The sequence below is a fragment of the Microtus oregoni genome, unplaced genomic scaffold, assembly GCF_018167655.1.
Source record: "Microtus oregoni isolate MIOR12 unplaced genomic scaffold, Mior012 000073F_ref0000255, whole genome shotgun sequence".
Classification (NCBI taxonomy): Eukaryota; Metazoa; Chordata; class Mammalia; order Rodentia; family Cricetidae; genus Microtus; species Microtus oregoni.
Window position 1 is genome coordinate 5,636,525 of NW_024543986.1, and position 576,716 is coordinate 6,213,240.

General features: G+C 36.4%; 1 protein-coding gene and 1 non-coding gene across 2 annotated transcripts; both read right to left on the reverse strand.

Moving 5' to 3' along the window:
- Window positions 1–33,348: 33,348 nt before the first annotated feature.
- LOC121441141 (5-hydroxytryptamine receptor 2C-like) lies at window positions 33,349–275,671 on the reverse strand. The gene is made up of 6 exons (XM_041642276.1): window positions 275,571–275,671; window positions 259,957–260,014; window positions 142,520–142,624; window positions 139,088–139,404; window positions 54,693–54,893; window positions 33,349–34,178 (listed from the first exon to the last, which is right to left on the reverse strand). The coding sequence occupies exons 3-6, from the start codon at window positions 142,552–142,554 to the stop codon at window positions 33,349–33,351; spliced, it is 1,383 nt and encodes a 460-aa protein (XP_041498210.1). The 5' UTR covers window positions 142,555–142,624; window positions 259,957–260,014; window positions 275,571–275,671.
- LOC121441166 lies at window positions 237,847–237,974 on the reverse strand. Its single transcript, XR_005973433.1, has one exon. It is a non-coding gene; the product is annotated as a small nucleolar RNA SNORA35 (small nucleolar RNA).
- Window positions 275,672–576,716: the final 301,045 nt, after the last annotated feature.

A 576,716-nucleotide genomic window follows, 5' to 3' on the forward strand; every position in this document is an offset into this window, starting at 1 on the left:
TTTTATTATTATTTTTTTATTTTTCCATTCAAAAATTTACACTTCCTCCTCTCCTCCCATTCCTCTCCCATTCCCCATTCACTCTCCTCCCTCCCCCTCCCTCCTTAAGAGAGGGCAGGGAACCTTGCACTGTGGGAAGTCCAAGGCCCTCGCCCCTACATTTAGATCTAGGAAGCTTTACATCCAAATAGACTAGGGTCCCAGAAAGCCAGTACATGCAGTAGAAACAAGTCCCAGTGCGTTTATCAATGGTTTCTCAGTCAGCCCCCATTGTCAGCCACATTCAGAGTCCAGTTTGATCACATACTCGTTCGGTCCCCATCCAGCTGGATTTGGTGAGCTCCCATTAGAATAGGCACACTGTCTCAGGGGGTGGATCAATCCCTCATGGTCCTGACTTACTTGCTCACCTGCTCCCTCCTTCTGCTCTTCAACTGGACCTTGGGAGTTCAGTCCGTTGCTCTGATGATGATCTCCATCCTTCCCCGGATGAAGCTTCTATGGTGATATTCGAGATAATCATCAATGTGATAGTGGGGCAAGGTCAGTTCAGGCACCCTCTCTTCTGCTGCCCAAGGACCTAAATGGAAACATTCCCATGGATACCTGGAGACCCATAAAGATGAATATGGTATGTACATTTATCATTTTATGCAGTGAAATGAAACAGTTTTGTTCTTTGTTTGGGGTATCTGCAGAGACTTTTAGTCTGTTAGTTTAAAAATCTTTTGGAATATAAAGGTTAGTGAAACACTGAAACATGCTAAATGTGAGAATTCAGGCATTATTCTGGCCTGCTCTGTCATCTGGCCGGATATACCCAGGCTGTACTCTAGCCAGGGCAGGGTCCTAGTTTGTATGCAGGTGAAAGGGTCCCTTTAAGAGATAAGCTTTACCCATTCCCTTCTCTCTTCCTTTCTGCCATTCTCTCTGAGAAGACAGCTTTCTGTCTCCCTCTCTCTGTGTCTCTCTGTTTCTCTCTCATTCTCTCTTTCCTTTCTATCCTTTATCTCAATAAACTTCACACTTAAACTCTCATTTGTCTCTCCCTTACCTGTGCAGTGCTCATCTGCCATGGGACCCACTAGGGTTCCACTGCTGTCATAACAGCAACACTTAAATGTGGTTGCTTCATTCTTGCCATTGCAGTGCAGAAAGCTGTGGCCAGTGGACTACTGTTCTGTTTGAGGTCATCCTGGGTTGTACAGTAAGATCCAGGCCATATATTTCATAATTTCATATATGCTTATAGTGGATTTTGATTGCTTTTGCTTCCAATATCCTTCTTTCGTTACACCTCTCACGAAGCTTTCCTTTTATTTTTTGTTGCAAAAAGCTGTGGGTTTTATTTATTTTTAATTTATATTTTAAAATTTTTATTTATTCTGCATATCAACCACAGTTTCCTCTCCCTCCTTTCCTCCAACCCACCCCATCCATCCACTCCAATGGTAAGGCCTCCCATGTGGAGTCAACAAAGCCTGGCACATTGTGTTGAGGCAAGACCAATGACCTCCCCCCCCTACCCCGTACCAAAGCTGAAAGCTCTCCTTTTTGAAAAAGCCTCCATCCTTTCTGTTATGTCCTCCCTTTGTGTGTGACCCACTGAGTTTAATTAAAGATGCTTGCATCAGTATGGGTGGGAGGTGATTTACTGGAGCATAGACAACTTATTAGTCATTACGGCACTGAAGAAAGAGACACTCTGTAGTCCAGAAACCATTAATTGCAAGTATTCCCTCTGGGAGGGGTAGGGCCTCCTGAACGCCTCTCTCATGCATGATGGAATGTTAGCTAGTCCAATCTTATGTAGATAGCCACAGGTGCAGTGAGGACTACTTTCATATCAAGGAGACACCGATTTGCAGCAAGTATTGTTTTTTTATAATCAAAACTTTCACATAGTAATAATGTACATATGCACATCTGTTTGGAATGATCTTGGCAGAACAAATAAAATGAGTGTTATAATGATTATCTTTTAAATATGATATTATTGGTACATGGAGAGAGGAAGACCCTTGTGCTTAATTGTTTGTATGGATATGGTAAAAACATTTTTAAGGGAACAGAAAATATTAGGGCAAAACACAGAAATTCTGAATAAGTTCCTGACAGAGTGATAATATGTCAATATAGGTTATTATCATTCAATATCAGTTAATTCTATTCAATAGACTGCAATAAAAATGTAGAAAATAAGGAAACTGGGATAACATGTGAGACTATTTTCACCAATGAATTCATTCCTACATCTAAAATCTTACTACACTGAATTATACTTCAGTACATTGAAGTATAACATATATCTATTATTGATAACATACCTTGTTACATTCAAGTACAACTGTTATTGTTCTGTTTTTAGATGAATTTGCATAAGAATTGGGGATAGTTACTTGATTTAACAATTTTATTTTATTTTATCTCTCTGGAAAAGGTAAAGTCTTATAAATTCTTTTGTGTATGAAAATAAAGGTACAAAGCTAACATTTTAGAAAACGACTTATGTCAAGTTGGTGTGAATTTTCAATAAGAAGATTTACATTGATATTTTAGGACATTTAGTGCAAATTCTTTATAACTATTAAATATAAAATAAAATACTTTCAGCTTTGTAACAGTATGAAGTATTTCCTCATTTTTGTCGCTACAATATATACATAATATAATATACAGATACACTATATTCATATATTATATGTATATATTTATTGAAAATAGATTATTTTTTCATACAATATATTCTGATTACAATTTCTTCTCCCTCTGCTGCTCCCAGTTCTTCCCCACCTCGAAGAACAGGCTTTTAACATATAAGAACAAAACATAACAAAATAAAATATAATAAAAAACAGAAACCATCACATCGAAGTTGGACAAAGCAAACCAACAGCAGGAAAACAGTTCAAGAGAAGGCTCAAGAGTTAGAGACCTACCATTCACACACTCAGGAGTCCCATGAAAATACGTAACTGAAAGTTATAATACATCTGCAAAGGACCTGGTATAGGCACTATGCTTGCTCCTTTAATGTCTGAGTTCATATGAGCTTGGCTCAGTTGATTTGGAAGGTCTTGTTCTCCTGATGTCTTCTGTCCCCTCGGGGTCTTATACTCTTTCTGCCCCCTCTTTTTCAGGGTTCTCTGAATCATGAGCGGAGGAGTTAGATGGAGATATCCCATTTAGAGCTGGGCATTCCAATGGTCTCTCTCTCTCTCTCTCTCTCTCTCTCTCTCTCAGAAAGTCTCTGTATTTGTTCCCATCTGCTGCAGCAGGAAGCTTCTCTGATGATGCCTGAAAAGGGCACTTACTGATCTATGATCTATGAGTACAGCAGAATATCGTTAGGAGGCATTTTATCACTACTGTTCACCCGGGGTCTCTGGCTATCTAGCATCTGGTCCCTGGTCACTCAAGCAGTGTTGACTATGGGCTCAATGTTATGGAGTGGGCTTTATGCCAATTCAAACATCGGTCAGTTACTTCCACACACTTTGTGCTACCATTGTCCAAACATGATTTACAGGCAGAAGAGCATTTTGAATGAAAGGTATTGTGCTTGGGTTGGTGTTTATAATTCTCTTTTGGTAGCCTGCAAAGTACTTTCCCATTCAAAGACACTCGGGCATAAGGATGTAGGCTCTATGTAGGTACCACATTGGCCTTTTCATGTTCAGTTAGTTATGTGGGTGTTGCCTTCAACAATTGGGCCTTGCTGTCAGTTTGTGGAGAGCATGGGAAAATCCTATGTTGTTTGGGAGCTTCTTTGTTTCTTTTTCTTCTTTGACTTCATGTCCTTAGGGACCCTCTGGCCCACTGTGTGCTGAATATACTGTGCTTTAGGGTCTACCACATTGCCTTGGATGCATTCATATTTGAGGGTTTTTGTTTTTACTATCCTGTTTAGAAACGTCTTTCCTGGAATAAGCTCAGGGATTGGCTGTTGGCCTTTGCTTCAATCCTATATTCTAAAGTGATGCTTTAGTCAATGTTAAAAAAAATTCTGCCTTTTTAATAGTCTAGCTTTTCACCATACACTCTATTCTTTTTTCTGTTTTTCATAGTGCTCATTATAACATATTAAATAACCTAGCTTTGAAAGGATAGGGCCTGATTCATGAAGCACTTGTTTTCCACACTAGAAAACCTGGGATCTACCCCCCTTACTTCTTTCAAGTCTATTCTCAGTGAAACTCAAGTTCTATGAGTATAGAGAATCATTTTTCTGTTTTGTGTTGGTCCCCTTCAAGGGAACTAAAAGTTTTGCCAACAAGTATTAGCTGATTAAATGCTAAATGAATGAATGCTTATTGAGTTTAAGCTAAATGTTAATTTTTAAAAGTTGACTATTCAGATTTGACCACCTAAATAGAAAATACTCACTTAGTTTTAAATTTTTTGAGATCAGGGAGTAGTTCTTAAGATGAATTCGGTAGAAAATGGAGGGAGGAGAGAGGGAGAGGAAGGGGCAATTGAGATTGGTTCCTGGAGAGTTCATAGTAAAAGACATTAGGAGCTTCCTCCAGGTTCATCAAGCCTCTCCAGCCTTTTTCAGTAGTCAGTCTGTGCATCTTGGTGAAATCAAGAACAACTGGACAAGCTGTGCCAAGAAAATTGTTAAAATTCAGCTTCTCTGTCATACATGGCATTCATTAGGCAAACTTGGTCAAATATGAGCCTGGATCACCCCATAAAATGTGAAATTCCTGAATTTATGAGAACTTAGGGTTAGGCTCATCATGAATGTGTCATGGATTGGACTGTTTTAGGTGCCTTACATGATTTTGATTATATAATATATTGTAAAGTACTTGTTAAATTTGAATTTTTATTGATGTCTGTCCATTTCCCTCAAGCTTCACATGGAAAGAATTCAGACAACTTTAATGTTGATCAGCTTTTACTTACTACAATGACCTTTTAAATAGTTTGAAGATAGTTAAGACAAATTTTTCTAGGAATTCTAGTGCCTCAGTAGTTAAAGGGTTTAACAAACATTTGCTGTTAATCATAGTCTTTCAACTATATTTCAGTGATCATGTTTTGAATGTGCAATGCTGCATAACAGATTTATCTGTTAGTGGCATAAAGAATGAATAAAATGTGGGGCTGGAGAGATGGTTCAGTGGTTAAGAGTATTGTCTATTCTTCCAAAGATCCCTGTTGAAATCCCAGCACCCACATGGCAGTTCTCAACCACCTGTAATTCTAGTTACAGGGGATGCAACACCCTCAGAAATGCATTCATGCAGTCAAAACATGAACATACATAAAACATTTTTTTAAATGAATGAACAAAATGTAATCAATTGCATTCAGAATTTGTAAATGTGTCATTCTATGCTCCCCTCCCACCTTACTGTGTTAGGGAACAAATTTTGGGCTTCAAAACTACTAAATAAATGCTTTCATTAAGACATACCTCCAGCTGTTTTATGTTTTATATTATTATCTCGGTATTATAAAGTGAGTTATATTTATTGTGTTTTGCTAAATTTGCCTTAACTGCTTTAATTGCTTCATTTAGAATGCATATATATACAACTTTTTGGTGAGTTTTTAAAAATCATATTGAACATGGTTAGAATAAATATATTTGGAATATAATTCCCATGCTAATTGTACTATTTATTAATTTCAATTTCTGTGGGATATTTTCCCTTGGGGATTCTATTAGTGGCAATTTAAATAAAAATCATTTAAGACTTCCTGATCAAGATGACAATTTAACACTTCCTGTTCTTGAATTATTATTAAAATAATTGAAGGCATGTAACTGTCTGAGCAAATTCTTCATAAGTATTAGAAAGTAGGGAAGGTTGCCAACAAGTTCAAATTTCTAAAATACATATAAAGAATATAATGAAATATGGGGGGATTGTCTGCTATCACTCTTATATCTGTTATGTCTAGATTCTCCATGTCCCCCTAAAGCCAACAAGGAGATCAAGTACTGTATGTAAAAATAAAGAGCCTTTATTTTATGCAAGTTTGCAAACTCAGTCTCTCTGCCTGTCCAATGTATTGGAATAAACAGAGAGCCCTGAGCTAAGTTAGAGTTGGGTTTTTATGGTAGATAAGGATGGTGTCCTGGGGAGTGTGCTGGCAGGTAATCCTAGCTACAATGGTTTGGAATGTTAGGTATTTCCTTTGGATGGTCTGTTCTTGGGTGGTACCCCAGTAATCTCAGTTTGTGATCCTTCCTGCAACCAGGTATTGCTTCAGGGTAAACTACTGAGACTGAAGCCTCCATTAAATTTGCTGATGGCTGAGCCCTACTCTGGCAGGTGATAATGGTTGGAAGTACAGAACTTCCCATTGGGTGGTTTGTTTCTATTTAGCAAATCATGGCTGTCTCCTACAATATCTATGCTTGCTGAAGTAAAACAAAGCAAAATCTACAAGACGGTAATCAGGGACTAATAAAAACAAAAGGAGCTTTTTAAAGAATATGTTCAAGAGGGTGAGTTCCCTTCTGTAGTACAAGTGAGCCTGGAAGTCTCTTTGTAGTTTAAGTCATGCTTGAACTCATGGCATTCCTCCTGCTTCATGCTGAGACTACAGACATGGCTTGCCACACCTTGTACAGAAAAAAAAAAACATCTTGAGGAGCTAGTCAAATTCTTCAGAAGTCTTAACTTTTCAGGAGGCAGTAGCTAATCCTGCTTTCAGGCTAACGAGTATGCAGAAGATGGCCATGTTAAACTTAATTCTTATCCTAGAAAGAAGTGAGATTGTCAAACTCTCACAAGTGTCCATATAGCATAATAGCAGAAGCCTCTAAATTTATGATTGGACATATATGTTTAATTCTATAGATTGGAATGGTGGCTATGTGAGAAAGGGGCTTTCTGCCTAGTCTGACAATCTGAATTTGGTACCTATTATTCACACGGTAGGAGAGAACCTTATTGAGAGCTGTCCTCTGACCTCCATATGACTTCCATAATGCATATATGTGAATGTGTCCATATGGACACATACACATATACACAGAAAGAGGGAGAATAATTAATAAAATTAAAAACAGTAATAATGACAACAAATGCATATCCACACAACTACATAGTTACTAAATATCTCATTGTGCAGAAATCATGCATGTATAAAACTTTTTAATGTTTCCACTATAGAGTATAGAAAAAAAATACTAGCTATTAAGATTTGAAGTACTACTACCACATATGTGGTTCCTAATTTCTTGGATTGTGTGATGGTTAGTCTAGATGGTCACCTTGATTAGACTTAGAATCACCATAGAATCAAACTTCTAGCATGTCTATGAGGGAATTCCTAGGTTGTGTAAATTGAAGTAGGAAAATTGTCCCCCAAGTGTAGAAAGCACCATTTCATGGTTCCATGGATTAGAGTCCATGACTGAATAAAAAGGGTATCGTGTGCTGTGCATCAGACTCCATTTCACTCTGTTTCATGACAAGGAGATACAATGTTACCAACCACCTAGAGCTTCTGTCTCCTTGCCTCCTCTGCTATAACTTGGAGTTCAAGGCCAGCCTAGACAACAGGGACAATTTAGAGAGAAAAAGTTTCTTTCTGAGATAAAGGGGGAAATGGTGAAGATTGAAGTACCTCCTCAAGACAGTAACAGAGCCAACAAGGCATTCTAAGGAAAAAAAAAAAAAAGATGGCCCATCATTGTTTTCTTCCACCAGGTGGCACAATTGAATACCTTCTGACCTTGGATCCTTCCTATTTAAATTCTATTCAAGGGATTTCTTTTCAGCTTGAGGCTCTTCCTCTCTTTCTTTTCTTTTTTTAACTTCTGTGCCCTGCCAGATGTCTTCAATAGAATCCACCCCCCCCATCCCCTGACAGCGGCCAACCGGCAAAGTCCCTTTTCATGGAGTAATAGCAAAGAGAAGGGGAAAGAGCTCCCTAGTGAGGCAAGAAAATAGGATAGAAGGCCTGGTCAGGAATCTTCACACAAAGACTGCAAACTTAGCATATGAGAAAAACCTGTTGACAAAGGGAGGCAGTCTGGAAGCCCCCAAACTGCCTCACTTTGTTGAGGCCAATTATAATCAGCTAGAGTCACAGGGCAAGCCAAAACACTCTGGAATGTGTAAAAGCAATCTCTGCCTCATTATAATAATTACATGCTTGCCATTCCAGGGAGATTTAAGATGCTAATGAAACCTGCTATGTGAAAGTTAAATATAGAACTACATGAAACAGAGCATGTTCAAGATAGCTCATGCCATGCAGATGTGCTGTGTGATTCGCCCCTCCAAAAAAAAAAATCCCAAAGCCTGTAACATAAAAGCCTTCATCTGTATTGCCCTATGAGCTATTAACTTTCCTTCTTGCTTTGGCCCAATTAATTATCAAACCGTGTATTGCCCTGCACATTTCCAGACTCCATTTTGAGGATGGAAAGTGATTTCTCACATGGGTAGGCATGGGAATGGTAATGTCTTCCCAGTACTACCCAGACAGCATAAACTGGCCAATTCTTTTTATTCTTGAGGGGAAAAGGTAGTATAAAAATGTATCAACATAAATTAGGACTATAGAGACACATGGGTTAAAATCATATAAAAATGCCTGAGAACTTGTTATCTACATCAGATCAAGGAAAAGGTGTAATTCTTTCACCTGGATCCTATAAAGAAGCAGACACCTAATATTGAAAACCTAGCCTCTGACCACTTGGTGAGTAGGTTAAGGGACTGACAAACAGACAAAACCACACACACACACACGTAAATGTAATATGTAATGTGTGATCTGAGAGTTAATATTAGTAATTCAAATTGGAACAAGAGAGCATTTGCTTCTACTGGGGCTATTACGGAAAGTGGGAATATTGGGCAAATTTCAATCAATGAAACTGTTATACCTTTTGAATTTGTTATTCAATAAATCATAACATTGTGGAAAGAAATGGACAGGCTTGTCTAGAAAAACCAAAAAGAAAAAAAAAGATAAGATAAAATATAAAATTGGAATAGACTACAAAGAGACTTCCAGGCTCACATGTGCTACAGGAGGGAACTCACCCTTTCAAATATATTTTTTAAGAAAGCTCCTTCTGTCACAGTCCAGCTGGCCTTGGTGAGCTCCTAATAGATCAGCTCCACTGTCTCAGTGGGTGGGTGCACCCCTCGTGGTTCCGACTTCTTTGCTCATGTTCTCCCTCCTATGGACTCTCTGAACATGGCGAACAATGAGGGCTGATGAGAAGCCAAGGACAATGGCACGAGGTTTTGATCCTACATAATGTGCTGGCTTTGTGGGAGCCTAGCCATTTTGGATGTTCACCTTCCTAGATATGGATGGAGGGGGGAGGACCTAGGACTTACCACAGGGCAGGGAACCCTGACTGCTCTTTGGACTGGAGAGGGAGGGGGAGAGGAGTGGGGGGGAGGGGGAGAAGGGTGGGAGGAGGGGGAGGGAAATGGGAGGCTGGGAGGAGGTGGAAACTTGCTTTTTTTTCTCCTTTTCTCAATAAAAAAAATAAATAAATAAAAGAAAGCTCCTTCTGTTTTGTAGATTTTACTTTGTTTTACTTCAGCAAGCCTAGATATTGTAGGAGCCAGCCATGATAAGCTAAATAGAAACAGACCATCCAAAGAAAGTTCTGTACTTCCAAAAATTATCACCTGCCAGAGTAGGAGTCAGTCTTCAATAAGTTTAATGGATGCCTAAGTCTCAGTAGCTTACCCTGGAGCAATACCTGGTTACAATAAGAACCACAAACTGAGATTACCAGAGCACCACCCAAGGCCACGAGGGGAGAGTTTCTGTTGTAGGAAGACTGCTTGTTTGTTCCTGGCCACTCAGCCCCAATATAACCACACAGAAAACATATTATTTGCAATACTGTTTGTCCAATAGCTTAAGCATATTTCTGCCTAAATCACATCTTAAATTAACCCATCTCAATTAATCTGTATATTGCCATGAGGCTGTGGCTTACCGGATAAAGTTCCAGTGTAGTGTGTGTCTCCGTAGGGGCCACATGGCTTTTCCTTGACTCTGCCCTCTTTCTCCCAGCATTCATCAGAGCTTTCCCCACCTAGTTCTGTTCTTCACTGCCATAGGCTCAAAGCAGTTCTTTATTAATCAGTGGTAATCACAGCATACAGAGGGGAATCAATCGCACATCAAGTTTCAATCTTTTTCTGAAGACCCTTTCCTCCCCAATGCAGCTCTGGGCCATCCTCCATTGCTGATCACCCTGTGCCTAACATAAAGATATGACTTTTTCTCTTCTTCTCCTTGTCTCTCGTCCCAACAGCTACCAAGGTTTATAGTTTGCCTGCCCTGTTTTTCCCTTCAGCCTCAATAAAATATCTTTTGCTTCTTTCTGAATCTGTTTTTAAATTCTTTTATCAACAAGACTAAGAACAAATGACATAGAAACCCAATTTCCCAGATAAACCATCAACCTGATATTTCTACTAATGTATTCGAAAAGGTTCCTTGATTTGTGACTTTCTTTATTTTCTTAGTGTTTTATTGCTGTAAAGGGATACTGTGACCACAGCAACTCTTATAAAGAAAGACATTTAATTGCTGCTTGCTTACAATTCAGAGTGAAGAGTCCAAGAATAAAAAAATAAAAATGTATAATTAATAAATAAGAATGTAGAAATAAAGAAGTACAAATTTATAAGTCTAGGAGAATGAGAACAGACTATCAGCAGCTGTTTCAGCAGCTCAAGGATCAATCATTTACAGTGAGCTATTTTTTTTAGACACTTAAGAAGCCTCCATCAGCCTAGGTCATTTCATTTTATAACTGGCTGTTTTATTCACAAGGCCAGAGCTTCTTTCTGCAAACTGAGAGTGGTGTCCTGGGCATCCTTGATGAACGACAGATGTGAACTGAGTTAACCTTTAGGAGACAGAGATATGTGACCTCTGGGTTAGGGTACTGTCTCTGTTATGAGAAACTGACACCATTAAAAGGGAGGCATGGAGTTTCAGTATACACTTCTTGGAGGTACCAGGAGAAACACTGACCATGGTGCAAACACCTGGTCTGGCAAATGAGCTCTGACAATGGAGGTGGTAAAGTATCAGAGTCTGTATCTAAGTTTTACCTTGAGATAGTGTGAAAAGCTTTCTGTTATCTTCTAAATTCCCAGCCTAAGAACCAATTAATTCTAATTTATTAACCTTCTGGTATTACCAGCGGTTCCTTTTCTGACTAATTGCTAAAGACTCCTGTTTTCTTACAATCAGTGACTTTCACTGCAATCTACTCTGAGACATATTTCATGATAGCTGCCTAGTTACCCGTTGATGTTAGAACTCATTCCCCTCATTAGGGTCTACATTGACTGATCCATGGGTCAGGGCAAGATCATAAAAATTTCTTTGTTCAGACCTAGTGCTTGGTGCCCCTACTATAAAAAGTGGGTTCAGAAACTGGTCTTTTGCCAGTCTAACAAACACCATCTCTGGCTGTGGTCTCAGCTTGCTGATAAGCTTCTGTGCCCTGTGGTATTTATTTATTTATTTATTTTTTTATTTTTAAGTTTGCTTCTGGTTTTCCTGGGATCTGTTTTCTGGAATAAAGTTTGCTTCTGGTTTATTAGACTTGGTTGTGTTCTCATCTTTGCGCTACCCCCCTGGACCCAACAAGAGGTTTAGTCCATTGTCATCATGGTTGGAAACATGACAGCACACAGGCAGACATGGTGCTAGAGCTATTGAAAGTTCTACAACTGGATCTTCAGGCAGCAAGAAGGGAAAGAGATTGGGTCTGGATTGTGCTTTTAAAGCCCCAAAGCCCACCCCCAGTGACATACTTCCTCCAAAAAGGCCACACCCCTTAATCCCTTTCAAGTAGTGCTACTTTGTAATGACCAAGCATTTAAATATATGAGCTTATGGGAGCCATCCCTATTTAAATCAAAACACTCTTTAAGTATAAAGTCTTCACTAACCTGTTTGTCCATTGTACTATATGTAAGGTAATATAAATTTGTGTTCTTACACAACTATGACAGGCAAGCATAAGGAATAGTTTAATAGCCCAGACTCTACATTTTTCAGTTATACATATTCTTCTTTTATTGTGCTTGAATACCAAAGTCCTTTACCAACTACATGTATTATGCACTCACACTGCATTGGACTACAGGAACATCTATTTTGAATAATAAGTGTTACTAACTCTACCATCAATCACATTTAGACAGTTTCTACTCACATATATTCCAAATGTACCTGATTATGAAGATTAGAAAGGCTGATCCAGATTGAACTGGTTTGGAGTGCATATGAAATAAAGCAAAATTGTGTCATAAAATGGACTTTTAGTGAGAATGCCTTGCTTATCTATAACTATGCATCACTGGGTATGCATGTGATTAAAATCAGATAATTTATGAGAAGGGACATGCACAGTAGAAAAAATGACCTAGTCTATTAATTAAAATAAGGAACTACCCTTGCTATGACCCTTAACCAAACTTCCCTTCTTCTGAAGCTCAAAAAAGGAAGTACTAATGACAATCATAGTCCACGTGTACCGTCATTCATGTGGCCCCATTGTTAATCTTGAGAGTGCATCTTTTCCTAATCCATTCTGTTGCTGCACTTGGAGTAATGTTATCTTGCCACATTTGCAAATCTGTGTTATCCCTTATTTTGAATTCTTCTGATAAGATACCAAGAGCCTGGAACTTCACCAGACCACCAGGAACTCATAGTGATTCATATTTTGGCCCAAGAATAAACTACCACTTATGTTCTTTGAACTGTAAGCTGTGTGTTTTGCTTTGACATAATTATGGAGAAAAAGATTTTGTAAAACATTTGCCTTGTTTCCTTAGAGTTGTCGCACAAGCTCTCAAAAATTCTCCTCACACAGCTTCATTCAAGGACTGTGTTACAGCAACATACCAAAAAATTTACAGTTACGTGCTCCAAGGATGCAACTAAGCTTTACAATACTTTTTTGTGACACTGTGATCTTTCTTTTCCATTTATAATTAATTAAAATACTTACTTCCAGTTCTAATTCACAATTAATTCACTTTTCTGTTTATGGATTTATTGATTCTAAACAGTTAATATAAATAAGTGAGTAATATATAATAAATTTCATTTTTTAGTGTGCTTTCAAAGTTCATTCATGTTTTAGGATTGTAAATAATCTCATGACTTTTATCTGTCAAACAATAGCCCATTTTATTTATATGCAATAAGTTACTTTTATGAAATTCATAATTGTTGGACACTTGGATTTTTTTAACTTATAAGCTGCTATAGATAGTGTTGGTAGGTATGGCTATATTATTAGGTAACTATTTAGACCTTTACAGTCTTGGAGGCCATTGAATATGGATCCCATCAAAATGACTAGTTTTGGATCCCACTTCTTGTTTTGCTGGTGTTGGGTAGTAGTTTCCTCTGAGTTTAAAACCTTCCACCTTGAATGAAAATTTCTTAAGATATGGGACACAGGAAGAGTATTGAAACAATAATACATTTTTAAGTCAATATATTTATAAGGAGGTGAAACAATGAAATTTTCTGAAGCAGTAGTTCTCAACTTTCTTAGTACTGCAGCCCTTTACAATAATAGTTCCTCATGCTGTGGTGACCCTCAACCCTAAAATTATTAATTTTGTTATTGTTATGAATTGTAATGCGAATAATTGTGTTTTCTGGTGGTTTTAGGTGATGCCTATAAAAAGGTAGTTAGACCTCCAAATGGGCTGCGACTCCCATTTTAGAGCCTCTGTTTTAAGGGCAAAAAAAATAAAAATCCCATGCTGCAGAAAATCTACTTAAAACATTAAGTAAACAACTCAAAAATAATTTCAGGAAGTTTCTGAAAATGACCTAATTCACTAGATCCTCTCTCTCTCACCAAGATTATATAAATAATAAAGATGGTTGATCTTCACTGTCAAGCCCAGCCACCTGGAAGGAGACAGACTGAACTGCCTAGAAGGAACAAAGACCAGCAAGCTGCCTGCAGAAATAAAGACCAGTTGAACCACCTGGAAGGATACTCTTTAACCCGTTGTACTGCCATAAGGCTGTGCAGTGTGCTGTGAGTATCCAGCTTTCATGAGCAGTCATGCATGCTAGGGTGCACATCAGTGATGTAGCTCCCTGAGTCTTTTCTGTTCCTGCAAGTAACTGTTCACCCATATTCCTATAAGTAAAAAATCATTGGTTCACCATTATTGCAGGGAAGTTAAGGCAGGAACTTAAGGCATCATATCTTAGTCAAAAGCTATTTGACTCTTCAGTGGTATCTGTATTTTGGATTGTCATTGGTTCCTTATCTGGAGATGTTTGTTTAAGTCTTCCCAGGAATAGTATCACACAACTTCTGGTAACTCACTAAGTTTAAGAAATATAAAATATCACTGTTAGGAATTTTTCCTAATGCAATCTCTCTGCCAAAGCAAAAGTCCCAATCAAGCCAAATCACAACAAGACAAATTAAGAAATATCCAGGTTTAATGGGATTCCTGTGCTCTCGGGTGGCCCTGAGGGGGAACCTGGAGGCTGCTAACATGACCACCAGGAGGGAAGAAAAGAGACCATGTGTTTCTTTATTGGGAGCTTGTAGTAATAGGGGCGGCAGGGCTGTGTCCCCAGCACCCCGGCTGCCCACATGGCTAGCTTATGCTCTGAAATAACAACACACAAACTGTATTCATTTAAACACTTCTTGGCCCTTTAGCTCTAGCCCTTACAGGCTAATTCTCACATCCCGATCAACCCATCTCTAATAATCTGTGAGCACCGGTCTTACTGGGAAAGATTCAGCAAGTCTAACCTGGCGGCTTGCTTCGTTGCGTGCGTCTGCCTGGGAGCTGGGAGCATGGCCTCTCTCTGAGGCGTTTGCTCCCGAGAGGAGAGCTGTGGAGTCTGACCTCACTTCCTCTTCCTACCAGCGTTCTGTTCTGTTTACTCCACCCACCTATGTTCTAACCTATGAAATGGGCCAAGGCAGTTTCTTTATTATAATTAACCAATGACCTTCCTCCATCAGGAGCTCACTTAAATACCCTGTGGGAGTGTGTGTGGGGAGGGGTCAGGACCTGGCACGCTGGGATTTGGAGTCCAGACCAATACAACTCTCAGGCCTGGGGGCTGGGATGGATGCAAGGGTCTGGGGGCTATGCTCCCAACTTAACATTCCAGACTCTTTAGATACAGGGATGACAGGAAATTGAAGTGATAATTGTGACCAACAATTTAGGCTCTCTATGAAAAAAATGGGCATTGACTCAAGTCTGGCTATGTCCTGTGGGTATAGGGCGATGTAGGGAAGGGGAGAGCTAGGTGTTGGTGGGTCCATGCTCAGCAAGAGGTGTGGCTGGAAAGGCATCCCATGTACTGTCATCCCGGAGACACCAGGCCTCTGTTCCTTGGAGGAGGTGAGAAGGCAGGTGTTGTGTGAGGTCCTGTCCATCGAGGTTCGAGAGACCTGAGTTCAATGGAGAGCTTGGTTAGTTGTTGTTTGATGAGTTCTTTGGTCCTCTCCACCTTTCCCAAGGATTGTGAATGGTAGGAGGTGTAGAATTTCCAGGAGATGTTGAGAGCTTCTGACACAAGCTCCATTACCCTAGACGTGAAGACTGGCCCATTGTCCATCTGGATGCTTTGTGGGACACCAAACTGAGGAATGATGTGGTCCAGGAATACCTGAGCCACCACATCTGCCGTTTCCCTGGAGACTGGAAACACTTCTATCCATCCTGTAAAAGTGTCCACAAGTATTAAGAGATTACGGTGTTTTTTATGAGTAGGCATATGAGTGAAACTAACATGCCAATCTTCACCCTGTTGGTGTCCACGAAGCTGATGTAGAGACTGATGTATCTGGCAGGAGGACTGATCCTGTAAAATACAATCTCAGGGATGGGTGGGGTCAAAAAGGGGCTCGAAGAAGCAGAACAAAGCTTTGGGGAAGCAGCTAAGGATTTTTTGACCCAGTAAAGGTGCTGGGCAAGCAGGTATCACCAAGAAAGAATGAAAGAAAAATTGTCCTGCAAGAATGCAGGGCAGTGGTAAAGTTTTAAGTGGGGAGGAACAGGTTCCATCACCTGAAATTGGTGAGGGGAACATAAGCCCCAAATGAGATGTTAGAACAGAATAGGTAGCTTCCATGTCCAAAAAGTAATGGACTTACCCTCTACCTCAGTTTTACCCTAGGCTCAGATAGGGTTACAGGATATATCAAGTCTGGTTAGCATCAATCCTCTGCAAAGCTGAGAAGTTTGAAGGCTGGCACAGTTTTACTTGCCGATGATGGTGAAGCCGGACTTCCATGGGGTGGCATAGAGGACAAGCCTGCAGGAGAGCATTGCAATTGCCAGTGTCCAGGTTGCTGGCAGATAGGGCATAACCCTAGAGGAGGTGTAGTGCAGTATGACCATTTAGGTCACACTTGAAATAGCTTGCCTGTGAGGTTGATTTAGGCTGGGCTCCATCAGAGTAGAGCCTTGTGATTGGCTTACCTTGTCTGCCTTCCTGTGACCTTAGAGCAGCTGCTAAGGCCTGGGTCTGCAGATTGTTGTAGCATTGTCTGTTGGGAAGACTCAGCTTCTCTGGCATTAAAACTTTAAAGGCCATTTTCACCAATTCTCGTTGGCATCCCAAGGGCAACTGTGGGGACTCTCCTCCAACTTTTTTAACTTTTTCCTAATATCTGGTGCAGACTGAGAAATAAAATGGGTAAGCAGAAGAATTAGTAGAAAAGGAACCTAGCCACTTTTCTATCTGAGAGAGATCTGGAAGAGAAAAGGGAACATGAATTTTTATAATGCCATTGACTCACATCACTTCTGGAGAGGATAGAGAAGGGCAGAGCTATGGTGGGATCTGGTATGGGAGGAGACTGGGGAGAATTGGGAGGGGCTAGCAGGGTGCAGAGGGGGTCTGAGGGTGGGGAGATGAGGTAGGAGGGGGAGGGAGAGGAGAAGGTAGGTAAGGAGGAAGTTGAGCTTGAACCTCAGAATTGGGAAGGGAGGGTAGAAAGAGACGGGGAAGGAGAGAAAAGTGGAGAATGTTGCTCCACAGGAGGGGATTGACTAGTGTGGATTTGAGGGAGTGGGAGAGGGGCCAGTGCCGCTGGCTGCATGGCCTACCTGGAATTGTTGGGGTCCCAATTCTCAGATGACTAGGAATTTGGGGGTATTGCAGCCTTAGTAGCCAAGATTGGTGCTGCAAGACACTCACTACTAAGAGAAGGACGAGAGTGCAGAGCCCAAAACCCATGGACATAGGTTGGACAGCCCTAATTTATAAAGACTTTGTAAGAGGCATCCCAAGGGAGACTGTGGATCTGGCTTTGAACTTCAAGTGCCCATTTTAAAGTCTATGCCCAACCATGTGTCCTAAGTCTATTACAGCATGTCTGCTAAAATAACTCTTGGCCTAAGGGGTCATAGAAATTGAATGCTAGGCGTCCCTAAAGCAAACAAAGTCCACCTAAGCTAGGCTAGGTCTCTCTGGTCTGGCTGCCGCTGAGATTAAACTCTTGGTGTGAGCTTGCAGCTTCAACAAGAGTCTGATCATCAACAGAAATAAGTATGAATGGGTTCCCCCCCCAAAAAAAACCCTATAGCATAGACAAGAAACAGGGACTCAGGAAGAAAAAGCCCCTGTAGCCCAAGGGCTGGTTTTAGCATGTCATGGAGAGCTGAGATTGTGCACTAGGGGGCTTTCAACATGATGCCTAGGGACACACAGAAATGTCACCCTATCTCAGTGGAACCTCTAAGATGTTAGGAATTTTTCCTAATGCTAGCTCTCTGCCGATGCAAAAATCCCAATTAAGCCAAATCACAACAAGCCAAATTAAGAAATATCTATGTTTAATGGGATTCCTGTGCTCTTGGGTGGTCCTGAGGGGGAACAGGGAGGCTGCTAACATGACCACCAGGAGGAAGGAAAGGAGACCATGTGTTTCCTTTTTGGGAGCTCACTTAAATACCCTGTGCGAGCATACTAGGATTTGGAGTCCAGACTAATACAACTCTCAAGCCTGGGGGCTGGGATGGATGCAAGGGGCTGGGGGTTATGCTCCCAATTTAACAATCACAATTGCCTTTCTTAGAGTATGGCCTACTCTGTTTAAAAAGGACTCACTAGAATTTCTCTTCATTAAGATTTAAAATGTTACATGGAACAGAAGGAGTATTATGGATTTTTTGAAGCCCATTAAGGGGTGATTCGTGGGCTAATTTTTTAATTTTTTTCTTTAAATCTTGTAATTTATTCTGTTACCTAGTTTTTGGTCACAAGAATGGCTGTTGAGTTCCATGGCTGACTGGGTAGACACATGGCATTTTGAACCACCCAAAAGATTGAATCATCACAAAGATATACTATTGCCTTCAAACAGGTTAATGCAAATGGACTTGTCAATTACCTGGGGAGGAGAATAACCCTAGGAACACAATAACTTTTAAGGAGATTATATGCCTGCTGATACGTTAAAAAGATGAGAGTAATAAATGAGATATGTAGTGTTGTAGCCTAAAGTTCCTCATGAGCTGCTTATAGATCCGTACTGTTAAGCCTGTTGTAATGTTTAAGTTCTAATTTACAAAGTGTAGCTGTTTCTTTTCTTCTTTCTAGCTCCCTTTATTGAATAATGGCCTAAATCTTAAACCTGCTTTCTCTGAAACTCTAGAATTTACCCTTTCTGTGAAAACATTGTCTTCACAGTCACGCCATGCAAAAATGCTCACATGGAAGGTTTATTGAAAGAGGAGAGAGAAGGAACAGAGAAAAGGGCAGAAGGGGTTCAGAGTCTGGTCCCTGGGAACAAGAATTGTGGAAGAGAAAAAGAGAGGAGAGAAAGAGAGAGAGAGAAGAAAAATGAGACATGAGGTGGGCAAGGCCCACCTTTTAAAAGGGAATGTGGAGAATATGCACAGGAGGTGTTCTTAGTGAGTGCAGGTGAAGACGTGTCCTGTCGTGACACCAAGGGCAGGCCAGTACATATGCCTGAATACTAATATTCTCAACATAGATCCTAGAAGGTCTTCATAACTGAGCCTGATTGCTTTTTTTGACCTATAACTCAAAAGGCATGCCTTTATGTTTTTCTTTCTATTATCTACCTCCCTCCTTTAAGTCACTGACTTCAACTTGCCCGCCTTTCTGCTTTTCTCTAAAATGCTAATAATATTGTTCTTGTATATCTTTCTAAATTTAAACTTATTTTATCTATGAGACTAAGAGTCCACAAAAAGGAATGCTGTAGTTCCTGAAAACAGCAGTGGGGGGTTGTTATGGTACAGTAAGGGAAGGGCATTTTCTACTTGTGAAACATGGTTATATATGTAGATTTATTTTTATTTTTTCTTTCTTTAATTCCTTTAAATCTACATGAATTTTGGTTGAGAGAATTGAATCTGAGTGTATCATCTCTTTTCTTGGGGAGCAATATGACATTTTATATTGCCTAATAGATTCCTAACTACCACAAAGTTCCTGGTAAAGAATAAAGATATACTAATGTCCCCTTTACTGTAAGAGTTCATCCAACTGGGCCTGTCAATCATATGTACAGGAAAATTCTTCAAAAAATCCATTAATTCCTAAACTTTAAAAAATATTACAAAGTCTTCCTAAAATACAGACTGACACAGGGGTCTCTGTGGCCATTCTCCAATCTCAACTTGAGAGTGTTTTCCTCAGGATATACACTGCCCACATGTATCACCCAAGGATATTCTACTATATTCTGTCACCAACTTGATGTTCTAGTATATGCTCTGTGTGTTATCTGATTTCCAAAGGTATGGCAGAGAAAGATCCTCTAGTAACAACTGAAGAACACAATGTATAATTTTTTGAGGAACTGTCAGACTTCCCTAGTGAATACATCATTTCAGTTCTTACACTTTTACACTTGAGTACCTACTTGATTTGTTTGACCAGATTGTGTATGACCCTATCTCCTTACATGCTTGTGTATTTATTTATCAATAACTAAGCATTTCCTAGCATATACTAGCATATAGCTTCTTGAGGATTCTGATTGCCATTTGGGGTTTGGAGTACCTTATATTTGTTTTATTTTACGTTATTTTTACTTACTTTGTCTTTTTTTCTTTTTCTGATTTTTTCTTGACAGTTTAGCTAGGCTTATTATTGCCACAACAGCATTTCCCCGCATTATTTTAAGCAAAGCTTCCTAGAAGTCATCTCTAGGGTCAATGAAGTTTAATTTTTTTGCCAGTAATCTACTATAGCTGCTGTAAACTCAATGTCATTAACTTGTTAAGAAGCTTATGGTAAGATATTTTCAACTTTTAATTGCTTGATGGAAAATGGATTCAGAAGATATCTTAATGGAGTTGTGGCAGTGAAATGAGCCAAGACATTCACAAGTTCAGCCAAAACAAGTTTCATACAACATACTGAAGGACCTAGTATTTTTTCCAAGTACAGTATTTTTTTTTGACATAAATTTTGGCCCATGGCAGCTCTTGGAAGATGAGGACCAAAAAGCTGTGTAGATATGTGTCTGCCTTTCAGTAGAAGTACCGTTAGGCAGCTGGCTCCCATTGCAGTCATTAAAACTCTCCATATTCCTGATATTTTATTCCTGGACTGGGATATGAGAACCAGAAAACAGCTGGAAAGCTTCAGGCTATTAAAAAAATATTGTGGAAAAGAACAGAGAATGAGAAGCATAAACTAGTGAAATTATTTAGAGAAATAAACAGACATGCTAAAGTCCTTAGTTTTAATTTTGATAAGAAACCCAAGGTCAGTATAATGGTTCAATCGGCAAAGATCCTTACTGTCAAGTATGATGACCTGAGTTCTATCTCTGAGGCCACATGGAAGAGGATACTCAACTTCTTTTTATAATGTAAGAAGTCTTTATTTGATAGATCCCAGACTTTAAACATTTTAAAAGGAAAAAAAATATAGTAATTATTTAATTAAGAATACTCAATTTGTGAGTTCGTATGTGTGTGAGTCCTGTTATATTTAGGCCTTTTCTTGATGTCATCCATTCCCTCTGACTGTTATAGTCTTTCTGTCTCCTCTTCCACTTAGAGAACTTACTTATAAAAGTTAACTTCTGATTTTCACATGTATACATGAGCGTGTGCAAGCATATACACCCATTTTTGAATGAGCATGTACTTAAAGAAACAAAATAATGTTTTACATAATACAATGAAGAAGAGGTGGAAGAGGAAGAAGAATAAGAAAAAGAAGGAGAACAAGAACAAGATGGAGGAGAAAGAGGAGGAGGAGGAGGAAGGGGAAGGAGGAGGAGGAGGAAGAGGAGGAAGAGAGAGAAGAGGAGGAGGAGAAGGAGAAGGAGAAGGAGAAGGAGAAGGAGAAGGAGAAGAAGAAGAAGAAGAAGAAGAAGAAGAAGAAGAAGAAGAAGGCGACAATGACAAAATAGAAGTCCAGCCATCATGAGGCTCTAACAGGTGGCCCAAAGCACTTCTGTTGCATCTCTGGATTCAGGATTTATCATAATAAATTATTTAGAGAGCATTCATGAATCACAGACACTCATTTTAAATGCATATCTGAGTATTTTTTAGTAGATTAATAGAGTTGTACTACTGTCACCACTAACTAGCCAGTTTTAGAACAACTTCTTCAGCCCAAACTCTAATACTTAATTACTGTCACTCTCCATTTCTTCTATCAGCATCAAAAATACTATGTTTCAAAAATCATGTGAGAAAATTTAAAACTCCAAGTAAAGTACTGCCATGTGTAGTTTAAAGCCTTAGTGCTGCATATTAAAAGGAAGAATGTAATAATAACCAGGAAAGTAAATTCTGGAGTTAGATGAGACTGACTTGAAACACATCCTCATTTAAAGGATTTAAGAGTGGAAGGGAGATATCACCTTGATAATGAGGGTCATAGATGGTACCTCTATGACAAAGAACAGATTAATAAAAGAAAAAAATTGTAGCAAATTTTGTCTAGCCATAGTTTTATATGACAAAGAGACTTCAGTATAAAGACATAACTACATGGGAAAACACATGTTTCAAACATAGATTCTGTGAAACAGGGACAATGATAACACAAAAGAGGCATGATCAACATTTCTGGAACAACTAATAGAGTAAAGGCGGACAAAAAGAACATACTTATTTAATCAAAGATTTCTGTGATCAGGGAGACTTCAGAAATAGAGATTTAGACCATGGAGAAGTTTATTTTAAATCTTAGGTTCACTGAGGAAATGTGAAGTCACATAGAAATGTAATTGGTCAAAAATATGAACTAATTGCAACAAATAATGAAAACCTCAGGTCAGTTTTGTTGGCTTCTATTTGACTACTGTATATCATTCCTTTAAATCATGGACTTGTAGTTCTTATGAAATGAAAATCTCATTGTCTTTTTTCAGAGGAGGTAGGTCACAGGTTGTTTTCCAGAGAAAGGAATTCTGCATTCTATGATGTACTTTGAGGGAATAAAGGATAGCTAGAGGGGGTTAGATGTCAAAACTTCTTGCTTTTGAAGACTTTTAATGTCCTTGAGCTGAAGGTATCTAGTGTGACAAAGTGACACTCTTTGGGATTCCGTATTTTGAACCCTATATAAACCTGATACTTCCCATGATACTTCCCTGATACTTCCAGATATGCCAACTTCTCATTTAAAAATATTTAGTTTTAAATATATATTTTTCTTTTTACAATTAAACTCTTTAAAATCTGTTGTGGCATGACATGTTACCTGGGAGAAGAGATTACCTTTGTCTAGTACCCATGGCAATAAAACAAGCAATCCAATGCATGGACACCAGGCCTCTGCTAATGGTAAAGGAGCTATTAACACAGTAGACAGCAAAAGCTAAGAATCACAAGTCCCTAACCTGGTATTCTAGTCATTAATCTCTCCTACCTCCTCTGTATTTAAAAGTCATCTTGAGAGATACTAGATAGCATATAGGTAACAGAATGGTAACTGAATGTGATATAGGTGCCATGAGGTCTTTATTCATGATGAGCTGGAGGGTTGTTTTAGAATCACATGTGTTCCTGTAAGTATTCCCTCAATCGTGTTCATGTAAGTAATAAACTCCCTGATGGACTCTTTACCTTGGTCTGTTGTAGGTGCTGTGTCTAAGACTAATAGGCTTTTGTTTGTGTCTCCCCAGGAAAAGTTAAACCACATCATACAGTAGGTTGCAAGTTTAGCTTGGCATGAGTAAGTTCCTAAATTAATTCCAATCACCCAAAACCAGCCCAAAGCAAAACAAAAGGAGGAGTGGAGCCATCAAAATATTTTAGAGTCCAGGATCAGATTTCATGTAAATTATTGCTAGTTCTATAATTCAAGGCTTTAGTTTGTCTTAGGGTTGTTATTTGTTTGCTTGTTAGGTGAATATCATTGTAAAGAGATGTCTGAGACCATTAATTTCAAAAGAGATAACAATTATTTTGGCTCACCATCATGGAAGATACGATAGACTGTCCCCACACTTTTGGATTTATGATGAGGCACATAATATGTTAAGTGTATATAAGGGAGCAAAATCACTTATGTCATGATACAAGCATTAAAGAGGAAGAGGAAAAATCTGGGGTCTCAGATTAGAAGTTGTCTCCCCAATGACCTAATGACCTACATTATTGTTAACATTGTCATCTTGACAGGCTCAAAATCACCTAGTTGACAAGACTGAAGGTACATCTGTAAGTGATTATTTAGACTGTGGACACGCTTCTTGAAGGATTGTGTTGATTCAGTTAATAGGAATGGGAAATCACATCCTAGAAGTGAATGGCACTATTGCCTAGGCTGGGGTTCTGGACTGCATGAAAAGGAGAGATCTGAGTACAATCATTCATTTCTCTATTCTTCCTGACTGTGGACACAATATGGCCAGCTGCTTCAAGCTCCTACTCTTTTGAGTTCTCTGCCATCATGAATTCTATTAGATCACAAACCCTCTAGGTGCCTCTCTCTTTTCTAGAAATCAGGCTATGCCCCCTACATACTCACTTCTTATTCCTTTGTAGTTTGGTTCCTCTCACCTAAAGCTGTGAGCAAGCCTAGCTCTCTTCTGTTTGCATCTGTAAGATGTATTTATGGTCCATGTTCTTGGTATGGAGACCAAGCCAGACTAAATCGTGTTGTATGGAACTTCTGTCACTCTCTGGAAACTTTGAAATAAGAGCCAGAAAGCTCTTCTACTCTCTGTTTTCTGAAGAGAAGACTGTTAGGCTCTCTTTCCTAATGATGCTTATTCTGAAGAGTAATTTCATGTTGTCTCCTTTCCCAACCAACCTGCTGGTCTGACCTGCATTTCTTTTCTGAGACACTGTACTCTGGAACCACAAGGTAGAACAAACTCCTTTTTGCCTACGCTGATTTGGCGATATTAATAAATAAATAAAAGTAAAAGAAACTAAATTTACCATTCTGTACCCCCTCCTAAAGTTTCTACTTTTTTCCAATAGTGCCACACTATGGACTTAGCATCTACAGGGGCCTTTGGAGAACAGTCAGGATCCCAACTTGGTTTCATTTTTCCTTTGAGACTTTTTGTTGACTATATCACATTCCCTTACAAAGAAATTAGACTCTGGTTGAGAGGGATTAATCTTTATTTTTACATAAGAAACACTTGGTAATTTACTAACTAAATATGTTAATAAGGCCTTCACCTTTTAAACTAGGGTAATTAGCTCATCTTGTTAAAGTAGATAGACAGCTGTCAACAGGCTTGGAGGCCTTTGCTGATTGAGGTCCCCATTCCATCATATTCTATTTTATAACCCATCTTCCATTTTCCTTTAAACACCAAAAAGAAAGAAAGAACGAAAGAAAAAAAGAAAGAGAAAGAAAAAGAATTACAATTCATTCTCCTTAAGAATTAAAATTCCCCATGAAAATGTGGGTGATCAGAGTTATGTTGATGCTCATTAAGAGAAGGATAGATCCTTCTAGTCAAAAGAGTGGATTCTGAGTTTTACTTCAGGCCCTGGTTGGACAAATGAATATTCTAACTCGCCCATATTACATACATATATCTTAGAGTTACTCTAGCTAGACCTGTCAATCACCTGACCAGGTTTCTTTTTCAATGAGAAAAGAAATGATCTACCTTAAAGCATATTTGTTTGGAGCATTGTAAGTGCTTGGTGTGCTGTGCCTTCACGGCCTGGGTAGCCAAGACTGGCAGAGGGGCGGGGTGTGCAGGGATTGAGACACGGAGGCTTCCTTTCAGGTGGAAGAACGGCAACCTTTATTTTGCCCAGCAACCTTTTATACCTCTACTGCTTCTGCAGAGACCAACCGGGAAGAAAGAATACAAACATCCTTGTCAATTACAGACCACAAGGAAGTTCCACTGTCAGTCAGGGGGAGAGAGGGCAGCTGGATCACAACATTGGTGGATGGCAATTATCATAGATTTAACCTTGAAAAAAAGTTCCTCTGCTCTAGAACTAGGAAGAAAGTATCAGGCCAAGTGAAGCTGGTTCTGGTATAAAGTCTGAAGGCAAAGAAAATAAAAGGCATCATAAACTTTTCTTCTCTGTCTTTCATTCCAGCTTCAGAGGATCTTCCCAAAAAGAACATGTTTCAAAATAATTAGTAGTAGTGCTTTGTCTTAGTTGTAATGTTAGAAGTAAACATATTTAAGGCTGACAGAGTGCTAAAAGCAGAGCTGAAGCTCATGATAGGGATATCTGTAGGAATTGGAGCAAGGTTTGAGTTTGCAGAAATGCAAGATCAGAGGGATAATATTGACATTTAAAGGAAATAGGTTCAGAATTTGTTTTAAAGCTAAGAGCAGAGGAACAATTACATAGATTTATGGATCTGGAGCCAAAGATAAGGATAGAGATAATATTATATGTAATATAATGTGGATATGAGTAGATCTGAGATTAAACTGAAAATTAAGTGGAAGATTAGGTTTAGTGGAGAAATAAGGTTCACAAATGTCCTTATCTCCTCTATGTAGAGTTTCATGGGTCTCTTCTTCCATAGCAATTCATTGCTTTCTTTTTTCTTTTTTTTTCTTTTTTTTCTTTTTTTTTTTTTACTTTTTGGTGTGTGCATATACCATGTGAGTATGTGTGTGTTTGTGTGTACATGCATACGCACATGTGAATGTGTGCTACAGAGTGTGTGTTGAGGTCATAGGACAGACTTAGATGTTGTCCTCATCTTCTATCTTATTTGAGACAGGGTCTCTGTTTTTGTTCTTTGCTGCTGTTTATGTCATGTAAACTGACACAAGAGCACCAGAATTACAACAGATGGGCTCTGGGGATTGGAACTCAGATTTTCAAGTTTATAATGCAAGCACTATATTCTTTGATCTTTGTTTTTTTTTCCTTTATAATAAACCAGTAAATAAGAGTGGTTTGTTTCATTAAGATTTTGTAAGCTATCCTAGAATAGCTTAGAAGCTAGAATAGCTTAAAAACTGAGAAGGGGACTATGAGAATCCCCCATGAATAACCAATTCTGACAAAAATATAGATATCTTAGATACTCAATATTTTAAACCGCAATTGAATTGTGAAAGAGACAGTTTGGACAACATTCTCATCCTGGGGAATTGGTGATATCTCTATTTAATGTTAGAAACATATATAAAACACAATTGATTTGGAGGATGTCACAAGGCTAGGAGACCACTGCTAATTAGATTTCATTCTGCCCTACTCCTTTCCACATGAAAGTTCTTCTTTGAAAGTTAATTAACCCCTATTGGTTCGCCTTCTGGATAATGGATCCTTTTCTCAGAACTGGCCAGTGACTGAATTAGTACTCACTATTTTTTTCTAGGACCAATCAATACCTAGCAAGGAGAATTTCCAGTCCCAAGTGGGCTTTCAAATTCTTTTTTTTTCTTAAAATATTTTTATTTATTTTTATTGCTTTATAAATAATACCATTCGTCATTTCCACTTCCTTCCCTCCTCCCATTTCGCTCCCGCTCCCCCATTCACCCTCCTTCCTTCCCCTTCCAGTCCTGAGAGAGGGCAGGGTACCCTGCCCTGTGGGAAGTCCAAGGCCATCCCCCCTCCATCCAGGCTTAGGAAGGTATGCCTCCAAACAGACTAGGTTCCCAAAAGGCCAGTACCTGCAGTAGAGACAAATCCCAGTGCCATTATCATTGGCTTCTCAGTCTGCCCCAATTGTCAGCCATATTCAGAGGGTCCGGTTTGATCCCATGATCATTCAATCCCAGTCCAGCTGGCTTTGGTGAGCTCCCATTAGCTCAGGCACACTGTCTCAGTGGGTGGACCAACCCTTCATGGTTGTGACTTCCTTGCTCATACTCTCCCTCCTTGTGGTCTTCAAATTCTAAGTGCAGGTACCATATTACAAAACTTAGAGCACATTTTGAAGATTGAATCTTTGTCCTTTCAAATTGCCTTCACATTAACATTAGTTTCTTTGTTTCCACAAAGCTGATTTTATACTCAACTGTAAGACACCCCCTCGGTGTTGGCTAAGATTTAGATTTGCTTGATATGGAAGCTCCACACATTTGTTGCCAGAGTCCTGTGTTGTAAAACAAATCTTTGTAGTGGCGCTTTTGGAAGGGCTGGGGAGAGATGCTGGTGATTGAAACTGGGTTCTCCTGCAGGTTATGCAAATACTCTACTAATGAGTTCGAGACCGACCTGTTTGGAAAATTTTAATTTTAGAATCTTGCTGAGTTGCCATGCTGATTTGAAATCTGCTATGGGCCTCAGGTTGGCCTTGAATCACTCTGCCACCAGGCAGAGTTTATGAATGCTCTTCTATCCAATACTTATTCTTTTTGCCATGGGTACTGCACTACTCTGCCAGCATTTCCCTTTAGGGTTGAAGACTCTATTCCCTAAGTGCTGAAAGGCTTGGGACTAATCGCTTAGTTCTCAGGGAGTTGCAAATGGAGAGAGTAGCCTAGGAAAATGTCACACACCTCTCCTGAGGGCAGGGTAAATAGCAAGGCCTACTCCTCTCACTTCTGAACTCAACGAAGCCCATGATACATTCTAAGCTTCATCCATCACATCTTTATCACTGTATCTGCTATTTTGTTTGATGAGTACCTGCAGAATTAGTCAGTAAATAATACGTGTGAGTTTATCTTTGTGAATTTGTTTTGAGGAATTCAATTTAATTTTCAAGGAAAATTAGATGATTTATTGTACCTTCTTCTTTTAAAGGTACAAGAGGGAATAAATCTTTATTGTAAGTGTGGTACAATGTCCTACTTTTTTTGTCCTCCCTGCCCCCTGGCATATGGATCCCAAGATTATATGTTAACACATCCTTCAGATATCATCATTATAGAATTTATATCAAAGGGAACATAGCCAATGCTTTGCTCTAGAGTTATGGGTTTTGTGCCATAATATTTGAGAATTGCTTTGTTATAATCTACTTCTATAGATTTGTATAAAGAGCTCTTTCCAACATATTCAGATTTCTAAGTAATTTTTAACATATGTGTAGGAAAAATATGTAAGGAGAAATGGGCCTCAGTTGTAAAAGCTGCACTAGGTTAAGTGGGAGCCAAGAAGGTGTGGGTACAAGAAGCCTACTGCTACTTGATTGTAAGTGACATCTTTCTCTGTCTCTTCCTGTAAGAGTAGTTCAGTGCTGTGGACTCTAGCATTCTGCCTGTCTTTTCTTTCCCTAGTAGTAGAGATTCGATTATTGGGATATGAAAAAGAACAAACCTGGAACTAGATGCTCAATGGTTATCACTTGCTGAACAAGCCTGATGATTTGAGTAAAAAGCCGGAAGTGATGGTCCATGTGGTAGTCTGAATCCCCGTACTCTCATAGGATGTGCTATTAGGAGGTGTACCTTTGTTGGAGTAGTTGTGGTCTTGTTGAAGGAAATGTGTAGCTACAGGGGTAGGCTTTGAGGTTTTCTATGCTCAGGATAATGCCCAGGGTCTCAGTCAACTTTCTGTTGCCTGCAAGCCAAGATTTAGCCAGCATCATGTCTACCCACTGCCGTGCTCCCCACCATGATGTTAATGGACTGAATCTCTGCAACTGTCACTAAACCATCTCAATTAAATGTTTCTCTTATAAGAGTTGTGATCATGGTTGGTGTCTCTTCACAGCAATAGAAGCACCAAGTAAGACAGTACACATGTGTAATCATAATGGGGGATAGAAAGTTGAGATGGGGGAATAAACCAGAATCTTGGAAGTTTGCAAACCAACCAACCTGAAGTATAGAGAGTACAGAGACAGAAATAAGAGTCTGCCTCACAACAAGGTAGAAGGAAAGAACCAATTCTTGAAATTGGGATCGTTCACCTATAACTGCATGCCATAATATATACTGATGCATACACACCTAGCCTTTCTCTATTGTTTTCTGTGTTAGGCATAAGCAATCCCTGGCTTTAGTAGTTCAAGGTATTTCAGAGGTGTGCCATGGTGGTACACACTTGTAATCATAGCATTCAGGAAACTGAGGAAGAGGATTGTGCCAGCTTGGGATAGATCCACCTTGTCAATTTACCAAGACATTAAAATAAATAATTAATTTTGGCTATGCATAGCAGTGCCTCTGCTGATTCAGGTAGCTGTTCAATTGCTAAACCAACCCATTCGTGTTTACAGAAGCATGAAGCATCAACGCCTCCTTCTCTTAGAACTGAATTCATACCAGCGTCCTTTTGCTTCTCCCATAACCTATAAATTATATAAGTTGAAAGAAAAAAGACCAATGTATTTCGTCAGGTCTGGCTTCAGGTATAAGAAACATAATTGCATTTTATGTTGAATCTGATAATTTTAGAGGTGTCTGCCTAAGCCATCTGAGCTGAGAGGCAAAATTAAAGTGACAGTGCCATACTTTATGATGGCATAATGAAGAATGGTGAGTTCTTACTAGTCCTTTAGCCCTGGAAAGACACCATTTAGCAAGTGATTCGTTAGTGTATCTGTTGAAAGTACAGTAGCTTCTCCATGTTGAAGATAAAACCATCAATACGATAGATGGTCCATGCTGAGGAGTAGTTGTGCAAGCCTTTAATCCCAGCACTTGGGACACAGAACCTGGCAGATCTCTATGAGTTTGAGGCTAACCTGATCTATAGAACAAATTTTAGGACATCCAGGGCAACAATATATCAAAAACCAAACAAACAAAAAGATAAATGCTCCTGTCTGTCCTTGGTGAGCATTGTGTCTGGTAAGATGATGACAGTGATGACAGCTCTCAAGGAGAGAAGCAAACCCTTTCTCCTCCACTCTACCCCGCTGTCATACTCAGGAAAGGAAGATGGCATAGTTTCTCAATGTACATGCACTCTTATAAGGAACATGTTGTTACTGTTGATGCTGTTCTTGTCAGCTACTTCTCTGAACTGTCCTCCACCTCATGTTCTTTAGTACACAGTCAGAGAAAGTGATTTTTTCTGATGGTGTTTGTCTTTATAACTTAAAAGAATCAATTTGGACTGGAGAGGGAGGGGGAGGGAGGATGGGGAGGGAAATGGGAGGAGGGGAGGAGGTGGAAATTTTTAATAAAAAATAAATAAATCAAAAAAGAATCAATTTGCTTTTAAATTCCATTTTTAGAGTTTAAAACAGTTTTTCAATTTAAATATATTTCCATCATGCTCTTCCTCTTTCCCAAGTCCTTTTAGATCTTCACTCCTCCCTATTCACCCAACTTTTTTAAATGCTGGGGTAGATTTTTATACTGAAACGATGCACAAGGAAAAAAGACACAGGACATAATAGGCCACATTTAATAAATTTAATAAATTAAGAGGAAGTCTCACAAAACTCAGAAGGGAACAAACTTACAGGAATCAGGAATAAGACAACACTTTTCAACCATTCACAAAAAGTACCATTTGACAAAGGAGAAAAATTATAGGAAATAATATAAGGCAGTCTGTTACACGTGTCTTAAACAGTATACATATATAATAGTACATCAAAATGATTTGACAGTAAATTCACCACATTTACATTTGTCACATGGTCTGTTTTAAAACATTTATAAAACTTTGTAGCTTTAACATTGAACTGTAGGATTTATTTCCAAATGAATATATATGTTTCATACCAAACCGCATAGAACTTACGAAAAGCACACAAGTTGAGAATAATTGCCGTGTTGGGTACTATTAAGTACTACTACTCGATGACTAAGAATTATTAACAAATGTGCTATAAGCTATTATCATTCAACTAATTGCTAGTGCTTTTGGAACTCTGTGGTCTATACTTTATTTCTCTGTAAAACATGTGCTATGAGCTTGCCCTGATAGTTAAGAAAGAAATCAGATGTTTCCAGTTTTCTCTAATACAAAACTTCAGATCTGAATGTCTTTTATGGATTGCTGAAGGAGTTTTCTCCAGCGCTTTCTGTATCAGCTTCTCTGCCGTACATTGATACGGATCAGTGGATTTATGCAACATACATGGCGTACATGCACAGCACCATCTGTATGTGCAGAACTCATGCTCAATGCATGCTGTGTTTTTTCAGACTTTTTTTTTCGTTTCACTAAGAAGTAGATCATCTTATTCAAATTCAGGTAATTGTTTTAACATGCAGTTCAACTGACCTAACGGGCAGGTAGACTTTACTTTCGTGTCATGTTTGGGCATGCTCAAACAATTGACTGATGTCTGGCAGTGTTGTGAATCAAATAGAGACTGTTTGAGTTTCCTCAAATACAGCCGCTCTCCCACTGCCACAGTGGCAGACTGTTGAATTTTTCTATGCTGTATGTTGAGAACACACTTTAGGAATTTTGGAAGTTCAGATTCTGCCTTCAGCAATTACAAGATCATAAGAGGCACACTCCAAGGTGTGCAAGAGTAACTGTCGGGCATAAGATATAGCATCATGAATTCTTCAGAAATTTATCCACAGTTGTGCAAAATGGACACACATGAAAACACAGTTACTGGAAACATGTATACTCTGCACACAGCATAGACTTAGTGATCTGATTGAGCAATACTTGAAAACTTGACGTGGTTTTCAATTTCATTAAAATGATACTTAATTCTTAGAGAGCAGCAGGCCCACGAATGAAACAATGGCCAACACTTATTGGAATCCAACACTATATTTGAATAAAGATTTAAAGTTTGAGTACATAATTGCAGTACAACGGAGAGCTTGCCACGTTCACAAATTAGGTGCAGCCTTTTCCTGCACTAGAGAGTTTGGAAGGATCTGAAAATGAGATAAATTTTGTTTAAAATCCAAATGGAAACTCTGTATTTCTATTCTTCCCAGAGTTCAATAAAAGAGTCTTTTGAAATTACGTTTTTTTTTCACATTCTAAGGGCCTAATTCAGTAGTCCTTAATCAAATAAAACTTCCAAGGTCATACTTATGTACCCTTCTAACACTAGTTTTACTTAAAAATGGACTGCTAGATTGGGTCCTATAGAGAGAGGTACCATAATTAAGAAAATATTTTAATAAGGCTCAAAATGCAAATTTCACTTTGTGTGTAGCACACGAATTACCAGAATTCTGAGATCAAAAATCCAATTGATGTTGAATCCTGGATTGGGAATTAACTCTGGGTTCTTATTTCCCAGTTTAGTTGTGCAATTAGGTATTTACTAAGGACCAGATGAAAACACTAATTCCAGTTTGTTTATCATAAAAATCAGAATTTGAACATTGTCCTTAAGAAGTGAAAAGCTGTTTGGTGTATATATCTCTTTAGCATCCTTCCACTTCTGTAGTCCTGGTTAACCAGCTGCTATGTTAAAATACCACTATGTTTGGGGACAGACATTGTAGCAAGAAACTGACACGACATTTTGACAATGTCAAATTTTACCCCAATGTGTAACAACAAAGTTAAATTCTGACTCTGACTCACTGATGGATATTTTTCACAATGGGCAGAACCTATCTTACTGTGTTTATGTGTGTAGATGAGCAGAGCGAGAATTTAAAGCACATATTTACTGTTAACCTGGAAAAGATGCCACGGAATCTGTCAATTTAGGTGTGGTTTGAAATATCACCACAGTGATGTGCATCATTCTGGTCTCCTGCAAATGCCACCTGAGATGAACGTTAACATTTCCACATTCGCAAAAGAAACAGAGATAGGAGGGAAGAAAACAAAGGAGGAACACGTATGGGAGGTTGAAGGAGGGAAGGAGAGAGAAACACACACTATTATTCACCAAGGAATCAAAATAACTTAGTCTCCATCTATCATAAACAGTAAATATAGAACCCCAAATCTCACTGTTAACGCATGATTGTAAAGTACAGGTTTGCAAAGCTATTTATAAAAACACTGGTTGTCACACAGCAGTATTTACATTAGTTTGATCCATAGGAGAACCAAGGGGGAAAACTTTCCTACAAGAGCGCTGCTGTAAGGAAAGCTGCGCCGCTCTTGCTTACACACTACTAATCCTCTCGCTGACCACATTGGAGGGATTGATCGGCAGCTCTAAGTTCTCCACCTGCATCTCTATGCCTGGCTCAGTGTTATTAGCTTTCCTAGCCACACGTTCATTGGTATGTCGATAAATGTTAACATTGAGCTCCCTCCCAGACAAAGCAGTGGCAGCAACCCTAGGAATCTGTCTAACAGGAGGCTTTTTGTCTGGCTTATAATCGCAGTGCAAATATTTAGAGAAAGCCCTTCGATACACTTTGTTGAAAAGAGTGTACACCAGAGGATTGATGCCTGAACACACATAGCCAATCCAAACAAACACATTGAGAAGCTTCTCCATCAGCTTTTGGTTACAGGCTTTCCCACAAAGAACAGACAGGATATTAGTGATGAAAAACGGGCACCACATGATCAGAAAGACAAAGAATACAATGCCAAGGACTTTGGAAGCTTTCTTTTCATTGTTGATAGCTTGCATGGTGCCTCTAGGACGCTTTACTTTCTTCTTTTGATGTGGCTTCTGATCTGGATTGGGGTTCTCAGCGTTCTCTTCATCAGCAGCATTTTTCTTGCAGAAGCACTTCAGAAAATTCAGGCTGATTTCAGGCATGTCCTCCTCGGTGTGACCTCGAAGTAGCATCAGAGTTTGACGGCGTAGGACGTAGATCGTTAAGAAGTAGGTGATCACCATAATCGTCAACGGGATGAAGAATGCCACGAAGGACCCTATGAGAACGAAGTTCGGGTCGTTGAGCACACACGTGGTGTTATTCATGAACACTTTGCTTTCGTCCCTCAGTCCAATCACAGGGATAGGAACTGAAACGCCTAGAGGAACAAAAAGGTGACAAGACGTTATACCACATGCAATGACTGAGGTTTGGCCAGTAGCACAGTCATACATTAGCATTTCACCAAAAGGCATTTAGACTTGATATTTGTTGAAAGCTATTCATGGCATACCAGGCAGTTCATAGAACGTATTGGTGGAATAGAAAATGTTAGGTTTCTGTGAATTGTTGTTACAGCATAGACTGTCCACCTTTGAGCCAAGCTGTTGGAGATATGGTTATGTGTAGGAGTAGACTGAGTTCATTTTGTTCTATTTGCAGTCCTGAGAACTTCACTGACTGATGGAAAGTGCTCAATAAATATTTGCTAAGCTAAGGAGCAGCTTCACATTTGTCCTCAGTAATATCATTAAGTTCAGTCATTCATTTATTAGTATGATGTTACTTAAGAGCAATAGCAATAATACATACACCATCTATAATAGTCTGCGAGAGTTGACTGGTTTATGTTTCATATTATGCAAAAACTAACCTATGAACAGAAGCAACTGATTTTTTTTTCTTTTTGGCAAGGTCGTGTGTGTGTGTGTGTGTGTGTATTTGTGTGTGTGTGTGTGTGTATTTGTGTGTTTGAGCATCAGCAATGAGGTTTCAAGGTCAGGAAACAGAATGAGGATGTGTCTTTAAGGTCTTACAGAGGCTAGGCATGGGGATGGCAGGAAGTAATGGGAAGGGAATAGTGGAGGGAAGATGAAAGGGAGGGAGGGAGGGAGAGAGGAATATATAAAGAGAGACAGAAATAGAGACAGAGAGACAGATTCTTTATTCGTATGGCTATTGACAAGTCATCCAGGAAAATAAACTGGATTCCCAATAATAAATATTAGTAGAAAGGAATGGGGCACACAGTGATCTTATGATGAAACCTTCTGTGAACACTCAGAAATTTATGGTAGACCATAAAGGTATTTCCCCCTCAAAACATATGGGACTTTTTTTCCTAAGGGACTTTTCATATTTACCTATCCTCTCCGCAATCTCAAGAAGTTAAATCTTTGGCAAAGTCAGATTATGTCTGTGAAAATCTATCAGAGGCTACTGGGCTGCTGGATGTCCCCATTGCAAAATGGGGGAGAAAGTAGAAGTGCACCCTCAGAGACAGTAGCTAACCTTAAGTCACCACATAAGAACTATGAAAAACTTGATACATTAAGGTCGTACTAGTTGACATTAGTACTCCTTGTCAGCTGCAATGTATTAGACTGAATGTTCAAAGAAGAAAAAAGTAGATAATATTGACTGGTATTTACTTCCTGGGAAAATAAAAAAAAAAGAGTTGTTTGCAGCCAAGCACTGGAATGAGCTCCTGGTGCTTAGCTGAAGGGAGAGAGGAGGGATCATATGAGCAAAAGAAATCAAGATCAAGATTGGGAAAACCACAGATACAGCTGCCTCAAGCAAGTGGGAGCTCACAAACTCTGAACTGAGAGCAGGGGATCCTGCATGGGACCAAACTAAGCCCTCTGAATATGGGGTAACAGTTATGTGACTTGTTCTGTTGAGGGGGGAGGCTGGAAGTGTGACCAGGACTTATCCTGGGTGCATGAATCTTTTTTTTTTTTTGAGCCCATTCCCACTTATAGTGGGATACCTTGATCAGCCTTGAAACATGGGAGAGGTGCTTGGTCCTTCCTCAAGTTAGTAAGCCAGACCTTGTTGACTCTCCAAGGGAGGCCTTACACCCTCTGAGGAGTGGATGGGGTTGGGATGGAGGGATGGGGAATGGGAGAAGGGGAGGGAAGGGGAACTGGGTCTAGTATTTAAAATCATGAGTATTTGGGAAATGATTATTAAGTATTTTCTTCAGACATTGAATTTCTGGTATGTGTGAGGAGTCTCTAGCTAAAGAAATAAGTGACAGTGCGAGAAACAGCAACCAAGGGAGCAAGATTCCTGGACCCTATAGGAAGAGCATCGGAGGGCACAAGTAAACCAGTCCCTCTCCAGTCCCTGCCTGCTTGGCTGCTTTGGGAACGAGACCCTGATTCTGGAGATTCCTCAAAGAAATTTGTCATCCTTCTATAGGCATGGCTACAAAGGGAGATGTTTCTGTACGTGAAGGTCCAACTTGCCACTGAAGATGTTCCTGTAATCTTTGAGACCTTCTGAGAGACAATTGCAGTCCCTAGGGAAGGTGTCTTATAATGGCTGCAAGATCCATGCACATTAACATCAATTAGAGCCCAGCTCTGGAGTACTATGAACTTACTTCTGTTAATAATTTGATCTCACATCTCTAAGGGATCTGAGGAAAGCCTTTTTAGAGACAATAAGGTTGTGGGTGGCAAGGACCACTATTATATATTTGAGTATAGGAGGCCAAATATTCCCTCCCCTGTGTATGTGTGTGTGTGTGTGTGTGTGTGCTTACACTCATGAGCATGTGTGTGAGTTTTCCATATAATGTCTATAGAGTTATAGAGTTAAGATGGCAATTTTCACGAGTTGATTTATCCCTTCCAGAACTGATCTTGTGTTGTCAGACTTAGAGAGAGGGGTGTTTACCTCCTGAGTCATCTCACCAGCTCCTGTGAGGACAATTTTACACCTGGAATTCTTTTGAATAGTTTTATGTACACTGAGGAAAGAGAAAATCAGATAGCTCTTTTCTATTTCATTCATTCTCTGTGTCACATGCTGATCCATTTGTATTATGGATAACAGAAATGAAAAATGTTTTATCTTAATTTGGTTAAAACCCTCTGCAACAGATATAATTTTGTTGAGTAGTTTAACCTCTTTACTGAATCTGTACAATCATAAATTTTGTTTCTGGAAGCCATGAATGCAGTCAACAAACAAGAAGACATTAACTTTTAAAAACACCATATCTATATTATCAATAATGATAACAACAATAATAGTAATAATAATAATAATATATATCATGAATTGACTATTTTCTTTGATACTTTAGTAACTTAAAATGTAGTATCAGCAGTTCTCAAAGTATGCTTCAAGGACCCAGAGGCTCTGAGACTCTTATAAATCTTTTTTTGGTATAGTTTTCCTTTTCTAACTTTTATCATATTTTAGGAGTTTCATGGACATGAGCTTATGTAACACAGTCTGGCCTTGAACTTCTGATTTTCCTACCTCTACCTTCTGAGTGCTCAGATTACAGGCTTCCCTTTTCATCTTTTTGAATTAGAAACATCACAGTTAGTTGAATGCATGTATGTATTTAGGAAATTTGCTCTTATTGTATCAATAGAAATTTAACAATTCAAACCTACAAAACAATGCTTTTATTTTTGAAAAAATTTAAATTGTATCGATTTTCATAAAAATGTGTAACATGTTAATATTAAACAGGCTTAGTTTATTATCATTATTTAAAGGAAAATGATTCATCATGGTCCTTTTAAATTTTTCATGTTCATCATCACAAACATTAACATTTATACTATTGAGACAAAAATATAATCCACATAATTAAAAGTCTTTGGGAGTTCACAAGTATTTTGAAAAGTATCAAGGGTCCTTAAACCAAAGAGTCTGAGAACACCTGTTTTGTGTTCATAGGTAAAATATTTAGCAGCTATGTAAAGTCTTCCTTATCATTTTCAATTCAAGTAATAGCAATTAATGTGTTACTATACCATTAAGCATAAACAACAATAATACTAACAATAACATACTTAAATGAATTAACTTATTTTCATAAAAATTTGGAAAGTCACTTATTTGATCAAGCTAACTTCAGAAAATTTAAATTAAGCAAATATGTGCTCTTTGATATTTTTGCATCCTTGATCAGATCAAGTAAGAAGGGTAGAAATGAACTGCTTTGACATCATATACCAACAATAATTTCAATGACAAAAGCTACATTTTAGTCAGTGTTTCCTGTATGTGATTATATGATTCAATTATTGAAAAATTTCCATATTCTTTATACATTATTTAATTAAATACAGACAATAAAATACATAAATAATTATGAAGGGAAGTAATTTAATATTTCTGAAGTTAACTTTTTGTAAGGTTGTGTCATCTTAGCTTATTAGAAACAGTGATAACAAGTAATATTTGATTAATGCTATAAATTGCAGGTATTATTTTAGCTAATAAATAGTCAGATATAATGCATGCATTATTTCATCAATTTTTACAAACTGTAAAAAATAATCTTAAAGGTAATTAATTATTAATACTGTTTAAATATAAGATGAATATTTAATAAGCATATAAAATTTAACTTCACAGTATAGAAACAATGGATTCTATAACATGTATTTTAAGTTTTTTGAAAATATTATACATCACTACTATGTATATTTTGTTAGAAATATGATATATTACTATAACTTAAATATTAATGTTATTTAAAGATAAAATGGATCTTCAGTAAATATGTAAAATATACCAACATTATGATTATAGAAATACTTATTACTGCTGCCATTACTTACTTACTACTACCTTACAGACCTTTACTCATAAATTGTTAGTTCTGAATGTTTACCGACTCACATACTATATTTGCATGCATTATCCCACTCTAATTTAATAAAACCTCATTTATTAAAAGTATTTTACTGCAAAATATAAACCTGAGAATTACTGACTCTTACACTTGTTTTTCATTACAAATTCTGCCTACATGCATTACTTTATTCTAGTTTCATAGGATATTCATTTAATGAGATTATTTTATTCCAAAAAACTAAATTTAGAATAGTTTTTGTATAAATGAATTTATATTAGTTTATAAAATCTTGAATTCAAGCAACACAGATTAATTATTTTCAAACCATCAGATATTATTTGCCAGTGACACTAAGGTAGAAATTTATTTTTTAAATTTATGATGTACCTTCTAAGTGATTGTATATTATAATCATTACTGACTAGACAGCAGTTGTCAAATTGTCTTCATACTTAGTAAACCTGATTTGAAAAGCATCTGTAGACACTAGCAACAGTGTTTGCAAAATGATTATTGTACAGCAGCACAACAATACAATGAAAAACAAAAAAACTATATCCTACAATAGTCACAAAGAGTTCTAGAGTTGGAAACACTTTCTTTTCCTTTGAAACTAAGGTCATTGTTGTTTAGAGAGAAAGCAGTCATAACGGAATAATAAATACATTGTCAAGATATAGGTAATAAGTGACTGGTGAACAGTGACATGAAAAGGGCAAACAGATAAATCTCCTAGGATAGCCTCTCCAACAAAATGAAACTATAGATTAGAAAAATTGCAATGGGTCTTTGGATATGTATCTGATATATTTATTTTCAAATAAATCTCATAGGATAGCCTCTCCAACAAAATGAAATGATAGATTAGAAAAATTGCTGTGGGTCTTTGGATATGTCTCTGATATATCTATTTTCATCTAGGTGGATCAAGCTGACATGACTAATCCCTTGTCTCCTAGTGTGAGTCCCTTGACCATAGTTAATAGCATATGATGAAAGACTGTTATTAGGAACTGGAGGAGAAGTGGATCTGGGAGAAGTGGAGGCCACTGGGAGGAGAGGAAGGAGCGGAAACTGTGGTCAGTACATTATATATGAGAGGAGAAAAATAAACAGCAAGAAAAGAAGAACATAGAAAAACAGGATTGCTTCAATTTTCAGATGAGAAATTGTTACTAATATTTGGAGAAGGGGCGTTCTGTACGCTTGAGGACTAATTCAGTTATGGTGTTGGTGGTGTGAAAATTTTAAGAAGCCTACACTCAACCTGTATCTCAAGGACTTTTTGCTTTGAGCCAAGAAAGAACACAGGCATATATGTATGTGTCTATGAATAGGTATATATGTGTGCATATTTATTTATAGGATAGTGACTGTTCACATAGTGCTAAGAATTCCTTACATCATATTGAGGAAATGTGATCTAAAGGAAGACAGTAAGACAGAAATCATGAGGAGACTGAGCTTGCAAGAGGAAGGCCAGGGGAACAGAAAAGTACACTTGGCCAGAAATGTCCGGGGACGCAAGGGAGGGAGGTTCTGGTTCATGACTGGTAGCATGGGGAGAAGAAATTTTCAGGAGCACTCTTAAATGGCCACATTATTATCATAAACTAATGTAGCTGAAGGTAAGTTACTATTTATGGATGAAAAGAAGCTTAGACATTGAAGCTAACTGTAGTGGGGTTAAGGGACCTCTAAAACACAGAAAAAGAATGGTTACAAATGAGAAGTAAAGGTCTTTAAGGAGACAAAGTAAGATACAATCAGAAAAGAATGACAAAATGGCAGAGAGATATTTTTTCCTATGGGATCTGTTGAAAGCATACATTTGTAACAGTAATTGTCAGGGTCTACACAGAATGTCAGAAAGTGACAGAAATGAAAAATAAGTGACAAATTAACTGAATTATTGACTGGATTCTCAAAGTGATTGATGTTCGGGTGGAAGCTTCATCCCAACCCCTGGCATCCATATACCCAAAGAGTCTGTAATGTTCAGGAGGAAGCTCAGCTCCAAGTCCCTTCCCCCATCTCTCTCCAAACCCTTCTGCATCTCAGAAAACCCACCAAATGATGACCTCTCTTCCAGAGATGCTCAAGACCACTCTCAAAGGGTATTTAAACTTCTTCCCAGAAAACAGACGTGGTTTTCCAGTCTTCCTTTCCTGTCTTCTTTCTGGCGGGCTGGAAAATCATCGGAGAATGCTGTATTCATTAAACCTGGGCCTTTTCTAATTTGGTATGACTTGGGTTGTTGTGTTGGTGGAGAGGATTTTCAGAGTACAGAAACTTTTCTGTTGACATAGATACTTCTCGATTCCATGCAGCAACAAGAAATCAAAGGAGTTTTTCTTAGAAATAAATCAGCTGAGCACTCATAAGCTATCAAAGATAATACTCTGCAGAGTAGGTGTGAAGATTTTGGAAAAAAGAGACCCTGGGAAAAGCTGCACACTTAGGTTACAAGAGGAAAATAAAGCCTCAGAAAGAAGGTGGTCTCTAATATATACATGGAAGAGAGATAACGATTATATACACAAAAATGGAAATCTAAAGGTTAAGAGAAATGGGGTGGGGGATTAAAGGTCAGGGATGAATTGCTGAGATCTTTAGAAGTTCTATTGGCAGTACAAAGTGACCTTGTCTCTTGAAAAGTGGGACTAGAGAAGTGGTTCTCAACCTGGGTCACGACCCTGCTGGGATAATCTTTTTGCGTTATGTGTGAAGATGTGTCTCCATCTTTCCTCACCTGTCTAAGAAATTGTCTAATTGGTTTATAAGGAGTTTAAAGGTCAATGGCTAGGCAGGAGAGGTTTGGTGGTACTTCTGGGGAGAGATAAGAACTCTGGAAAGAATCTGGAATGAAGGATTCAACAGTGAGACATGGAGGAATCAAGGGCTTGACTAAGAAAAGCGAGTCTCAAAGTAGGTATTTTAATATGAATAAGAAAAACAATATCATTTGAAAAAAGCAAGTCAATAGAAGAGCAACCATAAAAAGAGCAAGTAGAAATTTTGGTGTTTATAATATTCAAAACAAATAAAAAACAACTACTATATGACAAAATTGCAAATTTCAAAGGCCTGTAACATCAATGATTAGGGAATTACGTCATGAAAAATAAAAGGAATAAAGGAATAAATGGATCAACTTGTGTGTTCCTGGAGGGCCAGAAAGGAAAAGGAGCAACAAACATATTTGAAAAAATAGTGTTTAATACTTTCATTAATTGCTGAAAAAAATCTCAACCTAAATTTTTTTGAAGCTCAATGAACACCAAACACAAAAGCCAAACTGTTACACCAGGACAAATAGTTTTCTGATCTGAAAATATAAATTAGAATGTGTATGACTTGTCTGACATGCTTCAGGTCTTAGTTTAAGCCTCAGTGCTATGAAGATATATTAAAAGATAATATAATAAAATTTGAAATCATTAGTAAGAAGAGGAATATTTCATGAGGAAAAGAAAGAAATGATTATTTACTCTCATCACAGAAAATATGAAGTCACCAAAATACACAAATCCAAAAAGTAGACAAAAAAATAAGTGGTCAATCAACAGATCTATTCTTTTTGAGACAATTTCTCAAAAATGAAAGTGAGATGAAAATATCTTCATTAAGTAGCAACAGAAATACTGGTAGATTTCAGCGTGAGTAAAATGCTTCAATGAGTCTTTGAGAACACTAAGAAGAAAGAGTATGGGCAAGAAACAGTGAAAAATACATATACTTCATTTGAATATAAGTTACATCTGATATAGCAGCTGGGCTTGCTGGTACCTGTCTAGAATCTCAATGCACAGCAAGCAAACTCAGAGGAATCATCAGAAATTCAAAGTTATCCTGGTCTATATAGTGAGTTTCAGTTTAGCCAGTGCTACATATGGAGACCCTCTCCTCCCTTTCCCTTTGTTTGTGTGTGTGTTTGCCTGCCTGCTGTGTGTCTGACTGTCTTTCTGTGACTTTATGGACATATTAAACACAAATGATGCAATTAAAATGACTCTAGTCTTGCAAATTTAGTTTATTTTTGACTTTGGGAAATAGCTAACAATTGATTGGGATCAATTAAGGAGGCACACTTTATTGCCTATCTTAATAATTTCAGTGCACGTAGGTGTAACTAAAAGGCAGTGCCAGAGTTCAAAAGGTATATTAAGAAATTTATATACCTGGGTGTGGTAGAACCTGTGAGTTTGTGCCTAGCCTCATCTACATAACAAGAAGAGGAGGATGAGGAGGAAAAGAAGGAGGAGAAGGAGGCAGAAGAGAAGGAAGCAGAAGGAAGAAGAATGTGGTTATTGGGGGAAAAGCAGATTGGGAATGACATCTATAAAAATAGCAGAGTTAGGACTTCCATTTTTTTTTTCCTCTCAGTAAAAGAAACAGAAAACCTGGGGAAAATAGAATTAGCACTTTAGGATTGTGGAAAGTAATTTAAGAGTAGAAACAAACAGAGGAAACATTGATTCAAGAAAAATGTCTTGCTATTGTCAAGATTCAAAGATTTCGCCGGGCAGTGGTGGCGCACGCCTTTAATCCCAGCACTTGGGAGGCAGAGGCAGGCTGATCTTTGTGAGTTCGAGACCAGCCTGGTCTACAAGAGCTAGTTCCAGGACAGGCTCCAAAACCACAGAGAAACCCTGTCTCGACAAACTAAAAAAAAAAAGAAAAAAGATTTCAACATCTCTGTTACCCTTATTTGTGGCGTCCTTGAATAACAATTGATGGTCCTGATACAGTGGTAGAAAAATGGAGCAGAGCTTTCAAATCCAGAACCTCAGATTTATAGCTATTTGTCATGTCTGCTGCTGTCCTGGAAGACAAACTAAATGCTTTTCTTTGTTGTATTTTCCTAAGAGTTTAATCAGTTCTAAAATATTCCCTCCAAGGGACATTTCTGGAAAATATTTCTGGTAATGGTTCTAACAATGCAGTTGCTTGGGCAATGCCTAACAACTGCATATGAATGGCATAAGCAGAAAGATGAGGGGCAAACCTGAAAAGTAATTATTTTCATAAGGATGCCCAAAGCTCCAACACAGTTCTCAATATTTAGCTCTCTCTGTCTATGTCATTGATTCCTAAGGCTATGATTTGTCAATATCCCACATTACCCTAAGTTCTCAGTTCTGGCTGACTCTCAGGCTCTCTGCAAGCAGTCTGTAAAGTCCACAGGAGATTTGTAAACTCTATAGCTACATGCTGATGATGTGTCCCAACAATAACACAGACTCTGGAAAGGGGGTAGATTTATTGTTTCCAGGCATGAAAGCAATCTCCATCTAATTACCAATGAGCCACTAAATTAATGAGGCAGAGACTTCAGTTACAAAGAATATTTGCTTTGTACAATTCTCCAGATAAGTCACTAAACCAACAAAAATCACAATTTAGAATCAAATCACATTGGAAACAACAAATCCTAGGGAATAGGGAAACTGTAAATTCCAGCAAGTCATGGTTAGCAGTAAAAATATACTAGTCCAAAGAAAGAAAACATATGGCCAAGGCATCATAAATAAAGCAGCCAGTAAAATCCTTCCCCAGGGAGCCTAGATATGGAACTTGTCACATAAAGACTTTAACTTTGTTATTTAAAACATTAAGCTAACTGAAGGCAATAATTAGTATGTTCATAGAAAAAAATATAATTCATATAAATAATAAGAAAGTAAGGTATGGCCAACTTATTTCTCAGAAATACAACTGAAAATTATAAATGAGCAATGGAGGATGGGGATGTAGGGCAGTCACATAGAGCTTGCCTAAGCATACCAAGATGTCTTGGGTTCCATCCTAATCACTGAGGAAGATGTTTCTAGAAATAATCATGGGGGCATAAAGCAAAAAGTAATGTTTAGTCAGAAAAGCTACTAGTGCTCAATATGAGTAGTGAGATTCTATAATGTCTAAATTATCTACATTTTTTTCTTCCCAACTCTCAACTCAATGAAACAGGATTATCTTCCCTTGACAAAATACAGTAGTGCACAAGATTTTCCCACATTTCTAGTTTTAGTTTAAAGTATATGTTTCCGGAAGGGCAAGACGTCAGTATTCTTTATCCTGCCAAGGAAACTACTAGGTGAGTTCAATGACAGTGAGTGTGGGGACTTCACTGTTGTGCTCAAGCCCCAGTCATACAATGGCAGCTCTATTTTGTGACTGCTGCTGCTGAAAGGTACAGAGTCCTAAATTGCCGTTTTCACAGATCATAAAGCAGTGGTTTCATGTCAAGAGAAGCAAGCCAAAAGACTAACTGTTCCCCAAGCACTCTTGTGACTACAGTGCATTTATTATTCAGGAAGCCCCACTAGGATTCCCCCATCTCTCCCAATTATACTTCCCGAATTGTGACACTGAACTTTTATCTTGGGAGAGAATTGACAATAAAGTTAATAGTTCTTAATTTCTCCTCAGAGAAACTGACCTATTTACAGTGTAATTAGGAAAAGTTCAATCCCGAGGACACTGAAAAACAGTAGAAGATTCTCCTTAACTTTATGATGAAAACTCCTTAATAAACTAACCTAGCCACCATAAAGTAAGTCACACATGAGCATGCACACACACACACACACACACACACACACACACACACACTACTATGAAGTGAAGAAGGAAAGAAAGAAGAAAGGAGTAGAACAAATATTTTTCAAATAATCACTGAAATTTTTTAAAAATTTTTAAAATCCAATAATCTACAAATCCAGGCATTCAATCAACCCTAAGTTATGTATATCAACAGAACCACAAAAATAGACATCAGAATTAAACTGCTGAACACAATAAGAGAAGTAGAAGATTTTAATTTTAGTAGAAAAGGGAAAAAAAGCTTATCTCATAAGTCACAGTAAGTAACAATTTATATTAGCTTTTAGATGACATTTATTTTAAGTAAAACCAAAGAACCTTAATACAGGTAAATGAGTCATGAATCTATAAGAGAAAGCTGAATAAAGTCCTTAAAGTAATGTTTTGTAATCAAAGAGAATTGCTCAAACTCATGGAGTTACCATGGTGGCTCAATGGATAAAGATGATGCCACCAAGTTTGATGACAAAAGATCATTATCTTGGACACATATAGCTGAAGGGGGAAAACTACTACAAGTTATCTTTTGATTTTCATACAATTTAGTAGAATGTTTACATCCACAGATATACTCACAACTTAATCAATCAATCAATCAATCAATCAATCAATCAAAATATCAAAAAGAGATTAAGGAGAGATATAGGTAAATCTATAAAAGAAAAGGCTGAGAATATTTATCACCTTCACACTTATTACATGAACTAGTAATGAATGTTCTTCAACTTGAGAGATTCTAAAGGGTAAAAATAAATCATTAGAAGAAATAAAACTCATTGAAAAGTGTTTATATAATTGGGTTATTTGAGTTCTTTTTTGATATCTAGTTTCTTCTCAACAGAAGAATCTCAAATGGCAGAGAAACAGTTGAAGAAATGTTCAACATCCTTAGCCATCAGGGAAACCCAAAAACAATTTTGAAATTCCATCTTACACTTTTCAGAATGGCTAAGATCAAAAACACAAATGACAGCTTATGCTGGAAAGGATGTGAAGCAAGGGGAACACCCCTCTATTGCTGGTGGGAGTGCAAACATGTACAGTTACTTTGGAAATCAACAAGGCTTTATCTGAGAAAATTGGGAAATAATATACCTCAAGATCCAGCTATACCAATCTTGGGCATATACCCAAAGGATGCTCAATCATACCACAAGGACACTTGCTCAACTATATTTATAGCACCATTATTTGTAGTAACCAGAACCAGGAAGCAACCTAGGAGCCCCTCAACTGAAGAATGGATAAAAAAGATATGTGGTACCTTTATACAATAGAGTACTCCTCAGTTGTTAAAAATAATGACATCAGGAAATCTGAAGGTAATTGGATGGAACTAGAAAAAATCAACCTGAGTGAGGTAACTTGGACCAAGAAAGACAAACATGGTATGTACTAACATATAAGTGGATATTACCTGTAACATACAGGATAACCATACTACAGTCTACAACCCCAGAGAGGCCAGAAAAACAAAGAGGGCCCAAGGGGTGACCCATGGATCTCCCTGGGAAGGCAAAATAGAGGAGATCTCTTGGGTGTGCTGGGGGGCAGTTGGGGATGGGAACTTGAAGGATTGGGTCATGGATTGGATGAAGGGGGAGAATATCAAAGAGATGTCTATAAAAGTCGGGGGAGCAGTTTTAGGTCACATAGAAACCTAAATCAAGGAAAACTCCCATGAATCTAGAAGGATGGCCCAAGCTAAGACTCCTGGTGACAGTGGATATGTAGCCTGAACTGGCCATCTTCTGTGATCAGATTGGAGACTACTTCAATTGTCATTGGAGAGCTATCGCCCAGTAACTGATGCAATGAGCTATAGAGACACACAGCCAAACATTGATCTGAGCCCAGAGGATCCTGCTGAAGAGAGGGAGGAAGGATTGTAGGAGCCAGGGCGTTCAAGGACACCACAGGAAAACCTGTAGAAAAAACTAACCTGACTCACAGGAACTCATAGAGACTGAACCAACAACCAGGGAGCTTGCATAGGCCCACTTAGGCCCTCTACATATATATTACCGTTGTATAACTTGTTCTAATTGTGGGACTCCTAACAATGGGACCAGGGGCTGTCCCTAATGCTTTGGCTAGCTCTTGGGAACGTATTTCTCATACTGGATTGCCTTGCCCGGCCTTAATACAAGGCAAGATGCTTACTTTACTGCAACTTGATCTGCCATGCTTTGGAGATGCAGGCCCCTTTCTGAACAGAAGCAGGAGTGGATTGAGATAGGGCTTAAGGGAGATGGGAGAGGGAATGAGAAGAGAGTAGAGTGGGAAGAGTGTGGTCAGGTTGAATAAATAAAGAAAGAAAGAGCATAGCAAAAATGTGTTTCTACAGAAACAATGAATGTTCTAATACTGTAAACATGGTATGTAAATCATTTATGTTTTCAGTATAAGGACTAAATTATGGTTAATTTTTAAAAATATAAGCAACATAAAAATTTCTGACCAGGGGCTGGAGAGATGGCTCAGTGGTTAAGAGCATTGCCTGCCCGTCCAAAGGCCCTGAGTTCAATTCCCAGCAACCACATGGTGGCTCACAACCATCTGTAATGAGGTCTGGTGCCCTCTTCTGGCCTGCAGACATATGCACAGACAGAATATTGTATATATAATAAATAAGTAAATATTAAAAAAAATTCTGACCAGTGCGATGGGAATAGAAATTAAAAACAAAGAAAGGTTTGGAAACTATAAAAATCCAAGGAAATTAAATAATTTTCTCTTTCAAAAATTTATTTATTTATTATTTATGTATATGTGTCTGCATGAGCCTATATATGTACAACACATGCATACAGGAGCCTATGGAGACCAGAAGAGGGCATTGGATTCCCCTAGAAATGGAGTTATAGGCAGTTGTGAGCAGTGATGTGAGTGCTGGGAACCAAACCCAGGTCCTCTGTAAGAGAGTAAACTTCTCTGGTCACTGAGCAATCACTACCTCTGACAATTAATTCTTGAAGTAGTAATATATCAAAATCAGAATTTAAAAACCAGTGAAAATAGAAATACAACATACAAAAAATTGAGTGAAGAAGGAAGTTTATAACTATGTGCCTACATATAAAACAAAATAATTTCATAGATGTTTTATTTGTCAAAAAAACTTGAAAATAGTATGAAATGGTCAAATATATTAGTGAAAAAACAGAAATTCTGAAAGTAATTACACATCTACACTCATAGCATCTTTAACAAAGGTAAAAGAACATTAATCTGTGAAAGAATAAATTGTGCTGAAAAAATTGGACGTCCACATGCAGAAGTATGAAACTAGCTATCTATTGTCATGTGAAAAATCAAATAAAAATGGATCAAATAGTTAAATACTACACGTGAAACTACATAAAGAAAACAGGAGAATGTTTTGGAATATTGGATTTAGGAAGTCTTTTGGAGCAGATGCTAAAGTATAAGAAGCAAGAGTGAAAATATTTAAATGAGTTTATATCAAATTTTATTTTAAAAATCTACACAGCATAGAAAACAGTCAACAGAGTTATGAGAAAACTTAGAGAATTCAAGAAATGACTTTCAAACAGTACATCTGACAAGAAGTTAATAGCCAGAATGAACGAGGAATTCAAACAAGTCAGCAACATTAGAAACCCATAATTAAAAAGTTTCTTAAAGGAATTGAAAACAGTCAACCAGATATTTCAGAACCTACTCATCATCAATAATCATAAGGAAAATGCAAATAAAAGCCTCAGTAAGAGAGAGTTAAGAGGTTTCTAAAGAAAAAGTAAAAAGATAGCAAATGGTGATGAAGGGTTGGAAAATGGGAGCCCTTATATGTAGTTATTGCAAATGTAAATTGGTATAGTCATTAAGGAAAATAGTATTGAATTTCCTCAGGAAATTAAAATTAAATTAAATTAAATTAAAAATATGAATTAGCAATTTTATTACTGGGTATATTTCTTAATGAGACTAAATGAGTATATCAAAGAAACATTTGCATTTCCACATTCTTTGCAACACTGCTTATAATAGCCAAGAAATGGAAACAACACATCCACATGGTCTCATGAGTAATTACAGAAGTTTGATGTCTGTTCATGATAGTACAATATAGGGTTGTGGCCTTGGTATTTGCAACACAATTGATGGGACTGAAGATTACTGTGCTTAATGAGATAATCCAAACACAGAAAGACAATGATATAAATCTCATTCAAATGCTGAACTTAAAAATTGCTGATTGTATTAAACTTGAAAGTAAAGTGGAGAGAATAGGAGGAAATATGGAAAAATAGTGGTGCAGTCATTGATATGAAAAATTAGATTCTTCTGTTGAGAATTCTGTTTAGGTCTAAGATAAAAAACACTGAGGACAGCTATTGTTGGAGAAGCTGTAGAATAAGGGAAAAAATCCTTCACTGCTGGTGGGAGTGTAAAGTTTTATGGACACTTTGGAAATCAATATGGCAGTTTCTTAGAGACCAAGCTTTGCCACTCTTGGGCATATATCCAAAGGATGCTCAATCATAGCACAAGGATACCTGTCAATTATGCTAATTGCAGTATCATGTGGGATTCCCCTCTGTATGTTATGGATATGTTTTATTGCCATTAATTAACTAAAAAGTTGCTTTCAGACAATGGCCTAACAAAATATAGCCAGGCTGGAAAAGATATATATATAGAGAGAGTAGGCAGAGTCAAAGAGAAGCCATGAAGCCATATAGCCGCCACAGGAGACAGATGCTGGATGCATAAAAGAACCTTACAGGTAGGCCATAATTACGTGGCAATACATAAATTAATTGAAATTGATTAATTTAAGATGTGAGAGCTAGTTGGGCATCGCTAAAGTGTTGTAATTAATACAGTTCAGTGTGATTATTCTGGGTCTGGGAAGCCAGGAAATGAACAAGCAGTCTCCGCCTACAGCAGTATTATTCGTAATAGCCAGAAACTGGAAACAGCCTAGATGCCCCTCAATGAAAGAATGGATGATGGAAATGTGATGTAGCTACACAATGGAGTATTACTCAGCTGTAAAAATTAATGACAGTATGACATTTGAATGCAAATGGATGAAACAAGAAAAAAATCATCCTAAGTGAAATAACTCAGACACAGAAAGACAAACACTGTATGAACTAACTCATAAATGGATAGTAAATGTAAAACAAAGGATAACCAGGCTACAACTCACAGCTCTAGAGAAGCTAGGTAACAAGAAGAACCCTAAGAAGGTTGAATGGATCTCCCTGTTAAGGGGGCATATTTGAGATCTCCTGTGTAAATTGGGGGCAGAGAGATGATAGAGGGAAGGGGAGGTGGGGTGAGAACATGGTATTAGATGATCAAGTTGAAGGAGAGATGGTGTGGCACAGTAATGAAAGTGATCTTTTGATAGAGGGAGCAATTATGGGGTTAGGGAGAAATCTGGTGCAACACAAATTATCAGGAATCCACTAAGATGATCCTAGCTAAGATTGAACTGGCCTTTGTCTGCAATCAGATTGCTAAGTACTCTGTCATCATCGAACTTTGATCTAGTAACTGATGGTAGCAGATGCAGAGATCCAAAGCCAAGCACCAGGCTGAGCTTTGAGAGTAAAGGGGGGTCAAGATCATTATGGGGATACCTACAGAGACTGCTGAACCATGCTTGTGGGAACTCATGGATACTAGACCAACAGCTGGTAAGCCTGCATGGGACCAAGCACTAGGCCCTTTGCATTTGGGTGACAGTTTTATAGCTTGGTTTGTTTGAGGGGCCACTGACATTGGGACCAGGATCTATCCCTGGTGCATGAGCTGAGTTTTTGGACCTCATTTCCTATGTCAGATGACATGCCTCAACTTAATATGCTAGGCTTTGTTGACTACCCATGTGAGGCCTTAACCATATGGAGGAGTGAATGGGGCATAGCTTAGGGGGAGTTGAGGGGAGTGGAAGGTATGGAGGGAGGGAGAAATGTGGTTGGTATATAAAATGAATAGAACAATTAAGATAAAAAGGCAAAAAATAAAAAATTAATTAGAATCTTAATAGATTTGCTATGTCAAAAAGACAGAAACAGCAAATGAGGAGAGAGACAGAGACAGTGTCAAAGACAGAGGCAGCAAGACCCCAAGAGAGATAATGTAATGCATTCTGAAGAATAAATATAATAAATAATGAAGATAAATCAAGAAATCCTTAGACACGTATGAGACACCCTCAAGTGTACCAATGAATGCAGATTGGTGTCCATAAAGAAGTAGGTACAAAAGTGTCAGAAAGAACATTTAAAGAAGTCATGGCCAAATGCCTAACTAATTTGAACATTACTAATTTCTATATATCCAATAAACACCATGAACTCCAAGTAGAAGAAAGCTGAAAATGAGCACTGCAGAGATAGCTTAAGAAAATGTCAAATTTTAAAGGCCATGAACAAATCTCAAGAACAGAGCAAGAAGATTCTTTACACCAAACTGGCCACCAAAGAAAATAAAAAGGCAAAATAAAAATCTCTCTGAACAATTAGCTAATAAAACATTAATTAAATTAAAAAAGAATCCAATGATATAGCAATAAAGAATGGATTTCCTTAAGCAATTCAAGATTATTTACAATTCAAAAACATATAACCTACTACACTAAGAGAATAAATGAGGAAATAAATCCTATAATCATCACACTAGGCACAGGTAAAACCATTTAAGGAAGTTCATGCCTACTATGAAAAGTCACAGCTAATATAGAATGAGAGGGAACTTCCTGAATCTGATAAAAGATGTTTTTAAAAAGCCTGAACTAACGCACAACATTTGTTTCTTTTGTTTTGCTCTGCTAGGGCCTTATACATGCCAGGCAACTCTTCTACCATTGAAGCTACACCCCAGCACACAAACATCACTCTTAATAATGATATTCTTATATGTTTCTACTCTGAAAAGAAAGAAAAATGTCTTCCACCTCCACTGTCACTGAACACTACTTTGCACATCCTGTCAAGATAATAAAAAATTAAGACAGGAAGGAGCAAATGAATCTGTCATCATTTAAGTGACATTATGGAGCATATCTAGGAAATGGCAGTATCTCTTAACAATCTCTTAGAGATGACAAAGGCATTTAGCCAGATCTTTAGGCAGAGGATAAATATGTAAAATTTAGGTGCTTAGTTATAAATACCACAAAAAGCAATCAGAAATTAAAACGAACACTATTTACAATAGTGGTCAAAGAAATTAAATGCCCAGAGATGCGTCTACAAAAGACAGACATAAGACTGAAAACTGTAAAATAGTATTTAAACAACTTAAGTAAATATTAAATATTTTTTTACATATGGATATGTTTATGGATTGCAAATCATAGTATTGTTTAGACTTTAGTGTTTACTTAATTGATTTATAGATTCAATACAACTTTGCCTTTTTTTAAAAAAAGATACTTTACTTTTGAGACTGATAAGCTAGTTTTAAGTTTATAAAACTGAAAATATTTTTGAGTACTATGGATGTTTTTGATGACTACAGCTAAATGATTTATTCTACTCGCTTATCTTTGCTTATCTATCAGACTTAATGCTTGAAACAATGATTCCCAGACACACTCAATTTTCTAAAAATTGCATATAGCTAGATATTTTTTCAAAAAATAAATGTGTTGAGCTCTAGTGAGGTAATGAGAACAGATGATGTTTGCCTCATGCCAATGACACAATTTAAACTTTCATCAGAATATGGGAATTTTTAGTTTTTTAACACAAGAAATACGACTGTGCTATGATTCACTATATGTTTAAGAGTGTAGTATAATTTTTAAAATTGATCTATTCTTCATCTCAGAAATCACTGGTAGCTTTGTTCTTGTTCCTCATAATCACAAAGGGTGTCTTGTTTAGATCTTATACCTCATTGTAGATTTGTCTCTCTGTCCTTGGCATTTTGTCTCTCCTCTTTGAATGAAGCCAAATTATTGTATACATAAATGTATTATGTTATATTATCCAGTTGAATTAAATATCTCACCATAACATAGTAAACAGTCTACAAAATTTTTTACCAAAATTTTATAAATATTGTTGCTGTATAATTTTTTGTTGGTGTTTGAGGAAAGGACCATTTTAAAAATTCAACTTTTGTTTTATGTTCTTAATATACTATACATGTTTGTGTTATTTTTCTAAATCTGACTTTCTTATCCTATTTAGATAATTTATAGTTAGTGTAATTTGACATATATTTGGTTTTAATTCTACATTTTACTGTGTCTTATATTTTCTTACTTAATCTATCTTCCTATTTATCTTTAATATCTCCTTTTACATTTTATATAACTATAATATTCCTTTCTTTTTTAAATCTGGAAGTTAAGCATTTCTTTTACATTCTTTTGTTTCCCTTTAATGTACAAGTTATTCTTTTTTCATCAAATCTTAATGTAAAATATCATTTTATCTTAAAAAGTCTTAATGGTATCTATCAGCTTACATGCTTATTTATAAAAGGAAAGAATGTGAACTGAACTTATAAGCACAACTTTGCATATGTAGATCCATATGATTCTGTGTGAGGCTTCATGTCTCATTATATAAAGGCATATTGCTATGTACACACAGAATCATGTACAATAGCTACAACAAAACAATCTTAAAAGTGTTATAAATTTATTTGCCCTACTAACTCAGAGATAAAATGTTAGAAGATTAATGAAGAGTAAAAAATGTTCTTGATCTTAGTATAGTCTCGCTCTAAGTGTTTCAAAGAAACACGGATTGAAGAGAAATTATTACATGAGACATAATATAATAATATAAGTTCAACTGGATGAGAGAAAGGAGAGAGGATTAGAAATGCTCTTACTTCCATTTAGATAAAATTCTTAACTTTAATACCAGAATGATCAAAACATTTATAGATATTTTAAGTATGTGAAATAACAAGATCATTTATCTCTCTTTAAATATTCTGAATATTTACAAATCCAACAGATGACTTTTTATGTTTAAACAGAACTCAAAAACTAATTAAAATTTATGAGAAATAGTAAACTGTTTAATAACAGCACAAATTTATAAATGTTTATTTTGTGAAATTTAATTTCAATTGTATTATTAAATTTTCAAAATCAGTAGGTCAATTAATAAGAAAAGATCTTTGTTTTCATATATTTCAATGTTATATTTTTAAAGTTTAGGCTTTTTCTTACAGCTTTGTAATCATCATAACATTTTGTATCTGTGTTGCAGAATTCTTTGGTATATTAAAATAAAAGATAATTTAGTAAAAATCGAAAGCTTATGTCTTCATATCCATATGTATTATGCTTTCATTATTTTTAACCTAAATATCAGATATGTAGGTCAAGAATAATTACTCGACTCCCGATCAAACGCAAAGTTACCAGTCGACGTCTGTAGGTTGTTCACAGTACATAATCCGAAGGTATTGAGCATAGCCGCTGCAATTCTATGGCCAGGTATTTACCTATTGATATTGCCCAAACGATGGCAATCTTCATGATGGCCTTAGTCCGCGAATTGAACCGGCTATGCTCAATAGGATTACGTATTGCTACGTACCGATCGAGCGATATGGCGCAGAGGTGCATGATGGACGCAGTTGAAAATAGCACATCTAGTGAGATCCAGACGGGGCACAAATATCTAGGTAAAGGCCAGACATAATCTGAAAGAGAAAAAAGAGAAGCGAGAAAAACCACGTTATCCAAATTGCACTCTCTATATTTCTCCACTTTAGTCCACTTACTGCTCCCTCTCCACGACATTTTAAAGATAGTGTAATTTCATTATTTTTCTAGTGATGATTATGATAGCAACATTTATAATTTTTATTACAGTATACTTTACATAATATCCATGTCAATATATGCAATCTCAAGTCACTTAGTACAAACATAACTTTCTTCTAGATTTGAACTAGTTCATCACTCCAGAAGAAAAGTACTATTCATTAAGCAGTCAATAACCCATCCTTTCCTCCCAGACTCCTAGACAAACTCTAGGTTTTTTTCATTACAGATTTACATACGTTGGATATTTCATATAACTGGAATTATTTTTCATAGTGAGATTGATGATAAATATATGTTTGGAGGCTTATATGTGTTCATTTATTTATTAATTATTCTGTTTCTTTTAATAGCCCATGGTTACATGAGATTTTTCATAATTTTTTAAAATTACCTTTATGGAGTGTTTATTGTTGCATGTATATAGTATTGAAAATAATTTTAATTTATTGTTCCTGTATAGGGTGACTTTCCTAAGTTCTTTTATTGTGCTCTATTTTTTGTATATAGTTTCCTCACGGTTTTCCATGTATATGACCACAAATATTTTTATTTCTTCTTTTTCAGTTTTTTCTGTGTTTCCGTTTTCTTTCCTTATCTAGATTATTTAACTTGTCCTAGACTGATTATTCTTTGTATTTATTGATTCAATAATAAAGATTAATAAATAATAAATAATAAAGATTTATTTATTTCATGTGCTTGTGTACAACATGTGTTGTCAAAGGTCAGGAGAAGCTATTAGATCCTCTGAAAATATGAGTTTCAGGTATTTGTTGAGTTGCCTGACATGAGTGCCAACAACTGAAACGAGAGCCTCTGAGAACATGTCAAGTACTATTAACTTTTGAGCTCTTTCTTTACCCCTAAGTGTTAATCTTTCAATTCTGTAGAAACATACCCAGTTTGGGCTCTATTTTTAGTCAATCGTGTCACTTATTTTTTCTTCTTTCCCTAGTTTCTCTCACTAAAATTTCCAAATTTTCAAAAAAAAATGTGGATGTCTTAATTGTACATTTTCTTTTCCTATTTTCCTGTCTTGGTTGGGGTTACTACTGATGTACTGAAAGACTATGACCTAAAGCAAGTTGGGGAGGGAACGGTTTATTTGGCTTATACTTCCACATCACTGCTCTTCATTGAAGGAAGTCATAACAGGAACTCTAACAGGGCAGGAACCTGGAGGCTAGAGCTGATGCAGAGGCCATGGAGGGGTGCTATTTGAGGGCTTGCTTTCCCTCGGCTTGTTCAGTCTGCTTTCTTATAGATTCCAGGATAAGCAACCCAAGGATGGCAGCACCATTCACCATGGGCTGGGTACTTTCCCTTTGATTACTAATTGAGAAAATGCCTTATAGTCAGATCTTTTGGAGATACTTCTTTGTCAGCTGAGGCTCCTTCATTGATGAGTCTAGTTTGTGTAAAGTTGGCCCAAAACCTGCCAGTAAATCACATTTATCATTTTACTAGTTGGGCTAATCTTGTTTTATTATTCTCTAGTTACTTAAAAATTAAAGTTCAGTTAAATTATTGACATTCTGCTGTAGAATCACTCTAGTAAACTTTTTATTTCATTTGTCGTACTTCCTAACTCCCAAATTTGTGCTTGGTTCTTTTTTATAATTATAAGTTTTGAATTTTGTTGAATTTGTTGAAACATTGTTTTCTTTTTCTCCTTTAGTTCTTTGTTAACTATCTCCTTTAGCACTTTAAATAATTCAAAATTTCTACATGGGAAGTAGAAAAAGACAAGATCTCCTGAGTAAATTGGGAGCATGGGGGACTTTGGGGGAGGGTTGAAGGGGGGAGGGGAGAAGGAGGAAGGGGAGCAGAGAAAAATGTAGAGCTCAATAAAAATCAATAAAAATTAACAGTTCAAAAATTTTGATAATTCCATCCTTTGGCTTCCTTGTGGTCAATATATTTTTCCCCTTAAGTTGTCCACATTTTCTAATTACTTTTTGTAATTGTTTTTGGTTCTTAGAGACAGGGTTTCTTTGTGTAGCCCTGGATGGCCTGGAACTTGCTCTGTAAACCAGGCTGAACTTCAACTCATAGAGATCCACCTGCCTCTGCTTCTCTAGTTCTGGGATTAAAGGTATGAACCATCACTACCTGGAGTATGATTTTTAATTCTAATGGAACGTGTATATTTGGGGAGATTTTTAATTTTATGCAAAAGCACCTCGGTAAATCAGATTTTTCCTCTCTCCCTGTAGGTTGATGCAATTTACTATGGTGGGCTTTGTTGGTTTATTTTGCTGTGCTTTGTATATTTAGAAAATCTTACTATTTTTCAAAGCCCGTTTTCATTATGTTGTATATTTACAATATTAATTTGAGTTTACACAGTAGTATAACATTAGGGGAAAAAAACACATTAAACCTAGTCCTGGTATATAGCCCAAGCTAATCTTAAATTCATGATTCTCCTGTCTCAACTTCCTGTGTTCTGGGAGTTATAAGCCACCACACCTGGCTCTCACCTAGTTTTTCACTAAAATATTCAAAAACTCTCTGTAGATCACAAAATAAAATATTCCCTTAGTGCTTTCAACTTGACTCTAAGATTTCTCCTCAGTCCTTGGGGAGGTTGTTTAAAACTTTTCTTTGGCTTCTAATGTTCAGGAGCACCAGAATGTCATCTTAACCATCTTGGCACCTCTGAATTTCATATTTATCCTTGTTATGATTGACCTTCATGCATTTATAGCCTTATGACTTTCACCAAATGTAAGCACTTTTCAGTCCTTATTTTTCAAATAGAATGTTCTTTCTTTTACCCATTGAGCTTCATGTCATGTATGTGTCAGAGAATTCTAGCATTTCATTGGTTATTCCCTGGGATACATTGTTTCTTTTTTTCCATCTGCTGCTAACTTCAATGGATCTCTCTTCAAATGCACTGAGTATTTTTTTTTGGTCATTTACCATATGCTATTATATCTATCCAAAAGATTTTAAATGTTTTCATCTATTTCATTTCAGCTTTAAAATCTATATATAGAATATATATATATATATATATATATATATATATATATATATATTCTAGGCATGTTGTTTCACACTAGTTCATAGCACTCTGGAGCCTGAACTTGGAGGACTGTCATATATATATATATATATATATATATATATATGACATTCAAGTTATTACAATCCCTCAAAATACAGGTCATTGAAACACAATATAAATAGGAATAACATGGGTAAATTTTATGGCAGTCAAATGGGCAGAGAGGTCATATCCAGAACATTTTCATCCAAGTAATTCTGAAAAAACCTCCCCAGAATCCTCTTGGAGCTTACTCCAGAATAGAACATATAGCAGACACAGAAAACATTGTAACAAATACACAAAAGCAAAATAAGTTCTTGTTTTCTATCTTCTTATAATGAAATTAAGGTAGAAACAAGCATAAAGAGAACCTACAGAAAATTCACAGAAAAAAGTAGAGATTAAGCAGTACACGAGTGAATGTTGAACAGGTCAATGAAGAAATCAAGGACATTTGAAAATACATAAATAAATAGAATGTTGACATCAAAACGTGAAAAAATTTTAAATAGGTTAGAGACAAATATCATTTAAATAGAAAATAGACAAATATATGAAATTTCAATCATAATATTAACAAAGAGGGTCAAGAAACATATTAAAAAACTAATACATTATGCAAAACAGCAGTAATTACAGTAATGAAATGGTAATTCAACACTGTAAAATGTTCTGATATAATCTATTATGTTAATGACAGAGAAAAAATTTATACTACTTTGGAAATATTGAAAATAATTTGAATAAACTACAAAAGTCATTTTTAATTAAAATTTTAATTATGTATAGATATGAAGAACTTTTGTCAATTCGATAATTTAGCCTAAAACAACAGCCAATTGAAATAATTCAATAATTTAGGTAATACAGTTCAACTTCTTCAGGTTTAGATACTAGAGAGGATATTAACTTTCTCTATTTTCATTATAATGCCTTCATTATTTTGTTTTTGCAGTTATAAGGACTTAAACTTAGATTCTTGTGAGGGCTAGGTGAATAAGACTGAGCTTATTCATGCTTTCTGTTTGTTTGCTCATTTATTTATTTATTTATTTATTTAGCTAGTTAGTTATTTTTGTGTATATATGGTGCTGACACTTGGTGGATCTTAGGGATCAAACTCAGTTGGTCAATCTTAGTTGTAAATATCCTCATATACTGAGCCATCTTACAAGCCCATGCTGGCACTTTGTTCACTTCTACTGAGATGAGTTTTATAGCAATTTGTTTAGCTTTGGAAAACAAGGAATAAAATTATCTATGTATTCATGTAACTGTAGGCCAAGTAAATCTGAAATTTCTAAAAACAATAGGTTCAGCAAAAACAAATTATAGTATATATGGATATGAGGTAAGTAGAAAATAATCTAGATTATTATTAAGAGCAAGTCCTAGAAAATTGTCTAAGCGTAATACTAGAAACGGAAAAATGGAAAAAAATTCTCTATATTGACACATTTAATAAAAATTCTTATTAAAATTTTAACAAGATAAATACAAGATCGGTAATTTTTTTAATTTTTAATTAATCATGAATCTTAGGAATATAGATATCTATCTCTAACCATATAAGAAGTCATATTGTTGTTTCCTTTATGTGAAAACAGTAGAATCAATAGTGCTTATTTGTGATGGCAAATATATCTGAAAAACTGTGCATCAATTATATGCAAATTTTTGGTAAATAAAGTACTTATTTCACAAAATATTTCAAGAGGCAAGCCTAATCTTGAAAACAAATGGCAAACATGTATAATTATCTACAATATGATGATGAATCCCATTGAACTGGCTAAATGCAGTATCTAACAATTATCTTTACAAATATTTGGAATAATTCCTGTCTCCACTTTGTAACTTGGCTTTTTACCTGAAATTAAAATGTTTTTATTTTATTTTAAATTATTAAATTCTCTCTGGACTCCTGATAAGAGGTAAATGACCTCTGATTTAATGATCCATTTTTCTTTTTCTACTCTTCAGTTTATAAATGGCGTCCTCAATATGAGCAGGAATTGGATTCTCTCTTTCTCTAGGTACTCTACCTCTAGATATCCTATGTAAATATGTCCAATTACCAAATCTCCTTGTGCTGGTACAATGATGATGGAAAGCAACACAATCATTTAAGCACTGCAGACTTTGCCATCCCTTTAGCCAGCTCACATGGTTCAAGACAGATCTATTGGCCTCAGCTTTACAGAATCACTCACAAACTCTCTTCATCTTGTGAGCAAAAATTATAGCAGTCAGTGTTCACCTTCAAATCAATATACCTATCAATGTCTTCCTAGTGATGTACCTCAAATCTTTGTTTCTTCTGCGTGTAGATTTTATGGCTCTTCAATCAAGCAGAATGGCGCTTCCAGTATCTGTCATGATGAAGTGGGCCGGGAGATGGGACATCCTACATATGCAACCAGCTAGCCCCCTCTTAGTATGAAGTAGGGATTTCCTGGCAGCACTATGCAGGATGTTCAACCTCCCCGTCCATGTGAAAATCAACTGCTGCTCCACCTTGAACTTCTCTTCTCTGTTGAAGGACTTGTCATTGATCGATGCTTCTCTGTGCAAATGATGACATGAAGACTTCTGACTTTGTCTTCTGTTTCTGATGAAATGGTATTGATTACTCATAATCTGAATAACCTAGAAATCTGGTAATCAACAAACCACTCTTTTTTCCAATTATTCTCCCTATCTCAGAACAATCATGTGTTACAGACCTTTAAAAATGTTCTCTCAGCTAGGTAACAAGGAGAACTCTAAGAGAAACATACATGAATCCCCCTAGGAAGGGGAAATAGACAAAATCTCTTGAGAAAATTGGAAGCTTGGGGGTTGGAGAAGAAGGGAGTTCAGGAGGTGAGGTAGATGGAAGGAGGGGAGAAGGGAGAAGAACTTAAGGGAACAGGATGGTCGAGATGACAGAAGGACAGAGAGGCAGAGCAAGGAAAGAGATATTTTGGTGAGGGAGCCATTATGGGACTAGTAAGAAACCTAACACTAGAGAAATTCCCAGGAATCCACAAGGATGATCCCAGCTAAGACCCCAAGCAATTGTGGAGAGGGTGCCTGAACTGGCCTTGTCCTGTAGTCAGAGTGATGACTACCTTAAATGTTATCCCAGAACCATCAGTCAGCAACAGATGGAAGCAGACGCAGCCATCCACAGCCAAACTCTGGGCTGAGATCCCAAAGTCTAGGCTAAGGGAGGGAGGAGCAAAAAACGAGCAAATAGGTCAAGACCATGATGGGGATACTCACTGAAATAGCTTACTTGAATTAATGGGAGCACACCAATTCTTATCTGAGAATCAAACTAGGCCCTCTAAATGTGGGTGACAGTAGTGTGGCTGGGGCAGATTGTGGGGCCACAGGCATTGAGACTAGGATTTATCCCTACTGCTTGTACTGACATTATTTATTTATTTTTATTGCTTTATAAATAATACCATTCAAAAATTTCACTTCCTCCCCTCCTCCCATTTCCCTCCTCCTCCCTCTCCAGTCCTAAGAGAGGACAGGGTACCCTGCCCTGTGGGAAGTCCACATCTCTCCCCCTTCCATCCAGGCTTAGGAAGGTATGCATCCAAATAGACTAGGATTCCAAAATGCCAGTGTATGCAGTAGAAACCCATTCTCTTTGGAGGGATACCTTGCTCAGGGATACCTGTATATAGTGGGGAGGGCCTTGGTCTCTTTAAGAGACAAGCCACGGCCCCTCCCTTCCTGCTTGCAGCCTTAGCCACTTTCTTTTTATGCCTCATGATGTCACAGTTCACCTCATTATTGACATCACCTTTGCTCAGACTTTCAACCAATGAGGATAGACCCAGTAGCATACAATGAGCTGCTTTCAACCAGCAGTGTCAGTCTCACTCTGGACAGGCGGAGTAGCAGCTGGCTGAACCAAACAGGCTCGAGGTCGCCAGCTTTACTAGCGTCCATGCTTCAAAACGAGATCCTTGGAAGACTACAGACATAGCCTGTCATCCTGTCTGCATGCAGCATACCTACTTTGAGTCTTCAATGCCAACTCAGTTTCCGATGCTTCTGTATTGAAATCTTCATCTCTTTTAAGACTGCTCTCAAGACGGAACATGGATAATATTAGAAACTCCTGATGTAATACCGCAACAAATTCCTTTGGACTGTCCGGGTACCTCGGTTTAAACCTCTCCTTTTCATCACGGACTTGTGAATGTGAGTTTAATCTGCTGAACCAGACCCCAAGATGGGACTAGGATTCTTTGCCCGATTATACTATCCTGATCTTGAAGACATTCATGCAGCTTTTAATGTGCCACCTACACCTGAGACACAACAAAAAATTTCAAGTCCATATTTCTTGGCTGTGTTTCTGGAAATATTTAAGCATCAAGGGGGTGGTTTTAAATATTTCCATTTAATAAAAGAGATTGTGAAATATCATTTCGATATCTATAGGAGTCTTTAATGGTAGATTTTTGTTTGGGAAGCAGCATAATATTTTTGAGTTCAAATAATTTAACTATGTGAAATAGTAGTACTCCTTTAGATTTTATAAGTATAGCTAGTAGTAAACCTAAATTCTGAAAAGTCTCTTGTCTGCTAAAGCATAAAGTATTTGTTTTAATATTTGATATTTTCTTAAACAAGCTCTCAATTGTTTAATGTGATAATTCAATTAATAAACTAACATGAATGAGAAGACTGACAGTCAATATTGATAACTACCAAGTCATTTGAATTTAACAAAAGGATGGTTTATATATCATTCTGTTTAAGTACATCCTGTCTGAGCCACAGGACAGCGCCTTCATAGCATGGAATATGGCTTCTGTGGCTCTTCTACATATAGGGCTCATAATTAGGGTAACCAAAGGATAAGCTACAGAGTTTTGTTTGATCAGCAGTATAAATGTTTTCTTTCCACTGGAAACAAATTAAGTACATATAAAACTATTGACAAACCTGAAAGAAAGCAGCTAGTGCACCTTAAAAATTATCAAAAATTGTTTTCACTGCAGTAGAAAATGTGTCACTATGATGAAATGAGTGTTTTAATACAAGGAATGTTGAGTGTTGTGAGAATGAACTGGTAAATGTTCATGGATGACTAATAAAGAAACATGCTAGCAATAGGTAGCAACTCACTAAAAAGCAACAAAATTTCCTGGGACAAAGCTTTCAGCAATAAGTGCCCTCCATTCTTCTGCTAAAATTGTGGACTTAGAGAACCATTTATATCAAGCTAGAGAAAACAGATTTAATATGTTAATGTATTTCACAGTGAATCAAGTGTTTGTAATAATACATTTGAACAATTCTTGCCTTTTCCATATGGCAAGTATTGCCAGGAAGAATGAAGAACTGGTTAGTGACTGGCTTCCCAGCGGAACCTTCCTAAAATCTAAACCCTAAACCCTAGGACACATTCCATGCCCTTCCCCTCCCATCTCAGCACCAGCAAGGCAGCTGGGCCCTACTCCCATCTCTGGTAGAACTACGTTGCTCTGGTGCAGTTCCCAGCAGCCTACAAGCAGGTGAGAGACCTGCCTCCAGGCTGCATCACCACCACTACCACCACCCATTGGACTCTGTCCCCTTCAGACCCAGTTCACCGCCCAAATCCATGCACCCTGATGTCCCCTACAACCCCAGCAAACTACATAGGAACAGGTACTACCCACACCAGCAGAAAGAACAGATGCACAAACACCAGTGTAAGAGTACATTCACAACAGAAAGGGCAAAGTGAGTCACCCACAGCAAGTCCTGAACTTTCCAAGGCAGCTGAAGCACAAGCAAACGATCTTAAAATAACTTTATGAAGATGGTAAAGGCCCTTAAGGAGGAAATGAAAAATTCCTATTAAGAAATCAAGGAAAATACAAAATGTTGGAAGAAATCAGTAAATCCCTTAAAGAAAGACAGGGGAAAAACAGCTAAACTGGTGAAGGAAATGGTTTAAGACTTGATTGAAATAGAAGCGATAAAGAAAACACAAGCTGAGGGAATTCTGGAAATGGAAAATCTGGGTAAGTAAATAAGAACTACACAAGGTCCAGTTGAAGAGCAGAAGGAGGGAGAATATGACCAAGGAAGTCAGGACCACGAAGGTTTGATCCACCCACTGAGACAGTGTGCCTGAGCTAATGGGAGCTCACCAAAGCCAGTTGGACCAGGACTGAATGAGCATGGGATCAAATCGGAATCTCTGAATGTGACTGACAATTGGGGCAGAGTGAGAAGCCAATGATAATGGCACTGGGATTTGTCTCTACTTCATGTACTGGCTTTTTGGGATCCAAGTCTATTTGAATGCCTACCTTCCTAAGCCTGGATGGAGGGGCGAGGGCCTTGGACTTCCCACAGGGCAAGGTACCTTGCCCTCTCTCAGGACTGGAGGGGAAGAGGGGAGGGTGTGTGGGGGAGTGGGAGGGAAGTGGGAGGAGGGGAGGAAGTGCAAATTAACGAGATAAAATTTAATACTTTTTTAAAAAAGAACTGTGAATGCAAGCATCACCAACAGAATATGAGAGATGGAAGAAAGAATCACAGGTGTTGAAGATATGATAGAGAAAACAGATTCATTCGTCAAAGAAAATTCTAAATCCAATAAATTTCTAACACAAAACATTCAGGAAATCTGGGACCCCATGAAAAGACCAAATAAAAGAATAATAGGGATAGACGAAGGATAAGGTATAGGAAAAATATTCAGCAAAATCATAGAAGGAAACTTTCACAAACTGTAGGACATGCCTATAAAGGAACAACAAATGTCAGCTTTTTAACCTGACCACCTTTTTTATCACACTCCTGAAATATGAGAATTTTTATATATTTCTTTTTTCTGTGAGAAGAAGTTTGCTACAGGATTAAAATTGAAGAGAGGACATAGTTAAAATAGGGAAGTGGGGGTCAAGCCAGGTACACGGTTGTAATAATGGACCCACTGTAGTGTTATGCCACAAGCAAAGGACCCAGCTGTCACAGAAATTCCCTCAGGTGATGCAGTAATCATTTATCTGAGATCATACCAGAGGCTCAGAACCAGCGATATGTGAAACAGAAGGGAAAGGGTAAACTAAATGGGCAAGGAGCAAAGCAGAGCAGTCACAGTCCTCCATAAGCACACTAATGCTAATTTACAAGAAGAAACCTCCCTTGATCAGTTTGAGCCTAAACTGAATCCTAGCTGCTGTCCCGCCCGAGTCTGAGGCAAGTGCTCTTTAGAGGTTTTTAAATGATCTTAGCCTGAAATTTATGTGACCACAACAAGTGCCACCTGAAGGCACCAAAGGAGAGCTACTGGCAAAAAAAAAATATGACATTACTTGCTACTTAAGAAGATTATGGGGTAAGCAATTATTTGGAAAGTTTTAAAATATCTGATTTTTTCCTTCAATCAAGTAGACTGGGAATCTGTCCAGCCCTATCTCTCACTTCTATTTCCAGAATCTAGCCCAGTTAGTTCTGCTGATCCTCCCCTCCACAGACTGTCCCCAACATGCCAGATCTAGCCCTGATCTGAATCAGTGCCCAAGACTAATATAGCCACCTATGCCTGAACCACAGCTAATTTCTGGGTTTCTGCCAGAACTCACCCTGAGTCATCCCTAAACCACAGTCCTCTCCAATGCTGTATCTAACCTTTCTATCCACCAGATTTATTCTCAGACTCAAGACTCTGTCCAGGAGGTACATCAGGTGCACCAGTCAAATCTCTGTTCACCTGACTTCATTCCTCTCAAGCCATTTCCGTCCTGCACATCCTCTCTTCTGCCGCAACCTGCCCTGTCCACATCACAGTTAGAACTAATTAAAGCAGTCCACATACCTAGATATCATATCAAAACTATGAACAATGTTAAAGATCAGAACCTGCAAGTCCTGTAAAAACATTTGCCAATGAACTGAACAGAGAATTCTCAGCAGAGGAAGTTCAAATGGCCAAAAGACACTTAAAGTCGTGCTCAACTTCCTTAGCAATCAGGGAAATGCAAATAAAAACAACTTTGAGATATCATCTTACACCTGTCAGAATGGCTAAAGTCAAAAACACCAAGGATAACCTTTGCTGGAGAGGCTGTGGAGGAACGGGTACCCTCATCCATTGCTGGTGGGAATGCCATCTTGTGCAACCACTGTGGAAGTCAGTGTTTCGGTTTCTCAGGAAATTCGGGATCAACTTACCCCTGGACCCAGCAATACCACTCCTGGGAATATACCCAAGAGATGCTCTATCATATGACAAAAGCATTTGTTCAACTATGTTCATAGCAGTATTATTTGTAATAGCCAGAACCTGGAAACAACCTAGATGCCCTTCAATGGAAGAATGGATGAAGAAAGTATGGAATATATACACGCTAGAGTACTACGCTGCGGTAAAAAACAATGACTTCTCGAATTTTGCAGGCAAATGGATGGAAATAGAAAACACTATCCTGAGTGAGGTGTCCCAGACCCAAAAAGATGAACATGGGATGTACTCGCTCATAATTGGTTTCTAGCCATAAATTAGGGCCACAGAGTCTACAATAGGTGAACCTAAAGAAGCTAAGTAAGAAGGTGAACCCAAGGAAAAACATATAGTTATCCTCTTGGCTAAGGGAAGTAGACCCAATTGCCGGGGAGAAAATTAGGATCTTGGGGGTGGGGTGGGATGGGGGTAAGGGGAGATGGGGAGAGAAAAGGTAGAAGGGAAGGAGGGGGGATTTGGGGAATCAGGAGAATTGGGATATAGGAAAGGTGGATAGGGGAGCACGGAACCACAATTCTTAGTTAAGGGAACCACTTTAGGGTGAGCAAGAGATTTGACCCTAGAGGGGCTCCCAAGTGCCCAACATGAGGTTCCCAGTTAGTTCCTTGGGTAGCTGAGGATTGGGAACCTGAAATGACCCTATCCGAGAGCAATACTGACGAATATCTTGCATATCATCATAGAACCTTCATCTGGTGATGGATGGAGACAGAGACAGAGACCCACACTGGAGCACTGGACTGAGCTCCCAAGGTCCCAATGAGGAGCAGAAGGAGGGAGAACATGAGCAAAGAAGTCGGGACCACGAGGCGTGCACCCACCCACTGAGACAGTGGAGCTGATCTACTGGGAGCTCACCAAGGCCAGCTGGACTGTGACTGAAAAAGCATGGGATAAAACCGGACTCTCTGAACATGGCGAACAATGAGGGCTGATGAGACGCCAAGGACAATGGCACGGGGTTTTGATCCTACTTAATGTGCTGGCTTTGTGGAAGCCTAGCCAGTTTGGATGTTCACCTTCCTAGATATGGACGGAGGGGGGAGGACCTAGGACTTACCACAGGGAAGGGAACCTAGACTGCTCTGTGGACTGGAGAGGGAGGGGGAGAGGAGTGGGGGGAGGGGTAGAAGGGTGGGAGGAGGGGGAGAAGGGTGGGAGGAGGGGGAGGGAAATGGGAGGCTGGGAGGAGGTGGAAACTTGTTTTTTGTTTATGTTTTTTTTTCTTCTTTTCTTAATAAAAAAAATTATTAAAAAAAAAAAGAAAATTGCCTAGGTGAACCCCAGGACACAAAATTGAAAAGAACAATCATAAACTTGATCAAATAATTCAAGGAATTTAAAGAAGACATAAGGAGATGGTTTAACAAAATCAAAGACAAAGGGCTTAAAGGAACTAAATATCTAAGTGACGTCCAAGAAAACATAAAAACAATGCTGATGAAAATAATGAGGACAATCCAGGATGTCTCAATCAGGAGATAGAAGTATTTATGAAGATTCAAGCTGAAATGAAGATAGAATTGAAAAACCCAGTAGTTAGAAACTCAAAGCAAAACCTTACAAACAGAAAGAAGTGAACAGATGGTAGAGGATGAGGACTCAAAGATAAGTAAAAAAGATCTAGACAAAAGAAATGAAAAAGATGAAAACATTTTAAAAACACATATACTATATTTAAGTGACTTGAATTACCTTTCACCAGAAAGAATGAGATTGGAGTGATGATAATGATTTTTTCATATATGTACATAAAAGAAATCAAAGTATAGTGGACCAGTAAAGCAAGATTGGAAAGCAAATCAAAAGTCATATTATAAACTAAACTTTATGAGATCTGTAAAAGTTCCCATGTTGAAAAGCTCTCACTGTCAAAGTGGTCTACATAATAGCTTGGTTTTCATTAGGTAGAGCAGTTTCTGGCAGTTCATTTGTCCTTTTGGAAATATTGAAGCCTGTTTATGAGAACAAAGTCAAATGGTTCATTTGAAGTAGACTGATTTTTCTGGTATTTAATTAGTTCACATTCCTAATACAAGCGTCAGGAAACAGCAGTGGAGCTCAGTGCAAAGAACTGGCCTATCTCAATGTCTTTGCATCACCACATATAATTGGGTTTCTGGAACAGACTTTGAAGTCAGATTCCATAGATCTCTATTTGTTCAAGTAGAGATAGATGGGTTCATTCATTTTCTTGTATTTCATGCATCTAAAATCACCTATGAATTCACTGCCAGGGATAAAGAGTTCTCATAGTTCTATCACATATTCTATTTTGTGGTGGACTTTAAAATGACAGTGCCTACACTTGATTCATTATGCTTTTCCCAAGAATAAATTGCAAGAAGCTTCATAAATGGACCTTTTTGGGAACTGTGGGAATTGTGCCATTATACCTCATTAAACTGTTTCTATTACAAGTAATTCTTTGTAGTTAATGGAATATGCTCAAGTGCAGGAAAGTTGTAAAAGTCTATTAAAGTTAAAATAATTAAACAAAATACATTTACAATATAAATATTAAAACTTGTGAAAGACTTTTTAATCACATTTAGTTTTTTTGTCTGTGTGTGCAAGTATGCCCTGACATGTTTGTGGAGGTCAGAGAACAACTTTGGGATTGTGTCTCTTTCTCTTCACCATATGGGTCCATGAATTGAAGATGAGTTGTCAGCATTTCTGGAAGGTACCTTTACCTACTGAGCCATCTCACTGGACTAAACTATGATTTTTTTGATAATTAAAATTGTCAAAGTGGTTATAGTCATTCTCAAATGTTCAAATTCCATTAGGGAGCCTATGTTTAACTTGATGAGATGTAAGCCAGAATTAGACTGATTTATATAAAGGACACAGTACTAGAAAAGAGACCTAATGACAAACTACTTTTGACTCAAACCTCCCTTTGTAGCAATGTGGTAACTGAACCCAAGGTATTCCGTGTGCTAGGCTAGTTCACTATTGTTAAAATACATCCATACTCCATAGAAATATTTTTTAGCATATTAGGGTGCAATATCGGCATATCATATGATTTTACATACCCTTCCACCTTAGATTCATGTATGTCAGTGTTTAATTTTTCTTGGCTGCATTGATTATAAACATTGGGAACAACATTTATGATTATTTGTAATGTCTCTGCCTTCATCTATAGATGTTCTTGCATACTGTTTTACATGTTTTAATGTCTGTACCAAAGCAATATAGAAGAATCAGAAGAAAAGTCCCAATGAAGGAAATGATACTTGTGGAAAATAAATTCTGAATGAGGTCTTGAGCTGTGAATATATGTAGATTTGTTTTTTTATCCTGTGATAAAGACTGCAAGCAGTCTTCCTTACTCATATAGCTTCATTAAATGTTTCCTATGCTGTTCTCTCTCTCTCTCTCTCTCTCTCTCTCTCTCTCTCTCTCCTTTCTATATATATTTATATATGTATGTATAAACACATATTTGTATATATATATTTCTAGTTTACCATTCTTAAATATTCTCATTGTAGAAAATATTAGTATACAGACATAAAAACATAATTTCTATAAAGCAGATACCCAGGGTTACTCATTGTTATTTTCTGGAGTCCAGCACATTCTGTAATGTAAATAAGTGGTTCTCTACTTTCTCAGTGCTGTGACACTTTAATATAGTTCCTCATGTTGTGTTGACCCCCAAACATAAAATTATTTTTATTACTTCATCACTATCATTCTGCTACTCTTCTGAATTATAATGTAAATACCTATGTTTTCTAGATGATCTTATGTGACTCATGTAAAAAGGTCATTCAATTTCCCCAAAGGGTCATGACCCACACATTTTGAACCACTGATGTGTTCTATCTAGCACAGATTTGTTGAGTGAGTTCATCTGCTTTTAAATTCACATGTATGCTACTTGTTATTCTTTCCAGCTAATGAATTACTTATGATCCTTTTCTAAATATTGAAACAGCTTAGTTTACTTTTTGTTGTGTAAGTAAGAAAGCACTAATTATTTTTCAAATATTTCTTCATCAGAAGAATCTTCATTACTGTATCTTTATAGTAAAGTTCGAAGTAAGGCATGGTGATATTAGGATAGCTACACCAGTTTGCTTCTTAGGTCCATTTGTTTGGAGAGTCTTTTTTCAGCCCTTTACTCTGAGGTAATGTCTGTCTTTGATGTTTAGGTGTGTTTCTTGTATGCAGCAGAAAGATGGATCTTGTTTCTGTATTCATTCTGTTAACCCGTGCCTTTTGATAAGTGAATTGAATATATTGAAACTAAGGCATATTAATGACCAGTAATTGTTAATCCCTGTTATTGTGTGTGTGTGTGTGTGTGTGTGTGTGTGTGTGTATGTGTTTCCCTTCCTTGTGATTTGCTGGTGTGAGATTATCTATTGACTGTGTTTTTGTGGGTTCAGCTAACTTCCTTGGGTTGAAGTTTTTCTTCTAGTGCTTTCTATAGAGATGGATTTGTAGATAGGTATTGTTTATATATGATTTTGTCATGGAATATTTGTTTTCTCCATCTATATTTATTGAAAGTTTTGTTAGGTGTAGTAGTTCATAGCAGCATTATTCATAATAGCCAGAACCTGAAAACAAACTAGATGCCCCTCAACTGAAGAAAGAATAAAGAAAATAGAAAATGTGGTACATTTACATAACAGAGTATTACTCAGCAATAATAAACAATGACATCATGAAATTTTCAGGCAAATAGATGGAACTAGAAAAAAAATCCTGAGTGAATTAACCTAGACCCAAAAAGACAAACACAGTATGCATTCACTCATAACTGGATACTGGATGTTAAGTAAAGGATAAGCAGACTACAACACATGTCTCCATAGAAGGTAGATAACAAAGGACAGTAAGAGGAGTACATGGATTGTCCTGGCAAGGGGAATTAGACAGATCTCCTGGGTAAATTGTGGCTAAGGCGGGATGGTAAAGTGGAGGGAATGGGGAATGAGAATACGAAGAAACAGGATCATTGAGTTGGGGGATGATGGAGTGGAGAGCAATGAAAGGAATATCTTGATAGAGAGAGACATTATGGGGTTAGGGAGAAACCTGGTGACAGAGAAATTCCCAGGAATTCACAAGGATGACCCCAGCTGAGATTCCTAGCAATAGTGCAGCGGGTGCCTGAACTGGCCATCACCGGTTATCAGTTTGGTTAACATCCTAATAGTCATCACAGAACTTTCATCCACTAATTGAAGCAGATGCAGAGATCCACAAGCAAGCATCAGGAACCCAGTCGAAGTGAGGGAGGAAGGAATATATGAATAAGGGAGTTCAAGATCATGAGGAGGAAATCTATAGAGATAGCTGAACCAAAATTCTGGGAACTCATGAACTCTAGAGCTACAGCTATGGAGCCTCCTTGGGACTGAACTAGGCCCTCTGCATGTGGGAGACAGTTGTATAGCTTGTTCTATAGGAAGGGCCCCCAGTAGTGGAACCAGGTTTTATCTCTGGTACATATGAACTAGCTTGTTGGAGCTCATTCCCTATGGTGGGATGTCATGCTCATACTTCATGCAGGGGGGAGGGACTTGGTTCTGCCTCAACTTAATGACCAGGCTTTGTTGACACCCCATGGGAAGCCTTACTCTTTAGAAGGAGTGGATGAAGGTGTGCTTGAAGGAGGCGAGGGGGTTTGGAAGAGGGGAGGGAGGTAGAACTGTGATTGGAATGTAAAATGAAATAAAAAACTATGGACTCTGGAGAAAGTAGCCGTTCAAAGGGAGACTGCCAGGCTTTGTCTGAAGGCTCCCCGGGAAGCTCTCAGTCTGGGAGCAGACACAACTCTCCCCGAGCCCTAACACATGGCATCATTGGGGATATTTTGCCCAAACGTGAAGACCGACAATGCAAAGCTTTGGATTCTGATGCTGTGGTGGTTGCAGTTTTCAATGGCTTACCAACTGTTGAGAAAAGAAGGAAAATGGTCGCCTGGGGGGGCTAATGCAAAAGGAGGTCTCCTGGAAGGAATGCAGGTGGCAGATTTGGAAAGTCATTCTGAAGCTGGGGAGTTACAGCCCACACTACCTGAAGGAGCGTCAGCTGCCCCCGAGGAAGGAATGAGTAGGGACAGCGACATTGACTGTGACATGGAGAATGAGGAGCAGGAAGAGCACACCAGCATGGGGTCCTTCAACAATCTGTTCCTGGCTCCGCCCCCAGACGAAGATTCACATTCCAGTTTTCCTGATGGTGAACAAATCGACCCTGAAAATCTCCACTTCAGTATTGATGAAGGCAGTGGAAGATTGCTTGTTCTTGGAACCCAGCAGCCATACTGTGAGGAAGCCCAAACCAGCCAACTTGGAGAAACAGCATGTCAGGGGTCACACGGAAATGAACTGAGGTCCCTGCCTCCAGCTGGCAACCACCATCAGCTGCCTGATGTGTAAGTGCACAAAGCTCCAGAAAACACCAGTCTCCTCCCTGAGGCTTCAGATGTGGGACAGAGATGGGAACTTCGCTGTGCCAGTCTGAAATCCTGAGCAAGAAACTATAGTATAATAAATGACTTTATTACGCCAAAAAGAAAAAAAAGAAATAAAAAAGCCTCTGGGTAAAATATAACGAATCTTTATAATTAATGAGCCGGGAGGTGGTGGCACACGGCTTTAACCCCAGCACCTGGGAGGCAGAGGCAGGTGGATCTCTGTGCGTTCAAAGCCAGACTGGTCTACAGAGGGAGTTCCAGGAGAGGCTCCAAATCTACAGAGAAACCCTGTCTCAAAAAAAAAAAACAAAACAAAACAACAACAACAAAAAAAGAATCTTTACAATTAAAGAAATTACCTCTAAGAGGGTACTTTGGTGACTATTGGAGATTTGAGAAAATATTATGTGATCATGCCTTGGTCAGATCCTCATTGAGTTCTAGTCCTTAGCCACATTTCCATTCTTTTTTCTTTAACCTCACATGGCAGTCAAGAATTTATAAATATAAAATGAATGCATGATAATGATAGCTTGTAATCCCCTCTTTTCCAGTGAGAGAGGAAAAAGATGGCAATTTTAAGGCATCCTGGGGTAAACAGAGTAAATTCAAGGTCAGCCTAGATAACTTAGTGAGACCCTGTTTCAAATTAAAAAGTGAAAATAAAACTCAGGATATAGACCAATGGCAAAATAGCTGCACCGCATGTGTGAAGTCCTTGGTTTAAACTCTAGTTAAAGAAAAATGAGGATGGGGAGGTTGGGAGAAGAATAACTTGGAGATATAAGGCAAAACTGTTGGTGGGAATATAAGGAAGTGTAACTGGTGTGAAAATCAGTGTGTAGGTTCCCCAAAACAAACTAAATAAGACTATCATAAAATCTAGCTTATGTTGTTCCTGAGAATATGTCTGAAACATACAAAGTGAACACACCATACAGAAACCTGTGCATCCATGTTGATTGTGACAGTATTTTTAGTAACCAAGTCATAGAATCAGTATGAGTGCCCACTAGTACAAGAATGGAAATGAAAATAGCATATATATATATATATATATATATATGTGTGTGTGTGTGTGTGTGTGTGTGTGTGTGTGTGTGTGCTTGCTCGTGTGTGTGTATACTACACACATATATATGTATACACAGAGAATTAAGTCTTATTAGGCCACAAACAACCAAGGACCATAATTTAGAGAATTTTAAGCAAAACAAGCTAGACTCAGAAAGACAAAAACATTTTTCACTTGTATATGAAGTGAATATCAGAAAGTTACAATATGAAAGTATAAAGGAGACTATTTCAGAAGAAAAGGGAACCAGCTGGATGGAAAAGTGGAGCATATAGGTTAATGAATAGTGAGCACATCAAATATACACAGGAAAAATCACAATGAAATGGACTATAACAAAATTATAGGTATATTTGTTCAGACTACAGAAGAGTGTATACCATAACCAGGAGCAGCATATATTTCTTGTAATTACTGTTTCTATATGGTCACAGCATAACCCATTTAGTTTTGCATACAAAATTAAGTATTTTCACTTAATTTAATAAATATATATCTATATTATTTGGTATTTTTGTATATCAAGCACATTTATGGGTTGAAAAATCCAATGAACCCAGTAAGTTTCCATTCTGTTCACTACACCCACTTTTAAAATCATTACAAACAGATAAATGTTTTAGACAATGAAGATCCTTGTTGAAATGCATTGATGCGAAGGAACTAGGAGATTTTTTTTATTCTTTTATTTATTTATTTATTTATTTATTTTTGAAAAAATTTCTGCCTCCTCCCAGCCTCCCATTTGCCTCCCCCTCCTCTCCCCCTCCCCCCACTCCTCTCCCCCTTCCTCTCTAGTCTGAACTGGGTTTTGATCCTACTTCATGTTCTGGCTTTGTGGGAGCCTAGCCAGTTTGGATGCTCACCTTCCTAGACCTGGATGGAGGGGGGAGGACCTTGAACTAGGAGACTTTTGACACGAAGACGCTAAACCCCTTACATTTGTCAGATTTGTCCATTATTGAAAAAACAAGGTCAAGCATTTGGGAAGCACTAAGTGGCTCAGTATGGTCTCTGTTTGGAAGGAGAGCAGTCTAGATTAGTGGCTTAACCCCAGATAATGTACTTCTCTCCTGGCTTTCATATCACTTAGATTCATATCATTAATCAGTTCACTTCACTGAGTCTTAATGTCCAAGTCAACAAGATGAAGGATTGGAGCAACTTATTATTAGTTTCCTGTACACTCCATGCCTCTACATAAACTTATAGGTATCGTCCTAATTGTAGAAGTAATATAGAGGGAGCAGGGGGCGGGAAATGGGAGGCTGGGAGGAGGCAGAAAATTTTTTTTTCCACATTTTTTTTAAAAAGAACTAATATAAAAATATACAAATAATTCTAAGAGGCTCTAATGAATTCATAGCAATGAGGTACTGGTAATATTAATGTTATAATATAAAGAAAGTTTCATACTTGAGAGCTGTTTGAAACTATACAAATGAAGCAACTATTCTTACTGAAATCTGACAAGGCATTTCAAAGATAGTTTTCAACCCCCCCCCATTTTAGCAAGTACATACTGTAATATTTGACACATGTTGACACCTACAAAGTTAATTTTACTATTGTGTCCCATCGGAATGTTTCCTGTCTCTATCCCAGAGTTTTTGATGGTTTTGTTCTCATATATGTTACAGTTGTGTAGATTGGTCCTCTTATGGGACTCCTAACAGTGGGAATTGATGGAGGAAGGTCATTGGCTAATAAAGGCACTGCCCTGGCCCATTTTATTGGTTAGAGGATAGGTGGGAGGAGTAAACAGAACAGAACACTGGGAGGAAGAGGAAGTGAGGGCAGAGACTCCACAGCTCTCTCGGGAGCAGACGCCTGAGAGAGACGCCATGCCCCGCTCCCGGCATGAAGCTCCGACCCAGGATGGACTAGGCTAGAATCTTCCCGGTAAGACCGGTTCTCACAGATTATTAGAGATGGGTTGATCGGGATGTGAGAATTAGCCAGTAAGGGCTAGGGCTAAAGGGCCAAGCAGTGATTAAATGAATACAGTTTGTGTGTTGTTATTTCGGGGCATAAGCTAGCCGAGCAGGCGGCCGGGGTGCTGGGAACGCAGCCCCGCCACCCTTATTACTTCAGGGAATAGTGGCTGTCCCTAATGTTTTGGCTGCCTTTTGGGACCCTACTCTTCATAATGGGTCACTTTATCCAGTCTTAATACATGGGGAGAAGATTAGTCCTACTGTAGCTTGATATGCCATGGTCTATGGATACTCATGGGAGACCTGCCCTTGTGTGGATGGAGACAGAAGAGGAGGGCACTTGGGGTGGGAGTTAGGGGGAATAGGGGGAGGGGCTGGAAGGGGAGCATTGGTGGGGAGGCTGGGACCTGGATGTAAAATAGATGAATAAAAAAATCTATACTTTTTCATTTATAGTCCTGCATGCCATCACTAATTGTCAGGATAGTTTATATTCCAGCCGGATGTGGAGTATTTCTGGAATACAAATCTGTTTTGGAAATTCTTATTTATTTTGATTAAATATTTATTGCCAGCTTCCCAAGTGAGTTCACTAATGGAACAATGTGCTCGTCCAAACCCACTAACCCTATTTAACCCTAATTGCACAACTTCTTTTAAATTAAGTAAAATCTCAGGACACTTTTGCTCTCATGGGTATTTAATTTATTATACATACTCTGACACGACACCTTGATGCTGTATTTGAAAATGTAAACTCCCCTTTCCCTGATTTATTTATTTATAAGTTTGTTTGTTTACTACATCCTGACCTCAGTTTTCCCTCCTTCCTCTCCTCTTAGTTCCTTCCCTCACTCCTCCTCCTGTTCCTTTCAGAAAATGTCAGGCTTGCCATAGATATCAACAAGATATTGCATATCAAGTTGCAGTAAGGCTGAGCACCTCCTCATGTATTAAGACTGGGCAATGTAACCTAGTATGTGGAGTAGGCTCCCAAAAGCTAGTAAAAGGGTCAAAGACAGCCCTGGTTCCCACTGTTGGGAGTCCCATGAGAAGACCAAGCTACACAATTGTAACATATATGCACAGTGCCTAGGTCAGTCCCATGCAGTATCCCTGGTTGTCAGTTCAACCTTTGTGAGAACAGGTTAGTTGATTCTGTGGGTTTTCTTGTGGCTTCTTTGACCTGGAAACCTATGGATTTAGTTGTTTTCTGAAAATTTACCTTAGACCAAGCACAGGTGGATGGGTGTTATGAAGGTAACCATTTGACATTAAGCATTATTGTAGAGACATTGAAATTCAAAGGTATAGGGAAAAAAGCTATTACCATAAGGATTTAAAATTAGTAGTTTTTAGTCCTATCTAAAGAGGATATTTGAAAAATGTCTTGCTTAACTGAAGTCTTATAAATGGCAATAGGCCATAGCCAGGATCAAAATAATAATGAAAGTGAAGCTGACTAGTTTTTATACCAATTAAATGTACTTCCTTCAAGATGACTTATTTTAATCCTAACCATTTTCTGGTTATAGATGTACAGAAACAGTGTACTCCTGCTATCTTGAGTTATTGTATGGACACCTCCCACATGTCTGAGGGACATTTTGCACTTCAACGGACATCCCTCTTAGCAATTAATACTTGCTCTAACCAGATGAAAGTCACATTTTCCCCAGAATATTCCTAAAGGTGGCCAGGTACTTATAAAGGGAGACATTTTTGGTGATTCAAGAAGGGACCACTGACTAATGGAAGGTAAAGTATAAAAGTTACTTAGTCAAGAATTCAGGTCTTAGGAAAAGACCAGAAAACAATGCAAGACAATTGGCTGGATTGGAACTTTGGCAATATAAGGATCCAAAAGAAAGAAATTCTGTGCATTTTGTGATATAGTATTGTTGTATTGACTATGCAGCATCTGATAGTAATAAGTACCAAAATTTGTCTATTAGTATAATAGTAGCATAATAATTATGTTGTTAGCCAACTGCTTTTTGATTCAATTCAATGCCCACTGCATGAGAGGGAACTCATGATTGGTACTGTATACCCAGTTGAAGGCCACTGCTGAGTTGATAAAAAACCCTAGAGAGAAAGTTATTGCTTTTGTTTTGCTAAATAGACATGATGTACCCTTCAGATGATCTTTTCACATTTATGGTTATGGATGAGCGTTGCTGTCAGCTTTTGTTGGAGAAACTTCTCTTTGCTGTGGCAGCAGGAACAACAATGACTTAAACTGGTCAAAGTGCTGAGAAGAAGTGACTATTGATTGGTCACTCCTAAATAGGACAGCTGTGTAACCTTCTCCAAGGCTCAGGAACATCACATAAAAACTCACGGCTGCTATTATCTGCACAAGATTCAGCCCATCAGCGTCTGTCACAGAGGAAGGAGGGGCTCATGAGTCCCCATACCTTCCTGAAGGTTTTTTTTAAGATTTATCTATTTATTATGTTTTAAATAGAAGCAAATCAATAAGCAGTTCCTTAGGTTTTATTCTTTCATCTACTCAATTCTCCACTTATTCATTCATTCACCAAGTATAGCACATACTTGGCAGCAGACACACTTCTAGTCACTGACTGGAGCTGAGAAAGTAGGTGTGCTTAGAGTGTATTCTCATGAGCAGAGAGAGACAACAAATGAATAATGTATAGAGCAATAAGATGGTAACTAATTTCTATGAAGCTAAAATTAATCCCTAGTAATTGATCATTAAAGTAGAATAAAAAAGGCTATCAAGGTACTGAATTTAATAAAAAAAACATTATTTGAAGAGTCCTTGATGACTATTTGAACAGTCAGGAATTTGATATAGTTGTATATTTCCTATGAATGGTAAAGATGTCTGGAGTCCAAGGAATAATGCAAACCCAGGTTAAATAATTGAAGTATTGAGGTTAAATCAGTAACACATCAATATTTTTATAAATGTGTCAGTATAAATCATGATTTTTAAAGGTTATATAAATTATCATTTATGTTCTATATAGGTTGAAATGCCTGTATTATCTTTTTTTTTGTTTAATTGAAAATGATTTTTCATATAATGTATTCTGACATGGTTTCCTCTTGCTCATCTCCTTCCAAATCCTCCCCACTTTTCCATAGTTCCTACCTCATAACTTGACTCTCTTTAGAAAATAGAGAGGCAGGTAAATAGTAAACAGACAATTATAAAACAAAACAAGCTAACAAAAAAAAAGAAAATCTTAAGAAACTAATACAGAGACACATAAACACACACGAAATAAAAACACAAAATAGGAGACCATAATACACAAGCAAGCCACTAGTAAGGTGAAAATGAAAAGGAAAAAGCCAAAACAAAGTAATATAAGAAGAAAAAAATCTCTAAAAAATGCCATTATATTTGTTTGGTATTGGCATCTACTGCTTGGCATGGGGCCTGTTCTTAAGGGTGGTTTATATACCTGGTGAGACTCCATTGGAGAAAACTAAGTTTCTTTGTGAGCAGTTGTAAATTGGAGACAGCTTCTTGGTTAGATATATGAGCTTGTTTCTACTTCTCCTTCTCAGAGCTAGAATCCCATCTTACTTGGATCTGTGCAGTTTTCCACAGTCTGTGAGTTCATGTGTGTGTCGGTCTTTATGGGTTTTCAAAACTCCTCATTGTAATGGTGTTTTTGTTTGTTTTCAAACATTTAATTTTTAATGCTGATGGACATTATAACAATAAAATTATAATATGAAACATTTTCATTCAAAACTAATTGTTAAGGCAATATTATGGATAAAAAGAGTAAAACTTTGAAACAAAGAATAGTGAGTGGTACACTTCTATAATCATAGGACCTGGATGAGAGAAGCAGGAGAATCAATAGTTCAAAGCCAGTCTCATCTATATCATGATTTTATGTCAGACTGGGTAGCAGGAGACCACATATTATAAGGAAAAAGAAGGAGTTGAGAATGTAGGACAAAGAAGAAGAAGAGAAAAGAAAAAAATGAGTAAAGATTTGGGAGAACTTAGACATGAGAAATCCTATTTTGATTAACTGTGAACCTTTTTGATTTTCTCTGTCTCTACTATGTCTCTCGTTGATTATACTAGAAGAGAATAATAGGATTGAATGCTTGTACCTAGATATCTCAAAGAAAGTATAAAAATATCTAACTACATGAATGATGTAGGTATTTTAATGTTTTAACATGCAGAACAGACCATTGTCAGAGGTAGAATAATCAGAGTTGCATAACTAACTCACTAAATGTGGGTTTGAGTTTCTAAGATTTAATGAGACAAGAGCTTTGGATGGGATACATGAAAGCTGGGCACACTGTTGTCAGAAGTAGAAGAAATAGAGCTGGGGTTTCATGATACAGCTATATGAGCAGGTCTAAGACTGAAAATGGGTTCCCCAAACCCACTAGGGTGCACACAGAAAATGCAGTGAACAATAGGCATTCTTTAACCAAAATATATATTAGAGGTGTCGTGAATCACATGGGTATACTTATGAGCATTCGTGAAGTAGATGTCAGATATCCTATCGTGGCATCCATTTTGACCTATTTCTGCTTTGTGAAAAATTAAAATTCCTTCATTCTTAGTTTTTTCATTTTGCCATAAGGCTCATAATCTTTATACCATAGGATTACTTTGAGTATTAGAAAAAAATACATACATGCACATCTTTTGTCTGTGTGATGGTAGTGATAATACCCAGGTCCTTGCCTGTGTTGTGTGAGATGCCCCTCCACATGCTGTGAATATGTTTTTATTACCATTGATTAATAAAGAAACTGCTTTGAACTGTGGTAGATCAGAATATAGCTATGTGGGAAAACCAATCTAAGCACAGGGAGAAAGAAGACACAGTCGAGGGAAACACCATCAGACAGCAGAGAAGCAAGATGTGAGGTAACAAGTCATGAGCCTTGAGGTAAAATATAAACTAATAGATATTGGTTAATGTAATTGTAAAAGCAAGTTAATATTAAGCTTGAAGTAATAGGTTTGTAATTAATATTAAGCCTCAGAATAGTTATTTGGACAGGAGAGAAACCTCCAGTTACACAAGTATTCTGCATCTGGGTACGTCTTCAGCCTAAAGTAAATATAAACTGTCTAAAAGGTTGAAACAGATTTAAAATGTAAAAAATACTGATGTGGGAGTGTCATATATCAATCTGTTGATTTCATTGGTTAAGCAATAAACTGCTTGGCCCTTATAGGTTAAAACATAGGTGGGAGGAGTAAACAGAACAGAATGCTGGGAGGAAGAGGAAGTGAGCTCAGACTCGACAGCTCTCCTTTCGGGAGCAGACGCCTCAGAGAGATGCCATGCCCCGCTCCCGGGCAGACACAGGCGATGAAGCTCAAACCCAGGATGGACGTAGGCTAGAATCTTCCCGGTAAGCGCACCTTGGGGTGCTACACACAGATGATTAGAAATGGGCTAAATTAATATGTGAGAATTATCCTAGAAGAGAATGGGCCAAGCAGTGTTTAAATGAATACAGTTTGTGTGTTGTTATTTCGGGCATAAGCTAGCAGGCGGCCGGGGTAACGGGGACGCTACCCGGGCGCTCCTATTACTACAAAATACATAAAATTTCAAAAGATAAAATTTATCTGATATAATTATCTGTGTGTACATGTGTATGTGCACATGCAACAAGATATGTACAGGTCAGAGGAAAATTCTGAAGATTTGATTCTCTCCTTTCATTTTTATATGTGTTCCAGGCATTGATCCCAGGTCCTCAGACTTGTGCTGCAAATTCTTTCACTTGCTGAACCATTTCACCAGCCCACTAAAAGTAAATATTTTGTGATTTTATACCTATATGTGTGTATACATATGTGCAAAATATATAAAGAACTCAAGAAACTCGATATCAAAAATACAAGTTATCCAATTAAAAAAATGTGGGTACATAGCTTAAACAGACAATTCTCAACGGAAGAATCTCATATGGCAGAAGAACACTTAAGGAAATGTTCAACATACTTAACCATCAGGGAAATGCAAATCAAAACAACCCTGAGATTGTGTCTTACACTTGTCAGAATGGCTGATTTCAAAATCAAATGACAGTTTACATTGGAGAGGATGTTGAGCAAGAGGAGCTTTCCTACACTGTTGGTGGGAATGTTTGCTTGTACAACCACTTTGGAAATCAATATGCTTGTTTCTCAGAAACTTGTGAATCAATCTACCCCATGAACCAGCTATATCCCTCTTGGGTATATGACCAAAAAAAAAATAAAGAAAAATACTTGATCATACCACAAGAAGACTTGCTCAGCTATGTTCATAGCATAATATCCAGAACCCGGAAACAACCTAGATGTGCCTCAGCAAAAGAATGGATAAAGAAAATGCAGGACATTTACATGATTGAGTTATCACTCAGTTTTTAAAAACAAGGACATCAGGAAATTTGAAGGCAAATGGATGAAACTTGAAAAAACCATCCTGAGTGAGATAACACAGACCCAGAAAGACAAACATGGTATGTACTCACCCATAAGTGGATATTAATTGTAAAGGAAAGGATAACCATGCTACAATCCATAGACCCAGATGGCTAGGGAACAAGGAGGGTCCAAGTTCTGGAGTTGGGGGGACACATGGGGAAGGGAAATAGAAGATACCTCCTGGGTGGACTGGGAATGGGAACATGAGGGACTGGGTTGGGGAGTATATGGAGTGGGAGAGTACTGAAAGAGGTAAGTACAAATAAGCATTTTGGGGTCAGGTAAAAACCTGGTGCAAGGGAAACTCCCACTATTCTACAAGAATGACCTCAGCTAAGACGCATAACAATAGTGGATATGTAGCTTGAACTGGCCATATCCTGTGATCAGAAAAGGCTTCCAGTGGAGGGATTTGGACACCAACCCAGTCATGCAACCTTTGAACTATAGTCTGCCCTGCGTATGGGATATGTGGTGGGTAAGTGTGACACAGAGATTGTGGGAGTGGACAACCAATAACTCTCCCAGCCTTAAAAAAATACCATGAGACTGATCCACTCACAACACTGCCTAGAGTGCTAGCACCCAGAAGTTGGAAGGCCCAGAGGTCTAGGATAGAATCAAACATGATTGGAGAATCATGTAATGATACCTAACGGTGTTCTACTACATTCTTAAATTGTTGACTACTCCAATTGTCACCAGAGAGCTTTCATTTAGTAACTGATGGAAACAGATGTAGAGACCCACAGACAAATATTAGACTGAACTCAAGGAATCCTGCTGAAGACCAGAGAAAGGAAGAATTGTACAAGCCAAAGGGTCATGGACATCTAAGAAAACCACCAGAGAAAACTAACCTAGCACATAGGAATTCACAGAGTCTGACCCAACAACCAGGTTGTTGCATGGGACTGTCCTAGGCCAACTACACACATTTGTCAGTTGTGTAGCTTGATCTACTTGTGGGACTCCGAACAATGAGAACAGGGGCTCTTCCTAATAATTTTCTTGGCTCTTGGGAATCTATTACTCATATTGGGTTGCCTCGCCTAGCATAAATATAAGAGGAGGTGCTTAATGTTTGACTGTAACTTGATATGCCATTCCTGGTTGATACCCATGGGAGTCCTGCTTCTTTCTGAACATAAACAGAGGAGTAGCAGATTGTGGTGGGGAGAGGGAATGGGATGACAGGAAAAAGGAGAAACTGTGGTAAAGATGTTAAAATGAATAAATTAAATAAAATATAACAAAAAGAGGTGTGGCTTTGTTGGAAAAAGCATGTCATTGGAAATGGGCTTTGACGTTTCAAAAGCCTAAGCCATACCCAGAGTCACTCCTTTCTGCTGCTTGTGGAGGATTCAGATGTAGGACTCTCAGCAGCGTCTCCAGCACCATGTCTGCCTGCCTGCTGCCATGCTCTCCACCATAATGATAATGGACTAAACCTCTGAAACTATAAGAAAGCCCAATTAAATGCTTTCTTTTATAAGAGTTGCCATGGTCATTGTGCCTCTTTACAGCACAATGAAGCAGTGATGAAGGCAGTATGAATCATAAGTCTCATATGGTAACAAAACCATATGACCATTAAAACTTTGTAGATTAATTCAATTTGGTCTTTTGTATGTAAGATGGAGTCTTACAAGCATTTGAAAATTTTTAATTAAATTTAAATAGCCAATAGATAAATGTTTTATAGATAAATAAAATTGTAATTGTTGTAATCATTTATGTTCATTGTAATTAATGTTTTGTGTTTCACTTTGAAAATAAAATATTAGATGAATTAATCAAAGACTTTTATAATGATAGGATTTTAATTTAAAAACGGTAATAGTTTTGTCTGATAATAAAGAAAGTCATAATGAAAGAGTAAGCCAAAATGAGAAGTAGGGAGTTACTTTTTTGGCTAGTTTTAAGTCAACTTGATATAAGCTAGCAATATCTGGGAACAGGATACTGCAACTGAGAAAATGCCTTCTACTGAATAGCTAGTGGTACACTCCTTTGACTGATGCTTGTTGTGAACTACTGTGGGTGGTTCTACGCTGGGCAGGAAGTCTTATGTGAAGTAAGAATGGAGGCAAAGAAAAATAAAAAAAAATAATTAAAAAAAACATGCCGAATAAGCCAGTTGGCAGTATCCCTCCCTGGCCAATGTCCTCTTCATCAGTTTATATCTCTAGACGCCTGCCCTAACTTTCTGAATGATGAACTGCAAGTTGGAGTATAAAATAAACCCTTTCTTTCCAAGTTTATTGTGGTCACGTTTTTTTTTTTTTTTTTTTTTTTTTTTTACCACAAAATGGAAACCCTAAGACAGAAATTGGTACAGGCCATAGGCTATAGCTGTGACAGTACTGACTAATGTTTTGTGAAGAACTGAGAATGGACTTTGGGACTTTGGAATGTTGGGGTAGAAAAACCATTGAGTGTTCATAGCTTATTAAAATATCATGAGGACTTAGATGCTTTGCTGAGAGCAGTATAGAGGAAGAAGGCCTTACTTGTGAAGTTTCAGAGTTCCTTGAAGACTGTACAATTTGATATTTTGAGTTAAGAACCACTAAAGTAAAACTTGTACTTTGTTGGGACAATCAGTACTGTTCAGATGGGGCTCAAGTATTGCCTGCTCTTAAGAAGAAACCAGGATATTTGGCACCACATCTTTTGAAAACTGTTTCCTAGGATCAGCAACAGAAACTGTGGTCCAAAGGGGGCCAAAGGTATAGCTCAAGTCGGGCCCATACTTGGTAGTTTAAGAATCACCCAGGTGGTATTGATTTTGAAGGCATGAAGGGGTCATGGAGAATAGCTGAGGCCTTGCACTGCATAGCAGAGTTGGGTTCCTGAAGTAAGGCCAGGAAAGGTCATTCTATGAAGGCATAGCATCAGTTGCAGCAGGATACCACAGCATTTTGGAGATCCCATTACCATGAGATGACTACCAGTGGCCTTATTTGCTGTGGGGTAAACCTGCTTGAATCCAGGAGACAAGCTGGGTTCTCTGGATGCCAGAGCCAAATAAATGGAGCTGATTCAATGCTCTTTGGAGCCTAGAGGATCATGAGTGAATTCCTAATGTCCGACACTGCTTTATAGACTGATGGACTTTGATTTTTGCTTTGATTCGATTATGACTGTGCCCAAATTTTTCTTTCTGAGGGCCAGAAAGTATATAATTTTGATTTTACAGGAGCTGTAAATGAAGAGACTTTGCAATTTTAGAAAGAATATGGATATTTTAGAGAAACTTAAACTTTGAAGGTTAAAAAGAGACTGAGCTTTTAAAGTGTTTAAATTGAAAAGACTGGAGCTTCTAAAAAGTGAAATGTATTATTTTGATAATATCATGAAATCATGGGAATAACAATCAAGGTTATGATTTATTGTGCTATGTGTTTGTGTATCAAGTTGGTGAGAGGTCAATTGTGTCAACTTGACACAACACTGTTATTTGGTAGGACAGAACTTCAATTGAGAAAATATCCTCACCAGATCGGTTGTGTGGGCATGCATGTGGTATATTTTCCTGATTGATTATGAGTGGTATGGGATAACCTAGATCACTGTAGGCTATGATATCCCTAGACTGCTGGTTCTGGCTGCAATAAAGAAAACAGACTGAGCAAGCCATGGGAGCAAGCCATAGAGCAGAATTTCTCTGTGGCCTCTGGTTCAATTTCTGTTACCAGGTTTCTGTCCTGAATTCCCTCAGTGGCAGACAACGGTAGAAACATGTAAGCTGAAATAAGCTTTTCATTTTATCCTCAAGCTTTTTATTGCTTTTGGTGATGGTGTTTTATGACAGCAATAGAAACTATAACTAGCACATAAAGTTATTTTAGGCCAACTGTGCTCAAAACTGTTAGTGTTATTATGGTAAATCATCTGAAATTGCTAAAACTCAACTTCAGTGACCTAAAAAATATTGCTTTATGTTTTCTTTTTAGAGACTGAGAAATAAAAAGAGAGAGAGAGAACATGGAAGTTAAGTAGATATTGAGGTGGGTAAAATCTGGGAGGAGTTGAGGGATGTGAAAGCATATGATTAAAATATATCATATAAATTTAAGTAAGAATCATTATAAATAGTTCAAACTAATTTTATTTCCTTTCCCCAGAGAAAATTTAAAACTTGTGGTAAACTATAACAGCCAGAGTCTTTGTCATTAGATTGATTGGATGCAGCCTCCACTTAGAACTAAAATAAAATGTTTACAATTAGGGGAAACAGTTGCACTTTATTCCTGAATATTGTTGATAACCCAGTTAATGTGACTCTGTATGTCCTATTGAACCCTTTAATGTTATACTTTTGTTTCAGGACCTAGAGTTAGATTGTGGTTCACGTTCATTTCTGGTCCATTCTTGTACTAATGATATAGTTCCTCACGGTGCTAACATAAAGAGGTATGTTCCGTCATTGACTTCTTTATATTCTTTCAACTTTATTTGTTTCGAAAATTTCTACAATGCGTAACTGATTCAGTTTTAAACTACTATATCTGAGCTTTTGTGCAGGCCCCAAAATATGAGCCTGTCTGCACCTAGTCTGAAAGTCAGAGAGTTTCAATTTGTTCAAAGTTGTTAACAAGTGTGGCTACATACCCTGACCTAGGGTGTGGGAACTTAGTGTTTTAGATGTTAAGATGGCCCATACAGGTAGATCCACTCCACCATGACCAAATGTCAGAGAATTCAAGCATACTTCTTTTTAATTAGGAGGCTTGACCTAGGGAATAGATGTCTTCAGGATACTTGGTCTAGTGTGGGTTCACTGCCTAAACAACAGAATGCTTTTCTCAAGAAGTAATGACTTGATGTCTCAAGTATTGAGGCAAGTAACTGTTCTAGTTGTCAGTACTGAGGAAAGTAACTGTTCTAGTTGTCCTTTGTATTATGTTAAAACAGTTTTCTGCCTCCCCCCCATTATATTAGGGAATAAAAGTACATGAATAATTAAATGCTTCTGATTTCAGGATCCACTGAAACTCCCTCTAGGTAGTATCCTATGTTTCCGTTTTATCATTTTTCACTTGTGTCTTGTTCTCTTTACTTATTTTTGTTATCCCCACACCCCTTTCCTGACAAGTGCTATCCTTGTTGAAGCTGGTCTCTGACAAGCTCTAACTTTGAGTTAAAATTTGCCCTGGTAATTCATTACTATTTTTTCAGTTTTAATTTTTATTACTGTACACATAAAATCACACACATATAAACATATTCATATATTCAATATACTTGATAATTAGTGTTTTTGCAAGTGTGTAGCATGATACATTTCAGAAAACTAAAATCAAGGATAAATAATTTTACAAAGTGTAATGCCTATTAGCATTATTTCCATTTTGTCTAAAAATCTTTTAATAAGTAACATAGTAAACCTGGCTTTGAGCTTCAAGGAATTTGGAATCAAAGTACAGAGATGCTTTGTAATCTTTGATACTGCTGATCATTTGAAAAACAAATAGTATTTACAATCTTACCAAAACAAAGAGAGTAGACTGAAATTAACAAGATTAGAGATTAAAAGGGACTTTTTACAACAGATGAAAATGAAATTCAAGTGATCATTGGGGAATATTTTGAAATTATATAGTCCAAAAACATAGAAAATCTAGAAGAAATAGCTGAATCCCTACACACATGTATTCTACCAATATTAAACTAAGAATATATAAACATCTTAAACACACCCAGAAAAAAAGCAATACTCATGTAAGTAACTCCTAAGAAAGTTTGTTTTCTTTTTTTCTTTTTGGTTTTTCGAGACAGGGTTTCTCTGTGGTTTTGGAGCCTGTCCTGGAACTAGCTCTGCTCTTGTAGACCAGGATGGTCTCGAACTCACAGAGATCCGCCTGCCTCTGCCTCCCAAGTGCTGGGATTAAAGGCATGCGCCACCACCGCCCTACTGTTTTCTTTTTTTTTCTCCCTCCTTCTTCACACCCCCAAAAGAGAGAAAGAAAGAAAGTGAGAGACAGAGAGACAGAGAGAAAGACAGAGAGAGAGAGAGAGAGAGAGAGAGAGAGAGAGAGAATGAAGAAACGTGTACCAAAAGACATGGAAATTGTAGAAGAACTTGTTTGGAAAAAGTAGTTAACAATAGTGGGAGAGAAATCATAAATGTGGAAGAGAAAACAGAAAGAACACAAATATGCTAGATGCATGTATGATATTGTTAAAGAATTCTAATAACAGTTTAAAATCCTATGACACACAAAAAATAAATAATAAATTCATTGAATAAATTCATTGTTTAATTCTACTATCATCTTACCAAAACTGAATAAAGACACAAACAAAAAGAAAACTATATTTTAATTTTCTTAATAAACACAGGTTCAAAAATTACAAAATACTTGCAATTTGGATTCAATGACCCAAGAATAATATATATCATCAGCTTAGTTGTATTTTATGGGTGGAAGATTGTTTCAACATGCTATTTAATAAGTTTAGGATACCATGCAAATATAGTAATGAACAGAAATCACATGCTATTTTAATAGACATAGAAAAGGCTTTTGGAAATTTTCAGGGTGATTTCAAGGTAAAACCCCCAAAGAAATTAGTGATATATCTTAATGAATTAAGGTTTGTATATAATAAACTCACTGTTGTGGGAGGTCCTTCTGTCTATGTGTTACTTTTCTTGGTTAATGAATAAAGAAACTGCATTGGTCTGTTGATAGGGCAGATCTTAGGTAGGCGGGAAAAACTAAATGCTGGGAGAAGGAAGGGCAGAGTCAAAGAGATGCCACGGAGCCATTTATGCCAGAGATATGTGTGCTGAGACTTTGCTGGTAAGCCACGACCTCATGGTGATGTACAGATTACTTGAAATAGGCTAAATTAATATGTAAGATTTAGCCAATAAGAAGCTAGAGCTAATGGGTCAAGCAGTGTTTTAATTAATATGGTTTCTATGTGATTATTTTGGTTCTGGGCAACCGGGACTAACAAGCAACCCTCCTCCTACAACTCACAGTCAATATTATACAAAATAGGGAACATTTGAGACCATGTCCTCTAAAATCTGCAATAAGACAAGGGTGCTTAAAGATGTAGTGTGATAAGACAGGAAACATAAACAAATGTGATACAAATAGAAATGGAAGAAGTAATATTATCTCTATTAACATAGAATATGGTTATATACTGAAAAGATCCTATAGATTTTATTAGAAAAAAAAACTTAAATCTGATACATTCTTTCAGGAAAATTCAAAGAAACCAAATTTAAAAACTCGTAGCTTTCCTAATGTTAATAATAAACTATTTAAGATATAAGCTATAGAAAAATATCCCATTTAATATATAGCAATAAACATATTTAAAGGAATGAAGGGTTAGAAAATGAAACATTTTAGATGGTAAACAAATGAGTTGAACTCAGTCCCAACAGATACAGTTCCAATTCAGCTCCCACATCTGAGGCTCAGGGAACATTGTAGAAAATGGGGAGGAGAGATTGTAAGAGCCAGGGAATTTGTTAAGAGATTGTTTCTCCTACAAATCTCAGAATCTTTGTAGTAATCGGGGTGCAGCGGGGCTCCGTCCCCAGCACCCCGGCTACCTGCTCGGCTAGCTTATGCCCCAAAATAACAACACACAAACTGTAATCATTTAATCACTGCTTGGCCCTTTAGCTCTAGCCCTTACTAGCTAATTCTGATATCCCGATCAACCCATCTCTAATAATCTGTGAGAACCGGTCTTACCGGGAAGATTCTAGCCTAGTCCATCCTGGGTCGAGCTTCATGGCGTGTGTCTGCCTGGGAGCTGGGAGTATGACGTCTCTCTCAGGCGTCTGCTCCAGAGAGCAGAGCTGTCAAGACTGAGCTCACTTCCTCTTCCTCCCAGCGTCCTGTTCTGCCTACTCCTCCCACCTATCTTCCAACCAATAAAATGGGCCAAGGCAGTTCCTTTATTAGTCAATGACCTTCCTCCATCAAATCTTAACCCATAAGTCTTACTAATATGAACATTAGTTAAAGAAAGACAAAAATAACAGACATGCCAAAGTAGAGGGAAGAAAGCCCACAAGTTCTGAACCCTACACAAAGTAACACAGACAACTAAGTAATACTGAGAGTGTGAGAAATAGTCTTTCCTACTAATTGTTTATTCAGTACTCCTCAGTCAGCACTGAAAATGTAGACATGGATAATATTAAACAGACTGATAAGGTTATATTTAGTGATACATAAGCATATGCATACACATATGCATACAATACACATTAAAGGAACAGGCCATGAATTTGAAGGAAAACAGAGAGCTGTGTATGGGAAGTTTAGGAAAGGGGAAAAGGAAGGGAGATGGAATGTAATTATATTATTATTTCAGTAAAAGAAATCATTTGAGAAATAGGAAAGAAAAAGAAACAAAGTGAAGATTTTAAATGATGGAAGGACATCTCACACTCATGGACTGGCAGAGTTTTTAGTGGGATATCAGGTATTTTCCTGGAAGGAATTTACAGCATCAACAGAGTCTTCATCAAAATTCCTATGCCATTCTTTACAAAACTAGAAAGCAAAATCTTTAAATTTATGTGGAAACACAAATATTTCACATAGTTAAATCAGAAAGAACAATGTTGGGTATTTTGTAATAACGGATCTCAAGTTATATTACTGAGCCATAGTGACAAAGATGGTATGGTAATAGGACCAAAATCGGCATCCAGACTAATACAAAAGGATAGAGAACTAAGAAACAAACTCATATCTATGGTCACTGAATTTTTGACAAAGAGATCAGAACTTTCGACTGGAGAAAATGATGAGTGACACTGGTAAAATAGCTGTCCAGGTCTAAAAGAATGTGATCAAAAAAGAATTCAAAAGATATAAAGGCTTTGGTGTGAAGCCCCAAATGCTTCATAAGAATATAAAAGGGCTTCTTGAGGAAGAATCCAATGACACAAGAGCTAACTGGAAGAACTGATGAGAGGGACAATAAAAAGCTTCTCCAGCCAAAGAAAACTATGCGTAAAGAAGCATCCAGAATAATGGGAGAGAAATCTTTGCTAAGATGGTGGTGGTTAATACCTAGAATGGTATGTTACAATAAACACCGCAAAAGTGGTTATGACAATCATAAAATAAACTAATGGTCTGAAAAGAGAATTCTTTTTTATTGATTTTTATTGAGCACTACATTATTCTCTGCTCCCCTCCCTGCCTTGCCCTTCCCCTCTTCAACCCTCCCCCAAGGTCCCCATTCTCCTAATTTACTCAGGAGGTCTTGTCTTTTTCTACTTCCCATGTAGATTAGATCTATGTAAGTCTCTCTTAGTATCCTCATTGTTGTCTAAGTTCTTTGAGATTGTGGTTTGTAGGCTGGTTTTCTTTGCTTTATGTTTAAAAACTACCTATGAGTGAGTACATGTGATAAACCCCACACACTAATAGTGGGAAACTTCAACATTCCCCTCTCCTCACTGGACAGGTCAGTCAGATAAAAAATGAACAAAGAAATAAGGGAACTAACAGAGGTTGTGACTCAAATGGATTTAACAGAGATCTATAGCATATTCCGTACAAACAGAAAAGAATGTACCTTCTTTTTCAGCACCTCATGGAACCTTCTCAAAAACTGACCACGTACTCGGTAACAAAATAAACCTCAACACACAGCAGAGAAAATAGCATCTTGAATTTTGCAGAAAAATGGATGGAGCTTCAAAACATTATCACATGAAAAGAGAATTCTTAAAAGAAGAAAGAACTTGGCAATGATTATTTTTAAGTGTCTAATATCCTTAGCCACTAGTGGAATGCAAATTAAAACTACTTTGAGATTCCATCTTACCCCAGTCTGAATAGCTAGCTATCATCAAGGAAATGACAGCAAATTCTGGTGAGAATCTTGGGGGGAAAGAGCACTTATACATTACTGGTGGGTTTATTACTAGGTATAACTGCTATAAAGTCAGTATAGACAATTTTTTTAAAAGGGAAAATTGAAGTATCACTTTTTGTACCCAATTATTTCACCACATAAACCCAAAGAACTCTAGGTCTTACAATAGATATACTTGCACATATTTGTTTATTGCTAAATTAGTATCAATGGGAAGAAAGCAGAATCAACCTAGTGGTCCACAAACAGGTGAGTGAAGAAATAAATGTGGTACATGCACGATGGAATTTTATTAAGCTATAATGAAGAATGAAATCATGATATCCTTAAAAACATGGAAAGAGCAGAAGTTATATTTAGTAAAAGTATCCTAGACTGATAAGGCACCACACAGTTTATCTCATATACAATTCCTGTATCTTATATTTTTATAGGTTTTTATATATATATGCAGTTGTAGTAAGAGTCATGGAACTAGAAAAAGGTACCATAGGAGTGGGGGAAGGGTCTTGGGGTTTAGGAGTGGGTAATAGAATGAACATATATGACATGGAAGCAAAAAGGGAGCCAGGTGTGGTGGCTCACACATTTCCTCCCAGTTCTCAAGAGCTCAGCCTGGTCTACAGAGCTAATTCCAGGCCAATTTCCAGCACTACACAAAGAAATCCTGTCTTGGAGAACAAAACCAAACAAGCAAGCAAGCAAACAAATGAAACAAAAAGAGGACTGCTAAGAGAAATAAAAGGACCTGTGGGAGCAGGGAACAGAGAAAAGAAGTAGGGAAGGAGAACGAACAAAAAAATGTAAGTCCAAACTGCTAAATGAGACACATCGTTTTATATAAGACTTATCAATGAAATAGTTACTAGTCTTCTTTATAAGTAAGACTTTCAGAGTAGTAGCAAAGAAATTCTAAATGAACTCTTTGTCCATGTAAAAAAGTTGTGTATATTAATATTGCAGTACTTATGTATTTTGTCTTTTAATTATTACCAATGAAATAATAAGAATTAGAATGTCATTTTATAACCCCCAAATAAAAGGCTATAGACAAATGACACTTAAGTTCAAATGTCAGTCTAGTCTGAGACTATCCTAGATGAATAATAGAAGAGGGTAATTCCATTTAACAAGGAAAAATAAGAGTTCCATTTTCAAAAACAAAATATTCTACAGCTTACAATACCTTAGAAATTAGCTCAAAACAGGAAGTGGCCTACTGAACTTAGCTTTTTAGGGTAAGATCTTGTTATATAGACCAGACAGGCCTTGAACTAGTAATTCTCCTACTCTACTCTATGTCATTATGTTGAATCTGAATCATAAGTTAGTGTTCTTCTATGCCATATATATATACGGAAATAGTCATGTGTATTTCATTTTCCCATCTATACCTGTCTTTGGGAGGCAGAGGCAGGCAGATCTCTGTGAGTTCGAGGCCAGCCTGGTCTACAAGAGCTAATTCCAGAAACCCTGTCTCAAAAAAACCAAAAAAAAAGAAAGAAAAAAAGAACGCTGGGAGGAAGAGGAAGTGAGCTCAGACTCCACAGCTCTTCTCTCAGGAGCAGACACCTCAGAGAGGGATGCCATGCTCCCACGCCATGAAGCTCCGACCCAGGATAGACTTAGGCTAGAATCTTCCCTAAGCGCACCTAGCTGTGCTACATAGAATATTAGAAATGGGCTAGTCCAGGTGTGAGAGTTAGCCGAGAAGAGGCTAGATAGAAATGGGCCAAGCAGTTATTAAAAGAATACAGTGTCCGTGTAATTATTTCGGGGCATAAGCTAGCCGAGCAGGCAGCTGGGGTGCTGGGAACGCAGCCCTGCCGCTCCTCTTATTACTACAAGTGTAATGCCAATTAGATATTATTTCTCTGATTTTTAGGCAACAGGTTTTTCATTTAGAAGTAAGTACTTTGCCCAAGATGAGAATATATCAGTACACAGAGAGATATCAACCTCTATTCATTTAATACAATACAGTACTTCAAAAAATTAGCACCTAACTTTAGTAATGTTTCATGATTATTCATAGATGTACTGGCAATTAAACCAACATGGTTCCTTCAAAACATTCTAAACACTTTACTTTTATCAATAAAAAGTCTATTTGGAAAATGAAATTGATAGTATTCCCTACAAATGGTGTAGCAATTTATTTCCTGTCAAATATTTTTGTTGCACAATCATGCATTATGCATTTCTGCAGGAATTCATCTTGTCACCTAAGTAATGTAACAAGAATCTTTGCCTCAATGATTTTTGCTGTAACTGGCCATTTTTTTCTAACTAGCATTAGTCATTGATTTTTTTGTCAGTGTTGATTTTGAAATTTCTTCAGAAGTTATTGATGAAAATCAGATGTTTTACCTAAATACAGGATATAGCTCATTTAATTTATGTTAATTTATTTTTTCTAAAATTGAAATATGTTTCTTAGGGTTTAGGGCCATGGTGTCCATGTGTGCATTTATTACAAATCTAGTGCCTAATACACTGGAGTTTTGTTATATGCCTAATAACCATCAATAAATGATTCAGGAAAGTTTCTTTTAAAGTTGTTCTCCCCTTTGAGTCTGTCAGGTTTTTGGAATTAAATATAACTTTAGTCTAAAACATAAAACCAAAGTGGAATAGAAGTAGATGAAAAAATAAAAGTAAGAAAGGGGCATATTTTTATCTTACCATATAGTCTGCAGGTTATTTAAATTCTTTTTTATAATAGTTTGTGACAGGAAAGGGGGAAAGGATATTCTAGGGTACCCAGGTTTCAGAGTAAGGAAAAAAAACAAAAATAAATAAGAAGGTATGCTGAGTCCTTGAATACAGTCATTATTGTACATGCACCAAAGAAAAACTTATCATACTTTATAGGCAACTGTAGAAATAGCTAATCTTGCCAATTGCAAATAAAAGGCTCAAGGAAGCCAACTGGCTTAATCTTGCTTGTATAGTCTTTAATAATGCTGTATTCAGAAGCTTGTTTTCAATAATATGTCTCTCTCTTTTAGTGTTTGCTATTGGAAGAATGTGGAGGAATTCATGATAGAAATCACTCACTCGACAGTAACCTGAAAAGAGTTTGACACTCTAAAGTAAATTTGACATAAATAATTGATAATTTCTACAAAAACGTAATAATTTTATTATCTCTCATTTCTGACCTTGTAAAAATTTAAATTTATCATTTCTTACATCTCAATTTTTGCTTCTTTATTGTCTTAGAAGTGAGGATAAAATGGAATTAACATCTATTAACATAAAGTTGTCTTCTAAGTCTAAGAAACTATAATGAGTATCTTTGAACCTACTCAAGTTTTCCTTAATTAAAGTATTTCTTTATCTATAAATCCCTCTCTCCTAAATGTTCCCTCTCCTAAATCACCGAAGTAAGCCAATATGAAATGCTTTCATTAGAAGGAGTTATTCTGACTAGTTTTATGTCAAGTTGATATGATTCAGAATCACTTGGAAAGAGATAACCTCAATTGAGAAAATTAATCCATAAGATTGGCCTGTGTATAAGCCTGTGGTGTATTTTCTTGATTGATGTTTGATGTGGGAGGGCCCAACTTACTGTGAGTAGTGCCACCCCTAGTATGGTGGTCCTGGGTGCTGTTGTATGCAAACCATGGGATAAAGTCAGTAAACAGCATTGTTCCATAGCTGTGCCTCAGTTATTGCTTCCAGATTCATTCTCTGGTTTCCTTCAGTGGTGAATTGTAATAAGGAAGCAAAGGTGGAATAAACCCTTTCCTTCTGAATTGCTTTTTGTCATAGTGTTTTGTCACATCAATAAAAACTCTAATTGAAGCACAAATTGGTACCAGGAGTGGGATATTTCTGTGAAAGACTCGCCATGTATTTTGGGGAGGGTTGTTGGGACACTGGAATTTTGAGCTAGGAAAAGACATGGAGTGATCAGAGCTTGGTGGGTGGTTCTACAGGAACTCAGAAGATAATAATGCTGGGAGCAGTGCAGATGATGGAGGTCTGACTTTTTTGTTGTATGTTTTGCATTAGTCAGCTGAAGGATCAGCTGCAATTAACAAGAGAAAAGCAGTTGTAGTAAAGACCTTGTTAATCTGAGACAATTAATACTGATCATCAGAAGCTGATATATTAGTTGTAATTTAAAAGGAACCAGCATTGTTGAGGTGAAACCTTATGGGGTTATTTCCCCTGAGTCAGCACACTGAAACTCTGGTCCAAAAAGAGCCAAGGATATATCTTATTCTAGCAATCGAAGATGGAAATGTGGTGGTGGCTTTGAAGAGGTCATGGAGAACAGCTGAGGCTTGGCACTGTTTGTTAGGGCTGGCTGGAGTCCCTGAAGAGGAAGCAGGATAGGCTATTGATGGATGTGCCTCCCAGCTGCAGTGGAGATCATAACATTTCAGAGATGCCAGTACTATTGGATGACTGCCAAGGACAGTAGCATCTGTGTCAGTGGAGTTGACCTGTATCTTGGAGACAAACTTGACATGCTGTGAATGACAGAGTCAGTGATATGTATCTGTTGCAAGGAGGGTCTGCTTGTTCGTCCTGGCCGCCCTGCCCTGCTAGCTTAGTCCTGAAATAACCACACAGAAACTGTATTAATTAAATCACTGCTTGACCCATTAGTTCTAGTTTCTTATTGGCTAATTCTTACATCTTAATTTAATCCATTTTTATTAATCTGTGTATCACCACGTGGCAGTGGCTTACTGGGTAAAATTTCCAGCATGTCTCTGGTGGCTCCATGGCATTCCTCTGATTCTGTTTTCTTCCTCCCAAAATTCGTTTCTGTCCTCCGCACCTACCTAAGTTCTACCCTATCAGGCCAAGGCAGTTTCTTTATTCATTAACCAATACAAGCAACACAAAGAAGGGACTCCCACATCAGTGTCTCTATCCATTTGAAGTCCAGAAGGTCATTCAAGAATCCCCAACATTGGGCATTGAATTATTTACACTGTTTTTTTTGTTGTTGTTGTTGTTTACATTTTTTTTGAGGCAGGGTTTTTCCTGTAGCTTTGGAGCTTGTCCTGGAACTTACTCTGTAGACCAGGCTGACCTGAAACTCAGAGATCTACCCATCTCTGCTTCCTGAATGCTGGAATTAAAGGTGTGTACCACCACCACCAAGCTAAGTGTTTGAATTTTTACTGGCTGTGGGACTTTTAAAAAGTTGAAATATTTGTTTATGTGGGTTTTCAGTTTTTTCTTTTTTGAGAGATAGAGAGAACATGAAGCTGGGTAGGGAGAGAAGTGGAAAGGATCTTAGAGGAGTTGGGAACAGGGCAAGAATGTGATCAAAATATATTGTATGAAAAACATTTTAAAGAAGTAATTTTATTGCTAGTATTAACATGAGATCTTAGGGATGTACATGAAAGGAAAAGTTAACATTTTTATTAACTAAATTATTTAATTTATTTCACATTCTAACTGCATTGTCCTCTCCCTCCCCTCTGTTCATTCTCTCCCCACCTCCCTTCTTCCCCCATCCAGTCCTCTTTTATCTCCCTTCCCATGGGTCTCAACAGGTTTTACAGTGATGTATTTGTTTGTCAAATTCACAGGATAAAGTGTTTTGGCTTGTTTATGTCAAATCAACACAAGTTAGAGCCGTTTTGAGAGAGAAAACTACAACTGAAAAAAAAAATGCCTTCTCCAGATTGGTCTGTGGACAAGTTTATGGTACATTTATTTTTTCTAGTGGTAAAAAAAAATGATGTAGGAGAGTCCAGTTCACTGTGTCTCCTCCAGAGTGGTGGTCTTACATGTTATCAGTAGGCAAGCTGGGCAAGCAGTAACAAGAAGCATGTCAGTAAGCTGCACTTCACCATGGCGTCTGTTTTAGTTCCTACACCCACGTTCCTGCCCTGCTTGAATTTCTACCCAAATTTTCCTTAGTGATGGAAAGTTCCTTGGAAGTGTAAGTGAAATAATCCTCTCAAGTTTCATTGGTCATGGTGTTTTTATCACAGAAATAAAAACCCTAATGACACAGGGCTAGCTCTGAACAGGAAAAGGATTGACAGGAATGGGCAGGTAACAAAAGACAATAACAGAGAGAATATATATGATCAAAATTTATAATGTACAAGTAGGAAATTAGAAAGCACATATTTCATTATATTTTAATGGGGCATTATTTTTAATAAGGCATTTCTTAGTGTGATGGTTAATCCTCATTGTTAACTTGATTGGATTTAGAATCACAGGGAAATACATTTTGGAGAATGTGTATGGGGTCATTTCTAGAAAACATTAACTTGAAAAGGAGAACCACCCTGAATGTGGGTTCTACCATCCCATGGGTGTTAGGGTCTCAGACTAAATTAGAAGAAGAAAGTGAGCCAAGAACCAGAATCTTGGCTGCAAATGCGATGTGACCAGTTGTCTCACTCTCATGCGTACATGCTTTCCTGGCCATGATGGACTATAACACTTTAAACTGTAAACTCTCTTCCTCAAACTGCTTCTTGTCATGAATTTGGTGATATTAATGAGACAAGTAACTAATACACAAGTATATCAATTTCATTAACCTTGCTTGAATTCTTTCTTAAATCATGTAACTTTTGCTGGGCGGTGGTGGCACACGCCTTTAATCCCAGTACTCGGGAGGCAGAGGCAGGCGGATCTCTGTGAGTTCGAGGCCAGCCTGGTCTACAAGAGCTAGTTCCGGGACAGTCACCAAAGCTACAGAGAAACCCTGTCTCGAAAAAAAAAAATCATGTAACTTTTTTATATCTTTTTAGTCAATTGTGAATAGAGAATACAGATTAGGTAGTAGGTGACCCTAAGTAACCATTTTGCTTTTACTAGATATTTTTGGGTTTTATGTTGAAACTGTCATGAAAATTCAAGGTGGATAAAGAAGTATTTACAAAAACTACACCTACAGATTGGAAGAGTAAGGATCTAGGCAAATTCTTTCACAAAGGCAATAAAAAGGTTGAAAGAAAGCAGAACAATAGCAACAGCAAAATTCTTGAATTCTAGAAAATAACCAAAAGCATAAAACTAACTTAAAAGATATCAATTCTAAAACAATATACTGAACATTGGTCTATAAAACTATACTGCTTAAACTTGAATGTAATTCCATTTCTCTCTTATCATAGTAATAGATTACACTAGCTATGAAAAAACATCAGCTGGTGAACTGGGTGTTGACCTGATTTGGAGTGTTATGTTAAGCCCCATCCCTAGAACACATTCAATATTTCAATATTAACTATTACAGTTTTCACAAAGCATTCTATTCCCATGGCCTTGGGCTATTTGACCTGACTCTGAGTTCAGTTCCTTGGAAAAACCCCTATCCCTGGGGTATTATTGAGAACAGTAGCAATAAGCTGGATTTAGTAACACATCATTTGGCTGAGTCTATAAATTTATTTAGAACAAAGAAGATACTGGCGGAAAAAAATCCTAAAAGTTGGTAATGAAAAAAAGAGTAGCATAAGGGATTTAATAATGCTCCAGTATATTACAGGATGTCATCTAGGTGGTACATATGTACATGTCTGTGCACAGTACTTCAGCACAAGGAAAGGTGCTTTTTCCTTAAGTCACTGACATCTACCTGTATCTGCCTCCTGAGTGCTAGGATTACAGTCATTTGACCCATTTCCCAACTTCAAGAGCAACTTGTAAGAGGTCAAGCCAGAAAATAAGCTATTACTCCAGAAACAAGAAAGAGAAGAAAGTAGCAGCCCAACATTTCAAGAAGTATAGAGTGTTCAGAATTAATCTGGGAAGGATACTAAAACAAACAGCAATGAGGAACGAAATCCTTGACACAACAAGGAACATGGAGGGAGAGAAGAAGACCTGATCCCAAATGGACTATAATGTATTGTTTTAAATGTGTAATTTTAAGTAAGTTATTAGACTGGATAACAGAACTACAAATTATATCCAACTATAAGAGTATTGACTCACCCAGAGAAGGAAAAGCGCAAGAAGACAAACCCTGGAAGGACAGTCCTGAGAAACAAACAGAACCTGTGTGTGCATGCAAACCTGTACACATCCACTTTCTCTCCCATAATTGCCAGGATAATGCTTGCAACTCATTTTTTAAAGGTTAGAATAAAAGGTTTTTGTAAAATTAAAAACAGAAGTTATAAGACATGGAAAGTAATAGAAAATTGTTGTCCATAGTAAGAAACAAAAGCAGGCACTATGTAGAATATGTGATTGGGGGAAGATCTTCAAGGGTGAAGTAACAGGGAAAGCAATTTGCTGTGAAGGAGGATATGGATCCTTTAAGGACCCATATTGATCTCCGTAAATTATTATATCAATAAATCTTTGACTCATATCTAGGTTTCTTAGGACTTCTTTGGCTCACCTTTCAGGACCAGAGCTAAAAAAAATGAACAAGAACACATCTTGACCAGGACTGCTTTTTTCTTGTCTCACTGACATGGTTTTCCTTAAGTTAAGTCTAAAATCTCATATAAGTAAGTGAAGGTGAATCTAGGGTCACTAGACTATATTTATCCAGCTCCCTCTTGCGGCAATTCATTTCTCTTTCTCAGTTGTTTCCCAATACTCTTTTGGCATAGTGAAATAAATTGCCAGAGATTTTACTTTAAAACTTTAATTACAACACGGCTTAAGCAAAAGCCCCCAGAAGAATAATACACAGTGAAAGTTAAGTGGTGCATGCTAAAAATTATTTAAGAAATGTTGTCTTAAACAAAACCTTCATTAATACTTTTAACTGAAATAAGTTTGTAAATGTTGCTACTTAATTTTCCTACTCTACTGGAATTTTGGTATCCTTGCCTTATTGTGTTCAAACTTAGGAAATCTATAGTTACTATATTTTGTCATGTGTCAGCATATTTAAAATGATAAAACACTTCCAGAAATTTATGCTGGTACATCTTATTAAAATTATTTTTATTTTTAATATTTTTTGCTTTATGGTAGAAACTTGTTTGGTTGCAATACTTAAATAATATCAAAATTATGTAGAGATCTCAAATTTCTTAGATGCTTTCACTATTTAGAATTCACAGTTTCCAGTGAATCATACGTGGTGAACTAATATAGACTAACATACTTGATGATAAGGACTATGAAACAATAACAGTTCAGAGGTACATGATCCAACTATCCATTTTTGTATTTTACATAATTCTCATTAATCAAGTTCCTTTCTATTGGTAACAAAAGAACTATAAAACAGAGTTTAGTAAAACTAGTTTGTCATCCTCAACATCTTGTTCTAATTGTACAGAAGACAAAATTTGCTTACTGTGGTTGATATGTGCCACCCACTGGTGAAATTCATGTATTCACAGGTTGCAGGATTGTGAGGAACTCAAAATTAGGAAACTCACCTCAATCAAGAGAAATGAGATAGTATAGATAATTTATTTTCTTTTGCTTGTCTACTTGTTTTTTTAATAATATTTTTTAAATTTAAAACTAAATAATTGAAATTTAAATTGTTTAAATAGCACATTCAAATTCTCATTTTGTACTTCTTACTAAAATAGACAATCCGTGAGTGCTCTTTGGAGGGGATATCATTACTCTAAGCAGGGAAGGGAGTGGAAACTGGGAGTGGTATGTAAAATGAAAAAAAGATTATTTGTTTTCTGTTTTAAAATATAAAAAAAACACACAAAAGAAGGGAATATTATGTTTAGAGTATATAAGATGGATATAAACAAAACAGAAAAGTAATTAAGTGCTTAATAATATTAAATGTCTTTACTGAGTTTTTACAGAAATTTTGAAGAGAAAATATGCTTTTTATCTTTTTCTCATATTTTTTAATTGAAAATAGATTTTTCATGCAATATATTCTGGTTACTATTTCCCCTTCCCCAATTCCTCTAAAATTTCCCCATCTCCCCTTCTATCCATAGTCATACCTTTCTGTCTGTCTTTAGAAAAGAAATAGGTATCTAAATAATAGACTTAAGATAAAATACAATAAAACAAAAACTAAACCAAATTGTACAAAAATAACAAGCAGAAGCAAAAGAGACAAAGAAAATTCAGAAGAAACACACATAGATGCAAAGATACATGCTTGCACACAAAGAAATTTTCCCAAACCTGAAAGAAGCCAAAATATGCATATATAAGACCCATAAGTTAAAAAAGTCCTGAGAAATATTATAAGACAAAGAAACTCTAAAGATGCTATTGAGTTTGTTTTGTGTTGGCCATATACTTCTTGGCATAGGGCCTGCCCTTAAGTCTTGTTTGTATGCGTAGTGAGATTCTGTTGGGAAAAATGCCTAATTTTTCTTTATTAGAGATTGCTGCTGGGTTAGGGATGTAGGCTTATGTCCACCTTCACTACCAGTTCTGGAATCATTTGCCATATAGTAAAGGCTATATATGGGAAACCCATTGCCAACATCATCCTAAATGGAGAAAAAACTTGAAGCACTCCTGTTCAATCAGGAATAAGATATGGATTTCCACTTTCTCCACTCATATTCAATATAGTTCTCATTGTTCTATCTAGAACAACAAAATATGAGAAGGAAATAAAGGGATATAAACAAGATAAGAAGTATCTAATATCCATGTTTGCAGACAGAGATACCAGGAAGACTCCACCAGTTAATACTGGTAAAACTGCTGTTATCTAGCATAGGGTTTCTTCAGAAATCTGGAAGTAGAAGTACCACATGATTCAATTTTACCACCCTTGGACATAAATTCAGAGGACTCTGTATACTAATATACAGACACTGGCATATCAATGTTCACTGCTGTTCAATTTACAATAACTTGGGAGTGGAAACAGCCTAGATTTCTATCACCTAAAGAATGGATAACGAAAACAAGCCACACATTCCAATGAAATTCCACTCAGTTATAAAAATGAAGTTTATAGGTAAGTGCATGATACTGGAAAAAATATACAAATAAGTTAACTCAGACCCAGAAAAACAAATGTTGCATTTCCCCCCTCGTATGTGGAGCCTAGCTTCAAATCTTTAGATTTTTGTTTGAATTTGAATACCTATACAGGCCAGGAACATAGGTGGGCTCTTTGTAGGTGAGAAATCTTAAGGGCTAGAGATAGTATAAAACAGGAGCATGAAAGAAAAGTGGGGAACACTAGGGAGAAGGCTAAGTGGGGAGATTGTTAAAGGGTATAACTAACAATAAGGATGTTGAAAGTCCATGAATATGCTTACTATTTTCAAGCGTCCTCGAATAATAGTTTTTAAAAATTTTAATCAAAGTTGCCCTCTAGTGATTGAGGATCATTTCCCCTATAAGAAACCACAGATTATTAAACAAGAAACACAGTGCTGAGTATAAGACAACTCCCTTCAAGTTGTTGGTACATGGGGTCACAGAGACCATTCAAACAGTGCCTAATTGTGTGATTTTGCTTAGTTTCCTGTTAGAACTTAATAATAAGACCATATTGCTGAATATACAATCCACTTGGGTCACAGAACATGGAGAACTCAAGGTCGAATTTACCTTGAAACTTCTTCACTACTCTTTAACTTTCACAGTGCCAGAAGCTGCTATGAAGACTGCTGGGGAAAAATAGTCAACAACAACCTTATCCATCTGTAAACTCTATAATAACTCGACAGTAAGGTAAATTACCTTTCAACCTGGTAATGGATATTCATTGGTGAAATGGTGACACGAAGGTTATGGTTGTAGCCACTGACTTTATGTTTTGATGAGGCCTACTCCACAAGAGGAAATGCATGCCTTGTACTTTAAATATAGCCATGAATTCATGGCTAGGGAGCTCAGGGGCCCTAGAAGAAAACCTATTGCTATTGTTTTGCTAAATAAATATAGTGTCAAACTGCCTCTAAAATCCTCATGTTTATGCTTATATATTACTGACACTCTGAAGAATTAAAGGAGAATATTCTTTTAAGTATGGATGAGGATTAATACAAGACTCACAGATGTTCAAAGCAGAGAAATGAAGTGTCAAATCTCTCCAGGGACTCGGACCCTGATAAGCTGTTCTTGTTCCAGTGCATGGCTGCCCCTACACTTGTTTATACATATGTGAAGCAGTAATTGGATTCAATGATTTATTAAAAAGAAGAAACAGGTAAGAAAAAACAAGGAAGCCTGGAAACCCTACTCTGGGCCCATTAGAACTAGGTGGAATCACTGGTGAGGCATTTCAGAGAGTCTGAAGGTAACCTGTACCATATTACCATATTAAAACACATATCCTTACGTGGAAATTTAAAATGCTAATAACACGAGAGGCAGGAAAATTATATGTAGAGCTAAATGTAAAAGAACATGTATAAGAAAGTCCATGGCTTATAAATGACCCCCAAACTTGTACCATATAAATGATCCAACTCTTATGTCATGAAAGCCACAACCCCATGGAGACTGATGAGCTGCTAAACTCGTTCACTCTGCACTGGCCTGCTTTATAGTATATATCTTCTTAATAAATTTTCTTACTTTGTTTGCTAATACCCGTGTGTGTGTGTTTCCAATTCCTGATTGTGAGAGAAAAAAATTTAGAGAAATAACACACCAAACCCTAACATCCATCAATATCACTGACCTTATTGAAAAAGAAACTTGGGTCACTGTAAATCTAGTATTTTGGGGATACTTAGTATTATGCCGCATACAGAAAAATTAGAGCTAGCATTTTATTTTATTTTGTTGTTGTCATTGTCCTTGCTGCTTTTGAATCTTGTAGAATCTAAGTAGGTACTCCACCAAAGAAGCACAGTGAAAGTTTTGTGGTTTTGATATTTTAGTAAAAGCTGAAAATACATTTCATTACACAGTCTTACTAAGAGGAAAAGAAAGCAAACAATTTTAAATCTCAGTAAGTGGACACTAACTACGACATAGTGAAAACATCATGTCAATAGTATATCCTGATTAATATGAACAGTTAAGATGTGTAGCTGTAAGACATCTCATTGATTGTATGAAAGACAGTTTTCAAAATTGAATTACCGTCCATTATAATAAAGTATAATTAGGCTGCTGTTTTTTTTTTCAATCTTGGAGTACTTAAAAATGAACATTATGGGTAACTAGTCCATCTACTATAAGCATATTGAGAGAAAAGTTAGAAGGGAAAGAGGGGGGGGGGACTTGGGGAAACAGGAGGATTGGGATAAAGGAAGGTTGGACAGGGGAGCACGGGACCACAATTCTTAGTTAAGGGAGCCTCTTTAGGGTGGGCAAGAGACTTGACCCTAGAGGGGCTCCCAGGTGTCCAAGCTGAGGTCCCCAGTTAGTTCCTGGGGCAGCTGAGGATAGGGAACCTGAAATGACCCTATCCTAGAGCAATACTGACGAATATCTTGCATATCATCATAGAACCTTTATCTGGTGATGGATGGAGATAGAGACAGAGACCCACACTGGAGCACTGGACTGAGCTCCCAAGGTCCCAATGAGGAGCAGAAGGAGGGAGAACATGAGCAAAGAAGTCAGGACCACGAGGCGTGCACCCACCCACTGAGACAGTGGAGCTGATCTACTGGGAGCTCACCAAGGCCAGCTGGACTGTGACTGAAAAAGCATGGGATAAAACTGGACTCTCTGAACATGGTGAACAATGAGGGCTGATGAGACGCCAAGGACAATGGCACGGGGTTTTGATCCTACTTAATGTGCTGGCTTTGTGGGAGCCTAGCCAGTTTGGATGTTCACCTTCCTAGATATGGACGGAGGGGGGAGGACCTAGGACTTACCACAGGGCAGGGAACCCTGACTGCTCTTTGGACTGGAGAGGGAGGGGGAAAGGAGTGGGAGGAGGGGGAAAAGGGTGGGAGGAGGGGGAGGGAAATGGGAGGCTGGGAGGAGGTGGAAACTTGTTTTTTTTCTCCTTTTCTCAATAAAAAAAAAGAATCCAAAAAAAAGAATAAAACAGCACAGAGGAAAAAAAAAAACAAAAAACAAAAGAGATAAAATGTTTTTGAGTCATTAAACACAATATAGAATTAATGAATAGATATTTCATCTAAGATTTCTTGCTGTGAGTAACAGAACTGATTTTTAAAGATCATAGGCACATAAAAGTATGTATGAAATGCAATAATATTGTAAGAAATATTAATTTATATTTATATCCCAATCATTCACAAAGGAATTATATATCTACTTCATAATAGTAATTTCAAGCTCTAAGTAACTTGTTCAGAATAATATAACTACATAAGTTCATTATAGAATTTTATGATGTAGATGAAAACCTAGGAATGTCTACATCAATCTCCCACCAATAATATAGAAATTCCTTTAATAGCTTTTAGTGATAGAATTCCTTTCTGAATAGCATAGCTTTTCATTTTATTGAACCGTAATTTCCTTTCTGCATATTTTACTATTGATCTTGTTTTTGCATGTCATGGCAAATGAGCATGAAAAATGTTAAACTATTTAAATAATTATTATACCCCCTCTCACTATACCTGTCAATTAAAAAGTGCTTTTTTCCATATTTTTATTTAAATATTTACTTTTCATTTTATATACCAACTCCAGTTCCCCCTCCCTTTCCTTCTCTGTCCCCACTCTCCCCTTACTGATTTCTCATGCTCACAAATATCTAAAGTAGTATTAAAGTCAGAAATTCTTGTTTTCCATTTTCCTTCTTTTTCCTTAAGGCTTTTATAATGATCTGTTTCTGACTCTGAACCCCTAAAGGAACTGAGTGACCTTTAGTCATTGTGATAACCTAAATTATATAAAAAAAAAAATAGAATGGGATCACCCACAAGCAATCGTGTTCTGGAGTAAACTTTGCTCGTTATTATACCAAATTCTCTACACAAAGGTGTTCCTAACCACCGTTTTTAGATGTTTTCTTTATCATATCACAGTTGTACAAAATCACTTGTTTCATAATATTTTTTGTAAACATAAGCATTTTGGTCATGTTTTTTCCCAGTGTTATATCATGATTCTTCATTTTTCCTTTTTGGTAGTCCCCTTCCTCTTTCCAAGAAATCCCACTTCTTCTTTAATTTCTTTTTTTTTAATTGATCTTTATTGAGCTCTACATTTTCTCTGCTCACCACCCTGCCTCTCCCTTTCCCATTCAGCCTTCCCCCTTAAATCATTTCTAAATATAAACAAACAAACAAGCAAAAACCAAACCAAAAAAAATCTACCTTGATTCTGTGTAATGAGAGAAAAATGTTCAAGATGCCTCAATATTATAGAGGAACCTTTGGGTGACTATCCAGGCTGCCAAATGCCCCTATTGTTCTTTAGTTTTGGAAGTTATTTGTTCTGGACTTCTTGTTTACTCAGGTAATAGTATATTCTTCTCAGGTCTCCAATTGGGGTTGAAAACCAGACAGTTATATATAATTGCAGTTTCTCCTAATCATGATAGAAAGTAAATTAGGTACAAAACTTTGGAATCATCATGAGAGGATAGATAATGGAAAATTTTCTTTGAATTTGCCAAATACAAATAGACTGGACATTGTGAATATAATTCATACCTGATAACTGTTCTTAATGCTTATAATTTTCTTATGTTAGAGTTAAAACCTTTTCTTTTTATTTAGGCAAAAGGGGGGATGTTTTGGAACATTCCTTTACATTTTTGGAAAATGTTACTATGATTGGTTTAATAAAGAGCTAAGTGACTAATAGCTAGGCAAGAAACATTTAGACAGGATACAGAGGCCTTGTGGAAAAAGGAAGAGTGATCAACCCAACACAGAGGAAGCAGGACATGCAGAAGGAGTAAAAGACACAAGCCAGTTAACAGTATGTAGATTAATAGAAATGGGATAATTTAAGTTATAACAGCTAGTTATAAACAAGCCTAAGCTAAGATCAAGCTTTCATAATTAATAAGAAGTCACTGTGTCATTTGGAAGCTGGCTGGCAGGACAGAGAAAGACTCGTTGCTTACTTTCTAATTGCATGCATTAGAATGTTACATATATAAATTACATATATAATATATATTATATTATTTATTTTTTTCCTACAATCATTAAATAGACATACAGCATTTGGGGGAAGAATTACAAATTTATTTTTCTATGAATTGTCAAGTGCATAGCTGATAATCTGTGAAGCAATGAACCGTAAATGATATTTACTTATACTATGAATTGTGTTTGAGATTAGACAAATAGAAACAAAGAAAAAAGGAAAACATTTACATTTTTAGAACTGGATGTAGAGAGAACATTGACCATAGCAATTGAAAATATAGATTTTACTTTCTTCAGCTGAGGTCAGAATACTTAAAAGTTCATTGCTTTGATAGTTCTATCTGTTCCATAGAGACATAAAGCAGTTGGAACAATGTTCTAAATTCTTTGTTATGTCAATTGCTTTCATTTATTTTCGTGAGTGTTGTCTACCTGCCTGTAGTCAAATGACCTCTGCCAGACAAGGATGCAAAGTAAATTAATATTGTTATTTTGTGACTATATTGAGCAATAATTAATATGCTAAGGTTGTACATCTCTAAGTAGGAAAGAAGGGGAAAGTAATAACAACTAGATATGTCATATTCTACACGTAAGATTATAAAGAACACTAGACTATATTTTTTAGATATCTCTCATTGTAATTTTTATGAATATATTATCTGCCATTATTTCTTTTATATTATATTTTTAATCAACACACACCTATCATGGAACTATGAATCCTGTTGAAGCTGGATCCCAACAAATGCCACCCCAAATTTGGATCCTGACAATGCCCCAGCTTTCCATCACTCTAATAAAATACCTGAGATAATAAAATTATGAAGACAAAGATTCACTTTGACTTCTGGTTTTATAGGTCCCATGTAGGACTAAGCAGACTCATCAAAATATCCAAGTAAATATCCTGAGTTTTTTCCCATTAAGATAATTCTGGGGTTTAAGTCTATATCACAGGGACCTTTATTGATATTTGTCCTCAAAATTACTCCAAATTGTAGTATCTACTAATGAGATTTTCCTTAGGGTATGGAGTATACAATGGAATTATTAAGTATTTTTGATAGAAGATTTGGGAAGAAAATATTTCATTAAAAATAATGATATTTAGATAAAAAGTCCTGAAAATCTAAGTAGTCTTATGAATTCATTTGCAAGGAGAAAGGAAGCTTTAATTTATTTGTTGAAAAATTTGAAAGCCCTGACATAATGTTAGGTATACACAAGTACATAAGATTGACTATCTTTTTGATAGTTTTGTGTGAATGCTTAAGGAAGAGAAATTAAAATAACGATGTAGCCTGGTGGTCGTGGCACACAACATTAATCCCAGCACTCGGGAGGCAGAGACAGGCAGATCTCTGTGAGTTCAAGGCCAGACTGGTCTACAAGAGCTAGTTCTGGGACAGGCTCCAAAGCTACAGAGAAAGCTTGTTTCAAAAAACCAAAACAAAGAAAAGATAACAATGTAGACTCTAAGCCAGCCTTATGGAATATATAAGGCCCGAAGAAAGAGTAATAAGAATAAATAGAGATATTTTAAAGAAAAATTTAAGTAGAACTTTGTTGCACAGCAATTTCTTCCAAATTTAAATATTACATTTTTTAATAAGCTTGTTAAATAAAACTCAGTAAGCAAACAAAATGAGCAGTGCTTAGAAAGTAAACAACTCAGAATTCTCATACTGTTTCTGAAATTTACAAGATTCATAAGACTTCCATTTCCAAAGTTACATAAAGCAGTAACAATTGTCAGGGAGAGGAAACTCTCTGATCTGTTGAGCTGCCTATAATTTGTATGAAAAGCACCAGGAATGCAGAATTCATGAATCATCCCCCATGTACTAGGTCAGTCTTTTCCATGATGCAACTACCATTGAATTATCTATGCTCCTGTAAATAAGTCCTCAATCACACACATATAACCAGTCTCTTTAATGTTTCTGGCTAACTAGCTAGACTTGGGTGGAAATACTTCTTTGGTCTATTGTTGATACTTTCTCTAGAGGGAATCTGTTTGTGTCACCCTAGGAAGATTCACAGGACAATTATTTTCATGGATTGACACTGGTGGTGAAATGGCAGAGAATCAGCAAAGTCCACAATGCCTGGTGGAAGAATATAGATGCCCAACAGGCATGGTGGTACTCAGCAGATGCCCAGCAAATGATGATGGATATCCAGTGGTAGATGGTGGAATCTCAGTGATAAATGATGAATGCCTAATTAGATATGATGGATATCCAATGACAGATGATGGATGACCAGCAGATACTGTGAATGATTGGTAACTGATGGTAAAAATATGTTTCATGAAAATACAAAAGACTTGCAGCACTATATGACACAAATTTATTTATTAATGATCATATGAGATAATCTCTGGGATTATCTGGTGGTGCCAACAGTGTATAGGTAGTCTTTCATAGAAAGCACTTATTAGGAAGTGTAGATAATAAGGCAATATATTTATTATATCAAAAATTTAAAGTTTTGTCTTTTGTACTCGTTTCTAAAAGGCCTTTCACAAGCTTAAACACTGTCTTAAGTCAGGTGGGCAACATCATTGTGTAGGGCAACTAAATGAAAAAATTGAGGGATTGTAGAAAGGACAGCAAAGATGGAGCTTACATGCTGTTAAAAGCCATTTAAATTACAAATCTTAAAAAAAATGTTACCAGTCTACAGTTGAAATTCAATTGCTGGCAGTAGGAAACAATAGACAAATTATCTGTGATCATGTCCATTTTTAAATTTTATATGTATATGCACTATGTGTGTGCAGTATCTCCAAAGTCCAGAAGATCACAGTAAGTGTGGTTGCCTGGTTGTGTGCACAAGACGTGCAGAAGTTCACAACAGTCAACATTCCTGCACGGGTGGGAAGGGGGCATATGGCCCTCCACCTGTAGCTGAGGAGGTATTCACAGCTGATGGCTGCTAGAGGAGAGTTGGGTCTTTTAAGAGTTGTGACTCCTTATAGGTTAACCATGTTCCAGTGAATGGCTAATATCCATACACATAAGGACAACACAAATTAGATTCATTGTATTTATAAAAAAATAAATGAAAAACAGAGGACACAAGAGAGAGAGAGAGAGAGAGTGTGTGTGTGTGTGTGTGTGTGTGTGTGAGAGAGAGAGAGAGAGAGAGAGAGAGAGAGAGAGAGAGAGAGAGCACTATGGGGAGGATTTGGGAAGACTGTATAGGAGAGATTGTGGGCTGATGATTATTAAAATGTATTGTATATTTGTAGGAAATCTTGAAGAATGAATAAAAATATTATATTTTAAATAGTTAAATGGCTTCACTTTTAGAATAAAATTGTAGGTAGAAAAATTCTACAAATACTTAATATACATGAAAAATATTTTCAAAGAAATCGAAGTGATTCTACTTAGCTCATGTTTACTTTCATGAAGTATTTGATTCTAGAATGTCCCCATGGACACTGAGATAATCTCCAAAAATCCCAAGGATAAAGGTCAGTAGCAAAAGGGAGGATCAGTGTTTTTAGATACATTTCAACCTCATTCCCCAAATATGTTTTTGATCACTGGCTTTGAGAATCTCTTTCTCTATTTTCCTGAAAGACATGCATCTCTAACAAAGGGGAGTTGGGGTTTGAAAAGTTGTTTGAAAGGAATGAAAGGAGAATAAAATGTGTATCTTAGTTTATGTGTCTATATTCCATTTTGTGGAATGATTAAATTCCAATGAAAATTTATCTTTACTTATGTGTATAATGTGGTAATTATGTAGGAGGGGAACTAGCTTATTGGGTAGTTCCATGTTTTAAAATATTTGTTCTTAAAAGAAGGTCTTAAATGACATACAAGATGAAATAATGAGTAATAGTAAGGGCATTGGGATATTCGCATGCCTATGAATAATCAGTTATTTTACTGACAAATTCTGAAGCTTTTAGTACATCACTTTTGTTAACATTAGATTCTTCATTTTTAAAGCAGAATAAATGAATAACATGTATGATTTTATGATGCTGAATAAAGAAGTAATTAACACAGAATGAAGAAATAATATGTTATCAAATACTGATGCTTACTATGAATGTGAAGACCAAAATATGGAGATCGTGATTGAGCTTTAGAGAGCAGGTGGTGAACAATGTTAGTTTATCTCCACTTTAATTCCTATGTCCTTCCCAGTTTCCATTAACATAAGCTGCTGGTTAATTCTCTTTAGTTTTACATATTGTCAACACTTGGAAAAACTTTCAGAGTAATTTTAGCTACCAAATTTATCTCTGATCTGCAGATTTCTTGATTATAATAAATAAAAGAATTGAATTTGCTATTATAAATAAATGAGAGGATTTGCATTTTATAGAAAATGAAGTGAGATATATTATCCTACAGATGAGCTTCAGTAGGAGATACCTTAATCATTGATAGCATGATGGGAGTCACAAAGGGAAAGTTCATTCAATTCACTTCATTTCCAAGAACTGGTGGGATGTTCCTCCTCTTCTAAAGCAGGTGAGTGGTTAGGGGAATTCAAACCATGTGACCTAGTATATCTCCTAGATATAAGGATCTGGGAATTAAAGGAATGGGGAAGGTCTGCAGCTGTAAGGACTAATCTACAGCTATAGGAGCTTTAAGGTCACAACCTATGATATTTTTAAACTCATAAGAGAGATACAAAGAGCATGGCCTGGTTTCTTGGGAAAAGAGAGGCTGCTAGTAGGTCTGTAACCTAATATCTATAATAGTCACTCTCTCAGAGGATTCAAATTAAGTAACCAGATGATTATTACTACTAAGCTGAATACAGAAAAATACTAGCCCGAATATAGAAAAATAAGCAAGAATATATTAAAATATTAAAAAGAGTGATATTGGTATTACTTCCTTTAGGTCATTAAAATTTTCAACTTATGAAGGTGTTACCTTTAAATAAGACAAAATAATTGATAATATATTAATTAAAAATTAAAATTAATGACATATTTTCTCATTAATATGGTGGTTTGAAAAAATGTCTCATAAGCTCTTAGGGAATGGCACTATTAGGCAGTATGGCCTTGTTGGAGTAGTTGTGGCCTTGTGAGAGGAAGTGTCTGTGGGGGGTGTGCTTTGAAGTTTCAGATGCTCAAGCAAGGGCCAGTGTCATTCTTTCTTCCTGTTGCCTGAGGATCCAGATGGAAAACTCTCAGCTACTTCTCCAGCACCATGTCTGCCTACATGCTGCCATGCTTTCCACCATGAGGATAATGGATTAAACATCTTAACTATAAACCAGATCCAATTAATGCTATCTTTCATGATAGTTGCCATGGTACTGGCATCTCTTCACATCAATAGAAACCCTAACTAAGAGATTAAGTAACGTGAAATCTGTTTTCATGCATAGCTCTTTGGTTGCATCTTTTATCTGTTAGTAGTGAATTAAGAAACTCATTTTTCTCAAAACTCCACTATGGTCTGTTTGGTTGAAGTCTTACAATAAATTTTAAGAATGATATATAACAAAGGAAATCATGGCAATCATGATTTGGCTGGGTTGTGGTGGCACACGCCCTTAATTCCAGCACTAGGGAGGCAGAGGCAGGTGAATCTCTGTGAGTTCAAGGCCAGCCTGGTCTACAGAGCAAGTGCCAGTACACACTCCAAAACTACAGAGGAACCCTGTCTCAAAAAATTAAAAAAAATAGTTTGGAATGATATATTTGGATTATGGTAAACTGAATTTACACATACATATGCAATTTTTCTTATAGTTTATTTGAATAATTTTTGAGATTTGTAATTTTACAAGTTTCTCTCTATTTCATACAAAGCAAAGTAAGTGGTCAAAATGGACAAATGAATGGCACTAGGTTGATTATTACAACTTTTGGGTGAATGACAATATGGTGTATTGAGTAGATCAATGGGTGAAAAATAAGGTATGAATTTCCTGTGCTGACCAAGTATACTGGAAATTGTTACTTCATGATTTTTCAAGAGACAGAATCAGATACTTCCGAAATCAAGTTGTCAGAGGGCATGGTTTCACTTCATTCATCAATGAGTTTGTGCAGAGCACTACGAATATGTAAGTAATTCAACAAATTCAGATTGATTGGTGCTCTGCATATAAATCAATATGCCTTAGATATTTGGAAAGCTTGAAAATAAAAACATATCATTTTAGGCTTTGTTTTCAACAAAACATACTTCAACAAAATATACTTAATATACTTCTCTGTCTCTCTGTCTTTGTCTCTCTGTCTTTGTCTGTCTCTCTCTCTTTCTCTCTCTCTCTCTCTCTCTCTCTCTCTGTGTGTGTGTGTGTGTGTGTGTGTGTGTGTGTGTGTTGGCTAGAAAAGCCCAAACACCCACCTAATGGACCCTCCTATTTCCCAGTACTGAAATTATAGGTGCTCCTCACTATAGCTAGCTTTTTTTTTTTTTGACATTTGCAATGATTTAATTTAGTCAGTCTCAGGACAACACATATTGGATTTTTCCCCCCTCATTTGTGGTTTCTAAATTTTTATTGAGATGACTAAAAACATACATGCATATATGACATGAAATATAGGCTCACAACCAGAAAGAGGAAGATAGGGAGGTAGAGAGAGCTATTCACAATGTACACTGATTACTTGTATGAAAATGTCGTTATGTAACACAGTATCATGTTCAATGAAATTATGTTTAAAATTTCCAGGATGCCCCTAAGCAGTTCCTCCACAGAGAACCATTCAAAACGGTTCAGGAATTCTTTGAAGCCAATTGCTCAGGCCTTTTATATGAGTGCTGAGGATCCCAAACTTGCTGGAAGCAAAGGCCTGTATTTTGAGATCTGCATTTTGTTTACAGCCATCTTAAGCTCACAAGTTAAGAAAAATATTCAGGGTCTAGGAAATCAACCTGGTGTCTTATCTACTAGCAGAGACCTACAGGCACCAGGCTCCAGAATCAGTTAGCATTTTCCTTTGTTAGTCAAAAATTACAGACCCTCAGTATTTACTCATCAGCTAGGGATGTCTCCGGAACCTGAATTACAGCAGTCCTGAGTTTCCTGACATCCTTCCCTTCCCCCTTTGCCCGTTTGCTATATAACAGACTCTGAGAGGAAATAAACAAGACGGCTTAATCGGAAATCCTGTCTTGCCTTTATTTCTTCTGTCTCTTGTCCCTTCATTCCTCTCCTCTAGGTTTATCAGGACCACAGTTCGCATACAAACTTAGCTTCTCACAGCAACCCCTGAGATATCTGTCCAATATTAATCTATTAATATCTTAGAGGTAACATTTTATACCTGTTACTTTACATATTTAAAACACATATAAATCCATATAAACACATATTTGTTGTAATGTTACATGTAGGGTAGACCGAGACTGTTGTTCCCTTGCAACACTACAACTCCCAGCATCCCTCTGGACTCCAGCGCACGCAAGCGCGGGACACATTTCCCAGAAGCCTTTGCATCCTCCCTTAAAAGCAAGGACAAGCCACGAGTTCGCCCCTTCCCTCCCCTTCTTGTCCCTTCCCTTTGTCCCTTCCTTTCACTTTTCCTAGTGTGTTTTCCCCTCCCATTAAAAAGTGTACCACGTGGTACCACCACGTGTCTGTGTCTTTTCTAGCGTAACCCTAGTCTAACCCGCAGGAATTAAGAACAACATTTGGTGCCGCATCGACCCGGAGACCTCTCCGTCAGGTACCCGAGGCTTTGCCTCTGGGTTTCACCGCCAAGGTCTAGAGAACCGACAGCCTTCGCTCACCACCACCTGTTCCCACGGCCATTTCCACCGCTTCATCCTGATCCATGAGTTACCCAGGGTTCACTTCCTTCCCCCTGGGGCGTTCAAAGACTGTCCGGCAGGCTTTCTTTGCCCACCTCGGGCTAGGGCTAGGTTGCTAACCCGCCTCCCCCGGTTTTTTGCCCTCGGCCGAAACGCTCAGTCTGCACACCCGGAGTTCGGTGCTCCGGGCTTTTTCTCTTTTGTCTTCCTTTTTTTCTAACTTTTTTCCTGTCCGCTTTCGGGCCACTCCTTGTGGCACCTCTGGGCCCTGTGCCCTAAAGAGCTTAATCGCCTCCTCTCAGCCGGGACTTTCTCTCCCGTACGGTTGCTGGGCTCGGGGCAGTTAAGAGTTAGCACGCCCCAAGAACGCCCGGGATGCCAGCGCTCTTGGCTTGCTGTGTTCGCGGTAATTGTCTCCTCCCAGCCGGGGCCGGGGCTTTTCCTCCCCCCATACGGTAGCTGGGTTCGGGCCAGTTACCTTTTGTGGACAGACTTCGTTTCAGTCATGGGCTCTGTAACCAACCCCCACATCTGGAAGGCTGGTGCAATGCCATCCCTCCAGGGACCCTCTGCTCCCGCCGCTGCTATGGATCCCGCAGACAAACCTCAACCCCCCTGCCTCCACACCCCCCCCACCGCGCCTCAGGGGGGCCACTCGTTCTTGCTCCGCCCAGTTGAGCGACAGCGACAGCTCACCCATTACCGTTCCTTCTCCGGGCCAGCCTCGCCCCACTTCTCCTGCAACAGGTCGTGCGTGTCTTCCGATTCTTCCCTGCCTCCTCTCCACCACAGGCCACACAGGCAGCTTGGAGCATCTCCTCCCTGTCCTACGCCTCCCCCTCGGTCTTCCAAGGCCCCTCTAGGCTCCCGCTGTCACTAACCACCACTCTCCCTTTGTTACACCTAAGGATATCAGGCTCCTAAAAGCTACAGCAGCCTCCTGTCAGATCTGCCAAAAGTCAGATCCCAGGACCAAATATCGTAGCTTCCCTTTCCCTGCCCACCAAGCAAGGGGCTCCCTTCCGGGAACTGATTGGCAGCTGGATTTTACTCATATGCCCACAGTCAGGAGGATTAAATATCTCCTGGTTCTGGTGGATACAATGTCTGGGTGGGTTGAAGCCTTCCCCACCTCTAACAAGAGGGCCCAGACAGTCTCTGATATTCTCCTCCGAGAGATTATTCCTCGGTTTGGACTCCCAACTTCTCTCCAGTCAGATAACGGTCCAGAGTTTACTTCTCAGATTTCTCAAAATCTGTCTAAAGCGCTCGGGATCCCCTGGAATTTTCATATACCGTACCATCCTCAGTCGTCAGGTAAGGTAGAACGAACTAACCGCTCTTTAAAGGAAGTCCTCATTAAGATGTCACAAGAACTCCACCTCGACTGGGTAAGGCTTCTGCCTTTAGCTCTTTTCCGACTCCGAGCCCTTCCAAGGGGCCCCCTCCTCATCTCACCTTTTGAACTCATGTATGGGCGGCCAGTCTTAACCCCCGGCTTCTCATCGGAGACTTCCCCCCTTCCTGACCACCTGCTCACTCCCCTCCTGTTCCACTTACGCTCACTACTATGGGACTTCACAGATCACTCACTACCTCGACCATGTGCTAATACATGTCCTCCGCCAGTTAAAATAGGGGATGAGGTATTACTCTCACCCCCAGGCCAGCGCCCTTCACCCCTTTCCCCTAAATGGCAGGGCCCTTTCAAAGTAATTCTTTTGACTCCCACAGCTGCCAAGCTTAAAGGAATTCCTCATTGGATTCACCTGTCACATCTTAAACCGTTTATCTCCACAGCTCAAGATAATCCTTCATACACGGTGACTCAAACCGGACCCTGTTCTCTTAGGTTCCAAAGGACGCCGGATTCAGTTCCCCCTACTACAGTCTAAGGACAACAATGGTCCCGATCCGTCGCTGTGTTAACACACCCTCCCTTATTTAAATTCATAAATAACCGTCTAGCTGTCGTTACAGGTACCCCCATCAAATACAAAGTGGTAAGCAGATTCTCCTCTACAAAGCTCTTTTACGTAACAGGCCAGCCGCTGACTGCAGCAGTGGCCCCTGAAATGTTAAGAGATGTATGGTTAGAATCTATTTCTTTTAAGACAGTTTCCTTAAGCTCCGGGATGCCAGCCCAACGGATCAAACACAAAGGAATAAGTATCACTTAATTTTTTTTTTATCATTTCTTAACCCCGGACATCCTAAGACCCTCTCCCCCCCCTTCACCCCAGCTCCCCAAAAATTCCCCCCTTTTGTCTTTTCCTCGCGAAACCCTCGACTAACCCGCAGGAATTAAGAACAACAGAGACTATACATTAAATTGTGTTACTAGGAGAGACACTGAAATAAGGAATTAAGGAAACTGAAGCCCACTCTCTACTCAGAGCACTCCCATATGTGAGATGTGTCTAATGGTAAGTGAACAGATTAAATGCAACATCTTGAAAAGAATAAATGAACACATACAGAAGGCCAAGGAGTTGAAATACTACATACTTAGAGGTTCTCTTATTTTGTTTGTTTCACAGTGTCTTGGAACATTATGACGTTGTGGCTAAAAAGGTTACTAGGAAAAAATAAAACAGTTCTGAAAATATCTGAGATGTGATTCACATCTAAATATGGAATCAATTGCACTCAAACGCCTGTGGAATATAATTTAGAGAGAGTGAGGTTTGTTATCTTATGATTTATTGAAACCTATTTTGGTCTGTAATAGAATGATGCCAAGGACAATTTGTTCAGTTTTTAAAATTTTTTACCATGGTGGTGATATAATGATGCCTCATTGATGTATGATATTGCTGAAAATGACAAAAATTATTTGTGTAGATAGTTACACACATCATTCAGTGGTAATGAGGCAGGAGATAGCTCTCTGTAGATACTAACTTGCAAAGGCCTATGGTGAAAACTATAAGTTGCTTAAATAAATTATCGTAGGAATGAATATTAGAGTTAAAAGAGAATGTTAGGGTTAAAGCAGTAATGCCAAGGAAAGGGGGGATGAAAAACACAGAGTATGTAATAGCCCAGATAATGTGATGAAAGTCAGGTTCCCAAAAGCAAGGCCAGTGCTGATTGGATTATTGACTAGCCTCCATAAGAACCTCGCTGGAACAAACTAAATAGTATATAAGGAAGGTTTACTTCACTAACAAGAAACTTCCCCTTTGGAGGTGACCCAATAATCAAGGTACTAAGGGTGCAGTAAACAAGAAAGGCTTCAGTGGCATCTTGGATCTTGTTGGCCATGATGGAGTTGATGCTCTGCTATGGTAAAGCTATAAGATGATTGTATAAATGAGAGAACAAAGAGAGCATAGAATAAGTAACAGTGCCTGCCATGCTGTCAGGGACAAAGGACAGCTGGCTAGATGACTAACTACTACCAGGTAGTCAAGGTCAAAAACTAAGATAACAGGAGTCAAAAATGGACAGAGGCAGGATTCAACTGTCCTTAACTGAGTGTGCAGTGCATGGCTATACCTTTGATTGAACAAGGGGGACATGCATAGAGTGTGTGGTCTCTCTATTGATTTAGCATATAATAGCCCAGAAAACAAATCAATCTCATAACGACTACCATGGTCTTTGCCCATTTTCTACCGTGTTCTTATATAACCCCTATATAAGTTCAATGGTTCTTGTTTTGTTTTGCTTTTTGAGGCAGGGTTTCTCTGTGTAACAGCTCTAACTGTCCTGGAACTTGCTCTGTAGACCAGGCTTGCTTTGAACTCACAGAGATCAGATTGCCTCTGCCTCCTGAGTGCTGGAATTAAAGGCATGAGCTACCACCACCTGACAAGTTCAATGCTTTTTTTCCTCCCTTGGGTACCCCTCCTACACTTGAGAAATCTCTCATGTTTCCTTAATTTTTTACTCTTCTTCAATTTCTCACTTGTCTGTAATTCTCCTTAATAATGCTTTTTCCTCCTATGTGCTGGTGATTAATGATCACCAGATCTTTAATCTTCATTGGCATGAGACAATGGGCTCCGAAGCCATTGTTCCAGACTGATCTTTGGTGACTGTGAGTGAGTGTGCTAGTTCCTTACACTAAGCACAGCTTGACCTAGAAAGGTCCCATCACATTTTTAGAAATTCAGCAGCAATAACATCTGCAAAAATATAGCAAATACCTGCAACCAAGTTGCTGACATTCACAGAGTCATGATGGAGGACATTACTATCACCACGTGAATTACTCTTGCTGCTCTTTTATAATCAAACACCTCCCTACTTAATATAGATATGTTATAATCCAGATGATCTGATAAGAGTTTGACAGGCTCAACAAAGCAAGGCCAGTGTTGGCAATCTTTCTTGGTAGCTTCCATAAGATCCTTCCAAAATTAATTTTGATTTTTAAAATTTTGGCATTCTGACATGTGTTCTTTAGTATCTATATGGCTTTAAGTTAAATTTCTCTAATGTTCAGTGTTTGGTGCCAAACATCTTTTCATATACCTATTTACATGATTGTCTGTATATTATTTATAGTGAAATGTTGCTTTATGTCATTTCCCATTATCAAGCTGGGCTGATTTTTTTGTTGATATTTCAGAGTTCTTCATATGTTTTAGAAGAAACTATTTTGAAGTGGATGAGAAATGATCTTGCAAAAAGTGCCCATGTCCTAGGACCTTAACACATCCCCTTATATGTCAATAAATAGGGGCATTTTGTTGCTGCAAATAAGGTATTTAAGATAGATTATATTGGACTATGTAACTGAGCTCCATATAAAATTGCATGCGCCCTTTTTAGATTTTTTTGATTTTTATTGAGCTCTACATTTTTCTCTGCTCCCCCTGTCTTTCTCCTTCCCTTCAACCCTCTCACCAAATCCCCATACTCTCAATTTACTCGGAAGATCTTGTCTTTTTCAACTACCCATGTAGATTAGATCTATGTATGTCTCTCTTAGGATCCTCATTGTTGTCTAGGTTTTCTGGGATTGTGATTTGTGGGCTGTTTTATTTATTTTTTTGCTTTATGTTTAAAAACCACCTATGAGTGAGTACATGTGATAATTTTCTTTCTGGGTCTGGGTTACCTCACTCAAAATGATCTTTTCTAGCTCCATCCATTTGCCTGCAAAATTCAAGCTATTGCTAATTTTTTCTGCTGTGTAGTACTCCATTGTGTAAATGTATCACATTTTGCTTATCCATTCTTTGGTTGAGGGGCACTTAGGTTGTTTCCAGGCTCTGGCTATGACAAAGAATGCTGCTATGAACATAGTTGAGCACATGTCCTTGTGGCACAATTGAGCATCTTTTAGATATACACCTTTTACAAGGAGTTAGAGTAAGGTTTCAGAAAGATAATGAATATATAAAGGTTGGGGATCAGTGCTGAATATGTTTACACAAGATGTACCTACCAATACAATAGTTGCATGACTTTTTTGTTTTTGTTTTGAGATAGGGTTTCACTGTCTAAAGTGGAAATTACTATTTAGGTGAGACTAGCCTCAAACTCACAGACATCCAACAGCCTCTGTCTTTTGTTGACGTTATAGGTTTGTGCTGCCACTTCTGGCCATGACAATTTTTTGATTGAATTTGAGGACTTATACACAGGAAGGAGTTTATGCTTGATACTGTAAACTTGGCCAAAATCCCACAGCTTGAGAGGCAATAGGCCCTAGAGGGGGGCTTGACTAAATGGATGTGAGTTCAAAATACCATCTAAATATCTATGTTTATACTTATAGATAAATGCTTATTCCGCTTTTTTCAATGACAGCTGTGCTTTCAGGAGTTGACAGTTAATACAGACACTCACAGTTAGTCAAAGTGTTGACTGTTTGGTTCTCAGCCCTAAGAGGAACACCTGTATAATCCATTATAAGGCCCTGTGAACGATGCAGAATGACAGAAGCTAGGGCAGAAAGAATGGAGGAGCTGTGCAGTGTGGTGAGGCATGCTACTAAACAGTGTCTTGCTTATATAAAATGGCTGTTGTACTTATGAATGCGAAGAGGCATTGCATTTATGAATGGTTGAAAATTGTGAGTCTTTGCACAAGACTCACACAAGATTGGGCTACGCAATCATATATAGGCCTCATCCCACCATCATAAAACTCCATTGCTCCCTGAGGAACTACTGGAGTTAGTAGGAAGGAACATCATTCTTTTCAGTGGTACAGTCACTGGCAAGTCACCCATCTTCCTGTCAATAACCTTACTCATGCTAATCCAACCAGACGTAATCCATAGGTCACACATGCAATAAAAAGACATGGAAGTGGGTGGAGGATCTGTTGAGAAGAAGGGTTTCATTGGGAGATGGAAGAGAACGAAAAAGTTAATTGAGGGTGAAAATGATCAAAATGTATTATATACATGGACAAAATTATAAAACAGAGAGTGTGTTAACATGCATGAAAACCAACTTCCAGTCACAGCACTGTAAAAGTGTTGACGTGGCAATCAATCACAAGGGGAGATGTGCTCACATTCCAAGAAATGCTTGAGGCTAGCTGAAATAGGTAGATTAAAAGAAGCAAGCAGAGTCTTGTTGAGTCTGTTGAGAGAGTATGGCCTCGAGACAGTGTACAGCTTTGTTATGCTGATTTTAGCTGCCATCTGGTGTCAGGACTATTAAACAATATATTTATGTGTGAGCATGTGAGCACATGCACGTGCATGTGTGTGTGAGTGTGTGTGTGTGTGTGTGTGTATGTGTGTTTGTGTGTGGTGTGTTTGTATGTGTGTCTGTGTGGAGGCCAGAGGTCAAACTCAGGTGCTTTACTCACCTTCATTAATCGTTCTCTATCTTGTGTTTTCTTACATTTTAATTTTATGACCGTTTTGTCTGCATGCCTGTCTTTGCACGAAATGAGTGCCTGGTGGCTACGGAGGTCAGAGAGGTGGTGGATCCCTCTGGGACTAGAATTATAAATGTTTGGGAACCACCATGTGGATTCCTCAGGAAGTGCTCTTAACCACTGAGCCATCTCAGCAGCAGCAGTACCACACTTTTTGAGACAAGGGTCACTGAAACTCATGTTCACTCACTGATTTTGATAAGGAGGATTAAAATGAGAGGAATTTTTCTATTGCATCTCTATCTAGAATTAAGATGTGCAGTGCCCTGCTTCTGTTATATTGCTTACTTCCTGCATCAGCTAGCACCTCCACTTCTCCTAACTTTGAGAGACAGTTACAGAATTACTGTCCTAACCTGTCAGTTTTGCTTCTGTAAATGTGCTGCTCATGAACCTTAGTCACATAACTTAAAACACCTACCCTGCTAATAACAAAAGAGACCCAGAATAATTGTGTACAGTCTATAAAAGTTGAAGTAACTATAGTTACCATTTTCTCACCTGAGCACCAGTTTAAAGACCTTATTTCTGCAACAATTTGGCTAGAATGGGTAACTATAAAGACTCAAGGATTCTCCTGCTTCAATCTCCCCAGAACTGGGTTTATAGTTATGCATATCTGGCTATTTATATGGATGCTGCATGTCATATTCAGGTCTTGAAACATGCACAGGAAATGCTTTACTGACCCAGCCATCTCCAACCCCAAAATTCATTATTTTGAAATTTCATTTATTATTAAATTAATGGGTATGTATTTGTTCCTATTTGTATGTACACAAGGTGTGCAGACACCCAAGATGATGACAGATCTATTTAAACTGGAATTGTAGGGCGTTGTGGGTCAACATGATCTTCTGCAAAAGTAGCAAGTGCTATTAACTGATGGGCCACATCACCAGTCCCCGATAAAACATTTTTAAGTTAAGTGTGTGGCAATTTCTTATAGAAGCCATTGAAAACTAATACGTTATATTTTATTCACATTTTTCTTTCTGAAATGTGAGAAAACAAACTTGCATTTCAATCCACCTGGTCAGCGATTCTTAGTTGTGGCAACTTCTGTGAACTAACACTATGTTTGTGTTTACTGTTTTGAACAAGGGGGAGTGACTCTCCTCAGAGCTAATTAGCCACTATCTTTGTATTTGGCTGCAACTCCTTGCAAAAAAAAAAATTATCCCAGCTGGACTTGGGGCCTGTTTATGCTTCCTTAAGGAGTGATGGGGAGAATCAGGTTAAAATGAGAAGTATGATAATTACATTATATAAATTACATGCAAATAAACTCTTTGGAAAATTGATTATGGCATGAACATCTGCTCTTACCAGTGCAGCACATCTTATAGAAAAAGCTAACCTCTATATTGACGCAAAAGGCATATCTTATAACTGACACATGAAACATAAATATAAAATTGTGCATATTAATTTGGAACCTTATGATATCTCAATACATTTATATTTTGTGCAAAACAAAGATATGCATCTCCTTGAAGACATTACATTTTTATGATAAAAGCATGCCCAACTCTTTCTTCTAGTTTGCTGAAATGTGCATCACAGTATTTTGTATAACCATCCTATCATGTTAGTGTGTCACAGAACTTATTCCTAACTCACCATATTACCTTTATTCTCAAGGGAGAAGAAAAAATAGAAAATTGCTTTTAATCTCCATTGCTGTAGACAGAGGAGCCCACCTCATCAGTGGATGTAGGGTTTTTGTTGTTGTTAAGGCTGTGCCTTTGATTTTCACATGTGTTGATTGGTGATATTGAGTTGCAGGCTTCTTCAGGACCCATATAAGAATGAATATATGAACTTTTGGGGAATAACTGTTGTATCTTATATGTTTAACATATTTTTTGCTCTGTCAAATTCTTTAACGTACTTGATAGTATTTTGAGGTATATATGCAGAGAAAAGTGAACCTATTTCATCTTGTCCTTGAACAATGCAGTTTTAAATATTATAGAATAGTGGATTTCCTTAAAAGATGTACCTAGAATACATAATTGATACTATGAAATATGTGTCTTTTGAGACTCTTTAGAGGTGACTCTGGGTAGAGACTAATAATTCTGCAGTATGTGAAAGATGGGTAGAAGGCTGGAAACTGAGAATGCAAGCACCTATATTTATGTCCTGTTCACTAAGGAACTGGGTACTATAATGCCTTTAGTGTTAGCTATTTAGATCATATGTATGCCCCTTGATAATTTGACAGTCTATATGCAGAAACAGACTTAAATTATTTTTGAAATACCTGTTTATGATTTTCTTTGACATACTGTATCAATCAGTCAATTACAAATTGTGAACCTTAAAATTCTGAGGCATAATTCTCTCTTTTTATGGCGTTAAAGGTCACGTAGGCGACGTAGAAGGGTATCAAAAAGTGACTACAGAGAAGAAAGGAAGGAATAACAGTCAAAGAAAAAGAGGCCATGAATTTGAAAAAGTGGGGGAGGGGTAAATGGGAGGGTTTGAAGCAAGGAAAGGGAAGGAGGAAATGATATAACTCTCTTATAATCTCAAAAATATTTATATAAGATAATAATACTCTATGTATGAGATACTCTCAACATAAATGGGGAAAAGTCCACAAGACCCCTAGATGAACAACTTCTGGAAGTCAATGACTAATGAGAGAGAGAATCGGTATTCACCAGGGACAAGTTCCACAATATGCTATCCAATTGGCTATCCAATGCCAAGTGATGAGCACTGAAACATGATCATGTAAGCAATGCAAAATAGAATCACTATGATGTATGGGTCATGAATTTAAGAGGCAATTAGGGGAAGAAATAGAAAAAATTGAAGAGGGTAGAGAGATGGGCGGAGATGATGTAATACAGCCTACTCATGCCTGAAATTTTCAAAAGGTAAAAACTAGATCAAAAAAGATTTCTCAGTTTAAATTATGAACTCTTAAGTACATTTAAATATTTTGTCCTTTATATTTACCTCTGTTGTACTGTGTTCAATATGCTAAGACAAGTTACCAAATGCAATACTTTGCTTCATTCTGAAATTTCTGGTCTGAATATACAAAGTTCTGGAGTTTCCATTTCATTATTTTTAGAATATGAAAGAGGAAAGTTTACCAATTAAGATTCCCATCTCACCAATGTGTGTTTATTTGGATTAGGAATTTAATGATATCATTATATACCCATTCTGAAGACACAGTGTGACATTTCTCAGTGTTGTCTATTTGAAAGATTTTTTTAATGAGACTAGAGCCCAATTGAGAAAACTACCTGTAACCATTACCATGGTAGATCCATTAAAATTTGAAATTCCAAGAGAGAAAGAAAATTATAGCAGTGATACAGCAATTATAATAGCAATAATAATATCTTACTAGACACCAAAGGGAATCATTGAAGACACAAAAGCAGAAAAAAAAATACAAGGTCAGTTATTTTGAAGTGTACTGTGATCTATATACACCCGTGATACCCAAAGGATTCAGAATGTTTGAAGCAGTGAAGTAGCTTCATTTTGCTCAATACAGCTCTTAGACTAGCACACTTACCTTTTTTACATTTTACAGATCAGTCTGACTACTAATTTTTCTCCAGATTAGCTTCCACGTCCTTTTCTCCTTACAAAACTTTCCTAATCTTTGTGATGGTCCTTGGGATTAAATTCAGGGCCTCGTGTATGCTAAATCAAGTGTTTTATGTTTGAATTACAATGCTCTCAGTGATCCTCCTGAGTTTTTAAGACCAAACGAGGAGCATAAAAATATAATAATTGAAAATGCAAATGGGTGCTAGAATCAACTTAATCTATGCTCAGATCTTAACTCTGATATTTTACTTTGACCTTGAGCAACGTGTTACTTATAAGCCATGTGTGGATAGAAATTTTTGTTATTGATTTTTACACTAGCTTCATTACTGAGAATTGTAGTTGTTATAAAATAAGTACTAAAAAAGTGACTGTGGAGTGGATAATTGTCTATTTTAATGCTCACAAAATTAGATTTTTGTGAAATTTAACATGATGATAACAGCTGTTAAGCTCTTGACATATTATTCAAAGTCTGCTGATACTTTGTCCTTCAAATATTTGATCATTCTTCTCGAAGTCTTATTGAAATGCCTTTACTTCATTGTGTTCTAATTGTTAACAAAGATACTCATTGTCAATATGCTTTAATATGATGTGTATAATTTTTTTCTGTGTGGCTCATATTGGAAAGGCTGGTGTTTTTGTTGTGTCACTTCTACTTTCCATAGTATATATCAACCTGAGTTTGTCACTTTTAAAATGGGGACTATAAATCTATACTATCTATTCTAGTGTTTTTGCAAAGTTGCTCTGAAGCCAGACAGCTTCTTTATCTGCCACATAGGAAATACATGAGAAGGGTCAGATGTATTTATTGTAGTGAACAAAACTACATACAATTAACCATGTACTCAGCAACTTGAATAAAGATGTGTTTCTACAAAGTACCTTACCTCTCTGAGGAGTGGATAGGGGGTGGGGTGGGGGAAAGTAGAGCAAATGGGAGGAAGAGAGGGAGTAGGAACATGGATTGACATGTAAAATGAAATAAGATCATTGTCTTTTTTATTGAAGAAGTATTTTACTAATTTGTCTCAAGTAAACACCTTGATTTATATAAAGGCATTTATTTCATTTTATTGTCTTTTTTGTTAAAAAAAAGATATGCTTCTAAAGAGAGTTGGCCACCTGAGTAAGCTAAATATGAACTGTAAGTTTCATTTAAATTAGTGAAAAATGAAATGGATTAAACATAATCCTTCAATGACATATTCAACGACAGTATAACAAGATGGGAAATAAATGCTGGAGAAAAAGAATTATTTAAACTATGACAGAGTGCATGTTAGCAATTCAGTGTTTCCAAGTACCTTTAGCAGACAAATTGCTTGTTTTTCCCAGCTCACGGTGAATTAGAACACGTCATTGCTCCACACTCATTTCCTTGCTACAGAACATGGCATTGAACCTGGCATTTTTAGAATAGTTCTACTCAAAATGAAACTGTGTAAAATCAGAAAAATAAAGCATTCTCTATTGCTATAAGGAGAATTATTGTGATCTTGCTTTTAAGGTTAATTAATTTTAATACTAAACTCTGTTAGCATGTGGATATAGAATGAGCTCATAATATGACTTTAAACTGTATATAGTTCTATGAGTGAAAACATACACACATAATGAATTAGAGTATAATTGAAAAATAATTTGAGGCTAAATCCAGTTTATTTTTTGTTTGTTTTTGCTTTTTTATTAATTTTTTTATTGATCTCTACATTTTTCTCTGCTCCCCATGCCTCTCCCATCCCCAATGCTCCCAATTTATTTTTAAAAAATTTGGCTAACACTCTTGGGAATATACCCAAGAGATTCCCGATCATATGACAAGGGCATTTGTTCAACTATGTTCATAGCAGCATTATTTGTAATAGCCAGAACCTGGAAACAACCTAGATGTCCTTCAGTGGAAGAATGGATGAAGAAAGTATGGAATATATACACGTTAGAGTACTACTCAGTGGTAAAAAACAATGACTTCTCGAATTTTGCATGCAAATGGATGGAAACAGAAAACACTATCCTGAGTGAGGTAACCCAGACCCAAAAAGATGAACATTGGATGTACTCACTCATATTTGGTTTCTAGCCATAAATAAAGGTCAGTGAGTCTATAATTTGATATCCTAAAGAAGCTAAATAAGAAGGTGAACCCAAAGAAAAACATATAGCTATCCTCCGGGTTATGGGAAGTAGACAAGACTGCCGGGCAAAGAATTGGGATCTTGGGGGTGGGGTGGGAGGGGGGTAAGGGGAGATGGGGAGAGAAAAGTGAGAAGGGGAGGATGGGGGGAACTTGGGGAAACAGGATGATTGAGATAAAGGAAGGTTGGATAGGGGAGCAGGGAAGCACATATTTTAATTAAGGGAGCCATCTTAGGGTTGGCAAGAGACTTGGACCTAGAGGGACTCCCAGGTGCCCAGGGCGATGTCCCCAGTTAGTTCCTGGGGCAGCTGAGGATAGGGAACCTGAAATGACCCTATCCTATACTGAAGAATATCTTGCATATCACCATAGAACCTTCATCTGGCGATGGATGGAGATAGAGACAGAGACCCACACTGGAGCACTGGAATGAGGTCCCAATGTCCCAATGAGGAGCAGAAGGAGGGAGAACATGAGCAAGGAAGTCAGGACCACAAGGGGTGCACCCACCCACGGAGACAGTGGGGCTGATCTATTGGGAGCTCACCAAGGCCAACTGGACTGTGACTGAAAAAGCATGGGATAAAACCGGACTCTCTGAATATGGCGGACAATGCGGGCTGCTGAGAAGCCAAGGACAATGGCACTGGGTTTTGATCCTACTTCATGTTCTGGCTTTGTGGGAGCCTAGCCAGTTTGCATGTTCACCTTCCTAGACGAGGATGGAGGGGGAAGGACTTTGGACTTACCACAGGGCAGGGAACTCTCACTTCTCTTCAGACTGGAGAGGGAGGGGGGAGGAGTGGGGGGAGGGGGAGAGGAGTGGGAGGAGGGGGAGGGAAATGTGAGGCTAGGAGGAGGCGGAATTTTTTTTCATTAAAAAATAATAAAAAATTTGGCTAATATTTTTTCACATTTTTCTATTTATTTATTCATTTATTTATTTATTTATTTACTATTTATTTAATCTCTACATCCTCCGTGGTGACTCACCTATCCATCTCTCTCATTTTTAAAATTAGCTGTGTTTCCATTATTTACCCTTTATTAGATATATTGCTGCTGAAAACTATTTACCACACCTTCCTTTTCATTCACTTAAGTGCCAATGTTTAATGCTCAAAAAGCATAACATCTCCCCTCTTTTGAGTCTCACTTACAGTTGTCCAGAATTGAGCACCTAGAAATTCTTCCTGTGACTTGAACAGTTTACTGGAAGGAGAGGACAGCCAGGAAACAAGCAAAAATCTTTTTCCTGACAGGCCATACCCTCCTCAGGGGTTGCTCCTGTGGGTGTCTTTTCTTACACCTACCATGAAACTTCTTAGAGAAACTTCTTGTGGGCAGATTCCACCCTTTTCTTCCTCATTCTTCTTCCTCAAGGTATTTGGGAAGCTGGTTGTCAAAAGCCAAAGGTGTAAATGACTATATTTCCTTTCGCCAGTTCTCCTCTCTTGCCTTTCACTATAATAGCAGTCAGCGTGAACCTTAGGTTCCAATAACAACTTGAAGAACTCCTGACCAAACCAGTACTGTAAGGAGTTTTTCTTTATTTTCGTGTACAACATTAGTAGCTTTGCATAGATTTAAATTCCATTTGTGTTACTTTTTCTTTGGTGTGCTATCTTATGAGAATTGAGATTACTTTGTTATATATGATAATCAACTCATTCCAGTAATATTTGTTGGAAAGACTGTTTTCCTCATTAAAATAAAATTGAGTCTTTGTTGTTTTTGTTAATCTTTCAATCTTTCACTGTGATCTGTTCCTTCTTTAACATAGTGTTCTTGATCACTGTTGTCTGAGACTAAAATGTAATATCAAATTGAATTCTATGACTTCTCCATTATTTTTTATTGAAATTTATGTATTTATTTATTTATCTATTATTTATTAAAAATTTCTGCCTCCTTCCCGCCACCGCCTCCCATTTCCCTCCCCCTCCTCCATCAAGTCCCCCTCCCTCTTCAGCCGGAAGAGCAAGCAGGGTTCCCTGCCCTGTGGGAAGTCCAAGGACCACCCACCTCCATCCAGGTCTAGTAAGGTGAGCATCCAAACTGCCTAGGCTCCCACAAAGCCAGAACATGAAGTAGGATCAAAACCCAGTGCCATTGTTCTTGAGTTCTCATTAGTCCTCGTTGTCCGCTATGTTCAGCAAGTCCGGTCTTATCCCATGCTTTTTCAGACCCAGGCCAGCTGGCCTTGGTGAGTTCCAGATAGAACATCCCCATGGTCTCAGATAGACAGGCAGACCAACAGAACAGAGACGTGTGGGAACTCAGTACCGCGAGGGGTGCACCCACACACTTCTCCATTATTTTGTCTCTCTGTCTGTCTTTCTGTCTCTGTTCTGTTGGTCTGCCTGTCTATCTCTGTTTCTCAGTGTCTGTCTCTCTGTGCGTGTCTCTGTGTGAGTGCAGGGGCATGCATGCCTTAAACAAAATATGGAGGCTGCTCCATGCCGCCTTGCTCTTCCACCTTGTTTGTGACAGGTTTTCCTTGTGCACTTGTCTAGCTGCCCTATAAATTCTAAGGGATTCTCCTTTCTGCTTCTCTCACCACGGCCTAGGAGGCTTTAGATTACAGACAAAAACTGCCTCATCCAGCTTGCCATGCATTCTGGGAAACGGAACTCAGGTCCTTACGCTTGAAGAGCAAATACTTTGTTCACCAAGCCATTTTCCAAGCCCCCAATCATTTTATCTTCAAAACTGTTTTGGCTCCTCTAGTTCCTTTACATTTCAATAAAGCTTAAAATTCCTTTTATATTTATATCCCTCAAATATGCAGGGTTTTAAAATTAAAACTGTGCTGAATCTACAGATCATTTCAGGGAAAATTAATATCTTTAGAAGAGTGACTTGTCCAATTATAATAAAGATATGTCTCTTGCTTTTTTATTCTATTTAAATTTATTTCAGCTCAGGACTCCATCTGCTGCAGATCCATGCTGGTTCTGTGCATGCTACCTTAGTCTCTGGGAGTTCACAAGAGCTTTGCTCCTGTTGATTTAGAAGGCCTTGTTCTTCTGGTGTCCTCCATCCACTCTGGCTTTTAGAGTCTTTTGTCCTCATCATGAATAATAATCAAATAATATATATTTTAACAATTCCTTTTCTTTTTTCAATTTTCTAATTTCATATATAATAAGAAAAATAGTTCTAAAATTTTTAAATATAAGGATATGCTTAAACTTGCAGAATACACAGAAAATCATCTCAAAATATGTCATATATCAATGATAAAATCATTAACATTTTCATTGAAGTAGGAGGATACAAGATTAGCTCAAAAAAATTAGTAGCCCTCCTGTACACAGATGATAAAATGGCTGAAAAAGAAATCAGAAAAATATCACAATAGACTAAAGTAGCATAAAATATCTCGGAGTAACTCTAAGAAAACAAGCGGAAGACTTGTATGACAAGAACTTTAAATTTTTGAAGAAAGAAATTGAAGAAGAAACAAGAAAGTGGAAAGATTTCCCATGCTCTTGGGTAAGTAGAATTAACATAGGAAAAATGGCAATCTTACCAAAAGCAATCTACAGATTCAATGCAATGCCCATCAAAATCTCAGAAAAAAAATCTTCACAGACCTTGAAAGAACAGTACTCAACTTCATATGGAAAAGCAAAAAACCCAGGATAGCAAAAGCAATCCTGTACAATAAAAGAACTTCTGGAGGCATCACAATCCCTGACATTAAACTCTACTACAGAGCTATAGTACTGAAAACAGCCTGGCATTGGCATAAAAACAGACAGGAGGACTAATGGGACCAAATCAAAGACCCGGATATTAATCCTCACATCTTCCACCACCTTATATTTGAAAAGAAGCAAAAAATATCAAATGGAAAAAAGAAAGTATATTCAAGGAATTGTGCAGGTATTAAGTGAGTATCAACATGAAGAAGAATGAAAATAGACCCATACCTATTACCATGCACAAAACTCGCATCCAAGTCCAAATGAATCAAAGCCCTTAACGTAAAGACAACCACACTGAACCTTATCGAAAAGAAAGTGGAAAGTATGCTTGAACACATTGGCACAGGAGACCACTTCCTAAATATAACCCCAGTAGCACAGACACTGAGAGAAACAGTTAATAATTGGACCTCCTGAAACTGAAAAGCTTCTGTAAAGCAAAAGACATGGTCAACAAGTCAAAATGACAGCCTACAGAATGGGAAAAGATCTTCACTAACCCTACATCAGACAGAGGGCTGATCTCCAAAATATAAAAGAACTCACAAAAATTGGTCATCAAAAGAACAAATAATCCTATAAAAACATGAAGTATAGACCTAAACAGAGAACTCTCAACAAAGGAATCTAAAATGTCTGAAAGACACTTGAGGAAATGTTCGACATCCTTAGTCATCAGAGGAGTATACATCAAAACAACTCTGAGATTCCATCTTACACCTGTAAGAACGATCAAGATCAAAAACACTGATGACAACTTATGCTGGAGAGGTTTTGGGGTAAAGGGAACACTCCCGCATTGCTGGTAGGAATGCAAGCTGGTATAGCCCCTTTGGATATCAGTGTGGCTATTTCTCAGAAAATTAGGAAACCACCTTCCTCATGACCCTGTAATACTACTTTTGGCTATATATCCAAAAGAGGCTCGATCGTGCCAGAAGGACATGTGCTCAACTATGTTCATAGCAGCATTATTTGTTATAGCTAGAACCTAGAAACAACCTAAATACCCTTTTACCAAAGAATGGATAAGAAAAATGTGATACATTTACACAATGGAGTACTACACACCAGAAAATAATAATAAAAGCATGAATTTTGCAGGCAAATGGATGGAGCTAGAAAGCATTATTTTGATTGAGGTAACCCAGACCCAGAAAGACAATTATCACATGTACTCACTCATAGGTGGTTTTTAAACATAAAGCAAAAAAAAAAAGCCCACAAATCACAATCCCAGAGAACTTAGACAACAATAAGGACCCTAAGAGAGACATATATAGATCTAATGTACATGGAAAGTAGAGAAAGACAACATCTGAGTAAACTGGGAGCATGGGGACCTTGGGAAAGGGTTGAAGAGGAGGGGAGAGGCAGGGAGGGGAGCAGAGAAAATGTAGAGTTCAACAAAAATCAATAAAAAGGAGAAAATTTAAGTGTAATTGAAAGTTCACTTATTTACAATTTTCTTTATCCTTAAATTGATTTTATATATATATTATAAAAGTGTTTTAAAATTATTTGGGTTCCTTATTTTTATGTTACTCATTTCAATGTGATTATGTTATTGATTCCAAATATTTTATTTTCATTGTATTAAAAAATCCTTCTTTTTAATGCTCTGAATATAATATTAATAATAATCATATATAATAATACTTGGAATATTATAAATGCCTCATCTTTCAAAGTTTGATAGAATTGCCATGTGAAACTATAGTGGTTATTGTGGAGTCCTTACTTATCAGTTTACTCTTGTGCTGAAACTGCTTTCCTTATTTTTATATGTGAAGTATTAAATTTGGTTAGGCTGGATTTTACAGAGAAATAATTATTTTTCATTTTAATAGATGTTCATATAAGTCTGCAAAACAATCTCAAGCTTTTATTTATTTCATTTTTTAGGGATTTTTTCCATTTTTTATTATATATATATATATATATATATATATTTAAGAAGAATACCAATCCAAATTCTCACTTCCCTCCTCCCATTCCCTCCACAAACCCTCCCACCCCACCCACCCCACCCACCGCACCCACCCCACCCACCTCTAGTCCTAAGAGATGGTAAAGCAGTTTGCTTTGTGGAAAGTCCAAGGTCCTCCCTACTACCTCTAGGTTGAGCGAGTATCCATCTAAAGAAAAGAGGATCCCAAAAAGCCAGTACATGCAGTAGAGATAGAGCCCAGTGCCACTGCCAGTAGCCTCTCAGTCTGCTCCAGCCATGCAACTGTCAACCACATTCAAAGGGACTAGTTTGGTCCTATGCTTGTTTCTTCCCTCTGGCTGGAGTTGGTGAGCACCCATTAGCTCAGTTAAACTGTTTCAGTGGATGAACCCTTCATGGTCTCGACCTTTTTAATACAATCCTTTCTCCACTTTACATAGCTATCCCAGTTCCCACTACCTCCCCTCTTCCTGCTTCCCTCCCCTTCCCTCCCCCCACCTCCAATCCAGCCCTCAGAAAGGGAAAGGGTTCCCATGGGGAGTCAATCATGTTTGACACTTCACTTGGAGGCAAAACAAAGAACCTCCCCGGTATATCTAGGCTGAACAATGTATCCCTCCTAAAGAATTATTTTGTTATTTCTCCATTGCTATACTGTCTATATAATCACTCTTTGCCCTTGTTTATACTGACAAAAATATATCTTAAGAAATAGGTTTTAATTTCTAATTTATATATATTTATTTTTTCTATTCTTTGTCCAATAGATTACTTCTATTATCTCTCTTTGAATTAATTCCTTACATTTCCTTGTTTTGTGGTTCTCCAGAATTACTTTAATAAACATTTATTTGTACATTTTAATTTTTCACAATAAATGAGAATAGGTGTATGAATTTTCCTCTGATTCCTATGTAAGTGTATCCCATAGTAGTTACATGAAATACTTTTGTCAGCAAACTTGAAGTTCCTGGACAGCCAAGGCTACACAGACAAACCCTGTCTCGAAACAACAAAATATTGAAACTTATTTTTTAAATTCAAGATGAAATGGTTTTAAAAACTTTGTCACTTAATACTTTCTAACATTATTACTTTGTTATTAAAAATTACTTTTGTAATATTTCTGTTTTTCTAGTGACCTCCTTTTGGCCTAATCTATAATTTGCAGGGATTTATTCAAGTTGGCCTGGCCTAGCTGCCTGAGAGGCATGCATCATGGGTTTTTCAGGGTTTTTCCATGGTTCCTGTGTCACAATGTGCCTTCCAGTTCCTGAAACAATGATGTGCTCCCTCAGGTAGTAAAACTTTTGGGCCATTTTGTGCTTCTGTATGACAGGTCAGTTGGTTTTAGATGTTTATCTTGTGTACCCTGTATGACTTGCAGACTTCACTGTATCTTGGAAACTACAATTATATTGATCCTGGCAACTGCCATTAAATTCTGTTTCTGATAAAGGTACAAAAATTCTGACTGATCTCAATAAAATTGTCACAGCTTCTGCTATGCTCTAGTCCCTCCAACCTGGCCTGACTTCATTCCTTGTGGCCATATCAGGGAACCTTGGCCTGGTAAGAAAGCACAGGTACTTACGATAATTAATGTTTGTGAAAACTTCATGCACCTTAAAAAGATACACTCTGTAAATGTGCAAAGCTCAATATATATCATACATTAAGATCTGCTCTCTTATTTATTTTGTACTGCTCCCACCTACTCTCTTGACAGTCTCACTATATAACTGAGGCTGACTTTGAACTCACTTTGTAAGCCAACATGGTTTTGAATTGATAGTGATTCTGGTGCATTAGCCTCCTGAATGCTGAAATTAGAGGTACAGACTACCATCACCCTTTCTCCTCTTCCCTAGTCTTCCCTTGTATTGAGAATGATATCTTCTAATTGTTCCTTTTTTTGAATATTTTCTTTGTAAAATTTCATTGTTATAGTAGACGGCACCGATTTTTTCACCTGGTACATATTCACTGTTAATTGTGTCTTTTACTATTAAACATTAATTTAACTCTTATTGTTTACATTTAAAATTGAATTTGGCGGATAGCAAAATCACAATGTCTAGTTTAATGACTGCTTTGTTTGTATACTTTGTTTCATCGTTTTACTTTAGCCATTATGAATCACTGCTTCTGTCTGTGGGACCACTGGCAGTGAGACCAGGATCTATCCCTACTGCTTGGACTAGTTATTTGAAGCCCATTCTCTTTGTAGGGATACCTTGCTCAGCGTAGGTATAATGGGGAGGGCCTTAATTGTCCCCCAAAGTGATGTGCTAGACTTTTTTGACTTCCTACTGAAAGCCTTACTTACCCTTGCTGAGGAGTGGATGGTGGTTGTGCTGGTGAGAAGGTGCAGGAATCAGTTGGAGGGGAGGGAATGGGAACTGGGATCGGTATGTAAAATGAGAATTGTTTTTTTTTAAAAAATTAATTAAAAATAAATAAATCATTGCTTCTCATGGTACTATGTAATAACAACTTTTCAAAAAGAAATAATTAGTTATATTCCCAGTTACCAGATTGCTATTTTAAAGTATTTTTATATGTTAACATTTAATTGCATCTTAGATGCTTTATTTTGACTTTCTTCTGTTTGATTTTTGTTAGCATGTAGTTATCATGCAAAATAATAGGCTACACTTGAACTATATACTTGTGTATATATGTATACATGTGTATATTATATATATATATATTAATTTGATCATATTTGCCCCTAATTCTTCACATTAAATGCCAACTTCTTGTCAAATAAACATCCTTAAACCTTCATATCATTTATTTATTTATCCATTGTTTAACTAACTAGATTCCTCATCTGAGAAGAAATAAATGATGTTTGTTTTTCTGGGTTTGACATAACATGATGAAATTTGCAGTTAATGTCTTATATTGTTGGTTTTTTTTTTCTAGACAGGGTTTCTCTGTGGCTATGGAGCCTGTCCTGTAGGCCAGGCTGGTCTCGAACTCACAGAAATCCGCCTGCCTTTGCCTCCCAACTTATATTGTGATTGTCTATTGTGCTCTATTTAATGACAATGATGCAAATGAGCGACGTTTGCATCTTTGTCTGTTGCAGGTTGGTTTCTTTGTAGGGCTTTCTATGCATAGCGGAGAGCAGTGTGGGAGATTTGATGTCCTTACATGTAACAGTTTTGTCCTATAAAATACCTTCTTACCTCTTCACCCTTCCATTCTTCTTTCTTCTTCAAATGTCAGTTCTCTCTTTTGCTTTCTTTCTCTTTCCTTTTTTCACTCCTTTCTACTTCTAGGAAGTTACTTTTTGTTGAGACTTATGCACTTCTAATTCTGTGACCTGAAGCTTATCTTAGAAACTTTCCAGAAGGCACTTTTTAACCGTGTTTTCAGATCATTCTCTGGCTTGCTAAAAATGCCCTTTTTACCTTGGTTATGCCATTTTTACATTTTTTTTAAGTTGCCTGGCCTTCATCTACCCCTCAAAAGCATTCAGTAGGGAGCTCATAGTAGAAACTATACCTTTGAAATTGCTTTCTTGGTTCATTTTTGTGACTTCTTCTTCATTAATATTGGAGAAGTAAAGGGCAAATGACCAGTGAGAGGTGAAATACTGGTGCTTTGAGGCAAACATGCCATTAGAACTCAGTGGAAAAAGGAAAAATGTATTTCCTAAGAATAACTTATAGAATAACTGATCCGATTAGGCACTGCCACTGTAGATTTTGAGAGATTACATTATAAACACATTGTTCTTCTTTTATTATTTTTAGACTAGATACTATTTTTATAATATTTTCTCTGTCTAATTCCATTATACATTTTAGGGAACTAGTTGGACCTCTATATTTTACTCTACAAGAAGATGAGTATATTAAAAATTAAAGTCAAATTGGGCTACCCACATATTAACAAATACATTTAAACTGGGATTTCAAATTTTGTGGTAAAGATACTTCTAGAAAGCCAAATATAATGGTTTAGTCCTGTGGGGAGAGCTACTTTGGAGCCTGCGGCTTGAAGAACACATGAATTTTAATTAACTAACTTATATTTATTATTAATGTTTCTAAAACTTTAATGTTTTTCTTTTAGTTTTGTCTGTGTGTGTATGTGTGCTTTGCCTACATGTATGTTTGTGTATCACATGCATGATCTAGTGCCAGCAGAGGCCAAAAGAGAGCATCAATCAGATCCTCTGAGACAACAATCACAAATCATTGTGAGCTCACAAGGAGATGTTGGGAAAAGAACACGGGTCCTCTGGAAGAACATCCAGTGTTCTTGACCAGAATTTTATATGATTTTGACTTTTTAATTAAAAGTATTAGCTGAAGCCAAGACCTAGATTAAAATGAACATAGTAAAGAGATGGCAGAAAAATCAAATAAAAAACCTGAAGTATCTGTAAAATCATTACTGAAGTTGAATCTTATAGTTGTGATATGAGCTTGTATTTATATGCTCAGAAATTAATTTTTATAACTTGTCACCTTATAAAATATGAATTATTCTGAATGAAGAAGAGCAATTGTTTTTGAGTGCTCATTTTATACCAACTACTTTGTCAAGATAAAAAATTACTTCTGCTGGGTTATAGCTATGACTGTATACTTGTGTAAAGTATGTGAGGCTCTAAGTTCAATTCTCACTGGATCTGAAACCTTTCTTAAAGTAAATTTTAATAAATTTACTAATGTAAAGGCAAGTTTGACTTTTCTATTATATATTAGAGATGGTACTTAGAATCATACTGGCAAAAATATGCCATCATCCCATTTTGTATGGTTATCCATTATTTGCAAATGACATTGAGGAATAAAGTAGTCATGCATAATTTCAATATATTATAAAATGGTTGTTTCAAGTTTTAAAAATTCTACTATACTTTTACTTTTTGTTACATTTTTCTCTTAAACTTTGTTTTCCAAGTTGTATAGATAAATTATTTAACTGTATAAATGAGTGTCATGAGGTTTACACAAACTTATGGAGCAATCTGACTATGAGAAATGAATATAACAAATATAATTGTACTCACCATAAAGAATTGCAAGCAGCGACAGGGGCATTACAAGTAGTCCCACCAGCATATCAGCAATGGCTAGGGACATTAAGAAGTAATTGGTTGCATTGTGCAGTTTCTTCTCCATGCTTACTGCCATGATAACGAGAATGTTGCCCCCTATTGTCATGATTATAATCACGACGATTGAAAGTGCTGGCCAGTTTTGTACCCCGTCTGGGAATTGAAACAAGCGTCCACCATCGGAGGAATTAAAAATGTCAGTTACTATAGCTGCTACTGGACTTATGGAAATATCGAATTGCCAAACCAATAGGCCGATTAGGTGCACACTGAAAAAAAGAAAAGAAAAGAACATCAGACTTCGCTTACACACAACATAACATTTATACTCTAAAATAACCTCCCCTCCCAACTACCTTGACCATGACTACCTCCATTCTCATCATTTCAATTTTTGTCTTTTAACTTTTACTGAGTGATTGCTATGAGTTGTGCATATAGTTTAACAGAATATATATGCATAATCACATTTGGTTACATATAAAACCCACATGAGTTCAGTGCTGATTTATTACCATTATGTAGGTGGAAAAAGAATGGAGCTACAAAAGGTTGTAACACTTTCTCAAGGCAATATAGCCAAGTAACTAACAGGACCAGGGGCCATCGTAAGGTCTGGTGTAAGACTATTTTAAAAGTTCACTTTAGTCCCCCAACACAATATCATTTAACTTAGTGTAATAGTTATTTTTCTTTTAGAATTTTGTTTTATTTTGTTATGTTAGATTACTTAAGACCATTTTTATATATGTAAAGTACTTTGAGAATGTTTCCCTCCAATACCTCAATACACTTTCTTTACTGTCCTGTCTCTTGACCCTTTAGTCCCCTTTGTCCCTTAGACAGTTTTGTATCTATTTTGATGTCATTTGTTCATATTGATTATGTGAATCTATGAAGATGACTCTCTACACATGAGAGAAAATATGTCTTACATATCTTTCAGAGGCCAACTTAATGTTTTATTTTGTGTATTTTTAAAATCTTAATTTCTTTGAGCTCTCCTTTAGGAAAGCTGTGAGAGAAATAAAGGGAGATTCTCTTAAAGGGTCTGGTGACCAAACAATAAGAAGTTCATTTGTGTTGATATATGTAAAAGAAATTATAGGATCTCATCAAAACAATTTTATGAATGTATTTTGAAAGATGCTGTGACACATTCATTTCTATAGAACCATGTCCAAGCTGTCATATTTGCAAAGCAATTTTCTGCAGTTTTCAGTTTCTTGCTTTGGTTTTAAACTTTTGTTCTTTCTACTACCTGCCTCATTTGCGACCTTGGATTTCTAGGAGTTACTCTAGGCTTGAGAGTAAAGTGTGTGAAAGGTCCCAGGAAGAGAAATAGATAAGTCCTCCTGAGTAAACTGGGAGAGGGAGGTAGAAGGGAGAGGAATGGGAACATGAGGGATCGAGAAGACTGTGTTGGGGGAAGCATGGAGGGCCTTGAACAATGACAAAGAGAACTTATTAGACAGAGCCATTATGGGGTTAGGGAGAAACCTGGTGTTAGAGAAATTTTCAGAAATCCACAGGATGACCCCAGCTAAGACTCCTAGCGGAGAGGGTGTCTGAAAAGGCCTTCCACGTTAATCAGATTAGTGACTACCCCAATTGTCATCATAGAGTCTACACCCAGTAACTGATGGAAGCAGATGCAGTGACCCACAACCAAGCACCAAGCTGAGCTCCTGGAGTTCAGCTGAAGAAAGGGAGGTAGGATCATATGAACAAGGGGGGAGCAATAGCATTATTGGGAAAACCGCTGAGACAGTTGACCCAAGCTAGTGGAGGCTCATGGACAATGGACTGACAGGTGAAGAACCAGCCTGGGACCTAACTAAACCCTATGAATGTGAGTGACAGTTACCTGGCTTGATCTGTTGGGAATGGGGGAGGGGGGCTGGCATACACATCAGGACCTATTCCAGGTACAAGAACTGACTTTTTGGAGCTCATTCCCTATAGTTGGATACCTCGCTCAGCTGGTGGGGGGCCTGGGTCCTGCCTCAAACTGCTATCTGAGATCTTGTTGACTCCCTAAGTAAGGCCTTACGGGCTCTGAGGAGAGGATGGGTGTTGGGAAGGGCGAGGGAGGTGGAAGAAGGGGTGGGAGGAAAAACTGAAACTGGTATGTAAATTGAAAAGTAAATTTTTTAGTAACAATATGAAAAAAGAAAAGAAGAAGTAAAATATAAAGAACAAAACAGAGTAATGTGTGCAGCTTATTGACTCCCATGGACAGAGTTAGAAATTAATATTGAGATATATGTTTTTATGTTCTTCCTTAAACAGAGTCTGCCAGTAGGAATTTCCAACTTGGTGAGAATCTAAGACAAGGGAGATATGGACATTTCAATTTTGTAAATTTCAAACTAATTTCCACTATATTGATTTATTTAAGCAACAAATACAAATGTTCTCTCAAGATGTGAGCTCCTAAAGTGTGTCCAACAAAACCTGTAACACACTCATCTCCCCTGATAAAAATGATAAGATAATCACATTCAAAATTTCCTGCTTGAAAACATAATTTCTACCATCTGTCATATCTATCTATCTATCTTTCTATCTATCTATCTATCTATCTCTACTCTATCTATCTATCTATCTATCTATTGATCTATCATCATTCTCTAATCTATCTATCTATCTATCTATCTATCTATCTATCTACCCATCTATCTATTACTTTCAGATTTTGCACAGGAGCAAAGGGATTCAGGACTTCTCAGCAGTACTGTTCAGAATTTACACAATCTACTCCTCAAATAGTAGGCTTGGGTTAAATGAGATTTACAGTGACTTTGTTCTTGTATCGGATTCTTTAACTACTCATTTACATTACATTCTGTTGAATCCAACTACTGACTCATTCCAGGGTTACATTGTTTTGTTCTGTCCAGCTACATCCACAATCCCCGCCTTCTGATCTCTAGCAGCGTCCACTATTCTTTATAAAATTAGATACTTACAATAACACCCCCTTTCAGCAACTGTCTATCCTAACCTGACCTTAATCTTGTAACCATCATGTCTCAGTCATCCTGGCTTCGGTATTATAGGTATGCAGTACCATAATAAATAGCCATTTGATTCGTACATGAAGGAAAAGAAAAAAACCTCTCTAAGCTTCAGCCATGATACAAGCAGCCATAAAAATGGGATTATTTGAGCTGAAGCTATTATTCCCATATAAGAGCTTTAAAATTTGATTAGATGCATGATTATCCCTATTGCCCATTTATTATTTTAAATAGGAAATATTAATCTTTTTTATATAGGTCATAGAGTTGTCTGGTCATATGCAAGCATTTTTATATTATCACAAAAATAACCATATAATTAATCTTGTTGTTTTGTTAAAATAAGTAATAGAATCCTTACAGGAATGTGTGCACCGCGTTGGTCAGGTTCACCATGATTGCTTCAGTCTTAAGCAACCACAGGTTTAAATTGAGAATTTGGAAATTAACAAATTGGTTTCATTACCTAAGGAGAGAAAAAAAAAAGAAAAAGAACATTAGTTAAAATTGCACATAAGTTGCATATCAAGCAATTAAATAAATTTAAATGTTCTTATTATTTGGTAAGAAGGTTAGTACTCCATTTAACAAAGTGGCAAACATGTTTTACAGAAACAATAAAGAATGGCTAAGAACAATTCTTTCACTTATTTACAAGCTCAAAAGCGTCTATCCTTATAAAATTTCTCATCTAGTGTCTAGTGATGTGTGACTTTACTGCAGATTCCCCTGTTATGGCATACAAAACTTCAAAACAGCGTTTTGAGAAAGGAGTTACAATTAGATCCTAGAGATTTGCAAATCATTGAGGAAACATCTACAATTTTAAATTAATTTGCATTTCTAAAATTAGTTTTCATTTTATAGTAAAATGAAAAAAACCTGTAACAAATTTCAAGAATTTTTATAGCATGAATATATTTTTTATATTTTTATTTTTCCCCAAAAGAAGCAATCTGCATTTATATAGAAAGTTCTATTTATACTTTTGCATTAGCCAACAATATTCACCAGAGGGCAGCAACAACATTTATACCCCAATAAATATATCAGTCAAGTTTACCATAGTAAGTATAGCAGTCACTCTATGAAACAACTAGTTAGCAGATAATTAATATAATGATCAGTCCAAGCAGATGACGTATTATGGAAAATTGAAAATGAAATGTTAGTTATATTAGATTATTTAAACAAAATTAAGATTATTTAAGCTTCTTTTGTGGATTGAGATGTGACTATCTTCAAATAATTTATAAAAGAATTTCAGAGTGGATACTTTTTATTTCTATAAGTTGCCTTACAAAGGATTGTTACTGATATAAAAATATTTATGCATTAAGTTACTCATCACTTATTATTATATTAGGTATGTTTAAATGCCAATTGAGAATAAATTGCAGAAGAAATTCATCTTTGTCGAGTGGAGTCTATCACTATCTATCTTTACCCCAACATTTAGGAAGTCATTTATGTCCTAGTGAGTAACATGGCTGTCTTTTCATTTTTCTTCATAGAGATTCATAACTGAGACCAGAGAGATCAAAATAATCTATTCTCTAGTGTGCCCTTTCTGGGTTTTTGAGTTTGGATTTGACTACACTTTATCTTGCTACACCAAACACGTAACTAATAATTGTGTTCTTAGTAAGTATATATAGAGATTTCAAGAGCCAAGAATTTTAAGTTTTTTAAGTTGCAAGTACCAATTTGTCAATGAGAAGTCGTGTGTGTGTGTGTGTGTGTGTGTGTGTGTGTGTGTGTGTGCATGTGTGTGTGTGAGTGTTTAAATGTGTGTAAGACAGGGGGCATTAAATAACTTGAGAATACAGCAGAACACTCTAAGATCTATTTTATGTAATTCATGTATATATTTAAGGAATATAAAAATGACAGACTGTCTTTATAATCTTTCTTTGGTGGTCAGAGGCTTGGAAGTAAAATTTCACTAGAATAAAGTGTATTTCCCTGTTTCTCATCTCATTTAACATAACTTTTTTCTAGTCATTTGGTTTATCAATTTAATATGTTCTACCTTTATTTTTCAGCATCTATCTTTCAGTTCTATCAAAATCATTTCCTTACTCTAGTGAATATATAAAATATGACTTCCTAGTGACTAGAGACTCAAAATTTTTGTGAGAGAACAATTTCAACAGACTGTTAGGCAATTTTTATCTGATAGGATCCCAACACAGAACACATAAATCCCCTTTCTTTTTGAGATCTGGAAATAGGTGATGAAGAAAATGCTAAAAGGATAACAGTAAATATCAACGTCTTTTAGCCTTTCAATTCTATTATTCTAAAATATCAAAAGCCTTTCCTTTAGTAATGCTAAAAATTTTAATATCCTTTTTAATATTTATTTTTCAAGCATTGAAAAATAGTATAATTAAGAGTAAACATATTGTAAAATGCACTCTGTTTCAATAAGATTATACAAGAATAATAGAAATTATACTTGCTATAGCTTCATATGTTTATGATCTTGTGAAACATTTTTATATACATCCCTAGCCCTGGTAGAATTCAATTATCGTTTCACAAAATACTATATTTTCTTAAAAATTAGCCAACTATGTCCTTTTCCCCTTGGAAGTACAGATAAACTATTAAACAGTAAGTATTTAAGTATTTCCATTTCATTAAGAAAACAATAATCATAAGCATCTATTATATACATATATCCCCAATTTATTAACCAAAATTACTTCAAACCCAAATTGTCTCTTCAATGAAGCTAAAACTTGTTTTCTCCGTTTCATTTTAGTTCATTCTTATTTTGTTCAGTACCAAGAATAAAATTTCCTTTTCCTATCAGAGAACTAAAACAGTCAGTAAAAATTTACATTCATAAAGTTGACTAAACCAAATAGAAAATTCTCTTGAAGTGTTTGTAGTGGTTTAGGAACACAATATAGGAGGAATAAGTTGCATGAGTTTTATGACCTAAGTTCTACTTCATAATAAAATATAATGACATTTTGAATTATATGTTGTGTACTTGGAAGAATTAGTGTTTGTAGAATTACAAAGGGAGGATACAAAATTGTTCAAGCCTCAAATAACTAACAAAGAGAATCAAAGAGACCAAAAATATACTTCTGATCTCCACCTTTTATATTCTACTCATTGTTCAAAACGGAACCTTAGTGGTTAAATAAGCACAGACCAAACACTTGGGAGTTCAAATATTTAAACCTGGGAGGATTTGTGTTTGTGAAGTGTTGTAAACTCCTTTTAAAGATAATTAACGAACTGACTACCTTCTAAGTATAATCTATAGGACTCCCAAAGAAACTGTGGGCATTTAAGCACAAGTGTGTGAGGGGACAAAAAAAAAGTAACCTGAAACTAATTGGTTTTCTTAACAATGGAATAATAATAGGATCCTAAGTCACGGAAGTGAAATCACTAGTAGCACCTACTCAAATCAATTGCTTATTTCTTCATGCAACATGAATCACAAACCTTTCCATGCTGTCTCTTAAGCATCAAAATCAGTAACCAATGTTTGATTTCCATACAGTTTTTAATAATATTATTTTATGACAGATATTAAATAATTAACATCTAAACATAAACCCAAACACTAAAACACTGAACATTATATTTAAATGTTGTTTATTAAATCTATGCTTATATGTTAATAGCTTATACCTGTCATTAGCATAGGTCAAAAAAATCATGTGAACACTTGAAAATAATTTAATCAAAATAAGATTGCCATTAAATATTCAGAAACAAATTTCAGTCTGTCAAAAATCCATATAATTCACCAAAATACTTAAAGCCATAAGCAGTTATTATCTTGAAAAATAATGAAAAAACAAGGCTAAAACAGTTGGGCTAATAAAAGTTGGGACCTTAGTGTGTGTGTGTATACCCAAATGTGTGTACCTTTCAAATTCAGTTAATTAGCCAAGTACAATGTATAAAATAGTTGATTAAAGGGAGGGGTAAGTGAGACTTGGAAAAGTTGAAGTTATAAAACTAAAAAGAATAGGGAAGATGTGAGGTAATGCCTCAGTCACATGGCAATACATAGATTAATATAAATAGGCTAATTTAAGATGTAGAGGCTAACTAGTAATAAGCCTGACCCAACAGCATAACAGTTTGCAGTTAATATTAAGCCTCAGAATGGTTATTTGGGAACTGATAGGTGGGAAAGAAACCTCCAGTTACATATGGTGATACAGCACATTATTTTTCACCCATTTTGAAAAGAATAAATCTAAGATGGAATTCTTACTAAGCTGTAGAATACACAATTAGCAGATGATTACTTTTGAATTATATTAATTTCATTTATTTTATTTGTGTGTGTGTGTGTGTTGTGTGTGATTGCACATTCACATGCACACCGTAGAAAAGATGTGGACGTGAGGGAAATATTATTAGAACTCACTTCTTTCTTCTATCATGTGGGCCTTGAGGATTTCACTCAGGTCATTGTGCTTGATTGTCGACACCTTTACTGACTAAGCCATTTTACCCACCCCTGTATGACTGTGCATGGTAAATTATTTAAGAACTGAATATGTGACATTGCATTTGAAGGTTTGACTTTGTCATTTTCAATGCTCAAAAACTATATATTATAATTTAAAATGTTTCCCTCTGGCACATCATGGAATGGGGGTATAAAGATCAGAATTAGTGACAAGGGAGGAGCACCATGAAATGTTCTTCCGAATATGACATGATCAATGTAATCAGCATACCAGTGCCTTAATATTAGGCAAGTCCTAATATAATCAGAGAGACAAAGCAGTTGTAGTTACATGCCCTAGACATGTTACCAAAATAACCCCCCACCCAAAAGATGGACTAGTTGGAAAGAAAATGAACTGCAGGAGAGGGAGGGGATAGAAAATGTAATAACAGTGAATATTATCATAATATACTGTATATACATATAAAACTGACACGACTTAAACATGAATTAAATCTTTCTTCTGGTTATATGCAGTTAACTTTCAGCAAATGACTATATCAAAAATGAATTAGTCACAAATGTTCATATTGCTCCTGTAAAGAAAATAATCATGCACAGATTTATAACAGTTTGGGGATTACTCATGTAATCCAAAAATTATCCTTAGGCCTAGGGCATATTGCATGAATGTTCCTTTCAATTTTAAATGTTCTATAAAGATTTTGCAATGAAGCCTACACTTTTTATTCTAAAAATCCATGTTTGCCCTGAATAGTCACATCATGTAATATTTTTATGATTTGATGGAAAAATTTCCAGAGACCTAACAGTAAACATAGGAGCTTTTAACATTGTTAGTTCATTTACAAAAGCATTCTATGAAATTAAACAAAAACCAAACACTCTATTTTCAGTTTTCAGGTCCTAAGATATTCTACAAGCTTGAATTCACAGAACTCCCGAGGTTGAAAAATTATAAGGAATCAAATGATCTAGTTTCTTGTCTTCAGGAAGGTCTATATTTAAGCCAGTTTGACAAGCTTGACAGTTGATGTTCCTTAGAACAACGTTCAAAAGAGGCAATTTTAAAACCCTCCCTGTTCAGCAATCTGCTCTTTCAGAAAATAATATTTTATACCAGGCAAAATAGCCTTGAGCTAATAGACATCAATGAAAAGGAACAAAAAAAAAAATCTCTTAATAAGTCAGGTCAGCGATCTATGCCTCAGACTTAATGCAGTTGGCTTATTGTATTTTTGCTAGGCTTTTCCTAGAATGCAATCCTTCAGACGTCAAACTGGACACTTGCCAGTAGTGTGGCAAGAGGGAAATATCACACTTCTGACTATGTAGTTATATATGTTTTGAGAGCTTATAAATTTTCATTTGAAAACAGAGGGGGCAGCATTCAGGGAATGGTACCTGGGGTATTTTCTAGACATTTCATTAGATCTCATAACACTAACATGATTATTCAATTTGAAAGCAATTCTTGCTGGTACTTACACTCTGCCACTCTCCTGCCCAGAAAATACTAATGAGTGTTGAGGCAAATAAAACTTTTCCTCTCGTTCTAGGACTGAAAATGAAACATTTTATTCTTATTTGTGTTTTCTAAATTCTTCTGCTTGATATATGTTAAAGGTTTTGTCTTTTGTGGTGTTGGGATGGCCTAGGCGTAATGAAAGCAGTTATTGTAACATTTAACAAGACTCTGGAAAACTGAACTCCCCCAAACCACAGCACCTAAGATAGTAAGAGTTCTACAGCAAAAGACCTAATCCATTCACCTAAAATAATACTCCAAAAATAGTTCCCAATTTAATAGAACTCAAGTTGCTATTGCAAATCATTCCACAGTTGTAGTAACAAACATTGAGGGAATCTGTCATAGTGGGCAGTATTCCCAGCAGTTTGAAACTGTTTCTCCATAGGTAGTAGCAGAATTCTGCGTAAATTATATTGGCCTAAGTATCCTTATAGCAAAATAAACTACAGACCCCTAAATATCAGAATGAAGGGAGAAACCATATGTTATCGTTTGTGTTGGAGATCAATTCCAACTGACTTGCAAAACTGAAAGCTGTACAGCCAAATTTTTCTGTGTTCAAGCATTTATTGATTACCCATTATGTGCTCGGTGCCCCACAAGATGTCATCCATGGGGTGGAAGGCAAGGCAGAAATAACCCTGCTCTAATAGAGTTTGCATTCTAGCACAATAGACACGCAATAAACATGTCAGGGGTGTATCGTTTCTGTGAATGAACTGAAATTTCATCGTAAGATAAAGAGTAACTAGAGGTAATATATCAGACAGATTTATAGCTGTGTGTATCCATAGATTGAGGCTATCCTAGCTAGTATTAATCACAAACACAGTCAGTCATTTCCCACTGCAATATAGGCACTTGACAATTATCACTGATGAGAATACTTTTCTATTTACTGATAGTTTTACAAGCTTAAAACAAAATCCATTTTAATTTTGTGAGGTACATACAATCAATCCAACATAGCTGTGTACAAAAGTTTACAATGAAGTCCTTTCATGCACAAGGAGCTCTTCCTTCCTGTCTCATTTGATTAAAGAAATCAGGTAGTCTGGGCTGTCTAGCAGGCCTTGTATGTTGTAGAAGCTCCAGCTGAGTCAAGAAAAGCGAAAAGTTCACTCAGTTGCCCAGATGTATTTATTGCCAAATGGTCGGGTACTTGGATACATCTGGACAGCCGAATGAACTCTTAACTCCTCATCTCTCCAACAGTTCTTCATTTCGCAGCTTTAGGCACTCCTGGATAAAGATGAAAGAAACGAACAAAAACACTAGTTTGGAGTTAAAGAATTGATTAGTCTTTCTGGTTTTTCAATTCTACATTAAGGAAAAACAATCTCTGCCACTGTTGTATAACATATTACAAGAAAATATTTTTAAGACACCAGTTAGTGACAATACCTATACAAAACAGACTCATTGGAAACAATAAAGATGTATGAGAAATACAGAAATTCAGTAAGCAGATTGAATTTGTATAATCTGAATTTTAAATACATCACATAAAAAATCCTATAATTGGCTATTAGACTGGGTAGGAGAGGGTATGGTTTCAGACATGACTTTATTACTCAGTTGGTGTGTTGCTTAGAATAAATAATCAAACTTCTTTGGGTCTCAGTGTTTTCACCAATGTCATTATGAAGTCAAAATCAAAGATTACAGGTAGAATCTTCTTGTCATTGCTAACTGAATGTAACACATGAGATACACTTGAGTATACATCCTGACTTAAAAGGAGCATGAGAGTGATTTTGGAATCTTTTCATTATGCAGCCCAAACAGCCTACAGAACAATGTGCATGCAGTCTTTAGCATCTGTTCTTTCTACTTTCATAGATGGAAGAGTTAGGAGATCATATCAAGTCATGAAAAAAATTTAAGACAAAATTAACAATTTGTGATTTTTCTGACTTTAAACATACTTTGCTTAAAATAATTACTGAAAAGTGTATTTTAAGCAATACTGCACAGTGTTGAGTCACACTAAAATTCACATTACATTTTATTATCTTAAAGTTCAGCTAGAACAGCGATTCTCAACATGTGTGTCAGTCCTTTGGGGATCAAATGATCCCTTCATAGGGGTCGCCTAAGACCATCGGAAAATACAGATATTTACATTACAGTTCATGATAGTAGCAAAAATAACAGTCATTAAGTAGCAATGAAAATAATTTTATGCTTGGTGGTCACCGCAACCTGAGGAGCTGTGTTTGTTGATCAATTTTGAAAACACTCATTTTTTGCACTTGTTTCATTATCCTTGCAACAGATGTTGTCAGCATTAGAAGTGACAGATATGTCTATTTCTAAACTTCTTTTTAAAGTTAAAATTTCAAATAACATATAATAAATACATATTCACTTTAATTTTTTTCTAACTAGTTTCATAGAGAAATCTGTAAATTCTCCTCCCCTATACACTTTAACTTACAAATACAGTATGGTAAGAAGTTTGGAATAATACAAATTCTCAAAACTTTTTCTTTATGAATTCAATGTGTGAGTAATTGCCTGTGTGCCCATGCCTGTGTATGTTTGTTGGAGGCGGTGAAAGAAACAGATATACCTTAAGTGCACATTTTTCAAGTCATCTCCTTTCAACGCACCACAACTTCATAAGGCAAAACAGTGTCATGATGTTCCAAAGCCATTGAGTGATTACATATGTTCAATCATTTTTTTTCCAATTGCCTTGCCAGATATTAAAACCTCTGTCGAAGACTGATAACTGAAAATCTGGAGAAATGTTCCCATTTGTGGAATAACAGAAGCTTTGTAACAGCAACACTTGCTATTATATCTCATTGCAAGATTATTCTATATAAAATCAGTCTCGATTTTTCCTTCCACTCAAGTGCAGTGGAGATGCGATTTGCTATTACACAGATTCATAGTCTAACATGGACTAACTGGAGCTGTTACCATGCTCTGTCGTTTTGTCTCAAATTTTAAAAAGACAAATAAAAACTAATTTGAATATGGTTCTGTGAGGGTGTTAGATCACATCTAGAAACTACTAAGGAATGCTGAAAGATAGTGAAACCAACTTTCCCAGAAATGAGTCTGCTAATTGGTTATCCAATACCAAGTGGTCATTTTTGAAAACACATGCCTTAAAGCAATGGTATCCATTTGTGTTTATATATTTATGTACAAATATGAAAAACACAGTGGTTAAAAAAAGAGGCTGTGGATTTGAGAGGAAGTAAAGGGAAGTAGGAAAATGGGATGCATTGTATGGAGGAAAGAAAAGGAATAAATGATGAAAATATTTTGGAAAATAAGATGATTGCTGCATATGATAATTGTACTGCAGTTTTATTAAGAATGTACTCACAATTTTAGATTTGTGTGATGAAGTGTGAAATAGCAAAGAATGGGAAAGAGAAAGTAATAGATTAATCAAGTATTACAGAATCCTCTTAATTAAAGTCTTAGAGATGCAGTCCAAGAAAAATATTGACTCTTATCCATTTTATTATGTGCGTATTATAAAGTTTCTTGAAAGTTAGTTTATGTTCCAAATGAGATATACTCTCATGTTGTAGCATGAAGAACATTGCTTCCTAAAAGTAAAAACCTTTTCACTAACCTAGGTTTTTATTTTTATTTTTTATTTTTTTTTGCTTCTTTTTTTTTGTGGCTGCGTATTGTTTTATTTCTTTTTCTTTTTTTTTAATTTATTTATTTATTAAGGATTTCTGCCTCGTCCCCACAACCGCTTCCCATTTCCCTCCCCCTCCCCCAATCAAGTCCCCCCCCCTCATCTGCTCCAAGAGCAATCAGGGTTCCCTGACCTGTGGGAAGCCCAAGGACTGCCCACCTCTATCCAGGTCTCGTAAGGTGAGCATTCAAACTGCCTAGGCTCCCACAAAGCCAGTACGTGCAGTAGGATCAAAAACCCACTGCAATTGTTCTTGAATTCTCAGTATTCATCATTGTCCGCTATGTTCAGCTAGTCCGGATTTATCCCATGCTTTTTCAGACCTAGGCCAACTGGCCTTGGTGAGATCCCAATAGAACATCCCCATTGTCTTAGTGTGTGGGTGCACCCCTCGTGGTCCTGAGTTCCTTGCTCGTGCTCCATCTCCTTCTGCTCCTGATTTGGACCTTGAGATTTCTGTCCGGTGCTCCCGTGTGGGTCTCTGTCTCTGTCTCCTTTCATCGCCTGATGAAGGTTAACTAGATGCCCTTCAACGGAAGAATGGATGAAGAAAGTATGGAATATATACATATTAGAGTATTACTCAGCAGTAAAAAACAAGGACTTCTTGAATTTTGCATACAAATGGATGGAAATAGAAAACACTATCCTGAGTGAGGTAAGCCAGACCCAAAAAGAGGAACATGGGATGTACTCACTCATATTTGGTTTCTAGCCATAAATAAAGGACATTGAGCCTATAATTCATGTTCCTAGAGAAGCTAAATAAGGTGAATCCAAAGACAAACACATAGGCATCCTCAGGTTTTTATTTTTAAGTACCTTGTCGTACTACAAGCTTTGCTGTTACAAACAGAAGGAAACAAAACAAAAATACTATTTTAATGTTCTAAATGTAAATGTTGTGTTTTTCTTAATAAAATATTTGTCTTTGTCAATAATGCTATAGGTGCCATTCCTCTTGGACGACTTTTTATGGAATAGATGTCATGATGATACACAATGAGAAAAGTTACCTTTAGGTGATTGACATTTCCAATAACAATATATTAGTCTTTTGGTCAGTACCACCTTTCCCACTTAACAACAGTATCTGAGGACTTAAGCTCCATCATCTACGCTCTCCAGGAAAGTACAAAAGCAGAGACTCATTTAGCCATAGAATTATTATAAGCCATAGCTCTAATTTGGTACTGTTTATAAATACCTTGAGGGGCAATTGGTTCCATTATGCATGGCTGGGAATAATTTGTCAATATTAGTGACTAAATAGGCTGGAAAAGAACTTTTATTAGATGTATTCATTACCCATTTGAAACCTCTACACACTTCAAAATTTTATAAAGGAAATATATTCACTATAACTCACCATTGGGATACAGTGTGAAAATTTTGTCTCACATATGACATTGTAGCCCACCTAAATCATGTGTGTTAGGGCTGTCAAGGGTACTATATTCTTTTATTTCAGGAAGTTGTATTTCTTGTGATCAGAGAAATATCATTTAAATAGTGCTTTATTTTTCTAAACTGCATCTAATGCTGAGTAAATTATAATTATGTTTAACAAAATACATGCACCTACATACTACTAATGTTATGCAGACTAAGTAGGTTATATTTAAAAGTATATATGTATATATGTTATACATACACATTCATACATGCATGTAGTAAGAATAAGTATAAAGAGGCTATAGATTTAAAAAAGAGCAAGGAGTATGGGAAGGTTAGGGGAAAGAAAAGAGAAATGATATAATTATATTTTAATTATGAATAATAAAATAATTTTAAAAACAGCTAAATACATAAACATACACCTTTTCAGTATGTAATAAATTATAGTCATTGTTGTTATACATACTATTATATTTTTTAAAAAAAATGTGAAAATGGACCATCTTTTTTTAGGTTTAAGCTGAAGGACTCTGCTTTGTAAATGCAAAACTCAATAGTTATAATTACTGCGGATATACTAGCATGATGAAGTGATGTGAAGTGACTTAGTATAATGCAATGAAGAGAATTTATGATGTAGTATTGTTCTACAGATTTTGAAAATTATTTTCACTTTAGCACATTAAAAGCTAACACATTTAGTAGAGTGTAGCAGAAAATAATGTATGTGGTTACTGCAATTGTTTAAAAGGCACTATACGTGTGGTGCTGTTCCAGACCTTGGGATACACCACTAAATGTTGATAAGATCCTTCCCCTTGGAAGAGGAGACAGAAAGAGTGTAAGAGCCAGAGTGGGTGGAGGACAACAGGAGAACAAAACCCTCTAAGTAAACTGAGCAAGGCCCATAGGAGCTCACAAAGTCTGAGGCAGCCTGCACAGGGCCTGCATGAGTCAGCACCAGGTCCTAAGCACGCATATATGTACGAGTTTTCCAATTTAGAGGGTTTTTTTTGTCTAAAATAAAAAAGAAGACTATAATAACTAAGTAAGAAAGACTATATACAATCAGCACAATATCTATATATAATATATACAGGCAATAACTACATCAACAATGTCTAGTCCATTTGCATTTGACAAATCCAGAGAACATACTCTTGAACCTAATTTACTTTCATTAATAGCTTACATTACCATCCAAAATTATCTTTTGATATCACTCAACCTTGTACACTTCACACTTTTTAAAAAGTCTACCTCCATTTTATTAAGCATTATCTACAGCAGGCAGGAATATGCTTCATCACTATAGGCGAACCTGACCATGGCACCATGAAGGAAGAGCTGTCTTTGCACACTGACACACCCCATGAAGTTTTAAAGACTTACCCTGGAACAAGCCATCCGTTGGCACAGCCAGCCATCTCCTCCTTTCTTCTTTCCTTCTCCCCCTGCACTTTTGTATTTTTATGGGACTCCCGAGTGTGTGAATGAGTGTGTCTCTGATTCTTGTTCTCTTTTGGGCTCTTTTCCTTCTGTTGGCTTGCCTTTTCCAACTTGGATGTGATAGTTTTTGTTTTATCTTATTATATTTTCTTATATTTTATCAAATGGATGAATTAGTAAATATGCAGACACTAGTGTAAAGTGTGTCAACTTAACTGTCACTTACAACACTGGAAAAAGGGAAAATCAGCCTTCTCCAATGGTGTGACACTGGGTATAGCAACCATTCCAGGACAGGCCTCATATTCAGGAGTAGCTGACTAACATATAATGGACCTCACAGGTTTTATTTGTGTGTGTGTGTGTTTTGGTTACAGTATTTTCTGTCTGGGTGTTATTTTATTATGTTTTAATGATTTTGGTGGTTTTGCTTTTGTATTGAATTTTTATTTTGTTTATTTTTTGAGAAAGAATGTAAAGTTGGGTCATATTTTCAGTAATAAAAAACTTATTTTAAAAAATTCAAAGAAAAAATAGTATCGTTAAAAAAAGAAATCTTAACATCATTAAGTTTGAGTTGCTTACATTTGTACTGGACTACAACTGCAACAGGGTTTCCTTGTCCATCAAGTGATATGGACTCCAATACACTCTAACATATAGAAAGAGGCCCTTTTAGTCAGGAATTAATTGCATCATGAGAAAAAACTTACTCATAAGAGAAGACATTATGTTTTATGTGTGTGGTTTATATTTCGGTATGTATATGTGTGATGTGGTATTTCTTTGTGGTGTGTGTGTGGTATATGCACAGATTTGTGTGTTGGTGTACAAGCAATGGGGTTATAGATAAGGGAGGCCAGGTGGTTTTTCACCTGTTTGCTAGGATCTGAACTCTGCTCCTCATACGTGCACACCAAGTGCTCTTACTAACTCAGCCAGCTCTTCAGCTCCAAGAAAGCATTTCTTGTAGTGGTAAAATCTAGCTTTCCAGTGTCTGGTGCAGCATAGATACACTCTCTGGTCACCCACATCTTCTCAATGTCTACCTTATAACCACCCTTAGCAGAAATCCACAATATTCAGCAATTTAGTTGGAATAACAAGCACATACTTTCCAACTAATAGTCTTTAGTGCTGTTATTAATATTTTTTAGATATTTTGATATCATGTTCTCCTGGAAATAACACAGTTAAAGTACATTGCAAATCTAAATGATTGTCTTTATCCTTTAAGTACAAATTCTCTTAGGGATCTCCCCTGTATTAAACATTCTCAAAAGGACAGTGCCAGGTAGGAAGAAAGGGTATGAAATGCCCTTACAGCTGTTTCTTCAGCATTGTCTTAGATGCAGGGATACCAGCACATTTCCTTAGAAACAAATGGCACGATCAGAATTTAGTCATGTCTTGGTAAACAGGAAATTTTAAAGTAATTAAAAGAAACAGACTTCAAACACTCAAATGGAAAATATTCCATTGTCTGCTAACGACCTGTTGTCAAGTATTGAGTAAGTGATGAAGTCCCACAGGCTTCTTCAAACTAACTGAAAGGGGAAAAGAAAGAACCGAATGACAAGAGCATTAAACTGGCCCCAAATTCACAAAACCAAGAAGGACAATGACAGCAGCATATGTTGTTATGTTATAAGTTATTTCTTTCTGATCCAAAGCAAACAAAATGGAAGGCAGCAATTATATATATATTAATTTATACATAATTATATATAGTTAATTAACTAAAAACTAATTAATAACTGTGTATAGCATATATACTTAGATTTATATAACTGTTTATATACTATGTATAGTTAGTTAATTAGTTATTATTCCTTTCTAGTTTAGACATGCCTTGATTTCTAAGTCACTCACCAATGCTCAGCTGATGATGCAGTTAAACATGGTAATATTGAGGTTAAATATTTCCTCTTTGTTTAATCAAAAAGGATGGAGGGCTACTTTCACACCAAAGACACACATGACATTGAGAGGGACATAATTATGTGTCTTTTCAAAGTACAAACAAGGATCAAAGGCTCTGGTCATCCCCATCATTTTTTTCTCCCTTTGTGCTTACAGTGTCTTCCAAGGGGCTACTGCAGTTACAGTTGTCTGCTTCTCATCCCCCTTGCCTAACTCCTCCTCTACTGTTCCCCCATTTCCTTTCTCCCAGCTGCCAAGATCCTCTATTGCCACTCAGTTCTTTTTCTCTTACTACATTAAACTCCTCTTAAACACATTTAAATATTATTTTATCAAGAAGACCAAAAACTTGCAAGAAGATTCTATGTGATAATAATAGACACTTAAAATAGGTCTTGAGTTTCACTGAATTTAATATATACAGATATATAGTTCTTAGATATTTCTCTTCTGAGGTGAAGCCCAGATTTCTGGCTGGTAGTCACTGACAGTTTAAATTTGCTCTCTTTGTTTAATAATAAAGAACTCTTTCATTTGGCTATTTTTAATAAACTAAAAACACTAACAGACACAAATCTTACAAATTTAAACATTTTTGAAGCTAATGGAATAAGAATTAAATGATCATCACAAAATAAAATATTTTATTATGCTATACAAAAATTAAGATTGATTAGCTACTGCTTTTCTTTTTACTACTTGCGAAAAATGATGGACTTATATTTATGGTTATTTTAAGCCAGCTGGTTATATAGAAGACAAAGCCCATAGTACATCCAGGCAAATCAATGTTTGCAAATTTTGTGCAGGGTGCTTAAACCCTGAAATGAGCATAAAAGAGTTAAATAGTGTCTCTTTGAGTTTTAAATTCATACATCAAGACAAGAATATTTAAAAGAAATGAGCATGCCGTATCTATTTTTGAAGTACTTCTGTTTATCCAAGTACGTTCAACAAGACAATCTTTGGGATTCCACTTTGTTAAAATGTTTGTCACTCACAGAAAACAACAAAAATTAAATAGACAAGGTGCATTATACCCATCAAATTTTATAGTGTAATTAAACTTTTATTTGCTTTAATACAAATAGCTAGAATTGCCTGTCATTGCATCTATTCAAAATGATTTCATATATCAAGTTAACTCTAACACTTAGACACAATTTGTAATCCAAGTCATTGAATATCTGTGCCATATTACATAATATCACTATAAAGAGAAACATATGAATGGATATAAAATCACTTGCTAGAATAAACTGTTGTATGAGTGAAGAGATATGCTTGTTATACTTGTATTCCTTCAAACCTGTAGAAAATCACCTATCTTGTCAAGTATTTCAAAACTGAATCATAAGAGAGTTAGTGTTCCATTATCTGTGACTGCAATCTTAGATTTTAATGAAAGAACTGGCGGTTGTATGAAATCAGATGGATCATAGAAAATACAGTTGCAAGAAAGAACATATTGGCTGGCAGCTGAATGATTTTTCATTTTGTGTAAAAAATAAAGGTATTGGAAGATTTTTTTAAAAAAAATTTAGCACTTTCATGTACAATGGTATGGAGGTAGAATTTCAGAGCTGACCTACATCTCAAATTGACTGTAACCAGAATTATTGTGTCGAACTTTTGTCTTGGCAGTGCAGAAGAGAAAGCTCACATGAATCTAAATATGAGCAATATCTAACAAAAAATAGTTGATGGGGATAGATACAAAATCTCTATATTCATTTCCCCCTGTTAACATAGTGTATAATTTTGAGTTTAGTGCCTGCTGTATGGCAGGCATTGCTCTGAGTGCTGGAGCCATGGTGACAGGCAAAGTCGATAGTCTTCATTTCTGTATAAAGAAGTAAGTCCAATGCTAGTAAATAATTGCATCAGCTTTGTATTGTCAGATTGTGGGCAGCGCTAGAAAGGGGAAGGACGGGCAGGGTGCAATTACAGAGTTTAAATGTCATTGGTTAGTCAATTAGAAGTTTGTTGGTTGGTTTGGTTTTCTGAGATAAGGTCTCAGGTAGTCCAGCCCTTGACCTCTCTTAAGCAGCTGATGACAGCTTTGCATTCCTTATATTCTAGGCTTCCAGACATGCTTGATTTCAATTATGGTTCCTTTAGAAAACTAACTGACCTGAAAGAATCACTCTTAAGAAATTTTCATCAGGATCAAATTTTTTAGGAGAAAATTCTGTCTCATAATCAAGTCCAGCAGATTCAACGACACTAAACGGTGTTGAAGTGAAAGGCTGGTGAGAGTAAAAAGTCATAGTTCAAAGGAAAAAAGTCACAATGACTACTTCTAAAAGAATACTCAGAACTTTGAACATTTAAAACTATACAGCCTTAATATTTGTTTCATTTGTGAGCAATCATAAAAAAGTACAAAGCATTTGTGATAAAATGCAAGTACTTAATACACTTCACAGTTCAATCTGTGGTTGCTTTTCAGTCGGGCAAAACTCACTTTAGTACTGCCATCTTGTGGTTACCACGATAACTACTATAAATGGTCACTTGTGGGCTCTTTGATGACACAGGAACAAATGTAAGATGCACCTGTTAGTCATAATTTTAAATTAAATTCCTGAGCCTTTTTTAAAATAATAAAACTCGTTCTGGCATACACATACATCTACACTTGTAATCTCAGTGCGCTGTAGAATAAAGTGTAATTTCAAACTGAGTGCTAGTCTGGGCTACATAATGAAATGTTATCTCAAAACTCAACCTCATCAACAAGAACAAGATCTTGCTGACTCTGAATTCAGATATTCACTTAATAAAGACAACAATGAAGAGAGGAATCCTATACATATTACTGTAATAAAAAGACAGAGAGCACACCATATGTATGTCATACCAATTTTGATAGAAAAGGTTTCAGAACATAAAAAAAATTACAAATGAGTTTCCAAAAAGGAAATATAAAGTAATCTTATTTCCCAACTTTCCTTTAAAAACAATACTGTTTTCCATAAATTTTGTAGCTGAAATCCATCTTTTGGCTAATGAAATATGACACAATTTTAAATAGAGTCACTTTTTGCAAAAATAATAATCTAATGAACTTTCCCAAAACACTCCCTTTCAGTGTGTGTATGTGCATATATGTAGTATGATTAGTAGTAGTACAATGTAGTTCATTGCTATCAGTATCAATCAATATTATTAAAGTTTCTGTAGTACTTTGTATTATAATAGATTTGTGTGGTAGGCAAAACTAAGAATGACCTCTAATGAAGCAAAGGGCAAGTTACTGTACAATGAAGCATTAACAAGATTTAAAGGACATGCAGCTGCCATTGAGTCACCCATGATTCTGTAAATAACCCCCCATCCATACTCCTGGAGGAAATTGCAATAAATGCTGTGGTTTAATAAGCCCCACAATCTGTATATGTCGGTGAGACTGTTAAAGCTAGAAGACAACTGTGGGCTATAATGTGGAGATTCAATAAAATGATAATCCATAGGCAATGGACTGGAATAAATAGGAACCTCAGTTCCATAATCCTAAGGATCTCAATTCTGCTAACATTTTTAATTAGCATGGGGCCAGGTATTTTTCCAGGGCAGCAGTTCTCCACCTGTGGATTGAAACCTGTTTGGGGTTACATATCAGAAATCCTGCATATCATGTATTTACAAAACAATTCAGTAGTAAATTACAGTTATAAAGTAGCGAAAAATAACTTTATCATTGAGGGTCACCACAACATGAGAAACTTTGTTGGAGGGTCACAGCATCAGTAAGGTTGAGAAACACTGCTCCAGGGCCTCCTTAGAGTTCAGCTCATCTGCTATCTTTACTTCAGTACCGTGAGACCTTAAGTAAGGAGTTCAGAAGTTGTTCTTTGGCATCTGATGTAGAATGACCTAGTGTTGCAAATATCCATACTTTTAGTATTTTGACACAGAGTGATAAAAAATACCTACTATTTATCAATACATTTCTTTAAGAGGTATAAGGAAACAAAGGAATGAGGATGATGTACAAAGTAGATCCTAAACCAAATACCAGTAAGGAACAGAGAAGAACAACAGAAAAATTTGGGCCAGAGAGATGGCTCAGTCAATCTAGAAAGTTTTTGCCAAGCCTGAAGATTTGAGTTCCAGCCCCAGAATCCACATGGTGTAAAGAGGGAGTCGATTCCTACAAGTCATCCTCTGACCTCCACATAGGCAGTATTACACACATATGCTGGATCCCATAGACACATGAGATAGATAAATATATAATAAAATTATTAACAAGAACAGAAAAACAGCAAGCCAGAGCAGATGGAAGCCTGTCCTTTTGGCTGGGTAAAGCTATTTCCTCCTTATGAAGCAATCGTTTGCATTTTAATTTATTTAATTGATTTTCCTAAGTACTCTACTTGGTGGAAATGTGAGATTGAGATTCAGACTTTTCTGAAGATACATTGAGAAGAAAAAGATATTTGAGAAAGAATTGTAAGTTGCATATACTTCTTCTTAGGGAAAAAAAAGATAAAACAAGTGTTTCTGGATTTGAATAGGCATTAATAAAAAATGTATCCAAATTACACCAAGACAGCAGAAGTCACTTTATACAGATTGCTGCAGACTAACAAATTAAGTGATCAATTCAGTGAATTGTTAAATTGGTAGCACAAAAGAAAGTGAAAATATTATAAGGCTCTGCTTGCTTAATATGGAACTAGGTAAAGCATTGATGGATCCAAAGCAAATGGGCAGGAAGTTATCTGGTAACACACAAATGGAACCTCATCTAAGACTTTGGATAACGAATGGAACATACTTAGGGGGAGCTTCTGAGAAATTAAATCCCTAGCTGCCAGTTCATGAACTGCAAATTCAGAATAGGCTGCAATTCCTTTTGAAACATGCAATCAGTTAAAATCTTCATTGTGAGGAATGACAAAGAGAGCATGGCTCTGTTGAGAATGAACACTTGAAAACTAAGCTTTGCTTATGCCACACACAACTCAAAGAGTTAGCAAGCTTAATAGGATTTCAAACTGTTCCTTATAGATTAACTTCATAGAAACCCATTAGTAAACAACTATGAACATTTTCTATTCACCTTAGGATTTTTGTAATAAAGGGCCATAGATAATTAATTGAAGGAAGTCTACAGCGAACCACATTGTAATCACTGATCATTAGATTCTTTTCATCTGGTTGTGCAGAAGTGCTTGGTAGAGTCTCAAACAATCCAACTGAAATGACTTTGAACTTGATGAATGAAATTAAATTAAATGACTGCTATTTGCATAAGAACTTTCCCTCAGGTTTGTGATTTAACTTCTCCTCAGGTTTCTTTGTTGAAGGACAGCATTATTTTCTACACAAACAACATAGGTAAATTTCATGATTTTAAGTAACATAGCTAAGATTCCACTTCCTACAGTTTTTTTTTGTCAATAAGCTTAGAACACCCCTTTAGTAATTGTTTTAAAAAATGACGATTTTGTTACAACACAGGAATGGAAGGTAAAACTCAAGCAGAAGCACATGCAAAATCTAACTCCTTGTATTAAAAAGACTCAATAAATCAAATTACTGCACTGGGATCCTGAGAAAATGTTTTTTTTTTATTGAGTTTAAGGTATCACAAGACCACAATTCTCACATATTATATCTTGAGTAAAGTTTTCCCTCCCCATTCCTCTCCACCTCCCCTCAAATTGCAATGCATATCTACTCTCTTTCCTCTCTCATTAGAAAAGTACAGGCTTCTAAGAGATAATAGTAAGATAAAACAAAAAATCATTCTGTTGTATTTGGCTAATACAAGCCAATCAAAGGAAAAGAGCCCAAGAGAAGGCACAAGAATCAGAGACCCACTCGTTTGTTCACACATTAAGGATTCTCATTAAAGATACTAAACTCGAAGCCATAATATATACACTAAGAATTTGGTGCAGACTTCTTCAGGTCCTGTGCTTGCTGCTTCAGTCTCTGTAAGTTCATATGAGCTTTGCTCATGTTGATTTAGAGGGAGTTGTTCTCTGGCTCTACCTCATTTTCTCCAGATTTCCTGAATTCTGAGGGGAGGGATTAAATGGACACATTCCACTTAGGGATGAATGTTCCATAGTCTCTCACTCTCTGCATAATATCTGGCTATGGGTTTCTGTATTCATTTTCCTCTGCTGCAAGAGGAAGCAGTTCTAGGGAAGTCAGGACCGCGAGGGGTGCGTCCACCCACTGAGATGGTGGGACTGATCTAATGGGAGCTCACCAAGGCCAGCTGGACTGGGATTGATGGAGCATGTGATCAAACCAGACTCTCTGAAGGTGGCTGTCAATGAAGGCTGACTGAGAAGCCAAGGACAATGGCACTGGGATTTGATTCTACTGCATGACTGGCTTTGTGGGAGCCTGGATTATTTGGACGCTCACTTTCCTAGACCTGGATGGAGGGAAGAGGACCTTGGACTTCCCACAGGGCAGGGAACCCTGATTGCTCTTAGGACTGGAGAGGGAGGGGGAGGGGAAGGAGAAGGGGGAGGGAAATGGGAGGTGGGGAGGAGGTGGGAAATTTTAATAAATAAATAAAAAAGAGGAAGCCTCTCTGATGATGGCTGAACAAGTCACTGATATATAAGTGTAGATGCTAAATATTTTAAAGTGAATAATTTGTATTTATTACAACAAAATTATTAAGTAGAAGAAGGCATGCAAGATGAAGTAGAAGAATTTAAGAAAGACCTGGTTAAGAAAAGCAGATTCTCAGGATTAGGGAAAGCAAAGGGTATATTGTGTGTTATTTTGTGTATGTGTGTGTTATTTTTCCTACGTCTTTTTACACACACACACACACACACACACACACACACCTTTATTAGTCCTAGAATTTATAATGTTTGTTGAAGAATTTATTGGAGAGAAAATGAATTTATAGGTAAGTTCCCCACTGGAATAAATTATTCCTCATCTTAGAGGGTTAGATATGACAGTGGTTAGAGGGTTTCTCAGAGACAGTGAGACATGTCTGCTCCTGGCAGCACCAATTACTGCCAGCAGATGATGGGCATTGAAGAAACTTGTTATGGAATTTGCCTTCAATTCGACAAGGATAGCCAATTGGGCAGGAAACTGCTCTTGCTTGGACTGCCAAATGAGACAGACATCAGAAACTTACCTCATGCCATTACAAAGATTATTAGAAATGGATTAATTTAAGATGTAAGAGTTAGATACACGCCTGAGCTAATAGGCTGAACAGTGTTGTAACTAATACAGTTTCTGTGTGATATTTTCGGCTCTGGGCAGCTGGGAAACAAAAGAACAGTCTCCTTCTATAGTATTAAAAATGATAAAGTATTGATTAAAAGTTATTGTTTTACTTTAACGTAAACCTCCAAAGCGATCTTATAGTATTACAGACCATCTGACCTCTAGCAGGGCTTTAATTTTCCCAGTATTTCAAATATGGATGTCCTTTTATTAAATGAGTTAAAAGATGAGAAATGAACTCATGAAACCTTTTAAACATGACAATATTATTAAAATAAAAGCAAAGAAATCATATAATTTTGTAGAAAAAACTACTGACAGCAATGCCCATTTAAATAAAGACGTTCTTTCATTGCTCACTGTCTGTCACACATGTGTACTTAGTTGCAGACTTCTGGAGATTGGTATATAAAAAGAGCAGTCTTTGTCAAAAGGTGATAAAATAGAACATGAAAAATCATAGCAGAAATCAATATTCTTTCAGTGACCTGAAGCAGTTTTTCTACAAACTGAGTTCAGAAGAATGGATGGTAAATATGTTTAGTGCAAGTAACTTTAGGGGACTCAGGTAGCAGCCTCGAGGAATATTTACTGAGTTCAACATAATATTTCTATCATGGAACAAGAAAGGAATGAAATGAACTGGTAGAAACAGCACCTGGCCAAGTCTCAGCCATAAGTATTGATTTCAACATATTTAATGCAAACAGACAACTGGGTAGACTTTGTGTTTATAAAAAACACAGTATCAAGAAAAATGTAGAATTATTTCTCAACTCCAATATTGTCAATCATTAAGACTTTGCAAATAGTCTAAAAGTTTAATATTGAAAAAGAGAGAATTATTTCTTAAGAGCAGTTCAGGAAAACATTAAATGAACAAAAAAGAGAAATAGTTATGACATTTTGTGCATTGTCTGTAACATTTGTCCCTATAATACCATTGCCTTCAACACAGAAAACTCTGTTAACAGATTAATATTAAATCTGTAGTTAATGGAATACCTAGGCTAGGATATTAGGAAGTGTGCAATTATATGCATATGTATAGCTTTCCAGAAAGCTGCCATTATGAAGAAAAAGTAATGAGATTATTATAGATTATTAAACTCATGAAAACATACAAATTAAAAGAGTCATTTTTGAACAAAAATATTTTATTCTGATAATGATGTGTGTGTGTTTACATAAGAAAAAAATCCCAGTCATTAATGTTGATGTTGGAGAATATATGGTGCATGTAATTAAATTTTACTGAAATATATATGCAGTTTTCTAGCTCAACTCAGATTTTTATATACTCCTTTGGAAAATGCGTTGGGAGTCAACACTGTGTTGCTAAGTGGAGCATCCATTATGTAAATCCTGGATCTAATTTAGATACTGAGATGAAGACTAAACATCTGATTAATATTAACTATCTTCCTGAATTCATTTTAGGATTAATCAGATGACTATAAAGGCACTATATATTAAATAAAAGATATTTTTGTAAATCATTAATATTTTATTTCTATTGATAAAATGCAAAACTATATATTACATATGAGTGACCTACTTAGGTAACTGAAATAAAATTTTCTTGTCTTTTGTGTGTCAAATACTCCAAGTACACGATACCCAATTAATTTAAGAAAAGAAAATATCTCAAAATATAAGTAGAATCAAAACAACTGTGATTTTTACTCATAGTGCAAATTTGGAAACCATCAATAAACATTCCATATGTTGAACTGGGTCAAAATTGACAGAGGAGGAAAACCACATTTGTCAATCAAATAAATTCTTCCAAAGATAGGAAACGACATCCAAACTTAATCACTTTGTGGGCTATATTAGTCTCAATTGATATTTTTCATATAAATCACCTTGATTTGGTTGTTATTCCTAAGGTGATTTGTTTGGGGCATATCTTAAAAGGCGTGTAAAAGAGAATGAGGGTCAACTGGGCTACACTAGGCTTATGAAACAATAAAATAGATGACCTACTTAAGCGTTTAAATGGTGGGCTCTATGATCTCTCTGTATACGTTTTATTAGACACTTCAGTACTAAAGCTGTCCTATAAATATTTAGCTGTAGAATAAAATTAACAGGGCTTGTAATATATATAACCCAGGGTTTTATAAAGCACAAGCAGATGGAATTTATTTTGAGTCTTCACAAAAGTGAAGAAAATAAAGAAATTCTGTGAAAAAACCCTGTATTTAAGCATATGTAAATCACTAATAAACAGAAGAAAAGGTACATTGTAGTTTACATGTATTCCCTTTCAAGCTTTCAACAGTAAAAGATAATAATCAATTTTATTAATTATCTTATTTGCTCATGGATGAACAATATCTTATTGCCATGGAAAAAAGCTGATGTAGGCACTCTGAAATCTGAGTTAAAAAAAAAAAAACAAAACAATATTCCTTTTTATAGCTTTCAGGAAAAAAATGAAGCCATGCTGAACAAATGATTAAAATTATGTCTTGAACACAAGTTACCAGGTTTTTATACTGGAGTTCTGCTTAGATTATCTTTTGCCTTGTTTTTCATAGATAGAGAAGCATATATATTTCAATAATTACTCACTGTGTAAAAGATCAACATGTTTTCATTAATGGCTTCTTTTCGCCTTGTTTTCATATTTAATTAGAACACTATTCATGATTCCTGTCAACGTCAAGCATTCATGTCAATATCTCATGGCCAGGAGAATGGTTGATAGACCACAGTGAAAAACTAAAGCACTTAACTCTTCAGTTAATGCAATTATAACAGAATATTTTGATGAGCTCATTAGGCACTTTCACTCTGATTTAACTCATACTAGCACCAGCAATGTAGTAATCTTGGGAATAGGATAAATGAAAAGTTACTCATAGATACTATAACTGTTACTTCAAAGGGAGACATCAGGTGAGTGCAGGGCAGATGTTTAAATATCCATGAACATCATCTTACATATAGGACAGTTGATTACCCATATACTAAATATGAATTTCTATTTTTCATTTGACACCTATTTTGTGAATGTCTCTGGGTCTGCTGATTATCTTTTATCTTTTAAATTATAGATTCACTCTAGCTGACATACTTATCTCCTAGGTTAGCGAATCTCAACTGAGTATAATTTTGCCGATCAGGAGATACTTAAAGCTGTATGGAGTAGACTTTTTTGCTCAACATGATTGAAAAACATCACAAATGGTATCTGATGGGGATAGGCCAGGAAATCTGAAACCAAGCTATAGTGCATTGGACAACCATCTGCTGCAAAGACTTACTGGGGCCTAAATTTTAGCATATGCTGCTGTTAGGAAGAGCTGATCTAGGAGTTCAAGGACAGCACTGGCCACATATCAAGGCCCCGTCTTAAAAAAAATAAAATTAGTTTTGCATTTCCCTGATTGCTAAGGAGGTTGAGCATGACCTTAAGTGTCTTTTAGCCATTTGAACTTCTTCTGTTGAGAATTCTCTGTTCAGTTCAGTGCCCCATTTTTTAATTGGGTTAGTTAGCATTTTAAAGTCTAGTTTCTTGAGTTCTTTATATATTTTGGAGATCAGACCTTTGTCTGTTGCAGGGTTGGTAAAGATATTCTCCCAGTCAGTAGGTTGCATTTTTGTCTTAGTGACAATGTCCTTTGCTTTACAGAAGCTTCTCAGTTTTAGTAGGTCCCATTTATTCAATGTTGCCCTTAATGTCTGTGCTGCTGGGGTTATACCTAGGAAGCGATCTCCTGTGCCCATCTGTTGCAGGGTACTTCCCACTTTCTCTTCTATCAGGTTCAGTGTGTTCCGACTGATATTAAGATCTTTAATTCATTTGGACTTGAGTTTTGTGCATGGTGATAGATATGGGTCTATTTTCATTCTTCTGCAGGTTGATATCCAGTTGTGCCAGCACCATTTGTTGAAGATGCTTTCTTTCTTCCATTGTATACTTTTAGCTTCTTTATCGAAAATGAGGTGTTCATAGGTTTGTGGGTTAAAATCTGGGTCTTCTATACGATTCCATTGGCCGACTTCTCTGTTTTTATGCCAGTACCACACTGTTTTCATTACTGTAGCTCTGTAATAGAGTTTGAAGTCAAGGATGGTAATGCCTCCAGAAGTTCCTTTATTGTATAGGATTGTTTTGTCTATCCTGGGTTTTTTGTTTTTCCATATAAAGTTGATTATTGTCCTCTCAAGATCTGTGAAGAATTTTTGAGATATCATCTTACACCTGTCAGAATGGCTAAAATAAAAAACACCAATGATAGCCTTTGCTGGAGAGGCTGTGGAGGAAGGGGTATACTCATCCATTGCTGGTGGAAATGCAATCTTGTGCAACCACTTTGGAAATCAGTGTTTCAGTTTCTCAGGAAATTAGGGATCAACCTACCCCTGGACCCAGCCATACCACTCTTGGGAATATACCCAAGAGATGCCCGATCATATGACAAAAGCATTTGTTCAACTATGTTCATAGCAGTATTATTTGTAATAGCCAGATCCTGGAAACAACCTAGATGTCATTCAATGGACGAATGGATGAAGAAAGTGTGGAATATATACACAGTAGAATACTGTGCTGTGGTAAAAAACAATGACTTCTCGAATTTTGCATGCAAATGGATGGAAATAGAAAACACTATCCTGAGTGAGGTAACCCAGACCCAAAAAGATGAACATGGGATGTACTCACTCATTATTGTTTTATAGCCATAAATAAGGGTCATGGAGTCTACAATTGGTGAGCCTAAAGAAGCTAATTAAGATGGTGGATCCAAGGAAAAACATATAGTTATCCTCTTGCCTATGGGATGTAGACAAAATTGTCGGGGAGGAAAGTGGGATCTTGGGGGTGGGGTGCGTTGGGGGTAAAGGGAGATGAGGAGAGAAAAGTGAGAAGGGGAGGATGGGGGGAACTTGGGGAAACAGGATGATTGGGATAAAGGAAGGCTGGATAGGGGAGCACGGAAGCACAATTCTTAGTTAAGGGAGCCACCTTAGAGCTGGCAAGAGACTTGAACCTAGAGTGGCTCCCAGGAGCCCAAGGCGATGTCCCCAGTTAGTTCCTTGGGAAGATAAGGATAGGGAACCTGAAATGACCCTATCCTATAGCAATACTGACGAATATCTTGCATATCACCATAGAACCTTCATCTGGTGATGGATGGAGATAGAGACAGAGACCCACACTGGAGCACTGGACTGAGCTCCCAAGGTCCCAATTTGGAGCGGAAGGAGGGAGAACATGAGCAAGGAAGTCAGGACCATGAGGGGTGCACCCACCCACTGAGACAGTGGGACTGATCTATTGGGAGCTCACCAAGGCCAGCTGGACTATGACTGAAAAAGCATGGGATAAAACCGGACTCTCTGAACATGGCGAACAATGAGGGATGATGAGAAGCCAAGGACAATGGCATGGGGTTTTGATCCTACTTCATGTTCTGGCTTTGTGGGAGCCTAGCCAGTTTGGATGTTCACCTTCCTAGACATGGACGGAGGTGGGTGGACCTTGGACTTTCCACAGGGCAGGGAACCCTGACTACTCTTTGGACTGGAGAGGGAGGGGGAGAGGAGTGGTGGGAGGGGGAGAAGGGTGGGAGTAGTGGGGAGGGAAATGGAGGCTGCGAGGAGGGGGAAACTTTTTTTTTTCCTTTTCACAATAAAAAAAATTAAAATTAAAACTTTTAAAGGAAAACAAATCCAATACCTAGAGATAGCTCATTAGTAGAGAGTATCCTTTAAGGCATGCCATACTGTGATAGTTCTCATGGATTCTTGGATTAATCATTGGAAGCTATTAAATATTCCTTAATATAGGTGTGCATCCCACTATGCTTTACTCTTCCCTCAGCTTTCTTCTGTATCACTCTCCTCTCTCTGCCTATTTTCTTTTCTGGATTTCTCCCTGTATTCCTAGCAAACAAGAAAAAATACTGAAACATGTTCTTACTTTATGTGACATCTTATTTATGCATATGTTAATTACCAGAAGCATGTAGTTGGAATATTAAAAATGGAGTAAATTATCTCAACATATTATTTGAAATTTCATTTTTGGATTTTTATTTTACCTATTACGGTATGGGCTATTAACGTGAAAATTAACTGAGAGCACTATGTATTATTATTTAGTGCAATAACTTAAAATGTATATTGCTTTTTACTTATGTGATTCTTGAAAGCAAGAAATAGTCTCTCCTTCCACTGAACTTTCTTCACAGGGTCCCATTCACATGGTTCTTTTCATTGTTCTTTTTGTATTTACTTTATGCTCCAATGCACATGTTAGACATTCAAGAAATAAAGTACATGCAACACACCCCATAGAGTAATAGGTAATAGTGAAAATCAGAAGAAAATTTAAATGCTATATTGAAAGAATTAACTCTATTCTGATATCCCAACTGTATTCTTCTGACAATGAACATACTTAAATGCTTTCAATAATATGTGATATCGTATATCTACTTACTTTTTAAAAGGAAACATCAAGTATGACTACCTCTCTTGGAAATATTAATAAATCTGTGCATTTTCTATGCTGCTGAATATATACCTGATCATTTATAGCAGTTATTTGATTAAAGTCAATGGGTAGAAATAGACATTTCTGAAATATTCCTTTTTAAGTAACGATATCTGATGACTATCAAAATTAACTTCCTTTTGAAATAGAATGCTTAGCTTATAATTTACCACATTTTGGAGATAAGTAGATTGCTTTTTTTGATAGTCAAGCTAAATATATGCAAAATATAAAAATACTTCTGAAGTCAAAATTGATAGCTCTTTCTCCAGAGAGGAGTACTTTGCGAAAAGGAAGATAATAACTTACAGAAAATGTAATGCTTCTCTTTGAGAAGATCTAGAAACTTCTCTATCAAGGTAGGAAATTAAAACCTCAATATTGCTCTATAATATCACCATTGCTCCTAATGTTTAAAGAATTCTGAGCTAGCAGCATTTCTACTAATAAGATGTATAGATGTTATTTTTCACACGCAATTGATGTCAGGCAAAACAAATTCTATACAATAGTTTGTTCTTTTATATCAATATATTTAGAAGTCATTTTTAAATGTGAAAAAATATGCAATCAATCAAGAGAATCCAAACCATGTATCATTTTATGGCTATAGATACTTAATACTATATTATTAACAAAGTCAAGCCAACTGTTGGAACTCAGTTAATATCTGTTGAATGAAGGAACTACTGAGGAGCTGCTATCCATCTAAAATTAATTATAGCACTAAGAAAAAGAAAATGAAAGAATTGACGAATGCAATTTTAATTGCTGAAAAATATCTAGTAGACCAGTAATAGAATTAAGGTAAGTTTTAATTGAAACATGCTCAATATAGAAACTTTACTTTTTTCTTTTTAGCTACAAGGACTAAAAATTATACTTATATAATTATATGATTATAAGGTGATTATTTTAATAAGAAGAGAAGAAAAATGATTTTTCATCAAATTAACTTGTTTAAAGCTTGTGAAGGACTCTGAGCTGAAAAAAATATAAATGGTTTAATGAGACTCAGGCACACCTTAGTTTTAATGCAGAGATCCTGCCTAACTTACATTTTGTGACAGAACCAAATAAGCCTGATTCCTAAGTTCAGTAGGTCCCATGACTCCTACTAACTCATAACTTTTAATAGTATCAGTGAGTGGGATTTTCCTTTTGCCTCAGTTATGTATATAAGACTGATGGATACATGCTCATTTTTAGCTCAAAAATGTTGTTTGGTATTGATTTTTATATGACTAGCTTTTAATGACTACCCAAATTTTTCTGAGTCAAACAGAAAGAAATGCTATAATAATTATTTGAATAACAATTTCTGTCACTGTGTTGATACGACTTAGTTCTTCAAGGTTTGTAACCACTTCTATCCTTAATTTCTTCTTGTTTAAAAGGGAGTTAGTACTAATGTTAGTGTCAGAGGGTTATAAAGGTTGATAATCATAAATAATAATAAAATAATTATTATAATCATTGTAACTGTGATGAAAAATACAAATGTTAATGTCTATTAAAGTACATTGTGGTTTAAATATAAATTGTCTCCCATAGGCTTATATTTGAATGCTTGTTTCCAGCTTCTGTTGATATTTTGGAAAGCTGTGATGAAAGTAGGCCACCTGTGGCAGGCTTTGAAGGTGACTTAATTCTCATTTAAGCTCAATTTCTGTGCATCCTTGTCTGTGCCTTGTACATATCCATCATATCATACTCCCACTACCATGAACCTTGTCAAGTCTTGCCTTCCTGGCAAGATTGACCGAGATATCACTGAAACCACGAACCAAAACAAATTTTACTCAATGACGTGATTCTGTTAGGTATTCTGTAATAGGTATTCAAAAGTTGCTATTATAAAGAGGGTACCAGTTTAATGAGTTAACTTCCCTCTAACAGCAGGCAGTGTACTGTGTGCCATAACTTATATCAGCTTATCTTGCAAGCTGTAAATTTTTCTTAATATATTAAACTTATTGCATGATCCTCAATTCGTTCCCTAGCACTGTGTTAAACAATTAATGCATTTGTTACAAAATGGGTTAAGCAAGCATTCAATGCTTATTGCTTTAAACTGTATTAACTGCATTATAAATTTCTAATGTCAAATTTCAGCTAAATTTCATATAACAAAGCTACATGTTATATTCCCTCCAAACAGCTTACTTCTTAGTTCTTAATTTGTTTAGTAAACAGTTCATGAGTCCATTACAGCTTATCTATTCCTACGTTGTTTTAAATTTCAAAATTTCTTATTGTATTGTATTTTTATAAGAATTCTTGTTAGATGTAAATGTTAAATAAAAGAATGTTGAAGAAATAAATATGTAGCCGAGCGGTGGTGGCTCATGCCTTTAATCCCAGCACTTGGGAGGCAGAGACGGGTGGATCTCTGTGAGTTCGAGGCCAGCCTGGTCTACAAGAGCTAGTTCCAGGACAGGCTCCAAAGCCACAGAGAAACCCTGTCTCGAAAAACCAAAAATAAATAAATAAATAAATAAATAAATAAATATGTAGTGGAATATCGAATCAAACAGATGGTATACAATCAAAACAATGCAGTTGTAGCTTTACTTTTTGTTTGGTGCATTCCAGAGAGGAAGAGAAACAATGCAAGGCAAACTAGAAAACCTGGCACAGTGCTAGCAACTTCCTTGTGTTAAATATACAGTTCTTGCCCTAGATATTTAAAGTAGGAAATGGTTGGGTGGAAAATTGGAAGCACTACCAACTGTCCACTTTCACAACTCCCAAAAGTCAAAAAAAATGTCATGATCACCTTTTTACCACGAGGGAAAAGCAGTCTTTTTGGGGATGCTGCTCAAATATGTTGACCAAAATAATTCTTCACCCAGGAAACAGACTTTCCCAAATAGTGGTAGACACAACAGATGCTTCCGCGGAGACTGTGCAGAAATCTCAGCATTGCTGTTCTATTATTTGTATATATTTTTAAATTAAGCATGTCTGCAGACTTGTCAAATTGATATCTTTTATAAATATTGAATTTTATAAACGATGAGTTATCTGAAAATGACAGGCAATGTTCTCAGTAATAGCTGCTAACAATTTCGCTTAAAAGTTTCTGTGATAAATGGACTGAGAAAGAAATCAGAAACATCACCCTTTAAAATTGCCACAAATAACACAAAATATCTTGGAATAGCTCTGGTTAAACAAGTGAAAGACCTGCATGACAATAACTTCAAGTCTTTGAAGAAAGAAATTGAAGAAGACAACAGAAATGGCAAGATCTCACCTGCTCTAGGGTAGAAAAAAAAGCATATTCAACAAATGGTGCTGGCATGACTGGACATCACCATGTAGAAGAATGAAAATAGATTCATGTCTATTGTCATGCACAAAACTCAAGTTCAAGTGGATCAAAGACCTCAACATAAAGCCATCCACACTGAACCTCATAGAAGAGAAAGTGGGAAGTACACTTGAACACATTGGCACAGGAATTAACTTCCTAAATATAACCCCAGTAGCACAGACACTGAGAGAAACAATTAATAAATGGTACTTTCTAAAACTGAGAAGCTTCTGTAAAGCAAAGGACATGGTCAACAGGACAAAACAACAGCCTGCAGAATGGGAAAAAGCTCTTCACCAACCCCACATTAGACAGAAGGCTGATCTCCAAAATATACAAAGAACTCAAGAAATTGGTCATCAAAAGAACAAATAATCCAGAAAAAAATGGGGTACAGACCTAAACAGAGAACTCTCAAAAGATAAACCTAAAATGGCTGAAAGACACTTAAGGAAAGGCTCAACATCTTTAGCTATCAGGGAAATGTACATCAAAACATCTCTGAGATTCCATCTTGTACCTGTCAGAAGGGCCGAGATCAAAAACACTGATGACACTATCCTGAAGAGGTTGTGGGGTAAATGGAAAACTCCTCCATTCCTAGTGGGAGTACAAACTGGTACAGCCCCTTTGGAAATCAGTATGGTGATTTCTCAGAAAATTAGGGAACAACCTACCTCAAGACCCAGAAATACCTCTTTTGGGTATATATCCAAAGGATGCTCAATCATACCGCAAGGACATGTGCTCAACTATGTTCACAGCAGCATTATTTGTCATAGCCAGAACCTGGAAACAACCTAAATGCCCCTGGACCAAAGAATGGATAAACAAGATTGGAGTACATTTACATAATAGTGTACTAAACAGTGGGAAAAAATAATGACATCTTGTAATTTGTGGTCAAATGAATGCAGCTAGAAAACATCATATAGAGTGCAGTAACCGAGACCCAGAGAGACAAATATAATATGTACTCGCTCACAAGTGGGTTTTAGACACAAAGCAATGAAAAAACAGCCTACAATACAAAATCCCAGAAAACCTAGACAACAAAGAGGACCCTAAGAGATACATACATGGATCTGATCTACGTGGAAAGTAGAAAAAGACATGATCTGAGTAAACTGGGAGTTTGGGGATCATGGAGAGGATAGAAGGGGAGGGAAAGGGAGAGGAGCAGAGAAAAATATATAGCTCAATAAAAACAATTTAAAAACAATAATTTTTTTGTGCCATAAACTAAACTTAAACTATTATATTGTCATTCTAGCCAACTAATATGCTAATATAGAGACTATTGTTGTGTTAAAATTTAAAGCAAATATTCATGGCCCAATTTTGCCTAGTTTTGGCTGCAATGAGTCAGTTTATGAGTTACAAATCCCATGCTCTCTCACTTTTAAAAGACATGCTTCTGTTCTGCATTTGTATTTGCTCAGTCCATGGTCAGACAATTCTGAATGATTTTATTGTCAGTCAAAACTGTTAGTTAGCCAGATTTTACTGGTAAATACCACTAGGTTTGATTTGCTAATCAAAGATGTTATTGAGGCTGACTGGATGGCTCACTGACAAAAAGTGCTTGTCATCAAACTTGATGCCCCCAGTTCAACTTTTGGGACCCACATGGTGGGAAAAGATGTGATGTGAGCAAGTTGTACCCTGACTTCCACATGTGCACCATGGTACACATGCACACACAAATACTCACATAAATAACACATTACAACTTAAGGGTTTATTTAATTTGAACTTTCTGGTGTACTCCTTCAGCCCTGGCTATTTAATCTTAGGAGTTAGAAGCCAAACAGGGCAACATAACAAGATCCTTTCTCTACTGGAGTATGGTAGTCATTTCAGCACTCAAGAGGTTTGCAACAAGAAGATTACCACCCGGAACATACATAGTGAACATCTCACTAAGAAGGGCTACATTATGAGACCCTGTCAAAATACAGAGAAAAAAAAACCTGTTTCAACAAAAGAAAGCAAAATAATCCTGTTTCTTTATTAGTTTTGAGCACAAAATTTTGTTCATCTGATTGTATTTCAAGGAACTCTGTTCATGTCATTCTGGAAGCCAGGTATTGTCAGTTAGAATGGATTGTATTAGACTAAATTGCATTTTCTACTCAACTTAAGTACAACTTTTGAATCATACTGATTACCCGAGAAGATAAGTCTGCAGAGAAAGATGTTAATAGTAATAACACAGGACGTAAGCCAGATGTGTAGTAGTTTATTTTAAAGTTCATCTGTCTACATTATAAAGCTATTTATAAACTAAGCAATTTTAATAGATCTTCCTTTCTTAATTCCTTACTGCGAACCAGTTGTCACATGCTCCATTTGCCTCTGGTTTAGAGAAGTAAACTTTTCTACTGTAAACATGATCTGCTTCAGACAGAATATGACTTTTGCTCTGATTCTCAAAGGCTGTGAATGATTCCCTTCCTCTTCACTATACTGCTTTCTTCCCTTGTGAATTATTATCATGGTAAAAACAAAGATATTTTTATGTTTTTAGTCACTTGAGTGAAACAGTTCATGGCTTCAGAGAAGTATCTGAAAGATGAAGTTTTCCTGCATTCAGATGCAGTGTTTTTAGGAATGCTTAATCAGCTTTCTGCCAACCACTGTCTTCTAATGAGAGTGGAAATGAAAATTTGATGGCTTTGTCTCACAGAACAATAGTAGAGGTTTTTAAAAACTCAACCCTCCAGAGACTCATATTAGAGCACTGGACTGAGCTTCCAAAATCCAGTTGAAGAGTAGAAGGAATGAGAATATGAGCAAAGAGATCAAGACCACGATGGGCAGATCCACTGAGTCAGTTTTCGTGAGCTAATAGGAGCCCATGAACTCTAGCCAGACAGGGAAGGATAGGGCCAAACTAGTTACTCTGAATGTGATTGACAGTTGCATGATTGGGGCAGACTGATGGGCCACTTTCAGTGGCACCAGGACTTATTCCTATTGTATATACTGGCTTTTGGGATCCTATTCTCTTTGGATGTATACCTTGTTCAGTAAGGAGAGCCTTGGACCTTCTACAAAGCAATGTGCCTTACCCTCTCTGAGGATTGGATGGGTTGGGGTAGGAGGGTGTGTGCAGGGAATGGAAAGAGGGTAGGGAATGGGAACTTGGATTGGTATTTTTATAAAAGTCTAATAAATTAAAACAACAACAACAAACTCAGCCCTCTGTCTTTTTAAGCTTTGTACAATAAGAGTTATTGTTGTTTAATTATCAATATTGCTCTCCTTTATTCATTAGAGGTAGTATCTCGCCAAGTAGTTGAAGTTGGCTGGTTATGTAGCCGAGTCTGACCTCTAACTTGGAATCCTCCTGTCTTTCTCTGTTCAAGTATTGGAAATACTGGAATGTATTCATGTATTTGGTGTTGTTTGCCATTTTTAATGAATGTTTATTTTGTAGTAAAGGTTTATTGAGGGGATGTGAGATCAAGTAATCATGCTTCAGTGAAATATCTACAGGAGAAAATAAGTAAGTGGGCAGATGGCAGGCAAGTGCATAGTATGAAGGAAATACACAGCAAATGTTAAGGAGGTCTGAGAATAATAATCTCATCGAGGCTCAGCTATTTTTTCCTAAAGCTTCCTTATAACTGGTCAAATTTGTAGGATGATCAAGAATTGGTTAAAAAAAGACTAATGCATAAAAATTTAGGTTTTTCTATTTCCTTCACCCTTTCAGTATCATGTCTTTCCACGTAATGAGTTTACTCAAAGATGAAAATTTCATTCACATTTCTATGGCTAGAAACGAAAGAAAAGTCTACTAATTCTTAATTTCTCCTCTACAGTTACTTACTTAATTTCCCTAATTTTAGTGACACCTTCACCATTTCAGAATGACAAGAACATTTTCTGAGAACAAGTATTGCAAGTGCAACTTTTCTCCTTATCAAACCCGACTGTTAAATTATAAAGTGGTGGTACAACATGCCATAGTTAATTAAGCATAGTTACAATAGCTAATGGAATCTATTTTATTTTCTTATTTCTTTGACTAATATAATTATATTATTTCCTCCTTCCATTTCCTCCCTTTAATCTCTCACACATAGCTCTCCTTGCTCTCTTTCAAACTCATGAGAACTAAGAGTATCATAAACCCATGGCCAGAGCGTTGGTATAGCATTTTCCTGCAAAGCTTGTGACTTTCAGGTCAACATTTTTTATAGTGCTGTACTTTACACTGATGGCTGACTTAACATTTACAGACATTCTACAGAGAATGCCAGTAAAGTTTAAGAGCATATTACAAAATGAGAAAAGCTCAAAGCACCAAAACGACAAGTCATAGAGTAATTGTTTGTAAAGTGAATGCAATAATTTGTACACTAAGAAAACAGAAGGCGGAAAAGTCTCCATTGTAACTTAAATTTATCTATTAACTGCCCATCTTGCTTAGTTGACTAAAAGTGTTATGTTTTTCCAAATTTAAATTACTCTGGGAACCCGAGGACATAGTTTAATCACTGAGTGCTTGACTAGCAGGCCTTATGCATTGAGTCCTATCCCCAGCACCATGAGAAAATATTGAAATTGAAATTATATTACAAGTTTTTATAGATTTTATCCTTTTCAATTTTCTTTATAACTTAGGCAAACTTAGACATAATTGTCAGCAGTGTAATATAAAAATATGTTAATGTTGACCAATTACTGATAAAGAATTAAAAAGGAAACAAAATGAAATAACATTTTATAAGCAATATATTACTAAATGCTGAGGTAGAGGTCTTTTGGGAAGACATCACAAGACATTCAAATCAGGCATGGCAATATACATCTGTGATCCCTGGGCTAGTGTTTGATGTAGCAGGACCTATTGTTAACTACCACCGTGGGCAACATAATGAGACCCTGTCTCAAAAGGGAAAACAAATATTTAAAGTATCAAATGTGCAAATGTAATACAATATATGAAATTTCGATAGATTACTAAACAAAGAATAGTGCCCACAGTTAGTTATGAAAGTACAAGCATCATTGGTTGTGTGAACCAATGTTAAAAAAATGTTTTCTAAACAAAATTCCTGAAAATTGTTTTTCATATATATTTTCTATTTTATTTCTTTTGACATACAATAGGTAACTGTTCTGTATAGTATTTTTCAAAGTCAGTTCCAAACTCTCTTTTTTTTTTTTTTTTGTGAAGACACGAGAGAACTTTAATAACAGACAGCCATGGAGGGAAACGACACCAGGTGAATCAGACAGAGGCCAGCCCGGGCAACACGAACTGCTGTTTAAAACAGTTTGAAAGGAGTGAATAGGCTACAACAATATTTTTTTTACATAAAACAGGAATAAATGAATATGATATTAAGAGAACTATAAAACATTAAGAAAAATTAAAGAATATTCAGAAATGAAAACATTTGGCGAGTTTGTAAATTGAAGTAGTTAGCTCATTCAAAGATGTAGCAAAATCTGAGCCAATCTGATATTTTTTCCCCCTTTAAGAAGCAGCTTTTTGTATGGCTGACCACAAAGATGGCGTTTCTCTTTGTCCCAGTGTTGACTTGGTGTTTAGGCCTCCATGTTGACCATGCTGGGTTAATTAGTTTGCTCTGGCATGCAGAACACTTCTTTTTTTTTTTTTTTTTTTAAATAATTTTTTTTTATTAAGAAAAGAAGAAAAAAAAACATAAACAAAAAACAAGTTTCCACCTCCTCCCAGCCTCCCATTTCCCTCCCCCTCCTCCCACCCTTCTCCCCCTCCTCCCACCCTTCTACCCCTCCCCCCACTCCTCTCCCCCTCCCTCTCCAGTCCACAGAGCAGTCCAGGTTCCCTGCCCTGTGGTAAGTCCTAGGTCCTCCCCCCCCTCCGTCCATATCTAGGAAGGTGAACATCCAAACTGGCTAGGCTTCCACAAAGCCAGCACATTAAGTAGGATCAAAACCCCGTGCCATTGTCCTTGGCGTCTCATCAGCCCTCATTGTTCGCCATGTTCAGAGAGTCCGGTTTTATCCCATGCTTTTTCGGTCACAGTCCAGCTGGCCTTGGTGAGCTCCCAGTAGATCAGCTCCACTGTCTCAGTGGGTGGGTGCACGCCTCGTGGTCCCGACTTCTTTGCTCATGTTCTCCCTCCTTCTGCTCCTCATTGGGACCTTGGGAGCTCAGTCCAGTGCTCCAGTGTGGGTCTGTCTCTGTCTCCATCCATCACCAGATGAAGGTTCTATGATGATATGCAAGATATTCGTCAGTATTGCTCTCGGATAGGGTCATTTCAGGTTCCCAATCCTCAGCTACCCAAGGAACTAACTGGGAACCTCATGTTGGGCACTTGGGAGCCCCTCTAGGGTCAAATCTCTTGCTCACCCTAAAGTGGCTCCCTTAACTAAGAATTGTGGTTCCGTGCTCCCCTATCCACCTTTCCTTTATCCCAATTCTCCTGATTCCCCAAATCCCCCCTCCTTCCCTTCTACCTTTTCTCTCCCCATCTCCCCTTACCCCCATCCCACCCCACCCCCAAGATCCTAATTTTCTCCCCGGCAATTGGGTCTACTTCCCTTAGCCAAGAGGATAACTATATGTTTTTCCTTGGGTTCACCTTCTTACTTAGCTTCTTTAGGTTCACCTATTGTAGACTCCGTGGCGCTAATTTATGGCTAGAAACCAATTATGAGCGAGTACATCCCATGTTCATCTTTTTGGGTCTGGGACACCTCACTCAGGATAGTGTTTTCTATTTCCATCCATTTGCCTGCAAAATTCGAGAAGTCATTGTTTTTTACCGCAGCGTAGTACTCTAGCGTGTATATATTCCATACTTTCTTCATCCATTCTTCCATTGAAGGGCATCTAGGTTGTTTCCAGGTTCTGGCTATTACAAATAATACAGCTATGAACATAGTTGAACAAATGCTTTTGTCATATGATAGAGCATCTCTTGGGTATATTCCCAGGAGTGGTATTGCTGGGTCCAGGGGTAAGTTGATCCCGAATTTCCTGAGAAACCGAAACACTGACTTCCACAGTGGTTGCACAAGATGGCATTCCCACCAGCAATGGATGAGGGTACCCGTTCCTCCACAGCCTCTCCAGCAAAGGTTATCCTTGGTGTTTTTGACTTTAGCCATTCTGACAGGTGTAAGATGATGGAAAAACAAAAAACCCAGGATAGCCAAAACAATCCTATACAATAAAGGATCTTCTGGAGGCATTACCATCCCTGACTTCAAACTCTATTACAGAGCTACAGTAATGAAAACAGTGTGGTACTGGCATAAAAACAGAGAAGTCGACCAATGGAATCGTATAGAAGACCCGGATTTTATCCCACAAACCTATGAACACCTGATTTTCGATAAAGGAGCTAAAAGTATAAAATGGAAGAAAGAAAGCATCTTCAACAAATGGTGCTGGCACAACTGGATGTCAACCTGTAGAAGAATGAAAATAGACCCTTATCTATCACCGTGCACAAAACTCAAGTCCAAATGGATTAAAGACCTCAATATCAGCCCGAACACACTGAACCTGATAGAAGAGAAAGTGGGAAGTACCCTACAGGAGCTGGGCACAGGAGATCGCTTCCTATGTATAACCCCAGAAGCACAGACATTAAGGGCAACATTGAATAATTGGGACCTACTTAAACTGAGAAGCTTCTGTAAAGCAAAGGACATAGTCAATAAGACACAAAGGCAACCTACTGATTGGGAGAAGATCTTCACCAACCCCACAACAGACAAAGGTCTGATCTCCAAAATATATAAGGAACTCAAGAAACTAGACTTTAAAATGCTAATTAACCCAATTAAAAAATGGGGCACTGAACTGAACAGAGAATTCTCAGCAGAGGAAGTTCAAATGGCCAAAAGACACTTAAAGTCGTGCTCAACTTCCTTAGCAATCAGGGAAATGCAAACCAAACTCTCATTGGAAGAAATCATTATTGGTGTAAAACACAGGAATAGTCTTTTGAATTTGCTAAGTATCTTCTACTCTTGAATATAATAAAGTCAATGTTATTAACTAGTTTGACTATGATTTTCAAACTGGTAATCACTTCAGCCACTGACTTTACATTTAGTATTTACATAGAATTTAATTGACTTCAGAAAAACTTAAGCTATTGAAATTACAAGGGTTAAATAATGCAAATTTCTTCATTATTTTCAAAATTAGAGCAATGTAAACCTTATATGCCATTTTTAGTTTATTTTGTTGGTATGTGAAACACTGTATTACAAAAACACAATAGATGTATAATTTATTTTGTTGTGTACCTTTGTGACAAAAATCTGCTTTCTATTCTTCCTTAAATGAGATGATAATATTTGTTTTAATGAAATAGATAAATATACTGGCTAGAAGTAATATCGGTCAAATTTTCCTCCATTTCTAGCTTTGCCTACTTGCTAAGGTACTTAAACTATTTTAAATTGTAGATATTTTAAAATGTTTTGCTAAAAAATGACTTCACAATTCATTCTTTTTATAAAAAATAACAACCTTACATACTCTAATAGGCTCCAGAAATAATTCTCCAAGAACAAGCTAGACCTGAACCTCCAGCCTTTTCTGCAAAACAGTCTAATAATAAATTATCAAAAGTTACCCATGAAAACCCCTCAAAAGCAAAGGTAGAACGTACTTCTCATTGAAGGAAAATAGTTCCCGACTGTGTACGTCCTCAGTAATGTCAAACACACTACATTCTTTGAAAAGAAGACAAAATATTTTTTTTCAGTTCCTATATCCCAATCTGGTCATTAGTTTAAATATTATAGTGCTTTATGAATAAATGATTCTTTTTAATCATGTACCAATAGGAAAAGTTGGACGTAAAGTTAGCAAAGATGACCCTTGTTTATTTTGTTGCTTTAACAGAAATTTGCTCATAATCACAACTGCCTTTTATTGAGGGCTTCATGTTATGAAGTTTTCTGGACTTGACTACGACTTTAGTAAAAGGAGGAGAATAAAGGGTGTGCAAAAAATTTCATTTGATCTTCATTTTTTCCTGCATGAAATTAAACAATTGAACTAGGTTACTTTCATTTTTAAAGTCCTTTGAATCCATGAAAATGTTTTAAACCAGTGTTAAACAGATGGTGGTAAAAGTATGGTGTTAGACAGATATTTGACATCTAACCAATCTAGAAATTAACAGTCTTCCTGGTTGCTGGTTATGTTAATGGTAAACTTGATGGTTTATCATTATGGGAAAAACAATCTAATCCTTGAGTGGTGTGTCGGCATAATAATAATAGTAAGTAAGCATGATAAATTCATTATTCCTATAGTCAGTCCTATAAGATGCCATAAATGCAAAATGACTGGTTCAATGGCAGGATTCTTGTACAACTGTTGTAGTGAAATGAACAGTATATTCATGTCTTCCTTGTAGACTGTATAATAAAGATAATTAACTATTCTTCTTGTGGAATGGGAAGACTTAATTAGCCCATGACCTTTGGAATGCTTAATAAGACTCTCTTGTTATCAGGTCTACTAAGAACGCATCATAGCATTTATTAATGATAAAATGAGTGGTGTTTATAGTATAAATGAATGATGCACACCATATCTTTTAAGAACATTATTATAGCCTTTTAAAAATATCAGATTCATATCTTGGGGTAAATCTAACCAAGGAAGTGAAAGATCTATTTGACAAGAACTTTAAGGCATTGAAGAAAGAAATTGAAGAGCATACCAAAAAATGGATGGATCTACCTTGCTCTTGGATTGGGAGGATCAACATAGTAAAAATGGCAATTCTACCTAAGGCAATTTATAGATCCAATGCAATCCCCATCAAGATCCCATCAAAATTCTTCACAGTTCTGGAGAGGACAATAATCAACTTTATATGGAAAAATAAAAAAAAACCCAGGATAGCTAAAACAATCCTATACAATAAAGGATCTTCTGGAGGCACTACCATCCCTGACTTCAAACTCTATTACAGAGCTACAGTAATGAAAACAGTGTGGTACTGGCATAAAAACAGAGAAGTCGACCAATGGAATAGTATAGAAGACCCGGATTTTATCCCACAAACCTATGAACACCTCATTTTCGATAAAGGAGCTAAAAGTATACAATGGAAGAAAGAAAGCATCTTCAACAAATGGTGCTGGCACAACTGGATGTCAACCTGTAGAAGAATGAAAATAGACCCACATCTTTCACCGTGCACAAAACTCAAGTCCAAATGGATTAAAGACCTCAATATCAGCCCGTACACACTGAAAAGGATAGAAGAGAAAGTGGGAAATACCCTACAACAGATGGGCACGGGAGATCGCTTCCTATGTATAACCCCAGAAGCACAGACATTAAGAGCAACATTGAATAAATGGGACCTACTAAAACTGAGAAGCTTCTGCAAAGCAAAAGACACTGTCACTAAGACACAAAGGCAACCTACTGACTGGGAGAAGATCTTCACCAACCCCTCAACAGACAAAGGTCTGATCTCCAAAATATATAGAGAACTCAAGAAACTAGACTTTAAAATGCTAATTAACCCAATTAAAAAATGGGGCACTGATCTGAACAGAGAATTCTCAACAGAAGAAGTTCAAATGGCCAAAAGACACTTAAGGTCATGCTCAACTTCCTTAGCAATCAGGGAAATGCAAATCAAAACAACTTTGAGATATCATCTTACACCTGTCAGAATGGCTAAAGTAAAAAACACCAACGATAACCTTTGCTGGAGAGGTTGTGGAGGAAGGGGTACCCTCATCCATTGCTGGTGGGAATGCAATCTTGTGCAACCACTATGGAAGTCAGTGTTTCGGTTTCTTAGGAAATTCGGGATCAACCTACCCCTGGACCCAGCAATACCACTCTTGGGAATATACCCAAGAGATACCCTATCATATGACAAAAGCATTTGTTCAACTATGTTCATAGCAGTATTATTTGTAATAGCCAGAACCTGGAAACAACCTAGATGCCCTTCAATGGAAGAATGGATGAAGAAAGTATGGAATATATACACGCTAGAGTACTACGCTGCGGTAAAAAACAATGACTTCTCAAATTTTGCATGCAAATGGATGGAAATAGAAAACACTATCCTGAGTGAGGTATCCCAGACCCAAAAAGATGAACATGTGATGTACTCACTCATAATTGGTTTGTAACCATAAATAAGGGTCACGGAGTCTACAATAGGTGAATCTAAAGAAGCTAAGTAAGAAGGGGAACCCAAGGAAAAAACATATAGTTATCCTCTTGGCTAAGGGAAGTAGACAAAATTGCCGAGGAGAAAATTGGGATCTTGGGGTGTGGTGGGTTGGGGGTAAGGGGAGATGGGGAGAGAAAAGTTAGAAGGGAAGGAGGTCGGGCCTTGGGAAAGCAGGAGGATTGGGATAAAGGAAGGTTGGACAGGGGAGCACGGAACCACAATTCTTAGTTAAGGGAGCCACTTTAGGGTTGGCAAGAGACCTGACCCTAGAGGGGCTCCCAGGTGCCCAAGCTGAGGTTCCCAGTTAGTTCCTTGGGCAGTTGAGGATAGGGAACCTGAAATGACCCTATCCTTGAGCAATACTGACGAATATCTTGCATATCACCATAGAACCTTCATCTGCTGATGGATGGAGATAGAGACAGAGACCCACACGGGAGCACTGGACTGAGCTCCAAAAGTCCCAATGAGGAGCAGAAGGAGGGAGAACATGAGCAAAGAAGTCGGGACCACGAGGGATGCACCCACCCACTGAGACAGTGGAGCTGATCTATTGAGAGCTCACCAAGACCGGCTGGACTGTGACTGAAAAAGCATGGGATAAAACTGGTCTCTCTGAACATGGCGAACAATGAGGGCTGATGAGACGCAAAGGACAATGGCACGGGGGTTAGATCCTAGGTAATGTGATGGCTTTTTGGGAGCCCAGCCAGTTTGGATGTTCTCCTTCCTAGATATGGACGGAGGTGGGAGGTCCTAGGTCTTACCACAGGGCAGAAAACCCTGACTGCTCTTTGGACTGGAGAGGGAGGGGGAAAGGAGTGGAGGGAGTGGGAGAAGGGTGGGAGGAGGGGGCGAGGGGGGGGAGGAGGGGGAGGGAAATGGGAGGTTGGGAGGAGGTGGAAACTTGTTTTTTTTTCTCCTTTTCTCAATAAAAAAAAGAAAAAAATATCAGATTCAAAGTCAATAAAATATCATGATTATAAGATAAAAAAACTATATTATTGTTCTTTGGTATTCTTTCCATGGCATTAAACTTCATCTTTTTATTAATTGATATATTTTGTTTCTTTAGTATTTTGCATCTATGTATGGACTATATAAAATTCTTACCTTATTAGCACTGAAGAAAAAATACAGAGCTGAAATTCACCTCTACCAGGTATTTTTGAAAGTATCTGGTTTTAGTTCTTTTTCTATAAAGACATATTTTTGAAACAATATAGTGATAAATGAAATCCTCGCGCTACCATTCCTGTTTTTGTAATTTGGTATTTTGGTGAAATGCTCTAATACTTTATATTCTAAAAGCACTTTTACAATCATTCTTAGTGTGTTTTTAAGTAGCCTCACAAAATGGCAATTATTTGTCTCCTTTCCATTATAAAAATATTTCCCCATGTCAAGAAATAACCAAGAATAGCAATGTAAGTATGTTTTTAACATTCAAAAGGCTAAAATACGAAGTATTTTCTTTTACTACATCTGAGTGGGAAGAAGAAGAGAGTGTATTACAGAGCACACACTTGTCCCTTTGTTCTATATGAAATCCTTGGTGAACAGCCTAGGAACTAGGCAGCACCTAACCATGCTAAGCATTCTTGCCTTTTCTGAAAGGTATGCAATTCCAGGACAGAAAATAACTCTGTAAATAATGTATTCTTTTAACTCTAATCCTCCACCTAACTGTTAGCCAAAAGTTCTGAAGCAACTTTTCCTTCAGTTAGTGAAATATCTACTTTGAGGAAGCATTTGATTTTCTAAAGTGTGGGAAGGGATCACAACACCAAACACACTTGGCTATTTCAGTGACTTTCTAAGATAAAACTGATGCCCAAATATAAAAACACTCAACTAGTTAATATTTATCATAACTACAAATATTATGAAATTTTTTAATAGCATTGGTTTGAAAGGATTAAGTTATCAAAAGGTATATAATTTGCATTAATAAATATATCTCCACTTTTCTTAGAAATTGGGGCTTATCAATTAGGAGGAATTTTTGATAGAATGTTGGCATTTTAAGAATTTCATAAAAATTTAAGTGTAAAAAAGTATGCTTCTCAAAAGTGAAGTAGTTTGAACATAGAGCAGATTCACTTTCTATGTTCCCATTGTCTGAGACTCTTAAAACATTAGTCTTTGCCAAAGTCTAAATTGAACGGATGCAGAGGCCCTGTTTCTCCCGTACCCTTTTCCCAGGATGAAACTTTGGCTAATATTTGCTAAAGATTTTTTTCAACGCACAAAAGAAGATTTAGAAGTCCCTCTGTGGCATTCGGAGACATTTGTTTGTAAGAGTAGTTAAATGATATGCTGACAAAATTTAATATTATGAAGATAAACCATCTCTGTTTTAACCTATCATGTTCATTTCTGTTTCAGCATGTGTTGTAAGGAACGCCACAGACAGAATATTTATCTTTTCCATGTGACATAACCACTGATGGATTAAAACTAGTTTAAAACCGAACTTGTATTTTCCAAGCTGAAATGTTTCATCAGATTTCTAAGAGTGATGTAAAGTCGTCACATCTCCATCACGCTTGGTCTGACTAGGATCAATCACAATTGCATCTCACATTATTACTTTCTCATCAGTAAAATATGGAATAAGTGCCACTGCTTGGGCTATCCGCATCATTATATATTTTTCAATTTGGCAGAAAGAGGAGCTTCTAGTGGAAATTATTTCTTTTTTTCCAATAATTACAGGCATTAACCTATCCTGTTTCTTATAGCAAAACAAACTTAAGGCAGAAACTTAGAATGAATCCTCTGATTTACGGGCATTTTACTGTTTGCAAAGACATGAGGAAAAGATTCTGGGGGTTAGGAGAATAGTAGGGAAAGAAGAAGAATGTGGAAGATAAAAGTCTTATCTCTAAATAACACATAGATTATTTTTCCTTTCGCCTTGCTAAACAAAAAAAGCAAAGATTTGTTGTTATGAGGATTAATAGGAGTCATTTCTAAAAAAAAAAACTTAGACAGCAGAAAGCTTAAAAATATACTTTTTTTCTTTCTCTCAATTTTTTTTTTTTTTGTCATGATGGGGCTTGAGCTCAGGGCCTTAGACGTGCTAGAGTGCTGCTGTATATGCTTACAGCCCAAAACATCCTTTCAGAGATAGAAAAAATCTCAAAGTAATTCCCAGGGCAGAGAGCTTCATTTTATTTTACACTTCGTAATTTGCATATATGTGTATGTAGACATATAAACATATATGCATGCAACAATAATAATCAATGGAAATAAGCTATCAACTTGATAGTCGGGGAGACATGTTAAAAGAGGGTAGTTGCCAGGGTGATAGTGAAGTAATTCTTTTCCAAATAAAAATACCTTTAGAAATAGCAGCATGTTAAACAACACAGAAAGTCCATTTATATTTCCAAATGTCATTGATAAACGTTTCCTTGCCTTAATAATTATTTAATAGTTAGTTCAATATCTACATTATATACTACTACTCTCTCTAAAATTTTATTTAAAATTATCATTTGCAGAAAACATCACATTTCAATCTATGCTAAATAACCTTTAATTTGAAATTGTTTAATTACTCAAAATTAAGATTTGATATATATTATATATATATTTGTATATATACATATTTGTGTATGCATGTATGTATGTATATATTCATCTTGTTTTTTAAAGCCAGGGGCCAAAAATTCCCATGCATGTGAAAGTTGCCTACCTAGTTTAGAAGAAGAATATCATTATGGACATCAAGATGCTAAAGGAAATTTGCACATATGATAAGTTAATCCTTATCTTCCTACCCTGTATGTCACCCAGTCAATGACAAGAGCCAGAGTTATTTATTCAGCCTCATTACATTGACAATTTGCTCCTTTTTTTTCCTAGTTGAGTAGCATAAATATTCAACTCTTGCAGTGTTTTGAGTTCTTAATTGTCTCACATCTGTCTCAGGTAAAACACTTATCCACTGTTATTTTTTCATGTTACCCTAATGAATGAAGTGATATAGTCTGTGATTAAAGAAGGGCCAAGTTAATAAATGCTTAATCATCTCTAAGTCTGTTGTTTATTTTATTTCCGTGTTTAGTTATTTATATTTATTTTTGCAGAGTTAAGGATTAAGCCCAGCGACTTTGCATGCAATTTTGTACAAATTATTTTATTTTTCTCAAGATTATTTTAAATTAAATATTTTGTTAAGGTGCAAAATAGTGGAGATCATTATAATTTTTCACATACACATTATTTTGAAAAAAACCAATTACACTACACTTCCAAGGCTGAGCTAAACTACTGTACTTAAGATTACTTCCCACATAAGCATTCTGAGTTGCTGGTACTATATGTATTCACCAACATGCCCAGCTTTTAATCTATTACAAGTTTTGGTGTTTAGGAGACTCTTGTTGAAATCAACAAAGACATCTCACTTTTTAGGTGAATACAAGGTCCCTATTTTTTGTTTATTTGTTTTATTTAGAATTTGGCTATGTAGCCTAGACCTCAGTCCCCTGTCTCAATCTCTCAGGTGCTGAGATCACAGAAGATTACTGCCAAGGCCCTACTCAAACATAAACACTTTTCATTGTCAAATTAAATATAAATAGAATTTTATTAACTGAGTTCATGTTTTTCACTTAGTCGTTTAATGGAAATGAAATATCTTAAGGCTAACGTCTCCTAAGTGATGTGTGGGTAGCTTCTAACTTGAGACGTCTGAGACAATGATCTGCATGATATGAAACAGGTATGGGAAAGAACTTTAATAATCTGTTCTATTTTTGTCAAAAGTGGCAATGTTTTGTAACAAGATACAAAAATTTTGTCCCCATCCCAAAAAAGTCTAATGTATTGTTACTTAGGCTAAAAAGCCTACTGTTCCTAGACCTATGGTATTTAAACTTTACCAAGGACATTCACATTTCTGTCTAACTTGAGAATTCTGTGTCCATAATCTTCAGGATATGAAACAGGGATGGAAAAGAAATTTAATCATCCTTCCTTTTCAATAAAAATGTTTTGAGGTTCTGTTCTTTCCCCCATGCAGTCTGACTGCTAATCTGCAATACCACTATGACAGTAGAAGTTGAGTTTCTCTGTAAAATTCCCCTTGTAACTACAAAATTAATATCAGCACCATAAAATTTTGGTTATTACATTTTTCTAATTTGAGCTAAGAGTATTGTTAGGAGAACATGTTGGCAATGAAAACATAATTTGAGAGAATTCAATTGAGTCCTTTTTATGCTGATTTATGTCAACCTTTATAAGTGTGGATGTATGTGTGTGTGCATATATGTATGTGTGTGACCAGATATGCAGACTGTACATCTCGTTTCAAGTACATTTTGTCTGATAAAATTTAACATAAACTACACAGTTGGGAGAGAATCCTCCTAGTCCATGTATATTCATAGTATCTATATGCCTTGATTAATGCTGGGTTTCAAAAGTAGTTTAAAGCATAAGAAGAGAATGGCCAGTCCTACTATAGAAAGCAATTTTCTTTTTTTTCTACTTTGTGTTTTATATTGATTTTATTGAGCTCTATGATTTTCTCTGCTTCCTTCCGTTCTTCACCCTTTCCCTTCAACTCCCTCCCGTGGTCCCCATGCTCCCAATTTACTCAGGAGATCTTGTATTTTTTTATTTCCTATGTAGATTAGATCCATGTATGTCTTTCTTAGGGTCCTCAATGTTGTCTCGGTTCTCTGGGAAAGTGATTTATTGACTGATTATATTTGCTTTGTGTTTAAAAACCACTTATGATTGAGCACATCTGATAACTGATGGTGTAGCTGTCTTAATATCTAACAAAACAGACTTCAAACTAAAATCAATCTAAAGAGACAAAGAAGGACATTAGTCACAGGAAAATTCCATCAAGAGGAAATCTCAATACAGAATATCTATGCCCCAAATATAAGGGCACTATCATATCTAAAAGAAACACTTCTAAAGTTTAAATCATACATTAAATCCCACACACTAATAGTGGGAGACTTCAACACTCCACTCTTATCAGTGGATAGAAAGAAATCTTGTATTGAAAGACATTTTTGACTGCTCAGAGGTTGCAGCCTCCCCATAATCTAGCAGCTTATTTCAATAAGCTCAGCAAAATGTAGCTCCTTCCTTCTAGCAGAACTTCCTGCCTCTACTTGCCCTTTTCTGGAGAATGACCCTGGGCCCCAGAGGACTGACTTTATCTTAAAAAGCTGTCTCTAAAACCAGATGCCTGATTTATCTTGACCCTTGGCATAGATCCCTGCTGTGAAGACTTGTGTTAGGGACTCTGCTACAGGACTCTCCTGCTGCACACTAAGCTCTGTGACAGGAGTTTGCCACTTAATGCAAATTAGTATTTGTCTCTAGGCTCTCCAATTCCATATATCCCTTAAATTCTGAAATAACATTGAGCTGATTCACTGAAATTTACCTCCCGGAAGGCTGTCTCCATTTGTGATCATGGGCTGTCAAAACTTTCTGGTGTGACAGCCTCTTTCCCCTCTCTACCTGTTGGCCAGCAGACTGAGTGGGAATGAGGATTCCCACAATATGGTAAAATGACCTCATTGTAAAACAGTACTGAATGACCTCATTTGTCACAAATTCTCCAGAAAATATGAAGCAAAGGGTGTTTTAGAACACTGATTCAACCATACCCTAAAATCATTTTAGTGATCTGGAAAGACATAGAAAGGAAAATTGGTGACATTAGAAATGGACCCAATTGTGCATTCATTTTTCCTAAGCTTGCATGCATGTTTTATTAAAGCAGACAGAAAATAATTGCAAAACCTTTAACCTGCTTGTAATTATTCTTTTCTCCTTCACTAGTAACTATTCAAGATAACTCAAGCATCATAAAAGTGCATATGATTTATTATCAATAAGAGGTCACCTACTAAGCTCCTCAGTTGTGAAATTTGTCCAGAATTGTAATATTATATTTTAAAACATAAGGCTTTACAATTAAGGAGATGGTGATGGAAAATTACATTTAAATTCTTTCCAGTATTCATTGTGCCATGTTTAAAATACTAGTCAGTGCTTCGTTATCTCCTAGACACAAACGCTTTCTAGTTGCTAACTGATGTTTGCCTTCCAAGAAGAATTCCCAGAACAGTTATTTCATTGAGGTGGCATACATTGGTAATTTCCCATACTGGTTTACACTTAACGGTGTGATTATGACAATATCCTAGGTTCAGTTCTTCCACCTATAGCAGTGGCTCTCAACTTTTCTAAAACTGCAACCCTTTAATATGATTCAAGTTATGGTGACCCCCAACCATAAAATTATTGTTGTTGCTACTATATAACTGTAATTTTGCTATTGTTATGAATTGTAAATATGGGTAATTTCCAATGGTCTTAGGTGACCCCTGTGAAAGGGCTGTTTGGCCCCCAAAGCGTTACAAGCCACAGATTGAGAACCATTCATCTGTATCATCATGAACTTCCCTGTAGATTCCCCCCCAAATTTTCCTTATCTTATATTCTCATCTGCTGCAAGTTATTGTAATATTCTCATAATTAACTTCTTATGTGATATAACACCATTTTCTCCAATAGTTTAAGAAATCAATATTGATAGTGACAACAGGATGATTCATTCTATATCATACTTCACATTTCCCTTTCAACCAACACGGGCTCAATGAACACAACAGAGCTGCATATTCACAGCACACATCGAGTTCAAGGCATTGTGTTCCCTGAACACAGCAAGGAGCTTTCTTTTATTTATATATAGAGAAAGGAAAATGCAGTTGGTTTGAGTTTGGATTCAATTAAAGAGTTCAATCACTGAACTGGAAGTAGATGTCAGGGAGCCAAGCCTTCCTTTCCTTCTGTCCAATGGGTTTCAACTCAGCCTGCCAGGGCAGGCCTCCTGTTATTCAAATAGCTTTTAACTCAAAAGCAAACAATTCCAGGGCAGTTTTGATGTTTTTCTAAAGGTATTTTTAAAATACTCTTTACTGAGTACATTTATTTGATCTAAAAAAATGCAAACAGCAACAACAAAATATTATATGTCTATAACAAATTATTTGAGCCCTTTATTTAGTACATTATTTCAATAACTCAAAATATTAATTAATTTTAACGACTAGTAAATCTGATATGAGAATAAAAACTTTAAACTGTACTTCAAAAGTTGCTACTCCTACACATTGTAAGGAATTCTTCCTTTACAATTAATAGGATTTTTTCAATATCTGTGAAAATGGATCAATTTTAAGTCTAAATAACATTTTATTTTTTCTTTTGAGTGTGGGCCTTTTCTTACCTCAAAAAACTAGAATAAAATTTATTTCCTTTTATTATAGGTTGAAATAATAGCAAAAGAGAATCAAAGGTAATTGTATCACAAGATTAAAGAGACTTCTGTGTTGCACATGGAAACATTATGGTAGGCATTTTGGTAGAATTTATTTTTTATTTAATGTGGCTTTTATTTTTTCCTATGGTCTTTATTTAATGTGGCTTTTATTTCTATATGTGTTACGAATCCATTGTAGACAGAAGTTTCTGTCCCACCCTGGTCCTGCAACCATAAAGTTTAAAAGAGATACACAGAGGCTCATATTAATTATAAACTGTTTGGCCTATTAGCTCAGGCTTATTACTAACAAGCTCTTACAAATTAAATTAACCCAAAATTCTTGTTTATGTTTAGCCATGTAGATTGGTACCTTTTCTCAGTAAGGCATTGTCATCTTGCTTCCTCTGCATCTTGTTAACTCTGCTTTCCGACTTCCCAGAATTCTCCTAGTGTGGTTGCCCCACCTATACTTTCTGCTTGGCTAGTGGCCAATCAGCATTTAATTAAACCAAAAATAGTGACAAATCTTTACAGTTTATGAAAGTATTATCCTAAACTAATCCATAGTCAAAATTTATGATTACAAACAAGAGCTTTGTCAGAATAGACATTTGCCTATTTACTATTATATATTGCTATCAAGGAAAATTATTAAAATGTAAAATGTATCTCTCAATCACTGAAATAAAGCTTCATGTATTTTAGTCAATAACACAATTTTGGTCTTTTCATTTATTAAATGATCATAATGCTGGAACTTAAGTCATTTCTATGTGTAGCATATTGAGAATTGAGGCAACTATTTCAGGCCATCGCTTTCTTATAGGATGAATCAATTCACTACACTACATTTACTGCCTTCTTTCTTCCTCTCTCTCCTTCCATCATTTAGAAGCACCTCTTTGATCTATTGTTCAAGTGTTCTTCATATTGCAATATTTCTAGTAACTGAGAGTTACAAGCTTGACACTCTCTTATGTGGATGCCAGCTAATAACCTTTCTGGTATCTGTTAGAATCAATTCTTTGACATACATGACAAATTAAATCTTTGGGTAAAAATCTGAATGGAAATTCATGTTACTCTATAAGTACTAAAATTAAATAGAAGAAAAAGTATTTAGTCAGAATGTCTCTAGTCACATTGTTCCAAGTATTCAAGTAAGATTGTTTAATTTTTTATTTATTTTTAATAACAAGGAATAATTTTGTGCTTATAAGCTTTCATCTTGTTATGTTATATAGGTAAGAATAACTGGTGCAAAGAACTAACAATTTTTTGCAGTTATTTAACTATGAGTTGGTATTACTTCTGTCATAAGAAATGTTGCTATAATATTTTTAAAATCTCTAGTTTTAATTTGTAGATACAGTATAGGAACAACAGGCAGCAACTGGCATAATGTTCACTTCCATATTTCTTTGAGGTTTAGATATACTTGAATTTGCTTTAATTTTTTTTTATATTTATTTATTTATTTATTTATTTATTTATTTATTTATTTGGTTTTTCGAGACAGGGTTTCTCTGTGGTTTTGGAGCCTGTCCTGGAACTAGCTCTTGTAGACCAGGCTGGTCTCGAACTCACAGAGATCCGCCTGCCTCTGCCTCCCGAGTGCTGGGATTAAAGGCGTGCGCCACCATCGCCCGGCTTTGAATTTGCTTTTAATATCCACTATGAGCAACATATAAAACACTCTCTCAGATTCCTCATCTTGATAAACCACATTAATGAACAGAGTGTCAAGAATTCTGTCCGGTAGATGATTTGGATTTTAAAAGCCTGAAAATGTGAGTTCCATAACTTCTAATTTAATAACTGGTAGGCTATTCCCTGAAAGCACAATAACTCACCTATATAATGTAAAGAATAATCATCTTATAAGCTTCAAAATATTGCTGGAAGACTTGAATGAACTAACATTAATGACATCATTCACTATAAAGTATCTCATCTATTGTGCATTTTAAATTAAGATCATTGGTTAGTTGTAATTATACAGCACAACCACAAAACTTAAAATTTTTAGATTTATAATTTGGAAAAGTATGGACAAGAACACAATGAAAAACCTGCCTGAAACGAAGAGGTACATTTTCTTTTAGTTTCCTTATTGAAATAAGCAAGAACTACATTTTTTGAAAAATACTTATTCTTTCAATGTCACTAGTATGATGTGAGAATTTTCCAGAAAAAAACTTTCTGTTTACATGAGAAATTGTAAGCATGTAATATTTCAAATTCTAACATTTAGGTTGTATAGTTACCATAGTAACACAGCTTCAAACACTGGTTCACTAGAAACCATATGTTATTATTCATTTTTCTAGGGATTTTCTTAGTAGAATATCCTGGAAAACTAGACTATGACATTTCTGAAAATACATATAATGAAACTTTGGGCCAGGATGTATTTATAGAGTTGTGTTTCATTTAACTAACAAACAGGGATGTTTAGAAGTTTCAAATGTTTTCACACTGTCCTGCTTTGGGCACATTGTTTGGATGAATACATGACTCTGAACACAGACTCTCTCTTCTCTATTTACTTTCCATACCATCATTCATCATAGCCCTGAACTAGCCAATGACTGATATATTTTCTTGCTAGAATACAAGATAATGCATTGTTAATATAACTTCAGGGATTCAATAGTGTATAAAATAGAATTTTAAGATTTCATTGAGTTGAGTGGTCTAACAATTACTCAGACAAATGTGCTATTAACAGGACCTAAGTTTGCTATGGATTCACATAGTGAAAGAAGAAAATTAACTTCTTCATGTTGTCTTCTGACCTCTTTATATACACTGTGTCAAGTGTGTGCCCTGCACATATAAATAAATATATTAAAATAAAAATTTTAGAACTATTTGGTAATTATTTGCTTTTTAACTTTTCGTTATTCCTAATAACTTTATGCATGCATACATACAGTGAAATACTATCATATATACTTCATCATTTCCTCCTCCACCTCCCTCTTCTTCTTCATTTATTTATTTTTTTGGTAACATAAAAAGTCAAGTCAGTTTTTTCTATGTGCACATGGCTGTGAGCTTATTGAGTGAAGCATGAGAATCCTATCAATGCCCACATCCTTAAAAAGAATTAATTTTCTATCCTTCAGTAACAACGCACTACCAGCACCTTCCCAGTAAAGGGTGGAGCCAAGAGTTCTATTCTAAGGATGCTAGAATTTCTGTTGGCTTGATCTTGTGAAGGTCTTATATAGGTAACTGCATCTAAAATGATTTTCTAGTGTTTCAAAAATAACTTACTAATTCCCCTTGCATATAAATAATATGCATGTTTACTGTAAACAGTGTGAAAAAAATAAAAATCTTTAAAAAATACCCCATCATCTAAACACCAATGTATGACAACTATTAATTATATATGTATTTTTTGCCTGGCTTAAATCAAATAGTTTTCATGTCCATATTTTCCTACTTAATCTCTAAATTTAGCGTTTAAGTTAAAACTTCACATCATTACAAGATAATAGATATACTATAATAAATAGAATAGTATTTGAGAAAAATTAAATGTGGGTTACAGGTGCAGCTCATTGTTACAACACTTATTTCCCATATGCAGACCACTTAGTACATCTCTGCAGCAACACACACACACACACACACACACACACACACACCCCAGATACCAAATATTGATACCTTTCTAGCATACTCAGATTTAGGTATCTTTGGAGATGACAAGACGACTTATCCTGTAAAAGAACTCACTGTACAAGTCGGATGATCTGAATTCAGTCCATAGAAAGCACAGTGAAAGGAGAAAGTTGACTCCTGAAAACTGTTTTCTGACCTCTGTATTCTCCGTGACATATTTTCTATTTATACAAACACGTAGCACTACCGCTCTCAGCACCACCATCAAAAGCAGTGATAATAATATCAAGAGGAATAAGTATTATCCTTAAATGTTTGTAAATAATTACTTATATTTGAAATATATTTGTTTGGCAATGTTTGTAAACAATTACTTATATTTGAAATATAATTGTTTGGCAACAGGGAGCATATTTTACCTTGAAAAATTTTTAGTTGGCTAGTGAAAAATCATAAAATTTAATGTCTATCCATTAAAAGGATAATAGAAATTCCAATCACACTAACCATAAGGAAACAATTAGCTGAAAACTTCCAGACTGTTATCAGTTTTGTTATTATGACTTTTCTAACCGCAGTTGTACTGCTTTTAACAATGAAACTTTAAAGTTAAGGCAAGTCCAGGAAAATGGGAACAAAAGTCGACATAAGAATAGCAAATGCTTTTTATTTCTCCATTTAACTTCAATGTATGTGTGCATATGGATGATATATTTTTCAGATTTGTATATTAAAATCTACAGAATATCCTGAATGGAGAATGAACTGTAGTTATTTTAGAATATTTGTAATTACATTTTATCAGAAAATCTACATATCAATGTTTTTATCTGTTTTATAGTTAAGGAATATTAGTTTTATAAAGAAACTAAATAGTTTTCCCTAGATATACAGCAGTCATAATCTTGAAAATAATTGATGGTTACAACAAGTAAGTGCTTATATATAACTTTATTAGTGTTTTGTGGTAGTAAGGATTGAACATATATCCTGTAGCATGCTAAGCAAGCACTATACCACTCATGTGCTATTCCTACACACATTAGAATTTATTTATTTCATGAATTTTATGAAATACATATTTGAATTTATCCAAGTACTATGGAACATTACTTCAAATATGCTTTTCTCTCCAAGTTACCTCACTTTCAGATTTGACACTTTTATCTTATAAAGGTCTTATGCTCAGTGTGTTTTACTTCTAACAAAACCCTAAGATGTTCTGATGCATCTTTATATAAATTGGAGTGTCCCTTTTCATTTCTGTCATTGAAAAAGGAAAAGATAAATATTTTAGAGCTGTCATTATTGATTTCTTGTGAACATATCTATGAAAACCCTATATTAGATTCTTTCTCAAGTATGTTGAAAGTGAATATGGCCACCTTAATTTTTAAAGATATGATTACAATGCTACTTGCAATATTTTATTTTTACTTTCAAACGAACTGCCAACTTTGAATAATGGTAATGTCACAACCCATTATTTACCTGTCCATTTCTTAAAAATTAGTTTACATAAATAATGTCAATGACTATTAGTTAATTGTGATGATTAAAGAAATATTCTGTAGATATTGTGTTATTTTAAATTATATATATGCTAAGGTATATTCTACATATTAAAAGCCATCATTGATCAACTTGATGATTGACATTATATATCATATCATGATGAAATATCACTCATAATGGAACAGTGAAATGAATCAAACTAAGAATTAATGTGAAAGTCAAAAGTGGTAGTAAAATACCACAAACTGAATGTGAACCTGTGTTCTGTTAAATTAAAAGTACAACTTACCATTAACACAGAAAAATATTCCTTTAGAATTTATTAAGATTAATAGTAACTTTCATTTTACTTATGATCAAGCATAGTTCCTGGTACCAATTTCTTTACTCATATTTTTATTATGGTGGTTATTAGACATGTGTTTGGAATTAAACAGTAAACTAACACTAGACTGAGTCTATGAATCCAGAAAAAAGTATGCAGTAGAAGTTACTTAAGAAAAATGCAATCTATATCTTATTTTTAATCTCCTTATCTATGACTTTTCATGTTCTCCACCCACGTGTCTCCAATGTAAATCTAACCATAAATACACTTTTGAAGATAATTATAATATTTTTCTCCTTCAAAGGATGGTTTTCCTCATAGCATTCCAGAAAACTAAGTACATAATTTTAAAGGAAAAAAATGTGTAGGCAAAGTACTATAGTCCATCTCAGTAATCATTGTATTGAATTCGAATCATTATTCATTAATCTCAGGTATTCATAAGACTTGGTAACAAGGTACCTTCCAATGTATTGTGAAAAACTCTTAGTGAAAGAACTTCATTTAAACAAACAGGATCACGGATTAGACATGTACATTTAGTCACAAGTTAGTAATGGAATACAATGTGTCTTTTGCAAAGGAAAACAATGCTTAGGAAAATGTCATAGAATTTCTCAATGAGAGTCTGTAGCATCAGAACACTTTCATTATTTGCTATTGGATATCAAAGGAACATTTGCATTCTAGGTGTACATATAATGCTTTTCAATGTTGGCTTTTGTATGTCCTTCCTCTTCTAAGATACTGGTAGATATAGGGGGTAAGTATATCATGCTTAAAGGAAAAAATACCCACCATAGATAAGAAGAAAGTGCATACATGGTTTTGATGAAACTTACTCTAATGAAGGCACTAAAAAGGTTTGTGGGTATTTAGGAAATATTTCTATCATAAATCTAGGTTTAAATGTATGTAGCTATTGCTTTGACTTTCTAATCTTGCACAAACTGTATACTAAGTGCATGACAATTTATACCATTCAAGCTTCCCATGACTTTTATATACTCCATGTTCACAAAAGTAAGACAAATAAGACTCGCTTTAGTCCCTTGGTTTCCTGGAATTAAATGTTGCCTGTGAGGTTTATGCCATCTAGTTCCAAAACTGTAACTTCATATCAGATTAGAGCTGCTCTTTATAACTAACTAAGAGGTGGGACAGAGAGGCTAAGGTAGGAGAAGAAACACAAACATGTTCACAGAGAACACACACACACACACACACACAGAGAGAGAGAGAGAGAGAGAGAGAGAGAGAGAGAGAGAGAGAGAGAGAGAGAAGGTTGTGGAATATTATTTAAGATGCATTACATTTTTTATGCTGTTAATGCTGTGGAACATTTGTTTTAATTATGCAAAGATGTGCTGCATTCTTTGATGTTGTATTTGTTTAACTCTGTGAAACTGTGCATCTTTGCTTGTCTAAAACACATGATGGTCCAATAAAGAACTGAACAGTCAATAGCAAGGCAGGAGAAATGACAGGCATGGCTGGCAGACAGAGAGAATAAGTAGGAGGAGAAATCTGGGAGAATATAAAAAGAAGAGAACAAGGAGAGGACACTAAGGTTCAGTTACTCAAGCACACAATCACTCATGGAGTAAGAGTAAAAGTAAGATATACAGAAGTAAGAAAAAGAATAATTCCAGAGGCAAAATGTAGATGGGATGATTTAAGCTAAGGAAAACTGACTAGAAACAAGCCAAGCTAAGGCCAAACATTTATAAGTAAGAATGAGCCTCCACATGTGTATTTATTTGGGATCTGGGTGGCAGACCCTCAAAAAGAGTAATAGAGTAAAAAGCAACCAAGATCATTTTGGTGTTCCAATGTGGGGCTAGAGAAGAAGAAAATCTAACAATAGAACAATGAAGTGCCATAAAACCCAAAAGCAGAAAGCAGGATCCTATCATAGAAAGTGGAAGCCATATGTAACACTCTGTTGTGTTTCTTTATATGTTGTTTACACTAAAACCTATTGATCTTTTAAGTAAACATTTATTTTACTGATCAATTTAGTACACAATCTATAGTGTAGATTTCTTTCTTAGAGGTTTTAGTATATTAAGATGCACAGAATGTCATCCTCTATTTTTAATCTGCTTGATATAGCCCATGGTTCATTTCAACCTCAAAAAACAAATAAATGAATAAACATTTAATGAATATGATAAACCATAACTACAAAATCCAACCAAGCATAGAAAAAAGTGAGTATAGGCGATGTTGTTTGTTTTACAGACACCTTGTAGTACTTTATTACATTGCTAAATAACTAACTACAATGTGTCAGGGCTCAATCCCAGGACCATATTTTATGCTAGGCAATGCTCTAATGATGGAGGAAGGTCATTGGTTAATTAATAAAGAAAATGCTTGGCCCTGATAGGTTAGAACATAGGTGGGTGGAGTGAACAGAACAGAATGCTGGGAGGAAGAAGAAGTGAGGTAAGACGCCTCAGACAGACACCATGCCTCTCTTCTCTAGGACAGATGCGATGAAGCAAGCCGCCATGTCAGATATGCTAAATCTTTCCTGGTAAGACTAGTGCTACACAGATTATTAAAGATGGGTTGATTGGGATATGAGAATTAGCCAGCAAGGGCTAGAGCTAATGGGCAAAGCAGTGTTTAAAAGAATACAGTTTGTGTTTTGTTATTTCGGGGCATAAGCTAGCCAGGCGGCCGGGAGCCGGGTGGCAGGAACAGAGCCCGCAGCTCTTTCAACACTCTAACACAAAATAGCACCATCATTCCAAGATTAGTATTATGGATTAGATTATGTGAATTATTGCCAACAAAATTAAATTCTTTAATCTCTTTAATATTCAGTTTCTTCACAATCATAAAGTATAATACATTGTATTATAAAGTTTTGAAATTATGTATGAATAGAAATGTTCTCAAAATTTTGTTAGTCTTAGACTTGACTTTAAGAAACAGGGGATGAATTATGTGTAGAACTGATCATTTCAGTTGACTCAAGATTGGGAATGCATTTGCATCTATTTCTACGCACAGTTTGAGTGCAGTTTGGAGGAATTTACTGAATCATGTTGTTTCATCCATTTAAAAATAGTTATGTAATTTTATAATGGTACTAATAAAAATAAAATTAATCAACATTACACAGTACTAAATGGCATAATAAACATTCTCCTTAATAAGCATAAAGGTAAGAAATACTATGTGAGATGCTGAAGTGTCTGTTTATGAAATGTTATCTCCCTTTCATGTATTACTAAAGAGAATTTAAAAGCAAAATCACTATTTTCCTTCAACTTTTGTTTTGGCACAAAGAAGAAGAAACTCTTCAATAAAGAGTAAGTGGTATGGATAGAAATAACATGTTGAGGACCAAAAATATGCAAATTTATTGCATGTGTTTATACACACATGTTAGCTAGTTCATTAGCTGTAAAAGTTCTAATTGGATCCGCATCTGCTAGCAGGTGAACTAACAAGGTTAGTGTGGGATTAATATGTGAACTAAACTTATTAAGAATGGTTACTGTATATTTATAAGAAAAAATTAATTATAAATCCAGAATTAAATAAGTTTTGTATTATAGTAGTGGTTACTGAACATCTTTTTGACCTGAGCACACTCTGTGCCAAAAACGATAGGCAAGTGCTAATATACATACTTGTAATTCATTTCTGTAATAATGTTGAATACTGATTGACATCTGAAGTAAGGAATTACGTATATCTTTTTGTTGCTGTTTTTATTGATGGTGAAGAAATACTTAAACTTCAGTAAGCATTTTGCTGGGTATGCAAAGAAGCTATAAGCTGTATCATAAGTCTAGGTTTAAATGTATGCAGCTACTGCTTTGACTTTCTAATCTTGCACAAACTGTACACTAAATGCATTATATTTATCCCATTCAAGCTTCCCATGACTTTAACACCTTCTGAAATCATAGAAAAAGGATGATGCAAGCCAGGAAATTAACATTGATACAAAATACCTTGCTGCAACAAAATTAGGTTATCTTACCCCCCCCCATTTCACACTATAGGAGTTAAGGAGTTAAAGGTAAAGCAAAAGAACCCTGACTCTGTGGAAATTGACATACTATTGCATTAACCTAACTTAGGAGGCTAAGACTGTGGATTGGTAGCAGAGTACAAGCCCAGACCGTTAAAGACCCCAAATTTTCATCCTCAGCAGTGAACTACCAAAATGATGACATGTTAATTAAATTATAGCAAAATCCATGTGAACTATTGTGGCAAGGATAGTTATAAAATGAATGAAACAGTGGATGAGTGGTGAATTAATGAAACACTCCTTTCCTTTATGTTGTGGCAGCATTCTAGAAATATTGCTGTGTAAATGCAGAGATCACAGAGACCTGGGAGATTAATCATGCTAATCTTTCCATGTCTTCTTCCACCTTGATGTTCTCTGCTTAGATATTAGGCACTGAGATTAATGAATCACTTAAAACTAACAAATTGGACTACAAATGATGATAGTTAATTGTGTAACTGTGTGATAAAAAGAAATTGAGAAAAGATAATAGAATCTCTCGGAAAATATCTGCGGAAGTTCAAAGTTCTATACAGTAGTAGCAGAAGCCAAGCAAGTGTACGAAACAGTCAGATAATTTATTTTCTTCTACAGGGTGACATAAATGAAGATAAGTTGGCTGAGATTACCATGCATACAAAAATTAATGCATATTTGAAATGATAATGAAATTATGAAGAAAGCCAGGATGTAAATAATCAAAATAATTGTTCTGTGATTCAGCAAGTTATTTTTGCTACTTTAATTAACAGGTCAATGCAAATGAGTAGAGTTTCATGATATTAAAACTGGAGAAGGTACAGAATCTTCCAAAAGAATTCTGTCAAATGAGCTAATGGAATTTAGGATGTAGAAAAGAATTCTACTTTGTGTAGTCCCATTGGCCCAGGGAAGGCAATGTGGTTCTATCTCCTTCAAGGCTGTTGGGGTGGTCCTGAAACAGCTGTGAAATTAGTTTGTGAAGGAACACTTGAGAAGGAAGAAAATAACTGATAACTATAAATTGAGTATGTCTAGCAAAAAATTAATATAGCTTAGGAGAAAAACTTCCATATAGCTTGAAAAGTTGATAGCACTGTAATTAAGTATGAATAGGAACTTGAGTGGTACCATGTATCAACAGATTTTATACCTAGCAATGCCCAGTTATTGGATCTAAAGCTTAACTTAAAGCAAAAGAAGCAGTTCAATTACTACTTACCCTCGTCTTAGTGTTCATTTTTGTAAGCAACTGAATATACACATCTCAAATTGTTAGTCTTCTTTGTTACTTAAGCTAAGTATAACACTGTTTACAAAAAAAATCTTTATCATGATCATCCACGTGATTGTATTCAAGTTTTGATTTTGTAACTTCCAGGTATTCCACTAGTAAGCATTCAGTTCATAGTCATAACTTATTCCTTGCTTGCCACATTTGGGGAAACTATCTCTTAGTCTCTTTTTTTTTCATTCTCCTTGTATCTCCCATTGTCTCAGGAATGGATTCTGTAGCTCCCGTTAGTACTAAGTACACTCTATAATGAAGCAGGAAATTTTTCCATGGACCTGAGACATTAAATGGATAAACAATTTAAATATTACTTGGCATGATTGTGTGCACCTGTAATCTAAACGTTTGGGAAGTATGGACAGAGATCACGGTTATCTTTTGCTACATAAGAAGTTATAATCTGCTTGGCTTACATAAGACCCTATCTCAAAAACAGACAAAAAAATTACATTTCACTCTCTGTGAGAATGACATAGACAATCAGAAAATGATATTTCTCAGACCACCTACTATAAGAAGCTTTTCTACATTGGTTTCTCTAGCATATGACTGGTTCAGTAGAGCTTGAAGTCGTGGTTTTTTAGCTGTTGATGGACCTGTAACTTCTAGTATAGTACCATGTATTAGCTACTTCATGGAAGGATGAAAATAATGATATGGAGTAAATTTTCATTGCAATTAAAAGACCTTATTAATAAAAGGCACATTTGGACTTTTATGAAGATAGGGTAGTCTTTCAAAAATGAAATAACATAAGAAAAATTTGCATTTTATATACCACATTCAAGACTCAAAGTCATCTTCTACATATGCTTTCACCTTGTTTTGTGAAATTATAATATAATTACACCATTTCTTTTTTAACTTTATCCCTCCAAACCCATAGCCCTTCTTCTTCTTTTTCAAACTCATGACCCCATTTTTCATTTGCCGTTGTTACATACATATATGTACACACACACACACACACACACACACACATATATATATATATATATATATATACATATATTTGAATATAAACTGCTCCATCTGTGTAATTACTGATAAACCATGCCTAGTACTGGAAACCTAGCCAATTCCCCAAAACTACTGAAGTCATAGATCTTAGATGAAGCCTACAACAACAACTTTGCAAAACTAGCATAGTCCCTTACTATATTCTAAAGATTTGTCCTTATATGCACAGATAATTGTAGTTTTTACCCCCATCAAGGGAACTTCTCTTTACAACAGATAGAGATGATTACAGAAACCCACATCCATTCAAAATGCAGAGTTTTGAAGCCCAGTACCAAGATACAGTGAGTTTGTTTTTCAAGTGGTATATTTAAATAAGTTCATATTTCTAAAACAGATGATTACTAATTTATTAAGCAAATATCTATATGGATCCCCACTCAAACACATTTATGTGTAAGTAACCAAATGTAGAATGGTGAACAACACCTCCATTATCTTTGTATGTAGAATGAAAAAGAAATGGAAAGGAAAGAAGGAGAAATGAAAGGAGGAGGATGAAGAGGACAAATATGCCTAGTTTCCGTCTCATAAGTGACAATGTGGAGGACACAGATGTGGTGCATGCTTTTAAGCAGAAGGATAAAAAGCTCATGGTCATCTTTTGTTACATAGATAGCTCAAGGCCAGAGTAAGCTATTTGAGACCATGTTTCAAAAACTTCCAATCGGTCAATGAATCAAACAATAAAACTGTCAATAGGAAAATGACAAACAAATGGAAAAGTGGATTGAGGGCAACTCGCATAAAAAGGTGTGACAGAACTGATTTATATTCAATGTGATCTTTACACCATTCACAAAATGCAATAACCGGTTTGGTTTTTTCTAAGGTATATCCTTGGCCTGATTAAATTAGCATTTTCAAGTATTGGCCGGCCATTCATTAAAAAAAAAAAAAATCACAGGAACAAATCAAACTGAAAAATGTTTCAATCTTTGGTCTTAAAGGGGGGGGGTGTTAGTTTATAAAGTCTAAGATGCAGAATTCCACAGTCAAACACAGTAACTTGGCGGAACCAAGGGAAACCCCCAGAAGAGAAAGAGGAAGGACTGTAGAAGACAGAGGAGGGGTCAAGGACACCAGGAGAACATGACACTCAGGATCAATTAGCAGGGCTCATAGGGGCTCACAGAGACTAAAATGTTAATCATGGACACTATATGGGTCTCATAGGGGCTCACAAAGACTAATGTGGTAACCATGGATACTGTATGGATCTGCGCCAAGTCCTCTGTAGCTTGGTGTTTTTGTAGGACTCTCGAAAGTGAGAGTAGGGGCAACTCTGACTCTTTTACCTGTGCTTGGGACCCCTTTCCTCTTACTAGGTTGCCATGTCCAGCCGTGACATGAGGGTTTGTGCCCAGTCTTCTTATAACTTGTTATACTGTGTTTGTTTAGTGGATATCCTGGGAGGCCTTCTCTCTTTTTTTGAAAAAGGAAAACAGAAGAGGAGTTGATCCAGGGGAGAAGGGAGGTGGGGAGAGGGACCATGAGGCATGGAAGGGGAGATATTTTGGTCTGGGTATAATGTATGTGAGAAAAATAAATCCTAAAGAAAATCATAATCTTTTATTCTATATTCTTAATAGAAATTTTTAAATTAGGAACAGCTAATGTTATTTCCATACTAAAATTGCTTTCTTGTAACCATACTAAAATTGCTTTCTTGTACTGGCTAGAAGTTAAGCCTGAAGAGTAGTAAAATGATACACTGAATACTTGCAAAGCATTCGGGATAATTTTTGGTATAATGATGCATATTGCATGTTATAAAAAAACAAGCTAAATGGCACAAAGGCTTACAAGTAACACAAACTGTTTCATACTATGTCAATGAAAAATGCAGATGAAATTAATAATGGCATGATTATAACAAGATTTCATGGTGATCCAGGAAGTTTTATTGTTAATTTACTGACTTTTACAGGATTATTGATCGAGTATATTTATATTCACTTACATTTCTACAAAAAATGATTTTGCTCCCATAGTTATAATAAGTACCATATTCAAGTTCTGAAAGTCTCTGAGGATGGGAAAATGAACTGCTGATTCTCTGGTATGTTTAAGACACCTCTATTCTTATTACATGCTTTCAGAAATGATAGTCATTTGTGCATCTTCCTTATATCGATTCTCTCCCACATAAGATGATTAGCTCTGTCTGGTTTGTAGTATTTTATCCTCCACATAACAGGTGCTCAAATAAGATTTGTTGGCTTATTTTTTTCAACAAATACTTATTGAGGACCTACTATATGCCAGGCATGGAGAAATTCAATGTGTTGGATATGCTCTGTCATTGTCTTTAAAACCATTAGATCATAATTTCAATTTGACAACATTACAGGGATGCCCCAATATTTTTAGTGAGTACTTACTAGATTGTTTTTTTTTTATAAACCTCTTTTCCATATCTATCTTGTTCATAGTTGTATCCAAGTGTACAGCTCTTGTGTTTCTATCCCCTACAATGTGTTTTACTCTGGCTCTTGAACTAGGTTTCTTAATATAAATTTAGTTTGAATTTCATTCATTATATGAAGAAATAGATGCCCAAACAATACCAAGTACTTTTAAATTATAAGGAATGTATGTCTAAATCATTCTAATACTCTACACAAAAAGTTTTCTATTTAAAATGTAGGAAATTTATCTATTCATATTATTTTTAGTAATCAGTTTTAATTGTGAGAATGAGAATTTTGAGAATTTTAAAATAAATAAGCTATAGAAATATCCCATGAGTTGAACATCAGGTGATATAGCCACCAATTCCACTCTCAACTGTAAATACTCCACATCTCATGTGTCACCAAAGTGATGTTTGATACATGGTCATAATATATCCTCCAAGGGGATGATTTTAGAAGATTTCTTTATTTTTATTTTGGTTGTGTAAGTGTCTTGCCTGAGTATGTAAGTACACTGAATGCAGGCAGTGCCCAAGGATGCCACCAGAGGGTGTCAGATCCCCTGGAGCTGGAGGTAAGACAATTTTGAGTCATGTGAGTGCTGGGAATTGAACCCTGATCCTCTGTAAAAGCAATAAGTACTCCTAACTGCTTCTCCATTTTTCCAGCTCCTAAATGAATGTTTAACCTCTAATGGAAACTTTGACTCTCCGTGTGAGATTTTAATGATTTTACATGAAAGAATAACCAATAACAAATAAAAGTAGAAAATCAATATTCAAACCCAAGATATGGGTTTTGAATCTAGGCTGTGGGGTTTGGAGAAAGGGTTAGGAAAAAGCTTAAAAATGGAGAGTTAATTAATCTGTACCAAGTACAATGTTATCCTTTAAGAATTCATGGTTTATCCTTCTGGACGTCCTCCAATCTCTATTAAGTTCACATTGCATGCTCTGAGTATTGAATAAAAATCTACACAGCCCATGCAATGAGCACACCCTAGAGATAAGTAGGGTCATGATATGAGGTCCCAACGTGATTATCACTTCATCACTTTTTTCGTTAAGAAAAAAAATAAGTTAAGTACATTTGAAATGATTAATTTACAGAGCTTAAAATTTAACTAAAGAAATAAGGAATATTAGAGATTAAAAAACCCATTGATTAGCAATCCCTCACCCTCTAGCACTACAGTGTGCATTCTTCTAAACCATGTCAAGAAGACAAATATCTACTCCAAATAAATATTGATGATATCTGAGAACCACTTGGGATCTCATCTTAATTTATAAACTCAGATTGGAATTGCCATTGTGTGTTACATACAAACCCAACTTTGTGCTCTGGCTAGTGAACCAGTGACTAGGTGATTTCATGGAAAAAAAAATAATTGAGCACAGGAAAAAGGAAGCATTTCTGTGAATTTGTACAAATTTTATTACATTATAAAAAGGGGCAAATGTAACTAAATTAGCTTAGTTATTTTGTAAAAGATAAAAGAGTTGATGTAGATCAAAGATCTCTGTCAATTGTAAAATGTAAACAAATAGAATTACTTCTTATTCTTACCTGAATCACTATTATCTCCTCCTCGCAGGTCTCATTTTTTAATATTTTTAAACTGTTTGTTTCTCTTCTCTGAAATGTTTCCAACATATTCTATATTATTGTTCAGTTACACGACCCTGAATTAAATGTTAAACTTTATGGGGTAGCTATGTGAGGCTTATTTTTATCACCTATTGTTCTTTAATAAACAAGTTGCTTGGAATACAGCTGTGAGGAAACAGATAAGGTCTTGACTACAGTCAAGTTTAGAATAAAAGGGCAATACAGGGAGAGAGTTAATAAGGAAGTGAACAAATGCACAAAATAATTGAAGAGGAATAATGCTGTAAAAACAAAACAGATTAAAATGAAAGATGGGGTTGAATAGTTCAGAAGAGTGGTGTATCAGGGTAAATCGATGAGGCAGTCACATGTAACCTGGAACTTGAAGAATGCGGAACATCTAGCCATAATAAGGTCTGAAAAAAATAGTGTTACAGAGAGACCACCAGGAGCACATGACTGCAAAATGAGTGTGACCTACAGTGGCTGAGGAAAAAGAAATGCCTGTGATCATATCATTGAGATATAAACACTGGACAGATTTAAGCATGGAATGAGTTAATATGAACTTAAAAACAAGCAATCAAACATTCACTCATGGTTTGGTAGTGTTGCTTCTGAATCCTATAAATACATTCAACAGAGCGCCACCTGGAACGTCACTTATTAACTGAAAATTCTGCAAATTTAACTCGGGCTTAAAACCTATTTTAGATTTAACCTTGTCTATGTTAAGAACAAATCTGAAAAATATTTAAATGAAATAATTAGAGGAAAATAGAAGATTACAAAGCTTTGCCTCTGAAACTGACATAATAAGCATGAAATTATCACTTTACTGAAGCTTCTACTTCTATATCAGAAAAGGGTGAATTGTGAAGCAATATTAGCAAAAACTTTCATGAGTTAATTAATATTCCATTCATATCTCTGGAAATTATTTTTGATAAAAATACTAATATAGCTTCCATGGCTTGAAATGTAAAAAGAAACTTTTCATGACAGTGTTAGTTTTGAGATAAACTACCCCAAATATGTCGCACCTTGGCATTGGATAAATGGCAGAAGAATAATGATCACTTTTACCTACCTCATTTTTACCCATAATACTGAAGATGAGAATCAAAGTCTCCTACATGCTAGGCAAACCCTCTACTACTGTGTGTTCACTGGCCCTTTTCTCTCTGTCTTTGTCTCTCTCATTCTTTCTGTTTCTCTGTCAGTCTCCCTCCATGTCCTCCTCTCTTGGCCCTCCCTTACTTCCCTCTGTGTGTGTGCGCACGCACCTCTCTTTCACTCTCTGTCTGCCTCTGAAGAACTAAAAACAATTTAAGAAAAACAAAAAATTTTCTGAAATGCAGTCAGCAGAGAAAATATAATTGATAACTACTAACCCATGCAAATTGTTCATTGTTGTAAGTAAGTTACACTTTGATAATTTCCTATCAAAATGTTTTGACACTGAAAACTTTGTCCAGTTAGAAATTTATAGTTTGTATCATGTAGACAAAAAATCAGAGCTCCAAGCCCACCCCAAACCAGATCCTATTCCCTTACTGTCCAAGTTATGTCATAAAATTTATCTATGGCTCATATTAAATTACTACATACATAAAGAATATGTTAAGGCTAACAAATCAATATGGTGTTAAGTCTGTATAAAACTATTAACATTCACAAAATATGACCTAAAGTAAGGATTACAAAGCAATCAATATGGCTACCACCATTTCCCTAAGACAATATTTAATAAGTTCGCTTCTAGAGCTCTTGTCAAGAATAAGAACAGTCAGACAACTTAAGTGCTCTTTAATCTACAAAACCCTTTATTTATGTATCTCAAAAGAATCCAAGGGAAACACTACTAGTAGTCTGATGTTACCACAAGCTCATATCTGAAGAAAATAAAATATTCTTCCCTCTTTTGAAAAATCCATGACCTGGTTGAAAATTATTTTCTTAGAAGACAAATTCCTTTTTTTAAAAAAAAAATTCAGTCGAGCCTGCCTGCAGCAAACAAGGTAGGCGCTTTGTTTACGAGCTACCCAACCAGCATGGAGATCTGATCTTGGCACCAGGAGAGCCATCATTGGGGTGAGTTTCAGATCCTTGGCAGCAGCCCGGGACATGGAACTCAGATGTTTCTCATTCTCCCTATACTTCCTGGGCTTCCTGCTGGGCCGATACTGCCAGCATACTGCCTCTCTCTTCCTATCCCACCCAGCTTGCATCCAGAACCCTCCCCCCTTCTGCCTCCCTTCCCTCTTCGGGGCGCTGGGGCTGAATCCCGAGGGCAACCTAGCGGGCAGGAGCTCCTTTGTTTCAATAGCCTGCCTGCACCAAGCAAGGTAGGTACTTTCTTTACGAGCTACCTAACCAGCAGGGAGATCTGATCTAGGCACCAGGAGAGCCATCACTGGGGAGTGCCATCACTGGGAAGGTACATCAGTAGGCAAGGAGACCTGTTCCTGTAAAAGAAGATCTATAGGGGAGCATTCAGAGGAAGAGATGGGCAGGTGCCAATGCAAGAATTCACCCAACAATCTGAAAAACAACATGAAACCACAAGAAACCAGCAACATCAAAACAGGAGGACATGAACACCTTAATCAAGAAGAAGTAGAAAAAATTGACTTTATGAAAGTGATTGACACCCTTAAACAGCATGTAAAAAGTGCCCTTAGAGAAATGGATGAGAAGTATAACAGAAAGTTTGAAGAATTGAATAAATCCGTGAATGACACCCTAGAAAACCAAGGAAAAACAATCAAACAGATAATGGAAACAGTTCAAGACTTGAAAACTGAAATGGAGGCAAAGAAGAAAACACAAACAGAGGGCTGGCTGGACAAGGAAAATTTAAGTAAACAAACAGAGTCTACAGAAACAAGCATAACCAGCAGAATACAAGAGATAGAAGAAAGAATCTCAGATTTTGAAGATAACACAGAGAAAATAAACACACTGATCAAAGAAAACAGCAAGTCCAACAAACGCTCATCACAAAACTTTCAGAAAATATGGGACACAATAAAAAGACCAAACCTAATAATAATAGGAGTAGAAGAAGGAGAAGAAGTGTAGCTCAACGGTCCAGAAAATATATTTAATAAAATTATAGAAGAAAACTTTCCCAACCTAAAGAAAGATGTACCTATAAAGGTTCAAGAAGAATACAGAACACCGAATAGGCTGGATCAAAAAAAAAAATCACCTCGCCATATAATAATCAAAACACAAAGCATACAGAATAAAGAAAGAATATTAAGAGCCGCAAAGGAAAAAGGCCAAGTTACTTATCAAGGTAAACCTATCAGACTTACACCTGACTTCTCTATGGAAACCATAAAAGCCAGAAGGTCCTGGATAGATGTACTTCAAAAACTAAGAGACCACGGATGCAAGCCCAGACTACTATACCAGTGAAGCTTTCATGCACTATAAATGGAGAAAACAAAATTGTCCAGGATAAAAACAAATTTAAACAATACGCAGCCTCAAATCCAGCCTTACAGAAAGTAATAGAAGGAAAATCACTAACCAAGGAGTCCAACAATGACCATAATAACTCGGACATCTAGAGACCCTTCACCAGTGCAAATCAAAGAAGGAAAACCCACAAACTCTACTACTAAAAAAGTGACCGGGATCTTTTGGCGCCAGGAGACCCAGCATTGGGGTGAGTTTCTGGCCCACGGCGCCAGCCTGGGACGGGGAGCTCGGGGGTTTCTTGGCCCCCTGTCCTGCTTGGGCTCTCTGCTGCCTCTTTCTTCCTGGCCCACACAGCTTCCGTCCAGAGCCCTCCCCACTTCGCCCCCACTGCCCTCTTTTGGCGCGTAGCATCGCCCAGCGCAGCCTATCTGGGCGCTGGGTCCGAGTACCCGGGGCTCCCGGGGGGCAGCAGTTCCTTTGTTTCTGTGGCCTGCCTGCACCAAGCGGGGTAGGCGCTTTGTCTGCGGGCTGCCCAACCAGCACGGAGGCCTGATCTTTCGGCGCCAGGAGACCCAGCATTGGGGTGAGTTTCTGGCCCACGGTGCCAGCCTGGGACGGGGAGCTCGGGGGTTTCTTGGCCCCCTGTCCTGCTTGGGCTCTCTGCAGGGCCTCTACTCCCTGGGTGCTGCCTCTTTCTTCCTGGCCCACCGAGCTTCCGTCCAGACCCCTCCCCACTTCGCCCCCACTGCCCTCTTTAGGCGCGTGGCATCGCCCAGCCCAGCCTATCTGGGCGCAGGGTCCGAGTATCCGGGGCTCCCGGGCGGGCAGCAGTTCCTTTGTTTCTGTGGCCTGCCTGCACCAAGCGGGGTAGGCGCTTTGTCTGCGAGCTGCCCAACCAGCACGGAGGCCTGATCTTTCGGTGCCAGGAGACCCAGCATTGGGAGAGCCAACATTGGGGAGAGACAGCGTTTGGTAGGCAAGGAGACCTAATCCGGTAAAAGAAGATCCATAGGGAGCATTTGGAAGAAGAGATGGGCCGATGTCAAGGCAAGAATTCGCCCAACAAGCTGAAAAGCAACATGAAGCTACCAGAAACAAGCGACCTCACAACGGGAGGACAAGAACCCCTTAATCAAGAGGAAGGAGAAAAGATTGACTTCATGAAAGTGATTGACACCCTTAAACAGCATGTAAAAAACGCCCTTATAGAAATGGATTAGAAATATAACAGAAAGTTTGAAGAATTGAATAAATCAGTGAATGATACCCTAGAAAACCAAGGAAAAACAATCAAACAGATAATGGAAACAGTTCAAGACCTGAAAACTGAAATGGAGGCAAAGAAGAAAACACAAACAGAGGGCCGTCTGAACATGGAAAACCTAGGTAAACGAAGAGAGACTACAGAAACAAGCATAACCAGCAGAATACAAGAGATAGAAGAAAGACTCTTGGATTCTGAAGATACCATAGAGAAAATAAACACACTGATCAAAGAAAACAGCAAGTCCAACAAACTCTCATCACAAAACATTCAGGAAATATGGGACACAATAAAAAGACCAAACCTAAGAATAATAGGAGTAGAAGAAGGAGAAGAAGGGCAGCTCAATGGTCCAGAAAATCTATTTAATAAAATTATAGAAGAAAACTTTCCCAACCTAAGGAAAGATTTTCCTATGAAGGTGCAAGAAGCATACAGAACACCGAATAGGCTGGATCAAAAAAAAACATCCCCTCGCCATATAATTATCAAAACACAAAGCATACAAAATAAGGAAAGAATATTAAGAGATGCAAAGGAAAAAGGCCAAATTACTTATAAAGGTAAACCTATCAGACTTACACCTGACTTCTCCATGGAAACCATGAAAGCCAGAAGGTCCTGGTTAGATGTACTGCAGAAACTGAGAGACCATGGGTGCAAGCCCAGATTACTATACCCAGCCAAGCTTTCATTCACTATAAATGGAGAAAATAAAATTTTCCAGGATAAAAACAAATTTAAACAATACGCAGCCACAAATCCAGCCTTACAGAAAGTAATTGAAGGAAAATCACTAACCAAGGAGTCCAACAATGACCACAATACCTCAGACATCTAGAGACCCTTCACCAACACAAAACAAAGAAGGGAAACACACAAACTCTACGACTAAAAAAAAATAACCGGAGTTAACAACCACTGGTCATTAATATCACTTAATGTCAATGGACTCAACTCACCTATAAAAAGGCACAGGCTAAGAGATTGGATAAGAAAACAGGATCCAACATTCTGCTGTTTACAAGAAACACACCTCAACCACAAAGACAGGCACCTACTCAGAGTAAAGGGCTGGGAAAAGGCCTATCAAGCAAATGGTCCTAAGAAACAGGCAGGTGTGGCCATACTAATCTCTAACAAAGTTGACTTTAAACTTAAATCAATCAGAAGAGATGGAGAGGGGCATTTTATACTCATAACAGGAACAGTTCATCAGGATGAAGTCTCAATCCTGAACATCTATGCCCCTAATATAAAAGCACCCATGTACATAAAAGAAACATTGCTAAAATTCAAGGCAGCCATCAAACCGCACACACTAATAGTAGGAGACTTCAACACTCCTCTCTCACCAATGGACAGGTCAATCAGACAGGAACCTAACAGAGAAATAAGAGAATTAGTGGAGGTAATGAATCAAATGGACTTAACAGACATCTATAGAACATTCCATCCAAATAGGAAAGAATATACCTTCTTCTCTGCAGCTCATGGAACCTTCTCGAAAATCGACCACATAGTCGGTAACAAAGCAAACATCCACAGTTACAAAAAAATATTAGTAACCACCTGTGTCTTATCAGATCACCATGGATTAAAGTTAGAATTCAACAATAATGCTACCCCCAGAAAGCATACAAAGTCATGGAAACTGAACAGTCAACTATTGAACCATAGCTGGATTAAGGAAGAAATAAAGAAAGAAATTAAAGTCTTCCTGGAATTCAATGAAAATAAAGAAACAACATACTCAAACATATGGGACACTATGAAAGCAGTCCTAAGAGGAAAGTTCATAGCACTAAGTGCCCACTTAAAGAAAACAGAGAAAGCTCACATTGGAGACTTAACAGCCCACCTGAAAGCTCTAGAAAAAAAAGAAGCAGACTCACCTAGGAGGAGTAGAAGACTGGAAATAATCAAAATGAGGGCTGAAATCAACAAAATAGAAACACAGAAAACAATACAAAAAATCAATGAAACAAAAAGCTGGTTCCTGGAGAAAATCAACAAGATTGACAAACCACTATCCAAGCTAATCAAACGGCAGAGAGAGAATTTGCAAATTAATAAGATCAGAAATGAAAAGGGGGACATAACCACAGACACAGAGGAAATTCAGAGAATCATTAGATCTTACTAAAAAAGCCTATATGCCACAAAATTGGAAAATGTAAAGGAAATGGATACTTTTTTAGATAAATATCATATACCAAAGTTAAATCAGGACCTGGTGAACAATCTAAATAGACCTGTTAGTCGCGAAGAATTAGAAGAGGTTATCAAAAACCTCCCTACCAAAAAAAGCCCAGGACCAGATGGTTTCAATGCGGAATTCTACCAGATCTTCCAAGAAGATCTAATACCTATACTCCTTAATGTATTCCACAAGATAGAAACAGAAGGGTCATTACCAAACTCCTTTTATGAAGCCACAATTACTCTGATACCAAAACCACTCAAAGACTCAACCAGGAAAGAGAACTACAGGCCAATCTCACTCATGAATATCGACGCAAAAATCCTCAACAAAATACTGGCAAATCGAATCCAAGAACACATCCGAAAAATTATCCATTATGATCAAGTAGGCTTCATTCCTGAGATGCAGGGCTGGTTCAACATACGAAAATCTATCAATGTAATCCAGCATATAAATAAACTGAAAGAAAAAAACCATATGATCATTTCATTAGATGCTGAAAAAGCATTTGACAAAATTCAACATCCATTTATGTTAAAAGTCTTGGAGAGATTAGGGATACAAGGGTCATACCTAAATATAATAAAAGCTATATACAGCAAGCCGACAGCTAACATCAAATTAAACGGAGAGAAACTCAAAGCCATCCCACTTAACTCAGGAACACGACAAGGCTGTCCACTCTCCCCATACCTCTTCAATATAGTGCTTGAAGTTCTAGCAATAGCAATAAGACAACATAATGGAATCAAGGGGATTCAAATTGGAAAGGAAGAAGTTAAACTTTCGTTATTTGCAGATGATATGATAGTGTACATAAGCGACCCCAAAAACTCCACCAAAGAACTCCTACAGCTGATAAACAGCTTTAGAAATGTGGCAGGATACAAGATCAACTCCAAAAAATCAGTCGCCCTCTTATACACAAAGGATATGGAAGCAGAGAGGGAAATCAGAGAAGCTTCACCATTCACAATAGCCAAAAACAGCATAAAATATCTTGGGGTACATCGAACCAAGGAAGTGAAAGATCTATTTGACAAGAACTTTAAGACATTGAAGAAAGAAATTGAAGAGGATACCAAAAAATGGATGGACCTCCCTTGCTCTTGGATTGGGAGGATCAACATAGTAAAAATGGCAATTCTACCAAAGGCTATTTATAGATTCAATGCAATCCCCATCAAGATCCCATCAAAATTCTTCACAGATCTGGAGCGGACAATAATCAACTTTATATGGAAAAACAAAAAACCCAGGATAGCCAAAACAATCCTATACAATAAAGGATCTTCTGGCGGCATTACTATCCCTGACTTCAAACTCTATTACAGAGCTACAGTAATGAAAACAGTGTGGTACTGGCATAAAAACAGAGAAGTCGACCAATGGAATCGTATAGAAGACCCGGATTTTATCCCACAAACCTATGAACACCTGATTTTCGATAAAGGAGCTAAAAGTATAAAATGGAAGAAAGAAAGCATCTTCAACAAATGGTGCTGGCACAACTGGATGTCATCTTGTAGAAGAATGAAAATAGACCCTTATCTATCACCGTGCACAAAACTCAAGTCCAAATGGATTAAAGACCTCAATATCAGGCCGAACACACTGAACCTGATAGAAGAGAAAGTGGGAAGTACCCTACAGGAGCTGGGCACAGGAGATCGCTTCCTATGTATAACCCCAGAAGCACAGACATTAAGGGCAACATTGAATAAATGGGACCTACTTAAACTGAGAAGCTTCTGTAAAGCAAAGGACATAGTCAAGAAGACACAAAGGCAACCTACTGATTGGGAGAAGATCTTCACCAACCCCACAACAGACAAAGGTCTGATCTCCAAAATATATAGAGAACTCAAGAAACTAGACTTTAAAATGCTAATTAACCCAATTAAAAAATGGGGCACTGAACTGAACAGAGAATTCTCAGCAGAGGAAGTTCAAATGGCCAAAAGACACTTAAAGTCGTGCTCAACTTCCTTAGCAATCAGGGAAATGCAAATCAAAACAACTTTGAGATATCATCTTACACCTGTCAGAATGGCTAAAGTCAAAAACACCAAGGATAACCTTTGCTGGAGAGGCTGTGGAGGAACGGGTACCCTCATCCATTGCTGGTGGGAATGCCATCTTGTGCAACCACTGTGGAAGTCAGTGTTTTGGTTTCTCAGGAAATTCGGGATCAACTTACCCCTGGACCCAGCAATACCACTCCTGGGAATATACCCAAGAGATGCTCTATCATATGACAAAAGCATTTGTTCAACTATGTTCATAGCAGTATTATTTGTAATAGCCAGAACCTGGAAACAACCTAGATGCCCTTCAATGAAAGAATGGATGAAGAAAGTATGGAATATCTACACATTAGAGTACTACGCTGCGGTAAAAAACAATGACTTCTCGAATTTTGCAGGCAAATGGATGGAAATAGAAAACACTATCCTGAGTGAGGTGTCCCAGACCCAAAAAGATGAACATGGGATGTACTCGCTCATAATTGGTTTCTAGCCATAAATTAGGGCCACGGAGTCTACAATAGGTGAACCTAAAGAAGCTAAGTAAGAAGGTGAACCCAAGGAAAAACATATAGTTATCCTCTTGGCTAAGGGAAGTAGACCCAATTGCCGGGGAGAAAATTAGGATCTTGGGGGTGGGGTGGGATGGGGGTAAGGGGAGATGGGGAGAGAAAAGTTAGAAGGGAAGGAGGGGGGACTTGGGGAATCAGGAGAATTGGGATAAAGGAAAGGTGGATAGGGGAGCACGGAACCACAATTCTTAGTTAAGGGAACCACTTTAGGGTGAGCAAGAGATTTGACCCTAGAGGGGCTCCCAAGTGCCCAACATGAGGTTCCCAGTTAGTTCCTTGGGTAGCTGAGGATTGGGAACCTGAAATGACCCTATCCGAGAGCAATACTGACGAATATCTTGCATATCATCATAGAACCTTCATCTGGTGATGGATGGAGACAGAGACAGAGACCCACACTGGAGCACTGGACTGAGCTCCCAAGGTCCCAATGAGGAGCAGAAGGAGGGAGAACATGAGCAAAGAAGTCGGGACCACGAGGCGTGCACCCACCCACTGAGACAGTGGAGCTGATCTACTGGGAGCTCACCAAGTCCAGCTGGACTGTGACCGAAAAAGCATGGGATGAAACCGGACTCTCTGAACATGGCGAACAATGAGGGCTGATGAGACGCCAAGGACAATGGCACGGGTTTTGATCCTACTTAATGTGCTGGCTTTGTGGGAGCCTAGCCAGTTTGGATGTTCACCTTCCTAGATATGGACGGAGGGGGGAGGACCTAGGACTTACCACAGGGCAGGGAACCTGGACTGCTTTGTGGACTGGAGAGGGAGGGGGAGAGGAGTGGGGGGAGGGGTAGAAGGGTGGGAGGAGGGGGAGAAGGGTGGGAGGAGGGGGAGGGAAATGGGAGGCTGGGAGGAGGTGGAAACTTGTTTTTTGTTTATGTTTTTTTTCTTCTTTTCTTAATAAAAAAATTATTAAAAAAAATAAAAAATAAAAAAAAAGAAAAAAAAAATAAAAAAATAAAAAAGTGACCGGAGTTAACAACCACTAGTCATTAATATCACTTAATGTCAATGGACTCAACTCACCTATAAAAAGGCACAGGCTAAAAGATTGGATACGAAAACAGGATCCAACATTCTGCTGTTTACAAGAAACACACCTTAACCACAAAGACGGGCACCTACTCAGAGTAAAGGGCTGGGAAAAGGCTTATCAAGCAAATGGACCTAAGAAACAAGCAGGTGTGGCCATACTAATTTCTAACAAAGTTGACTTCAAACTTAAATCAATCAGAAGAGATGGAGAGGGACATTTTAAATTCATAACAGGAACAATTCATCAGGATGAAGTCTCAATCCTGAATATCTATGCCCCTAATATAAAAGCACCCATGTACGTAAAAGAAACATTACTAAAACTCAAGGCAGCCATCAAACCACACACACTAATAGTAGGAGACTTCAACACTCCTCTCTCACCAATGGACAGGTCAATCAGACAGAAACCTAACAGAGAAATAAGAGAATTAATGGAGGTAATGAATCAAATGGACTTAACAGACATCTATAGAATATTCCACCCAAATAGGAAAGAATATACCTTCTTCTCTGCAGCTCATGGAACCTTCTCGAAAATTGACCACAAATTCGGTAACAAAGCTAACTTACACAGTTACAAAAAAATATTAGTAACCTCCTGTGTCTTATCAGGTCACCTTGGATTAAAGTTAGAATTCAACAACAATGCTACCCCCAGAAAGCCTACAAACTCATGGAAACTGAACAGCCAACTACTGAACTATACCTGGATTAAGGAAGAAATAAAGATAGAAATTAAAGTCTTCCTTGAATTCAATGAAAATAAAGAAACAACATACTCAAACTTATGGGACACTATGAAAGCAGTCCTAAGAGGAAAGTTCATAGCACTAAGTGCCCACTTAAAGAAAACAAAGAAAGCACACATTGGAGACTTAATACCTGAAAACTCTTGAAAAAAAAGAAGCAGACTCACCTAGGAGGAGTAGAAGACTGGAAATAATCAAACTGAGGGCTGAAATCAACAAAATAGAAACAAAGAAAACAATCCAAAGAATCAATGAAACAAAAAGCTGGTTCCTGGAGAAAACCAACAAGATTGATGCACCCCTATCTAAACTAATCAAGCGGCAGAGAGAGAATATGCAAATTAATAAGATCAGAAATGAAAAGGGGGACATAACCACAGACACAGAGGAAATTCAGAGAATCATTAGATCTTACTACAAAAGCCTGTATGCCACAAAACTGGAAAATGTAAAAGAAATGGACACTTTTTTAGATAGATACCAAATACCAAAGTTAAACCAGGACCAGGTGAACAATCTAAATAGACCTGTTAGTCGTGAAGAATTAGAAGCTGTTATCAAAAACCTCCCTACCAAAAAAAAAGCCCAGGATCAGATCGTTTCAATGCGGAATTCTACGAGAACTTCCAAGAAGATGTAATACCTATACTCCTTAATGTATTTACAATATAGAAACAGAAGAGTCATTGCCAAATTCATTTTATGAAGCTACATTTACTCTGATACCAAAACCACACAAAGACTCAACCAAGAAAGAGAATTACAGGCCAATCTCACTCATGAACATCGATGCAAAAATCCTCAACAAAATACTGGAAAATCGAATCCAAGAACACATTAGAAAAATTATCCATTATGATCAAGTAGGCTTCATTCCTGAGATGCAAGGCTGGTTCAACATACGAAAATCTATCAATGTAATCCACCACATAAATAAACTGAAAGAAAAAAATATGATCATTTCATTAGATGCTGAAAATCATTTGACAAAATTCAACATCCCTTTATGATAAAAGTCTTGGAGAGATTAGGGATACAAGGATCATACCTAAATATAACAAAAGCTCTTTACAGCAAGCCGACAACTAACATCAAATTAAATGGAGAGAAACTCAAAGCCATCTCACTAAAATCAGGAACACGACAAGGCTGTCCTCTCTCTCCATACCTCTTCAATATAGTGCTTGAAGTTCTAGCAATAGCAATAAGACAACCTACGGGGATCAAGGGGATTTGAATTGAAACGGAAGAAGTCAAACTTTTGTTATTTGCAGATGATATGATAGTGTACATAAGCGACACCAAAAACTCCACCAAAGAACTTTTACAGCTGATACACACCTTTAGTAATGTGGCAGGATACAAAAACAACTCCAAAAAATCTGTTGCCCTCTTATACACAAAGGATATGGAAGCAGAGAGGGAAATCAGAGAAGCATCACCTTTCGCAATAGCCACAAACAGCATAAAATATATTGGGGGTATCTCTAACCAAAGAAGTGAAAGATCTATTTGACAAGAACTTTAAGGCATTGAAGAAAGAAATTGCAGAGGATACCAGAATATGGAAGGATCTCCCTTGCTCCTGGATTAGGAGGATAAACATGGCAATTCTACCAAAGGCAATTTATAGATTCAAGGCAATCCCCATCAAGGTCCCATCAAAATTCTTCACAGAACTAGAAAGGACAATAATCAACTTTATATGGAAAACCAAAAAACCCAGGATAGTAAACACAATCTTATACAATAAAGGATCTTCTGGAGCCATTACCACCCCTGACTTCAAAATCTATTACAGAGCTACAGTAATGAAAACAGTGTGCTACTGGCATAAAAACAGAGAAGTGGACCAATGGAATCGTATAGAAGACCTGGATTTTAACCCACAAACCTATGAACACCTCATTTTCGATAAAGGAGCTAAAAGTATACAATGGAAGAAAGAAAGCATCCTCAACAAATGGTGCTGGCACAACTGGATGTCAACCTGTAGAAGAATGAAAATAGACCCATAGTTATCACCGTGCACAAAACTCAAGTTAAAATGGATCAAAGACCTCAATATCAATCTGAACACACTGAACCTGGTAGAAGAGAAAGTGGGAAGTACCCTACAACAGTTGGGCACAGGAGATCGCTTCCTATGTATAACCCCAGAAGCACAGACATTAAGGGCAACATTGAATAAATGGGACCTACTGAAACTGAGAAGCTTCTGTAAAGCAAAGGACACTGTCACCAAGACAATAAGGCAACCTAATGACTGGGAGAAGATCTTCACCAACCCCACAACAGACAAAGGTCTGATCTCCAAAATATATAAAGAACTCAAGAAACTAGACTTTAAAATGCTAATTAACCCAATTAAAAAATGGGGCACTGAACTGAATAGAGAATTCTCAACAGAAGAAGTTCAAATGGCCAAAAGACACTTAAGGTCATGCTCAACCTCTTTAGTGATCAGGGAAATGCAAATCAAAACAACTTTGAGATATCATCTTACACCTGTCTGAATGGCTAAATTCAAAAACACAAATGATAGCCTTTGCTGGAGAGGTTGTGGAGGAAGGGGTACCCTCATCCATTGCTGGTGGGAATGCAAACTTGTGCAACCACTTTGGAAATCAGTGTGGCAGTTTCTCAGGAAATTTGGGATTAACCTACTTATGGACCCAGCAATAGCAGTCTTGGGAATATACCCAAGAGAAGCCCTATCATATGACAAGAGCATTTGTTCATCTATGTTCATAGCAGTATTATTTGTAATTGCCAGATCCTGGAAACAACCTAGATGTCCTTCAATGGAAGAATGGATGAAGAAAGTGTGGAATACGTACACAGTAGGGTACTATGCTGCGGTAAAAAACAATGACTTCTCAATTTTTTCATGCAAATGGATGGAAATAGATAACACTATCCTGAGTGAGGCGACCCAGACCCAAAAAGATGAATATGGGATGTATTCACTCATAATTGGTTTCTAGCCATATGTAAAGGTCATGGAGTCTATAATTTGTGATCCTAAAGAAGCTAAATAAGAAGGTGAACATAAAGAAAAACTCATAGTTATCCTCCTGGCTATGGTAAGTAGACAAAATTGCCGGGCAAAAAATTGGGATCTTGGGGGTGTGGTGAGATGGGGGTAAGGGGAGATGGGAAGAGAAAAGTGAGAAGGGGAGGATGGGGGGAACTTGGAGAAACAGGATGACTCGGATAAAGGAAAGTTGGATAGGGGAGCAGGGAAGCACATATCTTAGTTAAGGGAGCCCCCTTAGGGTTGGCAAGAGACTTGAACCTAGAGTGGCTCCCAGGTGCCCAAGGCTATGTCCCCAGTTAGTTCCTTGGGCAGCTGAGGATAGGGAACCTGAAATGGTGCCATCCTATAGCCATACTGAAGAATATCTTGCATATCACCATAGAACCTTCATCTTGCGATTAATGGGGATAGAGACAGCAACCCACACTGGAGCACCAGACTGAGCTCCCAAGGTCCCAATGAGGAGCAGAATGAGGGAGAACATGAGCAAGGAAGTCAGGACCACAAGGGGTGCACCCATCCACTGAGACAGTGGGGCTGATCTATTGGGAGCTCACCAAGGTCAGCTGGACTATGACTGAAAAAGCATTGGATAAAACCGGACTCTCTGAACACAGCGGACAATGAGGGATGATGAGAAGCCAAGGACAATGGCACTGGGTTTTGATCCTACTTCATGTTCTGGCTTTGTGGGAGCCTAACCAGTTTGGATGTTCACCTTCCTAGACATAGACGGAGGGGGGAGGACCTTGGATTTTCCACAGGGCAGGGAACCCTGACTGCTCTTTGGACTGGAGAGGGAGGAAGAGAGGAGTGGTGGGAGGGGGAGAAGAGCGGGAGGAGGGCGATGGAAATGGGAGGCTGGGAGGAGGCAGAAACTTTTTTTTTCTCAATAAAAATTTGAAATGACCCTATCCTAGAGCAATACTGACGAATATCTTGCATATCATCATAGAATCTTCATCTGGTGATGGATAGAGATCGAGACAGTGACCTACACAGGAGCACTGGACTGAGCTCCCAAGGTCCCAAGGAGGAGCAGAAGGAGGGAGAACATGAGCAAAGAATTCGGGACCACGAGGCGTGCATCCACCCACTGAGACAGAGGAGCTGATCTACGGGGAGCTCACCAAGGCCAGCTGGACTTGAAAAAGCATGGGATAAAACCGGACTCTCTGAACATGGCGAACAATGAGGGCTGATGAGACACCAAGGACAATGGCAGGGGGTTTTGATCCTACTTAATGTGCTGGCTTTGTGGGAGCCTAGCCAGTTTGGATGTTCACCTTCCTAGATATGGACGGAGAGGACCTAGGACTTACCACAGGGCAGGGAACCCGGACTGCTCTGTGGACTGGAGTGGGAGGGGGAGAGTAGTGGGGGGAGGGTGAGAAGGGTGGGAGGAGGGGGAGAAGGGTGGGAGGAGGGGAAGGGAAATGGGAGGCTGGGAGGAGGTGGAAACTTGTTTTTGTTTATGTTTTTTTCTTCTTTTCGCAATAAAAAAAAAAGTAAAAAAAAAAAGGAAAAATAGATCAGTCTTGGGGCTTTCCCCCATTACATATTCATTTATCACATAATAATGACAATGTTGAAAGTTAATTATTAGTCATGATTTGAGGTAAAATTTACTGTCAACTTCTATCTGTAAGTATTTAAATGAAAATTCATGATTCGTTCAAGAAATCTTTTTGAATGCTCTTTTGTTAGCAGCTAGTTTCTAGAAAAACTAATAGACCGTCAAAGCACACATCTTTCTAAGGAAACTGAAGATCTAGAAAAATGGTATTGTTTTGTTATAATAGCCCTACACATGAAGCAAAATCCAAGTAACCATAATTAAAAACCTGAATAAATGCATAAAAAGGAAATTAAAATAAAAGTAGACTTGCCTGCATCTTTTATTAATCTGAATATCATTTGTGCACTTTATGGATCAAATACTAGTTTGTGAGTTTGTGGAGGAGCTATTGTGTAGCCTGCAGGGTGTTCTATGCTCTTTCCTTAGCATTACAAATACAGCACAGTGGAAATTTTTGTACTAATATATATTCATACAGTAATTTCAAAATGAGTTCATGAACCAAGTTTTTGAAAATTTCTTTCTTTAGAGCTAGAGCCCTGTATACATACTCTACTACTGATTTAAACCCCCAACTCCAAATTTTAAAATGTCCTAATATATGTTGCATATTTTTATTAAAAACTCAAATTTGGTGTGACAAGTTGAATCTGTGAGTAATGGGCTAGTCAAATGATGACACGAGTTACATCCCCAGACTCACATAAAGTTAGAAGGAATTAATTACACAAAGTTTTCCTTAGAATCCCACATTCATACCGTGCCACATATGGCCCAATATGTACACATCACATACACACAAGAACAATAAATAAAATTAAGTTTAGGTTCCCACTTGTAGCTATTCTTTCCTACCCACTTTGATTGCTTCTTTTTATCTTATAAAATCCAGTAGTATGCAGTAAGTTATAAAGGTGCAGATTAAACATTTATAATCTATACAGGAAGCTATAGTTTACTTTAATCCTGCCATAGTGAATGTCATACCCTGAGGGAATGGCTCACTACTCTCCCTCAATGATCTGTTCCAATGATAGTTTGCTGGGAAATACCATCAAACTCTTCACTTTTGAGAGTAATTTGAACTTTAATGAGGAAAACGGAAAACTAATTATTGAAAGAAAATTATCTTTCTTTTCTTTCCCCTAAACATATGAAAATTTCCATGCCAATAAGTTTGGCTAGACGGGAATTTTATTCTTGCTGCTAGATTTACTTCAAAATATAGCCACATAAAAATGAAAATGTTCAATATTGGAGTTACTCTGAAAACCACTTTCAGCATTTCACAAAATTGCTACTTAACTTTTCAGAGTGACTATACTAACCAAGATCAAGAAAGCAGAAGCATTGCCAACAATACAGGAGTCTTATTTTCACATTCTCAAATACAAAGTCTGAATGAAAGCAAATCTACTTTCTTGTCAAATGACAACATCTCAGACTTATTTTGAATGTTCTATATGAACATAATTCAGTGACATGAATTTATATTTGAAATCTGCTCTTAATAAAAAGAAGTACACATTAGCAGGGGCTACAGAGCTTGCTTAGCAGATGCAAGTCCTCAGGTTCTATTGTCAGTACTGCAAAAGCAATAAAAATTTTAAAGGAGAAGTAGAAAGCACATTAGAATAAAAGACACTATGATTCCATCTTATTACACGGAAAGGCCCTGCTCTTGAAAAGACAGTCAGAACTTTTTGCCCACTACATGCGAGAAGCTTGAATATGAAGGATTTACTTTGTCTTGATTACATGCATGGAGTCTGTAAATATCAAGTCTTCAAGATATTATTTATTATTCAGTTGTATGGGTTATCAAATTCAAAATGAAATTCAATAATTTAAAAAATAGAGATAATTTGTGATCTTAAGTATTAATTAAGGCAACTGTTTTTTTTTTTTTTTTGGTTTTTCGAGACAGGGTTTCTCTGTAGCTTTATTGCCCATCCTGGAACTAGCTCTTGTATATCAGGCTGGCCTCGAACTCCCAGAGATCCGCCTACCTCTGCCTCCTGAGTGCTGGGATTAAAGGCGTGTGCCACCACCGCCCGGCTTTAAGGCAACTCTTAATTTCATATTTCTCAGCTTTATTTTCTCATCGAAAAAAATGAAAACATATGGGAGCACCTTTCCATGTAATATGAGATTTTAAATCTCGTAAGATCAAAGAATTAACACACTTTTTCCTGTGATGTTGTAAGTAGTGATAAAATGTAACTGGCAGTTTTTAATTCTCCCTTTCTAATGGACCATTTGTGAACTTTATTCCACAAGTACTTGGCATCATGTAAAAATTCTCCGGTGATTATTGCTACTCAGTAGGCATGCCTAGTGAAATCCCTGTTTCACGTTGTCATTCAATGTGAGGGTAAAATATACCGAAGAATGGATGCTAAGAGTGATAAAATCTAGTTGCAGTATTCATGATTCAAGGATGCCTTGTCAGCAGTCAATTAAAGCTAAGACTATCTCTTTTGATGAAGCTGTGAGGACTGCTATTAAGAATAGATTACAATTAAAAAATTTATAACACTCTGACACAGTTTAAACAGCTTTTGCTTTGCCAAAAATATCTTTAATCTCTTATAGTTAAGAGGGAGTTACTTATAACTCACTAGTTCATTTTAAGTTTAAAACTTGAATAAAATATACGATATAAATGTATCCCAACCTTATGAAGGATAAAAATTCCAAAATTTATTAGGTGTTGAGTCCTGACAGTGGGAGTGGGGGTTTTCTTTTACGTGTTCTTGTGCACTTTTGCCTTACCCAGCCTTGTGTTTTGCCTTTTTGCTTTGCCTGACCTGTTTTGTTTGTTTGTTTGTTTGGTTTGGTTTTGTTTTTTGTTGTTGGTTTTGTTTCTCGAGACAGGGTTTATTTGTGTAGCTTTGGAGGCTCTCCAGGAACTTGCTTTGTAGACCAGGCTGGCCTTGAACTCACAAATATCTGTCTGCCTCTGCCTCCTGAGTGCTGGGATTAATGGAGTGTGCTATCACTGCCTAACTTGCCCGATATTATTGTATTTTGATGTGCCAGGTTCAATTGATATTCCTGGGAGACCTATTATTTTCTGTTGGGATGATCTGGGGGAGAAAAAGGTGCGAGAGAACTGGGAGGAGTAGAGGGAAAGGAAGATGTAGTTGGGATTTATTGCACGAAAATATAAATAAAAATTAAAAATATTTATATTTTAAATATGATTATGTTTGTCTAGACATTATTTCAATATAGTATATCAAAATTTCTTCAAATATTAACATTCAGAGTCATCAAGTTTCATAAAACATTATTATTTCTTAGACTGAACTTAATGCATACTTAAGAATAGGAAGTTTATAAAACATATTTCTTATCGGGAGACAGAGGCAGGCAGATCTCTGTGAGTTCAAGGCCAGCCTGGTCTAGAAGAGCTAGTTCCAGGACAGGAACCAAATGCTACAGAGAAACACTGTCTCAAAAATCCAAAAAATAAGCATATTTCTAATATATTAATGTTCTCAAATGTTTTTATTCTTATGCAACAAATTAGCAGGTTAGACAACACTAGTAAAAGGTCTCAGTTCTTTTATTACTATGTTTTTTTTTTGATTTTTCGAGACAAGTTTTCTCTGTGGTTTTGGAGCCTGTCCTGGAACTAGCTCTTGTAGACCAGGCTGGTCTCGAACTCACAGAGATCCGCCTGAATCTGCCTCCCGAGTGCTGGGATTAAAGGTGTGCACCACCACCTCCCAGCTATTACTATGTTTCTTATCTTTGGAAGCTCCAAGGTATCCTTTTGACATTATGTCATAAAGGCAATGCATGACTTACACATTACAGCGTGCTGCAGAGAAGAAAAGGTATTAAAAAAAAAGTCTCCTGCATTTCAAATCTTTACATTTCAAAACATTTCTCTTTTATGCTACCTTGAGTTTAAATGTAGCGGTTGTCATGTTGTGAGGTTGATTACACCCAGCTGGTGAATCTTCTATCCCAACGAAATCAATCATGGTGACAGTTGCCACTGTGGCCTCCTCCACGTATTTAATAAGCATGGAGGAGGACATGTGAGCACCTGCCTCCTAGATTTAGATTGTGTTGGTGCTATGACAATGTAATCTTCTAAAAAATGCCAAGAGGTACCTAACAAATGAGTTCCTACTTTGGTTATGATGTTTTCCTCCAAAAAGAAAATTTCTCATGAATTTGAAATTAGTACTTGAAACTATATACAATTTAATCAATAAATGACATATGAAGAATGTTTCTTCCACATTGATTCAACATATAAATAGAAATCAAAGAAGATTTGGTCAAAATATTTATATGATGTTTGTGACAGGAGTATCTTTTTTTCTTTTCATAATAAAACCAGTGCAATCAAGTGTTCAATGATGGAGCTCTAAAAGCAAAAGCAAAACAAGAAATACTAAAAATCTTTAAGAATATTTATAATTTCTACAGAACATTAATCAAACTGTTGATAAGGTCGTCAATTTTATGGTCAGAATATATCAGTTTTTTCCTTAAAAAGTATAACATGCAAGGATTTCACTTACAACATAGTTGACCTATAGTTGTTAAACTATTGTTCTTGGTAATTAAATATTTATGATCCTAAGTCCCTATTGTAATATTAATAGTGACCAATTTTATGTTCAACACACTCATTTTTTTCTGTTATAGTTTTGTCTTCTGGTCGTGAATAGGCTTTCACTAGCTGTTTATAAATTATGCATAAGTTTATTTGGAAAATTCAGCGATAATTCCATTGAACCAGTTATTAATTTCTAAATTAGTATGACAAAATAGTGGGCAATGTGGCACATACTTCTAATTTTAGCATTAGGGAGGCTGAAGCAGGAGAGACTTTGTCTCAAAATGAGAAAAATAAGTAAACCTCATCTTTAACGAAACATAACTTAGTCAGTAGCCCTGAAACAAAATAGGTACATATTTACCTTTTTTCTGTTTGGGGAAAGTTTTGTATTTTATCAGTAAAGAGGGCCTACTCACTATCTTGATAATTTAATTAGGCTACACTTATTTAACTTTTATATCTACTCAGATACTATTGACTTTTCAGGTAGAAAAAAAGAAGCGAAGGAAGAAGAGGAAGATGAAAAGCAATGGCAAGAGCCATCATTACCTTCTTGCTCAATTCTCTAGTTTTTCATTTATTTTGAGACTGGTTAAATGATCCAAATGTCAATATGAGCTAACACCTTCATTTTTATTTGTATTCTTGATTCTTGCAAAGGCTCAGCAAGGGGTCACAAATCTTTAGAAGTTATGAGATGAGGCACAGATTTGAATTGTGCTCTGATTTTCCTCTCACAATTATTGAAAACACACACACAGAGTTATTAGCTTTTATTGACTTGAAGTAATCAAATACATCCTGAAAAATTAACCTATTAACTCTAATTTTGATCTTTTCTACGTTTAAACTTTGAAATGTCTGCAGCTTACTTTTTATGCACATTGTAAAATGATTCTATATATTTTTGATTGTTCTCGTTCTACTTCTCTTCTATTTAGTCAATTTTAAAAGTTAGAGCTGTTTTATAAATTGAAGGTGCAAGAAGATTCAGTAAAATAAAACATAGATTTACAACTTTCTTATTCTGCATTGAGTTGAATAAACAATGACAACACCAAAAACAAAAACAAAAAACAAAAAACAAAAAACAAACCAAAAAACCAAAACAAAATTCTCAGCCATGGATTTGCAACTCTAGTTCTATTCCCTTTCAGTGAACTTTTAGATGTTCAGACCTCTGACTTGAAATTTTATGTTACTGACTTTTATAGTACATTTACAGATTTAAAAAAAAAACCAACCCAACATTATATACTTTTTCAAAAAATGTGCCACTGGAGACGGTTGAAGGGGAGGGGAGATACAGGGAGAGGACCAGAGAAAAATGTAGATCTCAATATAATCAATAAAAAATAAAATAAAAAAGTGTCATGAAAAAATTTTAAAAAATGTGATGCAACTATATGAACATCCAGAGAATCTTCTTAATATTTGTTTCTTTTCTTTTGTTTTACTATTTATTTATTTTATTTTTGTCTGTATCCTACCTATCCATCTATCTATCATCTATCTATCTATCTATCTATCTATCTATCTATCTATTCTATGGCATTGCTATCGTTAGAATCCAGGGCCTTTTAGATACACTAGGCACATCACTAAGCTATTAGTGAACAATATTAAGAGTATACTTGAAAGGATTTCTATTGCCTTACCATACTAAAAGATGTACTGTACTACTGCACTTATAGCAATGGTTATAAATGTTCTGTGTGCACAAATGAAACAGTGAAGTAATTACAATGCTCAGTTTAAATTTTAACTATTTGCTTTTCTTATAACATTTATGATTCAAAATCTATTATAGGTTTTGTTTTGTTACTTTTAGTTTAACATTTTCTTTGCAAAATCTTAAGTGTTCTCTATCTTACATCCTACCACCATTATCATGAGCATCAGTATCAATAATCCCAAAAAGCAGGAGTCGGATGTGATTTACAGCTAGATTTATATATCTGGTGGCACTTCTAGCCTACCAGAAAACAAGATGTTTTTTTTTTAAGTGACAAAGATAAAAATAGCTAAGAATCATCTTAAACAGTGCTTGCATTTGATCTTGGTTTTTTATTCACCATATTAAGAAAGTCCAAAGTTTATTTATAGATAAATATATAACACTCCTTATAACCCTCCACATTTTATTTATTTATTTATTTATTTATTTTTTGTTGACTCTTCGCACTCAAACTTTATTTATAATTTACTTTTTGCCAAATATAAATTGCTTGTTTAATTCATGGTAGAACAAATTTTTATATACCCAAAGTTTAGTTTGACCAATTTTCTTTTTTTAAAAAAATTTATTTATTTATTTAAGGATTTCTGCCTCCTCCCCTCCACTGCCTCCCATTTCCCTCTCCCTCCCTCAATCAAATCCCCCTCCCTCATCAGCTGGCAGAGCAATCAGGGTTCCCTGACCTGTGGAAAGCCCAAGGACCGCCCACCTCTTTCCAGGTCTATCTTAAAACCCTCCACATTTTAAAAGTACATAAGTATTTGATGGGTTAAGATACTGTTTTCATGATCAGATTGTTTTTAAGCTAAATCTGTTTCTAACTTCTCCAGTTAATGTAGCTGTGTAAGTCAAGAGTAATGTATAAACCATTTTGATGGTTTAGAGCTACGTTCCCCACTCCCTGAAAAGGAAAAACCTTCCCAGAAAAGTGGGCCTTCAGCCTTGAACCGAGTGGATTCACAGGAAACATCTAAACTTCTTTGAGTTGACAAGAATTTCTTGCTGTTCAATTTTTCTACCTGCACTCCAGGGAGCATGGTGTCCCACTCATGTTGGGTGATGAGCGCTGGGAATAAGAGTAGTCTTCTTGAAGCCACGGTGGTACTGGAAATGAGGATCTGGCTTCACTTGTGTAAAATGGCAAAGGAGACTCATACACAGGATTGTGGATCCCTGAGCAAGTGCAAGCCTCAAATACTACCTGTGGCATATTTGAAGATTTTACTCTGGAAGCATGCAAGGCCAACTTCTCCTGGAGGAGTTCCCTCCTATTATTAATTATGTACCACCCCTATCTCTATGAATGGAATGTGGTCTCTATCCAATTATGAAATAAGGGGTATGTCAAAAAGTGAATTTAAGACAACAGATGTTTGTTGCTTTTTGTGTAAGTTACCTCGAACAATTGTTTTTGTTTTTTTGTTTATTTTTGACAGAGTGACACATGATCTCAAAACTGACTACAATACTATGTCACTGGAAACGTGACAATAGTGATTGTTGTAAAAGTCAGAAGAGGAAATAACTTGGCAGGTCATTTACATTGACCTGGTGGACGGTATTATACAAAATACTCTTACCATTAAAAATCCTGATGAATGAATGAATCCACTTCTTTCCTTTATACAACTAAAGAAAATAAAGTCAAAGTGCATAGTCTTTTCAGAGTCTTAAACTTAGGAAATGGCAGACACAGACTGACAGACCACAATTTCTGAGTCCTAGCGTTCTTAATTCTAACATGTCTTTGTGTTCACTGTTTTCCAGTGAGGTGTAAAGCTGTGGAACATAGTCACTTTAGTCACTATGCTTGTTCATGGGACTTCATGCTCACAGTACCCTTTACTAGGTAACTAGCATAGCCCAACGAATGATGCTCCTTTATTGCCTCTCTGAATTCCCACGGGGCTTACTGACTATATCAAAAATGTAAGCTTTACAGTTAAAAACACAGAAGTTACTTTGTAATGATTTCATGTACAGATCTTGAGCTTTTAAGGTGTTTTTCATAATCCTCCGGATAAGGAATGTTTGTTTATAATTCTTTCTGTATCATCATACAATACTCCGGCCTGTATGACTGAATAGAAATAAGCATGCAACTGTGAATTCAAATGAGGGTACTTTTGAGAGTCAAAGAAATTACTATAGATAATAAGAAGTACAAGTAGACTATCCTAGACAACTACAATGTATACAATGTATACTCACCTTAATAGTAGTGAATTTTCTCAGCATTGAATTAAAATCATTCCATTTCATCATGTAATTATCTGGATATGAGAGTCTGTTTACAATTTATCCATTATATTAAGAAACTGAAAACTCTTTACCCATTATGAAATTTTAATGAATTTTTGTATATGGATGTAATTTGCTCAGGAGGCATTAATACTTCAACAAAATATTTATTTGTTGCATTTTAAAATTATTTCTTGAGATGATAGAATTATATCATTTTGAAATTCTAGCCATGTTCAACATGTTTTAAAAATATTTAGTACTGAAAATAAATTCAAGAATGACAAAAATAGCTTTGACCCTAATTGCTTCTCAGTAGAAAATAGATAATCCAGTGTCTTTCTGTTTAGGGTAGATGACAGAAGATGATGTTAGGATCTATGGTTCCTGGTGTCTAATTTTGAAGTTCAAAATATTTTACATAAATCTTCTCAAAAATGAAGTTTTTTCATTTCTTAAGGAATAAAGAAAGGAGGAATAAGTGAGGGAAGCAAGAAAAGTATGATGATAAATTTATGCACAAATAATGAGTAAAATTTTGTCTACTGTCATTCTTGATCATATTTCTGTCTTTTTATCTATTATCTCTCCATGCATGTATCTACCATCTTCCTGTCTACATACCTATCATTCACCTACTTAACATCTTTCTATTTCTACATCCACCCACCCACCTTCCTAGACAGACAGAATATCTTTGGACATCAAAAGGTAATGAAATAAATCTGTGAGTTGATTTATGTCAAAAAATAATGTAGCATTTTGGTTTAGTTGCATGTGCCTGAAGTTCTGGCTATTGTGGTGGGTGAAGCAGCAAATGGCTTGAATGCAGTCACCCAAGATCAGCATGAGTAACCTAGTAGCCTAGGATGAAACAACAACAAAAAGATCAATTTTCTCTGATAACTGACATAATATCAAAATAATGTATATTTTAATGCTTCAACGCATACTAAATATTCAAATATCGCTGATGAACCAATCTATAGATGCAATCTGTTATTGTGCAAAACCAGGAGGTTTGGTGAATAAAAATACACTGCAGTAGAATGAATTTTAGTACCTGAACTATGGCAATTTCACCATCTGCTTCAGATAAAATGGAATACTACTCAAGGGTTAAACACAATGACATCTTGAAATTTGTAGGCAAATGGATGGAACCAGAAAAAAATTGCTGTCTTAACAGCAATAAAATCAAACTAAACAAACAAACAAACAAACAAACAGAGAATACACTTACAGAAAGATCCAGGCAGGATAAGTGTATCAAAGGAAGCATTACATAGGTAAATTGATTGTGTTTCCTCTTGAATAACACATTCTATAATAAACACACTTTATTAAAAGATAAACAGCTGTTTATAGCAAAGACATTCCTAGTCTTTGTCACAAAATGTTTTCACAATAGAAATTATCTAAATTATCATTCTTTTTCAATCACAAAGTTCCAAATGAATCAAAAGTAGTCCATCAGGAAAGAATAAGGAGTCAAAAATAATTACATGGGAAACAGTGTGCTTCCCTTAGATAAAAATGCATGACAGAGACTCACCTATCCACATGGACCTCTATGAAAATTCTCAAGATAGTATGACTTTAAGAAATTAAAATCTATTGAAACGCCTGACTTCCTGCATCCTGTTACAAGTGTGGTGGGAGAGGGGCATTAAAATAACTCTTAAAACACAATTAAACAAGTAAAGGGCAAAGAATAAAACTGTATTTGAACACAATTTCTTCACTGGATAAGTGGATAAGGTGAGCACTCTATCGTCTTATATTTTTAAGGAAGATGATATTTACTTTTATTTTCAAAGGGACCAAATCTTTGAAATTTATATAAGGAACAGCATATGTCCTCATACTTCATATCAGTCACAAACATCAAAGTGTAATATTTTCTTGGTTCTCTAACAATAATAAACACGAGAGTCTAAAGAACACTATATTTTTTAAAAATATACTCTAAATTGCTGATTAGAAAATCAATCCTAGGTTATAGTCATCTATTAGGGAAATTGACCATTATCTTAATTAAGCTTATATAGCTATTACTAAGGATTTAAATTTTATCATAGGTATGTATTTTGCAGTGATATATATCACCTTCATTGTTCCCCAGAGAGTAAGTTTATAATGAGTTTCAAGTTGTGCACATCCTTTAACAATGCTGACCTAATTATCAGAAAACAAACAGGATCCAAAGATCCTGATCCCTATTTCTTTATGGTGTAGGCTTTTACTTTAAAATCACTTTCTAGAAAGATATGGCTACTCTTTAAATCAATAAAAAAATTGTGTGATCTTTCTTCGTTGTATTGCTGTAGGAATTTCTATAGCCAGTAGCCTTTAAGTTACCTGCCCACTTGGGTGTGGCCTCTTATATATGCCAATGCAATGCATGCCTTGGCTTTCTCTTCCAGCTGCCGGATTTGGTTGCTGTTCCCTATTAGAGCACAGGACTATGATTTGTGATTCTACCCCTAAATAAATAACCCTTTATTATACTCACTTCTGAGCTAGTGTGAATTTCTTTTTAGCATCCATCTTTGGTGTATTTATTTTGCTTATAGAACTTACCATTGATTTCACAAAGTTATATTTACTAAATTCTTTTTTTTTCTTTTCTGAGACAGGGTTTCTCCTTGTAGCCCTGGTTGTCCTGGACCTCACTTTGTAGACCAGGTTGGCCTCACAATCAGAGATTTGCTTGCCTCTGCCTTCTGGGATTAAAGGTGTGTGCCACTATCAACCAGCTTTTACTAGATTCAAAATCATTTCATTTTATATAATCCCAAAATTATGGCACTCAATATTGCTTCTTTCCAGTTCTGCTTACAATAACCAATATTTGCTTTTGCAGATAAATTATATGAATTTACTCATCAGTAATTGTTCATTGAGCTTATATTTTCTGAAAGAGACTGCTGTTTGTGAAACAGTGGGTTCTAACTTGTATGTGAAGATAAATTTGTTCTTAAAGAATCTCCTACTACTCACTATGTGGTAGAATGAGATTATAGCAGAGATTTGAATATTTAAACATATCTTAAAATTATAAAGAGGCTAGTAACGGTGCTGTAGGAGGGGCCTCCTATTGGTTTCTGACTGCTCAGCCCTAAAATAATCACATAGAATCTATATTATTTAACCCATTTCTATTAATCTGTGTATCACCAAGAGACTCTGGCTTACCAGAAAAAGTTCTGGCGTCTATCTCCAGCTGGACTACATGGCATCTCCTGACTCTGCCCTTCTTTCCCTCAGCATTCAGTTTAGTTTTCCCCACCTAGCTCTGTTACCTATAGCTCTGATATAGGCTCAAAGTAGTTCCTTTAGTAACCATGATATTCACAGCATACAGGAGGGAATCCCACATCACCTCCCCTTTTCTGTTTAAATAAAAAAAAAGGAAGGCTTTAACTTTAACATAGTAAAATTACATGTATCAAAACAGGTATTAAACAAGATTACAGTTATAATATTTATATCTATCTTTTATCATAACTAAGGAAAACTAACTCTAACTATATATTCTTCAACTCCATGAAAGACTCTAGAGGATTTCTTTTCATTAAAACACTGATTGGCCCATTAGCTCTAGCTTTTTATTAGCTAACTCTTACATCTTAATTTTTCTGTATCACCACGAAGTCATGGCCTATCAGCAAAGTTTCAGCATATCTGTCTTTAGTGGAGGCTTCATGGCTTCTCCTGACTCTGCCTCCTTTCTCCCTGCATTCAGTTTAGTTTTCCCTGCCTAACTAAGTTATACCTTGTTATAGGTCCAAAGAAGTTTCTTTATTAATCAGTGGTAATCACAGCATACAGAGGGAAATCCCACATCACAATGAACATTGAAGTAAGACTTGGAAAAAAGACTTCTCTACATCTAATTTTCTACATCATATACAGGTGGTGAAGAAACTAGAGAAGGCTATTTTGTCAGAAGTCTAATAAGAGCACGGAGCAAACAAAATTCAAGAGAATCAAGTCTCTAAGGACAATTGATGTCTCATTTCAACGTGTCAAAGGAAGAAAATCATGTGTTGTCCTTTCTCAACAACTTTTAATGGACATTTTTTTGCCAAAAAAATTAAATATGCTTTCATGAAGTCTCAATGAGAACCTTTGGTCATTCCAGTAAAATCAAACATCTTTATGGACTTCAAATCTGAATATTAAAGGGGATAATGTAAATTGCTAAAAGCTGCACAGCTAGCAAGGCTTAAAATGATGCCCTAGCAAGGATAACACTGAATACTCGCTATTAACCTGTTATGGACATCACTACTTTTACTTAAGGGTAGGGGTCATGGAGCTGCCTGCCTTTCATTACCTCATAGTTGTAAGGAACATGTTGTACCCACCAGCATGCAGGAGGAGTCCACAGTGTGACTCTCCCAGATTTTGGAGGGCTTTGCTTTCACACTGTTCGATGCCCAATTGGTCATGGGAAAGACCAATGGGTCACTTACCAGTGCTACAGACAGTAAAGCTATTGATGGGGTCACGTACTCTCTGCAGCAGAAGCAGCTAGGAGGAAGGGGTGAATAAGAAACTGGAAAGAACTCAGAAACTAATGGTGCTTTCACTCAGCAGGGTGATTTACCAATTAGGGTCTACCTCAGAGGAAAGAAATAGGAGTTGAGATTTAGTTGAGTCTAAGTCCAAAGCTGCAGCACAGTCACTTTGTAGTACCTTAGAAAACTTGCTCAACGCTTCCTGGCCTCTGTTTCTCTATATGTTGAATGAAACTGTTGTGACAATTACAGGGAAAATGTACAAGATCCAGTGCAGCATGCAACCTTGGATGCTCAAGTCTGTCATGCTTAGACACCTGTCTACTTCTTAAGGACATCTCTCTTTTTTAAATTACTATGTGTGAAACATTTATTTTAAAACTTATGGACCTTCTTTTTTTAATAAAAAAATGTCATTTTTAATCTCTCTGTGTGAAAGTTCTTCCATAGGCCAGAAGATGGTTACATATCTCTTGGAGCTGGAGTTGTGAGTTACCTACCTGATTCAGTCCCTTGGAAGAATAGCATGGACTCTTAACTAGTGCATCCTGTTGTACACCAGGGAATATCTGTAGTTAATAATTCTACATATTTATACTCCTTTTATAATTCTCCTCTCAGAAAACGAAGTTGTTTTGTACTATGTTGGTTTTGTTGATTTAAATGTGGGGTGACAACTTACAACTGTATAATGTTTCCTAGAAAAGAACATGGATCATGGCTGGGTGGTGGTGGCACATGCCATTATTCTCAGCACTCGGGAAGCAGAAACAGGCAGATTTCTGTGAGATCAAGGCCAGCCTGGTCTACAGGGTGAGTTTCAGGACAGGCTCCAAAGCTACACAGAGAAACCATGTCTTGAAAAAAAAATACAAAACAAAATAAGTACATGGATCATTATATTTGAATTGTATTAAGGACAATGTTACATCTTTCCTGTGTACCTGGATGGACCACATTTCCCCTCAAGTGTACAAAACCAGAACACAAGGTCTTTGATACATCTCCCATTTTCCCCCTCCTGGCTATAACTGAAAAACTGCTACTTGGATATACCTCTGGCAAATAATCATTATTTCTTCCCCCATGTTTTGTTTTATTAGGTTAGCAACTATTCACTGGTAAAATTTTATAAAACAAAGATAACACTAAAAGAATACTATATCAAAAAAAAATACACCTACCCAATGCCCCTGGACTTTTGCCAGACTGAATGCCCACTATTGGGTACTCAGCCACCTGAATTCTAAGAGTCTGGACTCAGTGCACACAATGGGATTAATTATAACCCTTAGTGTGTGAGTCACTATTATCATTGCGCCACCCATTACTCTCTTGCTATAATTAATTTGTTATTTAAAATTATGCACTATGAATATCTAATTTTAGGAGATAATGCCAACATTTTTCCAAGTATTTGTATGGTTTTGTATTTCTGCCAACAATTTATAATAGATTCATTTGGTTCATATTCTTGTAAATGCTTGATTCTTTTAAACTTTAAAATTTTTATCAGTGTAGTCAGTGTGAAATGTTACTTTTATGTTCTCTACTCTATGAGTCTGTTTTCTAAACACAAATTGAGGATTATGTCATTTTTTTTTTATTTATTTTTTTTATTTATTTATTTATTTTTTTAAATTTATTAATTTATTAAGGATTTCTGCCTCGTCCCCACAACCGCTTCCCATTTCCCTCCCCCTCCCCCGACCAAGTCCCCCTCCCTCATCTGCTCGAAGAGCAATCAGGGTTCCCTGAACTGTGGGAAGCCCAAGGACTGCCCACCTATATCCAGGTCTCCTAAGGTGAGCATCCAAACTGCCTAGGCTCCCACAAAGCCAGTACGTGCAGTAGGATCAAAAACCCACTGCATGTCATTTTTAATTCATAGACACTAAAATTTTAAGGAAATAAGAACAACAAAAACAATTTTAGAATTTGCATTACTCAATACATGAGTATGAAAATAGCTATTCTTCAGAAATAAAAATTCATAAGCTCATGTATGACCCATAAGATGACATTTTCTAGTCTGAAGTGATAGAACAGTGGCAAATTAAAGGCAAAATAGAAAACCAAGTGTTGTTTTTGACTAAATGTGAACATTTGATTTTTACCAGTAAAACCCTCAAGTCATATGCTAGGGTAAATGCCTTCTAGCTGAGAGAGGCAGAGAAAGCACACAGTTGACCTTTCTCCATGCACTGATATCTATCCAAAACTCTATTTCTTATCTGATATCTCAAACTAAAAAAAAAAAAAACAAAACAAAAAAAAAAACTTGAAGCTGAATGTCCCTCTCTTCTACTTCCTGTGCATCTCTCTATCCATCCTCCGGACTTCCTCTTACTCTCTATGATTTTCTTGTTCACTTCCTGGCAACTGGCTGATGCTCCACCTCTTGTCCTATAGTTGACCTTATTTAATCCTGTTTACAATATTTAAGCAGAAAGCTCTTGGATCAAAAGCGTGTGCAAGGGCTGATTCACACCACTGTAGTGATATTTTATTTGTATTTTAGTAAATACAGCTTACATGAAGGTCAGTGCAAAGAAGCCACACTAGGCAGCCATACAGGCCAGGTTGTGAATACTTTACATCTTAGAAATTATACTAGTTATTCATAGAGGCTGGGCGGTGGGGGTGCACACCTTTAATCCCAGCACCAGAGGGGAATATAATGTTTGAATGAGACAGGAACTTCCCATCTTTCAGTCTGGAGATATTAAAGCGGTAATAGCTTTCTAGTGGCTTGGCTGCTTTTGCTTTTCTGATCTTTAAGTTGAACCCCAATGTCTTACTCTGGGTTCTTACAAATCATACTACCATTGACACCCAATGTAGGGCCATTTAATCTTATAAATCTTATAAGATTAGCATATATATATATATATATATATATATATATATGAGTGTGTGAGTATTTTGTCATGATGTTAATGGTCATATAGAGTACTAATTTTAGAAAAAGGTTTTATTTAGCTTCATGTACATGATATAGACTGCAAATTGCTCAGAACAATTTTGAGGTGACTAGCTGAGATGATATAGCCTAACAGACTACTGTAGCCAGAACTTGAGACCAGTCCTGCACTTTCCCATTATACAGAGACTGGACAATAAATTATACAGCCACCTCTTCCAGAACTTGATACTTAACCCAAATTTTCGTTTCAGGATCCCCTAAAGATACTGTCACCACCCAGATAGCAGGAAGTAAAATTAAGATTATGATGCCCACATTCCCAAGAGGTTGAGCGGGTAGTTTTACGTCATCCAATGGTCCAAGCAGTGTTTAAAAGAATACAGTTTCTGTGTAATTATTTCAGGGCATAAGCTAGTCAGGCGGCTGGGAGCTGGGTAGCAGGAACGCAGCCCTCAGCACCTTGAACAGAATGGTGCCCAACACTGCTTGGCCCATTAGTTCCAGCCTCTTAATGGCTAATTCTTAAATCTTGCCTTAACCCATATCTAATAATCTGTGTAGCACCAGTCTTACCAGGAAAGATTCAGCCAGCATGTCTGACCTGGCAGCTTGCTTCATTGCGTTTGCCCTGGGGAGCAGATACATGTCGTCTCAGCTCACTTCCCTTCTTCCCAGCATTCTGTTCGGTTTACTCCACCCTCCTATGATCTAACCTACTAGGGCCTAGCAGTTTCTTTATTAATTAACCAATGACCTTCCTCCATCATAGACTGACATAATATGACATTTAAGATGTTTTAATAACATTGGTTATTTTGGTCCTTTTTTATGACAATGATTCATGTCTGCTCCTGGCTGCAACAATCTCCTTCAGAGAAGATGATGGTCATCATAGAAACTCCACATGGAGTTTACTTTCTTTGTGGCAAATGTAAGGCACTGGGAAGAAAATGTCCTTGCCACAACTACTGAAAGTATGCTGTATCAATGGGACAAGCAGAACACAAAAGAAAGGGACTGCCAAACCTTGCCAAGATAAGGTGGGAGAATCCTTGAAAAACCCTGCTTCATAGAAAAGTCTGTCAGATATTCTAGTACTGTAGGCCAAAGATGGATGCCCCAACATTGCAGAGGAACTTTGGGTGACTGCCTAGGCAGTCAGCTGTTTCTTTCATTTCTCACATTATTTTGGAAATTGCTTGGAGGTACTTCCTGCTTACTCAGTTATTATTATTTCCTTCTTCGGTCCCTGAGGTAGTTAAAGACTAGATATTTATAGTTATAGTTTTTCTCTTTTACCAGATGTAGAAATCAAGTTATAATAGCATGAAGCAAATTAGTTACAAGATTTTGGACTCACCAAAATAGGATAGCTATGGCGTATTTTCTCTGAATTTATCAAATGCAAATGGACTAGCTATTGGTAATGTATTTATTGCCTGTATATAGTTATTATACTTATTGAGTATAGTTTTTCTTATGTTAGGTATAGTCTTTTTTTATTTTAGACCAAAAGTGAAATGTAGTGATATTTTATTTGTATTTTAATAAATAAAGCTTGCCTGATGGTCAGTGCAAAGCAACCACACCAGTCATCCATATAGGTCAGGCAGGGGTTGTAGATACCTTTAATCCCAGCAGCCACACCAGGTAGTCATAGAAGCTGGGTGGTGGTGGTGCACACCTTTATTCCCAGCACTAGAGAGGAATATAAGGCCGGATGAGACAAGAACTTACTTTAGTTCAGTCTGAAGATTTTAAAGTGGTAGGAGATATCTAGTGGTTTGGTTGCTTTCACTGTTCTGATATTTAGGTTGAACCCAATACCTGACTCTGGGTTTTTATTATGCATGCTATATACCACAACTAGAAACAAGTTTTTCCAGTAAATAACACAATCTTGAGATTCATAATGTGATAAAATATTCTACAACATTAATGTAATGACATATGTCTTTAATCCCCGCAAAAGTAAACAGAGCTTTGTGACTTCTAGGGCAGCCTGGTCTATACAGTCAGACTGTCTCAAAAATGTCTTTGATCAAGTAGGAAAATCAACATAGTGCCTACCATGTCTAAGTGACCTACACAAAGAGCTTGAATGGCACATCGAAAATAGATGCCTACTGAGTTGAAAGAAGTAATGCAAAATAGGGAGTTGTTACAGGCTAATTTATAGGAGTATTTTCTAAAGGAACTTTAGCTGAACTGTGGGCTTCAATGACTTTTTATATGCACAATCTAAATATTTATGGCACACTGTTCTTTTGTTTGATTCTTATTAGTTGTCTTATCTTAGAAAAAAATCCTGAGAACCTTGAGAGGCCAGAGATCATGGTGACCCCCTCTTTGCAACCCCGTTAATTTCTGATACTGCTGAAAATATAATAGTTCCGTGTAACTGCTTCAGCATTATTCAAGTGTATCCTTGCATTACTATCTAAGTATCATCCTGACATATTATTCTACCCATTCTTTACTGTAATCTTCACAGACACAAAGGGAAGGAAAAATACAGTTCAATCAAAAGCACTTAAATAATAGTTCTGGAATCTTCTTTTTGTCTTATGTTTACAACAAATTGTGTGAAAACTTCTGAATAATTCAGAGCAATAAACAGTATACTTTCTCTGTGGCAGGGATGTTTTTATATGGTAATTGGAAGTTTTTGCTTTTCTCAAAAGTAGGTTACATCTTTTTTAGTTCTAACACAACTTAATGTGTTGCCTATTGATGTGAGCAGTCAAATTAACAAACTTGGATTCATACAATTTTTTAAATACCATAAACTGAATCCTTTACTTTCTCTATGGCATGGATATAATAAAGTATATTGAAGGCAGAGTTGCTAGATCTGTGTTTGCCAATGATTGCTGTCCGAATGGTCATTGACCTTCCTCTGAAGGCTTTAGAGAGCCCGGCTATCATTTTCCCTTTCTCTAATTTAGTTAATATCCTGTCCCTCACCTACAGCTCTGCCACAGTAACTCAAAGTCAGTGTACTATGGAAAAGAAATTAAATATTTTTAAATGCCAAAATTCAATGTTAGATGTTGGCAATAACACTGAAGTAATTTGTCTGAGAACAGGTCAATCAATTATAATGAAGGATACATGGAAATTACATAAAATTCTTATTAATTACTTCACTTTTGTTTGCTCAATAGGGAAACCTAAAATATAAATCAGTTCCCTGAACTGGTGAATAGTGAGAAAAGAAAAACCCAGTTTAGTAGGCTGCAGGTACAACTCAGTTGTAGACCATTTGCATAGTTTGTGCAAGGCCTTGAATTCAATCCCTATCACCACAGACACACAAAAGGAAAAGGTGATCTAGATAGAAAATAAGGCAGTTGATAGACTCGGTTTCTAAAACTTGTGCCATGCAAAAAACTTTGACCATGCCAATGCCAAACACCTGAAAACAACCCTTGCGAGGTAACTACCTGCTACCCAGGCCAATCTGTTACAAGTGTAAGTATTACAGAGCCCTCCCTGTATCTACCAAAGTGTCAAAACTACGAGATACAGATGAGAAATCTCTTTCTGTGTAACTATGCACGTCTAGGAGTTTCCCTTTGTGGGAGTGCCTACCCATATTGTGATCTTCCCCTAATCAACATCTTGATATCTCTCACTTTACCTATTTTACCTTTATTCCTCTTAGTTAAATCATGCAGCAAGTTCACAGGAGTCATCAGCTCTGTTCTCTTCAATGGTCATTGACTCCCAAAATCTTTCATGAGCTCCTACTTAGATACACTTCTCCAATAATACTCTTTCTTCTGGCCTCTCCACATTCCTAGTTCAATTCTGTCCTTCAATTTTAAGCTCAAAATCTCTTCTTCCACACAGTTGCCCTACAAGCTAACCTTCTAATTTTTCATCTCACATTAGTCTCATAGTGCCTTCCATGATCTTTCTTTTCAGTTATATGTTTTGAAGTAAACATTTTCCTAAAACTATAATCACTTTAAAATATATTTTGCTGCAACCATGACTCTTCAACAATATGGCTGCCTAAACAAGACTCAGAAAGGTAAAACACCTAAAGATATGCTAACATAAAAGAGGGAATTCTCACAACACCCTACTTTACCCCGAAACAAATACCACAAGACTCTATCCTTGCAGGCAACTAAGGAATGCTGAGAGAAGGAGAATTAATCTTCTCAAGGGATAGGTTTCTTGATTGTTTATCTAATACAAATTGGTGAGTCTTGAAATCAATAATATGTATAAGTAAAACTAGAGAGACTAAACATGCTGTGTTTACACATTGTAAGTACACATATCTATCTTCATATGTATATGTGCATACATTATACAATATGATATATATGTATAAAAAGAGAGCAAGAGAGAGCAATAACAATTGAAAATTATGTCAGGAATTTAAGAGAAGTGGGTGGGAGTAGTTGGAGGGAGGGAAGAGAGAGTGCAATGATGAAATTATATTTGAGTTTCAAAAAATTTTTAAATATTTTTAGTCTGTCTTCATAAATCTGAAAAATATCTGTAATATGAGGGTTCCATAATGAAAATACATTTTATTACTTTCTGTTTAGAATCAGTAATAACTGCTATACAATAATAACGATCTGTTTACAAACTAAAAATGTGGCTTTCCTTTAAAAGACAGGAGAAGTGCCAGAATTATCAGCATGAATATTAATTAAAAGAAAGAACAAGGAACAAATAATGTAAGAAAGTTATGTTCCACTTAAATGTTAGCACATCAAGTACTCAAATACAAATTTAAAATAATTGTCAAAAATATAGTAGAATAAAGACAACCATTTGTTCTTTTATATCCAGGAGAACATGATGTGTTTTCTTAAAATCAATTAGCAGATAAGTGTAGGTCCAATTTAAAGTAAGCAAAGATCTGCAGAAATGCAAGAATTTAAAAATAACAAGAATGGAAATAAGTAATTCACTCATCTTCATCTAACATTTATTTGAAACATTAATTAACATTTCTTACCGTGGGTAAACATTGATTAAATTATAAAAGATAACTTTTAAGCTCTGACTCCATTAGATTTGTAGACTTAATAATATTATGAATAGTGTTGTTTTGTTAAGTGCACAAATATTAAGAAGTGCTTGGTGAAATCTTAGAAGAGGAACATGATAAAAGGAGTGCTGGTACAGAAAAATATCTCAAGAAGTTTCAGATATGTGTTGTTTTGAATTTTCTTCAAGCAATTCTATTTTGTGGACAAACACTGTTTTCTGGATATAAACAGTAAGCTCATTTCCTACTACATAGCCAGAGGTATCAATATTTACCATCTGGTTTGACTTTATTTAAAAACAAAAGGTAATTTTCAAGAAAATTACAGATTCTTCAATACTTACTAAGTGATTTCTGTATGTTAAAAATTTCAAGAAACCATTCATGCAATTTCTTTGACAAACTTGTACTGATTTCCATATGAGGACTAAGACAATTGGGATTAAAGGGCATTTTGAATCCTCTGTAAAAACATTTGTGTGTGTGTGTGTGTGTGTGTGTGTTTGTGTGTGTACCACAATATGTGTTGGGAGGATGGGGCCACCTATGGGAGTCAATTCTCTTCTTCTACCCTGTGGTGCTTGGGGATGGAACTCAGGTCATCAGTGTTGGCAGTCACCATCTTTACTCACTTTGTCATCTTAAAGACCCAGGGTTAAAAGTTTTGATAAAGATAATTATAATAAATATATGATAGAAAAGACACAATGCTAGTTATCTGCTTGCACCCAGGATGTGTTTGATTGTAAATGCTACCAAATTTACACTAATAGCTTTCATTAGGAATGTTTAGTGGCGATTGTATTAAGTATGGATGATAAAAATTGGTTTTATTATAATGTGAAAATTGGAGGAAATAGGATTAATCACATCCAACATCACGAAGACACTGTCATAGTTTCTACTATATTATATTCTACATAACATCTCTATTCATTGGATGAGAAAGTTAGTCATCTGTCCTTCGAATGCTAAGCATGAGCATGCACGTGTGTGCACACACACATCAAAGAGATAAAGAACTCTCTTATTTTCTATACATGTATTTGCTACTCTTGACAACTTTCTTTAATAAAACAATGATGCCTTTCTGTTCATCATTAAAATCAGTTAAATTGTTCATGGCATGGTTGCTCATGCCTGTAACCCTAAGCATTTAGGAGGCTAAAGTTTGAGAACTCCCCCATGTTTATGGCTAGCTTAAATTACATGGTTCAGTGTGTACTAATCTAGTCAGGCCTACAGAGCAAGGCTCTATTTCAAAATAACAGAACGAGCAAACAATCTCATAATGTCTACCTAAGTTTTATGTAATTTGTTTGTATTTGATGATCAAAGCTGGAGAAAAATCTCTTTTATATTAACTGGTAGGAAAACTAGAATTTCCCCATTGAGAAAGAGTAAAAATTCCTCTGGAATTGTATTTATAACCTACAGTTTATGGCAAACTTGGTGTCCATTTTATAGTATTGCTGGATAGGTCAGGTTTTCCCATCTTTCTTAATATGTTAAGCAGTGATAAAATTCACCATTGATTACTCTGTTGAATAAACTTTTAAGAAGTGTCTTGTGAGTAGCAGGTGTTCTGTAAATCTTAAGTTCCCCTTAGCAATTCAGTTAAGCACATCTTGGAATCAACAAGCCACATGACTGGGAAGTGGTGACATTGCATGAGGCAGGAAGTAGAGAGAGATTCAAAGAGAGATCTACAAAAAATTAAGAAATATGTTAATTTTGTACTTGATATTTTTATATATATTTTTGATTATGGTATTTTTGTGTAATGTCTATGAGTTACTTTTCCCCCAAAGAAGCTACACCTACATTGGACATTTTATCAGGGCAAGTAAAATGATGAAGAAGATGTCAATGCCAGTGTGATGGTTAGAATGCTGTGTTTTCGGAGGGATGAAAGGTATCTTGGGAACTCTTGTCCCTGTGAATTGCCATTTATTTCCTTCTGTTTTGGGTGAGTTAATAGGTAACTAGTGGGTAATCATGTGGAATACATGAGCAGACACCTAACTTCCACTAACTCAAAAGTGAAGACTGTCATGAAATTGCACCTGAGGACTATAGAAAGAATGCTCCACTTAGCTGTAGCCCACCTACCTATGTGTTTGAAAAGAGTTTTAATTAATGACTTCCTTTGCTCTGTTACTATAAGAACTTGATTAAGTGGTTAACCTACTATAATACAGTATTTGGGGAATCCTGAATATGTGTTTCCTGGTCACAGTCACTGATAATTGGCTCCAGAATAAACGATCTCTTCCCCTTTCAGGTGTTTGCAGTGTATTTTTGCAGCAACACACCCCATCATTTCAGCCCATTACTATCTCTAAGGAATGACCAGAAACATCAAAAGACCTACATGGTCTTGTTACTCACAGCATGCATGCCTATTCCTTAGCTTATTAGCAATGTGTAATAGCCCCTTAAACATTTGTAGAGATCGCTTTTTAAAGTCCTCGCTCCTTTGTCCTTAGTTCCCCTTTTTTTCAGTCTACTGTGCGCTTTATAACAATAAAAAGCATTGACTTTAGAAGTCTGCTCTTCCTGACTACTCAGTGTTCATTTCATCTCTCAACAATGAAGTTTCAAAACCAGATGATTTCTACAAATGCTTCTACAAAGCTTCTTATTTCAGAAGAGTTTGCAGCCAATTTTAAGGTCCTGACCTTACTATTGTAGTGCCTCAGCCATTTCTATTCCCTTTCTCTCTCATAACAGACGAGTCCAGTGTTGAAATTCTAAAATGCAGAACTTAATAGCATTCCCCAGTGCTCACTCACCATGCTCACCTGATGCCACTACTCATTCAAGTTTTAAACTATTTCAACATTCCTATGGGAAATTCCCATCTCATTGGGTTTCTTGGTCAAGAATGGATCCCTTTTCTCATTTACACTTGACGTTTTAATTTCTTTAAACGAACTGATGTTCTTCCTCATCTCTCTTTCTCTGCTTTCCCTCCCACTTACTTGTCTAGAAAAGTCTTATATCTTCAAGTCTGGATTGTAATGATACTACAGAGCTCATCTTTCTCACACTACCCTCCTAAACTATGACAATATCATTGGTTAGTTTTTCCTTTCTCCAGTAATCTGGTCTGAAAGTTGTTTGAAGTAGAAGCCAACAATAGGGTTCAATATTTAATCAGTTGAAAAAAATAATCAAAACATCAACAATATTGCAGGCTTGGAAAGGGTACAAGTATTCAGACTTCGGTGTGGTGTTCATGAGGTTTTTATTTGTACCCAGGTCGACCGTGTATACTGTCTGTGGCTTTCTGAGCTAGAGGCAAAGGGTCTACATGATTCACAATATCCAAAGTCTGGACAATGAGACTTTTTAAAGAGAAAAACGGTTGCCTCCTGCTTCCTGACCTTGGTCCAAATTTAGTCCCTGGAAACTTGGGAGCTTGTTCAAAAGAGGCACTTGGACTCTTCACAAAACCTGTTGTTTGAGAATCTGCTGCATAACAGGATCCCCTGAAAATTCTAGATTCCAGAAACACCAGCCTATAACTCATCATGATAGTTGGAAATAGTTTGCTTAAAAATTCAACTGTTTGACAGAGGCGCAGCGGCGGCGGCGCCAGACTCACAGAGGAGCAGCGGCAGCGGCGCCAGATGCACAGACGCGCAGTGGCGGAGGCGCCAGACGTGGCGGAGCTCGGCCAGACCCAAGCGGCTGGGACAGGCGTGCAATAAGGAGAGCAGATCGCCCTACTACAATTGAATCAAAGAGGTAGGCCTTTGGTTGGCCAGGTCACTGGCACAAGGGGAGCCTGGTCCTGTCCTGAAGATCCTTCGGAGGGGTGAGAGGGTTCTTGGCCTGCAGCAGGAACCACGAAAGAGAGTGAGGGCATTTTGTAAGCGGAGCCCTTGGCCAGCAGGGAAACCTGATCCGGTTTCTAAAGGATCCATTGGATAGGATCAATAGGAGGAGATGGGCAGGCGCCAAGGCAAGAACTCACCCAATAATCCGAAAAACAACATGAAAACATCAGAACCCAATGATCTTACAACAGAAGTATTTGAACAACCTAACACAGAAGAAGTGGAAAAAATCGACTTTATGAAGATAATAGAGTCCCTTAAACAACATGTAAAAAATGCCCTTATAGAAATGGATGAGAAGTATAACAAAAAGTTTGAAGAAATGAGTAAATATGTACATGATACCCTGGGAAACCAAGAAAAAACCATCAAACAGGTAATGGAAACAGTTCAAGAATTGAAAACTGAAATGAAGGCAAAGAAGAAAATACAAACTGAGGACCAGCTGGATATGGAAAATCTAGGCCAACGAGCAGAGTCTACAGAAACAAGCATAATCAATAGAATACAAGAGCTAGAAGAAAGACTCTCAGATGCTGAGGACACCATAAAGAAAATAAACGAACAGATCAAAGAAAACAGCAAAGCCAACAAATTCTCAACACAAAACATTCAGGAACTATGGGACACAATAAAAAAACCAAACCTAAGAATAATAGGAATAGAAGAAGGAGAAGAGTCACAGATCAAAGGCCCAGAAAATCTTTTCAACAAAATTATGGAAGAAAACTTTCCCAACTTAAAGAAAGATATTCATTTAAATATTCAAGAAGCATACAGAACACCAAACAGACTGGATCAAAGAAAAACATCTCCTCGCCATATAATAATCAAAACACAAAATATACAGGTTAAAGAAAGAATATTAAGAGCTGCAAAAGAAAAAGGGCAAGTAACTTATAAAGGTAAACCGATCAGACTTACACCTGACTTCTCGATGGAAACTATGAAAGCCAGAAGGTCCTGGATAGAGGTTCTGCAGAAGCTAAGAGACCATGGATGCAAACCCAAACTACTATACCCAGCCAAGCTATCATTCACTATCAACGGAGAAAACAAGACATTCCAGGATAAGAACAAATTTAAACAATACGTAGCCACAGATCCAGCCCTACAGAAAGTAATAGAAGGAAAATCACAACCCAAGGAATCCAACACTGCCAACACTGCCTACAATAACCCAGGCATCTAATGACCCTTCACGAGCACATCTCAAAGAAAGGAGACACACAATCTCTACTACCAAAAGCAATAAGAATAACCGGAGTAAACAACCACTGGTCATTAATATCACTTAATATTAATGGGCTCAATTCACCTATAAAAAGGCACAGGCTAAAAGATTGGATACGAAAACAGGATCCAACATTCTGCTGTTTGCAAGAAACACATCTCAACCACAAAGACAGGCACCTACTCAGAGTAAAGGGTTGGGAAAAGGTGTTTCAAGCAAATGGTCCTAAGAAAAAATCAGGTGTGGCCATACTAATTTCTAACAAAACTGACTTCAAACTAAAATCAATCAGAAGAGACCGAGACGGTCACTTTATACTCATAAGAGGAACAATTCTTCAGGAGGACGTCTCAATCCTGAATATATACGCCCCCAATATAAAAGCACCTACTTATGTAAAAGAAATATTACTAGAACTCAGGCAGACATCAAACCACACACACACAAGTAGTAGGAGACTTCAACACACCTCTCTCTCCAAGGGACAGGTCAATCAGACAGAAACCTAATAGAGAATAAAGAGAATTATTGGAGGTAATGAAGCAAATGGACTTAACAGACATCTATAGAACATTCCACCCAAATAGGAAAGAATATACCTTCTTCTCTGCAGCTCATGGAACCTTCTCAAAAATTGACCACATACTCGGAAACAAAGGAAACCTCCACAGATACAAAAAAATATCAGTGTCCACCTGTGTCTTATCAGATCATCACGGATTAAAGTTAGAATGCAACAACCACGCTGCCCTCAAAAAACCAACAAACTCATGGAAACTGAACAGTCAACTACTGAACCACACCTGGGTCAAGGAAGAAATCAAGAAAGAAATTAAAGTCTTCCTTGAATTTAATGAAAATAAAGGGACAACATACTCAAACCTATGGGACACAATGAAAGCAGTGCTAAGAGGAAAGTTCATCGCACTAAGTGCCCACTTAAAGAAAACGGAGAATGCATACATTGGGGACTTAAAAACACACCTGAAAGCTCTAGAAAAAAAAGAAGCAGACGCGCCCAGGAGAAGTAGAAGACTGGAAATAATAAAACTGAGGGCTGAAATCAACAAAATAGAAACACAGAAAACAGTCCAAAGAATCAATGAAACAAAAAGCTGGTTCTTGGAGAAAATCAACAAGATCGACAAACCCCTATCCAAACTAATTAAACGACAGAGAGAGAACATGCAAATAAATAAGATCAGAAATGAAAAGGGGGACATAACCACAGACACAGAGGAAATTCAGAGAATCATTAGATCTTACTACAAAAGCCTGTATGCCACAAAACTGGAAAATACAAAAGAAATGGACATTTTTTTAAATAAGTATCATATACCAAAGCTAAACCAAGACCAGGTGAATGATCTAAATAGACCGGTTTCTCGCAAAGAATTAGAAATGGTTATCAAAAATCTCCCTTCGAAAAAAAGCCCAGGACCAGATGGTTTCAATGCAGAATTCTACCAGAACTTCCAAGAAGAATTAATACCTATACTCCTTAAGGTATTTCACAATATAGAATCAGAAGAGTCATTGCCAAATTCCTTTTATGAAGCTACAGTTCCCCTGATACCAAAACCACAAAAAGACCCAACCAAGAAAGAGAATTACAGACCGATCTCACTCATGAACATCGACGCAAAAATCTTCAATAAAATACTGGCAAACCGAATCCAAGAACACATAAGAAAAATTATCCATTATGATCAAGTAGGCTTCATCCCAGAGATGCAGGGCTGGTACAACATACGCAAATCTATCAATGTAATCAACCATATAAATAAACTGAAAGAAAAAAACCATATGATCATTTCACTACATGCGGAAAAAGCATTCGACAAAATTCAACACCCCTTTATGATAAAGGTCTTGGAGAGAATAGGGATACAAGGGTCCTACCTAAATATAATAAAAGCTATTTACAGCAAGCCAACAGCTAACATTAAATTAAACGGAGAAAAACTCAAAGCCATCCAACTAAAATCAGGAACACGACAAGCATGTCCACTCTCGCCATACCTCTTCACTATAGTGCTTGAAATTCTAGCAATAGCAATAAGAAAACATAAGGAGATCAAGGGGATTCGTATTGGAAAGGAAGAAGTTAAGCTTTCGTTATTTCCAGATGATATGATAGTGTACATAAGCGACCCCAAAAATTCTACCAAAGAACTCCTACAGCTGATAAACAGCTTTAGTAACGTGGCAGGATACAAGATCAACTCCAAAAAATCAGTTGCCTTCCTATACACCAAGGATAAGGAAGCAGAGAGGGAAATCAGAGAAGCATCACCTTTCACGATAGCCACAAATAGCATAAAATACCTTGGGGTAACCCTGACCAAGGAAGTGAAAGATCTACTTGACAAGAACTATAAGTCTTTGAAGAAAGAAATTGAAGAGACACCAGAAAATGGAAAGACCTCCCTTGCTCTTGGATTGGGAGGACCAACATAGTAAAAATGGCAATTCTACCAAAAGCAATCTACAGATTCAATGCAATCCCCATCAAAATCCCATCAAAATTCTTCACAGATCTGGAGAAGACAATAATCAACTTTATATGGAAAAACAAAAAACCCAGGATAGCCAAAACAATCTTATACAATAAAGGTTTGTCTGGAGGCATTACCATCCCTGACTTCAAACTCTATTACAGAGCTACAGTATTGAAAAGAGCTTGGTATTGGCATAAAAACAGAGAAGTCGACCAATGGAATCGAATAGAAGACCCTGACATTAACCCACAAACCTATGAACACCTGATCTTCGATAAAGGAGCTAAAAGTATACAATGGAAAAAAGAGAGCATCTTCAACAAATGGTGCTGGCACAACTGGATGTCATCTGTAGAAGAATGAAAATAGATCCATATCTATCACCGTGCACAAAACTCAAATCCAAATGGATTAAAGACCTCAATATCAGTCCGAACACACTGAACCTGATAGAAGAGAAAGTGGGAAGTACTCTACAGCACATGGGCACAGGAGACCACTTCCTATGTATAACCCCAGCAGCACAGACACTAAGGGCATCGTTGAATAAATGGGACTTCCTGAGGCTGAGAAGCTTCTGTAATGCAAAGGACACTGTCACTAAGACAAAAAGGCAACCCACTGACTGGGAGAAGATCTTCACCAACCCTGGAACTGACAAAGGTTTGATCTCCAAAATATATAAAGAACTCAAGAAACTAGACCGTAAAAGGCTAATCAACCCAATTATAAAATGGGGCACTGATCTGAACAGAGAATTCTCAACAGAAGAACTTCAAATGGCCAAAAGACACTTAAGGTCATGCTCAACTTCCTTAGCGATCAGGGAAATGCAAATCAAGACAACTTTAAGATACCACCTTACACCTGTCAGAATGGCTAAAATAAAAAACACCAATGATAGCCTTTGCTGGAGAGGTTGTGGAGAAAGGGGTACACTCACCCATTGCTGGTGGGAAGGCAAATTTGTGCAACCACTCTGGAAAGCAGTGTTTCGGTTTCTCAGGAAATTCGGGATCAACCTACCCCTGGATCCAGCAATACCACTCTTGGGAATATACCCAAGAGAGGCCCTATCATACAACAAAAGTATATGCTCAACTATGTTCATGGCAGCATTGTTTGTAATAGCCAGAACCTGGAAACAACCTAGATGCCCTTCAACGGAAAAATGGATGAAGAAAGTATGGAATATATACATATTAGAGTATTACTCAGCAGTAAAAAACAAGGACTTCTTGAATTTTGCATACAAATGGATGGAAATAGAAAACACTATCCTGAGTGAGGTAAGCCAGACCCAAAAAGATGAACATGGGATGTACTCACTCATATTTGGTTTCTAGCCATAAATAAGGACATTGAGCTTATAATTCATGTTCCTAGAGAAGCTAAATAAGGTGAATCCAAAGACAAACACAAAGGCATCCTCTGGAATATTAACCTTCATCAGGTGATGAAAGGAGACAGAGACAGAGACCCACACGGGAGCACCGGACAGAGATCTCAAGGTCCAAATCAGGAGCAGAAGGAGACGGAGCACGAGCAAGGAACTCAGGACCACGAGGGATGCACCCACACACTAACACAATGGGGATGTTCTATTGGGATCTCACCAAGGCCAGCTGGCCTAGGTCTGAAAAAGCATGGGATAAATCCGGACTAGCTGAACATAGCGGACAATGAGGAATACTGAGAATTCTAGAACAATTGCAGTGGGTTTTTGATCCTACTGCACGTACTGGCTTTGTGGGAGCCTAGGCAGTTTGAATGCTCACCTTAGGAGACCTGGATAGAGGTGGGCAGTCCTTGGGCTTCCCACAGGTCAGGGAACCCTGATTGCTCTTCGAGAAGATTAGGGGGGGGGCTTGATCGGGGGAGGGGGAGGGAAATGGGAAGCGGTTGTGGGGACGAGGCAGAAATCCTTAATAATTAAATAAATTAAAAAAAAATTCAATTGTTTGAAAAAATAAAAAAAAAGAAAAGGTGAACAGGATTACAAAATGTATGAGTCATAGCACATGCATGAGATTTAAGACAAATTTAGGCTATTGTGAAATAGGAAAGGACAACTCATTAGAACAAAACTAAAATAATAATAAAACAATGGAAAATTAAAGTAGTTTGAAACTATAGATTTTTCTAGTGCTTCTGTCTGTTCTGTTCTCTGTTTGAGACAGAAAATCCCAATTGAGATAGCCCAGGATCGCTTCAAACTGTACATTTAGCAAGGGTTGACCTTGAAACTTTGAGCCAATAGAATGTCTAGGGTATGTTTCTGTGGGGAAAGGTCAGCTAATGCTTTCTAAATTACATTAAGTATGTTTTTAAGACTAATCTTTTAAAGTAGTGAAATTTGGGATCAATATTTTTTGTGTGACAAAGCCTTTGATCATGACAACCACTTACATGCATGTATTCACTGACGTTGGCAGTCAGTGAAGTTACAACAGACTATTTGGTTACTTACCTTTCAAAATTGTGTGACTTTCACTAATTTTGAGGAAGGTGAAACTTTTTGATAATATATGTATTTTAAACCATCATGTTAGCCTTATAAGTTTTAGCACAGCCTACTTCTAATAAAAATGTATTTGTACTGTACATGGTTTTTAAATTTCTAGCTAGGTCAACTGGATTTTACATAGATTTATTTTTTATGAGTACATATTTTTAATTACATTTCTACACATTTATAGGGCAACAAGAAGCTCTTTAAGTATCTAGACAATCCCATATCTTTTGCATTCAATGAAGTGTTAAGAAGTCCGGCCTAAAAGTGTAGTTTATCAAAAATACTGTGTATAATGCTAGATCACAAAGACTGAAATCTTACCTGTGCTTAAAATACTTTGACTGATTGTTTCTCTTCTAGTAGTACTAGTATTTTATTATATAACTTTTATAATTATTGTAAAACTGATGATCAAGTAGGTATTCCAATTAACACACTGTGTTCTTATTGGCGATACAAATGTGTTAACCAATATAAAACAATGATATGTTAGTGCTTAGCACTGAATTCTTTGCTTCCTTCATACCTTTCTGATTATCTTTTAATTTATTCAAATGAAGAGTTGAGGGTAAAGAAAATATGCTTCAAAAATACAAGTATTTTAAATATGTTTGGAAAAGACACATTATAATACAGTGCACACTAAAATAGTGGAACTCTATCAATAGTAATATTTGACATATATTTTTATTTTTTTATATCTTTGTCAAATCACTTGCAAACCTAGAATGAAACATTCTGAAAGTTATGCATTAGAGAGTTCATATCAAGCCGTTTGTTAAGTGAATTATTTTAATTTCTAATACCTCAAGGCCACAAGTTTCAAAATAAAAGTTCTTCCATTTTTAAGAGAGTGGCAAGTATACATCTTGTCCTGGAGGTGTAGAGGTAATCTGTTGGTGCTCTTTCTTTCCTACATTTACTACTGAGAGCCAGGCGGTGGTGGCACACGCCTTTAATCCCAGCACTCGGGAGGCAGAGGCAGGCGGATCTCTGTGAGTTCGAGACCAGCCTGGTCTACAAGAGCTAGTTCCAGGACAGGCTCCAAAACCATAGAGAAACCCTGTCTCAAAAAACAAAAAACAACAAACAAACAAACAAACAAACAAAAAAAACCTACTGAGATAAAGAACTTTCAGTACTGTTATCATGTACCGAAAAAACAAAACTAAGATACCAATGTTTACATTCAGTACTTACTGGTATTATTACAAACTTTATCTTGTTCAGAAGAAACACAGCTGTTCATCTGAAAACTGTTCAGTTTTCAAAAGGGACATAGAATATCTAACTTAAATCATTATCTTGGAGAATCTATCTATCTATCTATCTATCTATCTATCTATCTCCGTTTGTGTTCATGTGTATATATAACATATATGTTTGTATTTGAATCTGTAGGAGTACAAGGAAGCTATTACTAATTTTGAAGGATAGTAAAACAAATCATGTGAAACTCCTTTTATTTTTTAAAAACTATTGATTCTTATTTTTTTAAATTGTCACAGAAACTCAAAAGCTCTGTAGTAGTATGCTTGCCAAGCATGTATATGCCATGTTAATCTTGTCATGGGAAAAAAAGGCTTATAGGTATATAGGTATTATAATAGCACTCTTGGTACTCATCTCTATACAGTGAGTATTAGCATATTAAGAACGTTAGCTACATCATTGAAATAAACAACTAGTTTCCAACCATTTATAGTAGGTGAGTAGGGGATCTAGTTTTCATGTCACTGGCACACCCTGGTAGGAGAGCCTCTTGGAGAAGTGAAATCGTCGAAAACTTTACCTCCAAATGGATTTTGAACTATATTTTGCCTTTGAATTTCTTCTAGGAGGAACGGGATAGAACTTATCAACAATTGGTACCTTAAGAGGAATTTACATATCAAAGTTTCTCTAATGGATGATTAAGAACCAAGGCTCAGCAGGTATGTGCACAAAGAGTGCACAGGCCAGGAAGAGATGAAGTAAACACTTATTGTGGGGTCGCAGACACTGAGCATACAGAGGTAGAGACATGATGTTTTACCTAAGGCAGAATAATACTGAAAAGGTGGTAGCAAAGGTGGAATTGACTGACCTCATATTATGATAAGACTGACCTTGGTCTTTCTCTCTGTACAGGGCTTATGATGCTGTTGATGACCTCGTGTGAATACCATGTAAACTTACCTGTACATCCATGTTAACCTATTTCACCAACACACTGAAAATATCTGGGGTACACTTCGATCTTCATAAACTTACAGTGAGAGTTCTCCTGCTGGGATACTTCACAATTTTACACTTTGTACATTTTGAATTTCCCCTAAGGATTTATTTTATTCCAACACATGAAAAACTAGTGAGAGAGAGTAATAGAACCCTTTTAAAATATATAAAGTACAAGAAGTGTTGTGTCTACCATCACATTAAATATGGATGTGCTTAATAACATGACAGGACATTTGATGCTGGTTGTTTTGAGTATGGGTACATGTAGCCATTTTGATATATCCCCATTAATGAAAAAACTCACTAATTTCTTCTTTCTTCCATTTTTCAAAATCATAAATTATGTGTGTAGCAGATATTCCCATTCCTATTTCCATCTTAATAACTTTTGAAGTTTAGTAGGCTTGCATATTTCACTTGGGTTTTGTACTGATATGTATATACTAACATTAATTTATATGTATAGATATAAACATTCTACTAAAAGTATACATTAAAATATCCCTAGTGTAATGAATTAGATTTTTGCAATTGTCAATCATTCTAAAACTACAATTGTAAATTCATTTTGTGGTATTAGCTACATAAATATGACAGTGAGAATTTTTTCTTTTTCTTTTTTCCTTTTTTTAAATGGATTTTACTGAGCTATACAATTTCCTCTGCTCTCCTCTCTTACTCTCCTCTCCCTTTAACCCTCTCCCATCGTCACCATGCTCCCAATTTTCTCAGGAGATCTTGTCTTTTTCTTCTTTCCATGTAGAACAGACACTGACAAATTAATTGAGAATTGCTTAACCTGTAATTTATTTATTCAGTCACATAATCATGCTTTTTTTCCTTCCTTCTTTCCTTTCCTCCTTCCCTCCCTCCCTCTCTCCCTCCCTCCTTCCTTCCTTCTTCCCTTCCCTTCCTTTCCCTTTTCTTTTGTTTAGAGATTGAGTTTCTCTGTGTAGCCATGAATGTCCTGGTACTCACTCTGTAGACCAGGGTGGCCTCGAACTCAGAGATCCACCTGCCTCTACATCCCGAATGCTAGGATTAAAGCTGTGTGCCACCATGCCCAGCATTCATTTCTCCGCTTTTCGTCTTTAATGACTGATAGTTTGTCTTTATTGGTTTTCAGAACTATGACTGAAACCAAAGGTTCTAATCTTCTTTATACTTGGCTTAAAAAGTCATGATCACGATTGTTTTATTTTATTTCCTGGTATGGACCTATATTCTGCTGCTATTCAGTCAAGTTCCTCACCAGCTTCATCTGTCGAGAATAGTTAAAGAGGTTTGCTTTCTAAAATCTAACACCAGTAAATGATAGTCTGATTTCTTTATTCCAAACCACAGCTACGAGTTTGCCACTATAGGTGTAAATCAAGAGATCATAGCTTTTCATCACTGACAAAATTTTCCTGACATAAAATCTCACAATAAAATAATCTCACAAAGTCAAGATAGTGATTTGCAACTTGATAAGGGTATCTGCGTCACACATAACTTGATAAAACATAATTTGATAAGAACATAATTGTTTTCGGTTGCCTTAACATAATTTTCAATTCATGCTATATGTCTTAGTAGTTTGGGGGCAGGTCTAAGTTTTCAAAATATTTGTAATAACCTATATATAATGGTTAAATAGTAATTCAAAATACGAGTCTCAAAGCATGCTTATGGGTATACTTACAATTAATTTGGAAAGATGATGTTCATTGGCCTATGCTTGCAGGTATTGGTTGAGAACCCTGAAAGTAAACATGAAGAAAAAATAGAATAAGGACTTTATAAGTAAGGGCCTAGCCAAGGTACTTATGCAATTGTATTTGGTAAGGCCTGACGGAAAAGTAGCTGGAATGCTATCCACGAACTCAACATGAAAATCTTAGCTCCATAGTTTTCCAGTTGAAGCAGGTGCACCTCTGTTTGTCTTTCTGCTCAGGAAAAAAAATCCTATGTCAGTTTGATATTGTAAGTGAACTGGCAAAAGTCTACATCATGTTAGGTTGAGCCATCATTTCATATAAGACAACTGTTGTTTGTTCCATAGACCCCAAGAGGATATTAACCTATGGGAAAGAAAATAACACTTGACAATCATCATTTAAATGTCCCTTATCATAGCAGTATCAATTTTGTACTCATTTATTTTTGAATGTGAAGTCGAGGTTAAAACAAATATTAGCTACATTTTTTAAACAAACTCTTAGTAATTTTAATTTCTTATTTTAAACAGGAAAAGTTTCTCCAAGCACTACAAACAGGACAAAGATGTTTTAAATACAGATACTTTCTTAAAATACAAGCAAACATTTTTGGTGAGCCAAGTAAAATGGAGTGAAGTAGATACCATTAAAATTATGAAAAATATATAGAAAATATTCTGTGATTTGAGCTTATTAAAATAATGAAATTACAGACCTCGCAACATAAGTTGGTATGAGTAGTATAAAAATATGTAATTGCAAATTTTAGTCACAATTTTAAGAAATTTGATGTGATTATATTTCACAGTATCCAAGATTGAATGTATTATAGCAATAACTTACTCTACCTCTCATTCCTTATGATGGTGGTACAACAAAGGAGTTGTGAGTAAAAATAGGAGGAAAACAACCTGAATAAAAATTTCCCTTCTTATCTGGATTTATTTAAAAATGCATTTAATATTAATAAATTTGTATGACTACCTTTTTGTCACTTCGAGAAGTTAGCGCAAAGATTCATTGCAGCGACTGTGACAATAAATGTTCAAAATTAAGATTCTGTTTTATGGGAACTTTAAAATATTTAAAATAGAAAAATCAATTTCTTTGGGGGAAAGGTGCATGAAGCTTATTCTCCCTAACATATTTCAGGAGGCAGAGATACAAAGTTAGCTATTTTTAAGAACAGTTAAGAATCTATGCATAGTGAAGATACACTTGTTGTCGATTTATATGATACAAAGTATAGATTGCACTGCAACAAATAATATCACCTCGCTACACTGTAGTAATCTACTCCACCTGTTGCAGCTCCAATTTAATTTAATTTCATCTAATTGTTCAGTACTCATGGAGGGAATATTTCTGGTTTTGATCACACAACTGCTGCAAATGGAAGAGCGGCCCCCTAGTGGTCACATGTGACTACTGCAGCCAGAACAATGTGATGTGATGTCATTGTTAGGATTTTTTATTCAGTTTTCCCTCACATGGAAAATAACATAATCGTCTAAGGTTTTTTGAAAAGTATTTATCTGAAACTTAGCAAGCAAAAATATTTTCTGATCTGTCTGTTTCAGATTTTTAAAAGGTTAATTCACTAAAGTTAATTCTTTTCTGAGTGTATCCTTCCAACCTAATCAGGGCATTTTCTTTGTTGTTTATTACGTAGCCCAGGCAAGCCTCAAATTTATGGCATTTTCATGTATCTCTCTCTCACGACAGGAATACTCCACTGTGCTCTCTGACTCACGGCTCACATCCTTCTTTATGGTAATATTTTCATCAATCAACATGTCTTTCCCCATCAGCTAACTATAAATTTCAGACACATTTTATGATGCATATATTATCAGTTCAAGTCTTTGATCTTCCCTTACCTTACTGAGCTACTGCAATTTTTAAATTTCCACAATAAATTTGATTTTTGGCAGTGTGAGGTGGTCCTGAGCACAACCGTGTTTTATATATTAATACAAATACATGTTTTAAAGGGCACATTTTACAGTTCTCCAAGTCTCATATAATTACTTTTGACACGACTTATAATTGATATATAAAGTGACATAGAGGATAATTCTGTGATTATTTAAGAGGTTTAACTCAACATTACACATGTTGTTACCAATATTGAGACCTGAGTCAATGGATGCTAGCATCACAAAAGAGCTGAATGCACTTCTCTGTACATTCCCAGATTATCATAGTCATCTAAGGAGGAAACTTCATCCGTTTAGGATAAAAGGAAGATCACAAAGAGATGGCTTATTTGGGTATAGGCAAACAACAGCTATAACGAGTGCTTTAACCTATCAACAAACATCTGCCCATTGTGAAACAGGTACTTTTGGTAAAAAAAAAAAAAAAAAAAAACAGCTGATTTTGTGAAAAAGCATTGAGTCCTCTCTTGGACCCATAAGATAATGGAAGGCAAAATAAAAGTCTGATATTTATATTGTCACTTTGTGTGTTTGCCCTTTATTTTGGTGGAAGGCACAGAGATAAGTCATTGTCCCAACACTGTTGCCACCTTGGATTCCAAGAAGAATAAAACCTTACATGACAGGCCTCTGCCAAATGTACAACATCTTGCACATTTTTCTATCCATTTGCTATTAATAAATAATGATTTCCTCACATTTCAATATGAACTGAGATCTTTAAGGATTCACACATTTTTTTTTTTTTTTGATTTGGAGAAGCCATTATATGATGTCTATCTCCTGACTTGTGTTCCAACTCAGGCCCGGAAAACGTTAGATCTGAACAGATACTGCATAAGTGTTTGACTCATTTTTGAACTGGTAGGCTGTTTGTTACTCCAGGTGCCACGGAAAGTGTTCTCCCAGCCTTTGTACTTGGCTCTTTATCAGTTCTCTCCATTTCTATTTCCTGATACCTCTTTCTTTTGGGGCTTGCCCCTAAACATTTTAAGCTTCTTTGCTTTTTTCTCTAATACCTTCCTGTCATGAGGCTATTTGTTTGCCATCTGCCTGAAGTGCATGCCAGTCTAAAGGGCATGATCTTTTTTCTTTATCTCCTCCATTCTCTCCTCTTGGGTGGCTGCCGTGGCTTTATAGCTTTGATTTTGTTCTTTTAAATTCTAATAAAACTTTCCTTTGTGTTTGTATCTGAATCCATTCTTAAATTGTTTTATCAATGAGACTAAAATCCTAAAAAGGACACATGATTTCTCCTGTGTCAATATAATGATAGATGAAATAATGTTAAAATATAGTTCTAAGCCCATCCTGTATATGTAAGGTATTCATACAAATGAATGGGAAAATAGTCATAGAAGGGAAGAGATTTCATTTTATATTTTTTTTACCTCAATTAATAGATTTTTTCACGTTGTGATTGTATATTTACCATACTCTATAGTTCAGAGGCATTGCTTTAAAAAATGACTGAAGGTCACTGGTTTGTTTCCTTATGAAAATGACATAATGGATTAAAGATGGACTTCTGTAGCTAGTGACTCATGCTTGCATTTGTACATTTTTGAGGGATGTAATTTATAGAGTAAGCATCCAGTCTTGAGCTGTGTCAGACGTCAGTTGCTCAAATTAAAAAAAAAAATCAAAGCTTACATAAGTCTATGTGGCCAATCAACTAATATAAGTTTAATATAAGCCTCAAAGATTACTCTTTTCTTTCTGTTGTGGATAAGTATGCATATGATGCATAACACAAACATAATTGCATCTTCTGTGCTCATGTCAGTAATAATAAAAGTCATAGTCTTCAAGGTATTTACATATTTGTACTAAGTTTCTAATTTTTAAGCCAAGAATGCAAATGTATTTTTGTTCATTCTGAATTTATTAAGCATTATGTGATTCTCAAGGACAGTATGATGCAGTCAAAATTTTAAAAGCTAAAAAAAAAATTTAAAAGCTTTCTCTTATTTTGCCACACAGGCAAAGGACTATGTGGGAAAAGAACCCGAATTCAGAGTTAAAAGAATAGAATTTTCTCTATGGCTTCTGCACTAATAATAACTATTCATGTTACCAAAAGTTAATCAAGAACCAGTTTTAATTTTATTTTAGGCATCTTTAAACATAATCAGTAGTGGCCAGAAAGGTGTCTTTGTGGGTAAAGAACATGTAGCATAGGCCAGCTAGTCTGAGGCCAATCACTGCAGTCCACATAGCGGTGGAAGGAGAGGATCAAAGGCAGGGTGTTGTCCTCTGACCTCAGTGAATTCTCAGACCTGTCCTACACAAACCTCTCTCTTTCTCTTTCTCACTCATTCTCTCTCCTCTCTCTTTTTATCTTTTCTCCTTCTTTCTCCATCTCCTCTGTCTCCATCTCTCTGTCTGTCTATGTCACTCTCTCTGTCTCTCTCTCTCTCTAACGGACACACAAGAACATTACATTGATGTTTTAATTTTCAAAAACCCATACACAGTATGGAATCACTCAGAACTATGAGAATACTTTAATTCCACTGATTTATTATTATGTTTAGTAATTAATTCATGGTTACTTTCACTGCATCATCTATATCTTGAAAAATTATGAAGTATCTTGTTAATATTACTAAAAATAATCTAATAAAAAATGAATAGTCTTTTGGTATCAGAAATTAATAGTTACAGGCAACTGATTATATCATAGTCAAATGTTCAGCTCACTTACATGCCGGTACTGTTTCCTAACTATATGTATGACATCTATTTAATACTTCTTTACAGTATTATATCTTGATATTTGTTGCATACCAGTATAATTTGTGACAGTGATTTAAGCAGGGAGGGAATGGACATCAAATTCTGCTTTGACAGTTGTATGACTCTAAGCACAGGATCTGTATTTTATGTCATGTTCTTATGACCTGAAGTAAATCAGGCTTCAAAAGATACGTCTCCAGTGATCAAAAAAGGCACAGGAGTCACAGTTTAAGATCTTGGTACAGAAAACTGAATAATTACTTCAAAATTATTTTATATGAACACAAAAAGTGCAATTTTAGACTCATAAAATGGCAAAAAATCTAACTATGGTTTTCATGGGAAAGTAATTAGAAATCAAAAGGGAGCTATGATGGCAGCCATGAACCAAGTATAAATGGCTTTTTCTTCTCTTGTTTCTAGTGTCTATGTCACCTGCAAAGATACAAAATCAGAAAACTTCTAACATGGGGGTCAGAAAAGGTGGTATGAAATGGAATAATGGCCTCTAGTTAGTTAGTTGAGTAGATGCCCATGACAATCTTTGTCCTTTGAAGCCTTTACACACTAACCACCTATGTGTCCCATATAAATCTAATATGTTTAATGAACCAGAAATTTTCTAGTCATGAAGTTCCATCTTAGCCAGGAAGTTAGCAACACTGATGTTAAGCAAGATATTAGTGAATTCCTATTGGGAATTCTCTACTGTAAAGGGATTTTGGAGTAAAATAATATATATTAATTTTTTACTAGTTTTCTACAGAAAGAAAGGGAGGATTAAATCTAAGGGTCAATGCTATGTATATTATTATAACATCATTCAACAATAGTATGTAATATTGTGATATTGTAAAATATTGAAAGCATCTTCTGATACATGGGTTCTAAATTTCACAGTAAATATGAATAGGCTAGGGATAATAGGTATAAGAGAAAATAACAAGTTGAAGCATTTTTGGAAAATTAGAAGCAGCAATCGAAACTGCACTTCATTGACTTTGAAGAAACCTTACTTGGGTAAAACACAGTGGGATGGATGTTATCCCAATTGATTCTACAGAAAGTGATTTGGTTTTTATTAAGGTTTTTATCAAAGACATATTGCTCATCAATCAGCTATGTTTATATAACCTTTGATCACATTTAAATGAATGTCTACTCTTCTGCAGAAACACATTTATCATTTATTTTAATCATTTCTATCCTGTCTCTGTCTCTCCCACTCCCTCGCTCCCCCCCCCACATACACACTCAAAACTCTATATAACTTTTGTTTTAATGATGCCGGAGATGAAACTTAGAGCCTCACAGATTAGACAAACACTGTACTGCCAAGAACACACCAAGCCCTTACAATTTCTTATATTTTTGGTTGTGAGCCTTGCCTTTAGTGGCTGAGCCATCCCTCCAGCCTACTTCCAAATTTTCTTAATTGTGTCATTTATTTATTAGCACCACCAAAATTTCTGTGAAGCTATCCATAACATAGAAGGCAGAGAAATAGTGGAAGTCCTATGTAATCTTTAATGAAATAGCATGGTATTGTTTCTTTTTTATTTATTTATTTTTTTACATTTCAAACATAGTTTTCCTTCCTACCTCTCCTCCTGCCCTTCCTCATCTCCCCCGAACTAACCTTCGATTCACTCTTCCTAATGGGTAAGGGCTCCCATAGGAAGTCAACAAAGTCTGGCACATTAAGTTGGGACAGAAGCATAGTATTGTTTTAATCTGTTTGTACGATTAAGTGTATGATCACAAATATAACTTTTCAACTTATTTACTATTAGCTGTCTTATTTGCATAAGTGATACTAAAATATTGGTCCTAATTAATTTGTGGTTAAGTTGAAAATAAAATAAGAACACATACTGAAACTATATAACCATATGTAAATGCTATTACTCTGTAAAAAGAAGAGCTACAACTAATAATGATGCTATGTGACTATTTTTTTTAAGCACTTTCAGCTTTGTGTTGCTTTTCTTAGAAAATAAATGAAAGAGGGGGGGAGTGCAGTCTAGAACATAAGGATAGAACTTTGGGTGAAATTTAACTCTATAATTAATTTTTAAAATTGCAAGAAATAGAAAATATTTGAAAATAGATTGGGTATGGTGGTGCATATGTGTAATCCCAAAATTCTGGAGTGAGTGATAGTGAGAATCATGAATTTGAGGGCAGCTTAGTCTACAAAGTGAAAGGTAGGTCTAAGAAAAACAAATTTGGGTGTGTGTATACATAATGCAAATTTAATATAAATAGATATTAGGAAGAATATCATAAATGTACCTGTTATGTAATATCTAGTAAAATGAAGGAATATAAAATAACTCCAACTTTCTTTATTACTATGGATCACAATTATATATGTTCAAAGGTTGGCAATATGAATCCCTGGAATTTTGCTCTTGTTAGAAATAACATTGTGTGAAGAATTCTGGTTCATTTAACTTTACCTTTTTGACTTCTGTGTGTTTAACACATTTCCAGAACTTAAAAAGGTTTCTTAAAGCCATCAATTTCTCTTCCTAAGGCATTATCAGGTTATGTATACATATAAAAATGACTAGAATTTGTGTGTATGCATGTGTGTGTGTGTGTGTGTGTGTGTGTATGTATGTGTTGACAGAGTCTCATGCAACTTAGGCAACTGAACATGCTATATAGTCAAAAATGACCCTGAAACTCCTGATCCTCTTGCCTAAGACCTTCATGTGTGCTAGCTAAATGCTTTTTACTGATCTGCCTAGGAATTCCTCTTTAACAAGGAAAGGATACAGAGGCTCATTAAAGCCTAGCACTCAAGTCACTTAACTCTTGATTTTGCACCTTAAACCCTTTTCCACAGTGCCTTTATTTTCATACATTAATTCTCAGTCAAAACATTCAATTAAGTCATAATATATAATGACCTATGCATGTAAGCATGAATTAAATACAATCTCTATCTGTGTATATATGACCTGATAAAAAAGATAGCTAGTACTCAGCTTAAACTCCAAGATAATGCTTATAAAATCTTTGATATCATGCCTAGCAGATAGTCACACTGAATTTTAAAATATTAAGTTAAAGACAATAAACAAAAATAAAATAAAACACAATAGGCTAAGTGCCTAGTAAAATTGAAATAGAAAATTTGATAATTTTATGTATGAAATTAGATGATCTTTTACTGTGATCAGTGACTTTTTCTATTTTGTGTATATAAATTTATAAAACACTACATTTTAACCATTATTTTTTATTTTATTTGGGTTTTAAGTGAGATAGGTTCTTACTATGTACTTCATAACTTGATTTGTAACACAGTCTGGCTTCCAACACACTACTCTCCTGCTGCAACCTTGACTACATGGCACACACCACCATGCCTGGCATTGGCTTATTGACTTTAGAGTCAGCAAAATAGCTTTCTTCTCCACACTTTGTAGCAAAACTGTACTTTCCCCCTGAACTAAGTCCGAGAATTAGTCTGCTGCCGTTCCTGAAGTCATACCTTACCAGAAGCTCAGGACTCTACAATTTACCTGGTGCCCACTGTATTTATTCTTGGCATTTCACAATTAATTTGTCATTTTATTGCCATTGACCCTGTAAATACTCTGCATTATTTGTGCTTTGTGATCAAAGCCAAGTATGTGTTCAGCTCAAAATTTGAGTGGAGGTATTTTTTCTTGCAGTGACAGCTAAAGAACTAACAATAAGGCTCTACAATCACAATGGCAATGAAAAAAAGAAGTGGTACGTCTCAGAAAAATGGATCAGTTACATTTTCCTCTCGTTTATTCTGAGGGGGCGAATAGAAGGAAGAGAATTGCCTTTTCTGAATGCTAGTTTCTTTTGAGAAGTTTTATATAATTCGCATGTTAGCATCTATCAATCATCTAAAATATCATTGGCGATACACCAAGCCCTTAAAATAATACTTGATGAAATTACATTATTCTTACATATTATTCATCTTATAGTTGACAAATTTGGAATATATATTTGATAAATATGAACAGTATATTTTATAGATTTAATTAAATAAAATTTAGAAAATTGGTTGCTGTTTACTAATAAATATATTTTATAAATTGAGATAGACTGTTATCCAATGAAAGGAAGAAAAGAATCGTCCTACCTAATGAATCTACTATATTGGCTACTTAAATAAGATCTGGAAGAACAAGAATCATGCTTTCAATGAATAATAATTTTACAGCATAAATATATTTTATATTTCCATTTGCAATTATTTTAAAGTAGATATGTAATGAAAGGATAAAAACAATCTATCAATAAACCTATTCATTATTGCTTCCTTAAACTATAGGTCTAAAAATATTGTTATAATAGTACCAGATCCTTTGGATTTACTTCACATGAGCATAAAAGCATAAAATTTTCCCTCAAGTTCTTTTAGTTCATTTATGAAAGTGTAGGGTATGAGAATTATAAACTTCCAGAAATCAATGGCTAATCAAAAAATAGAATGATATATGAAAAATATATGAATCATAAAGCTAACTTTAAATGTTTAAAATTCAAAAATCTACACATTCATGATCTTATCACTGCAAGCAATTTAAGAATAGCAACTTCTGATATCCTATATAGAAAAGAGAAACAATTAGACTTTCTCATCAACTCTCATCACAGAAAGAATGTGGATCATTGAGACAACTAGTTGAAGGTCAAATAATAACAAAGTTATGTAGCAGATCTAAATGTGTAACTGGCCCTACACACTAAGCACATGCTTAACACCTAGAAACAGTCAGCCAAATGGTCAAACACACACGCACACACACAAATAGCATGTGTGTATTTCTCTGTAAAATAGAAAATAAAACTATTTTAGAACTAAACTTTAGTTAATCTAAGACTTGTAAATCTTTACTTGTCTAAAATTATGTTCAGGGAAATAATAGTGCCTGATACTTGATTTCTTAGATTATAGAACATTGATTTCTTACAATCGGCAACATAATCAATGTAAATTTGCTAATTGATTCCATATTTTAGACAAAGGTTTCATTATATATAATTGCCAGTTGGAAAAAAAATTGCTGCATTTGGTAGAATATGACAAACCTGGAAGACCACATAGACCTAAGGAATATTTGGTAGAATAAGATTCACACCAGTATTTCAATATTTTCTAATGTTTCTCTAATAAATCTAATAGCCTTCTATTATTCTGTTTATGCACTTCCAGCATTTTAATTTTCCTGTTTGAATCGCAAGTACTCAGCTTTCAAAAAATGACCAAATATGATAGATTTATGTTGCAGTGACACTAAATACAAACCATATAAATAGCTGTCAACATAGATGTAGTGTACATAGGTTCAATAGAGTATAAATAGGTGTAGGAGCCCCTGCACCATGTACTTATTTTTCTATATGCTATTATCCTGATCTCATTTTATTGTTTGTTACAATTCTGTAACTCCCATGAAATCTGCTTTCTTTTTTCCATTTTTGACAAAAGGACTTATCATTTTTGAATAATGGTCTTGCATATAGCCCAAGTAGACTTTGAACTTAAAATCACCTTGCTCTTGAATGCTGCTATTAAGACCTCATAATTCACAGCCATGTTTCCCTCAGCTGCTTAATTCTCAGTCCTCCAGCACCAATGTTTCTAAATTATTTGATCTGTTTAAAAAAAAAAAACTGATAGCTAAATCTACATGAAATGTTATGTGCCCATTTTATTGCCTTGGCAAGTTTTAAGGGAGAATGTCAATAATAGCCACCTGTTCAAAGCCTAGTGATAATAGTACAAAACAATGTGTAACACAAACAACAGGAGTTTACTGTGTAATAATGTGGCCACTATATTCAAAAGTACCTGCTTTCAGGCTTCAGGTTGTTCACTACAGTTGAGTATATTATTTCACCTCTTTGCATGCTTCAGTTTGCCAATGTACAAACTTGGGTAATACTATTACCTTCTCATGGGACAGTTGTGAGGCTTTAATGAGAAAGCATATGTAAACCTCTTATACATGTGTACTATGTATTATGCAGCAATTTTAAATGAATCATGTCTACTATTATCATCATCCTTTATTATATCTTAAGAAGAATAACTACTTGCTAACTTGATCAAGTCTTCTTGATTCAATTGGAGGGAGCTGTACATAAAAACATTGAATGAGTATTGATTCATGATCTAAAATAGGAGATATGTGAGTTTCAAACAAACTTTTAAAAAAAGATGTGAACACAAGACATTTAGTTAAGGGCATTTACTAATAACATTAAAGAAAAAATATGTTTTTTGTGAAAATAAAGCAACATGGCCACTGTAGCTATGTAATCCACTAATATATTTGTCTGGACATTAGCTGAAGTGGCTTCATAGCATTTCATTGTTTTAGTTTTTACACTCCTTGAACCCCAAAGCCTGCCATTACTGAGTAATACATCTTAGAACACTCATGCTCCCTGCTGCACTGCCGGTCCAACTGACTCATCTTCTGTAGGAGGCCAAACACACTACTCAAATTTTTTTTTCCTGTAAGGCCTGCCTAATAACTTACTGCAATAATTTTGGTTGCTTCCAAAGAGACTTCAACTCTTTTTCTTTTATACATTTGTTCACTACTTTGATGAGAAATGTACTCCCTTTCTTGTTCCCCAGAAAATATCTTCTACTTGCCATCCTGAGTAAGGAGAATGTTTAGAAACTTGGAATAGATGAAATGGCTGACCACAAAAACACTTTCAGTTTTTCTGCATGTTCCAAAAGAAACTTGATGTTAGGAGATGTATATTTATGAACTTATAAGGATACACTTTTGTATGACATTCAGCATACTAATATATGGCTGTTGTGTGAGAGTGCAGTTCTCAAAGCTTTCTGATAGCTACAGTACAGTTATACATCATTAATATGCAATGACATTGTTCGCCTTTTAAGTGGACATTTGGAGTTAAATGAAAATACTATTAAAAGAAAAGAAAAATATTCCTGAATGTATGATTTCAAGAGATATAAAAGGCCATGAAGGCAGTTTGTGGGTCAAAAGTTTTTTCTAGTTCTTTTCTAATTAGACCAGGCAACCAATCATCTATGAATCAGGGTTATTTTAATTATAATACTAAACAGTAGCTAGTTGTATACAAGTGCTGCAACTTGAAAGTATCTTTAGAATAGTGTAGATGGCTCAGACTTAAACATATGTGGAAAGAGAAATCAGCAGAAAGATAAAGCAGAGGTGAGTGCTGGGTAGTGGGACTCAAGCTCAGCATTCCAGCTCTTGTACATCTTGTTTGAAATCCTGCTCATACTATTCTAATTGCTCATTAAAATGCCTGCTAGTGGCCAGTCAAATGATGTGCACCTTAAATCCTCGGTTGGTTCTAACGCTGAGTGTGTGAAAGGGAGATTACTAGGCTGTTCTGCAGTTACGTTCTCTGTATGTAGAGAAATCTTAAAATGTTTTTCGAAGGCCGTGACAGAGAGATTGAACATTAATTAGGCTGATACCTGGTGATTTTCTTCTGAGATTCAACAGTACAATACACAGAAAAAAATGGCATAGGTGTTTTATAATGATGACAAATGATAATATAAAATACAGTTTTGCATAATAGTTAAAAAGTATATTATAATGTTCACAACAAACAAGTAACATTAATTTATTATACTACTATATATTATACTATATATTATATTACTATGTGTTATTATGTTACAATAATATCTTAATGACCCCAATATGTAGTAATATTTTCACAGTTGGCTTGTGGCTACCAAGTTAATTAACTAACTAAGCATTTATTTCATTAGACATTATGCTTTCAAGGATGCTCTACTAAAATATTCTCAACACAAGAGTTGTGTATCCTTGTTTCTTGAAGGATTCCACTTCTATATAAGTGAAGTGGCAAGACACATGTTCATGATACTAACCAAATAGTCTGGAGACTAAGGAGCCATTAGATCCTGGAACTTAATTATTGTTTTGCAGCAGGGCTCTGCAAACTACAAACTTCAGTCTTAGGCAGCTGAAGACACTTCATGCTGCTGACTGATAATTTCTACCCTATATTCTGTTGGTTTTGTGCTTCCTTTATTTGAAAACATATATGGCTTTTATCTGGTGAAACTAAAATGAAACAGGAAGATAGTGAGGATTCATTTAGCTTTCAGACTATTATTGAGGTTTGGGTATTTATCAGATCAGCCAAATTAAAAAATATCCCTAAACAGTTAAATTACAAACAATATCGAGAACGCTGCAAACATAACAGAATGTCAAGAGTTTATTTTTTAGAGGGGAAATCTACTGTCTTCTGTAGTGTCAGTGCTCATATTTCTTAAATTCCTAGCAGAAAATTAGGGCATTCTTTTTTGCAATGCCGGATATCAAACATAATGTTTTTTACATTCTAGGAAAGTGCTCTGTTGCAGCCCAGGACCTTCAGTTTTTATTTTTGTTGCTGGAGAAATAGATATGTTCTTCTCAGGTAACCGTGTAAGCACAAAGAGGTACTTTGTGCTTCCTTGCATTAATCTATGAGAAAATGTTTGGAAATTGGGGAGAAAACTGGCTGGTATCAATAACATTTAACATACAATTTTCTTATAATGATGCTCTGAAGATATTATGAAGTAAAGCATAAATGCAATACTTTTGAATCCCTGCCTGGCATCCAGGAGTTTCTCAAAAAATCAGTTTTCATGATCTTCTTTTTCCTGTGAATTCATACTGCGTCAAAGCCTATTATGTTATTACCTGAAAAAGTCATCACTGCATCCATGACAATTTTACATGGCAGAAAAAAGAAAGACAACAGATGAAGGGTTAACAGAGTTCCATCTGTTTTGCTGTTAGAAAACCCCTCTCAGTGTTGTTGCAAACACCCCAATCCTACCTGGCCACTGCAATCACAGCCTTATTCACCTTCCGACATATGGGGCTTGAGTTGGGCTCGCTGTAGCAGATGCTGGGTGCTATTAGGAGAGAAATGACCTGCACAGAGCACATATTTTGTTCACTTTCCAAGAAGACCAAAAGAACAAATTTAGTGAATGAAAAACACAATTAAATACCCTATGGTCTACATCCTAAATGTATAGGGAGCAAAAAAGTCCCTACCTATAGGGTGAGGTAGGGAGTTGTAGATGATTTCCCAAAATAAAGGTGCCAAAACGTATACTTCTCTTAAAGGGCAATATTGTGTGTGTGTGTGTGTGTGTGTGTGTGTATGTGTGTGTGTGTATGAGATAGATAGATAGATAGAGAGAGAGAGAGAGAGAGAGAGAGAAAGATGATGCAAAAGAAATGAAGAAATAATTTTTCTGCGATGCATGTTAATTATCCATTCTCATTGTCATTATGTAGTCAACTCCGGGTGATGGTTTATGTATACTGCATGAATGTTTTGTTTATCAGTGTATGATTTTATATACACACATATGTATGTATGTATGTATGCATGCATGTATGTATATCATATATATATATAAACTTCTTATTGAAAAATTTAAAGTCAGTCTTGATACATCTTTTTTCACCACTGTTTATATGACGTCACGATTGTCTGCAACAAGCTGCGAGTGCAGAGATTACTAACTGCGCAACATTTTCTCCCCCCCCCCAAGCATTTTAGTTCAATCCCATGTTCCCCTAATGGACATTTTCCATGCTTATTCTATTTAAGAGGTAAATGGAAAGGGGCATATATGTTAAGGGTATCAGTTAAAGCTTTTTTGAATGGGGGCAAACTGGTAAATGTTAATGAAGAACCTGCCAGGTACTTGCAGCTATTCTGAACTGAATTAAATAACCTCTAACCGCTGATGTCGCCTTCTGTGTTTCTTGGAGGGGCTCTGTCACTTAAAATAAGGGGTCTCGAACATAGTGTGAAGTGTTTGTCACCTTAGTCACCTACTAGCATCTAATAGCAAGCAAGGCGCAAAGGGCTCGACGCAGAAAAAAACAGACGCATAGACATGTTTTGCAATGACGAACTTTATGTCGCACCAGGAACCAGCAACCTGTTCATGTTTAGCAATTCCGTAGTATGCTGGCAACACTGTTTGTCAGGTTAAGCTGAGCAAAGAGACCAGGATAAGAGGCAGAACTGGAGACTATTCCATAATCCTTTACAAAATATAAAACTGTAGCCAAATGACTTAGGTAAGCTAATAAAAAGGCTCGCTGGATACCCTTAGACCATCCTCTTAAACTTACGTGATCATCAGCAACGCTGTTCAAATTCAGCCAGCAGATGTTAGACCAAGACACAGATCCGCAGTGTGTAATCTCCCAGAGTTAACGTGTGTTCACTGAGACCCTCCAAAAACGAGGGTCGGTTTTAACAAGAACATAATAGAGATCATTTGCCCCTCCGTCCAGCCCCGCTCCCATTACTTCAAGCTCTGAGCCCCCATTCCACTTAGCCCGAGACCAATTTCTTAATATGGTGAACAGTTTGTATCCCCGCCCCCCCCCCCCCCCGCCTTACTCGATTTCACCTTCCTCAGCCCAACCCCTGGACCAGAGAACCCCCGCGATCAGTTTTACTCCTCCTCCTTTCCATCCCTCCCTGCTCTCTTCCCCCTCCCCTTACTTCTAGAGACCCCACCCCAGTCTTACTCTCACAGCTTTTCCTGAGCGCGAGGGTCCCCTAGATCCTTGCTTCCCTCTAGCGCTTACATCTCAGGTCTTCCAACCTCCTCAAGATTCCCGCTGCTTTTTTAGTGAAGCCTACGTCCTTGTCTCTTCTAGAGACCCCCAGCCTCCCCGCGATCTGAGCGCTCTGAGTCGCTCCCACCATCCTCCCGAACCAGTGCGGTCCTGCAGGGTGCAACCATCAGGGACCTGTCTAAGCACCCTTACCTCATCCTCTGCCTAAATCATTAGGGTCTCGGCTAGTAGTGTCGCCCGGGGGCTCCAACTTACCGCTAGCGTCCAGGAGGAAGACCAGGCAGGTCGCCGCGGCGGCAGCTAGATGAGAAACGGACTCGGCTGCAATCGCCCAGCGGAGCCCGCGGCAGTCGGTGCGCTGCTATGAGCTGCGCGCCGCAACCTCGCGTCTCAGCAGACAGAAAGAAGGATGGAGGGAGCTCAGCGCGAAGGACAGCGCTGGCAAGTCGACCTCCTGTGGGCAACCTGCGCCCCCCGGAAAGGTTTGGCTGGTATTGTTTCGCTATCCTACTCTAGCATAGTAACTGACACCTCCAGCATCTCCGCGCCAATTGCTTCTTTCTTCTTTGAAGGCCCCTAACTTACTACACTATTCTAAGTGGACAAGACCACCACCGGAGCACCACGACGATCTCCACGACGCCGACGACAAACGATGTTCAGAACGAAGGAAAGTTCATATGCAATAAGGTAAGGGATAGACAGGCCAAAGGAGCAACCAAGATAAACAATCTTGCTGCTCCAAGGGCTCAATCATTAAGATTGGTGCTCCCGAGGAAGCTTCCTCGGTGAGCACCAGAGCGCCTACCCAGAGCCGGTGAGTCTGCACTGGGCTCTTAGGCAAAACCTGGGATGAGGGGAGGAGCCAACGAGGAGCCAAGAATAGCCAATCAGGGCTCAGGGTTACACTGCTCCAGGCCTGTTTGGACCAGAATCTTAGTGCGTCTGGAATCTGCTGGCAGGGAACCGTGAGATCCTATGGCGTGGGTGGGGAAGTGATTAACTTGATTCATAAGGCACAGGGACCCAGGGAAACTGAGGTCGTCCTTGGCATCAAATAGGAGATGGAGAGAGTCTCAAAATTCGACCCTCAAGGGTTCAAACTTTAGGCACATACTGCGGAGAGACAGACAGACACACTCACATACAGAGAGAGAGAGAGAGAGAGAGAGAGAGAGAGAGAGAGAGAGAGAGAGAGAGAGACAGAGAGAGAGAGAGAGAGACAGAGACAGACAGACACAGATAGAAAAACAGGGAGACACAGATAGACAGAAGGACACAGAGAGATACAGACAGAATGACAGAATACACAATGAGACACAGACACACTGAAACAAGCAGACAGGGAGACAGAAAAAGTAACATACAGAAAGAGGCAGAGAGATAAGAGTTAGAGAGACGAAGACACACAGAGATAGAGATACAGACAGACAGACAGCCTTTAGTTTCTGTGAACACACTTTCAAAGTTCTCTAAACCTCACTGATTCTTGAAAATTCTAAGGGTCTTCATTCCGACTCTCAGGCATTCCTCCCTCCCTCAGGAACAACTGACACATTGACAGGATCAAGCCTTAAAGGCCTCAACCCTGTTTGGTGGCTGGCTTCCGTACCCTTGCTCCTACTCTTAAATTCAAAGGGAGAAAGGAAAAATCCTCGGCTTTGAAGACCTCAGAAGGCAGTTTTTAATTCCTTCTTGATGCCATACCACACACCCTGCTGAGGGCTTGAAATAAACCATGAAGGTAGCTCTTTTTTTTTTTTTTTTTTTTTTTTTTTTTTGGTTTTTCGAGACAGGGTTTCTCTGTGGTTTTGGAGCATGAAGGTAGCTCTTTCAGCTCTCTCGGGGAACTGAAAATATCTCCAACAGAGTTTAGGGTGTATGCTTAGTTGCCCAGCATCTGCAAAGGCTGTCAAGGCATAAATACAAAAGTAAGGTCAGGGAAGAAGAAAAGAAAAGAAAAAAAAAAAAACCTCCCTTTTGATAACTGCTTGTCCACTCAGCTAAAACCCAGTAAGCAAAACTCTTCCCCATTAACTCTAAAGTGCCGCTCCTGGGGCAGGTGCCTGCTGTGTCCAGACTGCAGTGCAGAGGTTGATCCACCTCGCCAGGATGCCCCAGGGACATCAAAATCAAGCTTAGGAGTAGAAATGCTCCGGCAGAGAAAGAGGATAGAACAGAACAGAGTAGTTGTATATGTGTGTGGGGTGGGGTGGGGTATGTGTCTCTGCAGCGTGGACAGCTGCTTGAAGTAGAGACTCCTCAATGCTTAGAGGAAGCTGAATCAAAACAACAGATCGTGACCAGTGCAACTATTTGGGACCCAAGGACAAATCAGTAATTGTATAGAAGAGAATGCAAAAGGTCTGTGTAGTGATTTGAAGGATCAAACCCAGAAAAATGCTGAATGGAGGGCATCTATCTGCAGCTATGGGACTGTTGACCCCAGTAGCTATAGAAGCTGGGAATAAAGGAAGAGTTGGGAGAGATGGGAAGACTTAGGTTTCCTTTTCATTCTGGGTGCCCTAGTGCCAAATATTGCTCGTCCTGGCTCTAGATTTGTGAGAAGAGCTATAACTGTATTTCAAGAAGGGAGTCTGAGGATGGAGATTCTATCTTTAATAAATTCGAACACTTTGAAAGGCCTTGAAATTCAATTTGTCCACCACCCGTTTTTTTTTTTTTTTTGTTTTTTTGCCCAACACAAGGGGGAAAAAAACCCCTTGCAGTTTGCTTGAAGCATCTGTTGAATGCTCCTGTTGGATGCTTGCAACACAGGTGGCCGCGACAGCGCTGCCAAGTCCGCAGACTGCACCACACTTGCATCTGTAGGATTGCTTTGTTAGTGAAAAGTATTTTATAAATACAAAAGAGAAAAGCGTATGTCTTCTTTAACAAGCACTCATATTTTAAAACTCTCCACGCGTCTTTTTATTTTTTTTATTTTTTTTTTAATGCTCGCGACTGTGGAAAGCGTTCATACTTTCCTCTCAAGCGCGATTTCTGTTGACTGTGTCGGAGGCAAGAGACGTTTGTATTACTTCAAAGTGGTAACTCTGAATCCTTATGAAATATATACTATGGAAACATAGCTCACTGAGGCCTGGGAGAAAGATACCGTCAACCTAAACCTGGTGGTCTCTTTTGCCAGGTCCCGAGGAAACCGGCGAAGGGAAATTGACCACAGCAAATGCAATTGCAGGAATGAGAGCAACAAGGATGACAGATACTCTTTTTATTCCTTATTTCGCTCTTTAGGCTATTCTCTCCATCTGGGGGGGGGGGGGGAAGTTTTGACAAGATATAAGTAGTGGAGCTCACTCCGTGATGGGATGGACAGAAAGTTCGCCAGCAGGGCAGAGCGCAGGCTTAGGAATTTGAATAGCCCGACACCCACAGACAAGCTTGCCTTTGAGAGGCGCTGTCGCCATGGTCCCGGAGCTGGTGATGCTGAGCCTGAGCAGCGTACAGCCGCATTCCGAGTGCTGATTTCGGACACAACAGCATTTCCACTGTCTTGGCTACTCTGGCACATCCATCCAGCCTTACTTCTCTAAGCAACTGCCTGGCGGAGAGTTGCTGATCTGATGAGATTTGGCGATTTGGGAAACACTGGGTAGGGAGAATAAATACATTGCAGAGAGACATTTAGGACTCATGTGAAATTTGGAGAAGTAAATTCTATACAGGCGCTCTTTCAGGGGTCTCAATTGTAGAGGATTTTTCAGGCAGTGAAAAATCTGAGGCGGGCAGTGCAATGGGATTAGTCTGAGTTTTTATTGTGTTTCTGATACTTCTTCAAGTCTAGGGAAGTTGTGCTTTTTTGTTGGGGGGAATCATTTAGAGTAAATTCTTCCAATTTGATGCAAATAATAACTGATCCAGGGAACAGGAAGAAATCCCAATACTCACCCCGGAGTTTCTTCCCAGGGGATTTCTTCTGTTTGCTATGCACTTCTTTCCAAAATGCTAGGTTTAGAAATTCAGGAAGAATGCAAAGAAATTTATTATTAAGTAAGGAAAAGTTCTTAATCATATGAGATTTTGAGGACTTTCTTATAAATTCCAGCCATGGATAAATTATTAGTCATTATTATATTTTGCTTCTTAACCGGAGAGCCTTATATTCCCAAAGATTGTGAGACAGATTTAAAAAAGAGCATCCCAATTATAGCACGGTACTCCAAGGCAAAGAATTCCTTCCTCAGAACCGAAGAAGTCAAACAAAATTTACCTGGGCAGATTTTGTAATTTCCTTGTTTCCCAGAGAATATAGATGCAAGATATTCTGCTAATCATTTTACTCACAGATATTTTATTCCTTAAAGCAAATTTTAATAGCTAAAATTTTTTAATCTGTAATTGTATTAAATAGCATTATTATTTTTTGCTTAACCAAAAAAAAAAAGAAAAAAGAAAAACAAATCCAGCATCAGATCCCTTTATTGGAACATGTAATGTCTAAAGATAATTTCTTTGTAACATTTAACACAGCAAATGTTTGTTATGTTTTCTCATTCAGAGTCACTAAGTGATAACATTTGTCATATATAGACAGCTTATATACATATACATGAAGTCTTGAATTTTAGTTCTGATTCTTTTTTTTTAAATGACAAACAGCAGCAGAACTCTATCACTATGTAGGAAGGCAGGGGGCAGTCTCTGATCACGTCAATTTTTCTTCCTGTGCAGCTGCCTTTTAGTGGGTTCCTTAGTTTAAGGGAAAATCAACCATCAACTCTGGTTCTCTGATGCACTCACTAAATGGAGAAGAAAACCTAAAAGCCTTTTGAGTGGAGTGTGGAGGTCTCAGTCACATATTGTTTTTCCATTTCTCGGGCAAAACCAGAAGGTGTCATGTTTAAAAATCTGTGTTCCTTCTTTGCAGCAAATCTCATTGAATGAATTTAACCTCATCTAATATTTTTCTAATAATGAGATACACAATGGGGCTTCTAGCAGTGCTCTTTTTATTTCATGCTTGAGACTGAGGTTCATGTGGCCTAGGCTGGCCTCAATATTGTCTCGACATATATTTTTTAAAATGATACATTATGAATTCAACTTCAAAGCTAAGAATCTAGAACCTTCAAAGACAAAAAAGCTGCAAACTATTTTGATGCCAGTTCCCTGGGCAAATATGCATTGTCTTGTACCACATTCATATTACAAAGAAAGCATTTTATGTTATTGTCATGGATTTTTACCGTAACCTCTTAGAATGAGAAAGGTAGCAATTAGCATTCTTATTTAAGTTAAAAATTCAAGGTGTTAGTGGATTCTCTTTGGGCTCTTCCTGTTGATGACCATCTGTCCTACCCATACATCCTAATTGATTCTTTTAGAACAGCTCCATCTCTAATCTCAATTCCTGCATTAACTGGACATTTTATCAAGCAACCAAAGGTTCGAGAGGTATCTACTGAGTGATGAATTTCACTTTCTTGATCAGTACCCAATACCACTACAGTATTTCAAATGAAGTAATCCTTCCTTGTTTCCTTCCTTTCCCCCGTTCCTCCCCTCCCTTCTATTCTCCTCCCTTTCTCCTTTACTCCTGCCTTCTCTCCTTCCCTCTCTCCTACCCCCTTCCTCTCCCAATCTTAAGCACTCCCATGTAACCATAAACTTTTATTCTTCTCCTTTTCCCCAAATATATCCTAGCAGTGGGTGCAAAGAAGACAAACAGCAAGGATAACTGCTAATTACTGGCATCAGAAGTTAATATTGAAAAGTACAAATTAAATTTTGCAATAACCTGAATACAAAAACTCAAAGCAGTTTGCCAAATTGGCTCACAGCACCAGAAGGTTATGCCAGTTTGGACTGACCAAGATGAAATGTAGTAAGGATGGATGTGAAATGTTATGTGGTACTGAGATTCTGTGCCCAAATTTGGGTCCCAGAATTTGGAAACATGTTTCTAAAAACATGACTTGTTAGATGGTATGGAGATCAAGCCAGCACTTCAGTATGGCTGCTTAGAAGCTTAATTTTACCCTTACTTTAGCAATGTTTATGGAAAGAGTCAGGGTACAACTGAGCTTTGTGTGTTTCCAGACACATTAAGAATGACATCAGAAGATAGGAGTTTATTCAAAAGTAGGCCCCAGCCCATGAAGTGCTGGGATAAGTTTTATGAGGAATTAAGTGTCATGATTCCCTATGACCAGGTGAGGATATATTTGGAGGATTTTCTTACCAACAGAGAACTTGCTTGTTTTGCAAGGTCACTATTCGTTTCATTTATAGTTTATTCCTCAGTGCTGAGCAGAGTCCTTGTCACAAAGCCAGCATTAAAGAGCGTAAAACTGGAATTAGTAGTGAAACTCAGTGGCTCAATTGGAGGTTTTTTTTTTTTTTTCATTCAGAATTGACTTAAGCTTGAATAAGCTTTTCCTGGATGTAGTGAGTTGTTTTTTTTTTTTTTTTTTTTTTTTTTTTTATTTTAATTTATTTATTTATTAAGAATTTCTGCCTCGTCCCCACAACCGCTTCCCATTTCCCTCCCCCTCCCCCGATCAAGTCCCCCCCCCCCTCATCTGCTCGAAGAGCAATCAGGGTTCCCTGACCTGTGGGAAGCCCAAGGACTGCCCACCTCTATCCAGGTCTCCTAAGGTGAGCATTCAAACTGCCTAGGCTCCCACAAAGCCAGTACATGCAGTAGGATCAAAAACCCACTGCAATTGTTCTTGAGTTCTCAGTATTCCTCATTGTCCGCTATGTTCAGCTAGTCTGGATTTATCCCATGCTTTTTCAGACCTAGGCCAGCTGGCCTTGGTGAGATCCCAATAGAACATCCCCATTGTCTTAGTGTGTGGGTGCACCCCTCGTGGTCCTGAGTTCCTTGCTCGTGCTCCGTCTCCTTCTGCTCCTGATTTGGACCTTGAGATTTCTGTCCGGTGCTCCCGTGTGGGTCTCTGTCTCTGTGTTGTTTAATACCAACATGCTCCTCCCTAGCATAGTAAGTCTCTTAGGGTATGTGTTATAGTGGAGAGCTGTTTGTGAGGAAAAACAAGGAATAAAAATTTTATGTTTGTTTTTATGCTAAATTTGGAAATGACCAGAAAAGATATTTCTGTTCGGGTTTAAAGGATTGCAAATAATGTGTCGTCTGTAAAATGAAGATTAAAGAAATTATGCATTTTGTGTTGACCATAGATTTGGCATTGCTAACTAGCCTCTGGGGCATTGATGTTGAGCGTGATGCATGCAGGAGATATTGACTTCCAAGGAAAATGAGGTCTTGGAAGCTTGTTTCATTGAAACAAAAGGCATTATGTTGAGCTATCAATATTTTTAGAAGTCTAGTATACTCTTTAAAATGATCAAAACCAAAATACTATTTTATGTTTAAAATGCATAATAAAACATTGCTATGGAAAATTTGAAGTACAAAGTGTGAATATTAGCTTTAAATCAGTGGCTCTCAACCTGTGGGACATAATCCCTTGGGGGGGGGGTCAAAGGACTTTTTCACAGGGGTCACCTAAGACCATCAGAATGCACAGATATTTACATTATGATTCATTAGAGAAGCAAAATTACAGTTATGAAGCAGCAACAAAATTAATTTTATGTTTGGGTATCACCACAAAATGAGGAATTGTATGTATCTTAAGGTTCACAGCATTAGAAAGATTGAGAACCGTCAAAAGCTAAAGAAAATTTATTTTTTGTTAAACTGTGTAATGTGTGTCTATCAATTTAGTATTATTCAATATCTCTGTCTAAAACTCTTGCAATTTGCACTAAGATATTTTCCAACACTAAGAACTGGCATAGAAAAACCAAAGCACAAGTAAAAATGTGTTTCGTAGCTTTTTTTCCCACAGCTAATCATTTTGTGTAACTTTATAAATTGGCAGGGGTTTCAGACTACAAAGAAGTCTTTGAATCAAGTTCTAATTGTACTATTGTTTTCTGTCAGAAGTGCTACAATTCACCAAGATGTGATAAATTGGAGTGACGTTATGGAATATGGTCATGTCAAGCTTAAAAAGTAGTGTTGAATTTTGAAAATATGCACCTCATCATGCTGTCTTTGTATAGATGAGTGAAATCCTTTTGTTTGGTTCTCTTCTTTCATAAAAAATCTCAATAGTAATTATTGTTTGGTGTGGGGGGAAATGGCTCAGTAGCTAGGAACATTATTTCACAGGTATGAGGACTCTAGTTTGGATATTAGCATCCATATCAAAAAGTGGATATGCTGGCATGTATGCCTGTAACCCCAGATCTGTGACATTAGACCAAGTCCAGATTTAATGAAAGACTATATCTGAAGAGAATATGTGAGAGTGAAACCCCACATGATGTCTTCTTCCCTTGGCCTCAGCAAATGCACACAAATACATCACACTGTCATACATGAATAAAATGAATAGAGTACTTATTATTCAATATTAATTCAGTGTTGCAAGATTTTTTAAAATATATACTTTAAATTAGGACTCAGAAATAACTTCTACAAGTCAATAAGTAATTTTTTCGCAACATAATGCTGAGTTACAGTAGGTAAAGTCACTTGTTCAGAATGATGTAAAGTTAAGCTTAGTTCAGAGATCTGTTGTTTCCTGATTTCCCCAAGGCTGCAATGAACACACTGCACATTAAGCAGACACATTTTGTAACTCCAATACATGTGGGAATCTAAAACATCTCAAAGGTAGTAAAGAGCTCTTTAAACAAGAATTTGCTATTTGAAGATAAAAAAAATCAGCTTGAATATTTAAATCACCTTTGAATATTGTTAACAATTTCCTTACAAATGGGATAACAAAACAAAAGTGAATTTAGCTTATCACAAATTATTGCAATATGGAATTTTCACCTCCTTAAATATCGTTTCTTGAGATTTTGTTGTACTTTTGAAAAAGTTGTCTTCCTTCTTATACATTCATTAGATAAGAGCATAAATAAGGAAGCCTATACTTCATTGTAAAATGCTTACAAAAATATTGAACATATAATTTTAAGTAATAATTACCAAAACTACATAGTTACATTATTTTTTCTTTTTTTGCTATCTAAACTTTCCATGGAAAATAACATAAGCAAATGAGCTAAGCTAATCCATTTGGAAACCATGGCTTAGAAACTTCATATCTCATGAAAGAACATCTGTATACAGGTGAGGGTTTTTCAAAGCCCTTCACATCTACCCTCTTTTAAACTCACTGTATTGGAAAATTCTAGATCTAACAAAAACAAACCTGTGTTAAAAGCATAGTATCACCTATAGCTTAAACATCAAAACAACCTCATCATTTGGTCCATCATCTTCAGGATTCTGACCAATAGAAATTGTAAACTGTTCATTAGTTTCCCTGCCACCCAGACCCAAATAATCACAGAGAAACTATTTTAATTACAACACTTTTTGACCAACAGTTTAGATGTATTCCTACATAGCACTTATATTTTAAATTAGCTCATTTTTATTAATCTGTGTATTGCCACGAGGCTGGAACTTACCAGAAATTTTCTGGTGACGTCTTTCTTTGTTAGCAGCTATATGGTATCTTTTTTGCTTTGCCTACTCTCTCTATATGTGTTTCTTCCAGCCTGGCTGTAATATGTTCTGCCATAGGCCAAACGTATTATTCATTAGGCCAATTTTCTTCATTAACAAATAAGAGTAAAGCATATACAGAAGGACATCCCACATCAAGAAATTATTTGACTGGTTAACAAGGGACCAATCACTTGTTCTATTGAAAAAAACTTTTAATCATTTTATCAGATTTTATTTTTGTTTCTTTTCACCATGACATGTTTTTGTAGAATTTAGATATGTATTATTCTTTAGCCTAAAGCCATTGGTTTACTGACTTCTGCTAGATTATTGGAAATGGACTATCCTTAAGGAAAAATTTCCATGCTCAGTTTGCAGATGTTTAAATGAGGTTGAACTGCCAAATATATTTTAATATTACATCAAACTGATCATTTTCCTCACCAATAAATACAAAGTGCTCCATCTCTCCAGGATTCAAAGGTAAAAGAAAGTTAAGTCATTATAATGCTCTGAAAGCAATTTATAGAAAGTGTACTATCTTAATATTTTTAATACCAAAAAATCCATGACTACATTTAGACCCATTCACATAGAAATCCTTCATCTCTACAAGTAGAGCTTAATTGGAAGCAAACGCCCACATAGCAATGTCTTTTTGACTATCAAGATTTAGTAACAGTCCAATCTTGATTTAAAAAAAAAATCCCCAAACAATGTTCTTGTTGTGTTTATTTGCAATTGTTTCGGTCCACACTTGATTCAAATATCCTCATTTTCTTTCTTCCTTTTTCTGTTCTCTCATGCCCTTCCTCTTTTCCTCTTTCCATCCCCCTATTTTCTCTAAATAGTCACATCTTCTTCCAAGGCATACATATTCTACTACATTTTCTAGTTCCTCTATCCCAATCTTTTAGACCTTTTCCTATCCATGTTTCTACCATATGGCAGATAGATAGATGATAGATAGATAGATAGATAGATAGATAATATATCTTTATGAGTCTAGTTTATTTGGTTAACATAATAATGTATGGGTCTATTCATTTTCCTGTGACAGTCATAATTTAATTATTGATGGCTAAATAAAATTCCCTTGGGCATTTGTATCATATTTTCAGTATCCATTCATCTGTTGATGGGTGTCTTGACTGTTTCCATATGTTATCTATTATGAAAGTACAGCAATATTCATGAATACAGGAGCATTTCTGCTGAATGCTGACATGAGATCCTCCATATATAGCTGGGAAATTTTGCTTTTATTTTTATGGAATCTCCATGTGATTCCCATAGTGAGTATACCAATTATTCTCCTATCAGCAGATGTAATGATTTCTCTTTCCCCATATCACTACTGTTTTCTTTCTTTCTTTCTTTCTTTCTTACTTTCTTTCTTTCTTTCCTTCTTTCCTTCTTTCTTTCTTTCTTTCTTTCTTTCTCTTTCTTTCAAGAAGATATATGTTACTCTCTCTGTGTGTATGAGTGTGTGTGTGTGTGTGTGTGTATTCCCACACAAGTGTATCAGATCCCTTGGAAGTGAGGTAATCATGAGCTACACAGTATGGGTGATAGGAACCAAATGCTGGAAAAAATAGCCAGTGTTCTTAACTGTGGAGTCATCACTTCAGACACTTTTTGTTTTCTTGAAGATAGCAAAATCATTTTCAATTAGTACTTCTCTGATTGCAAAGGAAGTTGAAGAATTTTTCTGGGTGGTAGGGGCACACTCCTTTAATCTCAGCACTTGGGAAGCAGAGGCAGTCAGATCTCTCTGAGTCTGAGGCCAGCCTGGTCTGCAAGAGCTAGTTCCAGGACAGGCTCCAAAGCTACAGAGAAATACTGTCTCAAAAAATCAAAAAAAAGTTGCAGCTGAAGAATTCTTTAAGTATTTACTAGTTATTCATATTTCCTTTAAGAATTATCTATTCAGGAAAAAGACAAGATCATATAGCATTTTCCATCTAAACTTTGACAAAGACATCAAAAGCATACATTGGGGAAAACATAGTCTATCCAGCATATAGTTTTAAGTAATAGCCACAGTTTATATAGTTTTTCAAAGAAATGCCTTCAGTTTTCCCTCATTTGGTATACTGTTGGTATATGCTTGTCCTTTGCTTTTAGTATGTTGTTTGATGTCTCATTCTATTTCTCGTTTCTTCAAGGATTTTTTTTTTTGCTGCAAAAAATGTTGACTTTGTCATTGACTTTTGTTGGAGGAGGAGGCCGCTTGTTGGTTCCCAGCTGCTTAGCCCTGATAATCACACAGAAACTGTATTGATTAATTAAATCACTACTTGGCCCCATTAGCTCTAGCTTCTTATTGGTTAATTCACAGATATTAATTTAACTCATTTTTATTAATCTGTGTATTGTCATGTGGCTGTGGCTTAATGGCTAAAGTTATGTCTGGCTCCAGCGGGGCTATGTGACATCTCTCTGACTCCACCTCCTTTTTCCCAGCATTCAGCTTAGTTTTCCCCACCTAGCTCTGTTCCCCTATAAAGCAGTTCCTTTATTATTCAATGGTAATAATAGAATGCAGAGGAAAATCCCACATCACCTCCCCTTTTCTGTTTAACTAAAAAGGAAAGTTTTAGCTTTAACATAAATAATACATTAATCAAGAACAAACATAGACATATAACAAAAATGACCTTAAGTTTGTATCAATAAACCAATATCCATACCAATGTAAATCTCTATAACATATCTCCCTTTAAATTTAAAAGAAAATTTATAAGCAATATTTGAGAAAATGGGCAGTTATTCTCCAACTACTTCATTCTGTTTATTGGGCAAAGTAAATTTTTGAGGGGTGTTTAAGGCAACCTTTCAGGGGGACTTGGTCCATCAAACCATATTAGTCTGGAAGCAATTCAGAGTTTCTCATCCTCTGTGGAAACAAAAGAACACCTTTTACAAATCAATATATCCTTAGACTCAAATTTTGAACTCAAGATACCTTTAAAGTATTTATTTTGGCTAGTTAAGCAGTCCTCAGAATCAAATATCTCTCTGTAGTCAAAAAATTAAAAGATAACATAATAATATACATAATCCAGACTCTCTGTGTATATTCCATCTTTACATGGCTTATTTTTACTCTATTACTTTTTAATATTTTTCATTATCTTTACTCCTTTAATATATGACTGTCTATCTATACTGTCTCTTTAAAGACTTTTTTTATTTAAAAAAATTACTTTTTATAACTCTGTACTCCTTTTCTTCTCTCTCCCAAGCCTACATACATTTATACAACACTGCGACCCATTTAGAGTTTTTTTTATCTGAATCTGCTTTATTGTGTATTTATAATTATTTTCTCACAGATATTAATTTAACTCATTTTTATTAATCTGTGTATTGTCATGTGGCTGTGGCTTAATGGCTAAAGTTATGTCTGGCTCCAGCGGGGCTATGTGACATCTCTCTGACTCCACTTCCTTTTTCCCAGCATTCAGCTTAGTTTTCCCCACCTAGCCCTGTTCCCCTATAAAGCATCATTTGCTTCTTCAAATGATAATCGCTTCTTATAAACTTGTGCTGTGGCATTACTAAGGTCTAAATGTTACTTCATGCTTGCTCCTCACAGTCCAGCATTGAGGAACACTTGTTGACTCTGAGAGCCATGCACACCACCCCGCTTCCCGGCACACAGCTACTCCAAGTTGCCATGAAGCAAGCCACAGCATGCTGCTCACAAACCCCATCCAAATACTCAGTCTCCTGAAGGAGCCACAACTCATGCTAGCAGCAAGGCCCAGAAAGCTGCATTTCAAAACTGAGTTTTATTTTGTTTTTGCTACTGCTGAATCAGAAAAACCTCTCTTAAAGGAGCCACAGTACACCACCAGCAAACAGCAAGAAGCTCTGTTAAACTCTATATTTTTGTGTCTAGAATATCTTTTCAAGCTCTTTCAGGTTTTAAGAGGATTTTAGTTTGCCACGTTGGGCACCGATTTGTAGTAAGGAGCTGCTTGTTAGTTCCCGATCGCTTAGCCCCAAAATCTTAATTTAACCCATTTCTAGTACTTTATATTTTACCACGAGGTTCGTGGCTTACCAGCAAGAATGTAACATGTCCACATCAGACTTTGCTTCAGTTCCTTTATTTTGGAATATGAGAGCTTTAAAATTATGTTGACATATATGATTTGGAAATGTGTGGTTAAATGTGTGCACAATTTAATTAGTGCACATTTATATTAAGAAGATCGATGCTAAGTGATTTAGTGAACAAATTCTTAAATAATACAGAAATTGACCAACAATTTTGTTTTGACAATGTTAATTTGTTGGTTGCATTTAGAATGGAAAAGGTTTAGTATTAAAGTATAACACTGTATTAATTAAAAAGGTATTTTTTTGAGATGTCATCTTTGTGCTTTTGATGTCAGTATGCTATGATTCCATAATTTCTATACTGAAACAATTTGGCATGTGCATTAAATTCTTTGAAGTTTCTTTATTCATTCATTTGAGAGGTTTGTGCTACAGCATGTGTGTAGAAGTCAGAGGATTGCATTCAGGAATCAATCTTCTCCTTCTACCATGTAGGTCCCTAAAATAGAAGTCAAGTTTCCAGGTTAGGGAGCAAGCACTGTACCTGCTGAGCTACCTTGCTGGCTTTTTTATTATTTGAGAGAATTGCTTTTATGTCAATTCTACCTCTCTCCAACTCTTTCTCTCAGTGCCCTATCTCTTAATTCCATTGCCTCTTTAATTATTATTATTTTTAATTATTCATTTCCCCCTATCCCAGAGAGTTGGTTTTGTAATTGCAGGTGTGGGATTCAGCTTTTCTGACTTCATGATGTTTCCTGTTAAAGTCAGAAGTAGGATTTGAAATAGTTCAAAAATGGAACTACATAGTTTTACTACTAAGTAAGATCCCAGATATGTGTTTTTCATAAACTTATTTACTAAATTTCTTGTATACCTAATTGTTTGGATGTCTTTTTGAAGGTGTTGAATTTTGTCAAATGATTTTTCTGAGAAATCATGTGAATTTTGTCATTTATTCTTTTAATGTGGGATAGCACACTGATAAATTTATATATGTTGCATCATCCAAGCAACTCATGGTGTTTGTTGACATGAATTCCCCTTTTCAGAACAGCTTCTCCTAGATTTTACTATGTTTTATGGAACTTTTTTTGTTTATTTGGATGAGAATTCCTTGACACAATGGTTGTTTAAGAGTTTGTGGAGAAGAGCTAATTGGTAGAGGGCTTGCCTAATGTTTAGTAACTAGGCACTGTATTTATTTCCTAGGACTGGAAACAAGATCATTTTATTTCAATCCTACCTACTGTAAGTTTAACTTTTTTCTTTTTTCATTTCCTTTTTTGTCTGAGACAGGATCTTACTATACAGCTCTGGCTGGCCTGCCTTGAGCTTACAAGTGATAAGATTGAAAGCATGTGCAATGATCAGCCTCAATTTTTCTTTTGTTTTCTTTTTTTTGGGGACTGTCCTGGAACTAGTATTGTAGATAAGGCTGGTTTCAAACTCACAGAGATCTGCCTGTCTCTGCCTCCAGAGTATTGGGATTAAAGGTGTGTGCCACCACCACCCCGTCAGACTCAATTTTTGTTTTAAAAATTTATTTTCCTATCAAGGTAGAGCCATTAGACCTGGCATCTTTGAGTGTAACCCCATGGACTATTATAGTTAGAGAATTATAGGTACTTCTGTCACTGAAAGTCATACATTACACATAAACAACAAACAATGCCTTGTTCTTGTATTGTTGATTGGAACATAAAATGCATAATTAATTTTCCAAAATTTAATATCAGAGATATTATTGAGGAAAAGAATCTGATCATCCATATAATCAAGGGCAACCTCACTTACTGATATTTCATTTTCAAACAGGCCAATGAAGTTTGGCACTCTGAGAGGATAAAGTTAACTTGTGTCATTCTTCGATAAATATGAAATTCTTTAAGTTCCTTGCTTTTCTTAGGATAAGTAAGGGCTATAAAACATGTGAAATTCCTCAGCTATGGAATATTTATCATGGAATAATCATATAGCACTGGGATATTTGTGAGCTTTTCCTACCAAAGCATCTAAAAACTTGCCATTCCTGATACCAACCCCCAAGCAATACTCTCTAATAATCAAAGCCCAAATCAAAATCTTACCAAATTTCATGCAGAGTCAATGGAATTTTAAGTGTATGAAACTTCAAATGTATCTCTGTGGAAGCTGTAGTGTGTGGGAATGTGTGTGTCTACGTTTCTATAGGACAAAGACCATGCTTACTCAAAGGAACAGAATGTTGTAATTCTTTGGCTTTATTTTCAGGTTAGATAGCATAGTACTCTTCATAGAATCATATATTTGAGATTGATTCACGGAAGAGGAAATAGTGATTTGCATTTGAAATGGATTCTCTTGGTGTGGTCTTCCACTTGCCATTTCAGTTCTTGCTTGCTTATTTAAACTATCCAATGTCTATTTCTGTATTGCCTTTTGAGGGGGATTTGTACAATTTCTGTATTTTTTCTAGTTTCACTTTTAAAATTAGAAAAAATACTATTAGTAAGAATAGCTCTGGAAACCACTAGATGCAATGATGATTCTCTTTATTTATTATTTTTGTTTATTAATAAACAGGGTTGAGTCATCAGAATTCATAATTTTTTCAATTTATTTTATCCTTTCTTTCTGTTTTTGCTTCATTCTCTCTCTCTTCACACTCCCCTGCCTTTAAATGATGTCTTATAAAATGAAGTAGTTAGATCTTTTGGTTCATATTCTTTTAGAGACCAAAATTACACATAAGATGTTTATAATTCCATTATGTTTTACATAGAAAACAATGTCTTACATGGATATCTCTAATTTACCCAAAAACATTTTTGAAATTATCCTGTATTTTTGTATTTATGAAAACAGGTGACAGTGTTCTGCAGTTTGTTACCCTAAAGTCACTTAAATAATTTTTGATTAGTCTCAAAGTAATGGTCTTATTTTTGAAATAATGCAGGTTTGAGTTATAGTTTTCAAATAATGTAATTTACCTTTCAAAAATTTATGCTTCAGTAGTTAATATGTCTACACAGTTATGCAATCATCATACCTAGTCCATTCTGATCAAAAATTATTAATGCAATTTATGTTTATTATTAGGTTGTGTTAATTACTTTATGTATGTTTATCAAATATCATGATCTATGTCCTGAATACATATATGCATATGCTTTTATTTGTCAGTTATATTTTAATATGGTTAGAAAAATGAAATTAAAATCAAAATTAAGAAAAAATGAAGTAAAATGTGTAAGTTGTAGGAAATATAATCTTTAAATATTTTGTTAATTCTTTGAGAATTTAATGCAATGTATTTTGATCATATTCATCTCATTCTGTCAATGCCACTCAGTTTTCCCTACCACCTAATTCTCTCTCTGTCTCTTTGTCTCTGTCTCTGTTTCTCTCTCTCTCCCCCCTGTTCTTTTCCCCTCCCCCGTCCTGCGCTGACACTCCAGTTTTGTTTTCTAACTACAGTTAGGACTGTTGACTGCCCTGGAGTGTGGCCGGTACACCAGGAAGTACAGCATAAAAGAGAACTGACTTTTTCTCATCCCTCAGCAATCAAGTATCAATAGGTTGTCAGTAGCTGGGGTGGGACTTCACTCCCATCTTTCCTTCTCCATTCAGGAATTTTGTCTGTCTTGAGCTTGTGCAGGGTCTGTGCATGCTGCCACTATTGCTATGGGTCTATCTTTGCATCTCTCTTGTTGTGTTTGGGAAACACTGTTTCCTTGAAGTTATCTAATACTTCTGCCTCTTACAGACTTTCAATTCTATCTTAAGCATAGATTCCTCAAGTGTTGAGGGGAGGAGTGTTACATAGATATTCCATTTAAGGCTAAAACCTCTAAAGTCTCTTATTCTTTGAACATTGATCAGTTTTGTTTCTCTGTGTTAATTGACATTTGCTTTGAGGAGAAGCTATGATGATGAGAGCTGTGTGATACACTAAAAAACAGATATAGCTGTATGTAATTAGGAGACATTTTTATTGTCCTTCAACTAAACAAGATTAGCAGGTTTTGCCTAGAGCCCATGACCTTTCTGGCGACAAGATTTTGACCTCATTTACAGTGTCAGGTTTGTGTTCCATCTCATCGAGAAGGCCTTAATTCCAATCAAAAAGTAATTGGTTACTCCCAGAACATTTCTGCTACCATTGTGTCAGTGAGCATATCTCATTGTGCTGCTTATTAAGTATTGTAGTTTGCAGGGCTGATAGCTGGGTGAGGTTGTTGATTTTTTTTTCTCTTTTGGTAGTGTGCATAGCACCTCCCAGTGCTGTAAAAGTATTTGGTAAAGATGAGGTTTTTAGGCCAGTATTGTCTTGATTTTGCCTTGCCTTCTGACTCAAGTATGTGGTGTCTTAAGCAATAAGACTATTTAAAGGAAAAAATATCACCAGATATAGACTTCTTGAATCATCGTGTACTTTTATGGAATATTATTTTAAGGTGTGTTATTTTTGTTTTTGTTGTATTTGCTTAACTCTGTGAAGCTGTGATTCTTTGCCTGTCTAAAACACCTAAGAGCTAAATGTTCAATAGCGAGGCAGGAGCAAGGAATGGCAGTGATGGCAGACAGGGAGTATAAATAGAAAGAGAAATGAGGAAGCGGGGGAACAAGAAAGAACAAGAACATCAGGGGTCAGCCACCTAGCCACCCAGCCAGAAATGGAGTAGGAGTGAAAGTAAGATATAAAGAAGTAAGAAAAGAGAAAATCCCAGAGGATAAATGTAGTTGGGATAATTTAAGATTAGAAAAGCTGGCTAGAAATAAATCAACCAAGGCCAGGTGTTTATAAGAAATAGTAAGAAATAAATAAGAAAGAAATAGTAAGTAAATCTCCCTGTGTGATTTATTTGGGCATTGGGTGGCAGGTTCTCAAAAACTAAAGAATATTAAGAAAACCAACAGAAGTGTTTAGGTAGTTATTTCTGTATGGTTGATATGGGTGTACTTCGGATGTGTGACTAGTGTCCATAATAAAACTGTAGTCACATTGGGACAGTAGAAAATGTAATATAAAGAATAACCAAAATTAACCTAATTGGGAGTAATATGGTTTATAAGACTAAATAAATGTATTGTAAAATTATACTAATTTAGAATTATATGCAGATATTTGGTATGCATTTTAACTTTTAGATAGCATTTAAGCCTACAAAGAGGAATTCAGTATCATACATTTGTGGATGACAATACAAAATGTCAAAAATGATTTGTAACTGGATTAGGACCAGCGATGGAAGATATCATAGAACCGCATTTATATACCCAACTCTTTTTAAAACATTAGTGGTATATGCATATATGCATGTATCTTTTATATGGTCTATATGGCCTTTTGGTTTAAAGGACATTTTGTGAGAAACATGTTTCCAGTTTAGTCTACTTACCACACTGTAAATACCACCTAAATTTAAAAATAAGCAAATATTTTTTTCAGATGGAACACCCTTAAGGTTTAGGTGCTCTTGTATACCACATTTGGATTTTAAGAAGGCAAGAATATGGAAATGCCCATCTCTAGCAACAATGATAAGTTTAATGAAGATTTTGAGAAAAAAGGTTCTGAAAATAGGAAATATTTTAAATCAAATTAAATTAGTCAATGCTAGCAATAGATGAGAAATTGTATTAGAGCTAATCATCTTTTCCTTTCATTTCTATTATTTTAAATTATCCATTGGTTAAATTAGTGGGTGATAGTAGGTTTTCAGGACTACAAAATTTTTGATAATTACTCATTGGAACTGTATAAATATGGTAGCATCATGCCTTTATTGCATATTAAATACACATAAATCTTCAGTATTTCCTGTACTTGAATAAAGTATTGAATAATATGGGCTATCAATATTGAAGTTAGGAATGCAGAAAGAATACATTTTCATATTTTACTATTACGCAATTTATGAGTTCTAGTTGGATAGAAGTAGTTTGAGATAGATATATTGTCCCGAATGTTTAATCATGTTGGAATGCACAGAATATAATTTAAGGACAGAGCTTTGAGCTTTTAATATTGTAAATCATGAACACTGTTTTATGACACTTTTTTAGGGTTGGAAACCTGCTAAGATGAATCTACATTGTACTTGCCTATTTTAAATTCATAAATATTGCCAGGTTCATAATTCAGTTCAAATATGAAGTGTGTGTTCAACAAAACTACATTTGTTGATACTGTCATTATCATTAAACAGGGATTCTTTATTTCCATGAGAGTAAGAACGGAAAGAAGAAACTGTTCTTGTAGCGCAATAGATATACTGGCCAGATAGAAGCATCTTCCTAGAGGCTGAGGAAGTTGTTTGTGCACTTTATAAAGGGAGTTGTCGATCATTTATGCCAAAGCTTTTAATGTAGGTAATGCTGCTTCTGGGAATGCACTAGGTGAAGATTTAATTCAAAATAAAAAGAGGATAAAAATTACTGAAGTTTCTTTTAGCCATATAATTTAATGTACATTTTATTATAATAAATATACTGCTTAATTGAAGTATGCCATCTCTAGAAATGGGAAATGAATAAGGATAAGAAATGCATTGCCTTTTATGTCCATTTGAGTCTCCCATTACTGGATAGTTAAGAAGCTTTTTTATAGCCGGAATAGATGGATAATTCTGACTCCCACTAAGACACAGAAATGATTGACAAGATTCTCCTAATCTCAAAAGGCATTCCAGAAGGAAAATTCTTTATAAGGCTTTCAGACCAGTTGATTATCTCAAATATCACTTGCCCCACATACTTTTTTAAGAGATAAAAAAGCATCCTCTACAGCATCCTATCTCCCTTTCTCATACCCTCATTACAATTTTTCACTATTTTTATAAATCCTACCTGAGTGAGAAATCACTACAATGAATCTTTTCCTCTTTGCATGCAGTATTACTGTTTTGCATCAGTTACATGTTCCATTTCATCTACAACACCACATTGATTAATATCTAAACATCTCTTCTAGTTGCTGTGTCAAGTTAATCATCAAACTGATTCCAAAACAATAGTCTTTGTAATGTATAATTTGTGTGTGTGTGTATGTGTGTGTGTGTGCGTGCATGCATGCATGAATGTATGTGTGTCCCTATTTGTTTCCTAAAATATGGCCAACATATAAAGTTAAAAATGTCAATTATAATTGTTTAAAAGAATCTTTATGATATGTCTCTGGACTACAGCTGTAACATGAGGGCCTGCTTGTTGTGGTTACTGTCCTGGCCAGTTCCCACAGCTGGTAAGCCCCAAAGAAATTTACACAGAGGTCTCCATAAGTTATAAACTGATTGACCCATTAGCTCAGGCTTCGTATTAGCTCTTATAACTTATATTAACCCACTATTCTTACCTATGTGAGCCACATGGCTCAGTACCTTTTACAGCGGGTTAGGGCACATCCTGCTTCTTTGGTGTCTGGACAGGACTGCGAAGGAATGGGCTTCCTTTTTCCCAGAATACTCCTGTTCTCATTGCCCTGCCTCTACTTCCTGTCTGGTTGTCCTGCCTCTACTTCCTGCCTGACTAATGGCTAATCAGCATTTATTTAAAACATAATTGACAGAATAGAGACAATTCTTCTGTACCACTTCCCCCTCTTTTTTTTAAACAAAGGAAAATATCCATAGTCCATTTTTCTTATCTGTGTTATATCCATAGTCCATTTTTGGGGGGGATATGGGCATAGTATTCTAGGCTACTTCCTGCTTGTTGAGGGTGATGATAATCTTATGGGGACCTAAAGAATATTTGGAATTATGATTAAGTCCTGACTGAAATATCCTGTGAGTCTTGATCATCTCAGGCAGCTGTCTTGAACCTGTTCTAGATGTAGAACTCAGACATCTGGGCAATCTGTTCCTACTGGAGATTTCTCAGGTGGTCTTCCTTGATCAAACTGGATTTTTCTTAACTCAGAATGAATCCACAGCCTCTCATTTCCTGTGGAAACAAAAGCAAAATCTCTTATTCAAAGTACCATACCTTTTCACTTCAATTTTTAAGTCAAAGTATATTCACAATACTTATCTTGAATTAATTCAGCAGCATTTATAAACAAATATCTTTTAGTAGCTGTTGCTCCTTCCTCAGCATTCAAACAATTCAAAGAGAGCATAATGGCATACAGTATCAAGATTCTCTGTGTATTTTTCATCTTTATGTCACTTTACTTTAACCTTTATTTCTTTTTGTACTTTCACTTTTTAAAACAGGTTCTCTGTATATCTAAAGCTGTCCTGGAACTCCCTCTGTAGACCAGGCTGTCTTTGAACTCACAGAGATCCACCTGCTTCTGACTCCCAAGTGCTGGGATTAAAGGTGTGTACTACCATAACTTGAATTCACATAGGTCTGTCTGCCTCTTACTCCCAAGCTTTGGAATTAAAGGTGTGTGCCACCATGCCTTCAACTCACAGAGTTCTGCCTGCCTCTGTCTACCAAGTGTTGGGATTAAAGGTGTGTACCACCACACCCAACTATTCTCTTTCATTATTTTTTTTTATTTTAAGGACTTTAATCTTTAGCCTGCATATATTTTTAGCAAAGTGTAAACCATTTAGAGGTTTTATTCATCTTTGACTCTCTCTTTACTGTATATCTCTCTTTTTTTGACTACATGAGTCTTTAATTTGCTAAGCAATATGGGTAGGATTAAAACCATAGCTTTGACAATGAGATCCAGCCCATTTCTTAGCTTTCTGAGATTCCAGCTTCATGGCAGAGGTACCGGCTAGAGCCATGTTTATTGCCACAACTCTATGGCTTTTCAAGGTCCCTGCCAGCAAGCAAGCTGCAGCAGTGTGTTCACAAACCGCATTCAAATGCTTTGTAATTGGACTGCCTGCCTGAAAGAGTCTTGTTTGCCCTGGCAGGATGGCTCAGAATGCCAGCATTTTAAAACAGTGCAGCTTTTTTCCCCCTACTATCACTAAAACCCAAAAAGCATTCATTCAGCTTTTCATCAACACCATTTAAGTGTTTCGTGGCAGGACCTAGCTGCAAGGTTTCGCAGCTAAAGCTGAGTCAGGAAGCCTCTCTTAAATGAGATTGCCTGCTTGCCTCTAGCAAGCAGAGCAGACCCGAGAAGTTGCAGCTACCAAGAAGCCATGATTTACTCTATTCTTTTCTGTCTAGAATTACTTCCCAAGCTCTTTCGGGTTTTATGTGGATGCTGTTGTCCACATGTGTGCCATTCTGTAACATGAGGGCCTGCTTGTTGGTGTTTCTGTCCTGCCCAGTTCCCACAGCCAGTAAGCCCCAAAGAAATTTACACAGAGGTCTCTGTAATTTATAAACATATTGGCCCATTAGTTCAGGCTTTGTATTATCTCTTACAACTCATATTAATCATTATTCTCATCTGTGTTAGCCACATGGCTCAGTACCTTTTTCAACAGGACAGGTCTCATCTTCCTTCTTTGGTGTCTGGACAGGACTGTGGAGGAACAGGCTTCCTTCTTCCCAGAATACTCCTTTTCTCATTGCTCTACCTATTCTTCCTGTCTTGTTGTCCCACCTCTACCTCCTTCCTGGTTACTGGCAAATCAGCATTTATTTAAAACATAATTGACAGAATATAGACACTTCTCCCACACCATACAACCATCTTTTTAAGTATTTACTTATTTTTATTTTATGTGTATGGGTGTTTTATCCTCATATATGTCTATTCACCGCATGCATGCAGTGTCTGCAAAGACTATAAGAGGGCATCAGATCATCTGGAGGAGGTTTCTAGCTGCCCTTCATGTGCTGGAATCGGAGTCCCCTGGAAGAGAACCCAGTGCTCATGGCCATTGAGACATCTCTTCAACTTTTACACACACACACACACACACACACACACACACACACACACACAAAATACTTTGAATGTTCTGAATGTTTTACTTATTAAAAATTTGGCACCTTTGGGCATGTATACAATATAATAGAGATGTATTCATTTTCATTGCTTTCTCTTGCCCCTCCTACTTCAGTCTACCCATTTCTTTTTCAAAATTAGTCCCCTGTTACTTTCATGTTGCTGTTTTCTTACCCACTGAGTTTAATTGAGTTTGCATATAAAAGCATGGGCATGGAGTTATTTAATAGAGAACAGGCAATTTACCAATGACTATACCACTGAAAAAAATGATACCTCCTCCCCAGTCACCACTAACTACCAATGGCTAAAGGAGGGATAGAGTCTTATGATTCTCACCCTTGTCCATAATGGGTTGTTGATGGGTCCAATCTTGTGCAGGTCTTATGCATGTAATAACAGGTGTTGCTTGTTCATTATTGCATTGGCTAGTTCATGGCAGCAAAATGAGGTGAGAGCACTTTACAGTACTCTGCCCCATCTTCCAGTTCTTACATTTTTCTCTGCTTCCTCTTCTGAGACTCCCACAAAACATTGCTTTATCTCAGACTTCTCTTCCATTTATAATCTGGATTTACTCAATATGTAAATACAACCCTTGTTCTTTCAAGGATTTTGGTTGTACTTCACAAATAATTTTTCTCTACTTCTCCATCTGAACATCTTTAAATATAAACATTGTTCTGACATTTTTTTCTTCATTCCTAGTCCCTATGCTCACATCACTGTCTCTGATGTATACCAACCAGTTTCATCACCACTTTCACACTAGATTGAACTGGATTGGGACATCATGACATGACCATGATACACATACATCATTGTGTATCAGAGTCTTACATAGATATATCATGTAGTTAAGGTGTGAAATGATTATTATTATAATTATGATTATTGTGCAATTAAATTTATTGAAGAATTAGAGGATTTAGCTTCACTTGCTTTGGGTTTGCATGGTCTTTCTTTCATTTCATGTTCATATTTATGTCTGTCCAAAGATTGACCTGAAGAATAAATTAACCTAACTATAGCAATAATTCTAGATTAATCCTAGAAACTAAGATAATTTTGCTATGGTTTTGGACAAAGCTTACTATCTAAAATTTAATCTATCTCCTATAAACCAAGACTAAATAATCCTGGACAAACCATTAAAATTATAAATTGTAAATATTTTCAAATATTTGAAGATAGAGAATCAAATATTTTGGTATTTGGGATTGATACCAGGGCTTCATGAATAATAGGTAAGAATTTACCCACATCATTACCCCTTTTTTAACATTTTAAATTGAGATTGAGTCTCACAAAGTTGCCAAGTCTGACCTCAACCTAACTCCTTCTATAGCTCATGTCTTTAACTTTAATCTCTCTTCCATAACATAAAGAAGTATCTGGGATTACAGGTCTGCATCACTAGGTCCCATGACAATTAAATTTCTAAAATCCAGGTATGGAGGAGTGTACCTATAATACCAGCACTCTTGTGGTTTAGGTATGGTAGTCACAATCTTGAGGTTAGTCTGGAATATATAGTAAATACATGTGTATTAGACAGGGTTCTCTAGAGTAACTGAATTTATAGAATGAATCTATATTTATATAGACAAAAAAGAAATTATTAGAATGACATACAGGCTGTAGTTCAATTAGTCCAACTGGTTGTAAACTGAAAGTCCAAGCATCAAGTAGTTGCCGAATCCTCAAGTCTGGATGTTTCAGCTGGTCTTCAGTTTACATTGGAGTTCAAAAGAAGTAGGCTCTAATGTCATTGAAGGAATGTATATGATATCAAGGCAGGGCAAGCAGGGCAAGAACAAAGAGTCCTTCTTTCATGTCCTCATATAGGCTTCTAGCAGAAGGTGTGGCCCAGAAAATAGTTGTGTTTCCTGCCTCAAGATCCAAATCAAAGGCATATATTTTTTCACCTTGAGATCCATATTGATGTCGAATTCCCCTCTGCATGCTGTGAATTCCATTGGTGAATAAAGAAACTGCCTTGACCTGTTAAAGGGCACAACTTAGGTAGCTGGGAAAAACAAAACTGAATGCTGAGAGAAAAAGGAGGAGTTAGAGAGAAGCCATAAAGCTGCTGCCAGAGTCAGACATGCTAAAATTTTGCCAGTAAGCCACTGCCACATGGTGATACACAGAATACTAGAAATGGGTTAAATTAAGATGTAAGAGTTAGCCAATAAGAAGTTAGAGCTAATGGGCCAAGCAGCAATTTAAATAATATAGTTCCTGTGTGATTATTTTGGGAGCAGTCTGGAACCAATAAACGGCCTCCCCCTGTAACATGAAGGGTCAGGCCTGCTTGTTTGGGTTTCTGTCCTGCCCAGTACCCCACAACTGTTTAGCCCCCACAAAATATCACACATATATCTCCACAAATTATAAGCTGATTGGCCCATTAGTTCTAGCTTCTCATTGGCTAACTCTCACATCTTGATAAACCCATTTATTTGATCTATGTTAGCCATGTGGCTCAGTACCTTTTTTCTGTGGGGCAGATCACATCCTGCTGCATTGGTGGTCTGGGCAGGAGTGCGAGGAATCAACTTCCTCCTTCCCAGAATTCTCTTGTTCTCATTACATAATTTCTACTTCCTGTCTGGTTTTCCCGCTTATATTTCCTGAGGCCAATCAGCGTTTATTTAAAACATGATTGACAGATTACAGACAATTCTCCCACACCATTCCCCAACAGCATATGATGTGCCCTCCATTTCTGAATTGTAGTTCATTTAAAATGTAGTCAAGTTGACAGCCAAGAATAGCTGACACACAAGGTTTCTCTACACTGCAGAGAGAGTCTCTCCCTGTCTCCAGTATATTATAAACTGTGTATGATGGCCCATGTTTATAATCCTAACACTCCACAGAAGAAAGTAGGAGGAAGAAAATTTCAAAGCCGTCATTGTCTACATTGAGGTCAGCATGGGCTAGAGAATGTGTCTCAGAAAAAAGTCAGATTTTAAGGAATAAGCACAAAGTAATTTACATAATTTACCTGTAAACTCATGAACTATAGCCTAAAAAGCAACCTGCAAAAATATGTAATTCTTACTAAAATAGGCATATTAATCAAACAGAAAATGATCAGTTATAAAGTAAATCTGATCTTACCAGTAATGTTTGCTTTCTATGTGTACCTTGATACTGCCTGCTTTTGTGTTTATTGTTTTTGAAGTGTTCAAATCTCTTCCCTACTTTTCTTTACATATATTCCATAGAGAGTTTTGTTTGTCTGCGCCTTTGGGGATTGCATTTAACATTCTAAATTTATAGCAGTCAATATTTAATTTATACCAACTTAATTTCACTAAACCACAAATTGGAGTCTCAAATTATATTAAAAACGTGTAATTGCCAACTAAAAGGATAATAATTTTAGTTTAATTTTAAAACTGTTTAGTGTCTAAAGTTATTAAAAGGTAAAGGTGAAGATGCAAACCAATGTTAAAATAATTCTGGCCCATGTGTTTAACTCAATTGAGAACTTCATTGTAACTTTAAGATACATAGCTTTAAGATGCTTTATAATGCCAATATTTGTAGAGTACATCTAGTTGCGATAAACTCCCTCAGATTCTGTTTATCTGGGATTGTAATAATTACCACCTCAGTTGGAATGAATATATCCAGGATGTGATGGGAAGTCTTGGCTGTCAACATGACTGCATCTGCAATCAACTAAAATGCGGGTCTTTGGGTATTCCTATAAATTAATTTTTAAAAAGTAGATTATTTGAAGCATGAATGTCAACTCTTAATTTGTGAGTCACTTTCTGGTGGAAACCCAACTAAAAGGAAAATGAAGGTAGAAACTTTGAGTTTTGCCTATTTGCTTGCCCTCACACTCCTTAAGCATTCTTTCAAAGATAACATCCTTGGTCGGGAAGGTAACACATCTGGGAAGAGGTGACCTAAATTGAGAAATTGATTTTATCAGATTGGTCCATTCTTTTGAGTCATTTTCTTCATTGCTCATTGATACAGGAGGGCATATCCCACTGTGAGTGATGGAATCCCTGAGAGGTGAGCATGGGTTGCATAAGGAAGCTGAGTCTGTCACACTGCTTTATTTCTTTGTTTGTCTTTTAATTATTGTTAATGAAAATGTGCAGTTGGATGTAATAATGCAGTAACTGTGAAAAATATGATTTTCTTCCTTCTTGAGGGTTTATAGCTTTTAGTTTTTAAATGATTATAGGCTATCTCTGTGCCAAGGATAAGGCTGTGATATGAGTTCAAGGCATTCTTAAGTCTTGTGTGAGCTTACATCTTTCTCTTGTGACAGTCTCATCTTTTACTGTATATGCAGCTCTGTATTTTCTGTTTCCAAAAAGTGGAATAAGAGAAAAATGAGGGAATGAAAAGAATACTAGTCGCTTGAGTCTCATGGAAATAACTTCCTTCAATATGAGAGGCCAAACCCTGGGGGATTGTCTGCATCTATGTTATAAGAAGCAGCAGCCAGCTGATCATTGATATTTGGAGTACAACATCCATTCCTCCATCCAGTTTTCCAAAAGTTATGTGCAGTTTGTCTTAGCACATATTTATAGCATGTTTTGGGGATGGGTAGCTGTTAATGTGCTAAAAATCTGAAATGGCTGAAAATTATTTAATTTAATTTTTATTTAATTCCTTCTGGAAGGTGAGTATTTGTAGGAGACCCTAACAATTTGAAATAATTATCTCCGATTCTTCCAGTTTGCCAAAATTTATGGCAAGTGATACTTTTCATCATATACCTGGAATCCTTCTTGTTACAAAGTTCATTTTTTTCCTCTGTGTAGCTTTTGGAACCTGTCCTGGAACTCTCTCTATAGACCAGGCTGGCCTTGAACTCACAGAGATCCAACTGCCTCTGTCTCCCGAGAGCTGGAATTAAAGGCATGTGCCACCACCACCAGGCCAAAGTGCATTTTCAATTTGACCTCGAGAAGAGATTCTGAAATCCCTCTAGACAAACTTCATATGATATTAACTGTGACTCTGTGTTGCAATCGTGTTGATAGTTTTATGATCTTTCCTTATTTAAAATAGCAATCATGTGTCATCATTGTTGACTCGTGCCATCCCTGATGGATGGTCTTTTAGTTCTAGCTAGACCACAGTGGTCAGTAATTGTAATGCTATTTACCCCAGAAAGCAACTTATTTTTTTGTATCAAAGTCATAGATTTTTACTGAGGCTGTAGAGATGGTTTAGTAGTTAAGAAAATCTGACTGGTCCTCCAGAGGACCAAGTCCAGAAAGCAATCTTTTATTTGACTTACACTTTTGACTTTCATGTTATCTCATTCGAGGTAACAATTCTTTTAGATTTGTCTTCTGGAGCATTATAAATCACATTTTTTTTTTTGCTATATGGTAGTCATTACGTGACAACGAATATAAGATACCCCTTGTTTCTTCTTTTTTAGACTACATTGTGTGGCTTCAGTTTGCCTTTGAGTATTGACTGCCCTACTCTGGAAATACTTGTTTTAAAATGCAGAGTTAAAATTCATACCATATGGCAAACACAGCCCCTGTTGGGGTGAGACTGTCGAAAAAGACCTACTTTATGTATGTGACCAAAACCCAATTCTGCAATAATAGTTGGTGATCATGTGAATGTTTCAGAAGGAATAGCTAAGCACAATTTGGTTTAAATGTGGAAATATAGGTCACTTTCACTCTGTTTCTATTTGAATTTCTTTCACACTTCCCTACAGAAGTTTCTCTTAAATCTGAAACTAATTAATTTCCACCGTTGCAAGTTCTGACTGTTTTAATCTCCTCCCAAAGCTTACTTTAAAACTACCTTTTGATGAATTCCCCCTCCCATTTTGCTAGTGCATGGCATTATTTTAGAGCAGTGTTTGAAGTTTCCCTGCTGAGTCAGCAGCGTTTAAAGACTTTCCCATTATGGTATCAAAAAGCTGTGAAGGAATAAATAAGCAAAGGAGCTTATGATAAGCAAAGAAGAATTTCAATGTCCAATAATAGCAAGTAAATAGTGGCCATGTAAATGAGCATTATCAGAATGGAATTTTGCTTTCTTAATTAAGAATAGAAGGAAATGCAACAGCCTCCCAGGTTTCAGAAAATGGCATGAGGCCATTTAGTTCTTCAGTAGAAACAAGTTTCTCATTTAATAATTAACTTTGAATAATGTGATGAACATGTTTGCTTACATCACAGAATATGTTTTGAGTATCTGGACATACTATTTTAAGTTCTTGGGCACAATTCAATCCATCAATCTATGAATGTTTTTCTATCATTTAGAAATATACAGCACATGACTTCCTAATAATTAATTACTTGGCTTTACCCAACATTTACCCACATGCTTTCTGTTGCATTTTAAAAATTTCATACATTTATTCATTCATATATTTGTGTTTGTGTGTGTGTTTATGTGTGTGTGTTGTGTGTAGGGCAAAGAACAACATTTGAGAATTGATTCTCTCCTTCCACAGTGTGGGTCCCAGGGACTGAACTCAGGTTTGGTTGCAGGTGCCTTCACCTGCTGAGCCATCTGGCTCTCTTGCCTTGGAAGAATAAGAATAAGAAAAGAAAAGGCCTGTGTGCTTATCTTCTCATCTAACACGCATCACAAGTGGTATTTTATAAATTTTGCTCAGCCAATAAATGCCTGTTTATATTGATTGTTATCAGATGTATTTAGATACTGGTTATATTTTCTAAATTCTAAAAATACAGCAAAGAAGTCAGTGTTTCTGTTAATTGAAAATATCTTTTAAAAATTTTCAGTAATGCAAACATTCCAAGAGTAATGTCTACTTTTATTGAAGTATGTTATGAAAAATGCCTTGCCCTATTTGTAAGTTGCCTCTTGCCTTTTATATTACGCTATGAATTTTTAAACTTCATTAACACATCAGTGGGAAATGGAATTTAAAGATCCTGTTTTTCACATAGCACTTTTCATTATTTTCCTCGCAGTTCTGAAATGAAATGTGAAATTTGGTAATGCAAAAATATCAAAACAAGATATTCTCTTTCAGAACACCATTGGAGGCCTTTTCTTTCTCTTTAATTGGCATGTGACAAATCTATTTATTACAGGCACTTTTCTACTACACAAAGAAAATTGTTAACCTGTAGGAGTGACAGATGATTTTGATAATGTGTAATTTTAATTGTTACTTCTTTTGTCACTGAATTTGAAGACCTCATTAGACAATGGTAGTGCTTTTTGTGACATTTCAACTTCCTGTCAACGTTTCTATAATAATCTCCTTTATAAAATAATTCAGCCTTATTAGCTGAATATGTTTAGTATAAATTATGGCTTACCATAAAAGACAGTTTTGCTAATTACACTTCAACTTTTTATTGAAAATATATTTTCATCATGTTAATCTTCCCCTTAAATGTTTACGAGCTTTACTTTACTTAAAATTTGCAAGGCCAAACTATTTTCTAATAAATTCCTTTGATATGGTCAATGGGATCTTGATTTGCATATTGTCCTATAATTTTGTGAATATCTTCCTTGTAAGTAGTAGAAGGCTGGTAAATAATTACCACACATAGACCAAGAACAACCTGATTCTAGGCTCAGAGATTGGAAAGAAATTCTCTGTGGATTTTGGTTTTCCAGTCATTTCATCTTTTTTTCGTTTCTCTAAGTTCTGTACTCTACAAACACATATTGAATTTCAAAATAGCAGTCATTCTCAAATAGAAAAGAGTTCATAGTTAGAGATTCTCCTCTCTCTAGGCAATACAAGTTATTCTTCATATATAATTGATTTATTAGGTATAATTTAAAAGAATTAAATGATACAAGCAACATTTTAAACATGAACAATTCAATACAAATATTTCTGAGTAGTAATTAAATTTTTAAAAAATATTAGGTAAGAACAAATAATTTACAGTAGTGGTCACGGCTTAGTTAAGATGGCAATATATATTTTTTAAGTAATCAAAATAATTTTATTGTAATCTAACATGAATTTTCATTCTTTTTAGAGAAGAAATCTAAGTAAAAGGATTTTATTTGCTGAATAATTTTAGATCAACTGATATTCAGTTGAGCATCATCTAAACATACAACCATGGTACTTACTATTGATTTTCAGTTTTATTTCCATCTGTAAGGTAAAGTAAAGCAGTGTAAGTTCTATCCTGAAAGATTATTTAGATGATGTGAAAGACTATCTAGAGATAGCTCCTTGGTGGAGTATAAAAAACTGAAATAAGCATTATGTAATATGAGTCTTTAATTTTGGTATGCCAAAAGAAATGGGAAAGCATTCCCGGGAAATTCAATAGTATAATCGGGAAGTCTGACAAACCTCAAGGACATGATTGTAACATAGGTTTGTTTGAAGTCCAAATCCTGATGATAGAATGAGGAACAGAACATACATCCTTTTGTGATCCCAAAAGATTTATCTCACAATCCTCTATACAATGGGAGTGGAATTGAATAGTTAAACTGACATATTAACCAATTATAATATTTCATATTAGCTTTGATAGCAGGGAATAATAGATAACATGGTAAGAACCAATGGCAATTTATGGAATTGTTTAAGATAATGACTTTAAAACTGATTTTGCAAACTAAAGGAGAAAAACCAAAGATATTCAGCTATTAACATCCAATTTGTTATGTGTCATGCTTCAGAGATGGTAAGTCACAGACTGTATAAGAATTTTAGAGTTTGAGATTTAGGAAATGGTTCAATGACTAGCAGTGCTTGCAGTGAATGCAAGAAGACCCAAGTTCAGATGCCCAACAGTCTGCACATACCTATGACTCTAACATTGTGGGGTTTGGGGCTAGGTATTGACATGCAGAATCAGGGAATTTTTTGGTCAGTTAGCCAAGCTGATAGGGTGAGATTCAGATTGAAAGAGAGACCATGGTTCAAAAATTAAACAAACAAACAAACAAATGAATGCACAAAGTGAAAGAGGTAGGTGCCAGATGTTCTCTTCTGGCATCCACATGACCATTGAAAACATACCTGGGCACATACACATATACAACACATACAAATGTGTGCATGCATACACACACACAAACACACTCACACACATGTATGCATGTATGCACACATGCATGAATTCAATTTCTTGCTATTATAGTAAATTGATTTCTGATATGTCCTATATTATTAAGACTTCCTGTTGGTTCATTGACTTGCAATGTATTAGGATCCTAGAAGGAAATCTTAATATAGAAGGTATGACTTACATAATTATTGAATTACTCACAGAAATTGAAGAATGGCACAAAACCCTCAACTCTAGACCACGTAAGAGGTAAAGTGAACCACTATATTTCATAAATCTTTGTAGGTATAAAGTCCACACAAAGCATTCATTATTGACTTGTGAATTAAACAGAAATTAGTTCACAGCATATTACTTTCTTAACAGAACGATTAAATTATCTGACTCAGTTCATAAACTGCACTTTGTGTTGCATCATTGTACCCAGGTATTCTGCTGAGAAGTAGCTGTACCTGTACCTTCAACCAACAGGAGAAGGACAAAAACAGTTTCAAGGCCATGTGCCGTGTTCTGAATCAGACTTTGCATGTATGAGTCTAGGCAGGCATTTTTCTTCAGTTTATGTGAGGCCTGCAGATATTATTGCAGTTTATTTGCCTGTAAAGTAAATTTACTTTACCAAAAGATAAGTTTGACACATTCATTTGTGCCCGCACAGGCAGCGAATGCACAATACTTTGTTCTGCATCACCTAGTCTCCTTGATGAAAAGTTGCTCAATGAAGGGGTTTTTGCTTCTCAGTCAATTTTCTGTCTGCAAGAAAATATCCACTGAGCCAGTGGGAGTTTTCCTACCCTCACAACAGATTCAAACCCACTGAGTTTTTACATGGTGACTTGGTTTTCAAGGTAGTTGATAACTTAATAAAAAATAAATCCTGCCCAAACAATCATGTCTTACATTCTGGGGATAAGAACAATTGCTGCAAAGATATTTTTCAATCCATCTACATGTCAAAACTTATCTCATACATAAGAGCAAAGAGTACACAGAAAAGCATTTTTTTAAAATTTATTTATTTATTAAGGATTTCTGCCACCTCCCCGCCACCGCCTCCCATTTCCCTCCCCCTCCCCGATCAAGTCCCCCTCCCTCATCTGCTCAAAGAGCAATCAGGGTTCCCTGACCTGTGGGAAGCCCAAGGACCGCCCACCTCTATCCAGGTCTAGTAAGGTTAGCATCCAAACTGCCTAGGCTCCCCCAAAGCCAGTACGTGTAGTAGGATCAAAAACCCACTGCAATTGTTCTTGAGTTCTCAGTATTCCTCATTGTCCGCTATGTTCAGCTAGTCCGGATTTAACCCATGCTTTTTCAGACAGAACATCAGAAAAGCATTTTAAAAGTTTTCCTTTGAGATCAGTTTTTCATACTGTTGTCAATTTTTTTCTCCTCTCCTACTTCCACACATTAAAATAAGATATGGAAAATACCATGTCTAAGACTTACTTTGATAACTATAGAATAATTAAATTATATATTAATATAAAATACTGGAAACGTCATAAGAGAAGTCAGCAGTGTGTCCTAATTATAGAACTTTCAACTCTTCATCTATTTATATGTAATATTTTGTCCAATATACATATTATTTTCTCTTATATCAGGGAGTCTTTCACAGCCTTTCATGGTGAATAAATACTAATCAAAGGTGTAAAATTTTACACATCCATCTAGAAACATAAATATACTTTTTGCCAAGCTCTGGGTAATAACTACTGACAGCAACTGTCATGAATTAGATTTATTCTCAAGCTGCTCTTTGAGATAAGATATTCCCTGCAAGACATAGACAGCTAGTACTTCCATTCAGACTGTGTCTTTCCTCTATAATCTATGCTTAATCTATGAAAGCAGTCAATATGCAAATTCATAAAACAAAATCAAATGTATTCCTGTGTATATACATTTGGCAGTGGTATTAATTACTAAGACCCAGCCCAAAAAGTCTAGGAGTTTAAATTATAAAGGTTTCATACAAAAATCTATGTGAATAATAAAATTTTTAGTAATGAATTATAATAGATTATCATTTGTTAATATTACTTATAAGGAAGTTTAAAACCTTTAAAATTCCATTATGAGTTTTATGCCTTGTGAGAAATGAAGTACTTGACTATAAGAGCATCATTATTTAACTCTGTGTGATGCTTTGAATGAAAATACCCCTCACAGGCTCCTGTGTTTGAATATTTGCTCCCCAGTTGGTGGAACTTTTGGGGAAGAATTAGAATGTATAGTCTTATCGAAGGAGGTATGTCACACTGTAGGAGACGTTGAGGATTCAAACCACTCATTCCATTTCCAGTCTCTTTCCTCTCTCTGTCTCGGTCTCCCTCTGCTTCCAACTTATGATTCAAATGTTACCTCTCAGCTACACCCACAGTGACATGCCTTTGCTCTGTTATCATGTAATTTGAACATCTGAAAATATAAACACCCAAATATATGCTTTCTTTGATAAGTTACCTTGATTATAGTGTTTCATCATTGCAATATAAAAGTAACAAAGATGAGTCAGAGATATTTAGTGATTAAGATCACTGACTGCTTTCCTAAAGGTCCTGAGTTCAATTCCCAGCAACTACATGGTAGCTCACAACCATCTAGAATGGGATCTGATATCCTCTTCTGGCATGTAGGCATAAATGTAGAAAGAGCACTCATACCTAAAAAATACAGAAATAAACTTTAAAGAAAAGATTGGACCACATTTTAAAAGAACTCCATACCTAGGTACATCATTAAAAAGATAGCTTAGATACTGAGGCATGATACTTTGCTCAGCTCATATACATGGGGGAGGGCCTTAGCCCTGCCTCAAGTGGTATGGCAGTCTTTGTTGACTTATCATGGAAGAGGCCTCACCCTTTCTTTGAGGAGTGGATAGGGATGGAGTAGGGAAATGATGGAGGAATGGGAGGAGGGAAGAGAGAAGGAATTGGGATTGGTTTGTAAAATGATAAAAGGATTGTTTTAGTGCTCCATTAACTGAGAACGAAATAAATTAAATAACATTTAAATTATTCCTTAAGTCACAAATAATTTGTAAGAACATGTTGTACATATTCTTCCTGACACCTATGTGTCTTGAATATTTTTCTGTGCATTCACAAGATAGTAGCATAATTATTTAGCTTAGAACAAGAAAAAAGCTCAAACAACATATAGAAAGTCTTGTACAATATGCTGTCAAAACCAGAAATGGATTATTACCACATTGCACACACACTTTAGAGTGCCCTTAAAACATCATGGAAAAGAAAAATCTCCCAGTTTTTCAGACTTAAAGCATCTCTCAAAAGGTCCAGTTTGTTTTGAGGAGCAAATAATCTCCAGAATGAATCTAAACTAATTTATAGGCAGTAGCAATTTCAGGATTGTGGGCTGAATGTAATTACAACACTGATGATAAAAAGTCCAGATTTAGATGAACTTGTTTGAATGGTATCAAATTTGTGACTTTTTGTATCTTGTTTGAATTCTCATCGCAAAGCATTTAATGCCAGAGAAAGCTTCCACAATCAAGTGACACATCTAGTAGATACACATCATGATTTATGCAGTCACTTCACTATTAAGATGACTCATGTTAAAAACGGTCTTGGTGACAGGCAGAGATGATGTGTGGGCACAAATTTTCCACCTCCCCACCATTTCCTTCAGTGTATCATTTGTGTTGAGTTCTTAGTCAGTCAATAGGAAAGACTATTCCTGAACACTTTCTATATCTTGGAAGATCTCTGAGCTCCTCCTCGATGGGAAGTTCTTCTTTGTTGAAATATTTAGATGTGAATTTTTCTTTATTGGCCTCCCACACTTCTGATAGAATCACTACACAGGAACCCAGAAGTATAATCACTTTCATCACATGCTGCCACTCAAAACTGCTTCTGAATGAGGAAGGAGCTGGCATCCAAGGATTCTTTCCATGTACCCTCATTCAGAAGATTGTTCCCCAACTGCTTCCCGTAGCCTGTCGCACTTCAAGTGCTCAACCACAATTTTGAGATTCCCATCTTTGTGTTTTGTATCATGTAAATCCATGTGCCTCCACTGTATTTTTGTCAAATTTCTGTGATTTTTAAGTCAATATCAAGTGACAGTCTTGCACCTTTGAGCCTCTTTGATATTTTGCTGCCCTCTCTCTGTTGATATTTAATGTAATCAGTATTTTGCTGTGTTCTTTTACTCCTTACTTGTTCCATCAGTTTACCTGCACATTAATTTCCTATGTCCCCCATGGATCTTCTTATGCAGTACTTTTCAATGAACACTTATTAAACCATGTTATCTTTAATGAACACTTGTAATAATAAATAAGAAGAAAATAAGTAGAAATGATTAATATTAACTAGTATAATATTCCTTATAATGAGAGTTCAAAAAAAAACACACAAAACACACATACACATTGAATAATAAGAAAAAGAACATCATCATTTTTGTTTAGCTAGCCAAAGTTGTAGGCAGACCTAGAAAGGTGGTAGCAGGGCCTTTGCTGTGCAAGTGTCTAAGGTTTCCATGAAGTGTAAACCAAACAGCTGCCCTCAGCTAAAGAAAAAAATGATATAGATTTGAAAAATAAATTTTATCATAAAAATTAGAGTGAAGTTTTTTATATGTAAATATACAGACACCATATTCATTTCTTCACATGTAGTCAAGCCTTGCACAAGATCAAGTCAGCCAAAGTTCCAGTATGGTAATGGAGGAGCTCGTGAATTTCACTCCTATTTTAGGACCTACTGGCAATTGATGGATGCTGGGAGAGGGAAGAGACAATTCATTTTCTTCTGGAATATAGATCCTGAGTCGTTATCCATATTCAGTGGATAGTCCTACAGCCGTGCAATACAGCCAGCACTAAGTGGATTCCTTGATTTAAAAACAAATTCCATGAAGTTGAGGTGGGAGATATGGGAAGAATTTGAGGATAAGATAGGAGAGTAAACTTGACCTAAACCTGGTATATTCTTGTGTGAATATTAAGCATGTGCAAGGTTCATTTTTATCAAAACCAAAACAAGAAGGATTATTATTTGTGATTTCTTTAACTAAGGTTAGATATTGAGAATATCACATAGATTAAATAAAAATTCTTATTATATATATTTTTTTAATTTTCAATATCTTAAGGTTCTTCTTATTTTCGTGACACAACAGTTTATGTGAAAATAAATATCTCCAATTTATATGTATTGATTCTCGATTTTAACACAAATATATAGTTAAATGCACTGACTGTCATCACATATTCAAAAATCAAGAATTAAATCTAGCTATATAATTTACAATGGACTAAATTTATTTGCACCGTAGTGACAGCTTCCTTCAAATATGCCAAAAGTCACCAGTGATATTTGATTTTCTGGAGTATCTGGATGCAAAGTCATCCTGTAACAATAAACTTCACCCAAGTGAAACATACCTTCAGCTTAGTAGAAGATAGATCCTTTCTAAATATAAGTATGATGAATCTGGATGGATGGCTCAGTGGTTAAGAACACTGACTGCTCTTCAGAAAATCTAGGTTTAATTTCCAGCACCCATCCACAAGGCAGCTCACAATCATCTGTTACTCTAGTTCCAGGGATCCAACACTGTTACACAGACATACATGAAAACAAAACACCAATACACACAAATAAAGTAAAATTATACAATTTAACTGTGTGTGTATGTATACATATATACTCAATATTACTTGAAAAACAAATCAAGATGAATGCATTTATTAGTATCATAGATGCACATTTGTTGAATGACCTATGGAGAAATTGCATATAGCTGTAGTTGGTTACTTTTTTACTCATTATTCTTTCTTTGGAGGCCTGCACCCAGCTCCCAAATAAATGCACGGAGTCTTATTCTTACTTATGAATACCTGACCTTAGCTTGACTTGATTCTAACTAGCTTTTCTTAAATTATCTCATCTTCCTTTTGCCTCTGGGCTTTAACCTTTTTTTTTTCTGTATATCTTTTATTTCCTTTTTATTCCACGTCTGGCTGTTTGGTTGAGTGGCTGGCATTTTCCTCTCCTACATTTTTTACTCTTCAGTCTTTTCTGAGCAGATTTCTCCTTTTATTTATTCTCTCCGCCTGCCAGCCCCACCTATTCTTTCTCCTGCCTATCTATTGACTGTTCAGCTTCTTATTAGACCAATCAGATGTTTCAGACAGTAAAAGTAAGATAGCTTTACAGAGTTAAACAAATGCATTATAAAACAATGCAATACATCTTTGCATCATTAAACAAGTACTTCACAGCATAAACAAATATAACACATCTTCAACTAATATTCCACAACATATGGTGAAGACATTTAAGGTGCTAATTAAATATTAACTTAACTGAATGATACCCTCTGTTACCATGGGCAATATAGAGAAGAAAAACATGAGCTGTGTGTGCTAATTTATGCTTGTAATCTCTGAATTCTGTGGGTTAAAGCAGGGAGATCATGAGTTCAAGTTTAACCTGGGCCACAGGTAATGGCAAAAAATAAGTAAGAGAGCAAAAGCATACTATAAGGTGTGCTCAGTCATCTGTTGATGATGGTGTACATCTTTAATCCCTGCACTCAGGGGTTAGAGGCAGGTGGATCTCTATGAGTTCAAGGCCAGCCTGGTCTACAGAGCAAGTTCTAGGACCAACACTATATAAAGAAACTGTGTCTCAAAAAACAAAACAACAAAAATGTGTGCGCAGTCATGCTAAAGATTCATGTGCATTTCTTTTTTCTTGCCTTTTTTTTCTATTTTTCTGTTTAAGGTTTTTGGTTTTGGTTTTTGCACTTAAAAGTTTGAACTCTAAAGTTTGGAATTGCTAAGCTACTGCTGCACCGTTAAGCTGTACACCCCAGTCCCAACATTCATCTTCAAAACTTTTATTAAAAATGACATGTATTTATTTATTTATTATGTGTGTGTGTATGTATGTGATAGAGAGAAGAAAATTTTCATTCATTCTACCATGTAGTTTCTGTGGATCATTCTGCCATCATTAAACTTGGTGGCATGTACTGTTACTTTATAAGCCGTCTTGTGGCCTGGTTCATCTTTGCAATGTTATTCAGAAGGCTGAAAAATAATTAATGTAGATTTTATGCAGAGTTTGTTGTATGAGGAAGAATCTCAAGCCAGGGATTCAAGTATGCTGTCCAGACAGATTGCTTAATCAGTAGTTTGCAAGGCTCCTATAATTCACAGACTGGCAAAGATATCGAATTTATTAGCTGGAATTACCCATTAGCATCAGTTGCATTAACTAAACAACAATCACTGTTATTTATCAGTTAAGATAAAGTATTCCAGAAAAAGAAAAAAAGTTTCCTTTTGAACTGTCAAGTTATATTGTGCAACTGATCTGATGCTCATTTGGGAGATTGTTGTACAAGGTGAGAATCAAATCACTACACTAAAAGTTTTCTGAAAATGAAATGTTTTTTAGTGAGGCAAAAGGTTTATGGCCATAATGATTCATCTTTACCGCTGATGCCTAGGGTGAAATTTCTCATGCCTATAGTGCAATGGGAAATAGAATGAAGAATTAAACCAATTATTTGAATTATTCAGTACCACAAATCATGCTTTAAGGGAACACAGAGATTATGGTTGAATTCCACACCAGATGGACTCGAGCTTATCTGTGGTTGTTTATGTTGACTTCACTAATTCTGTCAATAGCTGTAATTTCTGCACAATCTCTCATTTTCCAACGTAAAACCATTAAATACTGATTTAAGGCCTTGCAGCTATGTTGTGAAGATACTAAGGAAAAAAAAACATTTGTACAATTATATCAAAAAATGCCAGTGAAAAACATACTTTGCTTTTTAGCAGTATGGTTACAGAGATGAGATATATGCATAGCACTATAGCAAATACTGGTAATGTAAAAACATCTTATGAAATGGTGAAAGTGCAAGAACTTTAGTTGTTCTAAACTGCACACCCAATTGAAAAATAAAATTGGCTCCTTTACAAGGAAGCACTGTGTAAAAGATTTTGGTGAGATCAATTCAAACATTTTATTTACTTTGGAACAAACTAACTGGCCATATTCACCTGCAGATTGGTTGTTTTAAAAGAAAATCATTAGGTGACTTTATATACTGTTCAGTTTCTTTTCATTAAATTCTGGGACTGGTTTTCTTTTTTCTTATTTTTTATTGGGAAAAGAAGAAAAAAAACATAAACAAAAAACAAGTTTCCACCTCCTCCCAGCCTCAAATTTCCCTTCCCCTCCTCCCACCCTTCTGCCCCTCCTCCCACCCTTATCCCCCTCCTCTCACCCTTCTCCCCCTCCCCCCATTCCTCTCCCCCTCCCTCTCCAGTCCACACAGCAGTCCGGGTTCCCTGCCCTGTGTTAAGTCCTAGGTCCTCCCCCCTCCGTCCATATCTAGGAAGGTGAACATTCAAACTGACTAGGCTCCCACAAAGCCAGCACATTAAGTAGGATCAAAACCCCCTGACATTGTCCTTGGTGTCTCATCAGCCCTCATTGTTCGCCATGTTCAGAGAGTCCGGTTTTATCCCATGCTTTTTTGGTCACAGTCCAGCTGGCCTTGGTGAGCTCCCCGTAGATCAGCTCCACTGTCTCATTGGGTGGATGCACGCCTCGTGGTCCCGACTTCTTTGCTCATGTTCTCCCTCCTTCTGCTCCTCCTTGGGACCTTGGGAGCTCAGTCCAGTGCTCCTGTGTGGGCCTCTGTCTCTATCTCCATCCATCACCAGATGAAGGTTCTATGGTGATATGCAAGATATTCGTCAGTATTGTTCTAGGATAGGGTCATTTCAGGTTCCCAATCCTCAGCTGCCCAAGGAACTAACTGGGAACCTCACCTTGGGCACTAGGGAGCCCCTCTAGGGTCAAGTCTCTTGCCCACCCTAAAGTGGCTCCCTTAACTAAGAATTGTGATTCCGTGCTCCCCTATCCACCTTTCCTTTATCCCAATTCTCCTGTTTCCCCAGGTCCCCCCTCCTTCCCTTCTACCTTTTCTCTCCCCATCTCCCCTTACCCCCATCCCACCCCACCCCCAAGGTCCCATTTTCTCCCCGGCAATTTGGTCTACTTCCCTTAGCCAAGAGGATAACTATATGTTTTTCCTTGGGTTCACCTTCTTACGTAGCTTCTTTAGGTTCACCTATTGTAGACTCCGTGGTCCTTATTTATGGCTAGAAACCAATTATGAATGACTACATCCCATATTCATCTTTTTGGGTCTGGGACACCTCACTCAGGATAGTGTTTTCTATTTCCATCCATTTGCATGCAAAATTCGAGAAGTCATTGTTTTTTACCGCAGCGTAGTACTCTAGCGTATATATATTCCATACTTTCTTCATCCATTCTTCCATTGAAGGGCATCTAGGTTGTTTCCAGGTTCTGGCTATTACAAATAATACTGCTATGAACATAGTTGAACAAATGCTTTTGTCATTTGATAGAGCATCTCTTGGGTATATTCCCAAGAGTGGTATTGCTGGGTCCAGGGGTAAGTTGATCCCAAATTTCCTGAGAAACTGAAACACTGACTTCCACAGTGGTTGCACAAGATTGCATTCCCACCAGCAATGGATGAGGGTACCCGTTCCTGCACAGCCTCTCCAGTAAAGGTTATCCTTGGTGTTTTTGACTTTAGCCATTCTGACAGGTGTAAGATGATATCTCAAAGTTGTTTTGATTTGCATTTCCCTGATTGCTAAGGAAGTTGAGCACGACCTTAAGTGTCTTTTGGCCATTTGAACTTCTTCTGTTGAGAATTCTCTGTTCAGTTCAGTGCCCCATTTTTTAATTGGGTTAATTAGCATTTTAAAGTCTAGTTTCTTGAGTTCTCTATATATTTTGGAGATCAGACCTTTGTCTGTTGCAGGGTTGGTGAAGATCTTCTCCCAGTCAGTAGGTTGCCTTTGTGTCTTAGTGAAAATGTCCTTTGCTTTACAGAAGCTTCTCAGTTTAAGTAGGTCCCATTTATTCAATGTCACCCTTAATGTCTGTGCTTCTGGGGTTATACATAGGAAGCGATCTCCTGTGTCCATCTGTTGTAGGGTATTTCCCACTTACTCTTCTATCAGGTTCAGTGTTTTCGGGCTGATATTGAGGTGTTTAATCCATTTGGACATGAGTTTTGTGCACGGTGATAGATATGGGTCTATTTTCATTCTTCTACAGGTTGACATCCAGTTGTGCCAGCACCATTTGTTGAAGATGCTTTCTTTCTTCCATTGTATACTTTTAGCTCCTTTATCGAAAATGAGGTGTTCATAGGTTTGTGGGATAAAATCCGGGTCTTCTATACGATTCCATTGGTCGACTTCTCTGTTTTTATGCCAGTACCACACTGTTTTCATTACTGTCGCTCTGTAATAGAGTTTGAAGTCAGGGATGGTAATGCCTCCAGATGATCCTTTATTGTATAGGATTGTTTTGGCTATCCTGGGTTTTTTGTTTTTCCATATAAAGTTGATTATTGTCTTCTCCAGATCTGTGAAGAATTTTGATGGGATCTTGATGGGGATTGCATTGAATCTATAAATTGCCTTTGGTAGAATTGCCATTTTTACTATGTTGATCCTCCCAATCCAAGAGAAAGGGAGGTCCATCCATTTTTTGGTATCCTCTTCAATTTCTTTCTTCAATGCCTTAAAGTTCTTGTCAAATAGATCTTTCACTTCCTTGGTTAGATTTACCCCAAGATATTTTATGCTGTTTGTGGCTATCGTGAATGTTGAAGCTTCACTGATTTCCCTCTCTGCTTCCATATCCTTTGTGTATAAGAGGGCGACTGATTTTTTGGAGTTGATCTTGTATCCTGCCACATTACTAAAGCTGTTTATCAGCTGTAAAAGTTCTTTGGTGGAGTTTTAGTGGTCGCTTATGTACACTATCATATCATCTGCAAATAATGAAATTTTAAATTCTTCCTTTCCAAGTCGAATCCCCTTGATCCCCTTATGTTGTCATATTGCTATTGCTAGAACTTCAAGCACTATATTGAAGAGGTATGGCGAGAGTGGACAGCCTTGCCATGTTCCTGAGTTAAGTGGGTTGGCTTTGAGTCTCTCTCCGTTTAATTTTATGTTAGCTGTCGGCTTGCTGTATATAGCTTTTATTATATTTAGGTATGACCCTTGTATCCCTAATCTCTCCAAGACTTTTAACATGAATGGATGTTGAATTTTGTCAAATGCTTTTTAAGCATCTAATGAAATGATCATATGGTTTTTTTCTTTCAGTTTATTTATATGCTGGATTACATTGATAGATTTTCTTATGTTGAACCAGCCCTGCATCTCAGGAATGAAGCCTACTTGATCATAATGGATAATTTTTCTAATGTGTTCTTGGATTCGATTTGCCAGTATTTTGTTGAGGATTTTTGCGTCGATATTCATGAGTGAGATTGGCCTGTAGTTCTCTTTCCTGGTTGAGTCTTTGAGTGGTTTCGGTATCAGAGTAATTGTGGCTTCATAAAAGGAATTTGGTTATGACCCTTCTTTTTCTATATTGTGGAATACATTAAGGAGTATAGGTATTAGGTCTTCTTGGAAGTTCTGGTAGAATTCTGCATTGAAACCATCTGGTCCTGGGCTTTTTTTGGTAGGCAGGTTTCTGATAACAGCTTCTAATTCTTCGCGACTTACAGGTTTGTTTAGATTGTTCACCTGGTCCTGGTTTAGTTTTGCTAAATGGTATTTATCTAAAAAAACGTCCATTTCTTTTACATTTTCCAGTTTTGTGGCATACAGGCTTTTATAGTAAGATCTAATGACTCTCTGAATTTCCTCTGTGTCTGTAGTTATGACCCCCTTATCATTTCTGATCTTATTAATTTGCGTGTTCTCTCTCTTTCGTTTGATTAGTTTGGATAGGGCTTTATCAATCTTGTTGATTTTCTCCAGGAACCAGCTTTTTGTTTCATTGATTCTTTGGATTGTTTTCTGTGTTTCTATTTTGTTGATTTCAGCCCTCAATTTGATTATTTCCAGTCTTCTACTCCTCCTATGTGAGTTTGCTTCTATTTTTTCTAGAGCTTTCAAGTGGGCTGTTAAGTCTCCAATATGTGCTTTCTCTGTTTTCTTTAGGTGGGCACTTAGTGCTATGAACTTTCCTCTCAGGACTGCTTTCATAGTGTCCCATAAGTTCGAGTATGTTGTTTCTTTATTTTCATTGAATTCAAGGAAGACTTTAATTTCTTTCTTTATTTCTTCCTTAATCCAGGTATGGTTCAGTAGTTGACTGTTCAGTTTCCATGAGTTTGTAGGCTTTCTGGGGGTAGCATTGTTGTTGAATTCTAACTTTAATCCATGGTGATCTGATAAGACACAGGTGGTTACTAATATTTTTTTGTAACTGTGTAAGTTAGCTTTGTTACCAAGTATGTGGTCAATTTTCGAGAAGGTTCCATGAGCTGCAGAGAAGAAGGTATATTCTTTCCTCTTTGGGTGGAATAATCTATAGATGTCTGTTAAGTCCTTTTGCTTCATAACCTCCATTAATTCTCTAATTTCTCTCTTAGGTTTCTGTCTGATTTACCTGTCCATTGGTGAGAGAGGAGTGTTGAAGTCTCCTACTATTAGTGTATGTGGTTTGATGGCTGCCTTGAGTTTTAGTAATGTTTATTTTACGTACGTGGGTGCTTTTATATTAGGGGCATAGATATTCAGAATTGAGACTTCTTCCTGATGAATTGTTCCTGTTATGAGTATAAAATGCCCCTCTCCATCTCTTCTGATTGATTTAAGTTTGAAGTCAACTTTGTTAGAAAATTTTGTTTTCTCCATTTATAGTGAATGAAAGTTTGGCTGGATATTGTAATCTGGGCTTGCATCTGTGGTCTCTTAGTTTTTGGAGAACATCTATCCAGGACCTTCTGGCTTTCATGGTTTCCATAGAGAAGTCAGGTGTAAGTCTGATAAGTTTACCTTTATAAGTAACTTGGCATTTTTCCTTTGCAGCTCTTAATATTCTTTCTTTATTCTGTATATTTTGTGTTTTGATTATTATATGGCGAGGGGATGTTTTCTTTTGATCCAGCCTATTTGGTGTTCTGTATGCTTCTTGAACCTTCATAGGTACATCTGTCTTCAGGTTGGGAAAGTTTTCTTCTATAATTTTATTAAGTATATTTTCTGTACCGTTGAGCTGCACTTCTTCCCCTTCTTCTACTCCAATTATTCTTAGGTTTGGTCTTTTTATTGTGTCCCATATTTCCTGAATGTTTTGTGATGAGAGTTTGTTGGACTTGCTGTTTTCTTTGATCAGAGTGTTTATTTTCTCTATGTTATCCTCAGAATCTGAGATTCTTTCTTCTATCTCTTGTATTCTGCTGGTTATACTTGATTCTGTAGTCTCTATTCGTTTACCTAGATTTTCCATGTCCAGCCGGCCCTCTGTTTGTGTTCTCTTCTTTGCCTCCATTTCAGTTTTCAAGTCATGAACTGTTTACTTTATCTGCTTGATTGTTTTTCCTTGGTTTCCTAGGGTATCATTCACTGATTTACTCAATTCCTAGAACTTTCTATTATAATTCTCATCCATTTCTATAAGGGCATTTTTTATATGCTGTTTAAGGGTGTCAATCACTTTCATGAAGTCAGTTTTTTCTACTTCTTCTTGATTAAGGTTTTCATGTCCTCCTGTTGTGGGGTCACTGGCTTCTGGTGGTTTCGTGTTATTTTTCAGATTGTTGGGAGAATTCCTGCATTGGCGTCTGCCCATCTCTTCCTCCCAATACTCCCCTTTGGATCTTCTTTTACAGGATCAGGTCTTCTTGCCCACTGATGTACCTTCCCAGTGATGTCACTCCCCAGAGATGTTTCTCCACAATGATGTTTCACTTGGTGCCCAGATCGAAACTCCTCGCTGCTTGGTTAGCTCGCGAACAAAGGGCCCACCCTGCCTGCTGCGGGCAGGCTATGGGAACAAAGGAGCTACTGGCCACCCCTTTGTCCTCCCGGTTCGGATTCGGTCCCAGCGCCCTAGCAGGCTGGGCAGGGAGGTGCAATGCCCCAAAGGAGGGAGGGAGGGAGGGAGACAGGGGGTGTGGGGATCTGGATGTAAGCTGAATGGGATAGGAAGAGAGAGGCGGTTTGGGCAGTATAGCCCCTGTAGGATGGCCAGGAAGTGTGGGCGGGCTGAGGTATGTTCCCAGCTGCTGCAGCACTCACTCACCACAATGATGTTTCACTCGGTGCCCAGATCGAAACTCCGCGCTGCTTGGTTAGCTCGCGAACAAAGGCGGGACTGGTTTTCAAAATGAACTACAACATCAATTCACGTTATACTCTAATCTGATGTGTATATATATATCCAGGTCTTTGTTTCTTTGTGATTTTTAGGTTTCTGGTGATTTAAATGCTTTCCTTGTCTTACAATTCCCTTTTACCATTTTTTTTTCTCTACATAAAGCACAATTGGACTGTTCTGCTATGTATTTTGTCATTTTATGCTTTTGAATTGTCTCATCTATTTAGGGATTTGTACCTACCTGTATTTCACGGATACAACAAAAGATCTCATTTAAGGAGCTGTTGAGAAAGAAAGAACCCGAGGCTCATATCATCATTACAAAGGATCTAGATCAAAACCCAGTGCCATTCTTCTTGAGTTCTCAGTAGTCCTCATTGTCCACTATGTTCAGCGAGTTCAGTTTTATTCCATGCTTTTTCAGACCCAGGCCAACTGGCCTTGGTAAGTTCCCGATAGAACATCCCCATTGTTTCAGTGTGTGGGTGCACCCCTTGCGGGCCTGAGTTCCTTGCTCGTGCTCTCTCTCCTTCTGCTTCTGATTTGGACCTTGGGATTTCTGTCCTGTGCTCCGATGTGGGACTCTGTCTCTGTCTCCTTTCATTGCCTGATGGAGGTTAATATCCAGGAGGATGCCTATGCAAAATTCAAGAAGTCATTGTTTTTTACTGCTGAGTAGTACTCTAATATGTATATATTCCATACTTTCTTCATCCATTCTTTCATTGAAGGGCATCTAGGATGTTTCCAGGTCTGGCTATTACAAACAATGCTGCTATGAACATAGATGAGCATATACTTTTGTTGTATGATAGGACATCTCTTGGGTATATTCCCAAGAGTGGTATCACGTACTGGCTTTGTGGGAGCCTAGGCAGTTTGGATGTTCACCTAACTAGACCTGGAAGGAGGTGGGTGGTCCTTGGACTTCCCACAGTGCGGGGAACCCTGATTGCTCTTCGGGCTCATGAGGGAGGGGGACTTGATTGGGGGAGGGGGAGGGAAATGGGAGGCGGTGGCAGGGAGGAGGCAGAAATCTTAAATAAATAAATAAATAAATAAATAGATAAATAGATAAATAAATAAACAAAGGATCTAAATCCTTCCTTCTCTGTTCTGTGAATAATCCCAATCCCTCCTGATTTTCTACTCCTTTTCCTATTTTGTTTATTAGGTTTTGAAATGGCCTTTCTTTCTTTCTTTCTTCCTTTAACAACCTTATTCTCATCCTGGCCTTTACTCTATGAAGGATCCCCAAATGAGTTACCTTTGTAACTGAGGTCCAGTTCAGGAGACTATAATGACTTTATGCCATAAGTGCCTTTTAGGACATTTTGTTTATAATAAGAAATAATAAAGAAATAAGCCACTGGAATATAGAATTTAGATACACTGTTTTTGTACAAAATTATAATTAAAATTTTATTCTAAAGTGACTTTTCAGCATTCAGCTTAGTTGGTATTGTGAAACTAATTATGATGTATTTACCTCTAATAAAAAAGCTAGTTTGCATGATGTGGGAGTGTCATATATCAATCTGTTGATTTCATTGGTTAAGCAATAAAAAAATGCTTGGCCCTGATAGGTTAAAACATAGGTGGAAGGAGTAAACAGAACAGAATGCTGGGAGGAAGAGGAAGTGAGCTCAGAGATGCCATGCTCCCCTCTCCCGGGCAGACGCGATAGCTCTGCTCTCTGAGGTAGACAGCAATGCAGCCACCCACCAGGTCAGACATGCTGAATCTTTCCTGGTAAGCACACCTCGTGGTGCTACATAGATTATTAGAAATGGGTTAAGAGGCTGAAACTAATGGGCCAGGCAGTGTTTAAAAGAATACGGTTTGTGTGTTGTTTTTTCGGGCCATAAGCTAGCCAGGCGACCGGGTGCCAGGGACACAGCCCCGCCAATCTTATTACTACATTTGCATGTTCAGTTACAGTTCAACAATGCTTGTGTGTGTCAAAAGGGCATTGATTAAGAAGTAATTATGCACTGTCAATTCACTAGCACACAATGTCAACTAAAATGACTTTTACAAGTAGCAGTTATATGTGTGTGTGTGCTTATTATTTCTCTATGTGGCTAGAAGATTGAGAATATGAAATTTTAGGAAAAATCAAAACAGTATATATGGACACAAAAGCAGTGGTTGTTTGGGAATGAGTGAATACAGAAATGAAAGGTGAAATTGATAAACAATGAAAATTGGTCATTAAATGTTTCTTGATAGTTTTGGACTATTCCACCATTATCTCTGATAAAATGAAGAGTGGAGTGGCTTGCATACATTTTATTAGAACTTAATCACAAGACACTAAGACATGCATCAAATGTATCCTGACAAAAATTTTATTTCATCCACAGAGAGTTCTGTTTAAAACATTTTTTCTGCAGTTTTTTGCCTTAGACGTTCTTGATGAAACTAAAATTAGTATTATAATTCAATAGTTACAGTGCTTGTATTTTTGAAATCACAAAGCCATTATCCTAAAGATTGCAACAGCTGTCCCAACAGGCCTATAAATCTATTCATTAGCAACAATGTGTATAGTTTTACAACATGGAAATATATGTGAACTCTTCGGTAATCTGTATATCATGAGTTTAACAAGATTTTATTGATTTTATGGAATCCTATATAATACTTAGTACTTCTTTCCTTCTTCAGACTCCTTTGTCTATTTAATTATGTTTTTAGACAATGTTTTATTTCCTCTTTAAAATTATAATCTTTTAAAAAATATTAAGTTAGACATTTCAAATTTTAGTAGCAGGAAAAAGATGCAAGAATAAAACTGATAACCTACCTATTAAAATTGTCCTTTAAACCTTCAAAGAGTTGTGCCATTGTTAAAATTCTGCTCTTTTTATTTTTGAGGGGAAATGAAGGAGAAGTGTATCTGGGATACAGAGGAGGTGGGCCACTGGAAGGAGTAGAAGGAGAGTAAACTCTTGTAGGATGTAATGTGTGAGAAGAGATTTCAAAAAATTACCGAATGAAATCACATACCACCAAACACAGGCAATACCTAATGTAATTTCTGATTCTATTTGCATATTCTGCAAATTTCTTATTCATGAAAACACGCATTGCATAGTATTTGCTGCCTATGTTCTTTTACATAGCATGCTATACTCAACATTCATCCACACTGCAGTGTGTATCATCATGTTATTTGTTTTATGGTAGAATATGATTTTATTTTATTGGTATTTTACATGCTGTTAATTTATGGTTTGATGGCCTTTTGCACTTTTTAATACTGTAAATATTACTGTTTTGTATACAAACATTTTAAATATTTTGGAATATATAAATATTAGCAGGACGTTGATTCCTAGAACCTTGATTAAACTTTTACAGATGTTTTATTTTACTTCTCATTAGCAGAATATTGCTTTTTCAGTCTCTCAGTATTGCCACTCTACTTTTAAAAATCATAGTCATATTAGCGTGTGGGTAATTATCTCTATTGATGTTTAAGATCAAATTGCTAATTACTGCAAAAAGGCTGTTGAATTTTCAGGGAGATTCCATAGGATTTTTGATTAATTTGGTCTGAATTGCATTTTTAAAACAATACCAAATCTTCCAATTAATGACTATATAAGTATCTCCATGTAGTTAGTCTTCCTCAATTTCTTTTAACAGTGTCATTTAGTTTTCAGTGCAATGTATTAGTCCTTCTTGTTTAAATTTATCCCTATGTTTTTTTATTATGTTAATGTTAATCACTTGCTTACTTTTATTTTACCTGAATTAAAATATAATTACATACTTTTGTCTTTTCCCTTTTTCCTTTCCAACTGTTTCATGTTGCCCTCCCTGTCAGTTTCTCTCAGATCCATGACCCCCTTGCCATTAATTGTTAATTTTTTATTGCTTTATAAATAATACCATTCAAAATGTATACCTCCTCTTCTCCTATTTCCCTCCTGCTTCCCTCCCTCTTCCCTCTCCAGTTTTAAGAGAGGGCAGGGTACTCCATTCTTATAAATTTAAATTTGTTTACTAAAAGATTGTTTTAAGTTACAGAAGAGTTTTCATATTTCTAGCCAATTTTGCATTCTTAGGATAAATACCACTTTGTGATGGCGTATATTCTTTGTTATGTATTGTTGATATCATTCTGCTATTTTTTTCTCACATTATCTATCATCTATCTATCTGTCTGTCTATATATCCATCCTATCTATCTGTCTGTCTGTCTGTCTGTCTATCTATCTAATCTATCTATCTATCTATCTATCTATCTATCTATCTATCTATCATTTATCTGTGTGTATACATACTATTGTTTCCCAGAGGGCAGAGGACCACTTGAGGAGTTGGTTCTCTTCTGTGACCATGTAGTTCCAGGGCTTGCATTCAGGTCTCAAGCTTGATAGCAAGCTTCTTTTTAGGCTAAGCCATTCCCCTCAGTAACCTTTAAGATATAATTTAGATGATACTCATATATTTTCACATCTATATTGAAAAGATATAAAAGTCTATGAGTTACTTTTTGCCAATTATTCATTAAATTTAATAACAAGGAATTACTAAATAGGGAATTCAGAAGCATTTTTCTATTTTTTTGAAATATGAAGAATTAGTCTATTATTATTTTTGAGGTTTTATAGAACATGATACTGAAGTCATTCGTTTCTGATATTTTCTTTAGTTTTAGAACTATTCCCAAATCAATCTTTTTTTGTCAGTTATAGATGAAGCCAAATTTCTTTCTCTCAACTTTGATTCAGTAGTTTGAGTCTTTCTAGGAATTGGCCAACAGAAAATAACATATCTAATTTGTTATATAAATTTGCTCATTGCATTTCTTTATTTGATTTCTTTAAGGTCCAGAGTAATGATGCCAAGTCCTTTAATTCTGACTTTAGTAATATAATTTTTTAGAGGTCAATTTTTTAAAAGTTCGACAATTCGTAGTTTGTTTCAAAGAGCTATCTATGAATTATTAAATTTTGTGTTGTTTTCATATTTTATTAATCCTTACTTCAGTATTTTATTTTATAGCCTTCTCTGTATAATGTAGAAACATAAATCATCCTTTTCTAATTGTCTTGATGTGAAGAGAAGCTTTAGTAGTGCTGTCGCTCAAATCAAAAGATATCATTATTGATCATTATTAATGTGAATCTATGAAACTATAAATTTTACTCTATAATATTCTTAGCATGTATTTTTAAATTTCTTTCCACTTTTTTCATTGGTTGAATGTGTTGTTTAGTTTCCATATGCTTGTTAGTGTCAAAAATGTATCTATATCCTATTTTATAACTTCATTTGATTACCATTGATAAGTACATTTTGTATTATCTCATCTTTAAAATTTTTATTCAGCTTTGTTTTATGGCTTACATACATCTTTATTAATGCTTTATAGATATATTTAAGATTTCATATTTTCTTTTCTTGGGTTAGTTGATGATAATTTTGTATCTTTTAATTCTTTTTGTAATGTAAGTATTTCCAGCTCTGTATTTTGATATTTTGATATGCATTGTTTTGTTTTTATCTAGTGTAAATGAAATAAATAGTACAAATGAAATGAAAATATTAAAATTGTTTATTCAGCTTTTCTTTTAACTCTCTTTATCTTTTGTATGTTTGAATATTCTACAAAATTTCAAGTTTTATTTCTGTTACTGTTTTTAGCTTCATTCCATTTTATGTCTATATATACATCCTTCCTATGTATTGCTGCATCTACTCTTTTGTGTGGATTTTTACATGTTTACTTGTAAGAGATGCTATATAAAGATTTCGTATCATACTATATTGAGTTAAATGTTATGGGGGTAATGGTTGAGTCAAGTTCATTTGCAGTTTGGTTTGTCTATTTTCTTGTGGATCTTCTTTATCTGTTATAAAAATTGGACAGCAAGGCTTTCAACTACATTAGTTGTATCCCCTCATCTATACATCATATATATTAGTTTTCACTTAATATATTTTGGGTCTTTAATATGGAATTGGATGCATGTTTCCATATTCCTCTATGTTAATACATTATTCACAAAATTCTCATCTTTGCATCTTAGTTACTTTTCTATTGCTGTAATAAAACACTATAATGGTAAGTTTTGACTAAGTCCCAACATTGTAACTTGCAGTTTCAGAGTATTAGAGTTCATGATGTTTGAACATAGTCATGGTGCTGGAGCAGTTGCTGAGAGTTTACATGTTTATGTCCATGTTAGATGCAAAAAGTAACAGTGTGGTTAGGAATGGCATAAGGGTTTTGAAACTTCAGAGCCCAACCACAGTGACAGGCCTTCTTCAAAAGGGTCACACCTCCTAATTTTTGCCAAGAAGTTCCACCAACTGGGGACCAAGCCCTCAAATATATGAGCCTATGTGGGGGGTATTCACATTTAAATCACCGCCAATAGTACTTTTTGTATTTATTTTGACTTATTTAAGTAAACTACAGATTTCTTATGCTTGAATGAATTATTTTCTCTTCCCATTCTCAATCTGCTTCTTGAAAATAAAACATCGTTTCTGTTGATAGCAGATATTCAAATCTCTCCAAAGCCCAATCTGACAGCCTCTGCTTTGTGAATGAAGTCATTATATGTTCACATTTGTTATCATTTATATAATTGGCTATATAACAATCATGTTATTTTTATATGACACATTTTTATCTTGTTTTGCATTTCAGGCTTGGTTTGCATTAAGTTAGTATTTTCTTATGGTGTTTAAAATTATTATGCTATAATTTTGAGTTAGTCTCTTAGTGATATTCTGGAGCTTATGAGATACATATTAATATTAAATAATTAAATTCATATTTGTACTGACTAGATTAATGAGTCATGGATGAGCCTTATTGTTTTTTAAACAATCTTTTCTCATTTTACATATCATTCCTAGTTCCCTTTCCCTTCCCTTTTTGCCCCCCCCCCCAACTTCCAATCAGCCAACCCACATCCACTCCTCAGAGAGGGTAAGGTTAAACCTATTGTTATCTAGCTGTATTTCCTTCCTTCCTTTCTTTCTTTCTTTCTTCCTTCCTTCATTCCTCCCTCCCTCTTTCTTTCTTTCTTTCTTTCATTGTTTTTCAAGATAAGATTTTCTGTAGCTTTGGAACCCTTTCTGGAACTTGCTCTGTAGATAGGCTGGAATTGAACTTACAGAGATATGCCTACTTATGCCTCCTGATTGCTGGGATTAAAGGCTTGTGCCACCACTGCCAGGCTTGTATTTTCTTTTTAAATTCAATCATTTTTATCCACTTTACAAAGTAAATAGCTTGCTATCATTACACTTTGTTTTATTTCACAACTTTTATGGAAGCTGGATTTGAATGAAGGACCTATGTATTTATGGTGTTCTGTATTAATTTTTGAGAGTATATTTTATTTTTATATCAATAAAAAATATTTTATGTAAATTTATAGGCAATTATTAAATAAACTTGTATTGTTACCAATTAAGAAAGACTATAAACATTCAGCTACAGTGATTTCTATAATTACCGCTAGGATTACCTTTAATAGTATTTTCATGATTTGGGTAAACATTTGTCTTAGCTATTTTTATTGCTGTAATAAAACACTATGACCAAGGCAATTTATAGTAGGAAGGGCTTATTTGGGGCTTACACTTCCAAAGAAAATAAAGTTCATCAGCATCATGGCAGGGAGAATAGTAGCAGACAGGCTGTATGGCACTGGAGAAGAAGTTGAGAGTTCACATCCTGAGCTCAGTTCCTCTTTGTGGATACCAGAAGGAGAGAGTGCACCAAGGGAGACAAGAGGTTTTCAATTGTAAGTCTGCCTGCCTCCCATGACATATCTCTACCAATAAAGCCATACCTCCTAATTCTTCTCAATCCTAACTATGGATCAATATTCAAAAGCCTGAGATAGTAAGTGGACATCTCATCAAACCACCTCAATATTTGATTTACTTTGAGATCTCCTGATTTTAACTTGATTTTAGTATTTTTGTATGTCAGACTTAATAGCAACAAAATCAGTTTACTTTTTTTGGGTTATCTTTATTTCTTTGTGTTAGAAAAGTTCTTTTTTGAAAATAATATTTTTTCAGAAGTGTATTTATTTGTTTTGGTATTTTAAATATATATGCTTATTGTTTTATAACCCTCAATGATTCTGATGTGAAATGATGTATCGTATTTTCTTTTGACATGATAAGTCATGTCATGTCATTGATTGGTTTGATTTTTTTCCACTTGTTTTTTATCTTTCACATTATCATGATGTATCTTGGTATGTATTCATTTCATTTTTAAAAATGTGTTAGACTTATTTATTTTAATTTAGGTATATGAGTGCTTTGCTCATATGTATGTATGTATGAATGCATGTATGTGCATACCATGTGTGCACATTAAACGTGGAGGACAGAAGAAGAAGTTGTCAGATCCCCTGGAACTATAGTTACAGATAGGAACTACCTGATGAGTGTCCTGAGAACACAACCTGACTCCTTTACAAGAGTAACAAATGTTCTTAGCCTCTGCCTCATTTCTCCACAGCTACACATGAAGTTTGTGAATTTTTTGGCTGTAAATTATTGGAGTATATCAGTTGTTTCTTTCTCTAAAATATCAAAATAATAGCCAAATGTTCCACCAAATTGGTTTAAGAACAATCTTATACACCAGCATTATGTATATTGAGCTGTTTGAAATTTTTTGCTGTTATATCAGTTTTGTCAACGTCAACATATTCTTTTCTATTATTCATACTGCTTACTTATTTTGTTTTAAAGCTACTTACATGTGATATCTTAATGAAGTCTGTTGTCTACTCATATGATTTCTTTATTGTCCTTCCTCAGTGGGTAAAAATTTTGGTATGGTATGCCAACCATCACGAGATGATAGTGGTTTTACAAGAGTTTTTAAACGTATATCTCATTGCAACTGTCTGCTACATTTAATAACCAAACTGTTAACTACAGTCAAATCCCAAGATATTTTTTCCTGCTTTTGTCCAATATCCTCAGGTATAAAATGTTCTATACTCAGGTCCAATTAAACTTAAAAAAGGGTAGTTTTTGAGGTTGCTCTGATACTAGCAGCTCTCTCTCTTTCTCTCTACTGAACTAGCAGATTTATTCTTTGATTTGTGTTTCAGAATAAAATGAAGTTATTTTGACTAAAGTGTTATACAAATATTAAGTAATTTTGGGCATCCCACATTCTGTTCATATGAAACTAGTTCATTTGGGGGAGATCTTTGGCATTTTCTTTTAGCATTGTTTTCTTGTTTAAAATCCCTGACACTTTATCCTATTGTTGGCCAGATAACATAGTCTGTGATCTTGATTTATTGCATTCATTGTGAAAGTTCTGTCCTTTATACCAATCAAGAGGGACTGAAACTGGGTTCCAGCATTTTTTAGTTTGTTACTAAGAACTGGATACAGAAGGAAGCTTTTGATGTACAAGAATAATTTTTAAGAATTAAGCCTATGGTACATAAATATGTGAATGATGACAAATGTTGGTGCCAAGGTTGTTTCTGATAAGAATTCCATTTACTAAATAGGAGCAGAGAGGAATGACTTCATTGTCTTCAGCATACATGTCTAGATTTGTACTTATCTAAAGTTGGAAACAAGGAGAAGGCATCCAGGAAAGCACTCTTACTATTGCTAGCTAGTTTGCATAGATTTTCTTGAACAGATACCTTGCTTGTTCACTGTAGGCCCTGCGAAAAATCTCCATATGCCTTAGATGGTTTATGTGTGTGTTCATAGATTAACAGTTGTAGTTATTTAGTGAAGAGAAGATAGCTGCCATCCTTCTGACTTCTCTAGTTTTACGTTTATCTCAAAAAAATTATCATCTTATTGTCATATACTTTGAACTGTGCAAATACATACTTAATATTTATCATTATAAACACAAATAAGATAATAGGAAATATACAGCAAGCAAACAGCAAAATTAAGTTAAATGGCAAGAAATTCAAAAGCTATTCAACTAAATTCAGTAACAAGACAAAGCTGTCCATTTTCTCCATATCTATTCAATATAATACTTGAAGTTCTAGCTAGAGCAGTAAGACAACAAAAGGATAACAAGGGGAAACAAATTAGAAAGGAAGAAGTCAAACTTATGTGCAAAAAAACAAATAGTGCAGATTATATGACAGCATATATAAGTAACCCCAAAGATTCTACCAGGAAACTCCTATATCTGATAAACACCTACAGTGATTTGACCAAATACAAGATTAATTAAAAAAATCAGTAGCTCTTCTATAAAAAATGAAAAATGGGCTGAGAAAGAAATCAGAGAAACATCACCCTTTGCAATGGTCACAGATAATATAAAATATCTTGGAGTAATGATGTAGGAGTGTCTTCTGTTTTGTGTTGATTTCGTTGGTTAAATAAAGAAACTGCCTTGGACTTTTGATAGGACAGAGAATTAGGTAGGCAGATTAGACAGAACAGGATGCTGGGTAGAAGGCAGTATGGCGGATGCCATGGCTTTCCGGCCAGAGACAGATGTAGGCTAGAATCTTGCTGGTAAGCCCCAGTCATGTGGTGATATACATATATATATTAGAAATGGGTTAATTAATATGTGTGAGTTAGCTAAGAAGAGGCTAGAGATAATGGGCCAGGCAGTGTTTTAAATGAATACAGTTTCTGTGTAATTATTTCCGGTCAAGCTAGTTGGGTGGCGGGACATGGCCTGCTTGCCTCATTCCTATAGAGTAAGTCTAACCAAGCAAATGAAAGACCTGCATGACAAGAAATTTAAGTATTTGAAGAAAGAAATTGGAGAAGATATCAGAAAATGAAAAAAATCTCCAATGCTCAAGGATCAGTAGGATTAACGCAGTAAAAATGGCAATCTTACTAAATGCAATCTATAGCTTCAATGCAGTCCCCATCAAAATCCCAACACAATTCTTCACAGAACTTCAAGGAAAAAAAATACTCAACTTTATATAGAAAATCAAAATCTGCAGGATAGCTAATCCAATCCTGTACAATAAAGGAACTTACAGGGGTATCATCATCAATGACGTTAAGCTCTACTATAGAGCTATAGAAATAAAAACAGCATGGTATTGATATAAAAAGAGAGAGGTGAATCAATGGAATCAAGGCAAAGTCATTGACATAAATACACACATCTATGAACACCCAATTTTTGGAAGAGTAGCCCAAACTATACTACAGAAAAAAAGAAAGGATCCTCAACAAATAATGAAAGCATAACTGGATGCCAGCATGTAGAATAATGCAATTAGATCCATATCTATCACTCTGCACAAAATTCAAGTAAGTCATAGTAGATTAAACCCTCAACATAAATTCAGTTACATTGACTCAGATAGACGAGAAATTTGGAAGTAGTATTGAATGCATTGACACAGGAGACTAGTTACTAAATATAATACCAACAGCACAGACACTGGGATCAAAAATTAATGCATGGAGCCTCCTGAAACTGAAAACCTTCTGTAAGGCAAAGAACACCATCAATAAGACAAAACTGCCACCTACAGAATGGGAAAAGATCTTTATCAGCCATAAATCTGATAGAGGGCTGTTGACAGAGGTTTCTTTCCCACCTGGTCCTGTGGCCATTCACTGTCAAATAAACACACAGAGCTCTACATTAATTATAAACTGGTTGGCCTGTTAACTCAGGTTTCTTTTTAACTAACTCCTACTTCTTAAATTAACCCATAATTCTGTTTGTGTTAGCCATGTGGATTGGGGCCATTTATCAGGAAGGCATTTTTATCTTGTTTCCTCTGCATCTGGGTGAGGACTGCAAACTGAGCCCTTCTGTTTCCCCAAATTCCCCTAGTCTGGTCGCTCTGTCTATATTTCTTTTCTGGCTATTGGCCAATCAGCATTTTTATTAAAACAAAAAAGTGACAAATCTTTATAGGGTACAAGACCATTCTCCCTAGAAGCGGGCTGAATCCCAAAATATATAAAGAACACAAGAGACTAGACATCAAAATAACAAATAATCCAATTAAAATGGATTGGATACAGATCTAAAGAGAAAAACCTGAAATGACCAAGATATTCTTAAAAAACTGTTCAAAATTCTTAGCCATTAGGAAAATGCAAATCAAAACAACTCTGAGATACCCTATTATACCTGTCAGAATGGTTAAAATCAAAAACACCAAGGACAACTTATGCTGGAGAGAATGTGGAGTAAGGGAAAAACTCCTTCACTCCTGGTGGGAGTACAAACTTGTACAGTCACTTTGGGAATCTCTATGGTGTTTTCTCAGAAAATTTGGAATCAATCACTCTCAAGACCCAACTATACCAGTATTGGGCATGTAACCAAAAGATGTTGATCATACCACAAGGACACTTGCTCAGTAAGGGCAGAGTTATTCACAATAGCCAGAATCTGGAAATAACCTAGATGTCCCCCCATTGAAAAATGAATGAAAAAATGTGGTACATTTACACAACGAGGTATGAATCAGCTGTAAAAAATAGTGACATCATGAAATTTACATGCAGAAAGATGGAACTGAAAAAAATCATTCTGAGTGAGTTAACCAGACTCAGAAATACAAACATGATATGTACTCACTCATAATATGGATATTAGATATAAAGCAAATGATAACCAGGCTGCAATTCACAGCCCCACAGAAGCTAGTTCACAAGGAAGGATAAAATATGGACTCATGGATTTCCCAGGGAAGGGAAAATAGGTGTCTTCTGCATAAACTGGAGCAGAGTGGTGGTGGATAAGAGTGAACTGGGAAATAGAAGCATGAAGGATTGGTTTGGTTGTGTTGGGGAATGGTCAGAGGGGGAGTAATAAAAGAGATGTCTTGATGGGCACATCATTTCAGTGTTAGGGAAAAACCTGGTGCCAAGGAAACTTGCAGGAATTCACAAGGTTACCGCAGCTAAGTCTACACTGGCTAGCACCTATAATCAGATTGGTGACTACCTTAATTTTCATCAGAAAGCCTTTATCCAGCAACTGACAAAAGCAAATATAGATACTAAAGACAAACACTGGGCTGAGCTCCAGGAGTCATGTTGAATAGAGGGAGGGAGGATTGTATAAGCCCAGGGAATATCAAGGTCATTATGGGGACCTACAAAGACAGCTGAAATTAGCTCATAGGAGCTCATGGACTCTATATCAGCAGTTAGGAAGCCTGTATGGGACCAAACTAAGCCCTCTGTATTTGTGTGACAATTGTGCTGCATGGTCTGTTTGTGGGGTTCTTAATCTAGCAGTGGGATCAGGACCTATCCTTGATACATGATCTGGCTCTTGGGAATCAATCCCCCCATCTGGATTGATTTACCCAATCTTGATGCAATGGGAGGAGAAACTGCATTTGGGATGTAAAATAAATAAAAACATTTATCAATAGAAAGAAAAATTTATCACTATGGAGAGAGAAATATTGACAAAGAAAGACTTTTAATCTGCTTGTAATTAAAATTAAGCATTTTAATGTGCTTATGTTTATTTCCCACTGAATTTGTTAGTCTTCGCATTGTACTTTGAATTTTCACCATTTATGTAGCAGTAATTTCTTGCTTTGACTGCCAGCTCACAAATAATGACATGGAAGATACTTACTAAATTTGAAAGTTTGGCCTTAGCTTAGGCTTGTTCATAACTAGTACTTATAATTTAAATTAACACATATTTTAAAATCTATGTTCTGTTCTGTTATGTGGTTCTTTATCTCATCTCTATTGTGCCTGTCCTGCTTCTTCTGCATCTGGCTGGTGATTCCACCTTTCTTTTTCCCAGTGTTCTCTCTCTGCCTGGAAATCCCACCTATACTTCCTGCCTAGCTATTGGCCATTCAGTTTTTTTATTACAACAGTCACAGAAATATATCTTCACACAGTGTACAAATATCCCATAATATTCCCCCCCTTTGTCTAAATAAAAAGGAAAGGTTTTAAATCTAACATAGTAAAACTATATACAATAAGAACAATTATCTGGCAAGGATTACATTCACAATGTTCAATCTATTTATATTTGGCAAATTTGGAGAAAGTGTTTTATTTTCTCCTCTATCTTAGAGAGTTAAAAGTTTTATACCTAAAACACTTTCTATCATAACTTGTATGATCATCCTAAACATTTCTTTTTACATTTTAAAACATCTTCTTAAACAACTTAAGCTTTTATTGTCCTTTAACCTTATACAATTTATGCCTCTTTTGCGAATTTTTAAATAAAATTGTAACAAAGAAAATAGTATAACAATCTAGTTTTTTTTTTGAGACAGGGTTTGTTTGTGACTTTGGAGCCTATCCTGGAACTAGCTCTGTAGACAAGGCTGGTCTCAAACTCACAGAGATAACCATCTAGTTTTTAAACACATCAGATATTCAAGAAGATAGGAAGTGTAGAGCAAGTAGCTTCCAAAAGTACATAAATTACAGAAACAACCTGCTTGAAAAGTCACCCAAGGTTCCTTTGCAAAGTTTAGACATCCATATTCAATTTACAGGCCTAGATTATCTGACAGATTTTTCTGTAAAGCAGGAAAGTTGAAGGACTCTCCTACCTTGTTTTTGCAAATTACAGTAGTTGCCTTCTTTTGTTTCCTGTTTGTCCAATTTGGATAGCACTCTGTCAGGAGTTGAGACAAGAGAAGTTTATTTGCCCAATGGCTAACTTTGCCACAAATGAAAGTAAACCCCATATGGAGGTTCTTTAATGTGCATCATCTTCTTTTGAAGTAAATTGGTGTTCCCAGGAGCAGATGTGTCTCACTGTCATGAAAAGCCTCATATTGAAACATTTTAAATTCTATATTCTTTAGGTCTCTTAAGTATTTGAATACAATCTACTTTAAATATATGAGTTTTAATTTGAAAACATATATAATATGAATATAAGTTTGATTTTTATAAATGAATAACTATTAACCTGTATTTCTTAATTGTCCTAAATAGCTTTCAAGGACTAGAAATTTACATTGCATTTTAAAATGAAATGTCTATGTTTAATACCATAAACAAGAGTAGAAACACATATAGAGTATAACAAAAATAAACTTAAAATTGTATCAATATATAAAAATCCATACCAACATAAAATATTTGAGACTAATGGTTGTTCAAAAGTAGACTCAATAATCTATCCTTTTACCTAATCATTTCTATTTTATATCTCCCTTTTTGCTTCAGAAATAAATACTTGATTGAATTCCAGGAAGACTTTAATTTCTTTCTTAATTTCTTCCTTAATCCAGGTATGGTTCAGTAGTTGACTGTTCAGTTTCCATGAGTTTGTAGGCTTTTTGGGGGTAGCATTGTTGTTGAATTCTAACTTTAATCCATGGTGATCTGATAAGACACAGGTGGTTACTAATATTTTTTTTGTCACTGTGGATGTTTGCTTTGTTACCGACTATGTGGTCGATTTTTGACCCACACTGGAGCACTGGACTGAGCTCCCAAGGTCCCGATGAGGAGCAGAAGGAGGGAGAACATGAGCAAAGAAGTCGGGACCACGAGGGGAGCACCCACCCACTGAGACAGTGGAGCTCATCTATTGGGAGCTCACCAAGGCCAGCTGGACTGTGACCAAAAAAGCATGGGATAAAACTGGACTCTCTGAGCATGGCGAACAATGAGGGCTGATGAGAACCCAAGGACAATGGCACAGGGTTTTGAACCTACGTAATGTGCTGGCTTTGTGGGAGCCTAGCCAGTTTGGATGTTCACCTTCCTAGAAATGCACGGAGGGGGGAGGACCTAGGACTAACCACAGGGCAGGGAAATCTGACTGCTCTTTGGGCTGGAGCGGGAGGGGGAGAGGAGTGGGGGGAGGGGGAGAAGGGAGGGAGGAGGGGGAGGGAAATGGGAGGCTGGGAGGAGGAGGAAATTTGTTTTTTTTTCGCTTTTCTCAATAAAAAATTTAAAAAAAAGAAATAAATACTTGAATATAATCTACTTTGTTTAGCTTTTTCCCTGACAATGATAGATTACCTGCAACCAGTGCCCCTTAAATAATATTAAGCATCCATAAGCAATTGAACAATCAAAAGAAGACCCACCCCACCTCCTGGGAATGTGGGCATCATGTTTTCTAGACTGTTTTCCTTTGTTTGGGAGACATGACATTTTGGGGGAACCCTGAGAAAACTGAGATAATTGTCAAGTCCTGAGGCAGCTAGCTGTATTATTTTCTCATTTAGTCTATGTGTGAAGGGATAGTGTACAGCTCATCTGAAGTCCTTACTGGAGTAGAACATGTGACTGGACAATCTCAGTTTGAAACAAAATGGTTTGAAGTTGTTCTAGATACAGATTTTGAGGACACTTCAACAGAGGCATTCTGTGAGGATGAATCTTCTGGGCTACTTGTCTTCATTTGTGTCTGATTCTTTTGCTCTAAAAACACAAACTTTTTTTTATTTTAGAACGAAACTTTTATTGAGTGCACAAGAGATGGTGTCAGCCTGCATAGTAACAAGTACACATGCAGTGTGAACAAAAGTCCGTCCTCATTTTTATATTTTATATATTTATTAACTTATTTACGGGCATGTGCCACAGCACTTGCATCAGTCAGTTCCCTCCTTTCACCATGTGACACCTAAGGATGAAATCAGATCATCATGCTTGGCAGGAAGTGACTTTACCCACTCTGCCATTATTGAACTATCCAACACCCAGAGAGTTCATGCGGGTGACAGATCCTAGATGCTACACTCAAGCACAGAAAGTAAAATTATTTTCATGTTTCAATTTGTTGAGTCCTTAATTCTGCTGTGTGGCCCATATGACCTTGAAATCTTTATTCTCCAGCCTCTACCTCACAGATGCTGGGATTACCGCGTGTGCTGCTACATCTCTCAAAATTCCTTGTTGCAGCTCAACAGGTCTGATTTTATACTCTCAGCTACACAGGGAGAGATAAGGGATTTCAAATTCCAACTGGCTTGAATGGAAACACAAACTTTTAAAGGTAACATTTATATCTGAATTAAAACAAATATGGAATGTGTGGTGTACACAAGTCAGTTAAAAATATTTTTTGTCTTATGTTTGAGCAGGAAAAAGGCATATGTCAACTTTAAAATTTTGTTTGGACTGCATAACCACACCTCTATCCATGCCATATGAAAGGATGGTATGTAATACTAAGTCATGAAGATTCTTTACCAACAGGAATTATCATGAGTCATCCAATCTTGAGCTGTTCTCATAATAGAGGGGTCTGTATATAGGTCACCTGTTATATAGTCTTTCTTTGTTTCTTTTCTTAATGGATGTAGCCACGTTTTTCAGGAGGTCTCCCCCAATCAAATCTCATCTTTATTAATTCTAAAGAGTTTTGACAGTGATTTCTGTCCTGCCCAGTCCAGCAGCCATTTAGTCCCAAAAGATACACATAAGAGAGGCCTACATTAATTATAAACTGGTTTGCCTGTGCGCTCAGGCTTCCTATTAATTAATTCTCACATCTAAAATTAGTCCACTATTCTTGTCTATGTTGGCCACATGGCTTGGTACCTTTATCAGTGAGGCATTATCATCTTGCTTCCTCTGTGTCTGGGTGATAACAGCAAACTGACCTTTCCTCTTCCAAGAACTGTCCTGATCTTGTCACTCCACCTCTACTTCCTGCCTGGTCGCCCCTCCTATAATTCATACCTGACTACTGATGAATCAGCATTTTACTAAACAAGTACAAGAAACAAATTTTTACAGTGTAAAACCATTGTCTCAGGGCAGTTCCCTCCCCATTTTTCAAAACAAGAAATCTGAATCTAATCTTGCTTGTTTAGCTTTCTTCCTGACCATTATTCATACAACTTGTAACCAACACTCTAAACAAGAAAAACATTTATAATCCTTTGTTTTGGGAATATGGACATAATTTTCCAAGGTACTTTCTGCTGATTGGGGGTGCTAATAATTTTGACAGGGACCTAAAGAAAATTTAGAATTACAGTCAAGTCCTGACTGGAAAATTCTGTGGGGCTTGGTCATCTCAGCTAACAGTCATGAAACTGTTCTGAGTGCAGAACACAGAGGAAATGCCAACAGAGTCCTCTGAAATGTTGAATCTTCTTGACCATCTGCTCCCATCGGAGATTCTTCAGTGGGTCTTCCTTGATCAAACCTGATTTTTTTTGTTAGTCCAGTATAAATCCACAGCCTCTCATTTCCTATGGAAACAAAAGCAAAACCTCTTCTCCAATGTAACATACCTCTTGACTTAAATTTTGAAGTCAAGATATTTTCCAAATATATATGTTGGATTAATTCAGCAGCGTTTATAATCAAATATCTTTTGGCAGCTTTTACTCTTTTCACAGCCATCAATTTAAAGACAGCACAGCATACAGTATCCAATATCTCTGTGTATTTTCATCTTTATTTTAAGCTCTATTTCTTTCATTTTTATTTTTAATTTTTGGTATTTTGAGACTAGGTTTTTCTGTGTATCTTTGACTGTCCTGCACTCACTCTGTAGACCAGGTTGCCCTCGATTTCATAGAGATCTGCCCGCCTTTGCCTCCCAAGTGCTGTGATTAAATATGTGTGCCACCACACCTTGAACTCAGAAAGATGTACCTGCCCTCTGCCTCCCAAGTGCTGGGATTAAAGGTGTGTGCCTAAAGGACTTTATCCTTTATTTTTTTTCTCTCCCAAGCCTTCAGCGGGCCATTCTCATCTGGCTCCCTCTGTGTCTGGTTGACAACTGCAGACTGACCTTTCCTCTTCTCAGAATTCTCCTTATCTCATTGCCCCACCTCTACATGCTGCCTGGTCACCCCATGTATGCTTTCTGCCTAGCTAATAGCTAATGAACATTTTATTAAACAAGTGCAAATAACACATCTTTACAATGTAAACCATTGTCCCATAGCAGAAGAGAACTATAATTTTTGTTTCCTGTGGAAACAAAGGCTATCATCTCTTGCAACAGAACATATTTTTATTACCATTTTTAAGTTAAGATATTCATAAAATATATGGGTTGGTTTTATTTAGCAGATTCCATAATCTAATATCTCTCAGTAGCTACAGATTTTTTTGCATATTAACATTTAAAAAATTCAAAATCAAGAAAAAAAATACAGGATTCAGATTCATTGTGTATTTCACATTTTTACATGGCAATTTTTTATTCTTCCTTACAGATTTTATTATTTTTAAACTATTTATACCCATTTTCTTTTCTTTCTGTAGCATCGGAGGAAATTTTAAAACATATTTACCTTTTCAGAGGTTTTCTTTGTCTGGACCTGGCTTTCTCTAAGCACCTGAAGTGTTCTCTGACCTTGTTAAACAGATTTTAAACTGTCATGTCAGCTTCCCTGCAACTTTGTTTAGTACATGCTACTGGGGAATTGTGTTGGCAGATGGCTCCATAGGCAGCTGCCAGTAACCATGCCTCTGTATGATGCTGAGTACCAGCTTGCCCGAGAGACTGAAAAATTAGGAATCCACATCCAGCTTTTATCCATAACTTTTCTTAGCTTTCTCCAGTTCTGTGTTTAGATATTCAATCTTCAATATTGGATACCATATGTACCAAATTATTCGCTGTTCCACCAGCCAGCTTTTAAATAACAACACAGAGACCCATTATTAATTATCAAAGCTCAGGTTATAGCTTAGGAGTTTACTTAATTAACTTTTATAAATTAAATTAACCCATATCTTTTAATCTATGTTCTTTTATGTGGCTTATTTACCGTTACTTTATACTGTCCATCTTGCTTCCTCAATGTCTGACTGGAGACTGCCATTTCCCCAACATTCTCTCTCTGCCAAGAATTTCTGCCTATAACTCATGCCTAGCTATTGGACTATTAGAATCCAGCTTTTTATTTCACCAATCACACCAATACATCTTCAAACAGTGTACAAATACACTCTAACAGGTTTAGATGATGATTATGATGATAGTGATAATGGTGATGATGATGATGATTAGAGCAATTAGGAAAAATTTTACATAGATATAGTGGAAATTAATCATATGCAAAAATTTAGTTTAGGCTATTACCCTAATGTAAAAGGGAAAATAGTATTCATAGGTCTAATGCTCAGCAAATGTAATATTTTCAAATGGTAACACAATTTAATTATTCAGTTATTTAATAAAATAGGAAAAATCCATGAATTCTGTAAAATGAATGTAATAGTAATTTGCATACAGATATTAAATCATTAAATGTTTTAGGTAATATACAATCTGGACATTTTCTGATTCAGGCTGAACTTTCAAGAGTGCACAGTAAGTTCTATTTACTTTATCAAATACTCCTCCTGGGTTTCATAATTTTCTAAGATATATTTTCTTTGCTGAAAATGAGGATAAATAGTAGTTTCATTCCTTATAGTTTGCTATAGGGAATTTACTAAGAAATGCAAATAAAAGCCCTTATGAAGTGATATACAAATATGCAAACTGCAGCAATATTTCTGTGTATAAAACAACACTGTGACTTAGAATATATGTCTTTATTAAAAGAACTTTATTGTGTGCTGGAGAGATGGCTCAGTGTTTAAGAGCATTGTCTGCTCTTCCAAAGGTCCTGAGTTCAATTCCTAGCAACCACATGGTGACTCACAACCATCTGTAATGAGGTCTGGTGCCCTCTTCTGGCCTGCAGACATACACACAGACAGAATATTTTATGCATAATAAGTAAATAAATATTTTTTTAAAAAAACTTTATCATCTAAACCATACAGTAGACTAAATACATTGTTTTATGTTTTAATAATTTGCTCATATAGTCAAACTACATTTTGTCTTTAAAATGTAGAAGAATGTCTACACGTTACTAGCTTGAAGGCACAGATAAGTGTAACTCATAAAAAATTCTTGTTACACATTGATTGAGAGCAAGAGAAAGCAAAAACTATTTAATATGGTAGGTCCATCTTATACATTTTTTTCTCATTTTCATTTCTTTAAAATAAAACCAGTTTATTACTAGCACACAAACATTTACTCTGCTTCTTACAATGTGTCCAACTGCTTCAAGCTCCTGCTGCTTTGATTTCTCTGATATGCTGTACTGGACCCAAATAAGCCTCAGCCCCTTTAAGATGCTTTTTGTCATAGCAGTGGGAAAAATTAAAAAAAAAAAAACAGCTACTGGGCAATGTTCTTAACATATGATAAATAAAACAAAATAGTTTCTCAAACTCGGCTACTTTGAGAACATGCAGATACATTTGCCCACATCTAGCTTAATGGGAAATAATATATGATGTTTTTGTGTGATTTGATTTTTAGAGCACTTATAGTTCAGCTGATGTGGGATTCCCTCCCCTCTGTATGATGTGAACGCCATTGGTAAATAAAGAGGCTGCCTTGGGCCTGTGCAGGGAGGTAGGTGGGGAAAACTAAACTGAATGCTGTGAGAAAGAAAAAGGAGTTAAAGAGAAGCCATTGTAGCCCCCACTGAAGACTGATGCTGGAAAGAACTTTACTTGGTAAGCCACAACCCTGTGGCAATACACAGATTAATAGAGACGGGTTAGTTTAGAATATGAATTAACCAGAAATACGCTTAAGCTATTGGACAAACAGTATTGCAAATAATATGGTCTCTATGTGATTATTTAGGCAGTCTGGGTGGCCAGGAAATGAACAAGCAGCCTCTAATAACAAATTGGCACCCATGTGGACAACTAAAATCCACTTAAAACCTTAGAGAGTTTGGGAAAAAATATAGTTAAGCATGGCTTTAACATCATGATTTCTTTAAGAGAGTTTTTCCTGAATCAGCAGTAGCAGAAAAAAGCCACGCATTTTTGAAATGTCAGGTTTCTGGGCTGGGCTGCAAATACAACCTCTGGCTCTTTCAGGAGGCCAAGCATTTAAATGTGGTTTGTGAACAGAGTGCTAGAACTTGCTTAATGGTGACATAGACTGGCTGTGTGCTGAAAAATGGGGCTGTAAGAATGGCTCTCAAAGGCAGCAAACAGCTCTACCATGCTGGACTGGGTGGAGCATTCAGGCAGGGCCTTGCTTGCCCTAGCAGAGCTGCCATTTAGGTTTTTAAGAAGTGCTTAGCCCTGGACAGAAAAGAATTACAGATACACAATAGGATGGATTCATACATAAAAGACCTCTAAATGAATCATAGTGTTGGATAAATATTCATAGACTCTGGAGAGAGAAGAAAATGAGTATATAGGATTATAGAAGGAAGTAAATGGTTTATAAAGAATCAAAATCTTTAAAGAGACAGAGTACAGACAGTCATAGATTAAAGGAGTATAGATAATAACATAGATGTTAAAAAGTAATAGATTAAAAACAAATAAGCCATGTAAAGATGGAAAATTCGCAGTCTGGATTATGCATATTATTGTGTTCTCTTTAAATTTTTTTACTTCAGAGAGACATTTGATACTGGGGACTTCTAAGCCAAACCAACATATATACTTTAAAGGTATCTTGGTTTCAAAATAAGGGTTGAAGGATTTCTTGCTTTGGAAAAGAGGTTCTTCTTTGTTTCCACAGAAGATAAGAACCTATTATTTTCTTCCAGACTAATGTGGCTTGAAGGACCAAGGCCTCCTGAAAGGTCACTATAAACATGCCTCAAGAAATTACTTCGCCTAATAAATAGCAGGAAGAAGTTTAGAGAGAACTATGCCCATATTCTCAAATATTGCTTATAAATGTTTGCTTACATTTAAAGGGGGATATGCTATGAAGATTTGCATTGGTATGGATCTTGGTTTATTGATACAAATTTAAGGTCAGTTTTGTTATATATACATATTTCTGCTTTAGATTAAGGTATTGTATTTGTTCAGCTCATTTTAAAATGTATTGGATAATTAAGAAATATATGTTAATAGATAGTCATCTATAGTTGTCAAGCTTGTAGCCATGTTAGTTAGGCTTTTAGATGTACAGAGCTGTATTTCAGATGGATAGGGATTTTTTGGGGGGGTTATTTATTTATTTATTTTTACTTAAAAATTTTCACCTCCTCTCCTACTCCCATTTCCCTCCCCTCTCCCCATCCCCCTCCCCCTCCCTCTCCAGTCCAAAGAGCAGTCAGGGTTCCCTGCCCTGTGGGAAGTCCAAGGACCTCCCCCCTCCATCCAGGTCGAGAAGGTGGGCATCTAAACAGGCTAGGCTCTCACAAAGCCAGTACATGCAGTAGAATCAAAACCCAATGCCACGGTTCTTGGCTTCTCAGTCAGCCCTCCTTGTCTGACATGTTCAGAGGCTCTGGTTTGATCACATGCTCCATTAGTCCCAGTCCAGCTTGCTTTGGTGAGCACCATTAGATCAGCCCCACTGTCTCAGTGGGTGGGTGCACCCCCCGTTGTCCTGAATTCCTTGCTCATGTTCTCCCTCCTTCTGCTCCTCATTTGGACCTTGGGAGCTCAGTCCAGTGCTCCAATGTGGGTCTCTGTCTCTAGCTTCATCCATCGCCAGATGAAGGTTCTATGGTGATATGTAAGATATTCATCAGTATGGCTATAGGATAGGGTGATTTCAGGTTCCCTCTCCTCAGCTGCCCAAGGATATAGCTGGGGACATGTCCATGGACACCTCTAGAGTCAAGTCTTTTGCCAACCCTAAAATGGCTCCCATCTTTCAAAGACTATAGAATATGGCATTTAAAGTATTTTAAGAATTTATGACTCTTCATGACATGAGACACATCTGCTCCTGGCAGCACCAATCTACTTCAAGAGAAAGATGGGCATGATAGAGGTTCCTTATGGAGTTGGTTTGCCATTTGAGCAAGAAACTGCTCCTGCCTGGACTGCTTGATGGTATGCTATGTGAACTGGACATGCAAGAAACACAGAGAAATGACTGCTAAACTTGCCTAAAGGGGAGACACTCTTTCAGGGTTTCTGCTTCATGAAAGTGTCTGCTAGACATTCTGCAGGACACAGAATAAAGTGACTGACAAACTGCCAATATAGGTGGAACTGTCTTTGAAATTTCCTGTTTCATGGAAAAGTCTGCAGGATATTATGGTCCTGTACAAAGAATATGGATGCCCCAACATTACAGAAGAACTTTGGGTGACTATCCAGGCAGCAAGATGTCTCTGTCATTTCTAGAGATATGGAAGTTGCTTATAATGCACTTCCTGTTTTCTTAGGTAATATTATATTCTTCTGGAATCTTTGATGAAGTTGAAGAATAGATAGTTATAGTTTTCTTTAGTTATGATAAAAGATTAGATAGATATAAATATACTAACAGTAATTCTTTCTTGATACTTGCTTTGTATATGTAATTTTACTATGTTAAATTTAAAACCTTCATTCTTATTTAAATAGAAAATGGGAGGTGAAGTGGCATTCCCCTCTGTATACTATGAATACATTTGGCAAATAAACGGTCTTGGGACTGTGTAGGGAATAGAGGTAGGTAGGAAAAGTTTAACTGAATGCTGGAAGAAATAAGGAGAAGTTAAAGAGAAGCCATGTAGCCCCACTGGAGACAGATGCCAGATGGAATGCTTTACATGGTAAGCCACAGCCACGTGGCAATACATAGATTAATAGAGATGGGTTAGTTTAGGATATGAGATAGCCAGAAAAAAACGCTTAAGCTATTGGTCAAATAGTATTGCAAATAATATGGTCTGGTGAGCCCTTTGTTCGCAAGCTATCCAAGCAGCGCAGAGTTTTGATCTGGGCACCGAGTGAAGCATCATTGTGGTGAGTGAGTGCTGCGGCAGCTGGGAACATACCTCAGCCCACCCACACTTCCTGGCCATCCTACAGGGGCTCTACTGCCCATACCTCCTCTCTCTTCCTATCCCATACAGCTTACATCCAGATCCTGCCCACTCCCTGTCTCCCTCCCTCCCTTCTTTGGCCACATAGCGCCTCCCTGGTCAGCCTGCTAGGGCGCTGGGACAGAACCCGAACCGGGAGGACAAAGGGGTGGCCTGTAGCTCCTTTATTCCCATAGCCTGCCCGCAGCGAGCAGGGTGGGCCCTTTGTTCGCGAGCTAACCAAGCAGCGAGGAGTTTCTATCTGGGCACCAAGTGAAACATCATTGTGGAGAAACATCTCTGGGGAGTGACATCACTGGGAAGGTACTTCAGTGGGCAAGAAGACCTGATCCTGTAAAAGAAGATCCAAAGGGGAGTATTGGGAGGAAGAGATGGGCAGACGCCAATGCAGGAATTCTCCCAACAATCTGAAAAACAACATGAATCCACCAGAAGCCAGTGACCTCAAAACAGGAGGACATGAACACCTTAATCAAGAAGAAGTAGAAAAAACTGACTTCATGAAAGTGATTGACACCCTTAAACAGCATATAAAAAACACCCTTATAGAAATGGATGAGAAGTATAAGAGAAAGTTCTAGGAATTGAGTAAATCAGTGAATGATACCCTAGGAAACCAAGGAAAAACAATCAAGCAGATAAAGTAAACAGTTCATGACTTGAAAACTGAAATGGAGGCAAAGAACAAAACACAAACAGCGGGCCGGCTGGACATGGAAAATCTAGGTAAACGAATAGACACTACAGAATCAAGCATAACCAGCAGAATACAAGAGATAGAAGAAAGAATCTCAGATTCTGAGGATAACATAGAGAAAATAAATGCAATGATCAAAGAAAACAGCAAGTCCAACAAACTCTCATCACAAAACATTCAGGAAATATGGGACACAATTAAAAGACCAAACCTAAGAATAATTGGAGTAGAAGAAGGAGAAGAAGTGTAGCTCAATGGTCCAGAAAATATACTTAATATAATTATAGAAGAAAACTTTCCCAACCTGAAGACAGATGTACCTATGAAGGTTCAAGAAGCATACAGAACACCAAATAGGCTGGATCAAAAGAAAACATCCCCTCGCCATATAATAATCAAAACACAAAATATACAGAATAAAGAAAGAATATTAAGAGCTGCAAAGGAAAAATGCCAAGTTACTTATAAAGGTAAACTTATCAGACTTACAGCTGACTTCTCTATGGAAACCATGAAAGCCAGAAGGTCCTGGATAGATGTTCTCCAAAAACTAAGAGACCACAGATGCAAGCCCAGATTACTATATCCAGCCAAACTTTCATTCACTATAAATGGAGAAAACAAAATTTTCCAGCATAAAAACAAATTTAAACAATACGTAGCCACAAATCCAGCCTTACAGAAAATAATAGAAGGAAAATCACTAACCAAGGAGTCCAACAATGACCACAATAACTCAGACATCTAGAGACCCTTCACCAGCGCAAATCAAAAAAGGAAAACACACAAACCCTACTACTAAATAAGTGACCGGAGTTAACAACCACTGGCCATTAATATCACTTAATATCAATGGGCTCAACTCACCTATAAAAAGGCACAGGCTAAGAGATTGGATAAGAAAACAGGATCCAACATTCTACTGTTTACAAGAAACACACCTCAACCACAAAGACAGGCACCTACTCAGTGTAAAGGGCTGGGAAAAGGTTTATCAAGCAAATGGACCAAGAAACAAGCAGGTGTGGCCATACTAATTTCTAACAAAGTTGACTTCAAACTTAAATCAATCAGAAGAGATGGAGAGGGACATTTTATACTCATAACAGGAACAATTCATCAGGAAGAAGTCTCAATCCTGAATATCTATGCCCCTAATATAAAAGCACCCACGTACGTAATAGAAACATTACTAAAACTCAAGGCAGCCATCAAACCGCACACAGTAATAGAAGGAGACTTCAACACTCCTCTCTCACCAATGGACAGGTCAATCAGACAGAAACCAAACAGAGAAATTAGAGAATTAATGGGGGTAATGAAGCAAATGGACTTAACAGACATCTATAGATTATTCCACCCAAAGGGGAAAGAATATACCTTCTTCTCTGCAGCTCATGGAACCTTCTCAAAAATCGACCACATAGTCGGTAACAAAGCAAACATCCACAGTTACAAAAAAATATTAGTAACCACCTGCGTCTTATCAGATCACCATGGATTAAAGTTAGAATTCAACAACAATGCTACCCCTAGAAAGTCTACAAACTCATGGAAACTGAACAGTCAACTACTGAACCATACCTGGATTAAGGAAGAAATAAAGAAAGAAATTAAAGTCTTCCTTGAATTCAATGAAAATAAAGAAACAACATACTCGAACTTATTGGACACTATGAAAGCAATCCTGAGAGGAAAGTTCATAGCACTAAGTGCCCACCTAAAGAAAACAGAGAAAGCACATATTGGAGACTTAACAGCCAACTTGAAAGCTCTAGAAAAAAAAGAAGCAGACTCACCTAGGAGGAGTAGAAGACTGGAAATAATCAAATTGAGGGCTGAAATCAACAAAATAGAAACACAGAAAACAATCCAAAGAATCAATGAAACAAAAAGCTGGTTCCTGGAGAAAATCAACAAGATTGATAAACCCCTTTCCAAACTAATCAAACGGCAGAGAGAGAACACTCAAATTAATAAGATCAGAAATGAAAAGGGGGACATAACCACAGACACAGAGGAAATTCAGAGAGTCATTAGATCTTACTACAAAAGTCTGTATGCCACAAAACTAGAAAATGTAAAAGAAATGGACGTGTTTTTAGATAAATACCATTTACCAATACTAAACCAGGACCAGGTGAACAATCTAAACAGACCTGTCAGTCGCGAAGAATTAGAAGCTGTTATGAGAATCCTCCCTACCAAAAAAAGCCCAGGACCAGATGGTTTCAATGCAGAATTCTACCAGAATTTCCAAGAGGACCTAATACCTATACTCCTTAATGTATTCCACAATATAGAAAAAGAAGGGTCATAACCAAATTCCTTTTATGAAGCCACAATTACTCTGATACCAAAACCACTCAAAGACTCAACCAGGAAAGAGAACTACAGGCCAATCTCACTCATGAATATCGACGCAAAAATCCTCAACAAAATACTGGCAAACCGAATCCAAGAACACATTAGAAAAATTATCCATTATGATCAAATAGGCTTCAGCCCAGGGATGCAGGGCTGGTTCAACATACGAAAATCTATCAATGTAATCCAGCATATAAATAAACTGAAAGAAAAAAATAATAGGATCATTTGATTAGATGCTGAAAAAGCATTTGACAAAATTCAACATCCTTTTATGATAAAAGTATTGGAGAGATTGGGGATACAATGGTCATACCTAAATATAATAAAAGCTATATACAGCAAGCCGACAGCTAACATCAAATTAAATGGAGAGAAACTCAAAGCCAGCCCACTAAACTCAGGAACACAACAAGGCTGTCCACTCTCGCCATACCTCTTCCATATAGTGCTTGTAGTTCTAGCAATAGCAATAAGACAATATAAGGGGATCAAGGGGATTCGAATTGGAAAGGAAGAAGTTAAACTTTCGTTATTTGCAGATGATATGATAGTGTACATAAGCGACCCCCAAAACTCCACCAAAGAACTTTTACAGCTGATAAACACCTTTAGTAATGTGGCAGGATACAAGATCAACTCCAAAAATCAGTCGCCCTCTTATACTCAAAGGATATGGAGGCAGAGAGGGAAATCAGAGAAGCTTCACCTTTCACGATAGCCACAAACAGCATAATATATCTTGGGGTAACTCTAACCAAGGAAGTGAAAGATCTATTTGACAAGAACTTTAAGGCATTGAAGAAAGAAACCGAGGAGTATACCAGAAAATGGAAGGACCTCCCTTGATCTTGGATTGGGAGGATCAACATAGTAAAAATGGCAATTCTACCAAAGGCAATTTATGGATTCAATGCAATCCCCATGAAGGTCCCATCAAAATTCTTCATAGATCTTGAGAGGACAATAATCAACTTTATATGGAAAAACAAAAAAACCCAGGATAGCCAAAACAATCCTATACAATAAAGGATTGTCTGGAGGCATTACCATCCCTGACTTCAAACTCTATTACAGAGCTACAGTGATGAAAACAGTGTGGTACTGGCATAAAAACAGAGAAGTCGACCAATGGAATCGTATAGAAGACCCGAATGTTAACCCACAAACCTATGAACACCTCATTTTTGATAAAGGAGCCAAAAGTATACAATGGAAGAAAGAAAGCATCTTCAACAAATGGTGCTGGCACAACTGGATGTCAACCTGTGGAAGAATGAAAATAGACCCATATGTAACACCATGAACAAAACTCAAGTCCAAATGGATTAAAGACCTCACTATCAGTCAGAACACACTGAACCTGATAGCAGAGAAAGTGGGTAGTACCCTACAACAGATGGGCACAGGAGATCGCTTCCTATGTATAACCCCAGAAGCACAGACATTAAGAGCAACATTGAATAAATGGGACCTACTAAAACTGAGAAGCTTCTGTAAAGCAAAGGACACTGTCACTAAGACACAAAGGCAACCTACTGACTGGGAGAAGATCTTCACCAACCCCGCAACAGACAAAGGTCTGATCTCCAAAATATATAGAGAACTCAAGAAACTAGACTTTAAAATGCTAATTAACCCAATTAAAAAATGGGGCACTGATCTGAACAGAGAATTCTCAACAGAAGAAGTTCAAATGGCCAAAAGACACTTAAGGTCATGCTCTACTTCCTTAGCAATCAGGGAAATGCAAATCAAAACAACTTTGAGATATCATCTTACACCTGTCAGAATGACTAAAATCAAAAACACCAAGGATAACCTTTGCTGGAGAGGCTGTGCAGGAACGGGTACCCTCATCCATTGCTGGTGGGAATGCAATCTTGTGCAACCACTGTGGAAGTCATTGTTTCGGTTTCTCAGGAAATTCGGGATCAACTTACCCCTGGACCCAGCAATACCACTCCTGGGAATATACCCAAGAGATGCTCTATCATATGACAGAAGCTTTTGTTCAACTATGTTCATAGCAGTATTGTTTGTAATAGCCAGAACCTGGAAACAACCTAGATGCCCTTCAATGGAAGAATGGATGAAGAAAGTATGGAATATATACACGCTAGAGTACTATGCTGCGGTAAAAAACAATGACTTCTCGAATTTTGCATGCAAATGGATGGAAATAGAAAACACTATCCTGAGTGAGGTGTCCCAGACCCAAAAAGATGAACATGGGATGTACTCGCTCATAATTGGTTTCTAGCCATAAATAAGGGCCACGGATTCTACAATTCGTGAACTTAAAGAAGCTAAGTAAGAAGGTGAACCCAAGGAAAAACATATAGTTATCCTCTTGGCTAAGGGAAGTAGACCAAATTGCTGGGGAGAAAATTGGGATCTTGGGGGTGGGGTGGGATGGGGGTAAGGGGAGATGAGGAGAGAAAAGGTTGAAGGGAAGGAGGGGGGACTTGGGGAAACAGGAGAATTGGGATAAAGGATGGTTGGATAGGGGAGCACGGAACCACAATTCTTAGTTAAGGGAGCCACTTTAGGGTGTGCAAGAGACTTGACCCTAGAGGGGGTCCCAAGTGCCCAAGATTAGGTACCCAGTTAGTTCCTTGGGCAGCTGAGGATTGGGAACCTGAATTGACCCTATCCTAGAGCAATACTGACGAATATTTTGCATATAATCATAGAACCTTCATCTGGTGATGGATAGAGATAGAGACAGAGACCCACACAGGAGCACTGGACTGAACTCCCAAGGTCCCAATGAGGAGCAGAAGGAGGGAGAACATGAGCAAAGAAGTCGGGACCATGAGGCGTGCACCCACCCACTGAGACAGTGGAGCTGATCTACTGGTAGCTCACCAAGACCAGCTGGACTGTGACTGAAAAAGCATGGGATAAAACCGGACTCTGAACATGGCGAACAATGAGGGCTGATGAGACGCCAAGGACAATGGGGTTTTGATCCTACTCAATGTGCTGGCTTTGTGGGAGCCTAGCCAGTTTGGTTGTTCACCTTCCTAGATATGGACGGAGTGGGGAGGACCTAGGACTTACCACAGGGCAGAGAACTGGGACTGCTCTGTGGACTGGAGAGGGAGGGGGAGCGGAGTGGGGGGATGGGGAGAATGGTGGGAGGAGGGGAGAAGGGTGGGAGGAGGGGGAGGGAAATGGGAGGCTGGGAGGAGGTGGAAACTTGTTTTTTGTTTATGTTTCTTTTTCTTCTTTTCTCAATAAAAAAAATATAATATGGTCTCTATGTGATTATTTTGGGAGTCTGGGTGGCCAGGAAATGAACAAGCAGCCTCTAACAACAGTTCAGTAAGTGAAACAATCTTGAATTTGTAAATTATCTTTCAGAAGTTACAAAACAGTATGGCTTTGCTAACAAAATTTAACCACTCTGATATAATTCCGTTACCTTTAAAATGGAAATAACACTTACCTCAAGGGCTGTTGTGAGGAATCAGTGAAATGAACAGATGATAAAATGACTTTGGAATCTATAGGCCACTATTCAAATGTTATTTTGTTCAATTATTATCAAACTGTGGATAGAATATAATACATGTCATTCTTTGTGACTTAATCTAGGATAGTACATATTAAAGCAAAGTCCTTATGATAATAATGTCTATTTTGTGCTTGATGTTAGAATACAGGGTTGAACAATAGCTGTTATATAGGAGACAAAGTGGCACAATTGAAGTAATACAATGACAAGACACACGTTACCTATTAAGAGATATAGGTTCCGGGGAGGGTTTAATTTCTTCTTTTACAGCAGTATATGAAACAATGAGATTCATTTTGGCCTTTTCATAATTCTTTGTTTATTTACCTCGCTCCTAGTTCTCTGCCATTTTATTCTTCCCAGTGCTTGTTGGCACCCATCTGTCTCTATCCCTCCTGCTTGCAGATCAGTTATTTCATCGGTCTTTACCTGTCAAGGTATCTACCTTCTCTCTCATAATTTCTTACCAATTTTCATTAGCCATTCCTCCTATTTCCCTTCCAATATTTGCAAATTTAATATGTTTTGCATGTGACAAAATCTCTTGCTATTTGTCTTTCTGAGTATGACTTCCTCCATGTACTATAATGTTTTCCTGTTTCATCTATTGTCCAGGAACAAAGGTTTTTCTTCTATACTGTGATCACCTTTTAAAAAGGACTTTAAAAATCATCATTTGAAATAATAATAAAAGTAATTTCCAGAAAGGGTTGGAACAGAGACTACTTCTTTGTTCTTGGGTTTAGTCAGAAACAATTTAAAGATATAAAAGAGAATAATCTTGAAGTAATACATGAGTCATCGCTCAGTAGGAACAGCAAGCCCCTTTAGAGCACAATGACTTGGAACTCAATTCAGAAAAGTTTTTACAAGTACAAGTCAGAAATTTGTGTTTTAAATATTAAGTTTTTTCTGCAGTTTGGTCAAATGAATATAATTTATTAAGAATTATCAACCTACATGTAACTAATCAAAACACATATAACATTAGGTTTTTGAAATATGTTTTGTTAGAAAATGAGGAAAAGTCAATATGTGGGAGGCTGGCTACTTGCTCTGAATTATGCAGCTGTGTTGTACTGAAGTAGGACCTAGGCACTTTCTCTCTGGCCTCCTGACCTTTTGAGTATTATGATAGTATCCTCATTAGCTTTATGTAATAAAAGATGAATTATGTATTATTATAATACTCATAGGCCTCATCAAATATTTTATTACAAAATGAAGCATTGCATGATTAATTTGCTTTTGAAATAACAAATCTCTTGTCTTTACATTCTTTGCTGTCCAATTTTGTAGCCACTAACTAAATGTTACTGATACAATTCAAACAGAAATCTAGTAGACATAAGTTTCTTAGTAGCATTGACAGCATAACTAATGTTTCATAACTACATATATGTAATGATTAAGCTTCAAAACAGCTTTATACTGAACATTTCAATCAATGATGGATATAACTTATGGGAACTGAGAGAGAAGAAAGTAACAGATTCAGTTTGTTCACTTCACTAGTGCTGTTCCTCCTGCTGCTGAGATTAGTTTTTTTGCCTTAGAGTTCTTATAACCTACTACAAGTCCTTATTTCCACCACCCTCCTAAAATCTTTGTAATACTGGTACTGTTAGACCTATCTTAAAGTTGGCAAAGATAAACAATCATATCACATTATACAGCTATGATGGCACATAAAACATCTGTCCAAACATTTCAAAGTCATTGTTTTCTTATATCTAAATGAAGACACCAACAATAATAGCCTATGTACTTCTCATAAGAATTGAGTAGACTTAGTGTAATATGTATGTTTGGTGCCAACTATCAGAATTAGTATTTAGTGGTTAGAGACACAGCTCAGTAATAGAACATGTGCTTATATGTTAAGGTCTCTCCATTCAATTCCCAGAAAAAGATACATGCCCTCATACACAAACATGCACAATCATAGTTAATAATGGTAATTCATTAGCAATGTTTGATGGATTGTAACCTTTTAGCTTTAACTTCAAACACAAAATATTGTAATGCCTTAGTGTAAAAAGCGTATCTTAGTTATATTTTACAATTAAAAATTTAATAATATTTTTCTGAGAATTTCATACTTCAGTACATCATTTCAGCTTATTATTTCCCCCGCAACTCCTCACATCTCTTCCCCACTCCCTCTTAAATTCATGGCCCTCATGGCTCTCACCTTTTTTATTTATTATTATTTTACACACAGACTTACACAGAGCATATTATATCTATTTAATGCTGCTCATATGTGCTTGCATTTAAAGCTGAACCTGAGGAAATATTTCCCAGAAGATTTCACCACAATGATGCAGTCTCCTTCTTAATAACCACTAATTTCTTAGCTCCAGTTGACCAGTATCCATTGTCCATCTGCCTTTCTCACCAGCCCTTGATTGCCTAAAATTCTCCATTTAAGGAGAGTTCACGAAGTGTCCACATGTGTCACATGTCCACAGTGACATTTCAACTTCTATCACCAATTGTACTAGTCTTGTTGAGGCATTACAACTTGTAGAAAGTGATGTTTCTGTGGATCTTAACAACATATAAGGATATTTAGTGTTTAGAGTTTGAATAACTTGTATGGTATTCAATTTATAAGTGGTAGTTATAGGAGAGAATTTTTAGCAATCTGTCAGGCCAGTAAAAAATTATCTTTTTATTGATTAACTGAGGGGAAATCTTAGAGCAAGTACTGTATTCTCACTCTGAATGATTTCAATATTCCAAGTCAAATTTGAATCTCAGCTTCAGAACTGTTGACTCTCACTTGTCAAGAGAAAACTTGATTCAAATACTTTTATAATTAATTTATAATCTTTAATTTTTCTCCACCAAATTAATGTACTTCATAATTACCTTGTAGGTAAAGGTGACAAATAATTGATAAATGAATATTATTTAAAAAATTATTTAGGTGTACAATATCTCAAATTCTTTGTCACTGGACACATCTTGGTTCTCCTTGGCGTGTATCTTGTTTACTGCATTTTAAAAGATAAATCTTCGTGTTAAGCAGATGAATCAATCAGTTAAGTGCATGATTTTAAATGCAAGGACCTGAGTTTGATGCCCAATACCTATGTAAAAAGACAGCATGGTGTTGTATTGCATCACAGAGTTGGAGAAACAGAGACAAGAGTCTCTCTATGACTCACTCACCAACTGGTCAGTCTAGCTAAATTGTCAAGTTCTGGGTCCCATTGAGAAAGCCTTTCACAAACATAAGGTGGACAATTCTGGAAGAAGAGCAGAAGAGGGTGACATTTGGCTTCCACTCACACAGACCCTCATGTGTACATACATGAACTTCTCCTCCAACTACACACACACAGTTTTAAAACAACAACAAAATACACAAGGCGAATCTATCATTCATATGACAGTTCAAATGCTATGAGAAGAAACTGAAATGCTTGTTTGTAGCAACACTACAGTCATGCTAATTTTTTACAAAGGATTGCAAGAGGCTATTTAATGACAATGCTTAAAACAGCAATAAAAGAAAACAAAGCAGAACATATTGCTTTGTTTAAAGTAAAAGAAAAGCAGGGAGTGGTGGCACTTATGATAAAATAACTTCTGCCTTCCTCAAATGCACTTACGCACACACACATACACACACACACACACACACACACACACAAGCATACACACATAGCCAATTCTTCCTCATAGTGATAAACTATAAACAAAACTCCTCTTTTTAAATTTAAAATACAATGACATGGTGTTTCCTTTTCCTGTTCCTCCCTCCAATGTTAATTCCCACTGTATCACCCACTCATGACATTTGACTTCTTGGTACAAATCACATGAACATACTGTCACCATTTAAATACTCAATTGGAAACACAGGTACATGCTACTCTCAGTGTTTCCATCATGTGCACAGTTATTCTGGCATGTTTTATTTTTAAAAAAATATTGAAATTCTTCTGAACTTTTATATTTAGGAAGTAATTGTAGATCGATGATTTTCAAAACTGATCAGAGACATTTTTGAAGGTCCTAGTAAGCTTAGAATATAATTTAAGTCAGACTGGAATGTAATTTACTTGACAGAATTTCAATGAGTGATAATTTGGTTCTGTTGCTGCCAACAAAAAGCGTGCAATTCTGGAGACAAAACAACACAGACACATACATACAAACACACCTCAGACAGACACCTTATATAAAACAGTGCCAACTCTCACAGCAACAATTTCAAACAAATGGAAATAGTACTTGGGAGAAACCAGATTCTTCTTCGGCGATTAGAGAAAGGTTTGTTTGCGTTTTCAAAAGATATTTTAACTAGTTAATTTTCTGCCAAGTGTAAGAAATCTCTGTGTACACATCAATTTTGCTGTTGTCTGTTTTACATTAATTTTTTTTCATAAAATAGCTACAAAGAAACAAAAAAAAATATGTCGTTTTACCCTTTACCTAAAACTCCAAACCAGTGAATTTTTTAGGGAATCATTTGGCCACTTTTGGCAAACCAGTGGTCTTCTTCTGAACCAAGCTTGACATTTTAGAAAATTAATGCCGAATTCAGAGGAAAAATGCCATTACGTTTTCGACTCCAGACACATCTGTTCTGATTTTCACCTTTAGTAATATTATCCAAATAGCATTTTTAACATTCTGCATGTTCTGTTGGTAACATCTGAATCTATTCATCTGAAGAACAAGTTTTAGTGTCTACATTTATGTAATTTCACTGTTTCTATTTAAAGTCAGTCTCTCTATAAAGTTGCTTTGTGCCATTAGCTGACTTTATACATCACCATATTTTACATGGAGATAGGACTATATATTTCCAGTTGTGAGAATTCCTGATAAGATTTATTCTTTAAAATATGTGTTTACTTATTTATTTTTTAGAATGTAATAAGTTGTATTTTGAATACTTTTCACCCCTTCCTGGACTCCTTCCAGACCCACAGATGCACTCCCAACTGCATGTCCACATTGAGTTCAGATCTACACATAATGTAGTGGACATTTGGTGAAAACAATATACCTATTTGAATTTCAATGATCAAAACCTGTTTTATATTATATACACACCTGCTAACTACATCCCATTATGTATTTTTGAGACTTTTGAAGTTATAGACATTCCATAATATATAGCAATGCTATAAGTGAGAAAGTTATTATGAAATTCATGTTTGGTAGTCATTATGAATAAAATTTTCCTATTTTAGGAACAGTTATTCTTGCTCTTTTAAGAGAAAGTCATCTACCATTAATTTCTTCATTATTTCACTCTAAACATTAGTTTATTATTTCATTCATGTGAACTAAAAAAAAAATGATCAGTTGTACATAAATCACAAGATATTGGACAATATTGTTGTAAGGTATAACATAAAAGATACCAAAGTTCTACGAGGCAAAATTTACATATCTTTGGGTTAATAGTGAGCTATTTGATAACCTTGATAATAAAGTGAATTGATATTCAATATGACTAATTTAATGTATCAATATATTATATACTAATATGTTTTGTACAATGTGAAATAATTTTCTAAACTAATAATTAAAGGGGAACTTATATTTTCTTAGTATTAAAAATATAACACTAGGACATATTAGCATCCATAATTATCAAAATTACCAAATTAATCCTTTTATTTAATTCTTCCATATTAATTATTCTACTTAATTATTTAGTTGCTTATCCTGTGATGATGTATGTGAGCAAGACAGGGAGAGAGAGAAACAGAGATAAATACACAGATGGAAACATATAATCAGAGGAAATAAATGAGAGGTTACTTTTCCTCTTTTCCTTTAAAAGTGAGTACTACATGATCACTGAATGTTACAAGGAAAATATGTTCAGTTCCTAAGATAATTCTTCACTACTGTTTGACTTTTTCTCTGACATTTGACAAATGCTGCAATATCTATTCATAATAACCTGTAAGTTAAAACATCTGAGAGAAAATCTCTTGAAATAATGAAATTATAACAAGTATATTTTTTAGTTTTAAAACTATCTAATTTTACATAAAAATTCCAGTTCTCCTTACTACTGTCCTCCTGATCTCCCTAACTTCTTTCCATCCCACCCCACCCAAGCCCTCTCCTCCGAGAGGTTAAGGCCTCCATTGGGAGTCAATAAAATCTTTATCATCACTTGAGACATGACCAAGCCTGCCCCCTCTCCATAGCTAGGCTGAGCAAGATATTACTCCATAGAGTATGAGTTCCAAAAAGCCCATTCGTGCACTAGGGATAAATACTGGTTCCACTGCTAGTGTCTCCACAGACTGACCAAGCCACAAAACTGTCACCCACATTCAAAAATTCTAAAATGGTCTTATGAAGGTTTCCCAACTGTCAATATGGAGTCAGTGAGCTCCCACTTGCTTGGGCCAGCTGTCTCTGTGGGTTTCCCCATCATAGTCTTGGTCCCTTTTCTCATAATATAGTTCCTCCCTCTCTACTACTGTACTCAAGGAGTTTATCCTTGTGCTTATCTGTAGATCTCTGCATCTTCTTCAATCAGTTGTTGGATGAAGGCTCTATGACGACAATTTAAGTAGTCAACAATCTGATTACAGGGGAAGGCCAGTTCAGGCACCCTCTCCACTATTGCTTAGGGTGTTAGCTGGGGACCGTCCTTGTGGATTCCTGAGAATTTCCTGATGTGTTGCCTTCATTGGTTAATTAATAAAGAAAATGCTTGGCCTGATACGTCAGAATATAGGTAGTTGGAGTAGACAGAAAAGAATGCTGGGAAGAAGGGAAGTGAGATAGATGCTATAGCTCTCCTCTCCAAGATGGGCACAGGTTAAGATCCTTCCTGGTAAGCCACCACCTCATGGTCCTACACAGATTATTAGAAATGTCTTAATCAAGATGTGAGAATTAGCCAGTAAGAGGCTAGAGCTAATGGGCCAAACAGTGTTTAAAAGAATAGTTTCCATGTAATTATTTTGGGTAAAGATAGCTGGTGGCCAGGAGCCAGGGAGCTGGGCCGCAGCCCACCACTCCCCTCACTACAATTTCCCTAGTGCCTAGTTTCTTGCTAGCTCCATAATGGATCCCTCTTTTAAGATATCTCTTTCCTTGATCTCTCTTGCTATCCTTCACCCAACTGGACCTTTTCAATCCCTCATGTTCTCTTCCCCACTCCCCTAACACATTCCCCATTCCTCCACCACACTGCCAAATTACTGAGGAGATCTTGTCTACTTCCCTTTCTCAGTGGAATTCAAGTATGCCCGTCTTATGGTTCACCTTGTTTCCCTTTTTTTTTTTTGACTGGAAGCTTGTTATCCTTTTTTCATGTCTAATATCCACTTATGAGTGAGTACATACCATGTATGTCTTTCTGTGTCTGAGTTACCTCACTCAGGATGTTTTTTTCTATTTGTGACCATTTGTCTGCAAATTTCATGATGTCATAGTCTCTTACTGTGTAAATATGCCACATTTTTTGTTCATCCCTTTATTGAGGGACACCTAGGTTGTTTTCAGGTTCTAGCTATTATAAATAATGCTGCTATAAATATACTTGAGCAAATGTCCTTGTAGTATGAATGTATACCCTTTGGGTATATGCCCAAGAGTGATATTCCATGCTCATTTTTCTGGGTCTGGGTTACCATACTCAGGATGTCTTTTTTTTAGTTCCATCCAGTTGCAAGCAAATTTCAAGATGCCATTGCTTTTTACTGCTGAGTAGTACTCCATTGTTTAAATGTAGCACATTTTTTTATCCATTCTTTGGTTGAGTGGGCATCTAGGTTGTTTCCAGGTTCTTGTTATTACAACTAATGCTGCTATGAACAGAGTTGAACAAATGTACTTGTAGTATGATTGAACATTCTTTGAGTATATGCTCAACAGTAGTATTGATGGGTATAGAGGTAAGTTGATTTCTAATTTTCTGAGAAACCACTATGCTGATTTCTAGACTGATTGTACAAATTTGCATTCCCCTTACTCCACATCCACTCTAACATAAGTTTCTAGCAGTACGTGATGATAGTATTTGTCAGTTCATAGTATTATTATTATTATTATTTTAAAATTAGCATTACCTTTTCTTTTCTTAGCCATCAACATGTTAAATATATTCCATTTCAAATATATTAGGTAACTGATAGTAACAGACTGTACTTATTATGAATACAGAGATATTATTGACTTGCTTATCTTTCAAGTCACTCAAAATAAACTGATGAATTGGCTTTTTAACATTTCAAAATTTAGCATAGGTGATACACAGCCTTCTTTAAGAAAAACTTTAAAAGTAGAAACAACGTGGAGTTTACTTCATTCTCATGAAGTTTTCCACACTAATTTTTATGAATAAATGTTTAATACATTTTTAATCAATTCATTTCTATCAATAAGTCTTGAAATTTTGTAGTGAACTATATCAACATGTTTTATGAAATAACTCATCAGATGCCTGGAAAATAATTTTTCATTCTTTTATCACTACTCAGTCCTCAGTAGTAATAATTACTCAAGTCAATGGACTATATTTGTAACACCAGCCTGCTCTCAAATAACCAATAATTAATAACTTATTAATTATAAATGCTTGGTCGATAGCTTAGCCTTTTACTAACTAGCTCTTATAATTTAAATTAACCCACATTTCTTATCTATACCATGTGGTGGTCTCTTTTTTTTCAGCAAAGCATATTGCATCTTGCTTCCACTGCATCTGATTTGTGACTCCACCCTCCTTCTTCCCAGGATTCTTTCACTTTGGCTCTCCTGCCTAACCTCTTCCTGCCTAGCTATTAGTCAATCAGCTTTTTATTAACAATGAGAGCAACACATCTTTATAGGGTATAAAAAGATAATTCCACAGCAAGGAAGCAATTAATGATGACTGTTCTTACTTATCTGTTTTCCTCTATTTTTATGCATTCCAGTACTTAACGCCAGGGAATCTTGCTGCCCTCATTTTTGGTAGATTTTCCCATAGCACTTGCCGTACCAAGACAACAACTCACAGCCAGGCCTAGAGACTAACCTAATCTAAATAATCCTCACAAATTGCTTGGAAGCTTTTTTCTTGGGCAATTCCTGATCTTGTTATGTCAGGTTTTGATAATGCATATGAACTACAATTATAACTCATTAAAGACAAGAAAATTCATTGAACTGTCTAAGTAGTAAAGCCAAAAATTTCTGAAAATGATACAAAATAAATTATTTTCAATTCACATGAATAAATGATCTCACTCAAAAGTCAACTTTACTAATTTGATACAGGCTTATCTTTCTTAGAATATTTCCAAATGATCTTTTCCTATTGAACTGGACAATGTGATGTACAATCAGTCAAAATTTATGGGTCTTAGAGATTGGAATAAATGAACAACAGGGTCAATGAAGTGTCCATTATCCCAAAGCATTACAGGACAAGGAAATAAATGGAGACTCAAATATAAACAAGGGAGAAAACTTTTTAATACCATCTCCTCAGGAAATGCATTTAATTGTACTAACTATGTTTGCAGTTTAGTGTAATAAAAGCATTCCAATAAACTAGCATTTTCAATTAAGAGCACTGGTGAGTCCAACAATATAAATTCTATTTAGTGGAGCCTAAAATATCTTAAGCATCTCTTGGGAAATTGTAATCCTCTTTTGAAGGTTGTAATAACTAGATGTTTTTGCAGATTATGTACTAAAATCTTGAAGGCATTGATTCATATTGGCTTGGATGAATTAGATTCTAAAATGTGTTATTCTTAACAAAATCATTTTTTGCGCAAGTAATAGATGTCACAATATTGTTTTAGAGCTAACTAATTTGCAGCCAATATAGAAATATTCAAACACCATTAGATCTACATACATAAAACTTAATCACATTTTATTCATTTGTTCTTATATAGAATTTGTGTTTAACACAATAATTCTGAAATCCTTCTTAGATCATAGGGAAGTTTAATCAATGTCATCATTTTTTTCTTTTCTAATGCAAGAGAAAATCTACCCTTAACAAATACCCAACACAGTATAGCATTGGGAAATATAAGCACATTTTTATGCTGCAGATTTCTCGAATACTTCAATCCTCCATGACTAAACTTCTGTAGTCACAGAACTGAAACTCATTTTCCTTGCCCCACCTATTCACCATTTACTTTTTGTTTCTTCATATAGCTTTTTCAGTTTCTCTGAGTTTTACTAAGTCAAATACACCATAAAATTTGGTTCATGTGGTATGTGTACTACAATAGATATATTTCATGTACAAAAAAATTCTGAAGGACACATATATAGTAGTATGGAACTAGACTTGCTTTTAAAGGGTAAATGTTATACTAATTCATGTATGTACCATATATTTTTCAATATTTTCATATAGTCATTTAGGGTGTCTCCACACCTCAAGTATTGTCTCTTTTGGTTTTCTGTTTGTTTTCTGCTGTTTTATTTTGGCTTTTGAGACAGGATGTCAATTTGCAGTGAAGGCTAACCTTGCACTTGCAATGTATCTAATGCTAGTCTTAAACTCATAAACTTCCTGCTTAACCTTAAGGATTGTGATATTATAAAAGTTTGTCACCATATCTAACTTAGCCACTCTGAATAGTACTATAATGAACTTGAGATTTCAAGCATCCTTTGAGCTCCTAATTTCAAGCCCTGGTGAGCTATGCAAATATAAAATTGCTACTATGTCATAGTTGAAGACATAAGTTTGTGGTATTTTCCCCATTTTTGAAGAATCTTCATTCTTCCATTTTCCATTGTAGCTGCACAATTTTCTAATCTGGAACTGTTTATTTGCCCCCTCATAATAGTTACGCTATTATTTCACCAGTGTGCACAACTTACCTGACTGTCACTGCAGTTTGTTGGGTTCACTGCTAGTCAAGACCTTGGATGCCCTTTCCTTCCCCAGCAGCCTGCACAACACCTCCCAGCACTATGAAAACTTAGCAGTGGGCAGGTACATTCCATCTCATTTCCAGCTTGCTTTCTCTAGAAGTGGGCCTAGTTCAGCCATACATATTCATATATAATCTTGAGTAGTTCAATTTGTGGGCCATGTTCTCATTGTTTCCTTGATCTACAAACCTTTCTCTCCCTCTTCAGGTGTGCAAGGTGGGGGTTCTCCAAACTCTGTCTAATGTTTGTTTCTGGGTCTCTGCATCTGCTCCCACCTTTGCACCGGCTCCTGTCCTCCTTTCTGCTGCTGGAGGAAGCCTCACTGATGACGGTTGGATTAGGCACCAATCTATGAGTAATGCAGAATATCACTAAGGGTCATTTCACACCCTGTCTAGAAAATCCAGTCATGTTTGGTTAAGTATCTTTTTAATTGGCTTCCAAAATGGTAGATTTCTCTATGCCTTTTTTTAAATTTTTTAATTAAAATTATAACTTAAACTTTTATTTACAAGTTTCCACCTCCTCCCAGCCTCCCATTTCCCTCCCCCTCCTCTCACCCTTCTCCCCCTCCCCACATTCCTCTCCCCCTCCCTCTCCAGTTCAAAGAGCAGTCAGGGTTCCCTGCCCTGTGGTAAGTACTAGGTCCTCCCCCCTCCGTACATATCTAGGAAGGTGAACATCCAGACTGGCCCACAAGGCCAGCACATTAAGTAGGATCAAGACCCCGTGCCATTGTCCTTGCCTTCTCATCAGCCCTCATTGTTCGCCATGTTCAGAGAGTCCAGTTTTATCCCATGCTTTTTCAGTCACAGTCCAGCTGGCCTTGGTGAGCTCCCAATAGATCAGCTCCACTGTCTCAGTGGGTGGGTGCACCCCTTGTGGTCCCGACTTCTTTGCTCATGTTCTCCCTCCTTCTGCTCCTCATTGGGACCTTGGGAGCTCAGTCCAGTGCTCCAGTGTGGGTCTCTGTCTCTATCTCCATCCATCACCAGAAGAAGGTTCTATGATGATATGCAAGATATTCTTCATTATTGCTCTAGGATAGGGTCATTTCAGCTTCCCTACCCTCAGCTGCCCAAGGAACTAACTGGGGACCTTGGCTTGGGCACCTGGGAGTCACTCTAGGTTCAAGTCTCTTGCCAACCCTAAGGTGGCTCCCTTTACTAAGAATTGTGCTTCCGTGCTCCCCTATCCAACCTTCCTTTATCCCAATCCTCCTTTTTCCCCAAGTTCCCCCCATCCTCCCCTTCTCCCTTTTCTCTCCCCATCTCCCCTTACCCCCATCCCACCCCACCCCCAAGATCCCAATTTTCTCCCCGGCAATTTTGTCTACTTCCCATAGCCAAGAGGACAACTATATGTTTTTCCTTTGGTTCACCTTCTTACTTAGCTTCGTTAGGATCACCAATTGTAGACTTCTTGACCCTTATTTATGGCTAGAAACCAATTGTGAGTGAGTACATCCCATATTCATCTTTTTGGGTCTGGGTTACCTCACTCGGGATAGTGTTTTCTATTTCCATCCATTTGCATGCAAAATTCGAGAACTCAATGTTTTTACCACAGCGTAGTACTCTAATGTGTAGATATTCCACACATTGTTCATCCATTCTTCCATTGAAGGGCATGTAGGTTGTTTCCAGGTTCTGGCTATTACAAATAATACTGCTATGAACATAGTTGAACTAATGCTCTTGTCATATGATAGGGAATCTCTTGGGTATATTCCCAGGAGTGGTATTGGTGGGTCCAGGGGTAGGTTGATCCCGGAGTTCCTGAGAAACCGAAACACAGATTTCCAAAGTGGTTGCACAAGATTGCATTCCCACCAGCAATGGATGAGGCTACCCCTTCCTCCACAGCCTCTCCAGCAAAGGCTATCATTGGAGATTTTTATTTTAGCCATTCTGACAGGTGTAAGATGATATCCCAACATTGTTTTGGTTTGCATTTCCCTGATCGCTAAGGAGGTTGAGCATGACCTTAAGTGTCATTTAGCTATTTGAATTTCCTCTGTTGAGAATTCTCTGTTCAGTTCAGTGCCCCATTTTTTAATTGGGTTAATTAGCATTTTAAAGTCTAGTTTCCTGCGTTCTCTATATATTTTGGAGATCAGACATTTGTCTGTTGTGGGGTTGGTGAATAACTTCTCCCAGTCAGTAGGTTGCCTTTTTGTCTTGGTGACAGTGTCCTTTGCTTTACAGAAGCTTCTCAGTTTTAGTAGGTCCCATTTATTCAATGTTGCCCTTAATGTCTGTGCTGTTGGGGTTACACATAGGAAGCGATCTCCTGTGCCCATCTGTTGTAGGGTACTTCCCACTTTCTCTTCTATCAGGTTCAATGTGTTCTGACTGATAGTGAGGTCTTTAATCCATTTGGACTTGAGTTTTGTTCATGGTGTTACATATGGGTCTATTTTCATTCTTCCACAGGTTGACATCCAGTTGTGCCAGCACCATTTGTTGAAGATGCTTTCTTTCTTCCATTGTATACTTTTGGCTCCTTTATCAAAAATGAGGTGTTCATAGGTTTGTGGGTTAACATTCGGGTCTTCTATACGATTCCATTGGTCGACTTCTCTGTTTTTATGCCAGTACCACACTGTTTTCATCACTGTAGCTCTGTAATAGAGTTTGAAGTCAGGGATGGTAATGCCTCCAGACAATCCTTTATTGTATAGGATTGTTTTGGCTATCCTGGGTTTTTTTGTTTTTCCATATAAAGTTGATTATTGTCCTCTCAAGATCTATGAAGAATTTTGATGGGACCTTCATGGGGATTGCATTGAATCCATAAATTGCCTTTGGTAGAATTGCCATTTTTACTATGTTGATCCTCCCAATCCAAGATCAAGGGAGGTCCTTCCATTTTCTGGTATACTCCTCGGTTTCTTTCTTCAATGCCTTAAAGTTCTTGTCAAATAGATCTTTCACTTCCTTGGTTAGAGTTACCCCAAGATATTTTATGCTGTTTGTGGCTATCGTGAAAGGTGAAGCTTCTCTGATTTCCCTCTCTGCCTCCATATCCTTTGAGTATAAGAGGGCGACTGATTTTTGGAGTTGATCTTGTATCCTGCCACATTACTAAAGGTGTTTATCAGCTGTAAAAGTTCTTTGGTGGAGTTTTGGGGGTCGCTTATGTACACTATCATATCATCTGCAAATAACGAAAGTTTAACTTCTTCCTTTCCAATTCGAATCCCCTTGATCCCCTTATATTGTCTTATTGCTATTGCTAGAACTTCAAGCACTATATGGAAGAGGTATGGCGAGAGTGGACAGCCTTGTCGTGTTCCTGAGTTTAGTGGGCTGGCTTTGAGTTTCTCTCCATTTAATTTGATGTTAGCTGTCGGCTTGCTGTATATAGCTTTTATTATATTTAGGTATGACCATTGTATCCCCAATCTCTCCAATACTTTTATCATAAAAGGATGTTGAATTTTGTCAAATGCTTTTTCAGCATCTAATCAAATGATCCTATTATTTTTTTCTTTCAGTTTATTTATATGCTGGATTACATTGATAGATTTTCGTATGTTGAACCAGCCCTGCATCCCTGGGCTGAAGCCTATTTGATCATAATGGATAATTTTTCTAATGTGTTCTTGGATTCGGTTTGCCAGTATTTTGTTGAGGATTTTTACATCGATGTTCATGAGTGAGATTGGTCTATAATTCTCTTGCTTGGTTGAGTCTTTGTGCCGTTTTGGTATCAGAGTAACTGTAGCTTTATAAAAGGAACTTGACAATGCCTCTTCTGTTTCTATATTGTGAAATACATAAAGGAGTATAGGTATTAGGTCTTCCTGGAAGTTCTGTTAGAATTCCGTATTGAAACCATCTGGTCCTGGGCTTTTTCTGGTAGGGAGGTTTTTGATAACAGCTTCTAATTCTTCGCGACTGACAGGTCTATTTAGATTGTTCACCTGGTCCTGGTTTAAATTTGGTATATGGTATTTATCTAAAAAAGTGTCCATTTCCTTTACCTTTTTCAGTTTTGTGGCATACAGGCTTTTGTAGTAAGATCTAATGATTCTCTGAATTTCCTCTCTGTCTGTGGTTATGCCCCCCTTTTCATTTCTGATCGTAATAATTTGCATATTCTCTCTCTGCCGTTTGATTAGTTTGGATAGGGGTTTGTCAATCTTGTAGATTTTCTCCAGGAACCAGCTTTTTGTTTCATTGATTCTCTGAATTGTTTTCTGTGTTTCAATTTTGTTGATTTCAGCCCTCAGTTTGGTTATTTCCAGTTTCTACTCCTCCTAGGTGAGTCTGCTTCTTTTTTTTTTCTAGTGCTTTCAGGTGGGCTGTTAAGTCTCCAATGTGAACTTTCTCTGTTTTCTTTAGGTGGGCACTTAGTGCTATGAACTTTCCTCTTAGGACTGCTTTCATAGTGTCCCATTAGTTTGAGTATGTTGTTTCTTTGTTTTCATTGAATCCAAGGAAAACTTTAATTTCTTTCTTAATTTCTTCCTTAATCCAGGTATGGTTCAGTAGTTGACTGTTCAGTTTCCATGAATTTGTAGGCTTTCTGGGAGTAGCATTGTTGTTGAATTCTAACTTTAATCCATGGTGATCTGATAAGACACAGGTGGTTACTAATATTTTTTTGTAACTGTGGATGTTTGCTTTGTTACCGACTATGTGGTCGATTTTTGAGAAGGTTCCATGAGCTGCAGAGAAGAAGGTTTATTCTTTCCTATTTGGGTGGAATATTCTATAGATGTCTGTTAAGTCCATTTGCTTCATTACCTCCATTAATTCTCTTATTTCTCTGTTAGGTTTCTATCTGATTGACCTGTCCATTGGTGAGAGAGGGGTGTTAAAGTCTCCTACTATTACTGTGTGCTGTTTGATGGCTGCCTTGAGTTTTAGCAATATTTCTTTTATGTACGTGGGTGCTTTTATATTAGGGGCATAGATGTTCAGGATTGAGATTTCATCTTAATGAACTGTTCCTGTTATGAGTATAAAATGTCCCTCTCCATCTCTTCTGATTGATTTAATTTTGAAGTCTACTTTGTTAGAGATTAGTATGGCCACACCTGCTTGTTTCTTAGGTCCATTTGCTTGATAAGCCTTTTCCCAGCCCTTTACTCTGAGTAGATACCTGTCTTTGTGGTTGAGATGTGTTTCTTGTAAACAGCAGAATGTTGGATCCTGTTTTCGTTTCCAATCTCTTAGCCTGTGCCTTTTTACCGGTGATTTGAGTCCATTGACATTAAGTGATATTAATGACCAGTGGTTGTTAACTCCGGTCATTTTTTTAGTCGTAGAGTTTGTGTGTTTCCCTTCTTTGATTTGTATTGGTGAAGGGTCTCTAGATGTCTGAGTTATTGTGGTCATTGTTGGACTCCTTGGTTAGTGATTTTCCTTCTATTACTTTCTGTAAGGCTGGATTTGTGGCTGCGTATTGTTTAAATTTGTTTTTATCCTGGAAAATTTTATTTTCTCCATTTATAGTGAATGAAAGCTCGGCTGGGTTTAGTAATCTGGGCTTACATCCATGGTCTCTCAGTTTCTGCAGTACATCTATCCAGGACCTTCTGGCTTTCATGGTTTCCATGGAGATGTCTGGTGTAAGTCTGATAGGTTTCCTTTATAAGTAATTTGGCCTTTTTCCTTTGCAGCTCTTAATATCCTTTCCTTATTCTGTATGCTTTGTGTTTTGATAATTATATGGCGAGGGGATTTTTTTTGATCCTGCCTATTTGGTGTTCTGTATGCTTCTTGAACCTTCATAGGTATATCTTTCTTTTGGTTGGGAAAGTTTTCTTCTATAATTTTATTAAATATATTTTCTGGACCATTGAGCTGCACTTCTTCTCCTTCTTCTACTCCTATTATTCTTAGCTTTGGTTTTTTTTCTTTTTATTGTGTCCCATATTTTCTGAATGTTTTGTGATGAGAGTTTGTTGGACTTGCTGTTTTCTTTGGTCAATGTGTTTATTTTCTCTATGGTATCTTCAGAATCTGAGATTCTTTCTTCTAACTCTTGTATTCTGTTGGTTATGCTTGTTTCTGTAGACTCTGTTTGTTTACTTAAATTTTCCATGTCCAGCTGGCCCTCTGTTTGTGTTTTTTTCTTTGCCTCCATTTCAGTTTTTAACTCTTGCACCGTTTCCATTATCTGTTTGATTGTTTTTCCTTGGTTTTCTAGGGTATCATTCACTGATTTATTCAATTCTTCAAACTTTCTGTTATATTTCTCATCCATTTCTATAAGGGCATTTTTTACATGCTATTTAAGGGCGTCAATCACTTTCATGAAGTCAATCTTTTCTACTTCTTCTTGATTAAGGTGTTCATGTCCTCCTGTTGTGAGGTCGCTGGTTTCTGGTGGCTTCATGTTGCTTTTCAGCTTGTTGGGCGAATTCTTGCCTTGGCGTCTGCCCATCTCTTCTTCCAAATGCTCCCTTATTGATCTTCTTTTACTGGATCAGGTCTCCTTGCCTACCCAACACTGGCTCTCCCCAACGTTGGCTCTCCTGTCGCTGAGGGTTGAGGTCTCTGTGCTGATTGGGCAGCTCGCAAACAAAGTGCCTACCCTGCTTGGTGCAGGCAGGCCATAGAAACAAAGGAACTCCCACCCGCTTGGGTGCCCCAATTATTCGGACCCAGTGCCCAGACAGGCTGGGCTGGGTGATGTTATGTGCTGAAAAAGGGTGGTGGGGCCGAAGTGGGGAGGGTTCTGGAGGGAAGCTGGGTGGGCTAGGAAGAAAGAGGCAGTATGCAGGGAGTAGAGAACCTGCTGAGAGCCCAAGAATGATAGGTGGCCAAGGAACCTCTGAGCTCCCCGTCCCTGGCTGGCACCACAGGGCCAGAAACTAACCCCAACACTGGCTCTCCTGGCACCAAGAGATCAGGCCTCCGTGCTGTTTGGGCAGCTGGCAAACAAAGCACCTACCCTGCTTGGTGCAGGCAGGCCATAGAAACAAAGGCTCTCTATGCCTTTTTTATGCTAAACAAAATTATCCCCAGTTTTAAAACACGTTTTTCAATTTTATTTTAAAATTTACTTAATACTTGTATGTAGCTCCCCTTTAAGAATATTTTATTTCATCATTAATTACATATATTTGATGTATATTCATAATATGCTTCTTTTTCTTCTTCTGCTTCCTCTTCCTCCTCTTCTTCTTCCTCTTCCTCCTCTTCCTTCTCCTCCTCCTCTTCTTCTCCTCCTTCCTGTCCTCTTCTTCCCCTTTTTTCTCATCTTCCTCTTCCTTCTTCCTTTTTGAGACAGAGTTTCTCTTTTTAACAGCTCTGGCTGTCCTGGGCCTCACTCTGTAGAACAGGCTAGCCTAGAACTCACAGAGATCCACCTGCCTCTGCCTCCCGAGTACTGGGATTACAGGAGTGATTCATGACTGCCTTAATTAAGTATGATTCTTTTTTATCCTAGAATAATTTTACCCGAGTTGTTTTGAAATCTTAGGCTGCTTATACGATATCTCACTCTATTAGATTCTGCTTCTTTTGCTTGATCTGAATGTTCGGAGAACACTTTTTTTTTTGATTGACCAAGTTTTTTTTTTTTAAACTGGATTTTTTTTAAAAAAAATTGTGTGTATAGTGTTTCATCTGCAAGTGTTGTGTCATATGACTGTGGTGCCAGCAGAGGCCAGAAGAGGGCATCAGATCCCATGGGCCTGGAATTACTGAAAGTTGTGAACAGCCATGTAGATGTTGAAAATCGAACCCAGGACTTCTGCAAGACTGCCCTATGCTTTTGGAATCATCTCTCCAGATCACAGATGGAACATTATATATAATTTATTACAGGAAGACTGGATAGTGCTACCCTTATGTGGGTATTATTCTTGTTTAGGTAACTCGACTGAGCTATTTAAGAGAAACTTATTTTCTTTATGATGTTCAAGGTCTAACATTGCCTTGGTCATATTCAGTCACTATGAGATTATAAAGCTCTTAACACGATTCTCTAATATGTTAGGAAAGTATACTGTGTACAAGAAATCACTGAATATAATCAGTCTCAGAATTCTTTATTATTTGTCTCCTTTTAATTTTTATCAAAACTTCTAGTTGGTCTATAACTTGAGTTTATGACTTCCATGGTGTTGCCAATCAATACAAATTGTTTAAAAACTCATTATTCAGGCATGGCGGTACATGTCTTTAATCCCAGCACTTGGGAGGCAGAGGCAGGCAGATGTCTGTGAGTTTAAGGTAAGCCTGGTCTACAGAGTAAATTCCAGGACAGCCAGGGCTAAATAGAGAAACCATGTTTAAAACCAAAAAACAAACAGAAAAACCAAAACAATTTACTTATTGCTTCACATGGACCACAAGCTTTCAACTTCTGGACTTCCTTCGTATATCTAAATCCTCTGTGGAAAGCACTCAAGCCTTTGGTTCCTATGTCTTTCTCTTCTACTAAATGAGTTCCCTGTGCTTCTCCTACTGTTCCAAAGCTGTACACTTACATCTCTTTCAGTGATGTGCTTGCATTACAAGCAGGAAATGATATGAGGACCATAGACAGGTTTTGTCAGCATTGCACTCCTGGTATGGAAGTTTTGACTAATGAACTAGCTACAACATGAGCATTTGGATTTCTGATACTCTGCTCCTGAGTTGTGCTTTAATTCTCCACTTAATAGAAAGGTCTTTAGATGTGTCAGCCTCAAGATACTCTTATTGGACTGGAATAAGGTTTCCTCCACATTGCGGAGATAGGGCTGTGATATCTGCTGATGTCTTATAACTTTTTGAATAAATATTTCATGTTTGGAGGATGAAAATGATCCCTGAATGTTTCCCGAACACTGAAGAAGCCTGGTGTTTCTAGCACACTGAGCAAAATACCTCAGTTTATACATCACATGCAGCAGTCATTTATACTGCTGGGATCTAGTAGATTTCCTAAACAAGCACTTTTTTTTGTTTATTGTATGCCTTTATGTTAATTTCCTAAGAGATTTAAAAAATGTTCATTAGTTATGTATTGTTTCCTCACTGTTAAGATGTGTGTGGTTCCTTATGATCATTCTGAGCCTAGCATCTCTGACATAACATTTGTGCATCTACTCCACAGTTAAAGGCTAATGTCCACAATATTATAAAGCGATCATCTAAATTTTGTTCATTTACTTTATTTAACGTGCATGAGTATTTTGACTGTTTGTGTATCTGTGCACCACATAAGTCCCTGGTGCCTACAGACTCCCGAAGAGGCTTCGGATCTCTGAAACTGCAGTTATTATGGCAATGAGCCACCATGTGAGTGCTGGAAATCAAAATTGAGTCATCTACAAGAGCAACAAACACTCAAAAATGCTTCAGCATCTCTCCAGTCCCTCCTGCTTTCTTATAGTCTTTCCTTTGATCATCTGTTCACTTCTATTCTGCCAATGTGGTGCATATGAAGTGTCATGCAAATAAGTCACCCATTATTACTAGACTCTTTTAATGTCTATTTTTATTTGATATATCATGACAATTTTCATTTAATGGAATTTTTAGATTAATGTTTCCACATTAATTTTATTTTGTTTATATTGTCCACTTTTTGTTTTCATCTGCTGTAATTTTGCTACACATGTCCTTTTCTTGGTTATTTCAACAAATATTGGAATGAATTTTTATTTATTTATTTATTTGTTTGCTTATTTATTTATTTATTTATTTATTATTTTGGGGCTTCTATGTTTCCATGGCATATTTTACTTGTTGCTGAGACTTATACATATATTAGTAATTTCTGTAATATATTATTTATAGATAATAGCTATAAGTTTAGCAGCTAGTTTTTGTTTGTTTGTTTGTTTATTTTTTTTAGTTGTTGAAAAAAATTTCCGCCTCCTCCCCGTTACCCATTTCCCTCCCTCTCCTCCCACACATCACCTCCTCCCCCCTCCGCTCTCCCCACTCCTTTCCTTCTCCCCCCACTCCATTCCTCCTCCCTCTCCAGACTAAAGAGCAGTCCAGATGTCCTGCGGGAAGTCCAAGGTCCTCCCACTTCTATCCAGGACCAAGAAGGTGAGCATCCAAACAGGCTAGGCTTGCACAAAGCCAGTTCATGCATTAGGATCGAAACCTAGTGCCATTGTCCTTGGCTTCTCATCAGCCTTCATTGTCCGCCATGTTCAGAGAGTCCGGTCTCATCCCATGCTTATTCAGTCCCAGTCCAGCTGGTCTTGGTGAGCTCCCAATAGATCAGCCCCACTGTCACAGTGGGTGGGTGCACCCCTCGTGGTCCTGACTTCCTTGCTCATGTTCTCCCTCCTTCTAGCAGCTAATTTTTTGACAGGAATGTTCTCTCTATAGTGCTCTTCCCTTACCCTTTTAAATTAAATTCTATTATGTACATTTTATTTTATTTTCTCTTTCCTACTTTTCAAATTTTTAGGTTACATAGTTTTCGCTTCCATTTTTTAATTATAGAATTCCTTTAGTCTTTCTTTAGTGTAGGTATGTTTTGACACATTCTCTTTGTTCTGAAATTCGTCTGTCAATACTGTGATTTTCCACCATACAGGAAAGATATTTTTACTTGCCACATGATTCTGAGTTGGCACTATTTTTCTTTTGCTCTTGTACCTCTGTATGTTATTTCTTTGTTAACTCCATTGTTTTATTCCTTTCTATTCATGTTTTGACAAAATTACATGTATTTATTATGTGAAATATGTTTTGAAAGTGTTTATTTTGTAGAGTGGTTAAATTGATGTCATAGTATTTTTAGTGGTACAGTTTATAAATGTTCTACTTTTTCTAATTTTCAAAAGCACTCTATAGTGTTATTAGCTATGCATAATAAACCCTTACTCTTCTCAATTAATCTAAGTAATTTTGACAACCATAGGCCAATGTCTTCCTTTTTTAATTTTAATGTTTTTGTTCATTTTACATACCAACCACAGTTCCCCCTCCCTCCCCCTCTCCATCTTCTCCCACATTCCCCCATCCACTCCTCAGAGAGGGTAAGGCCTCCCCTTTCATGGTGTGTCAACAAAGCCTGGCACATAAAGTTGAGGCAGGACCAAGTCCCTATCCCTGCATGAAGGCTGAGCAAGGCACCTGCCATAGAGAATGGGCTGCAAATTGTCTTGTAATTATCAGTACCTAATAACTGTATTTTTTAATGAGAAATTCAAATCTTTCCAATTTATTTTCCTAAATAAGCTTCTGTTTCTTTTATATAAGTTTTTATATTTCAAATTTGCATTTAATTTTCAGACTATGTTAATCATGTGTTTATTTTAGTCATTCTGTTTGGAATTTTGTTTTTAATTTTTGTATCAACAGCATCAAACACAGGGCCTTGTATGTACAAAGCAAGAACTCTATCAGTAGCTAAATAATCCAAGTTTCTCCTTTCTGAAGTTTAGTTAGGCACTGGTACCTGTATGATTAATTAGTTATTTAGTCATTTATATGCTTGCTTATGTAAGTTAGGAAAACCTAAACTTTATTTCCTTAAGATAAATAAACCTCTACATTATCTCCTCCTTACATAATATTTTATGTAATCTTACAACTCAGCACTAGTACTATAAATGTGTTTATTTTAAACCTTTTTATAAATTGCACACTTAATTAGAAAATCGCTTTAGAAAAGCAATTACTGAGAATAAAGATATAAACTAAATGGGAATTTTTCACCTTTGATGAATGTAAAATATTACATACTGGTTTTATGATTTTTCTATGAAGTTTTTAACAGATGCTTATGCTTTTATTCCATCCTTGTTGTGCTTCTTGAAAACATGGTTAAATCTGAAGCAAGAGAAACTTGAATACTTCTACATAGGATATTTCAAAGTTATCAGAAAAGTATTTTCCTAATCTACTTTTAAAAAAGTAGACCACCCTGGTCTACAAGAGCTAGTGCCAGGACAGGCTCCAAAGCTACAGAGAAACCCTGTCTCGAAAAACTAAAAAAAAAAAAAAAAAAAGTATTGCTGGCAAAAAATTGAATGCACCAGCCATTTCACTTACCATAAAATATATGTAAGGCAGGAAAATATGCCCTACTCCTATGTCATGGGCACAATGTGTTTTTCATTGATGTAATTTAATGAATACTTACGGCACAAATGCATGAATTAAAGAAAGAATTGGAAACTGTTTTCATTTACTAAGTAGCCCCAAGGAAGTCAGACTGAAGAAATGTTAATGGAATAATACTAATCCTGAAATGTTCGTCTATTCTATGTTAGTTAACAGTTAAGTATTTTGTAGTGAGAAACAATGTAATTAAATGAAGTCTAATGAGAGTGAGAGAGCTCAGATTTCTATATTATTAGAAGGATCACACGTTCTCTTTAAAAATAAAATATTAAATAGCAGGAACCCAAATCTAAATTTCTCTAATATTTTATGTTTTATCACATTAATTAGAAAGAAATTATGAAAGATTAGAAGTCATGAGGACAATAGGCAGACAAAGGCAAGGACAGAGCATTTTGATTTTTTGACCATTATCAAGCACAAAGTGAGTAGTGATATAATGCATATCTACTATATAAATATACATGTTTATACATCAAATACTAATGCAATAACTGCTTTGCTTATTATAGGATATTTAATTTGAAGAGGATATTATATTCATGGCTAAAAACTTACATACTTATTTTTAAGGAAAATAATAGAAAATAAAAAAATAATGCAGCTGTAGAGATTGGCCAGTGATAAAGAACATGTACTGCTTTTGTTAGAGATGTTTGAACTATTTTATTTTATTCAAGGGATAAAACGGTAAAGCTAGATGTACTAAAAAAAAAAAAGAGCAGGTCTTGTCCAAACTCAAGCTTAAATAAGGTCAAAATGTTTCTAAATGACTGGAACACATTCCTTAATGTGGAGGACTCTTCCACAACATTTCCACGTTCTGTGTGATGTAATGCTTCTGAGACAAATAAGACATGTCACCATGACTTTGTTCCAAAGTACATCATCAATTTGAACTGTAATTGAATTTCGGTCACACTGTTCTGTCTGTAACAATTAGGTAGTTCAAAAACATAAAAATCAATGTGCTGGAACTGAAGTGAGAGAAAGGTAACACCATCAGCAGGTAGTAAGACTAAAAAACAGGATTTGATAAATATCTGTTTCTCCTGAACTTTTCCAAGAATAACCAAACTTAAACTTTTGACAAAAAAAAAAACTGTCAATTTTAATGGAATCACTGTTGCCAAAATCATGTTCTACCAGATACTTGGCTTTGGATCAATGATTTTCACTTAGTGCATATTAGTGAGTACCTGTTTCTGTGTCTAGGACATTTAAAATTTCATGAGGGACTTGAGAGAGACAATGAATAGAAATTAAGTGTCTAAAAGTAGCATTAATACATTACTCTGGAATTCTCTAGCAAATCTAGAACAAAGTCTGCTCTGTAACATATACCCCTTTTAAACCCTAGACAGTTTCACCAGACACTGGAAAAATAGTGCAAAAGACATGAAGAGATGGATTTGCTCCTCAAAAGAGTTCTTGACCCAGCTTGCATCCTGGCTGTCTGTCAGCTTGGCAACTTTCAAATGCTTGGAGTCATTCAAAGTTTAAAGAGCTTGCACGGGGAATGTGAGTGCTCACAGATGTCAAAAATGAAAGCCAGTGAAGTAGCCTTTTGTGCTTTTAGCATCAAATTGCCTCGAGGTCACAAAATTAATATCTATCCATGCTGATGTCGTCTGCCTTCAGATCCTATTCTTTTAGCTGCTGCTGCCACTTTTCCATGCAAGTAAGCTTGCTTAAAATGTTGAAAGTGGACTATTTAAAAAACTTGCTGAGTTAAAAAGAGAAGAAAGGACATAGTATCCAAGTTTCATATATTAATTTTAAGGAAAAAGCGAATACTTTACAGTAGATTAAACCTTTTCCCCTGGATGTTCTTTGCCACTCAAGTGATGCGGATAAAAGAAAGGAATTGGTGCAAAACAACCGCATCCTCTCATACACACACTTAGAGTAAACTCTGTTCACACTTGAGAAAAACCATATCACTCAGAATTCTGCATAGTAATCTTTGACCTTGCAACCAGAATGCAGGAATATTAATTGACTTCTAAAGAGCATTATGAATCTATGAAACTCACAGAGTTTATTTTAAATGACAGAAAAAATTCTACAATTAAAGAGAAGACTAGCAGAGTATCGAGAATAAATGCATATGTTTGGTAGAGAAACTCTGAATTGAAGTTCACGAAGCAAAAACTGCTTTTTCTAAAAGAACTGCTCCTCTTTCTAGTTTCCTAATGCTATAGCAATTTCAACACACCAAACATAAATTTTCTCTGCTTCCTTAAGAGCAGTTTCCTATGAATTTTGTTCTTTTTATTCATTCACTCTCTGCCTTCTTCTTTGTCAGACCTGAAACATTTCAGATCTGGCCAACTACAAACATTTCTTGTTAAACCTTATTCATTTGGTTCACTAGAAGCAGCATCACTTTTGCCTTGATTTTCATAGTATTTATTTTATTTCTCTCATGGAGTGAACACTGAAATACTGTGTGTATGTGCACATATGTATGCATTACCCTCAGATTACACCATGTACACTTCCCTGAGAGAAGTGTTTACATTTCAAACATCTTATTTTTTCTGTAATTACTACACTATAGAAAAGTGTAGTAGACATAAGAAAAACAATTTGTGTGTGTGTGTGTGTGTGTGTGCACGCACACACTCACACTCACACATGATTGTGCATGCTCACCCATACACATACACATATATTCAGGAGCATGTGTATGTATGTGATCTCAGTGTATATGTGTGCATGTGGATGAAAGCAAATGCCCACAGAGGCTGGAAGAGGGTATCAAATTGCATCAAATTGGCTGTCTTTAGTTGTTCCAACATGAGTGCTGAGAAATCACCTTTGGTTTTTTGGGAAAGCATAATGTTCTCTTAACTGCTGAGTTATACCTCCAACACTAATAGTAGGCTTTTAATAGGTATTTTTAGGTGAAAATATTAACAAGCATGGGGGATACAAGCGATAGTGCCTTAGGACATTTAAAAGGGGCACAATTTCTGTTGAGTAATTCTTAGACCAGATAGGACTGAAATGCAATATTTTCAAACTTGTAGAATGTTATTGTGTGGAGGTATAGTTGTCCTATTTTCTAAATGTACTACTGAAGATCTTGTCTCACAGTTCCAAAGGTAGTTGGCAAAGACCCAAGGACACAACATAGAGATTCTGGTATGAAACGGCTACTTTAACACCAACCTGATATTGATCTCATGAGACACTTCCCAATAGGCTATATTAAATTCTATTGATGTATAATTTGATATGACTTATTTATTCTCTGTTCTTTGAGAAAACTTAGTTGTTGCAATAACAATTGGTAGCAAACTTGCAGTATTGATTTTTACTGTTCCATAAAGATGTGGCTTAGAATATCTATTATCAGTGAAATATGTCAAAAGGGAATGGATACGGTGGTAAGAAGAGTATTGTATCTTAATTCATAGATTAATGTATGCCATGTATATATAGATGATTTGAAAAAAATCAAAGCTTTAAGATCCATTGTCTGAAGCTATTTCACACTGAGGAAAAAGGGTGATTTAGTACCTGAAGTGCAACAGACAGTTATATTGATTGCAAAGTTATCTCCTTTGATAAGTATGTCCCATGGGATTAATTCAATGTACAAAGAATTTATTTCTCTTTGGATAAGAGGAGTTTAAAGCTAACCATTCAACTTGGACTATATTAGATGTGTTGAAATGTGTACAACAGTCCAGAAATCCCTAAACTCACTGAAGTACAGCCTGGTGTGTCCCATGTTTGAGATTTCATCTGCTCAGATTTACCCAAATCTTTTATAACTAAGTATCTTTTTTTTTCTTTTTTGTTGTTTTGAGACAGCCCTGGATGTCCTGGAACTCTGTAGACTAGACTGGCCTCGAAATCTTGGAAATATGCCTGCCTCTGCTTAGCACTAAGTATCTTTTTAAACTTTAATTTTTTGAAAGAATAATAGCTTCCAGTTCTAGAGATTAAAACTTGGTCTTGCTTTCCATTTGAGCTGTACCTCCAGAATTGATTTTCCGAATTTGGTAAGTTTTTGGTACTACACTACACATTTGGTACATGGGCAGTAGAATTGAGTAGGAAAGTGAATAAAAAGATAACAAAGAGAGATAAATAATTTAGTTATTAATGTTTTTCTCTTGGGACTTCTCAGTGGTAATATATTTTTTATTAAATTTTTTATTAAGAATTTCCGCTTCATCCCTGCCTCCCTTTTCCTTCCCCCTACCCCCACTCCCCACTCCCCTCCCCCTCCCTCTCCAGTCTGAAGAGCAGTCAGGGTTCCCAACTGGGGGTGGGGTGGGATGGGGGAAAGGGGATATGGGGAGAGACAAGGGAGAAGGGGAAGATGGGGAGAGCTTGGGTGAATGGGATGGTTGGGATAATGGAAGGATGGATATGGGAGCATGGAAGTATACATCTCAGTGGTAATGTTAGTGGAAGCAGGAATCATTCTTTGGGAACACGGAATGTAAACAGTCTACTCTGACTTTGCTGTGTTTTGCCAACTTCTGTCTCTCATCTCAGTGCTTGCCTTTTTATTTCCATTGAGGAGCTAGTGCATCTCTATAGTTGACAGTGCTTCTTTAGTTTAACTCTTTTCAAGTGTCTGAAATGCCATTCATTTCTTTACCCTAAAAGAGGCAACTGAGTATTATTACAGTGTCCATCTTTTCCCTGAAAAACACACCATATTTACATTAAGTGTTTTTTTCTTAGAATCTCTTGATAAGTGTTTGCCATTCCTTGGCACCCTTCTACAAACCTGACTAAGATGTCTGAAAGACCGTGATCACTACTGTAGTTTGATGCAGACTATTTCAAGAAATTAAAGTTTTTCATAGGCTTGCTTAAGTGCATCCCAACATCGTAAGTTTGATTTATTCTGGAAAACTGATTTACTTTAAATGTAGTGATAGTGTTGCCTTCTTTAGTACCAACTCTTTCTACTTTAGGTCAGGAAATAGAGGCTTCACATCTTGAGAAAGGCTTAGCTAAATATACACATTTTGACAAGATAGAATTATGTTATTTTTGTAATATAAGATTCAAAATAATAATCAAATGCATTTAGCTTTGTAATGAATAGTCTTAGCATTTTCAGTACAACCGACCTTGCATTGCCTCATTTCATGTTGGTAGAATATTTATTTCCTAAAATAGCTAGTTTGATTAATCCTCCCTGTAGTAAATAGGGGTGGCGGGGCTGTGTCCCCAGCACCCAGCTGCCCGCATGGCTAGCTTTACTGGAAATAATTACACGGACACTGTATTCTTTTAAACACTGCTTGGCCCTTTAGCTCTAGCCCTTACTGACTAATTCTGATATCCCGATCAACCCATCTCTAATAATCTGTGAGAACCGGTCTTACCAGGAAGATTCTAGCCTAGTCCATCCTGGGTCGGAGCTTCATGGCGTGTGTCTGCCCGGGAGCAGGGCATGGCGTCTCTCTCAGGCATCTGCTCCGGAGAGGAGAGCTGTGGAGTCTGACCTCACTTCCTCTTCCTCTCAGCATTCTGTTCTGTTTACTCCACCTACCTATGTTCTAACCAATAAAATGGGCCAAGGCAGTTCCTTTATTAGCCAATGACCTTCCTCCATCACCTCCCAGTGTGATAGATTAGCTAGCATAACTTCCTTGAGTGGCTGAAAAGAGGAAGATATGAATGTTTTAGAGTAACTTGCTTCTGAGTCCCTACATATCTCTGGAAACATGGATATTTGGTTTTCAAGACATTGTCGTCCATCAGGAAATGATTTCAACACAACCCATTATTATATTGTCAAAATATTTCTTTTTAGAGAATATAAACATACATAACAGTAGGTTGTCATATTTTCACATGGGAATATCATAAACATAGACTTCTGAAGGTCTTCCCTCCCCAACCATTTGTTTACTAATAGTGTTGTAAGTTTAATATTAAAACACGGTGATGTTTATTAATGAAACATTCATTACTGTGTTCTTTTCTGCCATGTATGCAGGAACTAGCTAGAATTTTTCAAATTGAAGATTTGGTAAGAATGACGATATGTGAAGTTAGAAAAACAAATCATGTAACCTTAGGGTTGCCATCATATTTACAGGAAGTGGAGGGGAAATTGCTCTTTATGAGCAATATTCTCTTTCAACTGCTGTTTTGTTCCATATGTAGTTGATTTTTAATAAGGCAGTACTCACTAGCCAGAAAACAAAACCTAATCAATGACTAATTTAAAACCATTTCAATTTTAACAGTTAAGTGTTTTCCTTACTTCTTTAAATTGAATCGCCTAACTATGAAGTTTCAACCTCCAAAAACTAGTGAGTTTATATAGCAATCTCTTCAATTCCCAAACAATTGGTGCAACTGTTGCTAAGAGTTTATCCTTTTTGTTGTTGTTGTTCTGTTACCTGTTTCTTCCTATCGCATATATGGAAGCTATGAGATTTTTTTTTTCTTGCAAGTACTGCAGAACAAATCCTGGGGCTCTCTTTATACATATTCAGCATGTGTAACACCACTGAGTTTTATCTACAACTACTGCACAGTATATCTGAATATCTATAAATGTTTCAGCATGAATCTGTACAAATAAAATGTTTGAAAGAAAACTTAATGGATAAACAATCCATGTAGCGTGCAATTCAACAATCTAAAGTATACAAACTGATAGTTTTTAGTCTATTCACAGGGTTGTATAACCATACTTACAGTCAACCTGAATTTTTTTATGACAATAAATAAAACTTGCTACCCAGTCATAGTCATTTGTGGTTTCTTCTTTTCACTTATAATTAAAAAAATTAACACTTATCTTTATATAGAGACAATATGTCTCTCGAGATATACATAGTTTAATTTTTCTCAATTATGTATATGTAAGGGACATGTGTGTACATTTAGGTTCAGGTACTCTTGGAGGTAAAAAGAGGGTGCAGATTAGCTGGAGTTACAGACAGTAGGAACTGAACTTTGGTCCTCTACAAGATTATCATGTGTTCACACCTGCTGAGAAATCTTTCCAACCTCAGATCTAGAAGGTTTTAAAGGGAAAAGCCTAAGTATCATAGCTAACAAACTTAAATATTTACAGTAACTTACTAACCAATGTTTAAATTTCCAAATTTGCTCCTGAAGCTAATTAATTTTAATTTTCGTTTCCATGTGCCAAGAAAGTTCTCATAGTTTCACTGGAAGTAGTTTCATGAAATTCAAGAAAATTTTATTTTATTTTACACTAATAGTTTTTCATGCATTTAAAAAATAATACAGGGCAATCCTATGCATTAATTTTTTCAAGTTCTTCCACTAGTAGCATCTTGTAAAGTTGTAGCATTATACCACAACCAGAATATTAACATAATGTTATTAATAGTCATATACACAAGACCCCTTTAGCTTGCTTTTAAAGCCACCGCCATTTTCTCCCGTCCATACTTTCTTTTTCTACACTTCCATAGGTCCATATTTTTAATGATGTTATAAAAGTTGAGTCACATAGTAAATAAACTTGATGGATTTTATTTCCTCTATGTAATTCTTTGGAAGTTCATCTAAGTTATTCATAACTTCACCAGGAGCTTGATTTGATTGCTCAGTTGTATTCTATGGTATTGATGTAAAGAAAGTTTGATTGTTTGCTCAGCACTGAAGGGGCATCTGGGACTTTCTCTGTTTTGAGAACTGTGAATGAGCTTTCTACAAATATTTATGTACACATTTTTTTTGTGAGCACAAGTTTTCATGTGTTTGGGATAAATGCCTGGGAGTGAATTTGTTGGATCATAAGATATTTTGACTATTTTGTTGTTGCTATTGCTGTTGTTTTTATAATAAATTGCCAAACTATTTTTCCTGATTTAGTGCTCCATTTTACATTCCTACCAGCAGAGGGATCCAATTTCTTACATCCTTTCTGGCATTTGTTGCTATTATTGTTTTATTCATTGTTACAGTGATGTGGTAATATCTCATTATTTCCTTCACTTATTGTGTCTCCATTGCAGCAGCGAGGTGTATCTTTTTTAGGAAAAATATCCATGTCTTCTTCACTTTCCCTGGATGAATTTTCAAACTGTTGATTTAATTGTTGTATTAGTCTTTGGTTGGTAATTTCATGTATTTTTTTCTGGTCTGTACTTTGATTTTTAAATTTCCATATATGTTTTGGAGAGCTAGTATTCAATTTATTCAAAGATTAACTTAGTATATTTCCTTTCTAACAAATCACATATTCTGTGTGACTGAAGAAAATTATGATATGAAATAGTTTCTTTTATTTTTAAGACTTTTGTTCTTCATTTTTCCTTTAACTTAATGCATTCATGAGAAGAGTATGACACAGTTCCAGTTAATTTCTACATAAAATGTTAGTAGTAATAATAATGTTGAGTATTATTTGGTCTTATGTCTATATATAAAATCTTTTAGATAATTTCTCTAAATTTTTTGTTTTTGTTTTTCAAGACAGGGTTTCCCTGTGTATATTTAGTGCCTGACCTGGAACTATCTTTTCTAGGCCAGGCTGGACTCTTGTATATCAGGCTGGCTTTGAACTCCCAGAGATCCACCTGCCTCTGCCTCCCATGCACAGCCCTATAAGATTTTTTTTAAATATTTATTTCAGTGTTAATTGGTCTGTCATCATCACTGTTAATGCCAGAAAACTTTCATCTTTCCAAAAGAACATTCTGTACCTATTCACAGTTATTCTTCTTCATCTTGACTATTAGTCCTGTCAACCACTAATTTACTTTAAGTCTCTTTTTGACTATTGTAGTTGTTTGATACAAATGGACTCACACAATTACCTTTCTACACTTACTGTACAATTTGTGAAGCTCGTGCACTTTTATGATTAAAATAGCATTATCTTGTCAGGATATCCTACATTTGCTTGCATATGCACCAACTGATAGGTTGTGCAGTTGTTGTAACTCTTTAGTGACATTACCAACACTGCTATGGCATTATTGTACATGAGTCAATAGAATTGAATGATAAATGTAATGATATCATTAAAATAAAAAATAATTGTGTTTATTAATTAGAAAAAGTATTTGTTTTATTACTACCTTCTCACTTCTAATTTTATTGATTTGGGTCATTTTGCCCCTTTTCAGTTGTTTAAGATTTTTGTCAATGTTGGAAATTTTTTCAGAGGATGAAATCTCATTGATCCTTTGTAATGGTCTTTTGGCTTCATTTCGATTAATTTTAGCTTTGATATTTATCATTTCTCCTAGTGATTTTAAGAATTGCTCGTTCTTTCTATTTTGGAGAAAATGAAGTTTATTATTTGTTTACTACTTAGGATCACTTTGGTTTATAATGTAAGCTGTACATTTCCCTCTACCTCCCTTAGCTATATTTCATAAATGCTGACAACCAGTTTGGTTTTCCGTTTTACTTTACGTCTAGGATGTTTACATTTTCCCATCTGATCTTTTGCAGTGACTCACTGATCATACAAAAGCATATTGTTAAGTTTCTATGATATTTATGTTATTTATATATCCCCTGTAGCATATGTGGGTTTCTCATTTAACTCCACTATGTTCTGAAAACACACAGAAGTTATTTTAATTTTAAAATAAACACTGTCTTGTTTAGGGCATAAAATGTGGTTTGTCGTGGTAGAAATTTTTCAATGAGCTGCTGAGCAGAATGAGCATCCCACAACTGTTGGATGAAATATTGTGTAGAATTCAATTATTTTCACTTCATCTCTGTTGTAGCACAACTGTGAACTTTCTTTGTGGAATTTTATCTAGCTGATCCATCTACTATATGAAGAAAGTAAACTATTAATTATCTTACTCTTAATTGGTGTATTCAGATGTTCTACTTCATAGTTCAGTCCAAAATTTTATGTGATTCTGATAATATAAATATTTATTAAAGACTATGCAAGTTGTTAATATAATTCTTTCTTTAAATTGATTCTTTAAAATATTGATGCTACAGAATAACAGATTTTAAGATGTTTTTATTTTTGCATAATATGATCGAATTTTATCTAAAAATTACATAATTTTATCTATCAATTAAACAATTTAGTGTATAAATGACAAAAACATTAAAGTGCTTCCTAAAATTAGCAAGTATCTATTGCTTTTTCTTAAAAGCCCTCTGTATTTGGCTAAATACATTAAATAATTATAGAAAATACTTAGTAGATAAAATTCAAATGCAATGACATATGTTTTACAGGCTTTGAGAAAACATTTTTAAAGTAAAAATGAAATTGAGTCTTAATCAAAATCATATTTGTTCTACCTTTAACATAATTTTTCAGTTAAATTATGTTAAAAGTTCTTTTTATTCTGAAGTTTTAGAATCACTCAATTTTTATAAAGAAATGAATCTCTGGAGAAGATATTATGTCTTTAATTTAGTTCCTGGAATCCACTTGAATTTTTAATTTATTCTATATGATTATTACCACCCAAAGTGCACATAGAGAGCGCTAAAATTTCTCCTTATAAATCTAAACCATGAAAGAACCTTTATATTGCAGAATAGCAATGCAGACTTTTCTCTCATTTGGGGTAATACTTTAATTTTTGGAAATCAGAGAATAAAAATAAATTATTTTGCTTCTAGATATTATCGTTTAATAGAAGTCTTTTGTTGCCCTCTGAAAAAAGAATTTAAAGGAGTACCAACCAATGAAAAGATATTTTATACTCCTGGATGGCAGAATTAACAGTTTGAAAATGACATTATTACTCGAGGTACTCTATCATTTCAAGGCAATTGCCATTAAAATTATCATGATATTCTCCACAGAAATAGAACAACCAAAAATTCATAAATAAACACAATAGACTAAAATAACCAAAGCAATTATATGCAGAAAGAACACTACTGGTGACATCAGGATATTTAATTTCTAATACTACAGAGCTCTAGGATCAATGGATCAGAATAGAGGACTGAGACATAAACCTATAGGCTATGACCACCCAATTTTTGGTAAAGCCATCAAAAACAAATGGTGGTTAGAAACCCTATTTAATAAATAATGCTGGTGAAAATATATATCTACTTGCAGAAGAATAAAAATTACATCTACATTTCTCTGCACAAACTCAACACAAAATGGTTCAAAAACCTTAATTTAAAATCTAAAATGGTGAACAGTTGCAGGAAAACATGGAGAATACACTTTAAGTTACATCATATAGGCAATATTTTTGGAAAAAGACTCAAAAAGCACAGAAAGTTGCCACAAGTATCAACAAATAATACTACATGAAATTAAAAGTTGCTGCACAGAAAAGGCTATTATCATAAAAGTGAAGAGACAGCCTACCCAATAGGGGAAAATCCTTGCCAGCTAGGATATTAAACCTGGAAATTGTAAAGAAATGAAAAAAATTAACACCCACAAAAGACCCCAACCTTCTGCGCTGCAGAGGTGACAAAAACTGGCAGAAATACTCACACCATTCCCCAGTTCAGCAGCTACTAGCACTTGAAGAGACTTGAGGACCTGAATTAGGATTCCTAGCAATCACATAAAAGGTCAAGCATGGTCATATACATCTCTAGCTGCAGAGTTTGGGGGCTGGGGTAGAGACTGGAGGATGGATAGGTGTTTATTGGTATTAGCTCCAGGTTCAGCAAGAGACCATGACCCAAGAGAATAAGGTTCAGAACACCTGATTTACTCCTCTGGTGTGCACGCACAAACATACATCCATATCTGCTATTCGATAATGCTTAAGGAAATGAACAAGCCATCTCAAAGGCAGACATAGTACTGGCTAATTATTTTTAAAGTGTCAAACATTCTTAGGATCAGGGAAATAAAATTACAATGTTCACTGAGATCACACATCATTCCCAACAGAATGGGTAATACCATGAAATATATGTGGCAAGTTCTTGCAAAGATATATGGAAAAATGAAATTATACTACACACCTAGATTTAAATACCAACAGAAATACTGATATCATTCCCTGATTGTTATTGCACTGAAACCTCTTCTGCAAGATTTTTCTGTCACCATTAAATTCAATTGTTTATAAAATCTTGGAAAATGAAAATGTGTACACAAATCACTGCTACAATGTAACGTGAATTACTCATAGTAAATTCCATCAAAGTTCTGTTCCCTTCTGAAATCTTACAAGCAATTTCTCCATTTCTTCATTATTTGTTTGGATATTTTTGGTTTGCTTTGCTTATGAGACAAGATTTCTCTGTGTGACTTAGATGTCCTTGAACTCAGTCTGTGTACACAGCTGGCCTTGAACTCACAGAGATCCCACTGTCTCTGCATCTCAAGCACTGGCATTAAAGGTGTGTGTTATCATTGCTCAGCCAAAATATCTACATTTTTAAAAGAATTCATGTCCTGGATTTTCATTTTTTTTTTGTAAATCCCACAGAGGCCTTTATCATTATTTTTCCATATTATTATTATTATTATTATATGATAAGACAATTCATTTATCATAAAGACACATTTGTTATATTTTTTTAATTTATTTATTTATTAAGGATTTCTGCCTCGTCCCCACAACCGCTTCCCATTTCCCTCCCCCTCCCCCGATCAAGTCCCCCCCCCCTCATCTGCTCGAAGAGCAATCAGGGTTCCCTGACCTGTGGGAAGCCCAAGGACTGCCCACCTCTATCCAGGTCTCGTAAGGTGAGCATTCAAACTGCCTAGGCTCCCACAAAGCCAGTACGTGCAGTAGGATCAAAAACCCACTGCGATTGTTCTTGAATTCTCAGTATTCCTCATTGTCCGCTATGTTCAGCTAGTCCGGATTTATCCCATGCTTTTTCAGACCTAGGCCAGCTGGCCTTGGTGAGATCCCAATAGAACATCCCCATTGTCTTAGTGTGTGGGTGCACCCCACGTGGTCCTGAGTTCCTTGCTCGTGCTCCGTCTCCTTCTGCTCCTGATTTGGACCTTGAGATTTCTGTCCGGTGCTCCCGTGTGGGTCTCTGTCTCTGTCTCCTTTCATCGCCTGATGAAGGTTAATATTCCTGAGGATGCCTATGTGTTTGACTTTGGATTCACCTTATTTAGCTTCTCTAGGAACATGAATTATAGACTCAATGTCCTTTATTTATGGCTAGAAACCAAATATGAGTGAGTACATCCCATGTTCCTCTTTTTGGGTCTGGCTTACCTCACTCAGGATAGTGTTTTCTATTTCCATCCATTTGTATGCAAAATTCAAGAAGTCCTTGTTTTTTACTGCTGAGTAATACTCTAATATGTATATATTCCATACTTTCTTCATCCATTCTTCCATTGAAGGGCATCTAGGTTGTTTCCAGGTTCTGGCTATTACAAACAATGCTGCCATGAACATAGTTGAGCATATACTTTTGTTGTATGATAGGGCCTCTCTTGGGTATATTCCCAAGAGTGGTCTTGCTGGATCCAGGGGTAGGTTGATCCCGAATTTCCTGAGAAACCGAAACACTGCTTTCCAGAGTGGTTGCACAAGTTTGCATTCCCACCAGCAATGGGTGAGTGTACCCCTTTCTCCACAACCTCTCCAGCAAAGGCTATCATTGGTGTTTTTTATTTTAGCCATTCTGACAGGTGTAAGGTGGTATCTTAAAGTTGTCTTGATTTGCATTTCCCTGATCGCTAAGGAAGTTGAGGATGACCTTAAATGTCTTTTGGCCATTTGAAGTTCTTCTGTTGAGAATTCTCTGTTCAGATCAGTGCCCCATTTTATAATTGGGTTGATTAGCCTTTTACGGTCTAGTTTCTTGAGTTCTTTATATATTTTGGAGATCAAACCTTTGTCAGTTCCAGGGTTGGTGAAGATCTTCTCCCAGTCAGTGGGTTGTCTTTTTGTCTTAGTGACAGTGTCCTTTGCTTTACAGAAGCATCTCAGCCTCAGGAAGTCCCATTTATTCAACGATGCCCTTAGTGTCTGTGCTGCTGGGGTTATACATAGGAAGTGGTCTCCTGTGCCCATGTGCTGTAGAGTACTTCCCACTTTCTCTTCTATCAGGTTCAGTGTGTTCGGACTGAGAGTGAGGTCTTTAATCCATTTGGATTTGAGTTTTGTGCATGGTGATAGATATGGATCTATTTTCATTCTTCTACAGATTGACATCCAGTTTTGCCAGCACCATTTGTTGAAGATGCTCTCTTTTTTCCATTGTATACTTTTAGCTCCTTTATCGAAGATCAGGTGTTCATAGGTTTGTGGGTTAATGTCAGGGTCTTCTATTCGATTCCATTGGTCGACTTCTCTGTTTTTATGCCAATACCAAGCTCTTTTCAATACTGTAGCTCTGTAATAGAGTTTGAAGTCAGGGATGGTAATGCCTCCAGACAAACCTTTATTGTATAAGATTGTTTTGGCTATCCTGGGTTTTTTGTTTTTCCATATAAAGTTGATTATTGTCTTCTCCAGATCTGTGAAGTATTTTGATGGGATTTTGATGGGGATTGCATTGAATCTATAGATTGCTTTTGGTAGAATTGCCATTTTTACTATGTTGGTCCTCCCAATCTAATAGCAAGGGAGGTCTTTCCATTTTCTGGTGTCTTCTTCAATTTCTTTCTTCAAAGACTTATAGTTCTTGTCAAGTTGATCTTTCACTTCCTTGGTCAGGGTTACCCCAAGGTATTTTATGCTATTTGTGGCTATCGTGAAAGGTGATGCTTCTCTGATTTCCCTCTCTGCTTCCTTATCCTTGGTGTATAGGAAGGCAACTGATTTTTTGGAGTTGATCTTGTATCCTGCCACGTTACTAAAGCTGTTTATCAGCTGTAGCAGTTCTTTGGTAGAATTTTTGGGGTCGCTTATGTACACTATCATATCATCTGGAAATAACGAAAGCTTAACTTCTTCATTTCCAATACGAATCCCCTTGATCTCCTTATGTTGTCTTATTGCTATTGCTAGAATTTCAAGCACTATAGTGAAGAGGTATGGTGAGAGTGGACATCCTTGTCGTGTTCCTGATTTTAGTGGGATGGCTTTGAGTTTTTCTCCATTTAATTTAATATTAGCTGTTGGCTTGCTGTAAATAGCTTTTATTATATTTAGGTAGGACCCTTGTATCCCTATTCTCTCCAAGACCTTTATCATAAAGGGGTGTTGAATTTTGTCGAATGCTTTTTCCGCATGTAGTGAAATGATCATATGGTTTTTTTCTTTCAGTTTATTTATATGGTGGATTACATTGATAGATTTGCATATGTTGAACCAGCCCTGCCTCTCTGGGATGAAGCCTACTTGATCATAATGGATAATTTTTCTTATGTGTTCTTGGATTCGGTTTGCCAGTATTTTATTGAAGATTTTTGCGTCGAAGTTCATGAGTGAGATCGGTCTTTAATTCTCTTTCTTGGTTGGGTCTTTTTGTGGTTTTGGTATCAGCGTAACTGTAGCTTCATAAAAGGAATTTGGCAATGACTCTTCTGATTCTATATTGTGAAATACCTTAAGGAGTATAGGTATTAATTCTTCTTGGAAGTTCTGGTAGAATTCTGCATTGAAACCATCTGGTCCTGGGCTTTTTTTCGAAGGGAGTTTTTTGATAACCATTTCTAATTCTTCGCGAGAAACCGGTCTATTTAGATCATTCACCTGGTCTTGGTTTAGCTTTGGTATATGGTACTTATTTAAAAAAATGTCCATTTCTTTTGTATTTTCCAGTTTTGTGGCATACAGGCTTTTGTAGTAAGATCTAATGATTCTCTGAATTTCCTCTGTGTCTGTGGTTATGTCCCCCTTTTCATTTCTGATCTTATTTATTTGCGTGTTCTCTCTCTGTCGTTTAATTAGTTTGGATAGGGGTTTGTCGATCTTGTTGATTTTCTCCAAGAACCAGCTTTTTGTTTCATTGATTCTTTGGACTGTTTTCTGTGTTTCTATTTTGTTGATTTCAGCCCTCAGTTTTATTATTTCCAGTCTTCTACTTCTCCTGGGCGCGTCTGCTTCTTTTTTTTCTAGAGCTTTCAGGTGTGTTTTTAAGTCCCCAATGTATGCATTCTCCGTTTTCTTTAAGTGGGCACTTAGTGCGATGAACTTTCCTCTTAGCACTGCTTTCATTGTGTCCCATAGGTTTGAGTATGTTGTCCCTTTATTTTCATTAAATTCAAGGAAGACTTTAATTTCTTTCTTGATTTCTTCCTTGACTCAGGTGTGGTTCAGTAGTTGACTGTTCAGTTTCCATGAGTTTGTCGGTTTTTTGAGGGCAGCGTGGTTGTTGCATTCTAACTTTAATCCGTGATGATCTGATAAGACACAGGTGGACACTGATATTTTTTTGTATCTGTGGAGGTTTCCTTTGTTTCCGAGTATGTGGTCAATTTTCGAGAAGGTTCCATGAGCTGCAGAGAAGAAGGTATATTCTTTCCTATTTGGGTGGAATGTTCTATAGATGTCTGTTAAGTCCATTTGCTTCATTACCTCCAATAATTCTCTTAATTCTCTATTAGGTTTCTGTCTGATTGACCTGTCTCTTGGAGAGAGAGGTGTGTTGAAGTCTCCTACTACTTGTGTGTGTGTGGTTTGATGTCTGCCTTGAGTTCTAGTAATATTTCTTTTACATAAGTAGGTGCTTTTATATTGGGGGCGTATATATTCAGGATTGAGACGTCCTCCTGAAGAATTGTTCCTGTTATGAGTATAAAGTGACCGTCTCGGTCTCTTCTGATTGATTTTAGTTTGAAGTCAGTTTTGTTAGAAATTAGTATGGCCACACCTGCTTTTTTCTTAGGACCATTTGCTTGAAACACCTTTTCCCAACCCTTTACTCTGAGTAGGTGCCTGTCTTTGTGGTTGAGATGTGTTTCTTTCAAACAGCAGAATGTTGGATCCTGTTTTCGTATCCAATCTTTTAGCCTGTGCCTTTTTATAGGTGAATTGAGCCCATTAATATTAAGTGATATTAATGACCAGTGGTTGTTTACTCCGGTTATTCTTATTGCTTTTGGTAGTAGAGATTGTGTGTCTCCTTTCTTTGAGATGTGCTCGTGAAGGGTCATTAGATGCCTGGGTTATTGTAGGCAGTGTTGGCAGTGTTGGCTTCCTTGGGTTGCGATTTTCCTTCTATTACTTTCTGTAGGGCTGGATTTGTGGCTACGTATTGTTTAAATTTGTTCTTATTCTGGAATGTCTTGTTTTCTCCGTTGATAGTGAACGATAGCTTGGCTGGGTATAGTAGTTTGGGTTTGCATCCATGGTCTCTTAGCTTCTGCAGAACCTCTATCCAGGACCTTCTGGCTTTCATAGTTTCCATCGAGAAGTCAGGTGTAAGTCTGATCGGTTTACCTTTATAAATTACTTGCCCTTTTTCTTTTGCAGCTCTTAATATTCTTTCTTTAACCTGTATATTTTGTGTTTTGATTATTATATGGCGAGGAGATGTTTTTCTTTGATCCAGTCTGTTTGGTGTTCTGTATGCTTCTTGAATATTTAAATGAATATCTTTCTTTAAGTTGGGAAAGTTTTCTTCCATAATTTTGTTGAAAAGATTTTCTGAGCCTTTGAGCTGTGACTCTTCTCCTTCTTCTATTCCTATTATTCTTAGGTTTGGTTTTTTTTATTGTGTCCCATAGTTCCTGAATGTTTTGTGTTGAGAATTTGTTGGCTTTGCTGTTTTCTTTGATCTGTTCGTTTATTTTCTCTATGGTGTCCTCAGCATCTGAGAGTCTTTCTTCTAGCTCTTGTATTCTATTGATTATGCTTGTTTCTGTAGACTCTGCTCATTGGCCTAGATTTTCCATATCCAGCTGGTCCTCAGTTTGTATTTTCTTCTTTGCCTTCATTTCAGTTTTCAATTCTTGAACTGTTTCCATTACCTGTTTGATGTTTTTTTCTTGATTTCCCTGGGTATCATGTACGTATTTACTCATTTCTTCAAACTTTTTGTTATACTTCTCATCCATTTCTATAAGGGCTTTTTTTACATCTTGTTTAAGGGACTCTATTATCTTCATAAAGTCGATTTTTTCCACTTCTTCTGTGTTAGGTTGTTCAAATACTTCTGTTGTAAGATCATTGGGTTCTGATGTTTTCATGTTGTTTTTCGGATTATTGGGTGAGTTCTTGCCTTGGCGCCTGCCCATCTCCTCCTATTGATCCTATCCAATGGATCCTTTAGAAACCGGATCAGGTTTCCCTGCTGGCCAAGGGCTCCGCTTACAAAATGCCCTCACTCTCTTTCGTGGTTCCTGCTGCAGGCCAAGAACCCTCTCACCCCTCCGAAGGATCTTCAGGACAGGACCAGGCTCCCCTTGTGCCAGTGACCTGGCCAACCAAAGGCCTACCTCTTTGATTCAATTGTAGTAGGGCGATCTGCTCTCCTTATTGCATTCCTGTTCCAGCCGCTTGGGTCTGGCCGCCGCTCAGCCGCGTCTGGCGCCGCCGCGGTGCTGCCACTGCTGTGCCGCATCTGGCGCCGCAGCCCCTGCGCCTCCGTGTGTCTGGCACCGCTGCCGCTGCGCCTCCGTGCGTCTGGCACCGCTGCCGCTGTGCCTCTGTCCTGGATTTTCTTTAGAATTGCCCATTAGGACCATTTGAGGTGTCCTATGCAAACCTATTACAGTAGACCGTTCTTAAAATCAGGAGCAGAAGGAGACGGAGCACAAGCAAGGAACTCAGGACCACGAGGGGTGCACCCACACACTGAGACAATGGGGATGTTCTATCTGGAATTCACCAAGGCCAGCTGGCCTAGGCCTGAAAAAGCATGGGATAAATCCGGACTAGCTGAACATAGCGGACAATGAGGAATACTGAGATCTCAAGAACAATGGCAGTTGGTTTTTGATCCTACTGCACGTACTGGCTTTGGGGGAGCCTAGACAGTTTGGATGCTCACCTTACAAGACCTGGATAGAGGTGGGCGGTCCTTGGGCTTCCCACAGATCAGGGAACCCTGATTGCTCTTCGAGCAGATGAGGGAGGGGGACTTGATCGTGGGAGGGGGAGGGAAATGGGAAGCGGTTGCGGGGACGAGGCAGAAATCCTTAATAAATAAGTAAATTTAAAAAAATGTTTAAAAAAAAAGAAAAGAAAAGTCACTTAATACTGGCTTCCTTTGAGAAATTCCCAAATAAATTACTTTTGGGAAAAAAAATCTACACAGATATTATAGAAATCTAAATGGGATCACTAAATTAGCAGCGGGGACAAAACATCATCAAGACATCTAGTGTCAACAAACGAAACATCTAGTGGCAGGAATAGGTTACATATAATTCTGTTATTATCCAAAGGGTTCCCATAGAAATCTCTAAACAACCAAGGCTATTGAAAAAGCTATTGCTTGTTCTCCAAATCTTATGGTAAGATTGCTGAAGAGAACACATACATAACTCATTGAACATAGAAAATTTGAGCTGGTACCTATCTAGAGCTTTTCATCTTAATTACTGGTGTTCCTCGTACTGGAAGTTACCTCGCATGCTATCAGAGGAGAAATGTAAATGTCAATCATGCTAATAATTTACTTGCCTGTAGTATACATGGTGCAACAGTTGCACAAAGCTTGTGGGAGTAACCAACCATATCTGATTCGATTTAAGGCCCATCTCATGAGAACAAACCCATGTCTGACACTGCTGGGGCGATCAAGAGTTTGAGACTACATAACCCATGGACCTAAGGGCAAACCAAACACTACTGTTCTGCTAAAAGAACGTAGCAGTATAATAACTCTTAAGCGTTTTCTGGTATGTCCGTAGAGCACTATCACTCAGCCAGCTTCAGAGAATCTTTCCTTTGCCTTACTTGTTTTTTGCTTGTATATTATGATTTCTGATTTGGGGTTTTTATGGAGTTTGTTGAAGTGTGTGTGTGTGTCTTTATATATGTATGGGTAGTTTTTATTTTCTTTTTTAAAAAAATTGTTTTTATGTTTTGTTTTCTCCTTGTTTGTCTTTTTTATTTGCCTGATTATGTTCCTACCAGAGAGAAAAAGATAGAGAAGAGTTGGAAGAGTGGGGTGTTGGAAAGGATCTTGGAGGAGAGAAGGAATCAGTGATCAGAATAGCTTTTAAGAAAATAACTTTATTTTAAATGAAAGCTAAGAAAATTAAAACATTTCCCATTAGGGTCTGTTTACAGAATTATAGGATTTCATTCGCTTGTCTTTCCCGGTTTCAAATAACAACTACAAAACAAGTCCAAAAACTTCAGTATCATTTTGTTATTGTACTAGGTCATAACTTTTAGAAATATAACTAAAAAAAGATTCTGAAATAGATTGGAGAACTATTATGTAGAAAATAAACAAACATTTTTATTCGTTCTAATGACAGTTTTCAGTAGTGTTTCTCATGCAACACTAAAAAGAAATAAGTAAATAATATCAACTATTTTGTAAGAATAATAGAAATGTACTTCCTATAATGGAAAAAATTTCCTGGTGCCCTAATATAAATTTGAAATTTAGTGAAATGTTTTCTTTTAACCTATCAGAAAAAGGCAAAAATGATAGGACAACTAAATTTGTATTTGTATGCAACATTATCTCTAAACAATATGATACTGCTGTTCTTATGTCATAAAATACAGTGGCAATACATATTGTATGTAATTTGGGGCTTAGTATTCAGACAATTTTTTTGTTACTTAAAATATTATTTATATTTCTAATTCACCATTTTCCAATCAAACATAGAGTTTGGCATAAAAATCTTATAGGTGGTGATTGCAATAAATTAAAAAGAGCTTTAAAATACATATGAATTTCATTATATCTTTTAAAGACCTTGGCATCCAGGTAGAAAATAAGAGCAGCTACATTTCAATTTATGTCATGTGTTTTGCAGCTGTTATGTATTTATATCATTCATATATTATATAATTTCATTTGAAATTAAAATGTTATTGACTCAATAAACATTAGAAGATGCTTCTTATCATGATGTCACCTAAAAAAAAAAAACCTTCCTTACAAACCAAATTTAGTAGCAGTTTGGAAATCAAGCCTTATATATTTCAATATTAAAATAAAAGATATGTTTATATGAAATATTATATAGAATTCATATATTTGTATGGTTTATAAAACATACTTTTTATAACATTATATACATGCATCATATATGATTAAGTTAATATTACGAGTATTCATATAGTATTCTAGATATACAAAATAAAGTATTAAATATTAGTAATAATATTCATCCCGTTTTTAAAGGAAAGGAATTTTGAATATGGCTGGATTAATTATAAGTTTTATTCATTTAGTTTTAAAATAACTCATTTATAGTTTTATAATACATTAAGAACTAAATATTTAATAAACAAACATCTGGAGGAATCACCGTCCCTGGGTTCAAGCTCTATTATAGAGTTATAGCAATGAAAATAGCTTGGTACTGGCATAAAAAGAGACAAATGGACAAAGGTAATTGAAATGAAGACCCTGGTATTAATCCACATATATATGAACACCTGATTTTTGACTAAGAATCTAAAATCATACAATGGACAAAGAACTCACCTTCAACAAATGGTGCTGGTATAACTGGAAATCGACATGCAGAAGAATGCAAATAGGTACACATCTATCTCCATGCACAAAACCCAAGTTCAATTGGATCACAGAGTTCAATATAAATTCAATCACACTGAACCTCATAGAAAAGAAAGTGGGACGTATCCTAGAATGTATTGGCACAGGAGAGCACTTCCTAAATATAACACCACCAACACAGATATTGAGAGCAATAATTAATAAATGGGACATCCCGAAACTGAGAAGCTTCTATAATGCAAAGGACATGGTCAACAAGACAAAATGTCAGCCCTTAGAACTGGAAAGTCTTCACCAACTCTGCATCTGACAAAGGGTTGATCTCCAAAATATACAAAGATCTTAGGAGACTAGACACCAAAATACCAAATAATCTAATCAAAAATGGGGTACTGATCTAAACAGAGAATTCTCAACAGAAGAATCTCAAATGGCTGAAATGCATTTTAGGAATTTCTCAGCAGCCTTGGTCATCAGGGAAAGGCAAATAAAAACAACTTTGAGATACAATCTTATACCTGTCAGAATGGCTAAGATCAAAAACACTGATGTCAGTTTATTCTGGAGAGGCTGTAGAGAAAGGGGAACACTCCTCCATTGCTGGTGGGAGTGCAAACTTGTACAGTCACTTTGGAAATCAGTACGGTAGCTTCTCAGAAAGTTGAGAATCAATCTACCTCAAGACCCAGGAATGTCAGTCTTGGGCATATACCCAAAGGATGAACACCCATACTACAAGGACATTTGCTCAACTATGTTCATAGCAACATTATTTATAATAGCCAGATTCTTGAAACAATTTAGATTCCCCTCAACTAAATAATGGTTAAAGAGTTTGTGGTACATTTATACAATGGAATGCTACTTAGTGATAAAAATCAACATCTTGAAATTTGCAGGCAAATGGACAGAAGTGGAAAAATACACCGAGTGAGGTAAACCAGACTGAGAAAGACAAATATGGTATGTACTCACACATAAGTGAATACTAGGCATAAAACAAAGGATGATAAGCCTATAGTCTACAACAGTAGACAAGCAAAGTAGCAAAGAGGACACTTAGAGAGACATACATGAATAATCTGCCTATGAAAGGCAAATAGATATGATCTCCTAAAATCTTCATTCAATAACCAATGGAAGCAGATGCAGAGATTCAGAGAGAGAGAGTGGTTAGTTGTGGAAGTAACCACTGGACAGGGCTCCAGGATTCCTGCCGAAGAGAAGGAGGAGTGATAGCATGAGCATAGAGGTCAATATCATTAAGGGGAAACCCACAGAAGAATTTGAACCAAACTAATAGGAGTTCACTGACTCCTGACAGAAAACCTGGAAATCTATCACCCATGAAATCGGGTGACAGAAAGTGGCTTGGACAGTTTGTGGGACCACTGGCAGTGGCACCAGAAGCAATCCCGAATGAATGATTGCCTTTTGGGAGCCCATTTCCTATGAAGAGAAACCTTGTTCAGCCTAGACGGGAGGGGGAGGTTCTGGATCTTGCCTCAAGATGGAGAGATGACAGAATTCATCGACTCTCCATGGGATATCTTACCCTCTCTGAGGAACAGATGGGATGGGGGTGAAAACGTGGAGGTAGTGGGAGAGGAAGGAAGAGGAATTGGGATTAGTAAGTAAAAAATAGGGTAAAATAAAATTAAGAAAAGTACATAAAATAAAATCAGCAAAAAAAAAAACGCCACAAATGTTAATGAATACCCCGATTTTTAAGACTGATCCACATTTTTGTGGAACAGTTTTATATTTAAATGCATTTTTTAATTGTTATCCTTCTTTTACTTGAAGCTAATATAATCACACAAATTTGTCAAAGTAAAAAGAGTGTTGATTTAAATGAATCAAAAATATACTTTACACCTAATTACCCCAAGAGTTTTGTCATTAAGAGGTGATGGGTTTAGTCAAACACAATTTCTGCATCTAATGAGATGATCATGTGGTTTTTTTTTTCTTTCAGTTTAGTTATATGGTGGATTACATTGACAGATGTTTATATATCAAACCATTCCCCCATCTCTGGGATTAAAGCCTCTTTGATCATGGTGGATGATCTGCTTGATGTTTACTTGGATTCACTTTGCTTCCATGGCTAGAGTTGTCATGATTCTTTTTAATTCGATTATTGCCAATGCAAACTTCATAACTGATAAACATTATAGCATTGTGTGTGTCCCTTCAAATTCTGTCTCTGTAAATGGCAGGTGCTCACTGAGTGTGCATGAAAACTCTAAGGCAATTTCACCACTAGTTATCATAGGATGAGATATTAATAGTCCCACAGTGTTATTAAGGATGAAAATAAATTGCAATATATAAAAAAAACTAGAGTAGCTTTCTTTATTGGTAATGTCAGTTCTATTTAATCCAAAAGCTCAATATTTACCTTTCAAGCTATGTAATTTTTAAAGCATTAAAGTAGTACTGTAGACAACTCTTCTAGTTACAGACTTCTATAAACAAAATGCTTGGTAGAAACAGTCATTATTACTAAAAGGTCTTATATTTTCATTACTGTTTATATGTATTGAATACTTATGAATATTCAATACCATAAATACTCTGAATATTGAGTATGAATAGTCTAACTATTGTTGACAGAGGTTTCAGTCCCATCAGGCTCCACAGTTGTTCAGTCCCAAAGAAATACACAGAGGTCTACTTTAATCATAAACTGGTTAGCCTATTAGCTCTGCTTCTTATTTATTAATTCTTACATCTTAACCTATGATGGAGGAAGGTCATTGGCTAATAAAGGCACTGCCCTGGCCCATTTTATTGGTTAGAGGATAGGTGGCAGGAGAAAACAGGACAGAACGCTGGGAGGAAGAGGAAGTGAGGTCAGAGACTCGAAAGCTCTCCTCTCAGCAGCAGACGCCTGAGAGAGACGCCATGCCCCACTCCCGGGATGAAGCTCGACCCAGGATGGACTAGGCTAGAATCTTCCCGGTAAGACCAGTGCTCACCGATTATTAGAGATGGGTTGATCGGGATATCAGAATTAGCCAGTAAGGGCTAGGGCAGATGGGCCAAGCAGTGATTAAAAGAATACAGTTTATGTGTAATTATTTCGGGGCATAAGCTAGCCATGTGGGCGGCCGGGTGTGGGGGACGCAGCCCTGCCACCCCATAATACTACAGTTGGCGCCCAACGTGGGGCTCGAACCCATGACCCTGAGATTAAGAGTCTCATAAGGGCGGCAGGGCTGCATTCCCAGAACCCCAGCCGCCTGCCCGGCTAGCTTATGCCCCGAAATAATTACACATAAACTGTATTCTTTTAATCACTGCTTGGCCCATCTGCCCTAGCCCTTACTGGCTAATTCTGATATCCCGATCAACCCATCTCTAATAATCGGTGAGCACTGGTCTTACCGGGAAGATTCTAGCCTAGTCCATCCTGGGTCGAGCTTCATCCCGGGAGTGGGGCATGGCGTCTCTCTCAGGCGTCTGCTGCTGAGAGGAGAGCTTTCGAGTCTCTGACCTCACTTCCTCTTCCTCCCAGCGTTCTGTCCTGTTTTCTCCTCCCACCTATCCTCTAACCAATAAAATGGGCCAGGGCAGTGCCTTTATTAGCCAATGACCTTCCTCCATCAAACCTATATTCTTGTCTGTGTTAGCCATATGGTCTGGTACCTTTCATCAGTAAGGCAATCTCATCTGTGTCCTTTACATCTGGGTGATGACTGCAGACTGACCATTACTCTTCCCAGAATTCTCCTATTCTTTTAGCCCCACCTCTACTTCCTGCCTTGATACTGGCCAATCAGCATTTTACTAAAAATAATACAAGAGACAGGATAACATACCATTGTCCCATAGCAAACTATGTCATCTATGTCTAAGATCATATATAATAATTTACTGCTCAGAATTTATTTTAACGTGCAAATAAAATAATAATGTGAAATCCTCTTTCAGCCCACTTCTTCAGGATTTAGTTGCCTTGGATGAAACTATTTCCTCTCAGCATTTACACAAAAATCTTATATATTCTGCTTGACCAGAGTGTTTGCTGTAATTTGTAGTTTTTAGTCTAAATTTGATTTTTGCCTCATTGGCTCCATAAGAGAAAAATCCAGGTTATCAGGGATGCTCTATACTCCAAGATGATGGCATCAAGATAAAAGCAAGAAGTGGCTAGTCATTAAGTTTCCATGCTGTAAGATGACTATGTTTTAGAGCCTCTACAACATTCTTTCTGACAATGAAAACTTTGTGTTGATCGCAGTTGTTCACACTCTGTTCAGTTCCCCGCACTACATTCAAAAAATATTCAAAAACCTTTTAATAATTTTATATTTGGTACATCTACAATTTAGGCCTTGCACCTAAAATTCAGAGAATACTATGAGAGAAAGATAAGGCAGATTGTAAGAAGGAGCTGCCCAAGACACCGCTGTGAGATAGTTACTTCTATTTATGACAGCAACGTGAACTCATGAAATCTCAGCATTATAGTTTTATAAACAAGATCTGCACAATGACAACACAAATGTTTTTATGTGTTAAAAAGTCTACATCTTTTGTTAAGCATTCTTACCACAATATAACTGGACTTTGACAGCCAACACTGCTATCATCTTTCTCTTTTACAATTCTTTAAAATATCCACTAAGAACATTGAAAATATCACATACCAAATTTAACTAACTGAATGTTCAAGGTGCCATTTTAACAGGCCTCTTTATTCCAGTATCTCTGATCAATTGCTCAATTAGATTATATTCAGACTCCAATTTTAGTTGGAGGGAAGGAAGAGCCATCTGAAATGGTAGTGAGTTCATCTCAGGAAATCATATTAGATGGGAACACAATATCAAGGAACTCAAATTACAGTTGTCTGATCAAATTATATATGTTCTTTTGAGTACCAAAACAAAGTGCCACACACCTGAATGGTCACATTCAAATATCACTATCTTGGATAACAGGAGTGTTTACTGCTTCCAAACTATAGTTTTTGTTTCTTAATAGAAGAAAAGATTAGGAAGTAGTAGCTTTTAAAAATTGAAGTGCACGTCTTGAGATCTTGCTATTTCCAATTCAAATATAACATTAGAAGGATTTTACATACTGTTTATCCCCTCCGCATGATGAAATTTGATGTTTTTAATATTAAAATAAATATTGGTTTTATCCTCCAATTTGAGAAGTCAAAACAATAATACCAATACAATTATCATCAACAATAAATTAGCTAAAAGCCATTCAGAGTTTGAGAGGTCTTCCTTCAACAAAAAGAATCCATATTCAAAATATTGTTCTGAAAAATCACATCAAACTCTTTCCCCTTATTAACCTGTAAGGTATCAACTTGGTATATAATGATTCATTATTTCAAATAGAAATCTATTTTAGGTGTGTGTGAATCTGAATCATGTTTTCAGTCACGCTAGTCATATCCTCTAAAAGAGCACTTTAAACCTAAAGTTTCATTTTTGAAACTTAGTTTTTGTTTATTTTATTTTAAATTATTTTCTCATACATTTCATACTGACAGCAGTTTCCATTCCCTACTCTCTGACCACTCCATCCCCTCCCTTCTCCTCTCCCTATCTCCCAGATTCCTTCCTTCACCTTTCCCTTCAGAAAAGGCCAGGCTCCCCAGGGATATCAACAAAACATGTCATATTATATTAAAATAAGACCAGGCACATCCTCATATTAAGCTGGAATGGTTAGACAGCTGTACAGCTGGATGGCTGGATGACTGGATGAGTCATCCAAGTAGAAGGAAAAGAGTCCCAAGAGCAGGTAACAGAGTCAGAGACAGCCCCTATTCCCACTGTTATAAGTACCAAAAGAACACCAAGCTACACAGTCATTGCATACATTCAGAGGACCTAGGTCAGTCCTATACAGGCTCCCTGGTTGTCAGTTCAGTCTCTATGAATCCCTACAGGCACTGGTTAGTTGTTTCAGTTGGCAATTTTCTTGTGGTGTTATTGACCCCTATGGTCATTGCAATCCTTCCTCACCCTCTTCTTCAGGATTCCAGAGCTCCACGGAATGCTTGGCTGTGGTTTTCTGCATCTGTGCCCATCAGTTGCTGGCTGAAGCCTCTGTGATGATGATTATGCTAAACTGTAGCCTCTGTATATAGCAAAGTATCATTAGGCATCATTTCATTGACAAATTTTGCCAGTTGTGCTTGGTTATATCTGTCTTTGGGATATCCAGATGCTGGTCCCTGGCATTCTAAACAGTTTCAGACACTTACCCTCATGGTCTGGGTCTCAAGTTGGAGCAGTCATTGGTTGGCCATTGCCACGAGGTCTATTCCAACTTTACCCCAGTGCATCTTGTAGGCAGGATAAAATGTAGGTCAAAGGTTTTGTGGCTGGGTTGGGGTCCCAATCCCTCCACTGAGAGCCTTGCCTGATTATAGAAAATGGCTGGTTCAGGCTCTGTATTCCCCATTTCTAGGAATCTTCATTGTTTATCCTTATGGATTCCTGGGAGTTTCCACTGCATTAGGTTTCTACCTCACTGCTGAAATGCTTCCCAATTCAAGTATTCTCTCCCAGTACTCTCTCCCTTCCCCTTCCTGTTCTCTCACATTCCCATTCTCATCCATCCCTAGTCTACCCATTAAGTTTATTCTATTTCCCTTTCCCAGGCAGATCCATGCATCTACCCTTGAGCCCGTCTGTTTACTTTATTTCTTTGACTCTGTGGATTGTAGCATGCTTATCCTTTACTTAAGAGCTAATGTCCACTTGGGCATGAGTACATAGAATGTTTGTCTTTCTTGGTCTGGGTTACCTCACTCAGGATAATTTCTTTTAGTTCTATCCATTGGCCTTCAAATTTCATGGTGTTATTTTTAACAGCTGATTAATACAAATAATCCTATAATAATGAGCCTTACATATGTTAACATTGTATTTTGCGTCTCTTCTTTAAGTGATTTTTACCTTTATGAATGAAAATATGTAATTTATAAGAGTGACAATATAAACAATGCATATGGATGGCAACTTTTGATGTTTTTGGATAATCTGGAGGTTGAAACAAGCTATCTAGGGATTTCTTTTATCAAGAGCAAAACTCATCATATTTTCATGTTTTAAGGCTTTTTAAAAATGTAATTTCCCTGTGGTTTTTTCCATTTTATGTAATGAACTGTTTTCTCATTTTCAAAAGCTTTTTATAAAAACAGATTTCAATATCATATGTGCTTTCAGATATTTTAAAATGAAAATTTAATTTTTTCCTATACTCCATTTATTAATTGTGTTGGACAATATTTTTCTCAATGTATCTCAATATTTTTGCTTTGGCATTTTGATAATAGTATCAAAAGTGGATCCAATCATTTTCCACATGACTAGTTCATGTCACTAATAGCACTTAATAAAAATATTTGCCATGCTGATTTGAGACATCAGCCTTGTCGTGCACTGTATTTCCATATATTTACTTTTATAAAATAACTATACAAGTATCTTAGTTCACATACAGAAAAAGAAAATAATCAAATTGGGAATATATTAGTCTATAAATTTTTTTGCTAACAATTACTGTCATCATACTATAAAATCACTAGTTTGGTCAAGTTTGTGTGTTTGCAGGGATCTTTCACAGAGATTCTAATAAACGATTCAAAAATATACATTACATATATGCTGTTGAATTAAAAGATTTTTTATAACATAAATATGGCTTCCTCTCCACCATAGCTCTTTGACTAGTTAATACAAAATTCTTATTCTGTTTGGTATATTCATTTTCTCACATAGTGATACCTCATAAAATGTCTTTAATGTTTATATTTGTATTTTCTATTGCTTATTTTTGGATTTTCAGCAATAACATCTTATTTTCTGCAAACAGAGATAGATACTTCCAATTGCTCCTTATAGGACTATTATATATGTAATGCAAAAACAATGCTTTACTGAATCTTTCTCAGATCACTACCAATTTAGATATATTCTGGCCGAGAACTGATAATTAAATTTATGGAAGTATCCATGAGTTCCCATTTAATTTAATATTTTTAAAACAATTGGTAGTTCCTGAATTTACCTAAGTAGTTCCTAGGCATTTTATAAAGATGGTAATATATTTTTTTCTTTTTAGATCTATTAATATGATAATTCTGTTCATTGTCTTCTCATGTTAAATGACCATGGCATTGTCAAATAAAATACAATAAGTTATGAAATTCCAAACAATGTGTTATTTTTTAATGTGCTACTGGATCCTGCTTCCTAATGTTTTATTTAATAGTTTTGCATAAAATATTCATAAGTTTTACCAGACTGTAGTTTTCACTTATATATCAATGAGACACTTGTCATATAAAGCAAATCTGGGAATGTTTTTTCTTTGTGCTCTATAATATTTTTAAAAACAGTGGAAGTAGCAGGTCTTTAAAGATTTTGTGGCATTCCTCTGGTTCTCATTTTGTTTTATAGGTCAATTATTTAAAACCACACTTATTTTCCTGTGTGAAATGGACTATGCAGCACTTTTTATAAGAATTATGTTCAAATTTGTTAAATGGCATTTTTTAGGGAATGATTTTCCTTGATTTAAAAAGTGTTGCTTAAGCCAGAGGCTGGGGGTGCATCCTTAATCCTAGCACTTGGGAGGCAAAGGCATATGGATCTCTATGAGATCGAGGCCAGCCTGGTCTACAAGAGCTAATTTCAGGACAGGCACCAAAGCTACACAGAGAAACCCTGTCTTGAAAAAAAAATGTGTTGTTTAATAGTTTTGTGCAAAATAGTCTCCTTCAAATTATATGGCTGTTATTCTCCATTTGTCAATTCTATTAATTTGTGTTACCTCTTTTACTATCTGTTTATAGTAATTCATTACTTGTTTTTTAAAATATTTCTCTAGATTTTTAAAAGTATGTTATTTAATTACTTATTATATTTTCAGTTTTGTTGATACAAGCATTTAACTCCACAAATTCCTTTGCTGTGTTTGCTGTTTCCTAGCTGTTAATTATAAAAAGTCCACTGTCATATATTTCTACATTTATTTAAAAGCCATTTGTAGAAGCAGAGAGATGATTTCATAGGTAAAGATGCTTGCAATCATGGCTGATGGCCCCAGTTTGATCCCTGGAACCTTCTTGGCAGAAGAGGAGAATGTACTCACTTGAGCTGTCCACTGACTTCCACACATAGATACCTTGAGGCCTATGCACTCCACTTCAGGAATTCACACAGAATAAAAATATTTGTAACTAATTTCAGGTAGACAAGATGTTTTAAGGTTTTTATTATTCATCTATAATTTTTTCACAAATCATTATTTCTTTATACCTTTGAAGTTACTGAGATTTTCATGGTATTCACTCAATTCAGTTTTCACAAATGTTTCATAAGCTCTTGAAAAGGACATTGTTTTTATTGCTGAGGTTTTTGACAAAATATCTAGTTTGCTCATATTTACTGAACTACTCTTTACAACAGACAAGATATAGAATCAACTTAGATGGATAAGTAGATAATGAAAATGTGATTACGTACATATATTTATAATTTTATATAAATGAAACATTTTGTCGTAAAAATATGTTTTGAAAAAGTAGATAGAAGTGAAAAACAGTATATTTATTTTAATAAACCACATAAAAATAATAACTAAATTTCTCTTTCATATGTAGAAGTTAACAAAGTTTGATCTGAATGTAGAGCAGGAATAATGAGAAGTTAGGAAAGGATGGAGGAGATAAATAATGTTTGTAAGGGTATGTTGGATTCAATCAGTGCTTGTTGTATGAATTTGTTAAAATAAACTAAGTCTCATTAGTTTGTACAATGAATATGTGTTAATCAGAGCAAAACATTAAGACATCTAGTTAACCAAATAGCTACAGAATAGAGGTATGAGTCAGAATAATTTACAGGCTCATTGTCCTTGTCTAGGTAATTATGAGATATTTGCTCTTCCTATTCTATCCTCCAGTCTTTCTGAATTTATCTTGTAATTTTATAAATTGATTTGTGATTTTTCTAAATGATAAAATTATCCTATCTCTGTAGAAATTAAGCTGGGGACTTCTGGCAATGGATTTTTTAGTCTCATAATCAAAACTACTGTCTGATTAAACTGATCTTTACTTTCTAGTCTCCACATTCTTTGTGTTATTTCCAAACTCACCAAAATTAATGACTTATAGACTTATCCTAATGTAATTTTTCTCTGTCCGAATCCCTCTGAGAGTGCCAGTCAATGAAGTCTATCAGTAAAATTGGAGAGAAACAGACATGAGTTAACTTAGAAGCCAAGGACAATGGCACTAGGTTTTGATCCTACTGCATGTACTGGCTTTGTGGGAGCCTAGCCTGTTTGGATGCTCACCTTCCTGGACCTGGATGGAGGGGGGGGGACCTTGGACTTCTCAGAGGGCAGGGAATCCTGACTGCTCTTCAGACTGGAGAGGGAGGGGGGGGTAGAGTAGGAAGAGGGGGGAAGAGTGGGGAGAGGGAGAGAGGAGTGTGGGGGGAGGGGGAGAGGAGTGGGCGAGGGGGGGGGAAATGGGAGGCAGGGAGGAGGCAGAAATTTTTTCCAACAAAAAAATAAATTAAAAAAAAAACTTTCCATTTCTATTGCCTCTCTGGTTGTTTCTTGTCTACTTATATGACAAAACTTATATACAACTAAAAATGGTATGAAATTCCAATACCACATCCTTCCTGCATGCTACATTTTTTTTCTGATTTTTCAAGATAGGCTATCTTTGTAGATTTGGAGCCTGTCCTGGAACTAACTCTCCTAGACCAGGCTGGCCTTTAACTCACAGATCTGTGTCAGTCGTTCCCTCCCAAGTGCTGGGATTAAAGGTGTGAGTCACCACTGCCCTGCTCTGAGTGCTACATTCTTTCCAGTGTTCTCACTCACATAGGTAATTGCTTGTTAATATGTGTCACAGTCTACTTTGTATTGCTAGTTTTCTCTAGTTCCTTTATTTTCTGTTGGAATGTGAATTTCTCCAGGACAGGGATAATATTTTACTGCTCTTGCACAACTACATAAATAGTATATATGAACAACAAATGTTATATGAAATATTAAACTTTCTAAAATAAATTTTATACTATAATTTTTATAAGCATTAAGTCACCTTTTTGTGGTTTGATCTTTTGTTTGTTTACTTTCTAATGGGAGAGAGAGAAAGAAGGCATTGAGTTGTGTGGGTGGGAATATCTGGGAATAGCTGGGATAGGAAAATCTCAATCATAATATATGAAAGGTTTTCAAATAAAATTTATATAATTTCATGTCATCACAACTTTAACATATGATTAAGTTAAGAGATGTTAGAAAATAACCCTAGTTACTCAATATTTTATTTTAATTTTCAACTAGGGTTTTATTTTCACGTTTTATTGAGACAGGTCTTTCTGCATTGTTAGACACGTGTTTTGTCTCTGACATGCACCATTAGCGCTCCTTAATTATTTTAAAAGTAGAATTTGTGATTTAATTTTCTTCCTGGTTTGAGCAGAAGTGATAGACTGTCTCATTCAGTAAGTATTTCAAGTCTTAAAAGGCAGATACCAGAAAATTGCAAGTTATACTCCCAAACTCATTTGTAGTGAAGATTCCAGGCTTTTGCCAAGTAGAAGCATTTATTCAACATTAATATTGGTAAATATCTTTAATATTAGGAGCACCACTTGAAGGTGAGATATCTACTTAGTTGGCATACAGTGGCCTTTTGATTTCCATAGTATAGCCCAGATGATGTAATCCTTTTTTAAATCATGTTTTATAATGGCTTCTTTGTTCCTTGGACCAATTCTTGTGCTGATGACATTAGCTGATGAAAAATAATAGTCATAATAATCCAGAGTTGTTTACAGAGTTTTTCCTGGTTCACTGCCTAAATCTTGTTTCCTTAGTATGGCTAACAAACATCTAAACACACAATGTCTCTTACTAGAAATATTGTTTAAAATTTTAGAGTAGTAAGTCTTATAGATAGATTATTTCCATGTCAAATTCTGAGTTTTATTGCATCATTAAAAAGACTACATATATGCAAATGTCTAATTATTCTACTTTGAGTTAATTAAGAACTGAGATTTTTCTCTTGCTTTGGGTTACATGAATCCATTTTATGAAAACAATTGTATTGATTACTTAGCATGACTTCAAATAAGGAGTGGGGGAATTAGAATATGTAAATTTCTGCTTAAGCTTTGTTGTCTTTCTTAATGTTCACTAGTTTAAAATTATTACATTAGTAAAACAATCCAAGAACTTCTAGATCACTTCTTATCATTTGGATTAGATCAATAGTAGCATCCATCTGTCCTTTAAAAACCAGCCTACAAACCATAATCCCAGAGAATTTAGACAACAATGAGGACACTAAAAGACTTACATAGACCTAATCTACATGGGAAGTAGAAAAAGAAAAGATCTCCTGAGTAAATTGGGAACATGGGGACCTTGGAGTAGGGTTGAAATGGGGAGGGGAGAAGCAGGGAGGGGAACAGAGAAAAATGTAGAGCTCAATAAAAATCAATAAAAAATATATAGCTCCCCCCAAAAGATCTATTTTATTTTTAATTGTGTGCATATGTTTGACTGTGCATGAGAGGATGTGCATGTGAGTGAAGTTGCCCAATTTTGCCTGAAGAGGGCTTAGGATTCTTTGGAGGGAGAGATACTGACCATTGTAAGCCACCCAACTTTGGTGCTGGGAACTGAACGTGGTTCTCTGGACAAATAACAAGCACTGTTAACATTGCAACTTCTCTCTAGCACCAATGTATCAGTATTTGTTTTTGTTTTTTGAACAGCTCACCTTAGATGGGCTCAGAAATAATAGGAATTTATTATATCATGGGCCTGTTTCTCTAAGATGTTAGTCTAAGGAACCCCATTATTCCAACACATGGTGTAATTAATCCACTCAAACTCTTGCAGTTTTCTTCCTGGTATAGAAAAGTAGAAAGCTGTTCTGTGCTGTGGATTTTATAGCTCCATAATTACAGTACTTGTCTGCTTCCTGCATTTTGTCATGCAGGCTATGTTAAACTGAAACACAATGTTTGGTAAAGTAAACTCTCTGCTAGCCAAACAAAACTTACTAAAGTCAGGTATCTCCTTTGCTTAGGGCATTTCTTCGCTGGATCCTCATCCCCATCATCTTATTGATGAAAGCTATCTGTCTTATTGTAGAAGGAGCTGCTGGCAGGCCTGCTTTTCATCCCACCCAGCTCCCGCTAGGCTAGCTTAGCCCCAGAAATAACAACACACAAATTGTATTCATTTAAACACTGCCTGGCCCATTATATCTAGCCTCTTCTTGGCTAACTCTCATATCTTGCTTAACCCATTTCTAATAATCTATGTAGCACTACAAGGTGGTGTCTTACCGGGAAATATTCAGCATGTCTGACCTGCATCCATCTTGGGCTGGAGCTTCATCGCATCTGCCCTGGAGAGGAGTGGCATGGCATCTGAGCTCACTTTCCTTCTTCCCAGCATTCTATTCTGTCTACTCCACCCACGCAAGGGCTGGCCTATCAAATGGGCCAAGGCAGTTTCTTTATTAACCAATGAAATCAACAGATTGATATATGACCTTCCCACACCATCTTATTCCTACTTTCAGCTGTCTCTTTTAATGAGGGCCCTTTTTAGTTTTTAAAGAAAATCCTCTCTTTTTACTTTAAGGCCCTGTTATTTTTTTTTAATAGACTGTAGCGTTTCTTTGTAATGGTCTCTCACTTCATATCTCAAACATGGTCTCTGGCTTTTGCTCCTAATAAATCTTATTTCTTGAAGGGTAATTACACATCAACTACTTATATGAACTAATAACCATGCTGATACCTTTTCTTTGTTTAACAAAAACAAATTATAGAAATACCAGTACTCAATAAATGAGATAAATATATTAAAAATAAGAAAATTTTGAAGGTGATTATCATTTAATTATGGCTAGTCTGTAAGATAATTTTCCACTTTCATAGCAATCATTTTCATATATAAGAAGATAGGCAGAGGGGAAGAAAGGGGAGAAAACTGCAGGTGGAAATTAAAATAAAATTAAAAATAAATTAAAATAAAAATATCTTAATGCAGCAAGAGGCATACCTACAAATACATGCTTACATTTTGAATCACTTATGCCAATTGTAAAATGAATAGTGACCAGAATGTCAATCTATGCACAGAATTTAATTTGAACATGTGATGTCATTCACATGTGTTTTTGCATTCAATTATGATTGCAAAAGTGCATACAGAATTCAGTTGTAAATTTTATTCAACTGCTTCAAAAACTACAGGCAACTAAAAAATGTTGAATGTAGGAGAAAAGTCTTTCTTGGCGATGGGTTCTCAAATTGGTTATACAAAACCAAGTGGCCAGCCCTGAAGTTGTATACATATAAATAATTTTATACAGAATGAACAGGTTGTACTCATATACTTAGTCGTATATCACACACACACACACACACACACACACACACACACACACGCACACAAGGTAATAGCAGCTATGAATTTCAGAGAGAGCAAGGAGGGTGGATGAGATAGGTTGGCAAGGGGAGTGAAAAGGTGGAAAACTATGAAATTAGGTTTTAATTAAAATAGTACAGCTTGAGCCAGCTAGTTTTATGTCAACTGAACACAAGCTAGAGTCATTTGGGAACATAGGCTCTCAGTTGAGAAAATACATCCATACGATTTGCCTGAAAGCAAAGCCTGTAGGGAATTTTCTTAATTAGTAGTTGCTGTGGAAGGAGGCCCCAGCCCTATTGTGGGTGGTGCCATCCTTGGGATGGTGGTCCTGGCTTCTGGAAGAAAGCAGGCTGAGCAAGCCAGAGGATGTTAGCCAGTAAGCTGTGTCCCTCCTTCGTGAGCTATGTATCAGCTCCATCCTCCATGTTCCTGCTCTCACAGCTTTTAATGATGAACTGATATATGATGAACTTCAATTTGAAGCTGAAACAAACCCCTTCCTCCCAATTTGCTTTTGCTCATGGTGTTTTATCACACAACAGGAAAGCAGCTAACTGGTTAAGAAATTCTTGAGAGACTTTCTGTTTGCATGTAAGTATTTACCTTATATAACTCCAAGCGTCATTCTTAAAATGTTTCTCTCAGCACGCTTGCCAACAATTTTGCAAGGCAAAGGGAAAATGCAGCAATTTTCTCTGAGAGGAGGACAGAATAATGAAAGGATATAGGTAAAGCAGAAGCAAACGTAATGAGCTAAATCATTTTAAAAGAAAATTTACCTTTCATGCTTCTGCAAGAGCCTTAATAATTACAGGCGAATATTTTTGCAATCCATAACAGAAAGAATGCCCTAATAACTCAGAATGGATTGGTAAATGCCTGAAAGCTTTTTATTAGAATAGCACATATTAGAAACCCTTCTGGGAGGAACACTACCAGAGAATGAGGCTTTCATTTGGCTGCCGGGCTAAGCACAGTAACCGCAGCGTTGTTTATGCGCAAGCATACCACACCTTTTGTAGTCTGGAAGCCTTCCAGTAGCTTTGTTCATTTCACCATTCATCCCGGTCTGTAGCTCTTCTCTAAGTCAAGATAGTGAGCTAAATTGAAAGGCAACTATTGCTCCAATCCCTTAGTTCTAACCTTTACTAGACATATGTGTCACTGATCCTCCACTGCTTAGTAAGCCACTCCAACAACAGGACAGATAAACATCAAGAAGCCAGAAAAATACCATTTAGTGTATTGGGGGATGTTCACATATTCTCCCTGAACCTTGCTTTCCTCTCTTGTAAAATGGGAATGTGAAGGATATTTGCATCAACAGGTTGTTTGTGAACTCAAGAAAGAATCACAAGCTCAGAGTATCTGGCACCCTGGTTGGTATTATAGTAAAAGGAAATTAAAGCTATATTTCATGCATTTTCTTTACCTCCTGAAGACATGATGTCTGTCTATAATATGTGATCTGCTACAGGTTTTTAGCAAATGATACTGTATATGTTTTGTTATTTGATGTGAATTTACATGATGAAGTAGTTTTAATCAAAATCAGGTGGTTTCCTAAGGGCAAAGGAAACTAATTACGAAAAGAATGAGGGAATGGTCAAAACACAGTACAAAAGCTGAAATTGGTAAGAATGTCGATGTTTTCACTTACTTTTAAATAAAGACAAAGAAACTTTATGAATGTAAATTTATGAACTCTTATGATATCGAGTAAGTCTCCAACTGAAAGTTCATTTAATGAGCACAAATTTTAATAAGACAGCCACAGAATTGTGTGGAGGGAACTCTTGCTTTGAAATCACTCCTCCGTTCGTTTGCAATATTTCCAGCTTTAGTGCTAAGAAATATTTATTAAAGACAGTTCAAACTTTAAAAATAACCTTAGCAAGCATAGAAATTGTACCTTTGACTGTAATAAAGGAGAGGTTTGTTCACAAATCACTCCTCTGAAGCACAATTTTATGGATTCTAAACTAATTAAATCAGAAAGTCTTATCATCTCCAGTAATCCATAGAGGAGAGAAATACTTCTTCAATGACAAAAGAAATTCTTAAATTTTAAACCAAGTTTTAAAACATCTATCTCGCCATATTTTGTGCGATTGACACGTAAATGTAGTCAAGAAGAAAAGACCAGGATCTTAATGAATCCAGGACTGAGTGTGTAAGTCCATAACTCATATACCCATAGGGGCTATCAGAATCATGTCACTCCATGATCTGGAACAAATACAGGGTCAAGAAATTGGATGGTTGTTACTTAGCTCCAATTTGTTCTTTCCTTGCGGGAATAAATCAAATATTTTCATATCTTCCAACATCTAAGAAAATCTAAACATTCAGATACTTACCGTAATAATCAAATGTTCATATGTTGTCAAAGTCTTTGAATCTTCTTGTAATTTTGTGGATCCAAACAAAGTGCATTTGCTGGTTCTGTATGAATATCATGATGACTTTTTGTTTATTTATTGCTTTGAGACAGGGTATTATTCCACAACTTAAGTTGACCTAGACCTACTATGTATCCCAAGGCTAAAATATATAGCATATAATGTAGTACTTCTTTTTAAATTGTATTTATTTATTTATTTATTTATTTATTTATTTATTTAGTGTGTGTGTGTGTGTGTGTGTGTGTGCTTACACACATCTCATGACAATAATTAGGAGAACAGAGGACAAGTTACTAGTAACTACTCTATTCTTTTACCATGTAAGACATAGGGATGGAACTCAGCACATCAGATTTGGTGGTAAGTGCCTTGACTCTCCTGAGTCATCTTATCTGACCCCATAGTACAACTCTTGATCCCATTTAATCTTTGATTAATTCTGTCATCTTGAGTAAGTCATCTGTGTTTCTTGTTGGAGGAGAGAGCCACTTGTTAGTTCCCAGCTGCTTAGCCCCAAAATAATACAGAAACTGTGTTAATTAAGTCACTGCTTGGCCCATTTGCTTTAGCTTTCTTATTGGATACCTCCTACATATTAATTTAACCCATCTCCATTAATCTGTGTATCAGCATGTCGCTGTGGCTTACCAGCTAATGTTTCCAGTGTTTGTCTCTGGTGGGGCTACATGGCTTATCTCTGTCTCTGTCCTTCTTTCTCCCAGCATTCACTTTAGTTTTTCCCACCTAGCTCTTTCTGCCCTGCTCGGCTATGGGTTCAAAGCAGTCCTTTATTAACCAATGGCATTCATAGCATACAGAGGGGAATCCTACATCAGTTTATTCTGTAACATTTTTGTTATTTTCTGCATAGCATAGATTACAGTTCAATAGAGACAAGCAAATTATGTATGACCTTCATTATAACACAACCATACTCATTTATTTATGTATACTCTACACTTCTTTCTATGCCACAATAACAAATCTGTGTGGTTGTGATAGAGGTCACAGGGCTGACAAAGTTTTAAATATTTCATATCTAGCCTCATTTGGAATATGTCTGCCAACTCCTACAGGAAATCTTGATTCCTTATTCATCTAAAAGTTAACTGAAGAAAAGACAGTGTAGCATGTTTGCTATCCATATAAATATTCCTCCCAAATGACCACTTATGAAAGATTGTTATTTATGGTTTGTTCCATTTTCAGCTCCAATCATTCGCTCTTCTCTGTCCACCCCTTTAATATGCAATTCTAAAGTGCCTTGGTCATGGTTTCAGATATATGACTTAATTTGTTCAATTAGATAGATATTGGCCTATGTAACAGAAGTAGAAACACAAGGTGATATTATTATTGACTTTTTCTTACCTTTATTATCACCAAGAAAAAATGTATCAGAGCTAGGCTTTCAGAGCAAGAACAGTTGAAAAATTTCTTTCAAAAACCTAATATATAGATTCTATTTTTTTTGTTCCATGTGGCCTCTGTTGTACCTATTATGCTTTTATGTTATACCAAAGCAGCCCTACTGCACATCAAACCTAATGGTCAGATCTGTCTTCAAATGAATCTTCAGTTCTGGAATCAAGTGGTGGGGCTCAGGGTACATTAGCCAGGGTAGGATGCAAAATTAGAATGTGAGGCTCCAGATTCAAACCCCAGTGTCCCATTATCCCCCAAACATCAAGAAAGCAGTGAGGAATTTCACCTGCTTCCTACTATACTGCAATAAAACAGACAGGAATTTGAGTTGTGGGTAGTATTGTGCTTAGTATTGCTTGCAATTCAGGACTTGAAGTTGTTTGTTTCACAGCAAATGTTGCTGATTTAGAGCTATGTAATTGATTAATTATTTAAAGCAGAAAGCACTCCTGTATAAAGAGATAAACAAAGCTTTCAGAAACAAGAACTAAAGAGAGATTGTGGGCACCTTCTCTCTGTGTTCAGAAGAGTAGCTATAATTTACAATTTCTTACTTTGGAGGAAGCACAATGCAAAGCTACATTATATAATTACAAAACCTCAATGGACATGAGATTAAAATAACTTTTAACTATATTTCTTAGAAAGAGTGTACGTATTTATGGGAAGAAGTAATTTGATTGAGGTTGTAAAAATGTGAAAAATTGTCTGAGCTACTTGTAGATATGATAATGTTGAATGGACCAAACACATTGTAGACACATGAAAACTCTGCTATTATTTAGTTCAATATAATTGTTTGATTTCCTTTTGGTATATTTTCAGCATCTCTTCAGTGAAAGCAAGAATTCAGATACATTTTGATAAAAATAAAATTCTCATTAAAATATAACCAAGGAATGGTGAGATAGTTTAGCTCGTAAATGTGTTTGCTAAATAGACCTGGTGGCATGAATTCTATCTCTAGAAATCACTTGAAAGGTAAAAGGAGAATCAACCCCATAGTAGTGTCTAATAACTGTCTCATGTTCACGTTGACTCCCAACAATAATAATATATTTTTTTTAAAAAAATGAAAAACTAAAGTTAACTAATTGAAACATTTCCTGCCTTCTAGGATAAATATTTGCTATAAATAGAAATGCATGCTGGGAGACAACAACAGAAAAATTCCATCATCAATAGGAGAGCATCTTAACATCCAGGTCATCCTAAACTGTAAGTAAAATGATGAGTTAACTTCACTTTGCTGATGGTAATCTAGTATAATTTCTCTGTTAAAGATATGTAGTAATGGTAGTGCTTATATGTCTGGATCTTTTGTGGTTGTGCATTTTGTAGTAAGATCAGAGAATATCTCCTGTGTTAGTTACTTTTCTCTTTGTTATAACAAAGTACTTGACAAAAGCAGTTTAAGAAGATAAAAGGTTTGGCTCAGAGTTCGAGAGTATACTCTATAGTGGCATGGAATGTATAAGAGCAGAAGCATGTGATGGCTGGTCACAGTGACCGTATTTATTAAAGAGAGAAAAATGTTTGTATTCAACTTCTTGTCACTCCCCTACTCACTTGTTATTTAGTCTGTATTTTTTGCTACACTGAAAGTTTTAATTTCACAAAGTCTCATTTTTTGATTGTTGGCATTTTCTTTTGAGTGATTAGAGTCCTGTTGAGAAAGTCTTTGCCTATCTCTTGAAGTGTTTTATATTTTCCTCGGGAAGTTTCCAATTTTCAGGTCTCACTTTAAGGTCTTGATCTAATTGCAGTTGAATTGTGAACAGTGTGAGAAGTAGGCATCTAAATTTATCCTTCAACATGTAGGTATTCAATTTTCATAGCACCGTTTGTTGAAGAGATTGTCTCTCCAATGTGTTTTTGGTATCTTGGGAAAAAGGTGGCGATTTCTATTTGTGTCTACTTCTGGGTCTTTTATTATAGTCCATTGATCTATATATCCATGTTTGTTCTTACACTGTGCTGTTTTTGTTACTATTTCCGTATATTATTGCTTGAAGTTTACCTTGGTGATACATCCAGCATTTGCTTGTTTACTTGGCAAATTTTGTCTTGTGAAGTAGACTCAAGGAGAAAAACAATCATGTTTCTATACACACTGGACTAAAGATTCCAATTGCATACTAATGAAGTTACTTTCATATCGATGAAAGTATTATAAAGGCATGTTTGACTTGTATATTTAAAGGAATGATTAATAATGAAGTAATAATGTTCTTCAAAGCTGATTTCATAATTTAAAACTTCATAAGATCCTTTCAGTAAAAAAATTGCATTCAGTTAAGGCAATAAACTAATTTCTTACTATTTGTCACATTATTGGCTAATGATCATATAAAAATATAGTGATGATTTTGGAAAAAACAGTATTTTCAGCATCAAATATGATTCTTCCCAAGACTTGGTGTGTGATATTTGAAAAGCGTGAACTCTTTAATGGCTGTGGTACTGTTTATGGGACAACAAAGCATTTGATGACAAATTCTTATTAGTTTCAGTGATGTTGTTTTGTTTTTACTGTATGCTTATTATATCTACATCACTCTGTTAAATAAGATTAAGTTGATTAAGATGCTGTTTGTTCAAAAAATGTTTCTTCTTAAAAAATGGAATATTTATAAATGTGTGCTTGCTATCTGATTAACACATCCGTATATGCCAGATAATTATCATCCATATTATCTTTCTATTATCAATCTGTATCTGTATATCTATCCATTTGTCTATTATGCATCATCATAGTCTAATAGGTTGTAAATTTAATTCATCACTTTCGTAATTGACATCATAACAATAAATGAATGTTAATAAGTTTTGAGTTGTAAAAGAAAGAGTTACAAAGGAAGGCAGCATCATATGAAAAGGTATTGCCTTGCACCACGGCTGATGTGATGAACTGAAAAGGTAATATCACGAACATATGAGATTTAGAGAGATAAGCACTGAGCTCTCTTTACAGCTTTGAATAATACCTGGATGGTTTTAGGATGGGAATGACAGAATGCAATTGTCCTTTTCCTGTCAGAAACGGTATCATATGACTGTTCCACAGGAAACAGGAACAAATATATACTCACACCAAATAGGCTATACATGCCAGACAAAAGAAATGATTCAACCAGAATCTAGCTTACTGAACCAATGAGTTCGTTTGAAGTTATTTACAGAATTGGAGGTAGGGGCTTAATTACTGGAGCACAGGTCACTCATGCATAGCCATATCACTATAAAGCCTGCCACAGCATGAGTGATAACATATGAAAACATCATCCCTAGAGTTCACTGTACAATTTGTAGACAGCTGTCCTAAATGTTTTCCTCTTCCTTTGCAATCATTGTTGCTTATGTAACAGTTGGAAGGGAACATGTGACTTTTCTACCATCACGAACCTTGAAAGTTTGTTGACTTTCTGAGCCTCAGGAATCTTCCATTTCCAAATCCCTTCCAAGAGGAAGTGTTTCATCTTTAAATGTGTTGAGCATCTATCTCATGAAACCATCTTTTCCCCATAGCTATCAGCACTGTTTCTGTCAAGCAGAACAAGCAAGTAATAACTCTTTTCCTACTGTTCTTCTGTGTATATGGCTTTGAATCCTAGCTGAAACACATTCTAGACAAATATCCCTAGTTACTGGAATCTGTGCTTATTGGCAAAAACTATTTTTTTCTTTACTATAAAACATTTAATCATCTTATTCTTTCTCCAAGTTCTAGGGTATTAAAAGATCTATCCAAGATACAAGACTTTTCAAGAAAACTATTTCAGAATTAAAGAAGAGGGCATAAACATTTTATTCTCCAGTTTTTAAGTATACAATGTCTTATATCGCCTTTCAAACTAAACTACACTTTTTTATACACTTCTATTTCCACAAGAAAAATCTCATACAATTTGTTATAACCTCTCCTTTCGTGTTCTCATCCACCCTTTTTTTAAATTGGTGAAAAAAATCTTCCTGTTCTTTCCCCATATTCACTCTCTTTCTTAAGTTCTCTCTATCTTAATAAAGATACATGCTTCCTGTGTACCCCTCTAGTTATTTATTTTGACCTCTTAGTGACAGGAATCTCCACTGACCACTGACAAACGTCCCTATATTTTCACTCATTCTTTGCTGCTGATATTTATTTAAAGGATCTGGAGGGTGATTCAGAAGTTAAGAGCAGGTATTGCTTTTGTAGAGGACCCAAGTTTGCTTCCTAGCAACTGCATCAGGTAAACATGACTGTCTGTGTCTCTAGACCCTGTGCAATATGAATGCCTCTGACCTTCACAGGCACCTGTTCACATACCACTCATGCATATACATGTGCATAAATAAAAGTAAAAGAGATGTTTAAAAATATTTTCTATCATCAGAAACATTAAGTTAGTTTAATAATAACATCCCATCTAGTAAGATTTTATTATGTTGTGTCTTAATTTTAAATATTATCTCTTTTCAATACCTTTTATTTAGGTACATTCAATTTGTTTAGTCTTCTTTCTATAGTGAAGGGGTGTGGCAGGTTGATAAAATATAAAAATATTCAGAGAAGGAGGTAGTCATTAATAATCACTATTTTGATGCCTCAATGAAAAGAACCTCAAGTGTAAGTCTCAAACAAACTAACATTGGATGGATGGGGAGAAAGTTCTTGATAACCCATACCATTGCATAACATCCCATTGGAATATTTCCTACTGGTAAAACTCACTCTCCTTCCCTTTAACTTCTTGTTTCCCATTCCCAATTTGTTACTGAAATAGGATAGTCGTGGAACTGAGGTGATAAAATACAGTGATTTGTATTTATTTGTTAACATGTCTATTTTCAGAAATTGCTTTAATGTCTTAGCTTACATGGGATGCATAAGGGAGACAATTAGACTAAATGTCAGAGGGAGTGAGTGATATTTAGTGCCTAAATAGTCTTCCAGGTAGCTTAGTAGTTCATAGCATTTATCCTAATAACTGCAAATAGAAGGCTATTTTGCATATTTCTTTTAAAACCAGAAAAAGCGAAAGGGGGAATGGTTGGAGTTTATTAATAAATCAAGTAAAATGATACAAAATAATATTCTTCTCAAAGAAAGAAGAAAACATAAACACTTTATTTTTATTGTTATTATTTATTTATTTATTAAAGATTTCCACCTCCTACCATTTCTCTCCTACTCCTCCACTGCCTCTCCCCCTCCCTCTCCAGTCTGAAGAGCAGTCAGGGAACTTCAGACTTCACTGTGGGAAGTCCAAGGTCCTCCCCCATCCATCCAGGTCTAGGAAGGTGAGCATCCAAACTAACTAGTCTCCCACAAGGCCAGTCCATGCAGTAGAATCAAAACTCAGTGCCATTGTCCTTGGCTTCTCAGTCAGCCCTCATTGTCAGCCACATTCAGAGAGTCCAGTTTGATCACATGCTCCTTCAGTCCCAGTCCAGCTGGCCTTGGCGAGCTCTCATTAGATCAGTCCCATTGTCTCAGTTGGTGGACGCACCCCTCACGGTCCTGACTTTCTTGCTCATGTTCCTCGTCCTTCTGCTTCTCATTTGGACCTTGGGAGCTCAGTCCAGTGCTCCAATGTGGGTCTCTGTCTCTATCTCCAATCATCGTCGGATGAAGGTTTTATGGTGTTATGCAAGATATTCATCGGTGTGGCTATAGAATAAGGTTGGTACAGGCACCCTCTCCTCTGCTGCCCACGGAACTAGTTGGGGAAATGGCCTTGGCCACCTGGGAACCCCTCTAGAGCCAAGACTCTAGCCAACACTAAAATGGCTCGCTTGGTTAGGATAACTTCTTCCCTGCTCCCATATCCACCCTTCCTCCATCTCAATTATCCCATTCCCCCAAGCGCTCCCCAATCCTCCCCTTCTCCCTTCTCTCTCCCCAGCTCCCCTTCCCCCAAAATAGATAAAAAGTGAAGTAAAAGTGGCTAGAAGAAACAATTAAGTCAACGTAATGGGAAATGCATTCCAGCGATCTAAATGGTCAAGTTTTCGTGGCTGTCTTTTAATACTATTAGCAGTAGAAGAACTATTATGAGGTAGGGTTTTTGTGAAAATAACTTAGATCTCTAGGAATGTTCACTTAAAGGAGATAATGGAGACCCTAAGCAACTCTTCCTTACTATTATACAAGCATACAAATTGCTGCTATCTTAAGGTGAGCAACCTCCTTCTCCACATTCTACCACCACAATGAACTACTCAGCCACTGACTCAAAACAAGAGAACTAATAACCAAGTCCTGAAACCTGAAATCCTGAGCCAAAATAAGTGTTTCCTTTCTCTATGTTGTTTGTCTCAGACATTTTGTTACAATGATAATAAAAAGGTGCCTAACATGCTTCAGTTTGCTGCAAGTGTATTATAATTTTAGCCAAGAAGCAGAACAATAAATAATATATAAAAAACCATAAATTATTTTCAATGAATAGCTGTTCTCTCTCAATTCAGTCCACACACTAACAATTTGCTGGCAAATGCTTAACGTTTCTAAATATTTTTTTATATTTACATCAAACACACATTTCAAATGAACCCTGTTCATGTACATTTCTTTTATCTACTGAATATAGTAAAGTTCTAGAAATAAAATAAAATACAGATCAATGTCACAGAAGTTATTAGTTCTTAAAGTGTGGCTTTCAACTTTGACTTTATAAGTATGAAATCAAATGTTGTACTCAAAACTTTAAATTAATATATAATACAAATCATTGATTTAACATATTCCCAAATTTCCCAAATTGCAAGAGTACAAAGTCGTACTTTATCATTTTGTTAAGTGAATTTAATGACTATTTGCAAATTTATATAACGGGAAAATTCATATTGAAATTCATTAAATATGTTCTTATAACATGCTGTTCTAAATAAAATGTGGCATTATAGGCCAAATTGCAATGATTTAGTTTCTGTTGATTTTCTATGAAACTGTGAGGAAAGAAGTTACCCATGAGTTAAGCAGAGTTAGTGATGGATTTCATTTGATACAACATTATGGCTCAGCTGTAGGAAAAGATAAGTGAAGGTATTAAAAGAGAAAAGCAGAATAAAAACATGAAGAAAAGAAAACTGAGAGTAAAGGAGAATGGGGAAGAATGTGAACAATACATCCTCTCTTTTATCATTAGGGATGCAGTTAGTGTCTTTGTACCAAAACTTGATGTGGATCCTGTTCTGTCCCTGTCCTGCTAGAAACAATGATGCTGTGTCCTCTAGTGTTTCTCTAAAGGCTATCTGCCAAGATATCTGATTTTCTTCATTACTACCTTAAACTTCTAGACACATGGCTTTATAGTTTCACAAATGCCCTTTAAGACTTACGGTGTCCTTTTGTTCCTGCAAAGTATTTTTTTAAAAGGAAATTGCTTTTTAGATTAGAGTAGATTGATTATACCAAATGTTGACTTACTTGTAAAATACTGATATTCATACATAATATAATATAGTATAATCTTTTATTTACTTTGATCATATTCTTTTTTTTTCTCTTTATTTTTATTCTGGACATAGACATGGAATTTCTTTAGAAGTCATTTCTAACCATATCCATCTACCCGATGGGTTCACAAAAGAATACTGAAACACGAAGGCCTTTAGTAACCTGGGTGAAGTCCAGCTAAGGATGTTAGAGGTCTGAATTCAGGTCAGGCTTTTCTGAAAGACTGAGCGGGTAGTTAGTTCTGAATTTACCAGGCCCCCTAAGGAGTCATTCTTATTACTCACTATCTTCTCTTGTCCTTAACTTCTCTCTATTCTTCAGCCTCCTCCATTCCTGATATTGCCCATTAACCTCTCTTGTCTTAAAAAAATTAGAATTCACATATGGGAGAAAACAGGCAATATCTATCTTTCTGTGTTTGCCAATTTGAGATGATTTCCAAATCCACCTATTTTTCTTTTTCTTTTCTTTTCTTTTATTTTTTTAAATTATTTATTAAAGATTTCTGCCTCCTCCCCGCCACCGCCTCCCATTTCTCTCCCCCGGTCAAGTCCCCCTCCCTCGTCAGCCCAAAGAGCAATCAGGGTTCCCCGCCCTGTGGGAAGTCCAAGGACCACCCACCTCCATCCAGGTCTAGTAAGGTGAGCATCCAAACTGCCTAGGCTCCCACAAAGCCAGTACGTACAGTAGGATCAAAAACCCATTACCATTGTTCTTAAGTTCTCAGTAGCAATGAGGACTACTGAGAACTCCACCTATTTTTCTAGAAAGTGTGTTGTGTGTGTGTGTGTGTGTGTGTGTGTGTGTGTGTGTATGAGAGAGAGAGAGAAAGAGAGAGAGAGAGATTCCCTTTGTTGATTCATTTATTGGCATGTAGACTAATTCCATAATTTATCTGTTGTGAATATGGGTGCGGGACCTATTTCATATGCTTATTTAAGTGCATGCTACTTTGGAAAATGTGTTTTTTTTTATTAGAAAAGGAGAATCAGTCTTCCAAAGAGCAATGACTAAAAGAAAAACAATAGTAATTAATGAGACACAGGACATTTTATGATGATGAGCATGTAAGTTGCAATCTCTATTGTCTCATTGCTTTTAAACTCTTGCCAAGCTTTCAACATTGTAAGACAAAAAAAAAATGAAATTAACATTGAATTGTTTGAAAAGAAAAGAACCATTTCTGATCTAATGCTACAGAGAAGGGAATACTTCAAGTGTCTTATATTAATACTGACAACATTTGTCAATGCTGAAGAAATGTCCTACAGTGTAGAACTATAGAAACATGTGCAGGATTTGAAGCAGCTTAGGAAGGACTAATAGAGTCATATTAAACTCTTTAAGTAGAATTTCTTTGGAGTTTGAAAATCGGCTTAATTGCCATAGAAATGAAGCAAAAAAAAAAAGTCACAAATAGCCTGTCAAGCCATTTACTTCACATGGTCACAGGGAAACATCATTTGTGTAATAAGACTGCCCTGTAGGAAACTGTAGTATTTTATCCAAATTTACTATGAGTTCAATTAGCAATGGGGTCATTATTTTCTGCATTAATTAATTGTTTTATGAAAAGTGTCGACTACAAATATCTCAAAAAATTAGTTCTTAACTAATATGACTCATTATAACTTTTAATTCAGACTCTTCCATTGATAGTCTGTGATAAATTAACTCAGTGTTACATTTTTCTGTGTGCACAAAAAAATGAAAACAATCTTCAGATTCATATTATTAAAAAGCAAACATGGTTTTAGTGGTTGGCTACTATTTTCCTTCAAGTAGGTTTATGGTTACTGCATTTGTCAAGTAGAAATTAGGGATGACCAATGAAATTGTAATTTTAGAATAATCAATGGTATTTTTACTATATGTCACAAACACTGTATATGTCCTACTGCATTTTCATTTTATTCTGAAACTCCAATTTTACTGAGCATCTTAAATTTAATTTGGAAATATTGAAGGTATGTTGTTTTAAAGGAAAAAAATATTTACTTCTTGCTGTTCCACCTTTAAAAATACATTTTTAAATTTTTAAATTTATGTGCACCTTTGTTTTAGTTTGGTTGTATTTTCTGCATATAAGCCTGTTCTTGATCAACAAGGAAAAGAGATTTGCTTTTTGAACTAACAATTCTTTTGAATAAACTATTGAAATTGTTGCTATATCAGAATATCCATGTATCAAGTTTGCATTGATAATACACTGATTTTAAACGATTCATGAACTGAGAAAAAAATAAAAATATATATGCCTTCCAATTTAACTCAATTAGTCTAATGTATAATTATTTCAACTCTATATAAATATGCACATCTATATTTCCATTGTATGTGTGTATATATCTATAAATATATATAGCTTGAAAAGATGCATGCATTATATGTTTGTCTGTCAATTTTAATCTGAAGGAATATTATATTCAGTTTTTCATGTATGTATGTCTCTTTACACATATATAAATATACATGTGTATATATACACACATATATACAATATGTACATTTGTATATATGTATAGTTTATAGTAATATCTGGTGATATTATATTTACTTTAGATTTAATATGATTTAAAGCATCTCAACTATATATTAAATGTTTTATATTTCTTTGCTTTATGATGGTTATTTTAAAGTGAAGATTCTACCTGTTAATAATTTTAATCTTAGATGAAAAATATGTTTCTACATTTATTCTTTTTTTCTTTTTTTTTTTAAACAAACAATCTTTTCTCATTTTCCGTACCAAGCCCAGTTCCCACTCTCTCCCCTACTGACATTCCCTCACCTTCCCTCCACGCCAGTCCCATCCACTCCTCAGAGAGGGTCAGGCAATAATGCTTTGTGGAAGGTCCAAGGCCCTACCTACTGACCCTACACTGATTCTTTAATGAATAGAGCATGTTGTAAAGAAATAGAAACCCAGTTTTCTTAATTTGAAGTCTTCTTGAGTAATGAAAAATAGGAGAGGAAGTCATGATGTAACAGTCTGAAGATTGTTCTCATATTTATTATTGCATCTATAAATATCTCTTTATGTTGTATAAATTATTTGTTACATTACACGAATTTAACATGCTGCAAAATTTCTATCTATTATTTCTAATATCTCAATACCAGTTTAAACAAAAAATTGTTAAAGGTTTAGGTCTCTGTTATGAGAATTATTATTAGGAGTCAGAAGGAAGGAAGGAAGGAAGGAAGAAAGGAAGGAAGGAAGGAGGGAGGGAGGGAGGAAGGAAGGAAGGCACTGATAGAGAGCAGGAAGTGAAGAAAGAATGAAAGAGAGTGAAGGGGGAGAAGATTGTCAGTACGCAGAGATTAATTCAGCTACTTTTTTTGTTTGCATATATATTTTCTTTTTTTTAAATTTATTTATTTATTAAGGATTTCTGCCTCGTCCCCGCAACCGCTTCCCATTTCCCTCCCCCTCCCCCGATCAAGTCCCCCTCCCTCATCTGCTAGAAGAGCAATCAGGGTTCCCTGACCTGTGGGAAGCCCAAGGACTGCCCACCTCTATCCAGGTCTCGTAAGGTGAGCTTCCAAACTGCCTAGGCTCCCACAAAGCCAGTACGTGCAGTAGGATCAAAAACCCACTGCGATTGTTCTTGAGTTCTCAGTATTCCTCATTGTCCGCTATGTTCAGCTAGTCCGGATTTATCCCATGCTTTTTCAGACCTAGGCCAGCTGGCCTTGGTGAGTTCCCAGTAGAACATCCCCATTGTCTCAGTGTGTGGGTGCACCCCTCGTGGTCCTGAGTTCCTTGCTCGTGCTCCGTCTCCTTCTGCTCCTGATTTGGACCTTGAGATTTCTGTCCGGTGCTCCCATGTGGGTCTCTGTCTCTGTCTCCTTTCATCACCTGATGAAAGTTAATATTCATGAGGATGCCTATGTGTTTGTCTTTGGATTCACCTTCTTATTTACGTATACTCTTTATGCAGTTATGTACGCTGTGAAAAGCAGCAGGGCTTTTGCTGCTATGAATTAAGAGACAAGAGGATCATCAACGCTTATGAAACTCACTTTCAAATCTATTCTAGATATTTCTCAAATACCTATTGTTGCTCAAGTGTACTAGAGTTTGAGATCACATGAATAAAGATAACTTATACAAGTTCCTTTGTTAATTTATTTGAAAACGTGAAGTAGAAAAACAATAAAAGCAATTACCTTAAACGTTGGTAAGAATTTAAGGACGTACCCATGTGTTTTTAAATATGTGGAAAACATAAAGCTTTTTTATCAACTCCACAGTGAAATTTCATGCTGTACAATTGTAACGAAACCTCACCAAAATTTATTTTCTGTTGAAAGAAGAGCCAAGTTCTGCCTGTATAGATTAGATTAGCTTTTTCTATAGTTGGCTGCATGTGTCATCCAATAAAGAATCACAGATTGTTCTGGGCTTAAAGAGAGAATCGAATCTCTTCAAATTAATTGTCTTGCTCAGATTACTGGATACCTTATTCATTCGCTTATTTTATTTATATTTCTTTCAAAGAGACTATAAATGTCATAGATAGTAAGTCTGTGACATTTGAAAGACCCTTCTGCTCTAATAGGATACACATCAGCAAGGGCAACTTCACTAGTGTAATTTTCTTTGCATTCCACAGGCTCATAATATGAACTTCAAAACCCAGATGCTTATCCTTCCAGGCCTTGAAGTTTAGAGGCTGTTGGCCCCAAGCTTATCATGCTGGTGGCTTATTGCTTTAAGTACTCAAGGTAGAGATTTATATTTCTGGGCTTAGAGTACTGTGGAGTGTCTGTAGTTCCAGCTCCTATACTTGAATGTTGGGACCTTTGGGTATTTAACGTTGTACATTCCTCTTAAACAATTCTAGAGACCATGGTTTTGAGTCTTTCTTGTCTCAATTTCAATTTTCAGTTCTTCAAAGCTTTCTGTGTTCCATAGTCTCAGGCCTTTCGAAGTTTCTCTCTGTCATTCATTGGAACTCTTCAGCTGCCTCTTGATTTTATAGTTCTGAACTTGCTTATCAGATCCCTTATTACTCTGGAGTTTTTCAGACAACTACCTCCCTGCTGCCACTACCAGTAGTGGTGTTGGAAGTCCCAGGATTCTGGCTAGTGCTGCAAAAACAAGGCCATTTTAAAGGATTTCAATCGAATTTCTTTCCTGGTCTGCTTGAATAACTTACAAGTAAACATTGTATTACCCTGAAAAACACCAGAACGAAATGATTCCTTTCTGCATTGCTGAAGTCAAGAAGGGTCAATTACGCTTCCACAAAGGTGGATGATATGATAAGAAATTGTTCTTTTATAGCTGTTAAGTGTAGAAAGACAGTGGCATAATCAAACCTGAGTCTAACCAGTGCTATTTTAAAATATCTCTACAGAAAGTGTTTCAAATTTAATGAAAACTCCTGCAATGAAGTGCAAAAGTAAACATATTCTACATTTCATAAGTGAAATCCAAGTTGTACATAAGGAAAACAGCAAAACTGTCTTTAAAATGTAGGCTTTTTATTCATGTTGATTTTATTTTGTCAAGATCAGTAGAAACAAGGGATTGATGTGGGGTTCTAGCTCAGAGGTCAGTGCCTGTCTAACATGTAGGAGGAGTCGCTGAGTTCAACCTCCAGCACAAATACACAGAAAGAGGAAAAAAAGGAGGAAAGAAAAATGTAAAAGGGGGAGAGGAAGAAAGAATGATGCTTCAGCATTGAAAACAAATTAGCTTAGTGTATGCAACTTATCTGGAAATTCTAGTCATGCCCCCAAAGCAGATAATTGGATTCAGACTACTAGGACATTGATACATATTATACACTCTGGGCTATTTCATTTTCTTAGATAACACACCTCTTTCTATAAAAGGTTAACTACCAGATGGGGAGAAAGATTCTGGCATCAATATACATAACTATTTATTGTTAGTTCTTTTTATCAGTTAGGCAAGAGAGATAAATGAACTGTGTGCTTATGAAATGAAGGAAATCCAAACTGAAAAAAAAATCAGTGCTATGTACCCAGGAGATGGTCATTTGAGGGGAAAGAATATGATATCGCAATAGATATACATGATCCCACATCTCTAAATGCAATTATATAAAATTATACTCCAAGCAGATTGTATAATTAGAATCAAGTACGCCACTGAAGGAAATTCTGCAACTGATCATGATGGCCACTTATGTAGCCTGCAATGTCTGTCATTAGAGTGGGATTTGATGATAATATGCTTATTAAGATTGTATCATTTAATAAGAAGCACCAACACGATGACAGGCTAAGACGCAGCATTTCTCATATAAGTGAAATGCTAGCCATCATTTGTTTACATCCATTCTTTCTTTTCAAAATAACTCAGAATAGGTTAGGAAAGACCTCCTTTGCAGAAAGAGGTAGCTAGCCATTATGTTTTTCCCCTTAAGAAAAGAACTATTTGATAATACTCTCTTGTTTCAAAATATTTAGGTTTTGCTGACAGTGTACATTTCCATATCCTCTATGATCACAGTGAGAGAACTCTCCTTTATATCGCTCAGTTGTTTAGAGTCTATGGTTTCTTGTATACTTCTTTGTTCTTTATCCTAGTGACAAATGTACACAGGCTCAGTAGCAGGATAATACTGGTTTCTTCTCTCCTACTTGAATTTCTTCTTTTGACCTTGATACTTTACATGTACTTCTGCCAGGAAGTGGTGGCACATACCTTTAATCCCAGCACTCAGGAGACAGAGGGTGGTGGATCTTTGTGAGTTCAAGGACAGTCAGGTAAACAGAGAGCATGCCAGGACAGGCTCGAAGGATACACAGAGAAACTCTGTCTCGAAAAACCAAACAAAATTTTACTTCTAAAATTTATTAAACATTTAAGTGTTATATATTTAATGAATAAAGCATGGTGCTTTAGTACATATTCATAAAAATAAATATTAAAAAGTTTATTTTGGTGAAGGATATTAAAATATCTATCTCCATTGGTACATTTACTTTTCTAACAAGAAACCCTAAAATCCATTTGTAGAGTATTTTCATGATACTATCCAGTATTGCCATTGGTCCTCTCCCTCTATGCTGCATCTCATGACATCCATCCCATTTAACAGGAGCTGTACATCCTTTGACCATCATCTAGCTGTCCATTTCATCCACTCCTTACAATCACTGCGTACTCAGTTTCTACATACTTGACTTTTTTGTTCTAAACAGAAGTCATGCACTATTTTCCATTCTTTGTGTAGTATTTCTTTGGTTCATCCATCTTTCCACAAAGTAATGTTGCCTATTTTTAATGCTGAAAACTTTCCAAAAAGAGATCTAAGAACTGCCAATGTTTGTTCAAACATCACTTATTGTTCAAGATCACAATTCATGGAAATACAAATCAAAATCACAATGAAGTATCTATTATCTCCCCACCTGTTATGATGACTCTGTCTGAATTTTAATCCTTTTGGACTCTTCTTTGTTATTTGGACTTTGTCTTCATGCTGTGCCCGCTCAGGGCTTCTTTGAAAATATCCTCACTCTGTAAGACATTATCTGTCTTGTAGCCTGCTTGGGTTTATACTTGACCTGACTGGGAAAACATGGATTGAAAAATTGACACAAATATGTACAGTAAAGTTAAAAATAGATGGTCCATGCACTATAATCCAGATACGACAGAATCTCTGAAAATCATCAGGTATAATTTATATGTCTGAATAAGAGGGTGGATTTATTATATCAAGCTGAAGGAAGAGGTGAGTGTCTCAGTTAATGGTTTCTAGTGTTGTGAAGAGACTACTTGAGCACAGCAACTCTTCTCAAGGAAAACATTTATTTGATGGTAGCTTGCAGTTTCAGAGATTTAGTCCATTATCATTATGGTGGGAAGCATGGTAGCATGCATGAAAACATGCTGGGAAGGAGCTGAGAGTTCTATATATACACCCTTGACCTTTCTTGAGCATCTGAAATCTCAAAGCTTGCCACCAGTGACACACTTTCTCCAACAAGTCTTCACCTACTCCAAGACCATACCTTCTAATAGCGCCACTTCCTATGAGCTGGTGGGGGCCATTTTCTTTCAAACTACCATGTGGGTTAACTAATCTTAGTAAGGGAGCTTCCTGTAATGGGAAGTTTCAGGGGAGCTTGATCATGAATCATCTTGGATAAGGAATCTGGAGAAGGCCTTGCCATCACCATGAGTCTGAAGCATTGGTATCCTTGACATTCAAATGTTCATTTTATGAATGTTCATTTTTACAGGGCTATACTCATTCCCCACACTTGCCTCAGTGGTCCTCTGGAACTATATGATTCAAGACCTCATCTCCTTCATTTTACATTATTTCCCCAAACTAATAGCAGGTAAATAATGTTAACAAGCTCTGTTGCCAACATTAGAGGAATTTTCTAGGTTGGAGTCTTGCTCTCAGAAAAATTTTCCTGTTTTCCCATTTTAGGGTAGAAGATTTCTTTTTAATGACTGTAATCTCTTTATCAATTTCATCTGCCACATTATCTGCTCTCCTTTGAGTGAAATTTACCTTTCTCACTCACCTTTCCGAGCCAACTTTCACATGGTTTGGCCTTTCTTCGCCACTATCTGTACACCTTGATAAGAATAGTAAGTCATTCCTGTAACAGTCTGACTGCTCTCTTGCCTTGAAATTAGTCCATTACTTTTTAATTATACCTCATCCAACTTTTTGTGATACAGACAGAATTTTTGGCACCATAGCCTATGAACTGCTCCCCGTTGACTTGTTGATAGAGTCCTGCTTCCCCTCAAAACTTTATATGCCAGACCTCAAATATCCACGTTTCTCTTAGCATTCTTGTTTCCTACACTCCTATTAGAATAGCTCATTAAGATAATGGCTTTTCTAGTCTAAAATTCCCAATTGTTCCTCCAATCTAGCACAAAGCATCTCAAAAGGATTAAGACTCAATAGCAGTAGCCCCACTCCAAGTGCTCATATTTTGCATTAATAGATTGTTCAGACCCAATACCCAGCAAAGCAGCTTGAGAGAAAAAGCATTTGCTTTGACTTACAGTATAAGGACAAATCCAATGATAGAAGCCCTAGCTATGGGACTATGGCACAGCTGGTTACATTGTGCAGTCAGGAAATGGAATGATGAATCTTTCTACTCAGTTCACTGTGTTTTTTTTTTATTCAGTTTCATACGTTAACCTGTGCAATAGTGTTTCCTAATTTAGTTTGCTAATATATAGGCGGTATTCAAAAAAGTAGTTGCTGGCTGATTTGTCTAGATCCATAACTTAAGATTCTTGTAACTTTGGGGACATGTGTTTTTGACATATTGTTATAGGGGTGATATCCCTAGCTGGCCTAGCTTCTCGCATTGCTGCTGATTATGCACATACTTTGTAGAACTTTCCTAACCTGTCCATATTTGGAGAATTTTAGTAATAACATTGATTTTTATGGTGTCTTTGATATGATTTGATGATTATACAATGAATTTTCATATTTAGTAAGACTATTTTTTTGTATAACTACTTCATGAAACTTCCTCCCATGGAAACTAAACAACTCACTACTGATTTACCACTGGGTCAAGGAAGAAAAAGAAAGAAGATAAAGACTTTCTAGACATTCTAGGATTCAATGAAAATGAATGCACAACATACCCAAACTTATGAAACACAGTGAAAGTGGTTCTACGAGGAAAGTTCATAGCACTAAGAGGTTTGGTGAAATATTGGAGATTCCATACTATTGACTTAACAGCACACCTGAACACTCTAGAGCAAAAAGAAACAGATGCATCTAATAGGAGTATATGGCAGGAAATAATCAAACTGGGGGCTGAAATCAATAAAATGGAAATAGAGAATAATATAAAGAATCAATGAAACAGGAGTTAGCCCTTTGAGAAAGTCAACAAGATAGAAAACCCTTATCCAAACTGACTAAAAGGCAGAGACAAAATATTCAAATCAACAAAACCAGAAACAAAAGGGGTAGCCATAACAACAGACTCTGAGGAAACCAGGAAAATCATAGTTTTAAAAACCTGTACTCAGTAGTACTCATTGTCCGCTATGTTCAGAGATTCTGGTTTTATCCCAGGCTTTTCCAGACCCAGGCCAGCTGGTCTTGGTGAGTTCCCAGTAGAACATCCCCATTGTCTAAGTGTGTGGAACTCAAGAACAATGGCAATGGGTTTCTGATCCTACTGCACGCACTGGCTTTGTGGGAGCCTAGGCAGTTTGGATGCTCAACCTACTAGACCTGGATGGAGGTGGGGGTTCCTTGGACTTCCCACAGGACAGGGAACCCTGATTGCTTTTCGGGCTGGGGGGGGGCTTAATTGGGGGAGGGGGAGGGAAATGGGAGGCGGTGGCAGGGAAGAAACAGAAATCTTTAATAAATAAATGAATTAAAAAATTTAAAAAAAACCTGTACTCTACAAAATTTAAAAGAAATGGATAAATTTCTTGGTGGATATAAGTTATCAAAGTTGAATCAAGATCAGATTTTAAAAAAATTAAAGAAACCTACAACCCTCAAGGAAATAGAAGCAGTCATTAAAATTTTCCCAACAAAAGTCCAGGGCCAGATGGTTTTAGTGCAAAATTCTGCTAGATTTTTGAATAAGAGCTAATAACAATACTCTTCAAATTATTCCACAAAACTGAAACAGAAGAAACATTAACAAATTCTTTTTATAAGACCAGAGTCACTCTGATACCCAAATCACATAAAGCACCAACAAAGAAAGTTACAGACAAATCTCACTCATGAACATTGATGCAAAAATACTCAATAAAATACTGGCAAACTGAATCCAAGAACACATCAAAACGATAATCCACCACGACCAAACTAGCTTCATTCCAGAGATTCATAGATGTTTCAACATATGAAAATTGGTCAATGTGATTCACCATATAAACAAACTCAAAGAAACTTCTAAGTACGTGCATTCATTTCATCACCCAGTAATTACGGTGAATTTATTTGTGCCAGACCCTTCACTGAATATTGCATATTGACCAATGAAAAAATACTGTACGTCAAGAAACTCACAGAAAAATTTATTAACAGATAAGTATAGTGTTCTCTGGATCATGGACCATGGATATTAAAATCAATTCAGATTAAGAGATGGAGAAGGAGTTGTCAAGAAAACGCTTATCTATGGTAGTGAGTTAAAAGAGATATAATACATAAATCAGAGGTAGGTCAATGCCAAACGCAGCAGAAATTCATCTAGGATGAGATGAGAAAGTAGGTTTATTTTTTTGTAGTCTGCAGGCCCTCAGTTATTGTAAAGAGTCATAATTGTGAAAATAAGAAATAGTTCATTAGAACTGCAGCATTGGTTAAGTGGAAAAAAAGAGAGATATGAGATAAACCTGAGGCACCTGAAACATAAGCAAATGATAATTAGTATTCTTATGAAATTGACATTTCAAAATGTCAGGACTGGAGAGATGGCTCAGAGATTAAGAACACTTACTGCTTTTGCAAAGGACTCAGATTTGGTTCCCAGAACCCATGGGGCCAGAAACCATGTGGATGCTAATAACCATCTATAGCTTCACTTCCAGAGGATCCTATGCCCTCTTCTGACCTCTGCAGGAATTGCATATAGGTAGTGCACAGACACACACACAGGCAAAACACCCATACACATAAAATAATAAAATAAATCTTAAAAAAATTTTAAGATTAATAGTCACATTTCTTATCATAGCATTATAGTGATGGAAGAGATACTCTTTCTACACGTACAATATTGGCTTAACCCTTTATTCCTCAAATATTAATTAGCTTCTAACAATTGCTAAATTGGGTACTAAGAAAGGAGAGATAAAGCAGGAAGGACTGATGCCTAGTTTCAAGGAATTCACATTCACTGGGATAATCAAATGGAGGATGTAATATAATATGCAGTGAAATCGTATTATGGTTAAAGCCAAATGTAAGGTAACGAAAAGGTAGAAATTTTATCCACCCCATTGTATACACATGAAGTATGGTGGGGGTTGAAGAAGGCTTTTCAAAGTTTTTAAAAAGTCAAATATTAAGACAGAGAGAGCAGAGAATAAAAGGAAAAAGATGATGGCCTTACCCACCCTGATGTGTCTCTTTTTCCAAATTCATGATCTCATTTGACGTCTAAACTTTTTATTTTAGTATCAGATTATAATATATGTTATACAGTTTTATTTTTCCTAGAAAGACTATGTTGCTGTTTTTCTCATTTTAATGAAATATATAAAATCTTGGTTGTGAAAGATATTACACATGTAGTTTTATTCTAACACAAAAACAAATAATAATAATACTAGGTAAATAAATAATTTATTATACTATTTCACTGAATTTACTGTTCAAAAATCTCCCTTTCATAATTAACTTGCCTTGTGACATTTCTCTAAACTAAATGTTCACTTTCTCCTTTTAGCCATAACAGAGGAGTGAAAAGGTCTGTTCAATTTAATTTCAGCTACATAGGTATAATTAGCATAGTTTTAATTTCCTTTAATTGCATTTTCTGAAAGAATTGTTTAACACCTACACTCTTTTTCACAAAATCAAAAACTGAGTCTGAAATATGTAACTCTAAAATCCATAGTAAAGTTTAAACTATTCCCAAAGCACAAAGAAAATTAATTACTAGATTTTGCATATCACTAACTTTTTTATTATTGTTCAACAATTACATTCTTTTTAGGGTGAATGTTGAACCTGTGATTTCATGCATACAAGCAAGTGTTCTACCACCAAGCTGTGTCTCCAGCCAAACCATTACATTCTTCAATATGATAGGCTGAACATTTTATACTTTTAAGTAATTTTATTTTACTTTTTTAACATTAATACATAAAACCCTCCATGAATGTCTGCCACCAAGTAGCCATATGTCCATATTTATTTTTCATTTTATCATTATTACCATTTTAAAATATTGCATTAGCTCTTTGAGAATTTTGTGTGATATTTTGATCATATAACTCTCCTCATGCATTTCTTCCCAAACCCACTTTCTCTGACCCCCATTCTCCATGCATCCATCTTTTTGCCCTTAAAAAAATAGTCAAAACAAAATTGTGTCTGCTCAATATTCTTGAGTGTGTGGACTTCCACTGAAGTTTCTTTGACTTACTGAGGGCTGCACTCATAGAGAAAGTTGACTTCCCCTCTACAAGTAGATAAAAATTGCCAGTAGCACCTCAAGTAGGTAGAGATGGGATTTTATGCCAGGGTAAGACTTGCACAGGTTTTCATATGCTGTCCCAACCACTGTGAGAGAATAAATGTGAACATCTCACCTGCTGTGTCCCGACGGTATTGTTTCCTTGTAGTCATTCCCTGTCTCTGACTCACTCTACTCCCACTTCCACAAAGATAAGTGAGTCTTGGGAAGAGGGGTGAAATATATCTATTCTGTACTCTTATCTTTAGCAGCTTGGCCAGTTAATCATGAATTTTCTCTGATGAGGGTTGACAGATTAATCAATCTGTGAGTGTAACATTAAGTATCTAGGAGTTGATCTCATACTGTGTTTGTTTAGCCAAATACAAACAGTTCTGTTTCCTGTTCCTCCAATTTGTCAGATGGTAGGCCATCGGTGTCAGGTTTTTGGCACCAATCTTCAGGTAATACAGTGATGACTTTTGAATGAGTATCAGGAGTAGAACTGATTCAACTTGAGCAAGGTGAGGTTTCTTCTGTCAAGTTAGAAAATTCTTACATTCAATCTCTAGGAATCTCTTGGACCTGTTCAGGACTTGTAGTCAGGCAGTGGGTAGTGAGGGAATTGGTGATTTGCATCTAGGATCACTGTCTGGCAAGGAGGTACAGGAGTGGGGCCAGGAAAGATAGGATTGGGGAATCAGGACATCATTCAGCTATTGGGGTTGAGTTACCATTTTATTTCACACAACTTCTTTTCTTTCCCTACATCTTTTTAGTGTTTTATTTATGAATACTATATTCACAACATTTCTAACTCATCTTTCTCTCCAATTCATCCTGTGTACCCCTACTACGCCTTCTCAAATTCATAGTATTTCTTTTTTTTCTTTCTTTTTATTTTTTTGCTTTTTCGGGACAGGGTTTCTCTGTGGGTGTCCTGGAACTAGCTCTGTAGACCAGGCTGGTCTCGAACTCACAGAGATCCACCTGCCTCTGCCTCCCGAGTGCTTGGATTAAAGGTGTGCGCCACCATCGCCAGGCTTTCATAGTATTTCTTATTTAACTTGTTTGTATTTGTGCCAGTGTATGCTTGGTGATCCCCAGCTACTTTGCACTATATTATTTAAATCACTGCTTGGCTCATTAGCTCCTGCTTTTATTGACTAACTCTTACATATTAATTTAACCCATTCCTATTAATATGTGTATTGCCACGTGGCTATGTCTTACTAGGTAAAGTTCCATCCAGTGTCAGTGTCTGTCAGGACAAAATGACTTCTCTCTGACTCTGCCTCCTTTCTCCCAGAATTCAGTCCAGTTTTCCCCACCTACCTATATTCTGCCCTGCACAGGATCAAAGTAGTCCTTTATTAACCAATGGTATTTGTAGCATACAGAGGGGAATCCCACATCAATTGTATTTATATTTAATAATTTCTTGTATTTAACAAGTCATATTGTTATTTTGATGGCTATCCATCCTAATACTCTTCTTTCCTTGACTAATAAAATACATAGAATAATGAACTTAAAAAGAGAAAACTTCAATATGTTCTGGGCCTTTGTGCTGTGACTCTTCTCCTTCCTCTATCCCTATTATTCTTAGGTTTGGTCTTTTTATTGTGTCCCATATTTCCTGAACGTTTTGGGATAAGAATTTGTCGACTTTGCTGTTTTCTTTGATCAATGCGTTTATTTTCTCTATGGTGTCCTCAGAATCTGAGATTCTTTCTTCTATCTCTTGTATTCTATTGATTATGCTTGTTTCTGTAGTCTCTGGTCATTGACCTAGATTTTCCATATCCAGCCGGTCCTCAGTTTGTGTTTTCTTTCTTGCTTCCATTTCAGTTTTCAATTCTTTAATTGTTTCCATTACCTGTTTGATCGTTTTTTCTTGGTTTCCCAGGGTATCATTTACGTATTTACTCATTTCTTCAAACTTTTGGTTATACTTCTCATCCATTTAGAGTACTACTCAGCAGTAAAAAGCAATAACTTCTTGAATTTTTCATGCAAATGGACAGAAATAGAAAACACTATCCTGAGTGAGGTAAGCCAGACCCAAAAAGAGGAACATGGGATGTACTCACTCATAGTTGGTTTCTAGCCATAAATAAAGGACAATGAACCTATAATTTGCGCTCCTAGAGAAGCTAAATAAGAAGGTGAACCAAAAAAAAACCATATAGTCACCCTCCTGGATATTAGTCTTCATCAGGCGATGAAAGGAGACAGAGACAGAGTCCCACATCGGAGCACCGGACTGAAATCCCAAGGTCCAAATCAGGAGTAGAAGGAGAGAGAGCACGAGCAAGGAACTCAGGACCACGAGGGGTGCACCCACACATTGAGACAATGGGGATGTTCTATTGGGAACTCACCAAGGCTAGCTGGACTGGGTCTGAAAAAGCATGGGATAAAACCGGACTTGCTGAACATAGCAGACAATGAGGACTGCTGAGAAGTCAAGAACAATGGCACTGGGTTTTGATTCTACTGCACGTACTGGCTTTGGGGGAGCCTAGGCTGTTTGGATGTTCACCTTACTAGCCCTGGATGGAGGTGGGAGGTCCTTGGACTCCCCACAGGACAGGGAACCCTGACTGCTCTTCTGGCTGATAAGAAAGGGGGAGTTGATTGGTGGAGGGAGAGGGAAATGGGAGGCGGTGACGAAGAGGAGACAGAAATCTTTAATAAATAAATAAATAATAATAAAAAAAGAAAACTTCATTTCAGCTAACAGTTCCTAAAATCAATGAATTGTTGACTCACTGTGGTATGCCAATTTTCTGCCTCTGGCAAAGCAAGAACATGGCAAGGAACAAGTAATGGAACAATAAGTTCATGGCTTCAAGGAAGAGGAGAGAAAAAGGACTAGTTTTTTAACATCTTCAAGATGTGCCCCCGGTGACCTAACTTCTCCTCTAAACCCCACCTATTAAGGATTCTCCCATTTCCCAATAGCACAATAAGTTGGCCTTTAACACATGGTACTTTAAGTGAAACTTGAAAATCCAAACTATACCACTAGGTTATAGCCTCAGAGTGCTAGAAGAGAATTTCAATTATTCTAAATGTGGAAATATACTCAGTAGAGTTTAATGACTTACAAAGTCATGTATCTTGTCAGTAGCACTGAGGACCCTTAAGCTAAAGACATAAAGTGATAAATATTTAACAGTTTCTTTTGTGGAGTAACAAAAACTTCCGATTGTCTGGAAAAGCACTATATCTTCAAATACTAAAGCCTAGCATTAAAGAATAACATAAGAAAAAGTAAGACTTGGTCAAAAGGAAATTTTAAGAATGTGCTTGGAGGGCTATAATGATTCTTTTCTACCTTTCTATACGTAATATCAATTTAGTACAGAAAGCACTAAAATTCGCCAGATGTTTTTTGTTCTTTGTAAAACCATGTTGTTCACATTTTGTGTTCAGCATTTTGTGCCCCTGTGGGAACTTTCAAATTGATAGTTTAATGACTTTTCCCACTCTCATCCCAGGTAATAAAGTCAAATTAACAGATCTACAATTTTCCGAGATCATCCTTTTAGTAAAATTAGGCATTGAGCTCTATTTCAGAGTTTTGGCACTACTTCTGTTCTGAACATTGTCCTCAAAATAGCAGCAAAGAGCTTTGCAATAACATGCACCATTGCCTTTTGAATCCTTAGTCACCAATCATTAGAACCTGCTGATTTGAATGCTGTCCAGAGTTTTCAAGTTTCTTCAACTATTTCCATTCTAAACTTACTTTTTGTCAATGCTTTTGCATCCAGGGTAGTTATCTAACTATCTTAAATGTTGGAGGAAAAGTATAAAGAATGAATTCAAATGTTTTTCTAAGAAAGTGACCAGAATTTAGTGTTTTGGATCTACTATAATTTTAGATTTTTTTTCTTTTTTCCTGTGTCTTCATTCTCATGAGTACTTTGTATTTTATTAACAATTGTGATTCCTTCTCAGTATACCACATAACAAGGAAAAAGTATTCTCTTGTCTATGAAGACTGTCAGACAGTTCTTCCCCTGCTCTTAGGGTGGGTGTAAAGGAATAGCTTTATAACTCATCTCATGGAATAAAGGTAGTATGTGAAAACAGAATTGTTTACAATAGAAATAAAGAAAATGTTGTTTTCCAATTATGTAGAAAATCACTTTAGGGATACGAGGTTGCAAAATGGTTCCTTATCAGTTGAAAGATTTTTCTGTAGTGTTCTTTAAATCAAATTACATCTTGAACAATCAGTTTAAATCATTTTCCCCAGTTTTCAAAGTATTTCCATCATGTTCCTGCAAAAAATAAATCATTTTCCATATCATGATTGCATCAGACTATCCATAAACTTCCCAAGGCATCTAAGAAAAACTATCATGTTCACCACAAGGAAAGAAAATTTAAATACTTTCAACTATGGGCTATTTGGATGGGAAAATTAAGTGCCATAAAGTTAGTGATAAAATTGACAATGAGAAATGACATGTGTTTTAAGAATTTCTAGCAAAAATAGCCATTAAATATATTTGGTGCATAATTCCATAGGAATACTTAAGATTTTCATTGTATTTTAAAATTTTTAATTTACTTTACAAGCCAACCACAGTTCTCACTCCTCTCCTCCTCTTCCCCCTATACCTTCCTTGCAACTCATGCCTTATCCACTCCTCAATAGTGTAAGGCCTCCCATGAGGAATCAACAAAGTCTGGCACATTATGTTGAGGCAGGATCAAGCTCCTACTCCCTGTCTTAAGGCTATGCAAGGCATCCCTCCATGAGTTGAATAGGCTCCACAAAGGCATCTCATGTAACAGGGATAGATTCAGGTCCCACTGCCTGGGCCCGCACAAACAGACCAAGTAACACTACTGTTACTCACATACAGAGGGCCAACTTCAGTCCCATGAAGGCTCCCCAGCTATTCGTCTAGTATCTCTGAGTTCCCTTGAGCTTAGGTAGGCACTCTCTGTGGTTTTCTCCATCATCATTTTACCCTGCTTGCTCATATAATAGTCCTCCCTCTCTTCCACTAGACTTTCAGACCTGGGCCTGGTGCTTGACTGTGGATCTCTGCATCTGCTTCTATCAGTTGCTGGATGAAGTTTCAGTGATGGCAGTTAAGGTAGATACTAATCTTATTAGAGTAGAAGGCCAGTTAAGATAATAATTCCATGTGAGAATTTTGAAAATTAAAAGCTCACTCTCATCATTGGACAAATCTGCAAGACATAAATTTAACAGAGAAATAAAGGAACTAACAGATGCTATGACTCAAATGGACTTGACAGACATATATAAATATATATAATATTTCATCCAAACATAAAAGAATATACCTTCTTCTCAGCACCTCATGGAACCTTTTCAAAAACTTACCACATAATAGGTAAAAAAAAAAAAGAAAGCCTCAATAGATACAAAAAATTAGAATAATCCCATGTATCTTATCAGAACACAATGGTTTAAAATTAGAATTCACCAGCAACACTAATTTCAGAAAGCCCACAAACAAAGAGAAACTAAACTCCATTCACCTGAATCACCAATGTGTCAAGGAAGAAATTAAAGACTTCTTAAAATTCAACAAAAATGGCCACACAACATAACCAAATTTATGAGACACAACGAAGCAGTGTTAAGAGGAAACTTCATAGCACTAAATGAACCTGGAAAAATCCCAAACTAGTGAGTTGAAAGAACACCTGAAAATTCTAGAATAAAAAGAAGCAAATTCACCCAGGAGAACCAGATGGCAGAAAATGAACAAATTGAGTGCTGAAATCAACAAAATAGAAACAAAGAAAACAATACAAAAAATCAATGAGACAAAGAGTTGGTTCTTTGAAAAAATCATCAAAGAGACAAACCTTTATCCAAACTAACCAAAAGGCAGAGAGAACATACCCAAATTAACAAAATAAGAAATGAAAAGAGGTATATAATAACAGAAAAGGAGGACATCCAAAGAAAGATCAGGTCATACTTCAAAAACATGTACTCCACAAAATTGGAAAACGTAAAAGAAATGGACAATTTTCTGAATAAATAATACGTAACCAAAATTAAATCAAGATGAGAGAAGCAAATTAAATAGACATGTATCTACTAAAGAAATAGCAACAGTCATCAGAAGTCTCCCAACAACAACAAAAGCCCAGGATCAGATGGTTTTAGCTCAAAATTCTACAAGGTTTCCAAAGATGAACTAATAGCAATACTCTACAAATTGTTCCACACAATAGAAACAAAAGGAAAATTGCCAAACTCTTTTTACGAGGCTACAATTACTGATAGCGTAATTGCACAAAGACATTACTAAGAGAGAGAATTACAGACCAATCTTATTCATGAACATTGATTCAGAAATACTCAGTAAAATACTGGCAAACCTAATCCAAGAACACATCAAAAAAAAAATCATCCACCATGACCAAGTAGCCTTCATCCCAGAGATGCAGGGATGGCTCAACATATGAAAATCTGTCAATGTAATCCACCATATAAACAAAGAGAAAAAAAAACCCACATGATTGTTTCATTAGATGCTGAAAAATACTTCGACAAAATAAAACATCCCTCCATGATTAAAGGTCTTAGAGACAGCAACGATACTAGGAACATATTTAAGTGTAATAAAGGCAATATGCAGCAAGCCAACAGCCAACATCAAACTGAATGGAGAGAAGCCCAAAGTGATCCTACTGAAATCAGAAACCAAACATGGTTGTCCACTCTATCCAAATCCATTCAAGATAGTACTTGAGGTTCTAGCTCGAGCAATAAGACAACAATAGGAGAACATGGGGATACTAATTGGAAAAGAAAAAGTCAAACTCTCACTATTTGCTGATGATATGATAGTTTATATAAGTGACCCCCAAAATCCTATCAAGAAACTTCTACAACTCAAAAATACATTCAGTAATGTAACAGGATACAAGATTAGCTCAAAAATATCAGGAGACCTCCTTTATAAAGGTTATAAATGAGCTGAGAATAAAACCAGAGAAACATTACCCTTTACAATAGCCACAAATAACATAAAATATCTTCGAGTAACTCTAATCAAACAAGTGGAAGACCTGTATGACAAGAACTTTATATCTTTGATGAAAGAAATTGAAGAAGACACCAGAAAATGGAAAGATATCCCAAGTCCTTGAATACGTAAATTTTAATACAATGAAAATGTCAACCTTACCAATAGAAATCTACAGATTCAAATGCAATACCCATCAAAATCTTGGCAAAATTCTTCATTGACCGTGAAAGAGCAATACTCAGCTTCATATGGAAAACAACAACAACAACAAAAAAAAATATGATAGCCAAAACAATCCTATACAATAAATGATCTTCTGGAGGCATCACAATGACTGACTTCAAACTCAACTATAGACTAAAGTACTGAAAACTGCCTGGCATTGGCATAAAAACAGACAGGAGGATCAATGAAACCAAGTAGAAACCCGAATATCATGCCACATACCTACATATTCCTGATTATGTTACAAAGAAGCAAAAAATATAAAATGGAAAAAAGAAGATATATTCAAGAAATGGTGCTGGTATTAACTGAATATCAACATGTAGAAGAATGAAAATAGATCCATATATATCCCCATGCACAAAATTTAAGTCCAAATGGATCAAGTCCTCAACATGAAACCAACCACACTGAATCTGATAGAAAAGAAATTGGGAAGTATACTTCAATACATTGGCACAGGAGATCACTTTCTATATACAACCCCAGTAGCACAGATACTGAGAGCAACAATTAATAAATGAGACCTCCTGAAACTGAGAAGCTTTTGTAAAGCAAAGGACATGGTCAAAAAGACAAAACGGCAGCCTATAGAATGGGAAAAGATCTTCACCAACCCCACATTGGACATAGGGCTGATCTCCAAAATAAATAAGGGACTCAAGAAATTTGTCATCAAAAGACTAAATAACCCAGCAGAAAAAAGTAGGGTACAGACATAAACAGAGAACTTTCAACAGACAAATCTAAAAGGTTGAAAGACACTCAATAAAATGGACATCGTTAGTCTTCAGCAAAATGCAAATAAAAACAATTCTGAGATTCCATTGTATACCTGTAAGAATGGCCAAGATCAAAAACACTGATGACAGCTTATGTTGGAGAATATGTGGGGTAAAGGAAACATTCCTCAATGCTAGTGAGATTGCAATCTGGTAGAGCTGCTTTGGAAATCAGTATGGCGATTGCTCAGAAAATTAGGTAACAACCTACTTCAAGACCCAGCAATACCACTTTTGGTTATATACCCAAAGGATGCTCAATTGTACCGCAAGGACATATGTTCAACTATGTTCATAGCAGCATTATTTGTCATAATCAGAATCTGGAAACAACCTAAATGCTCCTTGATCAAAGAATGATTAAAGAAAGAGGACATGGAACATTTATACAATGGAGTACTACACAGTGAAAAAAATATCTTAAAATTCATGGGCAAATGGATGGATCTAGAGAACATCATATTGAGTGATGTAACCCAGACACAGAAAGACAAATATGATATGTACTCACTCATAAGTGGCTTCTAGAAATAAAGCAAAGAAAAACCAGCCTACTATTCACAATCTCAGAGAAACTAGACAACCAGGAGAACCCTAGGAGAGACATACATAGATCTAATCTACGTGGAAATTAGAAAAAGATAAGATCTCCTGAGTAAATTGGGAGTGTGGTATTCATGGGTCCTGGAGGTGATGTCATAGACTTAATTGATTACCCAGGGGAGGTCTTACCCTTTCTGAGGAGAGGATAGGGAGTGGTAGGTAGGTACAGAGAGCTGGAAGGAAGGAGGGAGAAGGAATTTGGTTTAGTATGTAAAAATAATATAAATAAATAAAGGAAGGATGGAAGAGAGAGAGAGAGGAAGGAAGGAAGGAAGGAAGGAGGGAAGGAAGGAAGGAAAAGAAAAAGTAAGAAAAGGGAAAACTAGAGCCAAAAATTTCTAAAACTTGAACCAGTTAGAACTTAGACTATTCTCACATTATTTAGCGTCATAGTGATAACTTTTCTGTTAAAGATGGCACACCAAATTAAATTAGAAAAAGCACAGAGCACACACACACAAAATCCTTTCATGATATTCTGGCTTCTCTTTCAGTGACTTAATGTCTGTAAAGGAAAGTTTTCCAAAAAAAAAAAAAATTGTACTGTTGATACATGATTTCTGCCTGTGGCAGTGTTCATGGCAGGGGACTCCCGCAGAGCAAACTTGTTCACCTCTTGCAGCTTCCAGAAAGCAGATATATATAAAAAAAATGACTGAAGTCTTGATGTCTCTTTCGGTGATGTTACTTCCTCCATCACCCCACAGCACTTTCTCCCTTTTATCAATGCAAAGGTAGAAGGTGTAGGAAATTGGAGAGCATGCATGTTGGCATTCTAATTTGATGAGTCCTAATCCACATTCTAAACTCCAGTTTTATAATTACAAAGCCCATGGAAGTTATTTGGTTTATATGGCTTCGGAGGCTTTGCACAGGTGACCCAGAAGTAAACAGTCTTCTTTGTCTTTATATTCATAACACAATCTTCCTTTCATCAGTTTCATTCTTGTTACTAATCTTTATCCAAGTAGGAACTGCTAAAAGATAGATTAATTATATATAAATTAAGCTTATTTTAGTATAAGTTTCAGGCTTTAGACCTTGCTTTAATGGTTCATTCTGCAACTAACATATGCTATTTTATCTATTGTATTTAAATTAAAGTAATTATTACTCAGGATTTCTGATGAAGAGCACTACAGTACTGGTAGATTGCCTATTATTTAAGAATAAAGTTTAAATTTTACTATTAAATTATTATTAACTTCTTTAAAATGGGATTCATAAAATATTCAATTATATGCTTCAGATGTTGAATGATGTCATGTAAGGAAGAAAAACTAGTGCAATGGTCTAACTTCAGGATTTTAGTAGATTTTTCTTAGACAGTATACAGGGTGATAACTTCAATAGTAGTTTCAGAAACAGTAAGGAAATTGCAAACCTTTTGATGGTCAATCACAAGGATACATTTTAACTGATATTTAAAATAAAATAATATTATTACTTTTAAATGTGGTATATATCTGTAATCTATGGGATGCTGTTAATATACCTGGATACTTGGGAAATATTTAATCTATATGTGAGTTTGATAAAGAACATATATATTCATACTGACACTTGTTTTCTGTGTTGAAAAATTTGTACAAATAATTTCTTTATATATTATTGTCATTCAAAAATGTTTAATATGAAAATATGAACCATCTTAACTTCTCTAAGTAAATTTCTTGTAGCTTACAATTAATTTTAGTGCTTTATCCCGAAGACAATGTTAGGATGCATTTTTCCATTAAATACCAAAATATTTCCATTAAATACCAAAATAAATACCATTAAATACCAAAAATAATACCAGATTATTTTTTAAAGATGCTCATTAACTCTCCTGACATTTCATTTCACATTAATGTACTATAGAATTCTAGAAGTGTCTCAATAAAGATGTTGGCCATTTCTTTCATTTTGAGTGGTTCAGCAGTTCTGAAATTCACTTGGCCATGATATATTTGTCTATCTTCTCTAATAGCGTCTAACCAACTAAAACCACATTTATGTCATTTTGAAAAATTCTGCAGTGAAGAAGATGGAAACTTGATTTTAAAGCTGCAAGAAGACTGACATTATTTATACCAACAAATTTGTTTTAAGTATTTTGCACACAAGGATACTGACTTCCATTAGATGATTTCTCTCCCCAACTCTGTATCAGCAGTAAATAAATGCAAAGGCAGATATTAAAGAATATATATATTCAGTTTTAATGTTTAAACAAACTTACAGAACCGAGTTTTCCGCTTAGCCGTTTCACAGGAGGCAGGAAAAGGGAAAAAGGAAAGGGAGGAGCCGCCTCCCGAGTGCCCATTTATCGGTATGCATTCGCCCGAGGCAAACCCCGCCCCCTAAAGGGGCTGACTTAACCCTACATCTCCCTCTTTTGTCTAAATAAGACAGAACTAAACAAAATATAACTATAAACAATAATAACAAATGATAAATATAACAAACAATATTGAGAACAAAAGTTTTGATAGACATTCTATCTCAAGGAGTCTAAATAATGTAGAGAGTAACTACAATTAAATAATCTTCAACTCCATCAAAGATCTGAGAAGGGAATAAATATTACTTAACAAATGAGAGATATCCAAAATGTGCAACAAATGACAGAGACAACTGACTACCTGGGCAATCACCCAAAGCCTCATTTGCAATGTTGAGTCAACCAACTTTGGCTAAGGCCTAACATAACTGACATACCATTATCAAATGCAAGGAACTTTCTTAGAATTATCCTACCCTGTCTTGACAAGATAAGACAATCCGGTTTCATATCTTAGTCAGTAGTTGAGGTATGGGCTTTTCTTAACCCAAAGACCAGTTCTGCCAAGAAGACAAACTCCCAGTGGAGTGTCTTTGGTGCTCAATGATCTCTCGAGAGTAGAGTGGTGTTGCCAGGAGTAATTGTGTCTCGTTGGCACAGAATTCTAGGTTAGATTAAAGGCCATTTTCTACAGCTCTTCAAAGAGGCTGAAGATTATACTATCTATACTAAAAATAATCTCTATGTATCTAAAAGACCTGATTAACCTAAAAATAAATATGACAAACACATAATTCTCAATACCTATCTAATTTGAAAACTAAGAGAATAAACAACTATATATTAAGACAATGATCTTCACATGTAAACAATGTCATTACATATCAAATGTAAACAATGTTATTACATAAAGAGTATCAGAGGTAGAAATGTACATTGTGATATGATAGATGTATCCATACAATATAAGCATACTCTTATATAAAAATAGAGGTAGGAACACTCACATTCAATATTCAATATATCAATATACAAGAAACAGTACCAATATAATTTTCTAAAAACAGTAAGTCACAAATACCAATCATCCCATAAAACTGGTTAATCCCCCCCTTTTTTTATACCCCTAATTCCATACAATATCTCCCATCCACTCAACCCTAAACCAACCACTAAAAGATGTCCCTAACCCTGTGGGCAAACTCTGTTGGGAGAGGGGACGTCGCCCTCTTAGATTGCTTCTAGCTGACATGGGGGTGACATTCTTCTTAGGGACCCCTGTGAAAGCAAATGATGGTAAAATTCCCAAATTAACCTTTGACCTAAGAAAATTATAACTAGTCTCTGAGGGTTTTGAGAAGGTCCGGCCAGAGTGTTGTCAAAAAATGTGCATCATTCAAAATTGTCTCCTGCAGTTTGTACCAAAAACAGGTCTAGTCAAAAACACCAAGGATAACCTTTGCTGGAGAGGCTGTGGAGGAAGGGGTACCCTCATCCATTGCTGGTGGGAATGCAATCTTGTGCAACCACTATGGAAGTCAGTGTTTCGGATTCTCAGGAAATTCGGGATCAACCTACCGCTGGACCCAGCAACACCACTCTTGGGAATATACCCAAGAGATGCCCTATCATATGACAAAAGCATTTGTTCAACTATGTTCATAGCAGTATTATTTGTAATAGCCAGAACCTGGAAACAACCTAGATGCCCTTCAATGAAAGAATGGATGAAGAAAGTATGGAATATCTACACATTAGAGTACTACGCTGCGGTAAAAAACAATGACTTCTCGAATTTTGCATGCAAATGGATGGAAATAGAAAACACTATCCTGAGTGAGGTATCCCAGACCCAAAAAGATGAACATGTGATGTACTCACTCATAATTGGTTTCTAGCCATAAATAAGGGTCACTGAGTCTATAATAGGTGAATCTAAAGAAGCTAAAACCTTCATCTGGTGATGGATGGAGATAGAGACAGAGACCCGCACTGGAGCACTGGACTGAGCTCCCAAGGTCCCAATGAGGAGCAGAAGGAGGGAGAACATGAGCAAAGAGGTCGGGACCGTGAGGGATGCACCCACCCACTGAGACAGTGGAGCTGATGTATTGAGAGCTCACCAAGACCAGCTGGACTGTGACTCAGGAAGCATGGGATAAAACTGGACCCTCTGAACATGGCGAACAATGAGGGCTGATGAGACGCAAAGGACAATGGCACAGGGGTTTGATCCTACGTAAAATGATGGCTTTGTGGGAGCCTAGCCAGTTTGGATGTTCACCTTCCTAGATATGGACGGAGGGGAGAGGTCCTAGGTCTTACCATAGAGCAGAAATCCCTGACTGCTCTTTGGACTGGAGAGGGAGGGGGAAAGGAGTGGGGGAAGGGGGAGAAGGGTGGGAGGAGGGGGCATAGGGTGAGAGGAGTGGGAGGGAAATGGGAGGCTGGGAGGAGGTGGAAACTTGCTTTTTTTCTCCTTTTCTAAGGAATAAAAAAAAAACAGGTCTAATATTAGCGCTTAAAAAAAAATTTATGACATCATAAAAACCAGATTGAGTTGATGTTGTGGGGCCCCATCTTCATCCTGGAAACTTCAAAGATTACTTTAGGAAAATATGTTGCTTGTTATGGACAATTTAAACATTAACAACAAGGACATATACTGACATATAAAGAAAGACACAGATATGATGAAAGGCAAAGAAAATTTATCAAGTATAAAATTATTCTTATTCTGTCCCATTTCATGGCTCCTGAACTGAGACAGAAACTCTGAAATATCTCTTATCAACAGGCTTGGAATTGAAGAGGGACTGAGCCATAGTCCAACCCCAAAACCAGCTCTACACATTTATAAAGAAATGTTCAATAAAACATATAAATATATATATAAATAATCAATACTTACAGTATGTATAGAATTTTATTGTAGATATTCAGTGGGTCGTAACTATTTTCCATTCATCAGTAATTAAATATTCAGGGTCCTTTAAATTCTTTGAAGATGAGTACTTTTCTGTGGAGATAAGAAAAGAACCCTGCCCCCAACCGATCTGTAAACCTTACCCTCAGTATGCTTGCCATCCTTGTGAATGAATTGTTATTTATCTTTTCCAAGTGACTTCTCTTCTTCAAACCGAACCTTTATTAATTTTGACGGTATCCATAATTTTTCCTCACCTGTGGAGATAAGAACAAAACCCCTTCCCCAACGCAGCACATCTCCTGGCTTCCATTGTGAGGTCAGCACATCCTTGAAATAAACTGGTTGATTTAGTTCAGCAGACTTTTCCATTATCCAATGCCTTTCTGCAGCCGTCATTCCCTTCTCATTAGCGTTGAGAAAATTCAAGGTTAACAAAGCATTATGTAACCTATTTCTGGGGGTGTTTTGCACCCCTTTCTGTTTGACCAACATATCCTTTATAGTTCGATTTGATCTTTCTATGACTGAATGACCTGTAGGATTGTATGGTATACCTGTAACATGCTTGATAATGTAATAATAAAAAAAAAACGTTTCATTTTCCTAGAGACATAAGCAGGACCATTATCTGTCTTTATTTGTGTAGGTATACCCATGATAGCCATGACTTCTACTAAATGAGTGATTAGTGAATCAGCTTTTTCTGAACTTAAAGCAGTTACCCACTGAAAGCCTGAATAAGTGTCAATGGTGTGATGAACATACTTCAATTTTGCAAATTCTGCAAAGTGGAACACATCCATCTGCCAGATTTCATTCCTTTGGGTGCCCTTTGGATTAGCCCCTCCTGGCAATGGCATTTGGTTATAGAAAGAGTAGGTAGGGCATTTCTTCACAATCTCCATAGCTTGTTGCCATGTAATAGAAAACTCTTTCTTCAAACCTTTGCTATTAACATGATGTTTTTTATGAAATTCAGAGGCTTGTAGCACACTACCAATCAATAATTGATCAATTTCTGCATTACCTTGTGCTAGAGGACCTGGCAGACCTGTATGGGATCGGATGTGTGTTATGTACATAGGGCAAAGCCTGTTCCTGATCAAATCTTGAACCTGGATAAATAATGAGGTTAGTTCTGTATCATCAGGTATAAATTCAGCAGTTTCAATATGTAAAATCACTCTTTTTGAGTATTGTGAATCAGTAACTATATTAATAGGTTCTTTAAAATCTCTTAGTACCATAAGAATGGCATATAATTCTGCCTTCTGGACAGAATCATAAGGACTTCGTTCCACATTACCCAAGTCTTCTGATTTGTAACCTGCCTTCCCTGATTTATTGGCATCAGTATAGAATGTATGGGGTCCAGTTATTGGAGCATCATGGACGATTTGAGGAAGGATCCAAGAAGTTCTCTTTATGAAGTTAAGCCGCTTGCTTTTTGGATAGTTGTTATTAATGTCTCCCAAAAAATTAGCACAAGCTCTTTGCCATGGTTCATTATCTTCCCATAATTTCTTTAGTTTATCAGCAGTGAAAGGCACTATAATTTCACTGGGTCTATGCCTGCTAGTTGACGAAGTCTCAGCTTGCCTTTTATAATTAACTCAGAGACTTTTTCCACATAAGTTTTCAGTTTCTTACTTGGTTTATGTGGTAAAAAGATCCATTCCAAGATAATATCATCTCTCTGCATTAAAATTCCTGTAGGAGAAATTTTTGATGGTAGTATGACGAGAATACAATCGAGCTCTGGATTCACTCTGTCCACATGTGCCTGCTGTAATTTCTACTCAATCATTGTCAGTTCCTTTTCTGCTTCAGCTGTTAATTCTCTGGGACTGTTTAAATCTTTATCACCATCCAAGGTTTTGTTCAAATGAATTATTAGATCAAGTGTTATCCCAATAGCTCATCATAGACTGGAAATGTCTCCTAACAGTCTTTGAAAGTCATTAAGAGTCCGTAGGCGATCTCTCCGAATTTGTGCCTTTTGTGTCTTAATTTTTTGCAAACCTATTCTTTAGCCTAAAAAATTAACAGAATCTCCCTTCTGAATCTTTTCAGGAGCAATTTGCAATCCCCATTTAGGTAACAATATCTGTATTTCTTCAAACAGTCTGTTCAAGGTATCTCTGTTTGAATCGGGTAACAATATGTCGTCCATGTAATGGTATACTATACATTAAGGAAATTTCTCGCGTATTATTTGCAATGGTTGGTTCACAAAATATTGGCACAGGGAGGGGCTATTTAATATACCCTGGGGGAGGACGGCCCAATGGTACCTCCTCGAAGGTTGAGAATTGTTATGAGTAGGCACTGTGAAGGCAAATTTTTCTCTAGCTTCTTTTTGCAAAGGTATAATGAAAAAACAATCCTTTAAATCAATAACTATGAGAGGCCATCCTTTTGGTAATAAGGAGGGCAAAGGAATTCCAGATTTCAGAGGGCCCAGAGGTTGAATAACCTTGTTGATGGCCCTGAGATAAGTCACCATTCTCCATTTACCTGATTTTTTCTTAACCACAAATACAGGAGAATTCCAAGGGCTGGTAGATTCATCTATATGTCTAGCATCTAGTTGTTCTTGTACGAGCTGTTCTAAAGCCTGTAACTTTTCCTCAGCTAAAGGCCATTGCTTTGCCCATATTGGTTTCTCAGTCAACCATTTTAGAGGCAAGGCTGTTGGTATCTCTGAAGGGACATCAATTGCTTGTTCTTGCACAGCCTGAATGGCCGGTTTTCTCCGTTTGTAATATCTTTTAATAGTATTCTCAGAAATATAGGCTCTAGATGTAGCAGGAATGTTAATTTGGATATTCCATTGTTGTAATAGGTCACAACCCCATAAATTCATTGCAATATTGGCTACATATGGCCTTAGTTTTCCTATTTGTCCCTCTGGCCCTATACATTCAACCCATCTTGTGCTCTGCCTTACTCGAAATAGGGTTCCAATTCCCAGGAGCTGAACATTTACATTCTGAAGAGGCCAATATGGATGCCAAGATTCTGGGGTAATGATACTTACATCAGCACCTGTGTCCAGCAGGCCAGTAATAAAAATGCCATTGACACACACTCTCAGCTTAGGTCTTTGATCGTTTATAGAAGTTTGCCAAAACACACGTAACTCATCTTTCTGATCACTATTGCTTGTAACAGTAGGCATGGGTCTTCCTAATTGTCCTGAAGAGGCATGTTCTCTGCAGAAACTGGAAATGACTGAACCATGTTTGCCATGGGGGCCTGTGAGCCCCCCCTCACGTTTCCCATCTGTATCAGATTGCCTTGTCTATCTCTTGTAGACCTGCATTCATTCGTCAAGTGTCTGCCTTTTCCACATCGTCTACATAAACCTGAAGGCTGAGTCCTTCTATTTCTGTTATTTCTAGGAGATGCATTATTATTATTTCTGAAAATCCGTTGTTTACAATTCCTTTTCATATGACCCATTTTGCCACTGTTAAAACATTTGATATCTGGTGTCTCCTTTTACCATTGGTAATTGCTTCTTCTACCCATGCTTCAGTGCCATAGTCAAATGTGTCAACATTTAGTGTATGCAAGACGAATTCTTCCAAGGACGCTGATCTGAATTTTAAAGGCCCCAAGATCTTTTTGCATTACACATTTGCATTTTCATAAGCCAAAGACTCAATTATTATATGTCTTGCTTCTGGGTCAGATATCCCTATTTGTACATCCTTAGTTAACCTTTGTAAAAAGTCACTAAAGGGTTCTCTCTGGCCCTGTTTAACTGTGACAAATGATTCCATTCTCTGTCCTGGGTCTTGTACCCTGTCCCAAGCCCTTAAGTCTGCTGTAGTACACATGGAGAGTGTGTTTTCATCCAAATTAACTTGTTCCTAAGGGTCGGAAAAGAGCCCTTCACCTAGAATTTTATCTAGGGAAATGCCAATTCCCTTCACCTTTTCCTGCTGTTCTAAAAGTCTAGCCTCTTGCCTGAATAAGCATTTCCATTTTAATTGCGGTCCACTCTCAAGGACCGCGGAGCTCAGCTGGAGCCAGTCCGAGGGGGTTGCTCTGCTTGTTAAGGCCCAAGATTTTAGCATCTCTTTAACAAAAGAGGCATGCATCCCAAAAGTCATGACAGCCTGTTTAATTTCTTTGAGATCATTCATACGGACAGGCTCCCAAGTATCTTCATTGATGACCCTAGGGTTTCTGGAACCAATCACCTTTTCTGTTGTTATTACTGGAAAGGCATGTAGAGCTGTAGGTAGAGCTTTGTGGAAATTGTCCCAGAGGGATTTATCCACAGATGGAGTTAAAATTGGCCTTTCTACCCTTTGCTCTTCTTCATCAGAATTTAGAAATTCCTCAATCTTTTCAATTCTATTCACCATTACCTTCTGCAATGTCTGAATCTCTTGTCCAGAATTATGTTCCAAAGCCTTCATTGAGGATTCTAATGTATGAAATTTGTCCATTAGAGATAACTTGTCATCTTTGGACATAATTTTTATGGCATAAACCGTGCCTTCTTGTATTGACAATCTTTCCACCAATCTGTCATAAGCTTTAGACAAAATTCGATTGTCACATTCAGCAGTTTTGATTCTCTCAGTTAATGTTTCAGTTCCTATGGAAAGGGACTGCTGGAATTTACGATCCAAAGCAGCTGTTCCTTCTTCCATAGTAATGAATTTCTCCTTAACATGAGCCTGTACCTTTTCTAAATTTTGCTCAGTTAACCGAGTCATGTTAAACAAAGATCTGTTCTCTTCCTGGAGAACTTCAATCTGATTGTTGAGAAGATTGTTGTCATTCTCAATAGTTTTTAAACGTTCAACCTCTGTCTTAAGAGACTTGATCGTATTTCTATTGTCAAAACATATAGTGCCAAGGAAAACTATGAATCCCAGAAATATCCATAGATGTGGAGTGATAGACACCTCTTGTATAATCTCCCACATGGTACACTCAAAATAGCTGTTGAAATCTAAAAGAGTCACATTCTCAGACATTTTATTTATAAAAGAAAAATTCTTTTACCTGCAATGACTGGTTCCTGCCAGTGGTGGCGAAAGAGTCCACTTGAGTCCATGTGGCCTAAGTCTGAAATAAATGACTCAAAAACAAAATTAGAGCAGACACCAGGCTGATAATTAGCAATCGGGCCAGAAAGGGAACAGAGAGAAAAGCTGCCATAGTGAAAAAATCAAAGGGATGCTGGCATGTTTGAGCCGGCTCGAAGGGCCGCTGTCACATGACCTGAGCGCCGGAGGAGTTGGGAGGGGAACAGAGACTGATCAGGCTGTTACAGAGGCGCTGCTGATTTCAAACCGCCAGGGAGTGCTAGCTCTCCCATCCTGCTTGATTCTCTAGCAAGCAGCAGGGAAAATCGAGTCGCTCAGAATCTCAGCTGCTTCCGCGTGCCCAGGGAGACCTCTGCAGGGAGGTGGCACTGGGAGCTGTCCCCCCCAGGAGGCTCAGATTTTTGGGGCAAGTATCCTCAAAGCCCCATGGGGCAGGCACCAAATGTATCGGCAGTAAATAAATGCAAAGGCTGATATTAAAGAATATATATAGTTTTAATTTTTAAACAAACTTACAGAACCGAGGTTTCCGCTTAGCCGTTTCACAGGAGGCAGGAAAAGGGAAAAAGGGAGGAGCCGCCTCCCGCGCCCCCATTTATCAGTATGCATTCGCCCGAGGCAAACCCCGCCCCATAAAGGGGCTGACTTAACCCTACATGACTCCTCCATTCTTCTACAATCCTCTTGTCTCCTTTTAATTCACCTTTGGTATATGATACTTAATAACATCAAGAGTAGAGGTACAACTTACAGCATTTCAAGGAGGAATTAATTTGCTCATATGGAACAATATCATAGAGCCAACACTGTCTTTATTGAAAGGAAAGTCATTTGTTGTGAAGACTTGACCATATATTCTCTTTTAAAATCCAAGCATTTCTCTCATTTATCTGCTACTATTACAATGCCACACATGAAATATTTAGTATATAATATATATTTCATTGAGTAAATGTTAACCTATTGTTCATTTTATCATATATAATCTTAGAAAGTGATAGTATCTTAAATAGTATCATTCCATTTGGTTTGAAAAAGGATTATAAGACAAATGCATCATGAAAGAGGATATAAAACTCTTTTCCTAGTTTTACTTCTGTGATTGATTTTTTTGAAGCTTTTTGGTAAATAAAGTCATAAACATATAATTGATATTGAAATTGTTAAATCCCATGTGAAACCCCAAAGATTCAGAATGTCTACTCTAGCTGGATATGGTGGCTCATGCCTTTAATCCCAGCACTCTGGAGGCAGAGGCAGATGGATCTGTGAATTGAACCAGCCTGGTCTACAAAGAGAATTCTAAGACAGTTAGGACTGTTAAATAGAGAAACCCTGTCTCCAAAAACCAAAACCAAAACCAAACGATAATCTTGGGGCTGAAGAGATGGCTCTGGTTGAGAACATTCTCTGCTCATCCAGAGTATCCAGGTTAAATTATCAGCATCCACATTTCTGCTTACCACTGTGTGACCTCCATCTTTTCTAGTTCTGACCTTCACATAGTTACACATGCCAGCAAAACACCCATGCACATAAAACAAAAATAAATAGTTAAAAACCCCAAACCACTGTATATAATTATATGTTTATGCAATTTTATAAGTTAAATACAGTTATACATAGTTCAATGAAATGAACAGACTTTGGGCCTATTAAATCTCAGTGTAAATTTTTTATTTGGATCTAAAAAGTGGTTCATATATCTTCAATATTTTAACATAGCACAATGAGCATAAATTTGAAGTATATGGTTTGTTGAACTTTAACAAGCTGAACAAATAAGAGACGTTGGTATTTAAGACAACAGAGCATTACTCTAATCTCAACAGTTAGTTTACATCCCCTTTCCCTCACTACTTACCAAGAGTGGTTGTTTCTGGTAAATGGATTTACACAGAATATACTCCTCTGTTTTGAGTACTTTTTTGCTCTAACTATGTTTGTGTGATGCATTTGTATTATTTTATGTAGTTGTACAGTATTCTTGATACAGTATTCATGTTTGTTATGGAAATATATTATGCTTTATTTTTTTGCCCCATTATTGATAAATATTTCAGAGGACTTCTAGTTTGGAGCCACAGTAAAAACTGTGGAAAGAACATTCATATAGAAATTGTCTAGTGAACGTATATGTAAATTGTATTGGTTTAAACTTAGATGTGGAATTTCTGAGTCATAAGTTGAATGTATGTTCAGTTTCAGTAAATATCACCAAACTGTTCTCCAAAGTGTTTATAGCAATTTGGATTCCCACCAGTAGTGAATGAGATTTCCTCTACTTGCCAAAAAGCTTGAAACTAAAATTGCAGGCATGGATTTAATATAGAGCAATAAACCACAAAGTATATGAATTGGAGGCAGCAGGTAGTAACGAAAGGACACTCAATTTTGACTATTTTCTTTGGTTCTAGTATAAGCTTTCCTAGTAACTCACTGTATGATCTAGGAAAAAAGATTAAGACAAAGTTTTATCATCTGTAACTTCAGAAATGTAAAGGAAAACTCACAACCCATATATAAACACAAAAACATGTGTAGTTTAGAAGTTCATTACAATCATAATTTGAGATTGGAACTAGGATTCATGATAAAATTAAATAAAGAAACTAGATGATATCTAAATGATTTTAACAAAGTGCAAAAACAGTAGTATTTTAAAAATAACTGACCTATAAAATATTTTAGTATTATATTTCAAGCATATGTCAGCCAAAATCTATTTCCTAAGTAAATTATGACAGTACCAATAGACATAAGTATTTCCAAATTGACTATTGTTATTTAAATGTTTTTACTATTACTTAAAAATATTTATGTACAATGTATTTTGATTATTTTCTTTCCCTTCCCCAGCTCCTAAAATATCCTTCATATACATAATTAAAATATTTTAATTGACAAAAATCTTTTACCAATTAAAAAACAATGTGTCTGTAAATGTGTGTGTGTGTGTGTGTGTGTGTAGGCCTGAGGTCAACACTGACTTTTTTACTCAATTGCTATCACTTCACAACTTTTTTTTTTTAAAAAAAAAAGGTTGGTAGACTCAGACTTGCTGGCCAGGGTTGGTAGATTCGGGTAGACTACCTGTAGACTCCCTGGACATGGAGTGCCTGTGAGACTTCTGTTTCTACCTCCTCTGTGCTGGAATTAAGGCACACACCATTGCTTCAGCCTTTTTTTTTTTTTTTTTTTTTTTTTGCTTTAGACCTTTTTACATGGGTTCCTGGAGGACTGGTTCAGGATCTAAGGTTTGTGTAAAAAACATCTTACTGATTGTGCCATCTTCACTGTCCTTGTCTGGGCTTTAAAAAGTATCTGAATTACACCCAATAAATATCATCATCAGATCACCCAGAATACACTAATAAAACCCTGAACCATAGTTAATGCTCCATATTTACTGTTGAGTGAGAATTGCTTGCATTATTCCAATAACACTACAGGGGCGTGGAGATAACTACATTTTCAAAATCCCTTTTGACATCCATTTTTATTAAATAGGATAAATTTAACACAATTTCAAACCAAGGGAAAATTAAACATCTTGAAGTGAATACAACTGAGTTGTTATGTTCAAAAAGTTTCAAAGACAGTTTTCCTGATAGCATTATTGTCCTTTGTTAATTAAGTCCAAAAGTATGAAGTATTCCTTTTAGAAAATCACATTTAAGCTTTTCAATCTAATGGGAACTAATTTAAAAGCAAGACTTTATTACTCCAAAAACTATTATATTATTTTGAGAACTAGTCACTTTATAAGTACCTTAAATTAATGTTAAGAAAAGTAAACATTAAAGACATTGTATTATGTAGATATCAAATAATCCAGGATTTTTTTAATCTTTTTACCTCACTACTCATCCTAATGTTGGTGGTCTATATATTTCTAAAATGCTGGATATCTTATAGAACAAAACCTGTGGGGTTAACTTTGGAACGTAAAGCAAAAATTTTGGTGGCAGATCATTATTACTATAATGTGAGGATGACTCTTAGAGAAAATTAATAGAATTGGGTATGGAGAAGTATCTTTAAGTAACTCATTTAACCCAATACCTAAACAAAAGAGAGAATTTTATCCTACCTTTTCAGAGACATTAAGAAAAATCTGCTGAACTATCAATTAAAAAGTAGCATATTGCAAGTATCTCCTTCTTTTTCAGCGCTTAATAATAAAATAGAGAATTTTAGTTAGTTAAAGTCATATGTGGGAACAGGTGGCTGAACCATTTCAACTCTCCAAGTCCCTTCTAGTGGCAGTATTCTTTAATATGCTTCTGGGACCGAGTAAACAGAGTGCACCTGGAAATGTCAGCAAAAAAATTGCTTGTAATATCTTTCCACATTATTTAATGAAAGAGAACATCCTCACATAAAACTTCTCAGATTTGGTGCACTTGCCTTCACAATAGAAATCCTTGAAGAACAAGCTTTCAAATCTACATCATTTTCCAACACTCAACCTTGAAAGTCAATAGGAACCAGAAAACCATTTCTTGCCGGGTGGTGGTGGCACACACCTTTAATCCCAGCACTTGGGAGGCAGAGTCTGGCAGATCTCTGTGAGTTCAAGGCCAGACTGGTCTACAAAAGCTAGTTCCAGGACAGGCTCCAAAGCTACAGAGAAACCCTGTCTCGAAAAACTAAAAAAAAAAAAAAAAAAAAAAAACATTTCATAAACGTATATTTGAAAAACACAAAGATCACTTATAGACAAGTGATTTCATGAACTACTAATTACTTTTTTCCTGTTGCGTAATTTCTTATCATAAAAGCTGATTGTGTGAGCTTGGAGGAGCCTCTGGCCACAAGGTCTTGGGTGTAGGTGCTTCATAAGGGCTGGCCAAACAGATAACACAGACCACCAGGCAGTTAATAATTTTCAATTTTCAACTTTCTGGATGGAAGAACAGGTTTTTAATCTTTCCCATTAGAGAGAAAATCCTGCATGCTTAACATTCTTGGTTTCTCTGGAACTCTGTGGACAAAAGGACCTTCCTGTTATGCTCCCAACAGTAACACAGTAAAAGGACAGTACTCTGTCTTTTCTGTGTTATTTAGAAAGACTCAAAAGTCTGAGGTGATTGTGCACAGAATAGATATAAATATTTATGATTTCAAGGCATGAGTTTCTCATTGTGGGCTTTTTTTTTGTGGAGATAATTGTATTTGGCAATGCGTCCATACCATATGGGAATGTGTCTACAAAGAATACTGTATCAAAAGAATATTTGAGTTTTTTGCCAAGTTAGAGGCAAGAAGTTAGATTTACCTTTTGGCTATAGTTAATAAATCTAAATTCAAATTATATTTCTTCCATTAAGATTATGAAACTGTGACATAGCTTAATTAAAATACCATAGTTTTTAGAATGTATAAATGTTCAATGCTAATAAGAAAAAGCATCACAGTAAAGTTTGTCTGAGTGTTTTAAACAAACAAAAAACTATATACTACATTTATTGAAATGTGGGGATATTGTCTTTGAGTTGAGCATGGCCAAGGACATTAGTAGAAAACAGTATTCAGCTCATAATTTTCTTGGAATCATGGAAGATAAAAATTCAACAAAAAGTTAGCTGAGCAAAAGTTTTTTATTTGGTATTTTCAATCCACAAAATTCTTCATTCTAGTTCTAGTGCATCACATAATCTGGACATTATGCTGTACCTCTATGCTTCATTTCCCAAATGAATAGTGACTGGAATTATAAAATTGAAAGCTGTTAGAACTAGGAGGCTCTGGTTCTCATATATTCTCTCTTGTTCATTGTTTTCCCACACCTGCTTCTCCATATTTCATACAAAAGTGGCAAGTTGTTACCAAATATCAATGCCTGTTATTCTGCCCATGAAGAGAACTTCATCTTTCTTCAGATGAACCGTGTGTTAAGGGGATGTATGATGATACAGCTAAGGCTGAGGCTGCTAAACCTTGTATGTAAAAGTCTAGGGAGTGAATTTGTCAGGCTTTTTATATTCTGTGACAGCTCTTCAGCTGACTCTAAATCAGAGACCCATGTGGTTTCTTTTACATCCATTAACTCAGCTATTATAGCAAAGAAACCATCATAGATGATAAATAAATAGGCAAAGCTGTGTTTCAATATATCTTTATTTCCCAAATATATATGAGAAATAGTTAGGCAAATAATGACATAAGCCAATTATGACAGTCTTGTTCCTCTTATTGGAAAATGGGAAAATAGACATGATACTGAATTTATATTGAAGGCAGAAAAGTTGAAACTTTTGGAGACATTTCGCATTTGTGCTAACTAGCAAAAACAGACAGGAAAGTTCTTACCTTTCTCAACAATTCTCTTTTTACATATGGTTAAAAGAAGCCTAGAGATGCAACAAGATGAACCAATACTAGTTCCGTTTTGCAAGATTTTCTTGACCAGAAAATAGACTTGGATTGTGGTGATACATGTCCGAATACTACATATTACCTTAACAACCATGTTGAGGCAGGGGAATTGCAAATTGCAGGCCAGTTTGAGAAAGACAGAAAATTCCAAATGAGCCTGAGCTATGAAAACAAGACTTTATATCAAACACTAAACCAACATACCTCAAACCCACAATCTAGAATTGGGAATACTTCAAATGCAAAACCAAATGTTTCAAGGTATCCCATTCCTACTATGCTAAAGGTGTGTACGTGTAGGCAGATAAAGAAACACTGCTGTAACATGGAGGGCCTGCTTGTTGGAGTCTCTGTCCTGCCTGATACCCCAGAGCCAGCAAACCCCAAAGAAAATCACACAGAGATCTCCATAAGTTATAAAACCAATTGGCCCATTAGCTCAGGCTACTTACTAGCTCTTGTAGCTTATATTAATCCATTATTCTTATCTATGTTAGCCACATGGCTCAGTACTTTTCTCAGCTGGTAACTCACATCTTGCCTCTTTGGTGATCTGGGCAGAAATGCCAAGGGAGCTTCCTGCTTCCTGCTTCCCAGAATACTCCTGTTCTCTTTGCCCCACCTGTACTTCCTGCCTGGCCAATCAACATTTATTTAAAATATGATTGACAGAATACAGACAATTCTCCCACAACACACTGCAACTGTTTGGTTGCATGTGGTATTTGTTTTACATATATGTGCTTTCGTAGCTTTTAGTCTCTGTCTGATTGGCTGGAATTCTAGCTTTGATGTGCTAAATCTTACTTCCTTGGTTATATAAGGAGATACACTCAGAAAATCATTCACTCAGCATTTTCAGTTATAATTTTCTACATATAGTGTCTGTTGGGATGCAACTTATCTTCTGCATGTGGCGGGTGGTTTAGGACAAATGTGTATCCACTAGAAAAGAGGAATAAGCCTAAGAGTTAAAGCTATTATGGGAATAATGGCATTAAACAAATAAAACAATGTTGTTTCTTTGATGGCATTGCAGAAATTATAACTCAGCCTTTGAAACCCAATTTATGGATTTATATTTGGGTATAAAAGAAATGTATTTATTGTTAGAATACTCTTTGTTGGTTATAATAACACTTGATTATATTGTTTTAATGAATACATATGTGATAACTATGTAGTTTGCATGATTACCAAATGTCCTTATATATTCATTTTTTGTATAGATAAATTCCTGTACACTTTAGATCTCTTAGAACCTTATTTCTTTTCATGATGTTTTCTCAGTTTTATTTCATCTTAGTAATTGCTTTACATTAATATTGTTCCACTTCAAATTATTTGAGAAAGGAATCTAATTATTCTTCTCCCTATTTTTTTTGTCAGACATCAAGAATCATTGGCTGTCTTGTAAATGAGCCACATGTGTGGGTCATTTTCAAACATCTGATCTAATCCATTCAGAATAAGGAAAGGGTTGGCTAACTATGGACTCTGTCCTGTACAAAATTTCTGAAAAATGTGGATATTTGTGGTTATTAATCCAAACTAATTATCATTTTCAAAAAATGGTATAAGGGAGTATATTAAAGATCTAGCATAATAATTTATAATTATATGAGTTTTATACTGTAAATTATACTTATATGTGTAATTATATTTCCAAAATTTCTCCAAAGAGGTTTTTTTCAGTCATTTTGACTTTTGAGGCTGCATTCTGAATTAGAATATTCATTGCTTTACAGAAATAAGGTCTTCTACAAAAGTTTTCAAAATGAGATCATGTAACCAATACCATTTCAACAATTTAAATATTTTTTTCTTAAAACTCATGTAAAATATTTTCTATTTTCTACATATATATGTTTTATTTTCTTCAAAATAAGTGATGTTTAGCATAATTTGCTGTAAGATGGAATTTTCCTGATTATTTATTACAAATATCTACCATTCTGCAATCAAGAAAATTTGTCTTCTTCTACTTTTAGAGAATACTTTTTTAAATTTTGCCTTCAAGTCTCTATGTCCTTGATTTCTGATTTTTCTTTAATGTAACAAGTGACACCAGTTAAAATAATTTAAGAATTTCACATTGATTAAAAGTCAGTGAGATAGGGGATAGGTGTGAGAAAATGTAAGTCCAATAGTAGAGGAAGTCTCTGAAATGACCATTTTATGAGCTTGAAGTTATGGTTCTTTATTTGAAGAATATACTCCATGGGGGAGAGAATATACTCCATTAATTCTTCTTTAATATACTCCAATATTTATTTATAAATATTCTACCTTTCTCTATTCAAGCTTTTATTTATTCAGAAACTATTATGATTAGAAAATGTGCAATTATTTTCTTGCAGTTATTAATGGATTAGGCTCTCCAGTAGTATAAAGTCAAGTGAAGTACTAGATGAAAGTAAAGCTAGCTAGAATATATTTCAGCAGGTTATTCTATATAAATTCAAAGTAATATTGTATCCCAACAAAAGAGGAACCTTTTGTTTGTGGATATGAAAGGAGACATCACAACTGTAACATTAAAACTTGATCTTGTGTGGTAGATTCATTCATTCTAAATGAAGAAAGATTAGAATAACAAGAAGGTCTTTATGCAGAAATTGGAATATGAACCACTTTAATTGACATATTGAAGATAAATTGAAAAAGCATCAATGTGGCCTACTGAAGTAGCAACTGATCTTTATGCAGCTTTGGTTTCTTTGTATTGTATTTAGGCAGACATATAGATACATAATATCTTAAAAATTGTCATGGCCAGTCTACAGCTTTTGTTTCATCAAAATATTTGAGTATAGATGTAACAAAGTCTATACATGGATATTGTCTCCCTAATATTGTGTGTTTTTGTTCTTTTTGACAAGTAAAATGTATTTGGGCTTCGTAAAGAAAACTTTGCTAACTCCTAAATAGAATATATCCAATTCTGGGAAAACTTTTGGGAAACAGATACTAATTAACGTCATAAGTGAACCGTTATAGGTAAAGACACAATTAGGATGGAACTTTTCCCCAACAAATCAAGGGTTTTACATAGTGTATATTGGAGATAAATGAATAGAATTTTGTTTTCAGAGTTGCATTAATTATTTATTTTATGATTCCAAAACTCAATTTATAACATTATTTTCTATTTGGGCTTATTTAAAATTCTTTTTTACTGAATGTATTATGGGTACGCTGGATGTTGGGCTCCTGTGTCTTGAAATGAGATTAATAGTCAGTTTTGAGTGTTCTGTAAAATTATTTGCATATATATATATATATATTGCAGTACATAAACATAAATGCATGTATACTGCATGTGAATGAACATAAATATATCTCACAAATATCTGATTACAACAATGCATGATTTTACATATTACATATTTATATAATAATTGAATTTCAAAATAACGTATTGTATAATGGAAGAACTTATATAGATATCTAAGTCTACCCTTAGACTGTAATTACAAAATGATTTTCTTTATAAAGGAATATTAAAAATATGAAATTAATTTTTATATTTGTTTTAATAGTGACTGTAAAAACCTAAAATCTGTGGCGTCTTTTCTGTACATGTATATAATGTCTTTACCAGATTTACCATATCCTTTGCCTTGTTTTCTTTTTAAAATATTTTTTGATTTTTGAAATTAAATTATAATTATACCCTTTACTTTTATTCACTCTAACCCTGTCTATGCACTCTCTCACTTTAACTGTTGTTACACAAACATACACTGTTATATATGCCTAAACAGAACAAATACCACCTACTCACTCCTTTCAATGTGACTTGCATGTTTATAATATCAGGACTGACCATTTAGTATTGAACAATCAATTTGGGAGCACTTACCTGAGAAAGACTATTTTCCCCTTTCTCTGTGTTCCTTAGTTGTCTATATTCTTTTCTAGGGTTGAGGCCCAATAACAGTTCCCCCTTTCATTTTACTTCATCTATTGGTATAATGCTTGTTTCAGGGCTTGTTTAAGCCGCTCTGTTGAGACTTTAGGGTTACATCTTTTCTGACATTTCTGGAAACAAAATCTCAAAAGGGGTAATAGGAGAAGCCTTGTGTTGGGATTTTGTTAGATAGTTTATGGCTCTTAAAGAGAGCCTTATCACCCCAGGTGTGAAAGTTTCATTTAAATGATATGTGTATAACAGGTTTATATAACTTATATATACCAGTTACTATATATAACTTCAGGTAATTTGTAATATAATTCCTTATGACATTTTTAGACATCTTTACTGTTATTTTAACCTCTCCCTCCTTCTTTACTAAAATCAACCCCTTCCCTTTTCCCCTTTCAATTCACTAGTACGTTGCAATTCCTCTCTCTGCTGATCCTCCATATCCCATAACCCTTTTAATACTTTCCTGGTTTCTACAGTTACTCCAGATTACATAATCACACTACGAAGTAAATCCACTTTTTTAAGAATTTAGTGTATTCAGAGTTTTAGAGGCAGAAATTCAAACACTAGATAATAGGAATTAGTGTGTAATAGCTACAAGGTATCATTTTTCCACACTGGAAACATCCTTGTCAGAACTCCAAATTCTAAGAATGAATTTTTATCATAATAAATGTATACGTTCATACCCCATAAGAATGGTCAGTTAATAATGTTTCATCATTTGGTGCAAATGGAACACACTAGTTCAATATTTTAATATTGACAAAATAGCAGAAAAGATGAGAAGTAAGGGAATTCTTCATGCTCCCTCTACCTTTTGTCTACCCAGAACTAGTCTAATTATAAATTGTATCATTGTTTTGAAAAGTGTATATGCGCAAGAAGATTCTGATTGCTTTAACTGACATCACTTTCCCCCACATCAGGATTCTCCTGACATACTAGCACATGATGAGTTTGTCTCTGGCCTCAGTCCAGACTATTTGGCAGCCATCAATGGTGAATGAGCCAGACACCTTAGATCAAGGACAGAAAAGAAGTCTTTTCCTTTTTCTTCCTGTATTTATTTCTCCTGCTATGCTTTTCTGTAGAGTTATAAGTGAGTTTATTGCGGTGAGAGAGGATATAACTTTATGTTCTGCCTCTGACAATTGGAGCTTTACCAATTCTGATTAAAAATTAACACATTATGGATTACTCTTATGGAATATGCTTCCTCATAAACTTCGACCAGTAATGGTATATTCATTTCGATTGAATATCTCTTTAGATCTCAGGAAAAATTTATTGCCAACCTGTTGTGTACTGGACAGTTTACAAGGAAAGAACTGGATGGAATGGCAGATTAAGCATTTGTTCTGCCTTGGGTTAGATGGTCAGTAAAAGCCTTCTTGAGAGAATTGAGCCATCTCTCCTGGAATTGAACTCTTAATTCTCTATCTTACCTTCCCAAGTAAATTCCAGGTAGATATTACTGCACCTGGTGAGGAAAGTACCCTCTTATCTGAAACCAGAATCATCAACGATGTCCAGGTTGTTTAACTGTGGTGAGAATATTTAAATAGATGGAAGGCATGGGCAAACATTCTTAGGTGGTCAAGTCCTACAGTAACTCAGAATAAAATGACTGAGAGTGATTATTTGACTACAGTATAGTAAAGGAGTATAGCACAAAATGATTTTAAGAGATATATACCTGTTAAATTATATAGGATCTCACACTTCATAGTAAATTCATTGTGAGAAGTCAGGATAGGAGGTCATAGCAAAAATCTGGAGGCAGAAACGGAAGTCCATGAAGAGGTGCTGCTGATCAGGTTGTTCCTTGTGGCTTGCTAAATTTGCTTTCTTAAACAATCTAGGACCACTTGCCTAGGCATGGTATCACTCACAGAGAACAAGACCCTCCTACAGCAACTAGCACTCAACAAATTGCCACTAATATCCACAGACCAGTATAATGGGGGCAATTTCTCAAATGAGAGTCCATCTTTCTCAGTTCCTATTTTCTGTGTACATGGTAAAAATAGTAACTTGCACGGTGTTCTCATACAAAGTGATTGCTTCATAGTTCAGTGTTATTTGGATGTTGGAAGGTCTACATGTACATAATGAGATATATTGTGGAGGGGAGCCAAGTCTATGCCCAAAATTAATTCATGTTTTCTATTCACATTACACATAGCCTGAGATTAGTGTGTACAGTATTTTTTAAATAAATCTGACAAAGAAAATATTCATGACATGGAATTTTCCACATTTAACATCATTGTTAACACTCAAACATTTGGATTTTGAACCCTTCATATTTTCAGTTTGCCAGGGCTTAACCTGTGTCTCCACATTGAATCCTACAAGGAGAAGTTAGAGATACAGAAGTTAAAGAACAGGGAAGTCAAATGTCTTGTTAACACTCAATAGCAGACAATACAGCCAGGGTTCAAATTCAAGTGCTCCAACCTTAAAACTGAATGGATTTCTTTATTTCTCAGTATAATAGGAAGCAATAAAAGGGCCTTAAACAAGTCCTACACATTTTTTATACTTTCTTCCCTTTAAAAATTTATTCATCTTATTTTATGTGTGACTGTTTTGCTTGCATCCACGAATATAATTGATTCATGCAGAGGACAGAAGATGGTACCGAATAGACTTGTAAACCACCATGTGGGTACTAGGAGTTAAATCAGGGTCCTCTGAATAAGCATCAAGTGCTCTTAACAACTGAGATATCTCTAGTCATCCTGTTTGCATATTTGCAATAATTCTTACTGAACTGAGGAAAACTGCTTGATAAAGAGAAAGTGAATAAAATATTTAATGAGACTTTGTGATAACTCAATCAAATGTTAATCATGCTATGGAGAGTGAGAAAAAGACATAAAATAGTATTGAATTGGACAGATCTTATATTTTTGCAGGTGTTTAATTTAATGTGTAATTGATATCCAGTACCTAACAGAATGTTGTATAATAAAAATTCACTTTTAACATGAAAATATTTATGCAATATCAGTGAGCAATTGGTAGAACATGATCTTTTCCAACATGTTTAGGGGAATTGATTATAAAAGGTCAACAAATGTGTTTGTAGATATAGGATGTTCTCTATAATGCTGAGAATCTATAGAACTGCATTTCATTGATAATTACCAGCTAATTACAGGTTTCTTTGAAAAAACACTATTGTGAGCATTAATAATAGAACCATAGTTTTATAAAATTTATAGCACCAGATATTTCGTTAGCTTTTACTTTTATCTTTTATTTGCTTAAACTATGGATTATTGCCCATTGTATTTTCTTCTTCTTAATCTTCCAAAAGCATGCATATATACATACATATATATATATATATATATATATGTAACATAACTTGAGTTAATTCAGAATTAGTTATCATATAAAAACCTGTGTCTAGCTTTCTTCCATAATGGAGGTCTAAAATTCATCGAGATAGTATTAATTACTGTCTTTGGTTAAAATTGAGATGTATACCATATTCATCAAGTGGATGCTTTTCAACCAAACTCTCACAATTTTTATCAAGTGAAGTGCTCCCAGAATGTGTCTTATATACGTATGTGTTAGAAGGCTGATGGTACAAGTGGAGCAGCAAAATGTGGGGCGACTAAATGATTCATCCATCTGCCTCTTGGATGTACATTTGGTGACTTCCTGTATATTAATCATGTTACTTAGTGGAAAATTATTTTTTCTTACTTAACCAATCTCTCTTCCCAATGACTATTAAATAAAAATGAGTATTCCAGATATTTTTTGTGCATACATATGGATTCTTACCTCTATAACTACACTTTCTGTATTTTCTCTTCCTGCAATTTCATCAGGAAGCTAATCTCTTTAACCTCTAGAAATAAAGCATTGCATGCATTTATGCATTCTCTGTGTCCTTGGAGAATTTTTCTTTATTTGGCATACTTATTATAGAGTCTTATGTATCGCAGTCTTCCTTCAAACATCATATGTAGCTGAGGATAGCCTAAAACTTCTGATTCCTCTGCCTCTACCTCACATGTGCTGGGTTTACAGCCATGTGACAACATATCTGCTTGTGTTGTCCTGAGTATTGAACCCAGGGCTTATGATCAGCTGAACTACATTGCCAGTTCCATAATTTCAGAAATTATGTAGCTGATTCAGATTTGTTCAATCATGCATCCATTTACTTAATAGTTAAAACGCACTTACAGTGTGTAACTATGAGGAAAATACCCATACTTTTTATGACAATGTAATTCTTAATTGTCCAGCACAAAAAAAGCTGAATTCATAGACTCAAAACAGCATTTGTGAATTGTTTTCCTTACTGATAATTTATTTCTGTCTTGGTGTTTTTATAAGTATATTTAAAAATATTATTTTTCAGCCGGGCGGTGGTGGCGCACACCTTTAATCCCAGCACTCGGAGGCAGAGGCAGGCGGATCTCTGTGAGTTCGAGAGCAGCCTGGTCTACAAGAGCTAGTTCCAGGACAGGCTCCAAAGCCACAGAGAAACCCTGTCTCGAAACCCCCCCCCCCAAAATAATATTTTCCTATTCTTAGATGCTAAATATACAACTATAATCACTTTTAGTCTAAAGGGACTATATATAATTTAATGAAATGTTCATGTTCACATACAAAATAATGAATATCTTTGCGTTCTTGTCATCCATTGTTGGTGCATATTCATCCTATCTTCCTCATCATCTTACTTTCATTTCTCTTACAGGATCTTATTTGTCCTTTAACCCATAGCTCCCATTATGCTCTTATATTGCATGGATTGCATTATTTTCTTTTATTCTTCTTTTATTCTCTTAATTAATAATAAAGAGTCTTTCTCTTTAATGGTGTGCTTTATAGTTTCATAAGCTATAACCCCCCACATATACATATGTTTGTACACATTCACAAATTAAATTTGAAGTTTTGAATGGACCAGTAGCTTTTTAAATTTATTTTATTTTATTGTTTTAAAAATTAAAAAAGCTATCTTTTTTCATTTTACATACCAATCCTAGTCCCCACTCCCTCTGCTCCTCCTATTCCCTCCACCTATGCCCTGTCACACCACCATCCACTCCTCAGATAGGGTAGGGCACATTGATTTGGGGATGGTTCAAGGCCCTCCCTACTATATCTAGGATAAGTAAGGTATCCATCTAAAGAGAATAGGTTCTTTTTTAAAAAAAATTAATTTTTAATATAACAGGTAAGTTACAATTTCTAGATCCTTTCCAATCTTTCAGGTCTTAGATCAATGTGTAAATTAACTGATAAACAATGTTTGAATACTTGGATATTTTATAAATAAAAATGCTATGAAACATTGGCAAGTAATCACAGTATTAACTGTCCTTAATTCTTTTTTATTTATTTATTTATTTATTAAGGATTTCTGCCTCCTCCCCGCATCCGCTTCCCATTTCCCTCCCCCTCCCCTGATCAAATCCTCCTCCCTCATCTGCTAGAAGAGCAATCAGGGTTCCCTGACCTGTGGGAAGTCCAAGGACCGCCCACCTCTATCCAGGTCTCGTAAGGTGAGCATCCAAACTGCCTAGGCGCCCCCAAAGCCAGTACGTGCAGTAGGATCAAAAACCCACTGCGATTGTTCTTGAGTTCTCAGTATTCCTCATTGTCCGCTATGTTCAGCTAGTCCGGATTTATCCCATGCTTTTTCAGACCTAGGCCAGTTGGCCTTGGTGAGTTCCTGATAGAACATCCCCATTGTCTCAGTGTGTGGGTGCACCCCTCATGATCCTGAGTTCCTTGCTCGTGCTCCGTCTCCTTCTGCTCCTGATTTGGACCTTAAGATTTCTGTCCAGTGCTCCCATGTGGTTCTCTGTCTCTGTCTCCTCAAGCTGTAGGGATAAATTCTGGTACTACTACCAGTGACTTCCGCAGTCTGTGTGCCAGTATCTTACAGGCTGTTGGCTGAACCACTTCTCACAGCACCTCTCCTTTTGTCTAAATAAAAGAGTTATAAACTTAATATAAAACTATATACAATAAGAACAGTTATCAAGTATAAAAATTGCAATTACATCCAGCATAAACAATAACAAGCAAGAAACATATGTTAAATATTTTAATATTTATCCTTTTTTATGAGTCTAAATCTTGTATCATAAATGACTTGGCTAAGTCATAAGACGAAAATAACTACAACTATCTAGTCTTTAACCTGATCAAAGACATGAAAGGGAAATAATATGTCTTGGGTAAAGAGGAAGCCCAATCAAGTAACTTCCAAAAGGTGCAATAAAAGACAGAGACAACTGGCTTCCTGGGAAATCACTCAAAGTTTCAATTGCAAAATTGGAGCAACCAACTTTAGCTAACTGAGTATGTTTTATTACCATTGGTTAATAAAAAAGCTGTTTGGGGCCTATGGCAGTACAGAATAGAGCAAGGTGGCAAGTCCCAGCAGAGAAAAGTCCCAGAGGAGAAAAGAAGGAGGAGTCAGGAAGACACCATGTAGCTGCCAAAGGAGAAAGGCACCAGCCGCCAGCCAGAAACTTACCAGTAGGCCACAGCCTCGTGGTGATTCACAGATTAATAGAAATGGGTTAATTTAAGATGTGAAAGTTAGCAAGAAATATTCATAAGCCATTGGTCAAACAATGCTGTAATTAATATAGTTTCAGTGTGATTATTTTGTGTCTGGGCAGCCGGGAAATGAACCAGCAGTCTAGTTCTACAATGAGTTCCATAGTGTTTGATATGTTTATAGTCACACATTGGTAGGGATGAGGTTTTCCTATTTTTCCACATCTTCACCAACATTTCATTGTCATTTATTTGCTTAATTGTAGACATTCTGACTAGAGTAAAATGGTATCTTGAAGTAGTTATAATTTTCATTTTTTTGATACTTGAAAATGTTGGAAACTGTTGAAGATGCTCTCCGAGGCAGAAATCCTAAATAAATAAATAAATTTAAAAAAGAAAAAAAAAAGAAAATGTTGGAAACTGTTCCAATATCTATTGATAATTTATATTTCTTCTTTTAAGAATTCTCTGCCCAACTTATTAGCCCACTTATTGATCAGGTACATTGTTTATTTGGGTATTTAACTTTTAAAGTTATTTGTATATTCCAGATACTGATTCCTACCTGAAATACAGTAGGGAGAGATTTTTTTTTTCCTTTCTGTAGGCTCTTTATTTTTTGATAATTTATTTTATTGTACAGAAGGCTTTTAAACTCCATATAGTAACTTATGTTAATTCTTAGTAATATTTCTTAGATTATAAGAGTCTTTCTTTAAAATGTTTTCATCTAGCTAATGTCTTAAATTGTTTTACCCACACTTTTTTTTTATCAGTTTATGCATTTCAGATTTTAACTGTCATTTTATATTGAGTTCTGATCCTGTATCCTGGTATTGGTATAACAATGTCTTTGAAGAATGAGTTTGTATTTTTTTTACCTATTACTTTGTGAAATATGTTAAAAGAATGATGATAGCTCTACCTTAAAGTTTGAAAGAGTTCATTTGTCAATTTGCTCAGTCTCATACTTTTCTCAAATTTAGGTTGATATTTTATTATTGCTTCAATATTGTATGCTTTGTGTCTGATTTTCACTTATATGAGATATACAAGCCGGGCGGTGGTGGCGCACGCCTTTAATCCCAGCACTTGGGAGGCAGAGGCAGGCGGATCTCTGTGAGTTCAAGACCAGCCTGGTATACAAGAGCTAGTTCCAGGACAGGCTCCAAAGCCACAGAGAAACCCTGTCTCGAAAAACCAAAATAATAAAAAAAAAGAGAGATATACAAACATGGGCCTGATGACTGCTTTTGGAAATAAATAAACTTTCTATAGCTACTTTCCCACACCACTGACAGATTAGAGTAGCTAGAGGAGAAACCACACCATGCTCAATGACTACATATTTACCATCTGGATTTTTTAGATGTATGTAAAAATGCCTCACTCAAAATGATGTTTTGAGTTCTTTGTATATTTTGGAGATCAGACCTCTGTCTGATGTGGGGTTGGTGAAGAGCTTTTCCTAGGCTATTGTTTTGTCTTGTTGACCATGTCCTTTGCTTTATAGAAGCTTTTCAGTTTCGGGAGGTCTGATTTGTTAATTGTTTGTCTCAGTAAAATTATCACATGTACTCACCCATAAGTGGTTTTTAAACATAAAGCAAAGAAAACTAGTCCACAAATCATAATCCCAGAGAATTTAGACAACAATGAGAACCCTAAGAGAGACATACATGGATCTAATCTACGTGGGAAGTAGAAAAAGATAAGATATCCTGAGTAAATTTGGAGCATGGAGACCTTGGGGGAGGGTTGAAGGGGAGGGGAGAGACAGGGAGGGTAATAGTGAAAAATGTAGAGCTCAATAAAAATCAATAAAAAAGTGGGAGCACATCAAAAAACAACAACAAAAATGCAAAACAAATGCACAGCCCCTCTGAGTAAAGCTTCATAGTTTCTTATAAAAGTAAAGATAGTATACAGTCCCAAAATTTACATCAAGATTTTACCCAAAGGAAAGAAAAATATGCCCATGCCTGTGACTGTAGATCTTCTTTGTTAGTTTGACTGGATTTAGAATCTCGTAGGACACACATCTGTTAGCAGATCAATGAAGAACTTTCCACAGAGGTTCAACAGATGAGGGATGATCCACCTTGAATGTGGATGACACTATACAAAATGCTTGGGTCACAAAGTAAATAACGAAAAAAAGACAAAAGTCAATTAAGCATGGGAATTCCTTCCTTTCTCTACTACTATATAGTTCCTGCCATAGTAGAATATATACCTCTTGAACTGTCAGATAAACTAGCAAACTCTCCCTTAAATAGCTTTTTGACAGGTCATACCTAATGAAAATCTACAATGTCTACATCAATATTATTTCCAGAAAGTCTTTTATTTTTATCAGTCAATGAATAAAGCATCAATCGTTCCTTCTTCTAAGGGACTATTCCTCAAAAGGAGTATTTTTGGATGAGTGGAAAAAGAAATTGTGAGGCTTTCATAAAATGAAATGCTATTCTGCTGTGACAAAATATTACTAGGGACCCGAAGGATGAGAAGGAAATTAAGAATGACAGAAAGGAACTTTCTTCCATGAGGGTAATGCTCCAGATCTTAAATTGTGATGACCATTCCTGTTTGTTACAGTTTATTGGAGATATGTACAGTTGAAAAGTGTTGCATTTCAACAAAATTGGCTTAGAAAACATAATGAAAGGATGCATATCAAAATAATTGTTGTAGTTACGGGGAAACTTACAGCTGAAGTCCCTTGATGAGTGCTGTGGTTACATTTCCCTGCTTCAGTAATGAGGCATCCATCTGAATATTACTACATATGAGTCTTTGCACACTACCAAAATTGCCCATTGACGGGATTTATCTAGTGAAAGTAAACTGCTAGTCACTTAGTCAAAGATATTTAATTTTTTATGAATGTTGTAAAAGCTTTACTCAGTAACGTCATTTCATTTTATGTTCCAATAAGCAGTGCAAAAGGTCACTGCTTCCTCACACCTTCAACAATATTGCAGGCGAAGGACAATTCGTTCAATTTGTATTTGGTTGATTATCAACGAACTCAAACACTTGATACCATTTCTGTTGCCTCCGCCATTTTTTTTTCAAATAGTGCATGCCCTTTACAAAATTCTCAGAATACTTTTATTGATAAATGTATTTTTACATGTACAGTATATGACTTCTCTGTCATAACATAGTTTTCAGTTAGTCATTTGCATTTATATCCTGCTCATTCTCTTTTTTTTGGATGTGAAATAAGTAGCTTCTTAGCATGTGCATATAATCTAATACATCAGGGTTTATTCCCTTGAGTGTTTGCCTTAACATAATATTTAGAAAGACCATTTGTCTTGGTTAAGGTTTATTTTTTTCTTTTCTTTTCTTTTCTTTTCTTTTCTTTTCTTTTCTTTATTCTTCTCTCATACAATACATCCTGACCACAGTTTCCCCTCACTCCCATCCTTTCTAGTTCCCGGCCTCCTCAACACATACCTCAGTTGTTGTCCTTGTCTCCCAGAGCCACTCCACCTTTGTTTCCCTTCAGAAAAGAAGAGGCCTACCAAGGACATTAACTGAACACAGTGTAACAAGTTATATAAGACTCGGCACAAACCTTCATATCAAGGTTGGATGAGGCAGCCCAGTGGAAGGAATATGCATGACCAGGCAAGAGAGTCAGAGAAACTGCTGCTCCCCCTGTTAGGAGTCCAACAAGACCCCAGACTGAACAACCACAGAACCTATGCAGAGGGCCTAGTACAGACCCATGAGGGCTCCATGATTTGGTTGCCAAAGGGATTTGAGTTAATACAACAGATCTTTCAATTATTATATGCCTCCATTTCTGTTTCTACAAAGGCAGCAATTTCTTTTCCAATAAGATAAGGTTTATATCACCATGGTAAAACACTATTCCAGCAAGCATCTTGGGAAAGAAAGTTTATTTCATCTTACAATTGTAGTCCATCATCCAGGGAAGTCAGAGCAGGAATTTTAGGCAGGAAACAGAGGGCATGGGAAGTGTTACTAGCTTGTTCCTTATGGGTAGCACAGTCTGCTTTCTTATGGTACCCAGGACCACCAGCCAAGGAATAACACCACCACCAGTGAGTTGGGCCCACTCACATTAATAATTAGACAAGAAAGTCTACTACATTATTCCTCAGAAGTCAATCTGGTGGGGGTATTTCTCAATTGAGGTTCCCTCTTCCAAAATGACTCTAGCTTGTGTCAAGTTGACATAAAACTAGCCAGCACACCATTGCTATTCTTCTTGTTTGTAAATATAACCAATATATTCTTCTTCTTTTTTTTGCAAAAGTTCATCTTTAAACATTTGTCATTTTCATTTTTCAGGAATTACTTGACTAGACAAAAATTATAGGAACACATGTAATTGTTTTAAGTAATTAATTGGTTTTCCCCACAATATGTGTTAAAATACTCCTTCATTTCCTCATTGCTTTTAAGGCACATTTTAAGTATTTATAAACATGTGTGCAATGGAGTCTGTCTGAGGCTTTGCTACTATTTTTGGTCTGCTTGTGGTAAGAGAGTGCTGTAGCTGTTGTCTTACAACATTTCTTTCTCTGTAGTGAGTGCTGAACCTCAAACCTCGTGTTCTAGACAGTCACTCTACAACTAGAGTGTAGCTAGCTCTCTCTTTTTTCGCTTTCTCTTTTGGAGACAAGGTCTCACTCACTAAGCTGTCAGTATGGCCTTGAAATCACTCTGCATCCCAGACAGGCTTTGTAGCCTATTTAAAGTAGCTGAATTATAGGACTGCACCACCAGGACATAGTTTATTGTATTTTTTATCAGTCACTAACTCCTATCATTCATATAAAATACTCACTTTTAAGAGAATTTAATTTTAAATAAGCTTACTTTAATTTTTGATAAATTCATTGCATTTGACTTGTTATGCTTTATAAATGTTTATTGTTGATATACAGGAAAACTCTTGATTTGTCATGTTTAATATTTGTATCTTAAGTGTACCTTTATTTTTGCCTTTTTCTAATATGCATTTATGTAACCCATAAGTAACAATACCTGCTACTTTATCTCTTCTTCATTTCTTTCTTTAACCTTGTTGCATTGAGAAAAACAGCTAAGATATTATGTTTTAACATATAGTAATCTTGTTTCATTTAGATCACATTACCTTTTTTCTCTTTTGACTTGATAGGAATGGCAACATATCTTGGATAAAGGACTGATTTGATATCTTGATAAGATATCTTTATATTTTTAAAGAATGATTGTTTTGCTAATTTGTTAAATATTTACCTGTTTTGAAAATTGCAGAAATGGCTTAGTGAGTATATGCATGTGACATAAGTAAAAAGACCTGAGTTTAGAATCCCAGAACCCATGTAAAGCAAGAGTCATCTATATGCACAGCTATAATCCTAATGCTCCTATAGTGAGATAGGAGGTAGACAGGAGAATCAGGAGAATTACCAGAAATTTTTGGCACCCTAGCCTGGCACAAAACAATACTGACTAACAAGAGACTATCTCAAACATGGTAGAAGAGAATACACACACACACACACACACACACACACACACACGGTTTCACACACACACACACACACACACACTTTCTTTAATTCTTGGAGAATGTCATACAACATATCTTTGTCATACTCACCTCTTCTCTCTCCAGTTCCCCATGGATCCATCTTTTCACATCCCCTTTTTCTTTTTAGGAAACGCTCCCAGCAGATATCCTTATTATCTTTTTGCACACTTGTGTTCATTTTCTTCCCTTTAAAAAGACTTTGTTTAAATATTTGTGCTCATGTATATGCTATTTCCTAAGTACTATTGGTGGTTTGCATGCATTTTTCACACCTGTCAACACCCATGTGTCTTATGCTTTATAAACTGGGTTTCATTACCTAGTTGTACAGTTTTTTCTCCCACCTTTCCTATTAGTGTGACTGTCCAAGTGACTCCAAACCCCAAAGGAAACATTCAGTTTCCTTGGTTACATCCCTATTTATCTTGTTTAATGACTGTTTTGATTCCCTTTTCCTACTTAGAAAAAAAGCAGTATCTGAAAACCAAGAGACACAGCTTGACTGAACACAATATTGGTTTCTCTGTGAAAATAGGACTCTGTCCCTTGTCATTGATTTTTTCAGTCCAGTCCAATTTTGTTTTGTCATTCATGTGCCAACTCATTTATTCTTTGCAATAAATATGTTAATTGAAATATAACTAGCTAAGTCATTTTGCTTCTTCATTTTGACTGAAGCTCCATGACCACATTTATTTTACTTTATTCAAATAGCAAATTTTCTTTAAAGAGTTCTTAAATTGTCTATAAAAGTAGGACATATACAAAAGAAATGACACATCATAAATTGCTTAAACACATACTTGCACAGTTTCTTCTTGATTTTCTCAGAATGATCATTTTAATAATGTTACATATGGTTCATATAGTACAGCAAGTGATTATAGTACTGGTGTTGCAAATCATGTACAGCAAGCAATTTCTATGTTATATCTTTATAACCATCTATGTTCTTAATTAAAAACAGTGCTTTCTGCTAACACCATTTTAAAAATCCTCACCATAAACAGTCACAAAATATACCTTTGCCCTGAATCCAAGAAGGATTGGTAAGATGGATCAGCGTCACATGTTTGTTACAGCAAATTTTCAAACTGAAGCAAGTGAACACTTTCAAGACATATCTGTTAGGTGTTGTGCCAGATTATAACCCCCAGAGAGAGACCAGCAGAGAGGCCCAGACTGTAATAAGGCAGGTTTATTTAGCATAATACAAACACGTTTGGAAACCCCTGTCTGCTGACCCTGTTGCAGTGAGGTAGAGAGGAGATGTAGTTCCTCTGTGGGGTAAGCTTTTGAAGGTGTAACTACAAAGAGGCTTTTTCAAGCTGCTTTGGCATGGGTTCGAGGATTTTTGCTCTGTCCCATCCTGCTGTCAGTTAATTCTTTGTTCTTAGAGCAAGGCCATCTTTATTAGCCTGTACCAGGTGGCCAGGCATAATTTCTCAAGTGGGAGGGGGGAAGGCCACTATCTTCCTGGGAACAAGCAAGCCTGGGTTTCTATTTTTAAAACATTTTGCTAGGAAATTCCTTCTCACCCCTTAAGAATAAGGGGTAAAGGTCTTACATTAGGAATTTTTAAATCTACCTCAATGCCACAATATAGAACACAGACTTGAATTTCAAGTGCAAAAAAAGAGTAAGTCACTGTGTTTCAGCTGCAGCTAATGGTTCTAGTTCCTCAGATTTCCCACGCCATCAAGCGATACAACAGTAAATGGAAACAGTAGTAGTTTAACACCTGGCCTTGATATAGTGAATTCCATTAATGGAATAGAAATAATAACATAATGGGTTTTTGTTAATGCAATGCCCATTAACATTAAAAATATTCTTTTAAGACAAATGTCTTAATTTTCTTTTACTTTGAAATTGTTGTATGGCTTTTGCAATGGTACAAAATAAGAAAACTATAATTTAAATTCAAGCAGACTCATCTACAGTGTATTTGCCCTGATGAATTTAATTATGAGGTATCAATGAGTGATTACAGGAATTAATTTTACAATATCAATATGAATTACTTTTTCATTTAGAATGTTCACTAAAATTCTAGATGTAAGTCTTTTATAATAACACTTTCAGCATTTTTCTAAAAAATATGCATGGATAAAAAAAGACAATAATCCAAGTATTTCTCACAGTTGTCAATGACTATCGCTTTATCTGTTGCATTAGCTTGTTTTCTACCCTATCATAAAATAATTGACATAAACAACTTCTAGAGAAAAACCATTAATTTGGGTTCTCAGTTTAGAAACTGCACTCCAGTATCACATTGACTTCTTCTGGGTTTCATTGTGGGTACAGGATAGCAATGGTAGGAAGTATATGGCAAAGTAAAGTGTTTACTTCATAGCATGGGAGAAAGAAGTGACATTATCATAATCTCACAATTCTCTTCAAGAGCATTGCCTGCAAAGACCCAGAAGCTCCCATGGAGTCTTTCATTTTAAACGTCCATAACATCTCCCAATAACATCACTGTGCTATCAGACATTGAGCCTTGTGCTTTATCTTCCTCTAAGTGTGACATTTCTGGTTCACCTGCAAAGGTTCATTGAATTTTCAGTTCTTTAGCTATCTAGCCATAAAAATGAATGATGCCTTACTTGGTTGCAACACTGATGTAACTGGAGATCATTAGATTAGATATGCAAACAAGACACAAAATTAAGTACTTCAAGTTTTCTTTCATTGCGAAACAATTTAGGAAATCTCCTAGAAAAATTGATTTAACAGTGTTTACTAGAGACTGGAAAGGGAGAGAACATGTAAGATAGAAAGAAGATAATAAAGAGCAGTAAAAACCCATAGTGGGAGGATATATTCTGGTGGTAAAAGCAAAGTATTATAAGTATTGATAAGGTATCAATATTGTATTTAAAAGTATTTTAAAATATCCAACACATAGTAATAATTATTCTTGAAGAGATAGAAATTCACGACTTGGAGAATGGTTCTTTGAGTAAAATATACATCACAGGAACATGAGTCTATGTTTGAATCTCCAGAACTAGTGCAAATTTGGGCATAGTGGCTTGAGTCTTAAATCTAAGCATCATACAATTAAATGGGAGGTGGAGACAGGAGAATTTCCAAAAGTTCATAGGCCAGCTAACCTGGCATACACAGTGTTAAGAACAAATGAGACACTGTCTCATACAAGGTGACGATCAACAATTGCAATTTTTCTAGCAATTTCTCACCACCATACCTGTTCTATATCATGTGGGCCTCCCTCACGTAGAAAAATACACACACACACACACACACACACACACACACACACACACGAGGAGGTATATACTTATCCCAATTTAATTATACATTGTATATGTATATTCAATTAGTATACTATCACATAAAAATGTACACATTAAAATATAAAATAAAATGAAGATTCCTGTGTTCTGGCACATAAGGACTAAATTAGAATATCTAAGTGTAAAAATCTGAAGTTTTCAAATGTCAGGGTGATTATGAGATTTTTCAGTAAAGTTTAGGAAGTACTGTTTTAAAATGAAAGATTCTGACAGTACCCTCTACATCCTTCTTGAGAAACCTTGACCCTGCTCATTTATATGCTGATGATTCTGAAAGCTGTGTTTGTAGCTAAATTCCCTCCTGAGATCCAGACCTATATATAGACCTGCTTATCTCATAGAGCTGAGACATAATGTCATGAAATAATCTCTTCCCCTTGCCAGTTGACTCACAACACAGATACTCATACACCCACTTCCTCCTAATATGTAGTCAGTCTTTTAAAGCTTAATGGCAGCCAAACCAAGCAGGATGGTGTCAAGTACACCTCACTAATGGCCCATGCCACATTTCTCTTTTATATATTTTCATCTAGTTACTTCTTTCTTCACTCTTATTGCTGTGTTATTTACAGCCACTGTTGCCTCGTATAGGACATTCCAACATCTTTGTTTGCCCTTGGTCTCTATTAATTATTTTCTGCAAGCAACACAGTCATCACTGTAAAATACAAATTGCTTAGATGACTTCCTCACTTCAAACACCCCTCACATTTTTTAACAACCATAAATATATAAGCCTGCTTTTATTAAATCCTGATATTGGATTTTATGACATATGATTACTCCGATCTCTTTAATAATTGCCTCTGCCACTCACATTTCTCCCCCATTGAACCATGCTCATTTTGTTCCAGGCTACAGAAATAAAACTTTCCAGCTATCACAGCACACTATACTATCTTTCTTGTATAGTTAATATTAAGTCACTGTAAAAATTTTCACTTGTCTTTCCTTGTGAATGTAATATATGTATTGAGTGCAGTTATGTGCTCCGTGTGTGTATGTGTGTATGTGTGTGTATGTGTGAGTGGTGTGTGTGTGTGTGTATGTGTGAGTGGTGTGTGTGTGTGTGTGTGTGTGTGTGTGTGTGTGTTAGAGGACAGGTTTTGAATTCATGTTTGGAAAGTGCTTATAAAATGCAATAAAATATGCCCATAAAGCAAGTTATAGAAACAAACTGGGGGTAACTGTCTGTCTTAAATAATACAATATGACTTGAATCAAAGATTTCTTTACTTTAGTTCCAATCTTTAAAGCAGTTCAAATAATGTGATTTACAGAGATTTCTGTTTACTAAATGGAAAAACTAATAATTTGTTTAGAAAAGTACCTGGCACACATGAAGCACTCAATAAATATTACCTATTACATTTTCTTTCTTTATATGTCAAGTATTATTCGCCACTCTCATAATTTTATACATTTTAATAGTGTCTTTCTCCACTATACACCACCCTCACAGAACAATAAAACTTGTTTTAGTGTAACTGATACCTTTCCCTACTATCTTGCATTTTGGGTGATCTTCTCCAAGTCTTCCTTCACTCTGGCATTAAATGTGATGACCAAAGTTATAAGCATTATTTTTCAAATAAAAAATATGTTTATTTTGAAGTGACTTTCCTAATAATTACCAACATTTTCTTGCCTTAGAAACTGTAGCAACATTTTGGGACAGTATCTTCAAGGAATCTAAAAGAGTTTCAAGATCAAAATCCATTCCGGCAGGCATAATTGACAGCTCCAACCCCAGTTCCTAAATCCTGTGATTGAGTAAGCATTTTGCTGACAACAGAAGTTTCTTTTGTTATTTATTATAAAGGAAATTAACAAATTGCTTAGCCATAGGGCACACTGATAGTGTTATTTCTCACTTGATTGATTCTTAAAAAGATTTGTTAGGGCCAACAAGTAAATTTTATGAGATGAGGGAAGTGAGATTTTTATATAAATTTGTAAATAAAGTCTTATGAGGTTTTATAAGATTTATAGTCCGTGAATTCTTATTTTCTTTTGGCTATTTTTGACTGTAGATGATCATTTGTGAAGGTCTGCAAAGAACAGCTTCCTAAATAAATATTATGCTCATAGTTTTGCAGCAATATTCTAAATGAAAGTTTTTTAGTATTGTTTTTTTTTTAATTTTTTGAGACAGGGTCCAAATGAAAGGTTTAAGGTACAATATAAGTTTACCTAAAATAAATCAAAGAATCAGTGCTTTAAGGCATGGGGCAGATGTGAAAAGTTATTCCAATATACAAATAACTAGAAACTGAGGACTGAGAAAAATATATGATTGAACTGAGGTTACATAGCTGGCATGATTGTCAAGACGAAGACCAAGTATATGATAGCCTATTGTTCTGGACAAGCAGCTTGCACTGGGCTCCAGAATAACAGATCCAACAGAAATGCAATGACTTGTCTTTAGTGCCATGCAATCAAATTGAACATTGAAACAAGCTAGTTTTACAGAAGAAAAAGAAAGAAAAAAAAAAACATAAAGGTTTCCAGTCCACCTGAGTCACTATAATAAGGAAGTGTTTTCCATTATCACTATGAGGAAAGTAACTTTGCAATGACGGATCTGCTTGTTGTCCTCTGTTCAACTCTGTTTTGCCTTTGAAGCTAATCTTTGTTCAACTCATGACCATACATTCTACCTACAGAAGAAGTGTTGTTCAATTCGGATACTGTGCAGTTCCATGTGTTGAAACCAAATTGGATATACAATTTTCTCTCTTTTTTTTTAATTTTTCCATACAATATCGTTTGATTATGGTTTTGCTGCCTCCAATTTCTCCCAGGTCCTTCCCACTTCCCCACCCACCTGTATTCACACCATTTCTTTATATCACTAGAATACAAAGACATGTAAAATTAATAATAATACTAAATGATAAAAGAGGTAAAATGAAACAAACAAGAATAGGACTAAACATGCAAAAAGTGTAAATAGTCAAATGAAAATTACAAGAAACACATACAAGACACTAAGATGCACACATTTTCATAAAGAGAAAACCCACTAAAATAAAACCGAAACCATAATATATAAGCAAAAGATCTGTTAGAAAAATTAAAAATAAAGGACAGGAAAAAGCATTATAAGAAAATGAATCCTCGAAAACTTGCACTGAGTTTGCATTTGCCATCTATTGCTGGCCTTACATATGGTTGTATACTCAGTGAGACTCCATTGGAGAGAGTTAATTTTCCTTTGCAAGCAGTTATCAGTTGGAACGCTTCTGGGTTAGGGATTGGAGCTTGTGTCTACTTCTCTGTTATAGGAGTCCATCTGGCTTAGACCTAGGCAGGCCCTGTGCATGCTGCTTCAGTCTTCATGAGTTCATATGTGTGTCAGCCTTGCTGTGACCAGAAGGTTTTACTTCCTTTGTGTCTTCCATCCCCTCTGGCTCTTACAATCTTTCCACATCTTCTGCAGAGATTCTAGAGCTCTTACAGAGGAATTTGATGGGTGCATCCCATTTGGACTGAGTGTTCCAAGGTCTCTCACTCTGCACATTGTCCAATTTTGGGTCTCTATTTGTTTCAGTCTACTGAAGGAGGAAGCTTCACAGATTATGGTTGAGCAAGACACTGATCTATGGGTATAGCAGAATGGCATTAGGAATCATTTTATTTCTATGTTCTTTTAGCAGACAGTAGTATTTAGTTTCCCCCTATTACCTCTTATTTTTTTATTTTTTGTTTTTTATTGCTTTATAAATAATACCCTTCAAAATTCCCACCTCCTCCCCTCCTCCCATTTCCCTCCAACTCCCCCACTCATTCTCCCCTCTCCCCCTCCAGTCCTAAGATAGGGCAGGGTACCCTGCACTGTGGGAAGTCCAAGGCCCTCCCCACTCCATCCAGGCCTAGGAAGGTGTGCATCCAAATAGACAAGGATCCCAAAACGCCAGTACATGCAATGGAATCAAATCCCAGTGCCATTATCATTGGTTTCTCGGTCAGCCCCCATTGTCAGCCACATTCGGAGAGTCCGGTTTGATCACATGCTCATCCAGTCCCAGTCCAGCTGGCCTTGGTAAGCTCCCATTAGATCAGTCACACCATCTAAGTGGGTGGATGAACCCCTCACGGTCCTGACTTCCTTGCTCATCTTCTCCCTCTTTCTGCTCTTCAATTGGACCTTAGAAGCTCAGTCCAGTGCTCCAATGTGGGTCTCTGTCTCTATCTCCATCTGTCGCCAGACGAAGGTTCTATGGTGATATTCAAAATATTCATCAGTGTGGCTATGGGACAAGGCCAGTTCAGGCACCCTCTCCTCTACTGTCCAAGGACCTAGCTGGGGACATCCCCTTGGACACCTGGGAACCCCTCTAGATCCAAGTTTCTTGCCAACCTTAAAATAGTTCCCTTAATTAAGATATCTTCTTCCCTGCCCTTCCTCCATCTCAACTATCCCACTCCCACAAGTTCTCCCCAGTCCTCCCTTTCTCTCTTCTCTCTCCTGCTCTCTCCTTCCCCCCACTCCACCCCTCCCCCATGCTCCCAACTTTTGCCCAGCGATCTTGTCTGCTTCCAATTCCCAATTTTTTGAGATGGGGTTTCTCTGTAGCTTTGAAGCCTGTCCTGGAACTAGCTCTTGTAGACCAGTCTGGTCTCGAACTCACAGAGATCCTCTTGCCACTGCCTCCCGAGTGCTGGGGTTATAGGCCAAGTTGAGGGAGTGATGTGGTGGCACAGCAAGGAAAGAGATGTCTCCGTAGAGGAAGTCATTTCAGGGCTGGGGAGAGACCTAGCACTAGGGAAATTTCCAGGAATCCACAAAGATGACCCCAGGGAAGACTCCTAGCAATAGTGGAGAAGGTACCTAACTGGCCTTCCCCTGTAATCAGATTGGTGACTACTGTAACTGTCATCATCCAGTAACTGATGGAAGCAGAAACAGAGATCCACATCCAAGCACTGAGCCAAATTTAAGGAGTTCAGTCAAAGCGAGGGAGGAGAGATTATATGAACAAGGAAGGGATCATGATGGGGAAACCCACAGAGAGAGTTGGGTTCACCTAAGACCATCAGTCAATGAACATATTTACATCATAATCCATAACAGTAACGAAATGACAGGTATGAAGTAGCAATGACAGTGATTCTAAGTTTGGAAGTCACTACAACATGAGGTACTGCATTAAGAGGTTGCAGCATTTAGGAATGTGGAGAACCACAGTCCTAGAAGATATGTATGACCTTGTACCTCTCACCAAAAAGTAAAGTGAACCCACTTCAAATAAAATTTTATTAAAATTAACCCTGTTCCCTCATGTTTTTATCCCCCATCCATCCCTTTTACTGTCCCCCACACCCCATAGCTTACCCAGGAGGTCTCATCTATTTGGTACATTTACACAATGGAGTATTACTCAACAATAAAAAATACAATGGCATCATGAAACTTACAGGCAAATAGCTGGAGCCAGAAGAAATCATTCTGAGTGAGGTAACCCAAACCCAGAAAGAAAAACACAGTATCTACTTACTCATAAGTGGATACTAGATAAAAGCAAAGGGTAACAAGACCACAATCCACATACAATTATTTTGAAAAATAGGATTATTTTCTCAAATAAAGCAAAAGAATTACTTTACCCAGTAATTTATTCTTAGGTATAAAACAATAAAAATGGAAAAATGTCTACAAAAAAATTAAATGAATGTCCATTACTGCATTGTACATAGTTACCTATGTAGAAAAAAGCACAAGTATCTTTTAAGAAATAAATACGAAAGCTCATCTATCTCCCCTTCCCAGGGTGATCCATATATCACTCCTAAGGTTCTCCTTATTATCCAGCTATCTGGAGCTGTGGACTGTGGTCTTGTTACTGTGAACATTGTATTCTAAATTGGTAATTCAAATAATGAAATGAAATAATGTAGACTCCTATTTATTTCTTAGTTGAAACATAATGTGGGTAACCAGAACATTAAAAAATAAATAAATAACATCAACCAAACAGAAAAAGGCAAAACAAGCTAAAAATTGAACAAAAAACAAATAAACTGAAATATGTCAGACTGTCTACCTCTCTGTTCGCCTACTATGAGAAGCTTGTGCAAAGTAGTATTTGCCAAAATTAATTCCGAACCATAAGGATCTGAATTTTATATAATTGCTCAGTGATTCTTTTGAGCAGGCAAGTTTGTTGAACACTTGGGGTTAAAAAAGGTATCAAATAAAAATAATTTTCAGTGACAAAAGGACATCACAATTTGACAAGGTTTTGTCTCTTGTCTGTATTTTTCATGTGGCCTATCCTGAAGCTACATCAAACTATTTCATATTCATTGACTTTGATACATATTACTTTTTTCAATATGCCTTTATATGTCATTTTGTTCCTTTTGTTGGAGTGCCTCTCTGCCCCCTTTCTACCTATTGCCAAAGAGCCATATCAAAGACCAGTTTTCCTATGAAACATTTTCCTGGTTTTTTTGTCTAGAACTTAGCACTTATATGTTGCAGTTTCTGCCATTTAGTTTTATAGAAAATGCTGTTACTAAGCACTGCCTATGTCTTACTAAACACACAGCCCAAGAGCTAACACAAAATAACCACCCAATTTATATTTTCTATACAGAATGAATTAATTAATAAATGAAAATAATTGATGAGTAAATATATGAACAAGTTCATCAAGTATCATGGTTTTAATAGAATATAATGTAGAAAGCAAGAAATTGATTCATTTGTCTTTAATTTAGTTTAAAATATGTTTATTCTATATAATTTGATGAAAATACATGTAATAATAAATATCGATGTATAACGCACATACAGTGAGTTCACATTTTAAGTATTCTCTTCCATGGATCCACATTCCTTGTGTTTAACAATCACTGATCCAAGACCATACTCTGAATTATTCAGATTATTTGTAATGTACAAATAAGTGTTTTGAATTCATGTAAGAAACAACGTTTCATTGGTAATGCGACAATAGCTAACGAAAAAGTTGAAAACCAGCTTTATATATATGAGAATTTGACAAGCTCAACCAACTAATATCTTCAAACAACCATTCTTAGATTTAAGACACTATAAAACTTCTCCCAACCTTGCTATGGTAGTCTGCTGTTCTATGTGCTTTTAAAACTGAAGATCCATCCTATCATCAGAATGCTAGCACACCCATTTCCGGAAGAAACTTTCATGCAAATTTCCAAGTGTGTAAGGATAAATGATAAAGTCTCCAAAGAATATACAAGAACAGGTTGTGTGACATTTTTTTCCTGATCGTTAATGTTTTTAAGTGTTATAGAATGTAGTCTGCGACTTGCCTTCGCTGTAATATACCATCTGTTAAGTTCCTACCTATATCTTTGCACCACAACTTTTTCCTTTAAGAAGTTTTCAACTATGCACAAGTTATATGCATGATATAAAGAATTTCCATGTGTTAGAGTAGCAATAAAGGCTCATTAATGGCAACCTTCTGGTCAAGAGAATAGAATTGCTGGCCTGAGTTTTACTTGCACCACAGCAATCACTTGACTAAGGGACCACAACTAAGAGAATGAGTTTATCTTAAGCTGTGCTAAAGAAATTGCTAAACTGTGTTTTTATTAATGAGGTACTCTACTTTCCCTTCCCAGAATCCCTGCTCTAGCTCTGTCCTTACAAGCTGAGGAGTCCAGGGTTTCACTGGGTCTGTCCCCATGTCTGAGTCCCAACTCATAAAAGTGAAGCTTGTCACCTTTCCTTTACCTGCCATTTTCTTTTGCAGATAGAAGTCAGAAAATAGTACGCTTCTTCTGACACTTTAGACTTTTATAGACTTTCTCTAATTAGTAGCATAAAGGTCAAACATCATGTGACTGCTTGCTTGTCATGATTTTGACCAGCATGCTGTTTTAAAAAGGAGAGTTTTATCCCTTTCTCTTCTCCATTCTCTTTCCCTGGACAGCTGCTACATTTTACAATTTTACATTTTACTTGCCTAGCAAAGGGTTTTCCGTATAAAGTCTATTATAGTTGTTTGCCAGTTTTCATTTTAGCATTTCCTTAGATTATTTCATTAATGAAACCAAGAACCCTAAAGGAGACCTCAATCTTCCTGGCATCATTTGATGACCACAAAGGGACTCCCCAAATTTCTGGTAATACATGTGCCACTTACTTTGATGTACTAATTATTGTAAAAAGCCTCATACACAAAATATGTACTTTATGTGTATAATGTTCTTTTAAGCTTTTTAAATGTCATTATAGTTAATTTTCGTCTATGTGCTTCACTATAAATCTTTAAGAACAAGACGTTTCTACTCATCTGTAGCACAGTTATTACACTTAACAATATGGTTATCATTATATTATATAATTTAAAATCCATAGCTATAGTTCTTCAGTTATATCAGCAATGTCATTTTTAGGCAAATATTTCTCACCCAGGTTCCAATCAAAAGTAACTTTATAACTATTCAGGCTTTTTAAATCTAGTCTAAGTTTCTTATGATTTCCTCCTTTTGCTTACTTTTTTTGTAAAATTGACACTTTAGAGGAGTCTAGACTGATTGATAAAATCCATTTTATTATTTCTTCACAATTGGATTTTGATCAAATATTTGTGAGAAAAATTTCACATGCTGATGTTTTAATCCTTTTGTGTACACCACAGAATGGAATGATTTTGTTCCCTTATTTGTAATTTCACTTTAGATTACTTGGTTAATGTGTTATCTAAAATGCTTCTCTTGGAGAAGAAACCTCCCCTCTACTTAGAAAATTGGATGTCAAATTGGATGTGAATGTTGTGTCCATGCAGCCTTTGTCCATGGATGCTTCTTAATAGGTATGTGTAATATATTGCTTTTAAATATCTATTATTCTTCTCATGACACAGAACTCTCTCTCTGTCTCTGTCTCTGTCTTTCTCTCTCTCTCTTTGAGACAGGGTTTCTCTGTAGCTTTGGAGCCTATCCTGGAACTAGTTCTTGTAGACCAAGCTGGCCTCAAACTCACAGAGGTCTGCCTGCCTCTGCCTCCCAAGTGCTGGGATTAAAGGCATGCGCTACCACTGCCTGGCTAATGATACAGAATTTTGTACAACAAAGAATTCCCCCATCCCTTTGTAGTGTTATTGTGTACTCATGGGGTTTCTTTTGTTCATTGTGCATTAGGCATTTCACAGGGACAATCTCTCTCTTTTTTTTTAATGATCAAGTGAATTCTTCCTCAGGCTGATTCTCACATCACTTTGACATGTCTTCTAAAGTATTTAAATACTTCCTTGCATTCTAATTTGACAAGGTATCCTTATCTCCTCATATACTTTTCCTTCCTGGCCTTGGGATCGACCATTCCTCCATAGAATTATGGTGCTTTTTAAATTCAGAGTACAGATCAGGAAGAGTTCAAAGTTTGGGCACTTAGATATTCTTATTGCTCATCAGGTATCATTGAACATAGGATACTTCATTGGCCAGAGTGTTTGAGTCATGATTTGGTAGTGATCACCACACTTCTAATCTAATACCAGAAGGTTCTTTTCTGGTTACATGTTTGTTTTCTTTTACCTGTAGAATTCTATTCCGATCTGAATATTAGTGTATCTACTAATTCAATTCCACATGCCACATAGAATACTTTTATACTTGCTACTGCAGGACTGCAATATAACTCAGTACTTGAGTACTTATGTATAATTAATATTGCATACAACAAAACAAACCCACAACACTTGTTCATGGCGTCTTTGTGATTATTTGTGTCTTTAGAACATGTCCCTGTGAGGGTATTCAAAACAGTGCGCTCAAATGTTACTTGGACTTATTCTTTGTTATTCTTAAATAACTGTCATTAATAATTAAATCCACTTGTTTATTCCAGTATTCAATTTTAGGCCCTTTATTCTTGCTAATAAATGTTACATTTTAAGTGTGTGAGACATTACGATGTTTTGAAAACCACGAACAAACAAGATTGTCAAGGAACTCTCACCTTCTTCTCACTTTTACCATCATTTAATGATGTGTTGTCACTGTCAAGCCAATTAATTCTTAGTTTGTCTTTCTTTTGAACCCTTTTGTTAAAGTAAAGACATATATAGATACACATTCACAACTCATGTTGTTCATTTTCTCTTACATAAAATCATATTATATGGTATATTATCTTTTACTGTCTAGTTACACTTACATACTATTCTGGAAATTACCAACTTTATTTTTTTTTCTTTTCCTTATTCATTATCTTACCGATCCTACACTTTACTAAAAACAATCTCTCAAATGTTGAAAATTTAGATTGTTGCTGGTATGCTGTCATTATAGACTTAATTATAAACATAAGAAAAATTGTGCTTAGAACTCTTTCTCCAGCTAGTCAAGACTTGCTTAGATGTAAGACTGTTCATTTCCAGGGCAAAGGCATATGCAAAGTTCATCTAACTATTGTCATCTCCACTATCCAGTTGGCATTACTGAAAATTCCCACTGGCAGTGTATGAGGAAAGTGACAAGAGTGAAAGAGTCTTCCTATGTAGCCTTGGTTGTTTCAGAACTCACTGAATACCAGGGTGGCCTCAAACTCACAGAAATCTGATTGCCTCTACCTTATGAGAACTAGAATTAAAGGTGTGTGCCACCCTGCCCAATCAACTCAGAAGATTAGGATACAGTGTCAAGTCATGGTGATTTACATGTTTTCAACTGTGTTTCTGAACAAATGTTTCTCACAGTTTAGACTAGTTTGAATTTTAGGAAGGTGCCGTGTCTATGCTATATCGCCCACCGGCTCTTTATGAACACCACATAATCAAATGCATGAAATTTTATGTGCAAACTTATGAGCATCCTAGACAAGCCACATAAAATCTGCACAAAAGCTCGCAACATTGGCGACATGCTCGTTTTAAATTGTATCAAAATTTGTCACTAAACACTTTATGAAAAAAATTAGTTTCCATAGTTTCTTATTTTAAAATGACAAATACCAGATTGTAGGCCTGAAATTTATTAAATCAGTCACTTTGGGGAGGCGCATTTTATGCAGAAAAGCTTTGCATTATTCAATAAAAGCTTTAAGAGAATCATAAAATATTCAAAGAAAATGCCCACTCCAAGATCCTAAGCTTAAAGTGTTTATACTTACTTGACTTTGTTCAATAAAATCCCCAAACTCAATCTAATATCAATGAATAGGGAATTAGATTGAGTGGTTATCTAAGTTTCTAGAATTACCTATTTCATTTTTCCTTATTTGCGATATATTAAATTTAAATTTCAATATATATATATATATATATATATATATATTTGCGATATATATATATATATTTAAATTTCAATATATATATATATATATATTAGCTTTCACCCATCTCTTCTCTATTTAGTTAGCTGTGATTGCTGTCCCTCCAGTGCTGTTTGCCTTAATGTTGCACTCCCAGTAGCTAGAACAATACCGTAGTTGTTATAGGGAATGTTTATGAGTTGATTAGTGTGTGCAGGAATAGAAAAAAACATGATATGATGTAAGGCAAAAACAAAACTATTTACCTATCTGCAGTAAAATATAGGTTTCACGATACTTCCTCATTTCTCTCGCCCCACCGAGATTCCTCTAGAAATCTCAACCTTTCTGTTGAGAGCCATTGTTTTTGAAGAAGTCGTCTGCAGGACTCAAAGAGGTGCAAATTAGTTACACCCACCGCCTTTCCTCTAAATCTTCCTTGCAAATTATCAGCCCTAGCAGCAGATTATGTCACATTTACAGCTCTTGCCTTATTTTCATTCTGAACGCAATTTCCAAAGATATTCTATATGATTATAAAATTTTAATGCTCATTAGTTTTAACAAAGGTGTGATGTCTTTTGAAGTAGAAACATCAGCATTTAAAGGCATTCATCATTTCATCATTGTTAGACATTTTGCTTGTTTCTGACATTCAGACATATTGCTTTCACGACAAGATTTTTCTATTTGTTTTGCATTTGGCACTGTTTACTCAGGATAGTTTCTGTTCCTCTGGTGTAAAACTGTTGGTTAAATGCAATCAAATGTCCAGCTAAGTTAGACATTGTTAGGAAATAAGTAAACATTCTTACAAATCTAGATATCTGAGGATGCCTACCACAGTGAAATCATTTTAATTCCCTACAGTATTTCAGAGCATGAACTTGGAAACATAGCCAAAATTATCTCCAGTGCTACATGAAATGTATGGCTTTTGTTTTGAACTACTAAATTCTTTGATTGAGGCAGATTTTGCCAAGCAGTGGAAGTATCTGAGTGTCAAACCTTAAGAAAGTGTCAACAAATTGCCAAGGAATTGTCCTCTTCTTGTTTGCATCAGGTTAATTCAATTTAGTTTCCTCACACAGTTATTGCACTTTATCTTTACCACCCACGTTTTAGTTCTTGTTACTCATAGTCATAGGCATATTTATAATTCTTTCCATTTATTCTGGAAACCCAGACACATTTGGGCTACTGTTGCACATTTGCCATCTAGTGGAGCAAGTGGGAATTGCAAACTTACACCTCCAGTTGGGGCAAGACACTTGGAGACCGTTTTTTCACAAGTCATATTAATGGAAAGCATAAACTATCCTTTCTATTCATTAGAGGTGAGAGAGATGGGTTTAGCGTATGTATTCACATTAAGGAAATGAGTCTTCCTAAAAAGGAGAGAGGAATAACACAAATATCTTCCAATTTTTTGCCTATCAATTTCATACTCAAGTACACTTAATAGGAAGTTAAGGTGAACTGTGGCAAGTAAAACAAGGCATTAATGATACTTTGATGTTATATCGACAAGATGAGAATGCTGCTTGCTTTGTTTTGCCTGGAATGACAGAATACTTGAAAACAGGTGATTTATAAAGCACACCAGTGGACTTTCTCACAGTTCAGAGACTGAGTCCAAGACTAAGGCACCAAGAGGTTCAATAACCTGGTGAAGGTGCTTTCTTGTTGATGGGAAATATGGAAAAGGGGATCATTATATCTTCACATGGGAGAAGGTAGAGGAGGAGGGTAACCCAAATACTACAGAGATCTTTGTTTTAAAGAACTTTAGCCCGTTTCTCAAGGGTAGAGTTTCCATGACCTTAGTACTTCTCCAAGCTCACCCATCCCTTAATGCAATTCCTTTGAGAACACAAGACTTGGAATACAGTGAAGTTGTTTCAGTAGCAATAGATTAATCAAGCAATACAGAGCTACAATCATTTCTGAGTAGATAGTTATACATGCTGTTTCCATAATTTATATATGATTAAAATTAATCATTTCACATATACAGAAGTTCCTCTACTTTTACCTCAAAATAATTGAAATTTGTATCCCCAAATCATCCATTACTGGATATCCATTTGACAAGAAGATAAACCTTTCAAAGACAAAACAAGAAATACACAACTTTGTACCCAGCAAATTCATGACATGGCCGAACGTTGGTGGTACACACCTTTAATCCCAACACTCAGGAGGCAGAGACAGGTGGATCTCTGTGAGTTTGAGGTCAGCCTGTTCTACACAGTGAGTTCCAGTGCAGCCAGGGCTGTTACTCAGAGAAGCCCTGTGTCAAAAAAAAAGTGTGACGTGTTATTAATGTTATATTTTAAAATAGCAAATAACATTCAAGTGGTATATTGAGACTGAATAATTGAGAAGTTAAGATAATTAAAACAAACTTAAATTAAGCATCTTCACTAGAAGGGAGTAGTATATACATTTTTTAAAACCTGAAAGCGAAATTTTGTATTCCGTATGAAAAGCTCTATGCTATAATGAGAAAATGTGAGATATTAGTACAATAATAGCTTCATATACATGTAGTATATAACACATGCAGTGATATGGTATCAGATGTTCATTAAGATGATTTCCACTACTGGTTATTATGTGAAAAATGCAATAATGATCACCAGAAGAAAACCTCTGTGAGTATGATTATGTACTTCTTTTTTAAGACCTTCCAGGCTGTTTTAATGAGAAAACTTAATGCTTGGTATTAAACCCTGCCAAAAATGGAGGAGTATTTTACTCTCTTTAAAACATGGCTGCTATAGCCCTAAAAGCTGTGGCACTAATCACCCTAAAGTAGTGGTCTGAAATATATTAAGAAAAGGCTTGTTAGAATTCTATACAGTCACTAAATGTCAAGGTGACAATGAGAAACATTTGGTAGGGGACATGGTTATGCTTCACAGCTTACCCTCATGATGGACCGTGAGTCAAAAAGATTCTCTGTCTAGTTATTCTCCATGACAAGGAGTTCACAATATGCATTTTACATGATGAGAAGTCGAATGTTTGCGGTCTGCTTTCAGGCTAAATTCCTTCAGTATTTTGAGCACCGAGCTAAACTTCTTTATCAATACCTGGGAATATTCAAACACTAATCAATTCTTGAAAATCTCAGTGCAGGCTTGAGCCTGCTGGGGAAAAATCCACTGCTAACTGGGTAATAGAGAAGTGATGTCAGTCCTTAATCTTTCAGCCAGGTCACAGATATAAAGTGGAGGAAGCTGAGAGGTACTACAAGAGGCACATAAAAATAACAAGTGTTTTTCTGATTTTTCTCAGAACATATTTCAAGTTACTAAAGTTTTGTGCACAGAAATATTTTGACAGGGAGACCAAGTGTGAAGGGAGCCATTAGGATCAAAGTCTGAACCATGATGGCACTAGCAACCTAGGTGCAGCCACTTGCCTCCAATACCGATTACATAGACAAGTGACAGTGTAAAACAAAGAAAGGAGACTTGTCCAATGTGGGTACATCAGAAATGGGAGCAAATTGAGAGCTTTAGTGTCTACCCAGTCCTTCATTGTGATACGGACATGAGATTTAGATTTAAATAGAGGGACAGAGGTATGCATATTTAAGCATCTTTGGTCAAGTGTTTCCAGTTTCTCCTGTAAGGTAGTTTGACAAATTGCCAAAACTGTGTGAATCTCTTTCTGGGAGGAAAAATTCCTCCTCTCACTAATATCAGCCTTCAGCTTTACACTTATCCCAGTGTGAGATTCCTTGGAAAGTTCCAATTTCATATAATCCATTCTTTCAGAATACTGACAACTGAAGGGAGATGTACACGTGTATCTTAAGGATATTTTCCTTCTGGCAAGGTTGGTTTCACTCAGGTCTACGATCTGCCATCTGCTTGCACCATTATCTCAGGGGGAACTCGGGGTTCTTCTGGGATGTGATGTCCAATCTCCGGGGGATCTCAGGGTTATTCTGTGATGTGATTCCAAGATCTTTCTTTCTTGATTAATGAAAGTATTAATTTATCAAAAGTAAGAGTAAAATCATAGAGTACAGTTCATAGAACGGGAACTGGTTCCAGCAAGCATGTGAATCAAGAACACCACATTCTATTATGGGATTCTTTAAAGAGTCTAGGCATGGTGAAAGGAGCTGATCCAATGGGAAGAAATGGGGTAAATCCTTACAATAGTTGGTAGAGATGTAATTACACTAATTTGGATTATTTATGCATGTGTAGACTGTATATCCATAATTTTAAGTATTTATAATACTTAATTATGTGTACACATGAACTAAGAAGTAGGAATTTTTTCCCTGATAGGTCACTCCAAAGTCTGACTGGCTATGAGTGCACTTGAATCTTACTCCGCTAAAATGTGACCTTAAAATATCTCTCCTGGTTCTTCTTTTGTTTCCATGATTACCTGTGGATTCATTCCAGGCTAATGTGAGGTTTGATAGAACATGACCCCTGGAAAGGTCACTGTGGCCGGGCGGTGGTGGCGCACGCCTTTAATCCCAGCACTCGGGAGGCAGAGGCAGGCGGATCTCTGTGAGTTCGAGACCAGCCTGGTCTACAAGAGCTAGTTCCAGGACAGGCTCCAAAACCACAGAGAAACCCTGTCTCAAAAAACCAAAAAAAAAAAAAAAAAAAAAGGTCACTGTTAGCAACCCCCACAAAAAAAATTACTTCACTTAAACTGCTGACTGAGATGAAACTAGCACACCGGATACACCAAGAAAGACCTGATTAACAGTGCCCCCAGGCAGCCGGAAGTAATCTAGACAACTATACCCAAATTCCCAAATATTGTTTATAATTTTTTTTATTTAAAGGAGAATATGCTATAGAGATTTGTATTGGTATGGATCTTGGTTTATTGGTACAAATTTAAGGTCTATTTTGTTATACTGTATATATATCTATATATCTATATATCTATATATATATATATATATATATATATATATATATCTGATCTTGATTAAGTTATTATGTTTTCAAGCTCATTTAAAAATGTACTGTATAATCAAGAAATATAGGTTAATAGATAATCATCTATAAAAGTCAAATTTATAGCCATGTTAGTTAGATTTTCTAGATGTACAGAGATGGATTTCAGATAGATAGATATTCCTCAAACCTTTCAAAGACCACGGAATATGGCATTTAAAATGTTTTAAAAATTTAGGATTTATCATGGCAATGAGACACATCTGCTCCTGACAGCACCAATCTACCTCAAGAGAAATATGGGCATTGAAGAGGCTCCTTAAGAAGTTGGTTAGCCATTTGGGCAAGGACCTTCTCTTGCCTGAACTGCTTGATGGACAGGACATGCAGAACTCAGAGAGAAATGACTACTGAACTTGCCTAAAGGTGATATGATCCTTCAGGTCCCTGCTTCATAAAAGAGTTGGTGAGATATTCTGTAGGGTACAGAAGAAAGTGACTGAACTGTCTTTGAATTTTCCTGATTCATGGAAAAGTCTGCTGGATACGATGGGCCTGTAGGCTGAAGATGGATGCCCCAATGATTCAGAATTTTGGGTAACTGTCCAGGCAGTGAGATGTCTCTGTCAATTCTAGAGTTTTGGAAGTTGCTTATAATCACTTCCTGTTTACTTAGGTAATATTATATCTTTCTAGAGTCTTTGATGGAGTTGAAGAATTTATAGTTATAGTTTTTTATTTATGATAAAATGATAAAGTAGATATAAATATTGTAACTATAATTCTTCCTTGATACCTGTTTTGTTATTTGTAATTTTACTATATTAAATTTAAAACCATTTTATTTAAATAGAAAAGGGGAGGTGATATGGGATTTCCCTCTGTATGCTGTATTTATCATTAATGAATGAAGAAACTGCTTTGGACCTTTAGCAGGGTGGGCAAAACTAAACTGAATGCTGGGAGAAAGGAGGAGTCAGAGAGAAACCATGTAGCCCCACTGGAGACAGACACGAGAACATTAGTGGGTAAGCCAGAGCCACATGGTGATATACAGATTAATAGAAATGGGTAAATTAATATGTAAGAGTTAGCCAATAAGAAGCTAGAGCTAATGGGCCAAGCAGTGATTTAATTTAAAAAAAATCTCTCCTACCAGGATGTGCCTAACTGAAAATGGTTCTACACATAAGAGAGTGGGTGCTGGCTGCTACCCTGCAAGGACAGAGCAGAAAATAATTGTTTTTCAAGAAGTGATACCTCAGGTAACTGGACTTTCTCCATGTTTACCTGCCTCAGAAACATGCAAAATGAAATCCAAATTCCAGAGTTGGAGTTTATATTCTGTACTGTCTTATCATTTTGAGCTTCTTTTTCACTTACCTTGAGTGTTATATTATGTTGCTCAATTCAGTACAATTACTATTCATTGAGGGAAATTGAGAGCATAACACTTACTGATTGCTTACCTAATTACATGTATTATGCTAAGTACCCATTTATCTCCACAATTCTCTTATAAGATAGCAGCATGATTGTCACTTTAAAAATAAGAAAGCACACTTCGACACCTTGCCTAGTTCTAACTTCTCTAAGAAGCATATCTGTGACGAGGATGTTCCTGTATTCTTGTGTACATTTATTAAAATGATTTCATCATGAAGGAATGAAGGCTTAAGGTCACTTACTTTTCTTGTAGAGAACTAGGGTTTATCATCCAGCATCCTCATGATGGTTTACAACTGCATGTAGTTTCAGTTCCAGGAGTCACAATGGCCACCATGGCATCCATGGTCACAAGGCATACATGGTGCATAAACATACATGTGGGTAAAACACTCATACATATAAAATAAAAATAAATCTTTCAAAGAGTGCTTCTGTTTCATGAATAATTCCCACAGAAATATAGGCATTTTCCTAAAGTGATATGTTAATCTGCATGAAGGTATTTATGCTCGATCCTAATTTGAGAATATTTAATCAGTTTTCAGCAGATGTGACATTACATATTCAGTTATGCAATAAGTAAACAGTTTCATTTATGGGCACTAGAGATTTCTTGAAATGTTAAGTTTTGTGGCTCCCATACACATTAATCCAAGAATTCATACAGTAAGCTCTGAAAAATGGGGCAAACATCATCATCAGTGCAATTCTGAAAGCTTAGGATTCTCTGATGATGTGAGTTTTTATTTCCATGTATGAACATTAAACAGAAGTGGAGGTGGGCAAAGATTCAGGCATGGTTGAGAAGTAATGGAAGAAACAAAAATAATTAAAACACAGAGCACTAACCAAATGGATGGTGAGAGAAAATGCTGGAGAGGCAATCAGAGAACAATTTTTATACAATCTGACCTGGGAGAAGGAACCAGAAAATTAAGCAGTTGGGTAGATGAATAACAATCATTATCCTTATTTTTAGTGGCATAAATGAAATAAACAGCCAAGTCTGGAATGGCTTGATTCTGCAGCCCTGCCTAGGAACTGCGAAGGAATGAAGGACAGACAAACAACATAGAGAAAAGCTAGATTCAGGAGAGCTTTTAATACTCTGATTGAGTTGCAACAACTATGTGACAGCCAGAAACTTCGTCAAGTTTATTACACATATCATAGGAGGAGAAAGAGTCAGGTGGTCTAGCTAGTAGGTCTCTGTAGGTAACCAGTCTCAGACTGTAAACATCTGGAAACAAGAATATGCTATTGCTAGTTTTTTTTTCACAAATTGGTCAATCATTTGTAAATACTTGGACTTGAACACACTGTCAATATTTGTACTCTGACCAGAGCAAGGCTTTACCTTTATGAGCCTGACCCATAAGAAAGGCTTTACCAATTTCCTATAGGTCAGAGGCCCTTTGCTCTTGACATAGCTGGCTCATGTCAAATAGTACACACTCGTAACTTCATTTGCTCAGGACTTCATTTGTCCCTCCCTACAATAAACACCATGGATAATCTAAGAGACATTGAAAATGTTATCTGAGATTCATAGTGGGCATCTTAGAAAATATGAGCTATGGGTGACATAGCATTAACTAGAAAAAAAACTGAAATAGTGGTTATTGTTACTGAAGGAACAACAGAAGCATTAACAAGGTAGCAACCATGGCAGGTTAAAGGATTTTAGATGGGTGTATTAAAATGTATATATATATGATGGCGGAAGGTCATTGGCTAATTAAGAAACTGCCTTGGCCCATTTTATAGGTTAGAACATAGGTGGGTGGAGTAAACAAAACAGAATGCTGGGAGGAAGAGAAAGTGAGCTCAGACTCGATAGCTCTCCTCTCTGGGGCAGACACGATGAAGCTCCGACCCAGCATGGACGTAGGCTATAATCTTCCTGGTAAGCACACCTTGTGGTGTTACACAGATAATTAAAAATGGGTTAAGAGGCTGAATCTAATGGGCCAGGCAATGTTTAAAAGAATACAATTTGTGTGTTGTTATTTCAGGGTATAAGCTAGCCAGGCGGCTGGGAGCCAGGCTGTGGGAAGAGGCCCGCAGCTCCTTCTACAGATATAAAATACCTGCCTCACCTAAGGGTGGGGTGGGGGTAGCAGAATTAATTGTGTTCAACAGTGGCACCCACTGTTGGGATAATTCAGTCTGAAAGAAGATAAAGAAACATAGTATCAATGACACCAAAAAGTAAGGGGACTGATTTTGTAGACATTAAGCAGGAAAGTGACTACTTGGTGAATTTTTGGAGATAAAATAAGGGAAGCAACAAAGCCACATAGTGGTTCCCAGGTGGCTTAAAATACCATTCACTGTGTTATGATGATTAAGGAGATTAAAAGTTCAAGAATTTAATTTGAGCATATTAAGTGTTACTGTCTCTAGAGATAGAACTTATCTATTTTATTCATTGCTCTCTCACTGTATAGAAACACCACGACCAAGGCAACTCTTATAAAAGAAAGCAGTTAATTGGGGGCTTGCTTCCAGTCTCAGAGGTTTAGTCCATTATCTTCATGGTAGGGAACATGGTGGTAGGCAGTAAAGCATGGTTCTACAGAAGAAGTTGAGAGGTTTTCCTTCTGATCCACAGGCAAAGAGAGAGGTTGGAACTGGGGTAGGCTTTTTGAATACTCAAAGCCCATGCCAATTTGGTACACTTCCTCTAATAAAGCCACACCAACTCTAATAAGGCCACACCTCCCAATCATTAACAAACAGTGCCCCTCCCAGATGACAAAGCATTCAAATGGCCCCTGTAGGGGCCATTCTTATCCAAACCATCAGACTATCCATCAGAGAAATCTGTGTTTACCTTAATAACTAAGACAAAGATGTAGGCTAGAGTTAATACCGACCTTATCAGTATATTAAATGTGTATATGTTGGTGAGGTAGCCCAGAAAGTAGGAAAAATGAAAAAAGGGCCTAGAGGGAGCTTTATAATTAAATCATTTAATATGTGAAAATGGAACCAAGCATCTGAGAGAAAGTGATTAAATGGCTGAAGAAAAAAATCAAAAAACAAAACAAAATGCCAGGAGTATGGGATTCTAAAAATATGAAGAAGGAAAATGAGAAAGAGGGAACAATCAGAATATGGATCTGGTGCAGCCAGATATGGGAGATATAAAGGAATAGCTATGTATCACATGTACCACAAAGAATTTATAGATTACCATTGCAAAAGTAATTTTAGAAAATTGGCTGAAAATGGACTGATGGGGCTAAGTAAAATCAGAGGAAATGTAGCGAAGACTGTGAGACTAGATAACCTATGGGTGAAGCTAGGTTCTAGTTCCCATGAGCTACATAGAGTGTGAAGAGGTGCTTGCTTGTTTCCTTTTTTAACATGAGAAGAGACTTGGGAATATAAAAATGATAGTTGGGAAAATTCAGTCTAGAAGAGACTTAAGGCTATGGAATGAGAATGAAAGTGTTAGTCTGCTGAAAGTGATAGTGACAATAAAAGCGCTGTTTTGATTTTACAATGTGAAGATGAAAAATTAACCAATGGCAGCACTTTAACAGTGAGTGTTTCTTGTATTATCTTTTTTATCTTAAAAATTAATTTAAAAAAATCATTTTACATTCCAACCACAGTTGTCCCTCCCCTCCTCCCTTCCCCTTCCCTCTCCCCCCTTCCCTCTCCATTCCCCCAGTCAACCTGCCCTCCCCTCCTCCCGACCAGTAAGGACTCCAATGGAGAATCAACAAAATCTGGCACATTAAGTTGGGGCAGGACCAAGCCCCCCCCCCTTGCATTGAGGCTGAACATGGCATCCCATCATGGGGAATTGGCTCCAATAAGCCAGCTCAGGTACCAGGGATAGATCCTGGTCGTACTGCAAGGGTCCCCTCATACAGTCCCACCTTCACCACTGTCTCCTACATATGGAGTGCCTAGTTTAGTCCCATGGGGGCCCCACAACTGTTAGTCTGGATTTCAGGAGTTTCCAGAAGCTTGGTTCACCTGTCTCTGTAGATTTCTCCATCATGATCTCAACCTCCATTGCTCCTATATTCTTGTATTTTCTCACGAAGAAAAAAAAAGTTTGTTTGACCAAAGGGACCCAAACTAGATTTATAAACAGCAATTTGAGCAAAATGGAGAATGAAAGAGTTGACATGGTAAAGTTGTTTGGTCTATTATTTCTTCATTTATGTTTGAGACTGTAAATCCACTCATTTGGCTGCAGATTGTATGATAATGTGAATTTTCTCTCATATCCGGTAACCAAAAGATATGTATAATTCTATAGTAGAGCATATATGGCAGCTGCAAGTGACTAGAAGTTATTTATTGAAACCATTAGTTATAGTGAAACTCAGATAACTCGTAAATGACAAGCTAAGTTAGTCGATGTGGTAGCCCTAGCAAGACAGGCTTCTTGACTGGTGGTTACAGTGAAAGGAGTAAGTAGGAGAGTTGGGAATCTTTGGAAGATAAGGAAATGTTGGCAGTCTACTAAAACTAGCATGGACAGGGAATAGAAAGAAGGTAAAGAGACCAAAGATACTGAGAACACTTAGATTTTGAATAACGCCAGAAAGGAATATTTAAATAATCAGTCTAATCCATTTAAAGAAGAATGTCTGTTCTTCTCCACAGAGGTCTTACCACTCTCCCAGAACCACATTCATTTGTGGAACTACAGTACAGTGTGAATGGCATGGCAGCAAGTTGTTTGAGACCTCAGTACTTTAGATACCGAGTTTGAGCCAAAAGTTCTTACAAAGAAACTGCACCTCACATTGAAGCTTCTACAAGGATGATTCTAATTTCAATGATTGTTGAGAAGTTAAAATTTTACAAGTCCAGAGATTAATAACAGCTTATCTTGTTCTGACTTCAGCTTTTTCAGAAGCTATTTATTGTTCACTCCTATTTTTAACATAATGTCCTTTTGATTGTCTTGCCAAATACTTTAGGAATTATTAACCAAATAAACCACTAGTTTCCACAAACTCAAAAGCTAAAATGTCATTTGATAGACTCTGAGGCTAATACCAGTTTTATTACTTTTTTTTCTTTTGGTTTAGCCTACGTAACTGATGTATCTAGCAGTATTTGAAGAACATGCTGAGTTATGAGATTTTTTTTTGTAACCATAAAAACCTTATGAAATTCTTATCTTGTTGGAGCATGATATATAAGCACCCAGAAGCTGCATTCTTAGACGATGGTCACTCATACTGGCCCCAGAATAAACTAATTTTTATTCTCTTTGAGGAAAAGGCTGTTTGTTTTCTTTTCTTTCTTCTTTCTTTCTTTTTTCTTATCTTTCTAAGCCTGAACCTCTTTACATAAACAAGGCTTGTCTTTAACTCACCAGTTTCATTTCCTTCTGCCTCCTGAGAGCTAGGACTAAAGGTATGAGCTATTATATTTGGTATAAGGTAGAAATTTTATTCAACATCAATACCTGTAATGCCTGGTGAAAATGAAGCATTAAATATAGAGCTTTTAAAGAAGATACTTTGGAATCACACAGACTTATGGTACTTTTATCATCGTGGTTTTGAACTGCAGTATTTACATAATTGAAAAAAATATTTTGATCCCTACCCTTCACATCCTTAATTTTAGATGGGCAACTCACATTACCTTGGAGGTACAGAAGTTTTATCATGCTTTGTCCAGTGTTTAACTCTGTAAATTTGATCCAATAATATTAGAACTCTTAAGATGCCCATGTTTCTTGAATAATCAAAATAAAAAACTATAGAAAATGTTGGAAGACAATAAAATCTATCAAAATATTTGATAAAGTAATCTTTTCTAGCTAAATGAGTGTTCTCTTAGAAGCAGTGAGTTAATGTATATTTTATAATTTAAATTCTCATAATCATGGTAACATACTAGAATAGATCTTGGAAATATATCACTTAATATATTATTCTCTAAAAAATTACAGACCAATATATTTTAAATAAATGCCGAATGCATCCTTGTGCTACCAGTTCAATAATTTATAGGTTTGGGCTATATGCAAATGACATGTTAACGAAGGATTTAACAGTCTATTCCTTCAGTTTGAATGCTTCTGGAGAGCATAGGATAAGATGTTGTCCCTGTTATCTCTATATACACCATGCAAATGATGCCTGTTACTCTTTTTCACCATTAAACCTAATTTAGATCCATAACAAAATAATAAATTGTAGAGTGTGCAGTTTAGCATAAACCATTTATTTGAGTTCAGATGGACCAGAAAAGACAAATTACAATTTCTTTAAGTAATAAATTAATTAAATTGGTAAGTGTGAGAGAGACACAGAGAGAGACAGAGACACGGAAAGAGGGTGACACAGAAAAAGACAAGCAGAGAGAGGGAGAGAGAGAGAGAGAGAGAGAGAGAGTTTACAAGTTGTTTGAAAATAAGACACTATAATCTTAAAGTTCTCGTTTTTTCAGGTCCCTATATCTATACATTTCTATGAATTTTTTTTTGTTTATAGCTCAGGTTGCCTGATGAATAATTTTACAAAAACAAATACTTCTTCCCTTCAAGAACTTAGTGGAAGAAACTGAAATTTACTTAAATGTTTCACTTAAATTTGGATTTCAAATACTGCATGAGGCATTGACTAGATACAAAATTGAAGAAAAATTGTTTAATATGTAAAAATAAGAAATTCCCTCCCAAGATTTTTCTGTTATTTCAGTTGGCACTTGCAGATAAATGCTTCTATATTATCACTTTAAAATACACACACAGGAGGGTACCCTTCCATAAACTTTAATATTATTTGAGTTTAAACTTTAATTTTGAAGCTTTATGCTGTCATTCATTTTATTTGCATGTGTGAACTAGTAGAAGGCAATTGTATTAGAAATTCTGGCACAAATCCAGGCTTATTAAACAAATTACTTGTTACACATGCTTGGCTTATCTACTTTCTTGTCCATATGCTTGTAAGGCATTGTGCCCACTCATTATAAAATATGCCAGTTTTACAGGGCACTAACTGTTCAGAAAAAAATGGATCCAGATGGGTTTTCTGGAAAATGGCATAACTGATGCTACCTTGGAAAATTGCCATCTCTCATTGATAGTTTATGTTTACTTACATGTACCTGTGGTGTCAATGGCTACACACATAATCTTTCATCATCTTGGTCATTGAGAGTGATCTATTTCAGATTTTGATTTTAGCACCATCATATCTGGACTATTCAGAAGGGCATGGCAAACTACTTATACTTTCAGCAGGAAAGACAAATAGCATCTAATTGAGAAACACAGACCACAGAAGAGAAAGATAAGTAGCACATGGAGTACCAACCCACCCATTTTTTCAATAGTTTATTATTTAGAAGTGAAACATGACATAAATATACATGACTCATATTTATATAATTTGTACAAGTCCCGAATTAATAGCAGCAAGAACAGAAAAGTGAGATAACCCTTTTTTTTATGAGGGTAAGAGTGCAATGGCCTTAGAACATAATTAGAATTTAGTGTGGGACTATCAACCTTCTTTTCTTTGAGTAAATGACATAATGTTGTCTTTCTATGGAAAGAATAGTAGATAGATTTCCCCCAGGATTGGTACAAATACTATTGTAGTTACCAATGTTCAATTATCTATTCCTAAGCTGTGGTAGCACAGGCATTACATAAAGGATTTTAGACTTTGATATGCTCCAAAGCTCCATCAAGTGTTGGATATGATTCTTTTAAATACACTGTAGTAATAGGGGTGGCAGGGCTGCGTTCCCAGCACCCCAGCCACCTACTCGGCTAGCTTATCCCTCGAAATAACAACACACAAACTGTATTCATTTAAACACTGCTTGGCCCTTTAGCCCTAGCCCTTACTGGCTAATTCTGTTATCCCGATCAACCCATCTCTAATAATCGGTGAGCACCGGTCTTACCGGGAAAGGTTCAGCACGTCTAACCTGGCGGCTTGCTTCATGGCATGTATCTGCCTGGGAGCAGGGCATGGCGTCTCTCCCAGGCGTCTGCTCCTGAGAGGAGAGCTGTGGAATCTGACCTCACTTCCTCTTCCTCCCAGCATTTTGTTCTGTTTACTCTTCCCACCTATCTTCTAACCAATAAAATGGGCCAAGGCAGTTCCTTTATTAGCCAATGACCTTCCTCCATCATTTCCCCTTTTTCTGTTTAAACAAAAAAGGGCATTAACTTTAACATAGCAAAATTACATATAACAAAACAGTTATCAAGTAAAAGTTACAATAATCTTTATCATAACTAAGGAAAACTATAACTATAACTAACTATTCTTAACTCCATCAATGACTCCAGAAAGATACAATACTACCTAAGCAAACAAGAAAAAAGCAACTTTTAAAACTCTAGAAATGACACAGACATCTCGCTGCCTGGACAGTCACCCAAAGTTCCTCTGTACTGTTGGGGCATCCATCTTCAGCCTTCAGGCCCATGGTATCCAGCAGACATTTCCATAAAGCAGGAAAATTCAAAGTCAGTTCAGTCACTATCTGTTGTGTCCTGCAGAATGTCTTGCAGACTCTTTCATGAATCAGGAACCCCGAAAGATCATCTCACCTTAGGCAAGTTCAGTAGTCCTCTCTCTGCGGGTTCTCTGTGTCCAGTTTATGCAATAGTCCAGGCAAGAGCAGTTTCTTGCCCAAATGGCTATCAAACTTCATAAGGTGCCTCTTCGATGCCCATCTTCCTCTTGAAGTACATTGGTGCTGCCAGGAGCAGAGTGTCTCATTGTCATGAAAAATCCTCAGTTATTAAAACATTAAATGTCCTATTCTGTAATCTTTGAAAGACATGAAGAATGTCTATGTAAAATATATCTCTATATATCTAGAAAATCTAATTAACATGACTACAAGCTTTACTATTATCGATGATTATCCATTAACAACCTATATTTCTTAATTATACAGTACCTATTTAAATGAACTACACAATCACAATACCTTAATCAAAATCAGAAACACTTATACATATAACAAAATTGACCTTAAATCTCTATCAATAAAGCAAAATCTATACTAATGCAAATTATTCATATCTATATCATATCCCCCTTTAAATGTAAAAGAACGTTTATAAACCATATTTGGTAACATGGGCACAGTTTTTTCTCTCCAAAATGCTTCCTGCTGAATGGGGGCGTCGTTAATTAGGTCTTTCATGGTATAACCTGTGTGCTAGTTTCATCTCAGTTGGCAGTTGATCAAAGCAGTTTTTTGAAGGCGTGCACAGGAACCATTCAGGAGGACGTGGTCTGTCATACCAAATCAGAATAGAAGAAATGAACAGCGTCTCATCCTCTGTGAAAACAAAATAAGAAACTCCTTTCCAAAGCATCATGTCCTTAGATCCAAATTCAAAATATCTATGTTGGATTAGTTCAGCAGCATTTATAAATAAATATCTTTTAGCAGCTGTTGCTCTTTCCTCAGCATTCAAACAATTCAAACAGAGCACAATAGCATACAGTATCAAAATTCTCTGTCTATTTTCCATCTTTGTACAGCTTTGTTTTAACCTCTATTTTGTTTATTTTTACTTTTAACTTTTTGCTTGTTGAGACAGGTTCTCTGTATCTTTGACCTGAAGTAACTCTGTAGACCAGGCTGTCTTTGAACTCTCAGAGATCCGCCTATCTCTGCCTCCCAGGCATTCGGGATTAAAGGTGTACACTCCTACACCTTGAACTCACAGAGATCTGTTTGTCTCTGCCTTCTAGGCACTGAGATTAAAGGCGTGTGTTACCACACACAACAACTCTCTTACTTTTTTTTGTTTTTTACTTTAAGAACTTCAACTTTTAGTCTGCATATAATTTTAACACACTTTAAACCATTTAGAAATTTTCTCTGTCTCTGAATCTCTCTTTACTGTATATCTCTCTTTTTCTGACCACATGAATCTTTAAATTACTGAGCAATATGGGTAGGATTAAAGGCGTGGCTTTGCCAGCTAGATCAGTCCATTCCTTAGCTTTCCAGCCTCATGGCTGAGGTACTGGCTGTAGCCAAGTTTACTGTGACAACTCTATGGCATTTCAAGGTTCCTGCCAGCAAGCGAGCTTCAGCAGCCTGTGCTTGCAAACCGCATGAACCACCTGCATAAAAGAGTCAGTTTGCCCTGGCAGGACAGCCCAGAAAGCCGGCATTTTTAAATGGCACAGCTTTTTTCCTGCTACGGCTGAAAACCGAAAAGCATGCGTTCAGCTTTTCGTCAACACCATGTAAGTGTTTCGTGGCAGGACCTCTAAAGAGCTGCAGGGTTTTGCAGCTGAAGCTGAGTCAGGAAGCCTCTCTTAGATGAGGCGCTTGCTTGCCTCTAGCAAGCAGAGCAGACCCGAGAACACAGCGAGTCTAGTTGCCATCAAACAAATCGTAGCACTTTACTCCAAATGCTCTATTCAAAAACTCTGTCTCCCATAGGAACCAGACAGAGATCGCAATGGCAGCACAGCCCCAGGAAGTCGCGCTTTAAAATGACACAGCGTTTTTTTCTGCTACTGTTGCCGAATCAGGAAATCTCTCTACAGCAAGCCACCAACAAACAGCAAAAATCTGTGTTAAACTCTCTCTCCCTTATTTTTAAGCCTTCTCAGGTTTTTTAAGTGGGTTTAGTCCATCACGTTGGGCACCAAACTGTTGTAAATAGGGGCGGCGGGGCTGCGTTCCCAGCACCCCAGCCACCTACTCGGCTAGCTTATGCCCGAAATAACAACACACAAACTGTATTCATTTAAACACTGCTTGGCCCTTTAGCCCTAGCCCTTACTGGCTAATTCTGTTATCCCGATCAACCCATCTCTAATAATCGGTGAGCACCGGTCTTACCGGGAAAGGTTCAGCATGTCTAACCTGGCGGCTTGCTTCATGGCATGTGTCTGCCCCGGAGCGGGGCATGGCGTCTCTCCCAGGCGTCTGCTCCTGAGAGGAGAGCTGTGGAGTCTGACCTCACTTCCTCTTCCTCCCAGCATTTTGTTCTGTTTACTCCTCCCACCTATCTTCTAACCAATAAAATGGGCCAAGGCAGTTCCTTTATTAGCCAATGACCTTCCTCCATCAATACACTGTTGATATGATTCTTTTAAATAGAGAACTTTAAGAATAATGCCAGAAAGATGGTTCAATTTAGTTACATACACTGAAGCAGACCTTCATAAGAGCCAAATTCCAGGTGAGATATTACTGTGCATGAGTGAAACATGGAAAAATAAAAGATGTATGGAAAAAGACAGTAGGAACAATTGATTACATTGGAAATTTTCTATCTTCATCACTGGTCAGCACAGAGACATCTTTCTCATTGGATAGAAAGCAAAGTGGGTGCCTAACACTGATACAGACCATCACGATGTCATCCCCTACAGCCCCTAGCTCTAAGCTGGTCCAGTAGCCCAAGACTCTAGACCCACCCCAAAATGAGAAACTAGAAATAAACAGATAACAGGCTTCTCACCATTGGTCTGAGAAATATTTTTTTAACATGATGTTCAAAGCGTAAGTGACAAAAGCAAAGTAAAATGACATTAACAAATTTAAAACTTTCAAGGGATGGTGTGTTCCTTAGTGGTAAAGTGCTTGTGTATATCTGATTCCCAGTGTAGCAAATAATAAAAGAAAAAAAATCCTACCTCCTGTGTGCAGGCCACTCTACCACTGCGACTACCCATTGTACTTTGTAACCTACAAGTCCTACTGCTCCCCACCATAATCTAAGGTCCTCACCCCAACCAAACCACCCCCTCCCATGGCATCAGAGGCCTCCAGAGACACAGGAACAACCTGCACTGATTTGAGGAAAAACACCTAGAGGCACAAGTACCTAGTTTACCAAATAGAAGAAGAGCAGCCCCTAGAGGAGAGGCAAAAACACCACCAGAACCAATTGGAAGAAAAGCTCCCACATGATTAACCCACTTCAGCATCATCAGCAGACCCTATAGGCACAAGCAACACCCATACCAGTTGGAAAAACAGTAACAGACAAAGCCTAAGCCAGTTGAAATAACAGACTCCATGACCACAGGCATAACCCATACCAGTGGGAAGAACAGACCCCATAGGCACAAGTACAGAACACACCAGTCAAAATTGGATGATAACCTGGATCTAGGCACCCAACCCCCCTCCCAAACTTCAAGTGAGACAACCCTATTCCACCTGACAGCCAGTCAGTCACCATAACCTCTGGACATTCAGTGCAAAAGAACATAAAGGGAAAAGATAATAAAGGAACAAAAGACCCATCCAACAAAGACATCACAAGAACCAACACGTGAACCTATAATTACCATACTGTGATGAACAAAAATGGGACCTCCTAAAAATGAAAAACTTCTGTAAAAAAAATGACACAGTCACTAAGACAAAACTGCAGTCTACAGAGTGGGAATCAAACAATCCCACATGTGACAGAAGACCAATATCCAAAATATATAAAGAATTAAAAAATGAAGACCTCAAAAGCACTGACACTTTTTCTTGAACAGTATTTACTGAAATGTTTGATAAGCTTTGGAAAGAGGACAGTTTAGAGTAAAACTCCAGCCTTCTTTATCTGCTTCTCTTCCAGGTGAGGGAAAAAAAAAGAACTCAAGAAACTAGACATCAAAATATCAAATAATTAAATGAAAAATGGGGTACAGACCTAAACAGAGAATTCTTAACAGAAGAAATACCAAATGTCCAAAAGATATTTAAGGAATTGCTTAGCATCTACTCATCAAGGAAATGCAAATCAAAATGACTCTAGGATACCATCTTACACCTGTCAGAATGGCTAAGATAAAAAAAAAAAAACCCTGATGACAGCTTATGTTGGAGAGGATGTGGAGTAAGTGGAACACTCTTTTCCACTGCTGGTGGGAATGCAAACTTTTACAGCCACTTTGGAAATCAGTATGGTAGTTTCTCAGAAAACTGAGAGACAATGTATCTCATGGCCCAGTGAAACCACACTTGACCATATATCCAAAGGATGCTCAGTCATAACACGAGGACATTTGCTCAACTATGTTCATAGCAGCATTATTTGTAATAGCCAGAAACTGGAAACAACCTAGATGCCCTTCAACTGAAAAAGGGAAAATAAATTATGGTACATTTTACATTTACACGATGCAGTACGACTTAGTTGGGAAAAAAAAAACATCATGAAATTTTCAGGCAAATGGATGAAACTAGAAAAAAATCATCTTGAGTGAGGTAACACAGACTCAGAAAGACAAACATGGTAAAGTGGATAATAGAAAAGGATAATCAGACCACAATCCACAGTTCCAGATAAGTTAGGTAACAAGGATGACCCTAAGAGAGACACAAGGATTACTCTGGGAAGATGAAATAGATGAGGTATCTTGGATAAACTGGGAGTGCAGTGTAGGGGAAGGATAGGAATATGAGGGATAGGGATGGTCCAGTTGGGAAAGGATGGTGAGGGAAAGCAATGAGAAAGATATCTTGATAGAGGTGCCATTTGGGGGTGAAAGAAATCTTGATAGAGGTGCCATTTGGGGGTGAAAGAAAAACGTAGTTCCAGAGAAACTCCCAGGAATCCACAACTTCTAGCAATAGTAGAGAGGGTTCCTAAACTGGCCTTCTATAATCAGTTCGGTGATTACCCTAATTGTCCTCAAAGATACTCTATCCAGTAACTGATGTAAACCAATGGAGAGATGAAGAGGCAAGCTCTGGTCCAAGCTCCCAGAGCCCAGTGAAAGAGAGGGAGGAGAGATTATATGAGGAAGAGGTGTCAGGATCACAACAGGGAAATCCACAGAGACAGCTGAACCATGGAGTTCATGGACTCAAGACCAAGAGCTAGGAATCCTGCATGGGATTAACCTAGGCCATCTGCATGCATGTGTGGGTGACAGTGATGTAGCTTGGTCTGTTTGTGGGGCCCCAAGCATTGGGACCAGGATCTGTCCTTGGTACATGAGGTGGTTTTCTGGTACCCAATTCCTATAGTGGGATGCCTCACTCAGCCTTGATGCAAGGGGAAGATCTTGGTCCTGCCTCAACTTGATATGCCATACTTTCTTGACTCTACGTTGGAGGCCTCACCCTTTCTGAGGAGTGGATGCAGGACGAGGGTGGGGGGAGTTGAAAGGAAGTGGGTAGAGAGAATGGGAGGAGAGAAGGGAGGGGAATCTGGGGTTAGTATGTAAAATAAATTTAATTGAAAAAACATAAGTATAAAAGTGCTATAGTGAAACTCATTTCTTTAATGCTGAAAACTGAATGTAATATAAACACTTTAGAAAGCAATATTAACTATTGAGTTAAATGCTACAAAATTGTCCTATTCAGTTACCTTCACCATTAAATTTGATATGCATAGCTGTCATTATATTTGAACAACTTTATCAAAGTGTAAAAATGAAATTTCTTTTAAATATTACAATTATTAGAGCAGTCATTCATGTAAGTATAAACTACTCGATTTACCTCTGCAAGATTATCTGAACTAAATACAGTCACTGTAATTTAAATTTAGAGATCTGTTTTGTGCTGACATTAAGAATTAGCCAAGCTAATTCTTAAGAAGTATAGATTATCTGAGTTGATATTCATATTTCCTGTCCATTGTTCCTACACCAAGTTCTTCATGCCTACAAGCATTATGCTGGTATTCAAATCCAATGTTTTCAAGGATCTCAAGGGACCAACAGGAAATTCAGATAACTGATTCAAAGGTATGATCGTTATACTATGTGCTAGTATATAGATAGACACAGTAAGCCATAACATTAGACAACTTTTCTGCTACTTGCTTGCTAAGAAATTTGCCCAAATTATTGAGCTATTTTTTATCATGTAAAAAGTTGGTGAATAAAAATTATATCATGTAAAACGTTGGTGAATAAAAATAACCACCTCATTTTCTTGCTGCAAAATTGATACAGGAAATAAATGTGATTTTTCATACTAAACAGATGTTCAATGACTATCAACTTCATTTTCAGCTATAAAAGTGTCTAGATTAATATTAGCTAAATTTTATCAAAAATTTGGCTTCTTTAAACTGATTTTTAAAAAGTATTTTTGATCAGATTTATTTATATGCCAGAAGGTATGGATAGATATTATACATTATTCTAAAAAGAATATTGAATTCTAATGCTAATACTAAATGTCTACTACTACACAAAATCTCTTTAAAATCAATGAGAAAAAGATAGCACACAAAAAAGAACCATAAAGTATGACAATTCAGAAAACCTAAACATATGAAAATTACTTTAGCAAAGAATTAAGGCAGAATGAATAATAATAACAATAAGATATTAAAATTTTATTTTATCTATAAGTTAGATAAAGTCTAAGGAGTAGGCAGAGTTTGATACATTGGATTGTTGGGAAAATGTGTAGAAAAGAAATGAACACATACATTCTGAAACGCATATACCCAACGCAGCCTCTTTTTGAAATTTTATTTTATTAATTAACATTTTTCACTTAGTTTACATACTGACCACAGGTTGTTCTCCCTCCCCTTTTCCTGTCCCCATTCACTTATCTACTCCCCTCCCTATCCAGTCCTAATACTTCTCCATTCAGGAAGGGGCAGGCCTCCCATGGACTTAGCAAAGCATGGTACATCAAGTTGAAGTAGGACCAAGCTCCTAGACACACACTCTAGAACAAATTTTGCCCACTTCTATCATATTCTAAATGCATATACTATTATACACCACAGTTTCTTTTCTGCAAGAGTATCAGTAACTGCACTATATATATCAAACACTCAATTTAGCAGACTTCTAGCCCCACCTCAAACTGCAAAGGAAAAAAGACTGTAAAATTCAAAACAGCTGCTGTCCATAGAAGAGTTTGCTTTGCTCTGCCTTAGGCTACTACTAAAGCTCTGTGCAGTGTGGCTGAGAAAGTTTGGCTGACGACTTTCTTTTCTTCTGTGAGTATAAAATTTCATGTATCATTTTCCACAGCGAAACGCATGAATCAGGATTACTTCTATCTGTCTTCCTGAGCAAAGAGCAGTCAGACCTGGGACTGAATAGCATATTTTCTTTTTCTTTCAAATATTTATTAGTCTTCTACAATGAAGTTCTTTAAAATGTTATTTTATATGTAGGTCTCGCTTGAACGCATGACAGAGCAGTGCCTGCTTGCATGGTGCTTGCTAAGGCCAGGGGACAGCGTCAAATATCCCTGAAAAGGGACTTCCAGAGGCTTTTGGTCAGCCATGTGGGTTCTGCAAAGTGAACCTAGGTCCTCTGCCACTGAGAATTTTGTACAATATGTTTGGGTCACATTCACCCTCTCCCCCAACTCCTCTCAGATCCACCCCCACTTCCGTACCCACTCAAGTTAGAACTTTGTGTCTTTTTTTTTTCAATCTAATTTGTGATACCTATGCATTTTTGGCTGTGTGACCTTCCACCAAAACCTGGTCCATTTTCCAGGGGTTCCACTCAAACCAGTAGCTATCAATTGCCCATAACTTCTTGGCTAGGGATGGGACTTGGTGCTCAATTTCATTCTCCATCTCCACTAGTCTGGATCAAGCTTGCATATATCTTGTTTCATTCTTGAAAATAATACTCTGCTAGGGTTATATTAGCAATTTCTTTCTATCTAACAACTAAATCTTGCATCTTAAGATTGTTTTTCTTTCTTAAAGCCTGCGAAACTATCATTGACCTGAGACCCTCATAGCAAAGTATCAGATAATTCTTACAGATGATCATTTCTATTTTTGAAATTTAGAATTGCATTCACCAAACTGCTTACATTATTATATTCTGCTTTATTTAACACCAAGTCATATCAACACAATTAAAATGAAATGAGAGTTGCATTCGGGACATTAAAACACTGAAGTTTCAGTCCATCTTAAATGAGTTAGAAAGGTTAATATAAATGCAATGCGATTAAATATTTAGGCTCTTGTGTTTTATTTCACAGTATGCATTCATCTCTTTCAGATTTAGGTAGCAGGATAACAGAGTGAGTTTTGTCTTCTAAAACTTGACACTTGCCTAAAAGTCATTACGTAAATGTCAGAAGATAAAAATGTGTTCATTCAAAATTAATTGTTTCTTAAGATCAAAGTTATAAATAGAAAAGAATCCTAAGATAGCCTTTTACTTTGCACCCTGTGTGTATCTTCCTGGTCTTTGAAAAGATCCAATAATAACGGAGATAAATGAGAGTATAAATAAGAGTCTTTCTTCTCCTAGCACTGCTTTCTTAGTGATTGTACTGATACACTGACTTTTAGAAGACTGATGTTTAAGGAGAATTTTCTGGAAATTTTCTTCTTTTGGATACAGAGGTTTAAATTTTCTCTTTCCTTATGTCAGATATTGGACTTGCACAGAATTTTGAGGTAGGGATTATTATTTTCAGGAGTATCAGTAGTATTTTTCTGTCTCCTCCATCTTTATTCTGTAGCTTTTTGTGCTGCAATGTACAATACATCTGTTGTTCTCTCTTCTACAATACATCACTAAGATACAATAGTCTTCATTTAAGAAACAGTAAAAGTCATTATTAACAATAATGCTGAGTTTGCTGCATTCTATTTTTCTTTTAGGGTAAAAGTGGATACAAAGGAGAAGGAAAAGTAAAATTCTAAGTGTATACTATGGGTACAGAATTTTTTGTAGCTAATGAATCAATCACAGAAATAGTTAAATGTCTTTGTATAAAGCTTGTCCTTTGCTTATTATTCACATATTTGGCTATAGAAAATAAAAGGAAAATTTGCAAAGTTTGTCTTGATGTTTTTGTGTCTTTAAATTAAGAATAATTATGTTTCAAATAAGTCTTCTAAAACTAATATTTTGCATTGAACAGTAGTTACAGATTATAGAAGGAGAACTATAAAAGAAGAATGTATGGTATATAATTCCATTTTTTAAGATCACCTATGATGTCTATTATTAATATTTTGTAATGTTTCAGATTAATTATTATATATAGTCTCCAAATAAATTCTTAGAAATCTTTCTTTTAACTGAAGATGATATAAATTTTCATATTTAATTTTATATTCACTTTGATCTTATATCCTCATATCTGGCAAAATTCATCTATTCAATTTTATCATGTTGAGAGGTACTTAGGATTATCTATGCATGAAGATCGAGTATAATTGGTATAGTTTATATTTTATGATATGCAATTTATCATTGGAGACCATCATACCTTTTCCTTTCTAATGATTTTTATATTTATTTTACTTCATTTTACAAGTACTAGAATCTCCAGAAAACCACTACATAGTGACCATTGAATGTGGCACTTTTGTCTTTCAATCTTCTGGTGAAATAGTCACAAACTCACATTGTGCGATTATTAGATGGTCTTTATCAAATAGAGTATAATTTTTTGAAAGACGTTATTTGAAGGTAGATGTTGCATTTTGGTCATTTTTTTCTTATTTGTGTCTTTTTCTAATTTTGATTTCATAATATGATATACTGATTTATTTGAAAATCTTAAAGTAGTATCCAATTCCTGAATGAATTATTCAGCTGCAATGTACCATCCTTTTTAATAAATTGCTACATTAATTTTTCCAGTACTTATATCCAAAATCATAAAGAATATTGGCATGTAGTTTTATTTGGTATAGCTTCATTGTGTTTGAGTTTCACTTTATGGTATTCTCAATATGAATTGTTCAGTTCAAAATATTTTTATTAATTTTTTCTTTAATTTACACATAAGTTAGAGGTAATTAATATTGTAGCACAAATTCTAATTGGTCTTAATAATATAAAACCTGGAATCAGATATTGGGGCAAATGCTGAAAGATCAGAGAAGTAAAGGAGCCAATAGGGAGACTTCTTACCTCTACCAAATTCTCAGACCAAAGGGGCAAGATCCTTTCTCTAAGAATCCTCATCCTACATCCCAAACGGGTTGGAAATCCTGTCTACACCCACCTTATATTCCTGTCTCCATGTCCCTATTGCTGGGATTTAAAGCGTGCTTCCCAAGTAGTGGGATCAAAGGTATGAGATCCCAAGTGCCCACGTGCTGGTATCAAAGGTGTGTGCCACCATTGCCTGGATCTGGTTTTCTTTTAGACTGGTTCAATCTTTTGTATCCCAGAATGGCTTTGAACTCCCGATCTTCCTGCTGCTTCCTCCCAAGTGCTAGGAATAATGGTGTGTATCACCACTGCCTGGCCTCTATGGCTAATTAGTGGTTAGCTCCACCCTCCAATATTTGAGGCAAATTTTGTTAGAGCACAAACAAAATATCACCAAATAATATCAAAATAGCAAAATCTCTCCAGATATTGCATTACTATTATACTCTATTTAAATCCTTTGCTATGAGAGAACACATTAAATGTATTGACACTTATCTGGTAGACCAGAATATGATCTTCCTTATTGGATGTAATATGTGCCCTTAAAAATAATGTGCATCATATAATTAATGTGTATAGTAACTGAAGTGGTTGATGATACGATTTGTCATGTCATCATGTGCGTATTTGGAGAGTTTTTCCTGGTTATTCTACCTTGTTTTGTGTGTAGGCCCATATTTCAATATGGTGTGGCAGCCAGGCTCTAAAGCCATAGACCCCACCTGAGATGGGCATGTAGCCTTCAAGAAAGGCTGTAGCTGCCCTTACAAAGGGTCATGATGTTGATTTGCCCTTAATTTGTAATTTGGAGTATGCCAGATAGAGATGCTGATTCAAGCCTATGTGCCAGCTAGCATACAGAGCACACAGATAGTTGTGGATATGTCTAAAAGCCATTCACCTGGATACCTAGTAGACAGAATGCTAATGTATTTACCCCTCAGTTTATGTTTGGATATATAAGGCCTCAGTTTATGTTTGGATATATATGGAGAATAAAGGAGGAGGAATTCTTCAGGATGTGAAATCAGGATTTCATGAAGGACCACTGAGAATCTCCCTCCCAATAAAGCCATGTGTTTTTAGTCTCGCAATGCCACGCTGGTCCAGAGAGAGATAGTTTATGTTGGGGTCTGGTCCAAAGAAATAATTTATGGTCTGAGCTAGCACTGGACCCCGACATTTGTGACAGAATTTGAAAACCTAAAAATAATAATAAGATGTCTGTAAATTCTAAGAGTGATTTTTCTAGTCATTGAATCTTAATATACTGGAGAAAGAAGAGGACACAATGGAAATAAAGAACATCAAATCGAAGCCTGTAAGCCTGCTAGAGAACAAGCAGGGTACATAATTGTAAGAGATGTAATTAAATTTCAAATTTAATAGCATGGACTCTAATTATCATCCTTGTACCCACTAAGAAAATCTCTATTTCTTCTATTCCTGAACAAAGAGAACTATAATACAACAGGATAAAACAAACTTGCCTTGTTCCTGTCCCCTGCGAATTGGAATTCTTTCCAATGGTTATTGCTGACATTTCTGTTCGTGAAAAAAAGCAAAGATTCTGCCAATTTTATAGCTAGCATAAAAGTCATAAAGGTCAAAAAACCTATGGAAATCCAAAGGAAGAAGCACAATCTTGTCAAGTAAATGGATTCATTACATTTCATGTTATTAAGCCTTCAGTATTGCATCCACTGGCAAAAAATAAATTCCCCACAGCAATAAACTGTTCACATTACTACTCTTTTTCTAAGTAGGAAATTTTTGGCTTTCTTATTCTTTCTCTACCATTACACACAATAATCACTGCAAATGAATTAACTGAAAGTTTTAAGATGGTATCACATTATGAGGTAATTGTCTCTGGATTTGACATCAAACATAGTATGTAACTTCGAGACTGCAGCTTTGTGTTGTGTTATCCATAAAAGCAAACAATATTTAATAATTTCTATTATAGAAGGATCTCTGTGGAGTTCATATAAATTTTAATAAGTATATAGAAAGAAGTGAATGCATTCATGTTAGACAGCAGAGTAGTATCAAATATTCATTTCCTTTCTCCAATTGTTTATTCTTTGCCTAGCTTTCCTAAATCTTCTGATCAAAATTTTACCTTGTGTTCAAAGGTGGTTCATGTGGTATTAATGTAATCTCCTTTGTAGAGCATTTTAGCAATCCATTTCTTTATGCTCCTAGATTTATGCATAGATTCATATAGTCTAACTTGTAAGTATGAGCTCTCATACAATTCTATGCCCTTGAAGAAATAGTAGTTATGCTTTTTATACCTCTTTTTTTTTCAGTTCACACATCACGTCCCAGAGTAATGACCAGCATGTAATGAACTAGTAAGTTTTGTGTGCTTTTATTTGGTTACAGCCCATCTTTACTTCTGTTCCTTGAACCTAGAACTTTATCATATTGAAACCTTATGTAATAGCCTGGATATCATGTGAGTTCAAATTTCCTTTTGTTTCCCAACCAATAGCCTAAATGAGAGTCAGGAAGTCTGTAACTAGCTTTTTGTTCATATTCCCTGCATAACTTTCCTATGTATTTAGAGTTTTGGAATATTGATGGAGGAAGGTCATTGATTAAAAAATAAAGAAACTGCTTGGCCCTCATAGGTTAAAACATAGGTGGGAGGAGTAAAAAGAAAAGAATGCTAGGAGCAAGAGGAAGTGAGCTCAGAGGACATGCTCCCGTCTCCCAGGTAGACGTGATGAAGCTCCGACCCAGGATGGACGTAGGCTAGAATCTTCCCGGTAAGCGCACCTTGGGGTGCTACACACATTATTAGAAATGGGCTAGTCCAGGTGCAAGAGTTAGCCAAGAAGAGGCTAGATATAGTGGGCCAAGCAGTGTTTAAAAGAATCCAGATTCCGTGTTGTTATTTTGGGGCATAAGTTAGCCAGTTGTCCAGGAGCTGGGAGCTGGGTGGCAGGATGTAGCCAGCAGCTACCACAACAGAATATTAACAACACAGTTTATCTATCTATCTATCTATCTATCTATCTATCTATCTATCTATCTCTATCTATCTTTCTTTCTTTCTTTCTTTGTTTCTTTCTTCTTCTTCTTCTTCTTCTTCTTCTTCTGCTGCTGCTGCTGCTTCTGCTTCTGCTTCTTCTTCTTCTGCTTCTTCTTCTCTTCTTCTTCTTCTTCTATTTCTTCTTCCTTTTCAAGATAGGGTTTCTCTGTGTTGCCTTGGATGTCTTCAAACTAACTCTGTAGACCAGACTGACCTTGAGCAAGTACATTTCTTAAATCACTGTTTCTTAAGCACTTGAATATTTTGTTTCTTGTGGAACTAATACTTATCTTGTTCTTTGGGTCAAACACTAGGATAAATACTTCCCGAAGAAGAAACAAGATATCAGTCTGTTCCATCAGGTACAGGAAAAGCCCAGCTCTGTGGGCTAATATTATAACCCTCCTGACAGAAATAAAATATTCTAGAGACACACGTGTGCCTCTGTTTTTAGCTATCAGAGTAATGGAAAAGAAAACAATGAGTTAGAATGTCCCTTGAAATCCCACATTGGTAGAATGAAAATTCTGGTGCCCAGTGCCTGAAGGATAGCCTCTCTCTAGGAAAGATATTTTACATAGTCATGGCAACTTGTTACACCACCTTTCAGGAGATAATGGAACCAAGACAATGGTGACAAACTGAGTTTTACCTAAATAAGGAATGCATAGTTATACATACCTTGTGGCCTCTTTATAAACTTAAATCTCATGTCAAGACCTAAACTATGGATTTGAGCATCACTGGACGTCTTTATTTGTTTTCCTCCCAAAGCAAACACATTGAATAAATCCCTTTCATCTATTTTGGTGATGGGTGGCTAACACTAGCTTTTAGAGCTACCAGGGAATACACCCTGACCCTAAAAACTATGGCAATGTTAGCATTATGATGTTTGACATTGTCAAGAAATAAGATATCTTCTTCACATAGCATCTTGGGAAAAAAATCACAGAATCTTTGATTCTCTCCCTCTTCTCCCCATTCCCTTAGCAACCTTTCTCTGCTCCACTTAAATCACTATAATTGTCATTTCCATGCCAGCTTCAAATACATTAGAAATTCAATAGCTCATGCTCTCTGATTTATTCTTTCCATGTACAAATTCCAAATTATAAAACAGAATATAAATGAGCCAGACAAGAATTGGGGTAGTTCGTACTGGCTGAGATGTAAGTTCTTTGAACATGCTTCTCTGTGGAGGTCAGCCCCTGAGAGCAATGAACAATTATGAAAAAAGAGGCTGTTATTTTAACTGTGTAACTCTGGTCAATATCAGTCATTATCATGGCTTCTTATGAATCAAAATGAAGATGATGGGATTATTGAGATCACACTAATATCCTACTCAATGCTACTCTATGTTTCAGAAAACAGTGACTTTTTGCAAGTTGTGCTTCACCTTCAGAGACTACATTTTACAAACAGCATTTGACTCCCATTGAAGAAATATGGCGATAGTCTATGGGTGGCCCCACAAACTCTTGCAATCCATCGAAAAATACTCATGGAGCACAGATTAATAAATTACTTATTCTTGAGAGTAAATAAGAAGCCACCCCATATATTTATAAAGGTTAATTGAGATTATAGTGTCATTGTTATATTAAAATCATACAAAACTAGCCCCAATCACTTATAGAAAATGCCACACAGAGAAAGGATGTAAACCCTCTCTATAGTCCCCCAAAATTAATGGACTTCCAACATTACAGTAGCATGAGCCCATACAACTGTTATGTAGATTTATGTCAAGGACTAAAAAGCAGAGGACTCCCCAACTGTCCCTGGAGCTTCAGATCCATGTAGTTGCCTATTCTTGATGCAGTCTACTCAACTGCTTGCCTGTCTACATGTTTGCTCACCTGTATCTCCATCCTGATCTCAGACTGCAGTTTTAGTTTTCACCTACTTTCTGGACTCGACATCATGACTATTAAATCATGATCTAGCACCTGCGATTGCAGCTCCCCTACCGGCACTGGTCTGATTCTATTTGGTTCTTATCTCTACACAGTATTCAGCCTGAGGGATAGTTTCTAGAGAAGACATTTTATAGAGTTCTGAAAAGTTATCAGATCAGCATATAGGTTTCTGAAAACTTTTGGACACTTTAGAAACCTCATTAATATTTATTCTGATAAGCACAGGTATACATGCAGATATATAGAAAAGTGTGCTATTGAATAAGTGTTAATAATTGTAATTAAGGCTACAATAAAAGACCCAGAGTCTGCCTCAGACAAATTACTGAGGTGTGCGTGATTATAAGACAAATTACTGTCATTGAAACCACCGAACCTTGTTAATTTATTGTTGTTCAATAAATTATTATGTTGTGGAAAGACAAAGTACTAATTTTTGATTCTTACATAGTGTGCTTACATCAGAGAGGAAAGGGGTATTGTACATGTAGTATATCCTTAAATATATGGGTCTTTAATTGTCATGGTTAGTCTATATTTCAATTTACGTATCAAAGTAACTCTCCATGAGGATGAGTCTGTTAGAATCTAATGTATGTCCAGGTATTTTGATAGGAAATAGAAGACAAATGAATATTTGCATCATTTGGGTCCTGATCTCCTTTTCCTCTTGTTACTTCAGAGCACAGATACTCATGTTATTTCTAAACTTGTCTTCTAAAAATTCTACTCTGAAAATTATTTCATTTGTGTGTCTATAATCCCTAATAGACTCTAGCTAGTTGAAAGAAGAGAGGAGTTATCTACACATCTATTGTCAGTATCTAACATTCTTCCTGTAGTATAGTGGAGGCGAGTTTGCTAAATAATTTAATTGAGGGCCTGGCCAGCATGCAGGCCAATCTTAGGATGCAATGACAGAATAGAGGAAAGCAAAACTGGTAAGGGTAGATGTATGATTTGATGTGATGCAAAAATCAGAAAACATATATGTTCTGATTACTGGCTATTTGATCAAAGATTGATGTAAGTGTGAGATGGAGGTAATTTGCTTTAAAAATATAGCTTTCTGGTTCCTGCTATGATAAACAATGCTGTTATAAACATAGTGGAACACATGTGCTTGCGGTATGATTGAGCAGCCTTTGGGCATATATTCAAAAGTGGTATTGCTGGAACTTGAAGAAGGTTGTTTTCTAATTCTCTGAGAAATTGCCATACTGATATCCAAAAGGGCTCTACCAGCTTGCACTCCCACCAGCAATGCAAGAGTTTTACCTTGTCATAGCCAGAACCTGGAAACAACCTAAATGCCCCTCAGCCAAAGAATTGAGAAGGAAAATGTGGCACATTTACAGAATGGAGTACTACACAGCAATAATAATAATAATAACACCTTGAAATTTGCAAACAAATGGATGGATCTAGAAAACATCATATTGAGTGAGGTAACCCAGACCCAGAAAGGTAAATATAATATGTGCTCACTTATAAGTGACTTTTGGATATAAATAAAAGTTAAACCAGCCTACAATCCATAAATCCCAGAGAACCTAGACAATAATGAGGACCCTAAGAGAGACATATGTGGATCAATTCTATATGGGAAGTAGAAAAAGTCAAGATATCCTGTGTAAATTGGGAGCATGGGGACCATGGGTGAGGGTTGAAGTGGAAGGGAGGGAAAGGGAGGGGAGCAGAGCAAAAAATGTATAGCTCAATAAAAAAAATACATAGCTTTCTGGCAACTACTTGAAGAAAAACATATCCATCAATGGAGCTTCTGTCCCTATGTCAGTTTGCTATCCATGGCTACTTTAGAAGTTCAAAATCAGCAAAAATTCTCACTGTTTCTAGTCCAGCACTTGGGCTTCACATTGAGGGCATGTCTTCCGGCAGAAGGTGGAGTAGTGAGTTTGACCTCATTATGCTTAAATGTTACTTTATTCCCAAATATTGCTTATACTTGCCAAAGCTGATTAGTTTTCTTCAGATAATTTCTTTCGAAGAACAGTATAAGTTATCTCCAAACTCATCACATAGAAATGATATTTATCATAAGCTGAAATGTACATGAGTCCTGTTTCCAGTAGCTGCCTCACTCAAACATAGCTACCCTTTCTCCTTATAAATTTGTATTCATTTGTACAAAGAAATTCCATACTTAAACACATCTCAGTACAAGTTTTACAGAGAAAGGTAACATATGTGGCCACTTGAATTTTGTTTCTACTATGTGGAGAACTGTTATCCATCACCTGGGCTGCTCTTCCTTCTTGGTTCTTTATGGCTTATTCTAGCTTCTTGAGATCAAAGTGCTTTACAACTAGACCCCACTCTCCTTAAAAAAAAATTCCACAATTCTTCCCTTTGGTATTAGGCAGAGTTCAGCAAAACTTGTGGAGCTGATTTGTTGTGGCTCATACCAGCGTGGTCCTGTATGCACCATTGCCTTAGACTGTTATTTTTTTTTTCATTTTTCCACCTTTTGCATTCCAGTTCTTTACTGTCTGTGATCCAATCTCACATCATTTAAAGTTACAGAATAAAGGGAATTTGGAAATATATGGTGAGTGCTCGGTCTTACAGCAAATAGATATACCATATTTTGTTGATCTCCACGGGAAACCTTCCCTTTTCTGAACAGAAATGGCGAAAGAGTGGATTGGGGAGTGACAACAGATGGGGTTGGGGGACAGGGACTGGAAAAAGAGGAAGGAGGGTAAATTAGCAGCCAGATTATAAAATAAATATATAAATTTAAAGAAATAAAAGAAGATACTTTCCAAATATATTGGTGAGCACATCAGGTAGGCTGGATTCAGCAAGGCATTGTACAGTGTGTTAGAGGTATTAGATATTATTGAAAGACATTCTCATCTCTTTTCATTGGTAGAAGTGGTTTTTTAATACAAGTTTTTACTTGACAGTTCAAAGAACGTAATTAAGCTGGACTCGCAGGTGAGCAATAGGGAAATAGAGATAGTCCAAGATTAATTTGTTTTGAATCTACCACATTCCAATTGTCTACACTCATGATATTCCAATCAATCAGTCTCACAGAATCAATACAGGTGTGGCTTTAAGGAACTTCAGTTCACACTATGATCCTTGATTAAAGCATTCCATATTTTACTATAACCCTCTCAGGTCTGTCTGAATTCTCTAATCATTGGGGAAGCACTTACATCATTGTTTGCTTTGTTTCATATTGCTTCATCTTGACTGGATTTTAAATGGTATAGTATATACCCAAATGGAGAGCTAGTATCCATTATAGAGTTTATATATTTGTTCAGGAAATACTCAACTTTAAAAAACAGACCTCCAAGAATCACAATTAAGGAAAACAGACACGCCCAATTCAATTTTGCTACTAAACAATCTCATGAAAGCAATTATAACCTTCATTAATCTGTAGTTCACTCACAAAATGAGCGCAGTATTCATGATCTGCATCAACCCATTGGAAGCATTCTAGCTGCTTACTGAGATGTTTGCAAAGAAGATTCAGAAACATGAAATCTATGATACTCTTTTATAATAAATTTAACTTATAGAAATGTTTTCAATGAATCTTTTTTTTAATGGCTAGAAAATCAAATAGTGCATTTTGTATAAAGATCCTAGCAGTGTTTTTCAGCTCGTGTGCATTCCTTCCCATCTAGAGGACTGACTTTGTCCTTTCATTTTCCACTTTAGGTTTTTTATCTTCTACTTTAGTAGTTCCATTCACTGTAAAATATTTTGAATCCTGTACAGAAAGCATAGATAAAGCACTCCACAGAATTAGAAGTAACATATGTGGCCACTTTAATTTTGTTTCTACTATATGGAAAACTGTTATCCATCACCTGGGCTACTCTTTCTTCTTTGTTCTTTATGGCTTATTCTAGCTTCTTGTGATTCAAAGTGCTTCACAACTAAACCCCATGCTCCTAAAAATAATCCACAATTTCTTCCCTTTGGCATTATGCAGTGTTCAAAAAACTTGTGGAGCTTATTTAATTTCAGAACTATCATCTGGCAGTGCTGAATGTCACTAGTGGTTCTAATTTAAGCCATTTCAGGAACATATATTTTGACCTTTTTCAGCTCTCCTGACTTCTACAGGAGTGATGTGTTCATCCGAGACTTTCTGAGGCTTTCAGGCTGTTTGGACAAGTAGCAGGAAAGAACAATTTTCATAGAAAAACAAAACAAAATAACAACAACAACAAAACCACTGCATTAGATTGGAAGTCCTATATAAATTTTAGTTGCTAAATATTGAGGGTCACCTCACTTAACTCTATGAAAAAAAATGAGAATATGAAAGTGTTGTATTAGTCATGTAAGTCTGCTGTCTCAAAGCTGAAACAATACTTTGAAACAAAAATAAGTATAAAAGTATTATTTACTATTTCAAATCTCATTTTTACTACTGCTTTTCAGTGACCAGCGGATTGTCATGTACTCTATACTCTGTAGGTTCATATGGAGTCTTTTTTAAAAATAAGTTATATTTGAAAAGTTATTGTTCAAATCTTGAACCTGAGGCAGTTTTGATAATTAGTAAACAACAACTTGCTTTTGAATACATTGTATCTTTTGGGTAGAAAAAGAATACACTCTTACATTCCCTTCCCTAAAAATTTTCAGAAGCACCATTTCTATAGGCTTTCAGACTGATACCTTATGTGAAAGAGTCACTAAACAGTCTGTGATCTGATCAAAAACAGGGCTATAGACCTGAGCATTGCAAAAGTGTTCCTACATAGCCTTGTTATGTAATAGTATCACAGGTATGCATGCCAAGGTGTAAATTTGGAACACTGAACTTCTTTTTCTATTGGGAAAATATTTTAATATCTCCTAGGTTTAAATATTAAGACCCTGTGTATTTCAATTATGATATTGAAGTAGCAGCCATCTCTCATGTTGATTCCTAATCAGGATACTTCTAGGTTACAGAATACTGTTTTTGCACATTTATATGCAACATACTGACACTAATGTATTTAATGTAATTTTAATGTAAATAATATAAATTCCACTTTGTTATTATATGGAAACACATTGCATTCCATTTTATGTATTATTCTCAAGATCTCATATGCTATTCTTGTCTATGAATTGGTTTAAAGAGTACTTCATTTATCTTAAGATACAAACATATTTTAATAAATATTTCCCCTACATTCTAAAGGGATAAGAGCTATACAGTTTAAATTTTTATAGCCTGATAAGGAAATTGCTGTTAAACAAATCGGTACCAAAATACATTATGATGGCTGCTATAAAAATGAAATAGACTGTTATGAGAACCTTTAAAAAGTCAGAAGACATGTTTTAGAGAAAGCTTATGGAAGAAATAGAAATAATTCATCTTATAAATTGGAATTGCAAATACTGAGTTATAGTTAATTTCTTCTCCATTTAATGTTTTTACATCAAAGCTGAAGATTAAAGAGCAGAGATGCTACTAACTGGAAAAATAACTTTATGTGGCAGTGAATGGTTTGGCTGACTGTAGCCATAAACCAGTTTAACAACTGAATGTCATAAGAATTAAAGGCGTTTCTATTGAGCCAGTAAGTCAATGCATTACTTCTCTTCCCCGAGGGAAACAGCTTGCTACATGGACAATTCAAGAAGCAATAAGATTTTTCAATAACTCGTGAAGAAAATAACCATGACAAAGAGTAAAGTATAGTGTTAAATATTTTTCTTCGTTTCCCACTGCAGTGCATTGAAACTTTGAGCACAAAACATTAATAGATTTAAATTATAGAAGAGAGAATAAATGTAAAGGCAATTTATGATTGTGTGGAGTCATTTCTGCTCACACTGAGACCTGATTTCTTTCTCTATAGTTGTTTAATCGATTAGAATATTTTTTCTATTAATTAGTAAATTATAAGCTTGATGCTTTTTATTAAGGTCTTAGTGGTTCATAATTTTTATTTGCATCTATATTGACTTTATATATTACCTAGTATATTAATTATACATAATTTTAATGTTTTTATTTTAATCACTGTAACACAACCTTAGACATACAAAGCTTTTACTAGCAAGCAGAGAGTCATGAAGTAATGTCTATTCATCTTACCTTTCTAAAAGAAAAATAAAGTAATAATGCAATAATCTCACAGAAACTGTGTTTGAGTTATTCTTAAGGTCTCCCATTAAATACTAAAATACCTTTTGTTGTACATTTGATGGTCTAAGGCTCTGGTAAACAATATTGAGATCAAGAAAATAAAGAAAACAATTTGCGATCATACAGTGATTTATTCTCAATGCTTTATTGCACTTTTCTTCAGAAAACAGCTGAATTAAAAATTGTCATGAAGATTGAAATATTCTACATACTAACCAAGGAGTAGACCGGCATAGACATAGAAATCACACCATTACCAACAACAGCACAAATACTTAAGCATCATTTGGTCTCTTTGATATATAAGATTGTACCCCTGCAATATTGGTATCAAAAATTCTATTGTCTCTGTGTTTTTACAATCTCACCAATAGCTCAAAAATCTTGCACAAGTCCATTGCATTTCTGCATCTTTATTCATTTAACAAGAATTTCTAAGCATCAATCATGTTGTAGGTTAGAACAGTTACCAAAATAGGAATAGATTCTTCTTTCATCAGTTGGATTCAACAACATATAGGTATAGAGGAAGATGCATACATAGTTTGGTAGATAAAAAAAATCATATGTGTGTTTTATTTATTTCTAAATTTTTATTTATTTATTATTTATTGATAAAGATATGGTGGGTAGATGAATAGATAGACAGACAGACAGACAAAAAAGCAGACAGATAGAAAAACATACCACAAACTAGTGTCATTTTCCAGGGTAAATATTCCCATGTCAAAAACAGCTTGGATTCAACTCCTTCCTATAGGACTTCAAAAGAGCTGTTCTGCCGCCTCCATCCCTCATCCTCATTCTACAAAAGAGCATTTGATATGAGAAAAAAATTGGATGAAGTGGTTGCTCATAGCTCTAATGACGGAGAAGTCTTATATTCCTTTGTTTTCTCTTGTTGTTCAAAGCAAAAAGGAAATTACAAAAAGGCCATTTGAAGAGTGGAACATACCTTTGAAGAAGGAAATATGACTCTTATAACTTAGAATTTTATGAGATGAAAGAAACAGGCTCGCCTGGGTATATATCCTGGGTGAGCAAGGCAAAAATATAGATTACTAAAAATTGTTTTGTAATTGTTTTTAAAGTTCGCGAGTCCATAGTAATGTACAGGTGGTATATTTTTCTCATTTAGCGATTTCTGCAGTCAGTTGGCCAGCTAAGGTAGACTATGTCAGTTGTACAGCAATACCACAATACAAGAAGACAAAAATAAAAAAAAAATAAGAGGAAAGTAAAATAGAAGGGAAGAGAAAGACGAAGAGAGGGAGGGAGTAAAGGCAAGAGCTTGGTATTCTCTACTCAAGATTACTGTTACCTTTGGTAGCAAGTACATAAGACTCGGGCTCCTACAGATTCACAAAAGCATAAGGACATTATAAATGAACCAGCGATTTTCAGGGAACCACAGTCCAAAATTCAATTCAGGTAAGCTGTGAGAAGACTGATGGAAATACTGAAGTGAGATTTGACTGCCTTTCTTTTAGGCGTCTTCATCAGGTGCGCAGTATGGAGGAGGAAGTAAGGTTTCTTTCTGGAATAATTCAATGTGCACATAAAGAATCATTTATTCCTTTAAAGAATTATTTTCTGTCATTCATGCTCGTCCCTTTTATCTGGCTCTAAAGTCTTCTTCCTTACATCAACAGATATGAATTGAACATCAACTCTGCTCCTGACTCTTTCCTAGGTGTTAAGGATACACCACTGAACTGAACAGAATAGATTTCTGGATGGGGAAACTGCAAATGGAGCCCTCTATCTTAAGCAAAGATATTGACAGGGATTGTGAGGTTCCTCGAATACAGCGTATAGCATAAACAGAAACCTGACATTTGCAATACTGAATGAAAAAATAAAGTCAAAACCACATGACTTTTATAAACATTTCAAGCATGGATAATTTGTATTGTTCTATTATCATTAATTCTCTATTTAGTTGTGTATGTCTTACTTGAGTATAATATCAATATTAATAAAAATCAACTATGTACAAGTTAATGCTAAGGTTAATAATACATATGTTATCTCCTGTAGTTTTAATGGCAGAATTATAAGATAGATTTTATTATCCATCTTACAGTAAATGGACAAAAGTTCATGAAGTAAAATGGTCCACCGATTGGTAGGGTTAGCAGCAGAATGCAAGGCTTTTGTTCTTTTAGATTATTTTGTATCTATAACATAATTAGACTGAACAAAACAAAACACTTAAGCAATATATACTTAATAATCATAGCTCAGATGTACATGTGCATATTATTTTACATTTTATTAATTAGCTTCACATGTATATTTACATCATTTTTATTAAGAACACATTAATGTAGTTTTGGGGTATACTCAGAGAAATATAGATTAGAAACATAATGATTTTACTTTGTGTAGGTATGCAAAAGGCTCTATTTTTGATTTTGCAGATCAGAGAAACTGAAATTTATGGAAATTAAAGGATGTAATTATTGTTAATAGATAAGTTGGAGCACCTGCCTTCTGCTGCTAATTTCTGTGTTCTTTTCATTATAGCACAGTGCATCAGTGGCCCTAGAAGTGTCTTTATTCCCCAACATCTCTGAATTCTATTTTCTAGTTCAAATATTCTAGAGGCTATCTTGTAGTAATGTAATTTAATCTTAAATCATGTGTATCTTGAACCTATTGCCGTCACTTTAATACTACAAATAATGACAATGTGTGAGTTACTTTTCTTGGCACTGTCACAAAATACCTGCCAGGCAGGAAGGTTTCTTTTGGCTCACTGTTTTAGGGTATATGGCCCATCTTGGCAGGGACAGTGGCAGGAGTGGGAGGTATCTGGACCTCCAGTAATGGAGCAGTATGAGATGACTGCTTGTACTCACTGTGTCCTGAGTATTCAGTCCAGGAACCACCACTGAACTGTGCTTCCTACATTTGGGCCAAGTCTTCTGATTTGAGAACCCTTAACACATTTCCCACTGGGCTGTTTCTCCAGTGATTTCTGGTCCTGCCAAGTTGATGAGCAATATTAACCACCACAAATGGCCAATATTTTCAAGACCACTATGCAGCAGATGGTGTTCTAGGCACTGTGCATGTACTTACTGGTTTACTTAGAACTCAAAGAACCATTAAAAGTAAATTTCTTCGTGGTTCATATGTTATGTGCAGAGATATTAAAGAGATCATGTTATTTGTCTAATTTTGTGGGAACTTGGTGCAGAAATGTAGAAAAATAAGTTTTGCAGAAATTAGTTTTCCCTCTCTTCTCATGTGTAACCCCACATATAAAGAATATTTAATAGCCATGGAAAATTGAGTATCTTATAAAATCTTTACTTTTCTTGTCTGACATTGAAGTTGTTTTCAGGAATGAGAATGGTTTTCGACATGAGTTATTACTTTTATATCTAATGCCCTGCTCGTCAAAAATATTCACTGGCAAGTTAGTTCCAGAGGTGAGGGAGGCATTCTGTGACTAAGGGTAAATAGACAACAAATGGATTTGCAGAAGAGGGCTTTGGGATTTGTGGTATTTCCAGCCACTGTGAATGTTACATATACGTATATCTCAAAACCAAACAGTTGATTCTGCCATTCACATAATTTACAATATTCAACAACTATACACATGCTTATGGCAAAGATTCTCACAAATGACAGAAATAAAATTAATCTGGAAAGATGAAAGAGGTATAATTTCCAAGGATGGTAAATTTATGTATTAAATAGCTCCCTTGGGGATTTTAATATAATTCAAGGTGGAAAAATAATAGCCATTTGGTATTAAGTACAATTTCTTGAATTTTATATAAAAGATTCACCTTGTTGTTGTCTTATTTTGGCACTTCCAGCCTTTTCTTCTATCATTTTAATCATCTTTATGTTCTTTAAACCTAAGAGCTCATCTTTGTACAAAGCAAGCAATGCAGTACAGTTTATAAATTGACTTTGTTATTTCAGTGTTCTGGTTCACTAAGCTAAGTGGTCACCATACTGCTGTGGGGAATTGTATTGGTCTGTGTCCTCTGCTTACTCTGCTACCTCTCCTTTCTTCTTCATCACACTTGCTGTTGCCTTAAAAAATAAAATCTCAAAGTGACATTCAGCTTTGACACTGTTATTGAGTTCCAGAGAATGGTCACGGCAGAGTGGATGTAGAAGGCAGAACTATATTTCTCATGTTGAGAAGTGCAACCCATAAGGCAAAACTGAAATCATAATTCAGTCACTTCCCCAACAGTTTCACAGTAATGACTATTTTTCTTGAGTTCAAGATACTGATTTTCTACTGTTTTAAGAAGCCTTCAGTTTAGCCACATACTCAATTCTCCCCTGAATTCCAAAGGAAAGATACAGTGGCACCTTCTACTTTCTTTCTATTCTATTTAAAATAAAGTTAGTGTTATTAACTCATAGCAACTGAGTCCATTTTTCTTATTATCTGTCACTTAGTTGACATCTCATTGTCTCTGGTTGCTTTAAAATAATACCATCATTTATAAGATCAATTAGCTATGTCCTTCTGTCATTGTGCTACTATAATTCACTCTGATGGAGATGGGGATTTTGCCTGAGTGAAAGGCCCAATATTAATCAGTTAATTGGTTAAGTTGAGACTATAAAAGATTCATTAGGTAAAGAAGTCTATTATGCATTTTTGCTTTTATTTTACACATTTGTGTGTATTTTAATTTTTCTTTTATTAGAAATAGAATTTTTCCTCATGTATTATTATATCCTGATTTCCTGATTATGATTTCTCCTATGTGTACTCCAAGATTGTCCTCACAACTCCTCCCATGTGCATCCACTCCCTTTCTCTCTTATTAAAAACAAACAAGCTTCTAAGGAATGATAATAAGACAAAACAAAAACTAACTTATCAGAAGAAAACAAAGAGAAGGAAAAAAAGCCCAAGGAAATACTCAAGAAACAGATATAGATGCAGAGACTCACTCATTTACACACTTAGGAATCCCATGAAAACACTAAACTAGAAGTCAAAATTTATACACAAAGGACGTTTAGTTAGAGAAGACACATACATAATATTATTACTATATTATACATAATTTATATGTATATTATATTTAATAAAAATAATAATTATAGAAAACCTCTAGCAGAACATTATGAGACAGGGAACCTCTGAAGATGTCGTTGAGTTCATTTCCTGTTGGCCATCTACTGCTGGGCATGCAGTCTACATTTAAGAATAATTTATTTCCCTAGCAATACTCCTCAGAGAAGGCTGCATTTTCATTTGCAAGTTGTTGTCAGCTGGAGATAGCTTCTGGGGTAGTGATGGACTCTTGTGTCCATGTCTCCTTTCAGCTCTAGGACCCCACCTGGTGAACACAACCTGTGTATGCTGCCTCAATCTCCATGAGTTCAAATGAGCTTTGATCATGCTTATTTAGAGGGACTCATTTTCTTGGTGTCCTCTATCCTCTTTGGCTTATATTCTTTCTGACTGCTTCTCCCCCGGGTTTCCTGAGCTAGGAAGGGTGGTATTTGATAGCAAAATCCCTATTAGGGCTGAGTATTCCAAGATCTCCCACTCTTGGTGCATTGCCTGTATGTTGGTCTCTGTATTTGTTCCCATCTGCTGCAGGGGAAGCCTCTCTTGATGAGAAAAGCCTTGATCTGTAAGTGTAGAATAATGTCATTAAAATTAACTTTCCACTACTTTTTTTTTCATTTTTAGATCATTATTATTGGGGTTTGACCTATCCCTGGGCCATCTAGTCTCAGAGTCTTGGTTACCCAAGTAGTATCTGGTAACCAAGTTATTATGGCTATTATAAATAGAAAGGAAATAAATCTGGCTCTACAAGTGTCTCTGTGGAGTGACGGAGTCTTTAGTGTATATATCCAAGAATAGTGTAACTATCATAAGATAGATCAATTTCAATTTTTGTGAGGGACCACCATATTAATTTACCTAGTGGCTGTACACATTTGCAGCACAACCATTACTTCATATCTTCACCAGCATGAGCTGCCATTTGTTTTACTGATTTGAGCCATTCTGACTGGTATAAAATGAAATCTCAAACTTGTTTTGATTTGCATTTTCCTGATAACAAAATTTGTGAACATTTCTTTAGGTCTGTCAGGCACTTGAGTTTCCTCTTTTGAGACTTCTTTGTTTAACGCTTTGCCCCATTTTTAAATGAGTTATTTGTTTTCTTGATATCTAGTATTTTGAGTTTTTTATATTCTTTGGATAATACCCATCTATTGGTTGTAGAATTGGTAGAAATCTTTTTTGCATTCTGTAGGCTGCTGCTTTGACCAAATGATGGTGTCCTTGGCTTTACAGAAACTTTCTGTTTCATGAAGCCCATGTATTAATTATTGATCTTAGTGTCTGTGCTTAATGGCATTTTTTTCCAGAAAGTCATTTTCTGTGTCATTGAGGTCAAGGTCGTTCCCCACTTTCTCGTCTATCAGGTTTAGTTTATCTGGTTTTGTGATGAGGTTCTTTGATCCACTCGGACTTGAGATTTTATACAGGGTGATGAGGAAGGATCTATTTGCATTATTCTAAATGCAGACATGCAAGTTGACCAACACCATTTCTTCAAGATGCTATCTTTTTTTCCAGTGTGTATTTCTGGCTTCTTTATAAAAAATCAGGTGTCCATAGGTGTGGGAATTTATGCCCGGATCTTTAATTTGACCCCATTGGTTGACACATCTCTTTTTGCACAAGTATTATGATATATATTAGATCAATTTTATTCTGGTGATGGTGAAACTTCCAGAAGTTCTTTTTAGGGTTGTTTTAGCTGTTTTTACAAAGATGGTCAGGAAATGTGTAACCATCCGAAGGAGATTTTATGGTTTGGATCTGAATTACTCCCTCTGACAGTCTGTGTACTGAAGGCTTAGATGACAGTTTACTGAGTCACAAAGGTGGTGATGCACTGAGGGTGTTCAAATCGAATTGACTATTAGGATGTGAGGCTTGGCTGGAAAAAGCAGATTATTTGGTGCGTGACTTTGAAGTACATATCTTGTTCTTTTGTGTATTCTGGGTCTTTTTCGCTTGCTTCCTGGATGCTAGAAAATAAGCAAAATCCTTCATCGCATGCTTTCACTGCCCCAGGCCCAGAACAATTGAGCAGTCTGAAACTGGACTGAAATTATAAGCTAAAATAAGAATTTCCTCCTATAAGTTGCTTTTCTTGGGTATTTTTTTTTCTTTACTTCAATGAAAAGCAGACTAAGAACAGAAATAACCCCGTGGATATTAGACAAAGAGCAAAAAACAATCTGTCACAGCAGACCTGAGACAGACGAGTTACTTGTGTGTTCTATCAACAAGAATGCCAGTGTGGCTGGATTCGAGTTAAGTTAGAGGAGAACAGATACTACAGAATAAAAGCAGCAGTTTACAATGTGGAACCTTTTTTAGTTACTGAAAGGACTTTGGGCTTTACTCCTAGAAACAATGGGAACATTTTGTGCAAAAGAGAAACAAGATTACAATTTAATTTTTATAGCATCACAGAAGTTGTTATGTCGAGAATAGATTGTAAAAGACAAGATCTATATACAAGAAATCCTGAAGAAACAATTAGTATAATTTCATCAAGAGGAATATAATACTTTGGAAAAGGTCAATAGCATTATAAAGTAGCATAAAGAGGTTGATTATGTTTTTATAACAATTTTAGAATTAAAACCAAAGACTTCAATTTTTTATTCATTTCAACCTTGTGCTGTGTACTTTTGTCATAACAATTTGCATTTTTAAATACCCATTGCCTAGTTTTACAAAAACTAGTTATTTAAACAAATATAGTTACATTGCACGTGTTTGTTTTGTTTTTTCTTTGCTTAATACATTTTCCTTTGTCGTGTGTGTGTGTGTGTGTGTGTGTGTGTGTGTGAGAGAGAGAGAGAGAGAGAGAGAGAGAGAGAGAGAGAGAGAGAGAGAAAGAGAGAGAATCCAAGAATCTGGTGAATCTAGTGGTGGATATTCAAAACTTTATGGTTCATGCCCCCATGCCCCATTAGTGGGGTTATCATAAATTTTCCATTACAGCTGTGGTTGTCATTCACTACTGAATTACCCCTCATAGTAGTTTCAGACTTTTGTTTGTTCGTTTGTTTTCCTCAGAGTCTGTTCTCCAAGCCTCAGTTAATTGCTGTCTTGATAACAAAGCAGTTAAGAAGACTATCCATTAGATCTAATTTTCTTTGTATATTTTCCCAACCTATAAGAGACAAATAATCTCTTGCAGGGATCATTCTTAGTTGATTACTATGTACTTGGCTTTAACACTAATGGGTTGCAGTTGCTCAAAGATTCTGTTGTTAAATGGTACAAACATTATTGTTTTTTTCCCTCCTTGTCTTATTCTTTCTATATTCCCTTAGTTGTGCTTCACAAGAGCACTTCCCAAAGAAACTCTCTGAACTTAAGTCCCTGTCTCAGATTCTACTCAAAAGAAAATAATACAACAGTGAAGCTTCATGATTAATCCAACAATGAATATCTTGGCTTTCTAAAGGCATCATGTACTCTCAGCAATATGGCATAAGACATGTTATTATTCCACAACCTTTCCTACATTTGTATTTGACAGGATTGAAAAGGTTAGCTATAAATCTTTGGAGCATAAGGGAGGCACGGTGTGATTATGTTTTGCATGCTTTTCAAAAATATTGTTTTTATTAATCCATGAGAATTTTTTATAATGTGTCATTATCAACCTCAGCCCCCTCCCCTAACTCCTCTTAGGTCACCCCATACTTATCTACCCATTCATCTTCATATCATAATTCTATATCCCACCATTCAGTTCAGGCAGGCCAGTCTTATTTGTGCTGGCTGATTACACCTAGTTATTGAGCCTTCTCTATAGTCTTCAATATAACAGGTATCATATCATTGAACAACACTGACTGTCCCACTTCTAACAGCAATTGGACGCCAATATTTCTTCATAAATTAGAAGCTACGGGAAAAACATTATGCCAACCTCTCCTCTTATATATGGGGATTTTGGAGAGAGTTTGTATGGGTCTTATGTGAGTTCACATGTGTATCTGCCATGTTGTGCTTGGAAGACTTTGGTTTCTTGAATTTATCCACCATTTTATGGCTCTTACACTCTTTCCATGTCCTTCTCTGTATGTCCCTGAGCCTTGAAGGGAGAGTTTAATAAAGGCATCCCATTTAGGTCTGAACAGTCCAAAGTCTCCTATTCTCTGCCTATTTGCTAGTTGAGGATTTCCATGTTAATTGACATTTATCCATAAAGATTCCCCATATGAGAGTTGAGAAATTATCTTATATGTGGGGATAGCAGTAAGTTATTAGGAGTCATTTTTAGTCCAATGTATATTTAGTGTCATAATAGCAAGTCTTTTTGTAAAGCCATTGACCAGCTAGTCTTGTGTTTTGGCCACAAAAAGGTATTGGTTCCATCTCATTAAGGGGGCCTTAAGTGCAATCAAAAGGTAGTTAGTTACTCCTATAATATTTGTGAAACTTATGTATCAATGGGAATTACTTGCTCACAGCTCTATGTTACCTTTTTGAAGTTATCTGTAGTATTTGGGTATCTATTTGAGTCAACATGTCAGCAACTCAGAAAAGGTAACCCATCCCTGGCACTGAAGATTTTATTTCAAATCATATGTTGTCAAATTGTGGTATTATCCTCTCATTATAGGGTGTATTATCCAGGATTCTCTAGAGGAACAGAACTGCTAGGATGAATTACTCTCTATATATGAAGGGGATTTATTAGACTGTTCTACAAGTTATGATCTTGCTAATCCAATAATGGCTTTTCCTGATCAAAAGGCCAAGAATTCAGTAGTTGTTCGGTTCATGTGACTGGATATCTCAGCTGGTATTCAGTGAATGTCAGAATCCTGAAGAAGTGGGTTCCAATACCAATGAAAGAGTGAATTTGCCAGCAAGAGTGAGGGAAAGTACCAAAAACATAAGTTTTCCTTTTCCATGTCCTTTGTGCAGCCTGCCACCAGAAGGTTTGGTCCAGATCTAGGGTGGGTTTTTCAACCTCAATTTATATGAATTCAAGGTGAATTTCTAGCCACAATGGACCTGGATGAAGGGCAGATCTTCCTACCCCAAATAATCTGCCCATCTGCCATGTCCAGATGCTTGAGTTTTAGTTAATACCAGATATAGTGAGATGAATGCCTAAAATAGACCTCACATAATGCAACTCCACTTAAATTCGTTAAGTGTGTGTGTGTGTGTGTGTGTGTGTGTGTGTGTGTGTGCTATATTTTAGGATTCTTCTACAGTTTTAGGTTTTCAAAGGTGATATTTAAAATCCTTCGGTGTTAGTTATCCCTCCACAATATTCCCTCCTTTATCTTGCACTCCATATTTATAAATTACATTCATTAGAATACCCAGACTAATAGAGTATCCCTTTAATATAAAATGACATTTTTTCTTATTGATTTTCTTCATCCATTAAAGTAATCATGAGTATTAATGATGTTGCCATGGTTGGTTTTCTATTTTAATAAAAATAAATCAATAAGAGATTATATTATATTTGGAAATGGTCCTTAATTTTGTAGAACTTTTGTGAAGTTTATTCATATCTACATTCATGAATATATTGCTACATAGCAATATTCTCTTGCAATAATTTTGCCACGTTTGGTATGAGGTTAATATTTAGTTTGTAGAATGAAATGTAAATAGTTTAGATAATATATATTTGTAGAAGAGTTTTAGGATTGGCATTGTTTAAATGGTTATATAGGGATTATCATAGGTATGGTAATTTCTTTATGTTTATTTAAGCATTTATTTATTAAAGTTTTTTATTTATTTTTCATACTGACCACAGTTCCCTCTCCCTCCTCTCCTCCCATTATCTTCCCCCATGTCCTATCTTCTTTCCCACATTCACTTCTCCTCCCTCCTAGTCTCCACACAGAAAGGAACAGGCCTTCCATGGGAGTCCTTCAAGCATGGCATATCAAGTTGAGGCAGAACCAAGCTCCTCCTTCTGTGTCAAGGCTGGACCAGGCATCCCAGCATAGGGAATAGGTTCCCAAAAGCCAAAACTAGCTCATAGGATAGGTCCTAGTCTCACTGATAGGAGCCCCACAAACAGACCCAGCTACACAACTTTTACCCACATGCAAAGGGCCAAGGTTGGTCCCATGTAGTCCAGAGTCCATCGGTACACATTAGCTCAGCTCAGCTGTCTTTATGGGTTTCCCCATCACGATCTTGATCTTCCTGGCTCATACAATCCCTCCACCTTCAACAGGAATCCTTGGGCACTGCTCAGTGCTTGGCTGTGGATCTTTGCATCTGCTTCTATCAGTTAAAGGCTCTCTGATTACAATTAGGGTATTCAACTATATAATTTAAGGGGAAGGCCATTTCAGGCACCCTCTGCACGATTGCTAGAAGTCTAAGCTGAGGTCATTTTCGTGGATTCCTGTAATTTCTAGAAATGGTTATCCTAACTTTTTGTTTAGAAGTGCTAAGAATGGGACCTAGTACTTTGTGCACATTGGCTTAGTAAAGACTTCTATTGAACATATTTGCAGTCTCTGAATGATTTTAAATGCTTATGTAGTACAGTCATTGGCTTTCTTTCCTCTTGGACAGTGTTGCAAAAAATCTTTCTGAAATAAGCATTCTGATACCAATGGGAGTGAAAGAGAGGCAGTGTATTCAACGATGAACTGAAGCTAGGGTAATTCTTGAAACGTCTCAGTATCTGATCCAGTGTACACTCTAACTTTATAGAAAGTAGGGAGGGCAAGGAAACAAGATTTAACAGATGTATGTGTAGCAGTCAGCAGGTTGTTAATGGCAATGACTGTTTCATCCATTTCTCTAGGTCATTCTGTTCTAGGTAGGAAGTGGAGTCATGCTTGGCAAATAGGCTGAACAAGTAGTACTTTATTTAGGTGAACCACTAAATAATTCAATAAATTGGTATCTAATAATGTCTTTTTTACCTTAACCTACTCCAATACGTTATAATGTCTATGCCTTAGTTACTATTTTATTGCTGTGATAGGGCACCATGACCAAGGTGTCCTATCAGTTTATAGAAGGAAAGATTTATTTGAGGCTTACAGTTTCAAAGAGTTAAGAGTCTGTGATGTCCAAGTTGGGGAGCATAGCAGCGGGTAGGCAGGCATACCCCTGGAGCAGTAGCTGAGAGGTTCCATCTTTATTCACAAGTATGAAGAAGAGAGAGTTAAATGGGAATGCTGTAGGTTTTTGAACCCTCAAAGAACCCTTTACATACAGTTACACTAACTCGGGGACAAATATTCAAATAAATGAGACTATGAGGTGTAGTAATATGGGCGGCGGGGCTGGGTCCCCAGCACCCCAGCCGCCTGCACGGCTAGCTTATGCCCGAAATAACAACACACAAACTGTATTCATTTAAACACTACTTGGCCCATTCTCTTCTAGGCTAATTCTCACATATTAATTTAGCCCATTTATAATCATCTGTGTATGGCACCCCAAGGTGCGCTTACCAGGAAGATTCTAGCCTATGTCCATTCTGGGTCGGAGCTTCATCCCAGGAGCGGGGCATGGCGTCTCTCTCAGGCGTCTGCTCCCAAGAGGAAAGCTGTCGAGACTGAGCTCACTTCCTGTTCCTCCCAGTGTCCTGTTCTGCCTACTCCTCCCACCTATCTTTCAACCAATAAAATGGGCCAAGGCAGTTCCTTTATTAGCCAATGACCTTCCTCCATCAATGAGGGTCATTCTGTGCTTTATCCTCCCTGATTCCTTCTTTAAAAGTAGACTTACTCTGCCATAGGCCAGTAGTCATATTTTCACTTTCGTGCACATGCAACAAAGACACAGTTTTGGATAGCCCTGCCCTGATTCATCTGTTAATGCTGTTTACTTGAATAAACACATTTTCAACTGTTTACTGCTATTGGCCATTTCCATATTCAATGACACTACCATGAGCCAATATAATCATGAAATTCCCCATGCAATGGCTGGTGATGTGCTCTCTCACAGTTCTCTGAAGTGTCCTTGGAAGCTTGAAACCTACAGTTGTTTGCTTCTGCTTCTCCATTGAGTCTGCTAATTTGGGGGCTGTAATCATGTATTCACCACCAAATATTCCCTCTCTTTCTCTTAAAGCAGGCTATTGCATCTTCATAATATTGTACTGAAGGCTTTATAATTTTTGTAATATGCTGGGACAACTCTGAAAATCAGATTTTCCCTTTATCTCCAGGGTTGTTGTTATTGCTAGCCATTAGAAAGTTTAAATGACTTTTCAGAATTATATCTATATATTTAATATAGTTCTAAGATACGGACGCTGAAATATCATTTTAGTTAGTTTAGTGATCTCCTAGTGGTAAAAAGAAATTATTTTAAGGGCCTTAAAGAAACAAGCCTTTCGGTTGCTTCTCTGTTCATATTAAAATAAAGCTTGAACCCTCAATTAAGCTTTTTACATATATGCCTTATTCTGTACTACCAGATCCCCCAGAACTATTCCCATTTAAATCGTCTTTTCTTTATTATACATTACTGCTGGAGGACTAGATTTCTGCACTTCATGTTGCATGGATTATATTACATTTTCTTCCCCATACTTTTATAAGATAATTAATACACCCCTCATAATGGTAAAGTTTAATATTAGCGATGCCTTTTATGTGGGAGAGGCAGATCATGAATTCAAGCATGACTGAAGAGTTTATCATCATTATACATTAAGTTTATAACCTAACTTAATTTTTTTGAATAGCAAATCGATTGTAACACTTGGCATTCAGCAAAACATTTTCATCTCCTTCTCACAGTGAGAAGTTGGCTGTCTATTGTTTTTGTATAGATCCTTGAGGAGTGGGAAGTTACTTTACAAAAGAACAAGACATTCAATTTTCCTCAAATTCCACAGTATTCATAACCTTAGATTTCATACATTAACGATAGTTAGGGGTTGCCTTTGCTGTCTCTCAGAGGCTGCAGCCACTGCTGCCCTTCATTGCATCTTAGGGTCAACTTTTGTGTCATTACGTCTTTAACATTTGTCCTCATGGATATGAATGAGTATTCATTTCATAATCTCTGTTCCATAGATAAATCTGATTGACATCTTAAAATGAGTATATATGTCATGACATGCACCCTTCAATTCATCAAGATTTGGAAAAAGCTGCATAACATTATTTTGTTAGCTTATTAGCTCACACAAGATACAAATGAATTTAAGGTAAAATAATTGGACCCTATTAAAGAAAAACAGGGAGGATTCAGGAGTAGGAAGGAAGACATGTATGTCTGTTATGGGAACTGAAGAGTGGATATGAAATAGGATTTCTTTGGAAAATTTGTGTATGAGAGTGTTGTAGTTATAAGAAAATTTTGTACAGGCTTATAGAGAAGGTCTGTCAAAATAACCTGGAATTAACAATTGAAGTGTTCCATTAGATCTAGCGAGATTTAAAAGACAATTTGGGGACTCATCTATTTATGGAAAAGAAATTGTTTAACAATTGTGTTCATCTCTTAATTAGTGTATTAAATGTGCCACTCACTTCATATAAATGGAAAAATTCCATAGTGTATAAGCCGAAGAAAATGGGCTGGTGGGACTTTTAATAACTAACTTTGGAAAATATTGTAATTTTATTTGCTATAATAAAAATATTTTCTTACAAGGTGCAACCTCTATTCTCACCAGCAGAAACTGAAATTTATTGGAATTCATGACTTCCTTCTTAGAGGCTTCCTTTTTTCTCTCCTCCAAGTCCATTCCACTACCTCCCCTCCTCCCCATTAGACATCCATTTCTCCTATTTTTCTATTCAGAATGGGGCAGGCTTCTCATTGATATCAACCAAACAGGGCACATCAAGTTGAAGGCTGGACAAGAGTACCCAGTTGGAGGATGAGGATCACAAAAAACTGAAAAGGTGCCAGAGGCAACCCCTGCTCCCACTGTTAGAAGTCTTACATAAAGACCGATCTAAAGAGTAGTAAAATATATGCAGAGGGCCTCGATCAGTACCATGTGGGCTTCCTGGCTGTTGAATTATTTTCTGAAAACCCCTATGAACCCAGGTTAGTTGATTGTGTAGGTTTTCTTGTGTTGTTCTTGACCCCACTGACTCCTACAATCCTTCCTTTCCCTCTTCTGAAGAATTCTCACAGGTCCACCTAATGTTTGGCTATGGATCTCCAGAGATCTATTTTCATCAGTTGCTGGATAAAGCCTCTCCAGTGACAATTTGGCTAGATACCAATATATGAGTATAGCAGAATGTCATTAAAAATCATTTCATTGATTTTTTTTGTCAGCTATGTTTGTTTCTATCCTAGGTCTCTGGGCTGTCCAGTCACTGGGTCCTGGCCCTCCATGGAGTGTCTGGGGTAGGCTTCCTCTTGAGGCATGGATCTTCAAGTTGGACACTTCATTGGTTGGCCATAATTTCTGCACCACCTTAATCCCAGCACATCTTCTAGTTGGAAAAATTGTAGGTCAAAATATTTGTGGCTAGGTTGGTATCCCAATCTTTCCACAGGATGTCTTGCCTGGTTACAGGAGATGGCTAATTCATGCTCCATATCTCCATTGTGAGGAGTCTTAACTAGGTTCATCTCTATAGATTGCTAGGAATTTCCATTGAACTTGATTTCTAACTTGTCCCCAAGATGCCTTCAATTTTCATTTGTCTTTTTCAGTACTCTCTCCCTCCATCCTCCGCAACTTGATCCCTTCTGTTTCTGTCACCTCCAACCCCATCCTCCATCCACCATGTCTATTCTATTTCTCCTCCCCAGGGAGATGCATATGTTCCCTGTTGAGTTCTTCTTGTTATTTAGTTTTTTCTTAACCAAAGAATTTTACAAAACTCTCCTTGAGTTTCAATAATGGTGAACTGGGTCATATAGGCTAATTTCACTGGGAAAAAAAGCAAAAATAGCTAATTAAATTATAAAAACCATCTGCTTGGAGGCAGTTGTGAACTAACACATTTGTAGACAATTATGTGATGATTTAGTGTAGTATGGAAGGGTTGGAGGTGGATGGACATATGGAGCTATTTTTCTTCTGTGGCAAAATTGACACATTGTGATTTGTAAACCATGCTTCTTATCTTTGTAAATAAAGTTTTATTACAAAATGAGATTGTAGGGATAAGTCCCGCCCCTTAGGGGGCGTGTTCCCCTCGGGCTAATGTCTGCCTATAAATTTGGCGAGCAAGCTCCAAGCGCTCACTTCTGCTTTCCTGGTCTCCACGGGAACAGTGGTTCTGTAAGTCTATTTCTACATTAAAGCTATATATATATTTTTACAATCTGTCTGCATTCATTTACGCCGTTACATTTTGGCGTCCAACGTCGGGCTATTTTGCCCCCGACTCAAGCGGGTAGCCCACTAGCTAACACAGCACCCTCCCCGGTGCTCTTTTTCAGTTCGTGACTCCGGCCCCAGTGCCGAGTCCGAGACACACTCGGCGACACAGGTCCATTCTGCCTGCCTTGGCTAAGTTTTGCAGTGGAACCCCACTGCCTGAATTAGCAGAAGCTCAAGTACTTGCGGTTTTGCAACAAAAGCTGCCACAGCGTCAGATTTGGTCTGTTACAAAGTGACTTGGCCGGTTGTGGTGGCCCACGCCGGTAGGATTTGCTGAAGGAGGCAGAGGCAGGAGGATCACAAGTTTGAGGCCGGCCAGGCAGTGGTAGAGCACGCCTTTAATCCCAGCACTTGGGAAGCAGAGGCAGGCAGATCTCTGTGAGTTTGAGGCCTGCCAGGCCTTGGTAGTGCACGCCTTCAATCCCAGCACTTGGGAGGCAGAGACAGGCGGATCTCTGTGAGTTCAAGGCCAGCCTGGTCTACAAGAGCTAGTTCTAGGACAGGCTCCAAAAACACAGAGACCACCACTGGCAGGAACCGATCTTTGCAGGTAAAAAAATTTTCTTTTATAAATAAAATGTCTGAACACATTACTGTTCAAGAATTTAATGATTTTTTTAATTGTACCATGTGGGAGATTTTACAAGAGGTGTCTATCACCCCACATATATGGATCCTTCTGGGATTCGTAGTTTTCATTGGCACCAAATGGTTTGATAATAGAAATATGATAAAGTCTTTACGAGACGAATCCAGGATTCTTAAGGTAGAGATTGAATGCTTAAAAACAATTGAGAATGACAACAATCTTCTCAAGAATCAGTTTGATGTTCTCCATGCTGATAACAATCTTCTCAAGAATCAGTTTGAAGTTCTCCAGGCTGATAACAATCTTCTCAAGAATCAGGTTGAAGTTCTCCAGACTGATAACAATCTTTTCGAGAATCAGTTTGAAGTTCTCCAGGCTGATAACAATCTTCTCAAGAATCAGGTTGAAGTTCTTCAGGCTGATGTTAAGGAGAAATTCATTACTATGGAAGAGGGAACAGCTGATCTGGACCATAAGATTCAGTCCCTTTCTGTAGGAAATGAAACATTAACTGAGAGAATCAAAACTGCTGAATGTGACAATCGGATTTTGTCTAAAGCTTATGACAGATTGACGGAAAGATTGTCAATACAAGAAGGCACGGTTTATGCCATAAAAATTATGTCCAAAGATGAGATGTTATCTCTAACGGACAAACTTCATATTTTAGAATCCTCAATGAAGGCTTTGGAACATAATTCTGGACAGGAGATTCAGACATTGCAGAAAGCAATGGTGAATAGAATTGAAAAGATTGTGGAATTTCTAAATTCTGATGAGGAAGAGCAAAGGGTAGAAAGGAAAATTTTAACTACATCTGTGGGTAAGGCTCTCCGGGACAATTTCCACAAAGCTCTACCTACAGCTCTACCTGCCTTTCCAGTAATAACAACAGAGAAGGTGATTGGTTCCAAAAACCCTAGGGTCATCAAGGAGGATACATGGGAACCTGTGCGTATGAATGATCTCAAGGAAATAAAACAGGGTGTCATGACTTTTGGGATGCAAGCCTCTTTTGTTAAAGAGATGCTAAGATCTTGGGCCATGACAAGCAGAGCAACCCCCTCAGACTGGCTCCAGCTGAGCTCTGCGGTACTGGAGAGTGGACCGCAATTGAAATGGAAATGCTTATTTATGCAAGAGGCTAGACTCTTAGAACAGCAGGAAAAAGCGAAGGGAATTGACATTTCCCTAGATCAAATTCTAGGTGAAGGGCTCTTTTCTGATCCTCAGGAACAAGCTAATTTGGATGAAAACACACTCTCCATGTGTACTACAGCAGCCTTAAGGGCTTGGGACAGGGTACAAGACCCAGGACAGAGAATGGAATCATTTGTCAGAGTTAAACAGGGTCAGAGAGAACCCTTTAGTGACTTTTTACAAAGATTAACTAAGGCTGTACAAATAGGAATATCTGACCAGAAGCAAGACATATAATGATTGAGTCTTTGACTTATGAAAATGCAAATGTGGAATGCAAAAGAATTTTGGGTCCTTTAAAGCTCAGATCAGCACCATTGGAAGAATGGGTCTTGCATACACTCAATGTTGATACATTTGATTATGGCACTGAAGCATGGGTAGAAGAAGCAATTTCCAATGGTAAAAGGAGACACCAGAATACCAAATGTTTTAATTGTGGAAAAATGGGTCATATTAAAAGGAATTGTAAACAACGGATTTTCAGAAATAATAATAATAATAATAATAATAATAATAATAATAATGCATCTTTCAGAAATAATAATAATAATGCATCTTCTAGAAATAACAGAAATAGGAGGACTCAGCCTTCAGGTTTATGTAGAAGATGTGGAAAGGGCAGACATTGGACGAATGAATGCAGGTCTACAAGAGATAGACAAGGCAACCTGATACAGCCGGGAAACGTGAGAGGGGGGGCCTCACAGGCCCCCATGGCAAACATGGTTCAGTCATATCCAGTTTCTGCAGAGAACGTGCCTCATCAGGACAATTAGGAAGCCCCATGCCTACTGTTACAAGCAATAATGATCAGAAAGATAAGTTACGTGTGTTTTGGCAAACTTCTATAAATGATCAAAGACCTAAACTGAGAGTGTGTGTAAATGGCATTTTTATTACTGGCCTGCTGGACACAGGTGCTGATGTAAGTATTATTACCCCAGAATCTTGGCATCCGTATTGGCCTCTTCAGAATGTAAATGTTCAGCTCCTGGGAATTGGAACCCTATCTCGAGTAAGGCAGAGCACGAGATGGGTTGAATGTATAGGGCCAGAGGGACAAATAGGAAAATTAAAGCCATATGTAGCCAATATTGCAATGAATTTATGGGGTCGTGACCTATTACAACAATGGAATACTGAAATAAACATTCCTGCTAAATCCAGAGCCTATATTTCTGAGAATAATATTAAAAGATATTACAAACTGAGAAAACCGGCCATTCGGGCTGTACAAGAACAAGCAATTGATGTCCCTTCAGAGATACCAACAGCCTTGCCTCTAAAATGGTTGACTGAGAAACCAATATGGACAAAGCAATGGCCTTTAGCTGAGGAAAAGTTACAGGCTTTAGAACAGCTGGTACAAGAACAATTAGATGCTGGACATATAGAAGAATCTACCAGCCCTTGGAATTCTCCTGTATTTGTGGTTAAGAAAAAATCAGGTAAATGGAGAATGGTGACAGATCTCAGGGCCATCAACAAGGTTATTCAACCTATGGGCCCTCTGCAATCTGGAATTCCTTTGCCCTCTTTATTACCAAAAGGATGGCCTCTCATAGTTATTGATTTAAAGGATTGTTTTTTCACTATACCTTTGCAAAAAAAAGATAGAGAAAAATTTGCCTTCACAGTGCCTACTTATAACAATTCCCAACCTTCGAGGAGGTACCACTGGACCGTTCTCCCCCAGGGTATGTTAAATAGCCCCTCCCTGTGCCAATATTTTGTGAACCAACCATTGCAAATAATACGCAAGAAATTTCCCAAATCTATAGTATACCATTACATGGACGACATCTTGTTATCCGATTCAAACATGGATACCTTGAATAGACTGTTTGAAGAAATAAAGATACTTTTACCTAAATGGGGATTGCAATTAGCTCCTGAAAAGATTCAGAAGGGAGATTCTGTTAATTATTTAGGTTATAAAATAGGTTTGCAAAAAATTAAGACACAAAAAGCACAAATTAGGAGAGATCGCCTACGGACTCTTAATGACTTTCAAAGGCTGTTAGGAGATATTTCCAGTCTACGACCAGCTATTGGAATAACACCTGATTTAATAATTCATTTGAACAAAACCTTGGATGGTGATAAAGATTTAAACAGTCCCAGAGAATTAACAGCTGAAGCAGAAAAGGAACTGACAATGATTGAGGAAAAATTACAACAGGCACATGTGGACAGGGTGAATCCAGAGCTCGATTGTATTCTCGTCATACTACCATCAAAAATTTCTCCTACAGGAATTTTAATGCAGAGAGATGATATTATTTTGGAATGGATCTTTTTACCACATAAACCAAGTAAGAAACTGAAAACTTATGTGGAAAAAGTCTCTGAGTTAATTATAAAAGGCAAGCTGAGACTTCGTCAACTAGCAGGCATAGACCCAGCAGAAATTATAGTGCCTTTCACTGCTGATGAACTAAAGAAATTATGGGAAGATAATGAATCATGGCAAAGAGCTTGTGCTAATTTTTTGGGAGACATTAATAACAACTATCCAAAAAGCAAGAGGCTTAACTTCATAAAGAGAACCTCTTGGATTCTTCCTCGAATCGTCCGTCATGCTCCAATAACTGGAGCCCGTACATTCTATACTGATGCCAATAAATCAGGGAAGGCAGGTTACAAATCAGAAGACTTGGATAAGGTGGAACAAAGTCCATATAATTCTGTCCAGAAGGCCGGAATTATATGCCATTCTTATGGTGCTAAGAGATTTTAAAGAACCTATTAATATAGTTACAGATTCACAATACGCAGAAAGAGTTATTTTACATATTGAAACTGCTGAATTTATACCTGATGATACTGAACTAACCTCATTGTTCCTCCAGGTTCAAGATTTGATCAGGAACAGGCTTTGCCCTATATACATAACACACATCCGATCCCATACGGGTCTGCCAGGTCCTCTAGCACAAGGTAATGCAGAAATTGATCAATTATTGATTGGTAGTGTGCTACAAGCCTCTGAATTTCATAAAAAACATCATGTCAATAGCAAAGGTTTGAAGAAAGAGTTTTCAATTACATGGCAACAAGCTAAGGAGATTGTAAAGAAATGCCCTACTTGCTCTTTCTATAACCAAACGCCACTGCCTGCAGGGGCTAATCCAAAGGGCACCCAAAGGAATGAAATCTGGCAGATGGATGTGTTCCACTTTGTAGAATTTGGCAAATTAAAATATGTTCATCACACCATTGACACTTATTCAGGCTTTCAGTGGGCAACTGCTTTAACTTCAGAAAAAGCTGATTCAGTAATCACTCATTTATTAGAAGTCATGGCTTTCATGGGTATACCTACACAAATAAAAACAGACAATGGTCCTGCTTATGTTTCTAGGAAAATGAAATGGTTTTTTGATTATTACAATATCAAGCATGTTACAGGTATACCATACAATCCTACAGGTCAAGCAGTCATAGAAAGATCAAATCGAACTATAAAAGATATGTTGAACAAACAGAAAGGGGTGGAAAACACCCCCAGAAATAGGCTACATAATGCTTTGTTAACCTTGAATTTTCTCAACGCTAATGAGAAAGGAACAACAGCTGCAGAAAGACATTGGATAATGGAAAAGTCTACTGAACTAAATCAACCAGTTTATTTCAAGGATGTGCTGACCTCACAATGGAAGCCAGGAGATGTGCTACGTTGGGGAAGGGGTTTTGCTCTTATCTCCACAGGTGAGGAAAAATTGTGGATACCATCAAAATTAATAAAGGTTCGGTTTGAAGAAGAGAAGCCACTTGGAAAAGATAAATAACAATTCTTGCGCAAGGATGGTGAGCAGACTGATGGTAAGAAATACAGATTGGTTGGGGGCAGGGTTCTTTTCTTATCTCCACAGGAAAATACTCATCTTCAAAGAAATTTAGGGACCCTGAATATTTAATAACTGATGGATGGACACATTTTGTAAGTATTAATTTTTATATACATGTCTTATTAAACATTTCTTTATAAATATATAGAGCTGGTTTTGAAGTTGGACTCTGGCTCAGTCCCTCTCCAATTCCAAGCCTGTTAGTAAGAGAAAAACCCAGAGTTTCTGGAGTTTCTGTCTCATGTCAAGAGCCATGATATGGGACAGAAAGAAATATGAGTTTAGAAAACATCTTTGCTTTTCTTCATATCTATCATACTTTTCATTGAATATATCTATCATGCCTTTCATTGAATATATATGTATGTCTATATATGTCTATATGATTAATGTTTAAGTTTTTCACAATGAACAATGAGTTTTTCCTGAAGTGACATTTGAAGTTTCCAGGAAGAAGATGGGGCCCCACAACAACAACTCTACCTGGTTGATATGACGTCATGATACTGATAGCGCTACTACAAGACCTGTTTTGGATACCAGCTGCAGAAGATGATCCCAACTTGGTTAGCTGAAATGGTGCACATCTTGTACAACATTCTGGCCAGACCTCCACAAAATACTCAGAGACTATTTGCAATTTTAAAAGACATTGATCTTGAAATTTAACCATCATTTTACTTTCACAGGATCCCCCAGAAAGAACGTCGCCCCCATGACAGCTGGAAGTAATTCTAGAGGACGACGTCCCCTCTCCCAGTAAAGTTTACCCCTGGGTTTAGGGACATCATTTAGGGGTTGGGAGGTTGGGGGAGGAATTTTATAAGCTCAAGGATCATTTTGAAAAAAAAAAAAGAGGGAATGATGGGATAATAGATTTATAATTGTGAGTTACTGCTTTTAGACAAATATATTGGTATCAATTCTTGTATATTGAAACAAAGTTAAATTATATGGACTATTGTATGCATGCATGTTTCTATGTCTGTTTAAAACATTTTTATGTATTGACATATATTGTATTGATATATATATTGTATATATTTACCATATTGCAATGTACATTTCTACCTCTAATTAAGATACTTATATAATGTTTGTGTATTGATGTATATTTGCCATATTGCAATGTATATTTGTACAGTGTTTATATTTGGAGGTCATTATCCTCATTTGTTACACAGTTGTTTATTGTCTTAGTCTTTAAGTTAGATAGATATTGAGAATTATATAGATAAATAGTCATCTAAGTTTGTCATTTATAATCAGACTAATCAGGTTCTTTGGATGTATAGAGATTATACTCAGTATAGATAGATAATCTTCAACCCCTTCAAAGAGCTGTAGAAAATGGCCTTTAATCTAACTCAGAGCTTCGTGATAGTGAGACACAATTGCTCCTGGCAACACCGCTCTATTCCCGAGAGAATGTTGAGCACCAAAAACACTCCACCTGGAGCCTTTCTATTTGGCAGAACTGGCCTTTGGGCAAAGAAATGCCCATACCTCAACCACTGACACAGATACAGAGCGTGCATCAATGGATATAACAGGACTGTCATATCCTGCCAAGACAGGGTAAGATAGTTTTGAAAAGTTCCTTGCCTTTAATAATGGTATGTCAGTTATGTTAGGCCTTAGCCAAAATTGGTTGACTCAACATTGTAAACGAGACTTTGGGTGATTGCCCAGGTAGTCAGTTGTCTCTGTCAATTGTTGCACATTTTGGATATATCTCGTTTGTTGAGTAGTGTTTATTCCCTTCTCAGATCTTTGACTGAGTTGAAGATTATATAATTGTAGTTACTCTTTACATTATTTGGACTCCTTGAGATAGAATGTTTAGCAAAGCTTTTGTTCTCAATATTGTTTGTTATATTTATTATTTGTTGTTATTGTATGTAGTTGTATTTGGTTTAGTTCTGTCTTATTTAGACAAAAAGGGGAGATGTAGGGATAAGTCCCGCCCCTTAGGGGGCGTGTTCGCCTCGGGCTAATGTCTGCCTATAAATTTGGCAAGCAAGCTCCAAGCGCTCGCTTCTGCTTTCCTGGTCTCCGCGGGAACGGTGGTTCTGTAAGTCTATTTCTACATTAAAGCTATATATATATATTTTTACACTCTGTCTGCATTCATTTACGCCGTTACATGACATTATCCATTTTTATGTATTTTATGTACCTCTTTAGGTGCTTGTTAGCCAAATTAAGTAATACCAAGAAGTTAAGTTATAATGCTTAAAATATTTATGCATTTATCACTATGGGAGTGGATAATTCTAAATGAACACTTCAGAATCCAAGGTGCTGAAAGGCACTTCTGAATGATTTTTAAATTTAAGGAACTAAGATTTAGAGTCCAACAACCATCATCAGATAGGTATGTCATCTCATTCCTAAAATTGACTTGCACTAATATCAGATTGCAAGTGCTGACAGCCACCAAGCAGAAGCAAATGTCAATCCTTTCCACACAAGATTATTTCTACAAACAAAAGTACCAGAATAAATTAACATAGCTATTATAAAAGAATATAAAGATATATTAATGAGAATTGATAGAAAACAAACAAAAAAGACAACTAGACCACAATGAGCTCTAAACACATACTTTAAAAACATATTCAAAATTGGGTTGGAGGAATGGCTCCATAGTGAGTACTTGCTGCTCTTCCAGGGAACCAGGGTTCACTTCCCAGGACATATATTGATGGCTCAAAACTGTTGTAGCTCTATTTTCAGGGAATCGCATGCCTTTTTATGGCCTCTGAGGGATACTTGGGATATGTATGATGTACCTACATACATTTAGGAATTAATACATATAAAATAAAAATAAATATTTTTAGAGATTCTATTAATAAGACTTGGTAATAAAGCTTTCACACCACTAATTCGTCAAATTTACATAAAAGTGTTTTGTAATCAACCAGTGAGTTTATTGTTAATTGCTAAATAAAAGCAAATGATGGTATTTTTCATTCACGTGTAAATAAACTTGATCATTGCCTGTCTCATATCTGTGCAACATGATCTTCACTGTTTCTGTATTTTCAGAGGCAGGGAATATGTATACCTCAGCAAGTTGATATAAACCACGATTCTTTTCTCTTATAATACACTTATTGTTTCCATTCTTGTCTCTGAGATAATGTCTTTTCATAGCTTCTAATGGCAATAGTATTTTAAGAAGGAATTAAAATTGATACATATACTTGCATCAAATAAGTATAACTAAGCAGTGATATATATATATATATATATATATATATATATATATATGGAATATGGAAGTGGGAGCATAAAAATTATAAACTAAATTTGTTTTCATTGATATAAATTATTTATAAATTTATTAAAGACAAGAAGAAAGTAATAGGAGCCAAGATTACCTCAGATACAATGTTCCTAGTATGAACTATCAATGAATGATCGTGGTGTAAGTGTTGGCCTGATTCTTAGTTACTTAGCAAAATGAGTCCAGTTTGTGATTTCAAGCAGATGAGTTCAAATTCAGGGGCATCAGTAGTGGTAATAGTTTTTTACACTAAAGAAGATATTTTGCAAGCATGAAGCCTATCATCATAATTTTCTTTTCATTTTATGTTATGTCTCCTTGTTGACACTTCAATAATTTTAACATTTTAAAGTTGTGCTTTATTGAACCAGAGAGATAAAAGGCCATCCAAGCCTTTCAGAAGGAGTGGGGAGGAAAGCAAATGAATTGTAGTTGTAGGTTCCTTGGTTTCCTAACAATCATCTTTGAGCTCAGCTAAACAACTTAGATACTTTTAAAATGTAAAAATAGGTATTATCAAGTAATGCCCCTCTTTCTCTAATATATATTACATTCTAGATAACTCCAATATTCATTTAATGTTGGCTACCTCCCTAAGGAGCATTTATAATAATAATAATAACAACAACAATAATAACAATAATATAGGAATTATTATACTCAAAAAATTAAATTATCCTTCTATTTAAATTAATTCATTTATGTGGTACACAGAAATATACATATTGGACATATTATTGGGACAGCATGTGCTATTTCAATACATGTGTGCATTGCATAATCATATTAAAGAAATTTCTGAACAAAAGATAACCAGGCCACAATCCACAGCTCCAGAGAAGCTAGGTAACAAAGAAGACCCTAAGAGGGTCTCATGAATTTCCCTGGGAAGGGAAATTGATGAGATCTCCTTGGTGAACAGGGGTGGGGTTAAAGGGGGGAGGGAATGGAAGAAGGGAACATGAAGGATTGGCTTGGTCAGCTTGAAGGCAGGACTGAGGCAGGAAAGTAATAAAAGAGATATTTTGATCGTAAACTGTTGATTTTCCTGTACCCACCTCATTTCACTTTACTGTAATAATCTCCAGGTTTTATCTGTATTATCCACAATATCTTTTCTTAAAATATTGATTATTTCCTTAAAAATGTCAGAAAGACAATTATCACATGTACTCACTAAGTGGTTTTTAAACATAAAGCAAAGAAAACCAGCCTACAAATCACAATCCCAGAGAACTTAGACAATGAGGACACTAAGAAAGACATACATAGATCTAATCTACATGGGAAGTAGAAAAAGACAATATCTCCTGAGTAAATTGGGAGTATGGGGACCTTGGGTGAGAAATTAAGGGGAGGGGAGAGGCAAAGAAGGAAGCAGAGGAAAATGTAGATCTCAATAAAAAAATGACAACACTTAGTTTATCATTTCTTAACTGCTTTTTAAAAGAGTTGCAATAAGACTGGAAGTGCAGATATTATTTCAACAAGTTGATTTCAATGCTTTTGTTTATATAACTATTAGTAAGATTGATAGATTATGTGGTACTGATAACTTCAAGTCTTGGAAGAACCTCCAAACCATTTTATGATAGCTTAAATAATTTGCACACTCATCAACAGTGGTAATGTTCTCTTGTGTATTGACAATTCTAAATAATATGACATGATATTGTTTTAGGGTTTGTACAGCTGTATTACTAATAATTAATATGTTGAGAATGTTTTCATATATCAATTGGTCATTTATATTTATTCTTTTTGTGGTATCTATTTAGGTGTTTTATCTATTCATGAGAGCATGTATACATGTTCGTGGTTGAAGTTGGATATTTTTCTCAATTGCTCTCCACTTTGTTTTTGAGAGAGAGTTGGATATAGAACCTGGATCTGTCATATTTGACTGGACAGACTTGTTACCAAACCCAGAGATCATCCTATCTCTGTATCTTCACTACTGGAACTAAAAGCAAGTCTGCTTTGCCCAGCTTTTGATGTGGATCCTGCACATTATAAACTGGGGCCTTTATGTCTATGTGGCGAGAACTGTACCATTTAGGGTCTATCCCTTGGACCCTTCAATTTTCAATTGATCTTCTTCTCTACAGAATTTTGAAATTATCTGTATATACTGAATATGAACTTTCTTTCACGAGTATAGTTTACAAATGAGTGTTTTGTTTCTTTACCCTGGAAGTTTATTTCATTCCTGAGTAGGAGCTTTCTAGTTTGATGTAATTCTGTCAAGTTTGGTTTAGTTTCCTGTGCTTTTGGAGTATATCAAAAAGAATCTAATATTTGGAAACTTTTCACCTAGTTTTTTTCTATTAGTTTTATAGTTCTGAGCCTCAAATGATAGCCTTTAGACAATTTTTAGTTGAGTCTTATAACTCAAGGGAGGTAGAGGATTATTTTTAATGTTTTTCCATGTGGATATTCAATTAAAGCAATACATTTGACTGAAAGGACTGCCTTTTCTCTAGTGGGAAAAGTAGTTGCCTACAGACACATGAATTTACTTCTACATTTTTCTATCAGTTATAAAGGTTTATGTCTCTCATCATGTACTGCTTCCATGGTGATTTAACAATGAATATATATTTGAACAATTTCCCTTTTCATTTTTACCTTAATTTGAGTCTTCCTTTTTTAATTTTTACTAGGAGTGTAATATTGTTTTATACTTAAAATGTGGGGAGAGAGAGACTATATTTTTACTTTAAATTTTTTAACATTTTATTTTATTTTTGCTTTATAAATAACACCATTCAAAATTTCCCTCTTCTCCCCTCCTCCATTTCCCTCCAACTCCCCCACTCACCCTCTCCCGCCCCCTCCAGTCCTAAGAAAGGACAGGGTACCCTGCAATGTGGGAAGTCCAAAGACCTCCCCCCCTCCATCCAGGCCTAGGAAGGTGTGCATCCAAACTGACTAGGATCCCAAAAGGCCAGTACATGCAGTAGAATAAAATCCCAGTGCCATTATCATTAGCTTCTCAGTCAGCCCCATTGTCAGCCACTATCAGACAATCCGGTTTGACCACATGCTCGTTCAGTCCCAGTCTAGCTGGCCTTGGTGAGCTCCCCTTAGATCAGTCACACGGTCTCAGTGGGTGGACTAACCCCTTGCGGTCCTGAATTCCTTGCTCATCTTCTCCTTTCTTCTGTTCTTCATCTGGACCTTGGGAGCTCCAATGTAGGTCTCTGTCTCTATCTCCATCCATTGCTGGACAAACTCCTCCTGGATTATCCCCACCTCCATATTCACCCAACTTCATATTCCTCTCCCAACTCTCTCTCTCTCTTAAAAAAGGGTTGGGGAGCAAAAGAAATCAGGAGCTGCCATTCCTAGATAGGATGTCTTTATAAAACCCCTTCCATCAAGGCTCAGGCATCTCTGTGGAAGAGGATGTAGACAAATTATAAGAGGAAGGAGTAATGGAAGACTCCAAGGAAAATGTTTGTCAGACACAGCAGGACTGACAGAGACTGTGGCAGCACAACTAAACCCTTTACAGGTTCAAGCTAGATGGAGTCCCAGAATTAAAGGGGCAAGTTGATATGGGCTCACTCCCCTCAGCAAGCCATTATTGGTAATCACTGTAAAAGTTTTTCCCAATGGAGTGTCAGTAGGTATATCAACCGTACTCCAGGTTAGAATCCATTACCAGAAGTAGCTGGCCAACACAAAATAGATTTATTTCTAAAAACATTTTTAAATTGAATTTCTCACACAATTTAATTCCCTTTTGTTTTTCTTAATCTCCCTTAATTCCTTACTGATACTCCCAACTGTTTTGTGTATCCTTTTTGCTTAGATTTTTTTTTTTTGCATTGCAATATATTTTAAGGTTAGTATGATACTTCCTTGATTATTCATTACTTCAAAACTTATTTTGGTATTTCTATTTTTGTGATTCCATTATATAGATATAGATAGATGCATATATAGATAGATAGAACAGTGAGTTATTTATCATCTTTTTGATTCATTTTATATATATATACATATGAATTTTCAAGTTCTGTATGCAAAGTCATGTAAAGTAACATAGATTACATTGAATCTGTTGATCTTTTTGAGTATTATGGATAGTTTATGCGTGTTATTTTCAAAGTTAAGAATGCTAATCTCATGGTCCAAATCAGGAGCAGAAGGAGAGAGAGCACGAGCAAGGAACTCAGGACCGCAAGGGGTGCACCCACACACTGAGACAATGGGGATGTTCTATTGGGAACTCACCAAGGCCAGCTGGCCTGGGTCTGAAAAAGCATGGGATAAAACCGGACTCACTGAACATAGCGGACAATGAGGACTACTGAGAACTCAAGAACAATGGCAATGGGTTTCTGATTCTACTGCACGTACTGGCTTTGTGGGAGCCTAAGCAGTTTGGATGCCCACCTTACTAGACCTGGATGGAGGTGGGGGTACCTTGGACTTCCCACAGGGCAGGGAACCCTGATTGCTCTTCGGGCTGAGGTGGGAGGGAGACTTGATAGGGGGAGGGGGAGGGAAATGGGAGGCGGTAGCGGGGAAGAGACAGAAATCTTTAATAAATAAATAAATTTAAAAAAATGTTAGCCATCATGATCAAGTCAGCTTCATCCCAGAAATTCAGGGCTGGTCAAACATATGAAGATCTATCAATGTAATCCATCAAATAAATAAACTGAAAGAAAAAAAAAAGAATGCTCCTGGAACAGTGCTGCTTGGTTTGCTTCTTTGGAGAATGGATCACGCTGGTAATCCACAATGTGGTTTACTTCAAGCAGCACCAAAACCCAGACAACAGAGTTCTGCAATTCCCATCCAGGGAGGAAAAAAAAAATATGGTCTGTCAAACTTGAGTAAGGACTATGAATTCTATGAGAATTCCTTAGAACTGTTTTACAGCTCTAAAATAAAAAAAAATAAATTTCATTAATTCCCCTTATATCTTTTGAATAAAAATATTACGCTGTAAAGAAACTTACCTTCTGATTTGTGTTGTCGTTTTGAAAAGTCTTTTTTGGCAGGTCAGTGATATGGCTCAGCAAGTAAAGGTGTTTGCTCCCAAACCTAATGAAATGACTTCAATCCCATGGACCCACATGGTACAAGAAGAGATCAATTGTCCTCTGCTTATTATACATATGCTGTAGCATGCCTGTATGTATGAACATGCAGATGAACAGATAAACAGCTAAAAACACATGGAATAAAGTTTCTTTCTTGTATTTTGTGCATCCTGATAAACCTGTTGAGATTGGTTTGAAAACTGAGATGGGAGGAGAGAGAGAAGAATGGAAGAATGGAAGAATGTGTGTGTGTGTGTGTGTGTGTGTGTGTGTGTGTGTGTGTGTTAGAGAGACAGGGGGAGACTACAAATAGATTGTTTTATAATTTTAATTAATGTAACAAATAGAGAAAGCTGAAATATTAAATAGCCTACACAACACATTCTCACAATCAGTAGAAGTTGTAAAAATTTATGAAGGTTGATAGGAAATTTGTCACATATGAAGGCCAAGTAAAAGGGTGGAGTGGCAAGCAATAACTCAAAGTGCCTTATGTAATTCTTTAATCTTTACATAAACTGTCGGTCAAACACTGCTTTAAGTAGAATGACTAGGATGTACAAGAAGTTTTAGTTCTTTTGAAGATTTTCATCAATTTCTCCCTCATATCATCCCATTCATGCATTGCTATATTATATAACTGCAACATTAAAGACAGAATAGCATATTTCAGAACATAATTGAAAATCAGGTATTGTTGAAGCTGGAGTTGCTGGAAAAATAGTTATAATAGCTTCCATACTCCACTGCACATCACTATTATATTGAAGTCTTTTTAAAGTCTAAATGTGGCACCCTTATAATAAAAATGTCAAAATGGTTGTGATTGATGTTGTCCAAGGTAGAAGAAAGAAGCTAGGTGAGCATACCATTGATTTAATATAGACATTTTTATTTAACATTATGATGAAACTTACCTAGTGAAATGAAGCTACATACATGATAAAGTTTTAATATGTTCCCAATAAATTCACAGTTTAGAATCGTAATCTACAAACTAAAATGTTAATTGAATTTGGAGGTGGAGTCTTTGGGAGACAATCAATTAGATTATTAGCGTGGGCCTCTCATGGCAACACATGTCTTATTAAAAATAATAATAATTAGATTTTGTATTCATTTGCTTTTCTATGTTAAAGCAAAAAGGTCTTGAATAGATGCCAAGCAGAGACTGGCACCACAAGTTTGACTTCCTAGACTCTATAATCATGAGCCAAATGAAATTGTACTCTTTTTTGTTGTTTTGTTTTTTATTTATTTTTTAAAGAAAACAAATTATCTTTTTTTATCTTACACACCAACACATGTTCCCACTCCCTTCTCTCCTCCCATACCCTCTACACCCTCTCACCCCACCCCCTTCCACTCCTCAGAGAGGGTAAGGCACATTGCATTGGGGAAGGACCAAGGCCCTCCCTACTATATCCATGCTGAGCAAGGTATCCATCCAAAAAGAATAGGTACCCAAAAACCCAGTATATGCAGTAGGGATGAATCTTGGTACCACTACCAGTGACACCACAGTCTGCGCCAGCCATACAATTGTCACTCACCTTCAGAGTGAGTAGATTGGTCCTATGCTTGTTCCTTTCCTGTCTGGCTGCAGTTGGTGAGCTCCCATTAGCTCAGATAGACTGTTTCAGTGGGTGTACATATGGAGGATGTAAATGGAAGAGGAGGGGAGAAAGGGAGGAGTGAGGAGAATTTGGGGGAATGGGATAATCTAGATGGAAGGACAGAGATGAGAGCAAAGAAAGAGATATCTTGATTGACTGAGCCATTATAAGGTATCTCCAGATATACCTGGCTCTGGAGAAACTCCCAGGAATCCACAAGGATGACCCCAGCTAAGATGCTAAAATAGAGGAGAGGGGACCCAAACTGGCCTTGCCCTGTAGTCAGACTGATGAATATCTTAAATATCACCATAGAACTTTCATCCAGCAACTGATGGCAACAGAGGCAGAGGCCCACATCGGAGTACTGGGCTGAGCTCCCATAATCCAGTTGAAGAGTAAGAGGAGTGAGAATATGAGCAAAGAAATTGTACTCTTAACAATTGTTCATTGTCAGTAATCTGTTATAGTAGCAGAAATAAGGCTATAACGATATCAAAAGCCACAGAGCCTGTGCAAACACTCAAACTGTGGTTAGTTTTGATAACAGGTATTTTTCCATCTGAAAATTGTTAGAAAATTGAACAATAGGCTCAGTAGTACTGTTAGCAACCAGTCTGCTTGTCCCTGCAGTGTACCAAATAGTATTTTCTTTCATTAAAATAAAAAAGTAAACTACAATTTAACAATAAATATTTCAAAATAAATTAAATGCCTGTAAGACAGTGGTATTGTTAATTTGGGATTCAAAAATTATTTAAAAATATAAGTTCGCTGCTTTACTGATCTTTTCAATTTCCTTTTTATTTGCATTGTATAACCCATTCCTCTTATCCTGCTGATTTCTTACTCTTTTTACCTTTACCTATTAGTAACTTGCACAAACTTTCCAGCATCACACATTGTAATAGTCAGGAAATCTGCTATATGATACTCAGACAAACCATTATGTACTGTTAGCTAGTGAGGGGTGGGCTAGGGCACTTTGCCATGGAAAGTTTATATGTTTGTGAGTGCAAGTATATTTGCCTTTATTCTTGCCAGAATATGTTTTAGTTAACAAGAGTAATGAACAAAATGTCTTTAGCACTTCCCGAGCACATTCAGGCATTCTGCCTTTTATAATGCCTTCAGAGCTTTGTGTTTGCTCCTTCTAAGCTGTTGAAATAATGATTCTGACTCTCTGTGTAGCTAGCACAATACTAAAGGCTTCATAAGTATTCTGTCATTGAACATTGTTTAGGAAGTATTAGCCTCTTCAATCTGATGATGGTAACCTGAAGCTTATGACCATTTAAGAGCTTGCCCAAGTTGAAACAATAAGTAGTTGAACCCAAGAATAACTCTAATTATAGAGAATTGTGTTCCATTAAATGTTTTAATTTTAAATCCTCACATTCCATCCCTTAGAATACAGGTATTTAAAGAACGGAATTTTAGAGAGAAAACAGGAATTTCCAAAAATAAATGAAATTAAAGAATTCAAAACCTTTTGTTTCAGTGGTAAAGGGAAACAGTGAGCTGTAGTATTATTAAGAGGGAGGCATAAAACAGCACATTGGTAATTGAATTAGAAAACTCATGGTATTAATCACACTGTTCTGATTATATTTAATAATAGCTCAACTATAGGCATATAAAAGTCTTATTAAACATGCTCTCATTTCAATGAAATAACTAAGCAGCAGAAATATTTTTTTGTTCACAGAAATATAAAGTACAAATTCTTGGATAACAATTAGGAGTAAACATGTAAGGACACACATGAACAAAGAGGATGACTTTTTTAGTGTTGCTCTTTTGTGTAATGACTTCTGAGATCTGTTCCTGTAAACATATTATGATACTTACGTACTATCTGGTTAAAAATAATTCTACTTTTGATACCTGATTTTAATTAGAGTTTGCATGTTTTTGCTTTTAAGTGGGAGGAATTTGCATAATGAAAATGGAGGCTGCAATTGATATTTGAATGTCAATGTCAACAGCAATCCAGTGTAATCTAGGCAGCACAGTATGCAGACCATCTGGGCTGACTGCCATTATCCTGCAAACTAGCTAGGCATGAGTGATCCTCTGGAGCCTAATTCCCTGGTTTGCCTCTCTCAAAATAACTCTATTTGCCAATATCTTAGAGCAGGTGCAAAGCCATTCTGAAGTTTCCTGCTGAGGTTTATGCAAAAAGATGGCTTTACTGGACTGTGGGCTCAGATTCCTACTTCCTGAGAGCACTGAGATTCAAGAATGACTTGGCAATACTTCTCTTTCAAGTTAATTCATACTCTTTTTCAGATTTCTTTAGCTCTTTCGTCTAAATCACACACCATTATAATGTACAGTGTTTCTCAAATAAAATAAGTGAGAGTGGAAATATTTTTAATGGTAAATTGGAGGAATTCATAAGCTGGTAGTTCTGTGAATTGATTTTTGATTCAACAGGTATTTAATTTTTTTTTTTGAGAATAATTTGCCTCCTCTGGGATTTCAATCTTAGGGAAATAAACAAATAAGGAGCTACTTTAGAAGATAAGGAGAAGCATAAAGAACTCTGTCAATACAGTATTGGATAAGAGGGAGAGAGACTATAAGCAAGATTATTATAGTAAATGGTTTGAGGAAGCATGTAAGGAAACCAACCCACATTATTTTCTCATTTCCAACTCAGGTCATTTATTTTGATCATAACATACTTGACCAAATGAATGAGGGTGTAAGAGAACAGAGCAGTTTATGGTCTTTGTGTTTATACTCTAATGACTGCCCACTCAAAATCCACTACCTACTTTCTTTCTTAATGTGTGATCTAGTTTTGATTTTGTGCTCAGATAAATAACGGGGCTCAGATAAATAATAGCCTTTCCTTGTCCCGTTGTTTGATAGTTGATGAATATGATAAGCTTTTTGACTCCATGATTGGGTACCATGTGACAAGGTAGGTAACATACTACTTTGCAGTAAGATAAGAAATAAGCACTGAGATATAAAACAGTGTCTCTAGAGGGAACTCTGAAATGGTTTTCTTCACTTAGAAGAAGAAGAAAAAGACAACAGCAAAAGAAGAAATTATTTACCTTTGAATACTATTGCATATACTCCTCTCATCATGTAAATCGTCTTTTAAATATATAAACAAAGAACCGGTCTTTGTCAAACTACTGAATTAGTCCTAGAAACATTATGTTTTTCCATTGTATTTTATTCTTTTTTTTGATATGGAAAGAATGGTGTACCTCTTCTTTCCTAACGATATATCCATGTTCTTCTAATTCTCAAGGCTTATATGATATGACTTATGATGTTTTTTTATATTGTAAGTGAATGGATTCAGTTAAGGATTTTGAAGTGTTTATTTTGGATTCTTGAGTAAGAGTAAACATAATCAAGTGAGTTCCTATGTTTGAGAAATGGAAGGAAGTTTTCACATATACACATAGTAAAACACAAAGGGAATAAAGACCTATAGATTGGAATGATGCAGCCACATACTGCAAGAAACCATATGCAAGAGGGCACATAGAAAGGATTTTTCTCTAGACTCATGTCTGGAAATGTGAACCTACCCACATACTCTTTTCTGATTACTGACCTACAAATCCTCTATTACTAAATTCCCATCGCTCTGAAGCACCAAATTTGTGTAAATCTGTTATGGCTGCCTTAGAACCATAGTAAAATCTTATTTCGGTCATCTACTCTGTTAACATACATAAAAAAGCACTAGCAAATGTGCTTTATAAATGAAAATGCTGATTTTTCATTTCCTAAGTATTGCCCATCTACAAATAATAGCTGTGAGTTATAAAAACCCAAAATATATTTTTCAGGTTAGGAGAATATGAGGCAGAAGTCTGCTCCACACATTCTTCAAAGGCATAAATATGAGTATGGAATAATAATATTAATGTCCTTCAGATATTAAATTTTCATAGAAATGCCACTTGTGAATCTTTCTAATGAAGTGTACTCATGAAAGACTTTGAGCCAACATGCTAACATACTGTTCCCATTTTAGTCCATTATACCCTCATTTCTGTCCAGTTGTGAAAGAATTTTCTAGGACTTTGCATGGCTTCCTAGCCATTTCCTCTGCCTGACTGCCTGACTGCCTGACTATTGCTGACCTGCAATAGTCTAAATAGTAGTTTAAGAAATTCTAGTAAATTACAGCAGTCACTCTACTTAAAACTTTATTCATGGGTTCTCATTGCCCTTTGGATGACGAGAAGGAGAAAGAAAAGGTAGCAGAGGGAAGGAGTAAGAAGAACTCTCTTTACAGATACTTTGAAGACTGGATGATTGGTTTTTGCCTCCCACTGAAACATCCTCTCATGCTCTCACGCCACATTTCTCTGTAGTCCAGGGGTCCCCTTCTAGTACTGACTCAAAGCACCTCTTTTCTAATGTGGAGTCATTTGATTTGCTCATCTCTCTGCCTGGAATACGCCCTCACTGATACAAGTCATTACTTGCCTGAACTCATCATTAAACTCTTAGGTCCACTTTCACCTCTTCAAAGAAGTTCTTTTGGAACCCATATGTATTAAGAATGAATATATTTCCTGTATCTACATTTGTTTATCTTGGAATCAATGGGGTTACATTTGGTTAGCCCCAGCCTGCCTTATGGCACCACCCTCACATTGAGGGCAATACTGCAATATATTGTACATGTATTTTGACTTGATTTTTGGATGAACAATGTATTTTAGGAATGTTGTTATGGGTATGTATAAATATTTAGATGGAACAAGTATACCAAGCTAAGTTTCTTGGGTAATAAAAGAACCCACTGATAGAGAATCCTAGTTTGAGAACCACCCATCAGCTGAAACCTTAGAAGTTTAGATCTATAAATTCTCTTCTTGAAAAAAACTAGAGCTACATCATTATCAATATGAAAACTTTCTTAGCCCCTGCTAACTCTGTACTATAGACATTTTGCTAGATTTTTATTTAGTTTTTATTTATTAAAGTATTTTAATTTTTGAAATTACTGTATAATTATACAATTCCCCTCCATTATTTCCTCTTTCAAAAATCCTCCAATATACCCCTCCTTGCTCTGTTTAAAATTCAAATCCTCTTTTTACATTAATTAATGTTGAATACATATATGTAGGTCTACATACACATACATATATGATATGTATATGAATATTCCTAAATACAAAACTGAAAACTGATCAGTCTTTATACTGTTACTTGTGCACGTGTTTTCATGGCTAAGCATTTGGTGTTGGTGTGTGCTTCCCATGGGGAGACTACTTCTCCCACTCTCAGCACTCTTATGTTGGACATAATTCATTGTGTAGGATTGAGGAGTCTTGGTTTCTCTCCTCATTCACTTTGACATGTTTATTGTTGTACTGGTTCAGCTCATGTTTAGGACAATTATATTGGTGAGGTTATATACATGTAGTTTCTGACACTAGGATACACAATCTCACATCTAGTTTCTTGTTCTCCTGTTTTTTTTTTTAACAATCTTTTGCCTGTATCTACCTGAGCCTTAGGTGTAGGAGTTATTGAAATATACAATTGTCTCAAACTATCGTGACTTTCTCAGCATTTTCTATTTCACCCGAACCTCTCAGCTCCAAATCTCCATGACAACAGAAAGCACATTGTAATCTTCCAAAGCAAGAAATAGTTCTACTCAGCTATCCCATATATGAACCACAGTAATCCGAAGGGTGTAATAGTAACATGCACACCTTGGCGATCTAACCAATAGATTTCTGATTGAATTTAAGACTCATTAAGCAAGAGAGAATTCATGCTTAGTACTGGAAATGTACCTAACATGACATAATGGATCTTGGAGGAGATCCTACAACCAACACTTTAGTAAATAAAATCCCTAACTGCATTCTAAATATTTGTCCTTATGCCTACAGATAATATAGTCCTCTGATTTCAGCAAGGAAACTTTTCTTTGAGGAAGTAATTCTTACCAATAAACTTCTCATGATTCTAATGCTACTACCTTCCTGTTTTCTTCTCAAGAAATCAGACTAATAAACACCTTAAGTGCTCCTCCTACTAGTCAAATTCTTATTAATTCCCTTGTTGTTTTTCATATAGTTATATGCCAAGAGAGGCATTTATGGGTCTTGAGGTAGATTGATTCCCAATTTTCTGATTTCCAAAGTGGCTGTACAAGTTTGCACTCCCACCAGCAATGGAAGCGTGTTCCAATTACTCCACATCTTCTCCTGAATAAGCTATCATTGGTGATTTTTATCTTAGCCATTCTGACAAGTGTAAGATGGTAGCCTAGAGTTGTTTTGATTGCATATCCCTGATGACTAAGGATGTTTAACATTTACTTAAGAGTATTTCAGCTATTTGAGAGTCTTCTGTTGTGAATTCTGTTTATATCTTTACTCCATTTTTAATTGGGTTATTTGGTATTTTAATTTCTATTTTCTTGAGTTCTATATACATTTTAAAGATAAGTCATTCGTCTGATATAGGATTGGTAAGAATATTTTCCCATTCAGTAGGCTACTGTTTTGTCTTGGTGACTGTGTCCTTTGCATTACAGATGCTTCTCAGTTTCAGGATGTTGTATTTATTAATAGTTGCTCTCAGTGTCTATGCTATTGGTGTTATATTTAGGTAGTGGTTTCCTGTGCTTATGTGTTCAAGGCTACTTCCCACTTTTTCGTCTATGACATTCAGTGTGGCTGAATTTATATTGAGGGCTTTAAACTATTTGAACTTGAGTTTCGTGCATGAGGGTAGATATGGATCTATTTGCATTCTTCTACATATTAACATCCAGTTATGCCTGAAACATTTGTTGAAGATGCTTTCTTCCATTGTATAATTTTAGTTCTATGTCAAAAATGAGGTGTGTGGATTAATATCAAAATCTTTGATCTGATTCTATTGGTTCACAAGTCTATTTATTATGCCAAGGCCAGGTTGCTTTCAGTACTATAGCTCTATAATAGAGCTTGAAGACAGGGATGGTGATGCCTCTGGAAGTTCCTTTATTGTACAGAATTGTTTTGACTGTCCTGTTTTTTTTTTTTTCTATATGAAGGTGAGTATTGTTCTTCTGAGGTCGGTGAAGAAATGTATTGAGATTTTTGAAGCCAATTGCATTGACTCTGTATATCACTTTTGGTAAGATTGCCATTTATGTTATATTGATTCTACTTATCCAAAAGCATGGGAGATTTTTCCATTTTCTGACATATTCTTTAGTTTCTTTCTTCAGAGGCTTAAAGTTCTTGTCATAAAGAAATTTCACTTTTTTGGTCAGTGTTCCCCAAGATATTTTATGTTATTTGTGGCAATTGTAACTGGTGATGTTCCTCTGATTTCTTTCCCAGATCCTTTATCATTTGTATATAGGAGGGTTACTGAGTTCTTTGAGTTGATCATGCATCCTGACACATTACTGAAGATTTTATCAGTTGTATGTGTTTCCTGGTAGAATTTTGGGCGGTCACTTATGTATACTACCATATCTGCAAATAGTGAAGTTTTGACCTCTTCTCTTCCAATTTGTATCCCCTTGATACAATCTGTATCTTCTTTTGTTGTCTTATTAATATAGCTAGAAATTTGAGTACTATGTTGAATAGATATGGAGAGGGTGAACAGCCTTATCTTGTACCTGATTTTAGTGGAATTGCCTTGAGTTTTTCTCTATTTAATTTGATGTTGGCTGTCAGATTGCTGTATATTGTCTTTATTATGTTTAGGTATTTTCCTTGTATCCCTTATCTCTCCAAGAGCTTTATTATGAAAGGGTGTTAGATTTTGTCAAAGGTTTTTTTTTTTTCAGCATCTAATGAGAGGATCATATGGGTTTTTCTTTTAGTTTATTTATATGGTGGATTACATTGACAGATTTGTATATGTTGAACCATTCCTGCATCTTTGGAATAAAGCCGACCTGAACATGGTGGATTATGTTTTTGTTGTGTTCTTGGATTCTTTTTGCCAGTATACGATTGAATATTTTTGTATCAATGATCATAAGGGAAACTGGGCTGTATGTAATTCTCTTTCTTTGTTGAGTCTTTGTGTGGTTTCGATATTAGGGTAATTGTAGCTTTGTAAAAAGAGTTTGGCAAGCTGCCTGTGCCATATACCTTTAATCCCAGCACTAAGGAGGCAGAGGTAGTCAGATTTCTTTGAGTCTGAGGCCAGCCTGATCTGCAAGAGATAGCTCCAGGACTGGCACCAAAGCTATGAAGAAACCCTGTCTCAAAAAAAAAAAAATTGAGGAGTATAGGTATTAACTCTTCTTTGAAGTTCTGGTAGAGTTCTGCACTGAAACCATCTGTCCCTGGGCTTGTTTTGTTTGGGAGACTTTTGATAACTTCTCCTATTTCCTTAGGAATTATATTTCTATTTAAATTGTTTATCTGGTCTTAATTTACTTTTCTTATGTGGTACCTATCCAGAAAATTGTCCATTTCTTTTAGATTTAAATTCTACATTTATTTTGGAGTACGTGTTTTTAAAGTATGACCTATTCTTTGACTTTACTCAGGGCCTGTTAATTTTATGTCTCCCTTTTCATTCCTGATTTTGTCAATTTGGGTATTCTCTTTCTTCCTTTTGGTTAGTTTGAATAAGGGTTTATCTATTTTGGTTTTCTTGAAGAACCAGTTATTTGTGTCATTGATTCTTTGCATTGCTTGCTTTTTTTTTTAATTATTGATTTCAGCTCTCAATTTGGTTATTTCTTGCTCTCTACTCCTCCTTAGTGAGTCTGCTTCTTTTTGTTCTAGAGCTTTCAGGTGTTCCGTTAAGTCACTTGGGTGAGATTTCTCCACCTTCTTCATGTAGGCCTTTAGTGCTATGAACTTTCCTCTTAGCACTGTTTTCTTAGTGTCCCATAGGGTTGGATACATTGTGCCTTCATTTTCATTGAATTCTAAGAATTCTTTATTTTTTCTTTATTTCTTTGACCCAGGGGTGATTCAGTTGAGCACTGTTTAATTTCCATGAGTTTGTAGGCTTTCTGAGAGTGTTGTTGTTGTTGAATTCTAACTTTAAGCCATGGTGATCTGATAAGATCCAGGGGGTTATTCCAACTTTTTGTGTCTGTTGAGTTTTACATTGTTACCAAGTATTTGGTCAGTTTTAGAGAAGGTTCCATAAGGAGCTGAGAAGGTATATTCTTTTGTGTTTGAGTGAAAAGTTCTATAAATGTCTGTTAAGTCCATTTGAGTCATGACATCTTTTAGTTCTCTTATTTCTCTGTTATGTTTCTGTTTTGCAGACCTGTGCATTGGTGTTAGTGGGGTGCTGAATTATCCTATTAGTGTGTGGGGTTTGATGTACAATTTAAGCTTTAATAGTGTTTCTTTTACATTATGTGGGTGCTCTTTTTGGGGGCAAAGATGTTCATCTTGTTTGTTCATAGATTTTTCCAGTGATGAGTCTAAATTTTCTATCTCTTTTGATTGATTTTAGTTTGAAGTGTATCTTGTTAGATATTAGGATAGCTATATCTGCTTGTTTCTTAGGTCCATTTAATTAGAAAATCTTTTCTGAACTCTTTACTGTGAGGTAATATCTGTCTTTGAGGTTAAGGTTTTGTAGTGATGAGGCAAGCCGGCCGCATCCCGCCACCCGGCTAGTTTTACCCGAAATAATTACACGGAAACTATATTCATTTAAAACACTGCCTGGCCAATTATCTCTAGCCCTTTCTTGGCTAACTCTCACATCTTAATTAACCCATTTTCTAATAAATCTGTGTATCACCACATGACTGTGACTTACCGGCAGGATTCTAGCCTACGTCCGTCTAGGGCCGGAGAGCCATGGTGTCTGCCACACTGCCTTCTACCCAGCATCCTGTTCTGTCTACTCCACCTACCTAATTTTCTGTCCTATCAAAAGACCAAGGCAGTTTCTTTATTTAACCAATGAAATCATCACAAAACAGAAGACCCTCCTACATCAAGGTGTATTTATTGTATGCATAATAAAGATAGCTCCTTTTTCTGTATCCATTCTGTTAACCTGTGTCTATTTACAGGTGGATTGGGTCCATTGATATTAAGAGATATTAATAACCAGTAATTGTTAATTCCTGTTATCTTTAGGTGGTAGTGTTTGTGTGTTTCCCTTCTTTGGGGTTTGTTGGTATGAGGTGTGAGGTCAACTTTTGCCTGTGTTTTCATGTTTGCAGCTACATTCCTTGGACTGCAGTTTTCCTTATACTAATTTCTTTAAGGTTGGGTATATTAATAAATATTGTTTAAATCATATTTTATTGTTGAGTATTTTATTTTCTATGTCTGTGGTGATTGAAAGCTTTGCAGGTCATAGTAGTCTGGGCTTTCATCCATGGTTTCTTAGTGACTATAGCACATCTGTCTATGACCTTCTGCCTTTCACAATTTCCTTTGAGAAGCTGGGTGTAATTCTGTCAGGTCTGTCTTTATATGTTACTTGGCCTTTTCCCTTTGTAACTGTTATTATTATTATTATTATTATTATTATTATATTATTAATTATTTCTTTATTATTATTCTTATTTCTTTATTTTGTATGTTTAGTGTTTTGATTATTTTATAGGGTGGAGACTTTTTTGGCCCAGTCTATTTGGTGATCTGTAAGCTTCTTGTACCTTCATAGGAATATCCCTCTTTAGGTTGGAAAAGTTTTCTTCTATGATTTTGTTATATCTTGAATTTTCTTTAAGATAACTTTTAGTACTTCTCTTTTGGGAAATCTAGAAATAAAGTCTAAAAATGAACTCTACAAGGCTTTTTAAAACTTTTTGACATCTTCAATATATTATATAAAAAATTGTTCAACATTTTCCCAATTGCTATTTGATTTAGAAGTTTTCTTCATGTATAAAATCTGAGCTCTTCACAGGCTACAGTCCATGTGAGATACATCGGCAAGAAGTTTGTATCAATAGATTCATGTTGGTTTGCTATTTTTTTATATAGCTACAGTTAAATAAAGAATATGTTGCATTTGATACAGTTTCATTTTATGCATCCCTGGTTGGTACCTTGATGGTAACATGGAAGATCTCTTCTGTGTTTCTATCTTCTATTTTCTTATATGAATAGTCACCTAAGTATAATAAAAATTTATATTAATAATGACATAATCAGAAGAGGTGATAAGCTATCTTGTGTTGGAACTTGTATACCTAATTTGTATTAGATATACTTGTATTACAGTGATCAAAATATCCCATATTATCAAGCCCACTTTTAAGTGTCAGAAAGTGTATGATCCCTTCTGCATAAAACCTGATATGTTACACTGAGGGTACAATGTATATTACATAATTGGGTCTTATGTTTCATTTTTCCCAAATGAACAAGCTAACCATTTGAATTATTCTGCATGTAGGAATCATAACACCTAACCATGAAGAAGAAGTATTTTCACTCTTCTTGTAGAAACTCAAACTATATCCTGCCTGATTTGAAATTTCTGGATAACACTCACTAACTATGGTAAACAACTAGAAAACCTTCTTCAAATAACCCTTATATAGTCAATAATGATCCTAGGATGAAATATGCTTGTGTGCTTTTACTAATTGAGTGAACTTTGGTGAAAACTAGAACAACTCACAGTTCTCAGTCTTAAAAGCACAATAGCATTTTAAACATACATATAGGTACCATTATGTGGACCAAATAGGTAATACTTAGGACTGTGTGTGTGTGTGTATCTGTGTGTGTGTGTATGCAATAACAGTTGGTGATTTTAAAACTGTCATTAATTTGAAGTAGAATGGGGAAGTTTCTGGGATTATTTGTTGGGAAAAAAAGGGAAGGAAGAAATGTCTAAAGGGAGGGGAGCAGAGAAAAATGTAGAGCTCAATAAAAATACATAAAAAATAAATAAGAATGGAAAAGATTGTAATCTCAAAAATAAATCAAAAATTAAAAAAGATATTAGCAGTAAAAAAAAAACTCTAAGCCCCACTTCACAGTTAATAGTTAATGAAATGAAATGTATGATATAAAAACAATGAAATGAACTGTATGAATACCAGCATGCATTTGTCATGTCACCTTCATGTCATCATGGGAATGTAAGGCTGTTTCCTTGCTTTAATATGACAGTAATAGGCTAATAATGTGAAAGCAAAGTGACTAGATTGGTTTTTGAGGACTGAATATTATGTCACATTAATGGTGTTTGATCCAACTGGGGTTGTTTAGTTAAGAAGAATAATGATCACCTTTAGAACAGAGAACTGAAGCTTGAGGAGGAGAGCCTAATTAGAGCTTCATTTGATCATTAGACAAGGAATTGCTGAGTACCTGATATGAAATAGGTGTCATATTGAGCCTTTTCAAATAAAAATAGACTTATTATGTGTTGCTTAGAAAGCAAATCTAGAAATATTGTATGAGATGGCAAGCAAATGGCTTTTGGCTTAACATAAAACAGGGATATAATTAGCAGTAATATAGAACAAAGAAGTCGATGAGTCTCAGAAGTAACGTAAGACACCACATTTAGACACATTTAGATTTTCAGAGAGCAAGAAATGAATCCTATTCATCTTTGAGATTCTGGTGAATGCATACACAGATGTGCATTGAGTGGATCAATAAGACTTTGTTGAAAATGTAAACATATCAAGTAGATGATTGAGATTGCTTATTCTCAGAACAAGGAGTGTCATGGGATCAGTCTCTCCTTCTTCTCTCATCAGTTCCCTCACACAGTATGTAAAAGACGGGTATTCATCCAAAGAAGTTCAAGAATAATATGGAAGAAAAAATAATTTTACCCAAGAAGGGCCAGATGATTGTATGGAAAGGTATATAAGTAGCACTGAACTTTCTAAGGAGCTATCTGTATGGAGCTGAGAGTATGCATTTAGCTCATCATTCCTTTCTGTCCACCCTCTGGGATACTAGGAAAAGTAGGAAGATGAGTATTCTAAATAAATTCCGATAATTCTTCATTTCTTCCATTATTTTGACTAAAGAAAGCACTTTTTCTTCACATTAATTTATTTCAAACAAAACAAAACAAATCAAATAATGGAATAATATTGGGGAAATGAGTCATTACAAGCTATGTTAAATTTTGGTTAATCAAGATTTTATCTGAGGAGAGAAGATACTTATTAATGAGAAGTTAACGGTTGGCAGCCAAAAATCAATGTGTATGAATACATGCAAGGGTCACTCATGTCTTTCCAAGGAAAATCTCTTGATGCCATATTATCAATCACTTATAATTAGTGTATATATGATATATGCATTTTAATAATAATTCAGAAAATTCATGTGAAGCAAAAAGAATATCTTGCCAAATGAATAGGTTAATAACAGGTAAGTTTAGGCTTGAGTCACAATTATATTGAAATTAAATGATATGTCCTAAGTGCCCAAGTCTTCTCAATTTTGCACAATGAATTAGCTTTTATATTACACTATAATATGGGCAAACAAAAAGCAGATAGCATTTTTCTTATTTCTGAATATAATGAGATAAATTCTGGCATCGAAATGTGTTTTTCTCATGATAATAAAGAGAACTAAATATATTAAATTAGCCACGTGCTGCATAATGGTGTTTTAGTTGATCATATAACATGATATACTGGTATTCTCTGAAGACTATAATACCTAGTGGCAATGTACTTGTCTTAGTTTGGATAGACATTTCTTATCATGCTTGAACACTAAAAAAAAAAAAAATCCTACCTTGCCTAATAATATGTTTCTCAAAATTTATCCCTATCATTAAACAGTACTCAGTTGTAACTATCTTTTCACATTAACAATGAATTACATGAGGAAAATAAATGAGATGCATCCTTAGATGCCATTGCTTTCCTACCTAAAACCATATTCTACTCTCTAAAGTCCTAGTGAAGAGTTCAAGCAGAGCTAGAAGACTATGTCCATGTGTTGTGGAGAAAGAAATTAGGGAAACTGAAAAGCCTGAGAAATGAGAAGGACCTAAACAAAGAAGTCTAGATGAAAGCTAATTGAAAACACAAGAAATAAAATAATTGGAGACCTGACTTGTGAAAGGTCTCCAATTATTTCATTTACTAGAGAAAAATTCACAGTTGCTTTTGATGGTGTCTGTCAGTGCTGTGTGAGCAGATAGCAAATATAAAAAAATATTAAAAGGGAAACGTGTGTAGTAAAATTTCCATAGGGGCTTTGAAATGATCTTACTTGGCAGTAAGATGATTCAATAGTGGTTTATATTTATGCAAATATGGAAAAGATAAAATAAAATTAGCAAATAAAAGTATCTTATGTTGCTTATATCTGAAAAGTTTTGTTACTGTCTTGCATATATGACACTTTACTCCTAAACAAGACACAAATTCTTCTTATATGTACATAAAAGAATTATACCCATACTCCATATAATTGGTCATGAAACAATTACTTTTACACTAAAAAGTTGAAATCATGTGAAATATTTCCATTGGCTTAAAGGGAAAGAAACTAGAAAACATTAGCATCAGGAACTTAGTAAAATTCACAAGCATGACAATTTTTAAATATTCTTTTTAAAATTGAGTAAATGGAGAAATTATGAATAAAAATGGGAAATACTTTGAGGATGGTTAAAGTGATACACATTTTTCTGAACATACTATGACATGTCCATAATTCCAGCATTCAGGAAGTTGGTGAAGCAGGATCCCAAGTACACAGCTGTTCAGGGCTACACAGAGAAACTCTCCTGTTTTCTAAAAATTATATATTAAAATTCATGAGAAACAGCAACTCTATTCTCATGCAGGACTATATATGCCAATTATGTAAAAGAAATTATATTTGTTTGGATATGATACCAAAAGTATAGGCAAGAACAAACAAATGATCTGGGTTATGTATAAAATGGAAAATATCTATACATCAATGTAGCCTAAGATGTAGTAATAAGAGCAGCGGGGCTGTGTCCCGGCACCCGGCCGCCCGCACAGCTAGCTTTACCTGAAATAATTACATGGAAACTGTATTCTTTTAAACACTGCTTGGCCCTTTAGCTCTAGCCCTTACTGGCTAATTCTGATATCCGGATCAACCTACCTCTAATAATCTGTGAGCACCTGTCTTACCGGGAAGATTCTAGCCTATGTCCATTCTGGGTCGGAGCTTCATCATATGTGTCTGCCCGGGAGCGGGGCATGGTGTCTCTTCTGAGGCGTCTGCTCCCGAGAGAAGAGCTGTCAAGTCTGAGCTCACTTCCTCTTCCTCCCAGCATTCTGTTCTGTTTACTCCTCCCACCTATGTTTTAACCTATGAGAGCTTGCCAAGCAGTTTCTTTATTACTTAACCAATGAAATCAATAGATTGATATGACACTCCCACATCACTTCCCCTTTTTCTGTTTAAACAAAAAAAAGTAAGGCTTTAACTTAACATAGCAAAATTACATATAACAAAACAGTTATCAAGTAAAAATTACAATCTTTATCATAACTAAGGAAAACTATAACTATAACTAACTATTCTTTAACTCCATCAAAGACTCCAGAAAGATACAATATTACCTAAGCAAACAAGAAATAAGAAACTTACAAAACTCTAGAAATGACAGAGACATTTTGCTGCCTGGACAGTCACCCAAAGTTCCTCTGTACCTTTGGGGCATCCATCTTCGGCCTACAGGACCATGGTATCCAGAGACATTTCCATGAGCAGGACATTTCAAAGTCAGTTCAGTCACCATCTGTTGTGTCCTGAAGAATGTCTTGCAGACTCTTTCATGAGTCAGGAACCCCGAAA

What these genes read in the sequence shown, in the direction of transcription:
- LOC121441141 (XM_041642276.1), bottom strand. Translation starts at nt 142,554, where the DNA reads ATGGTGAACCTGACCAACGCGGTGCACACATTCCT. An exon ending in AACGCGGTGCACACATTCCT is followed by an intron (nt 139,405 to 142,519) that starts GTAAGGATTCTA and finishes TCTTTTTTTCAG; the next exon opens with TGTGCACCTAATCGGCCTAT. An exon ending in CGTTTGGGCAATATCAATAG is followed by an intron (nt 34,179 to 54,692) that starts GTAAATACCTGG and finishes TTGTTCCTCTAG; the next exon opens with GCGTTTCAGTTCCTATCCCT.